General features: G+C 39.6%; 1 protein-coding gene across 1 annotated transcript; it reads left to right on the top strand.

Annotated features, from left to right (window-relative positions):
- The first annotated feature begins 210,844 nt into the window (after nt 1-210,844).
- On the top strand, nt 210,845-461,592 carry NYAP2 (neuronal tyrosine-phosphorylated phosphoinositide-3-kinase adaptor 2). Its single transcript, XM_047082987.1, has 6 exons — nt 210,845-211,065; nt 311,675-311,976; nt 357,049-358,155; nt 393,809-394,015; nt 420,439-420,542; nt 461,365-461,592. Exons 1-6 carry the CDS (start codon nt 210,845-210,847, stop codon nt 461,590-461,592), a joined length of 2,169 nt encoding a protein of 722 aa, XP_046938943.1.
- Nucleotides 461,593-576,716: the final 115,124 nt, after the last annotated feature.

The raw sequence follows: 576,716 nt of genomic DNA, 5'->3' as shown, positions 1-576,716 counted from the left end.
CAACATTATTTTATGGGAGCCGATGAAGGGAAGAAAGTCAGAGACCAGGTGGAGCAAATAACACCTCTAACTTCTCTTACTATAGATTTAAGCTTTTACCTATCCCTAAAGGTGGATTAAATATTTCAAGGTTTTCAAGAATAATCTCGTTCAAAAATAAAATTTCCATGCCTTAATTTTTTTCTTTAGAGATAGAGAGAAACAGAGAGCAGGAGAGACTGGGAGAGAGGGGCAGAGAATCTTAAAAAGGATCCATGACCTCAGGCACTCCTCCATGCCTTAATTTAAAGATAGATCTAGGTTACAGCAATGTACTGGAGTGAAAAGGAACCTATTATTCAGAGAGTCTTGGTGTAATTGCAAATATACACTTGCTCTCCAACCTAGAGCCTGCATATCCAGGTGGCAAGTGGGATATTCATTTTTCCCATGTTTTTGATGTCATATAAACACAGCTTTCATGTCATGTACATGCTGCGATGCGATTGCATATGGTTTCATTGAGCATTTCATATTTATAAGGTGGAACTATACCATCACATGAAATATGGAAGGCTAGAATCAAGCATTGGACCAAACTTGAATTCCCTCCAAGGATGTTTTGAGTTCACGGGAATGTGCACAAAGGTACTCATTATAACTCGGTTTTGTTTGTAGCGTCGACCATTAATGTGGACCTTGAGGATAACATTACAGGGAAGCTCTGTTTTTCAGGGAAATGTTTCCTTGCTGGAGAATTGTTTGTGCTCCCCACACGCTCGTTTGTCATACCAGCAGCTGTCCCTTGTTATCATCACTTCCAGCCTGCAGGCCGGGTCCACTCAGGAGCAACTCTCTCCATGGTGAGAGGTAAACAGAGACAGCTGCCACCAAATCTGAATCCTTTCCTTGTTGTCACTGCTCTACACAATCTTTAATTTTGCCTGCCTTGCACTAGACTTTCGACGATCTCACTGACCGCTTGCTTATACAGTAAAACCTTGATTGCGAGTAGCTTTTTTTGTGGGTGTTCTGCAAGATGAGCAAACATTTCTAATAAATTTTAACTTGATAAACGAGCGATGTCTTGCAGGATGAGTACGTGATGCCTGATGTCACACGATCACAGCTGAGCCAATGGTTCTTCTCTCTCTCTCGCTCTTTCTCTTTCATGTTTCTCTGAGGGATTGTGGGTGATCATCTCCCATTATCAGATGCTCTGTCTCAGGCAGTGGTGTTTGGCAGAAATCAGTGACTTGTCAGAACTCTGGAAGGTGCCCACAATTGGCAATAGTGTATTTTTTGTCACTTCAAAGCACCTCTGGACAGTCCTTTGCTTTTCCATACAAGAGTGAGCTTAGGGATGTTTTGCTTCATTCTAGGTCAGGCTGCCTGCAGAGAGAGACCCTTTCCTCCACCGTCTTATTGCCAGTCACATTAAATACAGTATACGATGAGAGTTTATTAATACTGTACTGTAGTCAATACCCACGCAAGCGTATACAATGACCCCCATGCAGAAAAAGATTCCACTGAGTCAATAGATCGCAGTGATTCCGTTAGTGACAGTGAAAGTCGTCCTACGCAATAACCCTCCTCTCTCTTGTCTCCCTCACACCAGCCACGAAGCTTTCCAAAGGTAAGTGCAGGTTCATTTGTTTACTTTTTTGTATTTTCTTTATTAATTTTGTATTAAATGATAGTACTGTAATCCTTTATATAGGAATATTTTTGGGTTGTGGAACGAATCATCTGAGTTTCCATGATTTCTCATGGGGAAGTTCGCTTTGATATGCAAGTGCTCTGGATTACAGGCATGCTTCTGGAACCAATTATGATCACAAACCAAGGGTTTACTGTAGTAGCTTGACCCTCCAATCCTCTGCTCCTGCCTTCCCACGCTCCTTCAAATCCTGACAGTCTGCAGTCTGCTGAGGGCACTTGGTTGCCTCTGACTTTCCTCTTTTCCAAGACATGTGGCCTCGGACTTCCCCTGATCATTCAAGCTTCTTACCCTACTGCTACCTGGACTCTGCATCAGCCCTTGTCATTTTCCCCCAAGCTGTAACGTCAGTGCCACGTTCTTTTCCTATTTCTATCCATTACCTAGAACATACAGATTTAGTCGCTAAAACCAGAATGGAAATCAGACCTTGCAGGGGGCTGTGAATTGCCATGGGTTGGAGCTCAATTATCATGCACGTACTGTATCACGAGAGCTTGTTTTCCTTGAAGACAACCTTGTGAGATGGTGACCAACTTCATTATTTAGTATAACTTTCACTACCAGCCAAGCACTAGTCCCTTCAGAAATCTGAGTGAATCAGAGGAGAAAAACTAGTAACTTAGCAACATAAGTTCTTTAGAGGGGCATCTAGAATACATAAACAGGGCTTTTTTATCTTCGTGGCTAGCCTCGTAAAATTGTAATTGTAAGCTAATGACTCCGTCCTCAGCTTTGGAGAGAATATAATTTTCAGTGTTTAGACGTGGTAGAAACACAAGTTCGGCGGCTGGTTGGGCATATGGATAAGGCCGCATAAACATAATCATATACGTGATTACGCTAACAGGATATTGTTATATTTTCTTTATCCTTGCATAAGCTGGACAGAATTTTGAATTGGAAATTCTTTGTAAAATTTTGAGAATGACCTCTGAAAATTATCTGCAGTTTACATAAGGAAAGCAGAAGCCATCAATCTATCTTTTTAAAGTACTTCAGGCAAACAAACAACTTGTCTCTTATTGGCATGCTTGTGTTTTTCTTTTTGTTCCATTTCTGTGCACTTGAGTTTTCCTTCTCATCTCTGAAGTCTGCAATTTGAGATCTAGAGGCTTATAATCGGTGAAAAAAAAAATAGACTCACTTAACTCTTCTTTCCAACCATTTGCCCTCCCTGTTACAAATATTGGGATCTTGTCTGAAGTCTTTTGTTGCCATGGGTACTCCAGAGTTTATGTCTTTCTGAAGTCTCCAAAGTTTATGGAGAGAAATCAGGATTCTCTTTCTCCAGGAAGCCTAAAACACGAGCCCCATATCTCCATCAGGCTGAACAACGACACCGTGACGTCTCCTTAACCAGAGGCGCCCCCCACTTTCCACTGACCATAGGAGGAAGTAGGTTCTTAGCTCTGACATGTGCTCTCGGCTGTTGACTTCAACAGCAGCCCAGACCACTGGATTTAGCTCCCCTTTTCCCCCCCACTGCCCCCTCTGGAGAACACAGCATCCATTGCATTTCACGGTCTTTTACCAGGCATCCCAAATGACTTGAAATCATAGTGAGTGATTGCTACTCAGTGTAGTAATTTGGTGCTAGGAATAAAGTGAGCCCAGGATCTCAGATTCATCTGGAGCTTAGCATCTAGATGATACTAGAAATGTGAATTAAATGAGAACACAAGTATACAGTCAGAAACCAAATTACGTGTTCTACGCGAGGAGGGCATGGCCCTCAAAGTCATCTGGGAAGGGAAACGATCCCCTGAAGAAGTGACACTGAGCTGAGATTTGAAAGACGAGGAGTTAATTGGTGGGGGGAATGCGTATAGCAAAAGTAACTCAAGCACCCGGAAGAGTGGATTCTAAGGCCCTGAGGTGGAAGGGAGCATGGTCGGTAAAACGGACATAGAGAAGGCCAGTGTCACTGTGGCACAGAGAATGAGTGACAGAGAGCACAGAACATGAAAGGTGGTTGTATCAGTGAGGGAAACAGAACCACTCCGTGTGTTCAAGATACAAAGGGGGCGCACATAGCATGGAGGGACGGGGGAAATGACGATCAAAAAATGTGAACACCAAATGTCAGGGAAGCTTCTATTAAAGACAGAAGCTTCAATTTCACACTGAAACAAGCAGTTCTGGAAAGCTCACTGGCATGCAAAAAGAATTGAAAGCAGGGACGTGAATAGTTTTTGTACAACAACTGTGTGTAGCAACCTTCTTCACCGTAGCCAAAAGAGAGAAATGTCCTAAATGTCATCGATGGATGGACAGATAAATAAAATGTGGAATATATATATATATATATATGATGAATATCATTCATCCATGAGAAGGTAGGGTGTTCTGGAACAGTCTGGAACGTGGATGAACCATGAAGGCATGCCAAGTGAAATAAGCCAGGCGCAAAAAGGACAGTGTGTGATTTCGCTTCCGTCAGGTCCCCGGAATAGTCAAATTCAGGGGGAAAGAAGGTATGGTGGGGTGGCCAGGGTCTGGTGGGGGAGGAAAGGGGAGTTAGTGTTGAATGGGCACAGAGTTCCAGAGTGTCCACTTGCAGGACAATGAGCATGTCCATGATGTCACAGATCTGAACCCTTAAAAATGGTTAAAGTGGTAATTTTTATGTCTATCTTACCAAATTTCTTCATACCCCTGGAAGCAGACTTCAACCAAAAACGAGTGGAAAGTTAGTGGGTAGAAACTCTTGCACCTCCCCCCCCCAAAACAATATTTATCCGTCTGGAAACATTAAGCGGTGGTGAGGATTCAGCATAACCTTCCAAGGTGATCACTCAGACATGGGCATTATATGGTCTTCAAGCAAGTGGAGGCTGATACTTTCACACAGGGGAGGAAAGGACAGGCTGCATTTGTCAAGGGAAACCCAGAAAAACCTGGGGTAGGTCACTGTGATTAGATTCATTGAAATATGCCCATTTCAATGATTCTTTTTCCATCAATGCCTTAACTTTAATATCAGAGCCCTACCAAGGCTGTAATTCAATTTGTGTTGTAATTCAATCACCGACAGGATCTGACTTTAGTGTTTAGAAATCTCATTTTGTAGATCAAGATACGAGACATTCTTTTTTATTTTATTTTATTTTATTTATTCATTTTGAGAGAGACAGAGACAGCGTGAGTGGGAGAGGGGCAGAGAGAGAGAGAGAAAGAGGGAGAGAGTCACAAGAAAGCTCCACACTGTCAGTGCAGAACCCAACACAGAACTAGGTCTCACACACAGTGAGATCATGACCTAAGCCAAAAGCAAGAGTCAGACGCTTAACCGACTGAACCACCCAGGCGCCCAAGATACGAGGAATTCTTTCCAGGAAATCATATAATCTCTAGAATACCCTCTTTTGTGCCTTGGACTGAGAATATAAAACATGGAGTCTGCTTCCTTCTCTGAGCAATCCAGTGCACTTATATGAAGTGACATCTATCGTAGTGGCCACTTTGTCTCGTAAAGCTGTGTCTTGTGCACGAACTACGGGATATAATGTAAGCAGTTTTGTGCCCAGTTGCCCATGTCTCCTTGGAGCAGACGCCATATCTCTGTGCATTCCTTTGCATTCTCTTCTCTATGCTGTGGATTGCTTACTGTCGACACTGTGGCTCTCTACCTGAGGACTTCTCTTCCTGATGCAAGAACACACACAACCTGCATTCCCAACAAACTCTATGGACTGGAGAAGCCATGCCCCTAGAAGCATTCTCTCACCAGAAATGGCCGGGGAGTTACTGGAGAGAAGGTCCGGTGTCCCCTCTCAGTTGGGACGATAGTCCCGTATCACTGTTGTCAAGCTCTGTTGAATGACAATTGCTCACAGCAACGACGTCTTGATAAGGGACTTTTTCTGTTCTTTGCTCTCTCATTTTCCAATCTGTTAAACAGTGTTCCTTGAGATCGCATCTCAGATTCACCACGTGCATGTAAGTTTTTGTTTCCGGGTCTGCTTTGGTGGAAAATCAAAGACCCCACTGGCAATGTCCACTGGCGTTGACGTCATTATTGCCTTAAGTCTGATCAGACCCGCAAGCTGAATTTAGAGTTTCATCTTTGAGGGCTGTACCCAAAGCCAGGACGAAAACTAGTGTCAGTCAGGATTTGGGTAAGGAAACAGAAAACACTCTGTATGTGCAGTTCTGAAATACGGGGGTGTGTGCAACCATTAGAGGGACTGAAGCAATAAGGATTGTAGAAGTTGCCCGAAGGTCAGGAAAGTTGCTGCTAAAGAAAGCGCCACTGGAGAGCAGGGGGCACAATATCTGCTTTCGAGGATTTCAGCAATGCATGTGCTTTTCTGGAAGAAGCTGCTGAAACTCTCACAGCTGCTTAGGCTTTCCACTGCCACAACATGAGAACACTGGATTTTTCTCACTTCTGCCTTCAGAATCCTTTATGAGTGCCTGTCATCCCTAAATTCTCAACATGGAAAAGTGTCCTGGGAAATCGAGTTCCTGGATTCTCTTCTTCAACACAGGAAAGTTTTTGGAAGGGAATGGTAGTGATGCTGAGTTGTTACTGGCCCACCTGGAATAATAAGCAAAATCTGGAACATGAAAAGCCTTGTGTGAGAATTTGAATGAGACCAATGGGAACACATTGACGGGCTTTAAGGGGGGTGTGCTAGGATCATTTTGCATTTTCTAATCCTTGGCTATAGTTCAGAGTTTGGGATGAGAAAGAAAGCCAGTTAGGGAAAAATATAGTTTAGTCCAAGAGAAAGGGCGATGGCCATTTGTTTGAGCAGACTCGTGAAGATACAGCGAATAGACCAGATTAGAAGTTATCCAGGATAGAAAAGTAATTGCACATGGAGGTAGACTGAGTTTGGGAGATGGAGGTGATCAAACTGTGATAACTGTTGGCTTATGCTGTCAATCATTAAGGTAGAGTATGCTGGAATACAGCCAGTTTGGGGCAGGCTCGTAGGATTGGGGGTAGGTTATTGGCTTGGGGCATGCTGAATTCGACATGCCTTTGAGGTGCTATACAAGAAACGCTGGAAAGGCAACACACCCAGACACAATATGTGCTTTGGGAGGGCTTGCAAGGATGGGTGCTCATTGCTGGCCACTTCCAGGGAGGGTAGCAGAGCCCCGCAATTGCTTCCATGTCCAGTGTTAGCCCCTCAGGGCCATGGAGGCTCACCTTGCTAATAGTTTCTTACAGCAATAGCTCCCAAGTGCCTCCTTTTAATGCTAGATGGTCAGAAATTTTTGACATTGGTTTTATGTATTCCTAATTATTTTTCCCTTCACAGGAAAGGTTTTGCATGGCTGTCGACTGTTAGCTTGGTGTTACTCCCCCAGCCACCCTTGCGAGGCAACGAAAATGGAGCCTTGCTGAGCTGTCTGCAGGAAGTTGTTCATGCACAGAAGAACCACCTCAAAACCCTCAAGTTTAACTGAGGAAAGTCAGCCCGTAGAGTATCGTATAATACTATATATGACTGCTATTCTCTCTGCTCTTTTATTTTGTACCCTGAGTTGGGCTGGCTCTGGTGAACTGTCATTCTCCCCACTGGTGCTGCCCAGGAACTGGAATGACAATCTTTCTTTTACTCCTGGCTTTACTAAGCTTACTTACATAACTAGGGAGCTTGGCAAATCCATATATCACTCAACTTCCCATGGGCCTGGGGCATGGCCGACATTATCCAGGGGTTACTGAGTGACCCAAATGTTCTCACAGGGTATGTGAACACTCTTAGGATAACCTTCACATTACATAATATTTTATGGTATTTATAATTCTCCTGCAAGGGAGTTTGGTCTCTTGTCCTGCGCCCCTCCTCCCCGTTTATTTATGTATTCAATTATTTATTTGTAGCGGTGTGGATTTAGGTATATACGTTGGCTTGCAACCCGGTGCTAACATTACTTGTTGCACAAATCATTCCTATTCTGGCCACTGGAAGTGCTTTCAGATTAGTCTCTGTGTCCCTAGGAAATGCTACCGTCTTGTTGTGTTTTGAGTACTTCCTCACTTTCTGGTATTACAAGACGTTCCAGGTTCATCTTGTGCTTTGTGTCCCAATCCTAGAAGCAGTCACCCACGCACTGGTATCACGGTCTTTCTGCCTGAAGTCCTTCCTTTCTCTTATCTTGTGGCGCGGGCCTGCCGGTGGTGAATTCTGTCAGCTTTTGTACCTCTAGTGGTCCTTACCTTGGCCTCTCAATTTTGTGACCTGCAGGAGCGGGTCAGTAACATGCTGAAGACTAAGGAAACATCCCACAGCTCCCCAGAGCTCTCCGGGCAGCCCCCTTCTGCCCCCATCGCTGTATTCACTTGGCAACCTGTGCACAAATCCCAGCTGTCTTGGGCTTACCCAACGCTCAGGTCGGTTTGCTTGGATTCCCTTTGTGGCTCTTAGCGTATGAACACTCCAGGCCGTGATCTGGGGCTATCAGAGGGCTCCCCATGTTTGCTTCCCCTCCCCAGGGATCACTAACAGGAACGCTTGTTACTCAAAACCTACTTGTCTGAAAGGAATTCTGGGAATTGTTGTTACTTTGTTTGGCTTTCTAGTTGTTTAAGGCAGAGAGAACTTGCAGAGCCCCATGCAGGGCTTGAACCCACAAACCGGGAGATCGTGACCTGAGCTGAAATCCAGAGTCGGCTCCTCCCCTGACTGAGCCACCCAAGTGCCCCTATTTATATTGTTTTTAATGGAGATATAAAATCTTAGAAAAATATTAGCAAAAATTCTTGAAAGAGAAGACTTAATTAAAGTTGTAATAAGCATTTCTCACATTTTATTAAACAGGGCCATAGGTAGCTCATTTGGTGCTTTTGTGTGAATCGGAAAAGGACATCTTTACATAAGAATACTTTACTTTTATCCTTTAACAATTTGTCATAATAGACAGATTTTTCTAGACCCATGACTGCTATTTGCTGGAGACTTGCCACCATGATATATATAAATCTTTGATGTCTTCAATGTAAATGCTATGCTCCAAATTTTTTTAGTGTTCAACCTTTACAACTGTCTTTGAGGACCCAGAAACACTTCTGGATGTGAGGAAGTAAAGTAGAGGGAATTTAAAACATGCAAAAGTGTTTGCATTTCCTTTTCTTTAAAAATTAAAAAAAAAATTTTTAATGCTTTTTTTATTCATTTTTGAGAGACAGAGAGAGACAGAACATGAGGGGGAGAGGGGCAGGGAGAGAGAGACACAGAATCTTAAGCAGGCTCCAGGCTCTGAGCTGTCAGCACAGAGCCTGATGCGGGGATTGAACCCACAGACTGTGAGATCATGACATGAGCCAAAGTCAGACACTTAACTGACTGAGCTACTCAGGAGCCCCTAAAGTTTTTTTTTTTAAGCTTATTTATTTTTGAGAGGAAGGGAGAGAGAAGGTGCCAGTGAAGGAGGGGCAGAGAGGGAGAGAGAGAATCCCAAGCAGGCTCTGCTCTGTCAGCACAGAGCCTGGTGCCGGGTCCAATCTCATGAATCATGAGATCATGACCTGAGCCAAAATCAAGAGTCGGACGCTCAACCAACTGACCCACCCAGGTGTCCCAAAAATGTTTCTATTGTCACTAGGAGGAGTCAGTAAGTCCAGGCTCACTTTTCTTCTTCTTCATCTCAAAGTCTAAGTTGAAAAATCTAAATGTATAGATTACTTAAAGAATAATGTGGCATTACTTAAAATTCTCTGTAAAAAATAAGAGGTCAGATAAAGTGATGCCTTTTGCCATATGTAGGATGATATTTGAAAATCACTATGTGAAAGGGAATATTAGGAAATACAGATGCTAAAAAAAACCCTGGAAAAAATGAAAAAGTTGGCAGTCATAGCAATAAATATCAGTTATCATAATCAATATGGGTTAAGCCCTCAATTGAAAAATGTTAATTTGTGTTAAATATAAAACAAAGCCACAAATCTCTTGCTCTTTGTAATAAAGAATGCTTAAAAATTATAACACAACAAAGTTGTTGAAAGAATGTGTAGTGAATATCTACCACCCACAAATAAAAGGCAAGTAGACAGTGGCTGACAAGGTTAAAAAGATACTCAGTAGGACAAGGGGATTGTGTTCTATAAAGATAAAAGAGATAATTCTCAATAGAAAATCAATAGTCCCGTTTTTTGGTATGTGATAAATACAGTATCATAAGACAGGTAGTGGAAATAACTAAAGCCCAAAGTCTTGATGGATTAGAGAAAAATGGACATAGAGGAAACTGATAACAAAATTTAGATATTTTATTTAATAGATGTTCAGTTTTTAAATAAATCATACTCTGCTATTATAAGAAACCTTGACATATTTAAAAACTTAGAAATTTTATAAACCTAGAAAAAGTGTGTCGAAGTTCAAATTAATGTAAAAGTTCAAACATTTCAAAAGCCTTAGCCATTTGGAAATTAAACATTCAAACGAGTAGTCTTTTTGATAAAGAGATAACAAAAATGACAATATGATTGCTATGATATGAATCGATGACAATATCATTATCGAGGGAAATTAAGCCAAATTCTGAGAAAAATTAGTGGCTTTTATTATTAAACATGAAGAAAATCAATGTACGTTAATGAAAACTTTAACTTCTGGGGCACCTGGCTGGATCAGTAGGATAAGTAGCCGACTCTTGTTGTCGGCTCAGGTCTTGATCCCAGGGTCGTGGGATCGAGCCCCCAGTCAGGCTCTGCACTGAGTGTGGAACCTGCTGAGATTCTACCTCTGTTCCTCACCCCTGCTGTGTTCTTTCTGTCTAAAAGTAAGAGAGAGAGAGAGGGAGAGACAGAGATAAAGAAATTCAGTAATCCAGAATAGAAAAGATTTTTCCAAATTAATCCATATATTTATTTTATTTCATTTAAAATACTTGAAATTTTAACACTAATGGGGTTTTAGTAAGGTAAATCTACGATACATCTGAAAGAATAGTTAAGCGAGAATAGCCATAATAATGTTGAAAACCAAGTAGATTTTTTTCCACAAAACAGACAACCAAGACTAAGACAAGTTAAATATCTTGCCAATTTATCTTGTTACTGATAAGGCCAAGATGCAAATTGAGCCTTTTTTGTAAAACTCCAAAGCCACAGCTCTCTCTTAGTGTGATATGTTCAAATGCAGTTAATGCTGTGATGGCTCCCAGACCAGTACGGAACCACTGGCTGCTGGGAGTGTTGGCCCGAGTAAGATGCTTCACAAAGGCTATATCCTTGCCCCAGGGGCAGCCCCCATCCATGACCGATAGATGGGGGCACAGAGACCCATCCCTGGCCTCAATCTTGGACGACCCTAAAGGGTCATCCTAGCTCGAGGAACCCTTCTGGAGTCATCCACGCTGGACTACTGGGGCCTTTTTGCAAATGCATTACATCCAGCTTTATCCTCTCCCAATTATTCTTCCCTCCCTCCTTAATAGGTGCTGTTCCTGTGAGCATTGCTCAATAAACTCCCTGCTTGCAAATCTTTATCTCAGAGAATAAATATGGGGAAGCTGACCTCACATATTTAATGCCAGGAGTGGTCCTAAGGAAGCAGATTCAAAAAGAGGGATTTAGAACTGGATTACCCCCGGCCAGCTGGCAACACTGGTAGGTAGGGCAATGATGGTGTCTGACATTCTGAAACAACAATTGCTAAACGTTCCCTGGTGATGAACTGGAAAGAGATGCTGGGGAAGGTAATGCACTGGCTGTCGCAAAATCTCATAGGTTGGAGTGGTTTGGGGAAGCCGCCATTATGGAAACAACAGAATCAGAATATTACTGATGCATTGGACAAAGATGATGAAAGGCGGCTGCTGATTAATCAACAATTTAAGGGCAAAATATGAATATCAAAGGGCCTATTTAGCAGCATATAAAAAGAATCCCACAGGTGAAGGCCAAAAAAAGTGGAGTATCGGACCAGGATATAATTATAAGAGTAGCAGAGCTTCAGAGAAGGTTGAAGTCTCATCTTTAGCAAGTCTGCCATTGCCGAGGCCAGAGTTATGGTTCAGAAGGTCTAGAACCTGAAAATTGGGATGAGGACGCCTGAAAAGATATTACCAGAACCTTGAAACCCCAAAGTATCTCTAAATCTCCTGGGTCGGCAGAAATGGTCCACTCCTGTCAATTAAAGCCTCCCCGACCTGCTTGAGGATCTAGAGACTGTTGCTTCCCCTGCCCCCCTCCTGCATGACAGACTAATAACTGGGGTTATCGCAAGATAACTTGGCCCATGTATCGGAGAGTATTCTGCTACAGGGTGAGAAGGGTCATTTCCTGAAAATGCTACAGAACCTAGTCAACTATGACAGCAAGAGCCAGAACATATGTACGGGACCGGATCCTGAGGGTGCTGGCCCACGGTGATGTGTGGGAGACAGAATACCAAGTTGGATAAGGGAGTGTTTGTTAACGTAACTCTCTCTGTGACACAGAATTTTATACCCTGCCAAGGAATCTGGGAAAGAATGCAAATTTGCTGCTCCTTTGGCCTTTTGAAGGCTGGAGAAAATCAAGGCTTGCCCTTAGTGAAGAAGAAAAGCCAAAAGAGGTAGGCAAACAATAGAGAAAGGAATGCAAAGCCCAGAGACTGGGCACATTAGAGTGCATATATTGTGTAGGGCCAGAAATGCAACTACATTCTGGGGAGGGCCCAGGGAACATTGCGTTATTGCAAGCAGGAGAAAGGAACTCTATCTCTCTTAAGCATAAAGTGAATTTATTGGTGGATATATAGAAACTCACAGGAATGCAAGAAAAGTAGAATATGGTTGGGGAATAACAGGAACCAATAAGAGTTAATTTGGGAAGGTCAATATAGAAATCTTCTGACAAGGGTGCCTGAGTGTCTCAGTATGTTAAGCATCTGACTCTTGATCTTGGCTCAGGTCATGATCTCACAGTTGGTGAGATTGAGCCCCGCGTTGGGCACTAGCAACTGACAGCACAGAGCCTGCCTGGGATTTTCTCTGTCCCTCCCTCTTTGCCCCTCCCCTGCTCTCTTTCTCTCTCACTCTCTCTCTAAAAATAAATAAATACACTTAAAGCAATAGCATTTGTTGTTAAAATAGATCATATGACAGTAGGGATCTAATGCCTTCACTGGAGGAATCAACTCCCCTTATTTCTTCAACATTTAATTCTTTGTGCTCACATTTCAAAGTGGCTGGAAAGAGAGGCCAGCTGCTGTCATTTAGGTCATGTTTCTGTACCACGGCTCTATTAAGTAGGGACAGCTATGATCTGCCAACACCCTTGGGGCTCCTTTGGTTTTCATTGTGGGAGGCCACCATGATTTACCACGCAAACAAGACAACACACAATGAAGGGGGGAAGTAATTCCCCAAAGGAAATCATGCAGCTAAGATGCCTAGAAGCACGTCAATTGTCCTCTGATATACATTTAACCACTCTTTAAAGTAACCATTCAATTATTTCTGGTCAATATATGTTGCCGTTGGATATACCGATGAGCAAGCAAGTTCTGATTGCTTCCCCAGCACCATTTTCTTCCTCTCTCAGCTGCGTGGAGGTTGGGCAGAGGCACTACTCTTTGAGTAGTAGAGGTATTATCACCTCTGGTGGCCGACCTCACGTATCCATCCTGGGAAGTGCTACTTTCTGATGGGAATCTCCCACAGTTATCTCTGCTATAGATGAGTGCTATGGCCTTTGGGTTGCCAAAATGGCAGTTCGTTATGTGAAATTGCGTTAATGGTCCACGCGAAAATTTTTTGTAATGCTTATTTATTTTTGAAAGAGAGAGAGAGAGAGAGAGAGAGAGACCAGAGACAGAGCATAAGCAGGGGAGGGGCAAGAGAGAGAGGGAGACACAGCATCCGAAGCAAGCTCCAGGCTCCAAGTTGTCAGCGCAGAGCCTGATGCGGGGCCCGAACTCCCAAACCGTAAGAACATGACCTGAGCTGAAGTTGGGCACTTAACCAACTGAGCCACCCAGGTGCCCTCACATACCAAAAGTTTTTTAAGTTTATTTGTATATTGAGACACAGGGAGAGGCGGGGGTGGGGGGAGAACATGAGCAGGAGAAGGGCAGAGAGAGAGAGAGGGAGAGAGAGAATCCCAAGCAGGCTCCTAGCTGTTAGCACAGAGCCCAATGTGGGGCTCAAACTCACGATCATGACCTGAGCCAAAATCCAGAGTCTGACTCTTAACCAAAAGAGGCACTCAGGCGCCCCACGCCAAACATTTTTACCTTCTTTCTTTTTAAATTTTGATCATTTCTCTCTCTCTTTTTTTTCCCTTGGAACTGATAGCAAAGTTTGCACCTGGATGCTGGGAGATGCTGTTTGTGAATCAGAGAGTGTAAGTAACTCTGTTGGTTTCTGCCTTCAGCCCTCTCAGAGGGAATGTACAAGATCCCAGGGTTCGGCAAGAATTGGAGAGCAGGGGTGTATATAGCAGCTCTTCTTCAAACACTGTCCTCCTAGCTCCTTTGTCCATACCCCTTTTCTCTTATTGTCATTCTCTTTCTTTGTAAAAACCTTTAATCAATTCCCTCTACCTCAGGCATGAGTTTCTCTATCTTGCCCCAAGTCCAAAGTAAATAAATCAAATGCCCCTTATTTGTATTACAAAAGAATCCTTACTTGTACCAGCAAGTTTAATAAGGTTCTCTTAAAAATTGTTCATTGCCGATCCTGGGTCATTTCATGAACGTAATACCTGCCCTCTAAATTTTAGGTAAAGCCAGGTCTGCTTTTCTAACACAACCTGAAAAGCAATAGGAAGAAAATAGCATATAGCTGGCAGGAAATTATTCAAGCTGTTCATGTCTCCGTCCCCAAGCCTGTTTCAAGAGAACAGCGAAATAGAGTTCCCCGATAGGAAATATGTTTTGCTGAAGGACAATGAAATCATGCTAAACTTAATGAGAATGTTTTTAAATTGTTCCTATTTCCCCTTTCAGGTGATGGTTGAAACACATTTATTCTATTCTCTTGATACTATGACAGGAAAGAAATTGTGTTATTACTTCTACTACCTAGGGAACATAGCTGATTGGCTACTTTCAACTTTTAAACTGTTCTCAAATCATTCTCTTAGAGCACATTTCTTCACTTTATTTTCAATGACGGAGAAATAAGGCCATTGCATAATTTCCATTATCGGTAATGACTCTTCTAATGATTTGATGTCTGATGCTTTTAATTTTTATTTTAGAAAATACACCTACTACAGAGACTAAGTCTCTTTATTGTTCACTGTAAATTTCCCCTGAGGCATTTGTTTTTGTTTAAGGGGGAATAATAAATAAATAAATAAAAATAATAAATAAATAAATTTCATATTACCATTAAAAGTGGACTAAATTCAAATTGATACTTAAGCCTCCAACAGAAGAATATAATAAGTAAATACACAGAGCATTTACTGTATGATACAATATCAATAAAAATAGCTGATTAAAAATTGAGAATCTAAAATGGGTGAGTGACTGCATAGCCAAGTTTATTTAAAATGATTATTGAGAGAGCTAATATTATATGCAACTAATGCTTGCATTTACAGGTTTTTTATGCACATGATAATTAACATTTCGGTTTCTGATACACTGTGATTTTATTTTATTTTTTTAAAATTATTATTTTTTTTAATGTTTATTTATTTTTGAGACAGAGAGAGAGCATGAACGGGGGGAGGGGCAGAGAGAGAGGGAGACGCAGAATCTGAAACAGGCTCCAGGCTCTGAGCTGTCAGCACAGAGCCCGACGCAGGGCTCGAACTCACGGACCGCGAGATCATGACCTGAGCCGAAGTCGGCCGCTTAACCGACTGAGCCACCCAGGCGCCCCTACACTGTCATTTTAATGTTTAGATATTTAAAGCTGTTAATCTCGTTTTTTTAGATATACGCACCCCTATGTTTATTGCAGCGTTATTTAAAACAGTCAAGTTATGGAAGAAGTCCAAATGACCCTTAGTAGATGAATGGATAAAGAAGATATGGCGTATATATATATATATATATATATATATATGGAATATTACTCAGCTCTAAAAAAGAATGAAATCTTGCCATTTGCAATGACGTGGATGGAGCTAGAGTATATTATGCTAAATGAAGTCAGTCAGAGAAAGACAAATACCATATGATTTCCTTCATATGTAGAATGTATGAAACAAAACAAAGAAGCAAAGGTGAAAAAAGAGAAAGAGAGAGACAACCCAAGAAAGACTCTTAACCATAGAGAACAAACTGATGGTTACCAGAGTGGGGGAGAGTGGGGGGATCGGTTAAGTAGGTGATGGGGATTAAGAAGTCACTTGTGATGATCCCTGGGTGACGTATGGAAGTGTTGAATCACTGTATTATACACCTGAAGCTAATATTACACTGTATGCTAACTAACTGGAATTAAAATAAAAACTTTAAAAAAAAACCCAAAAAGAAAAGAAAAAAAATCTAAACTCCTTACTGTGTATCGAGGCTAGTCTGCAAATAAGGCTATCAACAATTTCTCTCATCAATAGATGGCATCTGTTTTCCTTATGCTTGAATCTGGACTCTCCTTATGACTTGTTCTGACCAATAAAATTGATACTAATGATGTTCTACCTGTTCCAGGCCTCAGCTTCAGGGGGCTTTGCCCCATGTAAAGCCAGCCATCAAAGAAGTTTAGCTGCTCTAGGGCAGAGAAAGTCCATGTGGAGAGAGAAAAGGGCCTTGGTGTTTGAGAGACTAGGACGGGTGAGAAAGAGAAACCCAGCTCCTGATCCTTCCATCTGCCCCAGCTGAGCCACCAGGCCTGAGGGCGAACCTCGTAGAATTTCCAGGTCATCCCAGTCAAGAGCATGTGGGACGTAGAGAAACCATCCCCACCGAACTTTGCTAACGTTTTAGAATTCTGAGCAAATGAATGGCTGTTGTTGACTTAATATATACATGTTGTCCATGGCTGCTTCATGCTACAACAGTGAGTTGAATAGTTGCAACAGAGATACAGCCTATGAAACTTAAATTATTTGCTTTCTGGTCCTTTACAGAAAAAGTTTGCTGATCCAAGCTCTTGCTGACCAAATGGGTCCCAGTTAACTTTCACTTTTGCAAAATCTGTGAGTACTTTCCTGCCTGGGGGCTACTCAGCCTGGAATGCACATCCCTGGCTTCTTAGATGCCCGGGTCCTTTACATCTTTCTGCTTTTAGCTCAACTATCAGCTTCCCTGGGAGGCTTTTCTGGACCATCTGACTCAAAGCCACCCTGCACACTACAAGTTATTCTATAGCACACAATTCCCTTTATTTGTTTCATAGTGCTTATAAAAAGCTAAAATGATCTTCTTTACATACTTATATCTTTATTCATTTGCCATCTCCTCCAAGATAAAGATTTATGGGTAAAGAAGAGTGACATTAACAAGATGGTGAAATTGGTGGTTTGTGATTTTGGTGTCCCGTAGAGAATAGCAGTTTAGTATATATCCGCAGACCTGATGCCTTTGTGAAGATTCCAAACACAGAGGGATTTGAAGCATCCTCTTGGGCCACCCCAACAGAAAACTGCATTAGAAGGGTAAGAGGAATGGTTTCACTTTGGCTGTATTACCCCTTTGCCGGGCTGGTACCAAGGAGGTCCTCCTTGGCCTACAGTTTCTCCAGTGGGAAAAGAAGAGCCTAGCGTGGACATTCAACTTCCCGAGAATCTGGGATGTTTTTTTTTGGGAGGCCCACTTCAATATTGCATCCTGGGAATCACTGGGGGAATCACCTAGAGACAAAGAAGTGGGGTGCGGCTCATGGCAATGAGTCTGTAGATCTTGGCAGAATGCATTCTTGCTTGCACAGGTGCCCAAACAGAGCAGAACAGAGATGCCAACCACTCACTGAAAATCTGCCAACAGAGAAAAGCCCAGAACCAGATGGCTTTATGGGTGAATTGTACCAAACAGTTAGAGAATTAATGCCAATCCTTCTCAAAATCTTGCAAAAAATCAGAGGCCAAGAACATTCCCAAGCTCATTTTATGAGGCCAGCTATGAAAGCCAGATAAGAACATTATAAGAAGAGAAAACTGCAGGCCAACACCCCTAGTGAATAGGAGTGCAGTCATTCTCAAAGGTGCAAATTCAACACTACATTAAAAGAAGTATACAACATGATTTAGTGGGATTTATCAGGGATGCGAGATAGGTCAATATACACAAATCAATCAATATGTACACTACACTGATAGAATGGAAGACAAAAATAATATGATAGTCTCAATAGATGCAGAAAAAATATTTGACAAAACTCAACATCTTTTCATGATAAAAACTCTGAACAAACTGAATATAGAAGGAATGTGCCTCAATATAATAAAGGTCGTATATGACAAGCTCATAGCTAACACATAGTGTTGTAAGTTTGCTCTTGAGTTGGGTGTTGTGTTTTTATTGGATAAGTCTTTATCTTGGTTATAGATTTCAGGAATCCAGACAGCAGATTTATATACAGTGAAGGGGAGGAAATCACCAATGAATGACTAAATAAAAATGCGGATATTTATTAAGAGAAGGTATGTCATTCTCTTGGATTTAGAGGTAGAAAATCTCAAGGAAATCATTACGAAACCATAATTAAACACATCTTTTAAAAAAGCCAGTGTCTGGAACAGCACATCTCTGGAGCAGGGTCATCCAATAAAAATACAATAGTAGCCACAAAAATGTAAAACCTTAAAAAATTTAAAAAAATTAAAATTTTTCTAGTGGTTGCATTAAAAAAAAAGTAACAGGAAGAGTTAATTTAGTATTATATTTTAATGAAGCGAATATATCCAAAATGTTACCATTTCAACACGTAATCAATATAAAATTTGAGGTATTTTTTGGTACTGTTTTGGAAACACAGTATGTATTTTATACTCCCAGCACATCTCCGTTCACAACAGCCACACTGCAAGTGTTAACCCAGTATTGTTCTGAGATAGGGGGAAAGAAAAACCAGACATGAGCATGAAGAGAATTAAAAATGTAGAATATTAGCAGAAACCATTAATGCTTATCATACTTCCTATCTATTCATGAATGTGTCCATTCGTGTATCGTGGACTCCTCTGAAGTTAGACTAAGGCCATATAATTAACTTCTAGCCAGTAAGATGTGGAGGAAAGTCACATAAGCCACCTACAAGTTTGGTCCTTAAAACCATCCCATGAAGTCTTTGAGCCTTTTTCTCTCCTGCCGTGGTGACTTGGAGGCCATGTGGTACAGATGACACTGCTACAGTGTGTCTGATGGCCGCTCACCCAACCTCTGATTATCATCCGAACAACCAACCAGTGAACTTTCATTGAGTAAATTCGTGGTGGCAAGTCATTGAGATTTCAGGGCCTGTCTGTTGTACTAACTAACATTGACTGCCTACTATGTGAAGAGAGAATTACCCCTTAGACTTCGTGAAGGGAATATCCAGAACACTGTGGTGACAGAAGCTGACAAACAAAAACAAACCAAACAAAACAAAAACACTTCAGTTTTGTTTTGCAAGAGAAGTAGAACTGTGGGAAAAAGAAAGAAAAAGAAAGAAGAGGGCACTTTGGTCTAATGAATATTTAGCCCACAAATGTAGAAGAGACATTGGATTTAATTGAAGAAGCAGGTTGAACTTTAAAAAAAACTCAGCTAAGATCTGCTTGAAAGGAGATGGTAATAACAGAAGGAGATAGAAATGGAACCCTGGAGGAAATAGAGACATATCCATCTGGTGCAAGAAAAATACCATAGAAGAGAATGTTTTTGCTACAATTAAATAAGTCATGATTTATGCGAGTCCCAGGAAAGAAATCAAATTCTGAGTATAGGTGAGATTTGGGGGGAGCGATATATGACTAGGGATAATATTATTGGCTGTGAACTTTACTTGGAGAGTTTCCTCTTATAAACTTAAGGTACTCATGTCAGGATGCCACAAAGTCAGGGTCCAAAGGGAAGTAGCCAGTAAATCGTTTTGAATACACAGGACTGACACGAAAGAAAAGGAAGGGAAGTCAAAGACAATTTGAGGACTTCAGGTGCCATAAGTATACATTTCTACATTTTGCAAGAATATAGAATGTTTCTCCGTCAGAGGCAAGCAGATTTCACCCCACCCCTATACTCGCAAGCCCCTGATATCCAGAAAGCTAAAGCTAAAATACTCCCAATGGAAGATGGCTGGAGTGTAAGTTCTCAAGAAGTAACCAGACACAGACATACACTTGAATGAGACTCTCTTGGAAGGAAGTGGGACAAGGGAGCTAGTTTTGACCTCTCATCCATCTTAGAAAGAAACCACTTTGTATTTGTGCTTACGCAATCACCTTTTAATTCAAGAGTTTTCTCTCTCTGATCCCGTTGTCGTTCTAGTGGCTCTGGCAATCTCAATACACATCCTGAGCCTGGCCAGTCATTGAACCCCATGCATTATTAATAAGGATTATTCTAGAGGGTGAGCATGGGAAGCAAGCCAGGCTCATCAAATTGCTTCCAGCAGATTTAATGTAAAAAAATGAAAAAGAGAAACAGAGTGTAAGATTGGCTTCTGTACTGTTTGAGACCTTGTATCATGCTTCACTCAAGTTAAATTGACTTTCAGATTTTCTAGCTACCTAATCACTTACTTATTCAAAATTATTCAAGTTAGGGAATTTGGTGTTGCTAAATTCATATTATTTTAGTTACACTGCTAAGCAGATAATATATCTGGCGATCTAGTTTATACAACATAGCTGGGCACAGTAATAAATAAAAACCAGAACTGACTAGGAATATCCATCACAAGTCATAGTGTCTGGAGACACTAAGGGATTGAGCTGCCTTCTAACAGGACTTGGTGGATACACGGGGACAGGGGTTTGTGTTAGGAAGTGATGATATGTGTTAGGAAGTGAATAAGACTCAGTAGCTAGATAGGAGCAGGGGCTTGTGTTAGGAAGTGATCCATATGTGAAATGGAATTTCTTGATAATTCACTAATGCTGTTTACGTCCAAGGAAGAGAGGAACTGCAATTGCTTAGTCATACTTATATGTGAATGCAGTGGCTAATAATAATAATAAAAACATTAGTAGGATATTTACACCAGAGAATGATATTCAAGTCCCCTTGAAGTTTTTTCTATCCTATTTTATTTGCAACAGGGAGAAGTTGGTAAGCGTTTGCTGTGGAGCCATGTGAGCACAATTGCTGCTGGAGAACAATAGATAAACCTAAACAAGCACAGGTGACCTTCTGCAAAAATCAACTCAGAATGGAAGATGCATTTCAATGCAAAACATAAAACTATAACACTTTTAGAAAAAAAATGGGGGGAAGGTCTTGGGATCTACGACTAGTCAAAAGCCTTGGATCTTAGACTTGACAGCAGAAGCATGATTCTATAAGTCAAAAGATTAATAAATTGTACACCACCAAAACGAAAAACGTGGGCCCCGTGGAAAGTCCTGTTAAGCGATTAAAAGCTAAACTAAAGATTGGAAGGAAATATTTGCAGACCGCATATCTGGTAAAGAGCTAAAATCTAGACTATGTAAAGAACTCTCAAAACTCAACGGTCAAAACACACAAGGAATCCAATTAGAGAATGGATCCCGGACAGATGTCTCACCAAAGAGAATATACAGATGGGACATATGTACATAAGAAGATGTTCAACATCCTTAACCATCAGGAGAATTCAAATTAAAACTACAATGAGATATCGCTGTGTATCAGAATGACTAAAACAGAAAACACCAAATGGGTGCGAGGATGTGAAGAAATTGGACCATTCTATGGATGTATAAAATTGTACATCCACTCTGGAAAACAGGTTGGGAGTTTCTTAAAAAACTAACCATGCAATTTCCACATGGCCCAGCAACTGTACTCTTGGGCATCTACTCCAGATAAATGAAAAGCGTGCTCGCACAAAAACTTGTAAACAATTGTTCAAAGCAGCTTTATAGGCCATAGCCAAAATGGAGATTCATTTTGGATGCCCTTCTGTAAGGAGTGGTTTAACAAATGCGGTACATACCTCCCACGGAATACTGTTCAGCAACATAAGGGGCCAAATTATTGATATGTGCAACAACTTGGATGAATTTCAAGACACTTACGCTATCTGCAAAAAGCCAACCCCAAAGGGTTACATGTTGTACAAAGGCATTTATGGAACATTCTTGAATTTTAGGAGTAGAGAACATATAAGTGGTTACCATGGATTTGGGAGGTGAGAGGGGGCTATGTTATAAAAGGGCAAAATGAAGGATCTTTGTGGTGGATATATGAACCTACAGATGTGATAGGTTGTACAGAGCTAAACACACACACACACACACACACACACACACACACGTAGAGTATAATGGTGGATTCTAACAATGTCAATGTCCTGACATTATTTTTATTTCTTATTACTGTATGGAGCCTACAATTAATTCAAACTAAAGAAATTTTAATAAATAAAGTCATTACCTGGTATACCTTTCTTTTCTCTCTGCAACCTAGATAAATTGACACAGGTTGTTTCTTAACCTTTTTCTTTCTCTATTCCTTTCTTTTTTCTTCTCTTTTTTTCTTGTCGTCCGTATGTATGTATGTATGTAGTTACTTATTTTTATTGAAGTATAGTTGACATAAGATGTTACTTTAGTTTCAGGTGCACTTCTGTTATTTTTTTTTCTTCTAAAGTAGACGTGATCTTCTAAAGCTTGATGAGAGCTGAGATTCAAATTTGAACTCAGATGGAGGTTACTAGCCTAGGTCACGTTCTCCATCGCAGCCTTCCTGATATCTACATTGAGCCAGGACAATAAAAAGTGTTCCTTCCATTTCTTTTGTAGACATTCTGTGTTGAGCCCTATGGACAAACTTGTGAAGATAATTACATCTGGTTTGGAGCAGGATTCAAATAGTCTTGTGTCCTCTTACCATAAAATCATTTTAATGCCATAAAGACCTCACCCCAACTTTAAAATTAGTTATCACTGAGATAAGTTCCTTTAAGGTTTGGAGTCCTCCTGCAACTATCTTTGAATTTGAACTGGGAGGCTAATGAAAAGGCATATAAAAGGTTTTTAGGTTGGTCACAAATGGTATAGATGAGTTTGAGAGATACTTTCTGTAGGATTTAGTTGATATGTTCCTTGGAAGTACTATACTTTGGCTCAGTCACCACCATCAATGCGAGTTCTATGTACCTGATTCTTTTGAGGCTGCCAGTGTGTGTGTTTGACTGGTGAGGAACAGGTAGAATAGACAGAAGCCATGTTTTTTGCAACAGAGTGTCTCTTGACACAGAGAGGATTGAGGGAATCAAAGAGTGTTCTTTGATATCTTCTACCACCATTGATCATTAATTGCCAACCCCTTTGCCTTAAGAAGTTCCATTACCCTGGAGCTGTGCCAACAGGCTTGTGCTTTATGGCATCTTTCCTTACACAGCCGTCAGAGCGTTTCTACCATTGCACGTACCTACCTTGAAACCCAGGTTCCTATTTCTAAGGATGAGATCAGCAAGTCAACAGGAAGTATTAGTTAATCAAATCCCATAGAATCTGTAGCTCCAGAGCAAGTATCAATCAGGTCAAGTTCACTGAAGTTCCAAATTTTCATTTAAAAAATACCACTGAAGGGGTGCCTGGGTGGCTCAGTCGGTTAAGCGACCTACTTCAGCTCAGGTCATGACGTGATCTCAGGGTTCCTGAGTTTGAGCCCCGCGTCATGCTCTGTGCTGACAGCTCAGAGACTGGATCCTGCTTGGGGTTCTGTGTCTCCCTCTCTCTTTCTGCCCCTCCCCCGCTCATGGTCTGTCTCTCAAAAATAAACGTTAAAAAAATTTAAAAACAGTACCACTCTAGCCCACTTTCTTAGAAAAGGGGTTGCAAATGAAGACAGTTGCCACTGTCACGAGAGGGAAGGGATTGTTGTTATTGCTTCGATGTCCTGGATCTGATTAGCGAAAGAAGAAAGAAGAGATCGTGGAACAGCAAAATGTACACATGTGGTTCTTCTTTTCACCAGAAAATACCACAGAGAAAAAGTGGTATCCAGAATTTGGGACATGTCAGATGAGCTCTGAGAGAAAATGCATTCATACTTCCATTTCCTGAATTGTTATCTGTCCTAAATTTACCATTCCAACCTGCGAATTCCGTATTTCCCCAGAAACCAGTGTTTCTTAACTCTAGCTTCACACTTAGGAGCATTTGGGGCCCACCCACAAAGACCCAGACTTAATGGGTTAAGCGAGGAGACCCCAGTCAGAAACACAGTCTCAAAGTTCTCCAGGTGATACTGACTTGCAAACAAGGGTGAAAGCCGTGACCCCACCTCCTGGATCCCTCTACTCAGTGGGGCTGAAAGGCCAGGTGCTCATCAGGGAGACGGTAAGGTGCCAAAGTTCAGAAAAGCTGAAATGAAGCATGCGTATCTTCCCTGGAGTCCTACATTTGTATCAAATCCCTTATTCCCCTAAATATCCCACTCTAATGGAATGATGCCCTTCCATGTCCTTCCATTTAAATTTTCATTTACTTTGTGGTTTCGATCCCCCCTCTTCCCCCCATTCGTCTCTTTATCACATCCCCTCATGATATGACCAAACACTGGTGAATACCAATAAAACCAACAGTTCATTCGTGAGCAAAGAAAGACTAAGATTTGCCCTAGTTTTGGTAAAATGCCAGCAGTGTAGGTATTATCTAGAAAATTCTTTTATAGATGAATTTACAGTCTCCTTTATTTGGTTCCCCAGAAATGGTAATGAGGATTGATAAATAAACCAGATACATTTATTGGCACTTTGTGAACTACCCTTTCCCCTCAATTCTCAGAGCTTACGTGGCATCTCCTTGACCCTGTTCAAGGCTTTCAGGGAAACAGAATCCCAGAGATGGTTCTTTATGCTCATTGGCCGTTGATAATGAAATGCATCGTGTTTTCTTTTTTGGACAAAAGACTTGCTAATTGCCTCATTTTTAGACTGTTATTTGGATCAGACTGTTAATAAACCGATCAACAAAGAAATTTTCAAAACAGATTCATAAAGCAAGGCCTGTGCCCTTCTTCAAGAATGAAGTAATACAGACTTTTCTGGATCAAATGTCCTTGTCATGTGAATAAAAGAACATCTTTTCTGTCCACTTGAACAAATTGAATTGAATCGCGTGCACCCCCTTTTGATCTTGGCATTTTCAAAGTCATGAATAAAGCAGTTTGCAGGGGCAGAATGAGATTTCTGAGACTTGACCTGTAAAAAAGTCAGAAGGCAGCATGCCAGAGCTAACATCACATACAAATATCTATTTAATGCTGTTTGAATTTCCTATTATCATGACTTTAGCAACTGGGGCCGAAGGAGACAAACCTGAATGTACAAAATTAATGACAACAATCTTAGCGATACTTTACAGTAATCAAAACCCAAAAGGTCTCAGAAGAACGTATTTCACTCACCGAATATCTGTGTATTTGAAACAGAAACATAAGGAATAGATTTTATGTTAAAATATAAACTTTATGTAAGAACCAAATACGGTCATTAGTGTTACTATTTTAATTTGTAAAATTATGTTACAGCTAAATTATGAGTAGATGGACTTGAGCCAAATTACCCAAGGAGATTTCAGGGCAGATGTTATTTCATGGAGGTCCATTATGCTTAGGAGATCTGTTTTAGTTATAAATATAGGGCAAGGATATTACTGGAAGTAATTGGCATATTGGACCAAAAAGAGTTCTCTTCCTCCTAGGCTTGAAATAATTTTTTAATTTACATTTTGAAAGTCAACTCATTCTTTCCTAATGGTTCCATATATTATTTGTACCATGAAAACAACATCCTCTTTTCTAGTAAAATTGAAAAGAAGTAGGCATTATTTTCTTACCCATAAAAAAAAATACAAAAGCTGATCGAATTTAAATAAATCCAGTGCCTAAAGATGATATGAATGAAGAAATGTCTGAATGAGGTCAGCGACTCAAAGCCACAGAAGAGCTTGCGGAAATAGCACAGGCTTCTCTCATTTACTCTAATTCCAGTTCATAGATTTAGGGCTTCCTGTATCCAGGGCTGCCTGGGCAATGCTTCTGTCTCTTGCCGTACTTCTCCAAGTAGATCACCGTTGCCTCTAAGAGTTCCCCACATGGTTAAGAAAGCTTAGCTGGCAGCAAACTTGCATAATTTGTGATTAGCGGGTGATAAACCAAGCTTTTGTTTGGGGGATGATTTTATAATTCAATGAAAACTCCACATTATCTCATTAGCGTCTCATCCAAATCAGGATTGTTTTCCCTCGTTCTCTGTCTCTCTCTCCCCATTCTTTTATCGGTGGTAAGCAGGAGTGGTTGAGTTTGACTGATCCATAGAATCTTTTGGCCAGTTCAAGCGATGCAAGACTAGAGATCATCTGAGTACACTTCACACCCAAACGAAGGGAGTTAATCTACTTTCCGGAAGTGCTATGCAATTACTGGTCACTTGGGAAATACTGAATTTTATGCTGATTAAACACTAGTTCCTCAGAAGGTTTTAGTTTTACTTCTACTTACATAATTGCATGTCGGAAACTTGGAATGAGGGTATAAATCTGTATTAAAGTTTTCCGGCTCTGTGAAAGATGGTGAAATGGATCAGCAAAACTTCCCACTTTGCTTTCCGCCCGATTCTGTCATGTTGGTGCAGAATCTTTCCATAGGGCTGGGAGGGCAGACTTGAGTTGCTTCTTGGAATAAAACAGTGGCAGCAAAGGAAAGTTGGTTTTTTTTTTTCTTTTTAAAATTTTAATTTAAATTCTAGATGGCTAACATATAGTGCCATATTGGCTTCAGAAGTAGAATTCAGTGATTCATCACTTATATACAACACCCAGTGCTCATCACAGTAAGTGCCCTCCTTAGTATCTATCCCCCATCTAGACCATCCCCCACCAATCTCCCTCCATCAACCCTAAGAGTCTCTTGTGGTTTGTTTCTCCTCTCTCTCTTTTCTCCTCCACGTTTCCATATGTTCATCTGTTTTGTTCATATGTGTGAAATCATATGGTACTTGTCTTTCTCTGGCTGATTTATTTTGCTTAGCATGGTACGCTCTAGGTCCATCCATGTCATTGCAAATGGCAAGATATCATTCTTTTCGATGGCTGAGTAATATTCCATACATATGTACACATCTTTTTTATCCATTCATCAGTCCAAGGACGTGTGAGGTCTTTTTATAATTTAGCTATTGTAGATAGTGCTGCTATAAAGATCGGGGTGCATATGCCCTTTGGAATCAGTATTTTTGTATTGTTTGGATAAATACCTGGTAGTGCCATTGCTGGGTTGCAGGGTAGTTCTATCTTTAACTTTTTGAGGAAGCTCCACACTGTTTTCCAGAGTGACTGCACCAATTTACATTGTTGGTTATTGAGTCCTTGCTATAAAACAGACAATAGAATGTGTTTAATCCATTTGCACAAGTAAAGTGGCACTCAGATATTTTAGGATAAAAACATTTTTATATTGTACACATGAAAAGAAATACCCAAACAATTGCTTATTTGTCAGGAAGATTACTTTAAATTATGGGATGTTGTTACAAAAAGCAACTGAGAATGTTTAGCGTATATCAGAACCACAAACCATCGTATAAGTGGATATCTTAAATTAGTAAATAATAATTATCTGTTATTATCACAAAAATTACGTAGAAACGAATATGTAAAGCCCTTGAAATATTTTCCTCACTTTGATAAATAAAACATAGATATTTTTAACTATTTTATACTAAATATACTCAATAAATCATTTTCTTAAATGAGCAGATGTACAAAAGTCAGTTCCAATTTAATCCTTTCCGCCTAAATTATTAAGACATCCAAATTACTGAGTTTTAACTTTCTGGTTTTATTGTATTAGTATTGTTAAATGTAGGGCCATATAAAGGGAAAAATAAAAGAGCTTTCTTTAAAGCAGATATACATAAACATTCTTAACAATTCAGTTATAAATTGTGTATGAAATAAATGCCATTTTTTTTAAATGCAAAAATGAGATGCCATCATGTAATGGAGCAGAAATTCAATATTCAGAGAATTCAGTGAATTTTTAGTCTGTCTAAGGAAGAGGGTGGAATGGAATAGAATAGAAACAACTGATTTGCTGCCTCCAGTTCCAGAATTATTACCTTGGACAGAACAGCCAGGAAATCAAGTTAAATTACAGTGACAGGACCAGAGAGAAAAAAAGCTTTTAGAGTTTTGTAGATAGCATTTTATATACGTAGTTTTGTCATGAAATGAGATTTTCCACCTAAGTAAATACTCAGGATAACTAAGCCGAAAATAAAATATTTAAACACTGTCAACTAAAAAAGTAACTTAAAAAAAACTATATTCACTTCCCTACCCTTTTCAATCATGAAAAGTCTAACCTGATTACCTTTGATTTAATAACTCAGTGCCATTAATATGATGCTGTCTGAGGATTACCAACGCTGTCTCCAATAAACGATGCCACCTGCTCCCACTATATTCCAAAATTACATTAATTCTCCTCATAGTGCGTTTTCCCCTTTAATTAATGTCAGATATCTGTGCAATAATAATGAAGTAAAAAATAATTTTTTAAAATGCTAAAATCATGATGCTCATACAAGCATAAAATGAACACTCATCAAAGATTTTATAATTCATTAATTAATGAGGGCACCAGGAAGACATTCCTATTCACTCAAAGAAAATTCTAAAAGTGTGCGCATCCATAAATAATCAGGAATGCTGTAGTGAGTTTATGCAGAGTTGTAAGATCAGTCAATAACTACAGGGCAATAATCAATTGTTTTCCAACTCACAAGAATCTTTTGCATTACGGTTAGGTTTCTACAACTTCTAAAGTTGGAAAATAGCTCAATGATAATTAAAAGCTGAGATAACCCAAAGGGGTGGACTGGACAGGATACCTAGTAATCTTATTTTTGCCTATTCCAAAGTCTTTCACAATTTTTACTGGTACAAATGAAATGAAATAAATGAAATAAAAATATTTATTACTTACTATTCCAGGCACTTTTTTGAGAACTTTACATATATTAATGCATGGTGTCTTTCAAAAACTATTATTATTAATAATAATGTTCATTGGTAATAATATGGGGAAACATTATTACTAGTCCCATTTCACAGATGCCCTGTCTTTCATAGGTAGTAAGTGGTAGGACTTGATCCCAGGTCATTTGGCTCCATTGTTTATCTTCATGCTATATTATATTTGGTATTATCCTTGGTGCTGTTAGCAGGCACATTTAATTGTAGCCATTTCTTAAAGAAATCCTTTTTTGCTATTTGCAACAAACAAAATGAAATTCTCACATTGCCAAGGAAAAACCACACATAGGACTCTTCAGTCAATAGTCTTAGTTACACACAATTCACTCTGTTGGCTTTGGAATGATGTTTCCCTGGGCCAGCTCCAAGCATTTGTTCTGAATGAGCAGGTATGACTTTGTATCTGCTGTTGTTTATTTTTAACTACATCCCTGTGCTCCTAGTAGGAAGGAATCCAACTTTTGGATAAATGGTACCTATACCAAGTGTGGATTTTACTACACTGTGTTAACAAACGTGCACTACCATAACACCTTTTACAGGGTTTAAATCAAATGATGCATCTTAAAATCTTAGATATATTTTTAATGGAGAATAACAAAATGTAGGATGAAATAAGGTATGACCCTTCATATAAATTTAATATGCTTAAATCATCCTTATAAAATTAATAATATAAAATAAAATTATTCTCTACGTTAATGGTTCTCAAAATGCAGTCAATGAAACTCTGGGGTCTCTGAAACTCCTGTAGGAGAACAATAAAGTAATAATTGTTGTTTTCATAGTAATAGTAAGGTATTGTTTGCCTTTTTTCACCGTGTTGACATTTGTATATGAAAAATCAATGGTGAGTAAAACTTACAGCAACTGAGCACAAAGCGATGTAGTCCTAGTAAGGTAGAAAAAAGAGGTAGTTTCACTACAGAATGCCCTTCATGAAGTACTAAAAATAAGAAATTTTGGTAATATCAACTCTTAATGACACATCTTTTTAATGTTCGGTGTGACAAAATAGGAAGTAAGCATAAAATATATCTGCTTCATACCAAAAGTATGATGTTTGTCTCAAAGCAAAACACATATGCCACTGAGTTGTTAATCCAATTAGATTTTTTTTTTGTCATAAAACACCATCTTTACTTGAACGACAAACTAGAAGAAAAACTATACGTAGTGAGTTTTGAATATTGGGTAGATATTGTCTCCGAAGTGAACAAAATGAGTCGTCTCTTTAAGGAAAGCCATGGACTACGGAATGCTAACGGCGAAAGTCAGGCTTTCATATAAAAGTCGAATTTTGAAAATTTGTATCTGCTCTCACGAACTCTTTTTGATGAGTTGGGTGATGATATTATTGAATGTACTTCTAAAAATAATATGGTACAATAAAACCTGTTCAAATTGGAAGATCTGCTTAGCTTATGTGTATCTTATGAGAAACCATAATGTGGAATAATTTTAAATCTTTTGAAGCCAGATCTATAAAATGTGTAGTCTTATTGTACATTTGCCAATACTGGAAAGATAAGGAAAATTTAGGTGCTTTGAATCCGTAAGAGAAACAGGTTAATCCTACTTTTAACATTTGTGCTAGGGATGTAAGATGGGGAGAGGTATGGAAGTAAGTTCCACTTCAAAGAAAGTGAATTGGAGCTCAGAGAAAATCATAGGGGGATAAGTCCCAGGGGGGCCTTTATCCTTCATTTGAGCCATAGGGTTTGGATATGTTTATTAAAAATAAATGAAGGAAGGCTGTGCGATTTGAAGCAAGATTTGTGAGTTTCTTTTTTTTTAATACAAAAAAGAAATGTAAAAAGTTTCAGTCTCTTTAAACTTTAACACTGAAGACCAATCACCAATCAATACATTTTGTTACGAATAAACACTCAATTAAGTGCTTATCATGGGTCATCATTAAAGTATTTAAATCTTACACTTCAAAATAATAGCTAATGCAGATCTAATTTTTAAAAGGCTTATAAGAATTGGACATGACCTTAAAAAAATAATAAATTAAAGCTAGGTATATCTAAGAAAATGCTTTAGAAAGAGTAACAATAAAATTAGATACTTTGAATTAGATATTTAAGTTATCCTATGAACCTGCAAACATTTTTAAAATTTTTTTTAATGTTTATTTATTTTTGAGAGAGAGAGAGAGAGGGAGACAAAGTACAAGTGGGGGAAGGGCACAGAGAGGGAGACAATCCCAAGCAGGCTCCAGGTTCCAAGCTGTCAGCACAGAGCCGGTCTCGGGACTCCGACCCACAAACCACAAGATCATGACCTGCGCTGAATCGGAGATGTAACTGACTGAACTACCCAGGCGCCCCTGCAAACATTTTTTTTAAATATTTATTTCTGAGAGAAAGAGAGAGGCAGAGCGTGAGCAGGGGAGGGGCAGAAAGAAAGGGAGACGTAGAATCTGAAGCAGGCTCCGGGCTCTGAGCCGTCAGCACGGAAACCTACGGGGGGACTTGAACTCACAGAGCAAGAGATCATGACCTGAGCTGAAGTTGGACGCTTAACCAACTGAGCCACCCGGACGCCCCCACGCTTGTTTTTTTTTTTTTTTTTTTAATTTTTTTTTTTTCAACGTTTTATTTATTTTTGGGACAGAGAGAGACAGAGCATGAACGGGGGAGGGGCAGAGAGAGAGGGAGACACAGAATCGGAAACAGGCTCCAGGCTCCGAGCCATCAGCCCAGAGCCTGACGCGGGGCTCGAACTCACGGACCGCGAGATCGTGACCTGGCTGAAGTCGGACGCTTAACCGACTGCGCCACCCAGGCGCCCCCCCCCCCACGCTTGTTTTTAAGAGAAAAAAAAAAAATACAGAGTTGTACATGAGACGACATTGGTTGCCAGTCACAATTCCATAATGTTAAAGGGAAAAATTAACATTGACTGGACCTCGTTGTAGTTTTTCTTTAGATGAAGCTCAAATATGAATGACAAGAAATTTGTGTTTTATTTTTTTTGTTCATTTATTTATTTTGAGAGAGAGAGAGAGAGAGCGAGCGAGCTCAAGTGGGGCAGGGGCAGAGAGAGAGGGAAGAGGAGAATCCCACGCAAGCTCTGCTCTGACAGTGTGGAGCCAGCTGTGGGTCTGGATTCCATGAACTGTGAGATCATCACCTGAGCTGAAATCAAGTCAGATGCTCAACTGACTGAGCCACCCAGGGGTCCCACTTTTGCTTTTGTTTTTGTTTTATTGCACATTACTCTGCATTGCTATAAATAGGATGTTATAAAACAGTAACTAGTAGCCTATTTATGGCCTCTAGGCATGTCTAGTTGCCACCCTGTATTTTTTCTTAAATCGACACAACTTGTTTTAATGTACAGGAACACAGAATCAGCCTTGATCATTCATTTACATTTAAATAGCACAATGTGGCTTCCAATGCACTTTTTTTCCTATTACAAGCAACTTTATTTTTTTCCCTTTTTTTTTAAATTTAAATTTTAGTTAGCTAACATACAGTGCAACATCGGTTTCGGAAGTAGAATTCAGCGATTCGTCACTACATACAACATTCAGTGCTCATCACAAGTGCCCTCCTTAATACCCATCACTCATCTAGCCCAACCCCCTGTCCACTGCCCCTCCATCAACCCTCAGTTTGTTTTCTATAGTTAAGAGTGTCTTGTGGTTTGCTTCCCTCTCTTCTCTTTTTTCCCCTCTTTCCCATAAGTTCATCTGTTTTGTTTCTTAAATCCTACAAATGAGTGAAATCATATGGTATATATACATATACACACACCTTCTTTATCCATTCATCAGTTGATGGACTTTTGGGCTCTCTCCGTAGTTTGGCTATTGTTGATAATGCTGCTATAAACATTGGGGGGCATGTGCCCCTTCATTGTGTCTTTCGTGTGTTTCCTTTCATGTGTCTGTTAGCCATCTGGATGTCTTCTTTGGAATAAGTGTCTATTCATGTCTTCTGCCCATTTATTAACTGGGGTGTTCTGTGTTTTGCAAGTTGAGTTTAATAAGTTCTTTATAGATTTTGGATACTAACCCTTTATCAGCTATGCCGTTTGCAAATATATTCTTCCATTCTGCAGGCTGCTTTTTAGTTTTGTTGACGTTTTTCCTTCGCTGTGCAGAAGCTTTCTATCTTGATGAAGTCCCAATACTTCATGTTTGCTTTTATTACCCCTGCCTTCAGCGGTGGGTCCAGTAAGTTGCTCTGGCCAAGTTCAAAGAGGTTGCTGTCTGTGTTCTCCTCTAGGATTTTGATAGTTTCCTGTCTCACACTTAGGTGTTTCATCCATTTTGAATTTATTTTTGTGTATGGTGTAAGAAAGCGGTCCCGCTTCATTTTTCTGCCTGTCGCCATCCAATTTTCCCGATACCATTTGTTGAAGAGAAGGTCTATGTGTTTTTTTTTTAAATTGGATTTGTTAGTCACACTTAACATTCATAAGACTTCATTGAAAAATTTCAGATTTCTGACTTCTTTTGGAGAATTAAAAAATCTAGGACTGGAAGGTTGACATTTCCATTCAGAAACTTGCAGATGGAGCTGACACGTGGGAGCTACCGCTTTTGATGGGCACGCATTCCTTCGTCCCCTGGGTCAGCTCTGGTGATTCATTCACCTCTGTTCTCTGCCTGGGCTTGGAAGGCATTTGGTTTTGCAACAACTGTCAGGGTATGGGTGTCCACCGGCAGTGGTTCTCCTTCCACTTGGAGTAACACACATAGCGAATATACCCAAATGTAGAACACCACGTAATGGCATGAGTATCATGGCGGCGGTCTGCTACTTCCTTGAAGGAAACCTGCTGTAGGGAGCATCACTCACTGCCAGCCTCCAAATGGCCACATTTTTGGATTCACTGCAGCATTTATGCCAGGCCACGCTTCTCCCAAGCCACTCCCAGCCAGTTACTGAGCACAGCAGGGTACTGGAATCTAGATCCTTCCAAATGCAGGATACTTCCAAGTGGCATCTTTGCCTTAGGCACTCTCCACCAGCCGAGGCAGAATTTTCTCAGGATTGCACTGCCTTTTGAGACTCTGCCTACTCCGTTCTTCCTTCTCTCCTTTCACAGGGGTTATATCTGCAGCATAACCTGAAGACTCTTACCTGCTCTGATTCTAACCTCCTTTTCCTTCACACATGATGATTGCCAGTCCTCTGGGTGATGGTCCTCAATGATCCCCGACTCCTGATATCCACATTCTTGTGTAGACACTTCTAAGATCGATTATAAAAGCGTGCGATTTCTCTTCTGGTTGTACTCTCCTGCTTGCTTTTGCAAGATTTCTCTGTCTCTCCCTGATTGCTTGCTTGCTCTGAAGGAAACAAAGCCATGCCATGATAGCCTACAGAGAGGTCTACATAATGGATAAATAAAAATTTCTTGGCCATACACTACACTTGAGAGACTGAGACCTCCAACAACCATGCAAGTGAGGCTGGAAGCAACTTTTCCAGCCTGAGATGACTATTTCCCCAGCCAACAATTGGACTGTAACCTCCTGAGAGATCCTGAGCCAGAACTACCTCGTTAAGCCACTTTTGGATTCCTAACTCTTAGAAAGTGTTTGATATACTAAATACTTGTTGTTGAAAACTGTAAGGGTTGGGGGGTAATTTGTTACACACCTATGCGTAACTGATGCGCACACCCGTTTCCACCAATAAATCTGTCGCATAACGAATTCTGCTTTGGTATCTGCTTCTTGGGGGATCCAAACTGATATACGAAGGCTTCCCCAGATTTTGAGAAAACTCTCATTTTTTGTCACCAAGAACATCAAGCACTGCAATCATATTGAGTCACTGCAACCATGAATGATGTATCGGCAGAGACTTCTCACTCAACAGTATCATGGATGAAATAGACCCAACGGGCATTTAATTCCCTTTATGCCACATCTCTGGTACCATGTCTTTCTCTGTCACTGTAGAACGTATATTAGGGTCCAAAGGAGTGTGACTGGTGTTACTGCACAGTTGATATTAAACTTCTTCTCAGAAGAAAAGAATCCACAAGTGTTTGAGGCTCTTATTATTTAGAACACATATCTTGCGATGCATCTTACAACGGGTAGGTCAGTTGTCGAAACACCAGCATTGAGAAAAAAACGTTAGTGCTGTCAGGTTTGGGTCAGCCATTGATTTTTTAAGTTTTTGTTTAAATTCTAGTTAGTTAACATGTAGTGTAATATTGATTTTGGCAGTAAAATTCAGTGATTTATTCCTTACATATAACACCCAGGGTTCATCACAGGTGCCCTGTTTAATGCTTATTGCCTATTTAGCCCATCCCCTGCCCACCCCACCCCCCCTCCAGCAACCCTCAGTTTGTTCTCTATAGTTAAGAGTCTCTTGTGGCTTGCCTCCCTCTCTTTTTCTTTCTCTTTTCCCTATGTGCATCTTGTTCATTTTGCTTCCTAAATTCCACATATGAGTGAAATCATATGGCATTTGTCTTTCTTTGACTGACTGACTTCACTTAGCAAAATATACCCTAGGTCCATCCACATCATTGCAAATGGCAAAATTTCACTCTTTTTCTTAAAATTAATGTTTATTTATTTTTGAGAGAGAGAGAGAGAGCGAGCAAGCATGAGCAGGGGAGGGGCAGAGAGAGAGAGGGAGACACAGAATCCCAAGCAGGCTCCAGGCTCTGAGCTGTCAGCGCAGAGCCCAATGTGGGGCTCACAAAACAGAAGATCATGACCTGAGCTGAAGTCGGATGCTTTGTTAACTGAGCCATCCAGGTGCCCCAAGATATCATTCTTTTTGATGGTGGAGTAATATTCCTCTCTCTATATATCACATCTTCCTTATCCATTCATCAATCGATGGACATTTGGGCTCTTTCCATAATTTGGCTACTGGTGGTAATACTGCTATAAAAACTGGGGTGCATGTGCCCCTTCAAATTAGTATTTTTGTATCCTTTGAGTAAATATCTAGTAGTGCAATGGCTTGATTGTAGGGTAGTTCTATTTTTAAGTTTTTGAGGAAACTCCATACTGTTCTACTGTTTTCCAGAGTGGTCAGCCATTATTTTTGAGGGTTGGGGGGGATACTAAAAATAAATGTCTGGATTACAAAAAAAGTATTCCATAAGGTTTTTGCAAAAATAAGTTTGGAAAGGGATTCATCTGTCAAAACAAGCACAAATTTGACTTTGAGAGGAATCTCAAAGTTGGAGGTGAGCTTCTGGAGAGGTCAGTAAGATGGCTAAGTTTGGGGCAGATTTGGGAGAATGAGCTGGAATGAAGGATGGCCCTTTATTTTTTATTATTTTTTTCTTATTTTAGAGAGAGAGTGCACAAGCAAGGGAGAGGGACAGAGGGAGGGAGAGAGAGAGAGAGAGAGAGAATGAGAGAGAGAGAGAATCCTAAGCAGACTCCACGCTCAGTGTGGAGCCTGATGCAGGGCTCGATCCCACAATCCTGGGATCATGACCTGAGCTGAAACCAAGAGTTGGACCAACTCAACCATCTCAACCAACTGAGCCACCCAGGCACCCCTGGAATAAATTATGGTCCTTTAGTGGTCTGATTTTTTGACAGTGAAAGGGCATGTGAACTCAGTCTTATGCTGACTCTCACTGACGTCCATAGTGTATCAGTTAGAGCTCTTTCAGTTGAAAGTAAAAAAAAAAAATTGAAATTGGCTTATAGAATTAAAAAAAGCAGTTTTTAAATGAACAGTTTTGTCCTTAGGTATGATGTGATCAGGACTCACAACGTCACCTGGGTCCATTGCTGGGCTCTGCCTCCCATGGGCTGGCTGGATTCTCTATGCCCACATGGTGGGTCCACCGTTTGTCCTCATAACATCACAGTGTCTAGTTGAGCCTTGGGCTACTACTTTCCTATCAAACTCCCGTGACTAGGAAGATTGTACTGACTGTTTTCTTGGCTCTCCATCTCTTCTCAGGTCTAGCTTTCAGCTGTAGGAGGGTGATCTGTTTGGATTGCATCAACAGGCTCCTATCCCTCCCAATTTGGTTTGAGCTCAGCCAATCAGGAGTCTCAGCGGGAAGGCACAGACGTGAAGAGGAGGTCGGGGTAATTCCCCTTCTCTTTCCCACGTGGTGTCCTTTTGGACTTCACCAAAAGCCCACAAGTCCTCGCTCTAGATGATTCCCTCTGTTTCCTGTTTCCTATATCCTCTTCCTTTCCAGATACTTTGGGTCTAAGGGTGATAGCAGTTGCAATGAACTTGAATTTCCACATTATCTCTAATGTTTCCTTTATAACCTACGTACCCTTTGTAACTAGTGTGTTTGTAAATAAGTGCTCCTCAATTTATCCTCACTGGATTGTGCCATCTGTTTCTGTTGGATGTCTAACTGTTCTAGAGATAGAAACCACTGATTGCCTCTGCTCATGCTTATGTCCTGCCTGGGGCTAAGGGAGCCCTACTTAGATAACATGAATAGAGAGCTAGAAACTGGAAGCAGTTATGGGGAGAGGGAAGGATGGATGCTAAAGAGGCAGACAAAGTTGGTTAACTACAAAGAGGTTTGACCTTGTGGCAGAGAAATTTGGTGGGCGATTCTTTTTTTTTTTAAATGTTTAATGTGTTTTATTTATTTTTTAGAGAAAGATCATGGGGGGCGGGTAGCACAGAGAGAGAGGGAGACACAGAATCCGAAGCAGGCTCCAGGCTCTGAGCTGTCAGCGCAAAGCCTGACAAGGGGCTAGAACCCACAAACCATGTGATCATGACCTGAGCCGAAGTTGGACGCTTAGCCGACTGAGCCACCCAGGTGCCCCTGGTGGTAGGTGTTTCTAAGGCGGGTATTTGGTGGATGCTTGTCTGTAAGGCTTTCCAGATGAGCTATCTTGTCTGTATCACTTGTCTGTATCACTTTTAGGATATGAGCACAGGATCCTGCCTCTGGATATGTGGCTGGTGAAGGCTAGAAAGAGCAAGGACGTTGAGACTCTGGTTTGTGTATGTAACACAGTGCTGTTTGGGGATAATGCCCACACATTACATGGTTGTTAATCTGTACTACCAAATTTCACTTCATGTATTTCTGTCACATCTGCTCAAACAGTTGCGAGCCCAGAAGATAACTCCATTTCAACTCAGGAATTCAAAAATTCTGCAGAAAGGGATGTGTAGGAGCTTGGAGAAATTACATGAAGAAATACAGCTGATCTGCATTTTCTCTTCTCTGAATGTGGTAGGTGAGGACCAAGGCTGTCTTCCATTCACCTGGGCATCTTGCAAAAGCATTTTTATTCCCGTTTAGCTTTTGTTCACATTGTAGTCATTTTCTCAGTTACGCTCAATGAGTGGAGACGTATTTGATGAAAATCACTTGAATACTGGTGAACCGACTCTGTTCCTGTATCGTACTAGTAATTGTTTTATAAGTGAGTATGGCTAAAATGGGTACAATGACTCACGATGTTGAAGGCAGTAAGTTTTGCAATTACATTTTATTAAAGATATTCTAATTATTATTTTATTAAGTGTATTTTACTTTTTATTATGTCATCAAGTACTTTTAGTTATGGTGTTGTGATTGGCAAGCTGAATATAAACTTCCAGTAAGCCCAAGATTTGTTATAGTTGGTGTTGCCAAAGGAGGGAGAAGCTGAAAATTATGTTCCAGCCAGACTGATGGGAAGTCTAACCTCAGTCAAAATTTCAGATATTATTTTAGGGAAAAACACTCTATTTGATTGTCTTGCCTACTCTGGGCACAATTACTCACCCCAGTGTCATGGGCAGTATTTGATTGGGTTGCCAGTAAATCTATTTCAGCAAGAATACAAGAGACATTAGATATTACTAGAAACTAGTCTATCTTTCTCAGTTCCTAGTATTCTGTATCAACAGTTCATATTATCTTTAAGGAAGTTATTCTATATTGCTAATCTAATAGCTGAAAACAAACCAGTGTATCAGAAAGCGTGATGGGGTAGTTATTATGTGAAATGTCACAAATGAACATTAACTGTCCCTGCTGACAATTATTAGACTTCTTACCAAATGATTTTCCCCTCCTTGCTGCTTTTTAATAAATCAGAAACAGCTAACAATCATGTTTACAAAATTTCCATTAATTTGACCTGAGCTTTAAAAATTGACACTTTTAACTTCTAATAGCTTCAATGATGAAATTTTACTTCCTGCCACCGGCCTCCAATCATCATAATTGCACAGACCACTGGCTTTCGACTAGCTCGGAGTTCTTCGATTTCCAGTTCACAGTATTTTCTGCTTATTTGTGAATATTAAATAATTCCACAGATTTGGCATTTGGATCTCGTAATATGTTCCTTTTTTTACCATAAGATCAGGTGGATATGAATGGGAGATGACACTAGACATAGAAAATACATCTCCCTGTTTTCCAATCTCAGATGGGTGCGTGTGTGTGCACACAGATGTGCATGTACACACACGCACATATTTTGGGGCCAAGGAAAAATGGATGATAGATGGTGAAAGGGTCTGACCTCACCAGCCCAGAGATGAAGGCACAGTAAACCAGGAAATCGCCTTCAAAACTATCTTCAAGAAAAGAGCTTACTTAGCGTAAGTAGAGCTCCAGGTCTGTGCGAATACCCTGAGTCTGTGGCAAGCCTCATACCTGTTCCTCCAGAAGTAAATTAACCACGGTGATCAAAGGGGAAGTTGTGTATCTTTGTCGCAAATTAACCACGGTGGTCAAAGGGGAAGTTGTGTACCTTTGTCACATGTGAGGAGGGAAGGCAGAGAGGGGAGAAAGGAAGGAAAAAAATATTGGGTAGCTGTGGACTATGCCATAAGATAATTGATTATTCTACATCTTCTTTCTTCTTCTTCTTTCTTATCCTCTCAGTGAGGAATACACACTTGTGTATGTGCTAATACATCACACTTTGTGCATTTACAAGGTTGAGGCTTGGTTGCTTCCTTGTAAGAAGACACAGGGCACCTGGGTGACTCCATCGGTTAAGCGGCTGACTTCAGCTCAGGTCATGATCTCGTGGTTCATGAGCCCCATGTCGGGCTCTGTGCTGATAGCTCAGAGCTTGGAGCCTGCTTGGGATTCTGGGTCTCCCCCTCTCTCTCTGCCCCTCTCCCGCTCATGCTCTGTTTCTCTCTCTCAAGAATAAACAAACATTAAAAAAAATAGAAAACGCATTTAAAGTATTACATGATGCCAAATATAACATGAAACAAATTCAGGCTAATATTAAAAAAAAATATTTTGTAATGTTTATTTATTTTTGAGAGAGAGAGAGCGGGGGAGGGGCAGACACACACACACACACACACACACACACACACACACACAGAGAATCCCAAGCAGCTCCAGGCTCTGAACTGTCAGCACAGAGTCCGACGTGGGGCTCAAACTCACAAACCGTGACATCATGACCTCAGCAGAAGCTGGCTGCCCAACTGACTGAGCCACCCAGGTGCCCCCAGACTAATATTTAATAAGTTTTCAAGCTGTATTAGCTTTTTCACTATGGCGTTTGACAGTGTATATTTAATGCTTTAAAACCCAAGTCAGCTTTTAAAAATTATAATGAATTATAATGAATTATAATTTCTCTTAGAATAAGGGCTGTGAAGGAAGGGAGCATCTAGGTTTGGTTCGTTCAGCAGTTTAATGATTTCACATGAAATCTAGTTATTTGGTATTTGTACTTAGTCATCTTTCGCATACTGACGCAATCCTCACCCCTAGGAATAAAGCAGTCCAATTTCACGTTCACGTGGGAACATTTGGAGACCCGAAAGGGTCTATTATCTCTGTTGTTCCATTGTGCTGTTCATTTTTAATCAAAGGAGAACAATTTGGGGGGATGCTCTCAGACTTCCTCTCCTGTTTATTAACTGGAATTGAGTTATACACCGTATAGCTTGTTGAGAGGTGTTTGAATGTGTAAAATGCTTTCTTCTGCATATTTTGAAATAACCTTACATATTTTTTGTTCTGTCAATATAATACATTGCACTGATTGATTTTTAAAAGTTAAGCAAACTTTCCATTTCTGAGATAAATCACACCAAGTCAGAATTTATAATTCCTTTAAAATATAGTTTTGGATTTAATTTACTGAACTTTTGTGAAGAATGTTTGCATTGGTGTACATGAAGGATTTCCATCGGTCATTTTCTTTAAGTATCTTTTTGGTCTTTTTTGTTTAGGTGTCATAATGCTGGCTTCATTGAATAAATTGGGAGGCATTTCCTCAGTTTTCTGGAAGATGTGTTAAGTTGGCATTTTTAAAAAATGCTTAGGACAATTCAGTAAACACACGTAGGCCAAAACTTTCTTTGTGGAAAGGATTTTGACTATAATTACAATTTCTTCAATAGATACAAGACTACTCAGGTAATCCCATTTTTCTTACATGAGATTTACTATTTGTGTGTTTCAAGCAATTTGTCCATTTCATTCAAGTTGTTGGATTCAATATGTGTAGAAGCTATAACAATATCTTCTTTCATTGGTGACATTCTTAATTTGTGTGTTATTCTTTTTTCCTGTGTAATTAGGATAGAAATTTGTCAATTTTATTGATCTCAACAAAACACTGGTTTCAGTGATGTTTCTGTTTTTTATTTAATCGGTATCCTTTGTGATCTTTATTATCTCAGTTATTCCACTTACTCTGAGTTTAATTTGCTCTTCTTTTCTTAGTTTTTTTTTTAATTGAAAATTGAGTTCATTATGTGAGACAATTCCTTCTTATATGAGCACTTAGAGCTGTAAACTTCCCTTTAAGTACTGCTGAGGCTGCATCTCATGAATTCTGATATATTGTGTTTTTATTTTCAATTCAAAATAATTTCTCATTTCTATTTTGATTTCTTCCTTGACCCTTGGGTTCATAAAGAGTATGTTATTTGGTTTTCACGTATTTTGGATTATCTGCATATTTTTGTGAATTTGATTTGTACTTTACATCTTTTTGGTTGTGCTTTGCATGATTTGAATTCTATTACAATTTTTGAAATGTGCTTCATGGTTCAGAATATGGTCTATTTTGGCAAATGTACCATGTGGTCTTGTAAAGAATTTATTTTAACTGTGGGGTATTCCATAAACATCAATTAGATCAAGTTATTCATACTGTATAATTTTACTATATCCTTGTTATTTTCTGTCTGCTCGTTCTATTACTTAGTGGTAAGAGGAATATTGAAATCTCTGAGACAAACTTTAGATTTGTAAGTTTCTCTTTGCATTTCTCAGGTTCTTTTTTCATGTATTTTCATAACAGCTTTATTGAGATATTATTAATATACATAAAATTCACATGTTTAAGTATACAACCCAGTAGTTTTTAATCATTTACAGAGTTGTGTGAACATCACTATGCTCTAATTTTAAAACATTTTCATTACCCCCTAAAGAAAACCTATGCCAATTGACAATCACTTCAAATCTCCCTATACGCTCAGCTCCTGGCAATAATTAATATTCACTACTGTCTCCATGGTTTTCTCTAGTCTGGACACTTCATGTGAATATTATCAGACAATATGTGGTCATTTCAAAGTAGAAGGGTAAATCTAGGCTTTGTTATTCCATCCTGGCTAGGAATGGAAGTATAGAAGGCAAATTTGTAATTTAATATATTTAAGGAAATGGGAATCTTCCAGATGTATAAAATCCATGTCATGGCCAGTCTAGCTACCTGTAACATGCCCACTGTGTAATTTTGGTTGCAAAGATCACAACTTTAAAATTATTTTAAGACCTTCTATCAATTTGATTACAAAACTTTATATTTACCATAAGCAACACAAAGAAATTTTGTATGTACCTGGCAACTAAAATATTGAATCAAAAAGTGAAAAATTGGCTTCATGTAAATTCACCTTCAACCACTTTAAACAGTACATTGAAAGCTCTCAATTTTACTGTTTGTATTCAAATGTGCTTAAAACAATACATTAAGCGTTTGGCTTTTGCTTTTCAGCCAGATATCTTGGCACTACGTAGCCAAAGCTGTAGACTAGTAAAAATAATGAAGGAAGACTTATTGTTCTATATTGGTGAACATAAGGACTCTTTTGTTTTCGAATAGTCTGTCAAGGGGCACCTAGGTGGCTGAGTAGGGTAAGTGTCCCACTTTTGATCTTGGCCCAGATAGTGATCTCAAGGTTTGTGGGATGGAGCCCTACACTGGGTAATGTGCTGACCATGGAGCCTGCTTGGCATTCTCTCTCTCTGTGTTGCTCTCCTCCCCTCTCCCACTCATGCACCTGCTGTCTCTCTCTCCCACTCTCTCTCTCTCTCTGTCTCTCAAAATAAATAAACCTAAAAAAATAAAAAAAGAATAATCTGTCAAAAATGTGTAATAAAGAAAATCCAGCAAAAATATTTGCCAAATTATAACTGACAAAGGACTGACACTATGTGGAAGAATTTAGATAAATGAGTATATTTCTGAAAAAAAAAAAAGAACTTTGTTACTGAAAAATGCAAACGAAAACTGCCAATTGGTTATTTTTTTCTTTTTTAGTTGACATTTAACCTATTATTTATGACTTTTACTTTATTTTTACTCTATTTCTCATGTAAAATTCACAGCATATATTTTGTTTAGTTATTTTAAATAATAACAACCAATATTTTTCACCTATAAAAATTAAGCACAGAATTTTAAACTGAATAGAGAATTTACCATTTTGAAGTATCGGTATATGTTTAACTTAAAATCTATCCAGGGGCATCTGGGTGGTTCAGTCGGTTAAACATCCAAATTTAGCTCAGGCGATGATCTCACAGTTCGTGAGTTTGAGTCCCCCGTCTGCTGTCAGTGTGGAACCCACTTTGGATCCTCTGTCCCCCCCCCCCCGCCGCCTCTCCCTTGCTCACTTGCAGTCTCTCTGTCTCAAAAATAAAATAAACATTTAAAAATTAAAAAAAAAAATAGTAAAACCTATCCAAGGAAAAATAAATAAGAAAATAAGAAAGAGCAGGAATAAAATGAATTACTTTAAAATCTTTACTGAAACTGTTCCATAGTGTCTTAACTGTGTTTATAGGTAATTATGTAATATATTAATGACAAAATCTTTTTTAATAAATTGTTTTCTAACTTAAGTCTTATTGATAATATACTAAAATTATATCCTGATCTAAAGTATCTCCCAAATGTTTTACTCTATTCTCTAAGAAAAATATTTTAAAAATATTTTTCAGTGGTATCTTTTCATGGTCTTAACTTGCATTTCCCGAATGACTGTGATACTGAGCATCTTTTCATGTGTTTGTTTGCAATCCGTTTATCTTCTTTGCTGAAGTGTCTGTGCAAATCTTTGACAACATTTTTTTCTTGATTTATTTGTGTCCTTATTGAGTTTAAGAGTTCTGTATGTATTCTCAACGTTTTTTTTTTTTTTTTTTAAATTTATTTTTGGGACAGAGACAGAGCATGAACGGGGGAGGGGCAGAGAGAGAGGGAGACATAGAATTGGAAACAGGCTCCAGGCTCTGAGTCATCAGCCCAGAGCCCGACGCGGGGCTCGAACCCACGGACCGCGAGATCGTGACCTGGCTGAAGTCGGACGCTTAACCGACTGCGCCACCCAGGCGCCCCAAGAGTTCTGTATGTATTCTCAATACAAGTTCTTATCATATATGTGCCTTGGAAAATTTTTCTTCCAGTCTCTGTCTTCACATCTTCATAACTGTATCTCTTAAAGGGCAGAAAACTTTAATTGCCGGTGAAATCTAAGTTATCTTTTTTTTCTCTTATGTTTAACACTTTTTATCTCATCTTAGAAACTTTTGTCTAACCCAAGGGCAAAAAGGCTTAATGGTATATTTTCTTTTGGAAATTTTTATAACTTCAGCTCTTCCTTATAGATCTATGACCCACATTAAGCGAATTAGTATGTGTTTTGAGATAAGAATGGTGTTTTTTAAAAAAATATTATTTCAGGACCATATGATGAAAAGACTAGATATCCCCCTTGAATTCCCTTGACTTTATTGTCAAGAGACAATTGATTATGATTTTGTAGGTCTATGTCTTGACTCTCTATTATTTTCTTTTTTTTTTTTTAATTTTTTTTTTCAACGTTTATTTATTTTTGGGACAGAGAGATACAGAGCATGAACGGGGGAGGGGCAGAGAGAGAGGGAGACACAGCATCGGAAACAGGCTCCAGGCTCTGAGCCATCAGCCCAGAGCCCGACGCGGGGCTCGAACTCACGGACCGTGAGATCGTGACCTGGCTGAAGTCGGACGCTTAACCGACTGCGCCACCCAGGCGCCCCTCTATTATTTTCTATTTATCTAATGATTGTTCTTATGTACAAACCACAAAATATTGATTTTTGTAACCTTGAATTCAGAAAATACGGTTCCTCCAACGTTGTTCTTCAAAATTGTTTTGGCAATTCCAGTGTTTGCATTTCTTTCTTTCTTTCTTTCTTTCTTTCTTTCTTTCCTTCTTTCCTTCTTTCCTTCTTAGTTTATTTTTTGAGAGAGACAGAAAGAGAGAGCATGAGTGGGGGAGGGACAGAGAGAAGGGTGGACAGAGGATCTAAAGCAGGCTCTGTGCTGACAGGAGAGATCCCGATGTGGGGCTCGAACTCACTAACCATGAGATCATGGCCTGAGCCCAAGTTGGGCAGTTAACGGCAAGCTGAGCCACCTAGGTACGCTTCTAGTGTTTTGCATTTCTATAAAATTCAGAATAAACTTGCTAATCACTAAAAAAAAAAAAAAAAAAAAAAAGCCTGAGATTTTAACTGGCATTTCACATTACATATACTCTGGTAAAATGGTTAAAATTTGAAAATAGTGAGAATAACATTATGCATGAAGATGTAGGTGTGGCTGCAACTTTCATGAATTGCAGGTAAGAATGCAAAGTGGAAGAACTTGGTAGTTTCTTACACCATTAAACATATACTTGTATGTTGATGCAATTGTGCTCTTTAGTAATCATGACCAAAGACTTGTATGCAAATGTTTATGGCAAGTAACCGCCTCAAACTAGAAACTATCCAAAGGTCCAAGCGGTGAATGGAGACACAATTTGTGGTGCATCTAACTGGGGAATATACTCAGCAGTTGAAAGGAACAGACTACTGATACGTATTGAAAGTCGCCAAGCCCAAAGGATTACGTACAGAGAGCTTTCATTTTATGACATTTTTATAAAAGGCAAAATGATAGAAAACACAGTTAAAATATTAAAATGCTGGTGTGGGGAGAAAGAATTGACCGCAGAGGGGTAGGCGGGAACTTTACAAGTTGAGGAAAATAACTTCTACATTGATTACGGTGGTTATTACATGCCTGTGTTTTTGTCAAACCTTTCCAAATTATATACTTCGAAAGGAAGATTTTTTATTGTACACAAGTTACACTTCCATATACCTGATGAAATAAAATAAAACGAAAACTAGTTTTTCTAAAGACCAATTAGTTAGTGTTACCTCCACAATTTATTCTAGACTTTATTATTCTAATGCTGACATAAGCTTCCAGGGTTGGGGCTTTCTTGTCAATACAGGAGTTAAGAGGCTGCTATTGAAAACATGGTAAGAGTCTGAGTTTTCCTTTCTTATTTTCTGCCGGAAGTAGAGGCATATTCATGTATTATAATTCCACTTTTTAAAATGTTAAGTATGATGTAAAATTGAAAGAGAATCTTTTTTAAACCTAAACCATTTTCATAAATCATTTAATAAAACCCTTAGATTTCCTATCAATTCAAGTTACCTTTTTTTTTTTTTTTTTTTTGGTGAGAGAGAGAGAGAGACAGAGACAGAGACAGAGACAGAGACAGAGTATGAGTGGGGGAGAGGCACGGAGAGGGAGGGAGACATAGAATCTGAGGCAGGCTCCGGGCTCCAAGCTGTGAGCACAGAGCCTGAAGCGGGGCTTGAACTCGTGAACCGCGAGATCATCACCTGAGCAGAAATCGGACGTTCAACCCACCGAACCACTCAGGTGTCCCGACTTCACTTGTTTTAAAAGAGTATTCTTTATAAACTATGAGATGGATTTTCAAAGTTCTAGAAGTCTTCCCTGTAGACTTCATGGCTTAGATTGAATTTGAAAGCTGTTACATAATTTATTCTCAATGAAAATCTTGTATATTTAGTTAGTAAACCTTTTGAACACATTCACAAGTATATAAGGAACATGACCTTTGCAAAACAAACTATTGTCCTCAAGAGCTTTTGATGGAATGGTATACTGTAGCCATAACAGCTGCCATTTAAACATCTTATGGAAAAAGGTCAGGCAGTTATTGTAATTCATGTGACTGATGGGGAGAAAAGGCAATGCATTTTTCTTGCCTGCTTGTTAACTTCTTCCTTTTATAGAAGCCTGCACAAAAATGCTTTTAGTTCTGCTGGTGTTTATGGTACAGTTTGCTATTCTTTCTTCCTTTCTTTCTTTCTTCTTTCTTTCTTTCTTTCTTTCTTTCTTTCTTTCTTTCTTCTTTCTTTCTTCTTCCCTCTTTCTCTTTCTCTTTCTTTTAAGTCATAGTCTGTAATCATTCACCACGTAGTTCTCAGTGGAAGCAAAATCCAGATGGCCTAGCAGATGGAGCCTGGAAGATTGGTTGAAATGCCCCAGACACATCCATCACCTAAACACTCCATAGGAAATTTGAATAAAACTAAAGATCTGAAATTCTATGGACCGTAGAGGTTAGTCAGCTGTAAAGTTCATGTGCAAGCACACGGTTGATTATACTTCTTTAAGGAAACTTCTCACATCGTGCTATTTCTCCATTATTTAATAGGTTGACATTAAAGAAAATGCACCAGATCTTGATGACAAGGAAACTTAATTCAGATTTCCTGCTTTTTCATGCTTTTGTACCTCATTTGTAGAAGCTGAACTGGGACATGAGAGAAATTCTTCTCGCAAATCAGGGAGTCTGAGGTGTTCTTTTGTTTTACAAAATGGGGACATACTTTCCATGTGGGAAAGGCTAATCAGTTACATCAGTTTATAAATACGTGTTTCTATAAAGGGCAGTTTTCCTCAAAGATAATAAAAATGTTGACCTAATCCAATGATTTACTAAATAATTACGTACTCACATCAGAAGATAAACTACTGATATGTTTTTACATAATAGATGCTCTACAGAGTCCAGAAGTTAACCTGAACTTATACAGTCAATTAATCTGTGACAAAGGCAGCAGGAATATAAGAAGACAGTCTCTTCAATAAATGGTGCTGGGAAAACTGGACAGCTACATACAAAAGAATGAAACAACAACTTTCTTACACTGCACACACACACACAAAGCTCAAAATGGATTGAAGACTTAAATGTGAGACCTGAAAATGTAACTCCTAGAAGAAACCACAGGCAGTAAGCTCTTTGAAATCAGTCTTAACAATATATTTTGGACTTGTCTACTCAAACAAAGACAACACAAAGCAAAACATAAACAAATGGGACTACATCAAACTAAAAAGCTTTTGCACAGCAAAGGAAACCATCGACAAAACAAAAAAAGCAGCCTACTGAGTGGAAGAAGATATTGGCAAATGATACAGCAGCCAAGGGCTTAACATCCAAAATATATAAATAACTTATACAATTCAATATAAAAAAATCTGATTTTAAAAATGGGGAGACTACCTGAATAGACATTTTTTTCCAAAGAAAACATGCAGGTGGCCAACAGACACATGAGAAGATGCTCCATATCACTGATCATCAGGAAAATGCAAATCCCCACCACAATGAGGTATCACCTCACACCTGTCAGAATAGCTATCATCAAAAAAACAAGAAATTATTTAAATTCACTGGGTATGGTATGTAAGTGATGAATCACTAGAGTGAATGGTTTAAGAAAACCATTTTTATAAGATATATAAATAACATATATGTAATGTAAAGTTCATGTGCAAACATACATTATATTTCTTAAAGAAAACTTGTATATATATATATATACACACACACACACATATGTATGTGTGTATGTGTGAGTGAATATATATATACATATATATTTATAAATATGTATATAAATATAAAAATATGTATATATACATATATATATATTTATAAATGAAGTGGAGATGAATTGAGGATATTTACAAGCAAACACTTGATGACTTATTGTTAATGAGAAGTTGAAGGTCATGGACAATTTGCCCCCTACATCATTTTGAGGCTCATTTTTGGAGACTCCTAATTCTGATTCACATACCTGATTTTCCAGCTCAGTGCTCTGAAGTATGGAGTCACTGGCTGTACAGAAGATACTTGTGGGCAGTTCGCTGCATTGTAGACGTGTGAGAAGAGAAAGCCTGGTTTTAAGCAGCCTTAGTAGCAAAAAACAACATTTGACCTGGAACGTAATTTTAAATGTCATCTTGCAGTTGTCATAAAAACAGATCAGTGGGATGGGAGGTGGGAAGAAGGTGTGAACCTGACCATCACCAGAAGCCGGGATATGGGAGCCTTTTGGACATCATTTTATTCCATCAAATTCTTATTGTGTTTACTTTTAGGAGTGCTTTCCTATTTATGTGAAGACACAGTTATTCAGTTCATGTTAGGGACACAATGTTTCCTTTCAAATACTTTTTAAATGAAAATGTAGCAATGTAGGAGGTATTAAATAAATTTGAGGCAGAGATGCATAAGCCGGGTGATTAAAATTTGAGATCGCTGCTCTGGCAAAATGGGCTTTTCCACCATCCCTGGACCCCTACTGTCGTCTCCATTCTCTTATGTGCTGAGAATGAGACCAACTAATGATCCTGCCCCTGATTATAATAGAGGGGCCTTCCCACACACCACCGAGCAGTTCTTGGACACCAGCTGGGTTTCCTAACGTTTGACTCAATCCTGACACTATCTACTGAGAGAGAGCATCGGATTCCATAGGTTAAGGACTCGGTCCCACAAGCCTAACCCCCCTCGCTGCAGATGCCAGTCTCAAGTACAAGTTTTCACCTGAGCTGACAGATGTGCTACAGATCAGAGCTTCCCTCAACTCCTTCTTGGGTTTGGTTGATTTGCTAGAGTGGCTCACAGAACTGAGAATAACTTTCCTTACCAGATTGCCAGTTTATTATAAAAGGATGGAACTCAGAAACAGGCAGGTGAAAGGATGCGGAAAAGGTGAGGAGCTTCCCTGCCCTCGATGAGGGCACCCCTCTCCCGCTCTGCCTGCTTCTCCACATCGCAACCCGGAAGCTCTCTGAACCCCATCCTTTTGGGTTTTATGGAGATTTCATTACACAGACATGGCTGATTAAATCATCGGCCATTGGCAATTGACAAAGGGGTGGAGGAGGTTGGAATTGAGAGTTCCTACCCTCTGATCACAGGGTCACCTGACAACCAGCCCCTATTCTTAGGTGCCTTCCAAAAAAACTTTTTTTAATGTTTACTTATTTTTGAGAGACAGAGTGTGAGCAGCGGAGGAACACAGAGTGAGGGAGACACAGAATCCGAAGCAGGCTCCAGGCTCCGAGCTGTCAGCACACAGCCCAACGCTGGGCTCGAACTCATAAGCTGTGAGATCCTGACCTGAGCCGAAGTCGGGCGCTTAACCAACTGGGCCACCCAGGTGCCCCTCCCAGGTGCTTTCTAAAAGTCACCTCATTAATACCATAAGAGACACCTTTATCGCTCTGCTCTCATTGTTTGGGAAATTTGAATGGTTTTAGGACCTCGGTGCCAGAAATGGGAAGAAGGAAAATATGTATTTCTAATTGTAAATCACAATCTCACACCTCTCATCATTTTTCTTTAATAGAAAACTGAGCAATAAGAGTTGAAAAAATATAAGCCCGCACACATTTTTACTATCTTGGTAAAACTATGTTAATTTTCAGCCCTGTTTCCTATAGCCCCCTATATCAGATCTCTGACTGGTTGGTATTCAGAGACCTACAAGCTCGGAACTTATGGCCAGTGTTATCACCTTGTTCATCTTTGTCTGTCTGTGGTCCTGTATACACGAGCATCTCACCATTTAATATTGTCCTCATTTAAATAATAACATGTGAGGCGAACAGCCCCCCTATTGCACCTGCGTTGATTTGTCTTTCTTTCTCTATAGCTTGTCCTTTTAGGCCGATCTCTTTAAAAAGAAAATCATCTCCACACCCTCTTGGTCTTCGATGTCTGGGATCTGATTGAAGGTTGAGATATTATTAGCCTGAGTGGGAAAAGAAAACTTGAATTTTATGCCACATGTTTTTTCCCCTAGGAATTTAAATAATGCTTGATTGTACCCAGGCTTCATTGTTGAGCACTGCTAGAAAATCACTGAACTGTCAGTCCATGATTGTAAGAAAAGAATTCACAGGCATGTAAAAAAAAAAAAAAAAAAAGGCCGAGAAATAACACGGTGACTCCCTGAAAGAAGACAGAAGGCCAGTGGCACCCACGAAGGCTGGCAGTAGCTGCCCCCCCCCCCAAAATGAAAGTCCTTCTGAGTTTTTGATCATGTATTTTATTCTGTATTTGGGCTTAAAGTATAAATACAATAAAAATGAATTAGACTTTGTGGCAGGCCCATGTGAAAATAACTTTTCATCGTGGGATAGTAATCGTATAACGCATGTGTTGAGCCGTTATGAATATCTATGTGCCTCAGTTTCCTCATTTGTACAGGAGACAAATAGCAGAATTTCAGAGCTCTTACAGATGCTTAAAACCTCTAACATAGAGGGATGACACAATAGGTGACAAATTAAGCGGCTAGGAACTTTAATTATTTACACATAAGCATATGAATTGTGTCTCTGTGTCATCAAAATGTTACACTGACGTTTTACTATCGTCTGGATGATTAGTTGTATGGTACGAAGATTGATGTTTAAGACTTAAATAATTAGTGCACCTGGCACTGTGATGCTTGATCTCCCTAAATCTCTTTCCTCATCTTTAACTTGAGACAATGAGGATTATCTCCTGGGCTTTAGACTGAGAGTTCTCAAAAGACCATCCCAGGAGCTACATTAGCGACACCAGGGAACCTGTTAAAAGCACAAAGTTTCGAGTCCTCTTTCCGATCACGTCAATCAGAAACTCTTGTTCAGATGCCCAGTGATCCATGTGCAAAGAACTAAATCCCTTCAGGTACTTTTGATGCACATGAAAAGTTGAGAACCGCCAGTTGCACCTGGCCTGATTGGGAAAGATGCACACCATTATGTAGTACATTTCCACCTTGTAGACACAGGAATATAAATAAACAACATCAAGAGTGTAGATATGAGTAAATGTGGTGAAAGAATTTGTAAATGATGACTTTGGGGTATTTATTACCTTTGTTTTTAATATCTTGTTTAATTTTAAAATACATGATGTAATTTGTTTTGTTAAGATTTGATTTGTTACGGTTTATTTAATTTTATTATTAATTTTTTAATCTTTATTTTTGAGAAAGAGAGAGAGAGAGAGAGACAATCCGAAGCAGGCTCCAGGCTCTGAGTTGTCATCACAGACCCCAATGCGAGGCTTGAACTCATGAACTGCGAGATCATGACCAGAGTGGATGTTGGACGCTTAACCGCTTAACCGACTGAGACACCCAGGGGCCCCTGTTACAGTTTAATTTAACAACTAGTTTGCAAAGTTCCTGATGATTTGACAATCAGTTCTCCCAAGCCTAGAGGACCCAGCTTGAGAGCACCACTTGGGTAGTAACATCTTCCTCTCTTTATCTTCTTAGTTTCTCCATGACTGGTAGAATCCCAAGCACACACATCTCCCGGAAAGGAGTTCATGGCCCTCTGAAAGCCTATGGAAACAACCTGCTGCTCCAGGTGGAGTTGCAGAAGGTACTTTAAGGAGACAACTTAAGTAGAAAGATGTGGCATGCTAGTAAGTAAAGCCAAGCCATCAGCATTCAGTTTTAAATATTTTTGCTATCCAAAATGATGAATTTTTCTATAATATACACAAGAAGCCAACTCCATCATTGTGGTTTAGAATCTGTTCTAACTCCTTGGTGATGATGATGGCCAGTCCAATCTTAAAAGTGAATTATCCACACTCCATGCAGAGCACTTGTTAGTACATTCAGAAAGACAGAGGGCATGCTCATATAAACTCAGCATGTTCAAAGACCTGTGGCTAAAATAGATATCAGATGCCGAGTTGAAAAGCTGTCCCTCGTTCCTTCGGAAAATATCCTCATTACATGAAGAGTCAGAATCAGGGAAACAGAAAGGCCAATAGCTAACTGGTAGGCAGGAGCTTTGTATCTCCGTCTCAAACCCCAGCTCCTCTTCTGTTCCTTTCAGTATGAAGTTGTCTCTTGCTAGAAATAGTAAACTGAAAAACCAATGAGCTGGTGCCACTGCAAAGGTATTTTTACAGGCTTTGTAGAGCGACTCAACTGGAGATCCTGAACATTTATTTCTCCTTGTGAAGTTCTAAAACATGTTCAAGAAAATAAAGGTAAAATCACTCCTCCTTATTAACCAGAGATTTTTTTTTCTAAATGTCTGAAAGGAGCTAGAATGGACCGCATGAAGGTTTTCATTTCCCTGCTTCTAAGCAAGCTCAAATAGCCTCAGAGTAAGCATCGTCCTTCCCCTGCCACGAGAATAATTAGAATCTCTATTTCATAGGGTTTCAATGAAGATTAAAGGAGAAGACTCAAGTAAAACATTTAGCCTGGATTCCTAATGCCTTGTACGTAGTAATTGTTCAATAGTGTTATGTATTTATAGAGAAAGTGCATGTTTGTTTCAATGTCCATACCACAGCTGACCCAGGAATCCAGACCTTCACAGCTAAGCCAATAGTTCCAAGTATGGCCACATGGGAGAGGAACAGCCATTCAAAAGGGACATGAAGAAAACATTCCTGAATTAGAAGCAATTCTGAGCCTCTTACCACTCATTCAGAGTGGGGGAAAAGAGCTAGAAAAAGAAGAATTGAAAGAGAAAGTGGCCATGCTACATTGTCAGCCTCATGGATCAAGAAAGATGGTGGGCGACACCAAATTAAGGTAATCTTTTACTTCTTTAAAAGTTTCAGTCATAGAAAGTCCAGAAAACCCTGTCTCTGTCCTCATATATGGCCATTCAACTTCTTACTTCTCTTGGCTACTGCATAAGAGGGGCTGGAGGAAGGGAACTGACAAAAAAACCTTTTAGCTTCCCTAAAAGACCATCATCTTGACTGGTGATGCTGTCTTGAAGAGCTTAATAGGAGAAGTCATTAACATCAGAAGCAAAGCCAGTGACAGGTCATTTTTATGGCGGAGCATTAGACTGGGCAGTGGGGATGCCCGCTATTTGGTGGGGGGGGGGAGGTGTTAATAAAAATTAAAGTGCCACCATTATGCTACATAATGAAAGACATCCAAATTCTCCATGGTGTTGTCTGTGACTGACTTGCTTCTTGCTCTTTTTTTTTTTGCTTCCTTCTGTCTTTACGCTAAACCCACATTTAGCGAGGCATGAGCTGATGCTTCCGTACACACATGGAATTCCTACTTATTTGGAGAAGACCCTATTCTTCTTCTAAGACCTTTCAACTGGTTGAAGTTGGCCCACCTGGACGATCTGGGATAACCTTCCTTACTTAAAATAAATGGATTATTGGTTTCAACCACATCTATAAAATACCTTCCCAGCAACACTTGACTTAGGGTTTGACTGAAAAACTAGGGACTATAGCCAAATTGACGCATAAAACTGACCAACATATCTACCTAATGGGTTTAATGTTTCCCAGTTGCTCTGAAACTCTTTATAGTGTCATGAAAAGGATCTTGACATGGTCAGCACTGCCCTCTTGAGCGTCTATCAAAGCTCTGCTCCAGCCATGGTTGAACTCCCACTTGTGGGTGTCTTGTTTGTTCTTCCTTTTCTTTATACAAGCTGCTTACTCCTGTTGTTTACCTCTGGGGTCTGCTTCTAGATTTAAATGTCATTTCTCTCAGGATATCTTCATGAGTGCCTTCAGCACTTGGAGAGCATCCTCTGCTAACCCCTAGGACAGTATAGAGCATATTCTATTTTAGAGACTTATTGCCTTATTTGTTCCACAATCATCTTCTAGGGATAGGGACCAGGTTTCTATCTGTCGGTGTATTTCAGTGACTCACATATAGTCAACAACTTGTTAGGTATTTATTCATTAAAGAAACAAATGAATCCACAGAAATTAACATGCAGAGTCAGAAATATAAAGGCTATACCAAATGATTACATTTACCAGTTTGTAGGTAATGTTTCCAAAATAGAAACATATCTTGAGCATATTCATGGTAGGAGAAATAATTTTGATCAACTATTAATAAAAGGTCTCACAATTGGTTTTTCATATATCTGAAGTTCTCAGTCTAGTACTTTCTTTGAAGGTGATGAATAGCAGATACATAAATATTAGCACTATTGCAATTACGATGAGGTTTGCAAATGATCCCCAAACTCACTCATGCTGCTATTATCTGGCAAAATGAATTCAATATGTTACATATAGACAGAACATATATTCCGATATTACTATGAGGTAGTACTAAAACTAGAAGAGAAATATCAGATATCTATTTTAAACATTTGAGGAGAACTTAACTTCAAGAACCTCTAAATCAATTGAACAAAGTCTTATTTTGACATTATTTAATAAAGGGTTATTGAGTGTCAATCATGTACCACACACTGTTAGGGGTTTGGGGATGGAAAGGACATAGACTGGGCTTTCATATAGATCATACTCTATTAACTTCCTCATTTTTCTCTTGAATTTTCAAAAAAAAAAAGAGTTAAAATGCCTTCATTTTTTCTTTCCTAGAAATGGCAACATAAAAAAGTATTGTCCTTAGGGAGTCATTTGTTTTTTTTAAATCAAAGAAACAAAGCGTTGTTTTTCCTTTAAAATAGCTGATGTGATGAAGTGCTATTTCACTTTATTGTGTAAAATGCTGCCCTTTTAGAACATAAAATATAAAATGCTTCCTTATCACAGTTATAAAAAGAACTAAAAAACAGATACAATCAACAAATTGCCCACCCCATTCCTTTATTCATTGACCAAAAAAAAAAAAAAAAAAAAAGAATTGCATCTTTAATTTAAAACACATTTCCCTTCACATTTGATATCTCAGCCTGGATGTCCCTAAAAGCAGGGTGAGGATAGTTACTGATGGAACATGGGAAGCTCGTGAATTTATGAAATCTGGTCCTAAGCCCTAGCCTGTTTTAGAATCTCTGAAATTTTATGATACTCGGTAATCTATATCAAGGGAAACTGATTCATTGATTTATAGCCTTCCTTAGTTCCCGAAGGACAAATGTAACAGAGCCAGGAGTTGATAAAACGAGGTTTGATATGTAGTAGTGTTGGGTCAAATATCTGTGTCTTTGTCTATTGTGACCCAGGCATTTAGATTGTTTTGTCTCACTATTTTGTTCTGTAAACTGAATTTATGTATCATACAAAGCTGTGGAGTTTAATTATTGAGTAAATGAATGTAAAGTACAGTGTGCATAGTAAATACGCATTATATTGTAAATGCTTTATTTACCAGTATTCTGAAGAATCCAGCAAGTAGTTGTTAACAAGAGAAGGGAGAAAATAAACAAGCAAACAAAAAAACCAAAAAACTTTTTCAGTAGCTAATAGGTACTCAACAATGCATTGTATAATTTACACATATTTAATTAAAAAATTTTTTAACATTTATTCATTTTTGAGAGACAGAGAGAGACAGAGCATGAGCGGGGAAGGGGCAGAGAGAGAGGGAGACACAGAATTGGAAGCAGGCTCCAGGCTCTGAGCTATCAGCACAGAACCCCATGCGGGGCTTGAACTCCTGAATTGTGAGATCATGACCTGAGCCGAAGTCAGATGCTTAACCAACTGAGCCACCCAGGTGCCCCTACACATATTTAATTCAACCTACACTATAATATATACATGATTACTCTAAATCCGCAAAAGAGGAAACTGAAATATAAATTAAGAGACTTTCTGAAAGTCATAGGTGAAGTCAAGGTCAAATTCCAATCTATTTCACTTTGAAGCCCGTGTTGCTTTTTCTATAACTTTCCATATTCCCCTGGAAAGAAGTTTTTCCAGGTTTTCCTGTCTGTCCTCATCAATTCAGTATCTCTTCAGCCATATCTAATTCACTTTTTCTCTTCTTTGCTGACTTTTTAGTAATTCCCACAATTTTTGTTTTTAATTTCTAGGAGTTAGGCTTCTTTCTTTTGTAACAATCTGAGTGTTTCTGTGTCCTCTTACTTGGCATGACTGTACTTTCCAAGCACTTTACATATCCTTGAATTTCTCAGTTCAATTATCTTCTTTGTTGGGTCTCCAATCTTTGTTGGTGTTAGACTGGTGAAAAATTTTGTGACATTTGCCCACGACCTCAGTTTACATGAAAACTATCCTCTGAAAATGAAATGTCCTTTGAGCTGTGGGGATCCACTGATAGGGCAGTTTCGCAGTTCCTTCTGTCTGGATGCCTAAAGGCATTAGATACAAGGTTTCACGTTGATGTCTTTGATTTTCTGTTCCACATGAGCATTGTAAATGTACTTCCCACACACATGCATCCTAAAAATGCTGTGTCACACGTAGTTTCCACGCACAGCCTGTGTGCCAATTAGAAATTTTCCAGTTACCGTTTGTGGGCAAGTCAATATTTTCCCAGGTTTCATTTCAATGAAAGAAGCTTCATCCTGGATCTCAGATACCAAACCCCATTTATTGCAGGCATCAACCCCCCAATTCTTAGATTTATATCTGCTTCTAGGACCTTGGCAGCCAGCCATGAAGTTTCAATTCTTCTTTACCTTCAAGACTATGAGTTCTTTTTCCACTTTTCGGCACCTGGATATTTTCCTTTCTTGGTTTCTCGTCTACGCATTTTAATTCTTTAAATTTTACTTTCTTGGTTTCTCGTCTACGCATTTTAATTCTTTAAATACATTTTACTGAGCATTTCTCTATGTATAAAGCGGATGGGGTGGCCCTCACATTCTTCAGTCCATTATCTTACAGTATTTCTTCCTTATTCGTGAGGATCATTTATATGCAGGATGAGCATGTAATTTATCGTCCAATTTTTTTAGTGAAGCTGGGCACTATTAATAATTATTCCAGGACAACAATTAGTTAGGGTAAATGGTCACCCTATTTCTACAGAAATGATCTTATCAGAAACTCTAAGAGAATAGGTTTCAGAGGAAGTCTTAATTGGTCTATTCACTGAAGTGGCAGGAAATCTTGGAAACTGAGAAGCTTGAACAACAGGATTCCTTTGAGGGCATCTAAGGATTGAGGCTGCCTGGTAGTTCTCAGCGTCCATACGCAGTCTGTATTCCCTGGCAACTGTATGCTATATATAGAAGCTTCTGTTCATTAAACTCCTTAATACAAATCTGTGCTAGGGTAATGGGGAAGAATGGTCTACAGGGTAAGATGAGCACTATTTGCTTCAGTGTAGTCACTATTCCCCAGTTTACCATTTAGCAAATAAAGTGTGAACTTCATAAAAAACAATGAATGGATCCTTCATCACAACTACGGGCTACTCGGAAGCTTCCAGTTCACATATAAGTGGCAGGGAAATAAAAACAGTATGATTTTAGAATTTTTATACTGCTGCTCGGAATACATTGTTCTAACTAATAATTTCTCCTTTCTTTAGAAGAAATACATACTATAAGAAATACTTTAAAATCCCCCTCTGCTGATAAAATGTCATCTATCATCTCTATCTGTCTATCTATCTATCTATCTATCTATCTATCTATCATCTATCGATCACCTATCTAATCTCTTTATTATCTCTATCTATCTATCTATCTATCTATCTATCATCTGTCTATCATCTATCTATCTCTCTATCTCTCTATCTATCATCTATCTATCTATCTATCTATCTATCATCTATCATCTATCTATCCTCAACCTCATTTCAGAAAGGAATTTGAGGTGAAAGTAATTATACTGGCCGAGTGTCCAACAGAACTACAGTGGAAGAATGACACTATACCACTATCACCAGACAGAATTTGACACTATCAACCACAGATAGTGTCAGAAATGACACTATCACCACACAGAATTTGAGAGTTGGCGAGACCATCATTTTCTGTGACCTTAATTAGGCCACCTGACTAGTCATCATAATTTGAGACCATAGCGAAAATTCTTGCCTTCCTAATAATCAGCAGAACATTTTTATGTATCCTTATTACTGCAGCTGTGCTTATAGGTCATTTTCAGCAGCCCAGGCGACTATCAGTAATTACGGTGCTATTGTCTGCAGACGATGCAACAGTTCTCAACACTTGTAATGTCTTTTCGTACTCTTGTACAGAATGAAACCCATTTGGTTCTGGAGGAGGGATCATTCTGAGAGCGTCAATCAAAAATGGGGCTGTACTCTGGATTCTCTGAGGGCTACAGACCAGCACCTCCCTAACTTAGGCTTGTTCTCTCCCCTCCCTGGGACGCGTGCTTTCCTCTCCTCCTTGAACTACCCACAGGTCTATTTGGACTGCACAGGCCTTCCCCCCCTGTGGCTCAGTAATTCTAAATTTTAGAATATATTCCCAAGAAATTATCCCAAATGGTGAGAAATATCTTTGAACAAAAACGTTCTACTCTGAATTATTTAAAAGAGCCAAATTTCTGGAAATCAATGGAGGGAGATTTTATATAACCTATGCTACAACACATCATATGAAATGTAGAAAAAAAATAAGAAAGAATAGATTACTGTAGCATTAGAAAGATTTCACATGATTTTCATTTTCCAGGATGCTTTTTGACACTTTGTAACGACATATATGAATTGCTTCATGATATAAAAAAAAGGTCTGGAAAAAAAATGATGCTTATAAAGCCATACAAGATAAAAACTTACTTATGGCATAGTTTTATTTTAAAATATTTTACATACAACATAAAAAATAAAATATAACTTTCTTGCATTGAAAACATAGGGTTAAATATATCAAACTGCTGAAGATTATATTTTCCTGTTCCTTCTTATATTTTTATGTTTTCCAATTTTGTACTAAGCTTTGCTTATTTTTATGATTTACAAAGCCTACAGAATGTACTTTAAAAATACACAGCCCAATGTCTTTCTTCACCATGAAGTCTTTCCTTAAAAGTATATATGGCTCTTTCTGCTTGTTTCAGCATCATTTTCAACATAGTATTTACATCATTAGTCATGATGTATTTTGATGAATTGTAAGCATAAGTGTATGCGGCAAGACTCAATCTGTTATTCGCTCTTTTTAAAAATGTTTGTTTATTTTGAGAGAGAGAGCATGAGCGGGAGAGGGGCAGAGAGAGAGGGAGAGACAGAATCCCAAGCAAGTTCCTCTGTAGCACTCCATCTAGTGAACCATGAGGTCATGACCTGAGCAGAAATCAGGAGTTTGAGGCTTAACCGACTAAGCCACCCAGGAGCCCTTGTCATTCACTCTTAAATCTTTAGCATCTAACAGATTGCCTGGTGGGCAGACGTTTCAATACAAAATAGGGGAATGAATGAATGAATGCATGTTGAACAAAATCTAAACAAAAGGTCTTGTTTTCCATCCCTTCTACTCCCCAGTGATTGGCCTCATGTAAAGGTCTTACACAAATACGTTTTCTTGTCTTATAGCTATTCCTTATTTACTCACAGAGTAAGGGATAAGAAATAACAATGAAAAATGAAGAACTTACAGCTCAAAAGTCCCAGCTACCCCAGCTCCTGAAATTAGTTCTTAGTCAAAGGTTGTCATATTTAAAATACACTGAAATATTTTTAAAGAAAATAAATATTGCAAATATTGTTTAATTTCTACGTGAACACCACTAAATTATCTTGGAAGATACAACTTTTAATGGCTTAGATAAAAGTGATCCCTAGTAGAAAAATTGTTTTCTCAGATATTTTTCTAGAAAAAGAAATGAAAAATTAGAGAATTTTTGATACTTTGTCAATTATTCTTCTAAAATAGCTCAAAATTATCTTTAAGGAGAATAACTTTCAATTCTTAATTTGAGGAAAGTAATCTGTTTTTGGGATATAGAACTCATTTTAAAAGTTCACAGTAGTTATCATTTTTAGTTAAAAGATAATTTATTTCTGTGAAGATAATTTTCGTATGACTGCTCCGTTGACCTGTTTGTTTTCACTGCCATTTTTGCATTTGAAAATATGTTCCCTTCTTCAACTTAGCGACATGTAGCCTTTAATCTAATTCACTTATCTGCTTCTTATACTTCCTCCTGCCTCTCCAAGAATCACAGGGGAGTGGAGTCAAAGCCACTTAATTAAGTAAATCCAAAAACTGACATGACCTATGGACTTGCACCTCATCTGTCTGGCTTTCCCCTTAACTCAGACAAATGAAACATGAAACCACTCCCCAGGTGATGGTGACTGCCCTGACAAAATCTCCCCTGACCCAGACCACCCAGAGTGTTTGAACTAAACCTGACTGTGCCTCCCTGTGCAGATGCACCAGGGAGTGACCTCCAGAATGACCTACAATCACCTTTACTTCATTATAATACTAAAATCTCCATCCAGGGAGAATCTTCAGCCTAATTTATGTAACATACAATGTTTGTATAGGTGTATTTCCTTAAGGCTCATGCAAGACCTTATACCTGCCTCTACATATAATGACAAGGCTTCTCTATTTAACATTCATCCTAATCCTAAATAAAAGAAATCCACTCAAGCTCTCTTGGTGAATCAGGGTTTGGAAGCCATTTCCCGTCATCTCCTTATTTGCTGCAAGTAAGTTTCTTTGTGCAATAACAACAGCAACAACAACAATAACAAAACCCAGAAAATAAAAGCAAAATAAAACAAAATTATGAATATTGGATATTGGACACTAAAGAGACTATAACAAGACAAACATCACTCTGCTTTCTGTGCAGAAACAAGTGAGGTTTAAGTCCCCCCTTTCAGGGCAAATATATACATCACTGAGCTATAGGGTGTCTTTTCTAGAAGAGGCCACCCGGAAAAGAAAACAAAGAAAAATCTAGACTATCGTAACTCAAAGTCTTGAATGATGGATAGGGCCACTATCTAGGTAATGTCTTTGGCATCTGAAATATCATTTATTCCAAGGTACAGGTTTGTGGAGAGAGGCTAGTCAAGATTTGCAGTAAAAGAAGTTTATGTTTCCTAGTTAGCCAGCATCAGGAATTACTTGTTCAAAAAGCCTTATTACCATCTCACTGCTACCTTTTCATAACTGTTGGCACCAGGAGTCATGCTATTTTGGGTCAATTAATAATAGAATTTAAAGTGGAATATTCTAATTGTGTGAATTTCTAGACAGCTTTTAAAAAGACTAAAATACTGTCATAACATCCTGAAGGATTGCAGGAAAGGAGAAATCGATGTGAAATATGCCTCCAAAGACATTTGACTCTATTTGAAAAACAGACAATATTTATGTAGAGGTGAAGCACCTCACACCTCCAATCGTTATCCATAAACACATAGATGTTTTCTAAAAATGATAACTTGGCTTCTCTTTATAGTGCTTCTTATAATTTTAAACTGAGTAATGCAATTAGGACTATAAACTGTAGATTTATCTGAACTTGTAATGACAGAATAAATCAGATCAATGGCAAATACTACTGCAGGCCGATGAGAAGACCAGAGACCAAAAGTCACCCAATGTCAGCCTGAGACTGCTTACTGAGAATATTAAGACATGTTCTTGTTGTCATAATATTTATTACTTTTCTCCTTCTCGGGGAGATTGATGAAATTTACTGTGATCTTGGGAATGTGATTAACCTATATGAAGAGACCATGATCACATAAGAAACTTGATATAATAATACCAAAGTCTTCATAAAAAAACAGCATACTTAAACCAATTTTGAGATGGAAATATTAAATCCCTTCATCTTTTATAATTGTTAATTTGAAAATGACATTTCCTATAAGGCAAAGTTATTTGGACACTTATAATGAAAATATGCCAAAGATACATCTTGCCTGTCTGAATAATTTAAAATGAAATAATGTTATCCCAAAGCAAATATGATGTTTGGTTTGGCAAAGGAAGAATAAAATTCATTTTTAAAAGTCAAATAGAACTTATTGTTTTTTTTTTTTTTATCTGAACGTATTGTGTAGAGGTTTGTGGGGGAGACTACTTTAATGAATAGAAATAAACACTTCACATGTAATGCAGTGGAGTTTTTTTCTCTGTGCTCTTCTAGGCTTTGGTATTCCATACCACACTGTTGTTTTTAAGGAATACAGCACGATGGTTTAATTTATACAAATCATGAAATGAGCCACAACCGTTTCCGCTAATGTCCACCTTCTCGTATAGATAGAATAAAAAGACAAAAAAGAAAAAATAAAAATGAGAAAAATTCTCCTCATAATGAGAACTCTTAGGATTAACCTCTTGTCACAATCTTCCCGGATCTCATGGCAGTGAAAGCTAGAGTCATCGTGTTGTACATTACAACCCTTGTACTTATAACTGGAAGTTCGTACCTTTGGGGCGCTTTCCTCTGACTCTCCCTTCTCCCACCTTCCACCCTTGGTAACCACAAATCTTCTCTCTTTTTCTAGTAGCTTTTATTTTATATTACAATAATAATAATTATTATTAGATTCCACCTGTAAGTGAGGTCATACAGTATTTGTCTTTCTCTGATTTATTTCACTTGGCATAATGCCATCAAGGTCCACCCAGGTTGTTGCAAACGGGAGTAATTCCTTGTTTCCTTATGGCCGAATCATCTTCCATTGTCTCTATATTATCAGAGTCCTTTATCCACTTACCTCTTTTTTTTTTTTTTCAACGTTTTTATTATTTTTTTTTTTTTATTTTTGGGACAGAGAGAGACAGAGCATGAACGGGGGAGGGGCAGAGAGAGAGGGAGACACAGAATCGGAAACAGGCTCCAGGCTCTGAGCCATCAGCCCAGAGCCTGACGCGGGGCTCGAACTCACGGACCGCGAGATCGTGACCTGGCTGAAGTCGGACGCTTAACCGACTGCGCCACCCAGGCGCCCCTATCCACTTACCTCTTGATGGACACTTAGGTTGTTTTCATATGTTGGTTATTGTAAATAACGCTGCTATGGAGGTAGGTATGCGAGTATCTTTCCCATTTAGTGTTTTCATTTCTTTGGGGTATATTCTCAAAAGTGGAATTGCTGGACGGTATGATGGCTCTAGTTTTAATGTTTTCAGGCTCCTCCGTATTGTTTTCCATAGTGGCTGTACCAGTTGATATTGCTACCAAATGTACACAAGGGTTCCTTTTTCTCTACATCTGTGCCAGAATTTGTCTTCTCTTATCTTTTTGATGCTGGTCATTCTAACAAGCATGGATGGCATCCCATTGTGGTTTTAATTTGCATTTCTGGGATGACTAGTGATGTTGAGCACCTTTTCACGTACTTCTTAGCCTTTCATATATCTATTTTTTAGAGAAATGTATATCCAGGTCCCTTGCCTATTTTTAATTTAATTTAATTTAATTTAATTTAATTTAATTTAACAGTTCTATATTATTATTATTATTATTATTATTTTGTTCTTGAGTTGCTTGAGTTCTTTATATATTTTGGATATTAATCCCTTATCAGATATATGGTTTGCAAATACTTTTTCCCTCTTGTTGGCTTTCGGCTTTTTAAATTATTTCTTTTGCTTTTGTTTGATGTAGCCTCACTGTTTAATTTTTATTTTGTTGTGTGTGCTTCACACATCCTGTCTAAAAATTCATTATTAAGACCCATGTCAAGGGACTTTGCCCTACAGTTTTAGAAAGTTTCTTCTGGGAGTTTCATGGTTTAAAGTATTATATTTAAGTCTTGAATCCATTTCTAGTTGATTTTTGTGAGTGGTGTAGGATAGGGGTCCAGTTTCATTTTTTTACGTGTAAATATTCAGTGATCCTATCAGCATTTATTGAATAGACTGTGTTTTCTCCATTGAGTGTTTTTTTTTTAATTTTTAATGTTTATTTATTTTTCAGAGAGAGAGAGAGAGAGAGAGAACGAGCAGGGGAGGAGTAGAGAGAGAGGGAGACACAGAATCTGAACTTGAGCTGTCAGCCCAGAGCCCGACGTGGGGCTCAAACTCATGAGCTGTGAAATCATGACCTAGGCCGCAGTCAGATGCTTAACCGACTGAGCCACCCAGACGACCCTCCATTGAGAATTCTTGGCTCCCTTGTCGACTTTCAGTTGACTGTATATGCATGTATTTATTTCTGGGCTTTTGAGTTTGTTCTGTTGGTCTATTTGTTTTTATGCCGGTACCATACTCTTTAGAGGACTATAGTTTTATAGAATAGCTTGAAATCGGGAACTGTGATGCCTCTTGCTTTGTTCTTATTTCTCAGGATTTCTCTGCCTATTTGGCTTCTTTTGTGGTTCCATATAAATTTTAGAAATGTTTTATCTACTTCTGTAAAAAATGCCATTGAAGTCTTGATAGGTATTGCACTGAATCTATAGGTGGCTTTTGGTAGTGTTGACATTTAATTTTTTTTTTAATTTTTTTTTAATGTTTATTTATTTTTGAGACAGAGAGAGACAGAGCATGAACGGGGGAGGGGCAGAGAGAGAGGGAGACACAGAATCTGAAACAGGCTCCAGGCTCTGAGCAGTCAGCACAGAGCCCGACTCACATACCGCAAGATCGTGACCTGAGCCGAAGTCGGAGGCTTAACCGACTGAGCCACCCAGGCGCCCCGGTAGTGTTGACATTTTAACAATATTAAATCTTCCAATGCATAAACATGGGATACCTTTCCATTTACTTGTGTCTTCAATTTCTTTCATCAATATCTTATAGTTTTCAGAGTAGAGATCTTTCACTTCCTCAGCTGAAGTTATTCCTAAATATTTTATTGTTTTTAATATTACTGTAAATGAGATCTATTTCTGTATTTTTTCCCAGAAAATTCATTGTTAGTGTATAGAAACACTACTGATTTTGTATGTTAATTTTGTATTCTACAACTTTACTGAGTTCATAGGTTAGATCTAACATTTTTTTGGTTGGGTTTTTAAGATTGTCTATATATAAAATCATGCCAACTGCAAATGGAGATACTTTTACTTCTTCCTTTCCAATTCTGATACCTTTAAAAATTATTTTTCTTGCCTGATTTCTCTAGCTAAGATGACTAGTACTATTTTGAATTGGAGTGGTGAGAATGAGCACCCTTGTCTTGTTTCTGATCTTACAGGAAGAATTTTCAACTTTTCGCCATTGGGTATGATGTTAGCTGAGGGTTTGTCATATATGGCCTTTATTATATTGATATATGTTCTTTCTATGCCTAATTTGTTGAGTTTTTATTATGAATGGATGGTAAATTTTGTCGGATGCTTTTTCTGTGTCTATTGAGATGATCATCCAATGTCCTAACTTCTAGGTGCTGATTGTTTCTTGTGCGTAGTGAGTCTACTTTTGAAACTCTCCATTGAATTCTTTAGTTCAGTTATTGTACTTTTCAATTCTAGGATTTGTTTGTTTTTTGATGGCTGCTGTTTCCCTGCCAACTTTTTGTTTTGTTCATGCATTGTTTCCCTAATTTTGTTTATTTGTCTTGTGTGTATTATGTTATGGTACACTAAGCTTCCTTAAAAGGGTTATTCTGAATTCTTTGTTTGAAAGTTCATAGATCCCCATATTTTAGGCTCAGTTATTGGATATTTGTTAGTTTCTTTTGCTAGTGTCATACTCACCCAATTTTTTGTGATCCTTGATTTTTTTTACATTGGTATCTGTGCATTTGAATAATTGGGTTCCTTTTTCAGACTTGACAGATTTGCTTTGGCAGAAACAGTTTTTCATCAGTCAGTTAGGTTTGGGTTGATTGGTAATGTCCTTGGGCAAAGCGGGGCCTGCTATTATGGTCTGTTGGAGCAAAGCAATTGTTTGAGACCTGAGCATGAGGATGGGTGGTGTGCCACTGTCTGAGAAGAGTTGGATGGAACTGTTGGCTTGCTTTCCTACCCAAGTAAGGTTGTAGGATGGGCTCTGTGGTGGCCTGGATTCTGGGGTCAGGAGAATGGTTGGGACTGTATGGTCAGGATTAGCTACTCTACTCAACAGTACATGGGTCTATGAATTAGCTTCCTTGCCCTGGCAGGCAGCAGGACAGGACCCCAGGTCTATACAGCCTATTGTCTGGGGACTTGAATCAGGCTAGAGTATACACTGAATTCTCTGGTCATTTGGGGCCCCCAGGTTTGCTCTTCAGACATGGGAATCTATAGGCTGTGCTTTCTGTTTGAATAGGACAGTTGAATGAGCTCTTTGTTTGTTGTTTAAACACAACTCTAACTATACCCCAAGTTCCCTGATTGAACAGGAATACTAGCTTTGCTCTGCAAACTATCATCTGTGTTGGCTCATTTGGGTGCTGCTCGGCTGAATAGCTTTTAGGGTTTGTCTCCAGCCCTCTGGTCAGATGGGGACAGAAGACACTCTACAGCAGATAGGGGCTATATCTCAGCTCCTTTGCCTGGACTGGAGAGAGAGGAGATGCTCCAGCTACCCTTAACTTCCCAAACAAGGTATCATTTTGGGAACGGTCAAGGATTACCCTCAGCCTTAGTTATGAATTCATCTCTGTGCATGTGCATAGCACAGAAATAGTCCACATCTGGTACTGGCTTTGCTCTGAGGGCATGGGCTATGACTGCCTGACTCTTGGCTGGAGTGCCGCTGGGCCAGCCCTTCTGATCAGATGGGTGATCATTCCATAGTAAGTAGAACTGTGATTCAGCTCCTGACCTGGGCAGGGAGCTCCTTTTGGGTTCTAAGGCTGGCAAAACTCCTCTGAAAGTCCAAATCCAGTGAATCTACACTCCACCATGTTTTCTGGTCAGACTGTACCCACAACTTGATTGTGCAGATTAGCATAATCGCTGGTTGGAATTAGTACTTGGGCTCTGGGGGTGTAAACTAGGTTTACCTAGATTCATGTGCTCCTTGTTGCAATCCCCTACCCCCTTTCCATTACAATCAGATTCTCAATGGTTGAGTCCCTTAGATTTGCTGTGGTACAAGATCAGATCAGAGCAGAGACTCCTGTAAAGTGAGCCGCAGTTCTAGGGTTGGTGCTAATGGTCTCCCCTGGGCTCTCCTCTCCCACTGGAGACACCAGAGGCTCAGGGGAGACCTCTTCCTGATGCCTCTCATGGTGCTGGGCTGGCCTGAAGGAGGAGGCATGTGGTCAATGTGAAACCACTTATCTTACCCTTTTCATGCAGTCTGTCTTGTTCTATGTGGTGCAGGGGATGAGTCAACCTCACCCTTATGTTCTGGAGGTTTTTCAGTCTTGTTCTTGAATAGCTGTTAGTTTTTCTTCTTGTGAAAGGGAGCAAAGTCAGGAGCAATCTATGTCACCATCTTGGGGACATCAGAATTTGTGTGGAGGTTTTATGAAATTGACAATTCCATCTTTTTAATGATAACCAGCCCTTATTTGAAAAATGTATTTTTAATTTTTTTTAAGTTTTGATCAGGCTTTGGAAGTCATTGCTTCAACTTTGCCTTTGAATTTTTACCTATATACACCTAATTGACCCAATAGTTTGCGAGAAATAAGAAATCTTAGAAATGTACGATATATCTTGATGTTTTCATTGCACATCTTAGGAAACAAGGCACACAGCAGTTAAATGGTGGGATTTTCAGGTATGCATAATTCTATTTGTCCTTTTCTTAAATACTATTTATCTCTCTCACTCAAGCATTTTTGTTGTTCACTCAGTAAACAACCCTTTGAGTATTTTTGAGTATCATGATAAGGGATCACTGAAGGAACTGTAAAAATCAGAAAAGGTGCCTTCTAACTTGAAGCACCTTTTCCTCCTAGAAACAAAGAAAGGAAAATTGGATGTATTGGATTCCCATTAAATGTTAGCTCTATTGCCCAGCATTTTATGTACATTGTCAATTCTCAGCCCATGTTTTTGTAGAAGAGATCTAAACTGGGATGGGGCTGGGATTTAAATACGTCTACATCTACTTTGTGAGCAAAAGTAATCCTCTACCCGAGACATTCAACAAACACTTGTTTGTATCTGTTAATTCAAGTGGGTGGAGATGTCACTGGAAGAAAGATACAAAGCCAAATAAAAACTCTAAATGTGTGTCCTTAATCAGAATTCAGACATATGCAGATATGCCTGCTAAATTGAGTGGTTATGGTAGTGATGGTGGGATGCACATACAAAAACTATGTTAACATGCAGAATGGCAGGTTTCCCTACTTGAAAGTTTGCTTTAAGTCAGTAAAGTACCAGCTCAGGGCCTATGAGGCTCAGCAACAAGTTCTTCCAGTTGGAAGGAAATTGTGGCTGTGGTCGTAGGGAGACCGATGATATCTCAAACCATCCCATTTCCATATTCATAATGACCTGAATATATATGGGGGAAATTAATGTCATAACAACGATGGGACCAACTAACTCAACGTTGAGATCCCCATAGATCACATTCACAGAAGATGAGATCCAACTTCCTACTTTGCAGAAAACTTCAAAGCTGTCAGGCGGCATGAAGATAACAGCGACTCTGGAGTAGCAGAGAACCATGGGGTAGAAGGGACAATAGCAGAGCACACAGGTCATGTGGACTAAATGATGGATCAGGGGATTGCACAGAGTATATTCATCCGAGAATTGGGTAATGCTGCCTTGGAGAATCCACGGAGCTGTTGGAGAAGACCATGAGGTCCCGGGAACCAGAGGTGTAGGGTGTACCAGTGGACTGGAACTTGATGCGATTTGCTTTTAACTCTTCACCTTAGATCACATACCCAAAAGCTTATGAGGAAGAGGAAAGTTCAGACAACATATGCGTATATGTGTGTATTTTTTTATTCTTCATTTTGTCCCCAAATGGTGAACCACAAAATTAGAGTTTATTACTTGTTCAGCAATAAAAATGAGGAAAAAGAAAAGAAGTTGAGGCAGGGGGTAGGATATAAAAAGATAAAGTACATTATAAACAAATAAAGATGCAAAATGAAGACAGAGCTAAGATTTAAACCCATGGTGCCTAACTTCAAAGTCCAAGCTATCTTATCAATGGAGATTGCAGATATAGTTTGTTTAAAGCTATTTCCATATTATAAGATAGGGTAGAGAATATGAAGGAAAATCTGTGTGAATTCCTAAGGCCCTTTGCTGTGAAAGTACAAAGGTTTTCTGCTTTGTTTCTTCCGAATTCAAGGCTATTTCTTTACATTTCTTTAAGGTCATGTTGAAAGTTATGATCCATATTTATTTTATACACCATTTATAAAAGAATTTCTGGATTGAACACGTACCTACAAGTTTTCTTTATATGACTTAAACATGGTACTTCACAATTCAAAGCCATATATTGTGTTATTGAAATGCTGAGACAATAGACCATTTTGATATATGCATGCAATATCTCAGTGTGTTATTCTCATGCTGATGCTGATATAATTAAAATACGTACAAAACACATATGTAAAAGAGTGCTGGCCAATTTATGATTTATATTGTAAACGGCAAATCTATCAATAACGACAAGAATGTTTTTAGACCGAAACATAAGAAATCAGGCCATTTGATATACAGAAAATGGTGTACAACAGAATAAAAATATTTTTGTAACCTGCCAGTTTTTACAATTATGGTAGAAACAACAGGCTCTATACGATTACTGCACTGTTTAGTTTACAAGTGAGTCCATACACATAGAAAGACTAAGAAAGTTATTTTGGATGATATTCTAAACTGCAGTAAGATTGAACCAGTAGTGTCATAAAAAAAAGTACATAGATTTTGAATTTGGCGAGTCCTGGATCTGTATTCATTTACTAACTATAATACCAGACAGATTCCTTAAACTCTCTGATCCTCAGTTTTATCATCTATACAATGGGCATAATAATACTGTCATTATTGGATTGTGGTAAGGATGAAATGGAATGATATATGGGAGCAGTAAGCTTTTAATAATCATGAGGATTGTATGCGAAATGAAATAAATTTACCAAAATTAATCTTTATGCAATGCGTCTAATTTTCTGTTTTCCTGACTGATCATGAACTGTCCACATAGATGAGTCTCATTATACTGAGTAAAAGAGTTAGAAACAAAGGTTACATATCACATGATTCCATTTGTATAATACTCTGGAAAATCCAAAACCACACAGAGAAAGAAATGGAAGCAGTTACCGAGAGCTGATGGCAGGAGAAGGGCTAACAAAGTTGCACAGGGCAGTTTTTGAGGTTGATTGAATGGTTCTGTATCTTGATTGTGGTGCTGTATATGTGCCTTGATTTGTGTGCCCAAACTCACAAAGTTGTCCGTTAAAAAGATGGATTTAGTGTGTGTCAATTGTATCTTACTAAAAATAATTTTTAAAAATAAAAAATGAAAACGCTTAAGTAACTGATTATTAGACAGTTGATGAAATCACACTCCAGAAGAGAATCAGAGGTATATTTGGGAAAAGAATTTAATTAGTAGGAGTCTTTGCTTGCAAATGTGGTGCTTAGATCTTCTGTTTCCAGATGAAAATTTCAGAGGGAATGAACAGAAGTAATAGTCATAAAACTCCCAAACAGGATCAAGACGGCATGCAAGTGATAAAAGCAACTGAAATCACTAAAAATAAGATGAGAAGTTGAAATAATATTGGAAAAAGGCAAAGGTAAAATACTCTTAAGGCCAGCAAGAGGAAAGTATCTACTCAGGAGGGAAAGGATGTTCAAGACATCCAGAAATAAATCTGAAACAACAACAAGTCAGCATTTCAAATATAATAGATATTGAAAAGTGCTACTGATTTTCAAGGCCAAGATCCGCTAGGTTGCCATACACTAGAATATCCAGAGGGGCATTTTAAATGGAAACTTTATGAAGTTAAAGTGGATTTGTTGATAATGGATGAGCCCCCCCACCCCCCCAAATGAAACTCCCTGCAATTTACCAGAGAGAACATTTAGAACATTAACATTTTTAAAAAAAAAATTTTTTTTTCAACGTTTATTTATTTTTGGGACAGAGAGAGACAGAGCATGAATGGGGGAGGGGCAGAGAGAGAAGGAGACACAGAATCGGAAACAGGCTCCAGGCTCTGAGCCATCAGCCCAGAGCCCGACGCGGGGCTCGAACTCACGGACCGCGAGATCGTGACCTGGCTGAAGTCGGACGCTTAACCGACTGCGCCACCCAGGCGCCCCAGAACATTAACATTTTTAACAAACCATTTTGCATACTGCAGTTCTTACAAAAATCAATATCTCTTTCTCCTTCAAGATGCCACAGAGAATTCTTAGGTATGGTCAAGAAAAGTCTCTTTGTTCTGTTCTGGAATTAATTTCTAGATCTGCTGATCCCGTGTGTGCTCCATGTGTTCCTGTCCCATGGCTGAGATGTTTTCTGCTCTCAGGGTACTTACAGCCCTGTGTATATAAGTCTTAGTCTGTGCCTATGAACAAGCTCAAGCTTAATTTGTTTTCAGAGGTTCTGCTTCTATTATGTTCTGTAAAATTCTTAATGTTGGCTTGCTTTTTGCAAAATGTTTCGCTTTCTTTTTTTTCCCAAGAGTGGCTTACGTCTTTGTATGATGACTCGGCTGCCTCTGTGTCTGCCCCTTGGATGAACATCTCTCAGTATGGAAGAGCATAAATATAATTCAATCTAGCTCAAACCCACCAGGGAATCTCTGGGCTCGAGTAACCGAGAAGTCCAAATGGGATCCAGCAGTCCAGCCGATGTCATTGGGAGTCTATCTTTTGCTTTCTGGGAGTCTAGCTTCCTTCTATGTTGGCTGTACTCTAAGGAAAGCTTTATTTCCACATAATGCAAAGATGTTTGTTGAGAGTGCCTCTTTCTCAATAGGTCTGGTGAAACTGTCAGGAAAGACTGATCAGCCCAGCTTAGGTCACATGCCTGTCCCCGAGCCAAGCACTGTGTCTAGGAGGGTGGATTCTGACATCTAGATGGGGTATCACTATTACTTTCAGATGGGTGACTTCTGACCACATGATGCTTGCATGTTCTTCTTGGAGGCCGTTCTCAAATGCTCACCCGAGGACCAGTCAGAGGAGAATCAGTTATCAGTTAAAAATACAGATTCCAGGACCCCACTCCAACTCTTCTGGATCAGAACCTTTGGGAGTGAGATCAAGTCTCTACGTTTTCAAGATGCTCTCGAGGATATTCTGATGTTCACCTGGGAACTATTGGATGAAATATATGGTCGAAAGGCCTCAGAAAGGAAGGGAGAGGGACAACAGGTGTCTATTCCTGAAATTTTCACAGCAAAACCTGAGGATGTCCAAAAGCCTGATTCAGCAAAAAGCATATTTCAAAGGACAAAGCATAAAAATGTTAACACAGTTGCTCAGTCAAGGGGATCTGATATGGCAATTAGTCTATGATTGAAACATCCCCTTCCTGCCCACTCCCAAATTCCCTACATGTTGAAAATACAGGTTTTAAAAAAAGAGGGCCACCTGAGTGGCTCGGTCGGTTAAGCGTCCAGTTTCGGCTCAGGTCATGATCTCATGGTTTGTGGGTTCGAGCCCCGCATCGGGCTCTGTGCTGACAGCTCGGAGCCTGGAGCCTGCTTCGAATTCTGTGTCTCCTTCTCTCTCTGCCCCTCCCCCACTCACACTCTGACTCTTTGGCTCTCAAAAATAAATAAATATTTTTAAAAAATTAAAAAAAAAAAGAAATACACCTTAAAATTCACACCTACCTTCTGAGATGAGCAACCCACATCACTCATGTTGTTCATTCCAGTTGGATGTATTACAAAATGAATAAAGAGCTCTCAGTTTCTCTAAGGATGATCCCCTCATTCCAATGGCTTTGAAATTCACGCTTGCTTACAGCGTAATGGGGATGACACAGAAAACGGGACTTTCTAAATGTTCCAAAAGCTCTGCTCACAGGGCTGCGTCTCTAAGGTCATAGACTTTGGCCCCTGAGGAGTTCCCTGGTAGAAAAAGAAAGAAAGAGAAGCTAGAGAATGAAGAAGGGAGAGCATGGGCGTTCTGCTGGGCTTTTCTGCTGTGGTTGCGGAGCCTCTGCTCTGGCCACTCTCCCTTCCACTGAGCAGCTCCTCTCCTGGAACTTGTCCGGGAACACACCGAGTTCGCTGTAGAGGAAAAACGGAAGCGGAGTCACATGTTAATACAGATAAGAGGGAAGAAACCCCGCCACAAACACCCTAGCAGCCTGAACTCTTTTCTCTCCTCCTCTCTGGGCTGTGTTAACCTTGGAGGAGCCGGCACCCTGGCCTCGGGGCCCGTAATCAGACTTCTGTGTCTGTTGCTAAGGAAGGAGGGGCCTCAGACTCTGTGCCCAGATACAAGACTGGGCCCGACTGGTGTCTCCCTTTGCTGGAGGCCTGGCTGGGCAGCAGAAACTGGTGGTGACAGAAGGGATGATGGGAGAGTGTGATGATCTGGGAATGTAGAGGTGGGTGGCAATAAAAGACTGTGTCTTTTCGTAAAGTAAAAAAAAAAAAAAAAAAAGACAAGAAAAAAAAGGGGTGCTGAATACAGAACTACAGGTAATATAGGCATAAGGTCACAAATTCTGTGCAAACCAATTAAGCGAATTTGTGGTGTTCATCAGAGAAAACAGATGGCCGAAGTATACTTTTGAAGCATTGGAAGGGTTAGACTGAACTGTTCTCTCCCTCTGTATCACAATGACAAGCAAACAGAAATAGCTCTAAATTATAGTTTCGCTTATTCACTTTGGATGTTTTAAAAGCGTAATCAGGGCGGTATGGCATAAAGAGAGGTAGAATAGTCCAGGGGGAGGTAGAGAGCGGGGTTTAAGCGAATAGGCTGGTGAGTCAGAAGTGGATTGGCATCCGTTCTTTGCCATTTATTTAGTCCCTGTTGATTCTGAACAAGTCACGTGAAGATCCAACGAGCTTGCAGAGTACTTCACACAGTGAATGGCATGGAGTCAGGGCACAAGACATTGTGTTCTTGGTGGACGTGGGATTGTGCCTCTCAGACCTCAGCCTCAGGAAGTGAAAAAAGATCTGGGTCCACGGTGGGTGGCTCTGACGTCCCTTGCTGTGTTAGTGCCAGTGACTGAACGTGGCAGGGGGTGCCAAGGCAGGACCACTCCTGGGAGATGGGGGGGAGATGGTTCCCTCTCACAGGTGACATTGGCTCAAGGACTCCTCAACAGCCTTGCTGAAGTTTCCTTAAAACTGCACTGCAGTTCTAAGGGCTTCCATGCCAGCTGCCTTTCTTGCTTTTCTTCTTCATTTGGGATACAAAATGCATTGTAATCGGATGGCCTTCCCAACCTCTCCTAATTTTCTTCCCATTTTCTTGAGGAGGTGTCGTCCCCAAAATTTTCTTGCACGCGGCATTCAATCTTGACCTCTGCTTTTCGGAAGCCCTTGACTAACACAGAAACTATTTGTTAATATCATTGATATTAATATAATTGATATTGATATTAATATTAACATCAGTGATTTCTGTTGCTGGCAGTAATTCTTGAAATATATTCTATGGGAATTCTCTAGAAATATTTAGTGACAGAGGGATGTATTTTAAAGACTGTGAGTGTATTAAATTACCATATCATTGAGTGAGGTGGTTTCAAGGACAGGTAGATATGCTCCAAAAAGTGATGAGAGGGAAAGAAGGGAGAACAATTTATAGTATGCTCGCCTTTCTCTCTTCTTGGGTTTATGTTCCTTCTCCCTTTTAGACTAAGCTTGGACACTTTTTTTCACACTCTGTGGCATTTTTTACTTTCTTCTCATTTTAGTCCTTTTTAGCTTTAGTAACTAAGGAATAATAATAATAATAATAATGTTGGTCCGCTTCTAAAAAAGAGAAAGAGAGAACAGGAGAGAAAAAATAAACAGATCCATACAAAATCATTAAGATGGAAAGAACTGAGAACTTGCTGGGTAGATAGATGCTCCTTTAAGATTCTTTCCAGCCTTGTAATTCTAAGTCAGGCTTAGGTGTTTTACCAGGAATTAAAGAATTATAGAGGTGGAGAGGGTCACAATAGGACTTGTAATCTAAACCTATGCATTCTGACTCCAAAAGCCCAAATCATTTATAAGAATTGATTCTCTATTCTTTTATTAACCTTTATGAATACCCCCACTTATATGACAATCTATTTCACTATTGCATTCCTCTGATGATAAAGAATTTATTCTTAATCTAATGACAAGTTCCTTTATTAGGACCTCTTAAAATACCCACAGATGCAAAGAACAAATCCATTCGATTCTTGAAGATTGTAATCAGGTCACTCTTTAGTATTTTTCGTTCCAGTTAAATAGCCAATTTTATTCATTAATTTGTGTATTCATTTAGCAAGTAATTTTAGTGCCTTATTATACCAGATTTTTTTTTGGTCAATTTCACTACTTTTGTTTATATTCCTTGGACTCTCTCCAGTTGTTCTAGAATCTTTTGGAGGCTGATGACCAATATTAGACACACTATTGTAATGAGAATCTGACTTGCCAAGAGAATTAGATGCTGTCTTTCATTTTAATGTTTTATTACCACCTAAAATATTATATTACCTCCATTCCTCATATCCTACCCACCATCAATTCTCCTTCAATCACTAGAAAAGTATGTGCCAAAATTTCACTTGTGATCAAACATCATTTCTAGATCTTCTTTTCTATATTACACTTAGTAATCTGTTTTAGTTGTTTGTAAGTTATCCATCCTATTTTGCAATTTTTAGTACTGGCATCTGGCTAATTTATTTACAATGTATTTTTACAAATTCCTCTTTTTATTTCATTCAAATCAACTTGTTATAAAATGAAGGTAAAAGTCACAGCTCTGGTACTTATCAGCTGTGTGCCCAGGAAAAAATTATTTAATCCCTATATTTATTAATCTGAAAAAGGGAACACTCATACCTACATGATAGGTATGATAGGAAGGAGGAAATGACATTTTAATGCAATGCTGATGTAAAGGAAGTTGTCAAAATATTAGTGTCTTTCTTGTAGATGTGGACAATTATTTACTTTCTATACACTAAATCACAGTAAGAGAAAATTTAACTTGAGAGAGAATGTAGCTGAAGTAAACCTTCATAAAATAGCTCAGAGAGGGAATATAGTCTTAGCTTTTTTGGTGGAAAGCATATTTATTTGACTAACTTAAAAGAGAAGGATCAAATATCACATTCTTTTCATATTTACTTTAATTTAAAGCAGGGCCACAGAGAAAAAATATTTTTTCCCATTTAAACATCTGAGAAAATATTCCAATATAGAAGAAACATGCACTTAATTTACCCCAAAAGAAAAGAGATATGCTTTTCATTAGACTAAAGGAGAAAACACTGAAGGGGAAAAGCTCAGAGAAAAGAACCCTCCCAAAGAAGAACAACCCACAAATATGGGAAATGTTATCACATAAAAGAAGGATTCACTCATTCTGAATGGGCCAAGCAATGTGGTTAGTGTAAGGACAAATGGAAGGGAACCAAGAGAAAAGAACTTTCTAATGCTTAAAGCTGTTCAAGGATGGAATCAACCATCCCAGGATGGGTTAGTTTCAAATGTCAGAGGCTGCAAAATCACTTTGTCATGTAGAGAATTCAAGCATTAAAGGTTGACCTCATTAGAACTGTATTTCTCAAGATGACCTAGAAGGCAGAGTAGGAAACTCTCTGAATAACCTTCTGGGGACCATTAGCCTAAGGGTCCAGAGAGGAATGGCTGGAAAGAGAAACCCTGTTGCAATTACGGAGCTCTTACAGATGGAATAGAAAGGAATGACTGGGAGTCCATACATACTCACCTTGCCCACTCCTGTGCCAACAGTTGGCAACCAGATATCTAAATAAACCCTCTCTTTCAGATGGTCCTGCTCTGTGGAAGGCGCTGGGGTAGGAATAAGGAAGAGAACAATGTGGTCATGGCTTCTGATCTTTCTGAGCATAAAGACGATTTCAAATGGGGTTGATGATACACCAGTAAAGAGAGGATTGAGTAGACTCATTGTCAATTTTGGAAGTGCTGTGGTGCTAAGGAGATAGGTGAAGCACTAAGTACCAAGGAAATAGGAAAGGGACTCTGTTGGTCAAAACTGGATATGGTTCTGCTAATATAGAAAAGAGCATCTGTGAGGGACGGAAGACCTTAACATTTTCTTGAAAATCAAAGAAACCCAGTGTGATCCCAAGATTTTCTGTTGGATGAGGCTGGAGTGGTAGTCAGAACCTTGTAGGAAATTAATTTGCTTTAAATAGAAATGGAAAGCCATTGAAGGAGTTGAAGAAAAGCAACCAGAAATATTTACGTTTTAACAAGACTGGTTTTCAAATATTTGACTTTTTATTTCGAAAGAAAGTCAGGAAAAAAATTTGCAAGAATGGCACAATGAATTTCTCTATACTCTTGACCTAGATTTGCGATTTTCCATATTTGTTATCTCTTTCTTTCTTTGTATAAATTTTATTATTGCTGTAACAACTGAATCATCTGGATGTTAAGTCATAAACTACGTAACGTTTTAGCACTAGGTAGTTCAGTATCTCCAAAGAAAAACTGTCTCTTAGACAATCAAATGCAATCACCAAATTCAGTAAACGTAACGTTAACACACTACTAATACCTAATGCACAGAGCACATTTAGATTTCTCCAACTGTCTCTCTAATGCTCTTTACAGCAATCAGTTGTACTTTCGGATTCAGGGTTGCTTCCAGGGTCACATGCTACATTTAGTTGCCATGTATCCTTAGTCTCTCTTGGTCTGGAACGGATGTCTCAGTCTTTGTCCTCAGGACATTGATGTCTTGAAAAGTACCGGCAGTTGAGAGTCCCTTCAATTGTCTGATACTCTGGCCTGGTTAGATGCAGGTAATGCACTCTTGGCAGGAATCCCACAGAAGTGATGTTCTTTCACAGGAATAATATAGAAATTATGACCTTCTCATTACAGCACATCAGCAGATCTATGATCACACTTTGCCTTATTAATTGGTGATGCTAACTTTGACTGTTTGGTTAAGGTGATATCTGCTAGATTTCTCCACTGGAAAGTTATTTTTCTCTTTCCTGGGAAACGCTTTCAAGAATCTGTAAATATTCTGTTTTCTATTATACTTAGTAATATTTATCATTAATGACAATTGTTACCTAAATCAATTCTTATGATGACGGTTGGTTTTCATAGTTCTTTTATACCTTTTACATTAGTATCCATTCTTCTTGTTTCATCCTTTTAAGAAATGTTTACTTATGTCTTTGCTCATTTATTCTCAGTGTGAACTCATGGATTCTGGCTTTATCAATGGTTTATAATTTGTGCTGTTATTCATTTTGAAACTCAAATTGTCCCATAATTGGTCAGTGAGAGCTCTTTCAAACAAACTAGCTCCTTCACCTTTCAACATGTCCCCATCAGATTTTGAGCACTTGCTTAATTTTTGGCACAAATGCCCCAGGCTCACCTTGTTTTCCTTGCCCAAGCTTGATTCCTTTAGTGGAGAGTGGGGCTTTGAAAGCAACATCTGGATGATAAAGCTCATCCTTGGAGCTGTGTGAGGAGCACAGAGTATTGTAGGATATAAAAGGTAAATGACCAGAGACTATCGTATCTGGGTGAAAGATCACAATGGTTTGGTTCAAGGTGGTGGGAGTGGAGAAAGAAAGATAGGACATATCTTATGTATAAGGGGATATATTAGTTATATATGGAAATTGCCAATATGTGGCTATTGAAATAATCGGATACTGAGGCAAACCAAAAAGGAGATTCACGATAATCCCAGGCTACCGAAACCCACAGTTGGTGAGGTATGTGTTTTGCTCACCTCTGATGTTTCTTCCAAGCTTACACGTTGGCTCTATACTCTGGCAGCTGGGTGCTATGTGATGCCTTTTGGTTGACTGTGCGGATGTGACCAAACTTGCATCTGCTCCTGTGGGGTCATGCTCACACGTTGCCATGGCAACCTCCCAGGGTATAGCTGCTTGATGTCTTTGGCGGCTTTTATGAATAGAAGGCTCTGGAATCAACTGCGTGAAGGTACTTGGAGGTGACTCAGCTGGTGCCAGATAGTACGGGGAAACTTAGTCTTGCCTTTAGAAATTAACAAAGGGAGTATTCTCAGGGCTTCTTACACAGTGCGATGGTGACACAAGTTTGAAATTTGATGAAAGAAAATGCCAGTTTGTGAATAAATAGGAGCTGGTCTTCCGATTGTCAATATACAATTCAGAATGGAATATAAGGCTCAAGGAAAACAGCAAAGAGGGATTTGTACGATTTATATTTTTGATGTCTGTGATAATAAGCTTATCTCCATTTAATATCTAACAAATAAGACTTGATTAGCATTTATTAAGAAACTCAAAATTGCAAGCATGTTTCTGTCTCCTATTCCTTTAGCCTGAAGATATATAAATATATATATATTTTATATTATTAAATATTATATATTTATATATATAAATATATAAATAACCTTTAAATCTGTAATCAAAATACTGTAATCCACAAAACTTCTCTTGTTGATGTTTTACGTATAGATGCCCTACATATTATTTTGATTTTTATAAAAATGACCTGTTCCATGGTACGTAAGTTCGGAGAGAGTTTCCTTGAGGGGAGAGATCATCTAATTAATGTGTTTGGAGAAGTGACATGGGATTCACATAAGTGACCTTGCAGCTTTTCTTTCTTTGGACCCAGGTTTCTTTGTTTTGGAGACACTGAGTCCTTGCCTTTTTCTCCCTTGATGTCTAGTTTGTTGGTTGTGTAGCTCAGAGCCGTTCTCTGCCTCATTTTCAATCCTGCAGAACCCTAGAGCATCAGATGCAAGTTCTAACCTCTCACTCAGAAGTCCTTTCTCTGGATTACTGACCCTTCCCTGAGCATGAAGCCTTGGGTGCCTAGAACAGATCTCTCATGAATGTGCTCAGGGGCAGACGGCCTATTTTACTGTAGTCTATTAAATGCTTTATGTACGGTCAGTTGGGTGTGTAAGAAGCTAGGTTCTGGTGTGCTAGACCTTGGGAGCTTGACCTCAGGCTCCATCCTCTACTTAGTAACTGTGACTCTGGACAAGTCACTAAAGAGTTTTGCTTTCTCAACTATGAAATGAGAATAATGACAGTCTTTAATGCATCGAGTTGCTTTGGGACTTCAAGGAAATCATGTACAAAAAGACTTGGCGTAGGGTCTGATCCTTAGTGGAAACGGAGTAAATGGAGGTATCATTTTAATAATAATCATTTTGCAATTGCTTCTTTAAAAATTTTTTTTTTAAATGTTTATTTAGTTTTGAGAGAGACAGAGTGTGCACAAGGGCGGAACAGAGAGATCGGGAGAGACAGAATCCTAAGCAGGCTCCAGACTCTGAGCCATCAGCACATGGCCCAATGCGGGGCTCGAACCCACAAACCATGAGATCATGACCCGAGCCAAAGACGGACCCTTAACTTACTGAGCCACCTAGGTGCCCCTGTGATTGCTTCTTAGGAACAAGGTCTATATGAAGTTCTTTTCTGACTTTCTCTCTTTTGATATTCATAGTCACCATGTGAGGTGGGTGCCATTAATAATCCCACTTAGCTATGAGGACACTAGTGCTTACGAAGTTAAGGAGTGAGTCCACAGCAGTACTGGTTGAGCTGAGATTCAGAGCAGCTCTCTCTGATACCAGGGTTAGAATGCCATGAAGCCTCTGCCCATACGGGTGACTGGTATATCACAAATAAACAAGACAGGTACTTTGTTGGTTAATGTAATAGCTAATATTCACGGAGCACTTTCTGTGTTAAATATTACCAATAACCAGTATTCACAGAATGTTTGCAATCTGTTGCAAAAAGAGCTATGTTCCTTACTTGGATTATCTCCTTTAATCCCCTTAACCAATTGGTGGATTAAGAATGAATTACTCTTATTTCACAGATGAGGAGATGAGGCTTAGGGAACTCAGTGCCCTGCTCAGTGTCCCAGAGATAGGCCTGACCCTATACCTGAAAACCTAGGGCTCTCTGCGTCCTCAGCTGGTGCCAAGTTCATTCGTATCTGAGGCTCTTGTGCCTGTTGGTCACTCTGAATGGACTGCTCCTGGCCCAGGTTTTCAAATGTCTGGCTGGATCTCATCCTTCACATCTCATAGTTCAAACTGATTCTTGAATAGTTTTTCCTAATAACACCATTCAGATAATCCCTCATCCACTGTTTTCTGCCACAGATCACATCATCACCCTTCATTTCCCTTTTAATGATTGTCACAATTTTAAGGAACTGATTTATTATTTTTCTTATATATTTGATATCTTCTTCCACTACACGATTGAGTTTTATGAGGACGACAACATTCCCTGCTTTGTTCTCTATTGCATCGTCTGTGTTTAGGGCAGGAACTGGCGTGGAGAAAACACGTAGGTAAATCCTGAATGTGTGGATGTAGTGTGAATAAAGAAGAAAGTAGAGGGCTGCGTAGAGGGGCAGCAGTAGTCCAGGCAACAATGGTGAGGGTTTGCTCCGAGGAAGACATGTCGGAACTGGAGTTTTAAGGGGAAGGAGTTTATTAATCACAATAGGGGAAAGAATGTGCCGGGAGGGGTGTAGCTTATGTCAAGGCCCCAACGTCGAAACAATATGGCGCATGGAATGGACTCTAGAGTGATAGCAGTAATTCTGCTGATGCTGAAGCATGTAAGGGCACATTAAAACACATGATAGGGGGCAGCTGGGCGGGGGAGGCTCAGTCGGTGAAGCATCCAACCTCAGCTCAGGTCATGATCTCGCAGTTCATGAGTTCGAGCCCTGCGTCGGGCTCTGTGCAGACAGCTCAGAGCCTGAAGCCTGCTTCAGATTCTATGTTTCCCTCTCATTCTGCCCCTCCCTGCTCACACTCTGTCTCTCTCAAAAATAAATAAACATTAAAGAAAAACAAAACACATCATCGAGACTCTAAGAGCACTGTGAATAAGGCACTGGCGTATTGGTCATAATCAGGCTCAATACTCAGATGTTTACTATTTATAATGATGGAAGAACCTTTGTGATATGTGACTTATTTTAAGATTATCAACAGCTGAGCCTCAGTGTTATAGCATTATTTGCCAAAAATTTCTCTCATTAAAGGGTAGATGAAGTATACCATCCTGACTGAGGGATTTCCTTAGCTCCTGAACTTTTCTAGTGCTTTCCAAATAATCATATTTGTAGAATCCAAGGTCTGACATTGTATTTACAGAATTTCTTGCTTAGGAGTCAACACAGGGTCAGGTTGAGGAAAAACCTGGAAAGTTGTAAACCAATGGTGTGTCAGCACTTAGTAGTTTTGCCATTAAAGCCTGTGCTTCGAAACACACTTAGGGCAATTGGAGACATACATATATTTTTTTTTCTTTAAGAAGCTAAATTCCTTAGGGAGCCTGGGTGGCTCGTCGGTTAAACATCCGACTTCAGCTCAGGTCATGCTTTTGTGGTTCATGAGTTCAAGCCCCACGTGGGGCTGCGTGCCGACAGCTCGGAGCCTGGAGCCTGCTTCAGACTCTGTGTCTCCCTCTCTCTCTGCCCCTCCCCTGCTCGCGCTCTGTGTCTCTCACCGTCTCTCAAAAGATGAATAAAACATTTAAAAAAAATGTTAAGTTAAATTCCTAATGATGCCAGTAAATGTGAACTTTCAGTTGCTTACCCAATGATCATGACTGCACTCCTAACAGTTGAGTTTGTGCCCCAATCTGTGAGCATGAGGAAGCCCAGTCCCCTCCCAGAACCACCTTTTCGTCATTTGTAAACTGGGGGCTATAGGATAATACCCATCCCATGCAGCTGGTGTGTGAACTCAATGAATGACTGTGGGTGGATGTGCGTGCGCCCCGCATTCTAAATTCCTCATCAAACTATGCTATATTATTATAAATTTGGAAAGCATTGCCAAATAAAAACGTTCTAAACTGTCTGCCCAGATTATGTACTGCCAACTCCAATAAAATATTGCATATGAAAAATTGATACTGCCCTGCTTTTTGGGTGGAGAGAATTGAACCAATGTCCCCAAAATTAATCTATAAACTAAGTGTTGAGTCGCATTACAAAAGAGAAAGTAATTCAAGTAAGCGATCATCCACTAGCTTTCAACACAATTACTTTGGCCACACATCACATATTTTACATAAGAATGGTATCCTAATTCTTGAAGGAGTATGGGAGACTATAATAGCCAGATATGCACAACACATACAAAAGAATAATGTACGGCCCAAAAGTTACACCTGATGCCATGGAATTGATCTAGTATTGGATAGATTACCAGGCTACTTTTATGAATTTCTAAAGCCATTTCCTTTGCGTGGAAAGTGACCACATACTTACTGCTTTTCATTGCTGGGTCTGTTACATGTTTGGGTCCCAATTCCCCAAAGTGATTATTGGTTTCGTGGAAGACGAATCTCGGTCGTCAAATTCCACACCGGGTCTGACACAGCGCCTTGGAGTGTGAGATGGTTTGAGAAAGTTGATTCTTACATCTGGCCAGACAGTTAATACGTGTTTATTGAATTTAGGTTCACTTTGTCTCTTGAGTGTGCCACTGTGTTCAGTAGAGAAGATACCTTGGATATGAACTCATCTTGGCTTGGCATGTACTTCAGAGGTGAACGAAAGATGCTATCGGCCCCACTTTTTCATTTTGGTTTATTACAGTCATTCTTGGAACATCCGTCATTGCCGAGATATTAATCTTGTAGGCATGAAATAATAAAACTTTCTTCATCTTTGCATTACCTAAGGGGAAATGAGTTGTAATAAAGAACATATATTTATTTTCCAAATTAACTTCATAAGGAAAACTTTTATTTTGGAGATGCATGCTATTTCATTCAACAATATATCTGATAATGTGGAAAATGCCATTTCACGTATTATGTTAGAAAAATAAACTCAGGCAAATGGGAGAGTAGGTGATTTGAAGAAACTTGTTATGAAACTGCTTCATGTTTAGGAATATATATATATATATATATTTTTTTTTTTTTTTGAGAGAGAGAGAGAGAGACAGAGAGTGAGCAGGGAAGGGGCAGAGAGAGAGGAAGACGCAGAATCTGAAGCAGGCTCCAGGCTCTGAGCTGTTAGCACAGAGCCCGAAGCGGGGCTTGAACCCACAAACTATGAGATCATGACCTGAGCCGAAGTCAGACGTTTCACTGACTGAGCCGCCCAGGTGCCCCCAAAACATTCTTTTAAAATTTTTTTCTTAACATTTATTTATTTTTGAGAGACAGAGACAGCCTGCAAGTGGGGGAGGGGTAGAGAGAGAGAGGGAGACACAGAATCTGAAACAGGCTCCAGGCTCCGAGCTGTCAGCACAGAGCCTGATGCGGGGCTCGAACTCACGAACCGTGAGATCATGACCTGAGCCGAAGTCGGACGCTCAAGCAACTGAGCCACCCAGGTGCCTCCCCGCCTCAAAATATTCTTTTAAAGGGACTTTAAACTTTATTTCCAGATTCAAGGGAAAAAGTAAATTACTGTCATTTTCAGTTTATTTTATTAAAAATTTCCATCTTTAATAGTCAAAAAGCTCATGTTAATTTTATGAAACTTGGAGAATATAGAAAACATTAAGAAGAAATTGGCTATAACTTGTAGTCTATCCTCACCTCCCCATCTGGAGAGTACTAATATGAACAATTTTGCACATAAGTTTCCTGCTATGAATGTGGAAAACAAATTGTGTTTATATTTTGAGCATGGTACCATAACCTGTTCACTTCATATGATGGCATCATAACACTTAAACCCTAATATAGTGCCTGCTGTATGCTGAGCATCGTTCTAAGTACTTTCGTTATTTGTTTAATCACTGGCACAGGACTATGAAGTCGAAAATATCACTATTCCCCTTTCACAGATGAGCAAAGTAAGGAACAGTTAGGATCATACAGCTAAACTCGGTTCCCTCTTTTGCAAGATGCAGTTAAGTCTAGGTGTTTGGGAGGTTTTGAGAGGCAAGGAAACTATGTGGCAGACAATTATGAAGGGTCTAATATGTGATATCAAGTTGTTTTTATTATTATTATTATGGTGGTGATGGTTATTCATAATTTTATCTCTGGTGTTTCATGCGCTTCCTAGATACAGTGGTTAGAAAATATCTACCACGTGAATGACCTACAATGCTTTAGTTTCAACCTGCTAAAAACATGACTAGATGATTAGTAGCTGATTATTAAGTCAGCAGAGCTGAATTTCACTTCTGGGTTTTTTTTGTTTTTTTAACGTGAAAACTTTCTCGTTATTTCTCTGGGGTTTTCCCTCCCACAGATTTCCTCTTATCACCTCCAACCTTGTAGAAAATCACAAATGAGATGTATCTCAAATCACTCTTCCCCCACGCTGTGATGGATGCCAGGGGTAGTTATGCTATGGACAATGGATAAGGGCGCCTCGTTAGCCCTTTTGTTGTTGTCTTTTCTTCTTTTTGTCTTCCTCTCTCCAATCACATTCTGGTAATAGGCAGGAGTTTATTTTAAGCGATCGATTCGGTGTTATTGAAATATAGCACTGAGAGTGGGTCACTGCTTTTTATATCAGATAACGAATGATTTCTTTACAAGTAAAAGGTGTGCCACATTGAGAGGCCACACGTAGGATAGCGAGTTAAGGTGCATAACAATAAAAATGCCTAGGTTTTTGAGAAGGAACATGGCAGCAATCTCATTAATAAGTACACTCATTCAGAGACTTGGAAATGTGTTTGCATTTGCTTGCTGATGTAATCATGCATAATAGGAAGAATCCTTAGCAAAGGAGGCAGAATGGAGCCATCAAAGGGTATCATTCAAACAGACTAAATTTGATCATCACTTAGAAAATATGCTGCTAAGCTTGTTGCCTATATAAATACCAATTTTAGCCAATAGGACTCTTCATAATGGAGTATTAGTGGCTGAATAGGATCTTAAAATGGAAATGCTAAACATCTAAAGAAAAGAACATGAATGATACTGATATCTTGAAATAAATGTAACAGAGGAACCACATTGTAATCAAGAAGTATGTTTCTTCCAATTTGATAGTTATCACCACTGCTTATGAGGTTCATCAGTTGTATGACTGCACAGAAAAACAAGATTTCCCATAAATACCGTGATATTTTTCACACAATGTAAAACATTCGTGGTTTCAGATCAGATATTCCTGCTGAGTGTACTTGAATACAATGATTTGTTCCCTAATTGTTAAGTGGAAGTTACCAATAACCACACAGCACTCTTCAATCACAAAAGTGTACATTTTTAATTTTACTCTGTTCTTTAATCATAGCTTTTTTGGCTCCCTCTACCACTACTAGGAACTGGAACTTAAATCTAATCCTCTGTATAGCCATTTCGTGAATAAAAACCGAATTCAATTTGAATAAGACAAGCAAATTGACATGAATACCAGAAATCATTCTGAAATCATAAACCAAGTTAATTACCCCATTTGCAAATGGGTTATTATAGTTTGATGACTTTGCTTTGGAAAGCATATCAGGGACTTAAAAATAAAAAAAAATAGGAAAACTATAATCCATAGAGGAAAAGAAATCATTGTAATTAAACGAAAATGGAGTAAAATGTAAAGCAAGAGAACTTACGTTTTTGACACATTCAATACTTCCAATTAGGAAAAAAAGAGAAAGCTAATATTTAGTGAAGACCTATTAAATGTCAAGCAATGTATTATACATACAGATACTATATTGTTTATATAATACATGTAGAGTGCCTTATTGCCTATTTAGAAAACATAATGTTTCTGTTATTTATTTGGTGGAAAAATATTTAATGATACTTGTCTTCCCTTTAAAAATATGAAATCACATAAACCATTGAAAACTATGTGATTTCACTTATTAATTAATGGGATCAATTTATTAAGTGTCTGCACTATGCTAGTTGCCCATCTAGGCACCCAGCAGTAATAGTGAATAATTTAAGTTATAGCAAATGAGTGTGCAGTCGTGTGCCATACTTCAGATGCAAAATGATGATCCAAAGCTTCTGCGGTACTAGGTGGCTTCATGACTAATCTGAGCAAGGTAAGGGAAATACGAAAGAGTTCAGATTTTCCTGGCCACATGGCTGGCTCCCAGAATTGCTCTACGTCAGTTACCAGCAGCATTTAGTGAGCATTGTTAAATTTTACTTTTCCTTTCATTGCAAGAGCATGCCAGTGATAGTGAGATGGTTATTATTTTAATTCAACTGACCAAATATGGCAGTCCAGAAATGATATTTAGTTAAGAGGAGGCTAGAGTTATTGTCTTAGGAAATCGTAAGCAATGCGATGCTCCACTCTATCTATTGAGGCTCTACTGTGGGACCACCAACAAGGGGGACACCAAAAATTCAGTGAATTTCAGACCATATGTAAGCTTGGACACCAGGATGCTTGGAGTATGTGTTACAAGAAGGCTGAACCTGAAGACAAGGCCATTTTCATGGCCAAGGAAAAAAAGGATAACAAGGGACAGCAGCAAGAATGCCTTCAGAATCCACATCTGCCTTTCATGCACCTATCTTTTTGTGAATGTCCACGTATGGCACTTGGAAGTGCCTGCTTAATGCCATCATTCCCTTCAAAATTTGAGGCTCTGAGGTGGGGGGGGGGCTGTATATCTATTCACTATTGTATTCCTTATTACATGGTACAGTGAAAACTCCATAAATGTTTGTGGAATTAGTGTGAGACATGGAGACTAGGTTCAAATTCAAAAATAAGAGTAGAGGGAAAAACAAATATTTTCTTTTCAGTAAAAATGGTGCAATAGTAAAGAACGATACAGTTTTCCACCACCCAATATCCATACTGTATTCCTTATTTCTATTTTTCCCCAGCACTAATACTGTCTAACATACTATATTTGTTTACTTAGATTTCACTTATGCTCCACAAATAAATGTAAAATGTAGAATTCTCAAGCCCTTAAAGAATGGTGGATAAATCTAGACACATCATAGACCTCTAAATAAAAAGGGAAAATCCTAAAATCGTCCTTAGAAGAAAAGAGAAAAATCAGATTACCGTTAGATCTCTAATATGCAACAGTGAATGTTAAAAGACAATAAAACATTGTCTTTAATTTCTGAAGGAAAATGAAATTTGGTCTATTTTCAGCCTAATTACCATTGAAATGTGAGGGCAAACATGAAGACTTTTTTTTCTCTTCTTTTTCATATACAAAGATCAAAATTACCCACGAAGTGAAGAGCAAGGAAAATGCTAAATATGGCAATAAGTGTACATGAATATTGACTTTGTAAACAATAATAGTAACATCTGGGTTTTAAATGTAGAGAATTTGAACAGGTGACAATTGACTCTATATAAGGAAGAATGGTCTAATTAACATTTAAATGTTCTAATGCTCTGGGGCACCTGGGTGTTTCAGTGGATTAAGTGTCAGACTCTTGGCCTCAGGTCATAATCTCACAGTTGGTGAGTTTGAACCCTGCCTCGGGCCCTGTGCTCCCAGGGTGGAGCCTGTTTGGGATCCTCTCTCTCCCTCTCTCTCTCTGCCCTTCCCTTGCTGGCTGTCTCTCTCTCTCTCTCTCAAAATAAATACACTTAAAAAATAAAAATAGAATGTTCTAATGCTCTTGAATTGTCTGGGACAAGGGTAAAAGTACCAATTAACTAATAGTATAAAAAAAAGAACAGAATAAGGAAAAAAAAAAAAAGGATGGTTGGTAGTTTGGCGGAGGTAGGGGCTCAAAACTATCTCCTGAATAAAAGCCAGTAAGTACTGAGAGAAGCAAGCTCTCCTCTGAATGAGTCATGATGAGGGGATGAGGTTCTTAAGAGACTGAATCTTCTGCTTCTAATAAGGAGGTGATAAAAAATCCAGGAGGAAAATGGATGAGATCTATCTGAAAAAGATAGCATCAACCTCGACCCATTTAGACCGCTAAATAAAAAAGAAATGAAATAAAAAGCATATCAATGGAAGGCTTTGCTGAAAAGCCCTCTACCCAAGAGCAAGATAATTGGGGTCCAGCATAACTGGGCTTCCTGTGTCTTGCCAATTCTGAGCTAGTGTGGCATCTTCCTTCTAGAAGTTGTGGTCCTAGAAAAGAATGATGTGAGAGCAGTGCTCACACAGATTCAGTAGCCACTGGGAAATCTGGACACCGTGCTGGAAAGCGTGACAGGGAAACTGTATTCAGCAACCCTTAAATACCAAGCACATCCAGGCCTTGCTACCTCTTTTTCTCTTACCAACATCCTCAACTTGGTTCATTCATTGTTCACGTAAGTTTTATAAAATTCATAAAATTTATAAAATTTACACAAATTCTGTTGTCCTGTCCATACTCTCTTGAAGTTTCTTTTTCCACTTACATTTTTTTTATGATGTATCCATCTAGAACTTCTCTGTTTTAACCATTTTGGTAGAATGCTATTGTAGATTTGTAGCATATTGATTCAGAAGTGTTGAAGGAGGTCATCAAGAGGGTACAGCCACTGGCTGACCTGCAGGTTGGACCCAAGAAACTGGAGGCTCCTCTCTCCCTCCTCTGTCCTTGCGATGTACTTCCTGCCCACCACTCCCACAGTGAAAGCCATTTCCAAGGACGTAACTTCAACAGAGCAAGGTGCTGTTGAGACCATCTGGACAGTATACATGACTGAACCCAGTGAAGGCTCCTAGAAAAACGTCTAATATTCTGATAGGTGGGTGTGAAGATCTACTTGTCATACGATGCCCAAGACAAGCCTCATAAGTAAGTTCTTTTGCTTGTTCACTGCCATCTCACCATCTGGAGTGCTCTGCCTCTTTCTTTAGTATCTCCCTGCCCTCCGTGTACAGGAGCCAGTTTCAGATTCCATCCGGCAAACTCTCAAGGTTAGGACCCAATGAGAAATGGCCAGCATCGAGTGGTAAGCAGAATTCTAAGATGTTCTCCAAGACCGCTGACCCTTCCCTACTCATGTTCTGCATAATCTCCAGGACTATGAAGATGATAGAGTGTCATGTCCATGATTAGATTAGCCTAAATGGCACAGATTCGCCTTTGAAAAGGGAAATGACCTGGGTGGGTCTGAGTAAATTGCATGAGCCCTTTGTAAATGTGGGTCTAGGGGTCAGAGATGGAAAAAGTCAGAGATAGGAGGCATAAGAGGTGCTCTGTGCCTTCAGTCGCTCAAAGAGGAGGAGCCACATGGCAGTGAAGGCAAAAGCCTCCTGGAGCTGAGAGCAGCCCCTGGCTGACAGGCAGCAAGAACGGGGGCCTCAGTCTCAGAAGCATGAGGAACATTCCAAGAACAGGAATAAGCATGGCAACAGATTTTTAGTCTGCCTAGATTCTCTAAATGAAGACCCAGCTTAGCCGTCGCCTTGAGATCAGCCTTGAGATACCCGAGCAGGGAGCCCAGTCACATGGCATCAGACTTCCAACCTATAGAAGTTGTGAGATAACACATTTCTGTTGTTTTTAGCCACTCGGTTTGTGGTAATTTGTTACACAGTAACAGAAGATGAATACAAGTAATAATGGGGGGGGAATATTAAAATTGGATAAACTGGCAATGGAAGAGGTTTTGTTTTCTGTACTTTTCCACGTGCTAGAAGCTTCTTACTGCTTTAAGGAAGTGGACGTTTTAACATCGAGAAGACATGTTTATTAACTTCATCTGTAGAGAACCCAAGAGGACTACAGGATTTGGGTGAAGAGCGTGTGTATTATGGAAAGTGCTGGTCTACCCTCTCTCTCCTCAACCCCCTTCATTTGTTCAGCTTCCGTCTTATCCTAGCCTCTTGTCTTCCCAGGATTGTTTTCCTTGATAATTCCCCCGAGTTAAAGTCCAGATTTCAATTTAGATTTTCTTCTGTGGCACATAATGCAGCCTATATGTTATGTGAAAAAAAAATGCAAGTCTCTTTTGGAAAAGCTAGAATGAAGCAATAGATAATTATACTCAAAATTACATATTAACGTGCGGCAAGGGTCTCATTTGAGAAAAAAAAGAAACAGGAAGTGTGAGCACCCACGGTGAGACTCTGGGAGGAGAAAGAACTGGAAGGTACAGCCAAGTAACGATAATGACGAAGACTGACTTAGGCTGGAATTGGGCGGCTGGGGACTAATTAGCCATTTAAAGATAATTTTAGAAGTCTACCAATGAGAAGCCCTGGAAGGATAAACGTACTGTGGCAAATAAATAAATAAATACCAATAAAATTATAAAAGTTAATGATGTGAGAATGGTCATAAACAAATTGTGGGGATGATTGCAGGAGAAGAACAGGGTCAACAAGGCTATAATTCTTGAATTCACCCTAAATTTAATTTTAAAAGGCAGTACCATTCTTTCCTTTTTTCCTTACGTGAGCTATAAACTCAATTAAAGTTAATGGGAGTTATGGAGCAAGATTTCTAAATCACAGCCTCTTGGAGGCTAATTATTTTGAATTGAATTGTTAAGCAGCAACCTTCTCCTGGCTTGCTAATAAGCAAGATAACACCCTGCTTGCATTATATTAGATTTTAGGAAAACATTTACGAAGAATATTTTCTGTGACAGATTCCAATCCCCTCCCCACCACGACCCTCTAAACTGAAAAAAAAAAAAAAATGTGGATTCCTCTCTATGCCTGACAAATGTTTTCATTCTGACAGAATTGGTGACTTAACTTTCTTTTATTTATTTATTTATTTATTTATTTATTAAAAAAAAATTTAATGTTTATTTATTTTTGGGAGATAAACAGAGCATGAATGGGGTACGGGCAGAGAGAGAGGTGGACACAGAATCTGAAGCAGGTTCCAGGCTCTGAGCTGTCAACACAGAGCCCGACGAGGGGCTCGAACTCACAAACCATGAAATCATGACCTGAGCCGAAGTCGGATGCTCAACCAACTGAGCCACCCAGGAGCCCGGTGACTTAACGTTCTTGACATCGTAAAATATCTGTTGTGGGATATTTTGCCTTTAAAGGGTAATTGCCATCTGGAAAGTCAGGTGGTTGGAGTGATCTCCATGTCCTTGACTACTTCTCTCATAAAAGTATGTTGTTCCTTAATTCTAATTATTTATCCCCTAGGGTCTTTGAGAGCTTTACAAAGTCAAGTATAAAGTCCAGGGCAACATCTAAATGAGACCTAAATGGAAAGTATGTGAGTATTGGTATCCCCGAAACCTAGGCCATGGTCTTGACAGAGTGGTCCTTCCATCGACATTTGCTGAGTTCAAGGACACCTATAACTGGCCAGGCACTTTGCCTGGCTCTTGGGATGCAGTGTCACACATTGACATGATAGTAAACTGATGCACATCTGCATGTATGGAATCTTGTTCAAAGGTCAAAGAAAAGGCACATGTAGAATATCTTTGCTGGTGGCATTTTAGTGCATGGGCATATTAGTAAATGAAGGGACAGGGCCCTTTATCTCAATCAATGAGTCACTCTTGGTCCCGATTTTTCTAAGACTGGGATATGTAGCAAGCCTCTTAGAGAAACACAAAGCCCAGAAGTTTTAAAGATAAATGAGCTCCAGAGAGCTTCCTTTTTTTTTTCTGGTCACTTATTTATATTTCCCAAAGGGGAAGTTCTGATTGGACTGATTCATCACCAGCCAAGAGAAAATATAAGCATTGGGCATATTTGGCGGCTAAGGACTTGGCCTAGGGACTTAGGAATCTCATGTCTTGCTTTTAGGGGGTCATCCTGTTTATCAAACCGCAAAAATACCCACCTAGCTCCCTCACATTCCAAGACTCATATGTTCAAATCACCAACATACTTATTCTGCTCTGACAAGATGGCACCCACGTAGCACACCAGCTGCTGCTGGAGGAGGAGACATTGCGGAAGGGTCCTTACATTGCCCTTGATGCTCACAACACGTGGGTTCTGTAACGCTTGATGTGAACAGTATACCTAAACCTACCAATAACTGAACAACAACAAAAGATAAACTTACGTTCACAACAACCGGATCAACGGCTACTGTGAAACAAGGAGGAAAAAAAATAAGGGGAAAAAAGGTGAGGAAGTGGGGCGCTCAGGTGGCTCATTGGTTGAGCATCCAACTTTGGCTCAGGTCATGATCTCGTGGTCCGTGAGTTCGAGCCCCACACCTGGCTCGCTGCTGTCAGCCTGTCAGCAAAGAGCCCGAGTCAGATCTCCTGTCCCCCTCTCTCTCTGCCCCTCCTCTGCTTATGCTCCCTCTTAAAATCAATAAATGATTAAAACATTAAAAAAATTAAAAGAAAAGGTGAGGAAGTATTTCTCAAAGAAGTGACAGTAAATTCAATTTTGTATGGAAGCCATGGAGGTAATACGAGTGTGTAATACAAGTGTGTAAATCTGGACAGGTGTAAGACAAATGTGAGAAATGCAGCCTGTTTGAACAGGAGAGTGGTGTTCGAGTGAAAGACATTTAAATTAAAATTTTAAAATGAAACCAGACCCCCTGGGCCGTCTTCTGCTGGATTCAGCCCACTGGCCGTCATTATGGACCACTCGGCTGAATTTCCAGGGGAAAGCTGGAAAAGAAAGCTAAAATACAGCACAAGTCTATGACATCATTTCTGCAAGTGATGATAGGGCCAGAGGAGATACCTCTCTGTATTCATTCCTTATTCTTTTTGCCTCAACCGGGGTTCTAAGCCCAGTGTTCACCCCCACTTGCACCTCTATTCACTGGTGGGCTATCTCATCTATTTAAGATTGTGGTAGTTCTTGTTACCTTTCTCTGTTGGACCCAGAACACACTGTAGAGAGTAACCAGTGGTCCAGTCTATAGGAGCAATCATACCCCCCTATGATGCAAGACTCCGTCTTGCTCAACCAACTTCACTCTACTTTATACTTGATCACCATACACACTGGCTAGTAGGTGTAGCTTTCCATTTAAGGGAAGTATTATCATGGCTTCTAGTGAAGTGCCCTTTCCATGACTTTTAACTTCTCCAAGCGAGAATATTCAGGTAGAGGGCAGTTCAAATATAAAGTTGGTTATACTCGAACGTAAGGGGCACTGCTCCTCATTGTTTTTGGTATCTGGCTTTGTTTCAAGCTGTAGAGGCAGAGGATATACCACATCCCGCAAATAAGGACCTTGGGTTTCTTAGAAGAGTATTCACAAATGGTAACAAAGCTGTATGTGTTTTTAGGGCTTTTTTTTTTTTTTCCAAAATTTTATCATGAAAATTTTCAAATGCAGAGGTAGCCAAATTTGAAAAGCAAATGGCAGTGAGCGTTGATACCAAACTTCAGGACTGCAGTTTGTCATCCTTCTTTGTCACCTTCATCCATGTGTCTAGCCAGCTGCCAATCTGTCTCCTCTTATAAATTACAGATGGGATACTTTTCGTTAAATACTTTGCTGCTCATATGTTAATGACAGTTTACTACTAGAGTTTTTTTTTATTTTTTAAATGTTTATTTATTTTTTTGAGCGAGAGAAAGAGAGAGTGCACACAAGTGGGGGAGGGGGAGAGACAGAGAGAGAGAGAGAGAGAGAGAGAGAGAATGAATCTCTGAGCTTTCAGCACAGAGCCTGATGTGGGGTTTGAACTCATGAGCTGTGAGATCATGACCTGAGCTGAAGTTGGATGCTTAAAGACGTGAGCCATCCAGGTACCCTGCGTTTTTTTTTATCTTGATGTAAATTCCGGACACAGTGATATACACAAATCTTCAGTGTCCATTTGACAAATGCATCCATCTATGTGAATCACAATCCTCGACCTCAGAAAGTTTTCTCATGCCTCTTTCCTGTCAATCTCTGTCCTACACCTGCCAAAAACTACTGTTCTGATTACTTTTTACCATAGATTATTTTCAGGCGATCATATGAATGGAATCGTAGAATATGTATGTTTTTTTGTTGTCTTCTTTCACTCAGTATGATGGTTTCGAGATTCATCTCTATTGTTGTATGTATCAGCAGTTTGTTTCTTTTTATTATTACATGATTATCCCACATTTTATGCAGTCTTCTGCTGATGACATGTGGATTGTTTCAAGCTTTAGAAACGCTGGTTGCAAGTTGTAACGCAAGTTATGGAAATGCTACGATCTCATGTCCTTTCCTGCAACGTATGAGAGTTTTGTGGCTTCATATTCTTGCCAGAGTTTGGTGTTGTGGGTCATTCGGAATTTTAGCCATTTAGATGAGTGAGTAGCATTATTTCATGTATATTTCTTCATGTACCTGATGACTAATGATTTGGAGTTTTTCTGTTTTTACTTTCGGTTTGTGCATCTTCTTTGGTGATGAGTTGGTTGGAATCTCTTCTCCATTTTATTTTATTTATTTATTTATTTATTTATTTATTTATTTATTTTAACGTTTATTTATTTTTGAGACAGAGAGAGACAGAGCATGAACAGGGGAGGAGCAGAGAGAGAGGGAGACACAGAATCTGAAGCAGGCTCCAGGCTCTGAGCTGTCAGCACAAGCCCGACGCGGGGCTCGAACTCACGGACCGGGAGATCATGACCTGAGCCGAAGTCGGACGCTTAACCGACCAAGCCACCCAGGCACCCCTGTCTTCTCCATTTTAAATCTGGTGTTTGTCTTCTTATCACTGAGTTCTAGGACTTCTTTAGAAAAAAAAATTTAATGTTTATTTTTGAAAAAGAGAGAAAGAGAGAGAGAGACACAGACAGAGAGAGAGACAGAGTCAGAGTATGAGAGGGGGAGGGGCAGAGAGAGAGGGAGACATTGATTCTGAAGCAGGCTCCAGGCTCTGAGCTGCCAGCACACAGCCCAATGCGGGGCTCAAACCCACGAACTGGGACGTCATGACCTGAGCTGAAGTAGGACACTTAACTGGCTGACCCACCCAGGTGCCCCTAGGAGTTATTTATCCCGGGCACCAGCTCTTTGCCAGATACACGTGTTTGCAACTGGCTTGTTTCAATGCACCATTTCATCATGCAACCACTCGTGAGCATTTCTTACTTGGATGAACAAACCCTTTGCCATTAGCCTACTGTCTCACTTCTTTTGAAATGAGTTTCATCGTCTTTGGAAGCACATATATAGAGCTCTCTAGATGTATAACATACAATGCTTGAGAGAGGTCTTTAGATAAAATATATGATACTTGAGAAATGTCTGTCCTTTCGAAGCTTTTAGATTTTGTTTTTTACCCAAAGCATCCGTTTGAAAAGCGGAAAAAAGAAAATGAAAGCGTTGGAAAAAGAAATGAGATAACTTGGTAGATTGATTTTACAATGTATAGGGTATTAATCTTTCCAGATACGTTATTTCATTTGATACCTATTGGATAGCCCTTGAAGTGAGGTTATTAGCTCCACTTGACAGATGCATAAATTGAGACTTTAGTGAGGAGAAGCTACCATTGGTCAAGACCATCCAGCTGGTAGAAGGAAGAGCCAGATTCTGTGGACTCTTGCCAGCACCACTGCCTGGCGCCATAGCGCACCCTGGTGGTCAATGAAGGAATTAGGGCTGGAGGATCAGCATCTTCCTATCCTCCTGGTGATGGAGACACAAAAGATGCGCCCCATTCGTGAGTCGATAATCCTGACTTGCCCGGTTCTGCTGAACGCATCCACACTGGGTCCTGTGTCTATGAATTGTGAACCAATTTGTCAAATTAATGGCAACTCAACTTGAAGAAGAACAAGGTGACCAGTACCTTGGTCCAATTCCCTTTTTAGTTCTGGTGTTTTGAAGATTTCTACATGTTGGAGAAAAGCAGCTTGGGTTAATTCCTCAAAAGTGTATTTTTAGCAACTCTTTGTAGATGATATGCAGGAGACATTTGCGAAGAGAAAATTATTCTCATGGCATGAATCAGCTTATTCTCCCTTAAAATAATGGGTTCTTTACATTTGTTGGATTTACTTTGACACATGAAAGCATTTTCAAAAGTGAATGTCAGTTTGAAAAATTACGCTCTCCACGTGTTCGGTAATGGAAGAAAAATGCACAAGTGTGCCATCAGCAAATATCCAAGGGTTTCTCTTAGTGCATCAGAACAGGTGAAAGGATTAGATGACTTAATTCCTACTTCTAATTCCGTTTCCATCAGAGCTTTAAATATTTACTGCCGCTTAGGAATCTTGCATTTTGGTAATCTTTGATGAATTGGTTATGTGTTTTTGAATTATCACAAAAGTGCCCTCTAGGACGATCTTATCTTTCGCATCTCTCTCCTCCTTCCAACCCCAGGCCCACTGAAAGTAGGTTAGGGAAACTAGATCAAACACAAGTCTAAATAATTGAAGCTGGTTTCCTTCTGGGAGCAGTTGAAATCCTGTTGCAAAGCCCTCGATATGACCGGGTACAAAATTGTTGGGAGTTTTTTTGTTTTTGTGTTTGTGTTTTCCTCGATCATGTTTCTTGACAAGTGTCCTGCACATAGTAGGTCCTCAGGAAACCTCTACCATGGGGAAGCATGATTTTTTCCTTCCTCCTCTCTCCCCCCTGTGTCCCCAACCGCTCTAAATATTCAGAACATTGGATTTGAGTTTGGAACAGGAATTCTAAACTGGAGTCAATAGAGAGAATTTAAGGGATCTGTGAACCTGGGTGAAAAAATATCATCTCTTTCTTATGACTAATCTTCAATGACAAGTTAGCATTTCCTTCCCTTGCAAATACAAGCCTCTTCCCAAATACAGTAAAATGATCTCTAAATATTTGCCACTAATAGAAATCACAGATATTTTCTGAATTATATAAAATTTTTGTGGATATTTGAAATAAGTTTCATGTTCATTAATATTTCAAAATGATAGGATCTTTTTATTGACTGCATTCATAATATAAACACATATATTACGATAGCAATTATTTTGTGTTACTTTTATTACCTTAATAATATCTTAATGTATTCAGTTTCCTTGGTAATGCCATGTATTTTGTGTTATGGATAGGAAAAGGGCTGGGGCTAGGGCCCTGCATTGTATAAGCTAGAGTGACTGTTTCCTTGAGGGGGAGAATGAAGGGAGTAAGGTTTCAGAAGGCACTCAGGTCCTACAAGTGCAGAACTGGGCTGATCTGAGAGCAAAGGTCTTCAATTCTGCACCCACAGCACCTCTCTTGCCTCACCCTATCCCAGACCTGTGTTTGAAAATCCTGTGTTGCGGGGGAGTCCCTTCTCAGATGTCCTCACCCCGAAAGTGCCTGCATCCTTCAGTAAATTCTGACACACCCCTGGAAACTTGGGCGGTGCTGGGGAAGACTGAAGGACCGTGCAGTCCAGAGCAGCGTGGCTTTGCTCACATTCAACCTGCTCTTGCTGGCTTAGGACACAGGGCAACAGCCACAGGGGGCTTTGTGACCCAGAGTTCTGAGGCCAAGTGCAAAATAAAAGGAGGCCGCGAGGGCACCGAGATCAGTGGGATAGCAGAATACCCAGCTGTTGTGCGGGTGACAACGCATTTCGAAAAGGACCTCTCAGCGGGGAGCAAGATCGACCCAACACTTTGTGAATATCCACCGGAAGTCACTGTGTCCTGTCCTAATGGCCCGTAGCCTGTGATAATGGCCGTAGGAGACTATCCAGGAGAGAGGACTAGGAATGCTGTGCAAGTGGACTTTTTCCTTTGGAGATATAAGAGCACGGGTAATCTTCTCCGACTGCGAGCAGAAGAGAAGGTCAGAAAAAGCTAAAGCTTGAGGGGGCTTGAAGCATTGCTGCTGGCTTGGAGACCAGGGCAAAGAGTGTGAGTGGTCTCCAGCTGAGCGAGACCCTGAGTGGCAGCCAGCCAGGAAATGTGAGACTTGGTTCTACAAAAGCAAGGACTGGATTCTACCAAGAACCTAAATGGGCGGGGAAGCAGATGTCTCTTAGGAACTTCCAGAGGGGCACTCAGCCCCGGCTGACCCTTGATTTCAGCCTGTGACACCCTGAGCAGCGAACCCAGTCTGACCGGTGACAAAGGGGGAATACATTCGGTCACACAATGGCACAATGAAGTAAAACTCTTTGCCAGACCAAAGTGCTGTTCACAGACCTCCCGAAACACTGTGTTTCCATCTCTGTCTGTTTTCAAACTTCTCTTTACATAATCCCTCCTGGATATCTGCGAGTCAAGTAGCATGCAAGTAAAAAGAGCTAACTTTAAGGATTTTCCTTTCCAACTGAAAGTGGGTCTAGAGGCACCTGGGTAGCTCAGTCGGTTAAGCATCTGACTCTTGATTTCCACTCAGGTCATGATCTCACAGTTCCCGAGATCTAGCCCCAGGTCGGGCTCTGAGCTGGCCATGCGGAACCTGCTTGGGATTCTCTCTCTCTCCCTCTCTCTCCACCCCTCCTGCGCTCATGCTATAAGCATTTAAAAAAAATGAATCTAATATAATATTAACAGAAAGTACATCTATTCAGTGTAATCGGGACTCTGTGTTGTTAATAGAAGAGAACTAAACAAAATTTGCTCCAAACAGAATCATCGTGCTGTAAACCTGAAACTAATATGTTATATGTCAACTCTGATGCAATTTAAAAAATGTTCCAAATAATGAAGGGGAATTATTGGATGACGCTATTGAAAAAAAAATGTGAAAGCCACAACCCAGTTGAGTCTCTGGGTCCATTCGTCTGCAATTCTTTTGGCGTGGTTGTCTTTTTTTGTGTGCGTTGTGCTTCACCATAAATACAAGATGAGTACAAAGAATAAGAATAGTTAATGGCTGCCTCAGACCCATCCCTGTGAAGAGGGCATTGCTGTATCAAAAAAGCTAACAAGGAACATTGTATTAGAAAGGGAAAAGGGGGAAAGTGTTTATAGTTTACCCAACCAACAAATGCCTAACATATAAGTATATGTTCAATGTTTACAGCCAGAATACTATACTCTCCATTTATTTTATGTTTTCCTGTGGTGTTTTGGACACTAAATAAAAAAAAAAAGAATTTTAAATATCGGTGAATATTGGTCAGATCTTTTAATGGGAAAAGACCGTTCAGTATGAAAGCAATGGAGAAAACGAAAGAGAAAGGGATCACATTGTGTTAAAATTGTGCAATGAAAAGTTCCACAAAAATAAAAAAGAAAGAAACGTAAATTAGGAAAAACAGTTGCCATGAAAATGATGAAGAATCAATAGTCTTCAAAATTAAAAGGTTTTCACACAATCTCAAAAACAACAAACTACCTGGTAGGAGATACTCCTGCGGCCTTGCCCCCCTCTGCTTGGCTGGCACCGTTGGAGTGAAGCCGGCTTCTCCTCACCTGGGCACTGCACCCAAGACAGGCCCGAAGAGCCTGGGAGTTAATCCCCAACCCCCTACAACCCCTAGTCACAGACTGGTAGGAGTTGTGGTGGAAATATCCCAGCTCCCTAGTCCATAGGGGGGGATAACTTGTAGTGGGAACATGCTCCTTATCAGCTCGCTTCACTTCTCTGTCTCACTTTCCCTCCCTCACACCAGGGTTTCCCTAGACTACCAACCAAACCCATTGCTTCCCCGCAAATACCACTTTCTGGAAGAGTTCCCGGGAGATCTGAAGAGAAGATTCACCTTACTAATAATTTTAAAAGGTAAATGAACAAATCACAAAACCCAACTCTCCCCTCCCTGTGCTTCAAAGCTTGGTTTTGACCTACCGTGTGTAACATTGTTTTGAACCCCCTTCTCGCTAAATTTAAGAGCAGCCTATTTAATTTGTTGTCACCTGGTCTTACTATCCCCCCTGATTTGCAATTCATCTTCTGTCCAGCTGTCACATGTTATATATTAATATGAATATTAAAATACCAAATATTGACCACATTGCTACCTTGATTAAAGCCTTAGGAAGCTGCCTGTGCTCTGCATACAGGTTACTGTTTGGATGTGTCATTCCTTACACCAGACCAGTAAAAAACAAGAAGAAGGAGAAGGAGGAAGAGGAGGAGGAGGAGGAAAATAAAGCCTTTCTTCTCAGTTATTCCAGAAATGAACATTTAAGGAAAATTCTAGTTTCCATGTAGATTCTTAGATTAAGAAGCAAAACTCCGTGTTACAAAGGATATATTCAAACACGTCCATATATCACCCAGTATGAAAATGTTGAATCACTATATAGTCCACCTGAAGTTAATATTGTACTATGTGTTAACTAACTAGAATGAAAATAAAAATTTTTTTAAAAATTAAACACATTTTAAAAAGGACATATTCATGGGGTGCCTGGGTGGCTCAGTCAGTTAAGTGTCCGTCTTCAGCTCAGGTCAGGATCTCACAGTTTGTGGGTCAAGTCCCACGTTGTGCTCTGTGCTGGTAGCTCAGAGCTTTAGATTCTGTGTCTCCCCATCTCTCAGCCCCTCTGTGACTCATGCTCTGTCTCGCTCTGTCTCTCAAAAATAAATAAATGTTAAACTTTTTTTTAAAAAATTTAAAAAGGGTATATTTAAAGACTTCACCAACACTATGCTGATGGAAATACAATACATTATCAAAGAAAGAGATTTGGAAAATATATGTATACATATACTTTCAAAAACATTTCTGCCATCTAATTCAAAATTGAACATTTTCTATCCATTCTTTATCGATCTCTTCAAAAATGGCACCTTGTAAATTGGAAAATACCTTGATTAATTGCATCCTTTGTACTAAGTATGAAAGGAGAGAGGTGGGGCACCCAAGGACAGGCTCTCAGAGTGTTCCTTATGTTACAGGAAACTGTGAGAGTGGAGGAGGTGGTCTGAAAGAAAGAATCGACAGAGGCTCCCTGGATTCTCTTACCTTTCTCCTTCAGCCAGTCCTCTTGGCTGTGATGCTGTGCTGGCCTCCAGGCCCTGGCTCTGGTGCTCACCGTTGTTTAAGTCTTGGCATCTTGGCATCAGAAACTCTTGGCCTGTTTCTGAATCTTGACTCTTCCTGAGCTCTGATATTGAATTTCTGGCACGAACCTACTATTCTTTCCCAAATGTCTCACTTGGATCTCGTCCAGTTTGCAGTGTCACTCCTCGCACACTTCAGTGGTCACCCATTCTATCTTGTGACTCAAAGCACCCAGACTATGGCTCCATTTTTAAGAATGCACTCCCATGTTCCATGTCTGATTATCATGTATCATTTCAATATTTTACGATTAGTGCTGTAGATGATTTTGGGGTGGTTTAAGGGTTGATGACTGTAACTTGAAAGGACTTTATGCATATATTTTCCGGAATGTAAGAAGTCGATTTTTTTTTTTAAAGCACTGGATATTGGCTTCACATTTCTGCAAAAATTCATTCTAAACCAAGAAAATCACCAATACATGGTGGGGATCCTTATTGCCTATACCAGGACAGACTGCCCCTCATCCTTCACTGGGTACTTGTTCTGCTATTATGAAGTTTTGATGAAATTAACCACGCAAAAGCGTTCTGCAAATTTTGGATCAGTATATCCGTAGATGATTTCTTGTGATATTTTCTATATTACTGAGTTCAGTGTGGCCATTCTATTTTCTAGAGAGAGGCTGAACAACTTTTCATAATGTTGGGCATAGGGTAGAGCTTCCATTTATTTTGATTCAAGTGACCATAAATGCATTTGATTCCTTTCTTGCTGCCTTGCATGAAAATTGACTAATATCATTGAGTAAACCTTTTCGTTTCGGCTGATATATTAAAATATACAAAGAACTACTGTTTTTCATTTTTAAAAGTGGAGAATCATTAGAAATCAGCAGTGATATGTATAGTTAATTGAATTGCTGCACTAAAACAGTATTATGAATAAGCAGCTCAATGGTACATCGTGGAAATGAACTCATTATATGCAGACTATAATTATAAGGCATGATAAATCACATGCAGAGGTTATCTCCACCGTAAAGTAAATAACTGTCTCACTCAGAGCTGATTTGCTAAAATACTATCTGGAAAACCAATACATATTCATTATTTATATTAAATACAAAATTCTGTCAGTAGACGATTACCTCTTTCAAGGTCACCTGCATTGAAACGCACAAAGAAGAGGCAGCCGAGATATACTCATTCAGGTCCAAATTGAACCACAAAATTTGTTGTTGTTATTGTTGTTGTTGTTGTTTTACCTCTAACAAATTCCTGACTCTGCTCTGGCCCATTCAGAAAGTGGAATTTTGGATATTCTGACTCCTTTTGCTTTACAAATATATTGTAGGACATAAAGTGCAAATAGCTCAGTGAAAATACCTAGAAAGCATGAAATCTATGTAAACATAGGACACTCAGGCCATTTTATTTCTAGTAGTTTCTAAAAATACTTTCTTTGATGAATACTATTAAGTGTCTCTCATTTTTAATCTTTACAAGCCACTCCAACCATATAGTCCTATCATAGGTATAATGGAAAAGATCTAAATTCCCATACACGGAGCATCATATATTGAAACATGAAGTCAGGGGTGCCTGGGTGGTTCAGTCGGTTGAGCTTCTGACTCTTGATTTTGGCTCAGGTCATGACCTCACAGTTTGTGGGATCAAGACCCTCATGGGGCTCCATGCTGACAGTGATGGGCTTGGTTAGGATTTTCGTTCCTTCTTTCTTTGCCCTGCCCCTCTCACTCCTCTTCTCAAAATAAATAAATACGTTTTTAAAGAAAATACAGGACCTAGATAAATTAAAAAAAAAAAAAGCATGAAGTCAAGTGCAGTCTTTAGACACTTTGGGATTTTTTATATTGTTAGTTTAAGTCAGAATGGCATTTTAAAAATATATATATATTTTTATTTTTTAATGTTTATTTATTTTTGAGAGAAACAGAGACAGAGAGTGTGAGTGAGGGAGTGGCAGAGAGAGATGGAGACAGAGAATCGGAAGCAGGCTCCAGGCTCTGAGCTGTCAGCACAGAGCCCAACACGGGGCTCGAACTCACGAGCTGGGAGATTATGACCTGAGCCGAAGTCAGACGCTCAACCGCCTGAGCTACCCAGGTTCCCCAAGAACGACACACTTTTGGAGTAGAAATTTGGTCCCACAAATGCATCATCACTAATTCAAAGAGATCATTTAAATATATTTGTACCAGGAATATAGGTATACTTTACTGCACAATTTATATACTGCTAAATGCGACACATATTTTTACATCTAATGGAAAGTAAATTTCTTTTTTAAATAGCTAGCAATAAATTAGAAAAAAAAACCCTGATTTTCCATGAAGTACTAATTTCTTCTTTTACATTTGCAGAATTAATACCCTCTCTGACTGATCGAGACATTTCTGTTCACTAAGATGTGAGTCCGAGCTTGGCACTCAGATCCCTGGCATCTCGTTGACTGGAACTTCAGCAGCAGCTCTAATCATCAGCTGAGATTACATCTGTAAATCTGTCTGGTGACCTTTCTGAACCTCTCTGTAGACACCAGAGCATCTTGGCAGATGGTCAGTTGATCATGCACTAGCGAATCGCTGGGCTATGTGGCTGTCACAAGTGAGTTCATCATTTCAAAAACCTGGGACTCAGCAAAGTTTCATTTTCCTTCATGAGAACCTGGAAAAGTTTTAAAGTATCTTTAAGAGTTCTCATAATTAATGTTGGAGAATGGCAGAAAACATTTTATTTTTGTTCACTGATATCATTTGTTGTGTGTAGAAAATTCAAACAGAAAGGTGCCACTCTGAGAAGCAAAAAAGTGCCTGATTAAAAGACAAATAAAGAAGTCTTGAGCTCCTACCATTTATTGGTGATTTTCATGGTTCAGAATAAATTTTTGCAGAAAAGTTAAGCTGACACCTAGTGTTTTAGAAAAACTAATTCTCAGGGGCGCCTGGGTGGCTCAGTCGGTTGAGCGTCCCACTTGGGCTCAGGTCATGATCTTGAGGCTCATGGGTTCGAGCCCCACATCGGGCTCTGTGCTGACAGCTCAGAGCTTGGAGCCTGCTTCGGATTCTGTGTCTCTCTCTCTCTCTGCCCCTCCCTCGCTCACGCTCTGTCTCTGTCTCAAAAATAAATGAACATTAAAAAATTTTTAGAAAAGCTAATTCTTAGACTCTGAAATATACATGCGTGAGGTCCTTTAGTCTTATCTTTCTTCCATTACCACTGAGGACATGAATTGCAAAATAGTGCATCTGGCACATGATATTTAGACATGGAACATGGGAGTGCGTTCTTAAAAATGGAGCCACAGTCTGGGTGATAATGAGTCACAAAATAGAATGGGTGACCATCGAAGTGTGGGAGTAGTGACAGAACTGGATGAAGTCCAAGTCGAATATTAAGGAACGAGTAAGTAAGTTAATGCCAGATCCGATATCATAGCTCAGGAAGAGTTAAGATTCAGAAACAGGCCAAGAGAAAGAGATGCCAAGACCTAAGCAACGGTGAGCATCAGAGCCAGGGCTTGGAGGCCAGCGCAGCATCAGAGCCAAGAGGACTGGCTGAAGGAGAAAGGTAAGAGAATTCTTTCTTTCAGACCACCTCCTCCACTCTTAACAGTTTCCTGTAACATAAGGAACACTCTGAGAGCCTGTCCTTGGGTGCCCCGCCTCTCTTGTTTTAACTTAGCATAAATTACGCTCTCAGTCCGGTTACCTTGTAATTAATTGAAGTTCAACCAGTGACTAAATTAATAAAGAAGCAATCATAGCAGACCCAATGAGCAAAAGGACGTAAACATTTTAAAACTATGTATTTTGCCAAATATCCCCCGATTTTTATCAATTTGTGTTCTCCTCGGCATGTCTGGGAGGGTTCTCTGCATATTCCTCTTATAATGCAGAAGATGATTTCTTACTCTTGGATAATCTGATACGTTAGAAAAAAATTAGTTCTTCCTTTGCTGGTTATTCCTTTGGTAGCTGGGGAGGCAGATATTTTCATGTTGATAGATTTTCTTTCTTTATGACGTGTGTTTTCATACCCTTTTGGGGGTGAGGGAATGTGTGCCTGGGTTCCCCAGGAGCTGCCATGAGACAGAATATGAGAATGAGTAATTCATTTAGGTGATGGTCCTGGAAAACACTGGTATGAGAGTGAGATGGGGAGAGAAGAAAGAAAGCCTCTAACATGTGCTTTTGGAGGCAGGTTATTAACACAAGGTATGTGGAGCTTAGTCTATTGTGGAACTACAACATTCACAGTTAGCCCACCCACAAAACTAGAGAGCTGGGGTAATTACAAACTCCCATTTACACGTTACCTGGTGGCTACTGAGGGAACTGGATTTTATCCCCTGGAATTTCCATCCATCACCAGGTAGAAGAGAGAAAGTCTTTGGTGAAGGTGCTGACCTTCAGAAACTGTTCAGATTTTATGCAAACCATGTTGGTGGAGAGGATAGGATAAGGCACCAACAGTATCTATTATAAGATAATTTATTATTTTTCTCATCAATAATTCACCTGAAATTCACATAATGGAGGTAAGCTTACCTCTTGCTCATTTTCAAAAGACTCGGGCAAAAATTTGAGAGTGTTTAGTTTTTGCATTTTCAAAGGTTTATGTGTATGGTAGAACAAGTCTTCTCTCATCATGGCATTTTTTTCCCCAGTTGGTGATATCTATTAGTGCCTAAAGTTCTAGGTAAAATTTAGGGTGATTTTGTTAAATATTCTCGAGACTTTGCTCGACATGGCTCACTCCAATATTAGCCTTACACACTAATTTAGGACGTACTTCAAGCTTTTCAGATTAGGCTTTTCATCTCCATAGAAGCATATTTTTTTTTTTAAGAATTCAGTAAACCTTTCTCCTGTATGTTTATGTTTATCTTTAGACTTTTCCATGTCACATTCTCATACTTCGCACATGAAAATTTCATATTCATATTCAATTTCATAATGATGGAATCTTTGGGGTCTTTAGGTAAGAGGTAGAAATGTCTCAGGGCACCTGGGTGGCTCAGTCGGTTAAGCATCCGACTTCGGCTCAGGTCACGATCTCACAGTTTGTGGGTTCGAGCCCCGCGTCAGGCTCTGTGCTGACAGCTTGGAGCCTGGAGCCTGCTTTGGATTCTGTGTCTCCCTCTCTCTCTGCCCCTCCCCTGCTCATGCTCTGTCTCTCTCTGTCTCAAAAATAAATAAAATATTAAAAAAAAAAAAAGGAATGTCTTTGGAGTGCTGTGGGAAAAGATGGGGTTGGAGGATAGAATGATGTTTGTCTTAGATATTGGTCCTTGATTCTCCGAAGACAAGTGAAGCAGACATTGAAGTAACTGTTTCACTGGGTAACTGTGAGGCAAGGGCCTTCAGCCAGATACATTGTGGCTGTTAGTGACAGCATGTTAATGAGGGAGAGTAGAGGGAGGTCTGTGACATCCTACGCTTGGCTGACATCTTGGCAGAGGAAACTCCTGTGTGTTAGCACCTAGAGGGTCTGCTGCTTAGAGTTTGTAATGTGGAAATCAGTGCGTTAATACAAAAGACACCAAAGGCAGTAGCAATGTGGAGCAGTGCCTTCAAGTGGCTTCAAGAGGAGAGGAATGGACCTGGGCTCAGGAGTTAAGATAAGTCCTGAAGTAGCAAGGGCAGAATGGATGAAGGCTAACCCATACAAGGGAAGGAGTTTTTTCTATCCTCTAACATGTATAATTATTTTTTACTAGGAGTTGGGTAAACAATATTCTTTGTGTCATTAAATTAATGCACATTGAAAAACAGATTAAGAACCTCTGGTCTGAGGGAAACTCTCTAACTAGATACAATAAAATAAGGGTCAACATGTTGTCATTTGAGGTGGCATTTACAGTTTTCTTCCTGCGCCAAGGGACGCTATCTCCCTTCTTCCTCTTTGTTCAGTTTTCCTGCCCTTCTATCCACATAAAAGAAAAGAGAGAATGGTCACAGCCAAGGTAACTGCATCACAACAAAGTAAAAATTAAATCTAATTAAGAAAAATTACTAAAGGCTAATTTAAAAAAATCGCTCAGTGAGAAGGATATTCAATGACATTCAGTTTGATTCAATAAATGTTTATTGGACACCAAGCACTCAGTCTGTGAGTTTTTAACCCTCTTTGAAGAAAGAAATAAGTCTCCTTTCCTTTCATCATTGATCATCACAGGTAATGCAAAATTTAAATTTCTCTATACGATATCCCTTAGCAACTCCCTAGCAACCTTCAAATGAGCAAGCTTTCACCAGTGGGATCCAAAGAACCAAATTTTAAGAAACAGTGTCTTCCTTTTGCCACTAAACCTTTCATTTTAAATGTTTTATAAGAGAAATAAAGTAACATTCCCGATAAAGGCTTACATTATTCATTATCAAGTGCTCCTTCTCATCATCATATCTAACAGAATATTGTGGACAGTAAATACCCGTTAAATTGAATCCTATTAAATAGATTAAATCTAGGAAAATCTAGAAGAAGCAGTCCTCTTCTTCTCTTGTGTGGTAGACGGAATAATAGTCCCCTCCCCCCAAAGATGTCCGTGTCATAATTCCTGGAAACTGTATGTTGTATTGCAAGGCAAGAGGGGAGTATGGTTGCAGGAAGAATTAAGGTTTCTTGTCAGCTGACCTGGAGATGGAGAGAGTATCCTGGATTATTCAGGGTGGCCCAATGTAATCACAAGGGCCACTAAGTGTGTTACCGGGGGGGCAGTAGAGTCAGAACCAGAGAGCTGACACCATGAGAAAGACTCAACTCGACATTGCTGGCTCTCAACGTGAAAGGATGCCATGAGCCAAGGAATAGAGGCAGCTTCTAGAAAAGTGGAAAGGCAAGAACACAGATTCCCCCATAAAACCACTAGAAGGCAACACAGACCTGCTGACATCTTGGTTTTAGCCCAATGAGATCCATTTTGGTTTTCTGACCTCCAGAACTGTAAGATAACGAATGTGTGTTGTTCTAAGCCAGAAAGTTTGGTAGTTTGTTATAACAGAAAAAGGAAACCTCTTGCCTAAAAAAGAGTCCCCATGGTTCATAATATCACTTTCTGTCCTTTTCCTCATAGAGGGTGTTTCTATAATCCCGGATTGTCCCATCCAATCAATGGAGGATTTGGGTGCCTGAACAAACTTCTGCCCTCTACCCAGGAAATTTTAACAAATCCGTTTATGAACCGTCGACTACAAGAGCCTTGAACTCCACTGATCTGTGTGGTTTTTTCTTTTTCACCTCTGCTTCTACCTATTAAAATAAACTAACAAAAGAAAAACAGCCTGGCTTTTCATTACCTCCTATGTCACAGATATTAAGTGTCAACATTTTACACTCTGACAGTGGCCTCCCATGCTTCTAAATCACTAATGCCCACGTTTCTTCCCTTTCATCCAGAGACATGCTGGCAACCTGGGGCCCAATTTGAAGCGCCAGCCAATTTCCATGGCGTAAGTACTCCCAGCAAAGATTTTTGTCAAACCATCAACATAAGGTCATTGAAACAGAGCAGAAAAGAGAAGTGCCCAATGAATTCTTGCTAGGTCCTGGGTTCTAGCCTGCCCCTGTGCTCATCCCTTCATTTTCTCTCCCTGAAAAAGCCTCTTTCTTCTGTCTTCCTGTTTGCACTTCCTGTGTGACGACGTAAAGTTCACCGTCCTGGAAGGTGTATCAGCAACCTTATACTTATTTCCAGCCAACAATACTTCAAGCCTGGAATCAATATGGCCATCTACTCCTTGACTTAAATCTGAATTTCTGAGAGCTCTGTGAACAAGGGCTCAGCTGGTTAAAATGGTGTCTCTAGAAATGGATAGATTCTCCTTGCCATTGGGTCCTCAGTGCTGCTGATGAGCAGTCTGGCTTCCGCTCTGCTGACTCTTCGTATAATGACCACTGAAAACCTCAGTTGATCTCCTTAAGCCCGCTCTCCTATCCCATCACCATCATAAGCATTGAAAACCTTGGCACTGGTATTGGAAAGAAAATGGAGGCCTTAGGGGGAAGTTCATCAATCTCATGTTCTGAGTTTCTCAATTGCAAGAGGGATTGCTCACCCTGTTTGAAGCCAACTCCCTCACTTCTACTCATGTACCCAGCACTCCCATCTCTGGGAACTTCCTTCATCAGTGGAACTTTCTGCAGCCATGGCTGTGCCTTCATACTGCATCAGTGCTAAACATTTTCTGGTCACTTCAAATTCTAAAATAAAATACATAAAATAAAATGAAATGAACCAAAACGGAACAAATCTCTTTCAAATTGACATCGTCTTGTGCTGTTGTCATATCTTTCTCTCCGGCAGCGTTCTAGAGAATCATTCACACGTGGCAGAGGCTTCCTTTTTGGCTGTTGGCTTTTTCCCAATTCTTCATTTCCCATTCACTTCTCAGGTGGTTTTACCCCTCCAACCCCCATACTCAGTCGCATCAATCGTTCTGACTCAAAACGCGAGTAGTGTCTGAAATTCAACATTTATAGTACTTATCTTATCTGTATCTGTAGATACACAGGTAGAAAAGAATCTTTCATTTCTTTCTCAAAGTGTTCCAGTTTTATGGTTTCTATGAAGTGTTACTTATTTCTTTCCTTCTCCTGTGGTCCTTTTCTTCTATCCATTTTTCAAATGTGATCATATCAGCAAATTTCTATCTCTTTATTATAGCAATGCTATCCACTTATTGTGGTTTTAATGATCTATCTTTAAATGAGAATGATGTCCCAATACATATCTCTTCTTCCATCTTTTTCACTTTTTATATGAATACTGCATGAGACTCTCCACTCTGAAGGATCAAAACTGAATTCGTCATCTTTCTCCTTAAATCTATTTGTTTTCTTATGATACCTGTCACCAATATCTTACTTGGGTGAGAACCAATACCTTATTCAGGTGAAAACCAATATCTTATTCAGGTAAGAAGCTTGGAAGTTGTTCTTGAGACCTGTCTCTCTCCAGTATTTCCATGCCCAGTCAATTGTGAAACCCGAAATATTTCGAGAATCTGTGCATTTCCTCCCTTACCCAGGCTTTAATCATTTGCACTGTAATTACTGCGGAGCTTCCTTAGTAGTCTCTCTGCTTCTCTCCAGAGCTTGCCTCCACACTGTTCTTAAGGAATTCTAGCTAAAATACAAATCTTGTGAAATCACATCCAGGTCAAAAATTCTTAGTGATTCTGCATGGCCTACTTGGTGAAGCAAGAGCTTTGTCAAATCGATAGACTCACTGTGACCTCTCTCTTGCCACACCTTATTCTCAAAAAATAGTGAGATAGCTAGAAAAAAGAAAAAGGAAAACAGCTCAGCTAGCAACCCTGAACTTCACCTAGGCCCCATTCACACCGTACTTATTTTACCTCTGCATTTATATAAATTATTGCCTCTACCTGGAGTCCCTTACCCTTTATTTACCTGGTCAACTCCTTCACACCAATTCAAACAGGAACCTTTTCCAGGAAGCTTGCCTGGATTACCTCCATTCCCCGTGAGCTCACTGGGCTTCCTCTGGACAGTGATCATGCCTTTATTATACCATTTATTCCACTCTTTCAAAATTCTTTATTTACCTATCTGCCTTATAGAATGGAACCCTCCCACAATAGGAGGATGTCATATTGATGATGAAGCGTGTCTAACACGGAACTTGGCACACGTCTGCTTTCAGTAAATATTGGTTGTACTTGACATCAGTCTACTGAAATGCGATAAAATTTACTAATTTTCCTCTCCAGCACCAGCACAGAATGCTTGACGGATGTGGCACAGTTTATAAGTATGATGAGCAAAATCATTATTCTTGTGACTTTTAATGCATCGAAAAGAAATAAAAGAAGGAAATATGGAAGGAAGGAAGGAGGCAAAGAGCAGCAATGAGCTTTCTAATCGATTTTTTACACTAGATTTTTTACACTAGATTTTTTACACTAGGAAGTCTGGTGGAACAAGCATCAAGAACAAGGTGAATGTGACACAGAAGATGCAATAAGGACACCCAGAGCTCGTGCTAACATCACCTTGCCCAAGGCTGGTCTCAGACCTGATTGAGTGGGTACCAATTACTCTAAGCAGTGGCTTGATGATACTGATGGGAGTGAATCCTGGACCAAGATCCGGGGCTGTTTCTTCCATCAGCCAGCAGAGGGTGTGATAGAGCATAGGCGTTGGTTGGCAACTTGACAGGAATTTAGGAAACATCGCTTCCTTTCCCAATGACCTTCTGTCTCTCCAAACTTTGCTGTCTCTGGGGGGATTTCTGCTATCTGTTGCACTGTTTACTCTCTTACCACCAAGTGTCCACGCAGCTCATGGCAAGTTTGCTGCTGTCGAAACAGGAAAAATAAGGATGGGTTTTCAACGATAAGGCCCATGGGTTAACTGTGTGTTAAGCTCATTTATTATAAAGTCAAGAATGACTGGATGCACAAAAGTTTCTTTTAAACCCTTTCTACTTAATCTTCATAGGGCGATGGAAATACGCAGACAGTCCAAGATCTCTTTCCTCTCCCCCCCACCCCCCACCCCCGCCCCGTCGATTCTGCCATTGCTAGTGCATGAGTCAGCCAGCCTCTTAAATCACTGCATGTTTTCAGTGTCATTTCCAGTCTGCAGCACTGCAAACAACTCAGTTGTCAGAGGAGACAGATCCGGACATGATATCACTTGTGAATGATTTATGCCGTAACGTACATAAAAATGAATTTTGAGCCCCTCACCTTATTATTCCCATAGTAAACAATGCTGTAAAGAGAACTCTCTTAATTTCTTCACGGTGTGAGAAGTGTCAAGGAGAAGTCATATTACATTTAACATCTTTTGCATTATCAGTTAACTAATAGGGTCAATGGGGGGGGGACCACTTAAACTAAGTGATGGAAAATAATTTCTCTGGGAAGATATGCTGAAGACAGGAAGCGAAAGTCCAGATGAAACTAATCTCTCTTCATTTCTTTTATTTCTCCTAGAGGCTTTTTTTTTTGTTTTGTTTTACTTTGCTTTGTTGGAGTGGCATTATGCTGTGCAGCCTAAATGAAGCTAGATGCAGTTCTTTTAAGATATTTCACTACAAAAAAAAGAGAGAGGATCATTCAAGAGAAATGAATAAAAGATCTTCCGCCAGTGTTTTTCAATGAGGTCTAGTTGGCATTTGGGGTAAAACTATTCTTTACAGAGAGACCCATTACATACCAAGATCATCCTGGGGTTATCATGGGAATCGAGCACACACATTTTAAAATAGGTCTCTGAGGGGAACAGGATGAACTCAATCCAAGAAAGACTGCTTGGAATTTTTAGGGAGAAAATGGGAAAAGGTCTCATCTTGGGTGCGGTCATAAGGAAAGTTTGTTTTATCGGGGTGTTTTCCTTAATATCCCCAACGAACATGGTGATGAAAAACTTGCAAAGATGCGAGGGCTTGAAATAACACAGGAAAAGAGATCAGACACCACACGGCAGGAATTTATAAATGGCAGCTAATTTTATTGTGAGGAACCATGCAAGATGTAATAATGAAAAAAATAAAAGCTGCCCTCTTTGCCTTCAAAGAACAAGGTAGTAGAGAAAGTCTATATATAGACGGGCACCCAGATGATAAAATGAATCAATCCAATGGTCAGGTATAGCACAGCTGGGAAAGAGCTGGGTGTAAATTACATTTGTGATTTCTAGTTTCTGGACCTTATTGAGTATTCACGCTAGTGGTGGAGATATGGTTCTAATCTCATGGCACCAACCCTATAATTTCCACCCAGATTTTGAGTGGGAGCAAAAAATGAATAGATGAGTCTATCCTGAATTCTAACCTAGGTCATGGCTGAGACTTGAGCGTAGCCAGAAGGGAAATTTCCAAACTGTTTCAGAAACCTGATGTTGAACTTTTGTTTTAATTTCCATTAAGAGGAATAATTTTTACTTCAAATAATATAAATGTTGACCTTACTACGCTCCAAGTTATTATGAATATTCTCCTTCGATTTGTAGCTAATCTCAAATATTTTACGTGTTAGTATTTTTAGCACAATTTGATTCCTGGACTCATGTATACTCTGAATTATCTAAGAGCATTTCACACCTTTTTCTGTTTTTTTTTTTCCCGCATGTGTTTATTTATGATAATGACTCCTAATCTTGTTATCTTTGTGAGGTATTTGTTTTTAATTTTTATTCCTATACATATTCCATATACTCAGCACTAAATTTATATTTGACTGAATGTATACCATTAGGAGCTAGGTAGAACGTTGATTTAAAGCTTTGAGGAATCAGAATGTCTACTAATGAGGTCACATAGGTACAAATTATAAATCTAACGTAAAAAAAAACAAGAATAGAAAAAAAAATAGGAATTGGTAAAATTCTCAATTGAGTATAAATATATCTTTTTCTAAAGTCAATTGTGTCTCCAGTCATTCTTAAAACTGAAGTTTACATTTGATTACTTTTAATTAGGGAACATTCAATACCACAACATGTTTTGGTAAGGTAAATGAAAACCATTCCCTGAGATACGTAGTCTGGATTTCCTTCTGCTTTTATTACTAGAAGTAAGAGACAACAAGAAAGATAGCAAATAATACAACTTTAAATTCTATGTAATATATAACTCCTCTGCCTTGTTATAAGCTAAATTAGTGTGTTTCAAATTTTCTAAACAATGCAATAAAAATAAAAAGATGTAGATTTCAGGGAAGTAAGACTTAATGATGCAGGAGTCAACCAGCCTACAGTTGCCTACAGTTCCCTTCCAGAATGAAGTACTGATTTGACAGTAGGTGGTTACCCAAAGAGACTGTCTTCGCATCTACGAAATGCAGAAGCTGATCCCAGTGAAATCTGATCTCCCAGGGCTCATTTCTCTCTGCAATCAAGAGGAACCACGTGGCCACTGAAGTCTGGGGCTATGGAATATAAGGAACTGAATTCAAATCCCGGTTCCTACTGGGTCATCGTGTGAAGGCAAAGTTCCTTTGTCGTCTTCACCAGTGTGTTTCGGTGTCCAAGAATGGTGCTTATTCGGATTCTTCGTATAGTACTCCAGGCAGAATTAGAAGGCTGAGTATGAAAGATAAAAATTAACTACAGTAATTGGCTATGTTATTAGACACCTGCAGGAATTTTTCCTCTACCCCACCTTCCATCCCTATGGTAATAACCACCACAGTATCAACACAACATGTGCCCATGTAGGTTTCCCCACGTGCCAGACATGGTCTAAGTTCCATATGATGTGCCAACCCATTCATTGCTTACCATGGCCGGAGGATGTAGATACATCATATGATATCGTGCTTTTTAGAAATTACCAAGTATATTTCTGATTTTTTTTTTCAGGAAGGAATAGAGAAGTTGAATGCTCGATTTTGAGATCTGATGGCAAATAAAAAACTAAAATCTACAAAAGCAATGCCTACTTGGAAAATGTGAATTAATAACTTAAAAATGAACAATTAAAATATAACATTAGGTTCTCTTATTAGACTTGGGATAAAAGAGGAAAATGAAGATGGCACAAAATGGGCAGGTATGTTTCATAACTTGGCTTACTCAGCTGGTAACTGCTCTACCCCATAAACATTTTAGATAAAGTATAACACCAACAACAAACCTATACCTATATGTAATATCATCTTTTCCCTAATATCACCTTATGTCTCACATCTTTTATCTGTTATGCATCTCCTACCATTTTATACCTATATCTATACATATCTATGCATTTGTCTGTATCTTTATTTCACATCTGTATCTGGAATCTGGATGCATAATTTGTTTATAAAATTATCCTGTGTACTAGGTGATTGTATTTCCTTGGCCAGAAAAATAATATATATTGTCAGACAGAGTCAAGGGCATCTGCAGTAAGCAGTCTTCAGGCTTTCAAGGAGATGTGAGTTTTATAGGACATGGACAGCCTCTACTACAGTGACCATACTCAGCAATCAAGTAAAGAAAAGTTATGCTTGTCAGTCTCAGAGATGGTACTTGATTTTTTTCAGTTACTTCAACAGTATACTAGTTCATTTAATTGTGCTCATAAATGGCCAAAGGCAGCAATGAAAAAAAGGAAACATATCCCATCGTATCTACTAATGGCTAATCTAGAATTCTTTTCACAATGTGTTCACACCCACTGTAATAAAAGATACATGTGTACATTTCCAAAAGGATTAGCCACATGGAGTTCTGCTCGCTTTCAAAAATTAATAGAGTCATGCCCATAAATAGGAGTTACGGTTTTTTGAAGGGTTTCCCCAGCAAAAAGGTATGGCAGACTATCAAAGTCCGCGTGTAATCCTCACTCATCAGTCCAGGGCTAACAATATCATCCAATCCTCTTGCGTATTCCTGCGTTCTGCCTTTTTGAGTGTCTTCAGAATCTAAGAACCCCATTTCTGACAGCTATTTCGAAGCGGAAGTAACATAAAACCAACAGAGTCAACCCCATGGGCCAATTGTGGTCCATTTACTAATTGTGCTGCCATCTGGGACACAGCTTCTGGGCGAGGCATCACAAAAAAGTGAGGACACTGAACTACTGACAATACCCAAGATCTGAGGCCCGTCTCCTCACCTAGGGCTGAGAATTATGAAGTCTGACTTGTAGTAACCACGAGTCACCACTGGGAGAACCGTCAGTCACTTTTCAATTTTTGTACCAATGAAAAGGTCAAAACTGTTGACTTACCATGCCTGTGGTCACATAGGCAGAATTATCCTCTAATGACACTTTATAAAATATATATTTTTCCACCTTTATCAGCAAAGACTTTTATAACACTTAATACAAAGAATCATTTTTAATATTACTCTGGTGATCTGTTTTAACATTGTTCTTAAATATTGGGAGAGAATTATCAGCATTTGACGGTTTGTGGTGAAATATTCATCAAGGGGCAGGGATGCATCGGTTGGTTAATGCCTCATTTGCATTGGTTCCCAAGTGCCCTGGGGATGAACTAATGAACCACCCCTTCCTACACATCAAGGCTTTCAACAGTCTGGACCCAAGCTCTCTCACCTTCTGGGCTCCCATCGCCCCCTGCGTCTCTTTCTGTTATAGTCCTAATTGGGCTCACTAATTTTTTCGTAATTTTATGTCTTACGAATCTCCATAGATTTGCCCATGCCGATCCCTGTGCTTTAATGTTACCTTCTTATCTGTCTCCATTAGGAAAATATATTTCTCTGAAAGCCAAGCTCGAACATCACCTCCTCTGACAAGCCTGACGTCTTTCGTTTTTCATCATCACTTCCTTTCCTGGACTGCCTAAAATCTCGTATTACCTCTCTTTAATATGTCCTTTTAAGCAACCTGTCGTGCCACCATGATTGCCTTTGCCACTGAATTTCGCAAGATGGGGCCATAGCATCTATCTTAATAATCCCCAGCAACAAACACAGCACCTGGCACATAACGAAATCCTTAGTAGACAATACAATGTCCGTAGATGATGGAAGGAACCATAAAGACATGCAAAAAGCTCTACCAGACTCACTCACATCAGGCGGCAACAGACCTGAGAACAATAGGGCCAAATGCTTATTAAATTTTTAATACGTGGCTGACATTGCATTGGGTTCTTCATGTATGAGGCAAAATAATGCTCTGAAATATCAATCTTTGTACTTTGCTTTTCAGCATTTCTTGTGCTTAACTCTTCCCCTCGTTGGGTCAATGGCATCCATTTTTCCTTGAGGAGACTTAGAATCATTACGAAAGGGAAAAAGGAGGGAAGAAACTATATTTGATTGTTAAAATGTCTAAACCAGGCTCTTAGGTGCCATAAGGGGAATGACATCCTGAAAGCCAAAGTTCCCCATTTGAAATAAAATGAATTTTTTTTAAGAAAGAAAGAAAGAAAGCTTTTTGGAGAGCGGTCCCAAAGGAAGCAAGGCAGCGAGTTCATGTCACAATAGATTAGGAAGAGAATATAAGAAGGCCCAGCCTAGCTCACGGTCCGAAAGACAAAATGGGAATTAACTGGGCTGGGGCAAGAGATGATGGGGAGACCTGGCAGGGGCATGCTTTTGGTTGAGGCTAATGAGTTAGAATCTGAGGCGACCCAGAGAGGGAGGTTCAGGTCAGCATTGACACCCTGTCAAGCCCCACCTCTCCTGTAGCAGGACCCCTTTGGTGAGTCTCGGCAGTTGGAATACCACAGGTGGGGGGTCAGGAGAACCCTTCCCTTTGCCTACACACATTTGCTTTTCTTTTTGTGATTCCATCAAGATCGATCTCCCATGAACAACTTTCTTTCTCCTGTGGTTCCTTCAGCAGAAGTGATACCCAGCGATGACCTGAGCTTTTCCAAACTTCCCATCCAAACTTTTCAGCAAGGACATGCCTACTTTTAAAGTCTTGGCTACAGGTCCAAAATGGAGGGTGGAGTGTCTGAAATCTAGAAAGGCAGTGGTGGTAAGGCTAGGAAAACCCTGGGCCTATGTGCTTGGGTACAACTGGACAGTGGTGGGGCGCCTGGGTGGCTCAGTCGGTTCAGCGGTCATGATCTCCCAGTTCATGGGTTCGAGTCCCGCGTCAGGCTCTGTGCTGACAGCTCAGAGCCTGGAACCTGCTTCAGATTCTGTGTCTCTCTCTCTCTCTCTCTCTCTGCCCCTCCCCCACTCACACTCTATCTCTCTCTTTCTCAAAAATAAGTAAACATTAAAAAAAAAAACTGGACAGTGGTAAAACTCATATTCTTTACATACGAAAAAAACTTCTTTAGCCTGCGTGACAATTATAATATGTAGGAATTTCCATCTGAGGTTTTATAGATTAGTTAACTGAGGTACAAAATTCTGAATAATTTTTCCAAGATCACGTGGCCTAAAGTATCAGAATAAGACAACAAACGGAAGCAGACATGACTCCACTGTGCTGTCACTTTTTTAAATGTTGTTACTAGAAAGTGTGTATATGCATGTCTGTATGTCTGTACACGTGAATGAATGCATGTGTGAAGCTAATGATCCATACTGTCTATGGGCATTGCCAGACAGGGTCACAGGACTGTCTTTTCCATAGTGAGTACTTCTACCAAAATAAAGTGGGTCCATAACCATTCTTCACTTTGGCTTCCCTTCTTTCCTCTCTTTTCATCCCTTCTTTTTTCTTTTTGCTTTCCATTTTCTGGGGTCACAGTTCACTGACGAGCCAAGGAGAAGAGCATATTTAGAGCAACGCTAATGATTCTGGACACTAACTGGGAATCTGATCTTCTGGGCTCTTTTCCCAGCTCGCCCACCATGTGATTTTAAACTTGATTGAGTTCCTGTTTAGCCAACTGTAAAATACAGGTAATGCATTCCTACCTCATGAGGACTGAGAACGAATACTGTTATGGACAGCGCTTTACGATTCATCGACAAAAGGTATAATCAGTGACAACTTCATTATACTCAGAGTGTTTCCAAACTCACCTCGTCTTCTTCTTTCTATGGTGTCGGTACTATCTTAGGGGTGAAGATGTGAGATTGCGCCTTCCCTGGAGCCTTTTCAAGAAGCTTAGCATTTTCAAGACGTTTGCAATTCTTATGTAAAATGATTTTTCTCCAAAGCAAAGAAAGCATAAATTTTAATGCAATTTTATTGTCTGGCTTTAAGAAGAGAAATATTGACGCCTTAAAAATTACCGTTCAGGGTCCACAAATTAATTTTTCAAATTAGTCATTCCCACAGAAGACAGAAATCCCACACCCCAATCCCAACCACATTACTGATCCTTAAGAAACCCTGCTCCGTACCGTTTCATCCCTCAAAATCAAAATTACTCATTGATCAAGTAAACGTGTCTATTGTTTTTAGATGTATGTGAGCTACCTCCTTAATTTGGATAATAAACTAGAAACAAATGAATCAAGAGGAAAAAAGGTACAGAAGCCAAATAGGGTACTTCTCTAAAAGGAAAATGAATGGATGATGGCTTTGCCAATGTGCTGACTTCTGTCATTCTCATGTTCAGTGACAAGCACCATATGAATGATTCCACTCTGCTGATTCTGGAGAGTACCAAATGAACAGATTGTTAGAGCAGCAATTCGACTAGCGTGCCATTGAAGCTCACCGCAGTGTCGGCAATGAGTATGAAGTACAGGGTGCTTGTTTATTCCTGCAAATGCACCCGCTTGCCAGGAATTCCATTCTAGCGATTTTATCGCCAGCAAATTTGAACATTAACGAATATAATTGCTTTTCATTCTTTCCCGGTCCAAGATGAGGTCGCAGGTGATGGATATGTACGTTTGACACCGGGTTTCAGGCAGAGACAGGGAAAAAAAAAAACATTATAGAAGACTTGTTCATTCATGAGAAAAGCAGAAAATAAATACGGCTACTAAGCCATTCTTCCAACTATTTATGTCCCCAAATTAGCGCACTCTCCCCCGCCCCCCCCCCCATCACACCAGTCTCAAATCTCTTGGTGACAGAGGCTTGAAGCCTGGTGCTTACCATTAGGTCATCCATTGGCCACGCGTAAATGTCAGCGTTGTATACTGTGGATCCTACACATAGAGCACTGGTCAATTCCATTCCACCCTTCCCACATCTCTGCCTTATCATGAAGTCTACTATTATCACAGTTCCTTAACTGTTTCTGGTTCCAATCTCTCTTCCCGCTAAAGCATTTTATGCACGCTGCTAGACTAATCTTTATGAGAATTGCCCCCATTCAAAACAGTCAAACTTTCCAATTTTCTCTCGAATGAAGACCAGTATCCTTAGAGCAGAACTGAAATGCCCCCTCAATCTAATATCAATGAGTCTCCAGCTCTATCTTTAGTTCAAGTGCGCTATATTGCCATCAAGCGAATTCCTCCATACAACTCTGTGCTGTAGCTGTCGCTATCTTACCTACTCCTGGAAAGCTAACCTCTCCACGTCTTCGTGTCCAGATCCTGTATGTGGCCTTAAAAACCCAAGCCATATGGCATTTCATTCAATGGTGGCTTAATTAATGACCATCTCCTATGTCCCAGATTCTGTTCCAAGTGCTCCAACATGGTGCTTTCATTGTTTATCCAGGTTGAAATATTAGTATTCTTTAAATTCCCGTGTCGTACTCTTTGCACTTTCTCAGGCTTGGGATGCATTTCTGGACAGAGGTGCTATATTGTCCTCACTGGGCCGGCATCTCCCTGAGAGTCTGTCAAGAGTTTCTAATCTCCAAAATGTCTAAGGAGGGTCCAGTAGGTACTAAGTGTTTCATAAAGACTTTTGGATGAAAAAGAAAAAAAGATCAAGAAGCACAACATTGTCTGTGAGACATGACAAAGCCTATAGCAAATGTCTGAAGCCATGAGTTGTAAAATTATTAATTCGGGTGGTTTTCTGTGCTGTATTAGTTGACATCAACGTAGACATCAGAAGGGTAGGATTTTTTTTTAACATTGTGTTACCAGTAGAGCAAGTTTATTTGGTTTTCCTAGGGCTAATGTTTATTTGAAACAGTTATGTGTGAATACCTGCTTCTTAATGTATATGCGGAATGTAAGTCAGGTCGGTATTTCAGAAAACTTCTATGGAAATTTATACTGGAATAGGTAAGGGATAAGTAGTTTCGTCATCAGGTTTTTTTTTTCTATTTAATTTTTAGGTAAAAAAATTAAAAAAACTGCAGGCAGGCATTTCTCCTCGATGAAATGGATAATAACTGTTACTATTATCAAGGTATACCTGGGATAGAATAAGGTTCAGTGTCTTTACTGAAAACTGAAGACTTTCTTTAGCTGATGTAGAGCTTGGATACTCAGAGCAGTAGTTGGGCATGAATGTCTGGCCTCAGTTGGCCTCTAAGACTACCTGCTAAAATGCAAGTGCACAGTGCCAGCTTGACACGCGGAGTCCCGTTCTGCATGAAGCCCAGAGAGCTGTGTTCTAGACGATTCTCCGGGTGACTCTAATGCATGCCAAAATTTGAAAAGCAGATCCTAGAGAATTAAATCAGAAGCCCACTGTCTGAGTATAATTCACCATGTCTAGTAAAGGACTTAGTGGGTCATAAATCAGGGACTGTGAGAGATTCAGGAAAAGAGAACAGAGTGTTATTTTACGTAAATGAGATTCAGTTACAATGCATACGTTGCTTACAACATTGTCTCACAAAACCACCTGATGGCGTTTTGCTAAGGACAAAAAAAGAAGCTATATGGAGTAGGAATTTCAAAACAAAACAAAACAAAACAGTATGTTTGTGATTATACATCTGTAGAAGATTTTTAAAAGGCTACATCTCCCCTGAAAACCTATTTGTTCACCCTACACATATGTCAATAAATGAAGCCAAGTTAAAAGTATGGCACCCTAAACTAGTTCAAAACTTGCCTAGAGAAGATTAAAAATAACTTGGCCCTGGGCTGTCTTGTTTTCCTAACCTTTGGAATAATCTAGTTGTCGCGAAGTCCCCTTTTCCCTGTGGGCGAGCAGCACATCTTAGTTTTCTACGGTTAAGTCCTCTCTGCTGAAGACATTTGGGAAAAATCTTACTGCTGATAAGATTTTAGTTAGATTTTCCATAATTTGGAGATTTGTTCCATATCCCGAGGCATAAAAATTCTTTATGCAGAAGTTTCTTGTCATGTGAAAGCAGATCCTGTTGGACCTGGGATACGCTAAAGTAGGCGATACTGACAACCCCCTGAGGGCCCTTCCTGTCCGCTTGTCCTCAGATTCACGCTGATACACTGCTCAGAGATTTGAACAGCTGCAGATAAGGATTTACTGATATTACAGATTCAGTAGTAAACTCCAGCACAAAATCGAGACGGGCGACACAGGAAACCGGCCCACAAAATACGATTAAATGGAAAAACAGAAAAAACAAAACAATAAAAATAATCACGAGTATTCACCAATCGACATTATTTTGTAAACGATGTACCCATAGTGTAACATACATGTCCCACAATGGAATAATGCCAGGATTTGATTTCTCTCTCCTTCCCTTCTTCTCTTCCTCCCTTACTTCCTTTTCTCCTTCTTTCCCTCCTTTTTTTTTTTGTGAAATTATATAAGCAATCGCTTTGAAAAGAATTTAGAAGTGAAATAAAAAAAATCTGTACATACACTTAAAAAAGCATCAATAAATAAGCCAATATTTCTCTCCTGTCTCGATATATTTTTTTTCTGTACATTGGAAAGATCAACATATTGACACCCTTCTGTCCAAAGAAAATGCAAGTTCTTCTCACAGGAAGGCCATATAATTACTCTTGGAACAAAACAATCTATTTTCGTTTCTGCCAATATCCGTTTGGGTTCAGTTTTTGTCTAGACCTCCAGTCCTAATTTTCTGCTGGTCAGTTTTATATTTTGTTGAATTTACTTCTTAATCTCAATTGGCTGTGAATTCTCCTTGATATGGTATCAGCTGTGAGACAGGAAGCATGAGAAGTTGGTGGCTCCCTGTACTGAAACCAGAAATGCCCAGAGGCTCGAGCAATGAGCATATTTTTCAGAATTCTCAGGAAACCAACAAACACCTCCCCTCAAGTACACCGTATTCCTTTGTATAATAGGTTAGTAATGGTGGAGTCAGTGGCAACAATATCCCATGCAGCTACTGAAATTGTTATATTCTTCAGATCGTCGAGTATAACGGCAAGAGGGGTTTTGCATTCTTTGGGTGGAAAAGTAGTAATCTAAGAGAGGTAACGGATATCGTAATCGCTTGGATTTCTACAGCAAATTATGACGAGCCCGTCATCTTCACTGCTGTACAAAGACCATATGATCAGTCTCAGTGACACGTAAGCGGCTTTGCCTTTGGTGTTGTACAACTTTTTACAAAAGGGTGGTGCAAGGATTTTTCGTCGGCCGTGACAGACCATCTCATCAGAAGTTATCTTTCTCAAGGAAAGGAGAGGTTTATGTTTCATTTAAACATTCGCCATTGAACTCAAATCAGTGTTCTCTGAAATCAGTCTTTAATTATCAGGTGAGTGTGTATACAGCCTTCATGTTGGGGTGGGTCCTTGTGTCCTTACTAAAACGAGCCAGAAGATGTTTGTTAGTGACCAGGCTAATTTTTAAGGGGGATGCAAAATCACTTTTCAAATTCAATACAAGAAATTCAATACAAGAAATGAGACAGAGAGAGAATACATGATTCCAAAGAGACCTTTGGATTACTTGCGACTATTAGGAAAGCTTTTCTAAAATCTCTGGAGGATTTTATAAAATCTCTGTCAGATAACAATACAGGAGAGTAAAGATTATACAATATTTTCAATGGAATGATATTGGTTGATGATTTTGCATAGCTTGCATTTGAATGCATGCAGACAGGGGCGCCTGGGTGGCTCAGCCGGTTAAGCGTCCGACTTCGGCTCAGGTCATGATCTGACAGTCCGTGGGTCCGAGCCCCGCATTGGGCTCTGTGCTGCCAGCTCGGAGCCTGGAGCCCGTTTCAGATTCTGTGTCTCCCTCTCTCTGACCTTGCCCTGTTCATGCTCTATTTCTCCCTGTCTCAAAAATAAATAAACATTAAAAAAAATTGAATGCGTACATAGTGTTACTAAATCAAGTGATTAGAAAAGGGATGTTCATGTGAGAGTGAAGTGACATTCCCAAAACCCTTTCAAATTTTGAGCTTCCAATATGGAAGGACATAATTAAATACACACATTACATATTCATAAAGGAAGTGGACATAGTATGAAGAAAGTTTAGTTGGAAGAGAGATCAGTGTTCAAATTCTGACTCTGCTACTGAGTGCAATGTCACATTGAGTGTGGCAGGTTTTTTAAAAAAATGTTTAATCATTTTTGAGAGAGAGAGAGAATGTGCATGAGCAGGGGAGTGGGAGGGGCAGAGAGAGAGGGAGACACAGAATCAAAGCAGGCTCCAGGCTCCGAGCTGTCAGCACAGAGCCCGATGGGGGCTCGAACTCCTGAACTGTGGATGTTCAATCAGCTGAGCCACCCAGGTGCCCTGACTGCTGCAGTTTTTAAATGTTCACAGATTCTTGACATTCCTCCTGTTGAGAAGTGGGGTTTATGTCTCCGCACCTTGCCTCTGGGTTGGCCTTAGTGATTTCCTTTTAACCAAATGACTGCTGCGCTGTGAGAAGCAAGACGGAGAAAACACCTCCCATCTTTGACGCAAGTGCACGGGAATGCTTAAACCTGAGATGGAAGAAAAACACGGAGAAAATTGTTGCCCAGGCTCCACAGAAAATGCAAGGCAACAACAGCCTTGTAATTTGAAGTTTCTGGTGCTCTGAGGACTGAAATCAACAAAAACAACAAAAGCTCAATTCCTCAGTAGATGAACTCCACTCCTCTACTAGCTGCCCTCACAGAAGCAGAGGTATGTCCATTTCTGGGCATAAGAACGATTTGCTTCAGGCTTTCTGGACCACCTCCGGGTGACCCACCCTTTATTTCCACAAATAAAGGACAAACGATTTCAATAGACACAACCAAAGAGGAGATATGGATGGCAAGTAAGCATGGAGAAGTACTCAACATTAGGCATATCAAAACCACATTTGTCACATCCTCACATTTAACGTAAGGACGAAAATTGAAAGCACAATGAGGAGTGCCTGGGTGGCTCAGTCAGTTAAGCATCTGACTCTTGATTCCAACTCAGGTCACGAACTCATGGTTTGTGAGATCGAGCCCCACATCGGGCTCCACGCTGACCGTGTGGAGCCTGCTTGAAATTCTCTCTCTCTCTCCCTCCCTCTCTCTGCCCCTCCCCTGCTTGCGCCCTCCCTCTCTCAAAATAAATAAATAAAATAAAATAAAATAAAAAAACAACACTGGTGAAATTGCAGAGCAAGGAAACTCTCCATTGCTGTGAGGAATGTAAAATAGTGAAGCCACTTTGGAAAATGGTTTGACAGTTTCTTATAAAGTTGGAAATACACTTAACATTGAACCTGGCAGTGCTACTCCCTAGATTTTTCCCTAAGAGAAATAAAACTCTTGTCTATACTAATACCTGAAAGTGATTTCATCAACTTTATTTCTCATAGCCCCAAATGAGAAGCAATCTAAATGTCCACCGACCGGTGAATGGGTAAACAATAGAAGACTTCTCACTAATAAAAAGAAATAAACTGCTGCTGGATGAAGGGATATAAAGAAATCTCAAAAAGCATAACGCAAGGTGAAAGAAATTGGGCACAAAAGGCTCCTACTATAGGACTCCATTTATATGATGTTCTAGAACAATGAAAACCATGGGGACAGAAATAAAATGACAGGTTGCCTCCACTGGCACTGGGGAATGGGGATACAATATCAAGTGACATGAGGAAGTTCTTGCAGATAGTGGGAATATTCTGTTTTGATTGTGGCGGTGGTGATTACATGGTTGTATACATTTGTCAAAGTATATGTCAACTCAAAAGGGTAAATTTTACTTTGTGTAAATTTTTATCAGAGCAAACCTGAGTTTCAAAAAATTTCATAAAAGATGGCTTGGAGTCTTTGGAGGATGGCAAGGAAGAGTAACACTATAAATCTTACTGTTCAAGATTTATTTACTGTTAAGGTTTTCAAGATGTGTTATTTATAGCTTTTTTCTTTGGGATTTGTTGTTTCAATTTTTCTACATTTAAGAAACTACTGAATTTGATTGCAGCACATTAATATTTTGTTTTCTTGAATATTGTCTCTTTCTAGAGAGGCTAATTAATGTCACCACTGTATTCCATTTAAGAAGCTGTGTTGATCAGAAATGTTGTCACTTCTCTACTTCCCCGGAGGAAACCGACTCAGGTAAGGGCTTTTCTGCATCAGCCTGAAGTTTTGTGACCTACCTCCTATTTTATAAGCATCGATGAAGTACCTGGGTCAGTACTGAAGGGAATAATGTATGGAATCCTTTGACATGTTGGATATCAATTATGTGATATACGCAGATGCTCCCTGGTTTACCTTTTGGTATTTTGTGCATATTGTTATGTCCCTAACACAGTGTATGTTGGAATATGCTTATAATTCATCAAAGTATCCAGCAATCAAGCTGGAACAGCACTTAAGGCCACATGGCCACTGGCTTTTTAAACATAGCCAATTCTTCTATTTTCATCATGGACGCCTCAAGACAAATAGCTTTAGGGCATTGTCTTTTCCCAAAATTTACCCAAGGCTCTCTCTTACTGACATCCAATCAATACTTTCCTCCTCATCTACCTCCTTATTTTCCTCCTTATGTGATACCTACACTTGGTACTAGGGTTTGTGATGTCTTATTTGAGTCACTGTCTTTGATTCACATTCACATTGTGTATTTTGATTCTCCTTCCAAGGCTGGTGTAGAGATTTTCCCTTTCTCTTTCTGCCCAAACTTCCGACTCATGGAGGCACTTTCTTGGATCCTCACTCATTCCCCAAATAGCCTGGAGCAGAAGTTCTCAAAGTGTAGTCTGTGGACCCCTGGTAGTTGATGAAACATTTGGGGCTTCCAAAAGATCAGAACTCTTTCTTAACAATAAGATGTTACTCGGGACCCCTGGGTAGCTCAGTGGATTACGTGTCTGACTCTTGATTTCAGTTCAGATCATGATCTCACAGTTGTGAGATCAAGCCCCACATTGGACTCCCTGCTGACAGTGCAGAGTCTGCTTGGGATTCTCTCTGTCTCTCCCTCTGCCCCTCTCCCACTTGTGTACTCTCTCTCTCTTGCTCTCTCAAAATAAATAAACATTAAAAAAACCACAATAAGATGTTACTCATCTTTTCTACTACGTTAATACTTGTGCCGACGGTGCAAAAGTCACGATGTCTTTGTTCAAATGAAGACAATGGTACCAAACTGTAGGAATAATTGAATCCTTCGCCATCACATATTAGCCTACTAGGGGAAAAAAAGGCCAATTTCATTATTTTATTTAAGAATATCCTTGATAAAGCAGTGTAAAGCATTTCTTTAATTAAATCTTGACATTTAATACACACCGTTTTAATTTGCTGATCTTTGTGATGAAAGAGAAAGCACAGCACTTTTGCTACATACTGAAATTTGATGTTGTCTTGAAGAAAGGGACAAGTGTGATTGTTTTGTTCTAAGCTGAACTAGCCACGACCCACTTTTTTTTTTTTTTTTTAAATTTTATTTGAAAAAGCTGACAGGCAAATTGTGGTTAGCAGATTTGGGTTTGTAGCAGACACTTTCTCAAAATTGAATGAAGTGAGCTTGTCAATTCACAGCAAATAATTAACAGTATTCATTACCAGTGATAAAACTTGAGCTTTCTAGCAACAATTAGATTTTGGAAAAGATGTGTCTGACATTGTGAACTCGACTATTTCCCAATATTTAAAGAGTTTTGAAATCAGATTGGTGGTTAATATGGACAATTATGATGTTTTTGGTATTGTATATTTAAATGTCAACATTTGGAAGAACTTCATAACTCAGTGAACCAATATGTTCCAGTTGACCTATACATGTTGTTGCAAAATAATGTATGGGTAAGACTCATTCAAAGTGCAAAATAGATCAAATGGATTTCAATGCTTCAATGTCATAGATCACGGAAATGATTTTAGATTCCACATGGTAAAAAAAAAAAAGTTAAGCAATACTTCTTGCCAAATTTGAGTGTAGTATCAGAGATGAATATCCCTAGTTATCTAAAAAGCTATTGAAATATTTATCCTTTTCTCAACTACACTTTTTTTAATGTTTATTTATGTTTGCAAGAGAGAGAGAAAGAGAGAGAGAGAGAGAAAGCAGGGGAGGAGCAGAGCTGGGGGGGAAAGATGATCTGAAGCAAGCTCTGGGCTAACAGCAAAGAGCCCAATGCGGGGCTCAAACTCATGAACCCTGAGATCATGATCTGAGCCGGAGTTGGACGCTTAACCAACGGAGTCACCCAGGTGCCCCTCAACTACACATTTAATACAGAGCAGATATGAGAATGTAGTTCTCTTCTATTAAGCAAGATATTAAAAAGATTGCAGAAATGTGCACCAATGGCACTTTTCTCGGTATTTTTTTTTGTTTTAGAAATATATTTGTTCCTAAAAGTATATTACCTTTGTTAGCATGCAATGTGTTTATTTTAGATGCATTAACAAATAAACATTTTATACCTTCTCAATTTCAACTTCTAGTAAACAAATATTAATAGTGATAATCCAAATAAGCAAAAGCTCTTTGGAGTTTTCACTATTTTTTATGAGTGCCAATATTCTTAAGACCAACGTGTTTAAGAACTGTTGCCCTGGAGTCTCATACACGAAAAGACTTCATGCCTGACTTAGTTGTCTAAATAGAGTTATTGAAATTCAGCTGTAAATTACATGGAATTATACAACCAAACCTTGGAATCCATCAACCAGCTGATGGAGGTACTGGCCAGGGGTCAGGGGTGTGGACATTTGCAAGGCTCAAGGCTCACACGTGTCTTATTTCTGGAGAGGAGTTTCAACCGAAATGCTCAACTTTTTGATGGAGTCCAAATTACACAGCTTGTCTTAGGGCTCTTGAGTCAGAGGTGGAGCCCACTGATGGGACAATTTTATCTCCTTTGTTAGGTAATACTGAGTGGTAGGTGTTTCCTCTACTCAACTGAGGGTCCAGTTACTCAGTTTTTACCTTGTGAATCATGTCTATTAGCCCTATCAATATGACAGAGCCCATATCGTGATTTTCTCAGTCTGTTAAATAAACTATCATTGGGGTACAATCAACAGCTGAATATATCAGCACGTTATTTTAAATAACATTGTATCCACTTCCAAAAAAAAAAACAAAAAACCTGGAAAATTTTAGGATAAGTTGTCCAAAGTGATAAAATGCACAAACAAGAGGCCACCTAGAATTTCATATAAAATGAGAAGAGGATCTTTGGATTCATTCACAACTTCTGTCAGGGGTGGGATTCAGAGAAGAATCCACCCATTACTTGTTTGCCCATAGCCACTTATCTTAGACCGAGTCACCTAGAAGACAAAGCACAAGGCCAAGGCTTATGTGCTGATACTAAATTGAGAAGAAAAGTTCCAGAGAATCAAAAGTAAAGGGCTTGATCTCTCATAAGACCATCTTTAGAAAAGCGATATGCATCCCTGCATCTCAGGGAGGTATGTTCATGGAGGGGAAATAAGAATGGACCTGTTGGATCCTTTATCTCATTGACCAGTGGTCCATTCTACAGCCTGTTAAATCCCACCAAGCAGGTGTCCCAGGTCTCCTGCTTCATCTCGACACGGGAAGACTCAGCAATCGACTCAGACATGTCCGGGGCAAAGGCAGGAGGAGAGATGTTCTCCGGTGGTGGTACCCATGCTAACCTCCTTTCTGTAGAGACCAAGGAGAAGCAAATGGTCTAGAGCCATGGTGACAGCTGCAGCTAAGATCTTATGCGTTGCATAGGATGTGTCTGATTGGCAGGCCAGAGCTGGTAAAATCCCATAAAGCACAATTTTATCTGTACAGTATTTCATGTGGAATATCTCTTTGTTTGCACCCTTCCGCCATCCTCCATTAACACATAAGCTCCAGACTGCACTGAAAAATCAAGGATGCACAAGAAAGGGGCTGCATCTCCTTAGGGAAGGGCCCCAGCTAGCAGGTGTCAGGCATTTCAAGGGTAATAACCATCCATATTGGTTTCTATAAATAATCAGATAACTCTAGAGATGTGTTGGTTTCTCAAATTCTCCCGTTTTGTTATTATTCTTATTTTATTTCAACAAGGACATCATGTTAACCGCCAGTCCTTCCCAAATAAGATTTATATTTTCAGTTCAACATGAAGGAATGATCTTTCACTAATGAACTTAGTATATGGAAGGCATCACTGAGTATGCAGCTTCCAATCGTGTTGGCCTGGCGTCCCCTTAAAACATATCACAGACTGATAACTAATCTGCTCTCCCCATCTGGCCTTTGCATCACTAACAGCATCTCCTGCCTTCCAAGTTATTCATACTGAATGTAGATCCTTCCAGGGAAAAGTAAAAAAAAAAAAAAAAAAAAAAAGTCATCAAATATGGTCTGTTATGGTAAGAAGATACCTGAGAGTAACAGACCAATAGAAGGTTAAATCTATGTTAATACTTCCTAGCTTAGGGCTTATAAAGCAAGGGGAATTGGATATCCTATTTTGAACTAACATTATGGGGAAAATTATGCCATATTCTACAGAGTCAATTATCCTTGCTTGTCCCCTTGATTGTGGTCTATCCACACCTGAGCATTGTATTTAATTTAAGATATGTTCAATAAATGATAACAATCAAAAAGAAACAAAAATGTCAACAAGATACACCCAATTAGTAGAACAGCAGAAGAATCGGGTTTTTTTTGAGGGAAGGAGGGAGCATATATTTATGTCTGACCTAGTAAAGACACTTACGACAGAGATGAAATGAATTCAAAATATGATTTTTCTCAATTTTCCTGCCTAATTCTAAACATGTTATTTACTTAACTGTTCTGCCTTACTGAAACATTTCAGGAAAGCATTTGGGACAATTTTCTACCACCCTAGCATATAGAGTGCTCTCAGTATCTTGCTTCTTCCTATTTCCAGACCACTTTAATTAGAAGACACGCTTAAAATAATTTTATCTTCACCAAGCTAAGTCCAGGAGCCAGAATTCTCTGTTGCCACCAGATTTTCCTCCAGCAAGCCCCCCTGTGTTTCACAGGATAATAATTGTCTATGAAAAATAAATCAATCCCATGGGAGCTTTGTGGAGAGTGAAAGAATTTAGTGTGTAAAGATGAGTTAATGGTTCAATATCAGAGTTATGTTTGACATTTCAGATTCCTATTTTACACTAATATATTAAATTGCTTTGTTGTTTATAACAATAATAGTAATAAAAATGGCTTTAGATAATAAACAAAATTCGGGATTTATTTATTTATTTATTTATTTATTTATTTTTATTTGAAACAAGTTAGTTAACATATAGTTTAATAATGATTTCAGGAATAGAAGTTAGTGATTCATCACTTACATATAACAATCAGTTCTCATGCCAACAAGTGCCCTCCTTAGTGCCCATTGCCCATTTAGCCCATCCCCCTAAAGACCCCACCAGCAATCCTCATTTTTTCCTCTGCATGAAAGAGTCTCTTGTGATTTGTCTCCCTCTTTGTTTTAAACAGCGCTATTGACAATAGCCAAAGTAGGGAAAGAGCCCAAATGCCCATTGACTGATGAATGGATAAAGAAAGAAGATTATATATATATATATAATATATATATATATGTATATATGTATACATATATATAATATATATATATATGTATATATGTATACATATGTATATATGCATATATATATGTATATATGTATGTATATATACATATGTATACATATGTATGTATATATATATGTATATATGTATACATATGTATATATACATACATATATACATATATATATATATATACACATACACACACACAATTTTTTTAATGGTTATTTATTTATTTATTTTGAGAGAGAGAAAGAGACCACAAGAGAGGGGCAGAGAGGGAGAGAGAATCCCAAGCAGGCTCCGCACTGTCAGCACAGAGCACGTGGTGGGGCTGGATCTCATAAACCAGGAGATCATGACCTGAGCCGAAATTCAGAGTGGGACACTTAACCGTCTGAGCCACCCAGGCGCTCTTTAATGCATAGCACATTATTTTAGTTGAGAGCATATTTGCAATGACAGTAACTAAACTTAAGCATTTATGACTACTATGTTGGTACTTAATATTCATTATGTAATTTAACCCTTAAAGCAATCCTAGAGGTGAACACTTAAATAGATCCTTATTTTGCCGATGAGGACGTAGTATAACACACAGGTTAAGTAACTTATCCAGGGTCACACGGCTAATAACTGATGAAGGCTAGGTTTGAACCATACTGGCTGACCCCAGAACCCTGGCGCTTAGCTGAGAGTTCTCTGCCACTCCTATTTTATCTAGAATTTGTTTAAACAGAACTGTTTATTGCCTGGGTAAAACATTATACCATTAGTGAAGGATGACATCAGCAGGACGGCAGGCGAGGCGGTCCCAATGCTCATCTCCCCAATAGAAACAACACAAACAAGAAAAAGCTTTGAGCCAACATGAATAGCTTTGGGAAAGTTCGGGACTATAATGAAGATGAAGAAGAAACCCCGAGAAGCTGCAAACATCGAGGATGGTCCCACAGAAAAGTGTAGGGAGGGTGTTGCTTGCATCACCCTATCCCCTAGACTAGAGCACCTTTGTGCCACGTGGGATTCTGGTTGGAGGGATTTTTACCCCACGGGGAAAAGCAGAGCAGGAGAAGCCAGAGGGCCTGATCATCACTGCTGTGGACATGTTCACCTTTGCTACAAAGGAGCCCTCCATCTTCACTAGCTCTGAGCCTAGTTGATGGAGCTCTCCGAGTCCCAAGCACCTCGTCTCTTCCCTGGGGCTGGAGCTCCCAGGTTCCATGATGCCAGGTCCATCCTTTTCTTCTCCCTGGAAGCTCTTACTGTGGTGTGGGCCACTGGAACCAGCACCAGGAGCTTCCAGGATGCCAGCCCCTTATTGGTTGTTTGCCCATGCCTCGGGGGATGGAGGAGTAAAAAGAGGAAGATATTCAGAAAAGGGGTAAATAGAAAACTAGAATGTTCTATAAAGTGTCAAAGAAACATTTTGTACGAGAATCAGGAGTAATTTCCCCTTTTATCTGCTTTTCCTTGTTGTCATCGTGATTATTTATTTATTTACTTATTTTATTTATGTTTACTATTTTTGAGAGAAAAAGCACACAAGTGAGGGGCAGAGAGAGAGCGGGAGAGAGATAATCTCAAGCAAGCTCTGCACCCAGGTGTCCCGTGATTTCTTAATCATTTAAAAAGTCAGTAAAGGGGACCGGGGCCTCGGGGGCTTAGTTGGTTAAGCGTCTGACTTTGGCTCAGGTCATGATCTTGCAGTTTGTGGGTTCAAGCCCCACGTGGGGCTCTGTGCAGACAGCTCGGAGCCTGGAGCCTGCTTCCGATTCTGTGTCTCCCTCTCTCTCTCTGCCCCTCCCCAGCTTGCACTCTGTCTCTCCCTCTCTCAAAAATAAATAAACATTTAAAAACATTTAAACAAAATACCCAAAGTAAATACTTACGGGGCAAATAAGCGCTCTTGATTTTATTAACCTAATTTCCCAGATTCAAATTCTGGTTTAACTTTAATTGTTAATGACTCGCTGGAAGCACAGACTTCATGCTTTATTCTTCAGTTTTCTTCTTCACACAATATAGTGATTTACTTTGTTAGATTGGTAAGTAGGACTCTATGGTAGTTCTTGTCACAAAGGGTTGTTAAGGAACAGGTGAGTTATTAGGTATAGAGACCATCTGTTCTATTTGGTTCAATTCTACCCTTTTCACTTCCCTCTATTTTTCAATAATGCAACATTTCTTTTCTTTGGAGACCACGTCTGCCTGTGGCTTAGATGGCACTCAGGCTGTGACTTCAGATCTACGTTCACATCATGCTACTTTCTGGGAATATAACAAGTTTTAGGGCAGAACCACTATTCTGGAGTGACAAACGGTTCAGATTAAAAGCTACACTATTGGCAGGGGCACCTTGGTGGCTCAGTCGGTTAAGCATCAGACCCATGATTTCGGCTCAGGTCACGATCTCAGGCTTTGTGAGATCGAGCCCGATGTTGGCTGACAACACGGAGCCTGCCTGGGATCCTCCTTTACTCTGCCCCTTCCCCACTCGTGTGCGCTCTCAAAAATAAATAAATGAACTTAAAAAATATGTATATGAATGAACGTTATTTGTACAGAATGAGGACTGAATACGCTATGAAGTATTTGCTGGGTAATTGACAAATGAGAGAGATTTGCAATGGAAGGATGGGCAACCAGAAAGGAACAGCATGAAGGAGCTGGGATTTGTGTTAGGGAGGGGCCTTGAAGAAAGGGTAAGACTTAGAAAAAATGGTAAAGAGAAAGAAACCCATTCTAGCTGGGGTTTGGGGAAAAGCATAACACATCCCCTTAGCTCATACAGAGGGTGGTTTAAAGCACCTTCTGAAGCTTGTTATAGATGTGGAGCTGGAAAATATCTGTTTTCATGATACATATTTAAATTTCTAAAAGCCGAGCACATTAATTCAACTGTTTGGATTCCATGCAATTTGATTCCATATTATAATAGCAGTTTTGAGGCCAGTGACCTTTTCAAATATTTTTAAGAATAGCTTAAATTAAAAGCCTTTATGGAAAAAAAAGAATGCAGTCTTATCAAGGGGCAGGAGGATTGTTTCCAGATACTTATGTGACATCATTATAATGAGGGGGAGAAATGTAATGCATATTAACCCCGAAAAATCAGAAAGAGGAGATTTACGTAGGCCTTGTTCATGGAAGGATGATGGAAGTCATTCTGCCCGGCTCTTAGCAGCTGTAGTGGACTTATCTCTCTGGCTGAGTTGTGAGAAAAAAGGCTCTTATCTCATGCAATTTAATCAGGTCTTAGGATGGTTATCAAATATAATATTTCAAGGATCTCTAGAGTGACAAAAAATCAGTGCTGACAAGCAATTCCCCAAAGGTCCCTGGTGCGAACTGATAATAAATGGAAGGAGAGGTTACTGTAATGACTAAAAATTAAGTCCTAAGCTTTATTGGTGAACAATTTGTTGAGAAATAGGTCAGTAGATCTCTGTCACAACCCTGGCTCCTTTGTAACTTAAAAGAAAAGGTCAAATTAATTTTAAGGCACTGGAAATCAATCTGTCTAATATGGCTTTAGATCTTTCAGCATAGAAGCTAGGATTAGGCGTTCCAAACCAGGCATTAACTTTAGTGGCCCAATTGTACATAGACTGCTTGAGGACCAATGTTAGATGGCGAAAAATACAGACCAGAATCTGACAATTAGAGACACCATCTTATAATTTGCTAATTACTTTCAGAAAAGCAATTGGATAAAGAAGATATAATTATCCATGTAGGGAGAAGAATATGCCATGGAAAAATTGTAATACTGTTATCTCATTATTCAATTTATGCTAAGCCTATGTGATGATCACCTAGGTTTAAGACCACTCATATTTCATATATAACACTAGATGAAACAAATTTAAAGAGCCTGTGTTTTGGTCCTATGATAGAAAATCGTTTTACTATCGTCACTAGGTATGGCTGGTAGAGAAAGACCCACTGTCTTCGTTTATAAAGTGGCTACTTCATAGCTCGCTACATAAGGGTGCACATTTGGCCCACACTCAGGCTGATCATGTGACATTAGAGCAATAGAATATGTTCTCGAATCCAAAAGCTGCTTCAAAATACCGTTTCATCACTGGCCATCCTAATATCATTGTGTCACAAACAGAAGATGATACTCCAGGAGTTTAAAGGCATTTGCAAAGTTCTTCTAGTAAAATAACTTCGTTTTTGCTGAAGAAAAGTTAACTTCTCCTAGAACTTGTGGGCATCCCATTCTATTTTCTGGTTAATGTTACCTTTTGCTGTGATACAGGCCACATCTAGGCCACCCAGCTCTGCCTCATTTTCACTTGGCCAAGCGATTTTCAAATCATGTAGGAAGGCAGTCATCTCACAAATACCCTAGTTTTAACACACTGAAAACTAATAAAATAAGACAAGCACTTTAACACTGAGTTACTTCTCTACTCAACAAATGAAAAATGTACATTTCTACACAATCTGCTTTATGGGATAAGATGATGGTCAACTAAGAATCTAGCCATGGCTGGTGGACAGAATCTGAAATGTCCTCTTGAATCAGGTTTGTTTCTCCTACATTAATATAAAGCTGTATTTGGAAATGGTAATAAACATTTTGTATATACTTGGTAAATTGCATACACACACACACACACACACATATATATATATATATATATATAAAGTTTAAAATATAAACTCAGATATGTCATAATTACCTTTAAAATATTCTCTCTGTAAATCTGTTTTATTCTCATTTGCAAGATAAAAGTTTTGAACCCATGCCCAAATCTTCTCATTTGTCATTTAAAGTATGCCTCTTACTATTACTATCTGGGTTTAGTTTGGTCTATCTTAATTATTAAGATAGTTATTACCATACTGTGTTAGGTGCTTTAAATGCACTATATTATTTCATCCCTCTGAGAACTTGTCAAGGTTTCACAGGTAGCAAATAATGGAGACAGGGCTGGAATCCAGGTCCTTCAAACTCCACAGTCCGTGTGCTAATCTTTATTTGGCTTCCATGTTGAAATATGTTATAGTGTGCTTCTCTAACTTTAATGGGATTATGAATCACCGGGAATTTTGTTAAAATGCAGATTCCGGTTCAGTAAATCTGGGGGTGGGGCTGAAAGTGTGCATTTCTAACCAGCTCCCAGGTGATGCTGACGCTGCTTGAACATACCTTGAGTTGCAAGGCAATATATCACATTGAACCTAGAGATTACCTCCATTTTGTTTGCTTCTTTTTTACCTCCACGCCAGGATATAGACTGATACGCTCTTTAATATAGCATCAAGCAACCTCTAGGTAAACAATGCCTTTCTGAGAAATGAGAATTAGGCTTTGACACCATTTCTCCAGGAGTCCTTGATATTTGATTTCTGGATATTTGATCGCTGAATCACTGAAAATGAGCAGGTTAGACCTAATCATCATCACCTCCGCCACCACCAGTACCACCACAACCATCACTGGAAGTTTTTTGAGTGCTTATTATAAGCCCTGAACCAGGTTGAGTTGTTTTACATTTGTTCTGTCATTTAATCCTCAAGATAATTGTATGAAGTAAACTGAGGCGCTGCAAGATGAAATCAAGTTCTAAAAATGCCTGTGATTTCAAGTGACACCGTCAACTTGAAGGATTACAAACGTCTGAAATAACTAAGCAGAATTTGTACTTATAAGAACAAGATGATATCAGATAAGTTACAGAAGACCCATGTCAGATCGTGGCCTCAAAATCTTTTCCCCTTGCTTACCTTGGTCAATTGTGTAAACCTTGCGCCTCGGTGTCCCCATTGGCAGAGACATGTGGATATTATATACCTTAGAGTATACCTGTGAGGATTAGATGGGATAGTGAACTATGCCAAGAATCTAGTGTTTGCCTCAGAGACTCAAACGGTCATTGTGGCCATCCTAACATTAGTGAGAGAATTAAAATACGACGATTCCCTCCTGTCTTAGTTCACTGTGTAGATGCAGAAACAATGAGCTGCATGGGGTCTCTGTTAATGTATTCCCTCAAAATCTGATGCAACATATCAGGGTCTTGGCTCATTTGCTTCTCTCTGGAATGGCAGTCCTATTCTTGAGGAGTTCCCACTTTGAGGTGATGAAAAAAAAAACAACAAAAAACATGTTTTCTTAAAACTTTCTCAATTTGCAATCACCATTTTCAACCAAAGTATCCAAGTTCCAAGCTTAAATTTTTGAAAAGATTTCTTTAATTTCAATTGAATTGTAATAATAGAAATATAGTCATTACCAAGACTGAAGTGAATTAACTGTGAAATTTTCTTTTCAGAAGCAAATTATGGCACTTACTTGGATGAACGGATCACTGACTTTGGGTATGAAAGTGACCTATTTGTTTAAATGTATAAAAACCTAATTACTAAAATATCCCTGCATGGCATTAACAGATAGTTAGAGCCTTAAGTCTTGATAATTGAAAACACCAAACTTCCAAACTGGTTTCTGATGAAGTTTAATGACAATGTTCCAAAGGATTATTATGGCGAGAAACGACCATTTCATCCACTCTTGCCCCCGTTTCCCCCACACTTACTGAGCACCCAGGTAAATCCACCTCCCTGAAAAGGACAAAGAATAGAAAGATGAATAAGACGTCGTGCAAACCTTCAGGAACTCACTTTTTTGGTCTGGCAAGTAAATATATTAGTGGAGAACTTAGAATACAATTGTGTCTATCCTAAGAGAAGGTAGTATTGCAATGCCAACAGTTAGGTGGGCTGGGGGCATTAATTTCCCCATCATCTTCATTAGCATAAAACATAGGGAGGAAACAGTGAGTACATTATGTAAATAAAACTTCAAGGCAAATTTCCTTGCTTTTCCCCACTCTCTTTTCCTTTCAAGTGGATTGCTTACCAGAGCATCCCATACAGAAATTCTGGGATCGCCCTGGCACGTACTGTGATGTTAAAGAAGGTTAGTCCATTTCCTCTGGAGAAGAGCTAAATTTAAAGTGAGATTTAAATTTAAAGGGGGGTGCCTGGATGGTTCAGTAGGTTGAGCGTCCCACTTCGGCTCAGGTCATGATCTCGCGATTTGTGGGTTCAAGCCCCACATCGGGCTCTGTGCTGACAGCTCAGAGTATGGAACCTGGAACCTGCTTCAGATTCTGTGTCTCCCTCGCTCTCTGCCCCTCCCCCGCTTGCACTCTGTCTCTGTCTCTAAAAAATAAATAAATGGTAAAAATATTTTTTTAAATGAGATTTAAAGGCCAAGTAAGAATTTTTCAGCCAAAGATTTAAGTGTAGAGCATTCTACCCAAGAGGAATGACAAAGATTTTAAGCCAGGTGACATCATCAAGCATGGCGTATGCCTGGACAATTTCCTTCTCCTTGTTTCTTTGCCTACAAAACAGAAATAATAATTCTTACATCTTTGCAATGCTGTGCAGATTACATGCTTGGAAAATTGAATGTGCTCTCCAAATGCTAATTCTGAGATTCTTTCCTGTGCTGCAAGAATGTCATAGACATATATGGTCAAGAAGAGAAATGGTGTGTTGAGGGAATGGGGGGAAGGTCTGGGTTGCTGAAAAACAAGGTAGGTGTGGTGGGGGAGAAGATGAGGCAGAGGGAGGTGGGTTGGAATGGTGTCCATACCTTAGACTGGAAACAAGTCATGCAAAGACCTTTATGCCACTATAAGGAGTTTGTATCTATCCCATTGGCACAAAGAAACAATGGAGATTTAAAAAAAATTTTTAAAGAAAATAATTAGGCAGATTTAAAAACTTAGAAAATCATCCTGGCAGCCTTGTGGTGAATAAATAGAAATGAGAGGATGAAACCAGGAAGACCAACTGAAGGTTCCCATGACAATTTAGTAACGAGAGGATAAGAATCAGTTAATAAGTCAATGGAAGGGAGGAGGAAAGAAATGAGAGGAGATTCGGAAATCTTGCCTAGTAGGTAAACCAATAGGACTGTGATCAGTTGAAGGTGAGGATTTCAGGGAAGTAAGACAAACATTTGGGAAAGAGTAGGGGGCTGGGTTGAGGGTAATGTCAGAATCTCCCTGCTGTGGCTGTTGAAATCAGTATCCTGTTGAGGCTATTTCATCCTGGACTAGTTTTCAAGACATTCAGAAGAACGCTCAGGGCTCTTCTTGGCTTTTTTCCTTGACCTGCAGTTCTGATAGGGATGGAATGAGGAGGAAAGAGGAAAAAGAGTGCATGACTGAGAGGGTCTGCACATATCTCACTTCATATTTCCAGTCCCCTGCCCTGTCTGCTTATTGGTTTCCTGGCCAGCTCTGGTGAGAGAGGCTGAGCTTCAATGGTGCAGGGGCACTAGCTGTGGTGGCTGTTGACTAGAAATTGCCTGCTTGCGGCAGAGATGAAACAATTTATTAGTTCTTTAGGAAGGTGTCAGAGATAGCAAAGAGCTGGTGCCCTCCAAAGGGGAGAGCCATGCATATGGTTCTTTCACTTACTTAAATTTTCTATCTTGACATTTTGAAAAAGATGGTTGCCAAGTGGTTTGTAAGTGTATGAATTGCATATGTGTTAGTTTAAAAATTGGATCTTAACATTAACTTAGAGTTCGGGATACTTTATAAATACATTTTTGAACCCGTTTCATTCTGAGGACACCTAACTGATTTACTCCACTCGGAATCTTCATTAATTGGTGTATATAGTGAAATCTGCATGTGATTATATATATTTTTTCCAGACTGAGATATTCAATGCTACTTTTAGCGTGCAGCAATTTTTAAAAGTGTTTCTGGATTCTCAAATATAAAAACTCAAAAAGGAAACTCTGACAAATGTCTAACCATCCAGCTAGTTAGCTAACTAAAGAATTAACCTAAGAATAGGAATTTGGATAACTTTTTAGACTTTTCAAAAATTATGAGAAATACTCTGCTATATATATGTACAACTGTAAAAAATAAATGGAAGGAAACTTGAAAAAAACCAAGAGCATTTTATTTAAAACAACAACAAAAAAGAAGTATATAAAAAAGTACATGAAAGAAAACACCAGAATATTGATAGTATATATATATATATATATATATATATATATATATATACCAAATCAACCAATCTAAAGGCAAATAAGTACATGTTTCATTGATTAAATAAGCTTACCTGCTATGCATTAACAATCATGATTATGATGAGAAAGAAGAGAAGAGGAGGAGGTGAAGGGGGGGACGGATGTATCGTATTTATTGACATTTACTATATGCTTCTAACAGAAAGTACATTAACATCCCATTCACAAGCTTCCTGTATCTTACTTTCTAGGGTTCAAAGTAGAGTTAAGATGATTTGAGGAAATACTGGATGGACCACAACACTATAAAACACCCTACAAAGTGGAAGCACGTGACACTGTCCCAGTTCAACTTCCAGGCAGTGAAGGTCAGAGATCCTGGTTTAACTGGTCTGAGGGAGGGCCTGGGGATTGAGCTGTAGCAAAATTCCCCAGGTGATTCCAGTGGGTTGAGAATAACTCAAATGATGGACGTGGCATAACAAAAAGCTGCAGATGAGTTCATGATGATTATTCACATACCAAAAACACTTCTTCAGGCATTCAAAACATTCATAAATCTGCAACAAATCCTTTTCTAATGATTAACAGAATGGCCACCATGTTCCTTTTAAATAAATGGTCACTGTATATCGAAGAGGCAGGATTAGTGAGAGGGAGAGCAACATTCCAAAGGTCAAGTTTAATACCCAACAGGACAAATTGGCCAGCCCTGGCCTTTCAGAAGAACATTTAACCAAACAGACTGCAGAGGTTTGCTGCATATTAATAGAGCAACATTTTAAAAGGTGGTTGAAATTCTTCGTCTATAACTCCCACTTGAACAGTGCTTTTGAGTCAGAGTGCTAAGCAATGAACTTTTCCAATTTGTAAGTTAGAATACTTGAAACAGATCTTGGTACCTGCTGGAGAAGTGCTCAGAGGTGGACCTATTATGAAGTCGTATTATTTAGAAGGAGCTTGGCTTTTAATATGATTTTCAAGACAGAATGACTTCGGGGAGTCTAACCAAGACTCTCTCATGAGCTGCATGTTGAATGAAGCTAACACGTGTGAAAAAAGCATTTTAATTAGTCTTTGAACTCTTGGAGACTGCAGTGATGACAGGAGAAAACTCTCTCACCTGTACTTATCTTGATAATTTTGTCTTTTTAAGATGCTGGGCAGAAGGAAATTAACACCTAATTTTCTGTACAGTATTTCCTCTATAGGGTCACTGATTTATATGCTGTTTATTTGTATTGCAATTATAGTATCAGTTATAGCAAAAGTGTCGGTATGAATTAAAGTCAGGATTTCTAAATTTTTGTCCTCTGTTAATAACTTATGAAGTCTCACAGTGATGACCATCTCAGAGAAATAAAATCTTTGCACTATAAACGCATTGCATATGTTGCTAGGGGGCTAACTTTATTTTGTGATTGATTTAAGGAGCTAGAAATTTGCTATTGTCTATGGAAACTTTTTAAAAATTAAATGAAACAACATAATTTACTCAACACAGTCTTCCAAAATCTTCCCATATATAGAAAAGACTAACATGGGGCTTTCCTAGCAACCCCACTTTTCTGGCCTAACCAGACATTTGCAGGACGCTTATATGCATAGAGTTAGGATCCTACACCTCATTGAAAACACTTTTCTATTGGATCAAGACTAGATGCTTTGCAATAAATTTCTCACAAATCCTGCTACTTTAGACACCTAACAATATTCCCTATTCTCCGTCAGACTAGTCGTACTGGTATCCATAATCACAGTTATGTTTCTTCTCACCCCCCTTTTCACCCTTGCTATTATTCTTACCTATAATAATATTCCATAACCAAGTCCTTGTATGTAAAATCGATTAATTCTTCCAAGTCCTATTTTCTTTATGGAACCTGCCAGGATTTATTTATATCTTTGGTCTTTTAATCCGATGCTACTTCCATCTAATGATTATATTCTGCCTATAATATCCACTATTGTTTCATATGTATTCCCCTTTGAATGAAAACCCTTTGCTTCCTGAGTAGGGATTTTATGTCTTTGTATCCCATAATGCCTCGTGTGGTACCTAAATTTGACAGGGCCTTAATAAATACTTGATTGAGTAATTAAGGCTACAGTCATATAAGCCAGGAAGAAAATCTAAAATTTTTCAAATCTATTGACTACAGTACTGAATATTTTGATTATGCTACGGTTATGTATATTTTTAATTGTTTAATAGCTTCTTATGTAAGCACCCATTCAGTCCAAATGACCTGACATTTTCAAATAAGGTATCTTCTTACATATATAAAAAAAAGGGCTCTGCAGTCACAGTCAATGATGATTTAATGAACACTCCGGATACAAAGCTTATAAAAAGAATAGTGGCCTGTTGTAAAAGATCTTGAATTTTATATTACTAATACAGTGTCAATTCATTAATTATAAATGCACAGCCATTTGTTGGTGAGAAGAAAACAGGATGTCAAGGGCAAATAAAGAATTCATTGGTAAAGTAGTGTCTTGGATAGGAACTTCTATTTGTCTAATGCTCTATGTAACTTTAATAATACTCAGCAGTTGGTGGTCTGTAGTGGTTCTAGGCAATGAGTGGATTGCCTTTCCTTTGTTTGCTTTGCAACTGAAGGGTGTTTGCAATATTAACAAGCACACACACAGCCACACACACACACACACACACACACACACGCCATAACAAAAGCCCTGCCCCAAGGATACCATATGGCAGGGACCCTGCACCTGAAACCCAAATAAAGCCAGTAGCAACAGATCCAGTGTTTGTCTTTGGCTGAGAATTTGAGCTGACATCAATTATACTTTTGAGCCTGGCCTGAATTCAATGTAAGCTTGTCAGTTGGCACTTTAGAAGAATGAATTAAACTAAAGCCTGTGTTTCCTTATCACCGAGCGAACCAGCCAAACTGCTTTGTGCGTGCCTTTCACATTTTAATTGGGGGAACTAGGAGAGCTTTTTTTCAAAGCGCTTCTAGAGCAGGTAAACAAAATGCGTATTTTTTCCTAGGTACAAGATTTGGATAGTTCACACAGTGTTGCCAAGAGATCAATGCTGCAAAATGGGAAGATCAGCTAATAAATAAAATAGCTATAAAAACTCCAGTTACCTATTTTGAATTACAGATATTTTTGTTGCTGTTTTGTTTTATTTTTGTTTTGTCTTAAATCAGGTCCAAAAGCATTTCGAGAAACAGTTGGATAAGTTTTTTTTGTGTTGTGTGTGTGTGTGTGTGTGTGTGTGTGTGTGTGTTTGCCAAATTTTGGATAACTGCAGGCTTACAGACATTTTTTTGAATGAAATTAAATTTTAGAATATTATGGTAAATTGGTACTCAACTAAATATCCACATCATCTTTATAAAATGATTTTTAAATACATTTCTAAGTGTTAAGGAATCCTTCATGTATTCATAAAGTCAGCAACATATATTTTTAAATAAGTGATAGAAAAATCAGCAATGATGTTGGGTATTTTTATAAATCTTGAAGAGGTATTCATTCAAATATTCATTTATTACCACTATAATTGTTCTCATTTTTCATATTTATTCTCTCTTACTCCAGATAAGTCTTAATCTGTTTTAAATTCCTGTTGTGAAAGAAAATTAGCCTCTTTGAAAAGCTTGGGAATTGTGAACCAATTCAGTTTCTAGTAAGCACATATAATTTCTTTCCATTTTTGCCACTATTAGTGAAAAAACACAGTCTTTAAAATTCATGAACAGTTTTTTTTTTTTCAAAATACCATGTTTGTCACTACGTGGGACAGAATTGTTGCCCAACTGTTGGTTTTGCTCATGGAGAAGTAAGTAAGCATTGGTGGTTTGTCTTTTTTTAATTTTTAAAATTTTTTTAATGTTTATTTATTTTTGAGGGGCGGCAGAGAGAGAGGGGGAGGGTCAGAGAGAGAGGGAGACACAGAATGTGAAGCAGGCTCCAGGCTCCAAGCTGTCAGCACAGAGTCCGACGCGGGGCTGGAACTCACAGACTGTGAGATCATGACCTGAGCCAAAGTCGGACACATAACCCATTGAGCCACCCGGGCACCCCAAGTGGTTTGTCTTTTAGAGTGGCACTTCCCACCTGGGAGCCACAGCTCCATGTAGCTATTGAAATTCGGATTTAATTTAATTAGGTGGCAATTGAGCACTTCACAAGTGGCGAGTTCAATTGAGAAACTGAACGTCTAATTGGACAGTGTAGATATAGAACATTTCTCTCAATGTGGAAAATTCTAGTTGATAGGGATGTTCTATGGTTTTGGGTGGTACTGGTACCCACTTACAACTCAAAGCATTTTTAATATTTATATTACTTAGTCATAATCTTCTAAAAAGAAGAGTGTAAGCTAATATCCTTGTTTAAGAAGTAAACTCTGAGATGCTGAATGATTGTGTGAGTTCTCACAAAGTCTCGTGAAAGATCAAGGAATAGAATAAATGGACAGATATATGATTATACAAACTATATTGCCTCAAACATAAATGTCTTATCTTAGTTATATGGGAACAATACATCATGTTGAATAGTTTCAGATTTATCTAAAATAACTAGCATTGTTATGCATATGGTAACTTGGGATAACTTATTTCAAATCCTGGTCATGGAATATATATATATATATATATATATATAACCAATATATATATATATTTATATATATATATATAAAACCAATATATATATATATTTATATATATATATAAAACCAATATATATATATATTTATATATATATATAAAACCAATTATGAGCCATAGTTAGTTCTACCAGTCAATCCTAGACTTCCCAGGAACACTAGATTAACATATTTCATCAAACATTCTGAAATTTAGCTTTCTTTCTGATTCCCCGTTGTAAATTTTTCTTAATTACAACTGTGAATCAGAAATACAACTTTTCTCTTAACCTCTGTAATTCTACCTCTCATCCCCTACTCAGTTTGGCTTGGTTGGACATGCCAAGATGATGGGGATTAACACATTTTAAACAGGTGTGTTGCAAGGGATCTTCTTTTTGGAAGAACTGATGGTTAACATCTCCTCCCAAATCTGCATTTAGTGATATCACGTTGGTGGCTGGAAATCATACATAATGAGAGTAATCACATCACGGAAATCTGCAAATGCTACAAATCCAAGCACCGCCCGTCTTGATATCTGGTTGCTAAGCATTAGGAGCATATCAACGACTTTGGAGACATGGAGAAACCTTTTTTAGAAGCAACAGATCTACTTTTCTACTCTGCCTCTTTACTCTGTCTCCCAAGGATTAGGCCTCCAATGGTTTTGGCAGAAATCCTAAGCGGAAAATAACATAAGGACAACAGTCAGGAAATATTGAATCATAAAACTATGACTAGGTCTCTTTTAGCGAGTGGTGTGGCAAATGGAGACAGATACAAAAGTTTGTTTCTGTTAATCCAGGAATCAAGGAGGAGAAGGTTCACGTTTACTTTATAGTCAAAATTGTAGCATAATGTGGTAGATAAGGATATTCTATCACTTACATATTTAGTTTTCCATATTTACCTCTGGAGCCACTTTGTGTGTATACATTACAAGATTAACATAAACCCACAGTAGCTAACTGGTACCTGCCAGATATTAGTGAAAACCTTAAGACAGACTTCATCATTGTTCTTGTCTAAAACGGGTTTTAGGTCAGGGCAGGAGGCAAGACTAACACTGTGATATGCATACTTAGTCTGGATGGTTAATGCATAGATCTACTTCATTAAACAGAATCCTACAATAGCCTTAAAAATCTCTGTCTTACTCTAGAAGAGTTTGACAGGGAAGATATATTTATTTTTGCAATAAATGAAATAATGTAAAATGTGGGGAAATAGGTTCAAGAAATCCTTACTCTTATGGGTTAAAAAAAGCTTAAGGTGGAAAGCTGCCGCCACAGGGCGAAAAGTGCCTGAGGTTAGTTAGCAAGATACTATAACTGGATCAGGAGTAATTTGTTATAGGGAACTACTTTCCATCTGGCGCCAATATACTATTGTGCTATGATCACAACTCCAAACACCGCTTGCCCCCCAGGCCCTCTGTATCTTACACACACAAGTTAATGATTATTACTCGATACTTTTCTTCATGTTCAGCAAGTGTGGAAGGTCTTGAGAGCTCGATAAATATGGAGACAAAATCCCTGTTTGGGGCTCTTGCCTCCTCCTGGACATTAGCCTCTCTCGTTTTCACTTCTGTGTCCACTCTCTTGCTGGACGAGAGAGAACTCCAGACTCATAGTCTGCAATAGCAAAATATGTTTTTATAACCCTAGGCTCCTATGGTCTCTGGCATCTCTGGTTTCTATATACTAGGGATATCTAAAATGATGAAAGAAAACTCACAATAAAGCCCAACTTCCATACTTCCGGTTATTACAAAACTTCCACAGATAAAGTTACTGATAATCAAGAGGACAACTATTATATTAATATATTAGGTCACCTCTATGCTGTGGCACAAAAAAGTGCATCTTGCAGAATGAGCAATTGGATGTTATTACATGTTCATGCACAGCAGCTGATTTAGAAGGTACAGTGTATGATTGCAGACATTAAAGGGAAGAGTCAAGTGACCTGGGGGCCCTAATACTTTCCTGGGATATTTGTGAGCCTTGAATCTGCTTAAAGCAGCTTGTTGATGCTGGTCACGGCTTAAGGAAAATACATCACATGCTGGTAGTTTATAGCCCACTGGCCCGTAATAGCTATAAAATCCAAAACAATCCACATTATCATGGGAAACTAAAAACAGACTTAACTTTTATGTTATTATACCTTTGTTCTGATTTGCAAGAAATGGAAATCATGTGCTTAGATTTATACGGTCTATTAACATTTTATGTGTCTAAATTCTCCATATTTCTCTTCACCATCTCAATACAGACAAAGTTTTCCTTTGGAATCCATGACAAAACGTGCAGGAAAAGAAAGCGCAGGAATAAACCAGAGCTGTCCTAGATGTAGCACTCTCCATATGAAAGAGAAGCACAGGGACTAGAGAAATTTACTTACAAAATTACTCAAACCAACATATGCATGATAGACTTCCGAATCCTAGTGGATTCAGCATTATCAATGGACTACAGTTTGGTTGAAATTCCCAAACTAGTCAGAATCTTGCCCAGTAAAATCATGAATTACAGTCATCCATCTTGAGCCCCAGTCTTGCTTTAAGATATTGTGTAATTATACTTGAAACTGAAAGATATTAAAAGTAGCAATTGAGAGACAAGAGGAATAAACTAAAGAATTTATCCCACAGGAATCAATGCAGAAGCATCTAAGAATATATGTATAAAGATTCCCATGAAACCATTGTTTGGAGTGGCCAAACCTCGAAATAATCTAAATGCTTATCAATAAGGAAAAGTTGACAGGATCTTTAACACATCCATGTGATAAAATGTCATTCAGCTGTTGAAAAGAACGAGTTCGATGAGTTAGACCTAGGTTATTGTTGTGGAAAAAATAACAATTACGTGTCATTAGGAAAAGCAAGTTGCTGATTAATACATACTGGATAATTTCCCTTATCTAAAATGAGTGACAAAAACATACATGAAGCAATTCTTTCAACTATCTTCCACTTAACCGATGAACCGAATTCATCTGTTATCCATTCCCTCCAGAAACTAGGCAAAAGGCACGTGGGTCCCTTTCTGAAAATTGATTCCTATGTGATTGTCCGTACTGTTCTGTTCCTACTTTTAAACTTTCACTTACTAAGGGTCGGCTCTGTTTGTTACTAAACTCCTTTGTGCCTCATGGCATTGCTACTGAAATTTTGCCATTTAATAAAACGTTACACAAAGTGCTTGTGAGTATGTCGTAAAAAAGAGTTGTTGCTTCATGTAGACAAAGTTAAAAACTTTGTAAAGACCACATAAATGAAAGCCATTGAAACCCTATATTGAGAATTTAGGCATGGGCAAGACCACTGTGAAAAGAGCAGAGAGGAAAATTAAAAAAATAGAGAAAACACTATATAGTAAGATGCTCAGCGAATGTCTTCAAAAGCCTGATCCACTTTAAAGAAAACCAGACTAGAAATCTGGGTGTTTTTTACGCAAGACAATTTAAAACCAGCTGGCTCCATATGCTTAAGAAGCATATATAATGTGTTTTAAAGTATACGATTAAATTAATAAGATATTCAAGTTATGTATACGTCAGCTGTATGCTCTCCATTTGCCGACCATCTACCAATTCTGATTAATGAGATAAGATGTCTTTGATCATGTATATTTGTGTGTATTGACCAAGCAGGAAGATGTGATGGATATATTTCAATCTATTAATACTGGGCACCAGGAGCAAGAGGAGGCTAGAGAGTGAAAAAGAAAAGAACGGAAAGGAAACAAACCAAGCAGTTCTGTGCCAAAATAACAAAGCACACATGGAGTTATACCCAGAATTGCATTGTCTCTGGGGTACTGCTAGATACCTATGAAAATAGAAATTGCATGTGGAGAATTTCACTGGGCACCACGAAGAAAGAAATTGATTTCATTAATGAGGGAACAGTGGGTAATTTTTGTTCTGGCTTTTAGTTACTTGAATGCAGTAGTCTGACTCAAGTAAAAGTTAAACTTTCTTTAAAAAGAAGTGAAACAATAAAATGCAAACTTTCATGACTTTACTTCACGAGAAGTTTTGGAGATTATGTTTGTCTTTTTTTCTAAATGTTTATTTATTTTGAGAGAGAGAGAGAGGGAGAGAGAGAGAATGGGGGAGGGGCAGAGAGAGGGCTCCACACTGTTAGTGCAGAGCCTGGCATGGGGCTCGACCTCATAAACCTTGAGATCATGACCTCAGCTGAAATCAAGCTTAACCAACTGAGCCACCCAGGTGCCCCGGAGATGATACTTTTCTAAATGATACAAATTTTGCATTAAACAGCAATGTACCACCATTTTTAACATAGAACCTGGGCGATGGGAGGAAACCGGTTTTAAAATTTCTTGAGGAAAGAAATGAAATGGTATAGAAATTAAAAAAATATTACCTATACCTATTTCTATTTTCCTACCTTTAGCGCTTATGGCATCAATGGTCAAAAAAAGGTGACAGGGTCAATTGAGCAATGAGAACTGGGAGCTAAATGAAGTAATGAGTCGGTGCTATATATGGTTTTCACTTTTCCTTTACAGCTAAAATGAGGAAATGAATAATTTAATCTCCAATAACCTATATCTTGAGAGTAGATGTTATTCTGGGAAGTCTTCCCTGTGACATTTGTTTACTAAATTTTTTTCATAGTGGAGTCCTGAAAGAATTTCAGATACAGTTTTGATCAAAACAAAAAGAATTTTTGACGTTAGTCTATTAAAATGGATAAGGAGTTGTTCACACAAAAAATTGTTGGGTCTAATATTTCCTATTGAAAAGTAACTGGCATATGGTTCTTAATTGTTCCTTTGGTAGACGTGAAAAGAAGTACTTCTATTTATTTGCTCTTAAACTCTTTGGCTCTTAGAAAACAAACAACACAATAGCACAAACTTCTTCTCATTCCTTCATTAAAAGTCATCTCTTCGCTGTGAAATTTGGTATGTTCATAACTTTTTATGTGATCTGAAACAGGGAAAAGTGGCAGGAATGATTTAAGAGCTCATAAAGGCATGCTCTTTACCTAAGTTTACAAGGGTTTTGACACTTGACATCAATTACTTTGGTGTCTACTTATCCCTATCTCTCACATCTTTCTGATCTAGTCTATACATTTCAAAATGATCGGGGAGTAGACTGCAGGCCCCATATCCCTTCTCTCCTAATATGTTGATGGCTGTGTCCTATGAACAAGGGCCTGGTCCTGCAAAACCATAGCATACTTATCAAAACCAGAAAATTAAACACTGGTTCATACTATCGTCGAAACTGCAGTCTATGTTCAAATTTCGCCAGTTATCGCCTTAGTTTTCCTTTCTTTAATTGAAGTTTAAGTGACATAGGACATTATCTTAGTTTCAAGTGTACAACCTAATGATTCCACATGTGTATATATTGCAAATGATATTGCAAATTATATTGCCATGATAATTCCAGTGAACATCTGTCACCATACATAGGTAAGTGGTTGTGTTTTGTTGTTGTTGTTGGGGATTATTTTTTATGATGTGAATTTTTCAGATCCATACTCTTATGTAATATCCTTTCTCACGTTTTCTCCTGGGTTCGAAATCCTGTCCAGTAGCATATGTTGCATTTAGTTGTCAAATTTCCTCAGTTTCTTTAAATCTGGAACGATTCTCAGACTTTCTCTTTTATTTCCTTGATATATTTTTCTTGCCTTGATATTTTTGAAGAGAATTGGCCAGCTATTTTGAAGAGAATTGGTAGAGTGTACCTCAATTTCAGTTGCTTTGATGTTTCTTCATGATTAGTTTCAGACTATGGATTTTGTCCCCCAGCAATTCCACAGGGATGGTTCTCAGTGCATCATATTAGGAGGCCCTTGATGGCTGTTTTTTCTCATTATTGGTGCCGTTAGTGTTGATTGCTTGCCGGGTAACTATCTGGTACCGGCCCCAGAAGGAAAAGAAAGAAAAAAGAATGCCAGATTACAGATATTTATGGATTTTTTTCTTTTTTATATTAGCTTTCTCAGTGGAAAAACATGGACCAAGAGGCTAACGCCCATCATCGGACTTTCTCGCTTCATGCTTTGACCAAGAAGGGCCAAGAAGGAGAAAGTATTCCCATGAAAACTGCCCTTTTAATGGGAATGGTTTAGTCCCTCCTGCTGGACTGTGACACCTAGGCATCAGGACCTAGGTATCAGGACCTATCAGGACCAGGGCCAGCATAGTTTTTCCTGACTTCTGCCCCCTAATCCCACTCCTATGTCGACTAGCCAAAATCCCAAACTGCAGTCTCATGGTTTGCAAATCTTTATCTTCCTTGTGTAATTACTATTCCCGTTTCTCCAACCTCCATTCCACTTCTAGAATGTGTCAAATTGACTGGAAGGAAATTCCTTGACTTTTAATTTGCATAGAACCCACTTCCCAAGAAGACCCTTTTCTGCTCTTCACCCCCTCTCCTAACCTTGCATTTGCTGTATAACTTATCTTTACAGTTTGGGTCTTGTCTTCTCCTGGGAGTCCATTTTTCCCCCCTGAAAAAATGGCCCCCAAAATTGGCTAGCCTTGACTCACTCTCTCTTTCCTTTCGGGAGTGATCCAACTGACCTTCTGCCATAGCAGTACCCTATTGTGGCGAGTGACTTGTGAAATCAGTGTCATTAAACCACCATTAAGCTGCAAAGGATTTAATCCCCATGCCCAAGAACCTCAACTAGCACTTAAGAAAAAATACCCACAAAACAAAGCCTTATACAATCAATTGACAATTTGGGTTATGTAAACTCAATGTTCTGTGAGAATTCAGAGGGATGGAAGCTGGTAGAAATTTTAATCAGCCAGAGAAGATAATGTGGAGAAACTGAGGTTTTTAAATTGACCTCCAAATACAATGTTTGATCTACAAATATAGAGAGGTGTCAGACAAATGATCACGAACAGAGCCAGCAAGGCTTTTGAACCAGGACTAATATGGATAAGCAATGATGAAGGGAGATTACCTGAGAGTTAACTCCTGTTGTTAATTCAAGGAGACCAACTCTAAAACTGGGGAGAAGGGGAGGAGAGCCAGGAGACCTAGAGTAATCCAGGGAAAAGTGCATTAAGGTGCTGTACTTTGAAAATGGCAGTGTAAATATAAAGGCTAAGGTGAATATGCAATAATTTAAAGGAAAAATCAATAGGCCTTAGTGACTGGATGGATCCAGGAAATGAAGGAAAATGACGATTCAAAATGACGCTGGCATTTGTAGCTCAGGAAATTGAGAACATGGTAATAACTTCTGACAAAACACAGCAGTTAAGGTGGGGGGTTCTTTTGGGGACTGACACGTGTAGAGAGTTCAGCTGTGGACATGAAGTGTCCTGATGGGCATTTTGAGTTCTTTTCTTTTATTTGTTTTTCATGTTTATTTAATTATTTTGAGAGAGAGAGAGAAAGGGTGAGTCAGGGATGGGTAGAGAGAGGGAGAGAGAGAATCCCAGGCAGGCTCCGCACTGTCAGCACAGAGCCTGATGCGGGTCTCGATCCCACGAACTGTGAGATCATGACCCAAGTCGAAATCAAGAGCCAGATGCTTAATCTACTGAGCCACCCAGGTGCTCAGCATTTTGAATTCTTGACGCCTGAGTAGAAGAACCGCACTGGAGATGAGGATTTGGTAGTCTTCGTAAAGGTGCTGGACCAACACATGAGGAAGGGATAAGGAGAAAGATGGGCTAGAAAAGGAATCAGGAGATTGGATGATTCTGGCAGTTACCCATAATAAGCCAATATATGATCGATTGCCAGGAAATAAATGAGTGAAGTTGTTAAAATTCTTAGCCTTCCCTGGGGTGCCTGGGTGACTCAGTCAGTTAAGCATTTGGCTTCGGCCCAGATCATGATCTCACAGTTCCTGAGTTCAAGCCCCGTGTCAGGCTCTCTGCTGTCAGCACAGCAGACTCTCTCTGCCGCTTCCCCACTCACTCTCTCAAAAATAATAAATTAAAAAAAATTCTTAGCCATCCCTGCTGACTACAGTTAATTAAACTTTATTTCATACTTAAAAGTTGCTAAGAGAGTACATCTTAAAAGTTCTCATCACAAGAGAAATATTTGTAACTATTTGTGGTGCTGGATGCTAACTAGAGGTTGTGGTGTGCACTTTGCAATATTTGCAAATATTGAATCATCAGGTTGTACACCTGAAATTGATATGATGTTATATGTAAATTACACCTTAATTAAACACACACACACACACACACACACACACACACACAGATTCCCTGCTGGCTTCAGACAAAGATTAGTCCTAAGCATGAAAGACTAGGCTACTGGGCGCCTGGGTGGCTCAATCCGTTGAGCGTCCGACTTCGACTCAGGTCATGGTCTTGCGGTCCGTGAGTTCGAGCCCCACGTCAGGCTCTGTGTTGACAGCTCAGAGCCTGGAGCCTGCTTGAGATTCTATGTCTCCCTCTCTCTCTGTCCCTCCCCTACTCGTGCTCTGTCTCTCTCCCTCTCTCAAAAGTAAATAAAGATTAAAAAAATTAAAAAAAAATAGACTAGGCTATTGTGACCTAAGGGGGCATTAGTTCCAAGCATGAAGGCCTAAATTGGAATATCCCGTGGATCACCTTATTTTCTTTATTGAGCCCTTCAGGTATTATCTGGGTTAATTTTAGAACCTCAAATTGTGGTAGCCAAGAAACTTTATGTTCCTCATTTTACTTTTCCCAAATCTGATCCTTTATTTCTTTCTCTAGAATTATCATATATCCTGAAGTCATTTGGATTGTTTTGGCTTTGTTATGGTTTTACATATACCTCTTTCACAACCTAACTTTTTTTTTTTTTTTTTTTGGTCATTTGGGAAAGGATGCAAGCAAGCAAAGCATAAAACACATACATTTTCTATGACTTACTTAGGAATAATATAATGCATTTTAAAGAATCTTTTGGGGCGCCTGGGTGGCGCAGTCGGTTAAGCGTCCGACTTCAGCCAGGTCACGATCTCGCGGTCCGTGAGTTCGAGCCCCGCGTCAGGCTCTGGGCTGATGGCTCAGAGCCTGGAGCCTGTTTCCGATTCTGTGTCTCCCTCTCTCTCTGTCCCTCCCCCGTTCATGCTCTGTCTCTCTCTGTCCCAAAAATAAAATAAAAACGTTGAAGAATCTTTTACGTACTTATAATGTACGAAAAGAAAAAGGCACTGTAGAACAGCGCTTCTCTGAAAACAACTCTGTCACTCTCTCCAAGCCTAACAGGTGAGTAGCAAATAACCCACTTGACAACCATTTTGAGGAAAGACTAGGAGAAAGGAAGAACTTTAACAGCCCACAGACACAGACGAGAGCTGAAGCAGAGCAAAGAGGCAGAGACGGATGGGAGCAACTCTATGTTTGTCTCCATTTTGAATAATTCAATGCAGCTGTGTAATTTAAGAGGTTGTATATCATTAAAGCATGTGTGTTAGGTAATATTTGATTCATATTCGTAAAAGCTCAGCTTTCAAAGCCTTTTTCCCCGCCTTTATGTTGGCTAGGGGAAATAAGTTCACTGAGTTTTGTGAATAGTCAAATGATCAAAGATCAATCAAGAGAAGAGTTAAGAATGGTGGTCATGGCTATTATTTGACAGGAAGCCCGACAAGGGATTATTTTTATCAGTTTTACCAAGATATAATTCACACATAATGTAATCCACCCATTTAAAAGGCATGATTTTACCATATCCATGGAGTCATATCACAACAATCAATTTTAGAACATTTGTATCAACTCAAAAAGAAATCCTATCCATGCTCCTTCGTCATCATCCGCCCTTAACCCATGACTGTCTGGTCCCATGTGGGAATGCCATACCTGCAAATAATGAATGTTTCTCCTATAAAGCCCTCAAAATCATACAATAAAGTTAACTGCTAACAGAAGAAAAAGTCTTAAATATGTTTTGAACAGAAATGCAGTTGCCCATATCAAATGAATATTATACTATTTCTCTTGTGTATGCGGTGATAGTTTTTCATTCCCAAAGCACTTGTTTTCATTATCCTGTCCCGAGAATCATTCACTTCTCCAGGCAGGACTGAGCCAGCAGCTGGATTATAAAATTATGTCATGGGCAATCCCATCAGCACCTCGGCGCAAGCTCAGAGGTTGAAGAGTAAAGTTCACTGGAAAATTTCCAGCAAGAAAAGATCTCCTTTAGGTGGCCAGAGATTCATCTTGGAATTGATTGTCGTCTATTACTGCAAGAGCCCCCGATGGTCAGGGCTTCTGCAGGAACTTCTGAATGTTTGCAGTATCCCCAAGCTGCCGGAACCGCGCCCTGCACACACACGGGGGCTGGATAAAGGTTACTGCCTGACTGACAGTCTTTCCCTGGATGCCCAGCCTGAGAGATTTGCAAAGTGTTTCGGTTTGTAGCTGTCATGGTGATCAAAGGGTAGCAGAAGGAAAGTTTTTTCTTTGAGGTCAGCTTTCAGCTGCTATAAATTAGTCATGGATCACAATAGGAAAGAGAGACAACAGATTGGGATGCAGTGAGAAAGTGGGGAAGGTCCACAGATCCTATATGTTACTTGTGGCCGACGTTATCTTCTTGGTCATGTTTATCTAACAGATTAACTCAATGGAAAGTGCCACTTTAACAGACAACATTGTCATCCATTAGTATAGATAGATCTGGGACAGATTTGTAGTCATAATTAATAGAGGCATTTAGAGGAAACTTGTTTTGTGGCCAACACTGGGAAATTAAATATCCTTTATAGTGTATAATCATTTTGTTCTCCATATTATTTTCAGTAACTATAATTAAACCATTGTTAAGTATCAGAAATACCCAAGGAAGGGGGAACCGATAATGTGGTTGGGAAATGGCATAAGACAGATGAATAATGAAGCTTAGCAGATAAGAAGTAATAATGTCACCTTCACTTTTTTTATTACTATTTTTGCATGGACAGAAAATTCACCTCTCATATCATATCCTCTCTGAGTTACAATGGTGATCAAAATTCTGATTGATAAAAGAGCCACATGAACTCTGTTCCTTAGGTTTCTATGAACATAATGGAACATCATGCATTTCATTTCTAAAATGGTTTGATTGCCAAAATATGGCATAAAAATTTCCATGTGGAGACGTTAACACAAATTACACTTGGAAAATGTAATAAAAAAGATGGCTCAGATTTCAGATTTTTTAAATCTCTTTTCTTTTAGAAATAAGGCTTTCCTGTAATTTCTTGATTATAGGATTTTAATAAAAAATGCCACATCACCCCTTATTTTATGATTATGTTAGCAGCAATGCCAATTTTAAAAAAACAATTTAGGGGCGCCTGGGTGGCGCAGTCGGTTAAGCATCCGACTTCAGCCAGGTCACAATCTCGCGGTCCGTGAGTTCGAGCCCCGCGTCAGGCTCTGGGCTGATGGCTCAGAGCCTGGAGCCTGTTTCCGATTCTGTGTCTCCCTCTCTCTCTGCCCCTCCCCCGTTCATGCTCTGTCTCTCTCTGTCCCAAAAATAAATAAACGTTGAAAAAAAAATTAAATAAAAAAACAATTTAGAATATTGGCTGAAGAATCTGATGCTACCCTGCAAGATCTCCTTTCATTTCCCCATGTATTTTATTCCTAATTTTATTAGCTCTGATATTCTTGAACCAGCCTCCCATCTCCCATCATTGTAACCTTCCCTGCACACCAAAGGTGGTAATTTATAAGTCATAATTACAAGATTTTCTGCAGGGCAGCCGCATGGAAGCTCCTCACTTAAATCTGTCCCATCCAATGGCCCTCACATACGTGGAATATTTCCAAATTGCTTGTATCAACGTTCTGAGGTTTCACAGTGATAGACTTGACTGTAAAGCTGATTAACTTTTTCGAAATGAACAAACGAATGCATGTAGCTCAACACGAGCTAATTCACACACACACACACGCACACACACATACACACACACACACATATATATGAGTATAAGGCAAACCTAAAGAAACTGCAAGTAATGAGATTTTTTTTACTTCCCAAATTAACCTGGTACCCAAATTGTGGAATTCAACTGCATTTTCATTTTTCCAATTTTCTTAGCCATTATGACATTTGTAATAACATATTTAGTGCCTCCCTTGCCTGATAGAATATGATAGACTATAAACTCCACAAAAGGCAGAGAACACGTTAGTCTTATTGATCAGGCCTTTGGTAGATATCAAACACCTAGCCTAGAGCCGGGTACACAAAGAATACGGGTTGAATGAACACATAAGTGGAACAGACTTGCTATCTTGCTGTTAATGTACAGGGAGACGAGGGGACGTCCTACCAGAAGGTAAACGATGATGAGTCAGGGAGACTTAATGCTCTGGGTGTGTTCAGTGCCTGAATCTTTGTGAAATTTCAATAAAAATTGACAACAGCAAGTTGTAAGCCTCAGGGGAATGGTGAACAGCTGTCAGTAAAATGGATAATGGTCATATAGTTAATCAATTTACATTACAAGTGGTTCAACTGAAGATCCATTCATTCATTGAGCAAACATACCTCTAGAATTTAATATATCAATAACATCATGCTCAGCCTCACAGTTTAAAGCTTTATTAACTTTTAAACTTTCTATTCAGGGGTAAAGCAACCAAACGTTGTTCTCACATATTGTTAAAAAAAAACGTTTTAAAGCTTTGTATAATTTCTTGAGGTGACTATCTCTCTTTTTTTTATGCCATCTGCATTCAGATGTTTGCTAATATATAAAAAAGGGAATTGTTTCTCAGGTTTTAACTTTAATTAATTGCAAAATAGTGTCATCATGTTAATTATCATGTTAATTTACAAAGGCAGGAAAGTATATTGCAATGAGTTAGAAATGTGTTTTTTTTAATAGCAAATCTTAAAATTCTAACAAAGACTGTTAGTTATTTATAAAATCACTAGAAAACTGGGTAAATGTATTTGATCAATATAAATCTATGATTACACGTGTTTTAAGTGGCAAGGCTTTAAAAAAGTCTTGTTAATTAAGTATAATGTAACTAGAAAATTGGAGAAAAGTAGATGTTATCTTCAACATTTTAGCTACTGCTGTTTTTATCATATAATACATTTTATATGATCTCATTTTAGAGAAGAGTGGACTTTACTTAATGACAATAAATGTCTTCTCAGGGATAGAGGAGAAATCAATAACAAAACTCGGATATCCATCTGTATTTTGTGGAATTTCTGCTTGTAAATCTGCTATTACAACTGAAGGAAATAAGTCCTATTGGAATGGCTTAAAAGCCATAAATATTGAAACTGGATTGAAATTTCCTTAGACATCAACCCAGTGATTAATATTGACATAAATTGATCGTGTGAATTCCCAACTTGAAGTTCTAGGTGGCTCCCAACTCTCCATGTTTGTCTAGAGAGTAAACTTCAAACCCTTCACAAGACATTCTAAATCCAGTCTTCTGTTTTTCAGTTTTATCTTCCACCATTTCCACCTGTCCTCACTGCCGACATCTTTTATTCCAACCACACTAGCCAATTGCCAGCATTGGAAAGTGCCTCATTCCAAATACTTTTGCACACATACGTGGGTCCCTTTGACAAACTTCTTCCCATGCTCCATGGCTTCAAATTCTCATTAAAAACTCAAAATGTCATTCCTTCTTTGAGTGCCTTCCATACCACCCAGGTCATGCTCTCATCTTTGCCGGGTGGCTCATTTGACACTTCTCACTTTGGTTGTGAGTACATTAGACTTCTGGGTCTCTATCAGAATGTGGACTCCCTAAAACCAAGGTTCATGCCTTAAAAGCTTTTTAAATTTTTTTTAATGTGTATTTATTTTTGAGAGAGAGAGAGAGAGAGAGAGAGAGAGAGCATGAGCAGGGGAGGGGCAGAGAAAGGGAGACACAGAATCCGAAGCAGGCTCCAGGCTCGGAGAGCTCGGAGAGCAGGGCTCAAACCCACGAACCATGAGATCGTGACCTGAGCCGAAGTCGGACACTCAACGGACTGAGCCACCCAGGTGCCCCTTTGGAAGCTTTTTAGACACTCCAGTGCCAAGCACGGTGCCCACTAGTTCTTCAGTCCATACTAGATATGACAACTATTAACTTTTAATCACCTAGTGATTCCAAGGGGGAAGGAAGGAGCTCAGAGAGATTTCCTCAACTGAGGCAGAGTCACATTTCTAATACTGACCTCAAGGAATTAAAAAATAAAAGTTTGCTGTCTGCATTGCTTCTGATATTCTGGCTAAGTGCCTTGGTATTCACCTACAATATAATAGCAAGAATGTCTTATCTCATGTTTTCCCAATATTGCTACATTCTACTCTCAGTTACACCTTTTGTGGCAGAGATTGCCTCATCTGCTTTCTTGCATGGCCAGGCATCTCAAAACGAGGATTGACTTTAGGATGCCTGGGTGGCTCAGTTGGTTGAACATTCGATTCTTGATTTCGGTTCGGGTTATGATCCCAGGGTTGTGGGATCGAGTCTTCCATCAGACTCTGTGCTGACAGCTAAGAGCCTGCTTGAGATGCACTCTCCCTTTCTCAAAATAAATAAATGCGAATTAAAAAAAAAGATTGACCTTGGTGCCATTATAGTAACATAGAGTTTTTGTTTAGTATCATTACTGTCTGAAAGAAATATGTTCATTAAATTTGCAAATGATGCTAAATTGGATGGTTTTGAATTCACAAGTGAATGTGAAAAGATAAAATAAAATGATCTGAGGAGGTTAGAAATATGGCCAGGAAAACAGCAACACAATCAACAACAACTGTGGAAACATAAAAACTAGTATCTGTGATGGAAAATAAGCAGAAATTCAATTGCTCTGTGCGGGGGAAAATGGAGTATAAGTTTCTAACTCTTTGAGGTTCTGTGTAAATACAAAGACATTAATTTTCAATAAAATGTTGCTCTATTAATGCAGGCTTTTTTTATAGGCAGATCTCATAACACATAATATATACTGAGACATCATTGTTTGAGGTCAGTAAATGGAAAATGGTATTAACCCTGGTTTATAGACTGGGAAAACTTTTAAAGAACTATCCAATTTGTTCAAGGTCACTGGAAGAGCTATTGACGCTTATTCTTAACAGATAATTACTGAGATTGAGTTTAAATATATCCACTAATTGCAATTGCGTATTTGCCTAGTTTACTTCTTCAATTTAGCTTGCATTCTATTTAGATACTAGAGATATCTTTTTCTAAGATCTAATTGAAATTTAGCATCACTACAGCTTAATCTATTCTTTCCAACTTGTGGGACATTCCTAAACAGGCAATTCATTTCATATAGACGTGGGGACAAAAGAATTAGAGAGAAGGCTGGGTTTGAGGTTTTGGCGTTAGAGGATATATTATGTCCTTATTCATAAAAAAGTGCTGGTCATTCCCGGTGAGGGAACGACACCCTACCACTGCATACCATTTAAGGTCCTTGGACTATTCAGAAATACTTAAAAAAATACTTAAAAAAGAAATGCGGGTCTGAGTTACCTCACACGTACACATCTGCCTTGTATACAACTGGCCTCTGGGAGTAGCATATGGGAAATTTACCAAAGAGGCTGGGTCAAGCCAAGTGATCCCATGGATCATGGTCCATGAACAAACCAAGCCAAAGAGGAAGAGAAAAGAGGTTGGCTGTGAGCATACCTAAAATGGGAAAGTAGGAAGGAACTAGATTCTTCTTCAAGTGGAAGGGACAAGTAATGAATTGAAATCAGAATCCTTGAAGTAGAAAAAACGACTGAGAACTGAATAAAGCAAATGAAGGGAGCCACGCGGGAGGCTCAGTCCACAGGCCTTCACACTGTGTTAAAGAAGGAAGAATATAATGGAAAGAAGAGAGCAAAGTGCCTCCCCATGAAATTTTCCAGAGTTAATATAATTTCCAAAAGGAAAATATCCTACGTGTTAGATACAATCATGAATAAAGGGATTCAATTTAGTCATGGACAATTATTGTCTATTTCCAGAATTTTCTAGAGACGGTAGGGTTGCTACCTTGCTCTTTCCTGATCTCACAAGTTAGAGAACACCACCACCCTCTCGTTATCTCTAGACCTGTCAGAATACTTTATTTTCCTCATAATGCTTATCACAACCTGTAATGGCATTGTTCATTTATTCACTGTTTTTGCCTTCCTCAGTTACTATAGAATGTAATTCCTACCAAAGCAGAGAGCTCAGCCATTTTGTTCACTACTGTATTCCCAGTGACTAGCACAGAGCTGGGACATACTAAATACTCAATATATCACTCCTTCATTTTCTCAATGTGTGTATACACACACACACATACACATACATTGAGAGAATGAAGCAGTGAGTATTTTTTTTTCAATTTTTACATATGGGGAAATGTAAATTCTAGTGTTATTCTTCCCTCTACTGTATGTGTAGGATACCAAGGTGTGGTGGTGGGGGACATTGTTCCTATAATCATTTCACAAAATGGATCAGCGCTATTTTCTTTTCTGTCGTTTCACTTCTCACATTATCCTTTTTTACATGCAAGAATTGTTAAATAGCTGGGGGAAGTATTTATATTTCCATATATATATATATATATATATATATATATATATATATATATTTTAATTTTCTGACTCCAAGAAAACATTAGGGCAGCTTGATTGATGATGCTAAGGCCAGAATCAGAGGCAGAATATAATGAGATTCCAGGTGCTTGTTTGGGCTGCCGATTGTATCTAAAAATATTGTAAAACCTCCCACTGTCCTTATACAGAGGGGTAGCAGGCAGAGCTTGAGAGAGCCTCCCTGAGATGGCTGGGTCGTTCCATCCACATCTTCCTCCCCTGGCCAACTTCTTTTTCTTCCTTTACACCACCAGTGAGGGAGATGCCACGGCATAAATGATGGCCATCCTACCCTGGCATATTTGGAGCAGGAGAAATCTCTCCACTCTTGATTATATTATTTCTTGCCTTTTCCCCAAGAGTGTTTTTTGCTTGTTTTGTTTTTATGAGGTGAGACACAGAATTCCAAAGCAACTATTTTAAAACACGGGTCGTGAGCATCTATGTCATGTATTGGTTTCGAGACAATGCAACTATGAGGTTAAAATCAGAGAACTTAGCCATTCACTTTTTCATTCATTGATTCATTCGTTCATTCATTCATTCAACATATGTTGCTCTCGAAGTGCCAGGCACTGTTCTAGACATGGAGGATGCAATAAACTCATGTTGCAAAAATGCAACAGAATTTCAGGTTAAACAGAGAACCACTAACTGGTGGGAAGCCTCTCTAAAGAGAGAGGGCCAGGTCAAGATCTTTGAGCAGGGCATTCTAAACGGCTGTCTCTGCAAAAGTCCAAAGTAGAGTGAAGTGCAAAGCATAGAAAGAAGAAGCATGGTTGGAACACATACTCATGGGGAAACGGTATGAGATGCTCAATATTGAGATTTCTTAGACACCCATGACTTCATAGCACAGCTGGTAAAAGACGAGCGAGTTCCAATTCGTCCTATTTCTGATACAAAGGTAGTTGATCGTACACCCATCTGGCATATTATGCAGAGCATTTAGCCTACTAGAGACATACATGGTTTTGCGATGAATTACCTAAAGAGCCTACTTAGTCCCTGTACTTTATGCTTTTAATATTACCAATGTCTTTTCTGAGGCTTTTTTCAATTAAGCCTTCCCTTTACTTCCTGTTAGTAGTGGGATGATATATATACATATATATATATATATATGTATATATATATATATACACACACACATATATATAGTAGCTATTTGCAGGAGTACTATTAACAAGTATTACAATGTGGGTTCAAAGGAAATAAAAACTTTATTAATAAAATAAGAGATTTTGCAAATTCAACAAACCAAACTCCCTTTTTATATGCTTTGCCAACAGTTGTAACCACACCCTTGAGTACATTAATTCTTCAGATCTCTGTAGGGACTCACACGCATGTACCTCTGCCTGTGGGGTGGAGATTTGCAAGCAACAGGATTCCATTAGAAGCAAAGAACGTTTTAGTCATGCAAAGATATTAACTTCTCTGTGCCTAAGCTACTTTCTTCCGAATACAGCCTAAGAGAGAGCTCATCCCTCTGAATGTTTGACAAAGTGACATTCCACAAGGAGCCGTGTTAAGGAGATAGTGCCTCTGAAGGTTTGTACTCGACTGTGCCCACCTGAGAATAAGAGCTTCCATTATTTCCTCATGTGTACTTAGAGCTTTACTCATACTGTCATGCGTGGTTAATAGCAAAACCACCCAGCTCCAGTAATTCTCCTACTCAAGTAAGATGGGTGTGGTGGGTAGAAAACTAACTGTTAAATTACAACTATACACTGTATTTCCCAGCAAGCTTTACAGCTGAGGGAAAAGGTTCGGAGAGATGACTTATCCAAGGTCACTTGGCGAGTTAGTGCCGGGATCAAGATTGCGGTCAGCCAGAACATATTGCGATATATTCTGTATCTTCAGAATATAGTCCCTCTGGGAAGTCTGTTGCCAGTTTTATTCCGAAGTAAGGAGGAACTTGCAAACTACTTTATTTAAAAATTGGAACATTGAAAACGTTCTTTAAAAACTTCCCTGATTAAAGAATTTAGGGCATTGACCTCCCGAGGGCGAGTCTGGGGAAGCCTGAACATTACTCTTCCTTGGAGGACTTCTCGTCCCCCCTTCTGTATTCTACTCTGTTAATCCTTCCCTCTATCCGGCTCTGAAAAAACCTGATGTTGGTAAATTGTGTATATTCATGTTACTCTGCCGTTGTCACAATAGCAGTTCTGTTTCAGTGGGGTTTTGTTTTGTTTTGTTTTTCTTGTTTTGTTTTTGAGAGAGAGCGCACATGAGGTGGGGACAAGGGCAGAGGAAGAATGAGAGAGAGAGAGAGAGAGAGAGAGAGAGAGAGAGAGAATCTTAAGCAGGCTCCGTGCTGATTACAGAGCCTGACAGGGGGCTCGATTCCATAACCCTGGGATCAGACTTGAGCTGAAATCAACAGGCAGATGCTCAACTGACTGAGCCACCCAGGCACCCCTGTTTCAGTCTCGTCTTTAGAGGAGAACAAAAGGCTTTGAATCTTTCCATAGACTTTCTGTAGTGTTTGGCTAAGTTTGAGGGCTTCTTTCACTTTTAATATTACACCATTGGTATTGGGAACTATAGTAATGACCTATTTGAATAAATCTTTCATAAAAAAAAAGCTTCAAAAATGTTATTTCATCATCCAAAAGTTGTGTGATATTAACACCTGACTTTACTTATCAAATACTTACCAAATCAAAGCACTGAGGGAGGATCCTGTATTGAAATAAAATGAAACAAAACCCCAAGCCTCAAATCGATAGGCTTTAAATCTAGGATGTATTCTCGGATCTTCATTCATTCAGCATTAATTGTGCAGACATGCATTGAGCGTCCACCATATCCAGAGCCCCAGGGATTTCTACTGAGACAGGCTACTTGCACCAATGGAACTCGCGATCCAGAGGGAGATGCTGTCATGTAAACATAGTTATCATGCGATGTGTTAAGGACAACATGACAAGCATTAAAACAACAATATACGGACACCCGTTGTCTTTTACACTTAGGTTCCCCAGGCATTGAATTTTGTCTGGGAAATTGTCAGCAGAGCTTTGTCAGAGATTTTAGAACTTGGATATTTCAGGAAGCCAGAATCCACCATTTCTCCAAATTCCAAGTAGATTTTGTTAAAGATTTTATCGATGTTTGGGCAGAAACAAAAAGATTTTTTTAAAAAAGGTGAAGACAGTTTTCCTTTATTAGGTGTATGTGAGAGAGAGACAAAGACAGAGACAGTGAAAAGGAAAAGACATTGAAATTATTACCCAGAAAACACCAAGGACTAAAACTGGCCTTCCTTGAGGAATAGGTGAGCCCTTATGGGAGGATCTATAATACTAGTGTTTTTTTTATTTTATTTTATTTTTTTATTTTGCCTTTAGTGGGCCACCAGTAAATTATGGTTCACCACTTTTTTAACCATATAGATAGATAGATATAGATATATATCCATATACCTATATAGACATGGATATAGATAGAGATAGAGATAGAGAAATCCATTCTGCTCATTGGCACTTTGCTAAGATAACTCAGGAAATCTGCTGTCTGATTTTTCTGAGATTCAAAATTTTGCTTTGGTCATTTCTGCATTAATAAAATTCTGTGTAATAAGAATTTCAGGGTTGAACTTAATATTTTGATTTTATCTCTCTTCACTGACAGATAGTTGTACTGATTTTAATATACTTCAATGGTCCATGAATGCATATATCCTAGGAATATCAAGACTGTTTAATCCCTAACCTTTCACACACTTCTCTTTAAATTTGAAAAGGAACTTCAAAACATCACATCCAGCTTCTTCACTTTTCAGATCAGAGAAATGAACCCAAATGAATCAGAGTGAATTGCCAGACATTGGTGAAAAATCCAGAAATACAGCCTTGTTTTATTCCAGTCCAATATTCTTTTCTCTACGAAAACTGCCTCATTTGTAGCTTTTCACAGATAATTTTGAATTATTTGCTTATGTTTTGAATATCTGGATTCGTTGAGTGTCCAAAATAATGTGTGAAATAAAAGGCTACCCAAATCTTCCACAACAAAGCAACTGAATTTATTTTGAAATGCCATTCAGTAAAGCCAAGTCTCAAAGGGGTTTCAAGACTATCACATTCCAAGGTATTTTTAGACGAGAAGAGAATAGAATTCTGGAAGCGTGGACCTTCTCATTAAACAATTTAATACCAGTCTCCTAAGAAACCAATTTAGGCTGTGAGGTTGATTCTCCAAGGACATATTAAGAGTGCCAGGTTTGTCTTTCCTTATGACCTTTAGATTCTTTTTCCCCTCTGCTCACCCACTCCCCCCCCAAAATATTAGACTGGAACTCTGTCTGCCATCTGGAAAATTTTGAAGACAAAATAAATATGAAAACATGAGACTTTTATTTATTTTTTTTTTAATTTTTTTTTCAACGTTTATTTATTTATTTTTGGGACAGAGAGAGACAGAGCATGAACGGGGGAGGGGCAGAGAGAGAGGGAGACACAGAATCGGAAACAGGCTCCAGGCCCTGAGCCATCAGCCCAGAGCCCGACGCGGGGCTCGAACTCCCGGACCGCGAGATCGTGACCTGGCCGAAGTCGGACGCTTAACCGACTGCGCCACCCAGGCGCCCCAACATGAGACTTTTAAATACTATGGACACGAATCTCAAAGGAAAAAAAATTCTTTCCTTAAAAATTCCTTTTTTAATTTTTTATTAAATATAGTTTTAATGTTTATTTATTTGTGTGTGAGAGAGAGAAGGCAACCAGGGGAGGAACAGAGAGAGGGGGAGAGAGACACAGTATCTGAAGCAGGCTCCAGGCTCTGAGCTGTCAGCACAGAGCCCGGTGCAGGGCTTGAACTCACGAACTGAACTGTGAGATCGTGAGCTGAGCCAAAGTCAGACGCTTAACCGATTGAGCCACCCAGGCACCATTGCTTAAAATTTCAATGTCAAATCTTGTAAGAATCTAATGATCTTTGAAATATATTATTAGATATATCTATATCAGAAAATCATTATTCTAATTCTTTAAGAACACTCAAAGCAAATATTATAAGGTATGTTAGCTAGAATTAAAAGAAAAATCTTAAACATAAATAAAAAATTAAAAAAGAATTCCTTTATCTTATCTTATGTATTCTGCTACTAAAATTGCAACACATAGTCATATTAGGAAATCTTCATAAGCCTACCACCCAGTTACGGCTTCTGTTAATTACTTGTGCACTTTTAATCCAGAATTTATTTCACTGCACCTACCCATGTATCTATTTCTGTGTCTCCCTCCCTCTCTCTTAGTAAAATCTGTACCCACCTTCTTTCTACAATTTTCATGTTGTTTTACTCCAACATTTGCCTTTGTTTTTGTTGATGTCCTCAAATATCATTCAAATATATGAGTTTAATTTTGGCAAATTGACCTCCTTGAAAGGATCATAATTAAGTCAGTCAATTCTTTTTTTGGGCATTCAGATTATTTTTGTGTGTGAATTTTGATACAATAAAAATCAGCATGTTTTAAGCACTTACTATGAGGTATATAGTTTTATTAACTCACTGAAACAATTCATGATGTAAATACAAGTCTTGTGCAGAGACGTTGTAAGGGGATTTCAGAAGATAAGTTACTTGCCCAAGGTCATACTGCTGGTAAATGGAGAAATCTGAGTTTGATCCAAAATCAAAAGTCCATGTTCTCAACCAGGCTATAATGCCACCGCATGGATATTTCTCTTTTGAATACTTTCAAGTCCTTTGCCTGCTTTTTAACTGGCATGATAATCTTGCTATTCACTCATTAAGAATACTGTACATCGAATACCTCTTTTCTCTTTAATTTGCCCTGACATCTTTTTGTACACTAAATTCGGAGCACATTGTGACTAGATTTGTAATCTGTCAATATTTTGATAGTTACTGGTAGTACAATTTAATATCAGCAAAGCCAGATTGTCTCCCTGTTTTTATTTTTTTTCCAATACCTTTGGCTATTTAGATGAATTTCAGGTTTATTTTGCGAAGTCTCAAATCATTTCCAACTGGGAATTGCATGAGCTCTAGCAGTTAACTGGAGAACAATGAGTATACATTTCTTTAATCAGCCTGTGGATATTGATTGAATTCCTACTATGTGTCATGCACTGCTCTCTGAGCCTTCTCTCCAACAGTGAACGATACAGACAAAAATCCCAGCAATCGATCACAGACCTTACCTTCTTGCTGGGAGATACTGAAAATAAACTGGCAAATAGCTTCAATATCTGGGTTGTCAGGAGGTGATGAGTGAGATAGGGAAGAGTTGGTGGTGGGGTACAGCCTCTGGAATACTGAAAGTACACTTTTTCAGATCTCCTTCTGACTCTTATGACATCTATTCATCTTCGTACAGACATTTGGCCTTATGTTCTTGGATGTTTTCATTGCTATTAACATAGGATCTTTGTTACGTTATCAGAGTTCATCTAAAAATCTACTCATTCGTTTCAATGTGTTTCTGACTATCTTACTGCTTGCTCTTACCTAACTGTAGTTCCATTTGTTCTCCGAGTGTTAACATTGTTCTATTATGTCATCTGGAGAGAATATTTTTACTTCTCTGCTCTGATGGGTATATTTATTTTTAGGTTTCTTGTCTTCTGCTATTGTCTAGATTCTGGACGCTCGAAAAAGTAGTTGGCCAACTATTGCCAAGGGCCAAATCCAGTGTTCAACCTGTTTTTGTAACATGTCTTATTGGAATATGGCCACACCCATTTGTTTAAAAATTATGTGTCTGTTTAGTGCTAAATTGGCAGAGTTGAATAGTTGTGATACAGACCACATGTCTGTGAAGACCTAACCTACCTCTCCTCTGGAATATTATTGGAGTATAATCTAGTCCTAACTTCAAATATGCATTGGAATCACCTGCAGGGCTCCTTAACAAAGTGCTGCCCCTGCCTACACTCTTCCTTATATGTATGATATATATGATATTTGTTTTTCATTTTAGTATTTACGCATCAAACTGCATTGACAAGAAAATCCTGATGCCATTTTTATAGTATACTTCTCAAGTGAACATATTAGGTCTCTGCTGTCCTCATCATACGAAGTAGGAAATTTTGAACGTTTTATTGTGTTCTGATCCAGATTATATAATATAGAAACCACAGTTTCTTTTAATAGCTTATGAAATTTCAACTGCAAGTACATCTGCATTCTGACTTTGAATTGAAAGCAATCCTTTTTAACTTGAAAAAATGAGTCTAAGTTTATAGATCTCTTTATTTTTTCCCTACTTGGTATAAGGGTCAATTTTGTTAATTTCAACTTTTCCCCCAGAAGACCGTCTGTTTTACATAGGATAGTAACTGTTATTTACTGATGACTTAAAAATAGTTTCCTCCTCTTTTAACCCAAATTGCGTATGTATGTATTTCTTATCTTTGCAATTTTATTGGACATGCCATAAGGTTGTCTTTTGATGGCATTGTGGGGTTAATAGCTCCCTTTTCTCTTGCTAAAAAACAGCACTTATTTTCCTAATGCATTATTTTTTACATCGGCTTTATTTCTCCCTGTTTCTTCGTTGTCTATTTATTGTCATGGGGCATCTTTAATGACAATATTTGAGTACATTTTAAGAAGGATCTGATTTATTTGGCTTTTCCTGGGATGCCGCCATAACTCACAGAGATTTACAAGATGTGCTTTTAATCAGTTTACACCACGAATGTTATTTTCGTTTTGTAAATCTGTACAATCCAATGGAAATTTGATACCGGCTTTTTTCTTCAAATGTTACTATTATTTATAGAATTACTACTATAACCTTACATATTTAATGGAAGCTATATATTTTGTTTTTTCAATATGTAGACAATATGTTGCACCATGTTAAAGTAATTTTACATGGAACAATTCATGTTTAAACACTCGGCATGCTAGAATGTATTAATTCCACAAGAATTGTCTGAATTTTGAAACTTCATAATATTGTACCTAAAACTGAAATAGATGATGTTTAATCCAGAACGAAGCAGTAAAAATCATTTGCCTGTTTCCGCCAATGTTTCAAAGAGTATATTGGCTAAAAAACAATGCCCCAAACTGGGAGAAATGGGATTTCCTCTTATTTCCTTTCTATTGTTTCTCTACTTCAGTTTGACAATTGCTACAGTTATCTTTGTTATTAGTCTTTAACTTTTACTTCTTTAGGCTGCCAGGGAAATTAGAGGCCACATGAAAGCAAATGTCTTCTTTAATGAGAGCGAGTCAATTTGCAGGGAACTTTCATTATGGAGTCTATTTTCTGTGTCCCATTTGAAGCTAATGGCCATGTTCTAGTGCTCAGGGAAGAGCAAGTTTAGTTTGTGGCACAAATGCATCGTTCTTGGGTTGCTCTGCACTTGTCCCTTGTTCTTGGTGGAACAAAAATGCTACTGAAATCCCATGAGGGAACATGATGTGTAACTATTGGCATTTGCTGACCTCATCTTATTCTGTTTAGGAAAATGTGCACTTCTTAAGTTATTCCCTTTTGCGATGTTTCCAAGTGAGGCTGTTTTTACTGTGAAGTCATTTGAATTGGACGGAACTCCTTGTTACCAGTTTGCCTTCTGCTCAGGAGGAGGAGAGGAGGAGGATGCCCCTCATCCCTAAACTGTGGCTAATCAGTGACCGTTGAGACTGAACTTTACCGAGAGCAGACGTACCATTCGCTGGGAATATTGCGGCCCTACAGAGTTCGATCAAGTTATTATTTTGGAACTCGTCAAATGTGTTTGGTCTCCATACCCCACTGACATGAAGGATCCTCGGTGCGATGCTTTCTCGTTGCCTTGTAGAAATTGATCCTAAAAACCAGCAACTCTTGAAAGATCACGACCGTCTGCTAATTGAATCAAATGCCTCCTGTATTAAGAGTTACATTCCAACAGTGTCCGTTTGTGCAGTATTTCTTATGCCCTGGTGTATTGAAGTGTATTCTGTCACGATTCTGAAACGAAACAATTCTTCCGGTAGTGGGTCCCCACTGACAAAAACAAACGCAGCCCTGGTTAAAACACCAAACAGTCACTTGTTAGCCTGCCAGCACGTTCAAGCCTATAAGCATCTAACTTCTATTACTGACCTTTGCATTGCAAGAGCGTCTGCAATTCTTTTTTTTAAGATATTTATTATTTTTGAGAGAGAGAGAGAGAGAGAGAGAGACAGAGTGCACAGGGGAAGAGAGAGAGAGGGAGACACAGAATCTGAAGCAGGCTCCAGGCTCCGAGCTATCAGCACAGAGCCCGACGTGGGGCTCGAACTCATGAACCTAGAGATCATGGCCTGGGCCGAGGTCAAACGCACAACTGACTGAGCCACCCAGGTGCCCCTAGCGTCTGCACTTCTATGCGCTGAATATTTTAGCAAAAATTGGCCCGTTTATTTATATAAATGTATATCAAAGCATCTTTTCTCACTTTTTAAATTGAAACTACCATTACTTGGCACATAGAGTTATTAATGGTACAGATGAAGACAAGGAAATCACACAAGTATTCTGGTCTTTGAACTAGGTCCCGGTGCCCACCAAAGTCTCTTGTGGTAAAGACAGCTCTTCTTGGCAAAAATGAATGTTAAAACACATAGACTTCTAGGGCCCAAATTAAGATTTTCTTGGCCACTTGAGGAGAAGGACTTGTAGGGGCACCTGGGTGGCTCAGTTGGTCGGGCGTCCGACTTCCGCTCAGGTCATGATCTCACGGTTTGTGGGTTTGAGCCCCACGTCGGGCTCTGTGCTGACAGCTCGGAGCCTGGAACCTGCTTCGGATTCTATGTCTCCCTCTCTCTCTGCCCCTCTCCCGCTGCGCTCTCTCTCTCAAAAATAAATAAACATGATTTTTTTTTTTTAAAGAGAGAAGGACATGTAGAGAATGCTGTTTAAGTCCACGAGGACTCACCTACCACTGCCAGTCGTGGAGAAGCACCCATTAGGTGGTATCTTTTAAGTGTTGTCAGAAAGAAAAGAGCAAAAGAGATCGATTGGCACATTCCTCTGCCAGAGAGAGAGAGAGAGAAAAAAAAATGAGCAAACAAAGCTGGATCACATAGTTAATATGTAAGCAGTAGCAGATTAGCACTGGGGAGAGGTTGATTATAATAAATGATAATGCCCCTGAGGAGGATTAAAAGAACATGTCCACACGTGGCATATGCTTTCCCTCTCTTATTTGAAATAGGCACTTGTAGGTTTGAGGATAGCAGAGAAGTAAGCATTGGCATCAGAGAAAATCACCACGGAGAAAATAGAGACATATGAGGAGCTAATTCTTACTATAGCAGGGAGATTATGACCGTGAGAAGCGGTCATAAGGGACATATATATATTTTTGGTCTTCCCAGTCAAGGTCTGCTCTCCCCCTTCTAATAAGGACATCCCAGTCTCCTTTGGGGGCGTCACTGCTCAACACTCAGTCCACATGGAAGAGGCAGGGATAACCCCAGTCTTGGTTGCAGAAATCACCATGTGATCTAAACCGGGACCATCAAAGCATCCCACACGGACACTTCCAATTTTAGTATATGTGCTGCCGAAGCGAGCACGCACACGGACACTTCCCATCACACACCATGCTCTGGTATAGTCTATACTGATACAAAGGTTGGCTCACCTGGAATTCTGCTGGCACAGTCAGAAAAGGGGCTTCTTCTCCATGAGGATCGGTGAGACAGCAACCAGGGACAGCCAGCTCCAGGCGTCTGCACCTGCCTGATCCCCACCTTGAGAGGACAAACAAGCAGAACAGGGAAGAGAGCACAGCTGAGAGCTGGAGCCTCGGATTCCTGCCGTTTCATTCCAGCCCCTGCCCTGCTGAGGCCTCTACCAGTGGCTTCACCGACCACAGAAGCCAAAACTCTCTTCCTTTGCTTATGCTGCTTTGAGTTGGTTTTTCTCACTTGAAAGCAAAATAGTACGAATTCAGAAATATTGACAAAAGGTTGAGAAGTTTCTGGTATACTTTGTAACACTACCGTCATCTCCACACGGACGTCAGTGATTCACTGGATTGAGTTGTGCCGTCACTCTCTTTCTCATGCATTTCTTCTTTCTTTCTTTTTTTTTTTTTTAAATAATCCATCAATTTACCTTTTTTAGAAGCCAGGTAATCCCATGCTATGTTTTGGGCCCTGAAAACATGGTTTAATGAGACGCGAGTTTGTCCCTCTGCAGTTCCAAATTTAGTGAGGAAACAGAAATATAAACATGTGATGAGGAAAGAAGAGGGGTAAACATGATACTCTAAGAGTGTGCAAGGAGTGTCCGTGCCCAGAAGAGTAGACAAGGCTTTGTTGAGGTGGGCGTGATGGAAAAATGAGAAGATCCTCCCTGGTGAAGGAGGGTTTTCAGGGTGTTCTAGAGAGAGCAGACAGCAGATGCAAAAGATTGGGAAGGAGAGAAAGGAGGTCATGAGGGTGGTGTGGTGGGAACTAGGCATAGTGCAGAGGAACAGAAGCACAGGGTGTATGATGGGCAAAGCCCGGCTAAGAAGTTGGACAGGTCTGATCTTTCCTCTCTCGAAAATCGCTGTGCCAATTTCCACTTTGTGCCTTAGCTCACTTCTTTTTTCCAAGTGAATTTCTTACTTGTTTTTCATCACATGGCCAGAGTCCTCCTTTCCATTCCAGGCCCACCTCTGATCCTGCTGATGCCAAAGATGATTCTCTAGTCCTCTACTGTTCTCTCTCCCAGATGAACTCCTTCCTAGATTCTCATCCACCAGCCCGTGCAGGTTGAGCAAGGCACCTTGTCACTACCAGCGGGGGGGAGGTACCTGCTGTGATAATGACAACCCATGAGCCTGTCTCTGTTCCTGATGCCCTGAGACTGGCAGTGAAATGGGCACAGTCAGGAATGGGCTTTCCACAACCAGGCTTGGAGACAGTCTAACGCAACAAAAGGGAGCCTTGGTACACCTGAAAACTGGACAGGGGCAGAAGAGTTTCACCCATATGCTGATGTGGAACTCAAAAATTGTCTTCTTGTCAGAGAGAGTATTACAGAAAAATTGAAACGTTTAAATACTACACTATATATTTGCATATATGTGTATTTTCAGATATATGCATTTAAATAGCACTGTATACCTTTTTATATCCGTATAGTGTTATACGCATAAAATGTCCACTCTCTGATAGATTTTCAAGGGTAATTTTTGGCTGCATACCATCTGTTCCTTCTGCTTTTATTATAGAGGGAACTTTCATTTCAAATTAAGGGATTCAAGAGAGTCTGCAGTTATGGGTCAATGACATAAGAATCCATTGTTGTATAGCCCAGTACCATCCAATAAATATTCTTTGATTAAGGCAATGTTCTATGTTCATGCTGTCCATTGTGATAGCTCCTAGACATATATGTCTACTGAGCACTTAAAATGTGGCTAATGTGATTGAGGGACTAAACTTCCACTTTCCATTCATGAATCTAATTTTAATGGGGTCTATAGAAATTTAAAAACCACACCTGATTAGTGACCACCATACGATACAATTTGATGATGTTATTGGGGGTGAATAAAAAGATGCCTCACGAAGCCCTCTGTCCAACGGACATTGCTGGAATCTGTGTGTCTAGGCAGATGTCACCAAATAAAATTGCCTTAGGAGTACGGATTAGTTAGGATCCTCCAGAGAAACGGAACCAGTAAGATGTATATGAAAAAGAACTATCATAAGGAATAGCCTCACACAATTATGGAGGCTGAGTGGCCCCGAGATCTGCAGTCAGCAAGCTAGAGTCAGAACTGCGTTTGTCTTGTTCTAACCTGAGTCCAAAGGCCTGAGCACCAGGAAAGCTGATGGTGTGAATTCTAGTCTAAAGGCCAGCTGGCTGGAGATCCAAGAAGGGCTGATGTTGCAGGGGAATCTTAAGACTGGGAAAGACCTATGTTCTCACGCAACAGTCAGGCAGAAAGACTTAGTGTTTACGTTCTTCTCAGGTCTTCAAGTGAGTACGTGGGGGCCCCCTCACGTTAGGAAGGGCAATTTGCTTTACTCATTTCATTGATTAGGATGTAAATCTCCTCCAGGAACACCCTCTCAAACGCGTCCACAGAATAACGTTCGACCAAAGATAATGTTCACAACTTGCAGCCCAGCCAAGTTGACACATAAAATTATCCACTATAGAATATTTCTTTTTTTTTTTTTTTTGAGAGAGAGAGAGAGAGAGAGAGAGAGAGAGGTGGGGGAGGGGAAGAAGGAGAGAGAATCTCAGGCAGGCTCCACGTTCTTCATGGAGGCTTGAGGGGGAGCTCAGTTCCACAACCCTGGGATCGTGACCTCAGCTAAAATCAAGAGTGGGACGTTCAATGGACTGAGCCACCCAGGTGCCCCTCCACTACAGAAGATTTCTAATTTAACCTTAAGAGACAGATTACTTTGGGAAACTCAGGCAACAGGCTAGACAACACGTTAAAACATATTTGCAACTCCCTGGTCCTATGAATAGACAGGAGGGTAGAGAAATGACTCACAGGTCAAATTATACTTTCTAATCACTCAGGTTTTCTGGTCTTTCTGTCTCTTCCTTTATTAACCCTTCACCCATCCACCTCCTGTTCTGTTGACCCGGAAAAACTAGCTAAGCACTTATACATTGGTACCACTCGGAAACAAAATATTTTCCCAGGGATTTTATTGCTCACAATTACATAATCTTCTGGAAGGTTTTTTTTTTTTTTTTTTAAATCTACTTTCCCATTTCAGCACAGCATCAATTAAACATGACCTCTAACATGCCATACAGCCCAGTCTCTACATGGGAAGAGGTAGCTGTTGTGTATATATATGCCCACCATTCCAACAGTGGGGACCATTTTCAGACACATAGCCTTGAAGGAATAAAGTGTTGTTGAGACCATCTGGACGGTGTATGCCACTGAACCCAGTTAAGGAAGGTCTCTCTGTCTGTCTGTCTGTCTCCCTCTCTCTCTATATATTAATATAGACATTTAAGTCTCTATTAACATAGATTTATTAATTAATATTAATCTTATTAATCTTTATTAATCTTATTGATATAGACTTTTTATTAATGTCTACATTAATATGGACACTTAATATTCTGGCAGTCAGGTATAGAATTCTACAAGTCTTGCAGATGCCCAAGACAAGCCTTATAAGAATGTTCCCTTGCTTATTAAAACTTCCACCTACTAATTTGCAATGACCTGTCTCTTTCTTTGGTCTGTCCTTGCCCTCTGTGTATGGGGCCAGCTTGCAAAACAACACTTCTGCAGAAGCGTCTCTACCGGACTGAGATTGAAGCCAAAGCACAGAAGAAGGCAACGCGACACGAATCACAGAGAAGCAGTGTCGGAACCCTGACGCATGCCAAAGTCTACCCTATCTTCAGTCTGGTTATGAGATTGTCAATATCTGAGAAGCATCTGAAAATTTACTCTTTTTTGCAAGTCAATGAGTTAGGCTGCCAGTTCCATGGATGCTGGCAGACGGCATGAGACTAAGTACTAAGTAACAAAGGATGATTTAGTTCTTAAAACAATTGTGGCAGCCAGGGTATGAACATGGGCGCTGGTTCTCTGACCCCCGCCCCCCCCCCCCCACCAAGTCTCACAGGATGGCATGAAGAGGGCTGGGAGATACCTATTCTTTTTTTTTAAGTTTATTTATTTATTTTGAGAGAGACAGAGAGAGAGAGAGCGGAGGAGGGGCAGAGAGAGGGAGAATCTCAAGCGGGCTTCACACTGTCCGCCTAGAGTCCAACGTGAGACTTGAATTCATGCAACTGTGAGATCATGACCTGGGCCAAAACTGAGAGTCAAACACTTAACCAGCTGAGCCACCCAGACACCCCTGAGAAGTACCTGTGCTCACAGTGGTTTGTGTTACAGGAGAGAAACCCTAAGCTCAGGGAATCTGAATCTTCATAACGGGCGGTAAGCATGCCTTCTCTCTGCTCATGAAGGAGACATTACTCTTATGATACCATACACTAACCTGGCCTGTTGTTGACTTTGGAGAGAGATGATATCTATCTTCCAAGGTTATTCACCATGCAAACATCCTTGAAAAGATAGGCTGAGAGAAATACAGGCAGTGCCTCTGCTCACAAGATGTGCAGAAACAAAAGAGGTCCATCAAGAATTGTCTTTCAATAAGGAATAATAAGACCTAGTAAGGTTTAGGCCAACTTGGGTTGGTATTTTCTGTTATAGGATAGCTATCAAATCGTCCTTACTACTGTATGGAGGAAGGGTACACAGATCAGTATCGTGGGGAATGTACCAGGTGCAAATGAGATCTATGTGAGCTTACTTTTGAGCAGGGAAGGCAGATGTTTTCCTGTCTTGCGACGGGTCTCAGTAATACATCTCACCCACTGATTTTACACTGACTGCTGGTTGAAATCCAGCATTTCCCTTCTCAAATCAGACCTTAGGCTAATATGTGAGAAGAGAATACAAAAGAGGGAAAGGGGGTTGATTTCTACATGGGAGCTTCAGAGGTTGAGGGATGGAGATCAAAATGAAGAGATCAGAGGACAGGGTGGACTCCGTTTCTAATTTAATTGCTAAAGTGAGTTTTTGTCTCTCAAAGAGTCTAAATCAATAGTGAGTGTTTATATCCAGAAAGCTGTCTTTTCAAACCGTTTTTCCTTAGAGTTGGACCTCTTATATATCCATAGTAAATTAACTGAAGCTTTGAACAACCTAATTCCTTGTAAAAGTTATGTTGCTAAATAAGTTGTCAAGGGATTGTGGCAATGAATCGATATAAATATGATTATCCTGGGAAAACATTTTATGAGAACTACAGCTACACAATTCAGAACAGTTCTGGTTTTTCTTGGTTCAGAAAAAAGGACCCTGTGGGTTTCATTACTGAAAATGGTTTCATCACTGAAATGCATTATTTACTTTTAACGGATAAAAAACTGTGACATATGAGGAACATGCTAATTTTTAATGATGCTGACACCTACGTTTAACAAAAAGAATGTGGACATTTGAATGACAAAGAGCTGGACATAGATGTGTTATGGTTTACATTTGTCTAGTGAGGAAAAGAGCTCATACCCGGCTAGACAAAAAATTGAAATGGGGAAAAGAAAAGTTACATCTAGTCATATCTAGTTGATCCCAACTTTGTCACATATTTCTATGTAAAAATCAAATGGGGGGGGCGGAAATTTAAGCTGATTTGTATTGATTCACTCAACTAATAGGTTTTTTTTAAAGAACTTTTACAAATAACTTTAGTATCTTTCTTTGCTGTCGTTAAATGTTTATTTATTTTGAAAGAGAGAGAGAGAGAGCATGCATGGGGGAAACAAGCAGAGGGAGAGAGAGAATCTTAAGCAGGCTTCATGGTTAGTGTGGAGCAGGATATGGGGCTCCATCCCACGATTCTGGGATCATGACCTGAGCCGAAATCAAAAGTTGGATGCTCAACTGACTGAGCCACCCAGGTGCCCCAAGACTTTTTTTTAAGAAATAGAGTAGGGGAGGGGCAGAGAGAGAGGGAGAGAGAGAATTCTAAGCAGGGTCCATAGCCAGTGCAGAGCCCAGTGTGGGGCCAGTCTCATGACCCTAAGATCATGACCTGAGTTGAAATCCAGAATCCAACACTTAAGCTACTAAGCCACCCAGGAGCCCCAGTAGTTTTTTTCTTCTTTAATGAAATGACTCTCTTTAGTTCCCAGTAGTGAATAAAACAGGCAAGTCCCTGTTCTCATGGGACTGATGTTGTGAAGATGCTCATCCAGACTGTCAATCAAGTTTATACTTTTGATGCATCCATTTAAAAGAAAAATGACCTCAGTGACCTGGTGAATGAAATATCATGGCAATAACTTGAAACAGAAGATGCTGATTTGTTTCATTTCCTCTGCTTCTTTGATTACCTGACACAAAAAACAAATAAACACACAAACAAAATGGCTAAAAACATAAACACCCAATTCTCTAAAACTCTTTAAATCTTCTCTTCTCACCCCAAAATGGATGCCGCTCATCTGACCTCCCAGATTCACACTAAGTTGCAAAGGAAGAAACTTGATGTTTTGAGTTTTGCCTCAGCAGGGAAGGAATTACTCTCCCCTGCATTAACCAGGCTGGTTAAATGTCCTGCCTGTGATGTTAGAGAGCAACAAACAGCTCTGGGTCAGTCGGGGAAATCTGGCAGAGGGTGGAAGTTGAGAACTTCGTACAGGCTCTGGTCTAGTATTAGGGAAGGACAAAGAGAGGAGTATAAGTGGCTTGTTTAGGCAGGAGAAGGTAAAGACCACTCTCCAGTTGATGGAGGTATGCCCAGATTCCCCGTGGGTTTGCAGATCTAGATGTCACAGGGGAGTATTTTGTCTTTTGTCATCTCCCCAGAGAGGCTGATGAGAGGGACCCCCCCCCTCCCCGTAGAGGCTGTGAGTTAGACTTAGGGGAAGCGGCCAGACCTCTCCCAGCCTCAGCCTTCTGTTATGGAGAAGCCCATTTGAGTACACAAGACCATCTTCAGCTGTCAAGATATAGAAGTATCAAACATCAGAGGTAATGAGAGAGCCACTATCAGGACATGAACAGCTAGACCAGCCAATGTCAGAGACCATTATGAGAATTCTAATAGTGGACACAGGCAAAGCCAAGCTATGTGGATCCAAACACAGAGCCTTTCCACCCTGAGATACGAACAATCACACAGGCAGATAGTCTTTCTCGAAGAGGGTCTCATGCTAGTAATGTTTGCTTACAAGCTGGACCAGAAGAACAAGGGGAGAGAATCTACCAGCGCAGAGGAAGCGGCAAAGTCCTACAGATCCGATAACATAATTTGATCTCCAAAACTCTTCAGTTGTATAGAGCTTGCCAGAACAGTCTAGAATAAATTGTCATTAGATATACTTGGAAGTGAGGTACCGTAGCCAATTAGGCTACCATAATTCTGTCTAACAAACCCTACCCCATGCAACATCACCCATCTATGGCCCTGTGGGTCATCTGGAAAGGTTCTGCATGACAGGAGGGGGGCTTCTTTGGATTGGGTTCTACCACATATGAGAAGAGGCCGTGGCTACTTGGGGTCTGCTTTTTTCATGTCCTTCCTAAGAGTGCACAAAGGCGAGCCAAACCACCTGTTCATATTTAAAATTTCTGCTGGCATCGCATCTGCTCACTGTCCAAAGGTCACATGGCCAAACCAAGCAGGGAAGTACTCCACCTCAACAGAAGTGTGGGGACTGAATACTTGCTGAACAGGAAGCCAGTCTATGACAGGTGGAGACCATTCAGAACTCCATCCCCCCACATTTAATTATTAAATATGATCATTAAATGCAATGATGTTTATTTGTGTTTATACCTGTTTCACGTGCCTTATATCTACCTTGCCATATATGCAAATTTACTATGTCACGCTTCACTTGATAGTTTGGTGGCTCTCTATTTTCAACTTCTTGGGGAGAATATCGTTGTGCATCACAGATTCATTGGAATGCTGTTTTATCTTAATTAGGAGGAATGTTGCTGTCAATGGGTGCTAGGGAAAAAAAAGCTAATGAAACACTCTTAGACTGTTAATCGTAGCCCCGATCATGAGTGGTATGCTAAAGTGATTTTTTAAATTTTCTTTTTATTTTAAAGGTAAATCACTACTCCAAATCTTTGCCATCATTGTGACAGCTTCAGAATTGTACTGATTTACAAATAATGTCAGAAGTGACTTAAAAATCTACCATTTTTTTTTCTAACGCTCTCCCCAAAGTGGTAACCAAAGCCTTAAAATTCTGTGTTCTTTATTTGGTGAAGAACACACATTTCCCTTTTTATTTTAAAAAACGTTAGTGCACTTATACTAAGAATTTTACGGAGGAGCAAAATCCAGGTCAAAACTACTTGCTAAGTATATACGTCCACCACTCAGGACAGGTCAGGGATCTTTCACACACAGTGTTCGCAGAGCATTTCAGTAACGCCAGGCGTCTAAACCCACTAATGAAAGAATCAAGGATTTGCAGGGCTCCCAAATATATCCACCTGCTGGATCAGACCCTGGGGGTTGTCAGAAAACCATGTGGGAAGGACCAGTCCGGCTTCCTTCTCTCTAAGTGTGCTGGCAGCCGAGGTAGGGATCTAAGATGCTTGAAACGTAGCTTCCCAAAGTTGCCTAGGAATCCGAAAGCTGAAATCTCTTGGAATCACATCACAAGCCAAAGCACAGATGTTTTTGGAAATGGTTTTATTGTGAAATTTTTGTCTAAAAACAAAAAGAAGTAATTGTGGTTACGACCACGGATTTAGGCTTATTGGAGTCTGGATTCCCATGCTGACTCTGCCCTTCACATAATGATGTGACACTTTGCAATGGTGCTCCGTGTCTGTACAATTGGGATGGCTCATAGCTACTCTTTGGAGTTGCCTGAGATTTGAACAGATGCACCTAAAATATTTCACACAGGTCTTGGCACATTATAAATGCTCACTCTATTATAACCATTATTGGTAGATGGCCATTTCCCCCATTAATTTGGTAATAAATCTCTCCCCAAACTCTGATTCATTAGCATTGCGATTGTGAGATTGGGCACGTGGGGATTTTGATGGGCAAGCCTTGTGAAAATGCATCATTAAGCATTTTTATGGTATGTTTGAATTGTAACAGAGCCAATTCTACCCCCGAGTACAGGCAACCTTGCTTTCCCCTTGAAGGTGATTTTGGCATGCATATTTATTTCAACTCCACTCTGTCTACAGGGCCCCGTGTCTTTGATAAAATGTGTTAACAGAAGTCACTGGGCTCCTGCACAGGCTGCAAACTCATCGTTATACCCAAACTTTCTGGAAGCTACTTACATCCCTGGTTTGGAAGGCAGGGACACGGGCCACCTGGAAGAAAAACATAGCTCTTCTGTACCCATCACCTCTCCCCAACTTCCCAGAAGAGAGAAATGGGAAGCAAAATTAGCACGTGCCTTTTCTTCTGAAGAAAATGAGATTGATCTGAAATAGTTTCAGAAGAGGTTATCACTAGAAGTAAGTGGGAATTTAAGGCTCCCTATTGCCCACGGCAGTGACTCTTAGAGAACATGCAAATACTCAACTACACTGAAAGCTATTTTGTTTTCTTGTTCTTTTACTCAGCAGACAATCTCAAACCTTTTATAAGGCTTGTGCCAGTTTGTACCCATGATCCATTATTAAGAAGCATCTTTTTCTTTCTAATCTCCTTTATCTCACCCATTCCTCACTCACCTCCCGTCTTTACAAGATCATTAGCACTCTTTGGGAAGCACTGAGTGACTGAGTACATTCCCAGAAAATGCTGATATTCTAACCCCTCCCTCTGTCTTCAACCACATATGTAGATATGACTCCCTCTACTTGCCTCCCTAACTGCCTGGGCTGCCCTTTCCCCGGGCAGGCTAGAGTCTCTCCCAGTTTGACTTCTTTGTGTTCAATGCCTACTTTGCTGGAGATGATATCATAGGTTCACTAAACACGACGGTACCACGATACCTCTTTATTAGCTAAGTTTTCTCCTGAAGCTTTAGATCCTCTGTGAAGTTTGTCTGATCATCTCATACGGTCTTCTGGCCCCGGGGATCCCCCAAAGTAACTTTGCGACAGCTCCTTTCCAAACTTTATTGTCCCCGTCAGCCTCCTGAGGTCAGGCTCACTCTGGATTCCCAGCCACGGGCTCAGCAGTAGGCACATGGCTAGTGTCCATTAAACGTCCCATGTATCACCGAATAAATTAAGAAATGGAATTAACAAAATAATGTAAGCTACAAAAATTTTTTTGTTTTGTTTTGTTTCGTTTTTCCTAGTCTTCTCCTTGGGGAGCAGAGATGGACAGCAGGGCCTGAGGAATGCCTGATTCAAACCTCTGTCTCTCCTTGCTCTAGCCAAAACTCTAAACAAGCTATAAAACGTAAAAATTTGCTTTCTTCACCTTCAAAACTGGATTAATTGAAGCCACTATCCTCATTGAACTATTGCATAGATAACATGAGTAAATACTTGGAAATAGCTCAGGGGTCATGGCTCTCCAAACTGTGCAGTGAGGTGCCCCGTGTGCTGTCCCGAACTCCGAAGAGAGATTTTTGAGTTTTCAAAGGAAAACAGACATCACACAAATTCCTGGCTCATAGTTTCCACATCAGACTGCACTACAATACTTTTGATGGTGGTTGTGACAAAAAGCAACTCTTTATTTATTTATTTTTTAAACTTATCTAAGTAATCTCTGCACCCAAGGCAGGGCTCGAACTCACGACCCTGTGGTCAAGAGTTGCATGCTCCTGGGACTGAGCCAGCCAGGCGCCCCCCAAAAGCAACTCTCATGCAAAAACCCATGTGGGACAGAGAAGGAGGGGAGATGTGCTGAGATGGGTTTTAAGTCTGGAGAAATTAATGACGCCTAACAGTTGCATCATCGTGACACATTGGTGAATAACTATGGATACTTTGGAATGGAATAAAAATATTATCTTGGGGGAGGTCCCCTGGGTAGTGCAGTCGGTTAAGCGTCCGACTCGTGGTTGTGATCTTACAGTTTGAAAGTTCAAGCCCTGCATTGGGCTCTGCACTGACGCCCGATGGGATTCTGTCTCTCCTTCTCGCTGCCCCTCCCCTGCTCATGCGTGCATGCGCGCTCTCCCTCTGTTTCTCAAATGCATAACTAAACTTTAAAAAATTAAAAGAAAAAATATACATTATTTTTCCGCTCAATATCTGTGTAGCAATTTTTCGAATCACTGCTAAGTTGTTACAATGTAACCTATTTGCAATACACTTAGTTACTCAGATGTTCAGACCTAATCATTTAATAAATGGAACTTTTAGGATTTATTTTTTTCTTTGCCTGTAGGTGCCATGAAAAAGTTCCTGAGGGCTCCATGACTGAGAAAGTGTGGGGCCTTTTACTTAGCATGGTGAATGTTCTGACAGGCAACTCAGTGAGTCTTAGCTTTTTCGACGGGACAGTGTATTGAGATATTAATTTGGGTTTCGTCCCTCATGTATTTTTTCCTCTTATGTCATTTCCTTCCCGTGAATGTATCCCACGCCTGGCGGGTTTTTTCTCTGGGGAAACCACATGGCAGAACCGAAAACTTTTATGCAGAGGGCTTCCCTGCATGGCTTTGAAGGCCCAAGCTTATTATGTCGGTTTCCTCAGAGAGAAGAGAGCGATGTGTGCTTTGAAGGAACAAGGTGTGGAGAGGATTGCCCCAGTCATAGAACAAAGATGGAAATCTTCAGGTCCCGTGAATAGAATGGTCTACACCTCCCTTGTGGGATGCTCCGGGGAGATCAGTATGAGAGCAATCTTTCTCAACCTATTAAAAGCCAGCTAGTGGTTCTCGGGTTAAGTGAAACTCAAGGACTGGTGGTCCAGGAGATGCGAACTCGAGTGACTGACCTAGCCCTATCCTCTGTATACGTAAATACTCCATGCATTTGAGAGAGAGATCTCTACAAATCTTTAACAAATAATAAATACCGTGTATTGGGCTCATTTCTTTTCTTTTTTTTTTTTTTTTTTTTTTTTTTTTTTTATTCCAGGCACTTGGAAAAGACTTGCATCTTCTCACACAGTGCTAACAAAACTGTGAGTTCAGGTACCGTTATTAAGCTCCTTTTGAAAGCAAAGAAACTGAAGCTCAGAGAAGGCGTGTAATTTGCCCCAGGCCACACAGCCAATTAGTGGCAGAGAGCAGATGCAAATTCCAGAACGCTTGCCCCTGCTGAATGTTGGTGGGGAAGCTTCTCATTCCAAATGGCAGAAACCGAATCCAAACTAATTTACATGTAAAATACACACAAAAAAATTGTCCAAAGTTTAGAGAGAGTGTATCTGCGCCAACTGGACCCAGTTGTTCGAATGATGCAGTTCGCCATCTGGCTCGCGTCTCTTGGCCCTGGCTCTCCTCTGTGCTGGCTTCATTCTGAGGAACTTACGTCCACAGGGGGCAAAGTGGCCACGGACCACCTCTGGTAGACCTCCGGCAGACTAGGACAGCCCAGCAGAAAGAGAGCCCCTCTTTCCCCGGACATTTCGAAAGAAGCCCCAGAACGAGTCTCATCGTCCTGGCTTCGTCATATGCCTAAAGCGGGGCCCGGCTCAGGGAAATGAAACACGCTGATTGGCTAGTTCTGAGTCCCTCGCGCATCTTAGCATCAGGTTGGATTTAGCCCCATGGGAACCGTCTGGATTAGAGTGAGGACAAAACAGTCCCTCCAGAGAAGATCAACTCGTCTTGACTGCAAAAGACAGAAGGGGTTCTGGCAGGCTAAGCAAACATCTCCCCTGTAAAAAGGATCTGCATCTGTATTTTCTGGCAAGAGAGGGCTTTGAGCGCTTACGCCCATTTCAGAGGTTGGTCAAGTCTATTTGCACTTCTAGAATCCTCTGGATTTGGCACCAGCTGCTGCTGTGGGTTTCCCCTTGTTGCTGACACCTTGCAACGGGCATGCTTTTTCGTTCTTGCCCGACGGGAAAAGACGGTAGGAATCTGTCAACGGGAAACACCCTTCCCTGGTCTTGAGGCTCCGTGCGGGGAGGCAAAAACCACATCTGCATCTCGAATTCCATTCAGTTATCAGGAAGGACGAGGAACATGCCCTCAGGCAACAGGTGGGGGCTCACCGGCTTGTGGTCTAGGTGCTGGCTTGGCCAGGCTGCTTTGCAGCCCTCGTGGTAACTCCTCTACGTGGTCGCAAACACCACTAGGTTTCAGTTGCCATGCAACTGCACGGTATTTCTCCATAATACTGCCTTTCCTATGATTACAGCGTGAGCAGCTTTTATAGTCATAATAATACCTTACACTCATGCCAGGCCTTTTACATAAGAGGATCCCGATAGGGTGAATAGAGGGGCTCTTTATGTAAGTCCTTTCACCAAGCACTAAAAATACCCGCGCTTCCAATTTAGCTACGTGGCAGCCATCCTCTTCCAGTTAAAATACACAATAGCTATGTTGGCAGGAGGTGATACGGAGGATTACACATCAGATTTCAAATGCGAAAGATATTTAGGTGGCCGTAATAGAAACATCTCCGCCGAGAAGGCCTTGGGCACCTCGTCGGGGATGCTCCTCTGCCGACAGCTATGTCGGGGGTGTCTCCGATTTGGGGACCTGGAAAACGTCTGATCGCCTTGGCTTTTTGCACGGAATGAGAGAACCCATGGAAAAGTGCACGGGGTCAGACACTCCTGAGTGACTCAGCCGCTCCCAGGTCTGAAATGGCCACTTAGAACAAGCATTGAGGGTGACCTCACTGGAGTGCCGTTTGCCATTTGTTACAGAAAATTACTCCGTGTTTCTGATGTCCTACTTTTCACCGAGCGAGTAGTCACTCACCTGGCAGGATCCGGCACATTATTTTTAATCCCTTCACAAGAAACTTTCAAAAAGCCAGTTATTATCATCAAGGAAACAATATTCTCTCTGAAAACAAGCAGGTCATCGAGTCCGCAAACATACCCATCAACCTTTTAAAGGAAACTACCACATAACACGATAGAGGAAACGAGAACTAAACCGACTCAGTCTTAACTTGAATTAGCTGGCTAAATGTGTTATGAAAAATAATTTGAAAGTAAAAGCTTTATTTGCAGTAACAAAGTAATTTTTTAAAAGATGTCTTCAAAAATCCCGTCTTTTTTGGGAAACCACCCATTCTGGTCCTTCTCTTTTTCTACCCCAGTTACATCAAGCAAACAATATTTGGATTATTCTTATTTCATCTCCACTGCCATGATTGTTCAGTGTGAGCTGTCTTCCAATATTTATACCATCCTTTTCCTTTAATAGATTCCTTAAGATTTATAGGGACACATGGCTGCCTTGGTTAAGGCATGTTTTCCCGTCTTCCTTACAGCTAAGTTCGGCCATGAATATAAATTCCGACTTGTAGGATGTGAGTAGAAGTGACTTGTGTATCTTTCTGGTCATGCCCTCAAGGGAAACAGATGAGTCCTCTCCTCTCCCCCACCCCTGCCTTTTTTCCTTGGAATTTCAAAAGTGGACAATTCTTATGCGTGTTAAGGACTGGGAACTGAGTCTTGGGAGGTGTTGGCAGCCGGGTCTCCTATGGAGACCAGTCTAGTCGATAATGGGAAAACTTGAGCCAAGATGTAGGAGAAGAAAGAAAGAGAGAGAGAGATGAGAGAGGGAGAGAGAGAGAGAGAGAGAGAGAAATTCTTGTAGGCATTTGAGCCCTGTGTCTAGCTGGCTCTGGGGTTGTCTCTAGGTTGCTCAGACCCTCAATGGTGATGGAATACAGCATAGTATCTTTCCGATAGCTGTCTCCTTTTTTTCAAGTTGATTTAAATTTTTTTTTTTCAACGTTTATTTATTTTTGGGACAGAGAGAGACAGAGCATGAACGGGGGAGGGGCAGAGAGAGAGGGAGACACAGAATCGGAAACAGGCTCCAGGCTCTGAGCCATCAGCCCAGAGCCTGACGCGGGGCTCGAACTCACGGACCGCGAGATCGTGACCTGGCTGAAGTCGGACGCTTAACCGACTGCGCCACCCAGGCGCCCCTTTCAAGTTGATTTAAGTCTCGCTTCTGTTACAAGTAAAAACAATGATTTATCAAGCAAGATAGAGTCTCCTGCATTGTTCTCTAAGTTGGCCTATATAGATAGACTTCAATGAGTTTAGGACCTATAACCTTTTATATACACAAAAATCTCCCAATCAGTTAAGTACTCATTTAGGCTGTGTCAATTGTTTGCTGCATACAGTGACCAATTTCATTTTAGGACCTGAGTATAAAGAGAATAGCTATAGCTTATACTAGGTTTAAAATACAGGATTCCTCGCAGGGCAATATTTCCGTTAAAAACATGCAATTAATTTTAAATACACAGCTAATTTAAGTGGTTGGGAAACAAGCAACCTGCAGGTAGTCTAGGCAGCTTTAAAATGATTTTTTAAGATGAGTTTAGATGACTCGACATGTATGTGTTTAAAAATAAAATAAATGCTAAGGATCATTTACTATTTCACAAAGCAGTGAAATTAAACTGGGCTGTGTGTATTCAGTGCCTCAGGTTTTGGTTTTGCTTTACTATAGTATCCCTCCATTTATGCATTTTATCTTAACATGAATAGAAAATTTAATCATTATGGACAATGTTCTGAATATTTTAATTGAGATAAGAGTCTCCATTCAGATAAACATGCTGCTAAAAATCACCGGTAATTACCTTGGATGGACTTTTACTACCTGTTAATGGTGCACCCAGAATCAACTATTTCCCTTACTCTAATTTTATTTAATTAAATGAAATTTAGAGCATCTACTAAAAACTAATTTATGTCAAATCATTTATCTTGTTGTAATTATTGTGAGTTTATTTCAAATAAGTTGAATTTAAAATTATGGCAGTGCAGTAACTTTGAGAAGGATATATATATCTCCATATATATGTGTCTCTACATAAACATCTACACATGGCATTTAAGAGTTTATTAAAATTGGATCTTTTCAAGATACAGTTTGACATTCTTCTGACTTGTTTGTCTTTTCTTGTTTTTTTTTTTAATCTTTATTTTATTTTTGAGAGAGAGAGACAGAGCACGAGCAGGGGAGAAGCAGAGAGAGAGGGAGACACAGAATCTGAAGCAAGCTCCAGGCTCTGAGCTGTCAGCACACTGCCCAGCGTGGGACTTGAACTCAGGAACCATGAGATCATGACCCAAGCCAAAGGCAGCACTTAACTGACTGAGCCACCAGGGAACCCCTGTCTTCCATTGTTTTTAACAGGGTCAAAAAGAGTTGAAAAAAAGCAGAAATTCAAGAGAACAAAAGTTTCACAAAATTTGTTTTCTCTCATACCAGCTACATACACATCGCACTACATGATTTCCCAGGTGAATGCACCTGGGAACCCACCTGAACACAAAATATTATTTCCTAGGTGAAGAATTACAAGTCTGGTCACATTAACTCCAGACTGTCTCTCTGGGGGAAAGAGCACCAAACTGGGAGACAAAATACTAGATTATTTTCATGAATTCTTTTTTACTAATTTTTGCAGCTTTATTGAGGTATGAACAACAAAAATTGTCTACATTTAGGTCGTGATTTTTTTAAGGTATACAGTGTAATGATTTAATGTGCATATAATGTGAAATGATTACCACAATAAAGTTAATTAACACATCCATCACCTCACATATTTTTTGCTGTGGTGAGAATACCTAAGATCTACTCTCAGAAAATTTGAAGTATACGAAACTGCATTGTTACCTATAGCCATCATGCTGTGCATTAGATCTCCAGAATTTGTTCATCTTCTAGCTGAAAGTTTGTACCCTTTGACCAAAATCTCCCCATTTCTCCCTCCCCTCAGCCTCTGACAACCACTATTATACCCTCTATGTCTATGAATCTGACTCTTTAAAATTTCATATATAAGTGTAATTAAATATATATATTATACACATACATACATACATACATACATACAACATGGTCTTTATCCATTCATTCACTGATGGACACGTAGGGGGTTTCCATATATTTCTTGGCTATTGTGAATAATACTTCAGTGACCATGGAGGTGCAAATATATCTTTGAGAATCTGATTTCATTTCCTTTAGATATATACCCAGAAGTGGGACTGTTGAATCATATGGTGGATCTATTTTTAATTTATGAGGAAACTTGATATTTTCCATAATGACTATACCAGAACATTAGATTTTACCACAGATTTATCATTGATGGGCTTTTCACAAATCATACACTTTTTCTGGCTACAAGTTCTTAATTTTAAAATAAAGTCATTGGAAAAAACTAATTTGATGTATTTTATGTTATGTGGTTGGATTTAATACTGTTTTCTTACGATAACATTGCTGTAATTTTGATATGGTTGTGCTTTGTTTTTAGACAGGGTAGTTATAAATCTTATTTTATTATCAAGGAATAAAAAGGCAGTTTATTGAAATGCCTCATCTATACATAAGCATATAAGTGAAAATTTAATAGAGATATCTAGACTATACCAGGCTCAAATTTAAACTGTAAAATAAGTGAACCGTGATGTTATACTCTTCTGACTTTTACATTCTTTCCCCTCCTTATCTCAAAATGTCTTCACTAGATGCCTAAGTAGAACTCACTCACAAAAATTTTCTTTAATTGTTTACTTATTAATTGTAAGCATTTGTACTTACAACCATACTTGATAGCCATGGGGAATATAATAATAACAACAACAGTAATAATGAAGAAGAAGAAGAAGAAGAAGAAGAAGAAGCAGCAAGAGGAGGAGGAAAAGGAGGGGAGGAGGAGGAGGAGGAAGAAGAGGAAAGGAACTCCATCGTTCCTATTCTGTATAATCATTTTTCAATAAGTAGTATTTATTTGGGTGTCAGGTGAATGTAGCCCCTGGGCTAGGGAGCAGGTGGGTATCTAAATCATCAAAGGTTTTTTCATGTCCAAAAATCCACTATCTACATTTCCTTAACTCTGGTCATTTTGTATGGTTGGCCTGGTTCTCTGTACTTGCTTTTAATATTTTGTTAATCTTTTGAACTTCAGGTTAAATATGATTTAAACTTGGAAAGTGACTGACTTTAATTCTTGACTCTTTTCCTAAAGCTAGTACATTTCATTTCCCAGTGAAATGTGTATTTCATGCATATTTTCCTATATATTCTTTTATTTGAAATTCTATTCCACATCCGGTTCTCTCAGACCCAAGAAAGGAGAAAACTAAAATGTGAAGAAATTCATAAAAATACGAAATTTTCATAACTACAAACTGACAAGCTAAGTTGCCTCCATGTTTCTTTTCTATCATTGTCAGTCCTTCCGCCTGCCTACCTACATAGGCATTGGCCAAAAGAATCACAGGATTATAAACACACACTTTGCTTTTGTGGTCAGAGGTCTATTTATGATGAGAAAAAATTATTAAGCCAGTTGATATCCCCCAAAGTTAGGTGTAGGTGAACACAGATTCCTGAGTGGGTATTTGGTAACCTTCAGATAAAGGCAGAGCTTAAGTGAAGAAAAGAGAAGAATTGCAGAAACAATTGTGGTTCACTTGGGGAAAATCATTTGGAAAAAGGACTTTTCTCCATGCTCACAGGGCACTGATGTAGACACAGAATTGGGGCCACTTGTCCATATGCGTCCACTCTGCCCTTTACCGCCCTCTTTACTGAGGCCTGAAACACCTTCAGTCAGAACAGAGCTTCATTCGGTGGTTAGAAATAAGCCTGAGACTGAAGTGCCCCCAAACGTGAACAACCACCAGCTACTTAACAAAATATGTATCAAGAGCCTTCTGTTTTCCAAGAAACTTTCTGAATACTTGAGAGGTGAGAGGAAAAAGAAAGTCAAGTTCCCTGCTCTCCTAGAATTTTATTACCGCGGTAGAGACAAATAATACATGAGTTAATAAGTGAATATATTATTACGATAGTAACATGCAATAAAAACGCATGAAAGGAAGTCAAATAGGGCAATCAGAAATAACGTTTTGCATTTTGCAAACAGTAACTCATGTAATTATCTCAAGTCTATGACATAGGTCCGATTGCCAGTTTTCCAATGAGGAAGTTGAATCACAGAGAAGTTAAGTATTGCTCACAATGATCACCAAGAAACCCCCTCACATTCGTATCTGAAATTTCTCAGAGCCCAGTGAATATTTCGTGTCTTATGTCTCCACCCTACGAAGTCTGGTTTACTTTTGGACTCCATTTGAAATATGTGACTTTATTCTTCCTAACCCTCTGGGCAAGGGCCGAAAAAAACCCGTGAATGAGAATAAAGCCTTAGAGACTAGAAAGAGAACTAAGTTCTAGACAACCAAAGAAGAGGCTGTCTTTTCTTAGGCAAGCTTTTTAACATTCTGTCTCCAATTTCCCAATCTGTTTAATGAAGGGATTGCACTGGATTATCAACAAGGTCCTGTTGCTGTATTTAAATTTGACCTCAGAGTAATGGCCAGTCACCGAGAGAGTGAGCTAGGGCACGATCAAATCCGAACTTTATCCACAAGCACCTGAAATTTAATTCGTAGTCAGCCTGGAGTTAGAAAATGGAATGTTTAGGAATGATAAGATGGGATTTATTATTTCCATTGTTTATCATGTTTTGAAGGAGTGTTGGTACCTCATGCCTTACTTTAGTGGTCAATTTCCCTGGCCTCCTTCATCAGCCTTAAAATGCCCCCAAATAACTTTATTTGGATCAACCAAATGAAGTGAGGAAATAGGCTTGGAGGAGAATACGTTGTAGGCTACAGCTTTCATTTGCTTCTTCCACTGTTCTCTCTAATTACTGATGGGTATTTTCAAATACTTATTAACTCTGTGTGAGCTCACATAAGACTACAATGTCTCCATTCAGGAAATACTATAGCATTTTAAGTGGCAGAAGCTGAAAACGAAGGGCGAGACTTGGCTCAGCATCAACGAAGGCAGTCACAGACGACCAAGTGGTCCCCAATCCTGAAGGACACAATCTTCCAAGCCCCGTTTTAAATGTTTTCATTAGACAGGTTGTTTCCACCTGCAATTCCTTCTTTCTTTATAATATGACTTTTCCCCAAATCCTATCTGGCCAATACACTACTCATACCTACTTTTGAATTTTTATCTCCTGGTTGCAGATATTGCCAACTCGGTAATGCGTTGGCCACATTTCCATTTCACAAATCCTCCTGACCCAGGCTTCTCATTTTGAAAATAAATGGAAACTCACAGATTCCAAAGGCTTCTCTTTCAGGGGGAATTTTGTGAAGACGGAATTTTACGTTTTCCCCCAAATTACCATATAAAATTATTATAAAAATAGCATATGCTTATTCGAGAAAACTAAGCAACACATACATCTACTTTTTAAAGAGTAAAAAAAAATCATTACCCAGATGTAAAAACAATTATACTATTTTTTCTGTACTAGAAAGTTCTCTCTGCATATAATAATTGTGTAACCTCAGACAAATCCCTTTAACTCCCCTTCAATATTCTAATTTCAAATGAGGAAAATTTGCTTGCTCATAAGATCCTTGTGGTGACTGAATGAGTTAATTTAGGTTGAGCACACAATAAACATCATGTTTACTGTTGTTATTATATTATGTTTATGCATGAGTATTTTATATATATGCATGTTTTATGCAATATTCTGTTATTTCCTATGTAATATAGCTATTCAATAAGTTTTAGTTCAATATATCCTATAGATGAACAACCACTCTATTTGCTGGGATCCCGCAAAGAAGTACCTGGAAGGTACCTGTTCTCACAATGCTTGTATCCTCGTAAGAAAAAAATGGTAAAATTAAAACCGCGGTAAAAATATATTCAATATACGCATGTATGTATGTGTGTATGCATTGGTGCATAAACAAGATAATATCACATAGTGATAAGTATTTGCAGAGAGAGTGGTCTGATTGATGGGATGATCAGTGACGGGGTTGGTTTTCTTTTACAGATTGGGGGAGCAGGAAAAAATATGAAATCTGGGGCATTACTACATTTAGAAACCAAGCAGAGGAGGAAGCCAGCAAAGGAGACGAGGAGGGAGAAGTCCCTGAAGTAAGAGGGAAAATAAAAGAATACAGTGTCACGGAGGATGAGATAAAATAGTACTACAAGTGGGAAGATAAAGGAAGACAATGGTCCCTGGATTTGAAAATATGAACGAATTGGTTTTAGGTATAGTATTGGTTATCTTTCCGAGTACTGCTCACTTTTCTCTGATTGCATCTGTCACGAAGGTACACATTTATTGGTGTACATTAAGCACTAGACACGGGTTTGTTTTGTTGTTGTTTTGTTTTGTTTTTACATGGACTTTCATATGGATTAACTGATTTAATCTTCACAATAAATTTCTGACCTCCACCAATATTATTGTCTCTTTTCAGATCACTAAACTGAGGCAGGGAGAGGTTTCGCAGCTGGCCCATTGTCAGGCAGTCAGGATACAGGTTGAGGGGCACACCAGCCTGACGATTCCTTCGTAGAAATAGTGTTCTCTTCCTCTTGACAGGGGTCACCTTCACATAAATGAATATAGATCTATACTGGCATTTTAATACTTGCGTAATATTTTTCAATCTCCTATTGTTGAATGTGTAGGAATGTTCAAATTTCTATTATAAACCATAAGCGGCCACAAACATATAGTTTTGTACGCTTACCATGCCCTTAACGTGCAACTATGATTTCCAAGACTGTGCTCCTTAAAGTAAATTAAAACACCATCAGATGTCCCTTCTTTTTGGTTGTGTGCATTTATACAACTATCCATTTCTCCACATACTTGCCAACGCGGGCAATTATTTTAAAAATGAGCCACTTGTGATTTAATTTGCATTTTATTACTCTCGAGGTTAAACATTTTTTTTCTGTATTTACTTGCCATTTCAAATTCTTATTTTATGAATAACTCATACCTGTCTTTTGTTCTTGTTTAGCACTGTGGTGTTTCATTCTTGCTTATTTATAAGTTTTCCTTTTTATTAATAATACTAGCGTATTAATATTAATAATATAGGGGGACTATGTAACTGCTTAGCTCTCATCTATGTTGCAAATAATTTCCCAATTTTGCATTTAAATGATAACTTTATTTATAATCTTTTTCCATTGAAATATTTTGCATTTGCGTTTTGGAGGGCGCCTGGGTGGCTCAGTCAGTGAAGTGTCTGACTTCGGCTCAGGTCTTGATCTCACAGTTTTTGAGTTTGAGCCCCATGTGAGGTTCTGTGCTGACAGTTCAGAGCCTGGAGCCCACTTCGGATTCCACGTCTCCCTCTCTCTCTGCCCCTCTCCTGCTCATGCTCTGTCTCTTCCTCTCCTTAGAAAAAAACATTAAAAAATTAAAAAAAATAGTTGGCACTTTTATATATTCATGGGTTGTCACTTACTTGTTTCTAGGTTTCATGTTCTCTTTAGTTGGGCCAAATCCACCCCAAGATCGTATTAAAGTTTCTTTGCATAGATTGTTTTTAATTTTTTTTAACATTTATTTATTTTTGAGACAGAGAGAGACAGAGCATGAACGGGGGAGGGTCAGAGAGAGGGAGACACAGAATCGGAAACAAGCTCCAGGCTCTGAGCTGTCAGCACAGAGCCCGACGCGGGTCTCGAACTCACAGACCGCGAGATCATGACCTGAGCCGAAGTTGGCCGCTTAACCGACTGAGCCACCAGGCACCCCTATAGATTGTTTTTTATATGCAAGCATTTGAGAGGAAGATGTGGAGCTGCATTGTCCAATATGGTAGCACTATCGATATGTAAATTTAAGTGAAAATTAATTAAGATAAAATAAAATTTAAAATTTAGTTCCTCATTTTCACCGACTGCAATTCAAGCGCTCAAGAGCCACATGCGGCTAGTGGCTATCATACTCAGCAGTGAAGGTATCATCGTATGAATTTTCACTGGACAGTGTTTCTTTAATATTAATACGCATACCAATCGCTGAGGCATGTGTTAAAAGGCAGCTCCTGATTTCAGATGGTCTGGGGGAGACTGGGCTTCCACGTGAAACAAGCCCCCAGATGATGTTGATGCTGTAACTTGTATCATACTCTGAATAGCAAACACTGAGGCTTATTTTTATAAAAATCCTTTATGTGTATATATACGCGTTTCTGTTTGTTTAACTGTATTACTTACTGATATGCAATAGCATATCTATCATGTGCTAAACACCCGTATATGTTTGCCCTGGACTCTCTGAACTCTTCTATTGATTCACAGTCAACTGTCCGATGCTACAAGAAAATCAATATAGGTTTGCAGCATGCTTTCATGTTTAGTCAAGAAAATATCTATCAATAGCTTTGCAAGTTCCACCAAACATCAAATTTTATTTAAATTAAAAATACATTCACTTTGAAGCCAATTTAATAAGATGGAATTATTTACCAAATTCTTTCTTTTCCGGAAGAAAGCATTTATCTGTTTTCCTCTATCTCATTTTATGTCTCTGCTGTCGACTGAATGTCTGTGTCTCCCCAAATTTATATATTGAAACTCTACCCCCAATGTATTTGGAAGCAGGGTCTTGGGAGGTACTTAGGTTTAAATGAGGTCAGGAGAGTCTTAATCTCCATGATGAGATCAGGGTCCTTTTAAGAAGAGAAAGAGAGACCAAATATTCCTTTCTCCCCACTGTGAGGACTCAGCAAGAAGGCTGCAAACCAGACCAGAGGAACTTCACTGGAGACTGAATCTGCCAGCACCTTGATCTTGGACTTCCCAGACTCTGAGACTGTGGGAAATAAATGTCTGTTTTTTAAGCCCCCCAGTTCATGGTATTTTGTTATAGCAGTGTGAGCTCCAAGACAGTGCCTCATAAAAAAATTGTATTATTTTCTCTAATTACAATCCCTATGTTTGTGTATTCAATTGGTCTTCCTATGGTACCCTAATTATTTCTAGTCAGTATTATTGATTATTCCTATGGTACCCTAATTATTTCTATGGTATTCCTATGGTACCCTAATTATTTCTAGTCAGTATGATTATTTTGGATTTTTCAGGAAAATTCGGATTTTTTTGGATCTAATATCCATTTTGGATTTTTCAGCGAGAAAATGGAGTTCCTTTGGAAAGGTTTTCCCTCTTTGAATGTTTGAGATTTAGGAGGGTCATTTTTTTTTCTTTTAATTTTGATTTAGAATTTCATTTTTAAAAAGAGAACTTCATGTTCGATATATGAGCCTTTTTGAGTTTTCTACTTTGGCAAGCCACGCCATTAGTTGAGATCCAGAGTCACGCATTCCTTGAACAAATCCCTGCCACTGGCTAGATGCAACCTATATGCTGGGGCCCAGGGAATATAAAGGAAAGATACCACTTTTTCAGGAGTATTTGACGAGCACACTTGGAGGATGGAGTGAATATGTTTGGAAGAACATGAAAAAAATCTCCGGGGCACCTGGGTGGCTTATCCGGTTGAATGCCTGACTCTTGACTTCAGCTCAGGTTGATCCCAAGGTCATGGGATCGAGCTCAGCATCAAGTTCTGCACTGAGTGTGGAACCTGCTCGAGGTTCTCTCCCTGTCTCTCTACCCCTAACCCCCTCAAAAAAAATCTTGTGACTTTATTCTTTACTAGTGATGTATTTATTGATGGAGTAGTTCATAATGCAGAAAAGAGGTTTGGCTGTGGTAACTCAGGAGAGGCAACCTAGGTAAGGTATTCTTGATTTTTGAAACTTGAGTAAGCAATAGCCTTTCAAAAGAAGGAGAAGATTTGTTAGAGTGAGAGTATCGGTTTCACTAGAACATACGATGGTTTTTAAATAATATTTTTTATAATTCTTGAGCATAGAGACAAATATAATTTATTATAAACATAAAACCTTTTGAAATCTGCACTAGGAAATACCAGCTTGATAAAAGAAGAGGGATAGATTCATATGTTTGCATCAATTCGTGTGTTTCCAGTCATGGAATATTCCATTTATTGTCAGTTCCCCCCCTTGGCAGTATAAATTTAGCTTTTGTATATATTATTAGGTAATAAATCTCTCCCCCACCCTTACACACCAAGTTACTCAGTATTCTGGATCCTGGAGCAATGTATCATTATCCACTGCTTGACAGTCTCTAAGTCATGCACAACTTCTGTTGACATCTATATCATTGCATAGGCAAAAATCATGAGGAGCATATGGTTCTCATTCTACCTAGACTTTCATTTCATGCTGTTACCAGAATGCTCAGAAATCCTGATTGGATGGGAAGATTAGCTTTTCCCTAGTGGAATAATTTCATTATAATGGAGGTGTCATCTCCCTAAGCTAAATGTGGAAAGAATAATGGAAAGATTACAGATCATGAAAAAAGAAACTAGAGAGACTTTATTATAAATTATGACATGGCTTCGGAGAGTATATTTTGATATATTTGAATAAACCCCTTAAGTTTAGGTAACTAGATTGCTCACTTTCAATTTTCATGTTCTCGTGTGCCTCACTTTTATACAAAAAGCATTACCCACCATCTGGCTGATTTATAGACTAAGAAGCACTTTCAAGGTGCCGACGCTCCTTGTCTATCTGAGTTCATGGAAAGGACCTACTTAACCCCAATGACACCAACTCTGTCAGCCAGTAGAGCATAACAGAAAGAGCCCAACTTTACCCTGACATAAGAACTTTAAAAGAAATAAGTCATGAGGCATTTAAATGACTGGTTTCTATGAGATCAGGAACACCTATGTATTTTACAGAGATGTTTAAGAAGTAAACCAACACATAATTTGAGCTTTGTTGGTCTTTCTGTACCTTTGTTCTTAATATAAAAAATTTCAACTTTAATTTTTGTACTGTGACGTTCTTCTCTAAATACTACTGAAATGAGTAGAGATGAATTCCACATTTGAATCTAAGGTTACTTGAAAGTAGAAATCCTTTTCTATTTCAATCAGTGAGACCTAAGGAACTAGTTGGGGGGACCTTCTAGACACCAACCCCCAAAGATGCCATTAATTCCTATACTCTACTATATCTCCAGAGAAGAAATTGCCTGATCAATATATACTGTGGCCTGGAATGAGGAAGGCATGGGATTGAGAAGATAGAGTTGATATAATGTGATGGCTCCCAAACTCTATTCTGTGCAAAGGAGAGAAAAAAATAAAAGAAATGAAGCAGGACAGAAACACAATAATCATAAATTTTTCTAAAGCTGAAAATGTTAAGTTTAAAGGGCTACACATTATTTTCTTGGGGTAAAAGTCCCTTTACTCTTGAGATATTTTGGGGGGAAATTTTTTTTTTATAGTTAGCAACCATAAGCCAGTGTCTCTGCATTTTATTTGAAATTATCCTGGTGCATGATATTAAAGTGACTGAAAGCTCCCTGTTGGCCAAAGATGATGAGAGGCACAGCAGCCCAGTGACCTCAGATCCTAATCCCAATGAGCCAAGGAGTGTGAGGCCTGAAGCAAGGCAGTATGCTTGTCTGGGTTTTAATTTTCTCCAAGGTAGAAATGGGCTTTACGCTAGTGTCTATTCAAGCTCTCTGTAGATAAAAATGTGTTCCACCGATCTTTATGGAGTTACCAGTCATGATTAAGTATTTACACTTCCTAAAATATCTGCCACATAATTTCTTTATAAAGAATCTTTTCTGCTTTGGGTCACATGCTGAAAGACGACTCCTATGACAACACTTGACCACCAAAAATAACGATACGCTCCTAAACCTCTCAATGACAGTGTGGTGGCTGTTACTAGTTTGTAAGTGGTACTTGAGACAATTTTTCCCCCTACATGGTGCTAAGTTATTAGAATCTTCATAAGACAGAGGAGAGAGAGAGAGAGAGTGGGGGCAGGGCAGTAAAGAGAGGGAAAGAGAAAAAGAGAGAGGAGTGAGAGAGATGTGGCCTCTTCTCTTTCACAATTAAATTTCCCTTCCTTCTTTCATCTATCTGATCTTCCACAGATGTTCTGTTCTGTCCAAAGAGTGGAGGCACAAAGACTAGGAAATAAGTGACATATGGGATTTGTTTTAGGAATGCACATTAGGACATGTGAAAACTGAAACTCTTGTAGCAATGTAACATGTTGATTTTATTTTTCCTCAGATACATACAAGTTAAAAAAAATAACATTTGCAACATCGTGGTACAGTTTCAGATGGCATTTACGAATCAGGAAGGTAAACCTAAGTTTATTATTTTTTATGGTCTGTTGATGCATGAAAAATTACATTCAGATCACATTTTTCTAAGAAATTAGTTATGAATTTAGATTTTGGGGATAACCTTTAGGAAAATCAGTTTGTGAGTGAAAGTAATTTACAAAAAGAGTTACTGGGAAAATGTGATGAAAAGAAATCTCCTGGTCACTATTGAATAATTTTCCCTCTCAAAATTGGTATTTCAGTCTCAACTAAGCAGAAACTCATTGCTTATTGTTATATTTACCATAATACCAACTAACACAATAAAACACCTATATTTTACTTCACTATACTTCTTACTTTGAAGGAAAACAAGTTAGATACAAACTTATGGGCTTGTATGTGTATGCATATACACACGTATTTTTGTATACATATATGCATCTGTCTATAGAAGTTGTATTATATAACATGATAGATCTGCATATATTCAGCAGGCTTTTAAGAACGGAATGAGGAGAATCCTTAGGAAATGTAGGGAATAGGTTGACTTTCAGAAATTTCAACAGTGAATCTATAGGAGTTAGTGGCACACCGTGGTTAATTCACATCTTATTTTTGTTAAAAAAAAAATAGCGCACTCTCTGAGTGAGAGCTTTATTCAACATACATGTGTGCTGTACATGTTCCTTCTAAGTGGGCTAGTTTTGTTCTCATGCCATGGGAGCAGGTGGCACGAGGCTGTTTTGATGAGGTTAAAAGGCTCCTCCCCTCTTTCCCCAAGCAGCAGCCTGAAGTACGTCAGCAGTAATTGTGTGCCTGGCTCGGCAGGGAGGGTGGAGGCAAAATTGGTATCAAATAAGGGTCTCAAACTGAGATCTCGATGTTCCATTTAAGTTGTTGCTCATTTTCATTAGCCATGCCAGGGGTGAAAAGCTTATAACTTAAACACCCTCTGTAGTAACAACATTTATTTTTGATGGATTTATGTTTTTCTTCTCCACAAAGCTGGAATGAGGGTTGTAGTGGATATAAATGAAGGGGGTTCTTTATCCTCTTTTCATTTTATCACTTACTAATCAGACTTCAGTTCAGACAGATAAAAGGGAGAGATTCTGTTGCCTAAATGTGAGGTCTTTAATGAGGATGGGAGGCCCCAGGGAGGCGAAATCCGAAGTAGAACGATGCTGCTCTCGGGTTTCTTGTCATTTCTTCAGTTGCTTCTTCGCCTCCCTTTTCCAAGGGGCCTAGTGAGCAGGAACTATCCAAGGTGCTAGAATGCTGGCCGCTTTGCCGTTCAATGCAGACGGACTGCAGAAACAGAGAAGAAAGATTACTGCTTATTTCAGAAGGTAGGTTCTTTGTTTCAGAATCCCTGATTAATCAGCAGCAGCATCAACAGACTAAGGCAGCTGGAGAGGAGAGAGAGAGAAGCAGGAAGGGAGGGAGTCAGGGGCAGGGAGGGAGGGAGGGGAAAGAGAGAGAATGGGAGAGAGAGAGCTGGTTGTCACGGGGGAGGGACGATACCACAAGCTAGGCTGCTCTAAACCTTCTGTATGTAAGTGGCAATGAGAAAGAGCATCTTTTGGGCTGAGAGGAGACATTTAGAGAGGATGTTTCTGATTTTTTGTTTTCATTTATTGTTGTCTTCACAGAATATAATCAAATGAGGCACCTTAGCCAGCCTGGGTGATTGCTTCGAGTCTTGTAATCATCTGTGTAGCAAAGTGGGTAAAATCATTCAATTCCTTCCCTGCTGGACCTGGAAAGAGAGGGGCTGTGTGTTCATCCCCACCCATTAGCTATGCCCTCTTTTCTCTGAATGTCGATTTAAGGAAGCAGGCACCTGTCTCCTGCCACCGCATCTTCCTAGCAAACTTTAAAGGCCATTTTATCTGATAGGAAGAACATCAAGGATGCTCTGATCTCTAGTGATGAAGAATCTGGGAATGGACACTTTCCCCATCCAGATGCAATGCACTTTAATTGAAGAAAAACTGAGCTGAACTACAAGTCTATTTCTTATGGTGCTGGATTACTCCTACAGAACTGCCCAGAGATCAACCGCGAGAGAGGGCTCTGACAGACACTAGTCACCTTCTGATTGTTGCACTTAGCTCTCCCTGGAGACGTAAATTTTGGTATGTATCTCATTTTTCAGATTCTCTAAGCATGCTAATTGAATCCAGCACTAAATAGATCAAGCAATCTGGTTATGAAATGGAATGGGATTTTATCTGGGGATACTTAATGCTGAAGTTTGCATGTCTTATTAGGTGCAACAGAAATAAAGCCACAGCGAAGGCATCCAAGGCTTTAATAAGCCTCCGGCTATTTTGTGCCCTCTTACCCACTTAGTTACATTACCACGGAAATGGCTAAACTAGATTTTCATTGGTAAAATGAGCCATGTTGAATTATTAAAAGCATTGAAAATATTTTCCAGGGTATTAATTGGCATTCACATTGTGCATGCTAGCTATTTATCGGCTATTCCATACCATAAATATTTTACAACAGTCTCTCAGCACATTTGTGTCAGCCTACTTTTGTATTCTCAAAAAAAACCTACCAAAAAATAAATAAATAAAACTATCAGACATACACCAAAGCTGAAACTGCTCCTTCCTAACAGAGTAGACATAAACCTCTTTGAGAAACATGAATTTTAACAGTCAGTATCAGGAAGATCTCATTAGTCTTATCACAACAAATATTTTCTATAGAACTTTAGGGAGATTTGTTTTACCTGGGACACACACTTAATTTGTTGGGGTGTCTCCATTTTAATTTTTCTAAAAACCAGGAACATTTTAAATACAAGAAATGTAGGTCTCCCCCAGCTGGAAGAACTATTACAGGAAATAATACTGTTCCTTCTCATTAAGAATTCCTAAAGTTGGCTTGGTACTGTAGAACTGTATTTTATTTTCTACACATACCCCCAAATAAGGGAATCCGATCTAAGAAGTTACACAATGTAGTTTTAGTCCATTTAATATGCAAGACTTTATCATCAGATAGTATGAAATAATGACGATAGAGCAAGACTGAACATCAACTCTTCTCCTAATTCTTCACATGTTAAACAATGCTCCAGCTCATTTTTCTATATTGTCAGTTGGTAAACAGATTAATATGAGAGTATGTGAGCTACAAATGCCAAAATTGTTTTATTTTTCTGTGGAAATCACAACACACCTTTGCCAACTCAGCAAAGAGGACTCTGTGAAGGACACTGACAGTTGAGGAAATCAGTGAAAACAGACCTGAGAAAAAAACCCGACAACTTCACAAAGAACTGTAGAGAAGCCCAAGGACTTGAGGCATCTGCAAAGTTTAGAAAAACAAGTGTAAAAATGCTAGAGACAAGAAGGTTGTCTATTGTTTAAAAAAAAAAAAAAGTCATTCAATTAGATGGTTTTCATTGTAGCGCCAGTCAGCAATTTATCATACTGACTGTATCTACTTTGCCAATACTGCCTTGTAAGTGTCTGGAAACACTTGGCCAAAGGCTCAGAAAAGTACCTCAGCCATTGACATTTTGTGTGAGTCCCTAATATTATCAGAAATGTGCTATCTCTTTAGACCATGGGCAAATAGCACCATGACAACCTGGAAGTTGGGGGCGGGTATCTGAGTTATGATACCACTCATTAACATGATCTATGCCCATTTTACCCACTTTGGGAAGGGAGAGAGTGGAGAAAAAACTCGCTTCAAAGTAATCTGCTTTCTGAGAAAAAAGCAATCAGCGTTTTTGTAGTCACTTCAACAGGCGCCCGTGGTTTTAACTCTAACATTTCCCATGTTGAGCAGAACAGCTGCATTTTGATGAAAGTGAGAATAAGAAAATGAGCATGACCATTTGTGGGGTTGAGGGTAGGATTTTAAGCACAATCAAAGTGAAATGATAAGATTTGTTGTTGACAGATTATCAGAAAAACAATTTTGACATGGTTTACACAGGTTACGAATTATAACCAGGCAATCTGGTCTGTTGATTTGGTCCTGTGTGAAGTCAGCGAATTCTAGAAATTAATTTGCATACAGATTTTACATATGTATATGAAGCCTGATTATTTAAATACTTATATTTTGACAATGCGTTTTCAAATTGGTCTGAGTACATGCAACAAATGTGAAAGATCTTTTTCTTCCTGCTGAATAAAAAAGAAATAGTCAAAATTGCCTTGGGAAACTTTTATTTGGCTGAGTCAATACTGCTGGACAAAATAGGATTCTCTATATCAGAGAAGATTCAATGATTGGAATGGGAGGGAAAATCAAATTTTAATAGGTCAGATTCTAATAACTTCCTCACAGCACTGGGGCAGGTGTGGTTTGAGAACCTCATAAATAACTGAGAAGTAGGGACTAGAAAACTTTCCCATAAGCAAATGAAATGAAATGCACAAATGTGAAATGAGGGCAACATGACGAGGCTTTCCACGAGGAAATGCATTCCCTAGCATGCATTTTCTCCTTCCCAGTCAACACAGACAGCATTATAAGAATAACACAGGATAAAGTTTACATTATTCTAGCTGTAACGTTATCTTATAGGGCTAACTGTAACCTGAAATTTAAGAAGCTTCTTAACTTCAAGAACTGGGGAGCACTTCTCTCCCAAACAGTTGCTTTTTCTTCCTCTGTCACTCAGCAGATATGGAAAATGTCTGGATTGATGGACTATTCACGATTTTAAATCTTGGAAAACCAAAGTTTTAGATGGAGAGCAGCTTCACCTCAGAAATTCCGAGTACACACTTTAAGAAGAGAAGAAAGAACCAGCCCCCACAAAGGCCAGTGGGCTAATTCATTTCAGTGATGCTTATATGCAAAGGGTCCTGCTTTTTTGGTAGGGGGTGGCAAAGGATCTGTCAGAAGGTTCTGCCTGAGAAGTCGGTTTACACACCCACCTGAGTCAGTTCTTGCAGAACCAGAGTGACTGATGTCACAGTGCATGAAATCACACTAAAGAGGGAATTTGTTCTGCATTTTAAGAAAAGAGAAATACTCTAACAAGTATAAGATGGCAGGCTTCATTTTTATCTGACCCTTTCTGTATGTCTTTTCTTCAACAGCAGCCTGCAATGAATCAAATGCTTTCTATACTATGGAGACCCCAATCTTGACATCAGTTAGTGACACATTAAATATCCTCTGGTAAATTGAGGCTGCAAAAAATTTATTCCTTAGTTTACAAGGGAATCTACATACATGTATGTGCTTAGTTAAAGTTTTGTATATACTTAATTCTCAAAAATATGCTCCCCCCTTTTTTTTTGTTTTAACATTGAAAGTCACGTAATGTCTCAGCTTCTTGAGTTCCTTGGATGCAAGTAGTGGCTATAGAATGAGAAAAAAAAAGGAAATGAATTTTTTATGTTTCTATGGATTCAATTTGGATACCTTTATGTATATTTTATGCTCCACATGTATATGTACTAGATAGTTTTATTTCAGTGGAAACATGGTAAAGAAATGAATTGCTACTTTCAGCTCTAGGCTCAGCATGGGTGAGGTACAGTGATGGTTTTACACAAAAGAAAATAAAGAAATGGCTAATACAAGACAAAGTTAAATGCTTAATGTTTTAAATATGACCTCAATCTCACCAGTTTAAATCGGTGCATCTAAGCTGAAGAGAGTGAAATTTCAAATTTTAGGAGGTATCACAATACCATACAAAGTAATCTTTGTGAAGGGTGTGGTCTACAGGAAATAAGAAATAAGAGTGAAAGAATACAATAAAGCAGAGCGATTAAAACATCCAGCTGTATTTAAGCTAACATCTAATAAAAGCCAACAGCTTTTGGCTTTTATTAGAATGGCAACGATTTTAAATACAGTAATTCAAAAATGAAACAAAAGGAGGGTTTTCTGAATGCACCACACAGCAGTGGAAGAAAGGCGTAAGGTGAAGTTGTGAAGCTACCTATGATTTGTGTGGGGTTTCTGATCTCAGTCATTTTAGGTGCTTTCCTGGGAGACTCCTAACACAAATTCTCAATGTTCGCCACAACTTCCAAGAAAAAGAACACATATACAACTCTTGCACTATTTGAGTCCACACCATGCATTCCTGATAAAACCCATCTACCTTGCAGACCAAGAATGTCAACTTTCAACCAATGCTCTAGGGGGAGCTAAAATGTCTAATTTGTTGCAAGCAAAAATGGCCGCAAACACACACTGATCCAAAGGCAAGGGATGACTGGAGAAATGCAGAAGAGCCCTTCAAACTCACTCACTTTGTTGTCACAAATATACCATGCAATCGTTTGAGATCTAATAAGAGTCTCTTGCATATTGCAATGGAGCTAAAGGCGCTATCTAAAGGAGAGGGGCCCTTTTGCTTCTTAACTATTGTGTTCCTAAGACGCCAACATGAAGAATTAAGTGCTCACGACAAGCCTTTATGAACTACTTGTACACAGGATTGTTGTTAAAGGGCCAGAGATAAACTTGATTTAATATCCAGCAGCCAAAATGAAGCCAAGTGTTTAGTGGCATGGACCATGCCTTGTTCAACATCTATCTTAGCCATAACTACACATTTCTGAAAGACAAACAGATTTATGACCATACCTGACTGGGTTCTCACTACATAGAAATGGTAGCAGTTGTAGTGAGACAGGCACTTCACGTACAGTTCACTTTTCTCTAGAGAGGCCTCACATTTGTTTAAGGAGGAGTGAATGAATGAGTCTCTGCATTCAGACTTCAGCTGGCTGAGAAACACCGGCTTGGAAGGGTGGAGCCCAAGTGTTTGAGCTTCATGGTTCCTCTGTGACAAAGCCCTTATCTTCTCGTGGTAGGAACTGGGGCGGAATGGATAAATGGTCTGTCTGCATGCCCTTGGTTAGGAAGCGAGTCTATGAAAGCCTTCCATGCCTCCCTTTGCACACCTGTGACTAAGAACGTGAACTGCATTAAACATTCTATTCGTGTATGTTTCAAAGTAAACATGTGTTTATTGAGGAGTTATTACTGAACACCATCTTGGCCACAATTAAGAATTAGGAAAAGGATGTAAGTAGTCATGTTAGTGACTAATAATTTTGCTCACATTTCCTGAACGCTCACATGTGCTTTCTAACTGAACGCTTACAGCAACATAAGGGAGTTAAGTATATTCCAACCACCATTTTAACCACATGGAAACTAAAGCTTAGAGAAAGCTAAAGCTTCATTAAATGGCATAAAGTCAGAGACCTAGGGGTGCTTGCATTGTGATTTCAGGCCATACTGCCCAAGTCCTCAGTTACACTCTTCAGGACTGCCTAACCGCCCTCTGCCCCTACCCCACATTACAATCTGCCTTTTACATGTGGACAAGAGAGCAGGAGAGTGTGATGCTTAGACATTGGTGGGGTCCACGTCCATTTTTTATGGTTATTTTTGAAGCCTAGTTATTGTTATTGGATAATGTTCTGTGTTCATCCTCAAAACTGGTGACCACACACCATGACAAACTCGTGAAAGCTACCACCTGTGCTTGTCCCACTGACACCGTGTTGCAATTTTTAAATTAATCGTCCTCTTACCCTGCAGTGTGAATGTTTAGAAGGACACAGGTTTGCCTTTATCAGTGCCTCATTCATAACAGGTACTCAAGAAATACTTGAAGACATGAACGAGCGTAGAATCAAATCCCTCCCTAGAACTAGATGACAAGCATGATTTCATGCATCCAATTATCATTGTCCAGAAACTTTACTAGATTTAATGGTTTTTATCCTTCAAATTTTCATCTTAACTTTTCAGGTTATACTCTTACTACTTATAGCACAACTTTCCCTAGTATACATACTTGATGGCATTGTTATTTAATGTTGTCTCGGAACAAACATAATTTCAACTCCAGTCAATTTGAAAGACCACATTAAGAGATAATTAAGTTTCAGAAGTACCCAATTAACCTGGTTCATATCTGGAATATATAAACTGTATGGAGAATCTCTGGTGTCCTTTGGATGGGAGGAAAATTTAAGGGAAGAAACAAAAATTGGGGGCGGCGTAATGCTTTTCACAGGGAGGCATATAAAGTTTTGCTCAAGGGCAAAGTGGGAGGGTTCTTCCACCCTGAGGCGTTGTCTCTGGAATCCTTGTCCTGACTTGGCCTGCTTAACTATGGTAGCATTAATTGCCATAAAGTTAGACAGAGCTTTTTTTTTTATCCAGGCACACCTAGTGTTGAAGTCCTTGGGAGAAGTGAGTTCCCAATAATGGTAATTCTTCAGCTTTCTGAGAATCCTATTCCTGTATTTTTTCCTGAAAATTGCAATCATTGGTAGCAGTAATTTCTTATTCTTATGCATGTCTACCCCTTGAGCATCTAAGCTCATGGACTTATAGTACAATACAATTCAATTATGCTAGACAGTTGAAATTAAAAGACCATTTTATGTGCCAACCCATTATGGCTCAAAACCAAACCAAATGTAATAAAACTCCACGTAACAACAACAACAACAACAACAACAACAAAATCATGAGTCAACAAATAACTCATATCCCCTAGTTCCAACAACCTCTTACTGGCTGGAGAATAAATCTTTAAATTCAGAGTAGGAGTCAAATAACAGAAGAATTGACTGGCAGCTGAAACGCTAATAAACTCTGATAAGAAGTAAAGTTTCCATAGCTACCATCCAGGTATGGAACATGATTATACTTGTAAAAAACTCAAAATGAATATGATTCATAAGGGCAACGGTGAAAGCCTAGGATTTCTACATTAGATAGTTTGGCTGAGATTTAAAAAAACATATCTTCCTGGGGCTTTTAAAGAAAAGATGTAAACGTCATTTATAATTTTAAATGGCCAAAGTTTTTTCTTATTAATTGATTTTGCTTTTGCTTTTTCAATTTGATGCAATGATACCAGTTTCCTATACAATGGTGAATATGCAATTGAGGACAGTAAGCCTTATTAAGCTAGAAGGCTAAAATACTTATCTTGCATGCAATTAATTAAACTTCAGTTCTATTTTTGATTGATTAGAGCACCATTGCTCTATCCCCTGGCTTCATTGATTTCTATAATTCATTGGAATACATCTGCTTCAAAGCATCCTGATTTTCATAGCCTGGTGGTTATCTATCACCTGTCCATACACATACCCACATATGACATTGGCAATCTTTCACCTGTACTTTTATTATGAAGATATTAGCTAACATGACTGTATGCCTATTATTGTTAAACTTTATGTTAAATTCTTTATAACATCACCTCTCTAAATCGTTACATCAGCAAGAGGTAGAAGCTATTACTTCCATCATTTTGGAGGTGGACGGTATATATTGATCTGTTGAAAGTCCTGTGTTTTGTTGTTGTTTTAATTGGATCTTGGTTTTACAGTAATCCACTCTATGGTTTGCGTTTTTAAACCTTGACGTAGCAATGATAATTATAGTTGTCACTATTTGAGTTACCAGATTGGTAAGGATGGATATGGTCCTGTTGACCTACAGTATTTGAGTTCTAGCAGCTAGCCATCAGGAAGCACCATTTTGGAAAGTAATGATGGGTCAAAAAGGGTTTATTTCCAAAATAAATTATATTAGAAATGTGTATTTCCTTGTTTACTGTTATGTTATGCACAAATAGTATAGATTCGTAGATCTTAATTTAAAACTAGAAGGAGAACACACACAATAAGAAAGTCTTTTCCAAATAATGTTATCATCTTATTTGAAATCTATAAGTCTTTGTAGCAATTAGATAGAAATGAAGCTTGGATCTGATAGATCTTAATGATATAAGAACACATTTTTGAAAAACAAAATCGTGACTTTAAATACATAAACCAGGGGCGCCTGGGTGGCGCAGTCGGTTAAGCGTCCGACTTCAGCCAGGTCACGATCTCGCGGTCCGTGAGTTCGAGCCCCGCGTCGGGCTCTGGGCTGATGGCTCAGAGCCTGGAGCCTGTTTCCGATTCTGTGTCTCCCTCTCTCTCTGCTCCTCCCCCGTTCATGCTCTGTCTCTCTCTGTCCCAAAAATAAGTAAACGTTGAAAAAAAAAATTAAAAAAAAAATAAATAAATACATAAACCAAACATTGAACTTGGCACCCTGTATTTGTACCTTCCCGTTACCTTTAAGTGCGAGAGATTTGGCCTTTGATGTTCTAATTTTGTTTCAGGGAATGTTTGCTACTCAGGCAACATTCATTGAATATTTACTTCTAATAGTCTTGGTGGTTCGTAGTTTCTAATGAGACGCTGTCTCCGAATAGATTCTACCATAATCTTTGGAATCTGGGGCTGAGAAGATATTAGGGTGACCAAACAGCACTTTGCTTTTTCTCCTCACCTTTGATAAAGGTAAAATGTGTTCTTATCCTACAGGAAGTGTTCCTTTTTACATGATCCCCTCCAAGATGATGAGTTCTAATCCCGAGGTAGACCCTTTGGACACATTTCTCCAATATATCGAGGACATGGGGATGAAGGCCTACGATGGCTTGGTTATTCAGAATGCATCAGACATTGCTCGAGAGAATGACCGCTTGAGAAATGAAACCAACCTGGCCTACTTGAAGGAGAAGAACGAAAAACGCCGAAGACAAGAAGAAGCAATAAAACGGTAAATATAAATACAAGTATTCTGAGTCTTGCATACACAAGGAGATCCATGAATTCTCACCTGTCTGTGATGTTGTCACCTGGTCAAGGCTGTGATGTTGTCAAGAAGGGGTTTACCCAAGTTAGACTTGATGAGAACAAGTGAAATTAACACCTCAACTATAACATAAACACAATTCATCCGGCTCTCAGTTCTTTCACTGTAGCTAACAAAAGTTATTTACTTTTGTGTTGTGCATGTGGAGGTATAGCTGGGATAGGGAAAGAATTCAGTTTTCTTTTAAAAAAAAATTCATACTAAACAACCCTTGATAAAAGCCCAAGGGAAACACTTAAACACTTCATAGTCAATGTTTGATGAAAATCTCCACCTTTAATGGTCTTTGTTTATGTTTAATACCTTATAATAGTTCATCTTCTTAGATTATAAAAAGACTTATCAATAATTAGAATTATATGAGCCTCTGAAGGCAGGAGGAACCCTCACTATGTGCTCTCAGTGCAGAGTTTTATGATGATTGCCAGGTGCCCCAGGTTCGTTGATATAAAATGACTTTTATGTTGCAAAATCTACCCCCTACAAGCAAATAAGTGCCAGATTATGGCTTCCACATTGAGGCTAAATGTCCTGGGGCAGAAACCCAAAGTAGGATACACATTCTTTGATTTCCCAAAGAATGTTATAGTGTTTCCAGCATATGTGTGTGTGTGTGTGTGTGCGTGTGTGTGTGTGTACCGGGGTGCAGGTAGAGGCATATTGTGTTATACAGAGTCTTCTTTCTTCAATAAGTTCTATTTACTAAGTACAAAGATTCAGAATTTAGAAAAATAATCCATGTCAATTAGCTGGATACTAAAAAATAATAGTTAAGCTATTTTAATAGTTGGTGGATGTTTCATCTAATCTGGTATTAATACTTGTACTTAAACTCTCTGTGAATGTTATCACATTAGGGAAAAGAAATTATTATTTTAAGATGAACTATTTATGGGGGCACCTGGGTGGCTCAGTTGGTTGAGTCCGACTTCAGCTCGGGTCATGGTCTCATGGTTCGTGAGTTTGAGCCTCGTGTCAGGCTCTGTGCTAACACCTCGGAGCCTGGAGCCTTCTTCAGATTCTGTCTCTCCCTCTCTCTCTGCCCCTTCCCCACTCACTCTCTGTTTCTCTTTCCTTCAAAAATAAGTAAACATTAAAAAAAAGAGATGAACTATTTATGAAGCTAGGTAAGGATGTTCTACTCTAATCATTTAGTGGCAAATACTTTTATGCAAGAGGTTTGAGAGAGAGAGAGAGAGAGAGAACTGGAAAGAAAAAACAATAAATGTTATGGAGGATTATTTTGAAAGAATGTAATCTTTCCATTTTGAAAATGGACATCTATGCTACCACCATGTATATAAATGTTTGCAAAATGACATACTTGATAAATATTGCCACAGTTGCATATATTTAAGTCAATACTTGTTGGGGACTATGTTATTTTTTATTTCTACCCATTTTAGTTGGTATCACAGATTTCCTTCTATGATATATTAAATGCCCTTTATATAGGACAATTTTTTTCTCCTGGGAATTACTTCTGATGGATTTCTGCATGTTTGTGAGCATTTTACTCTTATGAGAATGAGCTTTCTAAAATTCATAACAAAAAAGGGTGGCCCACTAGACTTCTAAAACAATTTCACCTCTAAAATGAAAAGTTTCCTGATCTTGATATTAAAACTCAATTGTTCATTCCTTTTTATAACCATATAAATAGAATTATTTGCAGAATAGTTTCATTAGATTTTACGGTACTGAAGTGTGCTTATCACTGTATCTGTGTTTCATCAACAACCTTTAGAAGAGTTCTAGCTAAAGATATTAGGACAGAAGATGTTTAATTTTTAAGTAGCTTACTGGTAAGTGTTCAAAGAGACGTAACCAACGACTCCAGAGAACTCTGAAGTCAAAGGGATGGGAACAGGGTTTTGGTAGGTGGCAACATAGCAAAATTCTGTCATTGCATAATAAGTGAGGCTGAGGAAATTCAGTTATTTGCAATTTGAGTTGGTCTCTGCTAGATTAATAAGTCAATATTTTCTAGTATCAAGTTAGAAAGCACATAAGTATAGAGAGTTTAGATCATACATTGAATTGAAAAAAAAAAGTCCCCAATGATCTGGACACCTTTATTTCCACATAATGCTCTCAGCATAAGATAAAACTTTAGCCTAGCTCTGTTTGCGAATAGAGCAAAGAACAGGAGTAAGTTATCAATCATGTTGTGTTTAGTTGGTGTTATTCACAGGAGAATTACAAAGATTTGTGATTTGTCAGTTTGACCCAATGAGGTGGGATTTTGGATATCACTCCATTTAGAATTTCTCCCTAGATGTGGGCAGATAGAGTGGGAGAATAAACCAACTTTGTAGGCATGAGAATGGCCAACTGGAGGTAAACAAACATACAGGCGCTAACAAAACGGGCTTATGTTCAAGTTGAATTCTGACCACCCCCTGAAATAAGGCATATTCCTTGTCATAAGGAATAACACTGATTCAGGGCATCTCACACCTGTGGTCAAGGTGATAGAAGGCAAAGGGCAAAAATGAATGCAATATGCAACACGGTTGCTGATGTCCAAGCTACAATGTAAGTTTCACGAGAAGAATCATTCTATTTTTCTATACAGGTCTTACAACAGGATCTAATGTAAATGCATTGTTCAATAAACCTTTACTGCTAAATGTATTAGTTGATTGGAGAAATATGTGTTGAAATTTTACTAATTGTCAGGCAATGTTCAAGACTTTGATGAGATGGCAATGAACAGAACAAAGTTTCTGATTATAAGGAAGCTACATTCTGAGGAAAGCGTGAATAGGAGACAGCACTAAACATATAAGGGTATATAAATAGGGGCGCCTGGGTGGCTCAGTCAGTTAAGCGTCCGACTTCAGCTCTGGTCATGATCTCACAGTTTGTGAGTTCGAGCCCCATGTCAGGCTGTGTACTGACAGCTCAGAGCCTGGAGCCTGCTTCAGATTCTGTGTCTCCTTCTCTCTCTGCCCCTCTCCTGCTTGCGCTCTGTCTCTGTCTCTCAACAATGAATAAACGTTAAAAAAACTTTTTTAAATTTAACGGTGGCATAAAATTATCAAATTATGGCACCATCAAAATTTTCTAATTGCTGTGATGTAGTAGTTGAGTAAGAGAAAAAACACCGAAGATGGCTTTCCATTTGTTTTGCTATTGTTTTGTGTGTGCACGTGTGCTTGTGTGTGTGTTTTTCTTTGTCTTTTGCCTGAAACATGAGAAAAATGATGTTTTCATTTAACGAAATGGCAAAGACTAGAGAAGAAGTTTGAGTTAACTGTTAGAGGAATAAAAGATCATCTTTGGTGACCCAGTTTTGTGAGCCTTTTTGGATGTCCAAGTGGAGAATGCTGGATAGGCAGTTGATCCAGGATTTATGGTAAGATCAAAGCTAAAGACACAAATATGAGGGTCCTCATAGTCTATAGAGTTGAAAGCATGAGCCTGGTTGAGTATACCTAGAATCTAAAATTAGAGAGGGAGGGGTGCCTGGGTGGCTCAGTTGGTTGAGCGTCCAACTCTTGGTTTCAGCTCAGGTCATGATCTCACAGTTCATGGGTCTGAGCCCCATATTGGGCTCTGCGTTGACAGCGTGGAGCCTGCTTGGGATTCTCTCTCTCTCTCTTTCTCTCTCTCTCTCTCTCTCCCTCTTTGAGCCCCTCCCCTGCTCTCTCTCTCTCCTTCTCTATCAAGATAAATAAATAAACTTAAAATTTTTTTAAATAAAAATAAGAATAGAGAGAGATGGGAGAAGCACCCAGGACTGTTCCCTGGTATGCCTGTCTGCCTCCATGGTAGGGACAGTAGATGAATCCAGGAAGAACAGCCGTGAGAGAGGGGGAGAACCATGTAGGAGGGTGATGCCTTGGAGTGAAGTGACAGAAGTGGTCAAAGAAGAGAGACTTTTGGGTGCCTGGGTGGCTCAGTTGGTTAAACATTTGACTCTTGAAATCAGCTCAGGTCTTGATCTCAGAGTGATGAGCTGAAGCCCTGTATTGGGCTCTGTGCTGGGCATAGGGCCTACTTGAAGAAGAAGAAGAAGAAGAAGAAGAAGAAGAAGAAGAAGCAGCAAGAGAAGGAGAAGGAGAAGGAGGAGATTTTACTGATGGATCAACTATGTTGAAACCTGAGAATTGAAGCCCCTTACCACACTGGTGTTGTTGACAAGAACAGTTTTGGTGAAGGGCTGGGGACAAAACCTCATGAGAGATAGGAAGAATGGAACAAAAGCAGAATATAGAGAACTCTTTTGAGGGTTTTGAGGCTAAAGAAATTACCAAATACAGTGAGTAACTGTAGTGGGAGGTGGGGGTCTATGGTACTTCGTGTTTCTTTTTCTTTTCCTTTAAGAAGAGAGAAAACTAGCTTATTTAAAATGCTGATATGAGCGATTACAATAGAAAGGGAAATGTTAATGGCTTAGACACAGGAAGGAAAAATGACTGTGATTATGTCCTTGAGTAGGTGGGAAGGGTTGGGATGTAAGTCATCTTGGGAAAAAGCACAGACTGCTCATGGCCCAGGGTACAGATGGCTGAATGAGCCTGAATGAATGACTAATTCTGCAACACAAGGCCCTGGACCCGGCTCATCCTATCCCAACACCATTGTGTTACTTCCACAATTTCCACAGCTGTTCGCGTGGTACGATTTGAAGAGGTTCTGGGATCCTGATTTAAAGTATGAATATCTTTGGGAAGAACAAAACACTAGCAAAGCCTCTTAAATCACTGAGACTTTTGGTGTCTTTCTTTTCCCAAAGCATGGCCCATGTACAACAGGGGGACACAGAAGTCTCTGGATGTTGTTGGGGGATGGGGTCTGAGAGAGAAATGTCAAAGCAGTCAAACACACGGTGGCTGGACAAAAGGAGGAGACCAAAGGCCTCCATGTGACTGTGCCAGGGTTCGCTGTGGGTATCTAACGTTAGCCCATCTCAGTATCCATTATAATATCCAAATGCAACTTGATTTTGCTTATATAGCGACCAGTATTTTGAAATCCTGACAATTTTTTTTTATTTAAACAATTTTTTTAAGGTTTATTTAGTTTTGAGAGAGAGCACAAGCGGGGAGGGGGCAGAGAGAGAGGGAGACACAGAACCGGAAGAAGGCTCCAGGTTCCGAGCTGTCAGTGGAGGACCTGATGTGGGGCTTGAATTCACAAACCGTGAGATGATGACCTGAACCGAAGTCCAACACTCAACCCCTGAGCCACCCAGGTGCTCTGAGATTCTGACAATTTAAAATATAATAATCTTTTATTTTCTTCTTATAATACATTTTTGGAATTACTTCAACTTTCTTAATAGAAAATACATGTTTCATATTTTTGAAAACTCCGTGGCAAGATTCTGGTCACACAAACATGCTGGGGTTTCAGCGTTGGCAACGGAGGCAGAATACTCACATCTATCTTTAACACACATTTTAATATTTTTAACATGTAATTTAGCCCAACTGTAAAGAAAATTCTACATGACATTAATGAACACAGTTTAATCAATTAAAATTCTTTAACATGTCTGCTGAATGCCTTCTTAAATATATGCAATGGTTTAATACATGAGATCGAAAGGCTGAAAATCTAAAGATGGGGCATGTTTGACCTTGAAAAGGCATTGATGATAATTCTCTGTGAAATATGCCAGTTGCAATTTCAGAAATGTGCAGACTGCCAAGGATTGCTTAAAAAATGGAAATAGGATTTCATATGATTGACCTTCTGGATCACATATGTGCCGAAATGCCTTTTGTGTTGAAGCTGGGAGGCTTAAAACACTGAGCTCTTAGAAAAAGAATCTCCTCACCCCTTTCTCAGTGTTGCACATCATTTAGGCTCTCTGAGCCCAATGCCATATATATATTTTTAGTTTTATTTATTCATTTTGAAAGAGAGAGAGTATGTGAATATGAACAGGGGAGGGGCAGAGAGAGAGAGGAAGAGAGAGAATCCCAGGCAGGTTCTGCAGTGTCAGCACAGAGCCCGATGCAGGGCTCGATCTCACAAACTCTGAGATCATGACCTGAGCTGAAATCACGAGTCAGATGCTTAACCGACTGAGACATCCAGGTGCCCCCCCAATTCCATATTTTTAAACTAACTTGAGCCCCTTGTCACTACTAACTTTCTTGTACCTTCACTGCCATTTCTCACATGGGTTTTTACTGTCAAGGCTTTTGGGTGAAAACTTCTAAATAAATAAAAAGTGATATTTTCAGTGCTTCCTTTAACAGCCCCGAATAACATTTGATGAGAAAGAAAGGGAGAGAATGACTTAAAGGAGAAAAGTGCATGGAGAATGAAAAAAAATGATTTCAGTGGCTCATCATTTCTGCTATTTTAAATCCTAATGGTTTTGTTCAGGCACTGTTAAATGAGACTTACTTTTTATTAAAAAGCCTGGAAGGAAACAAACACTCAAAACCTATAGCTTCAGACGAGTGAGCTCACTTGAGGTGGGTTATAAAACTCCAGTTTGTCATAGGTGGGGGCGAAAAGGGATGTTTAAGAGACAGGGATGAAGTTATGTTGGACCACTGATGCAGCACAGGATACAGACATTAAGAAGGAAGCAACTTAGGGGCGCCTGGGTGGCTCAGTCGGTTAAGCGTCCAACTTCGGCTCAGGTCATGATCTCACAGTCCGTGAGTTCGAGCCTCATGGGCTCTGTGGTGCCAGCTCAGAGCCTGGAGCCTGCTTCGGATTCTGTGTCTCCCCCTCTTTCTGCCCCACCCCCCACTTGCGCTCACTCTCTCTCTCCCTCTCAAAAATACATAAACATTAAAAAAATAAAAAATAAAAAAAAGGAGGCAACTGACCAAGAACAGAATGTGGCCACAGACGACTTGTGAGGCTGTACCTGTGTGCACCTGTGAACATAAGACCTGTTTTAGAGGTTCGCTGTGTATAAGTAACACCTTGTTTCGGACATCAGGTAAGGCTATCCATTGAGGAGGAGGGACAGTCAAAATAAGTATCTGGTGTACCAAAAGTACATTGAGATTTGAAGCTTCCTTTTAAGTGAATTTGTCCTTCTGGATTATGGAACTTGTCCCTACACTGTCTCATTTGACTATTAGCCGCAGTCTTTTGAAAACAATATCGGAAATATCCCTTCAGTTAAAAAAAAATGTTACCACTACATGTTTTTCTGAGTATGTTTTCTACTATAGGAAGGGGTTGGATTTTTTTTTTTCCTAATGAAACAAATGTTACATTAGTGAAATTCTCCCAAACATTGCAAGTCTGGAAGACAGCTCTCAACTAGAGGAAAGTGGTTCTGTCACAAAGGACTACTTAGGCTGATTAGGAACATCTCTGTTCCCTGTGGATGCCCTCAAGGGATCTATATGAGGTTATATTTCCTCTTTAAAAGTGACAGTCAGAAATGGAATTAGATTACTTATGGCTCCTTAAAAAAATACATGCAATTCTACATTAGTATGTATACTTGGAAGCTATTTATATTTGAAGGTTTCAGTATTTCTGTGAGCCAGAGAGAAACAAAGAACAGCTAAAGATCCTTTAGACCATAGAGGGGAAAAAAAGTAAAAATAAAAATGAAGAAAAGATTGGCTTTTCTTTTTCAAAAACATTGTTCCCTAAAAAGCAAATTGTTCTAATACCAAAGTTTTGAATTGGTAAATATTTTAAATAATGACCCAAAGACACAATTACACAGAGAACTCTTAAGAGAGGAATGTTAACAGCTACATAAATCCTCTTTAGATAGTTACGGCTTCTCCGAAATCATACTCATGATTTGTGGCTGAAGACTTTATGGAAAGAGAGAGCATTTACTGACGTGCATTTTAGCCAGCGATCTATCCATCCAGTGCCTCATGAATACCCACTTTGGTCACGAATAGAGAATCTCGTTGGGTTTGCTTTAATTGGGGGCATGTAGAAAAATGAAATGCCCTATTTGTGTATCAAAACAGATGTGGAAACACCTTTGCTCAGGTGAGTGAGGACAGTGAAATGAACCAGGCTTCGGAAACATAACTGTGTCACCTTTCAAAAATACTCCACAGCTAGTCTTAAAATCTTTAGAAATCCTCTATAGCTGGTAGAGAAATAGTCTACAATTAGCTAAAGCTGCTATGCTTGGAGCCTAGGAAGCAAACTCAAAAAGCCCTCAGCCAAAATCCTATCTAGAATGAAACTCAAATCTGCAGCATGTCAGGGTTTTGCTGGAATGAATCAGCTGATCTGATCTGATGTGAATTTCTGACCTAATTTTGCTGTAGGACTCAGTGCTCAGGCAGAGAAAACAAGGTTAATGTGTTGATAAGGGGGTGAGATTAAACAGGCAGACAGTGTCTTAATAACCCTCTCTCTAATTTCAGCTTCCTCTTGTGTTTGTGATTAATTCCAATCACTTTTGTATTAATCATTTCAGGGGACCTCAAGCTGCTTTGCTTGTTTTTAGGTTAAAATTATGCAGCCAGCTTTTCTTTTCTCTTTTTCCGAAGATAAACAAGATATCCAGGTCTGGAAGTCATTTTGGTTACGACGCCAAATGTATGGGGAAGTTTCTATTCGGAGACTCATACAATTAGAAGACAGAATTCAATAATTCACCTTGTCCTTCCCTCACTGATTGCTTTTTATTGAGCCAGAAGCCAAATCTACAAGGGCTGATCCTAAATAAATTGATTTATTGAAAGTGTTCCATTTTTTTTTTCTCAGTGCTGGGGGGGAAGTTAATATTAATGAGCATATATCCAGGGACACCACTCATGCTCATGAATATTAGCTTTCCCTGCTTAGCCTAAGGACATCACATTGGTCCATTCTGGCCATTGTGCCTACTCATTTTGCAAGTCAAAGTGGTGTCTTCCATTGTCAGGAAGGGTCACCACAGTCCTGAGATGATTAAGGCAAACGCTAGCATTCATCTATTTACAATATACACTGCATCGATATTGGTAATAAGGGTGATTTTAGGTTTTTCTCCAGTCACCTGCCAAGACAGATTAGAAGCCATATGGAGAGGGGGCCCTTTATGGCTCATTTAAGATAAACTTCCTTCTCTTTCTCACATACCTTCTTGGGAGCTATTTTTACTTGTGGTTATTTCGACTTTCATTATATTCTGGACCAAGCACTGACTTTACCTTTTAGAGATCTCAGTGTCTGTTCCATATCTGAAATAAATACACAGATGTTGGCAAGAGGAGGGGCTTTCAGAATATAACCCCATCCGGACCAGTCGGTCAGCATGAGGATTAAGCTCTTCTAATGCTGAGGAAATTGCAGCAAAGAGTAGACCTCCCAAACCTCCAAAATTATGGCATCCTGAGTGATTGAAAAGAAACCCATTGGAAAACGTAAGGTAATTTTTCTTTTAGAAGTAGTGTTAAATATTTAGAGATGGTTATAGATTAATTAGGCAACAGCTTTCAGCCCAGGGCTGTTTTTTATACTCTTCAGGCTCTCGGAGGATATTCTCAATCTTTAACTAAACATGGCCTTTGTAAAATGTTCAAAAACCCAGATAAGGGAAAGGAATTATGAGTCAGAGGATTTTTTAGCTACTAAAAATGCAATATGGCATAGAGAACCTGTCTAATGTAGCAAATGAAACTGCTAGAGATTGCACATGCTAATAAAATAGCTCCAAGGCTCTGTCCAACGTGGACTTAGCCTGAAAGAAACGTCATCATTATAAATTTATAGATCACCTTGAAATTAAGTTTAATCATGAATTGATGGAAGGAAAATCAAGCCCCCTCCCAAGATGAATCTTTGCTCAAGCCACATGCCACTAGTTAAAAAGTGTTTTCAATAACACTCATATTTGGAGATGCATGACAATATTCATGTCCATACTACAATGTGAATATTACTAGCTTTCCAGGAAGCAGAGGAAAAAAAAGATACAAACTTTTTTCTTTTTTTAGGAAAGCACTTTCAGTAAGTTATACAAGGAAGATGCTTTAAAAATAAAAAGACCAGCATTTAAACTCCATTATTTTAATTAGCAAAATGCATTTTAGTCTTTGATTCAAGGCTAAGTATACCACTCAGCCTAACCTGATGTTTGAATAAGAAATGAAGTTGTTCAGCAATGAAGAACGTTACTAAGGAGACGTTTTAATATCCTATTAGGCTGATGTTTATGTGTGTTTCCTCGCTATTTTGTTTCTCTATGAAATGTTTCAGTGAGCATTTAGTGAACATCTATTTCACCGCAGGGGCTGTTCTAGGGGCTTGGGATAAAGCAGCAAACAAAATAGTAAAACTGTTTGCCTTTGTGGGATTTACAATCTCGGGGGAGTGGGATGAGGGAGACAGACAATAAACAAGTAAAGTATAGAGTAAGTTAAAATGGGATGAGTTGTATGAAGAAAACTAAATCAGAGCATCGGAGCTCAGAGGTATGGGGAGAAGGCAATCTTACATAGATCGGTCAGGGAAAGCTCACTGAGCATGTCACATTTGAGCGGAAAAAGCTGCACCGATCTCCAGGGTGACACGTTTTTGGGATTAAGAAACCTCCAGAGAAGCTATCCTAGGTGGGCGCCTGCCTGGTACGTTTGAGGAACCTACCAGAGGTCAGTGTGACCAGAATGGGGCAAATGAGGAATGGGGTTGGATCATGACAGGACACTGTCGGGACTTTGGCTTTGACTCAGATGAGATGAGATGGGAAATCGTAGAGTTTTGAGACGCAGAATATGCCACATCTGACTGCTATGATTAAATGGAAGGTCGTGCCGCCTGCTCTGTGGAGAAGCAGGGCTAGAAGCGCCAACATCAGTTGGGAGGCTATAAAAACAATTGTGAGGAGGGAAAATGCTGGTGTGGACCTGAGTCCGCGGACAGGGGGAGGCGTGGGGGAAGTCGAGATACATTTTTGAAGGTAGAGTTGATAGAAGTTGGTGACAGATTCAATATGGAGTTGAGACCAAGGTAAAATCCTGGCATTTTCATTAACTAGGATGGAAGGACAGCAGGCAGAGGGTTTTGGTGAGAAAGATTTTGAATATACGAAGTTTGATATGTTTATTAGCCTTCCAATGATTTGTTGATGTTTGTGGGGTTTTTTGTTTTTTTGTTTTTGTTTTTGGAAATGTTTATGTATTTTGAGAGAGAGAGAGCCAGCTGAGAGCATATGCGCAGGGGAGGGGGAGAGAGAGAGAGGGAGAGAGAGAATCCTAGCACAGAGCCTGACATGGGGCTCAATCCCACAGACCGTGAGATCATGACCTGTGCAGAAACCAAGAGTTGGACTCTTAACCTACTGAGCCACCCACGCTCCTCCAACAGTTAATTTTGGTAAGAATTGATGTCTCAGTTTTGATCGTTTGTAGGCGGGAGACTGAATCATTTTAGAGAAATTTGAAGTACTTTTATAAAACTCTCAAAGTTACACAGACACATGCACATTTAAGTCTGAGGACAGATTTTTTTTTTTAAGTGTTTATTCAGAGGAGAGCGAGCTTTGTAGGTTAATCACAGCGAATGAACAATTGCCTGGAGGTCTCTCCATTGTGCAGAGTTAGTGGAGTTAGTAATCTTGATTCTGAGAGCTACATGATCCATGTTCTCACACCCCTCCAGTTTAGGGCAGAAATAAAAGCCTGGTCCTGTAATCTGAGACGTGAGATAAAAGGCAGGTAGGCGTAGACCCGCCAAAAACCTGACATTTCTGAAAAGAAAAAAAAATGCTTCGACGATGGGTTGATTCAGTTATTAGTGCTGGTCATGTTCATTTCCGACCTTTTTACAATGATGGAGACGTAGATAATCAGATTGTTAATTGATGGGCATTGGGCACCTTTTCTGTTCTTAGGTATGACAATAAACCAGTAGATGATTAACCCATTGTAAACAGAAGATTTGGACTAACAGTGTGCGTGGGTGTAAGGAAACACAATCAAGTAGTGGGAAAATCCTAGCACCTAGACAAAGGTGAGATGAGTAACTTGTTTTCTAGCTTTAGCGAGACCCATTAAAACTTCTCTTGATTATTTTTTTAAAAGTTTTATGTATTTTTGAGAGAGAGAGAGAATGGGAGAGAGACAGACAGAGTGCGAGTGGGGGAGGGGCTGAGAGAGAGGGAGACAGAATCCGAAGCAGGCTCCAGGTTCTGACTTGTCAGCACAGAGTCCGACGCGGGGCTCGAACTCATAAACCAGGAGATCACGACCTGAGCCGAAGTCGGACACCTAACTGACAGAGCCACCCAAGTGCTCCAAAAAGTCCTTTAATCTTTAAAGTTAAGTTGACTCATTTGGTAATTAGAAGTAACAATATTCATTCTGTTGCATCGTTAACAGAAATAAAGAGAACAACATACAGGAAGCAACCGGTGGAATAGAGAACACATCGCTGCCGCTTAGAATTGGTAACCGCTATCATTGGTAGAATTTGTACTATTACCACTATTACTGCTTTTACTGTCATCATTATCACCTTTATCTCCATCCCATATTGTGGTTACCTTAAAAATGACAAATGGCGCCACCTCCAAAAAGGTGCTGCCTCCATTTAGGGTGGAAACCAACACAGGGAAAGAAACAGGGCTGTTTGCTTTGAGCATTTGTACACGGCACGTGTATCCCCCCCTCTAATGTGAATTTCTTACTTGATCATTCTGTTTCATCTTCTTGATGTGCACACATTTTTGTTGTTTCTTCTAAAATCGTTAAAGTTACATGAGTGCTGGAAGAATTTGGGCATACGAATAGATTCCAAAGGTTGCACTAATTGGTAGTTTTAGTTTTAATTATTAAATTGGCTTCTAAGAGCAGAGAAACTGTCCCTTGTGCATAGTAGGTTTTGAAACATTTGTAAATCAAATCACATCGAACTCACTTGGTGTGCTGACAGTGGATTTCCCAAAGGAATAGTAAATAAACTGGTCTTGCATGTAATTTTTTAAAATGTAATTCGCCCTTGAATTTCCAGGTATTTTCAGGGCAGTATCCTCAAAGTTTTTCCTCTTGGCATATGAGCTGCTACATTTTTACTCTTTCTATGGAAATGTATACTTTCTGTGAAACTGCCATAACTTTTAGGTTAAAGACAAATAGAGAAGGAAATAATGAATCATGAAGATAAAATGACAACTACTTGATATCTGCAAGAGTTACAATCTTAAATGTGGTAGGTTTTTTTGCTTGTTTTTTGCTTGTTGTTTTTTGCTTTTTGCTTTTTTGTTGTTGTTTTGTTTTGTTTTGTTTAAAGCAATATGCTCAGTGGTTTGATTTCTTTGCTGGAGAGCAATGTGACTTTCAACATAGCATGTAAATGCTGCTTAAAGGTTTCAACTTCACTTTGGTTTGAGGATTCGGGAAGGTTAGCTCAACAATAGCGCTTAACTGCCCTTTTCAGAGAGAAATTCTTTCAAGTTACTTGTTGCGGTAATTGTAACTCTGATCTCTCCAGCTCTTTTTGAAGAGGACCAGAATTACATGGAGAAACTTTAGCCTTTAAGAATTTTCCTGGAGGGATTCCCAACCCCCTAGGATGCTTGCTGTTACATTGTCACGTATAATTTTTAAAATGCCCTTTCTAGTACACAACTGAAATAGTATTTGTTTGGGGGAGAAATGACACACAGGACTGGAAATGACTTGTCAAACAAGTTATTTTATAGATCATTTTTAAGGAGATTTTTTTTTCAGCAGCTGGTAGTTTATTTTATTTTGGGGAGAGATGTCATTTTGTGATAAAAAAAATAAACAGTAATGGAGAAGTAAAAAAAATAATGGGGAGATATTTCTATCGTGCTCCGAGTACATGTAGACTCAGCTCTCAGGAGAAAGGGGGTAGTTTCTTCTTTTTTCCCTCCTTCCATACCAGGTCTGAAATTGTATAGCAAGGGAAGTTTGATCATGGTAACGCTAGAATCTGAAATAATTTACCCTTAGGTTGCCTCTAAAGTGTTTTAGAGAAAACTCATTGCAATTAATGTAAATTATTCTCTTAGGCCTACTGGCCTCTGGATGCTGAAACAAAAAGTTAAGAGATGTGTAGTTTGTGACTTTTCTCTGGATTGTTACCGAGCCCTATTTGAAGTCCCAAGATCTCAGCAGCTCCCCACTCTTAGCAGATCAATACAAATATATTTTATTTAGAAAGAAATTCCATGTGCTTTAAAGCCCATGTTAGTACAGACACATTCATTTGTAGAAATGAGTTCTTCGAAATATCAAACTTTATTCGCAGAAAATTTTTTTTTCATATAATTTTACTTTTATTTCTTCTTAGTAACTTCTTAGGATTTTGATTTATTTCCTTAGTGTGTATGTTTTATAATATTGATTACAATCTGGCTTGTGTGTGTGTGTGTGTGTGTGCGTGCATGCACTCTGTTCAGTTTGTGCACAATTATTTAAAAGCCTTGGTATTTCAAATAAAAGAGGAGAGGAAAAACACAGTCTGAAAACATAGTGCAAGGTTCAACAAGATTAAATAGGCTAAAGAGAGATGGGGGAGGGGACACAAAACGACTGCCCAGTAAAAGCCTTTTTAGCAAATCATGCTGAATCTCATTAATAAAGAATACGTCCACTAAAGCTGTACAATCAATCTGCCATGTGCATTAGTGATGTCTAGTCCAATTCAGGTAGATAAATTGTTCCCTAAGTGTTGGTCGGTTGCCACTCAAATCACAATACCAATAATACATGCCGTGCTGAATTTCTCCTGACTCATGATGAAATTTCCTTCACAGGGTTAGACTAGACCAAACAGGTGAAGGAGAAGGATGATGTCTGTCTGAATGAACACCACCATCTGTAGTGAAAAAGGATAGATAGGAAGAGAGGTCAGCAATAGACAGCAACACGACAAACCAATCTACCAAAAATAGACTGACGGGGAGTAATCCGACTAAACCCCGTTGCCCAAAGTGTCGGCTAAAAATACAACCGGAAAAGTATAGTCAATACAGCGTTCGCAAAGTCAGATGAGAGCATTAATGGCTCGCAGAGATATCCATCACGGGAGAACAGGCTCAAGACAAGGAGGATAAAAGGGAAGGGAAAACAGAGTCACTAAATACTTCCGTGAAGATTTTAATTACAGCATCTTAGTCTGGTTTCCACCCATGAACAATTCTACTCGATGATAGCTATCATGACTAGTATCTTTCCTCATGGCTCGCTATCAGAAGCATTCATTATTATAAAGACATACTTTTTAAAGGCACAATATAAGGTGTCCTTGTGAGATTCTTTGGTTGGGGTCGACGCCACATGATTATTCCATTGGCTTCATAGACAGCCTGAAAACGAAAGCACCTGCTTTCGAACCTGTAGTGGAAGGGAGAGTATTCCAGCATCTCTTACAAGATTAAAAGTCTCCGAGGAGATGGCGTGCATGTAAGAGAGCATTTTGAAACGAGGTGGAAATACTAAGCCTGAGCTGTTGTATGATTGCATTAAAGCGGAGGAATGAAAGATTAGCATGGTATTGGGTTTTAGGAAGGAGTGTCGCATGTGGATTTGTCATTAATGCAGTGACCCTATCTGCCCAAGCCTTTCCATTTCAATGTGACTTAGAATTCTAAAGAGAAGCCAGCTTTACACAGTCCCCTGTGTAAGTTGCCTTCAGCAAAGTACCTCTCTCTTTAATTTAACACAATTGGCAATCTTGGTTTGAGACACACTGTGATTTAGTTAACACGAAAAAGAACGACCTCTGTCACCCCAGAGTTGAATGAGAAACTCCGCTCGGTTTTGATGACATGTATGAACTCTCTTGGAAGGTGATTTGGGGCTGGGGTGGGGACGGGCCTCGGTGACCGTGAGGAGGACCAGAAAAATCCTTCCTTTCGTGGCCTGATCTTCTCTTAGACAAATGGATGCATGTTTGTTTTTTAATGGTGTGCTTCGATAATGCATGCATGTTGTATTACCTCATTGACATGGAACGAAACCCCACTGCGATGAACACGCCCCAAACGAGCCACCTGATGCGACAGAGCGGTCTTCCCCTGCCAACTAGGGGGACTTGTGAGTTCCTGATAAGAATGCAGCGTATTCTGGGACCTGTTCACGCAAGAAATCGTATGTGGCAGACACATCACAACTTTCAATACCTTGAGCGATCAAATCCGCGCATGGCAGATCAGACCTGATACATCTCAAAACAATACTTAGCTCCACTTTCCTTGGCATTCACGTCCGAACTTTGGAGAGAAAGGGTTTCCCTCACCCCTTTCAAATCCATTCAGATAGACCGAAGAAGCGAACGAAGGAAATGTTGTTTTGTATTAAAAATGAGAGCGAGACAACAGATTAATTAAAGTTTTCATCAAGTTGTTTTTCTTCTCAAGTATCAGTACTTCAGATTAATCAAACATCCCATTTGTACACTTTCTCGAAAAGTTCCCAGCCTCAATTTGTATTATTGTAAACCTTAATCATCATTTCTGGGAAAAGCAAATAACCACACTTATATATACTGTAGGCAGTATCTATGTTCTGTTGCACACGGTTTATAAATTAGTGGAGCAGTTTTTTTTTTTTTAATTTTTGAACAATGACCTTTGAGAACTAGAGTGATGCTATCCTCTTATTTTACTTAAAACATAAAACAAATATAAAATCAGGCAAAAAAGAGGAAATTATAATTTGAGGGAATGCTAAATTGAAAAAAAGAATTAATGTTTATTTATTTTTTGAGAGAGAGGCAGAGGGTTAGTTGGGGAGGGGCAGAGAGAGAGGGAGACACAGAGTCCAAAGCGGCTCCGGGCCATCAGCACAGAGCCCGACGCGGGGCTTGAACTCACAAACCGCAAGGTTATAAGCTGGAGCCAGAAACTTAACTGACTGCACCCCCCAGATGCCCATACAATCTGAGGGAATTCTAGAGCCCTTAGGTTTGACTTTTATAGACAGGTAAATATAAATAATTGCATTGACCAGCAATGCAATTATGATATTTATATCGCATATATTTAGATGTGGCCAGGACATGGTCTTCTTAAAACCAAAGCATTAAATGGAAGTAAATTAGACATAAAGTAAGGATTAAAATGAGAAAAGAGAGTAGAGGTTAAGGAAATTTTAGCCAGGTCACTAAAATGCCACACTTTGTTTCCTTCTTCTCTAGCCTCTGAATTTCTATGTTTGCAAAAATGGTTGTTAGAAGTAATCATTAAAAGAATCCTTGCAGTTTTTAATAAAGTAAGCCAAAAATAATTTAAAGCTATGTCTATCACACTAAAAGTTGCATGTTTGAACTGGCACTTAATTACTACAATAACATCGCTTTTATAAAACCAAACTTTTGGCATGGCAACTTCAACAATAGAAATCAGGGTGTTGTTTTGTTTTTGATTTTTTAATGTTTATTTTTGAGAGAGAGAGTGCACGAGCGGGGGAGACAGGGGCAGAGATAGAGGGGAACAGAGTGTTTGAAGTGGGCTTCGTGCTGACAGCAGAGAGCCTGAGGTGGGGCTTGAACTCACAAACCGTGAGATCACCACCTGAGCTGAAGTCAGAGGCTTAACAGACTGAGCCACCCAGGCGCCCCCTAGGTATCAGGTTATTATTAAGGGAGAAAGTTTTCATAAAAAGGAGACAAAAACAGGAGGCACCTGGGTGGCTCAGTTGGTTAAAGCTTTGGGCTCTTGGTTTTGGCTGAGGTCATGATCTCATGGTTCATGGGTTTCAGCCCCATACAGGGGTCTGTGCTGATGGTGTGGAGCTTGCTTGGGATTCTCTTTCTCGGTCCCTCCCCTGATTGTGCACTCTTCTCTCTCTCTCTCTCTCTCTCTCTCTGTTTCTGTCTCTCTTTCTCTCTCTCACTCAAAATAAATAAATAAACTTAAAAAAAAAAAAAGGAGACAGAAACATATCTGGTGCCTGGCAAGTTGATGTCAATGGAGTGGCCATGTCCTTCTTGCTATGGAGTCAATGAAGCCACCAGAACTCAGCTACAGGATCAGGGAACATGGGGCGTTCATCCTAACTCATGCCTACCAGACGGTGTATTTCAAACTAGTCAATTTGGCACATCAGAACTTTGACTCCAATTTTAGTGGGTTTTTTTTTATCTGTGAATATGTGTGTGTGTGTGTGTGTGTGTGTGTGTGTGTGTGTGCGTGCACTTCATCCACTGATGTTTTGATGGATTATACACAGAGCATTTCTCATCAGGAATTTATCCAACAAGTAAGGGCACTTTGGTTATTAAATTGAGGTCTCATGTTAGAGGCCATTAAGCAAATTATTTAGTGCCTTCTGCTTTAGAAGGCAAGGGCACAAGAACAGTATTTTATAACTGGTTAATTTCATGCTGCAATTAAAATCTTGACACACAGTTGGGATGGCAAACTTAACGCGACGGGGAAAATCGAAGAGGGGTTCTATTGTCAAGTTTCTGTTTGAAAAGGGACTTTTAAACAGAGTTCTTTCCAACACATTTAAGAATTCACCTTGATAGGGGAGTGGGGGAGAGAGGGAAATGGGTGATGGGCAATGAGGAGGACACTTGTTGGGATGAGCACTGGGTGTTGTATGTAAATGATGAATCACGAGAATCTGTCCCCCAAAACCAAGAGCACACTGTATACACTGTATGTTAGCCAACTTGACTATATATTATATTTAAAAAATAATTAAAGAAAAAAAAAGAATTGCATCTTCTGGCCTGTTGTGGGATGGAAACTACCTGTTGTTTAGAGAATAATCCAAGCAGAACTAAATTTTTGGGTTTTGAGATTTCTTTAGATTTTATACAAACAATAGGAATTGCATTATAATAGATTTTAGCAGACGCTTTAATGAAGAATGTTTCATAGGCAACTTTTTGGTAATAAAATTGGACTAATTCAATATACATGTTATACTAATGTCTAATTTTCATTTTGATGACTAAATCAGGAGAAAGTGGAATTATTTGTGTGTGCATGCATGTGTGTGTATGCACACACATGTGTGTGTGTGTGTGTGAGAGAGAGAGAGAGAGAGAGAGAGAGAAGAATACTGAAGTGTAAACTTGAGTTTATATTCATTACAGTGGGAAATATAGAGACAAATAAAAAGAGAGGTAGTTTGTCAAGAAAAAATTCTTGATATCTGAAATCAAAAGAAAATTCTAATGTCCTCTGGAAAATTAGTTTCGTATTATACTTACCTCTTGGAGGTTTTTTTTTTTCTTGTTTCTACTTATTTAGTATTTTCATCTGAACCCATAGTACAATATAGCAGTTAACAGTGTAATCCACAGTGTCAGACTTCCTTCCAGGACATCTGGAAGGGACGCCTTGTCCCTAACTTCCTCTGGTTGTGTGATCGTGGACAAATTACTGGAACTTTATGGGCTGTAAGTGTCTCCAGGACAGAGGGGTGGTGATAAGAATAGTACCTATAGCTTAGGATGTTACTAAAAAAAGCTCAGTGACATCAGCCATGTGGAGGACTTAAAAGAGAAATCACAGGAAGCGCTAAGTAAGTGTTAACTTTTATGCACTAAATTATACACAACACAAGGGCAGGGGCTTGGCCTGGCTCATTACTGCATTCTTAGAACCTAGAACTGTAGTTGTTCAGTAAGTATATTTGAATGATTTATTGAATGATCAATTGATATTATGAAACCTCACTCATGAATTACTAGAAAGTTAATAGTATAATGTAATTTGGGGGGATGCTAATTTTTTAAAGTTTTTACTTATTTATTTATTGAGAGAGAGAGAGAGAGAGGTGAGTGGGGAAGGGTCAGAGAGAGAGGGAGAGAGAATTCCAAGCAGGCTCTGCACTGGCAGCAGGGAGCCTGACATGGGGCTTGAACTCACGAACCATGATATCATGACCTGAGCTGAAACCAAGACTCGGACGATTAACCAACTGAGCAACCCAGGTGATCCAAGAAGGTATGCTAATTTAAACCTTACCCTGTGAAAATATCTCCTTTGATATAAGCAGTACCATAAATCTCAAAATTATAAAATTATTCTTTTGGCTTCCATGTTGGGTCACTTTTTATAAGGCAAATGAAGAGACAACATATTAGTATAATCATATGACCAGTAGTTAACTTTGCCTTACTTTGAATGATTTATTATATCTATTCCCAATAAAAGGTTAGTGATCCCCCTTTCAAAGGGATACCCGAGTGGCAAAGAGATGTGAATTGAATAGGGCAATAGGCTGCTAATAAACCCCTGTTTTACAGTTTTTCTCAGATTTAAATTAATATGTAATGTCATCCAGTACGAAAGTGGGTTTCCCGAAGTCATATAGTGAATTGTTGCTGAATTTAAAAGAGAAGCAAGACTAGTTTCCTGTTATAACTGACCTAAATTGTCTCATTTAGTTTAGATTCTTATTGTACATAAAAAACAGTTGGGCGATAAAACGTGGAATCTTGGGATTAAAAAGCTTAAAAACCTGCTAGAGATCTTTTTTTAAATTTTTTTTAATGTTTATTTATTTGTGAGAGAGAGAGACAGCCAGGCAGAGTGTGAGCAGGGGAGGGGCAGAGAGAGAGGGAGACACAGAATCCGAAGCAGGCTCCAGGCTCTGAGCTGTCAGCACAGAGCCCGACGCGGGGCTTGAACTCACAGACCACGAGATCATGACCTAAGCCGAGGTCGGACGCTCAACTGACTGAGCCACCCAGGCGCCCAAAAACCTGCTAGAGATCTTTGAAGGGAAAAAAAATTGCCTCTCATCCCTAAGATTCTTTTCACCAAGCTCCAAAAAAAGGAGAATGAGTGCTAAGGACAGACTAAATTTTTAGTGTTGCCCAGATAGTCATCATTCAGTAATTAACACCTAGGAAACTGGCAACAAAGCGATTATTTCTTATACAATATTAAGTGAGATACCAATAATGACACTCCATCAAACTGTGTAACGTTAGTCAAATTTATTTATCCTGAAAGTTTTTAGTTTCCTCATCCATGAAATTCATAATCATAATGCCCACTTTGCCAGATTGTAGTGAGGATTAAAGGGAATATCAATATTCCTAGAGAGGCCACTACTCTACAATTGGAGAAGGATGAGTGTTTCCGCCTCAAGTTCTGCCTCTGCTCACACTTGTGTATTTCACACCATTCATGACCCTATGTCTTGGGTGGGTCCCTATGTTGTTTCAAGACTAATCTCAAGTTTCATCTCTTTGAAACCTTCTCCGGTCTTCACATTGGTTGTGACATTGGTTGTTCACTCTTACTTGCTCTAAAGCACTCTCTCTAATTCTATTCTAACATTTAATGCATCCTCTATGATGATTTCCATATGTAAAGCTAAAACTGAGCCAAATAATGGCCATACCCTGGCACAGAATGGCATTACAACAAATAAGAGTCTAACAACTTGCGGGGCACCTGAATGGCTCAGTCAGTTGAGCATCCACCTCTTCATTTCAGCTCAGGTCATGATCTCAGGGTTCATGAGTTCGAGGCTCACATTGGGTTCTTTGCTGATAATTTGGGATTTTTCCTTCTCCCTCTCTTTCTGCCCTTCTTCCTGCTCTCACTCTTTCTCTTTCAAAATAGTTTTAAAAAAAATTTAAAAAAAGTAGAGTCTAACCTTTAATCTGGACCTTTGCTGGAGTGTCTAAAAGAATAGCCAAGGGGTTATTTCGTTCAGGAAACCAATGACTCTCCTTCTCACCTATAAACTCGTAATTGGCTCCATACTGTACAACTCAGGCTTTCCTCTCTCCACTCCCTTCTCTGACTTTAAACTCTTAATTGCTTAGATCAACTAACTCTCTGGCTTTGGGGCATCTTGTGGAGAAACAAGAAAGATTGATTTTTCCTTCTTCAACTTTTGTGCAGCACCTGAATTCTGCACAAAAGGTCAGGTCCCTGGGCTGGGATGTAGCATCCTTCTTCCTTGGGAAGTGACAAAAAGCAAAGTTCATAACAATGTATAGTTTAAAATCATCACTTTTGTCCCAGCCATAGTTGCCCCTTCTTCTCTCTTCCCTGTTAGATTGAGTTTCTTCTCAGTATAGGTATCAGGATAGAGCTCAGAAAAGCAATATATTGGAGTTCTGAATATAATTTGGCAACTGTGTTTCTTTTTGTTTTTAAGTGTATTTATTTAGAGAGAGAGAGAGAGAGAGAGAGCGAGCGAGCATGAGGGGGGAGGAGGGGAAGAGAGAGAGTCAGAGAGAGAGAATCCCAAGCAGGCTCCATGCTGTCAGTGCAGAGCCCAATGCAGGACTTGAACTCATGAACCATGAGATCATGACCTGAGCCAAAAACAAGACTTGGACACTTAACCAACCGAGCCACCCAGGCGCCCTGGCAGCTGTGTTTCTTAAGATCCTCCTCTCTCTACCTGTACTTTCCCTCAGGTACCCTTTAGTCTATGAGTCAGCAAACATTTTTAGATAGTGGTTATTTTAGGTTTTGTGGACCATAAACTCACTGTGGCAACTAGTCAACTTTGCTACTGTAGCATAAAAGTACCTTGACAGTACTTAAACCATGAGCATTATAGTGTTCCAATAAAACTTTATTTACAGAAATAGATAGAGTGCCAGATTTAGCTTGTGGGCCAGTTTTCCAAATCCTGCTATTCTGTCCATTGGTTTTGTTGACCTAATTGTCACCATCCAGGCCAATTCTTCTAAAGGGAATTTCACTGGTATTCTACACTTCCCAAACATGTGAGTTGAAAGCATCAAGAAATTAGAACTATACTCTTGAAGAAGAAGAAGAAGAAGAAGAAGAAGAAGAAGAAGAAGAAGAAGAAGGAGAACGAGGAGGGGGGAGGAAGAGGGGGAGGAGGAAGAAGGGAAGGAGAAGAAGAAGAAGAAGAAGAAGAAGAAGAAGAAGAAGAAGGAGAAGAACTGTACTTTCTGTGGAGTTCTCTAGCTGGATTATTGATCCAGATGCAAAACAAAATTTCAATAGAACTTTGAGAGAATTTTTGATATTCTAGGATAGCTAGTTTTCAAGATGTGCTTAACGTAAGTAATAAAGGTGTGCATAATTATAAAGGCATGACGATAGCAGCTGACATTGATTTAGTGCTTATCTCCGACCAGATGCTCTGTATTTTTAACATGCTATGTCTGTTTAATCCAGATGATATTCCCATTAGTTGGAGCCTATCATTTGTTCCATTTTACAGATGGAGAGGCTGAGTCTTAGAGACTAGGAAGTTTGCCAAGATCACAAGATGAGTGGCATAATAGGGGTAGAGCTCAGGTATGTCTGACTTCAAAGAACAGTTCTGAAAACTAAGAGAGACAGAGAGAGAATCGGGAGGGTCAGAAATAATGCATAATTCTAGGAGTGGGATTTAGAGATGAGACATGGTGCTCCCATCAGTTGCTTCTCCTTGAGCCAATCTAGCAAGTCCCCTGGGCAATTCTAAATTCATCATCCAAATGCTGTGCTTGCCTTTTACATGGTGACACTGTGGAGAGTCAAGAGGACCTCTGAGTGCTCAGCGAGGGACCATAAAGTCTCCAAACCCACGATCCAGTTCTCGGGGCAGCTTTTACACAAAATTCGCAATGATGTCTTCAGATTTTCACAAATTTCAGCACACCCGGAATTTCTTGCCTGCAAAATGTCTGTGACATTTCAAAGAACCACAAAAAGAATCATTTTCTTTCGAAATAGAACATAATCAAGCAGCTACAAATTCCTCTATAATAGAAGCTTCAACATAGCACAAGAGGAAACAATGAACTAAGGTTAATATATTTTTCAATTGTATGCTGATAATCCATTGACCATTTTGAGATAAACTCTCGAATAAATGGCATAACACATTTGCTTACAGACTCTAGTCTAAGTGCTGAATGTTTAACCAAAGCCTCTTAAAACGTCCTCGTTCAATGATTTTCTTATAGTATTAATTTGAATTCTGGTGTATCCTTGCTAGAGCAGCATATCAGAAAGAAAGAAAAAAAAACTCACTTGCACACTATGTGCTTACCATGGCAACCCCAGCATCACATGGTGCACATGCTAGTCTGGAGGCAAAGAGCTTCACGGGCTCTTAAACAGACACACACACCAGCCTCCTGGCCACGTGACTTCGCCTACAGTCAGCAGCCTTGGCCAAGAAAATGTGTCAGCATAAACTGATAAACTCTGGGTTATTCTGACTCCTGCAGTTCCCTGCCTTCTTTAGATCTGCTCACTCATTTTCTCTCCTTTTCTCCCTCACTCCCTCTTTCTCTTCCTTACTTTTCCTTATTTTCCATATAGAATGCAATAGTTAAAGATTTATTTACCATCTTAGACCGGCTCAAAATAATTCTTTGTATTGAAATTTCTGTGACTGGAAAAATATTTTGCAGTGTGCATGATCTTATTCGTTTTCCCGTCAGTGTCTCAGCATGTGAATGATATGCAACCTTTCTGAAGACCGACAAAAACGTCGAAATGTCCATAGCAGAGATGAGGGAAATTCGCGCAAACTATTTAAATCTCTTCTTCAGTTGAATGAGGGGATATTATTTGCTTAGCCATTATTTTAATAGCATCAAAGTTATTTATTAAGTAAAATGTGATTCATTTGGTTAAAACCAAAATCAAAGATAAATAGAGGCTTAAGTTAAAAAAAAAAAAGTAAACAAAATAAAATCTTAGACCAGGTGATGCATATCACTTCTATCTCTTGGAAACAGTGATGAAAATACAATGGCTCAATCTTTTTCAAAAATTGTTCCAAATCCCAGGCTAGTTTTTAATCCACTTGGGTTAAACACATCATAGTTACATGCTTTCCATATGTTACTGCTATAGAAAAATCAAGCCACCAACAAATAATATACTCTTGACATTCTTTCAGAGTTTCAGTTTACATATTGGTTTAATTAACAAAAGTCTATGTCTCAATTCCTTGCTGAGACTGCCTCTCTAGTTTAGCTTCAAGAACATAAAGGCAGCAGATTTTGCAAACAGACAACTCCCAAGATCCTACGTACGGTAATTAATGAATCTTGTGATTTGTGGTAAAGCTTTTGAACTTCAAGGGAGTCCATTTTCAATTTCCAATGCCAGTCAATCAGACTCCAGTGCTATTTCCTAAGTAATCACGTTTATGCACAAATGTTTTTAGTTAACAGCCATTGAATAATTGCCTGCCTTTAAGCTCTCTCTCTTCTAGCTCTCTCTCTCTCTCTCTCTCTCTCTCTCTTAAAAATGAGCTTGTTTGCTTGTGACCATTTTGGAAATGATCCAGAACAAAATATCATTAGCATGTTCCAGGAACTCATTTGCAAATGCATTTATGCATTAAGAAGCAGGGCCGTGTTGCCTCTACTGTGAAAACAGAAAGGGGCTGAGGAACTGAACATAGGAAGGGGTGACCAAAAGTTTCCATCAGTGAGAAAAATCTGATGTTCACTAACAAAAAAAAAAAAGAAAAAAAAAAAAGAAAGAAAGAAAAAAAAGAAAAAAAAAGAAAAGAAAAAAAGAATTTAGTGTAAGAACATAGTAAACAAAGTTTCCAGCTAAAAATATACTGCAAATATGCATGTGAAGCCATATAATTCATAATAACAGTGTTTAGAGGTCTTGTCTGCAGAGGCTGATCATGTTGTAAACACATTTGTACTGTGTTAATGCGTACATATTCAGGTTTGGTTAATAGGAAAAAGGCAACATAAAATCATCTTGTTACCTACGTTAAGATATCTTTCTATATCTATATATTTATAGCTATATCTGTATATATATCCATTTGTATCTCTTTTCTACCATCTTCTTAAGAGCATCTTCCAAAATCCTACCTTACTAGTTCAACTTTTGTAACAAAGAACCAAATAACCTTGATTTAAGTAAGGTAAAAGACTCTTTCACTCCCATATTGTCTCTGTGACTGTCCAAGCATAAATAGTCCAGGGCTGACATGACATCTGCATCACTTTTTGCATCTAAACTCCTTCATGTTTTTGTGATGCTGCTCATCTATCTTCTTGCACATTCTTTCTTGTGATCTACGATCCATATCTGCTCCATCAAGTCCTGTCATACTTGCATTAAAAAAAGTAATAACATTTATTTATTTTTGAGAGATAGAAAGAGACAGAGCATGAGCAGGGGAGGAGCAGAGAGAGACAGGGAGACACGGAATCCAAAACAGGCTCCATGCTCTGAGCTGTCAGCACAGACCCCGAAGCGGGGCTTGAACCCATAAACTGTGAGATCATGACCTGAGTTGAAGTCAGATGCTTAACCAACTGAGCCACCCAGGCACCCCCTGTCATGCCTGCATTTTAGTCACCAGAAAGGCAGAAAAGTAGTCAGGCTCCTTTATTTTAAAGCATGACCCAAAATTGCACACTTTTTTTTCACTTATTACCCATGACCTAGTCACATGATGCCACTTAGCTACATGGGATGCTGGGAAATGTAGTTTTTAGCTGAACAAGAAAACACATTGATTGAGCATATCAAAGTCTCAAACACAGCCATTTTCTAGGGTAGACATTTTATACAGAGTGCTTAGGACATACACTTAAGGTCTAATGAATACTTGAAATTTTAAAAAGCTTACTGGTCCCAAATACCAAAAGGAAAAAACAACCCCCCCAAAAAAAAACAAAAACAAAAACAAAAACACAACACCCCACAAAATATAATTTAATGAAAATCTAATAACATATCTATGATCTGTAATTAGACAAAATTCATTAATTGTTTAATTCAGTATTCAGAAAAAGTCACTTCTTTTAAAAATAATATTCACATTCGATTTCCTTCCTTTAGAATATGCACGTTCGCTGATAAATTGTAGTCCATCATAAATGAAACAGGAAATGTATGGTCAAATATTTTCAAAGAGCAAATTTCAAACTACTTAAAAAGTGTCACAGCGAATCCCATATTAAATGTGGTTATGTGTATACATCTTAGTTTGTCCCCTAAAAGTTGAGTGAGAACGTCCCCAAACTAAGTGATTCAATGGTCTTCAAATAGCCTGTCAAAGAGTCCTGAATACATGATTTTTAACAACTGCTACAGTCAAGCTGTACAAGTCATAAAATGTCAGCTGTTTCATTAAACTGTATTTTACAAAATCAGTATTTATGGATGTAGAACTGACCGCAAATAGAATGGGTGAGAATAATATGTCCCTCCATAATTATCAAGCCCTGACCCAGTATATTTTAATAAAAGAACGACTCTGATCCCAAGTGCCCGTGAGTTTCTCCTGTTCCCACAAAAGAGAGGGTTTTGTGTGAATGCTGAAGAGAAGCCCTCTTTACGCTACCCTCAGAAGAGTTGGGGAGAAGATTGTGTGATACAACGGAGGCTATGAAGATAACCGGGTTCCCAGTCAGGATGCTATAAGGGGGGCGGGGGAGCAGGTTGAGGGACCTGAGGGACAGCTGCCATTCTGCATCTTCCTGGGGGGCTTGAACGCTGCTTAGGAATTTCTGTCATCCAACAGCTACAGGACCACTCGTCTTTCTGCACAAAAATTAGGGGACTGTATCTATTTCTTTCTTAGAATTCTAGCAGAGCTTTGGAATATTTGTGGGCAAGCAGGGGCTGTTCTTTGAGCTAGCCGATGTGATCTTTGGTGCAATTACAAGAAAACATCTGAAAAGAAAAATAATGCTTTAGCTTCCTGTGATAGGAGAAGCAAGTGCTTTATTCGGAAAACGTTCGTGCATTTGACCGATACTGATTGATTGTTCGCTTTGTGCCTGCATTACTAATAGGCGTTGGCAGGTACAACGTGAACGTGGAGGTGCTCTTTTAAACTAGTTGGTAGCTTCTGGTAATGAATTTTCTTTGTGAACTTTCTCCTCTGAAGACTGCACATCATGTCATTTCGTAACAGGGAGATAAATGGACGGTTCCATGGTTACAGATGGGTACCGGCTATGTGTTATAACTTCACATATTTGGTATGTGCTTTAAATGAAAACCCTGTTTTGCATGCATGTGTATGTATACCCACATATATGTGGAAAACTGATACTGGCATGACTAAGCAACTTGAGACCCTCCAGATATGACAAGACTTGACTATCTATGCCAGACGCTGATGCTGAATGATTCTTCTTTGGGCAGAACGCCATTGTTCTCGCGAGCCTTTGTACCACTGACTGAGTGCTCTCTGAGGCAAGCCTGAAAAGTGTCCTGGGATATGAAAAGGCATTTTACCCTGTGATATTGCTTTTGTTGCATCCTGACCCATGGTATGTGACTTTTTTACTAGCCTTTTAGATGTATGATATGTTTCTTTTTCTTTTTTTCTCTCTCTTTCTCTCCTTCTTTCTTTCTTCTTATGTGCCCTTAGAGATGTTCAGTAATCAAGTAAACATTGAAAGTAAACTAAGCAGAGACACAACTAGATGAGGGTGTCGTTTTACCTCGTTCCAAATATTTGGCAGTGAAGGATTAGTTAAGAAAGGGAAAGTGGCCTATGTAAAGACATAAAAAAAGAAAAGACGTCTGCTGAAACTCAACTGTACTTGTATTATAAACACAAATGAGGGTGAATTGAAATGGAGAGGCTTGAGTGCCAAATGATGCGTTATGCATCAGTCCAAGGCACCAACACCAGCAGTCAAAATGGAAGTTAAGCGAGCTTAATTTTTTAATTTGACTTGACTGGTCAAATACTCAAATCTCAAATTTCCTCATGCCCATAGCTGCAGTCCACCTGTTGATTCAGTCTTCTGCCGGCAGGATAAGTTGCATATCATTCCCGATTATTAAAATGCTGAGAAATTTCTACATGTTGGTATTGCTTTTACTAATTAATTTCCCTGTCAAGTATTCACTTCAGGAAGTTAAAGGGATGAGTGTATATTATCGCAGTTCCCCTTCATAGCTTTGTTTCTTAGTCATTCTTATGCACACGCATACAAACGAAAGTAGATACACACGTACTCATTTGGTTATTAAACTTAACATTATTACAGGGCCATATACCATAGTGAACTTGCACTCTGGAAGCAGACAGATCTGTATTTAATCTTTGCCTCTACCGCTCGCTCTCTTTGAGTATCAGGTTGGTCATTTGTAAAAGGGAGATACTAATACTCCCTCTCTCATGGGATAGGTGTAAGAGTTCAGTGAGGTGATACTAAGTACTGTATATCTGTACCAGATATTAAGTACTAATAAACGTAAGATGTCATTATTCATTGATCACTTACTAGGTGCCAGTCACTGTGATTTGCAAATGTGCTGTGGACTTCTCCCTGCACTCCCTGTCTTTACCTCCTGCACCCCACATTTAGTCCGCTTAACATGTGACAACCAAGTTGACTGGTCAGGTCGTTTCTTTCCTGACGTTTTCTATGCTTTCCTTTTGGCTCAAAAATTAAGACCAAGCAATCATTCGTCCCACATTCAAAATACATTAGTTTTCTCGGCTGCTCTAACAAAGCACCACGAACTGGGTGGCTTCAAAAACAGAAATGCATTGCCTCAGTTCTGGAGGCCAGAAGTCCACAATCAAGGTGTTTCCTTGGATGGTTCCTTCTGAGGCTGTGAGGGGGCAATCTGTCCCAGCCTCTCCCCTGCTTCTGCTGCTTTACTGGCCATCTCTGGAGTTCTTTGGTGCATAGAAGCATCATCCCCATCTCCTCCTACATTTTCACGTGGTGTTCTCCCCGTGTGTGTGCCAGTTTTCCCCTTTGTGTAAGGACCCCAGTCATGCTGGATTAGGGGACCATCCTACTCCAATATTGCCTCATCTTAAGTAATTATATCAGCTAAGACCTTATAACATGAATTTGTGGGAGGGAGAGGGACAAAATGATTTAACTTTCAAAACATGCCATAACCTGGCCCCAAACCCAGCTCTCTAACCTAAAACTTATCATTTCCTTCCATATAGAGGAAGGAAGGAAGGAAGGAAGGAAGGAAGGAAGGAAGGGGAAAGGGAGAGGGAAGGAATAAGGAAGGAGAGAAGGAAGGGAGGATGAGAGAGAGAAAAAAGGTGGGGGAGAAAAAAAAAACACTTTCTGGTCTCTACACCAACCACACTTCCCGGCATGTTTGCCTTCATAAACATGAAAGATGTCAGAGTGCCCTTTTCCCTTTTTTTTTGTTCTCAGGTCAAATTCTGCCAGCTTCATGTGCATTCATTGCCCTTTCTCCACTCCATTTTCTTCCCGCTTAACAGACTCTCCTTCTCTGAGCTTCTGCCCTATCAGACACCTCACTCCCTCAGCTGGGGTCTGGTGCTGGGACTTAGGGAGCGGATACCCACAGGGGCAACAGATGGCTTGAGTAACCACAGAAGCTACCCTAATGAATGATCAAAATGGCTCTGCAGAGGAAAAGACGAGCTGAGCTATGAAATGGAAAATAGAATTCAGCAAGCTAGGTTGCACCCAAGGAATATAAATTAGAATAATCTTGTTATTTGGTGTCTCGCTTCCAAAGCCGAGCATCTGTGACTTCTGCAAAGGTGCTATGCTGGTCTGGGACATGAGTACTCCACGTGTCTTCCTCCAAAGCTCCTTGGATTGGCTTAATGGTGATCCAAAAGTTGCTTATGTTTACAGAGGTCAGTATATGGCAGGTGTAAAGGAAATTTCCTGCCCCTTCGTGTTCTCAGCATCTGAAGATGAGAGCTGGTATAAAACACCAGTATCACCGTATTTGGGGGTAGGTTTGTGTCAGCATGAGCTAAAAGGCAGACAAGTTGTCCCTGTCTGCTCGTAAGAGCAATCAAAGCTGGCTCCAACACCTGGGAATGCTTGGTCTCTGCTCTCAGAGCACATTGCACAGATCACGACTGCTTTGGTTTTTTCTCCTTCAGCTCGCTAAATAGAATAAACGTAATGCTCTTTGGTAAATCTGGGGGGTCGCTCTCAGAAAAGAAGGGCACTTCTCCACCTTGCTAAAAAAACTCAAATCAACATGTCTGCAAGTCTAAATGAGGCCTTCTTCACCTGACACAGACACTGGGCTGTGTGCTTCATGCACATTATCAGATTTAATCAACCTTTCAGAGGAGTCTTAGCAAGGTCAAGTAAGGGGCCCAATGCCAAAGAGATAATAAGTTCGGAAATTACATCACATGTAGACCCGTCTTACACCGAAGCCTGCTTTTTAACCGTTGGGTTGCCTCTGCTGTGTCTCCGTAACTAATTAATGGATGAGGTTTTCAATTCAAATAGTTCGAGATGAAACAGTTGGTGATTCTTTCTCTTTCTGGATTAATATGGGTCATACATACGGTTGAAATAAGCGGCTGAGCACATGATTGTTTTCTTGCTATTTCTTGCTCGTTAGGTCTCAAGTGTGTTCCTAATAGCAAGTCTCAAATCACTTCTAAGCATCTGCATCCTGACCCCTTTGCTATGCCAAGTTCAGTGCTGAGGACCTATCGTGTCCGGACTCTATTGGCTGGTTCTGAACCTTCAGCTTTCCTGGGGATAAGTGAGTTTCATTGGGTATAGATGAGTTTCATTTGACAACTACCACATTAAATCATGCGTTGGATAAGCTTGAGTATATATGCAGTGCTATTGCAATGGTTTTAAGAGCCCGCAATGGTTTTAACAGAACAAAAGATTCTGGTTTTATCAGAGATAGACACATGGCTCCCATTCTTCACAGTGCACTGCCTCTGCTATGGAGCTACAAGTGACAGGTTCATCTACTAAGCTCTGCCCTGGGAATTCAAGACCCTATTTAGCAAGTACTGTAAAATCACTGACAAACGCCCGATGCTTTTATATAGGGCTTTGCGTTGATTTAATATCTAGAGATAAAAGTATCAAGATGTTTTGGTAGATAATAACTTCACATATCTTTCTCTCTTTCCAAATTAAGGAATTAAGAATTAAAGGTGGTGGATATCTTTCAAACAATATCATTATAAGTCCAAGGGTAAAACAGGAAGACAATCTGAATGATATGTTCATCCATTTGCTCATTCATTCAACACATATTTATGTAACACTGACCATTTGTTTTTCGGCACTAAGAATTATGATAGAGGATGCACACGCTTTGGAAGTATGTAGGCTTTGCACCCAAACCAGCATTAAAGCATCAGGTAAGGCTTCCTAGGTGAAGGTAGAGGTGAGGTAAGACTTCTGTGATGAGTAGAAGTTAACCAGGATAAGATTAGGGAAAAGACTATTTTAGGGCAAAGGGAGAAACAAGCTAAGAAGCTCCTAAGCATAATGGGTTTAAGAAACGCAAAGTAGTTTGATGTGACTGAAAGGAAATGTACTGGGTGAGTGGGATATGCTGGAGAAGATAGCAGGGGCAGATGATATGTGAGTGAGTCTGAGTGAGTCCATGTGTTTGAAGGATAGGGAGGAGAGAGTTAAAGGTTGAGATCAGGTTGGAGATCATGGATACATAATGTCAATGAATTTCCCACTGGTGATGGGTTTTCTAGCAGTGCCCAGAATCTTGGATTAGGCTAAGGACAGGGCAAATCTATACAAGCTGTGTTTTTGAACGTCAGATCTAAAGGATATACTTGGGGCAAGGAAGTTGAAGATACAGGAAAAGAGTATAATTAAAGAGGTAGATCATGGAGGTGGCACCTGGGTGGCTCAATTGGTTGAGCATCTGACTCTGGATTTCAGCTCAGGTCATGATCTCATGGTTTATGGGTCCGACCCCCATATCAGGCTCTGTGCTCATGGGCACAGAACCTGCTTGGGATTCTCTCTCTCCCTCTCTGTCTGCTTCTCCCCCACTCATGCATGTGTGCTCTCTCTCTCTCTCTCTCTCAAAAAATAAATAAACCTTTTTTTTTAAAGAGATAGATGTGGAATCTGAGCCAAATAGGGAAACGCATTAAAACAAGAATGGCCTTTATAACTAGAGAGAAAGTAGAAAGGCTCACATTTGGACTTTATTTGAGGTTAAAGCACCAAGGAGTAGAACATGAGTTAGAGAAAGAGGAGAAGAGAGAGCTGAAATGATGGAAAGTGTGGCTACAGAATAGGGTGACTAGATTTATCATTTCAGTGGTGGAGAGTTCCAGGTCACTGCAAATTGCGGGCTGCACCCACGGGGGTGGGTCACTGAAGTACAATAGAAATAAAAGTTACTGGAAATGAGAACACCAAGGAAATGAAAGATAAGAATGAGTCAGTTTCTGTCTGGCACCGAAGATACCCAGAATGATCGCAACTCGTGGAGTGGATGAGGGCACGATGACCCATGTTCCCCATCAGTGAATGAGGAAGAGTGAACAGAAGGAAAGCATAAGAAAATACCATGAAACTCAAGGAACCAGTGATTTTGTACATGAGGAAAACAGGCTAAATGCTTAGAAGTAGCAGAGGGAGGGCTATTGATTTTGCCTTCAGTTCCTGGGGTCCATCAGGTGGAATGAATGAAAAGATTTCATTTTGTATTAGCAATTAATGAGACATTGAGACAATGAGATTCTTAGCTGACAATTTCAGGCAATGCGACAAAATGCAGTTTGACCACATGATGTAGGGTTAATCAGGTGGACTCATGGTTATGGAAGTTTGGGTTCAAATCTCAGCGTAAAAACAAGCAAACAAAAAAACAAGAAACAAAATAAAACAAAACAAAACACCCAGCTTCCTCCAAGAAGAGTTCTGGTTCTTTTCAGCTAAGGAGCAATAGGAAATACTCAGGAAAGATGTCTTAATGCAAAGAGAATTTTATCAATGTGGAACATGGGTTACAGGGTCTAGGGTAGAATGACTCACAATTGGTAACAATGATGAGCAGTTAGGAAAAGGACAAGGGGAGAGAGGAATAGACCAGGGTACATGATATAAGACACACGCATAATAAGAGACAAAAAGCTTGGAAAAGAGGTGGGGGGGGAAGATTATTGTGGAGGGCAGTGTCACATTTAGGGGAGTGTCCAAGGGTAACCTCTGTGAGGCATGCTGGATTGAATTAATCTGATCTCAATTTGCCAAAACATTGAGTTCTTCTAGTGGATGGAGGCAAGTTTGCCTAGAATTCTAAGAATCCTGCTCAGTTTGGGTGAATTGTACTTCTGATAGATGAGAGACTCCTGTGTAAAATAATGGGAGATTCCCATTTTCCATTGTTTTCTACAGCCGTCTATGGAATTTAGGTAACTGGCGTCCATCACTGAGGAACAGATCCACCCCTGGTGTATAAATAGATCAGGTTCTGAGCCTGAAAGGCTAGGAGTAAGACCTCTCACCATGGGTATGTGGATATATAGGGAATAGCCCCCGAAAGGTTTGAACTGTAACTACAATACCAGTACTTGAGTGTCACTAAACTTCAAGCTGAAAATCTGGATAGGCTTATTTGAAAGAGCTGAATACAGAGGATTCTTTTATTATTATTATTTTTAATGTTTATTTTTGAGAGAGAGAGAGAGAGAGATAGAGAGCACGAGCTAGGGAGGGACAAAGAGAGAGAGGGAGACACAGAATCCCAAGTAGGCTCCAGGCTCTGGGCTGTCAGCACAGAGCCCGACGTGGGGCTCGAACCCACAGATCACAGAGGATTCTTGCACATGACAGTGGGGAATTCACAAGACATCACCATGCTGTCTTGGGAGGACTTGCCTGGGCAACCAGCAGGTTTTTCTGGGATGAAACCTGTCTAAATTGCTGTGTGTTCATTAGGAATTTTCAGCTTTGAAATACCTACAGATGTAATCTGTATGAACGTATAGTTGCACCAGGTCTGCTCAGTGATGTTGAGATTAAAAATATAAGTAGCTGATGCTCACGGCTTGATATACTGTAAGATGCCTCTTCCAAATGTCCCCTTTGCTCACGACCTACTTCCTGTTTCTGTTCAAATTGGCATATGAATGGGTTGTTCCTGCCCGGTGAAGCAGTTACAAGAGGAACAGTAATTTATTTTAGTAGACTTAAGTCAGTGTCATTCTGGAAAAGGTGATGTTATGCCACACGGATGCTTAGCATTATGCAGAGGGGCTGGGCTTGTATTTAAAAGGCAATCCTTGGGGCGCCCGGGTGGCTCAGTCAATTAGGCATCTGGCTTCAGCTCAGGTCATGATGTTGCGGTTTGTGAGTTCAAGCCCCGCGTCGGGCTCTGTGCTGACAGCTCAGAGCCTGGAGCCTGCTTCGGATTCTGTCTCCCTATCTCTCTGCTCCTCCCCTGTTCACACTCTGTCTCTCTCTCTCAAAAATAAATGAAAACATTAAAAAAAAATTTAAAGGCAATCCTTGCAGAAAGAAGTTACTTAATTCTTCCTTAAGACCAGAAGTGTTGGGGCGCCTGGGTGGCGCAGTCGGTTAAGCGTCCGACTTCAGCCAGGTCACGATCTCGCGGTCCGTGAGTTCGAGCCCCGCGTCGGGCTCTGGGCTGATGGCTCAGAGCCTGGAGCCTGTTTCCGATTCTGTGTCTCCCTCTCTCTCTGCCCCTCCCCCGTTCATGCTCTGTCTCTCTCTGTCCCAAAAATAAATAAAAATGTTGAAAAAAAAAAAAAAAAAGACCAGAAGTGTACCTTCCAGCAGCTTCCACAGATGAATTATGTTACATCCTAATGATCACATCGATGAATAATTGCCTTTTCTCAGACATGGTAATTTAAAAGCACCTATAGTTTTTATAATACATATTAATTTTTAAAAATATATAAAAATAATTTAAATATTCCATTTACTGATAAAATACTAAATTCTAACAAAAATATCTCAACTAGTGAAAGATATTAAGAGCATATGCATGATGTCTGTGTAAGGATTATGTGACATAATGGATTAGGAGCACAAGGTAGGGGTCTAGGATCAGAAAATAAAGCTAAGGCTAAAACAAAGAGTAGGGAATGAACAGAGAGCAAGGGGATTAGCAGAGCTGCTCAGAAATCCCAGCAGAATATGTCCAAGGTCGTCTGGGACCTAGAGATTGGAGAAATGGAGCCCTAGATATGCTGGGTCAAAGCAAGATGATTGATTGAGGTAATCAGGTAAGAATCCAAAGGACACAAATATTGAGAAGCATCAGAATAAATTTTAGAAAAATAGTCAGGAGCCAGGAAGTAACAGGAATCAAAGGGTAGGATTGAAACAACAGGACACGAATGTCAATAAGTTACGTTAGACCGGGGCTGAGATCTTGATGAGAAAGAGGAGTAGTTTCACACACCTACGGGAATTCTATGAATCAAGGAACAAATTACAGTAAAACCTTGGATTGCGAGTAACTTGTTCTGTGAGTAATCCGTAGGACGAGCAAATATCTCTGATGAATTTTAACTTGATAGATGAGTGATATCTTCTTGCATTACAAGTACCATTACGTGGCACCATTACATGGCACCAAATGTCACACGATCACCACGGAGCCAATGGATCTTGAAATTCGCTTTGATATACAAGTGCTTTGGATTAGAGGCAGGTTCTTGGAATGAATTATGTTTGCAAACCAAGGGATTATTGTATAAAGCCTGGCTAAGGTCAAAAGTTGGCTTGCGGGAACTCAGAACCCCAGAAGGAAAAGAGCGGGCTTACACAGCAAAGGCAAATGAGCATCCGGGCAGGAGAACCTAGGCCGGTGACTGCGTTACAGGTGCTCAGAGTGATACTGTAGTTCATACTGACCCAAGGGCTGTATACACCGAGGGTGCACAAGAAATAAATCATTTTTACTCCACCGTGCTAGCATTCTTCAAACTTAACTGAGAGAGCCCATGTTGGCCCCAACCCACATTGTTGCCTCCTTGAAAGTCCTTGGTGTCAGAAAACTCTGGGCTCAAATCACACATCTGCTACTAAACCTGAGCCAATCATGGGTTTTTTTGGGACTTAGTTTCTTCACTTAGGAAATAGAGGTAACTACCAACCTGACAGAGTTGTAGTAGGCTTCCATGAGATAACCAAATGAAAATATCTACCGAGCATACTTAAATATTAGCTCCTTCCCTTCTTGTCTTTTCTAACGCGTTCTCAGGCAGAATTTTAAGGCCCCAGACCCGCGGCTCTGGGAGTAGACATAAGTGTCAAGTCAAGGCTACTCTGATGTTCATGCAAACTGATTTCTTTACACATCAGTGCTTTTGTTTGAGCAGAGCCAATCTCTGAATGTGGTATAAAATGATGGTTCTGATGCATATATGGCTCTATGGCAAAAAAAAAAAAAAAAAAAAAGGAGGGGGGAGGGATATGGCATATTCCTGTTAAAAATAGAACCACACTTACAAGAAACTACCTGTAAAATAATGACAAGGCCCGTTAATCACTAGACCAACTATTTTTTTTTCTGGAATTTTATATAAATACTACTCGAGAGTTTTGAGTTTTCTTTTGAGAAACAGCTGTAGAGTAATGGTCGCATACAGGTTAGGTCCCTTTCCCTTTGGACTGGTGAAGTCCCTTTATGAGATGTGAGCTCAGACTGAAGAGCAATAGTCACGGGCCATCTATCCAACTGAATTAACAAACGTTTACAGAGATCACATTATTGGCCTCGTGTGATCTGCCAGTTCCCAGGAAGTTTTACACATTCCTTTGTACGGTCTTGTGTCAAGCCAAGATGGCAGCTGCTAGCTGGATTCAGATGATCTCAGTGGGTAGTTCCATATTGAATGGGTGAAACACCGAATGGCAATCATCTGCTCAGGTTGTAATTTTTTCAAATAACCTTGGAATTAGTTTGCAAGGTTGAAACTATATATGTTTAAATGGCCACCAACCACTCAGAAAAAATTACCATGCAAGCCATTGATTCCCAGAGAGATTTGTTTCCTGCCTTCATTATGGCATCAACACTGCCTATAGAAATTCAACATGTGGAGTCTAATTCTATACCAACTTAACCAGAATCAGTATGAATTAAATTATGCGCACTGGCAACTACGTCTTCCTTGAGTTCACTATTTCTTTCTCTTAGCGCACATGCCATCTGTGGTATTTTAAAGTGATGTGAACATATATGAATATAAAATTGTAATACAGACAGAAGTGCTTCTAAAAAGTGAAATCTTCCCAAATAGATTTGTATAGAAACCTATACATACCTGAGTTATTTGATTTATTGATTTTATATGCACACACACACACACACACACATACACACCTGGGACATGGTAGCACAAGATGTAGGAATCAAATTTAAGGGAATATTATGTTTTCAATTAATTTACTTAGAGTAAACTTTTTGAGGGATATGATTAGTTATCTTGTAATAAAGGATCTGTAGAATTTACATGATGGTGAGGGAGGGAAAGCGGATGTCTGAGTTGGCTCCGGTCATTGGCCAGTTGTTGGAAAAATATTACCTTCACATCGTTTTGTTGCCAACTTATCCTACAATCACGGGGAGTTTTAGAAACACTAATGTTTTTCCAAACTAGTTTGGAAATGCTAATAATACACATAAAAACATGTTCAAAGAGGGGCGCGCCTGGGTGGCGCAGTCGGTTAGGCGTCCGACTTCAGCCAGGTCACGATCTCGCGGTCCGTGAGTTCGAGCCCCGCGTCAGGCTCTGGGCTGATGGCTCGGAGCCTGGAGCCTGTTTCCGATTCTGTGTCTCCCTCTCTCTCTGCCCCTCCCCCATTCATGCTCTGTCTCTCTCTGTCCCAAAAATAAATAAAAAAAAAAAAACAAAAAAACGTTGAAAAAAAAACATGTTCAAAGATGACACTACTTACTTATGTCATTCATCTGCTTCTCCCGTAAAGTTGAGGACGGAAATGATGAAAATCTGGGATATTTTCTTCTTCTCTCCCTTTACCAGCATAAAATATGTGGAATAAAAAAAAGTTGGTCCACATTTTTTGTTATTGACCTAGCCAAGAGCTATGTCACTTGGTACTTTAATGATGTTCATATAACCTAATTTATAAAAACTTTTGTATTTTTCAAAACAAATATTATAGACGTATATCACTGACATTTTCTGTGGCAAAACATTACAAATGTTTGGGTTACTCATAACATCGTCAGATGTTTCAGCTAGAAAATGTTGACTTATTTTCTGTGCACAATTTTGCCAAAGTCCTACCTTCCCCAGATTGCTAAAACACATCAAAATTTTGTTCTTTTAATATTTTAAAGAATAACAAGAACTGTATCAATTGAACATAAAAATCACCCTGATTCACTGACAGTTCCAGTGCTTAATTAGAGCTTGGATTTCTGTGAAGCCAGGAAGCAGATCTTAGAATGATAGAATAACAAAGTTTTCAGAGGACCATCTGGAAAAAAAAATAGCGCTTCTCTCTCGACCACTTTTTCACACTGGGTGTACAATTTATATAGTTTAATCTACTGAGTGATATGTATATTGGGTTTGCATTAACTGAATTCTCATGTGAATGGCCAAAATGTGATTTATGTGATCTGTGACACCTTTTAAGATGGTATTAAAAATATATGTATATATACATGTATATGTATACATACATTCATACATACAGGACTTAAAATCTGAGCAGCCCAATTTGGTATTGCACTAAAATAAAAATGAATTAGAGGCTCCTGGGTGGCTCAGTTGGTTATACATCAGGAAACTTGGGTCATGATCTCACAATTCGGACCCTGCTTGGGATTCTCTCTCTCCCTCTCTCTCTCTGCCCTTCGCCTGCTCTCTCTCTCTCTCTCTCTCAAAATATATAAACATTTTAAAATAAATAAGTAAATAAAATAAAATAAAAACGTATTAAAGTGTTATACAAAATATTGGAAAGAAGATATTAAGGCTAAAGTGTCTTAATTAAAGAAATATATGAAATATAAATGCAAGTTAAATAATTTTTATTAGTATGTTTTGAAAAATTTGTTATTTACTTATTAGTACTGACATTCAATCTTATCTTAGGCTAATAAACTTTCTTTGTCTAAATTTCCTCATCTATAAAGCTAGTACCAAACTTCTGGAGTTTTTGTGATAATTACACAATTAAGTGACTTAGAAAGTAAATGGGCCTTAGGAAGCATTAATGAAGATTAGTTGCCATTGTTGTTCATTCGTTCATTCATTCATTCATCTACCCATTCATTCCATCGAATATACTCTGCTGAATCTGGGATACAGAAACAAATAATTCTCTTGAATAACTTATTACACTGGGTAGATGGAGATGTGAAAAAATAATTACATTACCAACTAAGTTAAGAGAGACAAAATATGAACTTACAACACAGAGAGGAAGGAAATAGTAACTAACGAGGGGATAGAAATGAGAAGACCCAATACTGCGGTGCCTACAAATGTGAACAAGTTTTAGTGCTTAGCAATTCATTGTAAGATCCAATTATGTCACATTGATTTAGTAAAAACAGCATATACTTCAAGGCGATGGAAATGTTCCTGTTAAGTGGTAAAGCCGTTCATACACAGCAGCAGGGTGATTAACAGGCCTACCAGGATTACCACTGCAGCCGTTACGTTTGGCTGCTAAGGAGACAATGAGTCCAAATGGATTGAGACAGTTTATCACTTATACAGACAGCAAAGTCAAGATCGGTGCGGTGTTTGCTCTCCATGTTTCTGGTCCCACAGTACAACTCTGAACCAGAGACACCATTTGCAAGACGTTGTGAGCAGTGTGTTTTCCACTGAGAAGCCAACACGAAACTATAGCCAAGCAGTTTTGCAGACTTCCATGCAACTCCACATCTCCAGCCTGAGGTGGGGTTCAAGGCAGGTCCTCACCACACAGACATGGCAGGGAGTTGTGCTAGGACTCCAGTAAGACTGTGGTCCAGCCTTGCCCCGTGCGGCCTAGAGAGGGCGACATGGAAGGCTGTCAGGGTACTTCTTGCTGAAACTGTTCCCTTTCACCCAGCTTTGGACCCCATTGTTCTGTCATTTCCAAAAGAGATCACTTAACCTCCCTCAGGTTTGCTTAAAAACATGTTTGTTTTCTACCGTAATTTGTATTTGTAAAGCTGTTTATATATTAAACCTGTGGATCTTAAAGTATCCTAACATATTTGATACTAACATCCAAAAAAGACCAACTCTATTACATAAACCTTGAGACTTTGATATTAAAACAATTTACAGGAGTGGTTTAGGCTCAGGTCATGATCTCACTGTTCTTGAGATTGAACCCCACTCTAGGCTCTGAGCTGAGAGGGCAGAGCTGGCTTGGGATTCTCTCTCTCCTTCTCTCTCTCTGCCCCTTCCATCCTTGCATGCACATGATTCAAATAAATAAATAATCAGTGTTTAGAAAAAGCAATATACGTTATCTATGAATAAAGTCATTTGCGTCATAACCCCCAAACCTGCTGAAGGATGCTAACACTGAAGAGCCACTACAAATAAGAAAATATAAATAAGAATAATGTGAATGGGGCAATTGGGTGGCTTAGTCCGTTAAGGGTCCGATTTCAGCTCAGGTCATCATCTCGTGGTTTGTGGATTTGAGCCCTGCATTAGGCTCTGTGCTGACAGCTCGGAGCCTGGAGCCTGCTTCGGATACTGCGTCTCCTTCTCTCTCTGCCCCTCCCCTGCTCATGCTCTGTCTCTCTCTGTCTCTCAAAAATAAATAAACATTAAAAAATAAGAAGAATGTTGAGTACCTTCCATACTGGAAGGTTAGGACCTCAAATCTACTATCAATTCTTTAAACTAATATAGAATGGATGAAAGAATCAGACAAATGACTAGATTAAAAATGAGGTTGAAAGATCAAATACAAGAAATCTATGATACTCAGAGCACTAACCTAGAAGGAACTCGGAAATGGCTGGGGAATGGTAAAATCGATGTCTTCTACATTCGACTGCCTCATTTATGCCTAATTCAATATCAGCAGTTTGAACTTGTAGCCCCCTGACCAAGAGATTATAAAAGAAGATTCTGGATACAGTGAGCGCAGTTCCAAACAGCTGTTCAAACAAATGTAATTTCTGTGAATGTTCTTGATGTTCTTGGGTGTGATCTTTAGTTTAAAAAGAACTCGGGAGGGGATTCCATGTGAAGTGGAATTTACCAAGACTGAACTTGTGATAGAAAAGCAAACGAACCCGAAGCTGTCCCAGTTTGTTGCCACCTGAGATTGGCCTTTTCAGCTTTACTGGCAAAATACAAGTGCACGGTGGCAGTCGGTTACTAAGAGATTCAGCGCCATGGAAGCAGAGGAAAGAAGGCATTCTGGTAGAAAAGCGAAAAAAAAAAAAGGGAGAGAGAGAGAGAGAGACAGCAGGCCAAGTGGAGGAGTTGGAATCTTTCCAGGCAATTAACACACCGCCCCCTGCTTTTGAGGACACAAGCTGTAATCCAGGGACAGTCATCAATAATCGTTAAAGATCAGGAGAAAGTGACATGGCTCTGATGGTGGCGGGTCACACTTAACAGAGAGCAGAGGAATTGTAGGAAACAGAGGGAGATGTATTTAAATTGAAATATTTAGGGGCTGGGGGGAGGAGGAGCAGGATCTTAGGTTATTCAAGGGGATACCTCTCTTTTCATAAAATACTCGAATTAATGTGCTTATTCTTTACTTATCAGTATAAAAAGGAAGTGCAAGCCCCCTGGGTGGCTCAGTTGGTTGAGCATCTGACTTCCCTTCAGGTTATGATCTCACAGTTCATGGGTTCTAGCCCCAGCCCACATCGGGTTTTGTGCTGATAGGGCAGAACCTGCTTCAGATTCTCTGTCTCCCTCTCTCTCTGCCTCTCTCTCTCTCTCTCTCTCTCTCTCTCTCTCCTTCTCTCTCAAAAATAAACATTAAAAAAAATAAAAAGGAACCGAAAGAATGAATTAACCCGTAAATAAGCCTCTTTTACTAAAGTTATGGGTTGTGAATGCTTCTGAATTATTTATTTCTAGAATTCAGTTAATATATGTGTTCACAGTTCTTGCGGACGCACCCATTTCTAAATCCCCATGTATGCTGGTTCTCCTCTCCTCCAAGAGGGCTCTAACTTTAAGTTACACCTTCCAAGCTTCAAAACGATCATTGCTATTCAGAAGCACTGAATGGTGGCAAGCCTCGTCTTTGTCGTGCTCCAGAATCAAAATTAGCCAGCAGGGATTCAATGAACAATGTCTAAGTTTTTAGGCTGTTAATTTTCAAGTTGGTTTGCACACTGTGGGCTTTGTTTCTATGTGTTGCCGTTGTGGTTGGTATACATTCAGATCCGCACCAACTCTGGAGCATGAGAAGGACACGTATGTGTTTATAGTAGATCATTTCTGCACAAACTGCAATACTGAATTCCTAGGGGACAGTGGAAATGTCTGTTATACCACCTCATTGTCTCTTCGAGTATCCAACACAACACACTGAACATATTTTTAGTGATGAAGGGGGATAAGAGCCAGTCAAACAAATACATATTTATTGAGCACTGACTATGTGACGAATACTCTGCTGGCCATAAAATAATCAAATGGAAGAGTAGAATGAGTTAGGGTGCACATGTAAAAGTTTACATTGTAATGGTAGATGTTCACGCACTGGCAGTCTTTTATCCTTGAATCTGATTTTCTTTGACCATCTTGGGGAAGTGATAAGCACTGACCTCACCAGGCAGTTGTGAGAATCAGATGAAACAACACGTAGTAAAGTCCATTTCCATTTTGAAATGCACAATGCATAGCCCCAAGGCCAAACTCCTATTTTTTTCTAGCCACCATAATTAGTTCTGAGAATCTGACACCTAACAAATGTGTTAGATTATTCAAGGGGATACCTCTCTTTTCATAAAATACTCGAATTAATGTGCCTATTCTTTACTTATCAGCATAAAAAGGAAGTGTAAGGATTTTGTAGGATTCACCCTGAAGAATCAGTGAAAACACAATACACGGTCTTGGCCTTTACCTTCAAGACATGTATTTTATTTGGGGGCAAAATGATGTGGGCATTAGAAGTAACGCAAAATTCAATATGTGAAGGAGATAACGACCAGCTGTACCTTGATGTAGGTTTATAGGTGCTAAGTAGGGAGCAATCCTGTAGGCTGGAGGGGGCAAGCAAAGGCTTCATGTTGGAAACCGGACTTGGTAGAAAACGTTCAGCTAGAAAGAATAGGTTTGGTGGAGTATTTCTAAAGTCAGTAAATACGAAGAGTGAAACTCATGAGACACATTTTGTTTCTGAGGAGTCTGGTCTGGTTTTTAGCACTGATGGCAAACCCAAGTCGAAATGTCTCAGTGGGATTATTTAGCTCAATGGAATAAAATCTACAGTGACCCACCTGGCTTCAGCTCAAATGATGGCACTTGAAGAGGCCAGAGAAGGGAATGGTTAAGACGAGCCACCCTCTCGGGTTCAAACCCCAGTTCTGTCCCTCGATAACGGTGTGTCCTTTGGCACCCCTAAAGACTGTGTACCTCAGTTTCCTCAACTGTAACACGAGCATGTGATTGTCGCAACCAACAAAACAGCGTATTTACACGTGTAGTGCTCTCAACACTGCCTGTCACTCTGTGAATGCTCCACAAGTATTAATCTTGTAACTGTTAGGACTCTGTCTCTCTGGATTTCTGCCATCTCTCAGGCACCATGGGGTATCTAAAACCTCCCAGTTGAAGACCAGTAGAAAGAGCATGTCTTCTTCCAGGTAGTGGTTTTAACTGATCATCCTTAAACCATCTATGGCCAGGAGACTTCAGAAGACTTAGGTTTTGGCCAAGCCTGAATGAATACCCTTGCAGCAGGTAAGAAAATACCATGCAGAAGAGGGGAGGGGAGGTCCAAAAAGCAATACAAGCATGCCAGGACCACATAAAGGATGACTAAATATGAGATAGCAAAAACAGTAAGTCACTTATGCAAATGCTAAAAAGAATAATAAAATTAATCAATTAAATTAAAAAGAAAGGTTGGACCCAGGTTACGGAAGGGTTTAATTTTTTGGTATTGGCAAGAATGGGTGAGCACAATGAGGAAACATTAGGGACAGAAAAATCCAACCACCAGTCACCAGAAAGATAAGAAGTCATTGGAATCCATTTAGAACTCTCCTCACTGTGTGTTCTTGTCCATGGTGACTGACAAAAGCCTTTATTTTATTTTAAATGCCCTTGATCTCACAATATTATCACTTAACTTGTGTTCATAATTACATATGCAGGAACACAAAATGCACCTGTTTTTATACAGAGAATTACTTCATTGCACTGAAACAAAACTGAGGTTTTTTCTTTATTATTATTATTATACTATGAAGATTTAGATCTGACGAAACGCCATCACTATCTGTGAGAGTCATTTAGAGGCTGGAAATTATTGCTTTGCCTTTAAAAATATATATATATATATATATATATATTTTATATATATATAATGTATGAGAATGTATTATATATATATATAATACAGCATGAATGCATTTACCAGACTGAACAGATGATGTATACTTTATAGAACCCATTACCAACACTGTAATTTAAAGTAACAGGTGGAACACTTTATAGCTGATAGGAACGGCTGGCTAATTCCAGTTCAAATTGATCACAAAAGCTCACACAGCCCACGTTGCTCATTTTACTCAGCTACAAATTTCTGTGGCATTAAATAAATAGAACATAAAATAATGGGCAAAATCATGTGGTTTTTTTTTCCCTTGGCTTCAAAACTCCGTTATATGGTATGTTAAGAAAGGAAAGTTTATTCATTCGTACATTCATTCAACAAACATTTCATGAACTCCTTCGAAACCACGTGCTCTTAAGTTGCTTCCCATTCACTTGTTTAATCCTCTTAATCACTGTGCAGTAGGGAAACCAACCACCACTTTCTTGTCTCTATTCTCTATTATCTATAGCTATAGTCGCAAGTGTACACACGCATATCCGTAAATAGTACTGGGAAATATTGAATGATTTACTCACGTCAAATAACTTGGAAGCAGTAAAATGTAAAACATCCTCCTAAAATTTGGAGTCGTCCTAGGCCTTTTGGCACAAATTACCAAGAAGCATTGTTCTGGTTGAAGGACAATGAGGGTCCAAGTCTAATCTGCTTCATTCCAAGTATCTATAATCCAAGGGACTTGGATTCAAATTCTGTCCCTGCCATTCACTACGGGCACAATTTAGATGAAGTCTTTTAACTTCTCTGAGCCTCTGTTTAAAATGGAGAAACCAGGAGCACCCATCTAATGGAGTTGTGAGTAAGCAAATTAGGGTTGTAAGTTACATCCGCATTGCGCCAGACTCTTAGGAAAGGCTCAATAAATGTTAGCCATTATTATTAATCATCCAAATGAAACTTGAGTCCCCTCTGCAGATCTCATTTCAAAGGGTCATTCTGCCTAAAGCGAAGCACCTCAGGCAGAAGATAATTCATTAGGTCCCAAGGCAGCCATCTTATCCTTGGATAGCTAGCTCTCTTAGATGGTTGGAAAGTTATTTCTTAAGACGAATGAAATCCTTCTTCCTGTAACTTCTTCACATTGTCTCAAGTTTTACTCCCGAGGGCTATATTGTATAGTTTTTTCCTTCCTCTTTTATTTGACAGCCTCTCAGATATGTAAGGACAACTTTAGAGTTTCTCACTGAATTTGATTTGTTCTCAGTGAAGCAGCCAAAGATTGCCTAGGGTGTTAAGTTGATTAATTTTCTCTTATTGTTTATTTTGATTTGTTTCCTTTCCGAATCGGCATTAAAAGGGACAATAAAATCTGCTAAAGCACATACATGCACACACACCACAGTTCAGTTTCAACCTTAGTGTTACACTAAAATCTACTTCAGCTTTGGCTTTATCGTTGGCCTTTGGAAGACCGGGTAACCAAATGCCTGTTTTGGTGCAATTCCCAGAATTTTAAAATCTGTGTGTAATCAGCCCTTGAGACTTTTTAGGATACTTTCAAATCCAAATCGTGTACCCAGCTCAGTGATCAAATGAGGCACAGCATTCAACACTCTGGTATATTCACTTTCAAATATAGAGGAGCAGGCTAGATGTAAGTCAGGGTGTAAGTTCTTCTCTGTCTTTAGGGATTGAAAAGTGGATCAGCGATGGGAAGTATGAATGTTTATTTATTATTGTACAAATTAAAATATGATAGGAAAGCTGTTAATTTTATGCATAAAATATTAATGAAGGCCTTTGAAACAGTTAACAGGGAAACATACTGACAGCTAAGATAAATGTTTACATTAAGTAAGAGACTCTGCTATATCAGTGCTTCTCATACATTAATTGCTCACAAATCAGCCAAGGATCTTATAAAAATAGGGATTCTGATTCAGCTGAGTAGGACCTAAGACTCTGTTCCTTCTTGCAAGCTTGCACATGATATGGAAGAATTCCATTGAAGAATATGAAATCCGGCTTGTGATAATTCATGCTTAGAAGAATAAATACATGTACAGAGTAGAAAAAAAAAAAACAAACCAGAATGAGGTAGCATAATTCTAAGGCAATTATTTTAACATTTCAGCCAATAAAACAGCTTTTAATTACTGTTTTAGAACTTCCGGTGTGTAATTTCTTTGAGATCACAGAAGACAGATTCCAGGAAAAGTGCCAATCTGTTAATTTTTTTTAAATAAAGAAATTAATGCTTTTGTGTTCCAATGTAAAACTTTAAAATTTTCACAAATATACTTATAGAACTAAAACTCAATCATAATTTTTTCCTAAGATTGCAGGTATTTTCTAGTACCCAGGATTTCAGTTTTGGTGGTGATATTGACTTGAACTTTAGCATGGTCGTCAGAACAATGGCCTCCCAAAGATGTCCATGTCCTAATCATGGAAACTCTGAGTATGTTATATTATATAGCAAAGTGGAATCGAGGTTACAGGTGGAATTAGGGTTGCTAAGAGGTGGCTGGAAAATGAGAAGATTTCTGTATTACCTAGATGCACGCAGTGTAATCACAAGGGTCCTTAAATGCAGAAGGAAGAGGAAGAAGAGTCAGAGGGGTGGGGCCTGGGCAAGGCTCTAACCATCCATTGCTGGCTTCAAAGATAGAGGAAGGGCCTTAAATGAAGGAGAAGGGGCGGCCTGTAGAGTTGGAAAAGATAAGAAAACCGATTTTCTCCTGAAGTCTCTAAAAAGACCCGCAGGCATCTTAATTTTAACCGGCAAGACCCGTTTCAGAATTCTGAACTCCAGAAGTGTAAGAAAATAAATTCGGGTGGTCTTCGCCACTGTGTTGATGGCCATTAATCACAGGGGCGATAGGAAACTGATACACTTGACTTTGTTGAGTAATTATTTTAACACTTCGCAGTACACATTCAAATCATGAAACTCTGACCTAGGTCCATATCCGGATTCACATTCTCAGCTGTATATAATCTGTGCAAGACACGATTTCATGCCAAAAAGCCCGAGAAATGATGAGTAGCATGCCCCCTTCCGTAAATATTCCAACTATGATTTCCTCATAATTGATCGCATCATTTTATCAGGTATGGGCCAGATAGGGAACGGCTTTTTCTGAAACTGAGGTATAAGTGTCCTTGATTTGATGCACAAGTGTGATTATGCTACATAAGATGAGAATAAACATGATGTCTTTCCTCAAGCCTTTTATTGTTTGTGTATTTTCGAGATGATGTGTGCTGAAGGAGATGAAACATTGCCATAGATCTCCAGGGGAACTAAATTAAACACCGGTGGGTATTAGGGTCTTCTCACACATTTCTTCCCTCCTCTGGGATCAGACTTGCACCCTCCTCCAGTCTTCAGATTACTTGGGGGACATGTTTGAGAAGCGCGTTGCTTCTGAAGGAGTTTAGAGCATCTTAGTTCCAGATCTTCCATTTTGACATATTGGCCATTTTGAGTTAAAGGCACTTTAGAACCAGCAGGTACAACCAGGGCATTTTGACCTACCGGAAAGCAGGAGATACAACTCTCATGTTCAAGGGCACCTTGGACCTTCTGTATTGGGAAGATTAAAAGACACTCATCTTCAAGGATGAGACCTTGAGTCTGAAAGAATTCTAACAAACAGACCTTGTTAAATAATTCTTATTTTCTTTTACCCCTCTCCCACATAGTTAGGCGTGGTTCCTCAACTGCCTTACTTTTCTCAAACTCATATAAAAGCAAGTGGGTTTTGCCATTTCTTTAGGTCTGAATTTCCCCAGGAAGGCTCCCATATCATGTTAAACTTATAGTCCATAAATTTGGGTGCTTCTTTGCCACTAATCTGTCAGTTTAATTTTCATAGACAGTCATGGACACCGAGAGCAGTGGGGAAAACCGTTTTCCTCTTCTACACTTAGGTTAGAGGTTCTGCATTCACTAAACTGATTTAAGATTATCAACAAGTCTTAAGATTTCAATATGGATTAAGTAAGACATAAACCTATCGTTAGAAAATAATGCTGAAAGAGTCTTGTGATGGGTCTGCTCTCTTAATCATGAATCATGTGAGAATCTCTTGGGTTTTCAGAGGCCCTGGTCCATACGAAAATGAACATATTTATTTACCAGGAAGGTTGACCTCCTAGAATCCAAGCATACAGAAACAACCACCTTAATTGCTTTGTTGGTGGAGTTTTCAGTTGAAAGACATTTGCCACACATTATGTTTTCATGACTGTGCTCTGCTCAATGACGAATGGGCTTACACCGCTCCTTTAAACAAAACAGAACAGAACAAAACAAAACAAAACAAAACAAAACACCACCAGATGTGGCCCAGTGGAGGTCCTGCCCAGACTTTGTTCATGAGATCACATCTCCTGATGCCCCATTTGTCACTGATAGTTTCTCCTGTTGGCTCTGATTCATAGCCCAAGATCTGATACTTGTCTGACTTGCATCCTGGCATCTTCTCCTCGGAGACCGAGAACACAATTTTGGCTTGATTTTCTGTGTCTGCCCCCGGCTTCCATTCCTCCTTTCTTCATTGATTCATTATATATTGATCAAGACCCTGGTATGTGCCTGGCACTGGTCCAACACTGTTCCAGAGTGAATGCAGGGTACTTTCTTTGCTTTTCCTCTACCAATCACTGTCATGTACCTACTGTTGCTCTCTACTCAGCCCTCAAATTAATGCAGAACAGTATATTATTATATAGATTTAATGTCAATTGCTAATTTTCTTTTAAAGAGGATCCCCGGTTTGTTGCTAAAGATACGCTAATGCTTGTAAGTAGAGTATAGAAGAGACCACCGATCTTTCAATAACACACTCCTCCACCGATAAAAGAAAAAAATCACTTTGAATTAATCCCACTTTAATTCTTATTGTGGTTATCTTTGAATATCAAATAAACAGACAAAAACTCTAACACTGAACTACAGAAACTGCTGATGTATAAACTATAAGGAAAAGAAGAAAATGTCATTAAACCTAAACCAAGGAACAGAACAACATATTAACCCCTGAGTCTGAGTCCAAAGAACAACACAGACTCTTGTCAACTTCCACCAGCCTGAATGCATTTAGATAATAATAATTATGATTGAACAGATGATTCCATTATGCCATATGCGCCATTTTATTGGCCTCAAGAGTGTATTTGTGAATACACAGAAATGAATGTAATTCATTATTATGTTAACCACGACCAAAGGTCATATGGCAGACAGGTAGGAATAAGGATAGTGCCTAATGAAACATTTGCTTTTCTGTATTAAACATCATGAGAGGAAAACAGCAGTCTTAATACCCAAACGAGTCTACAAGGACCACAGTACCCACATGTGATGTTTTCTAGAACAAGTGTTTGATCGAGCAGAAATAATGTGGAATCATTTCCAGGGTGTTTTTCTGGCAAGTGATGTACTGAGCTTTAGTTCTCCCTCCTTTTTCTTTAGTTACCTGATTAAATGTTACAACTGAACTAATTTCCACTGATGATTGAGAAAAGAATAAGCAATATACAAAGCACAAAGGAGATTCACTTAAGGGATCATTTAAGAAAATGTAGGGGCACCTGGGTGGCGCAGTCGGTTAAGCGTCCGACTTCAGCCAGGTCACGATCTCGCGGTCCGTGAGTTCGACCCCCGCGTCGGGCTCTGGGCTGATGGCTCGGAGCCTGGAGCCTGTTTCCGATTCTGTGTCTCCTTCTCTCTCTGCCCCTCCCCCGTTCATGCTCTGTCTCTCTCTGTCCCAAAAATAAATAAAAAAAACGTTGAAAAAAAAATTAAAAAGAAAATGTACATAGGTTAAAGCATTCTTTGCAGCTTTGTTAAAGATTTCAAAATACAAGTCAGAGTCTATAGGTAAGATTGGATTGCAAATGTTTTGATGAAATGAATGTCTGTATAGCTTTAATCCTTTCATTTAGAAAAGGAGATCGTTTAAAATGTTTTCTTTTAATAGAACATAGCAAAGGCTTAGATTTATCTGAATGCCAGACAAAGTAATGCTGCTTTGTACTGGAGAAACATATCTCTGAGCTTTGATTCACACTAAAGAAGAAAACTCAGGTGCCTGGGTGGCTCAGTCAGTTAAGCGTCTGACTTTGGCTCAGGTTATGATCTCACAGTTCATTGGTTTGAGCCCCGCATCCGGCTCTGTGCTGACAGCTCAGAGCCTGGAGCCTGCTTCAGATTCTGTGTCTCCCTCTCTCTCTGCCCCTCCCCTGCTCATGTGCTGTCTCTCTCTGTCTCAAAAATAAATAAAAACATGAAAAAAGTATCTCTTTTAAAAAATGCTTGGGTGTCCTACCTTTAGCAACTGCAAATTTCAACTTACAAATATTTGGTTTATTGGAAATATAAATGTTTCATTCCTTCTTATCAATTAGTTAAGAAGATACAATCTAGTTCTAAACTAATTCTTGATGAATTTCTCTGCAGACCTGTAGGGAGATGATGAATAACCGTCCCTTTCTTCGATAAAAATAACACACTTCCCTTGAAAGCCACTATTAGAGTTTGCATCCGTCATCTCTTCTTCCAGTTTCCTAACCTCATACTTAGTCTCTTTTGACTTTCTTTGTATCCTTTTGGAAACAGAAAGATCCGTCTTCTTTCCCATTTTCAAGGAGTAGGGTAAATGAAGGGTGAGAGATATTTATAGTTACCTCCTACTCTATTGTATCACCCCCCTCCCCCTTAAAAAGAAAGTGCATCTAATAAAGCTGAACGATTTTACTTATTAATAGAAATGATTTTAAACTGTGTGTATATTTTTTTAATATGTCTTTTTTTTTTTAATTTAAATTTTACATTGTGCTTTTGTTATTTGCCTGTGTTTTCTTCCTCACCAGAATTTGGGTGCCACATAGTATTCAGATTAGGATGTGGGTTAAGGTAGAGTTAGAGTGTCCTGTTCATCATTGTATCCCACAGTGACTAACTGGCACCCACCCCCCCCCCCCGCACTGGATGCTCACATAGTACTATTTTTTAGGCACACTAAATGTCCATCGAGCTAAACTGTCTCTTCCTATCAGTGGATGAGCTGTGTCTGCGGACTAATGTAAACCTCCGTTGAACTATTTTAGTACATTGAAATGTAATTGGAAAAACTAGGCACATATACATTTGAAAGTGAGAAACACATGCTTTAATTAAGCATGGATTGGGGTAAATTCTTTCAGGTTTGTATTTTGGTGCCCTGGACGCTTACTCTGAGGGGTGTGATTACCTTTAGAGGGTATAAACAATTGAGGTGGGTGAAAAGATCCAGCATGGCACTGTCTTAGTTGCCCTTAAGTTGTGAAATTGATGCCAAGGAATCAATTGACGATATTTTTTGTATAGACATTATTTAGCATTCGTTATTATTAGCCTTTAAGAGATTCCAAGAGGATACCAACCTCCCTTACGGATAATCTACAATTAATAAGGTACCAATGTTCTATTAATCAATTAGATACATTTCAGATGACAGTTTTTGCTAATATTGCTCGTGGTACATTATTTTCATTGATGATTTACTTTGCCAAAATTATTATCAAAAAGCCCTCAACATCTGATTTTTAAAATCTTTCTATTTCATTAGAGGGTTTCCTAAGTTACGAAGCCACATTTGGTCATATATTTATAGTTTCATGTTGGGAGGTGGTAATGATTCTCTAATCCTGATATTCTCTTCCTGTGGAGCGACACCCATGAGTGTAATATTTCTAGGCTGTCTCTGAACACAGAAGGGGTGCGTCCACTCTCCAATTGATCCATTTGGAAGGAAGAGTCTGAGTGTGTCCATCTCAGCTCTTCCTTATTTTCTTTCTAGAGTAAGATGGCCAGAAGAGAGGGTGGGCTCCATGCTAGACCTTCTCCTCAGAATTTAAAATTAGCATTTAGAATTCATAGACGGGTTCATTGTGCCAAGCAGTAAATGAACACGCCTCATCTGGCGACTCAAAGAGAAATGAGCTTCTCCATCAAGTGAACCAAATTTCTTTTCAAAGAAATCATCAGTGATCATTTGCCCACCGGCACCGTGCGGCTTGTTCATATGCTCCATCAAAATTGTTTTTCCCCACGCAAAGACTTAAAATTGATGATGGATTCCCCTAAATAAATGCCAGATGCGCCGTAACCATTTGTCCTATGTGAGGAGGTGTCTTGCTAAGTTATGTTAGGTTCCGGTCCAGACAAGTCTGTGCCAAACTTTGCCAGGGACTTGGGAACATATCGGGGTTTCTTTCCATACGGGCGTGGCACTGCAATTGCCACCCAGCCTGTGGTGCACGGTCCTCCATCCATCTTTTCTCATGGTCCTGGTAAAGTGGTATTTGAACACTTCGCTGAAAATAAGATACACTTTAGAGAAGAAAGAATGAACTTCAGGATATGCTAGGAATGGACCAGTAGAAAACAAAAATCTGTTCCTGGAATAAACCACAGAGAGTAGAAGGCAGAGTGGATTTGAAAGAGAAATTGGTCTCTTTCTGCACTTACCGAGATGTAGTCTTCACAACTTCCGCCTTGCACTTTTCCTCATGGGGCCCCAGATGTCTTCGCCCTGCTCTGTGCTTTGTATCTCCTGCCGTATTTTTATTTTGAAAGCCAGCATAGGACAAGAAAAGGGATCCAAGGATCCGTTACCTACCACTGATACATCCAAAGTTCCATCACTCTACATGGATTGGAGATGGGAGACGTTCATTGACAAAAACCATGTCATCGTGTTTTTTGTTGATAGCTAATAGTGCGTAGATCGCTACCGAAGATGGACAAGGTTCCGAATCATTGGTGGCAATAGCAATTATCACAGACTTTACACAAATTTTAAGCTAGTGTCACTGTGGACTTAGGAAATACAATAATGTATGTACCTTTGTTGCATTATTTGTTTGAGTCAATACATGTATCTTCTTCTGCCACAGATTGCAGTATAATTAAATGTGGGTGTCTCAACATCAACACTGATTAGTTAGCAATGTAAATTTCTAAAATGCTGGGTCCTAATTAGAAAGCGATTTCTCCCCTGAAGTCTATGCGTGCATCCTGTAAAAATATATTATCTAATTAAATAAAGTTGAACTATAAACGCATATTGTGTATAGGTAGGCTGTACATTTGCCTAGGTTTACTTAATTAATATGAAGATTTAATTAATGAGATTTGCTATTCTACGCGTATTTCTCCAGAGATTTCTCAATAAATGTACGTGGCAGTCATTGTTACCAAGCTTGAATTAAAAAGTCTGTAGTCATAAAAACGACTAACATTTGGATTTAAAGAATGAAATGAAGGATATCTATGCTTCCTTTCTTTTCATTTTTCACTCTCTTGCCATGTCCTCTCCATTGCCCCCATCATCATTCCATTGTGATCTGACTTCACCTTTTTTTGTGTGTCTTGATGAGTTTAACCTCTTTTCCCGACCAAATGCATCCACCCAGACTAGAAGACTCCAGTTCCCAACTCTTCCATCCCAATGAATGGCTTTATAACTTTGATGATGTTATACTTGGGTCAGGGAAGAAATATGTCTGCTATTCATCTTCTTGATCTTATTAGATCATATATTTCCAGGCCAGCTCCAAAGAAATGTGATTCTCCCTAAACTATCTGAAATCCCTGGCTTTGTAAAACTGGATGACCTGAAACAGAATGTAAGACAATACAAGTGATTTTAGTAATTCTGAGTTCTATTCAAATCAGAATATTATTTAAAACCCCTTCCAGTAGCTTCAGTTGGTGCATGAAAAAAATAAAAAATGACCCGTTTTATGTTTCAGTAGCATGTGTCTGTACATGTCAAGAGCATTTTAAAATGTTGACTTAGATTGTTTAATCCATTCAATCTCAGTGATTATATTGAAAAAAAATTTTTAACCTCTATTTATTATTGAGAGACAGAGAGACACAGAGAGTGAGCAGGGGAGGGGTAGAGAGAGGGGGAGACACAGAATCCGAAGTAGGCTCCAGGCTCTGAGCTGTCAGCACAGAGCCCGATGTGGGGCTCGAACTCACAATCTGCCAGATCATGACCCGAGCCTAAATCGGTGGCCCAACCAACTGAGCCACCCAGGCACCCCATTAAGTGTTTGTAATCAACTGGTCCCTATAGACTAATGACCTATAGCAGAAGATGCAAACTCAGATACCCTACTGGGACTGGATGTGTAACGTACATAGTGAAGTAAGCTGGCCAGGTGAGAAATGGGTAGGTAGAGACTGGTGATCTAGAAATTTGCCTCTCAGCCCTACCTGTGTGTAAGATGGCTCACCACTCTAAATTCCAAGGAATCATTGTTAAGGACGGGCTTCAGCCTACACCTCACTAACCCTGGACATGAATTTGACTACTTGTGCTGGGGAGTGGGATAAAGTCCAGTTGCACCTGTGGCATTTGGAATGATTGGCAGCAGATTACTGAATGGCAAATTTGCAGAAATAATTTTGTCAAATGGAATAGGTCATCAGTCAATCAATCATACCTTTTTTTTAAAAACATATTTTTAACTTCAGTATCTCTTTGATGAGCAGGTTATGTGCAAATAATTTGGTCCATTCTTCAGAAATCTTCCTACTTAAAAAAATGTGTTACTGAGCTTTATTTATAATAGTGAACACCTGAGGGCAGGGGGGCCCGCCCCCAGGGTACCCTAGAGTCACCAGCAAGAGATGAAACCAATACTTAATTATGCCATTTGGACAAATTGTTTTCAATGAAATCATATGGAGTCATTATTTCCCGTATCACTCTGTCCTTTCCCTCCCCCCCCCCCCCATAAAACCCCTCTTTGGGTCTTTCCCAGGAGACCGAAAAGCATTCGGTTGCTAGGGCAGCAGGCAGATGCCGCGTAAGCAGAGCAGTTTGCCTGTGGATTATAAGCAGGTGCACATTTCAGGAATCATGGAGGACTCTGCTTGCAGCCAGAGACAGCTGACATAGGCCATCCTGGTGACTTCAGAGCTATAGAAGCTTGAGTCCTCATAGCAGATGTCTTAATACAGCAAAGACCTGTCAATGACACCTCCAATGCTAGATTGGATGGGAGGGACTGGGGGAGGAGGGGAGAGCAAAGTGGCTTCTAAACTGGTCCTTCCCGATAGGGAGTGCATCCGCAGGGGGCAGCCCACGGCCAGTGACTACTAGCTGCAGGGGTTTAAAAGCCAAGCTCAGGACACTTCTCACAGCCCTCTGAGCTCCAGACCACATCTCAGCTGGACCTTTCCCCCTGCCCGTCTCAGCCCTTCTCCTCCACGTCTCTTCCCCTGGTGTTGGCCAGGTGTTGGCCTGAGAAACCTCCTGTGCTGCATCCTGTAACACTACTTCAAAATCAGCTTCATGACCTGATGCCATGATACTTGGGAGAGAAGCAGAGGGTCAGGTCTGCGGAGAAGATGCAGGAAGACATCTGTTGCATCAGAAACAATACAACACAAAACAACACAAAACAAAAACCTTGAGAAGCCAGGAGGGAGGGGCGTAAATGATGAAGGCACTCTGCTTCTAACCCAACAGCAAGGGACACTGTTTGCACTTGCCTGGAGGGCATATGCACCATAAAGGGGCAGCACCAAACTCATCTCCAGCCTATTTCTGCATCAGGACTGATGAGGTCTCGTGGTGATGGTGAGGTTTGTGGGGTTTGGAGCGGACAGCCAGAAAAAGAGTTCTTGAGGAAGTCTTGGGTGCAAAAATGGTGATTTTTATTAAAGCACCGGTATAGGACCTGTGGGCAGGAGGAGCTGGGCTGGGGGTGTGAAGACCGACTGGTTATATACTACGGAATTGGAGGAGGTAAAGACAGGAGGGAGGCCTCCAGAGGGACTTTGATATGCTAAAGAGGATATCCTAGCTATTGTCAGCTAAGGTTGATTTCCCTCTAGTAAGGCATTAACAGGAGGATGGCAGGGGGTTCCTAGAGAAATGTTCTAGTATGTATTTGCCTCAAGTGTTTGTCAATGGGCTGCGGGTTATAAGGAAATTTAATTTTACCTGTCATTTCCTTCTTGCTTTTGTTCCCCCACATCCCTATGGAGGGGAGGGTGATACTAGGGGCTCCAGGAAACTGAGTCTATAGGTTTCAGGAGATTAGGTTATTGATAAGATTGCCTTTTTCTTATAATTTACTAAGATATTTGTAAACTGATGGAGACTCGTGTCCTGTATGACTGTGATCTCCATCAGTTTACCATTTGTTTTCTGTCCTTTCCTTTGTTCTTGGGCAGCCAGGAGAGCCTGGGGAATATCACATATATCCCAGGGGTGGGTGGGGAGGGGGATGTGCTAGCTTGTGCTTTGCCCCCAGCTTGTCCATCAAGGATCACTGACCCCGTTGCTTCCAGATCTTCTGGAATAAGGAGAAGCCAAAACTTTATTAATGTGAAATTTTCTGATTCTTGTAAGTGTGCGGGTTAAGAGACAGTGAGCAATTTTTGTCTTCCTTTCTGATGTTTTTCCATCCCATGGGTGGGTGGGTTGGGGGATGGTCAGAGCATGGCAGTGAGGCACAAATGTGCGCTCATCTTGCAAAGGGGAAGAGATGATCAGTGATTGTGTACCAGGAGCAACGCAGTCTGATTTGCCTGTAATGCATACTTCTCTTTCTCTTTGCTGCTTGCTCTCTGAAATGCTTTAGCTCATTTTGGGATAGTGTTTGTGCAGCAAACTCGGCATGAGATGAGCTATTTAGAGGATTTTAATCCGATTACTGGCAAAAGTTGTGAGTATTTCCATCTCGCCCTTGGATAGGGTACGAACTTGGGAATCCAATATGTGGAAGGCAATGAAATACACAATTTTGAGTACATAAAAGAACTGTTTTTAGGGGAATGGTGAATTCACTTAGTTTTCCCATAAAACCAAGAGCAAAAGGATGAGAAATGGGGAGTGGATTTTCTGCAATAGTGGGAACAAAGGCGTCTCCTTTGCCTGAACTCCAGGATTGTTATCTCAAAGTAGGTTTCTACATATTCATGAACCTGGCTCCGGGGCCAGTAGGCCCATTTGTATATTCTGTCATCCTCTGGGCACCTACCTGTCTACCTGTTACACCTCTGGATCAGACTCATGAAGGAATTTTTACTGTTGGGTGTTTCCTAGACCCCTACACATGCCAACACTACTTGCTGTGTGACCTTGAGGGCTTTGTTGAAAAACGCATCTGACATCCCATGAATGCATTTCAATGGGACAAAAATCTGGGCTCCTTCCTCAACCAAAAATCACTGTGCTTTTTCACACTCAATAACTTCTGTCGATCATGGGGGTTCTTGTGAAATACGCAGTTCCCCAACCATTCAGCAATTCCTTAAGCACAGAAATAACTGTGCTCTAAAGAAGCAATCAGCAGGCTTATTAAGGTTCACCTACAATTGAAGGCACCATGTTGTTTGTTAATTTACATTGCAAATATGGAGCTGGTGGCCTTAACCAGCCACTTGAATGGAGAGAGAGCTTTGATAACGTGGGGAGGAGCCTGCCCCCTTTGTGTGCCATCCCACAACACAGAAGGGAACAAAAATAACACATACACAATGTTTTCTGAATATACCACTTCTTCAAAACATCTTTCCTTCAAACATTTGCAAAAGATTTATGTCCTCTTGCCAAACCATGTTTTCCTTTACCCCATCTGTGACTTAGGGAAATTTGTGCAGTTTCTTTTATCTTGCTTATTTTCTGTGGGTGGCATGGATGTCTGTAACATCTTGCAGATATCTTCAGGGTTAAGAAAATGAGCATTTGGGCCTTCTTTGGGGGATAAAGAGACTACTTAAGTCAAAACATTAACACAAAGAGGGAAAATTACTTTAATTCTCTTATTTCAAGTATTCTTTGTCATATTTAAGACCCCAGGTGTGAGCCTTGCCCTGCTCCCCGTTGTGAAACTGATTAGGAGTTATGAAAAGTTAACAGGCAGGGCTGCGGGAGCTGTTCTTATGATTTTCTACTTTAACATGCTGTTTTGCAGTAAACTGGGTAGGTATATAAACAGGCATATATCATTGTTCTAATAAAACATACAAATGGAGAGAGAGACGTATTACCAAAATATCAAAACTTGAAGTCTTTAGATAACAGATGGGATCTCAACAATTCTAATCAGCCGGATACCTCCTCAGCTACCTTTTATAATATTGGGAGAGGTTATATTTGGTCTAAATAAAACATCAATCGTCAATCTGATCATCTTTGCTTTCACCTCAGTGGCCTCTTTTTCTGCCTGAAATAGACTTCCACTTGTTTTCTTAACGCTTCCAAATAGGCTGCTGATGTCTTACTACCTTTCAATCAGATTTTTCTAGACCGATCAATTAGTAAAGCATTTATCAGATTATCAGCCACATGGGAATCCCAGGCTGGACTCTGTGATCCTCTTGGGATAGAAGATTGATAAAATAGTGTCCTTCAGATTCTTTTAGAAAAGCAATTAATTTAAATAAAGCAAGTACCACTGTGTCATTGCGTACAAAAAAAAATAACTGAATTATATGGTATAAATGGATTCATTTGTTGAGTACAGGCATTCATTTAATGAATACTTATCAAATTCTTACTACATATCAGTCACTATTCCAGGTTCCTGGAATAGAGGGATGAACAAACCCTTCATAGTTAATGCCTACAGTGAGTCAGTCTATGAAAATTTAGAGAAGTATGGGCTACACAGATGGCAAGTACCTTCTTGATGGAGTTGGGGCGTATGTTGAGCATTGAGAGAAGAGTATTTTTTATGCGTTGAATTGTGTCCCTCCAAAGACGTGTTGAAGTCCTAAACCCCTGGTACCTGTGAATGTGACTTTTGAAAATAGGGTCTTTGTAGATATAATCAAGTTAAGATGAGGCCATACTAAATTCAGGTGAGCTCTGAATCCTATATCACTGGTATGTCTGGTCAGAAGAGGAGAAGAAACACAGAAATAAATCCAGAAATAAGGTAGTTTGAGTCACAGGTTCAGTTCAAGCAGACAAAGTGTTGGCATTCAGATTAAGGATGTGATTGAATGATAAATGGAGAAACTCAGATCCAGCAAATAGAAAATCATTGAGAAAAAGAGGCATGACAAAGGGACATTTTAGGAAATTAATTCATCAGCAATACACAAACCCATGATCACTTAAGTAATCTAGTCATTCTAGCAACATCCACCATCCTAATGAGAAAGAGGAGAAGCTCTGAGGACATGAAGGACACGGAAGAAAAGCTTCCTCTGATTGTGATAAGGAACGATTTCCTGTGACCCATGAATTTAACAGTTTGTATGTATACTTGAATTCTAACTTTGATATTGAGAATTCTTCTATCAATCAGGCAGGTGGTACTTCAAAACTCTGATTTCAGTAGACTAAAGTAAGGAGAAAAGTGTTAATTAACAACTAATAGGCCATTTTGAAGATTTCACAATGAAATATATTGCAGCTTTCTTATCTATTAGGTATTACAGAAACGGTAAGCGATTGCATTGTGTGTTTCTGTCTTAGAACGCACATACAGTTTTAAAACTTGGTATATTTTCCTTAAGTTACTTGCGATGTAATTTTTTGTGCCTAACATAATAGATCTGGTAAGATTCTACTTTTTAAAATATTACTATAGAAAAGCTCTGTCCTTCCTTATTTTCTCCATGTCTGCTTATCCCTATGTTAGATGTGAACATAGGTATATCCATTCCCCCAATTACTAGAAATAAAAGTAAAATCCCATTAGGTTTCACTTTGGCCTATTCATTAGGATAATTTGAAACTCCAAATTTCAGGACGTAAGTGCCTTCTTGAAGTCTGGCATACACAGTACAGGTTCTTTTTAATTTCCGTTGGATCTTGCTATTTGTGCCATACTTGAGGAAAAGCACGCTCAGCATTTCTGGTGGGTAAAAAGCAATTCTAAGGAAAACATCTCATGGGGGGATGCTTGCTGAGAAATTCTCCTTTCCCACAAAATACGGGGCATTGTGTGTTCTTTCTCACTTACATTTTGAAATGTTAATAGCCAACGCCTTACCAGGACTGTAGTGAAAAAACAAAAGCAAAAACCTGGCACATAATGATAGCACTGGACTGTAAAGACTAGAAAAACTTTGGGGCGCCTGGGTGGCTCGGTCGGTTAAGCGTCCGACTTCGGCTCAGGTCATGATCTCGCGGTCCGTGAGTTCGAGCCCTGCGTCAGGCTCTGTGCTGACCGCTCAGAGCCTGGAGCCTGTTTCAGATTCTGTGTCTCCCTCTCTCTCTGCCCCTCCCCTGTTCATGCTCTGTCTCTCTCTGTCTCAAAAATAAATAAACGTTAAAAAAAAAAAATTTAAAAAAATTAAAAAAAAAAAGACTAGAAAAACTTTTACGTAAGACTTTGCGTATATATTTATATATGTGCGTACATATGTTTACATACAATCTTACCTGAGTCTTATGTAAAGCATGCTTTCTTTTCAGATGACAATGCCAAAAATGTTGCTAAATCTAACTAACATGCATGCATACCTTTGCCAACAATATGTGTTAGAACGTTATTCAGGATCAACCTTCCATTCAATACGGAGGGATTTCAACAAACCTCCACTGTTCGTGGAAATTAATCAGACTCCAGCCACTCTGCAGAAAATGTCTGCCAGAAACCATGTCTGTATTATTGAACATGCTATAAACTTGGTTGTCCCCAAACAAAGCCATTGCAGTTTAAAAATCATACCTGAAGCTGTTTATGTACTGGTGTTTTTATATTCGTGTGTGTGAATGAATGTGTGGGAAGCAGTGCAGTCTGGATGAATTTTAATTTTTTGGTTGCTTAGAAAACCTGCCTTTGTGACCTTGATCTTTGGCTATCGCTGTGATGATAGATTAAAAAGAATATAGCTGAGACTTTTTAAAAGCAATATTATGTCTCAAATAGCTGTTTTCACTCTCTGAGTTGAAGAAAATACCAAGGCACGGTTGTATTTAAACATATTTTGAAGTAATTTAGCTTATTTTCATTGGGAGTAGGTCTCTGAACTAGACTTATAGTAACACATTCATAGAAATATCCCAGGCAACCTCCCCATTGAAACACTTGCTTGTCTATAGTTGATTTTGGTGAATGCTAGTAACCACTTTTCACAAGGTTCTGGGTTCTAGGTGGGGGCATTACTATAAAGGCATTATCTTATTGTCCAAACAGCCCCTGTGAATATGTTGCCTCATTTGCCACAGGAGAAAAACAAGCTGAGAGAGGGTAAGTTGCTCACAATTGTGTGCAGCAAATGTCAAGGCCGGAATTGAACCTGGCTCTGTTTGCCTTCAATGCCAGACTCCACTGTCTCTCCATGGCAGTGAAAATGCTCCAAGGAATCCATTAAAATGCAGTATAAACATACCAAACGCACCCCGACATCACTTAGCTGCTAATTTTCACTTACAGAATGTATCCAAGAGGTCAAAAATAATGGCAAGAAATACCATTTAACAAGGGTTTATTGTATTCTCTACTGGATATTTAATCTTCCCACCATTCTTTGAGGGAGCTACCATATTGTCCTTGTCTTCTGTATGGAGTAGGTAAAGGTTAGGGGGTCAAGTGATTTGCCTAAAATCGCATGTCTAGTAAGAGGTAGAGCCTGCATTTGAAACTTGAGAACCTGGCTTCTAAGAATCATACTGCCTCCCAAGGAGAAGGAAACTTGAAAATCAGCCAGCTTTGACATCACACCTCTGAGAATCACACAGGTCTACTAGTCTGTTGGGATGCTAGCTTGGCTCTCCTTCACTTTCATATGGAGATAAGAGTCGCATGTTTGGCTATGCATTTTCAACAGGCAGCAAATAAGTAGACAATTCGAGGGGCGCCGGGGTGGCTCACTCGGTTGAGCATTCCAGCTTTGGCTCAGGTCATGATTTCACGGTTCGTGGGTTCGAGCCCCACGTCAGACTCTGTGCTGACAGCTCAGAGCCTGGAGCCTGTTTCACGTTCTGTGTCTCCCTCTCTCTCTGCCCTTGCTCCCCCCTCTCTCTCACAAATAAACATTAAAAATTAAAAAAATAGAAGTAGACAATTAGAAGAGTGGACAGGGGAAGGGTGAGGTCAGAGTAATCTACAGTGGTGAACCCACTGACTCTAGAAGACAGTTACTGATTGGGAGGAAGGCACGTAAGTGCACTGAGGTGGGAAAGCATTTGGTACAGAGGCAAGAGGCCTTTAAAATGAAATCGTTCCCTAAACCCATCAGTCTATTTTCAAACATGGTACAAGACTGATGCTCTTAATTTTGACTTTGGGTAGAAAAGAAGGGGACAAATTATCAACATATGTTCAGTGGGTGCTGTTTAAAAATCCAGGAAGTTTGTCATTTTCTGAAACATTTATATCTAAATAGTAATTATTTTTTTTCATTTAAATTTTGTCTCCTAAATATTTCAGTGTAAGTTCTCCAGAAAGAAAGCAGATGAACTACCTCTCTCCTTGCTAACAATAGATAAATATGGCATTACTCCTTTGTTTTTCAAAACATCACCCATTTCAGAGATTTGTTATTTTCTGAATATATACCCAAGAGTGAGGGTCAGGACAACTGGAAAATTTTTCCCCACAAAGTACTTATGATCTTTGTCAGATGCTCCAGTTCTGGGTCCATTAGGACTCGTTGTCTAGAATAAATCTTTTTTTTCCCTATTTTTTCATGAATATTAAATTTATACATACCTCTGGTAGAAATTTGTGAATATATAGAAAACCATAGCAAACAATTATAAATGAACCAAACAAATGTATTCACTATTTGCATTTTGGAATATGTCACTGTGAAGAATATAAGTTTACCCAAATTAACAATTGTTTTATTGGCCAAATCTTGGACTGTTGCGAAACTAAACCAAAGTAACCACTTCACAGTATGGTGCACTAATGAGCTTCATTCTACTTCCTCAAATGATACCATCTTCTCTCTGTTCCTCCTCTAATGGAACTTAAATTTCTCTTTGTCACGTTAATCAACGGTAATGCTGATATTGAAAACATAAACAAGACTGAAGGAAGGAAGTGCAACTAACTTTTGTTTGACTTACACGTTATGAGTATAAATTCCACATGGGGTAGGGAAACAATATTCTACTTGAATCTGAAAGTAAAAATGGCATTTTGGTTTTTTGTGTGTATTTATGTTACTTCCACAAATCTAGATTGAGAAATCATTTAGTTGGTCATGTGTGAGGGTTACCGTTTGAATGATTAAGTTACGTACCTAAAGAGTCAACATTTACGGATTTCCTTCAGCTCTTTTGCCGTTGTGTAGACAGAGCTAGAGAGTAAATCCCCATATTTTGTTTATAATTAAAATCTCCCGGTCCAGGTTTTTGGATGTATCTTTCACAATACTGAACTGACTTCCCAAGGAGAAACTGAAAAAGACATTTGCCCCAGTTGCTAATAAACCTACATGCTTAGAATGTCCTCTGGGAATTAAATGGTCTTGGAGAACATGACACTTTATGGAATATAAACTCCTCATTTTATAGTGAGGGAAAAAGAAACCTGGAGCGGTTACGTGATTTTCTAATAAATACGTGAGGTCAGAACAGGTTTATGGAATAGTTCATAATTGCTTGGTAGTAGAGAAGCTCCATATATGTTCAGAGAAAATTTTGAGTTGAGTCTAAATAAGTTAATAAAAACCTATAGGGTGGGTTACTCTACTTTCCATAGATGTCCGAAAAGGATTTTACATAAAAAAATGTGCCACGTTTCTGTTGATTGTAGGAACGTTCTATTTCTTGTGACTTTACCCAGCAATATGTTGGTAAATGTTGAACAGGATCCTTAGGAAAAGAAAATGTATGCAAATGTATATTTTATGACACACTTTTAAGTTCATTTACATTATTATCGTTTTCTCCATCACTTTCCTAAATCCAGAAAATCAAAGCACTCAATCAAGACCTGAACTGTAATATTTGTGGATTTCCATGGTGTAAATACTACCATCGTGACTGATTTCAAGCTACCAACCACAGGTCACTCATTGCACAGTTGAAAAGAGGTATTATACACATCCTTATAGTATCATACCATGCAGATAGGGCCGGGGAATCCGAGATATAAATAATAGTAACGTAAGTAAAATAATTGGGCAGTGATGAGTTTTGAGTATGTTACTTTTATTCTTAATATGATTTATTTGTGAGTTTGTATATTTAATGTTTAGAAGTGCCTGTGTTTGTGGTGCCTGAGGGGCTCAGTTGGTCAAGCGTCTGACTTCCACTCAGGTCGTGATCCTGCTGTTCCTGGGTTCAAGCGTTGAGCTCTGTGCTGACAGCATGGAACCTGGAACCTGCTTTGGATTCTGGGTCTCCCTCTCTCTCTGTCCCTCCCCACGCATGCTTGTCTGTCTCTTTCTCAAAAATTAATAAACATAAAAAAAAAAAGAAAAGAAAATCTCTTCCCTTAAAAAAATTAAAAAAAATAAATAGAAGTGCCTGTGTTTAACACCTATTTTAGAAACTTTCTAAGCTTTTCGCAGTTGGGTGTTGCTTGCCTGTATGAACCAATTTTAACCACCACTGCCTATGTCTTTGGAGGGAAGAGTCTGTGAAAACAAACCAGACCAAAACAAAAAACACAAAACTGCACCATGCATCATGTTTCATATGTTGTATATGTCATATTCAGCATTTGTGAAGTACCTATATTATAAGTGTGCTTTTAGAAGCTTACCTCCAAAGCAATACTTCTCAAAATTTAATGTAAATTACTGGGGGATCTTGTTCAAATGCAGATTCTGATTTAGTAGTTCTGAGATTCTTTATTTCTAACAGGCTCCCAGATGTTACTGGTGCTGTTGGTCCCTGGACCATCCTTTGAATAACAAAACCCCGCATGAATTTGCTTAGAGTCTTAGTATATCAAAGAATCAATCTATGGCCTAAGTATAAAAAGAGAGGTACACATACATAATGTGCGCGTGCGTGTGTGTGTGTGTGTAATATGAAGGAGGCACCTCCATCTGCTCAAAACAGAAGAGTATGTAATTCTGTAAAGAAAACAGGAAGAAAATCAGAGTTAGAAGAATTGTAGATGGTCTCGTGGAGGAGGACAAACTGTCTCTGAGGAGAAGTAGGATCCACAAATTCGGGAACAAATTAGAAAATCAAATTTAAAGCCTTGAAGTCAAGGCTTATCCATCCTGGTATTTATAAAAAGAAAAATGTTTAAAGAATCCCAAAGCAGTTCAAACTCTTTGAAATTTTAGGTCGTAGGGGGAATATGTAAACCTTGAATTTCAGCCAGGGACATTTGAAATTAATCCCGTAGGCATTTATGGGAACATAAGTCATTAATAAAAAAATCGTATGCTCTAGGAAGTTTAATCCAATGTGCTATCCAAATTGGAGCCAAAGCAAGGCTGGTACAGAGAGGTTGTTTATCATAAGCCAGCAAAGAGTGAGTGTTAAATGCCTGTGCCATGGGGTGCAAGAGTCTGGGAAGAACCTATGTCCTGGGGATGGGGTATGAAGATTCTGAGATGGGGAATCCCTACAGCGATGAGGAACATGATGGTGCAGCCATTTAAGTAACAGTCCTGGGAACAGAAGCCAGTCTCTCTCCCTCTCTCTCGATCTTTAATGTTGAGAATAAGATGGAAGATATTAACTGTGCTTATTATTATTTTTCTCAAAGGTGAAGTGATTCAGAGGCATAACTCATGATAGGATTAGTAACATGATCACCAGGAAGTTCATAAGCTTCTAAACTCTTGAGAAATCTTTTGTATGCTGGCTTTTTGCCATTGACCACAAGACACATTGGCTAGAAGTAAATCCAACAATCAGTTGCAGCTTTAGCCTGGAGTTGGGGACATTTATTTCTAATCATTCCATTGTTTCTATTGTTTTTATTCTTAGTGATCAGATGTTAATTTAAGACTCTTCCAGGAATCATCTGGGGATAAAAACAGATGACAATAACCTGTCATAAAAAATAGTGGTCCTAAGTGCAAGGTTCAGGAAGACGCGGCCAGAGTAATCCAGGAAAGGGCACTGCAGAAACTTACTGGAAGGTGGAGGAGAAAAGTATAGTTTAAACCCTCATATAGAAAGCATTCTGTAAATAGTGGAAGGCGTGGAAGATGACTCTTCATGGGCAGTTCACAAGAAAAGTGTTTGAATTGTGAAAGAAAAGAGTAAAGAACTTTGACTCGCCAAATTTGAGATGCCATCAGGGAATCCAATCATTGTAAACAAATTAGAGATCTGGCCTTAGGGTGTCAATATGTTTTAAAATTATGATAGCAGATCTGATTGAATATCAAGGGAGTCAGTGTATTCATAGGTGATTCAGCGAACAGTCGATGAGAGGGAGCCAAAGAAGAGAACGTAAGCAATGATAGAACAATTAATGGGAAGTATGTTGAAGAGTAAGGTTTTAGATCAGAGCTTCTTTGTACCCTCTGGCCAGAAGAAGGAATTCGGTTAAATAAAGCCACTGTCATCAAATCCATTCCTTTGAATTCAGTCTAATTTGTATGGGAATTTCTAATTCTTGCAAAATCAGGTCAGTTATTCTTGATTTAAAATACAAGTTGTCCTAAATTAATACTCTACCTTAGTGCATTAGAGATACCAATGTGCTCTACTTATTAAGTGAATCTCAGAGAGAATACTTAATGAAAAAAATCCAGAAAATTTGAGCGACCCTAAATGACCCATTGGGATAGTTAAAAGGCACTGTTGCATATGCATATCAAAAGTCCCTTAATAAAACAGCATGGCATGCCAGAGGTTCAACTTTCTATGGGTTCTGGTAGTCCAGCCAAAATAATAACCTCTAATAGCTTTTTTGGATTTGTGACAATGCATTATTAAAACACTTAGAATTCCAAAACGCCATTATTTTCACTTCCTTTTTTAATCTACCAGCAATGACCAAAGGTTATTTGCTTATACAGTCACCTTGTATATCTTATAGTGTGATCAGCATTTCCTTAAGGGCAGACTTGAGAAGATCCAGAGGTTAAATTTAGCCGGGTTGTTAGGATACGAAAAGCATCTCAATTTTATAGGATACATAATTGAATTTCATGAGATTTTCCCCAAAGTGATTTCCTTCCCCCAGTCCTGTTTTCTACAAAGTAGCTTTCTTAATGTAAAAACATTATTCTATCTCCACGTTCCTCTCTTCAATTTGTAACCAATCCCAAAGGTAAACCTACATTAAGAAATTCTAGTTTTTTACCTGTCTACGGACAGTGGTGAACTTCACCAGCTATGCCATCTTGATGAAAAGTAAATGCAATCAAAATTTGCATTACTTCCTAAGGAGCTCCAGACTGCTCTAAAGATGTAAATTCCTAACTCGGACAATCATTTCTGATAGTCTGAGACATTTTTAAATTTCAGAAAATTATTTTCTGAAAGATTTATCCTTGTTAAGACTATTTTTCTTCAACAGGCATTATGGAGTAACTGTGTAATAACAATTACAGTTGTTTTTGGGAAGAGTGGGTACAGATAAATGCTAGAAATTAAGTAACTATGATATCTTTGTTCTAAGATACATAAATTTATAATAGGAAAAATGGATAAGTAGAAGAAAATTCTAAAATACAACCAATTGTACTGGTAAAAATTAAAGGCATAGTAAGAACACGGAGAAAGATGGAGGTCAACCATACGGCCTTAAGGAATACTTCTTAAGTAAAAGGGCATTTGAGCTAGCCTTTGAAGAAATGTATGTTTTCAGTAGGACGGGTGTACTTCGTTCAAGGGAGACTGGCAGGGGAGAGTGTGAAGTGATAATTGAGGAACAAGAACGCAGGTTTTGTAAAAGGAGAAGTGGTTTGTATGATTGATACAGGATATATCGTGAGGCCATGTGTGGCAAAGTAGGCTGAGGGAATATCAAGGAGGATGTTGAATGCAAAACCGAAAAATATGGCAAGGTAGGTCCATTAAAGATGTTGAAGCAGGGGCGCCTGGGTGGCGCAGTCGGTTAAGCGTCCGATTTCAGCCAGGTCACAATCTCGCGGTCCGTGGGTTTGAGCCCCGCGTCAGGCTCTGGGCTGATGGCTCAGAGCCTGGAGCCTGTTTCCGATTCTGTGTCTCCCTCTCTCTCTGCCCCTCCCCCGTTCATGCTCTGTCTCTCTCTGTCCCAAGAATAAATAAACGTTGAAAAAAAAAAAAAAGATGTTGAAGCAGGAGAATTGCATCTCTAGGGTTGTCTTTGAGATGACTTAAAACTTATTTGGTATGACCAGAATGACGCGAAGATAATTTTTTGGCATAATTTGTTTTTTAAGTTTGAAAAAACTGTTTTTAAGAATTTGCTAGAATTTTTTAATGTTTATTATTTTTTGAGAGAGAGAGAGAGACAAAGTACGAACAGGGGAGGGGCAGAGAAAGAGAGGGAGACATAGAATCCGAAGCAGGCTCCAGGTTCTGAGCTGTCAGCACAGAGCCGTCGCGGGGCTCGAACCCTCTGGCCCTGAAATCATGACCTGAGCAGAAGTTGGACGCTTAACTGACTGAGCCACCCAGGTGCCCCAAAAGTTGCTGTAAAGTAGCTCAATATCATGATTCAAGTAACAAGTTTCTTATAATATTATATATTATATATATAAGTATGTATAATAATATACTTATTATGCTTATAATAAGTATAAGATCCAAGTGTTAACTATCTTAAATTTAGAGTAAACAACCCTATTGCTTATTTACAACTTCCTTGTTTGATGTAATGTAAGGACTGTTATAATTCAACAAGAGACCTTCCTGTCCTCCTTAAATTGACATCTCTTTGAAATTTCAGAATGATTCTTAATTTAGGTGCCATGAAATCCAAGGGAGAAATAACAGAAAAATTGGAAGATGACTACTGATCTCCAGTTTTCCTTTAACAATGCCTTTTAATCAGAAATGTGTATCAATTAAAAGTCTTGCCTCATATAATTAATCTTCTCTCAAGAAGCAATCAGGTTATCCATGTACCTCTTGTGACTCTGTTGTTTATCAACCATCAAATCTCACCATTAAGTTGGTAAGTCATGATTATTACTTTTTGTTCTCTAATTAGTTATTGTCAATTCATCTAATGATCACTATTTTCATTAGCAAATGCTTTGGAAGGAAATTACTGCCGTAAGCCTAGTGAATTAACGCAGTTTGTTGTATTTATGTTTTTGTTCTAAATTTTGTTGCTAGTTTTTGAAGTCTGAACCTTGTGATGTCCTAATAAAGAGCTGAATGGATTAAGAACAGGAACAGAGAGAACACAGTTGGGGGGCCTGTTATAATTTTTCCATTTTTCAACGTCGTCCGAGGTTGGGATTTAAATTAATAGTGTTAACTTGTGAGCCACCTCTCTCCCTTAAGCAATGATGTAAAGGAGGATTTCTGAACATTTTAAAGATCACTAGATATGACTTGTATTGAAAACCAAATATATAAACTAGAAAAGGTTTGTGATGTTCTGGTTCAAAGTGAGCCTTTAGGAAGCAAGGCCTCTCAGACATTTATTTATGTCTTCAATAAATATTTTTCATTCCCGGTTTGACCCTGCATCGTGCTAAATGCTGGAGATAAGAATGAGGCAAACACTGAAACCCTGCAGTGTGTGATTTAGTTGCAGGAGTGAGACATCAAAAGGACAACCACAATCGCACGGGTGCGTGCGCACGCACACACACACACACACACACACACAAAGATGCAATGGCAACGGTAGTAATCGATCAAAAAAGCTGGCACAGCATTATGAGGGAGTGTAATGAGAGTAAAATTAAATAAAGCAACAGTACACAAAAATCTCTTACCCTTATACGGGAAGCCTGATGCCAATTCCTATTCTATTGTATTCTATCCCTTCCAAATGAAATTCTGATAGTGACCTACTAAATGGATTTCAAAACCCTTTAGCATCGCTAATACCTGCAATTTGACAGAAGAAGTGTTACTAAGGATTTTTTTCATGACAAAACATCTTTCCATCTGCTTTTGCCTATAAAAGTTTTGTTGTGCTGCCTCTAGAGTCATTAATTGTGTGGATGTGGGGACCAGTCTGAGAGGGAAAGGGGCTGAAAACCGTGTTCCACACCCGCACTGGGCACACTTGCTCTTGGCCTGTGCGCCCTGACTCTTCTGCACTGTCCCGTGGTCTTGGCCTTTGTTGCTGTCATTCTGTATCATGTCAACTATGAGGCTACTTAATATCTTTCCTCCTGCTTCACTCTGTCAGCCATAGGTTAAGGGATCTGAAAGGAAGGTGGGCCTCATAATCATGGATAAATGAGCTGTTTCAATAGAAAGATGCAGTGAAATTTCCCTGATGGTTCCAGGATGCACCCCTTACCCACCTTCCTCATCCCTCTTTCCTCAGTTGCCACAGAAAATTGAACCTTCCAGAATGTTGTTTTGTATGCTTCACATGCCCATTCTCCCTGTTGCCACCCCCTCCCTTCCTAGGATAGTTACTTCTTTAGAACTCAAGCTCCCGCCTCCTGGTCTCTGAGCTGGAATCCCTAAGGTGGCTCTTTTCCCCAGCCGGCCCCACCTGAGCAAATGACTTAGGTAAACAAATATGCAGTATTGCTGCAAAAAGGAAGGACAATAGGGTTGGAATGGGAGAGAGAAGTGGATGAAATGTTGTATAGAGGCAGGATGAAGCCCGTGGACGCATTATTTCAGGGATCCCGTGGACTGTTCAGGACTTCTTCAGATAGCTGGTAAATATCTCATCTTCTTGTCGAGAAGAAACTAGCTTATGTTTTCCTAATGCTGTGTTGCTAGAGTGCACCTGTGTGAATTTTCTGCATTGCTAATTTATATGCAGATGATGAGTGATGTGAAAATCCGTCATTTATTTTTAATTGTTTAAAAATGAAATTAATTCATCATTACTCATAATGTCTGCCCTGATCTGAGCAGAAACTTTAAAAAGGAAAAGTGTGGTTTTCATGCTTAGTTTTAGAGCTATTTGTGGAACCCATAAACACTGGGCAAAAATACTGGTCAAAATAACTTCCTTTTATAATCATTTGTAAATTTGACAAGAGCCATGCACAGAAAGGGTATGAAGGGTATACAGACACATACACACGCTATTTTACATAATAATATATGAGTAATGGTATACCTAAGAAGAAAATTGCCTCTAAATAAATATTTATTGAACTCAGTGCTCCAAATCTTTGTTAATTTTAAGTTTTATATGGAGAACGGAAATGGTTTTATTTAGGTTTGAGTCACTAAAAGTTTCATGCAGAAATAATTTGATAACGTAATTGCTAAATGAGGAAAAACGTTATAGCCATTTCTCTGTTTCAGGCCCGGGAAAACAAGTATCTTGAAAAGTGTATCTTAAATTATTTTAAATGCTATCAAGTATTAGACTCTTTCACTTAAGGAACTAGAGAAATTATCAATACATGGAGGGCACTGAGTTTTAATTTGGCTTTAAATGTATAAATAAATATATTTTTAAATGAATGTTATTTTAAAAAATATTTTTTACATTTATTTATTTTTGAGAGAAAGAGAGAGAAAGAGAGAGAGACAGAGCGAGCACATGAGCGGCGGAGGGGCTGAGATAGGGGGAGACGCAGAATCCGAAACAGGCTCCAGGCTCTGAGCTGTCTGCACAGAGCCCGACGCGGGGCTCGAACTCACAAACCGTGAGATCGTGACCTGAGCCAAAGTTGGATGCTCAACTGACTGAGCCACCCAGGCACCCCATGAATATCATTTTTAAAATCAAAAGACTCACATATGCTAAGATGCGTTTGGGGGTTGTGATTTGCGAGGCAAACGCGAGAGTCTTGGGATCTCTGACTTAAGAAGCAGTGATGTTTCCTCCACCGTTTTAATAAATGATCACCAAGTGTTTAGAGAAATTAGCTCTTTAGCAGGGTGCTTGATGGACCCGGGTATTCCACGTTGCCATGGGAAACATTGGGTGCCCAGGTATTCTAAGAAGCTCGGTTGTAGTGTGTAAGCGAACAGCTATACCGATTTGTTTACACTGTTCTTTTTTCTTAGCTCTGGAAGCGGGCACATCCTGGAGATTTCCAGAAAGGATGGTGTTCCAGTGTGTATTTTTCCAGGCCGTCAGTCTCCAGTGAGCAATGGTACTGAGCTAAGAGCAAAACCATTCTCCAGGGCTCTGCCACTGGCTTCTGTGGCTTCAGGCTAGTTTGTGAATAATAAGAATTCTTATGCCCATTTGTATCTAGTGTTGAGATATCATTGATCATTTTGTAAAATCTTATTTAATTATCTCCATGACACCGTGAAGTAGGTAGGACAAGTATTTTCTCTCTGTTGCAGATGAGGGGCTGAAGATCAGAAATTAAATGATTCATTAAAGACTACTTAGCTCAGATAGCGCGTCAGATAAGGAGCCCTCATGCCTAGAATTCAGGTGTTTAGATGCAGACACCCTTTACTCTGTCTACTTGACCTTATGCTCCTGCTTAATGTCGATAAGCTGAATGTTCAATTTCCTCAGAGTTATGGTTAAGGTTAATCTCTGCTTTAAAATGCAATTTGTAAATGTTACTGTCTTTTTTTTTTTTTTTGTAATGTTTATCTATTTTTGAGAGAGAGACAGAGGCAGAGTGTGAGCAGGGGAGGGGCAGAGAGAGAGGGAGACACAGAATCCGAAGCAGGCTCCAGGCTCTGAGCTGTCAGCACAGAGCCCTATGCGGGGCTTGAACTCACAGACTGTGACATCACGACCTGAGCCGAAGTCAGATGCTTAACCGACTGAGCCACCCAGGTGCCCCTGAATGTTACTGTTTGAACATGAACTTTGGAATCAAACTTGGTCGGCCTAGTCCAGTGGTTCTCAGTGTGGGGTTAGGACAACCAGTGGCTTTAGTATCACCTGGGAGCTGGCTAGAAATGAAAACTCTTGGGGCTCATGCCAGATCTATCAAGCCAGAAACACTAAGTGGAAGGCCCATTAATTTGGGTTTTAAAAAGGCCTCCAGGTGATTTTGAGACCTTCCAAAGTTTAGGCTCACCCGCCTGGCCTATGTGGACTTGGGGTGACGTACTTAGGACGAGTTGCTGACAGGAACCATTAGGTCTGTACCTCCTTTAATCCAACAGCTTTTTTTTAAATGTTTATTTATTTTGAGAGAAAGAGAGTGAGAATGAGCACACACACAAGCTGGGAAGGGGCAGAAAGAAGGAGAACCCCAAGCAGGCTCCGGCTGTCAGCACAGATCCTGACTCAGGGGGCTCGATCCCACGAACTGCCCGATCATGACCTGAACTATAACCTCAACCGACTGAGCCACCCAGGCGCCTCTGCAGACATTGACAAATGCCCCTCGGGGAGCAAAACTGTGCCTGCTTCCGTTGGGAACCTATGCCTCGTAGGGTTTGCTCTCACTTTTTCCATCTCATGGTGCCTACTTGGAGCACCTGTTCCCTGCCTACTCTTCCCTGGCCAGAAGAGCCATCGTCTTCTGAGCGACGCGTCCTTCTCCTGGCTGTGATTTCAGGACCCAGGTAAAACGAGGAGACCCAGATTCTTGAGAAACTTTGTTGCCATGCGTGAAAAATCCATCAGGAGTGAGAGTTAGTTAGTGAAGCCAAGAAAGCATTGAAAGTTTTTATGCTCCCGGCAACAGCCCACTTTGAAAGAATAGCCAAGGATGGGAGCTATGGTGGTAGATGAGCTGAGAAGAAAACTGCCAGCTATTAGCGGTTCTGTAGGAGGTAAATGTTCTGAGCTTTGATGCGACGGAGAATTCTCTGAAGACCCGTGCAAATGGCGCTGTGCAGGAGCCCGGAGAGCAAGCAGGCACAGGCACTGAGCCTTGCCCACTGCTGAGCTGGGCTTATGGTATTAGGTAGACATGATCCCTGCTTCCAAATGCCACTGATTTCCTCCATGGAGACATCTGCTTCTCATAAATAACCTTTGAAACAACCTCTGGATTTATTTCCAGCCCCCGCTCATCTAAATTCATTTTCCTCATTGAGAGCGATTGGGGCTGTATTAAAATATAGAAGAAAGAAAAAGCCATCAGAACCCACTTCGGGGTAAGCTGGGTGGAGACAATACCCTCCTTCAGGCTCTGGGATGACATTTACTTGTCTCGCTTCCTCTCTTTCCCTTCACAGTTGGGTGTCTCTGGGCCCTCCCTTTTAAGAACATTACGGGATAATAGCTATTACCTCCTCTGAGTTCCAGCTGTTCCCCAGAAATCCCCACATTTATAAATTTGTGGTGGGAAGGGCCTTAGCAGCTATGGGTTAGTCAGTACCATGGGAGAAAGACAACACTGGGGTCACCAGCACCTCTGAAACCACACATAGACAAAAATCGTGGAGTGCCATCTGGTAACTAAGGCCAGCCTCTCACTTCTGCCTGTGCTGCTTCCTATCCTCTTGGACACTCTCTGGGTACTGAGTGGGCTTTGCCTGGCTTACCTTCCCTCTCTCTCTGGGAAGGACAATCTTTGCACACCCCCTGCTTTGCACTGGGAGTCAGTAAACCGTGGCCTGCCCCTGGCCACTAACGCATATCGGTGCCAGGCATGATGGGAGAGGACAATCCACAGAGACCCACAGGGGGCCCTCACAGCTTCCCTTGACCCCTGCTTGAGCCGAGAGCCTCTTTTCTGCTTTCTCCTAGTAACTTTCAACTTGATCGAATACAGATCTTTATACAAATTTTAGTTAGCTTGGATAGACCGGTTTCATCCCACTTTCTAAGGTAACCGATGGTATTTCTGGTGGTACTGTCTATTCACAGGCATCGAAAGGTTTTTATAGCTGTCATTTTCTGTTAGTCTCCATCACCCTCCCAAACATCTCCCCCTTATAATCACACCCACAGGAACAATTCCATAGGCGGTGTTTTAAACAGATCTTCCGCTACCTTTATGCACAGTGGCACATCTGTTCGTAGCATTGGCAGAAGCGTAGCTGACATTCATTCCCAGGATGCTTGGTATAAGAGGAGAGGAAAGGGCCCGCCGGGACGGGAAAAGGGATTCGGTCTCAGCATTCGCAAAGCTGTCTTTTTTCTCTCGAAAATTTTCTTTTGACCTATACCGATTGACCATCAGAGAGTTCTTTTTTTTTTTTTTTCAACGTTTATTTATTTTTTGGGACAGAGAGAGAGACAGAGCATGAACGGGGGAGGGCCAGAGAGAGAGGGAGACACAGAATGGGAAACAGGCTCCAGGCTCTGAGCCATCAGCCCAGAGCCCGACGCGGGGCTCGAACTCACGGACCGCGAGATCGTGACCTGGCTGAAGTCGGACGCTTAACCGACTGCGCCACCCAGGCGCCCCGACCATCAGAGAGTTCAAATCAAAATTTGTGGATTTCCATTCCATAATCCTGCTGCTACGTAGGAAAAAAGGAACACGTTTGGCAGCATAGACATAATGGAGTCACAAGTGCCAGGAGGAGAACGATAATCCGTGGCCTTTAAAAAGATAACAGATTTTGTTTATTTAATTTGAGAAAAAAAAAATTGGACTGTTCACTTTGTAAGTCCATCAGGGAAACTTAATGGAGTTCTTATTTCATCGTTTGGATAGGACTTTTATTTCCAAACTTTTCTGGGCAGGTGAGTGACCCCTTTGTGCGCCTCCTAAGGGACACTCTTCTGGGGCATATTTCAGCCAATCTCTACAACGGCCTATAGAGCTGTATTGTCATGAAATGACTTCCACCATGATACTTGCTGAGAGTGAGTTTATCAGTAGTATTGAAACAAGGACTTCCCTTAACAGGTAACTCAAGACCACACAGTAAATAGGGAAGTACACCATCCAGGTAAGGAAACGAATAGTTTCCGGCATAGCTTTGCTAAGAATCCAGGGACAAGACCAGTCCCAACCCCACCTACAAAACTATTTAATGACTAGTGACACCAACTCTCGGCTGAAATAGGAAGTTTCCCTCACTTGGCTGCACACGTACTCCAAAGTCCACATCATACTTATGGGTTTTTGTTTTTTTTTTTTTTTTTTGCAGTTTTCCTCACAGATTAGAGCTTCCTCTTTTTCTTTCAAACATGAGCTGTCCCATCTGCCAGTAGCTGGTAATGAATCATAAAATAAGACAATGGATTTCTAATTTCTGATCGACTCTCTTATTAAAGTGTGATAAATAATGTATTGCCCCTTTTAGAGATGAAATGGGTATGTTCCCAATGACTTTTGTGGGGGTCATGAAAGCATTGGGAGGTTCAACCCTGCTGCCCATCGTGAGACCCTGGAAGGCTTTTTAAATACCAGTGCCCAGGACCTTGACCCAGACCAAATAATAGATCTCTCTGGGGATGAATCCTTACACTACCATTTTTTACAGGTCTTCAGGTGGATCCGATGTGCAGTCGGGTTTGAAAATCACTAACTACAAGTCCATTCCCGAGAGGATGCTCATAGCTCTGTGAAATTCCCAGCAAAATAGCTTGGGAAACTATAAACTGTGAAATCTTCTTGGACGGTCACAATACACATTTGCATGGTGTTTATCTTCGTGACCTGCAGTTAAGAAACCTGCTGAACTGTCTTTAACTTGTCTGTTCTTCATGACTTGACTATGAAACTCTTAATTCACATACTGCCCATTAGAGGGGCTTCTATCTGTCAGAGCACTTCACAAAACACAGAACTAAGTACTCTGGGGGTTGGGGCAGTTTCTAGCTCTGAGATTCAATTTCCATTCTATTCTGTTCTGTTCTATACCATTCAACATGCGATGTTGTCCCAAAGGTATCCCTTTGATTACTTAACAACATAAAGACTCTTGTTCAGCTCCCTTAGCAGCAGCACACGAAACCCACAATCATTATCCTTTGAAGAGAAACTTTCAAAGCATCTCCATGAATAATGCTTTGGAGCAGTGATCTAGGATGCTTGTGGCTAAATGAAAGGAAAGACTAGTTTTGCAGAACATTGGGGATTTTCCTTGTAGATGTAAGGACATTTCCCTGACTTTCTTTGTAAATTAAATATTATAAGTAGCACCTTCTGGGTAACAGTAATGTCCAGTAGACCAAGGAACCCTTGTTGCTTGAGAGGATTAGGTAACCCAAGACGAAGATTATCAATCCAGAGACTGAAAGGGAAGTTCAAACAGGGTTGACTCTGTCAGGAGCCCTGAAAAGACAAAGATGTGGATTGAAATCTTGTTATATCTTTGTCTTTTCATAAATGTGGACTTGGCAAACTTTGTCCGAAAGTTTATTATTAGACAACCTTAAATACATCTGGAAACTTGCCTAATGAGTCACCTGACTAGTGTTAAGAGATGTTGAATCTCAAGTTTGCCTACCTGGAGCATCACTCTCTTGACTACTTTTGTGAGATTATTTATTTGGTCCACTATTTAATCAGTACTTCTTGACATTATTCTTGTTCCAAGTTAATGCACAAGATGATCGGGACAGAATGAGAATCAAGATGAGAGTCTTAGGGTCTTTGAGTGCGATCCAGTCTATCCAACACCCCTTCCTAAAGATGCCTGAAGAGTTCTTAACACAGGACTTAGGAAAAAAAAAAGTTTAAATAAAATTGCCACACTACAGAAGGATTATTGCATATAATTTGTTACCTGTAGCATAGTTATATAAGCAAGAAGTAACATATTCTATAACATACAATGCAAGAATCAAATTTCAATCAACTGTTCTCTAAAAAGCTAGAGAATTCCCTAGCTGGCTGTGGTCAAAGGAAATGTGCCATTGCTGATTAAACTCAAATCTGCTTCCTTAGGTATCTGGGTCCTACAACCTACCAATCTTATTTTGTGTTGAACACCACCACGCCCATCTGTGTTGAGGTGTTTTATTTCTTTTGTTATGGATTTTACATCGGAGTTGTTTAAGTGTCTGAGTGTGCAATCTCTCAGCAATTTCTTGAAATTCAGACTTAACTATAGCAACTCCATCCCGTGTATTTCTACAGTTTTTATTACAATTATTTATCTTTGGTAGAGACTTTGTAAATTTCCTCCTCCTCCAATGCGGATACTGCAAAGCTGTCTGCTCCAGATGGCTCCTCTCCAGTGGGTTGGGCTGGGGTTCTTTACTCTGCAGTTAGTGATGCTTCAAGTCATGAGAGATGCTTAGGGTCTCAACTTTGGGCAGGTGACATTTCCAGTTGAGTATGGTCTCAGAAAGGCTTTTCTTCTCTATAAAAGTCATAGATTCTATATCACTTCCTCTAAAGCAATAAAAGAGTTTTCCAGGCTCTAACAGCTCATGATTTAATCACTTACTTTCTTTATTTTTAGTATACATTGTCTGCACATTCTCAGGTAGTAAAAATTGGGAAAGCTGTGTCCCATCTGGCTGTGGAACAGGAATAGACAGAAACAGTGGAGAAGGTATTGGTGTGGACCAAAAGGATGTGGGTTGATTCTGGGGCCTGTATGGAGCAGGTAAATGTCACAGTGTGTCCCTGAGTAGTTAAGGCCAGGAGAAGGTCCATGTGCCTATCGTGCATTGGCTGGTCCATGGTACCTGGGACTGGTGGGTCATAGGAGAACAAAGTCCCTATGGTGCCCACAGCTCACAGTGACTATCTCTCTGCTTGTTGATTGTAAGAAGCATCTGTGTCAGGGCCATGAGAGGCAAGCCTGTTTGAACAAGGCCATCTTGTCCAGCATATCTATATTCTAAGACACTATTTTTGGAATTTTTTTCTTTAAAAAATTCCCCATGTCCCATACATTTTAAGACTATGTAAAAGCTCTGGGGATAGGCAGGCCTGGTTCAAAACCAACTTAATTTCAAGCTGTGAGACCTTGGACAAGTTACTTAGGCCTCTTAAAGTTCATCTTTCCACCTGCAAAATGGGGACTATTATAGTTCCTAATTCATATGGTTCTTTGGAGATAGTTCATATACAGGATAGTGTCTTAAACATAGATGGTTATAATTTTATTATTGCTATCATTATTATTATTATGAGTAATTTAGTCCATACACTGTGCCAATTCATTAAATGTAGTTATCTGGTGTCATTAATCCTCCATTCAAATGTAAGTCATGTGGCATGATACAAACAGGCAGATTGTCATAGACGTGGAACATTCTGGAATTGAGTCTGCCAATTTACCAGAGTGTGTTCTTTCATTGATAAAATGGGTCCAATCACACAATACTGTGTTTTCACAAGGACACTGTGGTACACATATCATTTGAGGAATACAGGTATTTTGCATAAATATAAAAGACTGATAATTTAGATGTTACTTCCACGAGGTATCCTGTCAGTTTGCTTGGTGCAGTGTAAAGTAGGGACTGCTGAAATAAGTGCGCATTTACAACAACTTTCCTGTTTTTTGAAACGTGTGTTTAAGATGCATTCCCCAAAAATATATTGGTAGAGTGAGGACACTATTCCCGGTTTCAGGAAAAAGCTCGGGTTGTTGTAGAGCCATGAACTTGGAGCTGCAGAGTGACATCTGCTTATAGTCACGTTTATCTCACACCAGCACCGCACGTAAGGAGAAAACTCCCTATCATTTCTCAAGCCACTCAGAGCAAGCCCTTAACAATGGCCGAGAATCGAGCCCATGCTTCCAGTTGCCTCTGTGATCTTACCTCCGACTCTTCTCTTTAGTTTTTCTTCCTTGTTATTCAGTTATTTAATTTGTAAAATGGGGGTATGTGTGTAGAAACACATCATAAGGCATGTATGACAACACTCAGTGCTCCTAAGGGAAAAAAAAACCAAATGATTTATAAATCCAAGTTGGTGGGAACACTGGCAGTTCCCCTCATGTGAGGGAATGTGACACATAGATCACCGACTTTCATTGAGCTAGACAAATTACTCAATGACTGTGTCTCCCCACAAAATTGGATGTGAACCAAAGTTTCTGTCACCTGATTTACTGTGAATAGTCTCTGTATCTCTGAAGGGAAATGGGAAGTGTTAGTTCGCTTGATTTTAAGGATGACTTCAAAAGGCAAGAATGACTCAGTCGCCATCATGCATTCAGTCACATCAAATCCTGCCCGTTGTGCAAATTCAGTCACTAATGCTTTACTTTGAGGTGACCAGCTCTTCTGGATTCACCTTCTTGCCCCCAATTAGCCATTCGTTTCTGCTCCAGAGCCTGCTTGTGTCTTGTGAAGGAAGATATCAGATATCAAGATACGACATTCCATTCCTTCCAGAAAACTGGGTCCTACGGAGGGTAAAAGAGGTTTGGAAGAAATGATTTGCAAACAGGCTTTCCACATGTATCTGTCAAGGTACGGTTGTGAGGTCTTGTTTTGTTTTGTGTTCTGAACTTGGTGGGACTGTCTAAGGGGATGTTGTTTACTATTATTTACCATTCCTGCTAATGATGCTTTCGGGGTTGAGGTGGGGTGGGAAGATGTGGTGGAAAACACCGATTTCTGTTTAGAGAGCTGGTGTGCACAATGCAATTGCATTTGTACTTCCATCCTTATGGAAGAGTCTTGTTTGCCTGGATTTTACCAAAGTTTAAATGTAACCCAAGAGAAAACTATGGAACTTGTTATGACTGCGTTTCTTCTACCATTGTTAGGAAAAACTCATAATACCCACCAAAAACAATGCATTAGCTTTATCTAAACTCACTAAATGTGGCCCGAAAAATTCAAAGCACTGCCTTTGCTCATCACGCAGAGTTCAATTAATGGTGCTTATGTAACTCTCCATTGTAAAATGTTTACCTGTGCTTATTTCGGTAATTTAGAAGGAAGCATTAATAGGACAGTTTTTCTGAAAAGAGAGTCTCCCACATGTTCAAGGCTTCATGAAGACTGTTAAAAACAAACCTACGAAACAGCACTGGTCCCCACCTCACTTAGGAACCTTTACCTTATTGGAGAACAAAACATTGAAACTATGAAATGAATTAGAAAAATAAAGTCTATCTTATCTGCACTTCTGCTGGTATAAGAAGTAGAGAAGCTTAGAGAAATCAGCTATCAGGGGGATCGGATTGAATGGTACTGGGGAATGAATTGGAGCTGGGTTTTAAAGAACAGGTAGGATTAGAAGAAATGGGAAGGGTAGCTTTTACCAGAAGAATGAATTAGTCACTCCATGACATCTGAAGGAGGTCTTCTTTTCTTTTTCTCTTTCACACCACTGCTCTCTTCGTGGTATCCATCCTGATCATCCAACTCCCACTTTGGGAAAGATAAATATCATGTTCTCTGTTGAACGACTAGGACCTAGCACTCTGCCTGTGTCAAACAGGTCTTCAAGAATTAATGGGGTTAATGAATTAACTGGATATAGATTCATTAATCAGGTGTCTGTATTTTGGTGGAGGGCATCGGGTGAGAATGGATATTGGTGACTATAGAGGCAGAAAATAAGGTTGAATATGTTTGGCGTTGTCACATTATAACATATTTTTAAATCAAATGCAGCTGTGGGCACAGGCTGACCTAGTAATGTTATGGCGAAGAGATGGGAGGAGGCTACACACCAAACCTGGTGGTTGCATGGGGTCGCTTGTGCATGTGATGATGACAACCCTGTCTGCCATGCCCCTGAACCAACTGACCATGACGCCACATTTGACCGACCCTCGCTTTTCACATTAACACTGAAGTACAGGGATGAGGGCGTTGAGGGTATGTGCTGGGGAGTGATAATAATGAACTTAAGCTGTACACAGCAAGGCGATCTTTTCAGCAATTGAGGAGGAATACAGAGAAAATTGCAAAACCCGGTGGATAGGGGTGGCCAAATAAATGACAAAGAGGACTTGAGCTTAGCCAAGCAGAGGTAGTGAGCCAGAAAGATAGATGTTGGTAGTCAATAATGCAGATGTTTACATTGACTTTATGGAGAGGGCGAAGGTATTGGAAATCAAAAGGTCCAGGTCTGACCTCAGGAGTGGCGGCTGAGATAAGAAGAAACAAGGTATCTTTGAGAGAAGATATCAAGAAATTGAGTGGTCGGGGAATGTGTGAATATTTAACACTGTGTCTTATGTATTCCCAATTTAATCTAAAACTTACAATATTTCATCTCCCATTTTTTAAATGAAATGAGTCCAGTGAAATCTCTTTTGGTGATTTCAGTCTGGATTCAAATCCTAATATTTTTCAAGGCAAACTCTTTAAGAGAAAACTGAAACAGGTGCCCGCAAATGACAGTTACAAATGGAGGGTGGGGGGCAGGGAACTCTGCCAAGGAATCATTAAGTTAATTATGTTCCTTAAGTTGAACCATTCCTCAGTAAATAAGAAACTCCTTTTTCAATAAGGCATCCATGAAGTCACATCTCCCTGGTCTTCTTGGATGTGCATAGAAGGGTTTATTTTAATAAGGTAGAGCTTGAATTTAAATGCGCTCTCCAATAAACTGTAAGCCCTGAGGGGGTGTGTATCTTTCACTAGGGTAAGGCACCGGCTCATTGTGCTCTCACATGCGACAAATAACAGATGATAAATATTATAATGAGGCCAACTAAGATACTGCATCCATTATCATGAGGAAATTGTTTCTTTTTATTTGAAGATGCACCGTGGGCATTAAAACTGTTGCTAATATGTTGTGATAATAGCTTCCAATTTGTTATGAATAAAGATGTGTAAGAGAGGATGAGGCCTGATCAAAGGCGAATTTTAACACCGGACCCTGAAGCCCCTAAGGGGTGCACCATAAAGCAAATAATCCAAGTGCTTGCGTTGACACAGAGCATTAGATTCAATTATTTTGTCTGAAGGAAACCAATCAGGGAAAGTGACTTGTTCCCGGAAAGTCATTCTAGAAAATAGGGAGCCAAGCTTCTGGCCTCTGTGTAGGCCATCCGTAGCATCTGTATTTCAGTCTATCACCTTATTACATTTGGGTGCATTAAATGGATGTACAACCTGTTGGGGATAAAGACCGCACGTTGGCTACTCCATTTAGAGCAACTAATGCATCCGTGAATGAGTATTTGGTTCTTAAGTAGCGTCTCTAGTGATTCACATTTACATGTCACATTGATTCTATGAATGAGGGATGGAAGGTTGGTTTTTAGAACTGCAGGCATTTTTTTTAATGGACTTTAAAAATACCAAGGAGTGCAGTTCTCAGCTTTACCAGTTTGCAGAGGTGGTATATTCAATAGAAAGGTTTGTGAAATGATTTTTGTTGTTAAACAGGAAAAACACTTTATGAATATAACCTGACCTTGTTTTACATTCTCATTGGAATGCCACAAATATACTGAGGGATTGTTGGGTTAAGGTATTACTACCCCGTTTGAAAAGTGACTGACTCTACTTGGAAATGAATTCCCTAGTGGTCGCATGATGATTTAAGAGTAGAGCCAAAAACAAAATTTCCAAAAAAGATTGGGAAAAGCATGTGTGTGCACTATGTGTGTGTGTATCCGAGTATGTCAGTGTGTGTGTGTGTGTGTGTGTGTGTGAATGCGTGTGTAATCTATAGTGTCCTTCTCTGCAGATGCATAGCTTATAAAATTTTTTCCCCACTTCGTAGGTACTTCCTGGAAAAAAAAAGTGGTTTGACTATTCAGTTGTGGATCTTGAGTTCAGTTCTCTTTAGGAGTTGGGAATTTCTGGACAACATAATGTTCTTATTCTCTCTGTTTCACTCTATCTACTCACTTCTTTCCAAACCAAACTTCCACTAAAAAAAAAAAAAATTGGTCTGCCAGACTTATTTTAGTGAAGCAAAGTTTCTAGATAGTTGTAACACTTTAATACACCTGTAAATAATGCATGAATATAATTAACAACATTTTTCTTTTAATTAATGAGTGAATTTAATTTAAATCCTTCAATAGTAACCCATTACACTTTTATGCTCAAAAAAGCATACCACATGCCATAGTATATAAAGGAATGAACAAAGTTTGATCCCCATCCTCAAAAATTCCAGAGTCTCATGTTTGTATATAATGGCTATAATGTAAGGCAAAAAGTGACAAGTAATACCAAAGAAATTCAAGCTAAGGAGAGAGAGCATGTTGATGAAAGGATGATATTCAGAGAAGACACAACATTCAGATTAGACCCTGATGGACTTGAAATTTATTATGACTTTTTTCTTATAATTTTTTTAATGTTTATTTATTTTTGAAGGAAAGAGAGACAGAGCGTGAGCGGGGAAGGGGCAGAGAGAGAGGGAGACACAGAATCCAAAATGGGCTCTAGGCTCTGAATGTCAGCACAGAGCCCCACACGGGGCTTGAACTCACGAACTGAGAGATCATGACCTGAGCCGAAGTCAGTTGCTTAACTGACTGAGACACCCAGGCACCCCTATTATGACTTTTTTCAAATGGAAATGTAGTTTGGAAAGGAAAGGCTCCCAGGAGAGAGAACTATGTGAGCGGATGATAGAAAATTGGAAAGGAGGTCGGGCCAGATCATGCAAAGCCCGAATTGCCTTACAGAGGAAATGGACTCTATTTTGCATATTTCTAGAGAAACGAAGTGAGGTGATCCTATTTCTTTTTTATAACTATTTCTTCAGGTTAATGATTAGTATTCAGGAAAACTGAGATAGAGAATCCAACTAAGAGTATCACTTAGTGGTCAATGCTGAAAGTTAATATGAACCTTGCAGATGATTTGGAAAATAGGAAATCCAAGGAGAAGAGGAAGGCTTCGTTGACCAGTTGAATGTACGCATATAAGAAGAAACTAGGTGTCAAATTGTTTGGAAGGTTTAGTTCTCTGTGACTGATAGACTGATGATCCTATAGAGGACTAAGTATCAATAGAGGGAACAGGGAAATGATGCTGAGCTCACATTGGCTTTGAGTGTCAAATATCCATTTGGAAATATCCAGCATTGTAGAGGGAGAGCAAATATATGTCTTAGGCTACAAGAGACAGTGGAATATTAGATTAGAAATCATATAAATAAAGAGCGTTCAAGTCTTTAAAAATGCTATTTCTTTTGTCGGAAAAAGGAGAAATAAGGAAAACAGGACCTTGACTTGTACTGAAGCATGAGGGGTAGTAAGTCAGTGAAGATACTAAGTAGGAGCAATGAAAATGATGAAAAGTAAAAAAGGATGATTGCAGGGAAGCCAAATAACAACAACAACAGGACATTCCAGAAAGAAGTTGTGCTCAAGAAGAGTGAAAACAGCTGTAAAGGGATAAAGAAGAATCTGAACACCCAAAAAGGAAAATCTCTGAGGTTACGGAATTAGAATATTATGTTGAAAAATTCTACTGAGGGAGATTGAGTCAAGAAACCAGAGAAAGGGCACAGTTTACGATGTGGAGAACTTCAACGTTGGAGAGAAAGACAAAGGAGTCTCCCGTTAGGGGGCAAAACTCTTCTCAGTGAAACAGACCTGCGGGTGCTCTGCTGAGGGCCTGGGCTGCGATTTACCAAAACCAGGGGGTCTTAAAACTTTGAAAGAGTCACGATGGCGTGTACACCATGGGTGAATGTAGTGCCACCCTCACTCTTAAAAAGGGTGACTTTAAGTTGAATTCAGATAATCTGAAAATATTATCTAGAAAGACATTGGGTGATTGTTGGCCTGATACAGAAGATGCAAGAACTCTGTATTTTTATGCATTGAGAGATCATTTCCACCACTGTTCTGTACAGGCATGTCTAGAGTTTCCTGATCTTTCCAAAGTACATTTTCCTCTGTCACCCCATAACTCCGTTGAAACTACAAACTTTTTCTGGGAACGGAGCAGAATATGTTGCAAGTGGCATTTCACTGTGCTCAAATACTCTGCGTCTGTAGTACTTTCCACAAAGGTTTTGAGATCTTCTTTTCAAGAAATTTAGAGCATCATTCCATTGAATTTTAAGATGCCATTTTCAAGAGAGGCGCATATTACAAATCTTTGTGAGGGGTGAATGCCTTACATTTGAGATAGAACTGACATTAAAGCTTTCTTATTACAGTCTTCTCTTTTGGCTTGGCAAATCTTATCGTCTCTCTTCTAGAAGGTAAATGAATGAGTGACTATGGACTTGGAAGTTTTACAGATTCAAGGAAAACTCATTTTTCTAGCTGTGAAATGCATTTCTAGTAACTTTGGGCTATATCAATCCCTTTATGCCAATATCATGGATAATATAGGCTCTACAAAATGGGGTATAAATTTTCCTATTTTTGCATACATTATCAGCAGCTTTCAATGATGATATCAGATTCTAATGTAGCGACGTAGGTAATGATCTAGTCTGGGAAATACCGTAGTTTCCCAGCTACTGATATGTAACTTCTCAGAAGAGAAAATATATTGAAATAGTACTGAAGAGCATAGCATCTGCTGCTTTTCCTGAGTTGTCTGGCTCTTTCCTGAATGGAGAACATTGTTTTGCACACTATCACCACTAAGAAAATGTGCTCTCCTTCCAGGGTCCATTTCCAAAGTGACTTAAAAATGTAATGGCTTAAATAATTTTCCACAAGTGAATTAATATTCTGCATTATTTTTTTGGGCTGTATGCAATAGTATATATCAAGGAACATTTGATTTTTTAGAATGGTTATTTCTAAAGTAACTTCCTTTGAATCAATTATCTTTAAGTCTTGCATAATATTAGGGGAAGGACGGAGCGATGAAACCAACATTTTTTGAGACTTACTGTGCCTCTACTATCTACTATATGCCAGGTTCTTTGCTAGCGGGTTTATTTGTAGAATATGAATATAGAAGATCTAATATAATTGAGACTTGATTGAGCAAAAGTAAAAAAAATAGAGAAATATCAAGAAGAGAAACACATAAGCACATAAAACACTTAAAAACATTTTTTAACGTTTATTTATTTTTGAGAGAGACAGACAGAGAGACAGAGTCCCAGTGGGGGAGGGGCAGAGAAAGAGGGTGACACAGAATCTGAAGCAGGTTCCAGGCTCTGAGCTGTCACCACAGAGCCTGACATGGGGCTTGAACCCACGAACCTCGAGAACATGACCTGAGCCGAAGTCGGACGCGTAACCAACTGAGCCTCCCAGGTGCCCTGCACATACAAAACTTTTTAAAATTCACGGTTGTAAATACACATCGTTCACCAAATTTTGCAACAGTCATTCGCTTGTGTACATTTTCCCCAATTCTGCTTCTATAAAAACTTCGTGCTTAATATGTGCTCATTAGTTTTCCCTTTTTAATGTGGCTTCAGTTTCTTAAAAGCAGTGACAGAATTTCAAGACATTTGGGAAAACAAGCACAATTCAGAGTCCTTTTAGATTTCGCAGATTTACCTTAATCTCATCTCATCCACGTAGACCTTTTTTTTTTTTTTTTTTTTAGTAAGTCTCCTTTTATTGAGAACCTTCGAAGCAGTCAACAGAGTTTTTCAACAGAGTTCCTAGGGAAATTCTCCCTAATTATTCACACTCATATTCTTTGGTTTATATAATATTTAAAACTATATAACTATGGCCCAAAGCACAGTAGACATAAGCAGGATTGACAGCAAACATAACTAATTCTCAGAAGCACACAGTTACAATTTAGTCTCCAGAACATACGTGTGTGGACATGCCAGAGAGCTTGGCCTATTGACTATGGGTATTTAGAATGCTATGGCTGTTAATCAATATGTTTTACAAAGTTAAAGAAGAATCCAATCTAACCCATGGATCTGTTAAATAAAGTAAAAATTATCTACAAACAATATGACAGGTAGCTATTAAGAGCCTCCATTTTTTTTTTAATTTTTTTTTAACGTTTATTTATTTTTGAGACAGAGAGAGACAGAGCCTGAACAGGGGAGGGGCAGATAGAGAGGGAGACACAGAATCTGAAACAGGCTCCAGACTCTGAGCTGTCAGCACAGAGTCCGACGCAGGGCTCGAACTCAAGGACCGTGAGATCATGACCTGGGCCGAAGTCGGACGCTTAACTGACCAAGCCACCCAGGCGCCTCGCCTCCATTTTGTTTTAACAGTGAAAATACTTTTTGGATAATCTTACCTGAGTCTCATAGTGTCATTTCAGCTTTTATCCTTCCAATAATGGTTGGGGAATCCTAAGCCAAAAAAATTAAAGAAGAGAAGGTTCCCAAAAGTATCAAACTGTACTTCATGAGTCATATCTTTCCCTCCCTTCCATTATCCCTACCTACTTTCTTCTTTTTGGAAATAGTTGATGGTCTGTCCCTCAAGGGGCTCACAGATCAATAGAGGAGGTCCACTCACAGATGACAATTGTAGAGTGCCATAAAGGAAGGGCTCTGATATGGAGAAGCACAGAACGCCTTGACAGCCCAGACGGGAGGTATTGAGTTCAACTTTGATAAAGCCTGGCTGATAATGGGAGCCTCCTTCAAAGAAACTACTATATCTGAATTAGATCTTAAAACATGATTTAGCCAAAGGAAGAAGTTCAGGAAGACAGAGCAGCGTGACTGCTGCCTGGGGTCATGATGTAACCTGTCTGTCTTCTCAAGACTCATTGCCACACTTGACATGTGGTTGGTCCTGAACTTTACCTTTGAGTCAACAATCTGGAACAAAGTGAAGGTGGGAACATGTTATATCAGGATAATCTTAAAATCAAGGAGGGACAATGTTGCCGTTGAGACTTAGCATAAGATCTGAATATTTGAAAGACCTTGAGTGTTATATGAAATCGCGCATTTTTAGTCCGAAGAAATGGAAAAGCCATCAGGGAGTTTTAATTTAGGGAGTGACATGAACAAATCTGCATTTACAAGGATAATCTGGCAGCAATGTGGAAAAAAAAAAGATCAGCTAAGAAGCCATTGCATTAATTGAGCCCAGAAATGATGAGCATCTAAACCAAAGCAGGACAGTGGAGACGGAGAAGAGGGGATTAAGTTGATCCTTGAATTCAAATTATTAACTCTTGTAACAAGGACAGGAATTAATAATGTTTGAGGACTCACAGATTTTTCCTTCCTCCTTTATCATAAATTAAGAAAATGGAGACTATACGGGAAATAGTGCAGACTGCCATTGAAAAACATTATCATCCTGGGTGCCTGGATGGCTCAGTAGGTTGAGCACCCGACTTCGGCTCAGGTCATGATCTCACAGTTTGTGAGTTCGAGCCCCGCATCAGGCTCTGTGCTCTCAGTTCCGAGCCTGAAGCCTGCTTTGGATTCTTTGTCTCCCCCTCTCTCTGCTCCTCCCTCACTCACGCTCTGTCTCTCTTTGTCTTTCAAAAAATGAATAAACGTTAAAAAAAAAGAAAAAAAAAGAAAAGAAAAACATTATCATCCATCCGGGTGGTTAAGAAACCCAGGAGTTACTCTTGAACTTTTCCAATCATATATTTCTGCATTCATTCATTTAATAAATGTTTATTGGGTGACCTCTTTGAGCCAGGCGTCATTCTAGCCTTTGGGAATACAAAACAAACAGGTTCGATCAAGTTCTGCCCAAATACCTCTATAATTTTTTGGTTTCTCTAGATCCTCACGGTCAACACACAAATTCTCTTCTCCCCACTTCTCTCCCTTTTCTGATTAAGTTTTACTCGTGCTCTGTATCAGCTGAAAAGCCACTTCCTCCATGGGACTTCCCAGCCCCTCGGTCATGGTCAGGCCCTCACGACTCGTTCTTCCATTCCACCTGCTCTGTACTTCCTCTAAGGGCACATCCAACCACATGGTGCTGAAATCATGCTGGTTCAATAGCCTGTGGTTCCCTGAGGATACTGACCCCTGGGCTTTGGTCATGGCCAGAAAGTAAGTCCTCGGATACTTTTTGAATAAATAGTGAGTAAATGAATTAAATACCTCAACGTAGAGTTGTTTCTTCCTCTGTAAAAATTATACCTTTGAGAAAGCCAAACCCATATTATACTTTAAACTGGCCTGAAGTTAGCCCTGTCTGCTGAGGAGGTTCAAGGCCATTAAATGTTAACATTCTGTATTTCTAGTTTCCACTTCTAGGTTGGAAAAAATGAGCCACATATGGTTAGCTAAACTCATTTGTAAAAAGTTGGCATGTTCTCAAACCGCATTCAAAGCTTATGTCAGTTTTGAAGACACAAATAAAATATATTTTCTAGAACCTCCCCGTCTTTGGTTGAATTTTTGGAAAAGATCTCCCACGATGTGAAGTTCTGTAAACTATGTTCTAAGTTGAATCTGAATATCATGATTTGATTTGAATTTTCCCTATACCCTCTTTTCTTCAAGCCATGACACTTTAAGAAGCAGAGAAATCTTATTTATGTACAGACATAGGAAATATTTTAATTTTAAATTCCATAGTGCCATAGATAATAACATATGTTAATCTTAAAAGCAGTTGTCATGTCTTAGTAAAAATAAGTCTCTGAAAGATGTTCTGTAGAATGTTCTATGCCTAGTCTTTAATAAGCATATAACTTTGATAAAGGTTAACAATCTCTATTCCCTGCTCACACTTCCTTTACTTTTATTATTTTAAATTATTAATTATTAATTTATTATTATATCTTGGATTTTATTGTTATGAATAAGCATCAAGTGAATCATAGCATGATCAACCTCAAACTATTGACAATAAGTACTTTGTGATTAAAAATGTTACATTTGTGGGGCACCTGGGTGGCTCAGTTGGTTGAGCATCCGACTTTGGCTCAGGTCATGATCTCAGGGTTCATGATTTCAAGTTCCATGTTGGGTTTTGTGCTGACCGCTCAGAGCCTGGAGCTTGCTTCAGATTCTGTGTCTGCCTCTCTGCCCTTCTGCCACTTGTGCTCTCTCTCTCTCTCTCAAATTAAAAAGATTTTTGAAAAAGTTACATTTTTTTCAAGCATAACTCCCTAGCCATGATTGCCCTGAACCCTAACTTTCATAAAAATTTTAAATATTATGAAGTTTGACATAATAACCGTAAATGTATTCAGTAGATTTGCCAAACTCTATATTGTACTCAACCAATAATTATGGCAGAAAAAAATGAATTATTTTTGCTCTTTTTTCTTTACTTTGGAGCAATTTTTTTTTTTCTGGATTTGGAGGTATGTCGTATGTCAATCACTGTCAAAGTCCACTTATGGAAATAAGCAAATTGTATTGATATTCCTTTATGGTGCTGTGGGCTGGAAACTGATCATTAAGATGTTTATTTTATAGTTGGGTACCGAGAGACAAAAAGTGATACGTAATTGCCTGGTAAATTAATGTTTGTCCAACTTCCATTTGTACTGGCCACATTGCTAGGTGACTTTGAAATTTTTAATCTTCTTTTAATTTCTTACAACAACCCTGGAAATTGCTTCCATCATTATGAAGATAAAGGTAATTGAGGCTCAGAAAACATGTGCCTCCTACCTAAAATGAGAAAATTAGTCACTGGTTGATTAGATATGTCATACTCTTTCTGAAGTATCAAATTTGGGGCAGTGCTGAAATATTCTAGCAAGGAGAAATAACAGATTAGATGCTTAAGAATATCAACTTTAAGTATAACATCTGGAGCTAATGGAAATTGCGTGTTATCTCTTTGGGGCAGTTTTTTTTTTTTTGTTTTCTTTTCTTTTCTGTTTTATTCTGTTTTGTTTTGCTTTTCCGTAACCATTCACCACAGCAGTTGACAAAACAAGTGTGTAAAGATTCCATTTTTAACACTTGGCCTTAAGATCCAAGAAGTGTCAATAAATAGCCAGACACAAGAAGTTAATGTCTGAAAAAAAAATCTAAGAGAGTTAAGATATTAGGGGCACAAAAGTAGAAATTAGGTATCACTGAGGACATGAAGTGCTGAGAATAAATGTTAGAGCTTAAGGCAAGAAATGCATAGCTTACAGCTTCGAATGAGCAACTGAGACTCAGAGAAGACATTAAGGGCGATGGTGAGTGAACAATTTGAAAGAAAATATGAACACAGTTTAATTTTACTGGAGCCAAGTTTCCGCATCAAAGTATACTGCGTGATTGAAAAAAAATATATATACATATGGGACAAACATACAAGATAGTTTATTACTCCCACTTGTAGTGTTAAGTAGGAAGAATATTTACAAGCAAGAAATAAGTACAATACATTCATTTCCTGCTCCCGATGGCATCGACTGCATTTTCTGACATAAGTTAGTCAATAGCATTTATTTAGTAACTGGTTCACTTTGGACTTTTTCCAAAGCATGTGTCAGCAAATCCAACTATTATTGCCTTTGACACAATGGAATTTAGTGGACCGTATAACTGAAGGGTTTTAGGGTTGACCTAGCCGCAGGCATAACCAGATCCAGGTCTTCTACAATGCCACGGACCTGGTCCAACTAATCTCCCTTCATGGTGGCAAGAGGGATGAGGGGCGTCTGAGCTTGCACACAGAGCCCAGGATTTCCTCTGGTTGGACCTACCTGAGGCATTTGTCAGTCCCTACAACAATCTTCATGGCCACAGGGATCTGGTGGTGGATTGGCTCAGTCTGAGTAAAGAGGACTGGTCCCCACCCAGGAATTTCCATCGTCAGGAGTAGGGAGAATGGTTCCCTGGAAAGCACAGATGACAAAACTCTACCAAGCTCCCGAACTAAGCCCTCGATCTGACTATCCTCACAGAGGACTTACTTCCTTGGTTCATTGTTCCTTCATAAAACACGTGTTTGAGCACTTACGATGTGCTAGTGACTACAGCAAGGAGCAAGAAGACAGGATACCTGCCCTCACGAAGCTCAGGGTGAGTGAATGCATACAGTCCCTTGTAGTCCTAAAGGCCCAAGGGGGTTGAGATGAGTTCCATCTGCCAAAAATGGAGGCAAATATAATTAATGATGCCTTTCAAAGTCTGACATTTGGTTGAGGCATATTACCTGTCAAAATAGAAAAAGGTGTAACACACTAACCTCTTGGTCTATTTTATGGCCAACTTTTCTTGCACATAGATTAGCTGGAAGTGATACTCAGAAGAGGCCAATGTTGAAGGGGAAAAGGATCACGTTCTGAGGCAGGAGTCCCTTTGGTAGGGCGAGCAGCACAGGGTTATTGGCATTTAGCCTTGTGTATCTGAAGAGAAGGCAAAAGGGAAACGACATCAAATGCAAACTTTTAAAGTCATAATATTAATGAATGAAGTCCAAATATTAATTTTCTTCTACAATGCCTGACATGAAGGATTTGAGTAATTAGCAGATGATGGCAGTCAACTTGCCCACTGGCAAATTTTATTATCTCCTTTGCAGCAGTGGCCTTCATTCTCCTTTCAGGTTTCCCCCCATTTCCTTCATGGCTGAATGTGCCCCTTTTCTGGTACCAGATAAACATAAAAAATTCCAGGTGGTTCAGAAGTTTGTGAAGGTAGAGAAATACCAGATGATGCATCTGTGTCAAAGATGAATTTTTGAGCTCAACTCCACATAATGGTTCCAGGAAAAAAAAAATCCAAGCAACAAACTCTTGGGTGATCCTTCAGTTTGCTTGAAAGAGGACATAGACGGATGGAAGGATGGAATGCGATACTGTTTTTCTCCATTGGTTCTCAAGGAAGGCTCTGCTATGAAATATTGGCATGTTGGCTTCAACATCACACAGAGAAGCAAATACCTCTGTCACTTTGAGAGCTGACATCTCACCTTGCTAGCTCACCCTTTTCTAGGGTTGTGTTTTCATCTCTGAAAGGTGACAGTTCTCAGAAGGAGACACAAAACATTAATGCTGATGGATTTTCAAGAAGACAGCAAGACAAGTAACAATCTCTGTTGAATAGCATTGTCAAAGCAGTTTTGAAGTTCTTGTTTTGTACCTTTGTTTGTCTGTCGCAACCAACAGGTGCTTTGAAAAACAGAAGCAACTATTGAAGGAAGTTAAGAGAACATGAGGACTATATTTGTCTAGATTATCCTGATACCTTGAGTTGAATGCAAGATTTTGCTTTGACTTTGCGTGCAGTTTCTTGAAGCTACATGGTGCCTTATAGTATTCTTTAAAAACAGTCTTACCAGGTGCATGATGATTCTACAAACAAAATTCAGGAGGACAGGATTTAAAAGTAAGACTTCTAAAGCCAAAATAATTAAGTGCATATTTTAAGTCAGACTCTGGCCTAAGAGCTTCATGTACAGTATCTCAGGTAAACTTGGTAACGATCCGTGAGGACAGGATTATTATTTAACAGATAGGAAAACGGGGTTAGGGATCAATAGCTACTATTGTTTGGTTTGTAAATGATGGCACTGGGGAGGGAGCCCACAACTCAGTGACTCCAGAGCACACATGTCCAGGCCTATGCATTAGCCAATAACTTGGTTGGGGGAAAAGTTTGTAAATATTTTATCAATTACTTCCGGGAAAATGACCTCCCTTGATTCAAGCAATACTTTTGCTTCGCTTTGTTTTCTATTGGAAAAAAAGTAACCTACAACTAGATCTTGCAGCATTGTCTTCATTGTGTAAGAAAAAGCATACTTGTTTAAATTCAGGATTATGAAACTTATTTTTATTTTTGTAACATGAGATGTGTCAGGCTTCATCTATCTTGAGTGTTACAGTCTTATTGCAAGAAGACTCTGCTTTCTTTAGCTCACATTACTTTCACTTCCAGCCAAGTATTCCTACAGTGGAGATGGTCCTACCTCCCCAACCACCATTTAAATGAAGCAAGAGATTGCCCTATTTTCACAAGCATTTATTATTTCTGGGGTCTCACATTCATTTTTAGGCTTTCCCTTCCCTCTTCTCTGGTTTCTGAATTTCATTGGTTGCATGAGTATTCCCACATAAGTCAGTTAATGCCCTCTCCAAAGCAGGCACCAAGCTAGATGGGGCTAGAAGTGTGAGAGATGTATTGAGAAAGATGCCTGGGATGATGGGAAGGGAGCAGGAATAGGCAGGGCTGGCCTCTGGGTCACAGTGCAGTATGACATCTGCTAAAGGAGGAGGAGTGGGAGGGGAAAAACCTCCCACCACAGTGTAGCTATGGGAAATTCTAGAGCCAGCCAATAGGGGAGCTCAGACCCCAAGACCACCCAGAGAGGACTCCCACATGGGGTAGAAACAGCCAGGCCCCAAATCACATCATGCTCAGCTCTTGGCCAGGAGCTTTCCAGGGACAGAGTGACCTTGACTAAAATACTGCCCCAGATTTGATGACCTTGTATAAAGCTGGTGGCCAACAGCTGCTGTCCTTGGAGAAGTTTTTCTAGAGGAAGATCTAAGCCACATTCACCCTTTGCCCTCAGCAAAAGTTCTCCTACAGGTTTGTAAAACAGCTGTTTCATGGCTTCCTTAGGACTTCTTAGGACTTCTTCCTTAGGACTCTTCCTTCTCCTGAGGGGAAACTTACAAAGGAACAGTTAGAGCAATAAACTATAGCCCTCTCCATTGCAGTTCATACGGGGGCTGCAAGTGATACTCATTTTCTGTTCCCTCCACCATTTATTCTGAATTCACCTCATTGTCACCCTCACCTAACACCTCTCCTGGGCTCAATGGCTTACTTGGTGAGCCTAGTCCATCCCATGAGACATCTGAACCCCTGGTAACCAAACCCTTCTTGGGCCAGGGTTGCTGCATGGGACTGCATTTCAAAATCATGATTGGGCAAGGGAATACCAAAAGGGGTTCCACACATTTTTTGTTCTGCCCCATAATGTGGCAGCAGACCTGCCACCTCCTGCCGATCCAGGTGTAAGACCTGTTCCACAATGGAGACGTGTCTTCTGGCCTACTGGCTACTACAAAGGGAGTTCAAATTACCCAGGAAGAGTTATGGCTTTTTGCTCAATGGAACCCTTCCTGTGTCTTCCAGAAAGAGTGTGCCTCCTTTGGAGAACAGAATCTCTAACCCTGTAGAGCCCAGAATCACAGGAACAGAAAATACAAATTCCCCATAATAACCACTGGGCCATTGGTTGTTGGATGACTTCATTTCTCATGGCAAGTTCTCTCTTTAAGGGAGATCTCAGTGGCCTATACTACAGCAGCTGTACCAGTATTTGGTCTCCTACCTTCAGACGATTATGTATCCCCACATATTGTTATGTAACTTGCAGTGTTTTCCTATTGAGGGAGAATCTATCCCCACCCCTTTGACATCAAGCTTGGTCATGAGACTGGTTTTAGCCAATGGAATGTGAATGAAAAATTTGATGTCATGTCTGAGCAGAAGCTTTAAGAGACACCACGTGGTTCAGTGAGGCCTTTTCTCTCTGCCACAAGAACATATCCCAGTAGGGGCTAGATCTTAGAATGGAGAAGATCCATAGAGAAGAGTTCTACACAGCTCATACACAACCAACCCAATTAATGCATGCAAGAAACTAACCTTTTTTGTTGTAAACCACTAAGAATCAGAGGTTATTAGTTACTGCAGGATAACCTAACAAGATATGACTAATAAATTGTACATTTTTTTTTTATCTGTGATACTGTGCTGGTCTCTGGCAAGTTTCCTTTGTCCCACTTTCTGATTTTTGTGTCTCCCTGGCTGTTTCTAACTAACAGATGTCTACTCATTAACGCCTCTAACTGTTGTTCTTCATGTTTCTGAGAGGTCTGGATTGGCTACATCAGAAGCATCTGGATATAGTCTTTAAAAACACACGACACATTGGCTGCACGTACAGAGGTTGTGACTCAAAAGATGTGATTCAGTAGTTGTCTTTATTTAGTATGGGTTCTAGAATCTGCATATTTTTAAACGTCCGCATGTTTCAATAAATTCAGGAATTAGTTGTATGCTATGGTCCAAACTTTTCAATTTGCTGTAAGCTAATCATCTTTATTGGTCTCTTGAACTTAGATATACCATAACCTTTATTTCTTACCCTTAACCTTGCGGTGGACAATGGCCTTTGTATCCAGATTATTTTAGTGCCATTCCTTTATCCTTCATTCGCAGCCTAGTCAAATTAAACCAGCAACTCAGACCTACTATTGTTTGAAGTATGCATTGAATTTCTCTTTGAAAGAAGTGTGTGTGTGTGTGTGTGTGTGTGTGTGTGTGTGTGTGTCCATACATGGACATAGATGAACAGAAGCATTCAGAGTTAAAGGAAATTGTTTTCTGCTGAAAAAAAAAATGTAATTTTGAAATGAAACAGTAGAGCTAATTATCTGTCTGGAAAAAGGCGCAGGCTCGATTTAGGTCAAAAGTAACAGAGAAATTGCTGATACAATTATTCCTAGTAACTCTCTCATAAATGCCTACTCGCATTAACACATGCATAAATCCCCTCACGTGACTATGTTACTTGGAATGAGATGACTGTCTAAATAAATCCTTAAAGCACTCTTTGTTCAGTGATATGACAACAGAAATAAGGAAAATGATTGAAGGCAAAGTTACATGAAATCAAACACCTGTGACAAAAATGAGGGCCACCGTCATCACAAATCAAAGATATACCTTCCTATTCCATCACACCCATCCCCCCACCTCCACCACTCTTAGTCTGTCTTAAATTCTTAATGATTTTTCATAAACCATGCCATTTGAGTAAGCTTCGTTTATTTATTTATTTATTTTTTGATTGATGTGCTTGAAGAAAGCACAGAAAGTAAAATGCTTAGAAACAATGCACAGGCTTAGGATGCTTACTACTGTGATGTGAAAAGCTCCACCCAGGCAAGCCTTTGCTTTCATTCATGTTTCTGGATATCTCTGCTCTGGTTAGTGCCCTGAGTTTCCAGGTATCTTTATTTTGTTTTGCAAAGATGGGATATGCAGTGTCTGAATGTCAACTCAAAATATTCAGAAAAAAAGTAATAAATGTAAAAAAATACTTTTGACTGAGGGACAAGTTGTCGATGGAATTAATGCCAGAATCAGAGTCTCATGTTCTTGTTGAATGCTTTCTGGCTCTATCCACTGTGGTCACCTAATTGTCCTAAGTCCTCAACTGAAGAGGGAAAGAAAAAAAAAACTTTCCTTATTGTTCCTGCTGGAATGTCAAATTTATGACAAACGTTATAATGCTATAAAAGATATGGCACAGAGAATTACGAAACCTTACCTTGAACTTCATTGTTATAAAGGCAAGCCAGCCAAAATTAAGATTAAAAAAAAGTTTAAATAAACATGTCTGGAAAGGTAGACTAAACAGTCTCCCAAAATTCATATAGTGAAAGATACATTTTTATCATTCATATCAAAGAAAACCAGTGGGATGTTTCTAACAATGTTTCTTCTATTGATGAATGAACATAAATGGGGAAAACTCTAGAAAAATCTCTTTTAAAAATTCTCATTGACATGTCCTTTTTCTTCAGAAAAGAGTCACCATTAACAACATAGAAAAAGGCCCCAGGGTCATTTCCTATATGATCCATTGAGTTTCAAAACTGAGATTTCTTCTATTTTAAAACATCTGTTCAAACTTTCCTACATGAAACTTAAGAACCTTACATTTAAGAATTTTACATATTCTGGGGTGCCTGAGTGGCTCAGTTGGTTAAGCCTCTGCCTCTTGATTTCGGCTCAGGTCATGATTTCAGCTCAGGTCATGAACTCATGGTTCGTGACATCAAGCCCTGGACCAGGCTCTGTGCTGACAGCAGGGAGTCTGCGTGGGATTCTCTCTCTCCCCTTCCTTCTGCCCCTCCCCTGCTCATGCTCTCTGTCTCAAAAATAAATAAATAAACATGGGGTGCCTGGGTGGCTCAGTCAGTGAAGCGTCCGACTTCGGCTCAGGTCATGATCTCGCAGTTCGTGGGTTTGAGCCCCGCATCGGGCTCTGTGCTGACAGCTCAGAGCCTGGAGCCTGCTTTGGATGCTGTGTCCCCCTCTTTCTCTGCCCCTCCCCCGCTCATGCTCTGTCTCTCTCTGTCTCTCAATAATAAATAAAGATTTAAAAAATTAAAAAAAATAAACACTTAAAAACTTTGTCTCTTAGTGAGGTATTTAGAAGTATCCCAATATCACATGATATTGTAACTGCATCTCTTTAATTATCATTACCCTATTTTATTCTGTGAGGCAAGCTTATCAGTAGAACTAAGTTTCTAGTACAACTGAAGGTTTCTGGAGAACGAACAGAGGTTGGCAATTCTTTTCTCCAACCCTGCCTCCCTCCCTCTTTTCCTTCCTTCCTTCCTTCACCTCCTGTTCCCTTCCCGTCTCCCTTTCTCCTTCCTCTCTCTCTCTCTCTCTCTCCATCCCATATTTGGTAATGGTACCCCTTTTGTTGCTGTTTGCTTTGTTTTCCCCACGATGCCAATCAGGTCAAAGTAGAGATGATTTTGGTGAAGCAGAGATCTCGGGTGCTGTCCATCTGACCTCAGTCATGTGTCAAAAGACAGTCTTGTGAGTCACTGTCAGGGACTTGTTGTTGGCTTTTTCATCCACCACCAAGATTTCCTTCAAGAAAAACAATTGCCCCTTAAATGCACTATGCGGCATTTTCTTTTCCTCTAGAATACTATTTTGAGACCATCAGGAGGCCGGGGTGCTAGGATGGCTCGCAATAAGTGTCAGGGTTTCTGGTTATAAACACGTTATACCTGCTTTCCCGTCACACTTCAGGCCAGAGTGTGACGTTTGTGCCAATGGACACGTGTCTTCCGCAGTCTAGCGTTTCAATGTGCTCTCGGCCGCTCGATAGACACGCGCGCGTCCGTGACCTTGCCCTCCCGGCTCCCTTCACCTTCACGGATTTGGCTCTGCTTTCTTTTACAGCATAGGTGGCGAAGTGGGGCGGGGCCACGAAGGCACTTACGCGGGCAAACATTTCCGCATGGGATTCATGACGATGCCCGCTCCTCAGGACAGACTTCCCCATCCCTGCTCCAGCGGCTTTTCCGTGAGGTCCCAGTCCCTGCACTCGGTCGGGGGCACCGAGGACGACAGCAGCTGTGGCTCCCGCAGGCAGCCGCCCCCCAAGCCCAAGCGGGACCCCAGCACCAAGCTGAGCACGTCGTCCGAGACGGTCAACAGCACGGCGCCCGGCAAGAGCGGCAAGGCCGCCGAGCGGCCCGAAGGTAACACCTGGGCCCACTCCCCTGGGGACAGGCCAGGACGCGTCCGGGCAGCATGCAGACGAGCATGTGCCTGCCCATTCCCCCCCCATCGCCCCCACCCCGGGTCTCCCAGTCCTGCTCCCGTGTCCCTGAAGTCCCAGAAAGGAGGCATGGAGACCAGGAGGCCACTTAGTAAGGTGTTGACAAGTGACACCCGGCAAGATGTATTTATGTTATCCGAAAGGGAAGGCGATGTGTGTGTGTGTGTGTGTGTTGTCGTCCCCTAAAGCCTCGCATCATTAGGAACTTGTTTTGCCTGGAAGATACCTAAAGTTTGTATGTTCTTGCTTTGATTAGTATTCCTCGTATAATTACAGAAGTATGATGTGATTATTAGGGGAACAATGTAAGGCAGAAAAATACACAGAGGGCAAATTGTTCCCCTTCTTAGAAATAATGATTTTGGAGGCGCTGGGGTGGCTCAGTCTGTTGAGCTCCTGCCTCTTGATTTTGGCTCAGGTCCCGATCCCAGGACGCAGCCCGCATGGGGCCTGCTCAAGAGTCTCTCTCTTCCTCTGCTTCCCTTCCCCGCTTGAGCGCCCTCTCTCTCGCGCTCAAATAACTTAAGACAAAGAAGAAGAAGAAATAATGATTTTGTACATTTTGACGTACTGCCTTCCAGTGAATATGAATTTATGCGCGACATGTGTTTGTAGGAAACACACATACACACATGCTGTGTATATATTTCAGTGTCTGCTTCGATCTGTACCTCTAAAGTCTACCTGAGCCTCTGTTTTTCCTCAGCTGTGAAATGCACAAATCTCCCTCCGCCTCCTTGCTGGTCTGTGAGTATGAATTAGGTCATGTTAACCGTAGATCTCACCAGATCTTTAGTAAGTTTCCGCCTTCCTGAGTTTTTCGTGAGAGTCGGCTGGAGGCAGAGCAGTCTCCAGTGCGCGTGGATACAAGCCCATCCAGAGTGTTGTGCGTAGTTGTGGAAAAGGCTTCCCAGGGCCACCCATGACCAGCTTGAGAGCATGGCTCTGCCGGGGCCCTTACTGTTTCTCTCACCTGGTTTGTCCTTGACATTCTCCACAGCATGCTTCCCCGGCCCCCAGGGTACCAAGTTCTGCAGTGGTTTGCAGCTGCTGGTGGAAGCCGGGTGGCCCTCTCCTCAACTGGGAAGGTATCTTTTGTCACATGGGCTCCCCAGTCCTTCACGAACGTTCCCTCACCTTCTGGTCTACCTCCTTCCACAGACGCTCAAGTTTAGCCCACGAGATGGGGCGTCCGTGAGGCATGTCACACCCCCGCCGTCCCCCTCTTCTCCTTTCCCTCCCATTGGTGTCCAAGTGCCGATTTGGCCAAAAACAAAAGCTTCAGTGCATACTGAAGAGTGCAAATCAATGCCCAGAGGTGGAGCTCATCCACGCACTCTACAAGGAAAATCCGCCTTTGGGCTCGGTGTTTCCTACTACACGTATGTGCAAAAGCATGACTATGTGCATGTGTTTGAGAGAACCTGAGTGAATGACATGTACGTGAATGCAGATTTACGAAGTTGAAATCATGATGCGTACGGTTTTGTGCTTGATTGTTCGCTTATTCTCCTGTGACTATTTTCCATGGCGTTCAGTTTAAGAAACACCATTTCGAAGAAGAGAGGTGTACATCACGGTACTTTATTTAATCATTCCCCTTGAGAAATGCTTAGGCCGGTCCAGCTTGTTTTGCTGTAATGAATGCCACTGACATGTGACTGCACGCGCTGGTGTGGGTCTGTTCGTGCAACTCTCCTCCTTGTTCCTCTGCTGCCTTAAGAGGAGATTAGAAAGCAGACCCCTTTTTCTCCTGATCCAAGGGCATTGGTATGTCCTTCAGCTTGTAACACACTGATGCTTATAGAAACTAGTCAGGTGTTTCATTTACTTGTTAATTAACACGCTGAAGGGCCCTGGAGATCTGCTTTGGTAAGTTTTAAATCTTGTGCTTAGGTTTTCTCCGATGTTGATACGCAGTGTCTTTCATTTCTCTTTATTTTCCGTGATCTTATTTCCATAACTCACCCGTCTCCCACCTCTCATGCCAAAACGCTACGTAGTCAACGATGCTAGATTGTTTATAAAAGTAGTTTACTGATTTAGAGCGGCGATATCTGAGTGTTGAGGCTCATCTAGAAATATTGAGGAATCAAAGGGAATAGAAAAAGAACCCCCTGAAGGGGAGGGGAAAGATGAAACAGAGGAAGAAAGTAGTCAGTCAGGAGGGCGTGATCAAGCCGTGAAATGTTGCTGGTAACATCCCTGGAAGCAGTGTGAAATGCATGCCTCAGCATAGCCACCCCCACCCCCCCAGCTCAGGAGAGGGTGACCTTGGGTCTTGAGAGTGAACGCATGTAAAAATACATGATGGTTGTCCCACAGAAGAAACATTTGAGTGGTGGTGATTCAGTTGTCTTAAAAGTACAACCGATTGCCAGTCCTTTAAGATGCTTTAGGTACCTAATTCCTGAGGTAGAGCCGCTCTTAACTCTTTCAGATCCCCTCACCATCTAAAGATCTAGGGTTTCAAATAGCTACGTATCAAACAGAAGAGAGTTGCTGTATTATGTGTTTTTCTGAGAGTAGAAGAGGAGAGAGTAGCTAAGTTACAGCAGCACGAAGATTTAAGTTAGATGTGGAAAACTACATCTAGCATGAGACTTGATCGGCATCCAGACTTGATGAGCATTGATCGGCATGAGCTTCTTAAACTGGAGGTCCAAGTTCCACACCTCTCCTCAAAAGGAGTAATAAGGGCGGATTGAGGAATCTTCAGCTGTAGCACTTCTTTGTGGAGGCTCAGTGGACCAGATGGGTTACTAGGGTCCAGGGCAGGAAAGGTCAGCTTCTCCAGAAGAGTGATTCTCAATGCCAATTTCACCTCTTCAGAACACTTCATAAAAGGCAATCGCAAAACTGGATGCATTCGAATCTCCCCTCGCAAGTTTGACTTCATTAACAAGAGAGAATCAGGGCTCCGTTCAGAGATGGGGAAAAAAAAAATCTCGGGTCCGAAAGCACGCATGAGTATGTGTACACACAAAGCCAAAATCATATAAATATGTAGATTGTTCTTTTATGAATTCTCAGTTCTTTATAACCGGGAGTTAACTGGAGCTCATTATAGAGCATATGTTTTCTTTACAAATTTTTCTAGCTATCACAATTACAACGAAGATGAAAAGTGACTTCTGTGAATCTTCGTCTGTCTTTTCTTTTTACATTAAATGTCAGCAAAATCAAAATATTGATTCAGTGGCATTAGAATGATTTCCATGGTAACCGGCTTCTATTTAAGTAGGGGATTATGACTTCCCTGTGGATAAACGTAAAAAAGAAGTGGACTTTGTGGCGAAACAGCTTTTCAGAGTGGGAAAAAATAGCTTAACGATGAGCACACACAAAAATTACGTACCGAGAAAGTACAATTTAATTTTTTTAAACTTGTAATTCTATCACGCTGAGAATAAATATTGGTGACTGTATGTTAGGGTCTTCTACGATAGTAACACCTTTAAAAAGATACGCAGTGGAGAAGAAATACTGGCCACAAGTATGCGATAAATATTTTAATTGCTTTTTTTTTTTTTTTTTATTGCTTCGGTGCGGTATCTACTTGGTTTTAGGGATAGATTACATTACATTAAGGGAGTTAATTGGAAAGGAGGAGAGGCCCTACCAGCTGTGTCTCATGTATGATCCAGAAAAAGCATGTATAAGCTCACATTCTTTGCCCCCTGCTACTCAGGTACACATTCGTCCAGTTCCTCCATAGCGTCATAATTTGAGATACTACGTGGGGCAGGCAGAGACTCTACCTAGGACCAACAGGCAAACATTGACTTTGGGCAAGTGATCCAATGAACCTGTTTTGTTACCTTTAAAATGAGTATAAAGAACTGAACATTGGGGCACCTGGGTGGCTCAGTCGGTTAGGCATCCGACTTCGGCTCAGGTCATGATCTCACGGTCTGTGAGTTCGAGCCCCGCGTCGGGCTCTGTGCTGACAGCTCAGAGCCTGGAGCCTGTTTCAGATTCTGTGTCTCCCTCTCTCTGACCCTCCCCCATTCATGCTGTCTCTCCCTGTCTCAAAAATAAATAAACATTAAAAAAAAATTAAAAAAAAAAAGAGCTGAACATCGATGGTGACTGTCTCCCTCCCAGCCTTATGACAACCCACTGGGCTAATGCCCATGATGGTGCATCGTAGGAAGAAATTGCTACACAGCTAGAAGTTAATACTGTTTTAAGACATACTTACTGACTATCAATAGGCCTGAATAACGTAAAATTTGAGTTTGGTTCAACACCTGTATTAAAGACAAATAGGAGAAGAAAAGGAAGCCCCCTCCCTGCCCCCACTCTACACGTTGGGCTGAACATTTTGTATACAACAGCCCAAATAACAGGGGAGTGGTATCCAGGTGTAATCATCTTTTCATGGTATCATGACATTAGTATAATATTTAGTATAATGGGGGAAACGTTTCTTTAAACTTGAAATACTTCTGCATGTTGGAGTCCTTTAAAAAAACAAAGAATGCTTTTTTTTTTTTTAATTGAGGGATAATTGACATGTAACATAGCAGTTTCAGGTGTATAACACGACGATTCAATATTTGTGTATATTGCAAAATGACCCACGCAATAAGTCTAGTTAACATCACAAAGAGTTATGGTTTTTTCTCTTATGTTGAGAACGGTAAAAAAAAAAACATTTTGTGAAATGTTTATTTATTTTTTGAGAGAGAGAGAAAGAGAGAGAGAGGGAGACACTGGGTCTGAGCAGGGGAGGCGCAGAGAGAGAGAGAGAGGGAGACACAGCATCCGAAGCAGGCTCCGGGCTCTGAGCGGTTAGCGCAGAGCCCGCAGGGCTCACACTCAGACCCAGAGATTGTGACCTGAGCCAAAGTCAGACACTCAACCGGCTGAGCCACCCAGGCACCCTTTGGGTTATTGGGTTATTTTTCATTCTTAATTTATAATACTCGTTTGTGATTGTCCCTTTACAAAACAATGAGAAGATATTTTTTTGGAATTGGGGTCGTTTTCCTGGCTTCTGATTTTACCTCTTATAGAGATGTTTAGTGGAGTCATATCTGTGAGTCAAAAATTAGAGTATCTGCAGAGATACTTGAATCATGACTGTCCTTAAAAACTTGAAATGTGGGAGTGCCTGGGTGGCTCAGTCGGTTAAGCACCTGACTTCATTCAGCTCAGGTCAGGATCTCCCGGTTAGCGAGTTGGAGCCCGGCATGGGGCCCTGTGCTGACAGCTCAGAGTCTGACCTGCTTCAGATTCTGTGTCTCCCTCTCTCTCTGCTCCTCCCCTGCTCATTCTCTCTCTCTGTGTGTGTGTCTCTCTCTCTCAAATAAATTTAAAAAAAAAGAAAACTTAAAAAAACAAAAACAAAAACAAAAAACTCGACATGTGTCGTCAAGCCAGCACCAAAGGCTAAATTCACTGTAAAGTCACTGCCTTAAAAACAAAACAAACAAAAAAACCGAATTCCTTTTTCAAGTTACCAAATGAAGAAAGTTACATTTCACGATGCTGGTTTTCGTGCTTCCATTTATTCAGCCAGTACTGCGAGCACCTCCCTGTTGGGGTGGGGATCTAGAGGCGAATGGAACAAGTGGTCTGTTCCCTCATGTCCCCTTGTAACCAATTTTGTTCCCAGCTTGGCAACTCAGCCTTCCGCTGTCACATCACAGAGCAAGCACTGACTTAAACTCCTTTCTAGAAACCAGAAAATCCGGCATGAGGGCCATGGGGGCTTCCTCTATGTAATTAGTTGTTTAGCTCCGAAAGGAGCAGTTTAACACATTTTAATAAAGTGCTTGTTCCTACAAAGAATATTTGCTGTTCTTTCCTTGTTCAAGGCTGACAATGGAAAGGTGCCCAAATCTGATTTTCCACCGAGAAAGCTTCAAAAGCGACCCGAGGGCATTTAAGGAGAGAGGAGGAGAAGGTTGAGTGCTTATTATCTTGGGAGAACTTTCGGGTTTCAGAATTCTGGTTTAGGGACATAAATGAGCACCACTCAGGGCCAGCCATACACTTGTTTTTGCTCAGTTATAGACCTCAGACGTTTATAAGGTACTCTGACAAAAATCTGAAGACTCTTCCTTTTACAACTCAGCCTGCCATGTTAAAGAAATAGGGTCTTTGAAGGCAAACAGGCATTGGTTTCACATCAGTGCTGGCAGCATTTAACCTTCTCTCTCAGCCTTGGTTTCCTCACCTGTAAAATGGGAATAACAATAGTGATTTGGGGGGTAGGCAGAATGGTATCCAAGAGAGTGTCCAAGGGTCCACACTCCCCGGCATACTCACCCTGTGTATTCCCTGGAACTAACATACCATTGGTGGCTTGAAGATAGACGAGGTCATGTGGCAAGGGATATCAGTGGCCTCTAAGAATTGAAGGTAGTCTCCAGCTAAAAGCCAGCAAGGAATCAAGGACCTTGGTTCTGTCACTGCAAGGGACTGAATTCTGCCGACACCAAAAGTGATCTTGGAAGTGGATTTGTCCCCAGCGTCCCCAGACAAGGATACAGTTGGGCTTCTATGTTGATTTCAGCCTGTGGGACCCTGAGGAGGGAGCCCAGCCTCCCGGGTTCTGGCTGTGCCCAGACTTCTGAGCTAAGGAACTGTGTGAGCTAGGATGAGGCTACTGATTCTTAAGCTACTGTGTTTGTGATCACTTGTCACAGTGGTAAGTAATCCATCTTACCGAGTTGCTAGGCAGAAAACCTAGCAAAATGGAGGATGTGGCCCTTCCTCTCAGCACTGGGCTGTTTTCTCAGGGAGTGAAGGGTGGCTCAGACAGTGCCAGTGGCTTTCCAGACTTCCCAGGCCAGACCTTGAAAGTAAACGAGATGACAGAACCTCAGGAAACACTGACATACCAGGTAGGGCTCTTGAGTATCTGCTCAGCTTTTTCTGAATTTGCTTGGATCTTTTCCTGAGAGGGTCCTTCCTTTCTCACCCACAGGTTTTGTTCTTTCAAAGGGCTCAGCAGTGGCTTTTTGGGTGGCTTCTTTGAACCACTCATTTTGATGGCTGCAGCTCGCCCGCTTAGGGCCTTTTCCACATGACAAGTGGCACTTGTGCTTCACAGTGTGTGCCTAACGAGCGCTCGAGACCCCATGTAGCCCGGCACTAATAAAACACAATGAAAGGGGGAAAGCGAGCTCTCAAAATCTTCATAGTTCCGGCACTGGCGAGTGTTCTGGTGTGAATTCTTGTTTGTTTTATGGGATGCGATGTGGGAGATTGTCATCAGAGTCCCACATTCCTGGATTCCTCTTTCCAGGTTGACGGAATCAGAAGCTGCTAGGTTTCCTAGTGTTAAAGCCATCTGTCGAACCAGGCGCTGCTCAGATGGAGACAGGGTTATACATCCACGGCGTGTGTGATCTTTCTCCAAACGTGCCCCGAGGCCCATGAATGAAGCAGTTTGCAAATCAATCATCACGTAACGCATCTCTCTCTCTCTCAGTCTTTGCCAGGTTTGTTGACTTTGCTCCAAAGAGCTACCTCGCCTCCAGTGGTCTCACCCAACATCCTTCTATTAAGAATCTGGATTTGGCCTCAATTACCTCAGTGTCTCAGATTCATAAGAGGATTTTTGTCCATGTTGTCGACACAGATGGATTTTTCCCTGAGAGACCAATAAGCTCAAAGTTCCTGAGTGTGGTGATCAGGACATTCATTTTGAGGGTGTTCACTTGCAACAAATTGACACAAACTTACTGACTTAAAACAACATACCTTTATTCTCTTACGGTTTGTATGAGTCAGGAGTCTCCTCAGGGTCTCCCAAGTCTGCAATCCAGGTGCCAGCTGGGGAGCTGGGGTCTCATCTGTGGCTCAGAGTCCTTTCCATGGTCACGTAGTTGTTGGCAGAATTGATTTTCTTCAGGTTGAAGGACACACAATCGCTTACTTCTTCTAGGATGGGAGTGGGGTGGGGGGGGGGAAGAGAGGGAGGAAGAGGGAGACTCTCTCACTTTTATTCTTTCCCTTCAGGGAAGGCCTAGATCTTCTTTTGAATAGCTCATCTAGGATAATCTCCCTTTTGATGAATGGCATCCACTGATTAGGAACCTTAATTACAATGGAAAATCCCTTCACCTTTTCCCATATACTGTTAACTTAATCAATGGAGTTAAAAAACAAAAGAAAAGAAAACAAAAAAAAACCATTGTATTCACACTCCCGCTTGCACTCAAGGAGAGAGAGTTATGTAGGATATAAGTCACAGAGGGAAGGGGTCTTTGGAACAGCCTAGAATTCTGGTTGCCTACTCAGAAAGATACAAAAGAGAATATGTACACATAGCCTTGTTAGAAACCATCCAGCCATCTGGTTGAATACTTCAGAAGTCAGTGTGTGGAAAATTAATTAGCAATGCGAGCAGTAAACAATAATTCACCAGAATAGTACAAATATCATAACATAATCTAAATAATTGGTAAATAAATAAGACATAACTCCCCTCTTCATTTCTCTCTTTGTCTTTCCTTTATCCCATATCAGGGAAGCCACTCCTGCTGCAAAATGCCTGGGTTGTTTTGCTGAGTTGAAAGTGGAAAAATCTCATTTCTTTTGGCTTCAGTCTTCCTTGAAAGGCATGATAAAATACACTCCTCAGTCCCATAGTCTCCATGCTAAAGGACTTCTAGCACATAATGATCCAAGTAAAATAATGACACCAAAATGGTGCAAATATTTAAAATTGTGGTGTGTATAAATGTCAGTCTATTTGATCTTTGCTGCTGATTTTCCTCCTTGGCGAACTCTCTTGTTGACCCACTGGGCTAGTTTCACCCAGCGCGAGTCACTGTCTCGCGAGTCACTGTCTCGTGAGTCACTGTCCCCTAAAACACCATATGGAGGTAGGCCAGGTAATACACAGTATCCTTGATATGCCAGTGGTGCTCTCCAACATTTTTGACTGTAGTTTTCCCTAGAACCTCAGGACTGTAGGGATTAGTGGTGTTAATTTAAGCTATTTACCTTCTTGTCTTCTGCCTACCTGTTGAATAGCATTTTGATGACAAATAAAGATGAGACTGCGTGTTCCCAAGTTATGCAACTTCTGAATTAAACCAGTTTCATCAATTTCCATTTATGGGTACATGGACGTACAAAATCATGCATCCACCAAGGAAGTAGAGAGCACTAGACATAACCCACATTGCAACTTGCCCCATGGTCTCTGTTTTTGTCTAGTCTTGAGCTTGGGTAGGTATTTGTCTCTTCTTTGCAATTATACGAAAGCATTAAGGAGGAATGTAGTCAGTTATTAAATTACTAATTACTAAGATTTTGTCAGACAAATGGAAGAAAGGGGTTTATACATTGCTTTCCTTAAATAACATCTGCCTCTTTTATTTCCTCCCTGCTCTGCAATGTTCTCACTTCTGTATTTCTTTAGACTTCAGCCTGGCCCCTAAGGCCTGAGAGTACCATCACTTCAGAGTCTCCTTGCACTTACATAAGCATCTTCTCTGGACATTAACCCAGCTCGTTACCCCAGTCAGTGTCTTTTGGAGAGTGTTTCCGATAGAAACATTTCCTTCCATTTGATTACATACAGCATTTGATATTTTACCAAACAGCTATTATATATGTAACTAAATTTAAAGTTTAATATTAAATTTAATATTAAAATAATTATAAATTTATAGTAATTGTGTACATATGTATATGTATAGACATATATATGTATATATATATCTATATCTATACATATCTACGTATATGTATAGATATATATATAATTTTAGGAAAATGGTGTGTTATTTATCTCAACATTCTCCATCTCATGGATAAAACAAAAATGGGAAGGAATCTTTAGTCCAGTAGTGGGTGGGCTTCCTCCAAAGCATGGTGGAAATGGGATTAGCTCATTTCAGACTAATCTAACCTTGACTACTAATCTAACCCACTTCCAACCTTGACCCTATGACCTCTTCAAGCCACCATCTTGTATGTCTCCTTGTTCAGTTGGTTTCTCAAAGGCCTTCTGCAAGTGTCTGCTCCACTGAGCCAACTCTTATTTGTTCCAGATGCATAACTCATTAACCGTCTCTACCTTCACCATGCCACTGAATCCAGTCTTGGTTCCCATCTCAATGGCTTCCTTTTGTGCCTATCCTTTGTTATTTCTCTTCAGCATTTTAGACATTGGTAACTTCCATGTTGGTAACCCTGCTGCTCCATTGTTCATGCACCACCCTCTACTGGTTTTCTTCCTGACTTCTCTCTGAATCTCCTTTGATGGTGTCTCTTGTTCTGCCTGATTCTTAAATGATGATGTCTCCAGATTTTGCCCTTGGCGCTTATCTTCTACCATGATAGATAGTTGTTGAATCAATAAGTGATGAATCCACATACTCTCCAAATGTCTGACTGAATCTCTGGACCCACTTCTATCTATAGACATCACAGATTCTTCAAACTCATCATGCCCACAACGAACCAGCCAATTCCTCCATGTTTCCTCTCTCGATGTCGAGGTCAGAATGTAAGAGCCTTATCAGATTTCTTTCCTTACCTTACCCTGAACATCTAACCCATTATCAAGTGTGGCCAGGTTCTGTCCCTCAGATGTCCCACGTCTGGCTCTCTCCATCATTTATGCTTTTACTCTCCCATCTCAGACCATCGTCATTTCTCACCTGGACAGCTGCCTGGCCTGCAGTTTCTTCTTCTCAAACCTACCCTCTTTACTACTGCCAGAGAGGACTTTTCTCATTTGCATATCCAGTCATATCATTATCCAGCTCCTGACTTCTCTGGGTCATTTGTTACCTACTTCCTCATTTACCCGATGAAAGCACAAAATGTGAGTATGGTCTTCATCATCTTACTCCTGCCCGCCTCCAGAGCCACATCTCCTACCATGTATGCCCCTCGTAGAGGTTCCAAACTACATGATTTTCTCTGAACAAGCCAAACTTGTTCCTGATCCCGGGCCCTTCTGTGCATGTGAAATTTCTTCTGTCTGGAATGCCTTTTCCAAGTTAGTCTCCATAGCAAGTTTCCATTCATCCAAGACCCCAGAGCAACTGCTACCCACACCGTCCACCCATCACTCAATCCCAGCTTGGTTTACAATACAGTCACCATTCTGAATGCAATACAATGCAATACAATGAGGTTTCATTAGGTTTGTGAGGCCTTATATTTTCTCCGCTGTTTTACATTTCTAAATCTTGGTAGGCACAGAAATTAATTATGGATAGTGTCAAAGAATACTGTTTACAGGCTGTAATGTGTTATTGGCACTGTAGACCTTTTAAGTTTATCCTCACTTTATAAGTCAAAGAAGGTTCAACCTGTGCCATTCAGATAAGGTATAAAAAACAAGCTTCTCAGTTGAGATGCTCTAAATAGAGACATGAGATTTCTTCCTCTTCAGTGACTTTGGAAGTCAGTTTTAGTCTTCCCTATTCTCATATATTTTGGGGTTTCCCCTCACCATTTCTGTTGTAGTCTTAAAGACCAGGGTTATCTTACAAATTATTTCTGTTTTTCCATTATAAAGGCATTCAGCTTCCGAGTGGTTCCTCACTCTACCTTCAAGAAGAGTGTGTAAAGCCATTTTTTAAGGCAGAGTGACATCAAGTGTGCATAAATCTTGCCTTTAATTGACCTCGGTGAAACATCCACTTATTGAAGAAAGAGTGCTTTGGTTTTATGGCTGTGTGTCTGTACTGAGAGTTTCTATATTATGTATTGCTTTCTGTGATTTTTCTTGATAAGTGGGAGGGCAGTGATTTAAGACAAGCTTTTCAAATTTCTTTTTTGCTACAATATGTATTAAATTAAGTTGATTATATGGAGCAGAACATGGGAACACATCACCCTTTGGAAACCTCAGCTTTCTGACAACTTCATCGAACGAGAACAGCTAAAAACTAAGAAGAATTAAAAGAGAGAGAGCTTACTGGAGCTAAACTCCTTCTAGCACTGAGGCTTGTGAATTGTACAGAATGGCAGTTGCACATTTATTTGTTTGTTTTTAACTTAGTATACATTTGTTTGTAGGTCTTGTTTTCACACTCCCATAGCATGTTAGAGACAATGAATAATCAGGGGGAAAAGAACAACAAGGATCGTTTTACCTAATACTAAGAGGAGAGAAACAAAATTCAAAGACTTTGTAGAGTTTATGTCAAGTCCGAGAGCATCACCTGCTCAAAATGCCTTGACTACTCTCCCCCTGTATTACTTTCAGTGTTAGTAGTGATGCCCCTGAGGTTGTCATCAGTCAACAAATTTTTAAAATTTTTTTAACGTTTATTCATTTTTTGATAGAGAGAGACAGAGCGTGAGGGGGGAGAGGCAGAAAGAGAGGGAGACACAGAATCCAAAGCAAGCTCCAGGCTCTGACCTGACAGCACAGAGCCTGACGCGGGGCTCGAATTCACGGACCATGAGATCGTGACCTGAGCCGAAGTCGGACGCTTAACTGACTGAGCCACCCAAGCATCCCAGTCAACAAATATTTATTAAGTATCTGCTATGTGCTTGGCACATATGAAATGTCCCCTAAAGGACATTACAACCCAGGGAGGGCCACTGACATTTAAACAGGTAGTCATAATGCAATGGGATCAGTGTTCTGGTCGGTGAAGTATGGGATCTGTTGTGAGCATAGTATATTCAGAAAGGCAGCTGCTTGTGATCTGTTGATTATTCCTTCAACAAATATTTACTGACCATCTACTATGTGCCACTTACTGTTCTAGGAGTTTGAGATACATCCATGAACAACCTTTGGAAAAAAGTGCATACCTTTGAGGTATTTCTATTCCAGTAAGAGTAAGCAGTTCATAAACTATAGATGTAATAAACCCATAAACTGGCAAGGATGCTGGAAGGTTATAAATGTTATGGAAGAAAGAAAAATCCGGAGCAAGGCCAAGGGGTCCAAAAGGCAGGAACACTTAAGTAGAGAGAGAAGAAAAGACTTCATCCTGATCTTTGAGTTAAGATAGTGATTCAGTCTAGACCCAATCAGGAGAAACCATGTGGTAATTTGAATAAGGAGCATATACTATAAAGAATCATTTAACAGAATATTAAATTAATAAGAGATCAACTAGCAAGAGGGAAAGCAAACTGCAGAGAAAGCAGGAATAGAACATATGAAGAACAGCCCCTACTCCTAGGATTGAGATAGTGCCCTCCAGCCAGAGCTGAGTTCTAGGCCTTGCTGGGAGGTGCAGTTGTGAATTACTGGATGGCAGAAACATTCCTGTGGAACAGTGCTCTTGCTGGAAATCCACCTTCTGGAACTTGCCAGAGAACCTCCCTCTAGGGTGTGGGAAAAACCGTGCAGAGAAGTTTCTCATGAGAACTACTCCATCACAAGAGCCTCTGGGGTGGGGAGAGTTGCTGTAGGCAGCTGATGACTTTTGGGTGTTTCCGGAGCCCAGGCTAGAGAAGCTGTGGGCTCTATAGGAGCTGGACATAGGGAAGCCACTTGCACGGCAAGAACTTGGCTGGTGAGCTGTTGGAACCAGGAAGCAAGATCTCACTTTGCTGCAGTGTTTTTCCAGCATCTTCTACTGACAAAGCTTAACATTGTGCCAGCTGGCCCAGGAGAAGATATTTAAAGAGCCTAGATCTCCTGTCAAAAGCAGGAAGAGGATGAGTTTAGAAGTGAGAGACAATCAATTGATAACTTGCACAGACAGTAAGGAGATGGGGACGTGCGCTCGGTGGATGTCTTCAGGGAGAATGTTCCAAATAGAGAAGACAGTCGCTGCAAAGACCCAAAGGCAGGAAATACATAGGTAGGAGGTCAGTGTGGGGGGAACATTGTGGATGAAAAAGACAAGGCCAAGGGGCACTTGGATGACTCAGTAGGTAAAGCATGCAATTCTTGATCTTGGGGTGATGAGTTCAAGCCCCACATTGGGTGGAGAGCTTACTTAAAAAAAAAATGCAGGACCAAGAAAGAGGTCAGAGAGGAAAAAGAAGGTGAGACCCTTCAGGACCTGGGCCATCCTAGGACTTGGCACCCAAGGGAGTCAGTCAAAGGGTGGAGTGGAAGAGTGGCATGATGTCTGAAAAGAATCATTGTCGTGGCTGCAGTGAGGACAGACTCATAGGGGTCAGATATAGAATCAGATCAGTTAGGAGACGTTTGCAGTAATCCAAGTGAGATGTGATGGTGGCTCAGAGCAAGGTAGGAGCTGTGGAATTGATGAGAAGTTGAAAAGTGTTACCTTTTTATTTGGAGCAGTTACTCATAGTCCTGCCCCATTCCTTCCTTACCAGGGATATAGCTCTAGCTCCAGATACAGGCATAGACATTGACATTGACATAGGTATAGATACTTAGGTGTAGATATATAGACGTGTTTAGGATATACAGGTCCTATCTGTAAGAAAAGAATCCCAGAGCTCTGTGTAGATGAAAGCTCATTAAATGTATGCTGTTGATTACATTTACATATTTTTCTTGCAATCTGGAAGGTTGTGAGTCAAGAATGAGTTGCAGCAAAAGATCTATAGGTGTTTAAATTATAAACATAGCAGTCACAGCTTTTCATCATTAAATAAATGCAAAAGGTTGTATTTAACTTTTCATGTTTACCAAACACAAATCTAGTTTAGAACATTATCTGAAAGCAGAGACGCTTTCTATGCAGACCCCAGGCCGTCTCCAGCTGGCCCTGTTGGCTTACTCAGCCTCCCTTCTTCTGCTCAGCCCAGGCTCTGCCCACAGCTTGGAGCTCAGTGTTCCCTCCTGCCCTCCAAATGCACTCGCTCCCTGCCCCTTGGCATTCTCGTAGACTTAGCTATGTTCAAATGCTGGCCTACTTCCCCCCTGGCCCCTGGAAAATTTATCACATTCTTCATATTCTTTAGGTTTCCATTTTAATCCCAGTCCAGAGTTATATTAGTTTCAGGTGTACCATATAGTGATTCAACACATCCATACATTCTTCACATTCTTGCTTCAAACCTTCATGAGTGAACTTACCCAGCTCCTCCCAGGACTGTATTTTTCCAGAACAAAGTATTCTTTTCTATGTGCTCCCTTCTGTACTCTTATTGCCACGCTTGGCATTGCTGCGTTTTTTTTTTTTCCCCTACAAGACTGTCTTCTCCTTTTAGCTCCTTTAAGCTTCAATTCTTGAAGGTCTTAGTCTTTCTAATCTCCCTACCGAATTTCCTGAAATATGCTATGTTTAATAAATATATATCAAAGCTGACCTTTATGTATTTGGAAATGAAGTTACAGAGATTAATGTTAAATCTACTAATTAGAAAAACATTATCTAATAATCGTTGAGATCATTCTTGCCAATTATTTTTCACCCGTATGTACCAACTTGTGTCTATTACCGTGAATTTCTTACTCCACTGGAGTATTTACTGAACTGGGGAGAAATTCTTTGCGATAGTTGATCTTACCTGTGGCATTTCCTACCCCTACAGGTACAATGAAATCCACACCGTATTAATACTTTAAAATACTTCAAAATGTTTTCATATGAAGCACGATAATTTTCTTTTAAACCTTGCACTTCCCGAGACTATCACGTTAGACAGAGGACAACTACTCATGATTCTTAATCTTCTAGCATGTTCTGGGTGAAGTATGATATATGAACTATGCATATACTTTTATTAAGATTCATGTTGTCACCAAATATAAGTGCTTAAAATAAAAAAAAGATCTGTGTATTAAGCAATGCACCTCACTGTTTAATTACATAATGCTCATGTGTCTCTGAGAGTAGGAGGTTTACTGGGGTTGTCAAGTTTCCTACCACTCTAAAATTATGCTAGATTGGAGCAAAACAAGAAGGCAGAGAAAAAGAAATGAAGTGGGATTTATAGCCACATAAATGAAACTGAGGGGAGAATAATTCAAAGATATTTGATGAGAGAGGGACCAATCCAAATCCAAATCACCACTCAGGACCACAGCTTGACAGAAGTTCTACATTAGGAAAACATTTATCTCAAACCTGAGAACCCTTTATCCTAAGGGATACATAATTTGTGATCTAACTTGTATGGTTAACTTCAAGTAATAAGCCAAACAAGAAACTGAGCAGTTCCTGTAATGAGAGCAAAAGTTCTCAGAACTTGGCTATTTGAAATGTTTTCCTCTGTTTCCCAGAATGGCACTTGAATACTATCCCTTTGCGTGTAGACATATTTTATCTATTCTCTATTACTACATTTTTTCCAGTTGTATTGTAATTATCCATTCACATCTGTTGTCAACTCTAAGCAGTGACAAGAATCATGTTAATCTAGTGTATGTTTGGTGGTAGTAAGTGTTCAATTAAATGTCTGTTGAAAGAATAAGTAGTAGAATTAAGCATAACTCCTATGATTTTAGATTGAACAAGTGATTTATGATGGAGTTACCACTGAGATGGGGAAGATTAGGAAAGAGCTGAGTTTCAGATGAATGTGCTTAAGGTGCTTGTCAGATATTTAAGTGGAGGTAAACAGTATACAAGCGGATATAGTTCTCTAGAGAATTGGGCTAGAGCTATAAATTTGGCTGTCATTGTAATAGATATCATTTAGCCACTGAATTAGCTAGAATCACATTGGGAGAGAAAGCAGAAGAAAATCATAAGGTCTAGAAACAACCCATGTGCAACTCAGATTCAGTCAGGTGTGAGACGAGAAGCCAAGAAAGAAACCAGACAAAGTAACCAGTAAGCTAGGGGGAAGACAGGAGGTACTTTAAAAGCCAAGAGAAAAGAAGGTACCATGTGATATAGTGATAAATGGTGACAAGTCTTTGAGAACTTAACGTAGGTAGTGGGTGGAAGTCAGTCTGTTAGATCTGGCAATATAGAGGCCATTTGTGATCAGGACAAACACACACACACACACACACACACACACACATACACACACATACAATTGGGGAATGGTGGAAACAGGAGGCAGATTTGAAGGGGACTGAAAAGAAAATGGACTATGAGGAAGTGGAGAGAGGGCAGATGTAATTTTTGAAAGGCTGGCCATGGAAAGAAGCAGCCAAATGGGGTTATAGCCAGAAGAGATAAGGGGTCAGAGTAAGACAGCTACATCCATACTTGTATAAACTATGGGAGGAACAAGAACAAGGAAGGATGGTGATGAGAAAGATTCAAAAGAGAGGGAGAGGAGATGACCAATGGAGGAAAGTCCCCATCAAATGACAAAGGCCTCTGACAGGATGAAGGTTTCTTCTTCTTCTGTGTTTGACTGAACACAGTAAGTAGCTCTGTTCCATACAGTGTAGCTGAGGCCACTTACGCTATTTTTTCCAGCTGGAAGCTTGGCCAGAAGGTGGTCTTTCCACCTCTAGCAGCTCTCTTCATATGGGTTCTCACCATTCGGTAGTGTCCATTTATGCATGGCAACCACTTTCCAAGAGCAACCATTTCTAAGAGAACACACCTGATATTCAAGTATTTATCAAACATTTGCATCCATCATTCTTGTTAATATTCCTGTTGGCCAAGCAAGTCACATGGTCAAAGCCAGAGTTGATGTGGAAGAGACTATTCAAGGTTTTGCATGCTAGAGTTAAAGTTCATTGGGGGGGCCACTAAAGTAACCATCACAGGTTGCTTCTGTTTTCTGTTTCCTTTAAAATATTTTTTTAATGTTTATTATTTTTTATTTTTTTAAAAAAATTCTTAATGTGTATTTATTATTGAGAGACAGAGTATGAGCATGGGAGGGGCGGGGAGAGGAGGAGACACAGAATTCGGAAGCAGGCTCCAGGCTCTGAGCTGTCAGCCCAGTGCCCGACGCGGGGCTCGAACCCACGAACCGTGAGATCATGACCTGAGCTGAAGTCGGACGCTTAACCTACTGAGCCACCGAGGCGCCCCTTTAATGTTTATTTTTGAGAGAAAGAGAGAGACAGAGCGTGAGTGGGGAGAAGGGCTGAGAGAGAGAGAGGTGGGGACACAAAATCTGAAGCAGGCTCCAGCTTCTGAGCTGTCAGCTCAGAGGCTGACACGGGGCTCAAACTCGTGAACCATGAGATCCTGACCTGAGCCGAAGTCGGACACTTAACCGACTGAATTACCCAGGCACCAGCTTCTGTTGTCTTAGTGCTTTGCTATGCCTTAAATGTTAGTCGGAAAAGACATACAGAAAGCAAGACTATCATTATGGGAATTGGAAATACATAATAGTATTTTGGGTAGGGTTGAATGCCTGTATGAGCTGTGTTTATGAATGTAATAGCAAATAACATCAATCTGTTATTGTGGATTTCTGTGATATTCTTCAGCAGCTCTCCCAGGCACAAAGGCAGCAGACAGATTGGCAAGATCATTTACAAATGTTTAACTCTGGGAGAAAGTACGTAGATAGCAGAAAAGTGTCAGTGTATATAATACCTATCCTCTTGTCTTTTATGGACTTTCTTGTTCTTTTCCTTTAGGAATTACTGGTGCATTACAATCAATTTAGATATTTGCTATATTCAAATCAATATGTTAAGCTCTCAGAAGTTGAAAAATAAAAGCTATCAGATGCTATCATTGGCATCAACACATTTATTTTAATAGTTGAAAATTTTATGAAATAGTTGAAGCCCTTTTTTCCATCACATAGGCCTTTGTTCCTTTCCTACTTTTCATTCATTACACGTACAGTTTTGCTCCATTTGCCCTTTTCAGTGAAGGATAGATTGTCCAAAATTCCCTCACATGTTCAAACTTTTTTCCTTGGCTCTTATATTAGTCACTGTCCAGTCACAGATATAGAAATTACAGTTGCTATTTAAACACAGAGTATTTCATATAAGGAACTGATTCAACAGATATGGAAGCACTGAAAAGGCAAAAAGAGGATGCAGATAAGAACCCAGAAATAGAAATTGCAGGAAGTGGCGACTGTCTTTTGGGAGCCAACGGAAGAGGTTTTTAAACCCCAGAAGCCTGGAGGAAGAGCCCTAAGTACAAGTCATCTAAAGTTCTGAGGAGAAAGAACTGCCTTCGAGACAGGATGAAGCTAGTTCTAGAATTGCTAGAAAAATCTGGAGACTGTAATCAAATGCCATCCCAATAGTGAACAACAAGATGCAAAACAGGAAGAAATAAATCCCTTCTCCTTCCTTTAGTTGTTCAGTCTTCCTGTCTTGCCTCCTTTTGGAAGATTGGAACAGGGAGCACCTGGCAAAACGTGAGCAAGGTTTGCGGAGACATTACCCCAGCACCACAGAGCTGACCAGGGAAGGGTGGGATTCGAGCTGATTGATGGTGTCTCAATGACCAGCACAGTTGCCCTCCACCATTTTGGCCATCATCTCTTCAGTACCATGACTGGGAGGGAAAACGATAAGCATAGCCCAGTGGATGGCGACTTATTATACCTTGATCCTTGGCCTTGGAAGTACTTTATTACATTGGCTTCAAAGAATACTTGGACATTTTTGTGAACCTAACCCTTATTTAAAAGGTTCCAGTAGCAAAAATGTGTGTATGCCTTCCATTTATGGCTTAATAACGAGGTGAACACTCGATCAAATTTTAGCAAAGATTAAAAAAGCAAAAAAGTGTCTCCTAAACATGAAAAAGAACAAAATTAGGCATTTAATGAACCTGTAACAGTCTGGCCCCTTGGTGTCCATTGCTAATCCTTTTTGGTACCAGAATTTTCATTTTTCAGTGGCAAGAAAAACAGTGAGCTATGCAAGACATATTGTTGTTTTGTTTTTTTCTTGTGTCCTCTTATGGGTTTACTGTAAACTATTTGTATTACGGAAAAATTCCCAATCCATAAACATCTCTAGAACTGTCATTCAGAAAACATTTATCTTGATAACAGCTAATGCACAGATCATGGGAATTTTGAGCAGCATTTGTGAGATAATCACAGCTTTCTCAATGTAGTTATTATAGCAGCTTACAGAAACTGCAAGTATTTTCCAGTTTCTCTTCACAATTTTTTATCTTTATTTTCTATACAAAGTATGTTAATGCTTTTGGAATGATTTTTAGAGGATAATTCGTAGACTGAAATAAGCATGTTCAAGCTTCCTCCCAGAAGGATTTGTGTTTTGACCAGCCATTTGGAAGGAGGTGGGAGCAGCCAAAATAAATATAGGATAGGTGGGAGGGGAAAAACAAGCATTTTGTTTCATTCGTTTTATAAATATATTTCCTGCACCTGAGTTGAGTTTTTATTTTATTTCTGTTTTCTTCTCTTTTCCAAATTATATGTAGGACATATATTTTATGTCCTTTTTCTTCCTTTATCTAAATGATATGTAGAGTCAAATTTTAGCTATTCAATGAGGAACCTTCTCTTCCCTTCCTTGGGCATGGTCTTTTAGTGTCACCATCATAACCGAAGATTCTATGTTGTTAAAATCTTTTCATCACAGTCTTAGGTTAATAACATCTTTGATCTTTAGGGATTGTTAGAGTCCCCAGACTTAAGATGTATCCATATGGTTAGCAATAGTGACTGGTGTGACCAACAGGTCTGGTGTTGTGTGCCAATGGATCCCACCGTAGGCTTTCCACAATATGGAAGCACGCCTCATCCCATCCACATGGGACCATTGCCACACAAACCAGTTGAGCCTGAGTAGTCCCCTCCTCTTCCTCTGCCCAGTAATAACATCAGCCAAAATCATGTGGTGATAATATGAGGACAATGGGAACTCTAGAATTTCTAGAATCACTTGAGCGGTGGTGACAGGTACGAATGGAAGAGATTGGTTGAGGGGGCTCCTTCCTTCCTCCATTTCCACTCATCTCAGGCAAGAATCAACTACATACAATGAACTTGTGCTTCCTCATCGCCCCTCCCAAATCCTGACACCACAGCCTGATATTCCTTACCCAGTTCTTTGTTCCTATCAGCAGTTATTACGTTAAAAAATATTATATAACTTATTATATTGTCTTACTCCTGCCACTATATAAACTCCGTGGGAGTGGGGGATCTTTTCACTGATCTTCTTCTTATTAACTAGAACACATGAAGATTTCTTAAATTTATTCATAAGAATTTAAAATGTTACCACATTGAAAGCTAGCTTTTTTTTTTTTTTAAATGAACATTCTTTTTTGGGGGAACATTCTCTTTTTTTAAGTTTATTTATTTATTTTGAGAGAAAGAGAGAATGTACAAGCAGGGGAGGAGTATAAAGACAGAGAGATTGAGGGGGGGAGAGAGAGAGAGAGAGAGAGAGAGAGAGAGAGAGAGAGAGAATGAATCCCAGGCAGGCTCCCCGCTGTCAGCATAGAGCCCGACACAGAGTTTGATCTCACAAACCACGAGATCATGACCTGAACCGAAATCAAGAGTCGGATTCTTAACTGACTGAGCCAACCGGGCGCCCTGAAGAGCATTCTCTTAAGCAAACATAAACCCTTTGTGATCCTTAAATAATCCTGTGGAGATAATTTCATAACTTTGTAATATATACAATTTTGTTACATGTCAAACATATTGCATAGGCTAATGGGTGCAGCTTCAAAGTAAATTTTAGTAGTTAAGAAAATAGAAATTCTGCTCTTGCTCATGTAACAGTCCAGGTGGGGGTGTTTATGGTCTGCCGTGGCCTCTCCCTATGTGATTTACCAAACTTCTTCGATGTTATGACTTTCTCTTTTGTGGGAAGATATGGCTTCCTAGTCACGTTGGCCTTGAAGAGACACACGTCACTTCTATTGATTCCATTCCCTTGATCAGAACTGTCATATGGCTTCTGCCCATCGTTATGCAGTCTTTAGTTGGACAGCTGCTTTCTAGGCATGGTTCTCTACTCTGCCAGGGGAAGGATAAATGGTGATGAGTTGTTGACTATCTTTGCTACATTTCGTGACCCAGCTCTCCTGTAGCAAGCATTCTCATCAGGTTTTACTGTGATAATAATGCCTACTAACTAGAATATAATGTTTGACATCATTATCACTGGCAGTGTTCAGCTTTAGACTATAAATCACATTCAGGTCTATTTCAAATCTTTCTCATGCTGAGACCTAGCATGAGCAGCACCAGCAGAACTCGGGACGTGCTTTTCTCTTAAGCATGATTGACAGAGGCCAAGTCAACCACGCATGTCTAAATCCTCTTCATAGACATAAAATATATGAGATCCGCACTAGTTTCATTGGCCAATGCAAGTTACATGGTCAAGCTCAACAAAATGAGGAAGACAGTTCCCCCCATGGCATATATGGGGTTATGAGAGCGTGAATATCTGATGATATGTAAAATCCCCCACAGGCTTACATTGAACAGATTCAGACATAGTACTACAATTCAATATGGCATCTCAAATGGTTCCACCTGAGAATATAGGAGCCACTGAAACGAGAGAGGCTCAGATATTAAGAGGCCGCAGTGAAAGAAAGCCCATTTTGAAATACCAGTCTCCGGACTCAACTTCCTATTTTCCTTTCTTTATTTTATGCCCATTTCCTGGGCAAAGCTGTTTGATCGCTAACATGCAGCAATCCCAACTTTTCTTCTGTCAAACCCTGCCTTAGTGCTCCAATCTTGTTGACTAGTTTCTGTGCTTTCCATACCACCAAAGTTATGCTCCTTTCTGGGTCTTGGATAGTGTTATTATCTGCATGTAGAATGTCATCTGTAATCCTTCCTTCTTTCCATTGAAGATTTATGAAATGTCACCCTTTTGTGAAGATTTCTTCATCTTCTGGGCATTAGCTGTCTTTTTTCTTTCATCCATCCATCCAATCATCCATCCATCCATTATTCCATTTATCTATCTGCCCATCATTTCAACAATTATTTAATGGCTGCCTAGTAAATATCAAGCATTTTACAAAATGGATATTTAGCATGAATAAGATAGATAAAATCTGCAATTAAATAGAGCTTTATATTTTAGTGTAGAACATAGATATATGAACCAAAATATAAAAACGATTGCAGATATTGTGAACAAATAAAAACAGGGAAATACGATGGATGCTGATGAACTATGTTAAATATGTAGTCATGGATGGCCTTCTCAGTATTTGAGCTGAGAACAAAATGACGAAAACAAAATAGGCCATGAATCTTTAGTCAAATGTATAATTCAAATCAGAGTCACCATACCAAAAGAACCTGTAAAGCTTATCCTTTTTTCCCCTGGTATTCATTTATCATATTTATGTTTTTGGGTAAATACAAAAAAGACTAAGTACAATAGGCCAGGCTGATTGCCAGGGCCTATAATTTGCTCAATTATTTTAAGATGAGGTGAAATTACATTGTTAGAAGGGTCTTTATTTTTCTAACAAAGCCACAATTGAGCAAAATGGTGGAATAATATTGCCTAATGCATTAGAGTACTAGATTAAAAGATTCAGGGAAAAATGAACAAGGGTTCTTGGAAATTTGACTTCCTTACTCTGGTTTTCCTGCCCTGCCTATACTACTTTGGGTACTGACTGGTTTGATCTCACGATGTGACCCTCCATAGGGGAGTAGTCTGACTGTGGAGGAAACACTGACTTTGTCACATTGACATTTAAGATATTTTGGTTTATATTAAGAACTAGCAATAGAGGTAAAAAAAGTGAAGCTTGAGATTTCTACCCTTGGTGTCATATTCATTGCCTATCATTGATGTAACAACATGCCATAGATGTGGTGGTTAAAACACAAATTTATTTTCTGATAATTCCGTTGATAAGAGTGTCACTGGTCTGAGATCAACATATCGGCAGGGTTGTATTCCTTTCTGAGGCCTGTAAGGAAGAATCCCTTTCTTCGACTTTTCCAGCTTTTATAGACCACATACACTCCTTGGTTTATTACCCCCTTCTTCCGTCTCCAATGCCAGAAATAGCTGGTCAGGTCCTCCCATGACATCTCTCTGACCCTGCCTCTATCCTCAACTCCCTTCCTCTGACCACCGCCTGGGGACAGGTCCTCTGTTGTAAAGATTCATGAGATTGGATTAGACTCATCTGGATAATTCAGCCTAATCTCATCATCTCAAAGTCCTTAACCTTAATCACATATGCAAAGTCCCCTTTGCCTTGTAAGGTCAGATATTCATAGGTTCCAGACTTTAGCACACGGGCATCTTGGGGTCTGCCGTGATTCCTCCTACCATAGCTTCTCTTTAGATTTATGACTGAGGGAGCATTTGGGTGGCTCAGTCAGTTAAGTGCTCAACCCTTGATTTTGGCTCAGGTCATGATCTCACCGTTTGTGAGATCAAGTCCCATATTGGACTCTGCACTGATAGCATGGAGCCTGCTGAGGATTCTCTCTCTCTCTCGCTCTCTCTCTCTCTGCCAATTTCCCACTCGCATGCACAAGCACATGCCCTCTCTTTCTCTCTCTTTCTATCAAAATAAACACTAAAATCTTTTACATACATACATACATACATACATACATACATACATACATAACTGTGACCTCTATGAATGTGGGAAGCCTCTGGAGATAGAGTCATTCCCTAATGAGACTACCCTGACTCCTGGGAATGGGGAAGGAGAACAAAAATGTCATCGTAGCCCTGTGACACCACTCAGCTTCTGACTGAGAACTCAACTCATCTGGGGGCTGAGTACTATTTGTAATGTGTTACTGGAATGCCCCAGCCTGTTTGGGTTTTGCAACTGGAATTTGAGTCACTTTTTGAGGATGTTCTATGAGAACCTGGAAGGGTTGTTTTTATTATACTGGGAGGTAGAGGCCTCCTTTCCCCCCTCATTGTTGATGTTTTAGCATCATGTTCTGTCCTTTTGATGGATTCCAAAGTGTTCCTGGGAGGAAACTGTGCTGATAATTCTGATTTTAGCTACTCTTGCTCTGGGGACTGATTTGGGCCTTGTCTTTGATATTTCACTTCTGTAATCATTACCCTGATTTTTTGAAATATGAGTGTCAGTAGAGAAAAGGCTTGCCAAGTCTGTTACTCATTTATCACTGAGAGGATGCTTTTAAGGAACGTCTTAAATGAAGGCATTGTACAAATGCCAAAAAAAGAAAAAAAGAAAAGAAAAGAAAAGAAAAGTAAAACCACTATGTCTAGGGATTAGTAAAAACTTCCCATTGTCTGACCTCAATTAGGAAAAGCAGAAATATTTCTAAGGATTGCTTTCAAGATGCCTGAAGTGTCTTACTGGATGTTGGAGTTAACAATCTCCTAAGCTGAAGCTCTTTGCCATTAGTGATCTAGTAACCTCATTTCTTTACTTCTTTTCAGAAACTCCTCATAGATTTATGTAATGCCCTCCCCTCGGTGCCAATGGTTGGATTTAAACCAGCATTTACTGGAAGCGAGAAGTCATTATGTGCAAAATTAACGGAAGGAACTTAAAAATCTCCAAAAAGATACATAAACATAAGATTAAAATGTTTGGACTGGAATGAAATGAGCTTTCTCAGCCATTTTTTTTATTATTACACTTATAAGGAGCCCCTTAAGATTTATTTTTTCCTAATTGCCCTCCCGTGAAACAGTACCACTGCTATCCTGTGTATCTGTTGATGTGCTGGATATATATCTTTCACTTACAGGAGGACAATAGTTTGCCCCTGATCCAAGAGTCAATTTCCACCCCGTTATGGAAGGTATCAACCCACCGGGAAAGCATGCTATAAATTGAAGGGGAGTATTTTATCTTCTCTGTGCTTTAAAGTTACTTATTTTAAATGTGAAACTGAATTATGATATGAAACTCATAAAATAAACATACACACAAAAATGATAAAGAACAGCGATTCTCCTGCCAGTCATAGAAAATAAATATATAATATACAATATATAAAAATATAATTTTGTAAATCCTAGTCATCTTTCTATGTCAATGGGCATATTATCACAATACCATTGATATGTTTTCAGAGTACTTCATCATATAGTTATAATGTCTCATAATTCAGGTACAAAACACTTTTCTCTGATATTTATGTTATGATACTTTATCTCCAAGGTAACACCAACATTCCTATTCCTTATTTTGAGAGAAACAACACTGGGATATAGAGCCTTTTATGTATCTTTTCCTACATGACTGAGTATTTCCTTGAGATCCACACCTACAAGTGCAGTCTTCCAAATGTACTTTTCAGGGTCCTTTGATCCATGATGCTAAATTGCTCACCAAACCAGCATGATTCCTTTCAAAAAGCCATCAATATAGCAAAATTTGGATAGGATCTGGGTAACTGAGTGATTTCTTTCCTACCAATAAAATATTGCATTTGCATCTAGATGATTGGGCATGTTTTTAGAGGCTGTCATTGTTCAATTGGAGTAGAAACTCTCGGGAGCAAGCAGGAACCAGGAGATTTGTGATGTGTTCCGAATTTGACACGTGTCACTTGGCTTAACAGAACTTATATGGGTTTTTGTGGAAAAGGGGGCAGGAAAAATGGGTATCAGCCAAGTGGCTTTTGGTTTGACTCATTCTCGTTTCCTTTCCTACTTTTTATTTTCTGAAAACCATCCGCACATTCCATTCTAGCCTCTGCATGGATTTGCTGTAGAGGTCTGAGAGGGCAGAGAGGCGGGCCACAAGGAAGCACCTTCCAAATACTGTTCTTATGGCTTCTTGTGAATTTCACAATGCAGCAAATGTTTATTGAGCAATTACTAGATGGCAGGCACTGCTGCAGGCCTGGGGGGATATAGGAGTGTCGGGAAGCAAGTCCGGGCCATCATAGAATAAAGGTTCCCATCCGGGGAGGCAAACAACAAGCAAGCAGACATAAATAAACATGCAAGGTGATGGCAGTTAGTGATGAATGCTACGAGGGTAAAGGAGAGAGTGGATGGTAGGGAGGAGGAGAGGCAAGGGAATAACTGTGTCAGAGAAAAACCCTTGGAGCAGAACTGAAATGAAGTGATGGAGCGAGCCAAGCAGATCCTGGTGGCAGAACATTCCAGACAGAGGGAAGAGTAAGCAAGCAGGCCCTGAGACTGGACCGTGCTTGGCAGTCAGGAATGAGAAGGAGGCTAGAGCAGACTCAGCGAGGAGGAGAGGGAGAGGAAAAGAAATTGGGAAGACAGATAAACAGTTAACGCGTGGCATTGTAAGACGCAGTAAGGACCCCACAGCATCTCCAGTTTTGAATCATTGTGTTCAGTCATTCATCGTGTATCTTAAAGCTCCTGGTATGCCCCAGAGCCCAGAGCCTTGGCTAGACACTGAGTAAAGAAGGAGATGAAGACAGTTTGGGCTCTCATGGAGCCAGCACTCTGGGGAGGACACCGGAAGCACAGAGGCCAGGGTTTATCTTCCATAGTACTATCACGGCGGACGTGGAGGCCATTAGCTGGAACACAGCAACAATTCACCTGGATAGCTGCAATCTAAAAATCAGTTTATTTTTAATAAAATGATAGTTTTCTTTCAGCAGCTCGCATATATCATTCTATCATGGCGTGCATTATGTTGTTTTGCAATTAAATATCAAATCATCTGCTGACCCCCATGGATGGGGTTCCGGAACTAGGGGCCATATCTTTTCATGTTTTCTTCAATCCAGCTGTGTCTGGGGCTGGCTTTCACCAAATTCATGGCAGTGAACATAAGGATGTAACAGAAATAATTTAGTGAAGGTCTGGCTTCCTGTGTTTTGAAAAGTTCAGGACCCCACTGGACCGTAGGTAAAGGATTAGAATGTTTCCGAAAAGCTCACTAGAAACCCAGGAGACAGGGCAGGGCAGGAAGGAGTGGGGGCAGCGATTTGGATTACTGGTGCTTTTCCTACGTGTTTTGTCAGTTGTGAGTCTCACTTGCTGGTAAATAGTTAGAAATTATATGTGTTTTGTTTCCCCTTTAAATGGTAAATGCACCAGGGGAAAGAACAGGTTCTGCTCTGGCTTTGTGTGGGTGTATGACAAATGATACACAAATGAGGGAAACAATGCTTCTCATTGGAATCTGTACAGAGAAATACACAGAAAAATTCGAGATATCCGGGGCATGTGGCTTCCTGCTCATTCTAAGGGCATTTACCACATGTGTCCAATGTGTCAATTATCTCCCTGACTCAGGAATTTCTGTTATTGTTTCAAGCAGCTTGCTGGCATAGCCCATTGGAAAGCTCTTATGCTCCGGTCTAAGTGCTGTGCACTAGAGGGTGATTGTCACAGGTTTCTAGGACATGGGTTTGATCGCAAAAGATCCTTATCTCCAAGGTAACACCAACATTCCTATTGGCTGAGAACAGTTTGTCTCCCCTGTTTGGGTCTTTGTGCTATTTGAAAAGCATTGTAGGGGCAAATTTGCTTGAGAACGTTCAGAGTCTTGGAAATGAAAGAGGCAGTACTGTTCCCAGTTACCTTCTGTGCTTGTCCTGCATAGTTTGTTCCTGCTGAACAACCGAGGACAGCACCCTAAAACTAGCCCCTGTCAACTTCCTGTCCTGTGCTGTCCCGACTTGTACATTTTCAGCACCACACTCTTTTGTAGTTGTTTTGTCTCTACCTAAACTACCAGTTTGACATGGATAAACTTGGGCTGCATCTTTTCTCCTATTTTAATTGTGGTGAGCTTTTGATGCTTCTCATACTATGATGTGTTCTTTATACATGGATCAGATAAGACGTCTAATGCTGAGACGAGGTCTTCAGACGTGGTCTTAATTGCAAAATATTTCCGATGAAATTAGTAAGGGCTGTTTGGAATGAACGAGCACCATGAAAGCTTACACATTTTTATTCGTAGCTTTGCAAAAATTCTAATTTTATTCCAACACAGGCACCGGTCTAGGAGCTGAGGCCTACAAGGTGATGAAGACTAACATGATATTCCTATCTAGGGAGGAAGAAAGATATTCAACAACCAGTAACATGAATAAACATGCACCTAGAAATGGAGGTACAAAAAAAGAAGAGGTTTTCAGGGGAGATTCTTTGTAGATTGAATTTCTGAAGAAGAGGTCCCTGAGTGAAAATTAAACCAAGATCTAAAAGTTAAGTAAGAGGGGACAAAGGGAGTGAAGAATTCTAGGAAGAATTTGAGGAATTCTAGGTATCGGGAGCACATGGCAGGAGAAACTTGAATGGCAGGATCACTTCTTTCGTCTGAATCACTGGAAGAGAAGCCTGTGCCTGCTGGGAGTTATCACAAGGAGGAGCACTGTAGGAAGATGTGGAGAAAGATCTGGAAGCCATGACATGGAACACCTTATTTATCCTAATAATTATGAGGAGGTGTTGCCAGGCTTTGAGTAGGAGTGGGAGAGTAGGCTCATGACATGGTCAGAGCTAATTATGATTATAATAATTACAATTGTATTTATAAAGGATCTGATCAAACATTCTGACCATTTTCATTGTCACAAAGCAGGGCATTTCTAGGTATATAGAAGATAGATGGCGTCCCTGGGTGGCTCAGTCAGTTAAGCATCCAACTCTTGATTTTGGCTCAGGTGGTGATCTCATGGTTCATGGGTTAGAGCCCCTCATCAGGCTCTATGTTGACAAGGTGGAGCCTGCTTGGGATTCTGTCTCTCTCTCTCTCTCTCTGCCTCTCCCCTGCTCTCTCTTTCTCAAAAATATATAAATAAACTTAAAAACAAGAAAAGAGATGGATAAACAGATAAATGAACATATACATAAACATGTTAAACATACATGTTTGTACACACACACGCATATATATATGTATATATACACACACACACACACACACATACCCACACACGTGTGTGTGTGTGTGTGTGTGTGTGTGTGTGTACACACAGACATAGGTGTTTATGTACATACAAATTCAAATTTGAGTTTGAAAATATACTTTGAGACTTGGTTTAGAGGGTTTCTCTAAATTCCCATTACTATTACTATTACTATACTCAAACATCTATGAGTTCAAGTTTATCTTTTGGGTTAAGAGTCCAAGCTGATTTTGAGTTAGATGTTGAAGGTATGACTTGGAAGTAGAGAAAGAATCACAGGGAATAATCTGAAAATAATACCGGTTGGGTAAACCGTAATGGCCCTCTTTTTCCTTATATTTTAGGCTCAGAATTCATGTTATCCAGATGACTTTTATTATAACTAAAGCTAGCCTAAATCTAAAAATGAAACCAAATAGTAACCTCTGTGGTTCCATTTGAATAACGGAAAGCCTAGAGTCACAAATAGCCCCGTGACTTCATCCAGGGTAAGGAAGGGCTGCAGCATCCTTGGGATGTTGCTTTGTGTGGCCCACCATTGGCCCCACGTCTGAGCTTTCTGTGGATTGAACAGAATTGCCAAATAATATGAGAAAGAAAACAGCACAGCTGGTCGGAGGCCCTGGGCTCGACAGTGAAGGCTTCTGCTCTCCCGTCGTATGGCACTGCTGGTGTTTGCATTGTTTGAACAGAGGCCAAGAACTTAGAACCAGAAAAGACCAGTGTCTACTTCTTTGGTCAGTGAGCTTCTGGCTTGAGTCAAATCACTCTGGGATAGATGGATGGGACCATTGTCTTCATCTTAATTTAGAGAATGGTAAATGGGAATTATATACAAAGCCTACGAAAGAAGAATTATAGGGTCATTAAAGAAAAACTGTGCACATGCAAAAAAGGAAATCTTTTCCCTTTCCAACCCCACTCTGTAAGAATGAAGGGGCACACTACACAGGGATAATGGGATATCCATAAAATCCAAAATGGAATCACACGAATATAAGAAAGCCTACGTGTTTATTACATGCATTTGGCATAAAACTTTAGGATGTCCTTGAGATGAGCCACCTCAATTTTTGGAAATATTCTCCTTCTCTTTTTTTAGAATCTAGTCACACTTTTCCTAAATTTGCGAAGCATGGAAAACAACCCCCAAATGTCATTTTGCAAAACCTAAGGGGTATATCTATGTTCAGAAAAAAAGAGTGTTTCAATAAGAGGTGTTAACCTGCTGAAGGTTTGGCTTTGCCAGGCATATGCTGTGATTTACATTCTTCATTTTTCCTTTTGTTTTGATTTTAACTGCATTATTAAATTAAAACTTACCGAAAGTGAACTTTCTTTTTTTTTTTTTCAGCTTAAGCTAAGAAGCTAAAAATGCCAACACTGAAATGGCAATTGTCCCCCAAATTCCAATGCCCACATAATTTTAAGGGAAAGATTACAGCTTTCAAAATAAATTCACTTCTATTAGTGGATATACATAGGCTATAAACCTAATACAGAGGGAAACTGAAATATTGATCTCATACTTCAGTGAACATAAAATCTATATTTATTTAGGCAATCATTCATTTTACAATTTCCCAGAACTGGTAGGCTCTCTGGCATTGGCGCCATTAATTTTTATAGCTCCATGCTAAATAAGTGGGAAGTATGTGTGAAAGCATATGCTCTCATTACATATCTTCCAATGTAGTCAGAGACTCTGATTTTTTAATGAATGCTGATAATAATTGATAGGGATATTGCTTATACTTTTTTTTGAGACAGAGCTAGCGAGCGAGCATAAATGGTGGAGGGGGGCAGAGGGAGAGACAGAGAGAGAGAGAGAGAGAGAGAATCGTAAGCAGCCTCCATGTCCACGGAGCCTGAAGCGGGGCTCAATCTCGTAACCGTGGGAGCATGACCTGAGCTGAAATCAAGGGTCACACTCTTAACTGACTGAGCCACCCAGGCGCCCCAATTGCTTATACGTTTTAAGCCGTCCTAGGGCAGTAGGCTAACAACTTCTAATATAGTGTCTTTTTAAACCCTCACAATATCCTGTAAATAAGCATCATTATTATATCCATTTAAGAGTTGAGCTCAAGAAGGCTTAAAGAGGCTAGAGTTTAACTATCCCAACGTTACCCAATGACTAAGTTGGAATTGGAGTTCAGGCGCCCCTGACTCATAGATGAGTTTTGGTGATGTTGAAAACATATTTACCTATATGTTTGTAAAACAAATAAACACCATCATCTCTAAAGGTAAATTATTCTTGGACGGTATGGCAACTTGAGTCACATCACCTGGGTTCAAAGTCGGTTTCTTTTACTTGGGCAAGTAACTGAATTTCTGTATAACTAAGTTTCAATGTCTGTAAAATGAGATTTATAATAGTATCACCATATAGGGATGTTGGGGGAGGATTAAATGAAGTAATCTTTCAAAAGCATATTGCCTGATACAAATAATGCATGTGACATATGGTAGCTATTATTACTACACTTGTTGTTATTATTATCATCATCATTACTACTACTATCTTTCATCATTAGAGGTGTCAGCATACATCAACACAACTTCGGTGAAGCTGAATGAAATGTTTTATGGTTCTCTAATTCCATGCTGCTTCCTTTGTGATCTCAGATACTTAAAAAGCTCACAAACATTTCTATCTTTATATCTCAACCAGGACAGATTTACAAAGGATAAGCCCCAGTAGACTGTATCTATGGAACTGCCGGGATTCAGCTTCTATAGAGTTGACTTGCCCGAGGGAGAGGGGGAATGTTCCAATCGTTAATCGGATTTTCCTCCCAACTTACTTTCCCCTAACATAATATCCTCCTGGGTTGAATCCAAATTAATTGAGTTTCTATTGGGTGCTCACCACTGTGTATTTTCCATGGCTACTTTTTTGTTGTCACATTTTTCTTTTTCCCCTCAAGACTCAGGAAATTAACTTATTTAGTAACTTTTCTCTGCAGGTAGAGATGCTGCAAGAGATAACCGATAGCCACGAATTTGTAAAGCTGATGGCTTCAAAATATTGAGGCAAAGAGATAAAAAGCCACTATCAAACCAGTGGTTTAATAACACAACTATCCCTAAGTTTTAAATATGTGTACTGTTTTGACACATCTCCATGAATTATTTGATTTACTACCGGGTGGAGGTGATGGCATGCATAGATAAAACCACCCAGTGAGTTCTTATTTGGGGAAACCTGTAGTGATGTAGACACATAGCTTTAATTAGTTAGGTTCTTTTCCTAAATGAAACAAATCTTTAAGATAAAGTAGTCCTCGAAACTCTAAGGAGATCAATTTTCACTAAAAAAAAAAAAAAATGAAAATGGATGGAAGAAGGAAGAAAATCTGAAGGAAAGGATGAGAAAGAAAATTGAAAATTTTGAAACATTATGCATTGGTAGTTTATTGTCCAGTACACAAGTATCTATAGGAATAGTTGATCAAATGCCTATGGGGGTAAGTCCCTCTGTTAAGTTTGTTGTTTTTTTTTTAAAAAGATGAGTTGTTTCTGTCTTTGGAAAGCTCATAATCTTTAGGAGAGAGAACCCGATAACCAGGTGCAAAGTAGGAAGCGAAGGAGGTAACAAAGAAGAAATACGTGAAGCACAAGTAAAAAACAAAAACAAAAAACAAAAAACAAAAAACAAAACTAAGCGGAAAGAAAGGAAGTATTGATGCTTGAATTAGGGCTTGAAGGATGGGAGGATTTGTGTTTCAGGGAGATAGTGGGAGAGGAGCAGAGGAGAGTGTTGGGGCGGCGTCTGAACACACACACATCTGAGAACTGTGGGCAATAGTGGACGTTTTCTTTGGCCACAGTGCAGAGTATGTGAAGAAGGCCAAAAAAAGCAAGGATGGCCATTATGTTTGGTTCTCATGGGAGGTCTGGTGTGCTACGAAGTGAAAGCATACTTGTGGCCTTGGTGGGAGTCGTTCTCTTGCTACTACGGAAAGATCCTGCTACGTGCAAGATGGTTAACCCGTAAGGGGGTTTCTGGGCACTTTTGTTTCCTATTTCCCACATCTGTGACCCTGTTTCAAATGGCCTTGCTATATTAAGTTTTGAATCCACGAAGAAAGTTTTTGTTTTTTTTTCAGGGAATGACTGCCATAACCCCCAAATTCATGGTCTAAGATAGTGTTTACAAAGTCATGAGACCTTACGTGTCTCTACTTTACATTGCAGGATCTAACCTGTGAATTCGGTCTACCCCTCTGACCTTTCCTTCGCATAAGGCAATGGAAAAAGGACTGTCTTAATCCCTCAGCTAATTTTTATGTTCTTCTGTTCTTCCTTTTTGGCAGGGAAAAATATTTAACCTGCCTCAGTTTCTATACATGGGCATGGTGGAATATTCCTCCTTTGATCGATCCTTCCATCACCTGTATGTTCATCTGTTTTGTCACTGTTATTATTCTCCACACGCATCATCATCTTCCTGCCTCATAATTCAAATAATGCCTAAGAAATGGCAAAACTGAGAGTTGTTCATGGCTCTTTAGAGCCACTGGAGAATACCAGAAATCCTGAATGTTGACTAAGAATGTCAAAAGTCTACTGTTCCCTGACTAGTGAGGAGATATTTACTAAGAACATCTGATGTTCCAGTCAGAGGATTTAACAAAGATCATGACAAATGGGGACCCACCTCCATCTCTCATGGAGATTGTACTCAAGTGGGAGAGAGGAAAATATATACACAAGCTTGGAAGCTTACATAAACCAGTTGAGAAATAAACAAGAGAAATATCTAATGTGATGTGTGCTGATTGAGTGGTCATGAAGATTTCTCTGAAGACATGACTTCATGCTGAGATCTGAATGCCACAAGGAAGCCAGACATGTATAGTTTGTGGATGTCAAACAAAAACCAGAGCTGAACAGTAGTTAAAGTGGCAAATATAAATTTTATTTAGGACTATAATGAGAGGGGAAAAGAGACCTCATACAGAGGTTCCTTTCCATCCAAACACAGCATGGGCAAGTGGGAGTTTATAGCCAAAGAGCAAGGTGGGGTTCAGTGGATGGAAAATTATAACAGAAGACATCAGGGGTAAAGGGGTTTCTGGTTGAACGGACTTAATAAGATTTTTGCTGAAGACAGGCTGGGGTGATCAGATATTCCCTGGGGGGTGGCAGGGAATGAAGAACCCAATCAGATATCGAAGATGATCAGATATTGAGGGTGGGGGGTTGGGATTAAAATGATTTTAGCAGGGTTATGTAAAATTGGATTTTATAAGGAAGTGCACAGGTAAGCCTAGAGAAAGGTTCAGGAACCTGACTACTGTTTGGTCACACAAGAAATTTTGTCAGCTATGAAACCTGCTAATCATCCCCAACTGGGACGATCCCTGCAGAACAGTCCTTCTCCCTGATGGATGCATTGCCTCCAGTTCTTTTTTAATTTTTTTTCTAGATTTGTGTAAAGTATGGGATGTCAGGTGGAATCTGAAAGACTGCAGTTGTGAAGCCAAGGAAGTGCCCATAGCTCTGCACCATTTCTGTTCTTTATAAGTGGGCTGTGTCTAAAAGGCACCCAAGGACTGGACCAAGAGAACAGTGATTAGGAAAAAAGATACTGCCCGGGGGTGGAAATATCAACTATACAGTTGGGATAAGTATTGTGAACACAGGACTGTGTCTCCTTGGAAATGCTGGCTGCCTTCCTGGACAGATTCCCATGAAATGGTGATACTGTGGTGAATTTTTTCTGGTGCAGTACTGGCCTTCAATCTATAATCTCAGAAACTCCACCATCAGTTATCTAGAATACCCAAGATGTCATAGTAACCAAGCTCAAAAGAGATGGGTATATGTCACAGTCTGTTTGGGCTGTTATATAAAATACCATAGATTGAGTAGCTTATAAACAACAGAAATGCACTTTCACAGTTTTGGAGGCTGGAAGTCCAAGATCAAGGGGCCAGCATGGTCATGTTCTGGTCATGTTCCAGGTCTCCACATGGTAGAAGAGGCTGGGGGGTTTGTGGGGTCTCTTTCATAAGAGAATTAATGCCATTCAGAAGGGCTCCACACTGGTGAGCTCATCCTCTCTCAAGACCCTACTTTCTAACACCATAACACTGGGTGTTAAGATCCCAATATGTGAATTTGGAGTGGTGGGGGGGGGGCGGCAAACATTCTGACCATAGCAGTCCATGAAACTTGTTTTTAATGAGAAACAGATGCATAGTATTTCGGAACTCAAAATTCTTACAAAGTTTCTTGACAAGTCTGAAGTTAGGAAAAGAAAGACTCATGAGAATCATGTATATAGTGGCTTTAGGTTCTACGAGCATGCTGAGTCCATCCCCACAACAGAGATATAATGGAGGACCAGATACCCCGGGCACTGCTGTGGGGTGCCGCCATGTTTTCCTCTCTAAGCTTCCTGGTTTTGTATTCCCTGTGGGTGGCAAGATCCCCTCTGGTTGTTCTTCCTTTCATATATTAATGCCTTCATTCTGATTTCAATCCAGTCTTTTTCACCAGAAAATATGTAATCTCTTTTTATATCTCTTCTTTGAATCATCCTGTGGTGATTTTATAATACTCAGAATGCAATCTTACTTCCTTAATTTTTCTATTCTGGAAAGATGCTTTCTGTTTCCTCAGGGTGCACACTGTACTCTAGTTCTATGAAAATAACAATAGCATTTTCTATGAGATATCTACACAAACAGGAAATTAATTCTGGGATTTCTTTCAGTTATCTATTGCCATGCAATAAACCAACCCCAAATGCTATGGCTTAAAAAACAGCAACAGTTTATTACTTCCTATTATTCTGTGAGTTGACTTGGCTTCTTTGAGTGATTCTTCTACCCTATATAACATTGGTTGGGGTCTCTCATTTGGCTGCATTCACCTGGTATTTGGGATGGGTTGGAAGGTCCAAGAACATGTCACTCACATGTCTGGGCTTACTTCCCCTCCACGTGGCCTCCTCCCATCACCAGGTTGACTTTCTTCGTAGCGTGTTAGTCTGAGAGTTCTTACATGGGAGTTGGCTTTTAAGATAGAGGAAGTGAAAACTGTCAGTCTTCCTAAGTCCAAGATTCAGAATATCACTTCTGCCACATTCCAGGGGTCAAGGTAAGTCACAAGGCCAGCCCTGATTTGAAAAGGGTTTGACAGACTCCAACCATTAATAGGTAGAAAGCACACAAAGTGGGAAGGAATTGAAGGTAACTATCTATGAAGACTGTCTACCACAATTTGCCTTTCAGCTACAATATTCCCAGTAGGAAAAATATTCTCACCCTCTTGCCCAAACATTTCCTTACATGACAACAGCAGCTTGAAATCTCGGATTTCATCATTTCAATCATGCCCCTGTGCCATGAGGCTCTTTGAGTGCATTTCCTCATATGCAAAGGTCTTTAAGCTAAAAGTGCAATTTATCTGTCTTGCAAAACCTGACAGAGACTGGCAGCTCAGGAGCAGGAAAACTGCAATGCTGTTCAAAACAGGGGGGGCTGGAGGTTGGAAGGGCACATAGAAGTCACTGGCTCGTAGTGATTCTGAAGTCCAGTTCCACAACTTGCACCCGGTTGCCCCTAATCTGATGGCAGAAAATATGTAACGATTAGGTCCCTGCTTTCTCTGGTTTTGGTTCTCTGTGACTCTTTGTCTTACTCTCTGAGTCCTCACATCTGTTTTCCAAGTCATCTTTTCCTGTCCAGAAGAAGTGACCTGTCCCTCAAGAGACTTCTCAGCTCTCTTCCTGCCCTGAAAGTTTGGGAGCCCAAAGACTTTTTTTTTTTAATTTAAATTTGAACAGCGTCCCTTTTAGTCAAAGTTAACGAAGTGCCTTTACAGTGTTTGTGGTCTTCGTAAGAATCAAGTTATAGGCTATTCCATTAGACAAAAGACAAACACCAACTGTTTTGAGACAGACCTGTCTTCTCAGGGTTGTGGTCAGAGCGTTGTGGAACAACACTTGTAAGATTCTTAAAAGATTATTTCAGTTCTCTACCTTAATCTTTCAGAGATTTCAGTAAGGGGTCTTATTTGTAGATTTCAGTAAGGGGTCCAAATTAAGGGTCCACCCTTAATATGATTTTTACCTCAAGACCACCTTTTACTGGAAGAGCTCTGGATTGACCTTTGCCCTGACGGCCATTTTTCACTTTGAAAACCCTTTGCTGATCTGACAAGTCTTCGTGGCAAGTCCTGCGTGCAATGATTTCCTTTCATTTTGCTTGAGAATGGAACACTTCCTTCCTTTGTCTCTTTCTTTCTCACACAGCCCTCTACCATACAAGGCCAAACAAGCCAGCTGACATTTCCACATCCTTCCACAATTCTCCTTACTCAGGCTCACCCATTCATTAAGTACACTTTATATTTTCTATATCACCACAGGCAACCGTCTTGCCAACTTTCCACCAACCTATAACACCGTGTTCTTTTATTATGGCCTCTAATAGCAATTTTCTAACCAAATTTTTAGTCTTCCAATGGCTTCCTCACTGTCCTTCAGGCCTCTGTCACCATCCCAAGGCCAATGGATAAGTTTTAGATTTTCTGTTAAGGCAGCTCCATACTTCTGGTACCAGTTTCAGATATATGTATACATATATCTCCCCAAATTTAGAGACATAAAAGTAATGATCATATTTGCTTATAATTCTGTGGGTTGGGAATTCAGTGGGGTGCAGTGAGGATGAATTGTCACTGATTCAAAGTGTCTGCTCTCTCACCTCAGATGGTTCAGATAGTACAACGTTCACCAGAACTGCTTGACTGGGGTCGTATGGCCAGGATTTCATTTTCATTATTGATTGTTTTTCTTAGTTCTTTTCCCCTAGGCTGGCTTGGTCTTCTTCACTGCATGGTCATCTCAGAGTAGTTAGACTTCCTTCATGGTGTCTGACTTCCTTTGGAGGAAAGTGAAAACTGCCATATTCAACGGGAGAAAAGTACCTCACAAGGGACAAAGAAGTATGCATAGTTACTAGAAAGGAAAGAGTTGATGGAGCCCTCCCTGAAGGCCATCAACCAGCGATTGTCTGCTTTAGGACTGTTCAAACATCCCTTATCATAACTTATGAAAGATATGTGAGTCCTAGGAAATATCTATATACTTAAATATTGTTTCAACCAATAACCTCTACTCTTATCACGAGATGTACTCATATTTTCTAATCTGATTTAATTCATTTCTTTTAAAATATTGGTGACAAACTCCAATTTTATTTTATAATTACTGCGTTGAGATGAGTAATTTAAAAAAAAAACAGTGGTTCTGATTAAAGTCTCTTATTATCTATGACAAAAATGAGTACATATAATAATGCACTTCAAAGTAATTTGCCCAAAGTTATGCAGCCTAACTGAAGCAAAGAAGTGATTAGAATCACGTCTTCTAGCTTAAGTCAAGACACTAAATCCCATTCAACTTGAAAACCATGCTTTGGACCAGTTCCATGTCTTACATCGTTTGTCTCCATCCAAACGTTGATCTGAGTTCTCTGTTTTCCAGAACAATAAGTCCTACAACTCCAATTCCGATCCTTTTTGCACATTAATCATACTTTCCTGGTCTTACAGTAAACAGATCAAGGGCACTTGCAACTCTCATTCCTTTATAAACAGCACCTTAATTTAACATAAATAAATAAATAAATAAATAAATAAATAAATAAATAAAGTAAAAAGGACCAATTTTGTGGATGGTATTGTAAAGCTTGTGACTGTGGAAATAAAAATATCCCTCAAACCCTTGGAATTTTGAGTTGTGAAAAGAGAGTTATTGTGAGCACAGTTCTGCTGAAAGTGGGAAATGTGTCTCTCACCTTCCAGAATCAGCCAGTTTCAGGATCGCACAGTGTGGACACTACTTCTCATCACTGGACTCTCTTTTCCCAATTGAATTGCCTGCGTAATATATCTCTATAACTGGAGCTACACAGTTAAGGTGCTACCATTATGGCGTAGGCTGAGAAGACCTTTTATTTTATTTTTTTTATGCTTTTATTTTTATTTCTGAGGAGACCTGTTAAAATGATATTCTATGCCAAATACCAAATAACAAATTACAGAACTATCCACCCCTGTTGTTTTCTTTTGTTTGAAAATGTATATGAGATTGAGGTGCCTCGGTGGCTCATTTGGTTAAGTGTTCAACTCTGGGTTTCGGCTCTGGTCTTGATCTCATGGTTCTTGAGTTCGAGCCCTGCATCGGGCTCTGTATCGACAGTGCAGAGCCTGCTTGGGATTCTCTCTCTCTCTCTCTCTCTCTCTGCCCCTCCCCTGCTCTCTCTGTCTCTGTCTCTCTCAAAATAAATAAATAAATAAATAAATCGTATAAAAGATTGAATTGAAATGATGAGATTTCATTTTTTTTTAAGTCGTTGGTAGGAATTTTTTCTCTTCTTCAGTAATGTACAGCCCTTGGGCTGCATAATTTCTAAGAGCCCTTCAAATTCTGAGATTCTGTGGCCAGTCAGGGAAATACTGACATGACCTGTGTTGTGTCTTCTTGGGACAGGAACATCCACAGATACTAAAGCATGGTTTTACATTATATTTTTTTAATAAGGGAAAATTACTTCAGAAGGATAGGTTGACAAAGGACACGGTGAATTTCCAAAATTAACTGTGAAAGACGGATCATCTGGGCATGACTGAAAGCCGTGCATAACCTTTGTGCTCCGATATTTCATTTCAAAAATGTCACTTTCTGCTTATTCAATGCTACTGTCATTATACTATTTTAAGCATTAAAATTTGTGTTCTGGAGCTGAACAGGAATTATTGCCTCTATCTTTGGGTTTATTAGAAATAATTTAAAATTCATTCAATAGCAATAAAACTCACCTTTTTTATTATGGTTGAATTTGGTTTAATGTGGAAATTTGCAAGCAATTTTCATTGTCTTTTATTAGCAGTATTTCAGCATCTATGTATATAGATCAAGACTGTTTTGAAGTATTCTCTAAAGAAATGACTTTTTAAACATGATTTTTTTTCTTTAATTTTTAATGGCCTAGAGTGAGGTTAAGGTAGAATAAATTATGTGACAATGTTGTTTAAAATTTCAGACTTTGCCTTATATGGGCAAAATTTAAAAAAAGCGTATATGACAGTTAAAACAAATTTTTATTTCTCCATGAATTATTTACTCAATTGCAAGGGGGATATGGAATGGGAAGCAACTATTGCCCGGGGGAAAAAAAAAAAGTCTCCAGATATCAAAGGAGTGAATCTGTTTATTCATCCCTATCACCTGAAATTTACTTAACACTTTACTATCTAAATAAACCTCAATACGCTCATTTCAAATTTGGATCAATACAAAGAAAGAGGACCAGGAAACAAAATGTGCTTGCATTATATGAATCTGCCTGCATTAGGCTCTTTTTATCACACAGGGTAACGCAGAGGAATAAGGTTGCCCAGATAATGAAGTATTCCTTGGGCAAGGCCGGCTGGGGAATTACTTCAGCTGGTGGGCAGTAGAACAACGTGGAACAGGACAGAATGTGCCGAAGCAGACCACAACAACCAAAAAGCATCCAGAAAATGGGTTGGGATCAGAAGCACGTGCCCTGGCACAAATTAGAGATCGACGAGTCAGACTGAGAAAAGCAACCAGAATTACAGGTTGTGGGTACCGGGATGGATAGCTGGGAGGAATATTTCTGTATTTAGGTGTAATTGCTCTTTGTGACATGACTCCAGGGGATAAGAGGATACAGGGCAGAGGCAGGTGAAACGTACATTTAAAAAGGCTGGGAGAGAGTCGTATTAATTTTGAAAATAACAAAGCTATTTCAAGTATTTTAATGCCAGAAGATGGAATTAAAGTGAGTGCTTAACATTCAACTGTACAGGGTCTTTATGCCTAATGAGTACACTATTATCCAAGTCATTTTGGGTTTCCATAACAAAATACCATAGACCAGCTTAAACAATAGCTTAAACAACAGACATTTATTTCCTCTCGTTTCTTGAGGCCAGAGGTCCAAGATCAACGTGCTAGGATAGTTAGTTGGTTTCTGGTGAAAACTCTTCCTGACTTGTAGATGGCTGCCTTCTCACTACATACTCACATGGTGGACCCCTCCCCCTGCCCCCCCCCCCACCCCTGGCCATGAGGGCCCAATCCTCATGATCTCATCCAAACCCAATTATCTCCCAAAGGCACCATCTCTAAATACCATTATATTGGGGGTTAGTGCCTCAACACGTTACTGTGGGAGGGATGCAATTCAGTCCATAGTAAAAGTGAATTTTGATTATCTAAGAGTCACCGTAAGAGTCACATATTATATTTTATTCCCCTGGTAAGACAATATCTGTGTTTAGTTTGGCACTGAAGTGGTCTCATAGTACGAATGGATTGCCTATATTCCTTCCTAATGAATAGTTGCTCTACTTTAATTCTATGCTGTGTTCTCGAACAAAACCTTTTCTTTCTTCAATCATTTCATAGATATGAAGTATTTTTACTTATTTTTTTTCTCTTCCTTTTGGCACGCAGAATGAGTGTCATCTGCTCACATTTTGAGTATAACCCAAGCATTGGTCGTGCCCATTCCAAAGGCCATCTTCTAATCTATGTGGGAAGAGGGACGTTGGTTCCAAGGTTGTTCGTGAGGCTACTGCCTCCCTAAGTATCAAGTCATTACCAGCCCTACCACTGACCCCTCCCTGCCTGGGAATCCTGGGTTATAGTCTTCCCTTAGTGTAGTCTGCTTCCTAGTCTTGGGCTCAGATGCTTGAATTCTGCCTGTCCTGTTATTTCTTTCCATATAACTACCCAAGTCTAGGTGGGGATATCAGACTTCATGAAAGGTTAAAGAAAACAAAAGCAGATTATAATTTAGAAGGTATAAAAAGGCTAATCTTATTCTACATGTGACCACTCCCATATAATGAATTATCATCTCATGGACACATTAATTCCTAGCTTTAGGTTTACCCTCCATTCACAGAGCACCTTGCCAATCAGACTTCTCTCCTCTAAGGTTTCCCCTTTAGCCCAACCCACTCAATCTCTAGAACCCAATAATCAGTGGCAAATATTTTCCCAGAGTGTGAGTTACTTAGCCTATATAAGACTCTGAGGTGGAAGAAGGTAGGAAACAAGCTTCAGAAGAATAGTCTGGATAGGCTTTTGTTCCTCTGCGTATTAACTCCCTGGCCCTCAAGTACTAAGTCAACTTTATTCAATTATGTATAATTTCACTTTATGCATCGGGCTCACATTTTTATATATCATCTGATGGGTTTTTTAATTCATGAAAATTAACATACACAGTAGTCTTTAAAACCAGTAAACTTTAAGACCAGTGAGAGATACAGAGAGGAGCTACTGGTCCACTTTGAGTCCCTCCTAAAGAATTCTCTAGGTATTTTTCACCCAATTGTGTCTCTAGGCTTTTCCCTTTTGGCACTAACAGACTCTATTGCTATAACCCCCTGGAACTCAGCATCTAGCTTTTCCCGATATGAGTTAAAGGAGAAGCCCAGATACATTAAGAAACTTCCCTTCAAAGAGGTGTTTGATTGTAGTGAGTAAAAACTCACTCATTAGGGGCACAGAAGAGTAGAATATTTGAAAGAATGACCCAGAAAAGTGAGAGACATAGCCACTTCTAGAATGTTTGATGAGCTTCCTCCCTCTGAAGCCATGTTTGATGTGCAGAGCAGCCTGCTAACTAATCTTTAAGCTCTCGCTTCTCCTTTAGTAAGCTTTAGAAAAACTCCTGTGTCATAGTATGCTAATTGAAAAAAGTAAAATGATCTCAGGTGTTTCCTGATTTGTGCCTTGAGACCCCCCGTCCCCGCCCTTAAGGCTGCAAATTGTCGGGAAGCCTGTTATTTTCTCAATCGTTTTACACCTATAAGCTATACTGTCACCTTACATTATATGCTACTATTTACCGTAAGTAACTGCATTCCACCACACCGCATAATAATGATAATCATTGTAATCATATATCAGCACAATGAGCTAATGAGATAATAACAAGATGCCAGTACCTTCCCTGCATGCTAAATAATTGATTTCAGTCACAGACAAGTTGCCAGCCTGTTCCACCCCACTGTATAGTGTCAGAGTTTACGTTTCACTACAAGGGGTGCCCGCAGTAGGCTGTTGAAGGCACTCGTACGTATATCTGTTGTGAGTTTCCAAAAGTTATTCTTGAAGCTTACACAGCATTCTCTGGTTTATTTCCTTGTAAGGTGCTCGAGGGGGTTCTGATGTCTCAGTGCAACATACCTAATAAATTCATTCCAAGATAGCATTTGGGATATCAAAAGAGATCTCATGAACAAAAACAGACAAATACACCCTAATCAACAATACCTGGAGATTCAGAGATTAACTTGTCTAGCCTCATAAGATTTTCACATCAATTTCCCTTGAAATATCAGACCCATCTGTATAGAAGTTATTTATCTGAACCAAGGCAGAGATTAAGTCTAGCAGGCTAGGACATTTTTATCCTAAATGAAAGCGAGATGCGATCATGTGCAATAGCCACAACATTAAAAGGGCTCAAATCCCATGGTATTTTTGTGACCATTTGTGCTCAAAGAAACTTGATTTTGTCCTCCTGAGTTTCTCACTTAATTCTTGGAGGTTAATCTTTATGAAGTTGATGATCGTTTTTATGGAACATGTTTCATCGGAAGGTTTCTCTTTAGAAATTCTAAGGCAGAGGGACGAATTGCCCTGGTTAATGCATTTGTCAGTGTCGGATTATTAATATTAGTTTGAAGACAAATATTAGTAGTACTGTTTTATCAGGTTTTCCTACGTATGGAAAGTGCTTGACTTTTTTTGAGTTTTAGTCTAAGCCTCAAACTAGAAATGAAGCAGATTACCACCTCCCACGCCGATCAAAAATTCATAGCAGTAGGGACGCCTGGGTGGCTTAGTCAGTTATGCTTATGATTTAGGCTCAGGTCATAATCTCGAGGTCCGTGAGTTTGAGCCCCACACGGGGCTCTGTGCTGACAGCTGAGAGCCTGGAGCCTGCTTTGGATTCTGTGCCTCCCTCTCTCTCTCTGCCTGTCCCCAGCTCTCACACTGTCTCAAATACAAATAAACATTAATTAAAAAAAAAAGGGGGGGGCGCCTGGATGGCTCAGTCGGTTAAGCATCTGACTTCAGCTCAGGTCATGATCTCACAGCTTGTGAGTTCGAGCCCCATGTCTGGCTCTGTGCTGACAGCTCAGAGCCTGGAGCCTGCTTCGGATTCTGTGTCTCCCTCTCTCTCTGCTCCTCCCCCGTGCATGCTCTGTCTCTCTCTGTCTCAAAAATAAATAAAAACTTAAAAAAAAAAAGTTCCTAGGAGCCAACTCGAGTACAAGTCATTTTCGAAGGCTTTTCTATTGTAATAATCTATTTTACCTTTTTTTTTTTTAATTTTCTCTTTTGCAGTGTCTGCCAAACCGAGACCCCACAGTGATGAATATTCCAAGAAGATCCCTCCACCCAAACCCAAACGCAACCCGAACACTCAGCTGAGCACCTCTTTCGATGAAACGTACATCAAGAAGCACGGGCCGCGGAGGACGTCGCTCCCGCGCGACCCCTCCCTGTCCCATGTCAGCAGCCCCGCGGGCGACCCCGAGGAGGAGGAGCCCGTGTACATCGAGATGGTGGGCAACATCCTCAGAGACTTCAGGAAGGAGGACGACGACCAGAGCGAGGCCGTCTACGAGGAGATGAAATACCCCATCTTCGACGACTTGGGCCAAGATTCCAAATGTGACCTTGACCATCACAGTTGCTCTTCGCAGTGTGCTACTCCCACGGTGCCTGACTCGGACTTCGCCAAGTCCTCCGTGCCATGTACTCCAAAGGGTTTGCTCTGTGACATCCCCCCGCCCTTCCCCAACCTGCTCTCCCACAGACCCCCGCTGCTGGTGTTCCCCCCCGCGCCCGTGCAGTGCTCCCCCAATTCCGACGAGTCTCCGCTCACCCCGCTAGAGGTCACCAAGCTGCCCGTGCTGGAAAACGTGTCTTACATGAAGCAGCAGCCGGGCGCGTCGCCGTCCGCACTGCCCTCCCACGCCTCCGGCCATCCCAAGCTGGACAAAGAGCAGGCGGCGGCCCTGGGCCCGAGCCCCGCGGCCTCCGCGGCCACCGCGCTGTCCTCGTCCCCGCCCCCGCCGTCCACGCTGTACCGGACGCAGTCGCCGCACGGCTACCCGAAGAGCCACTCGGCCTCGCCGTCGCCGGTCAGCATGGGGCGGTCCCTGACCCCGCTCAGCCTCAAGCGGCCGCCGCCCTACGACGCCGTGCACCCGGGCAGCCTGTCCAGGGGCTCCCCGGCGGGGCCGCATCCGAGCGCCAGGCCCGTGTCGCAGGACGGGGCCAAGATGGTCAACGCTGCGGTGAACACCTACGGCCCCGCGCCGGGCGCCTCCCGCTCCAGGACCCCCACGAGCCCCTTGGAAGAACTCACCAGCCTCTTCACCTCCGGGCGGAGCCTGCTGCGCAAGTCGTCCTCGAGCGGCCGCAGGTCTAAGGACCCCGCAGAGAGTAAGTGTGCAGAGTCCACGTTCCCTTAGAAGTAAGGCGAAGCCCCGGGGGTGCAGGTGAAGCCCCGAGGGCAGGGCCTTGGGTCCTTCCAGTTGAAATTCCAAAGTGGGGGCGCGCCTGGGTGGCCCAGTGGGTTCCCGCGGCTGACTTTGGCTCAGGTCGTGACCTCAGGGTTCATGTGGAGTTCAGCCCCTCCTGGGGCTCCGCGTCAAGCTCAGAGCCCGGTGCCCGCTTCAGATTGTGTCTCTTTTTCTCCCTGCCCCTCCCCTGCTTTGCACCCTGTCTCCGCTGCTCTCAAAAAAAAAAAAAAAAAACAAAAACAACAAAACACACACAAAAAAACATTATGAAAAAAAAAGAGAGAGAGAGAGAGAAATTTCAAAGTGGGTTATTTAACTTTTGCGGTGCTGAAGGACACAGGGCGTTCTGGAATCACTCCAAGGGACAGCGGGCCTAGGGAAGAGATGTTATGAAAAAGAAGAATGACTTTTTGCGGGACGAAGTGTAGAATCTAAACGGTCACAGTGGCTCTGGGAAAGTCGAACAAAGTAAACAGGTCACTATGGAATTTTGGGGTAAATGTCTTGATTTTTTGAGAAAAAGGTAGACATTCAAACATATTGATAAATGTTAACATGTATCTTTCTCTTTACATTAAAAACCCACTTGAGCAAATGCTAGTCCGACGCTTTTGCTGGAAGCATAGAAATTAGAATGGAATTTAGTATTTCTCTTAATGTAATGAACGATTCTCCTTGCACACTTCGTGTTGTGATATTCTTACATTCACCCTAAACTGGAAAAGGCTCATTGCTTCCCTTTTATCAACTCTGGTAATTAGAATCTTATGCCTATGTTACTCTTCCTAGAGACGCTGATATATAAATTACAGAAAGACCACTAAGTGGTGAATGGGTGGCCACTGAACTCCGAAGATGGGGAAATGTCTCTATATGAATGACTATCCTTTTGTGAGCCCCAAATCACTTCATAAGTTTACAGTAAAGTCCAAACAAATCCCAGTTTTCTCAGTGTCCGTTTCATGAAATTACACTGCTTTCCCTGGCTTAAAAATGCCTTAGGTACCTAAACTGGTAATTAATCATTTTCATCTCAGATCACCCCAATGCAGGATTTTATATATCCTCTCCCACAGTCACACTGAGTTCCTTCCTTAAAGGAAAAACAAAAAATCAATACTTCTGACGATGGAGATGATGACGGCATTTCTTAGAATAATTAATATGTATTGGTAGTTAGAAGCCACTTATCCTGCCTTTTCTGCTTGTTTACCCAGAGAGATTTATGTAAGTATTACTGCTTAAGTAATCCCCTGCCCCCCAAATCATTTCATTTACCTGACTAAAGGGAAAAAAATTTCTAATCTATTAGACATGTCTGAAGTTAAATACATACATGCATTTTTAAAATGATTTTTTTTAATTTTCTGAAGTTTATTTATTTTGAGAGAGAGAGAGAGAGAGAGAGAGAACGAGCAGGGGAAGGGTAGACAGAGAGAGAGATAGAGAATCCCAAGTAGGCTCCACATTGTCAGCGCAGAGCCTGACATGGGGTTCAAACTCACAAATCTCAATTTCATGACCTGAGCTAAAATAAAGTCAGACACTTAACCTGACTGAGCCACCTTGACGCCCCTAAAATTAGTGTTAAACTGAATTAAAAATAAGGAGCAAATTATTTCTAAAATAGGGTTTCTTGGGGCACCTAGGTGGCTCAGTTGGTCGAGCATCCGACTCTTGATTTCAGCTCAGGTCATGATCCCAGGGTCGTGAAATCTAACCCTGCATCGGGATCAGTGTCAGAGCGTGTGGAGCCTGCTTAAGATTTTATCCTTCTTCCCCTCTCCCCCACTCACGCTCTCTCTCTCTCTCTCTCAAATAAAACAAAAAATAAAATAAAATAATGGTTCTCAGTAAAAAACAATTTGGGCCCCAAGGACTTTCGGAAATGCCTGGAGACATTTTCAGTTGTCACAACTAGGGACACCACTGATACCAAGATAGAGGCAGAGATGCTGCTTAAAAGCTGACACAAAAAAGATGATCTGGGCCACCATGTGAGGAGAGGCAAGTTTGGTAAACCCTGACCTAAATAATTTATCAAAGTTTAAAGTTTCTTCCAGATGATTGATTTGGTTTAAGCACAGATCGGTTAAGATTTTTGGAATAAGTTGGAGGAAAAAAATGAACGAAAAAGATTTTACTTTCAAAATATGTGATGGTTAGTGTGAAATTAATGGACGTTTCATTCTAGAATTGGTGAAATTATTGGATTTTCTCCCTACCTACCAGTTTCTTTGGAGGATCCTTAACAGCTCCAGCTGGCAGCTATACCAATTAGCTAGAAAAAGTATATGTAAAAGAAATGATTAACTAATGAAGTTATTTCAAGAAAAATCCATCTGTTAGAATTCGGCTATGTGCTATATGTCACAGACTTCTCCATTCGAGTCCAAAACGAGCTTTGTGTACTTGTGAAACAAAGCTTATACATGGAAAAGTGATCCAGGCTCTTTATAGCTTTTAGGGATCTGAAGATTGAATTTCTTCCTTTCGTGTGCTATTAACCGTGTATCAAACCTTTCCGAGAAAGGGCATGTTTTGTGTTACGTTAACTTCGATATCTTACTTTATGTGAAGGGACGGGAAGAAAAATGCAGATAGTGCAAAGAATAATTTCATATTATTTACTTTGGACTCCAGAAGAAAATAGACACTATCAGAGGCTAAAAAAAGCATTGTGGCTCTCAGGATCTTTCTGTAATTTGAAAAGTAGATCCAAAGTTGTTGATATTTGAGTTAACCTATAATCACTGTTGTTAGTATATTCAGTGAGGCAACACTCCCCTTTAGTCTTGTCAGATAGGATTTATAGACACCTACTGATACCATAGGAACAGAAAAAATGGTATGAGGTAGTAGACATTCATGACTCCTAAATCTCAAGTATTTTTTGTTTTTTACATTTAAAGAACAAAGTTAAGGCTGGTATTTCTATCCTCCATACCCTCTGGCTTTCCCGGAAGTGCCGATTACGATAATTTACTAATACTCAATTCAAAGAAAATTTAATATTTGTTTTAACTTGAAAAATCTATGTTACATAAAATACGTGCCTTCAACTCTTATCTTAATAATCTATAACATGGGCTGCCTGGGTGGCTCAGTCAGTCGAGCTTCTGACTTCTCTGAAGGTCATGATCTCGCGGTGCATGGGTTCAAGCCCCGTGTAGGGCTCTGCGCTGACGGCTCAGAGCCTGGAGCCTGCTTTGGATTCTGCATTTCCCTCTCTCTCTCCCTCTCCCTCTCTCTCTCTCTCTCTCTCTCAAAAATAAAAATAAAACACTGAAAATTTTTTTTAAATAATCTGTAATGATACACCTAACTTATTACTTTCATATCTTAAAAGCTTTACAGTTGTTGATACTGATTGAGCAATAGGAAAGAAATAAATTCCATTTCACTGCATGATTTTCTAAATAAGGCCTTTGTATTAATTGTTCTAGGAAGTTTTTTCCCCTGGTTGATGGGACATTGTAATGTTGCTTTGTTCTATGTGAGGACACTTAATAGTCTCTCTCATGATAATAAATTTTATTTCAATTGGTTATGATTACTATTTCTTAATTTTGTGCAGAGAGATGGAATCTATGAGGCACGTAAGAGGTGATTCATTTGTATTTTATTGCTGTAAATTTTTGTCTTTATGAGAAGTAGGCGAAGTACAGATATGTTGACAGTGAATTTGGAGTATTCACCATAATAGTATTTAGAATATTTTTCTCTTCAAATAAAAAATATTTTCTTGGGGGAGGTGGTGCCTGGATGGCTCAGTCAGTTAAGCATCTGACCCTTGATTTCGGCTCAGGTCATAATCTCATGGTTGGTGGGATCAAACCCTGCGTCGAGCTGTGCCCCGAGAACTGGGAGCCTGCTTGGGATTCTGTCTCAGCCCCTCCCCGGCCCTCTCTCTCCCCAAAATAAACATTTAAAAAAACAATAAATATTTTTAAAAGAAAGATTTTGCCTATGTTTAATATAAATGCATGAATATATGTTCCTATAAAAACATTCAAGTCACAATGAAGAATATAATTAAATTCTATAATACCCCCGAGGTAGAGCATGAGATAGGAAAGGTATAAGTGGAGAGATGTTAATAGAAAATTTAAGGAAAAATTAGAAACATAAAAAAGCAGTGTGACTAATTCAGAGACTAAGGCACCAAGAAAGATACAAAAGAAATGCAAATACAGGATGAAATAGACATATAAGCCAATATGGCCACCAATATATGAAGCACATGGAAAGGCACACATAGAGACCATGGAAGGACACAGAGACATGGTGGGCCTAAAGATAGAGCAAAGAAAAACAAAGATGTAGGCCCACTCATCCGGTATCAATATTAGAAAATCAAAAGAAACCCAAGATGTTGAGTTGGCGTTGGTGAAGAGTTTCATTATCCACAACAATATGCCACATTAACGGAGATGTACAATTTTGTACTGTTACATCTCATCTTTCAGCCTCTTGAAAATATTCCCATTTAAGACTTTTACATGCTATGTTATATTTTTACAATTGTAAATATAAATAGATCTTATGGGTTTGATGAAATAAACCTAGGAATCTAATGCAACCTTTGCCTTTCCATTCACTTTCTTAACATACACACACACACACACACACACACCTTTATCCTTTTGTAAGTTGTCTGAGGTACAGTAATGCTAAAATATTGGGCATTGCTAGTGAAGCAATGTTTCCAACTTACTCTTACTAATTTAATTTTAAAAAGAATTTTGAATTAAACAAAGAATGATTTTGGAAGACAATCTTTTAAAATATATTTCTGGGGGCGCCTGGGTGACTCAGTTGGTTAAGCATCCGACTTTGACCCAGGTCATGATCTCACAGTTTGTGAGTTCAAGCCCCGTGTCAGGCTCTGTGCTGACAGCTCAACCTCAGAGCCTGGAGCCTGCTTTGGATTCTGTGTCTCCCTCTCTCTCTGACCCTCTTGTGCTCTGTCTCTGTCTCTCAAAAATAAATACATGTAAAAAATAAAAGTAATTGAAAATTTAAATATATTTCTGTATTTATATATTATATGGCTTTTCAGAAAAAAGGGAGGGTATACTAACATAATGTAGCCATCTTTATGATTCAGGGTCATTGTTGTGATCATCATTGTATGCTTAACTGTGTGATAATGCACTTAAAGTGTCTAGCAGGGTGACCTGAACAGGAGACACCTCACGCAGTGGTGACTATCATTGTCCCCGGCCATTTGTAATAACGGTGGCACAGTGTTGATAGCTTAATAATTACTGGGATGTCTTCAGGAGATATTTGAGTTTGTAGCTCTGACTAACCCTTTACCGCTATATCATTTCAAGTTATTTCAATTCTTATGTCTGTTTCTTGTGGTTTTCTGGCTTCCTACCTTTCTTTTGGGTAGTTTTATTGATGTAGATAGGCTCTCTTTCCCTCCCTCCACCTCTTCTGTTGTCCTTCAACTCTTTCCTTCATTGTCCTATCACACCATTAATCAGTTGTAGGCCAAAGAACAGATATACAACTTTGTCTTAGAAGCCTCTCATCCAATGTAAGTGTGTGACCTTCAGTGTAGGGACTCTGTGACCTTTACTTTCAAAGGCCACTTTAACCAGTTCACTGTCTTGAATGAAAAGTTCTTGGATTCCTATCTGAGCTGGTAAGAATACCGACTTCCCAAGAACTAGGCTGTCCTAGGAAACCTGAAATGAAAGTTAGTTATTTTAGGAGAACCTACACATTTGGTTTGGTGTGTTAACAATACTTTCTTCTGTAAAATTCAGAATGCAAAATAATTCAGGATTTTATATCTCCTCCTTTTCATTCCTGTGAAAACAGGGGCTGAAAAGAGTGGCTAGGGCAAAAGCAAGTATTGAGAAGCCAAAGGGGATGGCAGAGAAGAGAATCTATGAGTCTGGGTCTCTCACTCGCTGTGAGAGTGGGTGAGCCCTCAGCCTGTGACTTCGGCCAGATCTTCTGGATGCCTGGGGACTTGGAGCCTCCTGACCAGAGTTGGGGGCTGGATCTGGAACTTGTAGAATTCTTGGATTCTTCAAAGCCATTTGGGACTCGAGCTACACTCAGAACACCTGAAGATTATCTCAGACTATTCCAGAAGGACTGGAAAGACCGAAGCCTATAGGTTTCATTAAACATCTTAAATAAAGACACGACCCTTGTCAGGTCCCTCTCCTGCCGTTTGTTGGTTGCACCCCTCCCTCTGCTCCGAGTCCCGTGCTGTGGCCTCAGACTATTTTCTGCCTCAGCAAGTCTTCTTCCAGCTACTTAGAAGGGAAGTTGAGCCAGGACCCGAGTTATAATGATGCACTTGAGCCAAGACGGTGATGACCTACCAAGGCTTCAGAGAAGGTACTTGGGTGGTTTGAAGTATGTAGGTAAAGACATAGAAAGCCTAGGCGAGTGGTCCAAGAACGTCTTGCGGCATATTCACCTGAGTGTTTTCAAAAACACAGATTCCTGGGGCACCTGGGTGGCTCAGCCGATGAAGCGTCCGACTCTTAGTTTCAGTTCAGGTGATGATACCATGGTTCATGAGATCGAGCCCCATGTTGGGCTCCGTGCTGACAGCGAGGAGTCTGCTTGAGATTTTTTTTTCTCCCTTCTCTCTCTGCCCTTCCCCACGTGTACACACGTGCTCTCTCTCTCTCTCTCTCTCTCTCAATAAATAAATGAACTTAAAAAAAGAACACAGATTCCTGGGCCTTGTTAGAGACTCATTCAATGAGAAACTCTGGAGGCTGGGCCTGAGATGTTGATTTTTTTAATGAAATCCCCAGTGATCCTGCTCTAACTCAACGATATATGGCTATAATTAGCATTGCCCTTTACTTGTATGCAAGGGAAACCTATAAAGCACTGTTTTCCTCTAACAACGTCAAAAACATAATTTTTGTAAGAGAAGGCAGCGAGAGGGGAGAGCTTAAAATGAGTGAATGTTGTTTTCCTTTCGTTGAGTAAGCTATGGGTTGGTTGGCAGTTTCAAAGAAGACAAGTCAGGGTCATCTGGATGGATCAGTAGGGAAATCCATTTTTGCTCTGTCTGGATTCTCCCAGAGACCTTGGGAGTTTCATAGTGGGGTATGTGGCAGGTGATCTGTGAAGAACGTCCATCCTGGTTCATTAGCCCATCCATCTTAGTCATGCCAGGCCTTTGCCATTCTCTTTATCAGAATTCCTCAGCACTTCAGTTTGAGAACCACCAGTAAGAGCTACTTCAGGCAGGAGCTGGTGCTGTTGGTCAGGGAAGCAGGAGAACTCAGGCCGGTAGAGGTCCCTACCCCAGAGGTCTGCCGAGATGGTTCCAGGCCACCCAAAGGGGAGGGCTAGCCAGAGCAGAGGGGGCCCTCCGATGGAGCCTCGACCCAGAACGAGGGTGTGCTTCCCCGAAAGGGCACCTAATCACATGATCTAGTTGATGTAGGACAGTAATATGACAGAACAGAGGTCTTCCCTGGAAAGACAGGGAAAGAAGGCATTATGAGGGCAATGAGGAGGTCTAGCTGTCATGACGGAGCGAGGATCCCAGGCATCAGAGCTGACGGCGGTAATGGAGAATGAGGTGGCGAAGTTCTAGGAAAATGCTTCTACGTCACACAGGTTTGTCTTAGGAACCGTTTCAAGACCAGATTTCAAGAACTATGGCCACAGCGGGATGCATCAAAGAAGCGAGCGGTGGGGACCTGGGAAAAGTGTGTGGTGCCCAACCTTTTCCTTGAGAATGCTTCTGTGATAATGGTAGCAGATACTTTTACATGTTTCCTCTATGCCAGACGCTAGTCTAAGCATTTTCCATGTATTCCATCCTCGCTGAAATACTCTGAGGCAGGTGATATTAACATGGCCATTCTAAAGATGGGAGAAACTGAGGCACAGCCCCCCCAGAGTCACACACGGAGTAAATCTGGAACTTGAATCCAATTTTGTTTTTTTTTTTGGCTCCAGAGTTTCTGGTTTTAATGATACTTTATGTACTCCTGACCAACACCCCCAATGTCTTTCCCCTCCCTATTGCCATTCAATTATAGCAGTTGTTATCAAATCTCTAATGACTTAGAGGGTTATCACTCCCAGGGGTATCAGCTTACTAAGAGAAAGCCGAATGTGTTCCTCAATGGCATGTACACCTTAACGGTTGTCATCAATTTAGGAAGGGGTTAGAAAACCTTTTCAGCACCCTCCCAAATTCACTTTGGAAGATCGTAGTCACTGTGATGGGCTCTTCTGTACAGCAGGCTTCTGCGCTGCCCCTCAGGGAGGACATGTGGTCTGCCCAGTGGGCCTCATGTGTCGAGTGGACCTAAATGACCTGGGCAAAAAGATGTGAGTGCTCACCTCCATGCCTCTAAGTATAACTAAAGAGTGTACGTGTATATTTCTTTGGTCCATGAGATTTTCAACACTGAGCTACCAACTAGATGATTCTACTTCCAGGTTATCAGGGCTTTTGTCCTCGGCTGCTTGCTTCTTGTCCATAATTAGGTCATAGTTTGATTGCCTGTAGCTAGCCCAAGGGAAAAAGTAGCTTCTGGATCAAAAACCCCAGCCAATGCTCAAAGGCGCTGAGGGCCCTGGCCTCACTAGTCTAGAAACTGATCTAGGAAAGCAAACGCTCCGAAAGAGCCCTATGCAACATGTAAGCTTTGAATCACCTCTTTTCTCTTTAGATTTGTGTTAATGTGCGGATGACAGAATCAGACACGTATCTTTGAAATTAAAATGAAAAAAAAACATAGTTCTTCAAGAACATACTGACCTACTTAATTATTACTATTTTTTAAAGCTCAAGAAATTTCTTCTCGAGATGATGAGGTTAAAAGAGTGTAAGTAAAATCCCTTGATTCTGCAAATGCGTGTGACTTCTTGGTTAATTGGGACCATGACATTGTTTGTTTTCCTCATTCAGTTTCTTCTTGGATTGCAACATAGAATCACTGAAGAAGACATAATTTCATAAATAATTGCTCACCTTTCTGGGGGTAGCCGGCAACTGTCTTTGATTGATGCAGGCAGACGTGTTTATCCCCTGTGTTTATATTCTCCAGCTGCTGGATCTTTAAGTGCACTTTCTCGTTGGCAATTTAATCAACGATTTTCTCCATTAAGAAGAACCCTCCCTGCTTTACATTTATAAAATGCAAAACATTTCAATTCAGAAATAAAGCTACACCAGTCTATTAAAACAACAAAAACAACAACACAAGATTCCCTTAGCTTGTATTTAATATAGTAGGAGGACTGATTTCTTTCCCTCCTATTGAATTGCCTCAAAGAAAAAAATCCAATTTCTGATTTTTATTTAATATCCTAGGTTTTCAACACTTTGACATCTATAAGTAATAAAATATTAGTTATAAGTAAAGGCGTGCCTGTCGGCCCTACATTTGTCTTAGCTCCTAATTATATATGATCTAGAAGGCTCAGGCAGGGGCTGGATGTCACAAGAGATGGCTTCCATCTTGGCTCAACCATTAAAAAGCTTTGAGATTTTGGGTAAGTCAGTCCATCTCTTAATGCCTTAGTTTTCTCACTTTTCAAATGAAAATGTTAGGTGCTGAAACTGTGTGTCTCTTCTGGCTCTGTTGTTTGATGCATCTGTGGATTACTGGATGATGTGTGTATCCCTCAAAACATGATTCTCTTCCTCCCTGTGAGACGGTCTGTCTGATGTTGTTCTCTCTTTCTGGAAGGGCTTCCTCATAAGTCCATAAAACAAAGTCTAATCCTTGAATCTCTGCTCAGAGCCTACCTACTTCTTCACAGAGTTTTTCTTATGCTATTGTCTACAAATAATAATCTCGTTCAAACTCCAAGAGCACTTTGTACTTCTATAACAGTATGTGTCTTATTCTGACAAATTGTGAAGGTTTTTTTTTTTCTTCTTCCTATTAAGACATTTGGCCAAGGGGGTCAAGGGTCATACCTTTCCATCATTTTACTTAAGGCAGCCCTCAGCCCAATACAATTTTTCTCAACGTTGATACACAATAAGTATTTATTGAACTTGTTGAATTAATAGACATAGTGACTTAAGAGGGCTGTTATACTCGAGGAAACAAAAGACATATGAGAAATGTTTGACCATTAAGTAGAAAGAAAAAGAAAAATCAGATCCTATGACTTAGAAAACTCCACACTGAAATCAATATAGTCATTCAGCCCAAAATGACCTATGTTGAATGCTGCGTTTGTCGCTTTTGCTCTTAAGTGTCCTGTTTAAAAGAATGTCTATCCCATTCTAGGCAGATTTATTAGGAGAAAGATGTAAAGAATATAGCCATAAAGCATTTAAATGTGGACCATTTTGTAGATGTCAGACCGTCATCAGTTTCTGTATAAATGAATAGCTGTGAAAATGGATCACTTCTCAGCATTTAGAGAGAGAGAGAGAGATGCATTCTTTAAGAGAATCATAGAGATCAACATTTTAAAGAAGGACTTCTCATCTGCTTAACGTGATGCATTATTGAACTTAGATGGTAAGGAGGATGAAAGCACATTCAACCAGGTCATTTAACCTCTTTGGCAGAAAGGTGCTGCATAAATCCAGGTAGCTCTTATCGTGTGACTGGAAGTCTTGCCCATATGTGCTGCCAGGTGAAAAGGGGTTCAAGTCGTAAAATCTTTGAAAAGCTTTTTTTTTTTTTTAATTTTCCAAAAACTCTGTTTTTCGGGATTCAGTAAATGGATGACAATTCCAAATTTAACGAAGTGTCTGTAGTGGTGGATGGTGCTTCTCGGTTGAAGCGAGCTCGTTATTGTCGTTAGTTGATGGGAGCTAGGTTAATTACATGTTCTACTTCTAGTGGAATAACCAATCAACTGGAGAATCTGGGCGTTTGCTCTTCCCAAATGAAAGAAGTGAAAATACTAAATAGAATCTAACAGGGAGGAGGGAGTGTTAGTAACATGAATTTTTGAAGCAGCCTTTCCTGTCTCACCAAGTGTGTCCAGAGCAGCTGAACTTAAAGGATATCAAATATTTTTTTTCCTATTGTTTGCATGTATTTCCTTGTTGTAGATGAAACCTATGCAATTAAGTGGGGAAAGAAAAAAGGAAGAAAGACAAAAGGTAGAAAGGGTCAGCAAATAAATATTGGGGGAATCCATGGATTGTTATGGGTGGGCAATCCTGAGGTAGTTTTTTTTTTAATTTTTTTTTTCAACGTTTATTTATTTTTGGGACAGAGAGAGACAGAGCATGAACGGGGGAGGGGCAGAGAGAGAGGGAGACACAGAATTGGAAACAGGCTCCAGGCTCCGAGCCATCAGCCCAGAGCCTGACGCGGGGCTCGAACTCCCGGACCGGAGATCGTTGACCTGGCTGAAGTCGGACGCCTAACCGACTGCGCCACCCAGGCGCCCCCCTGAGGTAGGTTTTATTCCCATGACTCAAGTAAATCTGGATTCCCCGGGCTGTGTGTGTGGCTCAGTCGGTTAAGCATCTGACTCTTAATTTTAGCTCAGGTTATGATCTCATGATTTGTGGGATCGAGCCCTGCATCGGACTCTGCCCTGTCCAGCCCAGAGCCTGCTTGGGATTCCCTCTCTCCCTCTCTCTGCCCCTCCCCTGCTCGTGCGCTCTCTCTTTCTCAAAATAAATACATAAACTTAAAAAAAATGAAATCTAGATTCCCAGGAACTAGAAGATTTAGTCGGTTTCGGTGTTAGCCCCCAACAGAATGATCAGAACTCAGGTGAGGTATTGCTCTCTCAAAGCTATCCCATTCTGAGTATCAAAGTTGCCCCTAGATTCACAAACTAGTTTCATTCTTTGATTGATTAGTTATTAACTACTTACTAATGATTAATGACAAGAGAGGTATGCCAAAACGATGAAGGCTTTTTGTCAATGTGGGCCCAAGCGAAATTTCAAACCTACGAAATTAAATTGCCTCAGGTTGGTCCTTGTTTGGTTGATTGATAATGTTACCTGAAGCCTGTGAAGAATTCACTTTGGCCTCTAAGCCAAGCTAGGTTTATGAGTTCTGAATATGAAGTATAATAAAACTGTCCATTGATGTTTCAGAGAAAAACAGCTGGATTGTCTATCCAGCCATGATTCTCTATTTCCCTTTCACGGCCGAACCACTCAAGTGAATGCTGTGTGTTTGCCGCCTCCAATTCTTGACCCCCTCACCCCATTTCCTCCAGTCCAGCTTCCTCTTCTGCTCACTCCCAAGTCACACGGGGCTGATGCCTAATTGGTCTCTCGCTCTGGCCTCTGCCTTCTTTTGGTTCTCTTCGACTTCACAGAACGTCTGACACTGTTATGTATTCCATCTGAAGACATTTCTCTTGATTTTCATGCAAAGTTACATCCTCATTAGCAATCCTTTTTGGACTGTGTCTTCTGCTTTTTTGGCAAGGGCCTGGGAGGTCTGCTCCTCCATTTATAAAAGAAAAAAAAAAAACAAAAAAACTCTTTTGACACATGCCTGACACAGTGTTGTGATTAGCATTTAAGTGTTTGCTTCCCCAACTAAATTGTCAGGGCACAATACTGCGAGACTTTTTCATTGCAGCAACTAGCACATTTTCTGGCCCAAAGTACATCTTCAATATGTGCTCCTTAAATCATCAAATGGCTGTTTGACTAGAGTGAATGAATGTGTATCCAAGCTCCACAATTAAATGGTAAATTTTTGAGAGCAAAGACTATATATTTTGTTTAAGTGCCCATGGTTTCTATGACTATGTTCTGCATGCTCAGTTTATACTTATGGCTTATTTTTCCGAAGCTAACATGTTTTAAATAGCAAAGCCCAATGGGATTACCCTGATTACCAAGCATTGATAATAATCTGATTTTGCACAGGATGCACAGATCGAGACTAGTTAATATATTTCAGAATCAACTGCTCCAAAGAATATCAATGGAGAACCCAGGTTTAGATCATTTTTATATGGAATGGTCAGAAGGGGATCAGGCCTGTTACTGATTAGGAAAACTAAGCAGTACTCAGCAAGGAAAATGAGAGCAAGTACCCATAATCTGATCGAAGTAGTTTGTTTATGTAGGAAATAAAGTAGGGTCCATCACAAATAGCATCGCATAGAGTTTCACTGAATGATTCGGGAAGCAGTATTAAGATATTATGTTGTAGATAGAAAATTATCACCTGGATTGTATGTGGTATACATATGGTCCATTTACTATTTAAATTCCAGCATTTCAGGGAAGTAAAACATGTTTCCCCGTTTCTATACGTTTGTTGGATTAAAAAAAAACTCCCTTGCTTGACCAGCTTAAAAAACAATCTCATTATAATGGAAAGCAGTGTGGAGAGTTCCTTAAGATACACATATGGGCAAAGACACAGGAGTCAAATGTCCTGCGGTTGAAAGATGGATTTATCACTGAACAACTGTGCTTTTAGGGCATGTCCCACTCTCCATGTATCAGTTTTTTCATATTTACCTCAGAGGATTGTGAAAAAAGGAAAATTGGGCTCAAGAAAAGACCCTGTAAAATGTAAATTGCGTGCAACTCTAAGGGGCAATTGACTTTTAGCTCTCTGTGGAAAGAATAAATATTTTATTAAAAAAATGAAGTCAGGTCAAAAATGAATTAAATTTTCAGAGATTCCATATTGTTTGGGTAAAGGATCTGACATCTTAAGTGGCTCATCCGGTAGCTGATGTGAGAAGCATAAAGCATTGGGGAGCATGTAAGCGGTTCTCTGTTCCCACAGGGGGCAGGCTGTTTTCTGGTTGCTGGAGGATATCTGAGCCTTGAAGCTGGAGGGGCATCATACCCGATGCAGTGCACTTACCCCTATCCTATAAAGAACAGCCCTGAGAACAAAGAGGCCATCTTCATTGTACAAAGGGTCAGGCAACCTGACGTGATTGTGAAAGGTGTTTCATCAGCGAAAGAAAAAAGTCACTCTAACTGAGGGGGCTGACACAGTTTTCAAATATAATAATTTTTTTTTCTGGTTGAACATGGTTTATCTTTTAAAAGAGAAGCCTTGTTTCCACAAAGGTATAGGTATTAACCAATGAATTAGTTGGAAACCAAGAAGGCCCAAAATGCTTCATATAAAAAATATTTAGTATGTAGATGGGGGCTCTCAAAGTGTTTTTCTAAGCAGCTTCAGTAGAATTGCTTTTCCTTTTTTTTTTTTTAAGGTTTTATTTTATTTTTTGACAGAGAAACAGAGTGCAAGCAGGGGAGGGGCAGAGAGAGGGAGACACAGAATCCGAAGCAGGCTCCGGGCTCTGAGCTGCCAACACAGAGCCTGACGCGGGGCTCTAGCCTATGAACCGCAAGATCATGATGTGAGCCAAAGTCGGATGCTTCACTGCCCGAGCCACCCCCGTGCCCCTTTAAAAATTTTTTTTTAAGTTTATTTGTTTATTTTGAGAGAGACAGAGACAGCAAAGCCTCAGAGAAGGAGAGGGGGAGAGAGAGAGAGAGAGAGACAGAGAGTTCCAAGCAGGCTCTACACTGTCAGCACAGAGCCAGAGCCAGGGCTCGAACCCACGAAACCGTAAGATCATGATGGGAGCTGAAATGAGAGTTGGTCACTTAACCGAGCGAGCCACCCAGGTGCCCCATATCACTTTTCCTTTTAAAGTGGTTAGTTCATAGGCAACAAAATTTTAAGGTTAGCATTTGAAAAACTGTGCCAGAAAACAACAACACTTAAATCTTGTCTAGAAATCTGAACGTAACCACAGACACAGAAGGAATGCTAACCTCCTAAATACAGATTAACGGACGTTAGTAGGCAATGCATGAAGTGACCATCCCTAGAATGTCTCATAAATGGAAGGTTGACACAACGATAGCTGTTGAAATGCTTCCTTGTCAATTTCCTTATTTTTTTATTAACTTCCATGGCTTTCCTGGTAAAGTCTTTATCTAGATGCTAATTAAGCAGAGGTTTGCTTTGCGCATCGATTTTTAATATTCGCTCCTCGTGGTTAAATGAAACCTGCAGCGGACAGCTTCTCCAGTTAAAAGCAGCCCTGACCTACTTCCATGGGAAATCAATGGAGGACTCAGGAAACTCACAAGTAGCTGGCGTTTAAGGAGCCCAGCTGCTTATTCGTATCGGTGTAAACCGTGTATTTCCCTGGGCTCCAGCATTCTCTGTCTTTACTAATTTTCAAAGTTTTTCTGGGGCACCTGGGTGGCTCAGTTGGTTGAGCGTCTAACTTGATTTTGGCTCAGGTCAGGATCTCACAGTTCGTGGGTTCGAACCCCGGTGTCCAGCTCTGCCCTGAGAGGGTGGTGTTTGCCTGGGATCATCTCTTGTCTCAACTCTCTCTCTGCCCTTCCCCTGCTCACGCTCTCTCTCTCTCTCAAAAATAAGCGCTTAAAAAAAAAAAAAAAGCTCTTCTAACAATAGAGAAGACCCTAGAAGCTACTGAGCCATACAAGTGAAGCCCGACCTGCGTTTTGTGCCCCTGGGGACTCAACAGAAACCCCTGGGTCTGGGACTGAGGCAGGGAAAGAAGGCCCTTAAAAGGCACCCGCTCACATTCAGATATAATCTACAAAGGAGTCAAATCCAATCTACCAGAGTAAGGTCTTCAGACACCTGTGTTCCAGGGATTTTTAAGACATATGAGATATAGCAAACTTTTTTGAAGGCTTGTATGTTAGATATCTGAATTGAAGGGCACGGAATAGGAACAAGAATCATACCCAGCTAGACAGCGGGGCAGTCGTCATGAGGACAAGCACGCCGGGGCTCTTTCTGGTGAGGGGCTCCTACGGAAGATCCGGTAAATTCCCTTCAAAAGTTAATGTGCAGCCACATAAGGGGTCGTGTGAAACCTGACAAAAACGGGAGAGTCGGCCTCATGCTAAATTCCAGAATAAAAGGCTAGAGGAGAGGGAGCCGGCAAAGTTGATGGAAGAAATAGTGTTTAGTGTAAGTAATTTTTACTCCCTTGGTTAAGTTTATTCCCAAGAATTTGGGGAGTTTTTGATGCCATTAATTCATAAATGTTTTAACCACATCTATGTGTTCATTCAGTGTTTCATTCATTCAGTGCATGTTTATAAAATACCTGCTGTATGCCAGACACTATTCCGGGTGCTAGAATCTCTATTTTGAAATGTCAGACAGTAAAACCTAAGAATTCAAATGAAGAGGAAAGGTACATTTATTAGTGGGGAGGGTGCCTTATGAGGGAAGACGTGGCAGTCAAACACATTGTTACACAGGTATAAAGAGTGAAAAAGACAAAAGGATGTGGAACAGAGCATTCGAGAAAGGCACTGGGCTTCTTTTTCCCCCTTGCCTCTACGTTGTGCTTCTGACACCCCTAGTCCATGTCGCATTTCTTTAGGTTCTGAAGTTCGCAATGGCCTGGGCATCCTTGATCCACTGGATCTGGTGACCCTCAGCTGACGAGTGGTTTTGTTTGAGGCGTAATCATTAGCCTCAGTTGAAGAATCTTGCACTGCAAATACTAATCTCTTGTTCTTTTCCTTCTATTCCTTTGGTTTCTCTCTTTCTCTTCCTCTTTTTTAACCCCTAAGCCTAACCCCATGCAATGGCCATTGAAATTCTCTAAGGCCTTATTCATCATTCAGATGATGTGGCCTCAAAAAAGTCTGCCAGCAGATAACTTATGAAACAAGGCATCACGGTAATAAAGAATATTGAGAACATCAGAAATAATGAATAACATGTAATCCAGGTCCTGTCTTATTTGCACTTAATTAATAAACAGGTGAGAAATAAACCCCTTATTCCTGAGGAACTTTGTGATTAATGCAATTCATATGTACATTGTGTGTGTGTGTGTGTGTGTGTGTGTGTGAAAAAAGTGATGATGGCAAGGTGAAAGAAGGGAGCAGGTAGCATGTACCCAACCTAAAAGTAAGCTGAGAAAGAGAGACAGAGACAGAAGGAAAGAGAGAGAGGAGGAGGGAAAGAGAGAGGGGAGGAGGGAGAGAGAGAGAGAGAAGAAAGAGGATGGAAGGAAGGGAGGGTGGGAGAAAGGAAAGAAGGGAGGATGGAAGGAAGGAAAGATGGGAAAGGAAAAGGAAGGAAGGAAAGATGGGAAAGAGGAAGGAAGGAAGGAAGGAAGGAAGGAAGGAAGGAAGGAAGGAAAAATAGGTAGAATAATATTTTTATATATGATTTTCAGGAAACTCTTATACCCTACCTTCCTTGACTCCAAAGAGAACAAATGGCGGATAAGACCCTTAACTTCCTGCTCTCCGTCCTTAGACCATGAGTCACACAGTGGGCACTCAAAAAATATTTGCCGGGCCTTGGAAATAGTCTTATTCGATTCCCTCATGTTATAGACAAACTGAAATCCAACAAGGTTCAAATATCAGAGCAAAAAATAGGATGTTATATAAAAGCACAAGCTATAGGGGTGCCTGGGTGGCTCAGTCAGTTGGGTGGGCAACTACAGCTCAGGTCATGATCTCGCAGTCTGTGGGTTTGAGCCCCACGTGGGGCTCTGTGCTGACAGCTCAGAGCCTGGAGCCTGCTTCCAATTCTGTGTCTCCCTCTCTCTCTGCCCCTTCCCTGCTTGTTCTCTGTCTCTCTCTCTCTCTCTCTCTCAAAAATAATAACCATTAAAAAAAATTTAAAGCACAACCTATAAAGACTTGCAGCTCTCCTGAATGGCTTCTAAAAATTAAAACAGCATTGTTTTAATAGAAATAGAAATAGAAATAGAAATAGAAATAGAAATAGAATAGAAATAATGGAAATAGATACATTTCCATTGGTTTTTCCCATAGCTTAACATGAACTTCTTGGCTGACTGCATTTAAAATACCATTTTGGGGGGGAAAACAAACCTAGTTAATTGGAGACTTTTCCTAAACAAGGTTTGGATTTTCTTTCCCCTCTGTCTTCAAATTTATATGTGTAGTTTTTCCACAAGAACGCTATGAAGAATTCCAGATTGGCCAACAATGATGGCCAACTTCTCTACTCTAGCTATATTTATCGAGAGAATTGGTCAGTTACAGTTAGCGAGAAATGTAATGCCTTATACATTCAGGTGTGCAGTCATCAGTTATATTACCCCTAAAAGGGTTAAAAATTCCACCTTGCTTTGCTTATGAAATTTTAATAGATCTGACTTTTTTAAGCCCCTAAATATGGCCATTAGTAACTGTGATTCCGACAATCTAAGTTTTGCATTTGCTTTGATAGAATTTAATTCTTTTTACCCTTTGTGATGAAGGGATTGTTCTTAGCATTTAGTGTTTGCTTCAGGAACATTTATGAATGTATTTTCAGAATTGCATCTTTCAGGAAGAATGTAAATGATATTTTCCTTCCCATGCATTAATATTTTTAGTGCCTTAATGCCTCTGTTTCTTTTAAAGAAGATTGAAGCATTTTTCCATCTGCCTGTTAAAATGATTTGAATCTTAATTAAAGTTGATTGCACCTGTGCATATATTCGACTACCCACACACCTCCCACCTACTAGTGAAAAAGCTTGTCTTTCCTTCGAAAATCAAGAGAGAGCACTATGACCTTTAAAAAAAATAGGCATCGAGAACAGACAACACTGAGAAGAAAGTGTGATGTTTTCTGGCTACCTTACATCATGACTTTGTGTCTCCTAATGATTGTTTGGCAGGTGATGTAAATCAGCCAGTTATTTTCCTAAAAGTGCTCGTTTCTTTATCAATTATAAGGCAGCCTAGCTGAGGAAGCCATGCAAAAGAATCAAAATGCAACAACAAATTCTTGCCCAGCCACTCACTGATTGTGTGTGTTCTTAGCTTTAACAGCTCCATTTCCCCTTATTTGTGAAGATAGGCAATAAATAAATAAATAAATAAATAAATAAATGATGGAGACCATTTTAAAATTTGATGTGGTCGAACATTTTTATTCTCCACCTATAACATTTTTTCACGGAATTTTAATAAATTTAAATTGATTAGCTTCTACTTTTTTTTCCTTTCTCTTGGGTAAGGAAGGATAATTAAAATGCTTTCAGCTAAAATAGAAAAAACCAGGGAAATAACCCACCCAATCTACAAAAGAGTAATGAAAAGTATATTAAATATTGCTAAAAATGTTCCATTAAGCGTACAAGAGTGATTGTGAACCGTGGCTTTACTTCAGAAAGTCTTGGGAAGCTTTTAAAAAATTACCAATGTCAAGGCTCCAGCCTCATCAATCTAACCTACTGGTGGCCCAGGCCTGGATATTTTTTGAAGGCTCCCCAAAAGTTTCTACTATGCAGTTAGGACTGGGAATCGTTAATATAAAATGTATTCTGGTACTTATCAGTAGAATCCTAAACTTGAAGACCCTTGAGTCCAGATGCCTCATTTAAAGAAAAGCAAATGAAGGTTCAGAAGGCGAAGGCGATTTGCTCAAGGCCTCACAGTTAATTAGGGGCTAAGTTTGAACTGGTACCCAGAGTCTCATAACCCCCCAAACAACTCTGTTTACACTGTACCCTGTTGGGGTTGGGACTTCCCAGATCTTGGTGTTCAGAGGTATGAACCTTCTGCCCTTGGTTTCTAAATTGCTGTAGGAATCCATGCACTGCGTTATTAGCAACAATTTTATATCTTCCAACAACATCGAAGCCATTTCTATAAAAATGTGGTAATAACCCATGCAAGAGGAACATCAGTTTTGATCCCAAATGCCTAATAGTAATTTCCTGTGCACATTAACTCAGTCTTGAGGATACATAAAAATGTCCTGCATTACCAAAGTCTTTCCAATCTATAAAACGTCTAGTAGCAGAATATTGTTTTGATCTTTCTAGGTATTCCCTTTCTCTTCCATTGTTCAACACATTATTCTGACTTCTGCCTAAGAAATAGACAAAAACAGAAATGCTGTAGAGGCATTGGTAGAATTCCACATTTTTTTTCCCCTGTAGCAGAAAAAGTGAATTTGGATTCCTTGCATTCGATAGATAATTGGTCTATTTTCTCCCAATGGTCTTAGTGAGCAGTGACTTTGCTCACAAAGCCAAATCCTCGTGAATATCTCATATAAGGGCAACTCAAGTTATAGCCATGTTTTGTTTTGTTTTGTTTTGTTTAATTTGCTTCATACTATTGTTACTTCTCCTTGGGCTTGGCATCGTTTCTTCTGCATTTTGGCTGTGGAATTGCTCGTGATATTGGCAGCATCTACAGATATCTTGTATGTAAAACCACCTCTCTTTTGTCCTATGGTAAGGTATCATTAATTAGTTTGAAAACTCCTTAAAGCAAGCCAGAACTGTAATTTTAAGAACATTGGTCTTCAGTTGGTGGCTCTTTCATCAAATACTAGTTCTGTAATGGATTTAGATACACATAAATCCCATTTCACTTCAGAAGTTTAATTTTTTTTAATGTTGATTACTTTTTTTGAGACAGAGACAGAGGCAGAGAGAGACAGAGCACGAGCTGGGGAGGAGCAGAGAGAGAGAGAGAGAGAGAGAGAGAGAGAGGGAGACACAGAATCCGAAGCAGGCTCCAGGCTCTGAGCTGTCAGCACAGAGCCCGATGTGGGGCTCAAACCCACGAACTGTGAGATCATGACCTGAGCCAAAGTCAGATGCTCAACCGACTTAGCCACCGAGGCGCCCTAATTCCATTTCATTTTAAACTGAGGAAACAAGTGTATGATTTCAAGTTTGGGCCCCTTCTTTTTTTATTTTTTTCCCATAGAGTTTCAGACCCAGAAAACATCTTAAAGATGCTATGGTCTAAATCCCTTATTTGAAATATGAGTACACAGAAGCACAGAAAGTCAGAAAAACATGCCCAGTGTCACCCAGATAATGGCAGAACTGTTCCCAGGGTCAAGTTTCCCAAACAATGAAATCCAGAATTCTTTGTGCTATGACAGTCTGTATCCAGCATTGCTGTGACTGGGGCAGTAGAAAGGAGGAGAATGTAAAAATCACATATGTTTGAGTCCCGGTGGCCTCCTTTCTTCAACATGATTCTTTTTTAGATTGTCTGCTTTATGTTAATTTGCTGCCTTGTGTCCTACTTAAGAATGACTCCGTGTCAGGTCTTCTATAACCGTTGGCATCTAATTTTGGAATTTGTCAAAAGATGTAGATGTCTTAAAACATCCTAAGTCAAAATGTGGGCCTGATCTAGGTTACAAAGATTTTAGAACCTTAAAACTATGTTTGCCAAGTATCTTAGAATTCCATTTGTCCCTCTAAAGAGATTTTTATCAGTAGTTTCTCTATCAAATATTTGAAGGCACTAGATGTAGAGGGAGGGAGATGAGCTTCGGAATGCTTCCAAATCTCAGGTCTTAAATGGGGGGGGGACTAAAAGCCCACCATTGGTATTATAGGGGGTGCCAGGAGTTGTGGGCATAAATATTTCATGTGGTAAATTATAAGGATGCATTTGCATTTTTATGCACTATTTTAAAGTAAAAAGAATTGTTGAACAATAAGGGCACTTTCCATAATTATGTTCCATTTTTAATATGCAGAGAATTGACTCTGAGTTCAGGGTAGTTATTTGATGAATTCTCAGTATAACCTTGTCTTGTATTTTGCTCTCTAAATTTTGACATCAGATTAAGACCAGACAATGAGGTTGGCTAGTAAAAAAATGATTATCTTGTCATCAAACATATGATGGGTTTTTGCAGTTCAAAAAGTGATCTTCATCTTGTAAATAGTCACAAGTTTAATCTACTTTAAAGGTAAACAATGAAAAGTGTTTACAAAAAGATATACTACAAAATATTATATATTTCTGCATCATTGCATCTATGTTTGTACACCCCCATTGAAAAGGACGCCTAAGAAGTTGATGGCATCATAATGTTAAGACGGTGATATCTGAAGTTCTGTGGATTTCATGTGCCCGGAGATTAGATGATACTAATAATGCGTCTCTGACCTGGGATCACTGCTCACACATCTTCCCCTTGGTCCTTCTTGCATACTTCCCCAGGGAGAATCTTCCTTCAATGCTGATGGCGTCACCATATCCTGCTGTCACAAATACAAACTTTACCCTGTCATTCAAAACACTCCTTAATTTGTTTCTTTTCCATGTAAATTCGGGTCCCATTCTTTCCCAATATAAAGGCTTTCTTTCAGACAGGCTGAACTTATTAAGGAGCCTGAACCATTCAGTGTTCCCCTCCACCCTTCTTTTTTCAAGTGTTGGATTTGCTTGTGCTTTTTTTGCCAAGCTGGAAGTTTGCTGTTAGGTGGGATCAGCTTTTAGGAGGACAGACCCAAGGAAAGACTGATTGTGTTCAACGATCAGTTTCCCCTGGCTGCAAAACTCATCTAACCCTCCCCCCGCCATTCTCTGAATCACTATTTAATCAAGATTTCTTGACCTCTCAACTAGGAAAAATCATCTATTATACTTTCATTGTACTCTGCCATCTCTTTTTACTCCTCTTATCAGAGCTCTAATACTGTATTAGCTCATGTAAAAAAAATTATCCTCTCTCTTAGAAAAGGAGCCCCATGCGGGTAGAGGTCATGGTGTTTTGGTTCACTGTCTTAGTCTCTCACTGTCATAGTTCCTGACATGCAAAATGTCTATACATATGAAGCAAGGCATATGCATTTTACTATTGATTGAACATAAGAAGGATATATATATATATATATATATATATATATATATATATATACACACACATATATATGTGTATATATGTACATATATATATGTGTGTATATATATATATGTATATATATCTTCATTTTGCTTTTTTTAATCAAAGCAATCCCCCTCCAAAGTGTGTCAGAGTAAACTACTAAAAGCAGTCCTAGAAAATGCGTGTTCTTTGTTTTCTGACTTGCTTCACTGTTACTGATAAATATCAGTTAATAGCTGTGCTTTGGATTACACAGTGTGCTGCAGGAATTTAATCCAGTCTGCATCCCATCTGAAAACTACTATGGACTTCTATATAACTTGCATAGTAAAGTGTCTTAGGAGCTGAGTTGTGCATAATTTATGCTATCTAGACTGACAACTAATTTCTCCTAAATCTCATTGCATTAATTTCCCTGTATATAGTCTTCAGATATCTTTAAAATAAAAGTGGGTTTAAAAAAATTTTATACTTTTTAAAACAAGGTAAATAATCCTCCTGAAAAGAACCCCAACAGAAGAAAAGAAAGCCAAACAATGCTTCACTGGTGTGGCTATTTGTTCAGAGAGACCTGAGTTCAAATCCTGATTCCTCCAATTACCCATCTCTGATTGGCGTTGGGGAACTTATTCGCCAGCAGGACCCTAAGCTTTCCCTAACAGTGAAGGTTATCACTCTACATGCCTCCAAAAGCTATGCAAAGATTAGAAATATTATTTGCAAAGAGTGTAGTTCAACATAAGATACATGGTCGCCACTGATTTCATGAAATTGTCATCACAATGCTGCTGCTGGTGTTATACAACATGGTTTAGAAGGGCTCCTGGGTGGCTCAGTTGGTTAAACGTCTGACTTCAGCTCAGGTCATGGTCTCGTGGTTCGTGAGTTCAAGCCCCGCGTCGGGCTCTGTGCTGACAGCTCAGAGCCTGGAGCCTGTTTCCAATTCTGTGTCTCCTCCTCTGTCTGCCCCTCCCATTCTCAGTCTACCTCTCTCTGTCTCTCAATAATAAATAAACATTAAAAAAATTAAAAAAAAAGACATTGTTTAGAGCTGGCATTCTGCTTTCCAGTAGTAACTAGGAAACAAACAGGGAAAAAAAACATTGTAGGTATTCTCTCTCTATTTTCTAAAACCAGGACCCCTGTTTATTTCAAGTCTCCTAATCAGGTGGCAGGAAAAGAAGTTGGATGTTAGGTTTGCCAGTGATGCTACACAACTCATTAATGTTTTTTAAGAGCCCACTTTCTTAATTTCTTTTCTAGTTCACTGGGATTTGATTGGAAGGGGAATTAAACTAAACTACAAAAAAGTCACCTTGACAAATGTAAAACATTCTGAAATATAAATAGAAGTATATTTTGGAATAGAAATAATAATACTGTTGAATCTTCATGAAGTATTTTGCTTTTTGTATGAACTTTGGCATTATAAAAGTAGATGACTTGGGGCACCTGGGTGGCTCATTCCGTTAAGTGCTGGACTTCAGTTCATGATCATGATCAGTTCAGCTCATGATCTCCCAGTTGGTGGGTTTGAGCCCCGCATCGGGTTCTGTGTGGACAGCTCAGAGCCTGGAGCCTGCTTTGGATTCTGTGTCTCCCTCTCTCTCTGCCCCTCCCCCACTTGTGCTCTCTCTCTCTCTCTCTCTCTCTCTCAAAACTAAATAAACATTAAAAAAGTTTAATAAAAAAAATATACGATTTTAGACCCAGGAGGATGCTTAGAAATAATTTATTTTATTATATAATTTTATCTGAGGAAACTAAGGCTCTGGAAAGATGTTTTATTGAACCAACCTGACCATGGACTGTAGCTCATTTCAACCCCATCCAGAATGGTTCTGAGAAATATTTTTTAAATTTATTGTACATGTTTCCTGAACATATCTAATTTACAGCTAAATTATTATTATGCTAAAGAAATAGTTGCTATTTGGTTTGTGAATATAGTAGAAAGACCTTGTTTTAAAAATTCTTTCTTAGAGATTTTGTTCTTTGTTACTATTTTGGATGAAAAACTATTTGGGAAAAAAAATTGGGGTGGCATTATCTTCATTCAAATGAATATAAATGAAATATACTGCTGCTTGGATGATCATTTTAGAGGCCCACCCACTTGTATATTCAGCAAATACTTATTGAAGCCATAGCATTTAAAATATTTCTTAAATACTCGATAAAAATGTGTTTGTTAGTTTTATAAAGCTTTTTTATTCCAACTAGAACCGAGAGAGAAGGTGTGTTCGCCAGATTCTTATACCGTATTTGGCAATTTAACTAATCTCTTTGCCTCTCATTTTTCTGTCGGTGTGCCATAGAACTATTGTCCTCATTAGAAAGTCAAGGGTTTCATGTTAAACTATATTCCACAGGAAGGAAAGCAAAAAGTAGTATCAGTTGAAATCTGCATGAAGGCAGTCCAATCGCTCTAACCCGACAACTGTAAAACCTCAGTGGCTTTGTACGATACAACTTACCTCCTGTTCACGTCATAGGACATGACATATGTCACGGGCATGTGATTCTCAGTTAGTGGGTGTTCCCGTGAAAGATGGGAAGGTCTCCCCGCAGTTACTGGGAAGTTTCCATCTGGTGGTCCCACCGGCACCAGCATCTGGGACTTCAAAACACTGCCAGCCAGCAGGAGGGGAATCTTCAAGAGGAGGAGGGATTTTGTGGGAAGTTTGGTGACCCGACCTGGCGGTGACCTACATCTTATCCACCCACATTCTAATGGCCAGACCTCAGTTATGTGGCTCTCCCTCACTGCAAGGAATGCTGGGAAGTATAGTTTAACTGCATGCCCAGAGAGAACAGACTTGGTCGTCTGGTTGGACTCTGTCCACGGGTCCTCGTGGCTGCCGCATTCCCAGAGCAAACAAAAATATAGATTGAATTCTTGGGGCGCCTGGGTGGCGCAGTCGGTTAAACGTCCGACTTCAGCCAGGTCACGATCTCGCGTTCCGTGAGTTCGAGCCCCACGTCGGGCTCTGGGCTGATGGCTCAGAGCCTGGAGCCTGTTTCCGATTCTGTGTCTCCCTCTCTCTCTGCCCCTCCCCCGTTCATGCTCTGTCTCTCTCTGTCTCAAAAATAAATAAACGTTAAAAAAAAAAATTAAAAATATAGATTGAATTCTCTGAGTAAGTTTTCTCTTATTGCCCTGCAATACTAGAATTTCTTAAAGTATTACTAAAATGTGTCAACATTTGAGCTATGCCTGATGACTTCTGTGAAGGTGTTTTGTTTTTTTTTAAGTAGAGCTAATTTGTCAGTATTTCTACAATCCTCATCCACCTTGTTAAAAAAAAAAAGTGAATAAGTAAATCATCTGGATGTTTAATTGAGAGTTAATTTTTTTTAATGTTTTAATTATTTTTGAAAGAGAGAGAGAGAGACACACACACACACACACACACACACAGACAGTACGAGTGGGGGAGGGACATAGAGAGAGGGAGACACAGAATCCTAAGCAGGCCCCAGGCTCCAAGCTGTCAGCACACAGCCCGACGTGGGGCTCAAACTCGTGAACTAGGAGATCATGACCTGAGCCAACGTCAGACACTCAACCTACCGAGCCACACAGGCACCCCTAATTGAGAGTTTTATTTTTTTTGTTTATTTTTATTTTTTTTAATTTTTAAAAATTTTTTTTTTCAACCTTTATTTATTTTTGGGACAGAGAGAGACAGAGCATGAACGGGGGAGGGGCAGAGAGAGAGGGAGACACAGAATCGGAAACGGGCTCCAGGCTCCGAGCCATCAGCCCAGAGCCTGACGCGGGGCTCGAACTCACGGACCGCGAGATCGTGACCTGGCTGAAGTCGGACGCTTAACCGACTGCGCCACCCAGGCGCCCCCCTAATTGAGAGTTTTAAAAGGCCAAACATGGTCTTTGAAATTCTATTTATTATCACACTCTGATAAGTGCTATTCCTTGCAACCATAAACAACAACTGTAGAGTATGAATCAGCATGTGAGTCCCCCTGTCTTCTGGTGAGAGGTGCATGCTGGGTAGTGGCCAGGAAACCTGTCTCTTTAGCAGGCCTTTGCTAATTGCCATCTGTGTGACCTTGAGCAAGATGTGTAAAAGCTCTGAGCTGTTTTCACACCTGTCAAATGATCCGGATTATTTGCGTCTTCAATCCTACGTCAATGTGCCTCCTCTATTTTGTTATTCTGTTACGTAACGCGCTTCATCTATCTTATTACAATGGAGGTTTTACTTTCTGTGCCTTCTTCACGCAACCTGGACTTTCTTTCCAACTTCTTTGAAACCATGTAATCTGCAGAAGCCTGAGCTATTGTTCTTTCTCTATTTATATTTGAGGAGCTGACATCCCTGAGATGTTGGGATTGACATAACTGACACCTAATGACAGAATTCACATGAGACAGGAGCAATAATAATAAATAAATAAATAAATAAATGGCCCTGCTCCTTGGTGCCCTTTTGCTGTGGAAACATGGGAGCCTGTGCTCTCTTTTCCCTGGAGACTCTGGAGATGGAATAAGAGAAGAGCAGGGAGAGGACCCCAGTGCTCCCTTAAACTCACAAGAAAACCATGTCAAGCTATCTGGCTCTGACCAGCTCCAGATGGCAGTTTTAAAGGACACCAAGACATGCAATTAGTGTCCAGGCCAGGGTGCCCGGAAGAGTGAGCATTCTAGACTTGTACTGTGAGGAAGATGTGACCAGAGTGAGACAGACTGCCTCACTCTGGATTCTAAAGGGTGTCTGCTTTAAAACAGAAATAAACTCATTCTGAGTTGCTTCAGAAACAGGACTACCTACAACCAACAAATGATGGTGCTTGGAGGGAGGCCCACTTGGGCTCAGTATGAGAGCTTTCTAGCAATTAAAGATGTTCCAAAGGGAGCCAAACTGTCCTGTGAGGTGGAAACTCCCCCTCCCTGGAGCTCTTCTCCCAAAGGCAGGATGGCCAGCTCAGTAATGACTATGCACACCTTGCTTTTCCTGAGCTGTTACAACTGTGATTTCAAGGTCTTTTTCAGGTTTAAGTCTGATGATTGAATCTAATACCCATCTGATAATGCAATTTAGTTCAGTGCCTCCTTCAGCACTTCCGATGTGCTGCCTTTTCTGCCTAATTAATCTGCCTTGATCACCTTTCATTATTTCCACTGTTCAGCAGTTGGAATAGAATGGGGGGACTTTGATCCTGCTGATTATGCCAATAGGAAGGGACAATTCAGTAGCGTGGTTTTTTTTTTGTTTGTTTGTTTTTGTTTTTTTTTGTCCATAGGAACCTCAGGGGCTCATCAGCTGGAGCCTTGGTTCTTTGTCACCAGATGTAGTGTCTGTATTTTGTAACCAAGGGGTCCCTATGTGAGAGGGTGAAATTTCAGGAATAATGGCAGTCACAAACCCCAGAGATAAAAGCCTCTTGTGTAAATCATTTGAATCATCTAGATGTTAATAGAAACAAGGGATATGCAAGTTAATCCTTATATATTGAAATAAGAAAGACGAAGGGACAGAAAGAGAAAAAAAAGACCGAAAGAAAGAAAGAAAGAAAGAAAGAAAGAAAGAAAGAGGAAGGAAGGAACAAAGAAAGGAAAGGAAAAAGAGAAAGAAAGAAAGAAAAAGAAAGGAAGGAAGGAAGGAAGGAAGGAAGGAAGGAAGGAAGAAGAAAGAAAGAAAGAAAGAAAGAAAGAAAGAAAGAAAGAAAGAAAAAATAAAGAGAAAGAAGTGGGATCTTAATGTTCCTCCAGGAAAATGGTATGACTGGTCACATTTACAAGTAATACTAATTTTCCAGGCAAGTAACTTATTTTCTGGCCAGTAAGCAAGTCAGTTAGAAACATGTATGAATTAACAAAAATAACTTTAGCTAACTTGTGTTTGTCACTGAGGGTTGTTAGTTCATGCCAGGGCCCATGTGCTGGGTGAGATTGGAAAGGAGGGAGGGAGAAGCCATGGGTCATGGCCTACGTGGAGTAATGTCCAAGAATGAAGGCTAATTAATTAACTGACCTGGGAAAAGTGTGCGTGCATTCATTCACCCTGTCTGTTCTCACTGAGGACTCTATTAGACACTGAGGACCAACATGAAATGTGGTCTTTGGTCGTAAGATGCTGTGTATAGTCTGGTGAGGGAACTAGACATATAAATCAATAAGTACATGATCTTCCTGACCAGAAAAGAAGCAAGTCTGGAAAAAGGATAATGCTGTCTGTCAGTTTTCATGTGTGTGGTCCCCAGACGGCCATGTGGAAAGGTTCATCAATGCAATAATGTTGTCTTTGTTTCTAGAGTTTAAGAGGGATTTGGGGGGTCTGGAGACTGACAAGAATCCTCTGTACCACTTCTGTTGAGAAAGTAAATGCTGATGAGGAAGAGTGGGTCAGAGATCTTGGGAAAAGTTAGTATCTGGAAGGGGACAGACTTGGTGGGGAAAGCCATCAGACCTGGAAACTGAAGTCTTTCTAGGTGACCTAGAGCCCCTGGGCAGGGACACAGAGGGAGAAGAGTGAGGTAGAACTGAGAGACAAGTGCAGACCCACTTGTCAGGGAAAATTCTGAGAAGGAGCCTCAGAATTAGCAGCGTGAACTGTGATAAGATTGGAATCCTGGAGAAAATATTCTGGTCATGAAAAGGTTGCTTCTAGCCTCTTATCCTTCTCTGTCCTTGTTTAACTTGAAAACCATAAGAAGTTTAGGACGAGAAAGTGCAAAGTGCACAGTCTGAAAGACAAATGTGAAACATAACGTGTATTTCTCACAGCAAGATTTCAACTCAAGATCAGATTTCAGTGGAGAATCAGATTTTAGGTAGGTAGTTGACATTCAGTCCTTCCAGGTAGTTGGCCCTATGCTGCAAGATCCCACCTAGAAATTTACCACAGCACCAAAGATTGATTTTGTTCAGGAATGTTTATGGTACTAAAATCAATTTTGCTTTTCAGGCTTTAAGAAAACATTGAAATATATGGATAGTGATAAATACCTCTTTATTCCCCTGAAAAGATTTCTTTGAGGTTTCAATGTGTCCTATTGTGTATATTTCTTAGTGTAATTGTCTGCCTTCTATTTCTTTATTTGCAACAGCTATTTGGAAGATTTTCATACATATTTTAATTAGAAAAATGCATTTTATAGGAAGTTTTTTTATGACTACATGCAAGAAACTAGATTTATTCCCAAATAAAATGCTCAAAAGTACATTGATGATTTTCTTCCAGGTTTTTCAGCTTCGCCTTCTGTTTAGGAGGCAGATGTGAAGGTACATGGGTGCAAGTCTGAGTAGCATGATTTCTTCAATCCTTTTGTTCAAGTTTCTCTAAATACATCTGCCAAAATTCACTGAAGACTAACCTCTGGGACTTGAAAACAAAGAAGGAAGAACGAAAGGGGAAAAAAAGACTCTTTTTGTTTCCAAAGCTGTATTGGGCTTTTATTTAGTTGAGGTTTGAGACCCAAATGACACTTCCCCAGGATGTGTATGTGACTAATTTGAATGAGAACAAAGAAACTGATGTAGGTGGAGGTGCTTTGACACACATCCTCAGCCTTTCATATTTAGAATGTTATCCAAACCTACAGGAAGGATAGATGCTGGATCCAATGTTCTGTGTAAGCATTTTTTAGTTTGGTTAGTTTCAGTTCCAGTGTTAGTAGATGCTGTGTGTGTGTGTGTATGTGCATGTACGTGTGCATGTGTGTATGTGTGAGAAAGAGAGAGAGAAAGAGCACGAGAGAGAGAAAGACAGAGGGAGAGAGAGAGAGAGAAATAGTAAATTCTTAATGTTGTTATTGGAAAAAAAACACAGAAGTTGATAATAAAAGCAAGCATCTCAGTGTTTTGTTTGAAATCTGGAAGAGTAGGTAAAGAGAAACAGATGGGTCATTAGGCTTTGAGGCTGTGACATTTGGAAGCCAGAGTTCCATTTTCCTTGAAACTGTGAATAAACAGCTTGGGAATAGTCTATGATGTTCTTTTCTGATACTGGTTTTATTCCACGGGACGCAGGGCACCAAAAAGCAAGTGTTAAATTGTCTTGCCGTAACTATGATGCTGGAATGTATTACTTTTTCAATACTTTTACTTCCTATATTTGATTTTAGTGTAACTGAGACTTAGGCTTATATGAGCCCCACTTAAAGGCCAGGAATCTTTCTGAAGTTTTTATTATAAGATGACCCTCCTGGTTGAAGTTTTATCTCATAGAGTAATACTCATGACATATGTTTACACAACTGCCTAGCTTGTTGGAGCTGGAAGGAACTATAGCGATGTGCATACAAATGAAGACCAAACAAATGAGAGCAGGCAAAGCCTATTCAGAGCTTGCTACAGCAAGCAGTTACCCACCATCACTTCTAATCGCAGAGATTCGAAGGCAGGGCGAAGAACGAGAAAAGTTGGTGGGAGAAACTTAACGGCAAACAGGCAAGGCTTCAGATTTGCCGCAAGTGGAGGCTATTGGCATGGGGTAGTTGCCCGCAGACCAGCCAGAAGGAGGGCGTCCTATGTGATTGGATAGAGATGCATATTTGATTTTCTCTGCTGGTCTTACGTTAGAAGCAGGGGCAAAAATCCAGGAAGCTATCAGTTATTAATCAAGTTAATTAACAATCAACCCTGGTTGTTTGGGGCCAAACAGACTGTTGTTTGGTTGCCTGGATTGGTTGTTAGAGATAGTAGTCTGACGTCCTGTAAGTCTGACTTAGGGAGGGTACATTGGCTTTCTGGGCTCATTACTGTAGATGATGGGTTGGAATTCTATTTCAATATGTGGTCTGGCAATTGTCCACTTGTGTTTTCAATCTCTCAGTGATTATCTAGTCCAAATGTAGAAAGGTTACATAAATTCATAAAGGACAAATGGCTATGGTTAATTTTTTAAAATTTGTTTGAATGTCTATTTATTTTTGAGAATGAGAGAGAGAAACAGAGTGCAAGCAGGGGAGGTTCAGAGAGAGACACACACACAGAATCAGAAGCAGGCTCCAGGCTCCGAGCTGTCAGCACAGAGCCCGACGTGGGGCTCAAACTCACAAACTGCAAGATCATGACCTGAGCAGAAGGCAGACGCTTAACCGACCGAGCCACTCAGGGGCACCTACAGTTCATTTAAATTAATAGTATCTTTTACATGTATGACACTGCTTAGTTTTAAAAATATTTTAAAATAGAGGTGCCTGGGCGGCTTAGTCGGCTAAGCGTCTGACTTCAGTTCAGGTCATGATCTCGCTGTTCCTGAGTTTCGAGCCCCACGGGCTCTTCGCTGCCAGCTTGGAGCCTGGAGCCTGTTTCCGATTCTGTGTCTCCCTCTCTTTCTCTGCCCCCGCACCCCGCTCATGCTCTGTCTTTCTCTCTCAAAAATAAATAAACATTAAAAAATTTTTTTTAATGTAGAATACCATTAGATCCTTCAAATTACATTGGAGAGGTTAGGCAGGGCTGATATTATCTTTACATTGTAGTTAAGAAAAATGAAAAGAAAAAAAAAAAAAAGAAAAATGAGGCTCCAAGAGGAGAACCCGAGTGCTCAGTGGCATGGATTACTAGCCCATGACCATGACCAGGGCTGCAAAACTGGGCCACTCAGATGACCTCACCTAGGACCTCTTACTCTATTATAAACCTCTTCTACCTCTGCCCCACGGATTCGGGTAATATGGAATCAAAGTGGGACATTTGTCCCACATTGCTGAAAGTTGATGAGTATTTGAGCCTAAACATAAAGAAACCAAAATACAGATTCCCTGAACCATTTCTGTGATTTTTTTTTTTTTACTGCAGTCTTTCCCAAAGATTCCTCATGTGAGTGATACTTCCAACGTGGTGACTTTTAGGGACACCTGGATGGCTCAGTCGGTTAAGCATCAGACTTTGGCTCAGGTCATGAACTCACACGGTTCCTGAGTTCCAGCTCCACATCGGGCTCTGTGCTGACGGCTCGGAGTCTGGAGCTTGCTTCCGATTCTGTGTCTCCCTCTCTCTCTGCCCCTCTCCCACTCGCTCTCTCTCTGTCGCTCAAAAATAAAGACATATTTAAAAAAGTAAAAAAAAAAAATGGTGAATTCTACAACTGTGATTGTTAGAGAATCAGATTTTTGCAGAACACCATTAGCTCTGTGCCACTTTGATATATTTATAACACTTGCCTGATCCTCTTATTCTATTAGGAACACTGAATTTCCACACACATCAGAAAGATGCCCGAGGAGTTGAGAAACCTATTAAACAAATAAATAAATTAAATACTTATTGAGCAGCATGCTAGGTGCTAAGGACACCACATGGAAAAAAAAAAAAGCAAAAAACAAAACTCAGTTCCTGCTTCCAAGGACTCAGGGCCTTTTGAGAAGAACAGATCCATCGAAAGATGATATATGACAGTATCAGTGCGGAGATGACCGAATCCCAGCCTGGGGTGGGGATATGGGTGGAGGAAGCTTCGGAGGATAGGAGGATACTTAAGTTGAATAACCCGGTCTGAGGGGCCTTCCCCAAGGAAAGACAAGATACAGAGGTATTCGAAGCAGGTGAGGTCGAGGACGGTGGCCCTCAAGACAGCCTTGTTTTGGTGGCAGGTGGAGGGGGGAGGAAGAAGGTACGACCAGTTTCGCGGTGTTTCTTGAACACAACGTTCAGGTGGGAAGTGATGGTGTGGAAGAGGAGTGGCAGGGTTGGGAGTCTTTTGGGTCATAGGAAAGAGATCAGACGTACTTCTGTGGGTCACAGGAGGCTTCTGGAGAGATGTGAGTCAAGAGTACACTATAAACAGGTTGTGTCGTTTTGTTTGTTTTTGGTTTTAAACACTTCTCTATAGGCACTATAGAAGGCCTGTGGCATCCATTCCCCGAAACAACACTGTTCTGAAAGTAACAAGCGGTTGTCACTCATATTACGACCTGTGTGTTTATTTTTTTAAGCTTATTTATTTTGAGAGAGCGTGTGTGTGCGTGTGTGCTAGCATGAGCTGCAGAGGGGCAGAGAGAGAGAATCCCAGGCAGGCTGGGAGCTGTCGGCACAGAGCTGGATTCCGGGCTCAAACCCACCAACCTTGAGATCACGACCTGAGCTGAAATCAAGAGTGGGACACCTAACTGACCGAGCCACCCAGGTGCCCCTTGCTACGTGTGTTCTTGAACATTTCTGTACATGGGTACCAGAATGCCAATTATATCCATTCCCTATAAAATACACTTGGTTAGATTTGCATTTTAAACAGGTCATTTGGGCAGTATATGGAGTTCATGCTTTGGAGAGGGAAGGATAGATGGAGACTAAGAGAGAAGCTGCAGTAATGATTAGAGTTGGAACCAAAGTAACTGAGGTAGATATGATACAAAGGGCGGCAGAAGAGAAAGCAAGATTTTCATAAATAAAACCTGCAGAATATACTACTGATAGATTTGGGGAGTAGCAGTTAAAGAAAGGGAGAGACAAGCTTCTAGTTTGGGTGGTTGGCTGGACAGGACAGGAGGAGCTACTGGCTTAGTAAGAAATAGTGTCAGTCCAATATCTGAAATGTTAAATTTGTAATACCCATGGGGCATCCAGAGAGACCCAGCTGGTGGTTGGATAAAGGGGTGCAAAGTTCAGGAGAGGGGCACCTGGATGGCTCAGTTGGTTAAATGTCTGACTCTTGATTTCGGCTCAGGTCATGATCTCACAGTCCTGGGATCATCTAGCCCAGTGCTACGGTCTGCCCTGGGCATGAAGCCTGCTTGGGGTTCTCTTTCCCTTTCCCTCTGCCCCTCCTCTCTGTGTATGCATTTTCTCTCTCTCTCAAATAATAAATAAATAAATAAATAAATAAATAAATAAATAAACAAACAAACAAATAAATAAATAAATCAAGGAAGCAAGCAAGCTCGGGGCAATGATCCAGGATTGTAGTAAACTATTTAAAAATCGCTAACAATCCTGGAAGGTAAAATCACAGGAAAAGTATTTCTAATAGAATGAGAAGAATAGCAGCTAACCTAGCATCTTGGGGACAACATATAAAGGACGGGTGAAAGAAGAGAACATATGGATGACAGGGAAATGGTGTTGTGTGTAGAACACAACCCAGGAAGATGGGCCATTCGGGAAGCCAAGAGAATCGAAGATATAAATGAGAGCAATAAAGGAGTTGTCAAATGTCTTAGAAGTGTTTTCTAAATTTGCCAACTAGAATAGGAGCTCTTAGCACAAGCAGTTTTACTAGAGCGGTGGGCTGAATTCAGGAATTCACAGGGGGTAGCAGAATGAATGGAAGATATGACAGTACAGACAGTGAGTGTAATATGCTCTTTAAGAAGTTTCCTTGAAGTTGAGGGGAACCTGGGAGGCTCAGTCGGTTAAGCGTCTGACTCTTGGTTTCAGCTCAGGTCATGATCTCACAGTTCATGGGATCAAGCCTGCATCAAGCTCTGCACTGTCAGCGCTGAAATTGCTTCAGATCTCTCTCTCTCTCTCTCTCTCTCTGTCTGTCTCTGCCCCTCCCCCCTCTCAAAAGTAAATAAACATGAAAAAAAAAGAAGTTTCTGGGGTCTCGGGGTGGCTCAGTCAGTTAAGCCTCCAACTTCGGCTCAGGTCATGATCTCACAGTCTGTGAGTTCAAGCCCCACGTCCGGCTCTGTGCTGACAGCTCAGAGCCTGGAGCCTGCTTCGGATTCTGTGTCTTCTTCTCTCTCTCTCTCCTCTGCTCGTGCTCTCTCTCTCTCTCAAAAATAAATAAGCATTAAAAAAATAAAAAAAAAAGAAGTTTCCTTGACAGTGAATGCAAGAGTTACTAAGAGACGCACGATTCATTGAGGTTTTCTCTTCCAATGAGAAAACTATTTCCCAGTGATATTAACCTGCACACGGTGATCTCTATCCCTGTTATATTTAAACGGTGTAATCTCCAACACATTTCCAAGTTCACAAAAATAGATTGAAAGCATATTAGAAAATCATTCTTTAATGTTTTAAAAGAATATGGGAAGAATTTGACTTATGTTTAACAGAATGTAATTCTGGTTAACACACAGAATCGACAGAGGAACTGAAAGTCCGAAGTCACAGCACGGAGCCATTACCAAAGTTGGAGAGCAAAGAGAGAGGGCATCACGGGGCATCTTCCAGAGAGCCTATCAAAGCTCAGGAATGGGATGGAACACCAGGACCGCCTGTAGTCACCAGCAGACTGGGAAGATGCTCCGTAAGCCCCACCTTGTTAGCAGGAAACCATAGCTCAGGTAAGATCATGATCTCTCACCCGGTGGTTCCTTGTTTCTCCAGAAACTACTTTTACACAACTGTCGCTTGGAGAACCATAATCACAGATATCACTGTCTCGACCCATAGAGACAGCATAAGTAGCCCTTCACACAAAGGGTTGAGACAATATATTGTCTCTGTTGGGGGGGGGCATTAGTCACAGGGACATAGAGAAGTGAATAGCGCTTCTTGGAGCTGTATAACGAGGCAGCTCTGACAGCTTGAAACATCTGGTATTACGTTTCTTTAAAGGCATGTAGAGGTCTCATCTAAAGCAGTTTTGTTTTGTTTTGTTTTGTTTTTTAGAGAAAGAGCAAGCAAGTGGAGGAGGGGCAGAGGGAGAGGGAGAGAGAGAATCTCAAGCAGGGTCTATGCTCATTGCAGAGCCTGATGCGGGGCTCGATCTCGCGATCTTGAGATCATGACCTGAGCTGAAATCAAGAGTCAGGTGCTCAACCAACTGAGCCACCAGGTGCCCCTAAAGCAGTTTTAATTTATAAAGTTTAAGTGATTTAGAGTTTATGTCTCCTTTGTTTCAAAATAGATCTTAGGCAACTGGGAAGAATTGAACAGAAAGTGAAAGTGAGGATTCATAGGTAACAAAAACTATCTGAAGGCAGTGGAGACAGTCTAGATCATGAAGTATGTGCAGTGATGAGCTGAACTCTGTAGCTGGACCTTGGGCATGCCACTAAGTTTCCAGATCTAAGTCAACCGAGTTAGAACACTTTAATGGAATGCACCTTTAAATTTCCCAAGGTGCAATTCAGATCTGCAGTGTAATTTTGAATTGTTGACAGATAAATATTATTAAACATCAAGTTTTTAGAAGCAGCATATGTTTGCTTTGAAGTGATTAGTCTTCATGAGGGACTCACCTAGAGCTGTCGGTGTAGGAGTCACAAATAATCAAGTGACCTCCCGTAGTTTTCAGGTTTCTACCCTTTAAGAATGTTAGAGGTCTGAAGAAAAGACCAATCCTTTAATGTTCTTTTCAACTCTGATACTCATCCTGGAAACCAATTTACATGTGTTCAGCCTGTGGTCTCTCTAGTAGTCATGCACAAGTTAAAATTGGAACAGTATGAATGATCTCTGTATTTGGGAAGGGATGTTTCTAGAACCGGACCCAGACAGAGACAGAGCAGTAGCTTCCCCAGACTTAAAATGTAACTCACAGTGTTGGTGATGGAGCCACAAAAATCTCGGGGAAGAAACAAGTGAATTTAGCAGAAAGTAAAAATGTATTTTTGTGAGTAGAGTATAAATAGCTATAGGTGTTTGAGAAGATGCATGTATTTTGTCAAAAAGAAAAGAAATGTAGGGAACAAATTATATTTTGTAGAAAAAACAACACCTCTCCCAAAGAAGGTTGACATCACTATCCAGTTGGGACTTATGATTAATTTTAGGCTTATTAGTAGTATTTTTTAATTATTTAAATTTTTACCAGTTCTAGGGGCGCCTGGGTGGCTGAGTCAGTTGAGCGACCGACTTCGGCTCAGGTCATGATCTCACAGTGTGTGAGTTTGAGCCCCGTGTCGGGCTCTGTGCTGACAGCTCTGAGCCTGGAGCCTGCTTCGGATTCTGTGTCTCCCTCTCTCTCTGCCCCCCCCCCCCCCCGCTCATGCTCTGTCTCTCTCTGTCTCAAAAATAAATAAGTGTTAAAAAAATTGAAATTTACACCAGTTCTGTTTAAAAAAAACATGAATGATATGTACTCTTACTGGGACTAGAGGTCTAAAAGCAAAAACATTACCTGAATGTTTATTACGTAACAGCCACTGTCCTAGTGTCTGAGAGCACAATGATGAATAAGGCATCCTTGCATTTAGGTGCTCGACGTCAAGTGCAAGACAAATACAACCATTACAATATAATGTGTTAGATACAAATAATGCATGAAACAAAAGAGAAATCAATTCATTTCTCCTGGGAGTGTATGATTTGGGCAAGAACAATCAGGGGATTTTAGTGGGTAAAATAACAGCTTGAAGATGTAACATTTGACCTAGTAGAGCTTGAATCATCAGGAACTGCTCACCAGGAGGATGCTGGGGAAGAAGTCGGCCGTCTGGATGAACACCTAAAATGCTGTAGGATGGAACAGAGTGTGTTTGGAGTGAAACGCGGGGCAAGACTGACAGAAGAAACTACAGAGTTGGTTGGTTCCAGAGAGCAAGAATCCTGGAGGGCCTTGTATATTACCTAGAAATGCTTTCAGCAACAACATGCCAATTACGTGGCTTAAGTAATAATGGCTTCTGCTAACCCCCATCGCACTGCCAGCTCCAGGTATTTTCCAACTGTTCACTGTTACCATTGAGGACACGGGGACTTTCTATTTTTTTTTTAACTCTGCCCTTCTGCTACCCTTGACGATTTTTTCATGATCATGAGCTGACATTTCTGGGCATCGTGCCCCAGCAAACGGTCCCTTTCATCTGGTCGGCCTAAACTGGGAAACATGTCCTCTGGACCCATCATCACTCAGTGAAGGGGAATGGGATCTCCATGAGTTTACAGAGGGCCCTTCTTTCTCTTAAATCTCTCAGAAATGAAAGCAACAGTCTGTTCTCAGGGATAAGGGGAGAACAGCGTTACGTAAGCAATGGACAGTATCTGCCACATCATGGTTAGGGTTTGAACATTATGCGTAGCTATTTTGTAGTCACTTAAATATTTTTAAGATAGGTATAAGGCAATTCCATTTTCATCGTGAAAGGTTCATGATGACTCCAAGGCTTCCGGAAGTGGTGACTGCGTGGCCGTTTATTAAAATAGAAATTGTCCGTATGAGTTGCGTACCATAGTTTAGGTGAGGAAGTCAGGACTTCATTTCTGACTATGCTAAGTTGAGAGCGCTCTGGGACATCTAGTTTAGAAGCTAGTAGACACTCGGAATTACAGGTCTGGAGCTAAAGAGACTCAGCAGTATGACAGACTGAAGTTAGAGACGTTTGGAGTGTTCAGAACCCTAAGACCAGATGATTGTAAACTATAGGAAAAGGCCATGGAGACGGCAAGGAAAAGGAGTGTGGACCCTTGGCAACCAAACATTTTTAAGTGTGGGCAGAAGAAGAAGAATTCGTGCTATAAATGGAGGTGAAACAATTAGATGGTCCACAATTAAACTTTAACTGAACCTTCGGAAGGGTGCATAAAAATGAGTACAACCGTGATATGTTTTTGACACTTTGACGTGACTCCTCCGAGAAATTTAGAGTGTAAACAGGATTTATAACACACTTTCACTTTCTTCAACTGCAAATTCCTGAAGCGTCTCTTCTGCTTGTTGACATCTCAAATCTGCCTTCCTGGGTCTTTCAGCTCTGTTTGTAGGGCAGCAAACCTTCTGCTGATCGGAAGAAATGACATAAATATCTTCAGTCCCGCACCCTCTCCATCTTACGTGACGAAAGAAGTAGACAAAGGTGGAAAAAGAAAATATTTTTGGAACATTTTGATAAAGACACTTTTGTGCCTATGTTAAAAGAAATGTGAGGGGTGCCTGGGGGGGGGCTCAGTGGGTTAATTGTCCAACTCTTGGTTTCAGCTCGGTCATGATCTCATGGTCCATGAGATCAAGTCCCAAGTTGGGCTCTTGCTGACTGCACAGAGCCTTCTTGGGATTCTCTCTCTCTCCTCTCTTTGCCCCTCCCCCACTTATCCTCTCTCTCTCTCTCTCTCTCTCTCTCTCTCTCTTCCCCTCTCTGTCTCTGTGTTTCCCACTCTCTCTCTATAAATAAATAAATAAATAAATAAATAAATAAATAAAAACTTAATGAATAAATAAATGTGAAATGCAGGAGCAAATGTAGAGTCCCACAGACAACAACGTCAGTGCAAGTTAGGGTTTCTTATGTACCAGAGAAACTATCACCATGAACACTCAAAGAGCATTACGATTACTTGAACAGTGAGATGGCCTTTGTCCATCTTAGGCAAATAACCAGTGAAGGGAGCATTTTGTTTGGAACAGAAGTTGGTATTTACCCTTCTCTTTTCGTCACACTACCTCTTCATTATTTTCTCCTCGCCACTGGGCCACTGAAAAACGAATCCCTCTACCAGAAACACCGGAACTGCGACCCATAATCTTTCTCCCTAAACAACAGAGATACTCAGGTCCACACCTAACGCTAGAGAGGAAAGAATACTTCACCTGTTCCACCTATCAATACCCACCTCTGCCAACTGTCTGCCTCTGGTTTTCTCTCTCTCTCTTTCACACAAGCACACACACACACACACACACACACACACACGCGCGCACACGCACGGATGGACTGCTACCCGTCACAGACTATCGCTTTACCGAAAGCAGTTTAGCCACTTGGAATGGTTGCTTTTAACAACTCTTTTGAGGAATGGAAGAATTACCGACATAAAGCAAAGGAACGTGTCAGGAGATCTCAATTCTAATTAACATTGCCACTGGTTGCTGTGTTACTCTATTAAAGTCACTGCTGTTTAGTAAATCAGAGATTCCCCAGAGGGTGATTCCTGAAGGCAGTGGAGGATGGGGACCCAAATGCTCATGAAAATAACGGGAAAAAGTGGAAGTTATACAAGTGAATATAATCACAAAAATTCAAATTTCAATCACTGAATCAATCAACAAATAGTCTCTAAACAGCTTGTATCCAGCTCTGTAATGGTTTCTGCGGGACAGATAATCATGTCTGTGCCGGTGCATGTGCACTAACACGCATGCACACACACGCACCCACACATTCACACACGCACACACACATTCACACACACACAGGTTATACGAAACATGGTCTCTGCCACTCAAAGATCTTGCTGTGCTTCCTTACGACACAAAATGATGGAACATAAATTAATTAGTATAACTAAGTGTATTTTTATGGTCACCTACTGTTTACTGTACATTAATATCATCCAAAGAAGAGAAAACTAGGGCAGGCTTGAAAAACGATGGAGGGCTTAATGGAGACGTGGAGTCTTAAACCAAGATTATGTCAGGTATTATTTGTAATCAAGTCTTTTTGAAATAATGATAATTATTATTAATTGAGTAGAGATGTAGAGAGAAGTTTCCACATGGGGCAAAAAGGCTGAGTGAAGGTGCAGGCACACCTGTCATGGCTTATCCCTGCCAAGCCAGACTGACTGAAGAAGCATTTTTGGAAGTAAATACAGAAGGCCTTGGCTCAACTCTGTGTGGAACAATCTTGAAAAGGCCTCAGTTTCTAGGGTCACCTAGGTGGCTCGGCCCGTTAAGCATCCAACTGTGGCTCAGGTCGTGATCTCGCGGCTCGTGGGTTCGAGCCCCGTGTCAGGCTCTGTGCTGATGGCTCAGAGCCTGGAGCCTGCTTCAGACTCTGGGTCTCCTGCTCTCTCTGTTCCTCCCCCACTCGTGCATTCCGTCTCTCTCCCTCAAAAATAAATAAACGTTGAAAGAAGACCTCAGCTTCTATGTGTTCAACGATGTGTGTTTCTGCCATTTTGAGGAGATCCACCACGGGATGCAAACTGAAGTGCCAGGAGGACCAGCTGGAACATTAGCAAGTAAATGAGAAGACGTGCCTCCTTCAAAACAGACGTGCTTTGCTTATACATTCCATACGTGGGGATGTTCCTGACTCCCACAAAGCATTTTCCCCATCCTTCCGGAAACTTGAAGTTTTTTTCTTATAGGTTATATATTTCCACATTGGCTAGAATCTTAGACATGAAAAAAAAAATATTCCCCCATTGCAAAGAAAATCTGCGTACTGATGAGCATCAGGACTGAATGATGGACATGCAGGTGACCTGGAAAGCACAGGGGCCTCTCAAGGGGACAGAAGCTATTCGATGCCAGCTGATGCTCACCATGAGAACCGTTTACCCCCAAATTTCAAGATTTAGTTGCTATTATGTAGACTCTCCCAAGTTTTAAATACGGCTCAAATTTCAGGAGAAATTGAATCGAATAATTCACTTCCTCTGGCTGGGTAAGACCCAAAGCTGCCAGTTTGCTTTTTCTGGCTTGTAAATCAAGCAGTGACCGTTCCATGAGGCATAGAATTGACCCTGCAGCAGAGAGGTTGGGTCACAGTAGAGGCAGCAGGTGCCGGTAGACATCCTGCCCTCTTGGCTTTCATTTTTCAGAAGCTGTACCTCCCTGAGAAGGATGTACTGAGGGTCTGAGTGGGGATCAGAGAATGGCACATGGCTTTTGGTGAGCAAGAAGGGAGGAACTGAGGTATGGCATTCTGTGAATAGTAAGGACTAGCAGCTTATCCCTTCACAACATCCTGGAACACTGGCCTGGCCTCTGACTGGGACAGGTGGACAGGTGGGTGTCAAGAGTCCGGATCTGGAGTTCTCTCTTGTTCAGCAAGAAAGCAGGATGCAGGATTAAAAATGCGAGAGAAGCTAATGTCCGGGGGGAGACAAGAGCCCCGAGTAAGGGCCTTTGCTCCGTTTTTATTAGCATCAGAAGACTTATAAGCATGATGGACGTGCACAAGGAAACAATGAAACCGTGAACATTAACTCACGGGCGTGGGGGAAAGGGGGTTTTGGAGATATGTGGTGTTAGGGGTTGGCGTCAATACAAAACAAGATTCTGGTGCTGGGCGAAGGTTGTTTTCAGCAGACATGAGGCACCACATCTGTTTACCTAAACTGGCCTAGGGGACAAGAAAGACAGAGCATGCTACCTCAGGGTCAACAAGGCACCTGTCTTTAGCTAATGAGCTCAACTCTGGGCAACTTTGTCCACTGAGGTCCATAACCCTATTTACCTGTTTACCTAATTTGGTCCTTCCTTCCCATGAAAGCTGCTTTCTGCTATTGTACTAAGTTGGGGGGAGGCATTTCTGCCCTGAATACCTAATCTTGTTTACCTCATCTTGAATATTTTCATCTTGAGATTCCCTATTCCTGTACCTTCGTCCTGTACTGGGGACCTTTGTCCCGCTTGTCCTATACTGGACCTTTGTCCTATACTGGGGAACTTTGCCCCGTTTACCTATTTTATTTACCTAATCTTGTTTACCCAAACTTGGATGTGTACATCCTATGGCTTTCTAATTATTTATGCTTTGTTAACCCATCAGTGTAGGCTCAGGGAATTCCTAAGCTTGTTCCCCACAGGTGGGTAGAGTTCACATGAGGTTTCCAGTGAGGCCAGACTTCATACTTTACGGTTCGAAATCCCCAAATATGGAACTCTGTCCTTCAAGGGAAAAAGAGACTCCCTCATGATGACCAGTATGGCCTGAAGACTTAAAAAGCCATCTTGTAGATTCTGCTCTAGAGAACAGTTCTGGGCCTTTTCATGACCCATTGCAGGGAAACATTTTCCACCACCATTCATGAGTCAGTCCTTCACATCCAAGAAGAGTCCTGTGCACACAAGTTCGGGGAAGCAAGAACACACATAGTTTTGGTTTCACTGAAAGAAAACAAAGAAATGTGCCAATTCTCGCACGCCACATTTGTAGAGTAAAATTTATGCATAAAATATAAGATAGTGGTTGAGCACTGTGATTTGGCCATCCAGTAGATCTGGATTTGAATTTTAAATCCGTTTTTTTTTTTGTATTAGTGATAGCATGGGGTACATCCCATCATCTCACTGAGCTTCATCATAAGGGATAGACAATAATATCATCTAACTCAGAGATGCTGTTGAGAATTAAAGGTGAGAATTAAGTGAGATAATGTGTTAACACACTTAGTATGGTATCTGGAGCACTACAGACATTAAATAAATACTAGCTAGCACTATGACTCCAGATACCTTTCCAGATATCTTTACAAGAGAGCACAGAGAAACACTGGTACGGGGTAATGCAAGAAAGTTTCTATAAGTGGTGGCATTTGAGCTGGGCCTTGAACTGAGACAAATTTAAACAGAGACGGAAGCAAGAGAAGTGCAGCCAAAGGGATCTTGGGTTGTTTTGTTGGGGACAGTGAGAGCTCCAGTTCCAACCTGACCACTGAGCATACCCATTCCCCAGACTATGGTTTCTAAGACATTAGCCACTCTAATTCATATTCTAATCATGTCTTTGAAGAATAGGAAGATTACAAAGATGTTAGGGTGTTAGCCAAAGGCCTAAGATTGGATATCCACCAAGGAGATCTAGCTGAATGGGAGCCATTTAATACAAGCAACAGAAAACCAGGATTCAGCAAAGGGAATGACGATTGAATTCCAGAGTGTAGTCTTTGAATACCGAATTTTTACCAGTTGAATTTTTTGAGCTCATTTATCTATTTTGAGAGAGAGAGACAGCGAGCATGCACACGCACAAGTGCACACACGAGCAGGGGCGGGGCAGAGAGGGAGAGAGAGAATCCCAAGCGGGCTCCACACTGTTCATGAGGCTAGAACTCAAGAACCATGAGATCGTGACATGAGCTGAAACCAAGAGTCTGACACTTGACTAACTGAGCCACCCGGGAGCCCCTTAACCAGTTGATTTTTTTTTTAATTTTTTTTTTCAACGTTTATTTATTTTTGGGACAGAGAGAGACAGAGCATGAACGGGGGAGGGGCAGAGAGAGAGGGAGACACAGAATCGGAAACAGGCTCCAGGCTCTGAGCCGTCAGCCCAGAGCCTGACGCAGGGCTCGAACTCACGGACCGTGAGATCGTGACCTGGCTGAAGTCGGACGCTTAACCGACTGCGCCACCCAGGCGCCCCTTAACCAGTTGATTTTTAAGAAAGATGCTTTCCTCTTGAAAATTCCAAAACCTTTTTACTGATGATGCTGGAATCACTGGCGAACTTTGCTAATAAACCTCCTGGCAGCTACAGCTCAAAAACATTCATGATCCAGCCCTTTATATCCAAGAAGAGTCCTAAGTACACAAACTGAGAGAAGTTGACCAGTGTCAAATTGGGCAGCAGGACTGGGAACTGTGGAATAGTATTTATGACAGTAATTCCTGGCAAAACATACCAAACCTATATGGTTTTATTCTCTCTCTTTTTTAGTCCAGGTGAACCATGCTTTGCAACAATGTTAATAAGTTAATATTTTGGTGGGAATGACTTGAGGAAATTTCATTACACTGCTGTGCCCCAGTTTTTCTATCTTCATAGAAAAGATAAAGGAAATCTCACTGTGTAGGTCATTGTAAGGATTAATTTTCAAAACGCATAGAAATGCCTGGTATAAAGCTGGCTTATAATAGCTAGTAGGCCCACAGTTTATGCTGCTACCCTTCAATTTTACTTAAAAAATCTGAAAACTTTCAGGCTTTTTTCTAGGACCGAGACTGAATGTTTCCTTGGGAAAGCAGAGCTCATTGCAAGTGTGATACAGGGTTTTCTCTAGATACACATGATGTAACTGGCTACAGGACCACTGACAGTCCGTGCTTTTGTTTGTGGATTTTCCAACAAAGATTTTAGGTCAGCGTCATAGCCATTTTCGGGTTCCCCTGAGGCTACATTTATAAAATTTGGGGAAAGGATCAGGTGCAGGCTTTAAGAGTTGGTTGCTGCATTATACAGAATCATCATAAAAATCTTAATCTCTCGCAGTGTTTCTGTTCTGCTTAGTAGCAATGAATGGGATTTGAAATTATGCTGTCGAGGATGTGCAAATCACAAGAAAATATTGATATCTCCAAATGTAAACATATCTTTTAATAAACACCTGACTTTCATTCATTCATTCATTCATTCCCTTTATATTTATTTTCTAACAAATATTTCTTCAGCATCTACCCTATACCATTGCAGGGGCGAGGTGCAGAGGTGCAAAGTGTGCAAGGCAAATATGGTACACCAGACCCACATTCCCAAAGGGTATAGTCTAACAGGGGAGACAGAAATAAAATAAAACATTCTCTTTTTTTAAGTTTTATTTATTTTTTTTTTGAGAGAATGAATGAGACAGAGCGTGTGCAGACAAGTGGGGAAGGGGCAGAGAGAGGGAGACACAGAATCCGAAGTAAGCTTCACGCTCTGAGCTGTCAGTACAAAACCCAACGCCGGGCTTGAACCCACAAACTGTGAGATAATGACCTAAGCTGATGTGAGATGCTTAACCAACTGAGCCACCCAGGCGCCCCTAAAATAAGAGTTTCTTATAAATGTTATGAGGGGGGAGTACTAAAGACAGTGACATGATTTATTCTCTGGTAATTCAGACAGGCTTCCTAGAGAAAGTGATATTAAATTTGATACTGGCATGACAAATACGAGTTAGGAAGTAAGAAGGGATAGAGTGTGCCTACAGCTCACTCACTGAAGTGTGGATGAAAAAGATTTACTTTCAGAACCCAACTGGTATTAAGCATTTTAATATGGTGACATAATTCCCAAACCATATCCTTTTCTCCTTCTTCCATTTCTTCACATGATCTGGCGCATTTGGGATGCAGTTATGGTCCCAATACTCTCCTTCCCTTGTATCCATGCTCTCGCAATGCACTTTTGTAGTTTCTTATCAGGAAGCAAGGTCTGTTTCTTACCCCCCTTGAATCTGGGTTGGACTCGTGTCTTCTGTTGACCAGTTAAATGAAATGGAAGGGACTGTGGGTTCATTTCTGAGCTTCAGCCTCAAGAATACTTCTACTTGCTCTTTTCTAACCCTACCACCACCATGTAAACGAACTGGAGCTAGCCTTTTGGAGAAGGGGATATGTGGAGGAGAGCCAAGAGTCTTCGGCCTTCATGTAGCCAACCCCCAAACATGTGAGAAAACACAACATGAGATTGCAGAAATACCTCCTTGACCACAGGTACATTATTGAGCCCAGCTGGGACCAGAAGAACCACTTAACTGATTCGTGGACTCAGGAACAGAACCAAATGACTGTTGTTTTGAGTCACTGAGTTTGGGTATAACAGAAAATAGTTAACTGACAAAGATGTCACAGTCTGTTTGAATTTTTGCTGATTTTCCCTCAAATGGAAATGCTTTATTGTGATGATTAGCAGAGCATGCTCATTGCAAAACAAAGTCAGGGGTGCCAAAGTCAGGGGTACTTGCCTGAAGCCTCCGACTTCAGCTCAGTTCATGATTTCATGGTTCACAAGTTCAAGCCCTGCATTGGGCTCTGTGCTGATGGCTCAGAGCCCGGAGCCCACTTCGGATTCTGTGTCTCCCTCTCTGCCCCTCTCCCACTCAGGCGCGGGTTCTCTCTCTCTCTCTCTCTCAAAAATAAATAAACATAAAAAAAAAAAGAAAAACAGAAAGTCAAAGTAAAAAGTGAAAACCCACTCTCATATCTTTTGCTTTGCCATCCCATGTTTCAAAGCATAACTTTTAACTGTCATGGTGTCACTGTCTAGGAGCTATGTATTGAGAGGAACCATGAGTTCTCTCTCATTTTGATCACGCAACAGGAACAAAACACCAATCTGGTAGATTTCAGGCCTCCACTGTAATTTGGGCTTTTCTGCAGGATGTTGACTAACTTCCTGCTTGGCTCCCCAGCAGTCCTCAGCAGCTGTGGGCTTTAGTGTCTACGACCCTCCAGGCTGTCATTCTGTACAGTCGGCTTAGGCACCAGAACATAGTTCTCCACATCTGCTCTCCCTCTCAGTTATAATTGGGTGCATGGTTATTTCCTCTGGGAACACTGGCCAGATCTCGTTGCTAGGTTCTGCTCAGTATTTTCACACTCTAGCGTTTAACACTCTCTTCCCTAATTCTAGTAGTAAACACATAACAGAATTCTCATTTGGAGAGCCTTCGGAGGGAAATGTAAGTCAGATCCCCAATAGCCCACTTTTATTTCTCTGTGGAAAACTGTGACTTCGGCCCGCTAGAATTTGTGATCACCAGAGAAATAGTTTGGTTTGTATTTCTCCCGATGCTGGCCAGATGGCTTTGAGAAACAAACAGAAAAGGGGAACGTGGGGTGAGTTAACCATTTTAAAACAGCCAGAGTGTGTCTTTATCGGAATTGAATGTAAATAAGCAGGGTATAACCTGTGGAAAGGTAATTTAAAAATGATAGAAGGTAATTACTCTCACATAGCAAGGCAAAAAGCTAGACCATAGAAGCATAACTTGCAAAGGAAGCGATCAAAATGAATTTTGTTGTCCTTAAGTGAACTCTCATCTCTAGCCTAGGAAAATGGTTGCAGGCTGAGAGACTAGACTCTAGGTATTAGAGAACCTTGGAGATAGACACTGGGTATTTGTGTGATGACTCTCCATCCTTGAAAGAAACTTCCCAGTGGAGAATCAAGGGAGGGAAACTAATGGGACTACCTGTAAATCTTGCCATTGGCCTCTAGTCATTGAGCGGATACAGTAAAATAAAAGTGCGAGAGGTTAGCTGTGTAGGCAGAGCAGAGAGCTGCCGGGCAAATAACTGTCCAGCCACTGATGGTGGGTTAAAAGTGTGCATAAAGTGGGTTTTCCATGGACCAGATTAGGCCAGAGAGAGAAACCCTGGGGTTGGATTAGGTCATGTGATTGCCAGGAATGATGAGGACTCTGCAGGACGTGGCTCAAGGGGTACTACAGGATGTTCAGTGGGCAGCCAGAAGGAGATCGCCAGGTGGGAGATGGCCATTCAAGGGAGGCCTTTAGGGTACACTCGAAAGCACCCCAAGAAGAGAGTTGTTCCCTTCTTCTTTCATCTCTGGTGTCAGTGAAGAAGACCTTCCCTACCCCCTCTCCTCAACCCCTCCCTCCTCTCTTGGCCCTTGTCAAGGCCGATATGTTGGGGACCAAGTTAGGGGCAGAGGGGCAGCCTGGAGATGAGGCAGAGAGAAAGGTCGTCTACTTGTGTGCCAGGAACAGGGCTAAATGGGCTAGGAGAGAATGTTTCCTTGAAACAAAGTTCAAAATTGTAATTAATGTAAAAAAAAAAAACCACTAGACATTTAAATTATTACTCCAATACGACTTTTTTTTTTTGACTTGAAGAAACTGATTTTTTTTTTTGTCTTTTCAAGTTTTTATTTAAATTCTAGTTAGTTAACATATAGTGCAATATTGGTTTCGGGAGTAGAATTCAGTGACTCCTTATAACACCCAGGGCTCATCACAAGTGCCCTCTTTAATGCCCATCACCCATCTAGCCCATCCCCCACCCACCTCCCTCCATCAACCCTCAGTTTGTTCTCAGTCTTTAAGAGTCTCTTATGGCTTTTTCCCTCTCTCTTTTTTTTCCTTCCTCCTAAACACTCATCTGTTTTGCTTCTTAAATTCCACATGTGAGTGAAATAATATGGTATTTGTCTTTCTCTGACTTATGTCACTTAGCATAATACACTCTAGCTCCATCCATGTCATTGCAAACGGCAAGATTTCATTCTTTTTGATGGCTGAGTAATATTCAATTGTGTGTGTATGAGTGTGTGTGTGTGTGTGTGTGTGTGTGTGTGTGTATACCACATCTTTACCAATTCACCAGTCGGTGGACATTTTGGTTCTCCCCGTAGTTTGGCTATTGTTGATAATGCTGCATGTACCACTTCAAATCTGTATTTTGTATCCTTTGGGTAAATACCTAGTAGTGCAATTGCTGGATTGTAGAGTACTATTTTTGGCTTTTTGAGGAACCTCTGTACTATTCTCCACAGTGGCTGCACCAGTTTGCATTCCCACCAAGAGTGCAAGAGGGTTCCCCTTTCTCCACATCCTCACTAACACCTGTTGTTTCTTGTGTTATTAATTTTAGCCACTCTGACAGGTGTGAGGTGATATGGACAAAATTAATTATCAAAATGAAAAGGAAAGTTCTGGGAGTTGGCCTAGGCTTTATCCAAAGGACGAGAAAGAACTGCCTACTACCCCACCGCGGGTTAGAACTGGTTTGTGGGGAAAAAAGAATAACTTTGTTTTCTGATGGCATTGGAGGTCCTCTGCGTTCAATTGAACAGTGAAATATACAAGTTTAAAGAAAACAGAACTTGATATAATTACAAAGTGTACTCTAAGATTATTGCACATCATATTTAATCCAAATTCTGGAATTTAAGTTGATCACTTTTATGGATCATCTGTGACCCATTTAAAATAATGCCTTATATTTATTTGCCATGTGTTAGCTTTTCCAATACTTTTATAAGTGCTGTCTCATTTGATCTTCACAAAAACCTGTACATCTCTGGCGTGGTGTTGTGATCTGATTATTTAGGTGACCAAACTGACGCTCAAGAGAAATCAAGTAAATTGCCCATTGGTATGTAGCAGATTCAAATAAAAAGATGGCGTTCAGGGGCACCTGGGTGCCTCAGATGGTTAAGCATCTGACTTCAGCTCAGGTCATGATCTCGCAGTTCATGAGTTGAGCTCCCTTCTGACAGCTCAGAGCCTGCTTTGGGTTCTGTGTCTCCTTCTCTCTGCCCTTCCCCCGCTCATACTCTGTCTCCTTCTCTTCCTCAAAAATAAACATTAAAAAAAAAGAGAAAGAAACATATTTCAGGTTCCTGACCCTTAGTACAGCTCTCTTTCCATGGTTTAATTAGACTGGGTTTCCCTATTTCCACCTGCAGGCTCATAAATCCATTAATTTATTCATCCACTCATTTATTTAGCTAATTTCTTTCAATATAAAGCTATCAAGCATTGAACATATGCCAGTGGGAGAAATTGCCATTAATAACAAAAGTTAAGAATATAATTAATCTGTAACCAAAGCCACCAACCAAGGAAAATGACGCCGCACTTTTTCTTGAGTGTGTTACACGGCATCCAGGAGACATGGGAACAGAGATCTCAGGTGAATTAGGGGGAAGAGCATGAGGGTATGGTGAGAGGAAGCTGAGGGCCTGACAAGGGCTAGGCCAGCTGCCTATATGAGTGATTCCTGATCTTTAGGTCTTTAGGTCTTACCTAAAGATGACAGGAAGTCGCTTATGGATTTTAAACTTGGGGCTTGTGTGATCAGATTTACAAAGTCAGCTAATGCATCAGCATCCTAAACCAAAGGAAACAGAATTATGAAGATAAATGTGCTGCCCTAAATAACTTGCCTTGTAAATCCAAAGAAGAAACATTTTCTCTGTTGTCTCAGCTCTGAAGTTCCTCTGTCCCTATAACTAAGTGAGGGGTGCTTACAACGGATTGTTTTGATCCATCTAAAAATTAATTCTTGAGCACCTGAACAAGCATGTCACACGTGGGGTTTTCCCCCCCGAAAAAAACAGCAACATTATGTGCGCTTGTTTTTCTTTGGTTTCATCGTTTACTCATTCAGCAAATTTCTCCCAGTGAGAACACGTGTTTGAACAGCACGGTATGGGGTAATGACAGATGACCTTTGCCTCCAGGGAGCATATATGATGGGGTTGATTTTATATAGCAAGGGGGCATTATTGCCCCGTTCAATAAGACAGGATGCTGGACTTTGTTTTGCACTAGTTTGCTGTGTTTTCTCTAAACCATTTATATTCTTTTTCCTATTTTTTTTTCTATCAAGATGGTTGGCTAAAGTTATGGGAGCCATTTGGAATTCAAGAAATTTGATGATGCTAACTGGTATGCGTAGGTGTGTGTATAATTTTAAGCTTGGGTCTTATGTGATCCAATGTGCAAAGTCAGCTAACTACTATCATATACAATACATAAGTATATGTGTGAGTACACACACACACACACACACACAGTCCCTTAAACTTGATTTCTACTAAACTAGACCATGGCATTATATACTATACAGATACCCTGAAAACTGGTGGGAAAAAATACAATTTGATAATGATTTCATTCTTGTCAGAGAAATTCTGAATTTCCAGGTACTCTCTGTGCGAGTCCCGTGGGCAAAAAAATAGTTAACCAGGCAGATACAATTCAGATAACACACAAGGTAGCTCCACCTCTTTGCCTCTCAGTAGATGAATCCTGTTTGAGGACCACAATGACAATACACTGGCTTGAGTGTTGACCTGAGTGCCAGCTCCTTCTGCCTTTCCCTGCAGGGAGCATGGTTCCACCCTGTGCCCTCTCTCCGAGGACTCCTCCTGACATTACTTCCCAGTTGCCCGTCATTGGCTTGCTTTGCAAAAGCCCTGTGGGTATGCTGCACCAGCAGTATTCACAAAGAATGCCCCGTTTCTGTGAAAAGCCATAGTAGACACGACAAAGAAGAAGGTTCCTTCTGACTTATGCTGGGCGTTTACAGAGACTAGTTCTGGAAGCTTTGTAAGCCTACCAGAGTATGTATCAAATAATAGTGGCACTCCCACCTACTGTCCAAAGCAGGCACTGCATTTTCCCCTCAATTTTTTTTTTAAATGTTAAAATTCAGTCGAAGTCTGGTCAATGTATTTTTTGCCTTTTTGCTGGCAACTTGGGGAAAGTGAAAGAAAGGAAGACTATGCTTTTAACGTACTAATGAGACATGTGCAAACAACTCGTCTTTTACCCTGGCTTCATTCTTTAAAATATGGTTTAAAACAATTCATTCGATCAATAATTCATGAGTCCTGATCAAGGGTCAGTTATGTTACTCAGGGGAAATGTATGGGGGAATGAGACAGACGTGGCTCCTGTCTTCACAGAGCACATGATCTAGTATATGAGGGAAGGGAAAGAAGGGGGGGGGGGACAAATGCACCAAGCAGAGCGGAAAGGGGTGATTAAAATCGTAGAGGAAGAGAAGACGTGGGGCTTTAGGAGACCCTGACGGGGCGTGGCAGGGGTGAGGCTGCAGATGAGACTGGTTATGTAAACTGAGTCACGTGTACCGTTGTGAGGAGGCGGTTTAGATCTCCTTATAGTATAAGCAGAGGAGGCGAATGGTCAGATTGGCCTTGAAAGAATACAAATAGCCAACATTTCTTGACATCCTATGCGGGTTGCTTGGGTAAAATCTCCGATTATTCTCTTATTTCTTACAAGAACTTCATAAAGTGGATACATTTATTTCTTCCCATCTTACCTGCGGACAAACTGAAGCTTAAAGAAGTCAAGCAAATGGTCCACGATGGTCCGCTGCTAAGTGACGAGAGCTTAGCGGCCCTGACTCGAGAGCCCCGGCAAAAATCGGAAGGCAGCCCTCATTGACTGACTTGTGTCACATGTCCTCCCCTGAGCCAATCAGTGAGTCTGAGGGGATGGAATAACTGATTGGACGGACCTGTGTCACGTGGTCACTTCTGGGGCTGGAATCATGGCGCCTCCTTGCACAGAGCTGTAAGGTCTGAATGTGTTGGTTATGTTGTTCTCCAAAGGAAATTCAAACTGTTCTTCCAGAAAAATAAGAGCAGGTGGATTCTGGACCGGTGAAAATGAATGACAGACTACCCTTACCTCGCTTAAATTTAATTTTAAAGCATTTTTTTTAAAAATCACGTTTAACCATTTGCTACCAAAACTGTTACCAACAGCTTTAGAAGAATTTTAGCAAATAGCAAACTTGAGTTAGACATAATCCTAACAACATTACGAAAAGAAAGCACAAAGAGTAAATCAGAAAGGAGGAGTAAAAGCCATGACCTTAGTAAACGAAGCTTAGGATCCATCAAGAGCACTTTTGAGGGCATTTCAGTTATTCCAACAGATTTCATTTATGAACGTCAAAGAATCAATGAATGAACCTTGGAGGTTGCTTCTTATTATAAATGATAAAAGTGCCCTGAGAATTTGGATGGCTTCCCTCAGGTCTCGGAGGCAGGCAGCACCTTTTCTTGGACATTGTCACAGAGACTTTCCTAGGGTAGCATTTCAAAACTGGTTGTTTTCCCAATCCCCTAAAGTTTTCAAAGGTTTTCCTTTGTGCTTCAACATGGTATTTTCCTTTGTTTCAATCTGTGTTTTTTAAGTACTCCAATGACATATTAATTATATAAAAAAGTTACCTTTTTAAGGGAACTCTTTGGGGACTCAGAGTCTATATAAAGTGACTATTCTCAAAATCTTCAGTCTCAGGACTCCATATGTTCATAAAACTTACTGAGAATCCCAAAGGGTTCTCCTGGATCTGAAAGTTAAGTCTAACATACGGGTTAAGTATGACAATATTTATCATATGAGAAATTAAAATTGAAAATTAAGAAAATTATTCATTAAAAATAAATCCATCATATGTTAGCATAAACATTTTTTATGAAAAAAAAAACTATACTCCTAAACTATAACAAATGGTGAAGAGATTGAAATTGTTTTATGTGTTTGTAAATCTCTTTATTATCTGACTTAATAGAACATAGATTCTCGTAGCTGCTTTGGACTCAATCTGTTGTAATATGTTGCTTTGGTTAAAATATATGAAGGGAATCTGGCTTTGTACAGATGTGTAACTGGGGGAAAAAAGGAATATTTTGATAGCCTTTTCATATAATTGTGTATATTCTTTTTCAATATCCTACCCAAACTCAACGAATAGCAGTTTTGTAAGGGTTAGTTACCTATCAATAAACTCATCATACTCTGTTGCATTAAACTCATTGGTCTATCTTGCACTTTAAATGGATCTTTTATCCATGCATGATTTATAAGATCATGCTTTTAGAAAGTATCGGTTCACAAAGTCATGCAAATCTTCCATATGTTGACACATTTCATTATAAAAATCAATACAGCACATTAATTAATATCACCACTGATCTCATAAGAAAAGTCTTTCAGTATTAGGATGCTGTCTAGCTCACAGTGGTGCAGACAACTTTTTCAAAATTTGAATTCCTGCTTGAAAGCTCAAATTTATCATTGTCAGCAAATTCTGTCAGTTGTCTTCCTTAAAGTAATAGGCTTACTTTATTCATTTTTGACAAAATATCTGTCAATTACTCAAGTCTGTGTGGCAATAAAAAATACATAATTACCACTACAGTTTGGTGCTGTTGCTTTGATGTGCTAAGGTCACAGCTGATTTATGCAGCATGGTTTTTGGACTTTGAGTGCATTTGTCAACCCAGTGGGAAAAGCAAATTACCTCTTACTTAATACTTCTTTGAAAATAGCTTTGACCTTATGTCACTACCTCCTCATAGGATCTTAGAGACCTCCAGAAGTTCTGCTACGGAGTGAACAGACATGGCCATTATTGGAAATCAGATTGGAGTTCCCTTCCATCGTGGACTTGACCACATATGCTTTTGGATAAGTCTTGTTCCTAGGCACACAATGCTGAACTTACGTTCATAATGGACAATGGTTCAAGGCAAAAGCATAAGGACCATGGCCATGGAAATAAAACCTACCATAAGGACCATATAAATTATTTTGGACCAAATTTTGTTTCAAGATGTTTGTTTTTAAATAAACCACAGGGCTCCTGGGGGCTCAGTCAGTTAAGCATCCAACTTCGGCTCAGGTCATGATCTCAGTTTGTGGGTTCGAGCTGCACATCGGGCTCTGTGCTGACAGCTCAGAGCCTGGAGACTGCTTCAGATTCTGCGTCTCCCTCTCTCTCTGCCCCTCCCCTGCTCACACACTCTCTCTCTGTGTCTCTCTCAAAAATGAATAAACATTAAAAAAATGTTGAAGTAAACCACAAATGTCAATGGTATAAAAAAAGACGTCATTAGTATTTCATCCAGTTTTGATTTTCATTTATTAGGAATAAAGAGTTTTTACATTAATAAGGTGGGTGATACATAAAATTGAAACTTGGATTTCCTTCTTTTTATTTTGTCATTTAGAAGTGAAATATAACACATTTTAAAAATAAGTTAAAATGGGGCCCCTGGGTGGCTCAGTCGGTTGAGTCACTCAGGTCATGATCTCACAGTTTGTGGGTTCGAGCCCCACATTGGGCTCTGTGCTGCCAGCTCGGAGCCTGGAGCCTGCTTCAGATTCTGTGTCTCCCTCTCTCTCTGCCCCCCCTCTGCTCATGTTCTTTCTCTCTCTCTCTCTCTCTCTCAAAAATAAACATTAAAATTTTTTAATAAAAAATTTTAAAAAATAGGTTACATAATTTTGTCATGTTTTCATTCCTAATACGGGTGATGAAGGGTTTTATTAAACTTTTGTTTGTTTGTTTATTCTGTTTCTGATGCCATAATACAAGGTAAAATGCCTATCCCCATGGTAATATGCATTTGATCCTGATACAAATCATGCTATGTCTTTTTAAATTTGTATCTTGGCAAATGGATTTTCTTTATGTTATGGTAGTAAGTATAATTAAACAGCATATATTACTTAATTTTTAAAAGTTTATTTATTTTGAGAGAAAGAGAGAGAGAGAGAGAGAGAAAGAGAGAAGGCATGCAAGTGGGGAGGGGCAGAGAGCGAGAGGGAGAGAGACAGAGAATCCCAAGCAGGCTCTACACTGTCAACATGGTGCCCAATGCAGGGCTCGACCTCACGAACAGCAAAATTGTGACCTAAGGTTGGACACTTAACCGACTGAACCGCCCAGGCACCCCAGTAGCATATATTACTTATTAAAAAGGTAAAATATATTCCTTTATACACATATACTATAATTTTATTTTAATGTGAAATAAAGTATTCTTGAAGACAAGAACACCTTTTATACGCAGCTAAAGTGATAAATACCCTAAGGGGTGTTTCAGAAATTATATATTACGTGGGGTACCTGGGTGGCTCAGTCGGTTGAGAGTCGGACTCTTGATATCGGCTCAGGTCATAATCGCACAGTCCTGGGATCCAGCCTCGTGTCAGGCTCCAAGCTGAGCAGAGCCTGCTTGAGATAGTCTCCCCCCACCCCGTCTCCCTCTCCCTCCCTTGCTCACGTGCACGCTCTCTCTCTCTCTCTTTCAAAATAAATAAATAAACTTAAAAAGAAAAAGAAATTATATATTACAATAAAAGAGGCTGTCAAAAAAACAAAAACAAAAACGAAAAACTGTTAATGCCACACCATGCTATCCTGCCAGGTAAGAAACCAAGCATGCATTGCAGTATGTAGGGCATCCCTGTGTGGTAGGCAGTAGTATGATTTATATTATGTCTACATAAGAAAGTGGAAAGTGGTAAGGGGAATCTCAGCTCTTCAGACATTTAGAAGGAACACAAGTGGGCATTCCTAACTCTACATGCATGTGATTCTCCTTCTCTCCACAATGGATTTGTACTTCTACAAGTACTTCTAGAAGCCATCCTTGGCCCATAAACTCTACCTATCATGTCTCCACCTCACTTTTCTTTGGGTTTTAGATCTTCACCAGAATTCCAGTATTCCCAAGGAGAATTACCAGTTCGTCCAGTATCTATAGTTTTACTCTCTGGCCCTGCAGATAACACTAGGACCTTGGTCTGTGACTATGGGGTACTTGGGACTCATCCAAAGCTATGTAAGTCTCATTCAGAGGAAAGCTCCACGGAACGCTGGAGAGAGGAATATCTTCTCCCAGGGTAGATGTTTGCATCCTGCTGGTTTTCTTTCTCTGGTCACAAAATGATCACAACTATGATTAGGCCCGTTTTCTCTTTTCAGCGCCATACTGACAATGCTGGGGCCTATGAGTTTCTCAGGGATCTACACAAATATTGGGTATTAAAAATAAAATGGTAGCACTAAAATTCCAGAAGAAACTTCCAGGTTAACATTAATGAATGTTTAATGAAATTATACAAAGTATGGCATCAGGTTCACGGAATCAATTGTTAAATTCAGTATTAAAACAATTCTATTACAGTTACTTGGTGATCAAAAAGGATGAAATCTTACCATTCTGGATGGAGGTAGAGTGTATTCTGCTAAGCAAAATAAGTCAGTCAGAAAAAGACCAACATCACATGATTTCACCCATATGTGGAATTAAAAAAAAAAACAGATGAACATAGGGTAAGGGAAGGAAAAATAAGACAAAAACAGAGAGGGAAGCAAACCATAAGAGACACTTAAATACAGAGAACAAATTGAGGGCTGCTGGAGGGGTGTTGGGTAGCAGGGTGGGCTAAATAGGTGATGGGCATTAAGGAAGGTACTTGTTGGGACGAGCACTGGGTGTTATATGTGAGTGATGAATCACGAAATTCTACTCCTGAAACTATTATTACACTATATGGCAAGTAACTTGGATTTCAAGAAAATTTAAAAATAAATAAATAAAACAATTATATTACATTTGGGAACAATTTCTAGATTCGATTGTGTCATACTGCAAGAATTCCTGAGTCTACTTGATTATTGCCTAGAAATCATAGCCAGTCATGAATGAATTGGATTATTCACAGTCCAATCATTCCTGAAGCAAAATTATAAAAATGCATGCAAATTATATACAGGACACATGACATTTAGCGTGGGACTTGAGGGCATCTTATGTGTTTACTTGTGATGAGTGATGGAAGCCTTTAAACAAAGTGGTGGGAACCATGAAGGTTTTACCATAGTCCTGGTACAACTACCACTTATTACTTAAACACCAGTTTATCTCAAATAGCATATGTGTTATTTCCAACAAATGCCTTCCTTAGAAATGAAAGTAGAATTTGTAATAAGCATACTTTGTTGTATTGTAAAGGGACCTCTCTGTGACTTCCGTATAGCCTTGAGCCATTGATTAGAAACTTTCAGCAACATGACTTGGGGAAATCATATGTTTCTGCTACTAGAGAAAAATATTGTGTATTAGGGAAAAAAAACTAAGATAGAGGAAAGATATGTCTCAGAATTTGACTGATTTTATTTCTTTGATGCTAGATGAAAGTGTTTTCTTTGGTGAAAATGCCCTACTCTCCTGTGCTGTGTAGATACAGAGGTTGAGAAGAGTCATTTGTCTTTGCTTTCTGAAAGCAAAGAGAACTCCAGTACTCACAATAATAGCAGTGAATGCCTTAGAGATTATTTGGTAACACAACTAAGGACATGATTTTGAAGAGAAATACAATTCACCTTGAAGGGAAGATGAGAAATGATTGAGAAATGACTATCTCTACAACAAAACAAAACGAAACGAAACAAAACAGTGATAAATTGAATCCACTAAGAATAAAAACAAAGAAATATTAAGTCACACAGTTTGCTGGGTACTTACATAATAAAAATTTTAAGATGATCATGAGTCATTACTTGGGAAACATTTCATGATAATATCTTGATAATGGTTTATTCCAAAAAGTTAAAATTGGTCTTTCTTTTCCTTTCCTTTTCTTTCCTTTCCTTTTCTTTGTTCTTTCCTTTTTCTTTTGTTCCTTCCTTCCTTCCTTCCTTCCTTCCTTCCTTCCTTCCTTCTTTCCTTCCTTCCTCCCTCCCTCCCTCTCTCCCACCCTACCTCCTATCCTTCCTTCCTTCCTTCCTTCCTTCCTTCCTTCCTTCCTCTCTTTACTCCCTCCCTTCCTTCCTGCCTTCTCGGCTTCTGTTTCTATTCTTTATTTTCCCCTCTGATTCTCTTTCTTCCTTAATCTACTACCTTTTTCTTATTCTTTCTTCTCTTTGCACTTGATCTGCATTGAAATTTCATATACGACATCAACTGTTACTTCTAGGATGATGATTAATAATAGAGCTTACAAAGAAAGAAGCTTTTCCTTGGATGTGGGAATAACAGGTGCCTTTTAGTTCATCATTAATCTCTTAACGAAATGGAATGAGTTTTTCTTGAGGGAGGAAAGTTCTACCTTAGATCTCTTTTGAGGAACATGGCCATTGTTCTTGAGCCCCCCAAAAACCTTGGCAGTTTTTACATGAACAAAATTCAGGATGAAAATGTACTGTTTTTAGTGTCATGGCTCCTAAGCTTCCCTGTTTAAGGCTCAAAGCACAGTGTATTTCCAAGGGCAGGTAAGATGGACAATTTAACTTCAATGTCATAGCCCTAAAGAATCTCTGTGAGGCTTGGTTTTAATCAGAATCTTTTCTGGGATTTTTTGATTTTTGGGGCTTCTTCAAACAATTCTTTTGGTCAAGGAACCTTGGTGGATGCTACATCATAAAGACCCCCAACATGGTCCTTTAAACTCCATTATATAATAAACTTGAAATGCATGTAAGGGCCATGTAAAACCGAAAGAAGGGCAAGGAGCCAAAATGAGAAAGATAAAGATAAACCAAAACTTTACAATTGTAATAATATCCCTACAACATGACACCATTAAGCAGTAATGTTATGTAGTGTGTATGTGTGTGTATTTGTCTCTGTAAGCATGTGGACATAATGACTTTATGGTCACAATGTTAGTCTGCTGCTGCAGGTAGAATCATGACCCATATGAGCCATGTTGGGATCCAATGGTTGACTCCAGTGTGACCTCACCTTAGCGCTAGCCCACAGTGTAGTCGGCTAGTAGCCTAAACTGCTGTGTGTAATGTGGATTGAGTGGTTTATACTGCAGTACCTAAGGGGGCTTCGTGAGCTCAGACATGCTCTGGACTGATGTCCAATGGTGGTAAGACGAAGCCTTTGCAGGTCATAATGAAATGGGGAGTCTGTCTGGATTTTGGTACAGCTCAGTCTGTTCCTTAGAGATATCTTTGTCTATGTTTGAAAGAGGCTGGTTAAGTCAGAATCTGAGTGGAAACCTAGCAGGAGAAATTAATCCACAGGTACACTAGATAATGTAAAAGGCCTCGAATTGTGTCACTCATCAGATAATCTCTTTAATATAAACTGGAAAAGGACCTTAAGTAAAGAAATATTATTTGCCGTCTTTTCCTAGGAAAAAATAGTGAATTTTCTGACTCCATGTGACTAAATGTGCTACCACAGCAAAGGGATGCATGGAAACATTGGCCCCGTTCTAAATACACATCAACCAGGATTGTGATAGATGCCTTTACCCGTTATTTTATATAATAAAAGATGATTTGCTGAGGTATGCAAGGATTTATGCCTCCTGGGAAATGAGATTAACTTCTAAGTTACAGTGATAGTTTATGCCATCGTATGATACTGTTATATTTAAACACCTTTCAAAAGTGGTTGAGTAGACTAGAATCATCTGCATAAAAAGTAAGGCAGGGAGAGTTTCCAACCTCATGCCTCCTCTGAAATGGACCCTAGAACATCACAAAGCCTTTGAATGAGAATCACTGCCTTTGTAAGTGGGGAGCTAGGCCTTGAACTCAGGCCTTAAAGCATATTCTACATTACTTGCATTGCCTCCATTTGTTTTTAGGAGTTGCCTTGACCTTTCCTAGGTTAAACTGAGTGTCTTCAGTGAAAGAAAAATGCGTATTAATTGAACACTTACTGCGTGGCCCACACCGACATAAATGCCCAAAGCCGCAGCAGGCATTGCAAACACTGTATAAGTGCTAAGGCAGTTTCAGAAGAGAGACTCAGGATGCTTCACAGTAGGAAGGACTTGCTGAAGTTGGTCTTCGGAAATGGGTAAGACTTAGTCTGACAGAAGTCCACACAAGGGCCCACCCTGAGGTGAAGGACAGAAGCAGGATCAAATGCAGAAACTGAGAGGGGAAGACAGTTGCATGTGCTTTGGGGAGAACAGTGGAAACAGAGTGGATCTGAGCAGATCACAGGAGGCCTCTGAAAATTAGTCAAGGGGGTTTGAAGTTTTTCTCATATGAAATATGGAATAATTAGAAAACTTGGAATAAGGTGGGTGGCTTCAAAGTAATTTAGGAAGCTCAGTCTAGGAAAATGGTGTCTAAGTTGGTTTTGAGCAGAGAGATTATGGGGGTCAGCAAGGAGATTTCCAATATATACATGTGTATGTAAGTATGTGTAGAAATTGGCAGCTTTTCTAGCTAACTGTGTAACTCTATGGAATATCTTTCGGATTAGAGATAATTCAAATATAGCCCAGACAGAAGATGGAATATACCTGGCACTCAAAAAGTTACAGCCAATATAAACGTCTGTGACAAAAGTATTTTCTTCTCAAACGTCTTCATCTATATTAACATTGAAATTAAGATCCGATCTGTACCCTCTTGGATGAAGGGAACTCTTCCATTCCCAAATTCTAATCTCCAAAGTATCCCATCAATGGCCTGGGAAACTCATTTGAGCTTCTGAAATCAAAGAAGAGTTAGGGGAATGTTTTTATAACTTGGAAAATACTATCATTATGAAAAATACCAAACATCTTAGAAGATGGTTGTCAACTTGAAAGTGAATAGAGATAAATTAGAGAAGGGCTACCTTTCAGCCCAAGCCCCAGGTTCTAGATTTCAAGATTAGAAGAAGGAAAAAAAAAAGAGAGAGAGAGAGAAAGAAAAGAAGGGAGGGAGGGAGAGAGGAAATATTTTGGAGCAGGTAGAAAAGACATTTCAAGACCTCTGGACCAGCGCTGGAGGAAACGTTCATGTCACTTGCTTTTTTTTCCTGAATGGGGCTCTTGCTCTCGCACTCGCTCTATAAAAACTAACCCCAAGTGAGGTAAAATGCCTGAGGGAACAAGGCCTCTGCTTGTTCCCTTGGCTCGTTCTTTATTTCCGGGAGCTGAGTGCAAATAAAGCTCGTTTTCGAGTCGGTTGTCGTGAGGCTGTCACGACCTGCCAGGTACCAGCAAGCATCTGCAGTATTCAATGCACTGAAAGAGCGTGTTGCAAAACAATACGGGAGCCTGAACGCCGTTGGTCGCTGCAGACCCTGCTCAGCTAATACTTTGCCTTTTCCCCCCCTTTTCACAGAAGCGAAAGTAAGCTGCAAATTAGGCCGGTCTGCGTCCACATCAGGTGTGCCCCCTCCATCAGTGACGCCTCTCAGGCAAGCCAGTGACCCGCAACAGAGCCAGGTACCATCACCGTTAGCCAATCGTGATTGACTTCGTGTGATGCAACATGCCAGGCGCTTCCACGTCTGTCTGTCCTGTGTTGCCGTAGACAACTCTTGCGTTTGCTTTTATTTTTCTATGTGTGTATGGGTGGAGGGGGTGAGTTGTGGCGGTCTGTGTTCTCATCCGGAAGGGAAAGTCTTTCTTCTCTGTGACTGGTGAAACTTCCTTTGCTGTTTGTTACCAAATCGTTTTTTTGTCTCTGGTTCCCATCATTCTGTAATATTAATGTAGTAAATTTGTACTCTATGTATTGGCTTAGTGGTTATTTTTTTTTTTAAAGCTCTTCCTCTCTTCCATGTTTTGTGTACTTTTATACTGTCTCTGAAAATTTATCAACATTTGATAAATTTATCTACTTTGTTTCATGTAGATTTCTTTTTAAATGTTTTGTCTATAACACTTGCACAGATGTTGTCAATGAATTTGTACATATCTTTCAGCTCTTATCCTATTAGACTGTAATATTTGTGGCCGTTTTGCTTTTATTTCTATTTAGCTTGGAGCATGATTGTAAGACACTGTGGCTATCGATGTCCTTATAAATATTCGTATGCCAACTCATCTGGATTGAACATGGCAGCCAGTCTTCTTTCTTAGGCTATAAAGACAAATTGACCGACCAGATAGTCTAGATATTTACCAAAAACTGTAGATTCATAAGGCGATCTTTAAATAAATGATTTTCCTCTCTTACACCAACAACATCAGAAATGTTCTCAGAAAGAGAATGTAAGTGTTCATGCATGGTAAATAAATAAGATCTCTATTATCGCTTGGAGAAAAGAGACAAGAAATAAAGGCATAAACTAAAACATCATTTAATCCTTTACAGTAAGAGTATGTTGCTCTGACGTTCATTTGGGTACATGGTTGTCTCTGGGGAATAATCACGACACATAAATGTCTGTGCATAACTCACCCAATAGAAATTCAGTACGTTGACTTAATTTGTGAAACTTAATTGTTGTTAGTGTTAAGTATTACGGGTGTTAAATAGGATAATGTCGTCCTGGAGTGATTTCTCTCCACTTCCCAGCTTTAATCTTTGCATTCATAAAACTCTTCTGAAATAGTAAATTATAAAACTAGTGAGGGTACCTCCATGGGAACTGTCCGTTACTGATTAGCAAATTACATATTCATCAATTATTTAAAATGTCAAGCTATTTTAAAAACATAACTAAGCAGAATAATTGCATTTTTTTTCTAGTGGGAGACATGGTGCTGTTTAGTTTTTGGTCTGGCTTAAATGTGCACAGGATTTGATTTATGAATATATGAGTTATCTATAAACACGAGAGATGAGAGGCTTCTCTCAAGGGCATCTCAAGTGTCATTTAGATTTCCTTGTGTCTTAATTTAAAATGTTAAATGCTTTCATAACTAAATGTATCCAGCTCAAACACTTTGGGGGTAAAAAAAAAAAGAAGAAACAACAGGACAAGGAATTAATAAATAAATAATGTAATTAACCTCACTGAGATAAAATTAGTTTCTTAGTTGATTCAGAGCTATTTCAAAAACTTACATTTACTGATATTTAAAAATTTTTAAATTGAATCCAGAAAGGGGAGAAATTTAGCTGTCAGGAGATTGCATTAATATAAATGATTTTCCAAGGACATGTACCTTGCTATTACTTTACCCTCAGTATCACGGGGAGGTTTTGTGTTCTTTGTTTTGTTTTGCTTTTTTCCTAATTATCTTTATAGTTGCTTCATCCTAAACCCCTTTAATTGTAAGGGTCCCTGGGTTAAAATGATAGCAGTTTCCTGGGATAAACTTCTGAAATAAAAACAAGACAGGATTTTTGTGCTTTCGCATTACCAACTCTATTCACCTGATGGCGTAGTCTTTATTCTTCAAAATATAGCAACATGAGAAAGCCCCAACCAGCAGAAATTCTGGCCCACATCCATATGGTAGATAGGCTGTCAGGGCTCTGAACTAGAAGGCTAGCCTCTGAGACTCTCTTCTGTGGCTTGTGACTGGTTGTAGTATTTGCCTGTTCTTGTACTAAAGAAGTAAATAGGCTCAGAAGATCCTTGCTTTGCATTCCTATGACTTAGGACTAAAGTCAATGGTTACCTGTTGAGGATCTCTTCTCACCCAGTTCTCAGACCCTTGACTGAGATGTCTAAGTAACAACCCTTTGTTGTGTTGATGACACTGCCCTTTGTTCAGTAACCCAAGGCGGTGTTGACTTGTTGACTGTAAGAGTGAATATTCACACACCAACTAGGCTATGGAACACCTACCATTATCAAATAAATATACCCCCCCTCACTTTGGATACCAGGATTCCCAGTAATTATTTAATAACAGAATGTATAATAAGAGATGAATCCACCTCTCGTTAGGAAATCATGGAAAACCACGTGATCTCTTTCAAACAAACAAAAGCAATCACCAATCCCTAAAATAATTCCAATGGGTGCTTATGAGCTGAGAAAGTTGGCTTTAGGATGCCTGTGCCATTTCAGCCATATTAAGGGGCATTACCGTTCATAGAGAAGGCACTGTGCTTTCTTTCAGATTGTTCATATCTGATCCCTTTTCCATTTCTTCAGTAGAAGCTTTTGACTTGCCGTTACATGTCATGGTAGGAGCTTTCTCAGAAGTACTGCAAGAAGCATATATAGAAGTGCCTGATACTGCTCCAGCAGAAAGATACAGAGGTGCCCACAGTGGCCCTCCAGGCCTAGGCCAATAATGACTGTCCACCCCCGAAGAATCTAGAGACAGTCCTTAACTGACTGAGCTACAGAGGAGCCTAGGGCCAACAGTGACTGCCTACCATCTGCATTTGTGTATCAACAAAGGTCAAGGTAACATTGCTTGATTTTGCAATCTTTTGGTCTCAGGTAACTACAGCAGAGGCAAGATTTGTAGAAATACATAATCTTATCTGACTGGAAGTTCAAAAGACGTAAGTTAAAATGTAAAGCTCAGGAAAGAAGGGAGTTGGAAAGCATGTAGAGTCCAATATTCTTTGAAATTCAGAGAGATGAAAACACATTACTTTCTTTGTGAATTCACTCCGGAATAAGTAGACTAGACAAGGGGCAGGAATTTTATTGCCATGAAGCCGCATATGTTGGCATTTGTCTGAATGTAGATCTTTGGAAATTAAACCGAACTTCTGTGCCTCCTGTGAAAAAATAAAAGCTTTTCTTTTCCTTAGTTATAAAAACAAAACTGTCTAGTGGTCACATTGAACTTGGAGCACATGTAACTTTCTCTTTTTTCCTTATATAATAAAGTAGAAAGCCATGTGTTCAGAAGAAAGGGGGCGGCCACCTTTGTAGACAGTAGAAAGGGGAGTTCATGTCATGCCCCCGATTCGGCCGAGAACAAGCCTACCTCTGGGAATGGGACCCCCATTCCATTGGCAATCATACCATCTGTGGTCTTGCTGCAGCAGGTGATAGGACAGCCGCTAATGCTCTTGGCCACGTGACAGCCATGCTTTCTTTCAAGAAGGGTGCCGCGAGGCTGTGTCTCTAAACGGAAGTGCCAGTTTTCCTTGGAAAATGTTCCCAAAGAACGTTTGTATTTGTGTTTCAAGGAAGGAAGGAGATGAGCACCACACCCTCCACTGTCCACACACACAATACACACATGCGGACGCGCTCGCACACGCACATACACACACACGTAGACACTGACATTTACATACGCTTACGCTCCATGATACACACAGACTCTCACACACTCACGTATACATATACATACTTGCTCACACTTGCACACTCAATCACTTGTGAATGTGCCCACTTCACATTTGTTAGGTAACACATCCCCGTGTCAAATCAGAGAATCCCAGAGCAGCGATCACATCACATCACATCACATCACAGCATCACATCGCCATAACAGTGATCTAAGTGTTGAAATGAAACCTCACCTTCTCCCTGAGGCTGGCTAGTTGATCTTTCTAACCTGGATTATCTCTGGTGATCCTTGTTCTTGGGGAGGGGTTGGGAAAAGGCTGTCTGTACTGTCCTTTGGACATACATTTCAAAGGCTGACAGACCCAAATCTCTTTGGAAATCTCACAGTCGCCTCTGAAGCCATTATCTCTTGTTCTGTGGCCCTCTGTGCCGTGACAGATGCCTCTTCACTACCTAGGACAGGCCTCACCCCGGCGTCTTTTCTGTGTCCTCACAAGCTGTTAGCCGGTCAAACACCCCAGGTCCATTCAGCCTGCCCCTTCAGTATGATTTCTCAAACATTTATTCCTTTCAGTGCCAGTCCCCTGGACCCTTTCCAAGCTCCTAACATCCTCTTTCGATATTTGATGATCCTGCTGGCGAGTGATGAGAGCCAGCCTGGGCTGACTGCAGAGCAGAACATGTTCTCTTTCCTCATGGATGCCATAGCTATGTCTGCAAGCCAGCATCAGGACAGCTTTTCTCTTCTAGAAAGAGCGTGTTGGAGTGTCCAAAGCTTGGCACATGTCCAGCATGTGTTCTGGCCATGCCTGGAGGTCAAAGTTATTTTTGAGATACCCTTATAAAAAAGGAAATCAAATCATTCAAAGATACGGATTAGGGATCAGTATATATGATTCTGTGCCCAATTCAGGGGCATACCTCTAATGGCCAGCACACTGTGTGAGAATCAGTGATCTTTGCTGACTCACAAAGTTTCTCCCTTGATAAATGTCTCTCTATATATGTCCTTGAAAAAATGTTTTTCTCACACACTCTAACACTGACCCTTTCCTTAATTTTCTACCTCCGATGCAGTGGGATGTGTTGATTGGTCCCACAGTCTCAGTAATGCTTTGTCTTAAAGCTTTGAGAAGATCACCGTTCTGTCTCAGGGTCTCTGTCAGTTCTGGGCTTTCATTTAATTTTCCAGATAGTCAGAACATTTGTACATAGAACCTGTCGGAGCCTGGAAAGCATAAGGAAGGTGAAAGACAAAGGGAGACCGAGTATTTTAACATAAATACTCAAACTAGGACGTGGCAATTCTGATTCCATCCACTCAATGCCTACCTACATCTCTGAATAATGTAACCTTAAAGGGTATGTTCCAATTTAACTTCACCTTCAATACATGGGAGCAGGTAGAAAAATAGAAGAAACAAACGCTAAGAATAAAGAAGCCTTAATGATGCTTTCGCCTTAGAATTTCCATGCCACCATTAGCATGGATGTGGCTTGTTTTGCCAAGACTATACATCCTTTATTCTGGCGTTAAGCCTTGTAGACCTACAACATATGTATTAAGAGGTTTCATCTGATCAGTTGTATATATATTTTCAAATGTTTGCTATCTAGAAGCGGAAGTCTTGTGGTGGATGGGAGGGAACAGTGTTAGGCAAGGAGGGAACAGAATATGGCACGTGCCACCCCAACTTAACACAAAGAAGGGGTCCTTTCCCGGCATCTCTTTTTCAAATGTTGAACAAACTTTTGTTGTTGTTGTTAAGACCCTGTGACTATTCCAGTTACTCTTACGAGACCTGATCCGAGAGAATGTTCTGCATTGTCTTTGTACTTTACACAGCTGATTCGATTGTATGCTCATTATTACAGTGCATGATGGGAATGGGCGAAAGGCAGAAACAGAACACACAACCAAGCAGCAAATGTTGAACTCACTTCATTAACACATAGCTTCCCACCACAGAGTTTCCTTCAGGCCTTGGGATAGATTTTACAATGACTCCTATTGTTTGCTTCATTCTGCATACAAGTTGACTGTTACGTTTTTCCAAATATGTAAAAACTCAACAAGGATACTTGAAAAACCCTGCTACCTTTAGAAGGCAACCATCATCACGCTCGAGAAGGGTTTACCTGTACTAAGTTAAAATTGTAAAATAAAGTGTTATGTTAACAAAGATTATGTTACAAAGAAATTATAGTTATTTGTTATAATAATGATATTTACTGAAGAGATTGGACCTAGCCCTGTGAAATGTGGAATAAATTCATATTATAATTAAAAATGTCAGTGTTTATATTGATCTCTTGCCATGCATTATGGCAAAAGTGCATTACAATAAAGCAGGTGTCCAAAAGCAAAAACAAACAAACAAAAAGCATTATCTTATGTGTGCTCTCAATAATCCTGTCTGATTGCTTTATATAAATATTAGGCTTTAGTACCCTATAAGACTCTCTACAATTGTTTTCATGTTTAAAGAAAAAAAAAACCCAAAATTTTGTTGTTACTTTTAAATAATAGACAAATCCGGTAACATGTTTAATGAAATATTGGCATTCTTTGGTTTCCACTTTTATACAAAGAATTCAAGTAGCAGGGACTCCGATTGCTTTTCACAACACACTACAGTATAGCTAAGAAATCTGACCTGTTATTCAGGCATCATCCTGTGTTAACTTTTGTATATTTCAGGTGGCGAAATATTCAGAAATCATCTTTTAGAGAGCAGTATTCTCATGAGCGGTCTCGCAGTCACTCCATTATTGAATAGGATGAACTGAAACAAATGTATCCCCGTGCCCTTCTGCCAACCCCCGCCCCCCACACATATAATCTTGCCATTTATTCCTTTAGAATAGGAGGCAGAGTGTACCAGATGAGGACGTTCTAGAAGAAGTCACGAACCAACTGGCACAGAGAGGTGGGGATGGGGACAAAGGGACTCTGAGACTGTACATCCTCTGACTGCCGCAGTCCCTGATATGTGTGTGTTTATCCTCAGCATCAGAGTTGATAACCCCACCCACCAGAGCTGCAGGCAAAAGTGTGAAGTAGCTAAAGTCTATAGACAGCATCCTTGAACTCGTGGAAAAGACCAAACATTGCTCGGATTTCTTCAATGAGGTTTAGCATGACGAAAGCCATGTGCCGCTTATTGCCATCTCTGATGTGTTTATTGTATTCCAGGACTGTTCTGAGAGCTTCCCCACATCACCGCAGGCAAGCTCTCAAGAGTTCAACCAGTGGGTACCATTGCCATCCCACATTACAACCGAGGTACTCAAGTACCTTGTCCGAGTTTTGGACCTGTTAGATGTCAGTCTGTGATCTTAGCTACTCAGCTGAATGAAAACCTGAGCTTTTGAGGTGGATTCCATTAGATTATGATTATTAGACTCTTGAATCCACCAATTGGTGGCTTGAGACCTTGAATACATTGTTCAACTTTTCGGAGTCTGTTTCCTTATCCGTAAAATGGGCGTGGTGTTACCTGCCTGATATAGCTGGTGTTGTTGTTGAGGATTAATGAGATAGCATATGTAGGGAAAGTCTGGGATAGACAGACACAAACTTCTAGAAAAATACTCATTCTTTCTCTTTTCCCGGATAGCTTTTCCTTCTTCCGAATAGTCAACTTTCCTGCTTGCTAGAAAATCCTAAGTGGGAGAGTCATTCTAATCCGTGGGATTCCAAAGGGGATGGGCACGGAGGGAATGGTTGCGTCCACCCTGTGTTACGGACCTTGCACAGAACTGCTAGTGCGTGGTGATAAGAAAAGGCAGACAGACCTTTAGTCAGTTTTATTACTGATTTTAAATTCTCTGGACAGTGCATCTGTCTCCCTCTTGCCAAGCTTCTGAGCTGAATTGGTTTTTCCCACCCCCTCCTTGGTGTACATGATATGACTGGATTCATTGTTCCTTTTCCAAATAGGAAATTAGGTACTCGGTGACTCACTACACAACAGGAGTCCACATTGGGCATTTCTTCCTACCTTATCAGTCTCACGTGTGCCTTGGAAGCCAAGTGAGTAGAAACCAACTAAGGCTATCGTTTCAGAATTCCACCTGCCCCCAGTACCACTTTACTCTCCTATTTGAGTTCAAGTATGAATGAACGTGAGGAAAATGTTCCGACTGCTGAGGAAACCATTACTTGCTGGGGCCAGGACGATGGGTATAGAGAAACAGGTTAGGCTTGTTACCCACTTCCACACTTAAAGCTTTCCCAGACCATGGTTTTAAACACCTGACTTCTAACCCGCGTCTTGCGGAGGGAACGTGTGCCAAGACTAGTCCAGATACATGGGGTCAGATGGGCACCATTTTGTATTTATTTATTTTTTTTTATGCTTATTTATATTTGAGGTGGAGAGAGACAGAGCGCAAGCAGGGGAGGGGCAGAGAGAGGGGGAGACACAGAATCTGAAGCAGGCTCCGGGCTCTGAGCCGTCAGCACAGAGCCCGACGCGGGGCTGGAGACTCACGAACAGTGAGCTCATGACCTGAGCTGAAGTCGGACGCTTAACCCACTGAGCCACCCAGGCGCCCCACCATGTTGTATTTCTTCAGCCAAGTCACAGACAGTGGAATCGATATTGTTTAGTCCTTTCTAGCTTCCTTTATTCCTCTTTAAACGCCCAGGGTGTCCTTCTTTACTAAACTAACGATAACATGGATGTGTCCGGGAAAGCAAAGCCGACGATTTTAAATCACATCAGTCCCTTCAGTTTATTCCAGGTGTTTTCAAGCTGATCTTTCAAGTCCCCAATTTCGTGTCAATTTTTATTCAACAATTGGAAAATAGAAAGTCGGGGGTGGGGGCGCTGTCGAAAATATTTCACTGCTAGACTTATTCCAAATGTCCGGTATACTTAAAAGTGAGGCTTTGGCTCAGTCTAGAGAAGAAATGATCAATTTATCATGGTAGAGCTTGTGGGAGTTGTATACAAATAGATAGCCTTTGAAGGACCATTAAAGCTTTACAGATTGATAGCTCCATTTGAGAGCTAAATGCTATGGTGGTGTTTTGCTGCCAGTTGTTAGCTGAAGTCCACAGAAACCTTCATCATGGACTTTAACTACTGAAACGAGTAGCAGGCTTTGGATGGCGCTGGCCCATCTAACGTGGGGAAAGTACTGTAACGTTAGGCGGACCCATAGCGTCACCTAGCGTCCAGAGTGTGCTTTGCAATCTGTACTTGGGTTCTAAAAATAAATGAATCCAGCAAAACTGCTTTATGACAGAGAAAATATGCTGTTTGCGATAATAACCATAATGCTTATAAGAACCCACAATGAATACTTTTGATATTTGTTTTGGATAATGTTCATGACTTTAGTCTTGCAATTTTAGGTTATCTAACTTAAAACAATTTTTTTCTAATGCTTATTTATTTTTGAGAGAGAGAGACAGAGACAGAGCACGAGTGGAGGAGGGCCAGAGAGAATGAGGGAGACTCAGAATCTGAATCAGGCTCCAGGCTCTGAGCTGTTCTCACAGAGCCCGACACGGGACTTGAACCCATGAACCATGAGATCATGACCTGAGCCAAAGTCAGACGCTTAACCTACCGCCAGCCAGGCGCCCCTAGGTTATCTAACTTTTAAATATACCTTTCTGTACTTTTGTGGGGAGAGGTATGACGAACCATGGCCAGCAATCTCTGAATGTTGTGCATCATTTATGATGAGATGCAGGCATTTTCATTAGGACTTATGACCTCTTCTGTGCGTTGTAATTTTCTGAATCCAACCTGAGCCTCTTGGAAAGGAGATCATTTTTCCTATATTGCATTCTGAAAAGAAAGCTAGCAGAGAAAACTCGACTGGCTGAATGAAAGAATTCCTGTTGATTGCTTTTGTTTATCATGAACATATTTGAAACATATCACTTAGGATTCTTTTCTGAAAAGAGAAGCCTCCCTAACTAGTGGGTAAAATTACCTCCAACTTAAGTTGCATGTAGATCAGGAGGAAACCTTTATGCTACATTAATGTCGGGTTGGGTTATACTACCCCAGACTCAAAATAATAAATACACCCACATTATGAGTGCCTTAGTCAAGAAGCACTAGAAATCTTTCCTTTTCCCACCACTTTCTGTTCTTCATCTATGGGCAAATTGTTGTTCTCTGTTCTGTACTGCAAAGAAACATTATCTTTCTGGTTGAAAGCATCTTCTCCAAAGAAAGTCAATTTGTAAAATGGCTTTTGTTGAAGAGCATCTGGGTGGCTCAGTCAGTTAACTGTCTGACTTCAGCTCAGGTCATGATCTCACAGCTCGTGAGTTCGAGTCCCACATTGGGCTCTGTGCTGACAGCTCGGAGCCTAGAGCCTGCTTCGGATTTTGTGTCTCTGTCTCTCTCTGCCCCTCCCCCACTCATGCTCTGTCTCTCTTCTGGATGTCTCTCAAAAATACACATTAAAATTTTTTTTTAATAAATAAATAAAATGGCTTTTGTTGAGTGCCTACTATATGCTCGGCACAGTGTTCAAGATGTTTTATTACCTAATTTTATTCTCACAACCTACATATGCAGTAGATAACATTATCCCCATTTCACTGATGGGAAAACCAAGGCTACAGAGTATGTTACCTGTTGAAGGTCTCATTGCTAGTAGTAGCTATGTGGACAGGAGGTATGAGCCCAGGTGGTTCTGTCTACTACATGTTTGTTTTCTTTTCTACCAGAAAGAGCTGCCCTTCTGAATGTGCTCTCTTTGTAAAACCCCCCTTCCTTCATTTCTATTAATGTCATTCATTGATTTATTTAATCATTCTTTGATTTTCCTGGGTCTTGCCTTTGAACCTCTCTAGATTAAGAGCTAGCATAACAGAGGGTCAAATTCAACTAAGACTTCAACTGAACAAGGTACCAGTTCAGAGCAGGATCTCCAAGAGTGAAGCAAGGCTGGGAATGTAGCCCCTGGAAGGAGGCTCGATGGCATTGACTGTCTCATTCTCTTATGGACCGTGGACTGCTGTTGAGAGAAACCAGCCGTGCAGGCGTGGGTGCGTGTGCGTGAGAGTGTGCACGTGCACAAGTAGGAACGCGGACACCTGAGCACATCTTATTCTTTGCACACACTGAAAAGAAAACGCACCCCCTCACACACATGCACACGTACACACAGCTTCTAGAGCACTGATGTAGATTTAACCAACAGCACACAAAAGACAAATAATGTATTCACCATGATTTATCCAGCTTCTGGGCTTCCACGGGGAATCTGTGAACAGACACTTTAAAGGGGGAGGAAGCAACCAGACTGTCACTTCAAAGCCTTTGTTTCCTAAAATAAATGCTGCATTAGAGGTAGTTAATAATCCCTAGTTGTCAGCTATTTTGACAAGGATCGTATTTGGAATACTGCATTTAATGACTTAGTTCCCAGGAAATGCGGAAGTTACTTGAAGGGCCACAAGGTGTCAAAAAGAATCATACCCAGCCCAGTCATCTTTGCCCATGAAAGGGCTGAGGCTCTTCGGGAGTAGCCTTTGCGGTCAGTCACTTATCCTTCAGGATGCAATCTAGAGAGGAACCCAAACTGTGCTGTCGTTTGACCGATGCTAACAAATAATGAAACAAGGAACCTTTGGAGAAGTCTTGCATTGGAAGCACTTAACATCCATCGTTGCTTTTCCCAGACCTTGTGGAATTTCCAGGTCTTTTGATTTCTACATCCATATGAAATGAGATAATGAATGTCAAATGACATTTTAAGCTAGAATATTTAAATGTAAATGCTTATTTTCAATCATTTATTATTTAACACGTAGTCCCCCCCCCCTTTTTTTTTAACATTTAACTTTGAGCAAAGAAGTGCAAGGCACTGTCTGGAAGCCTTAGGGGGGAACAGGACAGGCCACAGGACAGGAGAGCAGGAGATGGCAAGACTGGGGCCGCTCCAACAGCTCTAGGTTCTGGCTTCTCTCAGACCCAAAGGTGTCTTGGAGAGTGATCATGAGGTTTTATGACAGGTTCATCCTTTTCCCCAATGGGTGACCCTTCTCTCGACCTGTCCCCATATCTAGCCTCCACACCACAAGAGACTATGTGTTGACTCCTCAGTGTAAAATTCTGTAAAGTGTGCCCATTGCTTACAGGATGGATGATAAAGGGCTTTGCCTGGATTTCAAGACCTATATGATCGGCCCTGGTCTTTCTGTCCACCTTCATTATCCAGCACCCTATCTGGTCCATCTCATGCCTATCTACGTACCCTGCATGGTTCTTTCTCACTTTCAAATGTCCCAGGGATGCCTCCAAGATTTGCCTAACATTTACGTCTTCTTGGAACACCCTCCCTAATCTTGGGGTCCTGGAAATCAGTGCTTATCTGTACATCAAACCTGGAATCGGTGTGAGAGCACAGATAGCTGTGAATAGGGTTGTGATGGCTCCTAGACATAGGGTGAGAGTTTGAATGGCTGTGTTCTCCGGCCACAACCCTCCCAGGCATATTTCCCATCCCCATATCTCCCTATACTTTGTACTTACTACGCCTTATTTTTATATAAAGTAAAGGGGAGAGTGTTCGGGTTCAGAGCCGACGGCCGAGAGAGAATTCTTGAGACGTCTTTGGTGCAAAAAGGTGGTTTTATTAAAGCACAGAGACAGGACCCATGGGCAGAAAGAGCTGCCCAGGGATTATGAGGAGTGACTGATTATACACTTGCAGGTTGGGAGGGGGTTAGGGATAGAATAAGTCTTTAAGGTATTTTGGAAACAAGGTTTCCAGGACCTTGAGGGGCTAGCTGCTGTTAGGAAAAGGTCATTTATTACTGTTGAGTAAAAACTCAGTCATGAGACCCTTCAGATGTATATCAGGGGGCCATAAGCTTGGAGTATGATTGCTGATTGCCAATCTATAACTTAGGGGGTAGAGATAAAGGAAGTTTCCAAAGGAGGTTTTATATGTTAAAATAGACTCAGGGGATCCTGGAGGGTTGAGATAATGTTAAGCTAAGATTGCTTTTGCCCCTAGCAAAGCGTCATTATCCAAGCAGCTGAGTTCCTAGAGGAAGGTCTGTCTGCCTGTCTCAAGGACTTGTCAGCAGGCTGTGAGTTGTATGGAAATTTAATTTTTTTTTCTTCTGCCTTTGTTTCCCACATCTTAAAGGAGAACATTGTCTGAGGATGTTAGCCTCTGTTCTGATACCCGGAAAAAGCAATCTGGGGAAGGGTCAGGTTAGAAAGATTCCTTTGCTATCAGAGTTTTCAATTGGCAGTTGTGCATTGGAAATTACAAAGAGGAGGCCGCACCATGTCATGTTTCTCAAATATATTTGACCATGGAACCCTCCCCGCCTCCTTCTTTTTTTTTTTTTTTTTTTTCATTTTTCCAAAGAGCCTCTTTTTTAATTCCAAAGATGCAGATTATAAGTGTCTGGCTCTTTAAGGGCTGGGGTGTATATTTTCATCTTAGAAATCTCTAGTCGTCCTGTACATACTGAATGAATAAATTAATGGTACAGGTGGAAACAGATAAGCATCTCATTGTAAAGCTGTTATAATAATTTGCAGAAGCATTTGGGCTCCTGACAGGTGGCTCTGCGCATAGTTCTCACATATGCCCACCTCCATCAGTTTACTGTTTTTACCTGCTGGTGGAGGATGAGAGACAACTAAATGTTAGAGAAGAGATTTAAAATTCAGGGGCCACCGAGGGAGATAAAACAACGACTGCAATTCACAGGAAAAGGGAAATACCTATTCAATTCATTCCTAAAAATTTTCTTCCTTTCTTTCTTTCTTTCTTTCTTTCTTTCTTTCTTTCTTTCTTTCTTTCTCTTTCTTTCTTTCTTTCTTTCTTTCTTTCTTTCTTTCTTTCTTTCTTCTTTCTCTTTCTTTCTTTCTTTCTTTCTTCTTTCTCTTTCTTTCTTTTTTTTTTTTAAGCAGCTTTATTAATACAAGGAGGGACAGTATGTCATGGGGCCCATTTTAGAAAAGTAGTAAACTTTAATGATGCAAGAATATATTGAGGACAGAACAGAAACTGGGATTGGAGGAAATTAAGACCTTTATGGTCCCTCATGAAAGCGATTATGAAGCTCTCTCCCCACAAATAGTTCACTCTGAAATTTTATTTTTTTAAAATAACACAAAGCTTACACAACGTTTACACTTCTGACACCTGCCACATTGTGTGTTCATCTATTCACATTCTGATGTGTGAAAGGTCTTCTCCCACACCACCGAGCAATTCTTCAACACCAGCTGGGTATCCTATGACTTAACTCAATTCTGACTGCAGATAACTCAATTATCTGCCTGCGGATGGCACCAGATCCCACAGGTCAAGGGCTTGGCTCTACAAGACTGGCCCCACCTCAGATGCCATAATGGAAAGTCCAGGTTGTCACTCTGCTTCTGACCAACTGGCTCTAAATCTGAGGTTCCTACGACCCCCTCCTTGGGTTCAGGCATTTGGCTGAAGCGGCTCACAGAACTTAGAGAAACCTTTTACTTACTAGATCACTGGGTCATTACGAAAGAATATAAATCAGGATGAGTGGATGGAAGAGGTGCCTTCCTCTTGACAAGAGGTGCCTTGTCCCCCAGGACAAGTTCTGGGGAAGCGAGGTACTGCTTCCAATGCTCTCTGAGAACCCCCTTCTCTCTTTGAATCTCTACACATTTACCAACCTGTGGAAGAAAGCTCCAGAACTTCTTCCTTTTGGGTTTTCACAAAGGCTTCATGCCACAGGTTGGATTGATTAATCCATTGACTATTGATGATTGAACTCATTCTCCAGGGCCTCTCCCCTCCCCGGCGGTGGGTGGAGCTAAAAGTGCCAACCCTCCAATCACACATGTGGTTGGCTCCATTGGCAAGCAGCCCCCCATCCTGCCTGGTTTCCAAAAGTCATCTCATTAGCATAACAAAAGACACCTTTACTGTTTTCTGGGCAGGTAATTCCAAGGGTTTGAGGAGCAGTGTGCCAGGAAGAGGGGTGAAGACCAAGGACAGATACCTTATTATGAATCCCACTATCACAGTCTTTATATATTCTACTTCATTTAACTTTTCTTTTTACAAAATTTTGCATAAGGTTACTGAAGCTGAACCCCTTCTGTCTTGCATCCAGTCTTTTTTTTCTATTGTTTTGCCCCCGATTTTGAGGGCAGGTGACCTCAACACATGACAACTTGTCTCTTGGGTGATTGAGCACATGTTACATGCCCGCAGAATTTCTAAAACTATTCCTGCAGCCAACTTTAAATACAAAGGCAAGAGTTCAAAAAGTGTTTTTTGAAAAGGTGTGAGAACTATCAGTGACAAAGAGCTATTTGCTATTGTAGGATGCTGACTTAAAAGAAAGTCTACCCTCCTGCTATACTGTCTGTCTTCTCAAAAAGAGTCATGGAAGGGAGACTTCTAATTCAACTATTAACTGTGTAATGAGTTGTGGGCGCGAAGAGTTGCTAAAGCTGCCAGAAGAGGGCAGCATTTTGTCTTTCCCCGTTTCCTTTAAAATTCAGGACAGATTTTCCGGGTCCTTAAGGAAGTGCCACATGTCAACACTCGCCATGGACATGAAGAGAAATTATGTGGAGGGGTGAGGCCAACAGAATGATCTGGAATAGAGCATGTCATGTTTTTTTCCTCCCTTCTCTTCCTGCCTCTTATCTTTCTTTCCTCTTCCTCTTCGATGCTCCCGGTACAGCGACTGGACCCTAGGAAATACGATTCACTGCAGGATATTGCTAGGTGCAAACTTTCTGATGCTGTTACATGCTACAGCTCTGCAAACAGTCATTTGAGGTCTGGGCAAAAAGACAGTGTGGATCAAATTAATTTGGGGCCATCTTACCTTCTCCTCTTCCTTCTAAAGCCTCCCTGCTCTAAAATCACCTACCTCACACAACATTTTCCAGCCTGTGTCTCATACCCACTGGCTAACCTACCACCTTTTGAACCACTAACCAAATACTAATAACTAATAAGAGTAACTGTCATTGCTAGTTACAACCACGTAGAACTGTCATTGACGCTTTGCAGTAATTAGCATTAGCCCTTTAGAGTTTGCAAGCTGCTTTCATGCATTCACTCAACAAACGCTCATTCTCCATCTGAAAAGCACCAGGTGTTCTGATAGATGCTCAGTGGTTGATAAAACTTTTTGCGTTTAAAGGAACTTCGGCCTGATAAACGATACACGCACGCGCACACGCACTCACACCCCACACATTTTAATCGTGACATTTCATCTCTAAATACTTAAACTGTATCTCTAAGACCAAGGACATATTTTCTAAACAGTCACACCCCAAAAGGCAGTCAAGTCAACTCTACTGACTTAATACTATGGCCTCATATAAAGCCGATTTTCAAATCTCTACGAGTGTCCCAGTACTATGCCCTTCCCCAATCCAGGGTCCAACCTGGCATCACATATTGCATTCAGTTTTCATAGTCTTTTTAAAAATTACTTTTCATTATGAGTATTTCTGAGCTGCGATGATTTTTCACTGTGCTGAAATTTTCAGTCTAGAACAGTTTTGTTTTGTTTTGTTTTTCAGAATGACCCTTAGTTTTGATGATTGTTCCTTTGTGACTATAGTTAAACATTTTGAGCCAGAAGACCACTTGTGAAGGTCTTCTCAGAGAATCACATGGCACACAATGTTCCATGACTGGCAACATGATGTTGGATCACTTGATGAAGGCTGTTTTTCTATTCTAAATACTCGGTGGGGCGCCTGGGTGGCTCAGTCGTTAAGCGTCCGGCTTCGGCTCAGGTCATGATCTCACGGTCCGTGAGTTCGAGCCCCGCGTCGGGCTCTGTGCTGACAGATCAGAGCCTGGAGCCTGCTTCAGATTCTGTGTTTCCCTCTGTCTCTGCCCCTCCCCTGCTCATGCTCTGCCTCTCTGTCTCAAAAATAAAATTAAATTAAATTAAAAACCATTAAATACTCGGTACCAGGAGGGAGGGATCGGGGAGGCTCTGTTGGAGTCTGTTCACCACAAGACCAAATCCACTGATTAAATACACTTTGCCTCTTGCATTTTATTTTTAAAAAAGGAAAAAAAAACATTGATCAATTTCTAAATAGATTTGACTTTACATTTTCCTTTGTGACCATCACAATGAGTCTGCAAATTGCATCCTTACGCTCTACCTCTGATGAGAAAACTGAAAAACAAAAGGTCAAGTCTCAAGTTTACATAGCTAGCAATGGCAAATCTGGTATTTTTTAACCCTTTCCAGTCACTCCCCATGCCATGTTTTTTCGTATATGGATCAGCCTCAAATACCGAGCACAAATGTTTTGTACCGTTCATCACCACTAGAGGGGGGAAGAGGAATTTCAAAGTTAATATATGGGAAATCTTGAGAGTACAGAGTTGCGTGCTGGGGACTGCTTAAACATGAATGAATAATAATAAAAAAAAGATGCTGTATCCCCACTGCCGCCCCACCTTTTTTTTTTTTTTGCTCATTTAAGTTAAGATAGATTGAATATACATTAATACAGACATTGTAGAATAAGATTAAAGACAAATATAAACACTAGCCAACTATGAAATGAATAATGGCCCATATTTAATTTATAATAAGGTTTTAGATAAGAGAAGCAGTTGGTTGTTTTTTTCCAATATGTATTATCTATCTGCAAGCATAAAACATAGTACATGCACTTATGGAACAGGCATTGAATCTCTCTTTTTCCATGAATCTATCTTTTTTCCTTTTTAGAGAAAAGACAAAGTCATTATGGAGTATGAACTTGGCATTTATTATACTGTGTTGTTTTAAAATTAAAGGACCCCAATTAAATATCTGTATATTACATCTTTACCTACCACAGTAAGATATCATGATGTTTAATTCATCTTTAAAAATTCACTACCGTGGAAAAATACAAGGCAAAGCTAATCTTTACACTGACTCGATTATTAAAACAGACCTTATCTTGTGATATAAATAGAAACCTACATTTTTTATTCCCAAAGTAACAGCAATAACAAAATAGTAATCAATGGGGGGAAAAAAAAACAAAGAAAGAAAGAAAGAAAGAAAGAAAGAAGAAAACAAAAAATAGAAGCTTGGTCCTCTCATGTCAGCCCTATGAAAACAGATGTCCCACACATACTGGATAGACTTTGAAAATCATAGGGAAGTGCTAAAGTGAATAACAGAAAATAAATCAAAACCTCATTAATATTTAAAGTGCTAAATGAAGAAAATGTAAAGTAGTAATAGAAAATGTATAATAATGCTACACTTTAAAGAGGAAAAAAGGAAGGTTGAAAGAAAGAAACATGACATATTGTAGTTCTGTCCCACTGTCAGATGATGTGTGGTGCAAAAAGGTCAACTTAGTAGGTACTATGATTCAAAACTTGTTTAGGGGCACCTGGGTGGCTCAGTCGGTTGAACATCCAACTTTGGCTGAGGTCATCATCTCACAGTCTGTGTGTTCGATCCCCATGTCGGGCTCTGTGCTGACAGCTCCGAGCCTGGAGCCTGCTTCAGATTCTGTGTCTCTTCTCTCTGCCCCTCCCCTGCTTGCACTCTGTCTCTCTCTGTCTCTCTCTCTCAAAGATAAGTACATATTAAAAAAAAAAAAGATCTTTTGTTTAAAGCCAGTTTGAGGACCTCCTCTGAAGAGTCAGGAACTATGAAGAGTTGGAGGGCGCAGGGATTCACCTTGTATAAGGGAAAGCTGAAACACTCTTCAGATGAAGAGCTTTGCCTGGCACATTCTGGCCCTCTAAGACACACCCTCTGCTCTGAACAGTGGACCTGGTAATTGTGGGTCCTACCTTGGAAGGATGTGTAGATAAACCATGATGAGTTCCTCTGACCAAATCCATTTCAAACAACTTTGCTATGGTTCCCTCTCCACGGCTTTAACGATATACATGGCCGCCAAGGAATAAAGGATGGAGATCATCTGTTTCTCATCTCAACCCAAGAGGCAGGTTTAACTAGAGGAAATGGGTGGATGCTGTTGTATAAAGTATTTTTATGAGACCGGAGAGGAAAATCCTGGAATGTTTTACCGGGAGAGGTCGTGAAATCTTCCCTTTGGAGACCTTTAAAACCATAGCAGGTTCCCAAATTGATGAGCCGATACTAGTCTGGCTCTGCCCACAGGCAAGCGAAAGGATTTGTCGATGGGTCTTTAGGCCTTTATAAATATAATTTTATGGGAAGAAAATGTTGTAAAGGCCCTTATAAAATGATGGCCTTAATTATCATTTGTATGCCCTTGTACTGCCACACAGGGGTGCTATTGACTTAGTGTATCTCTTCCTCAGAAAATGATTTTAGTATTTTCTCCAAAAATCTTACCAGAGGCTTTTGGCAATCACGTTGGCAGAATCAGAGAACAAGTCGCAATTTTAAAATATATTTTGGAATTTTAAAATACATTTCGGAATGACAGAGATCTGGATTAAAGTCAATTTTCCTAAAAGGCATTTGGACTGCTTGTAACAATCTCTTTAGAAAAATAAACACCATCCCTGGATTATCACTATGGATCAATAACAAACTACACTCCTTCCAGGCAGTAATAGGAGTTATAGACACTTGTAAATCAAATCACCATCTTAGGCTGTGATCAGGCAACCCTTTTGGTACTGGAATTGTAGGACTGATGAGCAGTTCTTAGAAAAAGGGGATAGTTAGAAAGCTCAGTCTTCTTTGAGGAATGAGTGTGGCAAAACAAAAACAGTGGGGACCCCAGCCGTTGGGCTTCCAACCGTTCTTCCTTGGCAGGGAGGGGAAATGCCAAAGGGCTTTCCAACCATTTCTGTACTCGTCACCCATAGTTCTCTGTTCCCCCCTTAATATTGGGCATAATACCAAAGCAGGTGTTCTGTCACTGAGCTGAACTGAAGCTCACGGATTTGCTGTGTGGTGAGCAGCGGACCCATTGAAGGCTGAGGAAGCATGGTGAAGTCACAAAGCTCAGGGTCTTAATTTTCCTAAGTTGGATCCATTACAGTTTTAGTAACTAGCTTCCTGCTCTGAGAGCTGCTGGGTAGAGAGAAGAAGCGAAGGTGAATGAAAACCTCCCATTTCTCCTAGCAAGACTTGGATGAGGACACCAGTGTCTTCAAGAGAGGGTAACTTGCAGAGAATTTGAGGCTTTGGATGTCTATTAGGTTGTATGGGTTTGGAGGTTTAAAAGGCATCCTGACATGACCTGTGTAGAAGGACTATATTTTCTGGTGTTTGCAAATAAAATGCGTTGTGAACTTAACCTAAAAATAGTCTTAGAGATTATTAATTAATCTTTTCTCTGGAATCTTTGGTGGGGAGTGGGGAAGGTTCGCACACCTGGAGTACTTGAGAAGAAATATTTGTGTTCACACTTGCCCCTTGGGGCTGTTACTGGTGAGTGTGCAGAGGGCAGCAGTGAAGTATGTCATTTTTGGAGAAGCTACAGACGGGCAAAGTGAGTCAGCACAGGGTGTGGGATGGAAAGTTACCCTCAGTCCAGAAGCTTTGTCCTATGACCACAACTCCTGACCTGTCATTGCTTTGTGTATTTTTCTCCTTTTGCTACTTGAGACCAGGAAGCTGTCTATATTTGCTATTAGTCAATCGACAAGTGGGACATATGTTACATCCCATATGCCGAGTCCGATCTCTTTGTAGGGTCTCTTGGGAGTGATATGTGGAGAAAGAAACAGAGGTTCTATTCGGTTCCAGTGGGGGTGAAGATTTGTGGATGTTTGCCAAGGGTACGAGGGTCACCAGGATTCAGAGAACTCAAATGGGAATACAATCTGGGAGTTATATCTTTCATAACATTCTGATTTTAGAGTAGATTGTATTTAGAGCAGTGAGGGGCAAAACTCCAGGCTTACATGCTGACAGAAGAGAAACGATATGGCACTTAATTTCTAGAGTAAAATGAATGGTTATCCATGACTGCCTTCTCATATCATTTGGCAAGATATGTTTTTTTCACAAGCTGCATAGGTTGCATTAATGATTTTCATTAGTCATTGTTTATTAATGGTGAAAGAGTGTCCATGGCTCTTCTCAAAACTTGGAACAAATTAATGGCTTCCATTTTCAAAGGTCAAGTTCTTTCAGAGCTTTTTCTAAAATTTTATGGGAGGAAGGCAACTTTTCATTTAATTTGTAGCATTTTCTTAAATGAGTAAAAGTAAACATAATGACCATTTGTTTCTTTCCAGAATCCTATATGTTTTTGAATTGCATGATAAGATATGAAATATAAGCTTTGGGGACCCAGAGGCATCCTCCCAGAATATTATTTATGAAACTCATTGCTCATGAACATGGTATGATTGGTTGTAAATGTGCAGATGTGTAGAGTCTTTGAGTCTAGTCCTAGCTCAATTATCCCCTTGCTAGATTCCATGGACAAATTATTTAACCTCTCTGACTCAGGTGTCTTATCTGAAAAATTGTGGTAATTAAGATGAGTTGTAATTATAGTTCTAAAGAGTATAGGATAATGGTAATTTATGACAAAATAGATTTGACAACATCATCGGTTTTGTTATCATTGCTCAGTCCTCAAAGGACAATGAATAAATTATTTCATTTCTGTCCCAGCTAAGAGAAAGATACTAAATATATTATATGAGAAACTTGGCAAGTTGTGTTCAGGGAAAAATGTAGCTTGACAAGTATGGACATCATTACAATTGTTTTTGGAGGCATGTTCTCATTTTAGAAGAATGTTTTAAAAAAGCAAATACTTATTTCAGAAAAAAAAAACAGAAAAGAAAACATTAGTAATACTGTATAATTTGAAATCATGATACTAGGAAAAAAAAGTGAGTGTACTAAGTAAGAAGTTGTACTATATATGATACAGTGAGTATTTGGATACTTTTAAAAAATTGTGCCTACAATGTTCATTAAAGCATATAATAATTATATTGAATTATGTAATTCTGTTGATTATCTAATGTAACTCAAAACTTATTTATTTATTTATTTAAATGTTCATGTATTTTTGAGAGAGAAAGAAAAAAAAAGAGTGGGGGAGGGGCAGAGAGAAGGAGACAGAGAATCCCAAGCAGGCACCACACCGACTGCAGAGATCCCGAGATGGGGCTCGAACCCCTAAACCATGAGATCATGACCTGAGCCAAAGTCAGATGCTTAACCGACTGAGCCACCCAGGCGCCCCTCAAAACAATATTTACAAACTGGAAACACATTGGTAACACATGTTTACTTCAGAGTGTAATTTCTAATGGTTTTAAATTTTTTCAAATCAGTTTTATTATTGACTCTTTTTTCTACTTCTCAAGAATGCTCCTGCGTGTAGAAAGATGGTGTGAAGTCCATCAACCCTGAAAACTCTCTGCCTGTCACCACCCTGCTCTGGAACCTTAGTTTCCTCACCTGTAACATGGAAATGGTCACAGTGCTTTTAGTGAATATAAATGGAGACATGAGATGAGATGATGTATTGAGCAGGTAGCGTTGTTTTTGACATGCTCTGATGTCCGGTCTACCTCGTAACATTTCCCCTTGTCTTAGAAGTCATGAGTGAGTGTTTGGCTACAGCAGGACAGCTTCTCAGGAGCTGCAATACCTCAGGTCAGAAGGTCAATGGAAGCCTCTAAAAGCTGTTATGAAGCTTGACAAAATACATCTCTCCCTCATTAACCAAATATATCTTTGACAGAGATTAAAAGGTTGCTCAGATTTAAAAGTATGGAAAAGCTCTAGTCGAAAAGGCCCTGCCTTATAAGGTGTGGGGTTTTCTTACATTGGCAAGAGGTTGCTATTCATTCACAGACTGTCTTACCATGAGTCCCAAATATGGCACTGCTCCTGAATTACTCTACTGACAATAATTTGCATTTTTCTAGAGCTGTAGGGCTCAATTTTCTCAAGATTAGTATTACTATTTTAATTTTTATTTTAGGGAGAAAAAGCATGTGAGCATGGGGGAGGGAAGGAGGGAGAGAGAGAGAGAGAGAGAGAGAGAGAGAGAGAATTTTAAACAGGCTCCACACCCAACTCAGCACCCGAGGAGGGGTTCGATCCCATGATCCTGGGATCATGACCTGAGGCCAAATCAAGAGTCAGACACTCAACCGACTGAGCCATCCAGGTGTCCGAAGATTATTTTTAATTCAAGACTATTTTTAATTTTATGAACATAAATGTGTAAATGACAGAGATAACACCTTTTACTTATATAACTTTTTATAAAGATATGATATATTTTATTGGCCTCTATACATAATCAAATTGTAATAGAGACTAGCATTCTTATTTTTAAAAGTGGAAAGTTGAGACTGTTTATAACTTCCCTAATGTCCCTTCCAATGCAATTTTATTCCCTGAAAACTACTAATGGATATTAGCTATGGTTTGTTTTGTAATTCTGAACCCACACGTTCATTAAAAAAAGTATATAAAGAGAGCATCTCATTAGTATGTTGCATATCATTTCCACAATTAGATATGTATCCATCCATAGAAGTCCTTTTTTAAATTTTTTTAATGTTTACTTATTTTTGAAAGAGATAGAAAGCATGAGTGGGGAAGGACAGAGAGAGAGAGAGAGAGAGAGAGAGAGCCAGCATGGGTGGGGGAGGGGCAGACAGAGAAGGAGACACAGAATCTGAAGCAGGCTCCAGGCTCCAAGCTGTCAGCAAAGAGCCCAATGCGGGGCTCGAACCCGCTAACCGTGATATCATGACCTGAGCCGAAGTTGGAAACTTAACTGACTGAGCCACCCAGGCACCCCCATCCATAGAAGTCTTTTTAAAAGTAAGATGTAAAGTACTGGAAAATATCATTCTGAGACATTGCACCCTAGATCTGGATATAGCCACATGAAAAAACTAGCTAGAATACAAGTTGTAAAATAACAATACACTTGTTCACACTTTGTGTGCTTTTTTATATTTGTGATTATGGATTGAGTAGCTAAGTGGCCATAACAGGCATAGCCCAAAATTTTAGTATTTTTCCCCTGAAGTAGTGTTTCTCTGTCACACAAATTCAACATGGATGTTCCTGGTCGATGGCTATTTCTGATTTGGGGACCAACCTGGGCTTCTCCCAAGGTAGAGCTCTGTCATTCCTGAGAACATCTGTACCTTCAACTGAATTTGCTGCCTCTGGCTGGTAGGTGAGGGATGGAGGGAAAAGAGAGATCATGCATGAAAGATTTATTTCAGTCTGTCTTGAGAGAGACACATTGAATTTAGTTACAAGGTCCTTTGTAACTAGAAGGGTGTATGTAGGTTTCAGTAAGTAATTATTGTAGATATAAATGCACAAACCATGGTGGCAGGCATGGATTGAAAACAGCGGGGTCTAAAGTCTTCGGAATTGCTGAGGGGTTACTGAATTCAGAGGGAAGCAGTGGGGCACTGAAGATTCTAGAGTTAGATTCGGCTATTCTGTTGCCTGGTGGTACCTCTTTGGACAGCACTGTAACTCCGGTGAGCCTCAGATACTTAACCCGTGAGACAGGAAGAGAAAGAAAATGAACACTTATTGGCCACATGCTCTTTTCCAGAAACGGTGATAGATAAGTAATAGAAAAGGTTTAGAATCCCACTGTAGTCACAAAACTGCTTGAGAGTTGTATTTCAAGAAAAATAAAACAGACTCGTTACTGTTTGCTGTTGTGGTCCTGTGTACAGCCATGAGAAATTATAAGGTCTTTCATGAATAATACATGATTATTCTACTAGAAGATAGCCAATGCATTTAGAATTATCTCTATGTTAGCAGGTGTGGAGAACCATAGGAAGAACAGTTTCAATGGGAAACAAGAGGGGCGCCTGAGTGGCTCAGTTGGTTAAGCGTCCAACTTCAGCTCAGCTCATGACCTTGTGGTTTGTGAGTTCGAGCGCCACATCAGGCTCTCTGCTGTCAGCACAAAACCCTCTTTGGATCCTCTGTGTCCCTCTCTCTGCTCTCCCCCACTTGTGCTCTCTCTATCTCCCTCCCTCTCTCTCTCTTTCTCAAAAATAGTAAGTAAACACTTTAGGGGCACCTGGGAGTTAGTGGGTTTGAGCTCCATTTCGGGCTCTGTGCTGACAGCTCAGAGCCTGGAGCCTCCTTTGGATTCTGTGTCTCCCTCTCTCTCTGCCCCTACCCCACTAGAACTGTCTCTCTCTCAAAAAACTAAACATCAATTTTTTAAAAATACTAAATAAACATTTTTAAAAAGTGGGAAAGAAGAAATGAAAACAGTAGTAGGATTTTTAGGCCACCTCAATTCCATTTGAACCCTCTAGCAGCTACAAACTATTACAAAACACCCATATCCTCCTTCTCCCCCCTAGTCTTTGTGATTTTCATTTCTTCCCCCACTTGTATTTTATTTCTGAGTTGTCTATGCATCTGACCTGGGGAGAAGAAAGGTTGTCATTTTAGCTGTTATGAAATCATGGGTTTCTGAAGGTGTTGGTTATTTCTTCAGGCTCTCAGAACAGCATGTCAAGAAGGATTCCTCATATTTTCAAAAGTAATAGGTGTATCACATCTTCAGACATCTAAAGATGTCCTTGACTGAGAGAAATCATCATTTAATTTGCCTTGGGAGTGATATGGGAGCCCAGAGTTCTTAGGAAGGAGTTGTAAGCAATGAGATCATGAAAACAGACATGACCATCAGGTCCACACATTTCAATAACAACCTAACTTACGTAGCCATAATGCTCTGACAATGGGAGCCCTTTGACGTTTCTAGGCAGATAAATGGCGTGATGAAAGCCATTCTCTAGGGACACGGATGTACAATAGCAGTCGTCACCCCTCTTTCTTAGTGACTTGTCAACCAGGGTAGAGGCACAAGGACAATCCTGGAATAATTTCCAGCAAGGACTTTACTGCTTTAAATCTTTGATTTGATTCCACTTTTGAACATAAACAGTCCTTATGTACAGAAGGGAATGATACTGTGGCCCACACATGATTCTCTGGAAGGTGGGTGCTGGGAATGCTGGGGGATGGAACAATCATTTTCTGGGTGATAACTCAAGTCACTTCCAGGATGAAAGAGCATATGAACAGGATGAACACTAGAAGCTTTGCAAGTATTGATTTAGAAGAGACTTTGTGCATATGGGTTTGGTTTTTAAGCTAGGTGGCCTTCTCAATGGTTAACACTTTAATTACCATTTAATAAGAAATTCCTTCCAGTTTTCAAACGTTAGCCGATTGCATCCAACTGCCCTCATGAGAAGTGTATTACCAGCAAATAAGAGCCGTTAATCCTGGAAATTAGATGTCAAGACGTTCAGTTTGAGCCTTGCATGGAAACCCTTGTGTGTTTCTCCGTCAAGCACATCTTCCACAGGACATGCCTGTCCCAAACAGCAGTTAGCTGAGCCTCTGTTGCATTCGTAGCCCTTCTGAAGGAGGTCTTTCTGGGCAGTGAGTAAACAGAAGAGAAGGAAGAAGCCAGTGGAAGATACAAAGGCAGCAGGGAAAGCACCTGTCTCTTGAGCTTGGTAGATCATACGCTACAAGGAGACCTTTCGCTGTTGGGTTGATTTTGGGTTTCTCACATGAGGCGATGGGTTTTTCCTGCCTTTCCGTACCGACCACGTGAAGAGTTGAATGAATTTGGCTAAAAGGTATTGGCCGACCTCTTCTGAGAAAATGCAAATATAAGAGTCCAATGCACTTATGGTCAAAATTACAAGGCTGACTTTGATTACTTGAGGAGTCGGGGCTAGCCAGGAGGTGGGATGAAAGGCCTCGAGCTTTAGGTCCGTGTGGCCCAGACATGGAATCACAGAATGAAAGGAGATTTATTTAAATGGCACAGTTAGGGAGACACAGACCCCGACGCCTGCAGCTGCCTGGCAGGAATTAATAGTGCTTGCTCACTTTGATAGAATCAGCGGTACAGCAAATATTTTTCTCCTATTAAAAATTTCATTACCAGTAAAATGTAAAGTGGCAACTGGCACTTTGCTTCAGCATGGAATAAAAACGGGGACCGGGTTGAAGTGAAAGAGATAAGCCTACGTAAAGAGAGGGGAGAAAACTCACCTCCACCAACTGTTGCCAGGCTTCTCTGATTTTTCAAGAGAACCCCAAAATCTAGAGGTGCCTGTCTCCCCCTTCCCCTCTCTTTCTCTCCTTTAACATGCAATCTACTGATTTTTCTTTTTTCACATCGGCTCAAAAATGTAAAATATCGTGCACCTTATATGAAATACAGCTATGAGCCCCATGCGGCCCTGAATTTTACTGTGTGCCCTCTGGTTCTTTCTAACCTGAGGCCAATACGCATGAACTGACTTGCCCGGAGATAGTCAGTAACAAGGCTGGCTTCAAAATTGTTGGGATCAGAAGTGTGTTTCTCCTTTATAGCAGAGGGGTGCTCATATTGGGCAATGCTTTCTGGTGGAGGAAAAAAATATATTTTATGTACTTTCCCAGCTTTATTCAAAGTTATAAGAACTAAAAATGATTGTAAGCTATTCCAGAGATTATTATTAAAGTCTGTTCCTTGAGGGCTAGGATATTCTGCTTGCCTGTGAAACTCCCTCTCTTTTTCTAGATAAAACAAATGTTTACTGAGATGTGACTCTCCTTAATTTATCTGTGGTCAAGTCCATATGCGCTATTAAAAGCCAATATTTTGTAATGAAATTAAACTTGAAATTACATTAATGCTAATGTAAGTGATTAAGAGAATATACTTAGTGAAAAACATCAATACACTTCTTGTAATTGAATTTTATCTTCTAATACTGTTTGCTCCTTAAGGGAATGTCTCTTTAAGGCATTCTACTTATAAACTTCTTGCTCATTTAAAAACATAAATTAATTCTGAAACCTGCTCAGAGGGTTTTTTTTTTCCTTTATTACAAACAATTAGTTTAATCAATTAACAGCTGAAATTGTATCTGTAGTCATTATTAGGTTTAATTGCTGAGAAATATGTTGTGTCTTTTTAATTGGGAAAAATGTATCACAATTTTTAATAGCCTTTTTACTTTCCAAGGGCAAAGACTTTATGATCATAAAATAATACAAAGCTGAATCAAAAATAATATATGTATTTTTGTATAATATAATATTTATATATTTTATGTTATTTTAAATTATTTTATTATTATATAATATTTTACATATTCTATTGTGGTTGGCGTATTAATTATATATTATCTAATATAAGTATGTTATTAATTATTCTATTACATTACATCATATTATATATTTTTAAGAGTATGCGTGGTTCTGCCTATGGACATAAACATAATTTTTTACATAAGTTTTTTTAATGTTTAATTATTTTTAAGAGACAGAGACAGAGTGTGAGCAGGGGAGGGGCAGAGAGAGGGAGACACAGAATCGGAAGCAGGCTCCAGGCTCTGAGCTGTCAGCACAGAACTCGATATGGGACTTGAACCCACAAACCGTGAGATCATGACCTGAGCCGAAGTTGGATGCTTAACTGAGTGAGCCACCCACGTGCCCCGACATAATACTTTCTATATGTGACATGAATCAGCTTTTCTCTGAAAAGCCTCGTCTTGCATTTTGATATATGAATGTCATATATTACATTATATAGCATTTAGGCTTATGTTAGATGTCCTTCACTACTTTATATACATTTTAATACAGCAACTTTAAGGAAATTTCAGACGCTTGAGAATTATATCAAAAATCAATTATTTCTCATACAATACTGTCATCGTGTCTCAGCCATTTTTCTGTATCCTTGCACAGAAGAATCCACTTATTACATGTGTAGATATGCTCTGTATACCTGTATAAAGATGCAAATACCATGTCATTCACATCTAGATGAATTAGATAGAGAGGTTTCCATTATATGCTTGACAAGCCTTTCGCCAGGAAACAGACACTAAATTACGTACAATTGCCAATTTGCATTTTGCGTGTCTTCATAAGAGATACAAAGTTAACACCCAATTCTGACAACTTGCTTTTTGCTTTTAGTTGTCATCTTGTAATATGGAAACGTGATGCATTTACAATGTTTCAAACCTTCCGTTTTCTGCATGTTGAAATTTTATTCTTCTCTAAAATTTGGCTACAGCAAAGAATTTGTAAAATGATGGCTTGATGCAATTAGCATCCCTGGCCTTTTTCCATGATGCAACTTTTTTCCTTGAGCTTTTTCTCCAAATGCAACTCATTGAATCAGCTAACATTCCTGCCGCTCATTCAAGAGATACCAGTAACTCACCATACTTGTGAATATACCTAGAGAAGCAGATGTGTGTGCAGAAGGATTACTACATTGTCTGCTACCATGGAAGGGAGAAAAAAGATGTTTATTGAAATGAATTGCAGTGTGGTTGATGAAAAAACCAGAAAACTATCTCCAGAGGGAGGGACTTGGCTTGAGGCAGTGTCCGTAGCAGGTAATAATACACGCTCAGCACGTACTTGTGTGGAAGTCCTACCAGTGAGTAAGAGGTTTGGAAGGGAGATGAGATGGATGTTTATACAGCGAGTAACAAATCGTCATTCTTATTGTTATTGAAATTGTTACGGAAATTGTGTCCACTTGGACACATCTCCAATCAGGACACCCCATCCATTTACATTAAATGTTTCACTAATCGTGTCTTTAGGAAGGCAGCCAAAAGGGAGATAAAGCAAAGAGAAGAGAGGAACTAGGTTTGCAGTTCAACTCTGGGATGTTAAAGATAATCAAATGACAATTTTCCAAGGCCTTATGAGTGTATTCTTGTGGGTTAGATGCAAGGAACATGCACGGTGGACAGAAGGTCTGACCCAGGGAGGGAGATTATCGTGTTCTGCTCCCTTGTTAATTCCTTTTCACACCCAGTATGGAGTCTGTCTCCGGGGGCTGCTAAGTGATCTTTAACCTCTTGCGAACTTGAGTTTCTCATCTGGAAAATGGTGATCACAGGGTTATTGTGAGGCTAGCGTGAAATGAATCAAGTGAATGTTCACATGATGCCTTGCCCACTGAGAGGAAACACTTTGGTTACTGTGTGCATGATTTCAATAACATGATGAGAGGGTGGTGGTGATGACTGAAATGGCAAATATGACAAATAATAAGGTCAAAGTTTCACTTCTCCGCTAAAGTTTTCATAGATTATAAATCTTCTAACCTTTTAATCTTTCAGCAACAAACTTTATCACCTTCATTTAATCTAGTACATTTTCCCATGTCATTAACTATATGAAGTGAAAGTACCATAATAACTCTGTGTGTGTGTGTGTGTGTGTGTGTGTGTGTGCGTATGTTGTTTCCAGTTTGGGCCACTTTAATCACAATTAGCTGTGGTATGGTCTGGTGTAATGAGAAGGGCATAGACTTTGACATTAGTGTATTTAGGTCTTGAATCCCAATTCTTGTTCTGCCTTCTATTAGGAATATGATGCTGTAGATACTATTCAACCTCTTCAAGCCTCAGTTTATCATTGAAAGAATAGCAATAAGACATGCTTATAAGAATTAATATATGCTAAGTGCCTGCTGAGAGTCTGGAACAGGGTTTATGCACAAGAAATCACGGTTGCTGCTTATTACATTGTTGATATTATGATTGTTCCTGAGACTGGGACAGTCCTTTGCTCCAAAGCCACATGACCAAAGGTGAATATAACTTGCTAAGTTATTTTAGAACTTTTGAAAATCATTCAAGAGTGTTTTAAATCATTCATTGAGTTCAATCAATAATCTTAAGATATGAGATTTTACCAGCTGTAGTCACCATTTTTTCTCTTCAGTGATATTATTGACACATATATTCCTTCAGCAAAACTTTTATTATTATATTTTTTGTATATGTGCTGCTGAAGCGAGCACAATTATTATATTTTTTGAACAACATGATAGCCAGGAGATCCCTAGAAATTTTCAACAATTTAATAATAGATGTATGATATATATATATATATATATATGCAAAAACATGCAAGTACATATATACACAAAAGTATGATACATAATTTTATACACACATATATAAAATGTGTGTGTATATATCTTCAGGAATATATATGAAATGTACATATGTATATGTGTTTCGTGTGGATGTGTATGTCCTTGTGGTAGACTTCTAGACAGGCTTCAAAACAGATTTTTATTTTCTTTTAAGGGAATATAATGATTCTTTTAGACATACTTGTTAAATATTTTCCTAAGTGAAACACTTAAGAAGACCATTGTAATAAATTGCAACCTGGAAGACTACATTTGTCCAAAATATGCATCATCTGAAGCAGAAAAATGAAATTTTTTTTTCTTTGGAAAAGACTGATTAGGTGTATAGGTGAGTATGGATGTAGATTTATGTTTCAAGAAGATAATGGTTACACCAGGGCAATTTGAAAAGGGGAAGAACAATTTTTTCATTTAGACATTATTTTCCTTAAGGTAGAATTGATATATATATTTTAACGATTGAGTGTTTCACTCTAGCTACTACCTTGTAAAATGACATTATAAGACAGAAGTGCAGAATTTAAAATGTGACTAAACCATTATGATTAACAAATATATGCTTGAACAGTTGATTAAATACTTGTAATAAATAAATGTAGGTTCTTAGCTCATGAAGAATTAAAAAGTAAAATTTGTCTCTTCATTGTTTTAACTTTTGTCTCATTTTCCACCTTAAATATATTTTTCCCTTCCTAAGCAACATATTTTTCACTGACGAGGAAAAGTATAAATAAATTAAGTAAAATATGAATTAAAGAGTTTGCTGAAGCCATAAACTTGAAAAATATAAATCATTATATTTATAGATTATTGAAAAGGCAGGGGGGTTAAAGAATAACAAATGGAGGCATTTTGAAACTATCAATTGATTTGACTTTGGAAAAATTAGAAACATCTGTCTGTAATAACAGAAATGACTATAAAGTGTCAGACACTGGAAATAATTAGCATAAATAAAATGTAAGTACCTGTTTAAAATTGTTTAAAAAATACAAAGTAAGTAAATATATAATATAATATAATATAATATAATATAATATAATATAATATAATATATATAATATAAAGTAAGTAAAAATACCACCTCATTAGAGACCAAAAAAAAAAAAAAGAGTAAACTAAGGGTATGAATCAACTTTTCTGTTATTAAATGTTTTGGAAATATGCAATCTCATTGAACTCACTATTAATAATAGCAAATGTTGAAATCAAAGGGTTCTTCTAGACACAGAACATTTATAGGGTTTTTGGGTTGTTGCTTGCTTGTGTCTTTGGTAACACAACCCGTGCTAGTAGGGTATGAATCCCACACTGCTTATGGGAATGGAAAATGGTTTAATTTTTCCGGAAGAACAGGAGGCTATATCTGCATCAAAAGCCTTAAAATGGTCTGATGCTTGACTTGGGAGTTACTTTTTTGAGAGGATTTCTGTAAGAAAATGTCATAAAGTATTGAAACATGACTTACAGCATTTAAAAAATGAAATCCAACCAAAGTAAAGGTATTCATAATGAATAATTTGTTTTTGTTAACATGTCTTGAAAAAAGCGTCTAAAACTCTATAATAATGAGGAAAACACAAGGATATGAAGTTTTATATATAGTGGAATCATAAGTTAAAAATAATTTGTATGTTTAGGTTCATACACAGTGGTTACATATATACATGATTATAATTATGTATATATGATTTATATGTAAGGAAATATATTAAACATTTTGTGTGGTGGTATCACAATTGATTTTTCCCTTAAATTACTATAATCCATATTTGGTAAGATAGGCATAAGTTACTTTTATAACCAGAAGAAACAAGTGGAAAATCTACTTCTCAGGTTAGTCGTTTTAAAATTTATTTCAAAGAAACTTTATTTATTATGATACTTCTTTGAGGGTACTGACTTAAGATTCTAGGGCTACCAAAATAACATAAACAGGATTTCTGTTTTCCAGAATTTCAGAATCCTGTGCAAAACTCATAATTAATACGATATTCATAGCATTAGGAGATCTACTGACTTCAAGAATGAATGAATGAATGAATGAATGCTGTGCCAGCAGTAAGCAAGCATGGCTATCATAGTGGATCTCAGAATGGATTGGATTCTTGCTGCATTTGGCTGGACTTTAAAAGCATAAATCAGATTTCACATGAAAAATAAGGGTTCAAAGAGGCAGAGAATTCCAGAATGGGGAAATACCCTGATTTAAAGAATGGAAGCAGATCTTGTGCCTGTGGTGTTGGGTGAGTTGTGATAGCCTGTATGACGGGAGTACAAAGTAAATAATGGAGTGAAATAATTAGCCAGAAAAGACAATGTTGAAGTTCACTGTGGTGTGTCTGGGGCATTGACTGTTTTCTGGAGGAAGTGGGGAGCCGTAATATGATTTTGTGGGGGCCTCACCGAGAGTACTTGGGCAGAAGAGTGGCTGCAGGATTACAGGTGACCTGTACGTGCAACAGTAGAGGCCATATCGATAGTTCAGGAACTGAATCAAGAAACTGACACTGGAAATGTGAATATAGGTGACAGATTCGAGAAACATTTCTGAAATAGAATTAAACACTTTTTGGATCATTTGAATGCCGTTACCTAAGCCCCACTTCACGCAGAACCTAGAGTCGGACTCTGGGGATGTTAACTAAGAATGTGCATTTTAACAAGCTCTCAGGGGATGCCAAAAGCGTACTGATGTTTGGGGGGCATGGGTTGGTCACCTAACCTGAGCCAAAGGGCCAAGGATGCTGAGACCTCACCATTCAAAGGATATGAATCCTTGAGACCCCAAGGATTCAAAGACCTTAGAGTCTGAGAAAGATGCTCTCAACTGCAGAACATCCAGGATGTGGCTTCCATGGAATCAAGGGCTGAGTTTAAGGTCGGATGGCTCTTAAGGTTCAAAAACTGTAGGAAATAATTTTTTTTAACCTTGTACACTTGGCATATTGCTGAGTTCAGCTGAACCGAAGTGGAATAAAATCATTTATGTATTAAAAAAATTTTTTTAACATTTATTTATTTTTGAGAGACAGAGAGAGACAGAGCATGAGCAGGGGAGGGGCAGAGAGAGAGGGAGACACAGAGTCTGAAGCAGGCTGCAGGCTCTGAGCAAGCTGTCAGCACAGAGCCTGATGCGGGGATCGATCCCACGAACCGTGAGATCACGACCTGAGCTGAAGCTGGACTCCCAGTGGACTGAGCCACCCAGGTGCCCCTCTATTTTGTCTTTAAAGCCACGGAATTGTAAGGCTGTTTTTGATTAGTGAGTTTTACATAATTGATCATGTAAGCAAGCACAAACATGTAAAACCAAATAGCTTACATGGCTTGAAATAACAACATGTGATGTTTCTCATATGCCTAGTAGTTGATCAGAGATTATACATAAAGGGGATCTGCAGATCTAGAAAAGGAAGGTGGAGTTGGTGTATGCCCATGATGTTGCATTCAAAAGCAGCTCTGAAACCAAGATGTGGCTCTCATTTTGTCAATATATCTGCATTTTAAAGTGAAATTTGGTGGGGCGCCTGAGTGGTGCAGTCGGTTGGGCATCCGACTCTAGCTCAAGTCATGATCTCGCGGTTCGTGAGTTCGAGCCCCGCGTCGGGCTCTGTGCTGACAGCTCAGAGCCTGGAGCCTACTTCGAATTCTGTGTCTCCCTCTCTCTGTGCCCCTCCCCCACTCACACTCTGTCTCTCTCTTTCAAAAATAAAGATTAAAAAAAATTTTTAAGTGAAATTTTGGCATCCAAAGTAAAATCTGCAGTTCCCATAGAAGCCTTAGGTATACACTTGTCTAATAATTCTTTCATAAAGCAGAGGTTCTGAGTCAAAGTTGTTGATAAATGAGAGAGGAGGACAAGGGAATAATTTAAGAAGCACCCAATCAATAGATCAGAATTAAAGATGGGAAAAAAAAATAGAAGCAAAAAACTATTTAAAAAGCTAAAGATAGGCCAAAGATACTATTGTTACAAATAATATCATCAAAATCTAAAGTTAGGAGAATTTTATACATATGTTTAATTCTCGTATTATCAGAAAGAAAACAATATAACTTCCTTGTGGAGCCTCACGAATGGTCTCTGTCACCACTGTGTAATTCTGCTTTATAATGTGAACACAGCCACGGATGATACGTCCACAAATGGACATTCCGGGTGCCCATTAGACGTTCATAGACACTGCCACTTGAATTTGATATAATTTTCATGTGTCAAAAAACATTCTTTTTTTTTTTTTTTGGTTTCGTTTGGTTTTGTTCAACTGTTTAAACACACAAAACAGAAATTCTTGCTTATGAGCTGTACAAAAATAGGCAGTGGGCTGTATTTGGGAAGTGGGTTGTATTTTGCCAACCACTGACGGTTACCCTGAAGTTAGATGTAAAAAAGCCACAGTTACTTACATGTTTATTTTTTTTATGTATGTTTTGTTAATAGAGTTTCCATCTCTTTGCTCACTCCAAAGGACAGGAAGAACACTATCAATGACAGCACTAACAGCTCTGGCTGACCTCAGGACACCTATGGATAAGGGAATGCATGGAGGCAGCAGACTCACTACCTCCCATAATTCCTGAAAAATTAGCTTTCCTTTCTCCAGTCACACTTCCCCTTCCTTGTTGCCCCGCCAATGCCATCCATGCTCTCCTAGGGAAATTTTCTGCAGGGTAAAGGAAACATGCAAAGAAATTTGGTGACTCTAAGCTTCTTTTTCAGTCAGATTAAGGTTTACACTCCCGTGTTGGAAATGGTGATTTTCCATAAGAGGGGTTACGGGAGGTGGAGAAATTGGCGCAGAGAGAGTAACATGGAACTGATTTTTTATTTTCCTGAGAGCATCTGAAAATTAGTGCTGGTGTGGGGTCTATTGTTTTAAGAAATTAAATTTTATTCACAAGTCACGGTTACATTTAATTCCAAGGCCAACGAGACACTTGCTCGACATTGCTTGGTCCTTTAAGTCTTTGGTAAATTACTGCTTGTTTTACATGTTAACTCATGAGGCACAAACAAATCAAGTCAATGAAGCTATGCCTACCTGTATCAATTTGATTCCAGTATCCATTTTAGTGTTGAAGTGCTAACGTTGAAATGCTTATTTCAGATTTTTTTAAATCTCTTTATGGTTTTCATATTTTGGAAATTAAATAATTTTAAATAAATATATGGAGATTTATTATTGAACATATTATCATTCTTCTGGTCTTTGGATAAAATATACTCAATATCAGAAAGTACTTAGTTTATTTCCTAGAGAAAGTAATGATTGAAGTAAATTAAAGATTCCTTGACATTTATGTTATTCTGCATGCGTTGAAGGATCAGTAGATAAGATCATTAACAGCGTCTGGGGCTTTACAATTTCCCAATCCAATTGCCTCTGTTCATTGCCTCCTATAACCATGTGAAGTATGATGTATGTGGCAATACATGAAATGTGTATATAAAGTATGTCCAATATACATAATATATATAAAGCATATACAAATATATATACTATGTGTATATGAATTATGTACCAATATACATACAATGTATATAGGAAGGGCATACAACTTCAGAGAGATACATGACTTTTCAGTATGATAAAACAATCAAGATCCCAATCAAGTTAGTTAACTGTTTCCATTATACCGTGTTGCTTCCATCTAAAAACATTGCAAGGTAAATTGCAGTTAGCATTTGGAATGAATGTGGTTTCTTCAGGTGATTTTTAAAAAATATATCTTTTGAACTTCATAATAGTTTTACATTTACAGAGAGGCTGCAAAGAGGGCACAGAGGGTTCCTGAATGCCCCACACCGAGTTTCCCCCTTTTTTAAATATCTTATATTGCTGCTGTGTATCAGTATTGAAACCGTATTTTTAAAGCCCACACATTACTTGGATTTTCTTAGTTTTTACGTATCTGTTTCAGGATCTTTTCCAGGATACCGCACTAGTCAATTTCAGTTATCATGTCTCTTTGCCTTCTCTAGATTGCGACAGTTTCTCAGACTTCCCTTATTTTGGCTCATCTTAACAGTTTTGAGGATTTCTGGACTGGCATTTTATAGGGTATTTCTCATTTTGTGTTTGGTGTTTTTCTCATGGTTAGGTTGGGATTAATGGGTTTCGGAGAGGAGGAGCTCAGAGGCAATGTGCCTTTCTCATCACATCATACCAAGGGTCCATACACTCCACATGACTTCCCGTTGTCGATGACTGGTGTGCTGTGTATAGTGTTTGCCAGAGCTTCCCACGGTTAAGTTACCCTCCTCTGTCTTTCCATACCGTATCCTTGGGAAAGAAGTCACTGTATGTAGCCTGCTCCTAAGGGATGAGGATTTATGTTTCCCTTCCTTGAGGAGGGACTTCACTGGATTTTATCTGCCTCAACTTATTAGCCAAGAATATTACCTCTGCCGGATCATGTTGTCCGAGAGATGTAACGAGATTCATATTAATTGAGCAATTGTCTTACAATTGTCTCCTAATGTGTGCTTGTTGTAAATCAAACCCAAGAGTTCTTTTAACTCCAGGTTGAAATGAAATGGAATTTTACAGCTAAATTGAAACCGGTCTTGAAGAATTTCGTGACAAATCATGAAATATTTTATGGGTAGTATTCTTAACACACCTCCTATAAATACTTAACATGTTATTTGCTGTGTACAAACTAATAAATTGAAGCATCTTACTATCAGTGAAATGTAATTTTTAGACATGTTTTCTGCCATGTAAATTGCCCTAGTGGTAACATTGGAGTTTAATGTCGGGAATTAAAAAGAATGTGCACCCTCCAGAAAGAAATATTGAAAAAACAGATGCTATTTAAACGTAAACACGGAAAATAGATTTGTCTTCCACCAAATGAATCACATTTAACAAGTATTTATTTCATCTTAACATAGTAATAATTTTCTTGGGTATTTTAAATGAGAAAAAAAATATTTGACAACAACTTAATATGAGATGATCCTATAGCATTCTTTGCCAGACTTATTAAAATATTGAAATTAAAAAAATTTTGAATTGGCTATTTTCTAATACCGTGTATTTAAATTCTCTTCAAAATATCTAGCCTTCATTCATGTACTGACAAATGTTTTCTCACAGAAGTTGTATTGACTATACATCTGGCCACCAAAAGAAAATAGTTTAATATTAAAAAGCCAGTCTGAGAAAAAGGAGTTGATTTTCTTCTATTAATATTTGAAACCATTAGATCAATCAAGTGGATACTTAACTATTTTAAAATAAAAATGTAAAGAACATGAAAATCATGCTTTGTAACCCTTTATTCTTAAACTTATTTTTTAGATTTTTAAAGAATGGATTATTCTTAAATTGACACACTTATAAAGTATAAACTTCTAATTGGCAGAAAACACATACTTATAGGTAATGTAATGCAGTTATACATGCGTAAAATGTAACGATAACTCTGAAATATATTAGAGATACTGTTGTTAGAGCAATTTAGGAAAAATATTATTTTTCAGTGACATGTACTGATTCACACTCTTAAATATTAAAGGAGATTAGATATTATCCAATTTGTGGGGAGAAGTAAATACAATGCAAATGTTGAAGTGATGTAAATATCCTACCTTAAAGAAGTTGGAGGTTTTGCGGTTTTATTGGAATGTGTAACAGACCCAGTGAGATTTTACTGAGAAGAAAATTATCTGGAGAGCTTTCCAAGGGTGAACAAACACTGTTCAATGATGGTGGCTTCTATTCGTTCATAAAACTTTTATCGAGAGCTTAATGACTCTGTTCTGCATGTTGGGTCTGCTAATGGATAAAATTTGGGGCTTCCCCTCTGGGAATTCTATGTTATAAATTCCATTTTAAGAGTTTATAGTCACTCAATAAATTTTGCTTGTATTTCCACCCAAATAGAGTTACTGTATTTTTATTGCATGGGTTATCAAGTTCTAAAATATTAGAAATCTTTTGAAAAAATTCCAAGCCATTTTGGGCAATGTTCTGTTGGTGCAAAAACCTATTGGTTAGATTAAAACCTATTATCTGGTTAAACCTATTTAATAAACATCTAGAATTTCATTTGAAAGGAAAATACCCGTGGCTGTGAAACATGGCTCATTCTTTCAAGGAACTTTGTATCGAATTAGGTACAAATATACAAGATATTTATCTACGAGTACCATCTTCCGGACTCCAAATCCAAGCCGTTGATTTGGATTTATTTGATAAACACTTTTTATTCCCTCCTTAAAGCCATAAATATGTTTGTATTTTTTGAGTAGCACCCGGATATGGTAGTACCTATGCCAGTAACTATTATTATAATTTCTAGATAATATTCAGTAGATTGAGCCTGCTGTAGTAGAAAGACTATTCACTGTGGAGTCAGACAGATCCAAGTTTGGTAGAGGTCTGTCTCCCATGTAGTAATCTGAGACCTAGATCTACTTTCTCGATCTCCTTTCTGAGACTCTGTTTTTTCACTTGTACTGGGTAGATAAATCCTAGCTTTCGGGGTAGCTGGGAGGATTCAGGGTAACATACACAGAGCTCTTCACACACGCTTGGCAGAGAGCAGGCACGAAAAACTCCCATGGGTTTGTCAGTGCGGCAGTGACAATACTTAGGCAATGATTTCGTGTTTTGAAAAATGACTTCACCTTCATTATCCAAGTTAACCCTTATATCGACTTCTGGAATTGAAATAGGATCAATTCAGCTATTCAGATAAAGACACCAGGAAGTACAATTGCAGGGAGGAGTTTCATACATCCAGGCTTTGATTTCTTGTCTTCTAGCTCTAGATCCTGCTGTCTCCGTGAAGGATTGCGAATCATGAGAATTCGGTCTTGCCTTGTTCGCACCAGAAACTTACCTGCCTGGCTTTGGGCAACGTGTGCAGTTTCTTGAAGCCGTGGCTTCCTCACCTGGACATTGAGAACATTGTGCTCCTTTATCTTCCCGATCCTTCCCTGTTGTACATGTACGCTGAAAGTCAGTATAGTGTAGTTGTTAAAGGCAAGGTGTTAGGAAGGAATGAACTCCTGGGATCCAATCCCGACTCTGACATCTGCTGGCTCTGTAAGCTTAGGCACGTCACTAGATCTCTCTAAGTCTCATTTTAGTCATCTTTATGGATTAATGAATAGCACTTACTTCAAAGCATCATCATTGTGAGGAATGAATGAATGAAATTACGCAGAGTATGTAGAATGGGATCTGGTACAGAGTAAGCGTTATATAAGTATTGGTGCTGATATTTATGCTAAAATTGTAACATCTAATACAGTGACTCCAGCTGAGCTATTTTAGCCCTTAAAGTCAAAGAGTAGACGTGCTTAGACACAGCTTCCTCATGCTGGATTGGTGGCCCGATCACATTCCTCTCCTTGTTTGGCAGATGCAACTCGGTAGTTCTGTTCTAAAGAAGATTTACCAGAGGACATGACCACATATACCTACCAGGGTGCAATGTTCATCTTTCAAGAAATATGTTATGTCTATCAGTACACGGTCAGCTCTGAACCATCTCCTGGCACGTAACTGACCCCAGGAATCTGTTTCTCTAAAGTGCCTGGGTCAGCGTGAAGGCACAGGTCAATGATTCTAATTAGACATTTGCTGAAGCATCAAAAGCATGGAAAAATTCTTTGCAAAAAATTATTTGGGCATTTAAATTCCAAGCATTCGATGCACAGGCAAAGTCGTTTTGGTAGAATTATGAAAAATCTTAATTCTGTATGTTTTTTATAAAAAAAAAAGTTTTATTTCAAGAACAAAAATGTTCTTTAAAATCTTCAAAACATCTCATATTCATATTAGATCTCACTGAAAAGCAGTTCCAATAATTGAACTTAGACACCTAGAAGACAATGGAGTCAACATAAAAGTCCTGGGTAAATACAAGGCAAATAGCTTTAAAAAAGAAAGGGTTCTCTCTACACTGTGAGCTCCTGAAACTTATCAGAAAAATCTTCTCACCCAAACAGTTGTTTAATTATATCACAAAGTCAAGTACAAAACTTATTTATAGTCCCCATACGTCAATTTTGCTTTGTAAGAATTACAAAGGTAAAGAAACAGCTGACATTTTCTCAAAACCACGACTAGCACGGTGCAAAAAAAAAAAAAAAATGACGACAACAACAACAACACGATTGCTTTCGTTCCATTTTTTTTGCTTCTGTATTCACTCTTTCTTTTTTGCTAGGTGGCATGCATGCAGTGGTTTCATGGAGACCATACAATGCTTGAGATGATTGAGAAAAAGCGTTGCTTGTGCAAGGAAATAAAAGCTAGACAGAAAACGGAAAAAGGCCTTTGCAAACAGGATAGCATGCCTATCCTACCCAGCTGGAAGAAGAATGCAGGGGCAAAGAAGTACAGCCCTCCACCCTACTCTAAGCAGCAAACGGTGTTCTGGGACACCGCCATATGACTGTGCGCAGGATGGCGTGAGGTCCACACGGAGAGGGAGGTCGACTCAGTCTTGAGATAAAGAACTGTTACGTGTCTTCTCTGTCGGGATGGAATGCCAGTGCTTCCCCGGAAAACCCATGGGAAGCTGTGCCTACTCACAGGCAACTTCAACATAAAATGTATATTAATTGTATCCTTGCAATTAAGACACTTATTTATCCCGGATTATTTTGAATCCAAAAGATATTAAGATGTAAATATTTTACTAGTTTATGGGTGACACCTGAAATAATACACATTATACGGATATAAATTACAGAAATATTGAGAGTTTTACTATATGATATAATTTCGGTATTAACTGGTTTGTTATCTCTTTTATATGTAATCCCTTGATGCCTTTTATTATTAATTTTTGCATTTAAGACGTTATTATTTTTTTTCTGTCCACATTTGGCTTCTGTATGAGAGCTCACAGCTATAAAAATCATGTTCAATCACATAATATAAGATCTGGTGCTAGTAATGTAGAAATCGAGTATCATATTCGTCAAGAACATCTGTTGCTTTGTAAGTTTCTAAGGATTTGACAGGAAATGAATGCAAATGTGATGCTTAATTTGGACGTCCACATTACATCAATACCAATATTTTTGCTACATTGGCTTTATAAGAATTTCTCTTCAATATTGTCTTGTTTATACTAAGCAATCATTAGACTCCAGAGAAAGTTATTAGGATATATTTGGATTTCCCAGCAGAAAACATTTCCTTCAGAAATGACTTTAGGGACATGTGTCCTTGCATCATTGATCTGATTGGAGGAGACCAGGGTTCACTGTGACAATGGAAGGAATAAGGAATCAATAGCTAAACAGCATGACTGCTTTCAAGAAAGCAGGACCAGGGGCCTCACAGCCACTGCAATCACTATTTTTAAGTAACTTTTCACGTGTATGTTTGTTTCCCCTAGAAAATGAGAAATAAACATTCAGACGGACGCATTTACATATTTTAGCACGTTAAATGCCAATCTGTCTCAAAATTAAGGCCCATTAACAAACTAGTGTTTCCTAAGTTTTTTCAAACGAGTTCTCACCACATTTTGGGGTCGCAATCTTCTGTGCATGACCATCACACCCGTTCTTACTGCTTAGGACACCATGACCAAAGAGTTTTGACCCCTTGTTTCTTTTATTTTGTTTCCAGGAAGAGGCGGGAAATGCAGGGGAGAGGGGGTGGAAGGGGTGGATTCAATTTTATGTGGTGGTAAAATTTAAGTTAAACAAATCATATATATCTTTTAAGAGTAACTTGTTAGTTGAATATAAATATTGCCACGGATGAATAAAAAGGAAACTATCGCGTATATTTTGTAATATTTAAATTACTATTTATGCTTCCTAAAATTGACAGTATGTGATTCTTCTTTAACAATCAATTTAGTATTATATTTCTGAGAGAAAAAGGTACGTGTTTGAAGTTATTGTCATAGTGGTTTTCCTCGTAAGGGTGTTGACAGCAAGAGTCACTGCTGCTCAATAAAACCAAATAACAGGAGTTAGGGAATTTTTGTAATCTATATTGCTAACAACCTAGTGATGCTTTACCAGTAATCGTTCCTTTCAAGCCTTTGAAATGCTATAAAATAATTTTTTAATATTTTATAAGTAATGGATATTTTGATGTCCAACTAGAATTCTGAAAGAATAAGGAAAAAGGGTAAGTGGGAGCATGTGTATCTGTTGTTTTTGCGTGAATGAGTTCTCAGCAGGAGAACTGTATACGTACAGTGCTTACTGAGGTTTTAGGTTTTGCTTGTATCACTGAAGTGGTAAAAAAACAAACAAACAAAAAAGCAGGATCACAAGTACGGGAAATCATGGAGAGATCTTAAGTGGCTTCAATAAATCCTACTGCCGTGTTTCACCAGTTAGAGATTATATTTCAAACCCAACAATCAATGGAGTACCAATCGAAGAGGGATGGAAATGTGTTAAGATAAAATCAGCATAGACATAAAATGTGCTGAGGACCCAGGTTAGCCTGATTCAGGTCATTCTGACCACAGGTACTCAAGCCAATCGATGAGGCGTAAGACGTCAATTCTCAGCATCTTGATGGTGATCTTGGTGTATGTATATGTATATTCAAGCTCAGTGTGGTAATGGCTGGATAATTCCTTTGAAATTTATATTTCGGTAACATATCCAAGTGTGTTTTTCAGATGCCAATCTTTCCCCCTATCTTTCTGAATAAGGGAGAAGATATTTCTCACTGCTGGCCACTTGTCAAGAAGGAAACAGAGGTACTGAAATGATGTGTGTTGGATTCAGACATTCCCATTTGTTCTGCCAAACTCATGATGTTGCCAGGTTTCATGGACTCTTTTTTCAAGCAAGTTATTTTCTGAGAAGGCAGCTTGTTTGAAAATCTGACCTTGGGCAACTATTTCTATTTAATATCTCCAAATCTTCCTTTCCATGGGAAGTAATTGAACGATCTGGAAAAGTGGCTTCGCTGATATTTGACTCCGTAACTTTTATTCAGTGCCCAAACCACTGTCCATTGCAGCTTAGCTGATAGGGCCATAACCATTCTATAATTAATTTTCTCTTTGTGTAGCGTTTCTTTGTATGGAGAAAAAGAAGTCATTAGGATACAAAGAAAAATCAGTGTATTCTCTCGTGGCAGGCAACCAGGATGCTTCAGTCTGTGAACTTGGTCAGATGATCAACATTCCACATACAGAGCACAATGGGAAGGTATAGCTCATATTTTTAGCAGTGCCAAAGAGCAAATGGTATCCTGGCATGGTTATCGGGTGGGAAGAGCTCATACCTATGAGAAATGGTCTTTTCACAGCAAATTTTACAGAAACAGAACTTTATTGGCTGTCAGCAAGATGCTTTTCTATAGGAAGAACTTGTTAGCACACAAGAGACCAATTTCTTTAGAGTCGATGTAAGGGAAAAATCAAATTCTGCATTTCTGCGCAATGCCAGAAACTAGCATCTTCTGAGGTTTTATGGCAGTTCCTCACAGGAACACTGCTACCCTTTCCCCCATATTTATGCTGCGGACGCAAGTTCAGATGAAGGTGATTGATTTGCGTTAAGTGAAGGTTAATGTCCACCCATACAAAATATTCGGGAAAGTGAAAGAAAGCAAAACTTAAGAGGTTAACGTTTGTAGTTTTAAAGAATATACACATTCAAATATCCAGAAATGGTCTGGATACCACAAGACACAACTTCCCTTTTCAAAACAGGATGTTGGGACTTGGGACACGGAGGTTCCATATAGTTTTGTTGAATGCTTCCAGAGAATAGAGAAACATTTTTCTTACTACACTCTGGCTTTGGCCTCATCCTCACATATCATTTGGTTTGACTCTTTGGGCATGTTTAGTAATCAAGTAAAGAAAGAAAGAAAAAGAAAAGAACTAAGCAACCTTTTCGGGTTATTGTTTTAATGAACTATATAGAAGGCATCAAAACAATGCACATTAACGATACAATTTAAATATCACCTATATGTTAAAGTGAATCACTTCACTAAAGCAGAAAAGAGATTGTAAGTTCATTATGGCTACCTATAAAATTAAAAAAAAAAAAAACTTTCCTCTGATTTAAGCAGTAGGTGATCTGAGAGGAGATACAATTTACCCTTTTAAAGGAATACAAGTAGGATGGAATAACAATTCATAGGGCATTGTATCCCAAACTTAAATGGAACTGAAGAAAAATGGTACCTATAATATGTAAGATTAACTTACTACATCTTCCCTCCATGGGAACATTGATAGCTAATTGTAGAATGTGGACAATTTATTAATTTATTATTAGCAGTTCATGGTTGAGAAACGTATTAGTTATTTTTAAAAATTCTGTGAAGCACTTGGAATTAAATATTCAAAAAGATATGATCCCTGCCTTCAAGGAACTTAATTATGCAATCCTTAAAGTTTCAAAACAAAGCCAATTATTTCTAAGAAGGTATACAATATCACATGTTTGACATCTCCTTTGTGTTTATATATGGTATTCTCTCTTTTTTTCCAGATCAAGTGTACAGTCGAAAAAAATACTAAAACATATTAAAGTTAATGTCTAAGTATAAAATGTTTATGTATAAGACTCTATATGTACACATAGGATATGTACTGCTGTCTATGTATCTCAGTAAAAGGATAACACGTTTGCCATGTTGGACTTGAACATTGTGGCTTGTTGTTTGGATTGATTTAAAACCCTTTGATATTTGGGTCAATTACATTGCAGCAAAGTGTGTGTAATCTGGAAAAAAAAAACCATCTGATTACATTTCCCTTTAAATATTACACAGTTTCAAATTTAAGGGGAAACACCTTTACAGAAACATTGCTGGATTTATCGCAACCAAGTACGTATGAAGATCTTTTCGAAGTGTTCAATTGTCCCCAAATGTGACTGGGTTCGCCCACCCTAAAAACATCTACATTTACACATGTATACACCCACATACAGTATACATACTGTATATAATATATATGAAAATGTTTAGTATGCACTTCTTTTGTTTGGAACTCCTTGAGTTAACATTTATAGTGTAGCAATTGGCATAAAGTGCACTGTGATTATAAAAAGCAAAGCACAGTAAAGTCACAGGTCTTGTTATCTTGCACTAAAAATGTGTTTACGTATTTAGCAATTGTATGTTTACTTTTTTGCTCTTTTCAAGAAACTAAAACAAATAGCTATTGAGAGATGATATAAAATATTGTTTTCTAGTGGATAATGGCACGACATTTTTAAAAGACAGGGTTTTTAAAAGAAACCATTAAACATCCATTTCAACATAACGTGTTTACCGTATCGAAGAAGCTGAATGTCATATTACATTTTCATAACTCATTAAAAATGTCAGGTATGTGCCTGAAAAATTGTGCAAATAAGCATTAGCTAACAGATTTCTCTATTCATGTGTTGTTAGCCATTTCTATATGCATATTAATATAAACACTGATGTTTTAATTTCTCTTAATTTTTGTACTTGATTTTTTTAGGTAACATGTAATTATAAATGTACTTTGATACTACTGAGTAACCAGATGTTGTTGGGAAACAATTTGTTTTCTTTAGTGCATTGGCAATATTTTACAATACTTTTGTGCTTATTTATTTGTGCTCCCGTGTAATTATAATAAAAGCAATAGTTTAAATTAGTTGACTTTGTTGCTGTTGGTATTCATTCACCAAGAAACACGATTTGTGAGAATCTTTCGAAGAAAAGCCCATACAGTTTTCAACTTCAGGAGTGATCCCTGACATTGTATGTATCGTGGACGAGTGGCAGGGGTGAATAGTGAGACCCTAGACTCTTCAATTTAGCTAGGTGACCCCCAGTGGTCCTCAATCACCACTTGGCTTCTGCCTCATACAGAGGAGTCACTAAATAAGAAGAAACGACACTTTTCTTCCTTCAATATGCACCTAATTCCAATTAAATGACTCAGCATGGGTCTGAAATATGCTGGAGGCATTAAGAAAAAATCCAGCCATCTTAGACCTGCGTACATAAAACGTTTATGGCATGGGTGTTTGCCACGTTCATGCATTCAATCATACCTCTGAAATTAATCTAGTTTAAATAGGGAACAAGTGTTTGTGGTTAACACTTACTGGGGTTACCAATAGCTAAAATGTCATTGGGCACTTGACATATGTAAAACAAGGTTCTGGAACTCGGCAAGCTTACACAAAAAAAGTATACTTGTGATAATATAGTCTCCTGTAATAGTTTCTCATGGCTGCTTCATCAATTACTTACATCTTCTGCCACAGGTCCAATTGCAGTGTGATTTATTACAATTTTATAATTCCTCAAATTCCTTTCATGTTCATTTCTTAAAAGAAATCCAGTCTATCCCCACCATTTAGCTCCTCGTCCAGCCACTCCGTGTTCCGTGGGCATTGTACTTGAGGGTTGAACCAGAAATAATCATGCTCCACATCGTCAATGCTGCAAGTTTCCATCCATCTCAGCTCACAACAAGAAGTACCCCCATATTCTATATCATCTCTTCTATTTCCCCAACTGCCACTAAGACTTATTTGTTTCCAACTTTATGATCTCACAGTCTGATTAATTATGTTGATAGTAGAATGCATGATAAAACAAAAAAATGGCCTCTGGCCATTTGCATAGGAGAATAAGTGAATGTATTAACATGTATAAGTGAATACCTATTAGTAGAATGTCAGGCAATGTGGCAGACTAGGAGATTGGAAGAGGAGGAAGTTTATGCAGGGGGCACCTGGGTGGCTCAGTCTGTTGAGCATCTGACTTCGGCTCAGGTCATGATCTCACGGCCTGTGAGTTCGAGCCCCGCATCGGTCTCTGTGCTGACAGCTCAGAGTCTGAAGTCTGCTTTGGATTCTGTGTCTCCTTTTCTCTCTGTCCATCCCCACTCATGCTTTCTCTCTCTTTCTCTCTCTCTCGAAAATAAACATTAAAAAAAGGTTTATGGATAAATTTGCACAACATCACCTCAAATCATGTCCCCTAGAATTGTGCTGCTCATACTTTGCTACATAGAAGAGTCATGCTGGCAATTTCTAAAATCTATTGTCCACAAAGCATCCTGCAGGGAGTCCCAACCTTGTTAAATTTTGAAAGTACTCAAGAGACTCCATTGTGTGGCCCAAATTGAGGATTAGATCAGTACTTCTCCAACTTTAACAAACATGCCTATCGCCTGCCGATCGTATTAACATACACGTCCTGATTCATCAGAGTCTGAGATTTGGCATTTCTAGAAGATCCCAGGAGATGCTGATGCTGTCCGTCCATAGACTATTTACTAAGCAACGACTCCCAGATGACTCACTTCTCTGCCGATTATCAGGTAGCCTTTGGTACCACACTCTAGAGCACTGGTACTCAAAGTGTACTTCACGGATGGACAACGCAGAATTATCTTGGGACTGGTTAGAAATGCAAAATCTTAAGCTCCATCCTAGACGGATCTCTGGAGCTGAGATGCATGAATCTTCGGGGCTGGGCTTCATTGATCTGTTTTAGGAAGCTATCCAGATGATTCTTATTCCCAGGAAAGCTTGAGAAACAGTGCCCTGGATCATTGCCCAGGTGTGGTTTTCGACCACGGCAGCTCATTACATTCCTCTCAGGATATTTTATTTATTACTGATGGCTGGGCCCACTTCTATTGATTCTGGGTTTATCAGGCTAGGTTTCAGGGCTAGACAATTTTTCCTTCTTTTCCTTCACCCCCCCCCATCTCTTCCTTCGTATCCTTTCTGCTTTCTTCCCCACAACCTCCCAGATGATTAGAATATGAAGCTGTTACTGAGAAAGCTATATTAAAGAATCACCTCTGTTCCGTATATTGGAAATTGTGTCACGTTCACCAGAAACAATATTTTGTCCACAGCACCAAATGCAAAAAATGTGTCCATTCATAGCCCTACTGTTAATTAGAGGCACCTCATGGCAAACAGTACTGCTGTGGGGAGAAACTTCCAGCTTTTGGTTAAATCAATTCTTTGTGATTAGGTGTCCATCTGCCCTCTGAAGAAGTCAATATTCTATGAGGACAGGGATGTTATTTTTTTTTTTTTAATTTTTTTTTCAACGTTTTTTTTATTTATTTTTGGGACAGAGAGAGACAGAGCATGAACGGGGGAGGGGCAGAGAGAGAGGGAGACACAGAATCGGAAACAGGCTCCAGGCTCCGAGCCATCAGCCCAGAGCCCGACGCGGGGCTCGAACTCACGGACCGCGAGATCGTGACCTGGCCGAAGTCGGACGCTTAACCGACTGCGCCACCCAGGCGCCCCGGGGATGTTATTTTTAATGTTTGTTTATTTATTTTGAGAGAGAGAGAGAGCATGCAGGTGGGGGGCGGGGGAGGCAGAGAGAGAGAAAAGAGAGAGAGAATCCCAAGCAGTCTCCAAGCTATTGGCACAGAGTCCAATGAGGGGCTCAATTCCACAAAATAGGAGATGGAAGTCTGAGCTGAAACCAAGAGTTGGATGCTCAACCAACTGAGCCAACCCCCTTTTTTAAGGTACCCTTTAAAAATTATTCTGGGTATTTCTTAGAAATTGGTGTCCAGGTGTTACTCAGAAATCTTTGTTGTTGGTAATAGTATTAGGAGACTATCAAATGTCCCCCAGGTTGGAACTGATGTCCACCAGTCAAAGACCGATCTGTACCCCAAGCACATACAAACACATGGTGTGGTGTTTGGATCTTCATTACAATGCCACCTGTTCATAATAGTTATTATTATTTTTTATAGTTGGTCATCTAATACTATATAGTAATTTTCAGAAAGGGGCTAACTGGGCTTACTAGTTGTAAATCTTTTATTCGCCAAGGTGTCTGGCCCATTGCTCTGCACATGAAAATCTTAAATAATATTCATTGACTTCCTTTGTGGATTTATTCAACAAATATTTATCAAAGTCCTCCTACACCCAGTACTGTTCTGGGCAGTGACAGGTCATGCAAAGTCCTCGCACTTTATCGACACATTCTTTTCCTTTCTGTGTTTCATCACCATGAAACAAGAATTGTCTGAGGTCTTGTGACATATATTAATTCATAGCCCAAGATTACTGTAAATACATATATTATTTATATCGTTATGGTTTATATCTATCCATCTACATATTTATTTAAACTCCACTCCGTTGTAAAATAAATTAAAACTACATTTATTGATGCATAAAATATAGCAAGGTAACATGTGTTAGCAATGTGTGAGAACTATAAGAAGGAAATAAAAAAAAAAGATTAAAGCATGAAATAAAAGCATCCAGGAATGAGGTTAGCTCACAAAAATGCATACAGCGATACCTATGTAATTACTAACTATAAGTTTAGAATTTATCATCAGAGGAATACCACCGATAATGATAATAAAATGGCTGTTATGATTTATTGCTTACTCCATGCCAGATACTGATCTGTTTTTAATATGTTCCACTTAATTCTTACCTCAACTCTATGATTATCTTCATTTTCTACATAAAGTAATTGAAGTTTACAGACGTTGTCCAAACTTCTACAAATAGTAGTTACAGATCCTGGAAACTCAAACGAGGATTATCTGGTTCTAAAACAAAAACCAATGCAACACAGCCTCTTATTTAAATTACTTTTTGTCAATTTGGTATTTGCTGTATACAGAAGTTCAAAGACATTTTGACACTATGCAAACACTATGCTGTATTCACATACCACAAATGGAATTAATCCATTTAGATACTTAAGACCAAAGAGACAGTATGTTCTCAACAATAGAAAAATTTTACAACTACAGCTCAGTGTGAGGGATTTTAGTTTTTCAGAAATATTTGTCTTTATTGATCATTTCTTATTAATCTTCTAACTGGTTGCATAGAAGATCAAATGAATTCACTAAGGTCAAATGAATTCACTAAAGTCAAAGGGTAAATTGGCTTTTGAATTGATTTTTCTGGTACATTTTCCTTAGAGCAATTATCATTGCCACACTATGTTGTATTCAGTTTCTTGATATGTTTCAAAGTACCTTCTCAGCTGCATTAAAAAAAAAGACATATTGGGGCGCCTGGGTGGCTCAGTCGGTTGAGTGTCGGACTTCGGCTCAGGTCATGATCTCACGGTTCAGGAGTTCAAGCCCTTCGTTGGGCTCTGTCCTGACAGCTCAGAGCCTGGAGCCTGTTTTGGATTCTGTGTCTCCCTCTCTCTGCCCCTTCTCCGCTCGTGCTCTCTGTCTCTCAAAAATGAATAAATGTTAAAAAATTTAAAAAAAAAAAGACATATTGGCTTAAGGAGGTACTTTGTTTTAGGCAGTACATCTATCCAACTTTTGTTAGTCTTTCTTTAGGGAACATACTGAATGATATCATATTTATAAAGGAAAGAGAGGGGAAGAGAAGAGACAAGGAGAGAGAGGGAGAGAGAGAGAATGAGAGAGAACTAGAAAGAGAGATAATAGAACAATATCTGTTATTAAGTAAAAGCGTACCATTCCACAGGGCATTAACACCTCAATACTCTCTTCCTCAGCAATATTTCTTCACAACGGTCCTTGAAAGGTATTACTCATGACACTGGGATAGGAAAAAAAAAGCATTTGTTATTATTTTATAGCTAATAATTTAGCTAAGCTAAATAAGAATTTTTTGTGTATTTAAAATATAAAGTTAGTGTGTTAAAGTACTTGATTTGATTCACTGTCTTGAGTGCTTATATGTCAGCCATTATTATCCATGACAGGGATATGGTTGTGAATAAATGAAACGATGACGACCTTACTCCTTTTAGAGTTCACACAACTGATACGATCAATCATGTCGAGGTTGAAGATGGTATCACCAAGTTAACCCCCCCATACAAACCTCAAGGATGTATCACCTGGCGTTCAGGTAATACTCAAATGTGGCAAAATTGAGAAGTATTTGAATGGCTAAAGGGAGCTTGATCTGAGACCAGAAAGATTATCCATTGCCTCTGCCAGAAGAAGCTTTATTCATATGTCCACCTTACTCATTCCCTTGGGATTTGACATCTTCATGTCGGAGATCACATATATGGACATATTGATTTGCTAGGAATTAATATGGATACACTTCTCCTTTTATAATGGAAAATTTCTGAAAAAAATCATGCAAACCACTGAAACCACTTGGTAAATATTTAGACATCCCTGATAGTATCAAAATAATCTACGTGCCTGAGGATTCTCTAGATTTTATCTGAGACTAACTGCTTGTCCTATTCTAGAGACTTCACATAGTTTACAGTATCAACTACATTGTCCAAGTTCCAAACAGTTCCACGTGGTTCCAGTAACCCACTGACACAGTATCGTACTACAAGTCCCTGCCTTCTCCTGTCATACATCGGAGATCTCAAACTCAAATGACTGTATGCATTGGATAAGAGAAAAGAGTCACTAGGGGCTCCTGGGTGGCTCAGCTGGTGAAACACCCAATTCGGTTTCGGCTCAGGTCATGATCTCACGGTTTGTGATTTTGAGCCCCGTGTCAGGCTCTGTGCTGACCGTGCGGAGCTTGCTGGGGATTCTCTCTCCCCCTCTCTCTCTGCCTCTCCCTGCTTATGTGTGCTCTCTCTCTCTTTCTCCCAAAATAAATAAATGAACTTAAAAACAAAAAGAGAGAGACAAGTCACTCCCTTCAAATATTGAAAAAGGCAATAAACAAGGTAGAGGTTGAAACAAATGGAGGATGAAGGGGATGATAGATCACAACGTAAACTTGGACGGAGGTAAGAAGTTTGCTGGTAAAGACACAAGGGTAGGGATATTATAAAGCTAAAAAATAAGTTCCGGACTATGTAGTTCTGGGAGAGGGACCATTCATCTCAAAGGCTGCTGGGTGGAAACTTTGAAAGAAGTTGACCTCATTTTTATTTAAATGTGTGGCCTTGTTTCAAATTAATATCAGGATTCTGCAGAAGAACCCAGTGGGGAACTTGATCAGAGCAATTTAGAAAGGCAAGCAAGACAGCAACTCGCTGCATAAAAATGAATAAGGTCATTACAGAGAAGCAAGTAAGGCAAAAATCATTGGCCTCGATATTTTCTGATGACTCCTCAGAGCTTTCTCTTTCTGGTTTATAAAATGTATTATTCACTAAATCCGAAGAGGTGACTAGAGATGGAAGCAACGAATAGTTACTATGCAAAGACCTGGAGGAGGCTTTCAGATATTTGAGGGACTGTAAAAGCTCTGAGATAGAATGGGGTTTGATGTGCTGAGGAACCCCACTGGCCACAGATATCGTAAAGATGAAGTCAGGGAGAGAGGCAGGGGCCAGGTTACATAGGCACGGTGGAATTTATCTGCCAAGCTGTGCAAAGTATATCACCTCAGTATCTAAAACCCAGAGGCATGGGTAGAGTTTAAGAGTATATAGATCTACTAAAAAGGATATCCTGGACACTTCCCTAAACAAATTAACCTACCTCTCAAAAAATGTGTGAAAAAACAAAAAGCACCAAACATTTAATGAAAACTAACAACACAAATGAATGGAAATCCAATAGAATTTATTAAGATCGTAATAAATTATGGTTAGATTGAGCATCAGAGGTAGGTTTGATGTGAAACTAATGAAGCTTGAATTTTGTGCTACACACGTGTAAAAGCTACTCTAGGATGCCAGGACAGACCCTAGTAATATGTTTGCATGGTCATATGATTTTGTGAAATTTGAAAAAGTGGGTCGTTTTGACTAGTCAGTTCAGAGTGATGCCTTTTTCTATTTTAATTTATTTTCCATCCTATTTGGCCTTAATTTGGGATGACTGGAGTGGCTGTGGCAATTTGGGGATATGGCTAAGAAGTTAGGCTGGATATACATTTACTTTAGACTTAGTACCTTTTCACCTGAATTACGGAATTCATAATTTTGTTTATTTTTTCCCCAATTTGTATAAGCGTCAGTCCTCACAGAATTTGGAGTTGCGCTGACTTTCACAGATTTTCATAGATACTGAATGATATTATGAATTGAATATTAAACTTTTTGGCAACTTAAGCACTTGTATCCACATAGAAATGACTAGATAGTAGAAAGTTAAATATAACTGTAAAAGTAACCCGTTTATATCCTTTAAGCTCCAAATCTACCCCCTCATTACCTGCTCTATGAGGATGCCTTTGGGTCCTGTAGTTTTTCTTTGCAACTTGCATCATGTAAAGATTTGTCAACAGGAGACGATAGAGAGACACTACAGGAGGAAAAGACTTCTCTCCAAGTCCTTTTTTTCTCATCTACTTCCTGCTCCTATTTTGCTGCTGCCCACAGAGTGTGCCAAGGGCTACCCAAGTGATGCTTCCCCCAATCCAGTTGGAATGGTACCCCAGAGGGATGTTTCTGGCTTACCTGGGGACCATGGTGCAGTTCTTGCCCAAGGCAACTCGGCAAGCTTCTTCGACATCCAGGGAGCCACAACCATACTCTAACAAGGTCTGAATTTCTTGAGGAAGGGATTCCCATCTTCCATATTTGTTCCTTCCTTGAGTCATCTCCCTCAGCCCTAGGGTAATTTTTAGAATCCTCTTTCCTGCTGTATAGAGGTTTCCCCGCCGTAGTTGACAATTCTCGACATCAAACTTTCATTGTTCAAATTATTATGTGGTTTCCATCTTCTGATTGGATTTTGACTGATGTCACATTTCGGAACAGCTTTTTATTCAGGTTCACTAATATTATGATGTTTTTCCTTTTCACAGATACTTCTCTGAACTATTCCCCAGTTCATTAAGATAAATGCAGGCTTCTTATACCGTATAGCAACACTTAACACTGACGGCGACACAAACTGGTGATTGACTTTTGGAGCCAAATGCATATTAGTCAGTTTTGGTCCTACTTACTTGTTTTAGAAAGTTTAAAAAAATTCTTTTTTTTTTTAAGTTTACTTATTTATTTTTTGGGGAGGGGGAGGCCAGAGACAGAGGAAGAGAGAATATCCCAAGAAGTCTCCATGCTCAGCACAGAACCCAATGTGGGGCTTGATCTCACGCAGCGTGAGATCATGACCTGAGCCAAAATCCAGAGTTGGACTCTTAACCGACTGAGCCACCCAGGCATCCCAATACATACTTTCTATAGTTTATTCTGATACTCTTAATCTCTTGTTGTTAAAAGAAGACACTCATTTGAAATTTAGCATGCCCTCTGATTTCATTCCTTCCAGGTTCGTTATTCTTTTGCTAATGTTAACTGAAATTAAATGTAGCACATTTGATGTTTGAAAACGAAATTTGGATGTGGGTGGAAGGCTTGGTCTTGAAGTAGAAGAATGACTTTCAGGGGTACCTGGGTGGCTCAGTTGGTTGAGCTCTTGATTTCAGCTCAGGTCATGATTCCAGGGTAGTGGGATTGAGCCCTGAGTCAGGCTCTGCGTTGTGTGTGGAGTCTGCTTAGGATTCTCTCTCTCTCTCTCTCTCTCTCTCTCTGCCCCTCCCTTGATCTCTCTCTCCCTCTCTCTCTCTTGCAAAAAAAAAAAAAAAAAAAAGAATGACTTTCAAATGTTCAGTCCAAAGCAAAAATTCTAAATTCTAACTTGCTCTAATGCATATAATTGGTTTAGGAGTTAAAGGCCTTCATGGGGGACAGTGAAATGATGAGTGAAATGATAAAGGGATTACCTATGTAATCTACCATTCTACAGGAAAATAAAGTTGCTATCCTTTATTGTACATGGTATGTATATTGGAAGATGAAAATTCATCGATAAATAGGTAGTAAAAAATCTAATAGAGCTTGTATCCTTCTGGAGAAAACAAAACTTTATGAGGACACCAAGAACTACAAGTTTATCGCTCATTCTCATAAAATGAGTGAAGATAAATATTTTATTTTCCCAATTCTTAAATACAGAACGTGAAAATTTCCTGTTCTGATACCTCAGATTTGAGGATATATACGTAGATTTGAGGATATATCATGATTTTCTAAAACATCAGATCATATAATGACACTAATGTGATGCATACAACTTATCCCTGATTGTAATGTCTCCCTCTGGGTGTGGGGCCCTCGAGAGCATCTGGGCCTCTCTCTTTGGCCTCTCTCTCATTTACCTCACTCACCCATTCGCCCAGGAAGGGAGAATGACACAGGTTTTAGTTTGGGGTGAAAACCTGGCATAACTGCTCTCCATGTCAAGATGTGCATTCTGACCTGTTACCATTTGAAGCTTCACGAACCTAACAGCAGACCTTCGGCTTTAGTATACTGCCATCTCATGTCTCATGACTATAAAACCAGGCATATGGCTAAAGGTAAATTAAGGTTTTAATACATATTAAAATCAGGAAATCTTTTCTTCTCTGCTTCAGAAACCTTTTTCCTTCTAGAGAAAAAAAATGGTTGGAAACATACTTGTGCACCTTCTCAATCAGGCAGCAGGAAATTATACGTATATAAATGGAACCAAAGGTTCTGTTGGGGAAAAAACCTGGGCCCATGTGTCCCCATGGCTGGGATGGGCTGGAGCTGAGCAGCCATAGATACATAAGGCAGATCACCTCCCATCTGATCTACTCTTTTCCTCTCCCTGTCACCTGCCCCAGCCCCATTTCTTCCCATTCATGTTGATAGTGTGACGCCTGTTTGAACTCTCTACTTCAGATACTTGGGTGGTCTTTCTTTATGATGATGTGCATTCTTTTAAAAAACAAATCTGTAATGTTTTTATTTATTTTTGAGAGACAGAGAGAGGCAGAGCGTGAGCCGGGGAGAGCAGAGAAAGAGAGAGAGGGAGACGCAGAATCCGAAGCAAGCTCCAGGCTCTAAGCTGTCAGCACAGAGCCTGACACGGGGCTTCAACTCACGAGCCTTGAGGTCACGACCTGAGCCAAAGTCAAAAACTTAACTGACTGAGCCAGCCAGGTGCCCCGGATGATGTGCATTCTTAAGATGAAGAAACACTGTGACCACCAAGTCATCTTGTGGGACTTGTGTTTATGACAATAATGGTCCACCATCCTCAAGAACAGCATTCATTCATCAGCAATCAGCAGGGCCAATAGGGTCTACATATCAGTTCTTTCCAAATGTTCACAGGTTCAGCCCCACTAGAAGCAGATGCTGATGCAAGATGTTTGTTATAAATCCACCAAAAAAAGCAGATTATTCAACAAATCATGTGGGCACAATTATTCATTTGAACAAAACATAATACATTGCAGTCACTACCTTGCACCATTCACTGAAATAAATTCTAGTTGGATTTAAGAGTTAAACATAAAACAACCCTTAAAACTATAATGGAATTTTGTAAATAATTTAAGTTATAATAAAAATATAATTATTTTATAGTGCTTTGCTGAATGGGGAAAAACTTCCTAAGCCCAACATATTCTAGATTCCATGTCTATCAAGAAGACAGAGATTTTACTATATGAAAGTCAGAGCTCTGTGTCATAAAACACATGAGAAATGAAATTTAAAAGCAAAAGATAGACTAGGAGAGAGTATTTGCAACATGTACAACGTATCCAGTATAAGGAAGCCTAACATATAAGATTCCCTAAAAATCTAGGGGCACCTGGCTGGCTTAGTCTGTGGAGCATGTGACTCTTGACCTTGGGTTTACACTCCACATTGCATAGAGAAATTACTTAAAAATCAAATCTTAGAAAAAAAAAAGTGTTCCTAAAAATCTAAACGGCACAACAAAATAGTAGAAATACAGACAAAAGATATGGGTAGGCAAGTCAGAGTAGATAGAAAGAACTCACACACACACAAACATAGTCAAATTAATAAACAGAAACTACAAATTAAATGACATTGGTCCATATTTCTAGATCTTCAGATCCTACAAATATTTCATGGTTGATAGATCAATATTAATGAACCAATATTGACTATAGCGTAAGTCAATATGTATCCTCATGACTAATTCTAATAGTGTAAACAGTTACAACGTTTTAGAGGATGATAATATCTGACTGACTCTATGGAAAATCTGCCTTGAGTACAAGAATATAAGAGATAAATTTAAGATTGTCTATTGCCACTATTTTATATACGTTAACAATTGCAAGTGATACCAGTTCTGTTATTAGGAAAACAACTGCGTTTAAAAATCGTACATATGGGGTCACCTGGGTGGCTCAGTCGGTTAAGCGTCAGACTTTGACTCAAGTCACGTATTCATGGTTCATGAGTTCTAGCCCTGTATCCATCGGACTCTGCTCTCAACCCAGAGCCTGCTTTCGATCTTCTAGGACCCCTCTCTCTGCGCCTCCCCTACTTGCGCTCTCTCTCTATCTCTGCTGATGCTCTATATCTCCCTGATGCGGGAGTACCCCTCCAGAATCTCATTGGCCTAAAATACGAGGTTATTTCTTGCTCAGACATGGCCCTCTCAGGTCAACTGGGGACTCTGTCCTGTATCTTCTCACCCAGGGTCCGGGCAGATGGAGCCGTCATCAGTCCCTCAGTCTGGGGTATTTCACCAGACCCCGTAGCTGAGGAGAGGTCATGGTGCCTTACAGACAGCATGTAAAGCTTCCGCCTGAAAGTGATTCAAGTCTCCGCCTCTTACATTCTATTCACAGGGCCACACCTAACCCCACGGGTGCCACAAATTATACTTATGCCTATGAGGGATACTAGGAACTAAGGTACTACGGCACTGTGGAGTGAAAGATATTGCAACTCTCATGAGGCGGATAAGCATGTTCATATTTTAGTTGCAAAGTCATCCAGCTCTACGGGATATTTACATTCCATTGCCATTTGGAAACCACATATATTTGCATACGTACATATGTATTTATGTAAATGGATAGACAGTTTTGAAGTCATAAACCATTAACAAGAGGAAGTGGTACGTCCTCGGTCAAGAGCAGTGAGGGGGTACTTGTATCTTTGCTTTATATATTGCAATCTACTTTTCCAAAGGTAATTGTAGTCATGCATCGATACATTATTTGTTTGATCTAAAAACAGGTGAAAAGAAAGGCCCCGCGTGGTCTTGAGACTTTTTCCGCTTCTCCAGAAGGGGGAAAAATGCCAAGAAGTGACAGGAACAATAAATAACGACTATCTACATCTTGTGTGTGGAGTTGTTATCTGTATCTTGAATATCCCAAGAAATATTTGTGTGGATTTAGCAACTGCATCTTGTATGTCCCAAGCAATATCTGTGAGAATTGGTGAAGACGTCAAGGTTCTGTTAGCTGTTCCCAGATGAAGGAGTCATTAACTTTTGGTTTCATCAGACGGCAATGCATGTCACTAGGGAATATCAGCCCCTAGTCTCTTCCCTGTGGCTCACTGTTTCTCAAGAAAGGGTTATTGAAGGGAAAAGTTCTGGCCCATTTTCCTCAGTGGTCATCACTTTCTAAACATACAAACACGCGCCCACACGGTGCTGTTAACCGTGGCCTCTCTCAGTTATTAGGTTGTTTCCACAGGCGTCAGTACCTTCCCGCAGTTAGAGGCAGATGGGAGCCCCTTGCCCTCACCTTGCTACGAAGCGATCTGCTAGCAATAAAGCAAGTGTAGAATTCGGCCACACTTGGAAACCGCTCTAAGCAGGGGGACTCGAATATGATCACGCATGCAGTCCCACCAGCTCACTGAAGGTCGGCTCTCTGAAGAGCCGCTTACACACAGGTCTGCTAGAGGGAGGTGAGACAATGTTAAAGGACAAGTGTCGGCTACTCCCAGTCGGCTCAGGTGACACAATCCAGTGAAGATGGCTCGGGGCTGGGCTTAAGTCACCCTTAAGCCGAGGGCTCACGCTGAGAAGTGTGGATCCTGACGTTGAGTTCATGCAAGGGTGGGGCTGCTGGGAGATGCTCACAATTTGCACATTACTCCCTTCTCCAGTGAAACACGTTTCTAGAAACCATTCTGCCACACGAACAGCCCTCCGTTGCTAATTACAGATAAAGCTGCCAGATACGCTTGTGGCATCACTTCTGGAATATGCGTTTAAACAAGCACGAACACAGATACCACTTCCTATGCCAAAGTATTTGCAAGTAAATTACATACACTATCACCTTTGGCATGTCGAAGGCACAGTGGCAGAGATGACCGAAGCAAGCAATGAGGAGGTGTATCTTACCTGAAACTGCCTTCTGAGTAATAACATAACCAACAAATTGCCCTACTTTTGAGAACCATGTGCTCCGGGGTGGGATGTGGGGGCTAATAAACACGAGTGAAAAACCACTTCTTTCCTGAAAATACCTTTTGTTGGCTTAAACTCGAAACCATCCTTACAGCTATTTTTGGTTATAAGTAATATGTAGGTAAACATCAAATTAGTCATTGTTATTCTTACTTTCAATACACGTTTTATTTTACATGCAAGTTCATTTAGAGGACCCCCCCCCCAATTATACAGCTCGCAACATACAGAGACGAAGCTACCAATGTATTTTTGGAGAATACGTTCATGGCGGTTCGGAGTCATCGGAGTTCATTTGGGGCATACTTGTATCTTGAACTCCTATGGTACCACTCAGTCTTGAGTTTCAACAGTCGACCCAAAATAAACAATTTTTGCACAGTGATTGTGAAGACACATAAAGAGAAGTTGAGTTATTGCAGTTGGTTTATGCTGTGTTTCAAATGTAAAACAGTGAAACAGCATGAATTGTAAGGTGTAATATTTTTGTATGGCACAGCGAGTTTTAATTTGCACGCGGAATGTTGTACTGAATGAAGATGATTCGTTACATTTGTACGGCGAAATGTGTATGAATTTTAGGTACATAAAAATAAAATCAAAACTTCGTTCTTCTTTCTTGATTATTATTATTATTTTTTTTCCAAAACTGAAATAAAACGTCACCACAGCGGCACGGCTTGGTAATTGCCTGAACTGTATTTGTTTTGCTAACATTGCCAAAAAAGTTAGAGTACATTTCGTTAACATTATATTTGGGTAATGAAGTAGGTGTACATGTCACCAAATGTACATCAGTGTGTATTTTTCGCTATCATATCTACAAAAGTTAATAGGCAATTATTTATATAGCTTGTATAGAACTGTCCCCTAAAGATCAAAGTTCAAACTGCTTAGTGGGATGTAAAAACTGATTAAAAATGGTGTTTTTCCTTTTAATATTGCGGTGGAGTTGACCCACAATGTTACAATGGTTTTGGGTACACACGTAGTGGTTTCACAACTCTATACATTATGCTATGCTCACTATAAGCATAGTTACCATGTGTTGCCATACAACATCATTGACTAAATGCCCTATGTTATACCTTTCATCCCCGGGACTTATTCATTCTATAAGGGGAATCCTGTACCTTCTCCTCCCCTTCACGCGTTTTTTCCCAGACCTTCACCCCCACCCCCAGCTTTTTAATTTTTATACTGAACAATTATTTTATTTTGTTTTACTTCACCTTTACTAATTTAATTATGTATGCAAAGTTCAACCAGAGAAACTTTTTACTGTCTGCTCCTCTTTTCTGGCTATTATTTTTAATTCGTTTGATTTCATAATTACTACTAAAAGCAATTTTTTCCTATAGAGGAGGGGGGATTAAAAAGCGATTCACTACAGAGAGAAAAAAATACATTAGGTACTGGTTATAACACACACATCCAGACACACAGACTCTCACACACACCAACTCATTTAGCATTCTGGATATTTCTCTGCCCTTCAAGCTTAACTGCCAACAGAGGAGCTCAATAGCATACAGCCCACTGCTCCTGGGACCTTTCCCAAGACTTCCTTTGAACATTCTCCCCTTATCTGAGGGACCAGCCTGCAGAGAAAAGGGGACAGAAGACAAACAAGCCCATGGGGTTCTCCCGTGTGACAGATACGGAAAACTTTATCTCTTCTTTAATTCAGTCTTTCCGTTTTCACCAAGAAAAGAACATACAGAACCCTATAAGGATATGCTCTTAAACAGAGCCCTTTGATACTGTCTAATCTGCCTCCAACTTGGGGTTCCTCAGCATTACGGTAGTAACAAATGTAGAAAGGCAGTATATTTGGGGCCAAATGAAATTCCAGAAATCTATGCCATCTCTTCCTGTTGGTGGCTGAAGCTGGACTTTTGGTCAGGTGCTAGGCATGAGCAGGACTCAGGGAGCTATCATACTTTTCCTCTTCTGATGCAGCATGAAAGTGACTTTTGCTGCCCCGTATATGTATACTGTCCACGTAAGCCACACAAACCTGGGGGGGGTGTCTTTTTTTTTTAATTTAATTTTGTATGTCTATTTCATAAATAAGGAAGCACACTTTTCAGGGTGCTATAATAATCTGCCCAGGACCACTCATCTGCTTAGTGGCAGACCAAGGATTTGACTTTAAATCTGGTTTTAAAAACCCACTCACTTTCTACCACTTTGCTGTTATCCATAGTGGATATTAATTTAGCAAATGCTGAAGAGCAGTGAACATTATTTTAAAATCATGAGAATATAAATTTTCACAGGATAAATACTCGGGAATTGAGACGATATTAGCCAGGGTTCCCCAGTAAGGATTCTTTATAAGGATTTAGCTCACGTGATCATGGAGGCTGACAAGTCCTGAGATCTGCAGGGAGAATTGTTCTGCTGGAGACCCAGGAGAGCCAATGTGGTAGTTCTAGTTCAAGTTGAAGGACCGGAGAACCAGGAGAGCCAATGGATGGTGTAGTTCCAGTCCTAAAGCTAGGAAGCTTGAGACCCATGGTGGTTTTGTTTTGTTTTGTCTTGAGTTTTTGAGAGAGAGAGAGACAGAGAGACAGAGAGAGACAGAAAGAGAGAGAGAGCTTGAGTGAGGAGGGGCAGAGGGGAGACAGAGAATCTTAAGCACACCCAATGCAGAGCCTGACATGGGACTTGATCTCACAACTGTGAGAATATGACCTGAACCAAACTCAAGAGTCATATGTTCAACCAGCTGAGGCACCTAGGTGCACCAAGTTGATGTTTTAACATAAGTCCGAAGGCAGGAATAAAGCTGATGTCCCAGTCTGAAAGCTATCAGGCAAGAGGTATTCTTGCCTGATACCCGTGCAGGGCAGATGTGTGTGTGTGTGTGTGTGTGTGTGTGTGTGTGTGGCGGGGGGAAGGGGGGAGGGGTATTCTTGTCAGTCTTTTTGTTACATTTAGGCCTTCAACTGATTGATGAGGCCCACCCACATTAGAGAGGTCAGCCTCCTTTAGTCAGTCTACTGATTCAAATGTTAATCTTACCTAAAAACATGTTCACAGGAACACCCAGAACAATGTTTGATCAAATTTCCAGGCACCCTGTGGCCCAGTCAAGTTGATACATAAAATTCATCATCATAGAAACCTCATAGAATAACAAGCTTGCTTCTGGGACTGTTAGCTTTTCTAGATATTAACTTTCTAAAAATTAGATTGTGGAATAGCATAATAAACCACCTTTCTCATCTTCTCAGGAACGTATTATATGTGTATTTTTCAGGAACTATATTTCTTTATATTATGACAAATCTGTTTGTGCTGAATTTCATTTATCTTGTTCTCTGTGCAGTGATTAACCTGATTCTTAAATAAATTGTGAAAATCTTCAAGAAGCTTTTTTTGAAATTCCTTTGGGTGGCATTAAGCACTAAGGATGTTAATTGAATCCTTAAATTTTCATTTAAGTCAGGTTATTTTTACCCACAGGCTATCTAGTTATCAAATGTCTATTTATCAAAATAGATCTGTCCTCTTACCTTTTAAACTTTATTCTCATTTTTTAGAGGATAAATGATCTCTATTGATTTTTCTTTGTAAGTTTCTATTTTATAAGTCATACTAAGAAACGGCTCATTCCCTAGTTAATTTTTTATCCTATATTACAGATTAAATGGAGAAACCTCTAAAAATATAATTCTAAGTATATTGGATGTGGTATATTACGTGCAGAAAACACTTTTGTTCGATGATCACTGCTCATGAAAACTGTCAGAATTTTTTATGAGTGCACTTAGTTAAAAATCATCAAGGTAATAATTTTATGGTACTTAATATTTTCAAATGGAATTACATTTATTAAACCTGATTAGTAGTCAATGGACCCATGAAGCTTGAAGCAAAGTGATATCAGACTCATCAATCAAAGCTTTAAAAGGTTAGAGGCTTTTGCAAGATTATGTAGCCAGCACCCTTCCTGTATTTAGATCTTAATGATTCCAGGTTGTAAGAATGTATTCTATTTTAAAATCCCTCAGGATTCCCTAAGGATTTATCATGAAAAGGGTTATTGTATGGCAATGTGTAGCAGTAATAAAATATGTTCTTGATGTTTTTAAGCATAAAACTGAGGTGCTTTGAAGATTCATCTTTCTCTTCACTTACAAAACTTAGATAATACCTGATAATGCATACTTTCTTTTCTTCATATTTGGTATTTAAAACATTTTTTTAATGTTTTATTTTATGTTTGAGAGAGTGTGAGCAGGCAAAGGGCAGATAGAGAGGGAGACACAGAATCCAAAGCAAACTCCAGGCTCTGAGCTGTCTGACCTGACCATTGCAGGGCTTGAACTCACAAACTGCAAGATCATGGCCTGAGCCGAAGTCGGACGCTTAGCCGACTGAGCCACCCGGGCGCCCCTCGTACTTTCTTATTTTGAGAAAATTCCTTAAACTTTAACGAGAACTGTTAGAACATCAGTTTAAATACAACCACAGCTCCCACTCAACCCTTTTAAATGGTCTTCCAATGACAGAAGAGGGCAAATGGGAGAAAACAAAACAATGCCTGATATTTACAGGCCCCTGAAGGTTCAGCGTTAATCTGAATGGTTTTTAAGAGCCACTGGACTATGGGGGTGAGCAGGTCACAGGAACCCACCCATCCAGGTGGCAGAAACTGATTCTTTGTCATCTGGTAGAAGCTTTTTTTCTCTAGCAGATCCCAGAGGTGCTGAGAGGAAAGTCAAGGCAGGCACACAGCAGGCCTCTGGGTACCCAGAGTAGGTGTGCTGGAGACCTGAATTTAGAATTCGTAATGATCTTGACCTGAGGCTGAAATTCAAAACAATTTTATTTCTGGGACTGAACCAGGGATTTAGCAGTTGGGGTCAGGTTCAATATTGAAAATGTTTTTAATTGACCACTTTTGTTTTAGGAAGTTGTGTACGTTTACTGTTTGGTGAAACTCACTTACTGGTGAAGGCTGGTCCATATGACGACTTTCCAGCTTGAGTCTGAATTGCGATTCCTAGAGTGTAGTGTATAGATCATCAGGAAGTCACTGGAAGAATCAGCTGCCAGAAGGGGCTCCTGGGTGGATCAGTGGGTTAAGTGGCTGACTTCAGCTCAGGTCATGATCTCACGGTCCGTGAGTTCTAGCCCCGTGTCAGGCTCTGTGCTGACAGCTCAGAGCCCGGAGTCTGCTTCAGATTCTATGTCTCTCTCCCTGTCCCTCTGCCACTCTCTCTGTCTCCCCCCCCCCAGAAACAAAAACAAAAACAAAAACAAAAACAAAAAAACATTAAAAACAAAACAAGTTAAAGGATATTCTGCACACAGGGTAGGATTAAAAGAGCAAAGCAAGAGGAAACAAAAGGAGCTATTTATTCAAGTACCGGCCCGAAAGAGATTGAGAAGAAGCACTGAGAATGGGGCTTTCCAGTTGTGGGGGGCATCGAAATGCTTTGGACTGGGTGAAAAGTGTGAAAGTTCATTTGTTTATTAAAAAAAAAAAAAAAGAGCAGGGGGAGTGCCTGGGTGGTTCAGTTGGTTAAGCATCCAACTCTTGATTTCCGCTTAGGTCATGATCTCAGCGTTCATGGGATTGAGCTCCATGTCAGGCTCTACACTGACCACATGAAGCCTGCTTGGGATTCTCTCTCTCCCTCTCTCTCTGCCCCCCTCCTGCTCACATCCACGTTCGCATGCTCTCTATCCTAAAATAAACAAACATTAAAAAAAAAAGCAGCAGCAGCAGCAGCATACAATAAATCACCGATCCTGGTCTCCGATGAAAGACTTGTGCCCTCTACTCTCCCCTAAAAGTCAATGCCTGACTGGTAATGGGGACGGGGGTTAGAATAGATTTTCCATAGTTTGGTGAACTCAGAAGCAGGAGAGATTTTTATAGTATTTCTATCTAAATCCCTGGAATCTGGCAAGCCTCACAGAGTCCCTCATGCATGACCCAGAAATAGAAGAGTATGATGGAGTTGTGAAGATATTTCAAGACAGACTTCAATAGCACTGCCAAGTTTTCCTGACCACAGAGTGGAGCAGGGGAGGGGCTGACTGTTGATGTTACTCAGGATGAAGACCAGCCGAGGAGAGACTGGGAAGAAAACTGGACAGCTCTGTGTCATCTCAGCAGAGGTCAGCGTGGGCAGATGTGGATCGAGGACCAGCACACCTCCTCCTTCTTATGCTTTCGCCATCCTGAAGCTCCCAGATTGTTCACGCTTTCTCAGAAAAGGAAGGACAGGGGAAACCCAAACTTCCCAGGAAAGTCCTGAAGCGACCGCTATTTCTCTGAAGGAGAAGTTTGGAAAAACACAGGATGGTGGCAAAACACATAGTTTGAGGAGACAGGGTGGGGGAGAGGGAAAAGAGGGAGGAAGGGAAAAGAAAGAAGAAAGAGGAATAAAAAGAACAAAAGGAAGGAAGGAGAAGGAACGGAATAGAAATGGAAAAGGAAACGAAATAAATAGGCAATGGGAAATGATAAAACTGAAATGCACGAACAAGTCACAGCCCACGTAGAAGCAACTCACACTGTGGTGTGATTCAGTAAAATGAAATAAACCCAACTTGATCTTGATACTTGGGACATCTGTTTCAGCTTTCACAAAGGTCCTAACATTAAATCTGAGATAAAGACGGGATTCTAACACAGTGGCCATAAAATCACCTGCACTGTCCTAATCACGTGGCCATGTGTGTGCTCTAGAGCTTGGGAGTGAGGATATGGAAAAGAAGCAAGGCCAGCTTGGGTATAGGTGCAGAACAGCCCATGAAAGTTCACCAAGTTAATTGCTTACAAAAGGAAAAAATTCACTGGCAAGGTGGGAGATGACAGAGGGAAGGAATTCTTGCGGGGCACGTAAGGGTAGTGACAACTTCGATTTAAGAAGCAGGGAAGGGATAACAGACACCATGAAAATTCTATGGAAAAAGAAGTAGAAGTATCTGTACAATACTCATATTATAAGAGGTCAGTATAAAAAAATAAGAGAAATAATACCACCATCAAACACTGGGGCTAGAGATGGAGAACGTGGGGCAAAGTGTTTTAAGCTAAGTCATTGATCATAGTGAGGAGAAAATAGGTATTGTTTTTATTAAAGAGTATCAAGCATATTATCCAAAATTAGGGAGGAAAAACCTTAAGATATTAAAAAAAAAACAAATTAAAAGGGAACTGTAGAGTATGGGATTAGGAAAGAAAGAATTCCAGAAGTGTACAATTCTTCTGTACAATTTGATGTTATTGTGAGCAAGAATTACTACAATAAAGATTCCATGACTGTAATGATAATGCCACTTGGGGTCATGGTTAAATACCTGGATTTTAAGCCTATCATTTACTACTTAGTGGCTGGAGGCTTGAGAAATTTTCTTTAACCTTTCCTGTCTTAGTTTCTTGGTCTGTAAAATGGGAGAGAGTTATAGGATTATTGCAAGGACCTAATCTGTGAATTTAATCTCTAAGTGTTAATCTGTGTATTCAGACATGTGGAAGTACATTATGAATGTTGGATTTAACGATTTAGCACTTCTGACCCTTAACAGATTTATATTTGCCTATAAAATGGTGATTCTAAAATCTATATGACTAAGTGTTATTTACGCTTTTCATTTACATGTTGCTAGGGGGATAAGACCTCTTCTGAATGCGTTACTTCCTTTTCATCCCCCAGCCCCAGGGTGACTGAGTTTCCATCTTCTGTCATATGGCCCTTTGTGGTAGCCTTTGTGGACTTCTCCCCCTCATCCCAGATTTCTAGCCCTCTATTTACCATCCACACTCATTCAGGAAGATATTTTTAACCTAGCCAAATCTCTCTCCTCCTTAAAAGTCTTCAGTGTTTCTCTGGATGCCTCAGTTGGGTAAGCACCCAACTCTTGATTTTGGCTCAGGTCATGATCTTGCCATCATGAGACAGAGCCCCAAGTAGGGCTCTGCACTGACAGCATGGAGCCTGCTTGGGATTCTCTCTCTCCCTCTCTCTCTCTCTCTGCCCCTCCCGACTTGCTCTCTCTCTCTCTCAAAATAAATAAATAAACTTAAAAAATATATATCTTAAAAAAAAAGTCTTCAGTGTTTTCCAACTGCCTAAGGAGACAGTTTCTACTTTTAGACAAAGAAACAAACCTATTCCATTTCCCTGTTAAACATCTTATGAGCAGGCCATGCTGAACACTTATATTTCCTGAAATAATCTATTGAGATAATTATTCCTCTCTGTAGGAAATGAGCTTCATCCAATATAGATAGTAGGATTTTAACACATGTTTACCGAATGAATAAATGAATGAATGAATTAATAAATAAATGAATAAATGAGATTATAAAACCATAATAACCCTGTTGTTTGAGTCCAGAAATAGATTATATTTATTCTACTTCTAAAGAGCTCAGGAAAAAAGAACAAAACAAAAACCACTATGTGATCTTTTTCTGCACCATATAAATCCAATATGATAAAAATACAACCCAATCTTTTCCTCCATGTTTAGGGCTCTGATTAGAATAGAATCTTACTGACAGTTGATTCTGAATACATATTTGTTGAATGAGTTAATACATGAATGGCTAAATGGATGAATGCATTAATATGCATTCATTCCAAGTTCAAGAACTCCTATTTAACACAGTTAATTGAATTTTACTACTGGCTGTATTTGAGTTTCCTCATTTTAGAATTAAAAAGTTCAATCCCTAGTATAGTTAAATGTCTAGGTATTCTTAAAATAGAGGATATGTAAATGCAAAACTAGATCCAAAACTGGGCTATTCAATATTTGTCTATGCTAATTCCCTGTAAAAGCTTCTTCTCTATTAAAAGTATCCCCCACCCGCCCCCAGCATTAGTCTCCTTTTCGGTCTCTATTTGTTCTTGCTACAGTAATGATACAGAGGATCCCAGCCCCCCCAGGAGTTGAAAATCACCTTAGTCCCATCCCCTGTGAGCTTGGATGCTGTGAGGGGAAGATCTTTCCAAAGAAGAGTGGGCTGGGTCCAGGCAGTTTGAAGCAGGTGTGTGATTAATGCAGGATGGTGAACGGTAATGGCTGCCGTCCAAGGGCAACAGCAAGCTGAGTAGTGGAACTCAGTGGGAAGACCTGCACGTGTGTACAAGGCAGATAAAGAAAGACCTCAATAAATTGTTTAGGCTGTAATTATTGCAGCTTGCAAATATTTTTAATAGCAACCAGGAGAATCAGACCAGAGCTTGGTGGGTATGAACCAGTTCTCAGCTTCTGGGTTTCCCTTATTCCCCCTCTGCCTCTCAATATTAAAACCGTTTTGGTGATAATTCACCAAAGACCAGAGGTGCACATCCATTGCTTTCATTTTGAGGCTCAGGGTATTGGGAGCCGGCATGATGAAAAACAGCTTGGTCCTCAGGTAAGCAAATGAGTTCATCTCATTTCAATTATAGGATTTATGTTTCCCATTTAGTTATGAGAAGATGCCATAAAACTCTAATTGCCTAGAGGCAGAAAACTGTGACAAACTTGATTCTTATCCTTTATGTCATTTCTTGGATTTTGACGGCAGATGCTCAAAGTATAATTTTCTGTCAAATGAACGACGATGTTGAAAAGGCAGTGGTTAAATTCATCAGTGATAACCAATAGAAACAATGTATGGCTGAATCAGACCATGAAGTAAGAAAGAAGTTAAAATTTATTTCTTGTTCCCACGTGGAGATGACAGTTAAAATAATGGGTCTATGCCTGAGCAAGACCATGGGTTTATGTGGACTTTAGAGCCATCCTACAAGTTGGTTTAGAGACTTTGGCAATTGTGTCACTGATTCTCCAAGACGAAACGGCCTAAGATTTCCATACGTCTCTCTGGGATTCTTTTGTTTGGGGATGATCCTGTGTTTAGCGTTGACAACCAAGTCATGGTTATATATTACATTTGTTGCGGTAATCACGTTTATTTCTGTTTATGGTTGTCTATTCACTTCCCTCTCTAGGAGACTTTCAGCTTTATGAGGAAAGGGCCACATGGGTCCTGTCCACCGGTTCACAGCACAGTTCCTGTCCTGATTAATGGGCATTGAATAAAAGAGTCATGATGTAATTTTGAAGTCTAAACATTTGACAGAACAAGTCATTAGAGGGCAGAACAAGTGTTCGTAGTCAGTGTCTGCCAAGAAAATATTTTGGATAAATTCGAGCAAAAACGAGCTACGATTTTTCAAAAATGGAATATGATTCCTTGTGAACTGTTGAGTACTCTTTCATCCAGTAAACACTCTGCACTTGGATCATGGTAACAATCAAACAGCAATGCTCAGTGTCTACAAAGCCTTTTGTGACATAATCTTCCACCGTCACTTGAGCTTCTCTCCACAGCCCAGGGTTCAGCTGGTTCCTCAGTCCACTTGCCTTCCCCACTTTCCTTTCTGATACAAGGCATTTCTTTGGACAGGGCACTCCTTCTCCATGGGAAGCTAATCTCCTCTTTGCAGGTCATTTCATTACCATTCTCTGAATTTTAAAGATTTTTTTACATGTTTATTTATTTATTTTGAGAGATGAGAAAGAGAGAGAGGGAGGGAGAACATGCACACACATGAGTGGGGGAGGGGCAGAGAGCGAAGAAGAGAGAGAATCCCAAGCAGGGACAGAGCTGTCAGCACAGAGCCGGACTGAGGGCTCGATCTCACAAACTGTGAGGTCGTGACCTGAGCTGAAATCAAGAGTCAGACACTTAACTGACTAAGCCGCCCAGGGACCCCACCATTCTCTAAATTTTAGAGTTAAGACTCTTACTACTCATCTCTCCAATGCGTTCCCTTTCGTAACTGTCTCACAGCATTTGGATTATGTACGTATGCTGTTTCACAAGAGCCACTGAAGTCAGAGATTATTTCTTACAGTCACTGGATCCCTAGCACCCAGAATGGATCAATAAATGTTAGTAGGATGAATGGATAAATTAATCCTGGCTTAAGCTTTAAGAATTAGCCTACTACTCGCAATGGTTAGTTTTTTTTTTTTTTTTAATTTTTTTTTTTCAACGTTTATTTATTTTTGGGACAGAGAGAGACAGAGCATGAATGGGGGAGGGGCAGAGAGAGAGGGAGACACAGAATTGGAAACAGGCTCCAGGCTCCGAGCCATCAGCCCAGAGCCCGACGCGGGACTCGAACTCACGGACCGCGAGATCGTGACCTGGCTGAAGTTGGGCGCTTAACCGACTGCGCCACCCAGGCGCCCCTCGCAATGGTTAGTTTTATTCCTCAACTTAACTGGACCACTGGGCTGCCCAGAGATTTGGGCAAATGTCATTCTGGGTGTTTCTGTGAGGGTGTTTTTGGAGGAGGTGGATGAACATTCAAATTGGATAGACTGAGTAAAGCAGATTATCTTCCCTAGTATGGGTGGACCTCATCCAATCAGTCGAAGGCCTGAATGGAACAAAAGGGCTGACCCTCTTTCAGGTAAGAGAGAATCCTTACTGTCTGCCTTTGCGTTGGGACATCAGTTTTTTTTCTGTCTTCGGACTTGAGCTGAAACCTTGGCTCTTCTGGGTCTTTAGCTTACCAACTGTGTATCTTGGAACTTGTCACCTTCTATAATCATGTGATCTGATTCCTTCCAATAAATCTCTGTTTATATATTTGTATATCCTATTGGTTTTATCCCTTTGGAGAATGCTGATTAATGTATTACTTGTTAGTCAAAACAAAATAACCTGGAACATTTTTCTCTTTAACTTTCGACGTCTTCTGATATTTTCTTTTGTATTATAAGATACAGTCATCTGGGTGACTGAGGTCTTAAGATAAACATCTTTGATTTCTTCATGGTATTTTCCTTTCCTTTCCATACCTGTATCATTTTCTAGCTCGACCTGACTTTTAATAACAAGTTTGAAGTATTTTTTTTAAATTAAAAACAGACAACTGCAGAGAAAGAAGAGTATCTTTTACTTCTGAACTTTACGCGCATTTTTCAACAAAAAAGAACTAATATTTAATAACATTTTTCATATCAGTATATAACCTATTGCCTGGCCAATTACTTTTTATTGATCCGAATTTATTGCTTGTATGAGCTTTGGAGATTTGTGAAGTTGACCCTGTATCTTCAGTGGTCGGCCCTTATTAAAAGAGTTTGTAAAACTGCAAATGTTTTATATTAGCTTGAATACAGCTGCGTTTGTACAAAACATCAACGTCCATTGATAGGGAAAAAAGTGACACATACAGAATTAAAACGTTAAGGATATTAAGGCCTATGTTCTGGGAGACAAAACTACATTAAAGCCTCAGTTATTTAGAAGCTGCGTTTTGGCAGCACAGAGGAATATCCTAATTATTATAGATGACATTAATGATCATGGTGATGACTGAAAATAAAACTAAAATGCAAAGATAGTCGTTAAAAATGAAGCCCCAGTTGAAGCCGCTAATTACACTTAATGTGCCACAGGTTAGCGGATTAGCCAGCCAGAAGGAGAGAATATTACTGCTATGGGTGTTCTGTTTGGGAACACTGGCAGGAAGAGACAGGGCTCAAAATTCGTAAGATCATGTCGTTCTATGGCTTAAAAGTTACTAACGGCTTCTGGCCTTTGGCATAACATCTGATTTCCTTTCTTAATCTCTAAATCCCCCTGTGTCCTGGCCCTTTGCCCGTCTGTTCCTGATCACTGAGATTCAAGTCTCCCTGACCCTGTTTCTGTCCCATTTATGTCTCCTTCACTGGATTTCTACTTACTGTTTCCTCCCCTGCAACTGTTTTTGAGCAAATATTGTTTGCTTTCGTCTTTCGGGTCTGAGCCCAGAAGTCACCCTCATGGCCTTCTCTGAGAATCTCATCTGATAGGTGGTTCTCCCCTTGTGCTCCAAGTAACACCCTATGTTATCACTGCGTTTGTTTTCTTAAATGCACTCGTCAGCAACATTCTTCATTGATTTCTCTGACTCCCCATGTTAGAATTCAAACGTCATGGGAGGACGGACCTGGTCTGTCTCGTTCATTGCTACATTCACAGTTCCTCCGAAAGTGCCTGTGCCGTAGGCTTGATGAATAAGTGGGTCAGGCGTAAGTCCTAATGCCACAGAGGGCTTTCAGAACAACTATCAAACCTGGCATTCGAGAATCAGTGCTGAGTGGGTGATCAACTTTGTTTTCCTTTTACCCTGTTACCACTGCTGAATTTCATTCGGGGAATTCTCCCTGTAGGTTCCCTTCTGCTGTTTTAAACTGGGTATCTATTTCTCAATTTATAAATATGCAAATTACATGAATGCAGATTATATGGGTACTTGGCTCTGATCATGGATTCACTATCTCATTCTTCATCCTACAATTGGGCAACTGATGGTTTATCATAGGATTGGATTGAGTAACTTTAAAATCATAGACAATGTTCACCAAAGATGTGCAAAAAACCATAATCAAATATATTTGCTATTTAGATGGATATTTAATAACTAGGCGTGGGCTCATGATATAAATTAGAACCATTTTGAGTTTCAGGACTCAGTTTTAAGAAAGTTGAAGGATACATCTTTTTCTATAAAGAGACCGAGGTAATAATCACTATTCCTAAAGACTGGAAATTTAACTTTTCCCATAAGTACTAATTTGGTTGTCCTGTGATTTGTAGTTGTCAGAGCAAAGATATTGCTTGTAGATGTTTGGGAAGAAAGGCTTCCTTGAAGTCACCCAGATGCACAGTTTATAATGTCATTTATACTCGACTTCTGGTAAATCAGAAGATTTAAGTCATACCCCAGAAGCCAGATGAAGCAGGTATGGCAAAAATCCAGTTTGGGGTGTAATTTTGGCAGATATCCAACAGTCGCACGAGCATGTCAGGATTCCCTGGCCTCAGATAAAGAACTGGTGTCACGGGAAGAGGACTCGAAGTTTCTGAGCTAGCCTAATCATCGATGGATTTGTGTCATGGTGGAATTTTAGCAGTGCTAGAAAAACTTTCCCTGCTATGACACCATAAAAGTCAAACTTAGGAAACTTGAGGAGGATCAACAGGATACAGTTGTGGGAGCAACTCATAACTTAGGGGATGGGATAAATATATCTACCTGCAATTATAATATATTACCATCTGTGCCCTTACTGAGACATGGATACTGTAGAACACAGAATGCAACCTGAGAGAAAATATGAAATAACTATTCCTGTCAGCTGGGTTCAAAGAGGAGTAGGGTTTCTCAGTACCGTGCAGGGCGGGGAAACATGGGACATTTCACACAAAGGAAGACACTTCAACCTTTCAGTAGAAAGTTTTCACCTCTAAGATGGCGGAAAGAGGATGTCAGCTGGAACCCAACAGCAATGAAAACTGAACCAACAGTGACAAATCCAATGGTTACCTTTGCAGTAGGGTTGGGGCCTAGGTGGGGGCTGGGAACTGCCTCACACACAGAGGGTGGCCCACATAGCAGACTTAGTCTAGTTAGCTCAGTGGTCCTTAACATGGGAGAACTTCACCTCTGTGAGACATGCAGAGCGAGTTTGATTGTCATAATGGGGAAGAGGTGCATTGACTTCTGGTGCAAGTTTCTGGCATTTAATGTAGAACTTTAGAGATGTTTCATCTTTGGGGTTCCTGGGTGGGTCAGTTGGTTGAACATCCGACTCTTGGTTTCAGTTCAGGTCATGATCTCATGGTTTGTGGGATAGAGCCGTGCATCAGGCTGTGCACTGACAGTGTGGAGCCTGCTTGGGATTCTGTCCCTTTCTCTGCCCCTCCCTGGGCACGTGCACGCTCGCTCTCTCTCTCTCTCAAAATAAATAAACTTTAATTTAAAAAAAGAAAGAAAGGAATGTTCCTTCTCCATACCCTAAAATATCCTGCGTTCTGTGGTCTGAGAAATTCTTAGGTATTTCTCTCGCCCAGTCTTTCCTTCTAAACTTTGCCTCCCGCCTCAAATACTGATGAGACTGGTTATGTATAAGTAATACTGTGACGTGGAAAAGAGGCCATATTTCAGACTGCAAAAAAAGACACTTGAGGATCATTGATATTAATGAACCACTGTTAAATAGTCTGGTAGTTCTGTCTCATATTTTCAGATGTTTGCATCTGTTCATCTTGAAATATACGTACACATAATCCAATACCTGCCCCTGGACATGGGATGTTCCAAGGTAACAGAAACTCTGCCAAGTAATTCATAGGACAGGGCAGAATAAATCATTAAAATACAGGCAGAAACGTTAGTCAGACAAACTGATGAGATTGCTGCTGAATCAAGAATGAAAACAAAACATAAAACGAAATGAAACAAAACAAAAAACCTTCGGGGTTGGGCCACCCTCATAGATTTCCTCAACAAACACCTTGGAATAGTCCTGTACTTGGTGACTTGATTCTGCGGTCTTGCGTTATGACGTACCATCTATCAGTCTCTGTATATGCCTTTCTTCAGCTATGTTCACCAATAATCATCCTCTGTTTTACATCAATACGCCAAAAGAGTGTATGAATCCCCCACTTGATGGTTTTTGCATTTCCCTACAATACGATCTCAATGACATCATTCACCTTCAACTATAAAATAAACATCTTCCGTCACTGGGTCCACTAGATGCAAAACCCTGGAAACATAAACAAATATTTTGATTTTGTTTACATATGTGCCACCAGCTGCTTCAGAAAATCCACTTGGAAAAAACTGCAAAATTAGAGAAGAACCCCCATATTGGAAACACCTGCATTTCAATCCTCAACCAAAAGCCGGAAAGTAAACACCACAATATTAAACTCATTCATCTGGGGGGGAAATCTACTCCCGAGCCTATCTGAGATATTGTTTAATTTTACATAAAAGAGAGTGAGTGGCAAGCAGAGAGAAGAGAGCAGACAAAACGGAGAGGCTCGCTGTGGTGGTGGGGGGGCAGCTGTGTCTCATCAGAGTGGATTTTGATGGATTGTTGGAAAGTTCAGAGCACCCCAAATATACCGAGCTTCTCCTCTGCCTACACCCTTTACAGCCTATAAAGAGGATAATTTGACCACACATTCATTTTCCATCAGCAGGAAACCCATTTGCTAAGTCTGTGCCAGGAGCTTAATTCAGTTAAACACTTACTCAGAGCCAATGACGTGCTGAGCACTGTACTAAGTGTCAGGGATACAGAGATGAATAAAAGGACTTCTTTCCTTTAGGGATCTACAATTCCGTGAGGTCTGAAATACCCGTGAATCATTGTGTAATATTCGTGATTCGTGCTGGAATGGAGGTTAGGGCTGAACCAGTGGTCGCTCCGAGGAGGAAATAATGAAGCCTTGCAAGGCTCAGGGAAGCCTCCATAGGAGAAATGATGGTTCGTTTGAGTCTTGGAGTATGTGTAGGAGTTTCTCCAAAATTTAGGTAATGCAAGATGAGTTGGCAAGTGTGAAGGTGATGTTAGAAACAAAGGCAGAAGGAAATGTAGATAAAATTAAATTTCCTTATGACCTGCAGCCCATTGACAAATCTTTGGGCAAGCAGATGTAACATTCCTTCAGGAACTCCCTAATCTCTTAATGTTAATGCTTTGCTAGAGGGAAAAACAGCCTTAGCTTGACAATAGCTAAACCTCTAGGATCCTGTGGACCCCCTTTAGCATATGAAAGTCCTTTGGAAACTTCTCCTTGCTTTTACCTCCCCCAACTCCCATAATCCCCGGGCAGCTCTTTCTGCCCCAGGGTCCTGTCTCCGTGCTTCAATAAAACCACCTTTTTGCACCAAAGGTGTCCCAAGGGTTCTTTCTTGGTCATCAGCCCTGGACCCCAATATTTTCCACATCAAAGGGAGTTACAAATGTGTGCTCCAGGCAAAGAAAACATCATTGCAAAAATGATGAGAGCTCCCCATGACTGCCAGGAGGCCTGGGGGGCACACAGGCTCAGGGACACTTGGTCCCCCTGCGGATGCACACTGCCCCCAGGTTCCAAACTTGTACCCTCCTGCGCGCTCCATTGTTTTGTGGCATATCCTTTCCAAATCACTAGGTCAAAGATAAAATTAGTATTAACAGGAATTTCAGGATGGCAACAACAGAACATTAAACCAAGCTTGGAGCCTCTCTGAGCCCTCAGTGGGGGCCCTTTGCTACCCTGCAGATTTCAGGTTAAGAAGCCAGCTCAGGCTTAGCTCAATTCTCATCCCCGGGTAACATATGGTATGGTCAACAAACATTGTTTCCTTTCTATTTTCTCTCAGATTTAGTATTACCTGGGCTTGGAACTCAAACACATTGGGGAAGTCTGGAGGGGGAAGCCAGCAACAGTGGCTTGAGGCTGGGGCCAGAGGCAGGGCCCAGATCCTGCAAACCTTTCACAGCACGTTGGAATTTGATGTTTATCCTACGAGTGCACGTACACTGCTGAATGATTTCAGATAAGGGTGTCACACATCAGGTTTGTAGACTAAGAAATTCAGTTTGGTGTTAAAGCGGCAGATGGATTTGATGTGGAGAAACAGGAGGTAGGGAACCAGATCTGAGCGTTACAGGTGGGGGGAATCTTTGACCTCCCTGCCTGTAGAGATTAAGGCACCAGGGGATACCTGGGGAATGATCTAGTTCTGAGTGTTCCTGCCCTAATTTCTCCCACTAGGGGGAAAATTCCTCGGGATTGGGGGGTGCCTTTTACGTAGTAGATGCTTAATATATATTGCCTGAGGTTTTCCTAGCTGTCTAAGTAATCACATCAAAATCGTGACTCACATAGAGATCTTAGTCTGAATTTTACCTGAAAAATTTTACCTGAAAAATACCCGATCAGAGGCAAATGGATTTTTGAAGCACAGCTGTATATAGCAGTGTTCACCAATGCTCTTGAATGAAGTTAAATACCTGAGAGTCATCTTCCCAGAGAAAAATATAAACGCACCACTGTATTGTCTTAAAGACACAGATCAATCAACTGATATTCGTTGATAAAGGAAATTATAGTTCTATTTGTAGAGAAGAGGTGATACTTTAGGCAGCTATCCTTTATTGCCTAGGATTTCGATATCACAGTCAAAAGGGATTGGAACTCTTAATATGAATGGACCAGTGGAGCAGATTTCAACCCTTCCTTTAGACCCGACCTGGAGCTTTTTAAAAATTACCCTTGCCTGCCTTCCACCACAACTGATTTAGAATCTCTGGGAGTGAAACTTGGGTGTCTGATTTTTGTTGAGTTACAATTTACATGCACTAAAATGCACCCATTTAAAGGGATTTCCATCCCTATGATGCGGTTTTGGAATGGTGGTATGTCCGGAGCTGAAGGCGAGGAAAGAATTCTTGAGAAGTCTTTGGTGCAAAAAGGTGGTTTTGATGAAGTTTTGGGGGTGATGGTGGGGTTCGTGGGGCCCAGAGCCGATGACCAAGAAGGAGTTCTTGAAGATATCTTTGGTGCAAAAAGGTGATTTTATTAAAACATGGGCAGGACCCATGGATAGGGGGAAGCTGCACTGTAAGTGTGTGTGTGGGGGGGTGACCACTTTATGGAGTTGGGGGCGAAGGAGTTTCCAAAGAGACTTTCACATACTAAAGACTTAGTGGAGGCCTAGCTATTGTCAAGCTAAGGCTGTTTTTCCCTCTAGCAAAGCATTAACATTAAGAGATTAGGGAGTTCCTGAAGGAATGTTACATCTGCTTGCCCAAAGACTTGTCAATGGGCTGCAGGTCATAAGGAAATTTAATTTTATCTACATTTCCTTCTGCCTTTGTTTCCAACATCACCTATAGTTGGGTCTTTTCCAGAATGTCATGTAAATGTAGTCAAAGTATTTAGTCTTTTGTACCTGGTGTCTTTCACACAACATGCTGTGTTTGAGACTCATCCTAGTGTTAAGTGTGATAGTAGAGCATTCCTTTATGCTGTAGAGAGAATACTGAGGGGTATTCCAGAGTATGGTTATACCAGAATTTATTTCTCCATCCATTAGTTGATGGGGACACCTGACCTTTTTAAAAGCCTCCCAGTTGATCGTAAAGCGCAACAAAGGTTGAGAACCACGAGTATAGAGAACCTTAAATATGCATATTATTTTATATTTGACCAAAACGCTCTCACCGTGTCTCAGTTATCATACTTGTGCTCATTGATTTAACATGATATATGTGGAAGAAGTTAGAATTACCACAGCTGTTTTGCAGGCCACACTGTCTGATGCACATGGAAACTCTGGGTCATGTCTGCCTAATAATTACTTCCTCCTTTGCATTACCTAAAAATAATTACCTAAAAATATATGTGCTTTTCAAAGACATAGTGAATGAGTACCCCGCACATCCAACTATCCGTTATCGATAAAGTCTGATACGCTGGTGGCAGGTTGAAGAGAAACAAATCATTCACATTTCAAATCATTTTCTCTTACCCATAAATGGAAAATTCCTGCCTCTGTAGAGAAAGACTGGTTTTAGGATGCAAGATTATTAAACTAGCCTGTACATATTTCTGACCACTTGGAAAGCATTATGAGAGTATTTCAGTATCCAAGTCTACAAATTATGATGAAGAACAATTTATAAGGACACAGCCATTTCCTTCCTAAATGCTTGGTTGTGACAGTTAGTCTGGGCCTCTCCGCCTTTAAAGGCAACACTTCGAAGCAACGTGATCAGGAATATTCTGGAAACTTCAACATCGCAATGAAAAAGTATATTTGTCAGTGCATTTTTTTTTTAAATGGATTTCTAGGGTAGTTTTTAAATTGCTGTAATTTAATAGACTGTTTGATGTTGGATACATCATGCAACTGAATCATAATGAGATGGCTGGGGGCCCTGAAGCCTCCACAGAGACTTTCACAAGAGATCAGCTGCTTGAGAACAAAGGGTTGAATTTGGCTTCCAGAGAGTAAAACACCATTTGAGGGAGTTTTTCTGAGTTAAGTCAAACTTGAACTTTATACTTTTTAAAAAGAATGAAGTGCACAAGGTCCTGTGCTGATGAGGTAAGATCAAGCACAACCTGAATTTGAGTAAATTTAACTGATGTTCTTAAATATTATGACCTCTCTCCACCCTGAAAATGCTACCGTTGAGAACTGAGCTCTTTGGGTCTGACACGCTCCATGATGATTGCAATCTCTTGGCCTCAGGAAATAAAAGTATTACCTAGAATTTCTGATGTCTCTTTTGTCTGCCTATTTAAGGAATAATACTAATAATATTAATAATAATAATAATAATCCCCTTTCAGAATTGTTAGGCATCAGCTCCTCTACTTTGATGGGGTGATACTCATTAAGCTGGAATGGCTAACAAAAGTTAAGGAGATTTATTCTTCATTTTGTTTTGCATATTTTATTCAATTCACTGAAAAATTCTTTCTTTTGGCAACCAAAGGAAAATGCAGCATTGATTTCCTGAGAGACTCTTATTCTGTTCTCCTACATACATGCACACACAGATATAGTTTTGAAGGAATTCCTGGTTTCTGAGAATGTGCCAAATCTTGCAAAGATAGCAATGAGGTAATTCTAAAGTCAGTGATACTTGTGGCCTCTGACAAACAGGGGGAAATGCTCAAAAGAGAATCACCCCAGGAATCAAGCAAGAATCTTAATGAAGTGAAATAAAATTGGGAGAGAGTATGTATTTTCTCATTTGCTTACAAAGAACTTAACATTATTTCAAGGTAATATCTAATTAAGTAGTTTGAAGACTGTGTGGTGGGTTGAATAGTGTCCTCCCCAAAATTCATGTCCTTCCTAGGACTTCAGAACGTGACCTTATTTGGAAATAGAGTCATTGCCAACATCATTAGTTAAGATAAGGTCACAATGGAATAGGTGGGTCTGTAATCCAACATGATTTGTGTCCTTATAAGAGGAGAAGGGGCACAGAGACACAGACACAGAAGGAAAACAGCCTTGTGAATACTGACCAGATATGACAGGATGCAACCATAGGCCAAGCACCGCCTCGGGCTCCCCGAAGCTGGGATCCAGGGAAGAATTTTCCCCTGGGGGCTTAGGAGGGAATGTGGCTCTGGCAACACCTAGATTTTGGACTTCAGCCCTCCAGAACTGTCAGAGAATACATTTCTGTTGTTCTAAGCCACTGATTTTCTGGTACCTTGTGATGGGAGTCCTAGGCAACTAATACAACTTGCCACTGGAATTTTGCCCAAAGTGAGAATTTGAGGCTTACCATTCCAAAGACTTGTGGTCTAGGAGGAGTCAGGAAACTTTAGGAAAACAAACAAAGAAACAAAGGGAGCATCTCTTCACTTCTGCTCATCTATGACTTCCTCACCATGCCATATGTTGTAATCTCTGAGCTAACAGTATCAGGATCACCTGAGGTTCTCAACAAGCCTGTTGGCTGGAAGTATTTTTGGTTAGAGCCAAGGGATCTGCATTTTACTAAGTTCTTTATATCTTTCTCACGAATGCTAGAATTTTGAATTATTTCCGTACAGAGTCTTATCTATCACCACCTTTGAGAGATAATTAGACAAACACCCACTGATCCGTTAAGGTCAACAAAGGCTCAGTCTTGTCCTCAAAACTGTACATGGGACCATGTGAAATCCAAACACTGGACAGAATCAGGGACCCAACAAGTTCCACACAGTGTCTTAAGAGGACAAGGAACTTCCCAACAGCACATGAGCAGGTAACTTTTCATTTTCTTCCCACTCGCCCAATTTCTATAGCAAATAATGGGACAAGTCCTTGTTCGTCTTACCTTATGCCAAAGCCATGGCAGCTGGAACTTGGAAAGGATGAAGGAGAAATATGGAAACTGAAAAGAACAGCTTTAAATCCAAATGACAGCCCTGCCTTAGTTTAAAGCTAAAGTTCTCTTTTCTGCTTATTATGGATCTTTGATAAGAAATACAATTGCTGAGAAGTCTGTTTTGCTTGCTGTTTGCTACGAGCATTGTGAGGCCTTTCCTGAATGTAACCCGCTGTGTAGTAGAATGGGTTGTAAACCTTCCTAAATGTAGTCTGATATGTAATGGAATGAGTGATTATACATAAACTAACCGGCATTTCTCGCTTCTGTAAACCTGCTTGCTTAGCACATTCCCCACCTACCCTACCCCCTTCCCCCTTCCCCCTTTTTCCTCCAGCCACAAGTAATGGACAAAGCCTTCCCGCCAAAGGACAGACAAAGGACGCCCAATCAGAGAACAACAAATGTCCTTACTTTAAAATCAACTAATCAGGCCCCTCATAATTTGAAACCTCCCCTGTGCTATTTGTCTCTGTCTATAAAAACGCTGTACCAACCCTGATCGTGGCCTCTTGCGTCACCGGCGACAAGTGCGCAGAGGACCAGGTTCGAACCTGCAATAAACGACCCTTGCCGCTTGGCTTTGACTTACGACTCTGGTGGACTTTTGTGGGAGGTTTCGGAACTTTGGGCATTACAGAAACCACCAAATGTAGAACTTGATACCTGTATGGTTTTCTTCTTTAACCCTTTGTAAAAGTAAAAATCACATGCCTTCAAGATAAATTAAAAATCACTACCCTACGAGTGAGAACTACACTACTAAGACAAAATTTACAAAGAAAAAAAAAAAACTCTTCTGGAAGGGAAATTCCACTTCACAAGAGCTTTTGAAGAACACAAATCTGAAATTACATTTATATGAAGTAAATGAGGCAAATAATTGGCTAAAGGATTTGAAATGGAAATTCTAAATCTCTCCTTTTTTATTTGAGACTATCAGGATCCTTATATTTGTGCAGTACGTGTATGAATTATACAAGTGAGATAACTCATGTTTGCTTCCTCTAAATATAGACATTTGTGATTGTAATGACAAGCTTTCCTCTGATTTCCTTTTACAAACGTTGGATTTTGAAAAGTTTTAACAGTGTGGAAAAGACAAGAGAGTAATGTAACGATTACTTAACGCAGCTACTCCCCAATTTTAACAAACTTTATAATATTTCTCTGTAATGTGATTATGAACAAGATACATAGGGAATTATAGACCAAACTGTAGACCTTCTGGGATAGAGCTTCTCCCTAAGGAATGTGGTGAAAACCTCAAGACAAGGGAAGGCAACCTGGCTCTGTGTGTGTGCGGGCGACATTTCCTCACAACTCTGTAACACAGGCTGCCCATTCAGACTGTATGTTACCATATATGGGAGACCAAGGAGCAAAAATTGCAAAAAAGACAACCTCTTCCCCCCTTCCCCCCACTGCGCTCAGGGCTCAGTCTTAGCCCGCTGAGCCCGTGCTGGCACGAAGAAAGCTGCTTCCTGGAAAGAAAAACCTCGGTGTCCCAACTCTTTGTGTGTGATTTACTGCTACACTTCTTTATCTGCTTCTTGGGACCATTCTTTCACTTCTATAGAAGGAAGTGCTCTCTCATCTCCCTATGGTCGGCCTTCTCTCTCCCTGCCACTTATAGCTCCATGGTTATATATATGCATATGTAAATATATTTGGTTTTATTCAACTCAACTGGTAAACAGTATACTCTATTATTTGGATACAAAACAGTTTCTTTTAGATATTTCCCAAATCATGGATTATTTCTTCCTAAGTATTCACGATATTGAGGTATCATAATTTTTTAAATCTCACACATGATATCTGTTTTTTTTTATATTTTATAACTGGCATCGTTGGTATAAGGACATTACTGATTTTCAGATGGTAGTCTTCTTGATTGTATGTAACCTTGCTCTTACTAGTGTTAATTGTGTTTGTTTGTTTTTTGAAAGACTTTTTATTTAAGTAATCATATCACCTGCATATAAAAATGTTCTTTCTTGGGGCATCTTGATGGTTTAGTCAGTGAAGCATCCAACTCTTGACCTCAGCTCAAGTCTTGATTTCAGGGTCAAGCGTTCAAGCCTTGCACTGGGCTCTACCCTGAGTGCGAAGCTTATTAAAAAAAAAAAAATCACGGTGCCTAGTTGGCTTGGTTTCAGCTCAGGTCATGATCTCTTCGTTTGTAGGTTTGAGCCCCATGTAGGGCTCTGCACTGACAGCATGGAAACCACTTGGAATTCTCTTTCCCTCTCTCTGCACTTCCCCTGCTCGCTCACTCACTCTCTCTCAAGATAAATAAATAAACATTAAAAAAAAAAGTTTTCCTTATCTTTTATTTGTATCGCCTATTGAATGACTTGGGGACCTCTGGGAAAGAGTTATGATGTCAGGATATGGTAGAGGTATACTGTTCCTGACATTAATAGGAATATTTCTGATGCTATAAAAGTAAGCATAGTGATGATTAGAAACGAGCCATTCTTCTAGTAAATTGCTGTTATACATATCTTCAGAGCGAAGCCAATAGGAGAACGATATTGACAGAGCTTCGAAAAGCTTGATAGGAAAAAAAAAAGCCAACACTTTATGGGAGAGAAAGTTATAACTCACAGCTATTCTTTATATAGAAATATTGGTCATAACATATCCTTGTCAATGACCTGAACTATCTCTTCAGACAGTGGACTCTGGACATAATTGACACACAGAAATCATTTTTTGCAATATACAAAATGAATAATTCATCTGATAATGATAAAATTAAATGCATAACTATGGCAACAAAAGAAACATAGTGTTTTCTTTTTCTGAATTTCCTGTAATAACCATGCAAGTAAAAGTAATTAAAACATGAAATAAACTTTACTGTATGAAAAAGAAAAAAGGAATTAATGAATACTTTTAAATTACAGCATTTGTCTTTTCCAAACACAGGGGGAAAATGGTAAAAGAACATAGCATGTTTTAGTAATGTATAAAAACATAGCTTTTGTTTTTGAGCATTAAAAAGTTAAACATAACATTTTCATAAAAAAATGTTATCAGGCTAAACATATTTCCCTTTATTTCTGGCATGCTAGAGTTTTGTTTTTATCATAAATGGGTATTTATAATACTTTTCCTGCATCTGTTGAGATCATCACACAATTTTTGTAGCACAACCTACAAAGTTGCTCAAATCCTGACCTTGAACATTCCTGTATTCCTGTATAATAAGTTTTACTTAATTATAATATTCATTTATATATTGGGAATTCATATAGAATGTTTTCACTTACATTCACAGTGTGATTATTTTATTATTATCCTTTTTAAATTTTTTTTAAGATTTATTTATTCTTGAGACAGAGAGAGACAGAGAGTGAGCAGGGAAGGGGCAGAGAGAGAGGGAGACACAGAATTCGAAGCAGGCTCCAGGCTCTGAGCTGTCAGCACAGAGCCCGACGCGGGGCTTGAACCAACAAATTGTGAGATCATGACCTGGGCTGAAGTCGGATGCTCAACCAACTGAGCCACCCAGGCATCCCTGATTATTTTATTATTTTTCTTATAATAATCCTTACAAAGTGTTACCATCAAAGGACATTACCACATGTACATCAAAATGGGTGGACTTCTGTCTTTTGTTTTCCTTGACATGATTTTAGAGGACACAGATTATCTACTTCTTAAAGTTTTAACGTAAGCTTGCCTATAAAATCCTCTAAGCCTATTTTCTTTTGGGGTTGTGATGAGATAGTCTGGGAGGTAGGTTTATTTCTTTAATAAGCAATTCATTCACTTTAATGGTTATGAGTCCATTAGAGCATTCCATTTCTTATTTCTAATAGCTTTGTTAAAGTTCAATTTCCATACTGTAAAGTCCCCTGTAAAATTCAATGACTTTTAGTAAATTTGCAGACTTGTTTAGCCATTATCACAATCCAACTTTAAAACATCTTTATGCCACCAGAAGCTCCGTGGTGCCTGTGTGTGGCCATCTCCTAATCCCACCCCCGACTTTGAGCAACCACTGATTTATTTTCTGACAGATTTGCATATTCTGGGCATTTCATGTAAAAGGAATCATACAAATGTAATCTTTAGCACTTGTCTTTTCTTCCACTGAACATATTGTTTTTGAGTTTCCTAGTATCGTAGCAGGTATCAGTAGTTGATTCACTTCTTTTTTATTTTAGTATTTACTGTCTATTTTTCATGAATTTGCTTTGAAATCTCCATTTTCTCCAATATTTCTTTAATGTTTTAAAATGGGTTGAAAAGTTTGTTGACTGAATCTATTTTTTTTAAAGTTCATTTATTTGTTTTGAGAGAGAGAGAGAGAGAGAGAGAGAGAGAGAGAGAGAGAGAGCATGAGCAGGGCAGGGGCAGGCAGAAGAGAGAGAGAATCCCAAGTAGGCTCAACACTGTCAGCGCAGACCCAGTGTGGGGCTTGAACTCATGAACAGTGAGATCATGACAGCAGAAATCAAGAGTTGGACGCTTAACCAACTGAGCCACCCAGGTGCCCATGTTGACTGAATCCATTAATCTTACTTAAATCTTTTATTTGTCATTTGATTCCTATTTTTGGTTCCAAGTATGCTGCTGCTGCATCTGCTGCTGCTTCTTCTTCTTCTTCTTCTTCCTTTTTTTTTTTTTTAAGAGAGGGAGAGAGTGTGCAAGCTGGAAGTGGAGGGGCAGAGAGAGAGAGAGAGAGAGAGAGAGAGAGAGAATCTTAAGCGGGCTCCACACTCAGTTCAGAGCTCAATACAGGACTCATTCCCATTACTGTAGGATCATGATCTGAGCCAAGATTAAGAGTCAGATGCTCAACCAAAGCATCCTGTCACACACACCCCCCCCCGCCATGATGCTTTTATTTGTGCTTGTTCTCTTTATTATTTTTTGAAAAATATGACAAAAGATTTATATTTTTAACACTTTTCAAATAGGCAGTTCTTGATTTTATTATTTCTATACCATTTGTTTCGTTTTTATTTCTTATTTCTTTTTTTTTAACTTGTTTTATTTATTTATTTTTTTAAATTTACATCCAAATTTGTTAGCATATAGTGAAACAATGATTTCAGGAGTAGATTCCTTAGTGCCCCTGACCCATTTAGCCCATCCCCCCTCCCACAAGCCCTCCAGTAACCCTCAGTTTGTTCTCCATATTTATGAGTCTCTTCTGTTTTTGTCCCCCTCCCTGTTTTTATATTATTTTTGTTTCCCTTCCCTTATGTTCATCTGTTTTGTCTCTTAAAGTCCTCATAGGAGTGAAGTCATATGATTTTTGTCTTTCTCTAACTGACTAATTTCACTTAGCATAATACCCTCCAGTTCCATACACATAGTTGTAAATGGCAAGGTTCCATTCTTTTTGATTGCTGAGTAATACTCCATTGTATATATATACCACATCTTCTTGATCCATTCATCCATCGATGGACATTTGGGCTCTTTCCATAGTTTGGCTATTGCTGATAGTGCTGCTATAAACATGGGGGTGCATGTGTCCCTTCGAAACAGCACATCTGTCTTCCATGGATAAATGCCTGGTAGTGCAATTGCTGGGTCGTAGGGTAGTTCTATTTTTAGTTTTTTGAGAAACCTCCATACTGTTTTCCAGAGTAGCTGCACCAGTTTGCATTCCCACCAGCAATGCAAAAGAGATCCTCTTTCTCCACATCCTCTCCAACATCTGTTGTTGCCTAAGTTGCTAATGTTAGCCATTGTGACAGGTGTGAGGTGGTATCTCATCGTGGTTTTGATATATATTACCCTGATGATGAGTGATGTTGAGCATTTTTTCATGTGTCAGCTGGCCATCTGGATGTCTTCTTTGGAGAAATGTCTATTCATGTCTTTTGCCCATTTCTTCACTGGATTATTTGTTTTTTGGGTAGTAAGTTTGATAAGTTCTTTGTAGACTTTGGATACTAACCTTTTATCTGATATGTCATTTGTAAATATCTTCTCCCATTCCATTGGTTGCCTTTTAGTTTTGCTGATTGCTTCCTTCGCTGTGCAGAAGTTTTTTATTTTGATGAGGTCCCAGTAGTTCATTTTTGCTTTTGTTTCCCTTGCCTCCGGAGATGTGTTAAGAAGTTGCTGTGGCCAAGAACAAAGAGGTTTTTGCTTGCTTTCTCCTCTAAGATTTTGGTGGCTTCCTGTCTTACATTGAGGTCTTTCGTCCATTTTGAGTTTATTTTTGTGTATGGTATAAGAAAGTGGTCCAGGTTCGTTCTTCTACATGTCGCTGTCCAGTTTTCCCAGCACCACTTGCTGAAGAGACTGTCTTTATTCCATTGGATATTCTTTTCTGCTTTGTCAAAGATTAGTTGGTCATACGTTTGTGGGTCCATTTCTGGGTTCTCTATTCTGTTCCATTGATCTGAGTGTCTGTTCTTGTGCCAATACCATACTGTCTTGATGATTACAGCTTTGTAGTATAGCTTTAAGTCTGGGATTGTGGTGCCTCCTGCTTTGGTTTTCTTTTTCAAGATCGCTTTGGCTATTTGGGGTCTTTTCTGGTTCCATACAAATTTTAAGATTATTTGTTCTAGCTTGGTGAAGAATGCTGGTGTTATTTTGATAGGGATTGCATTAAATATGCAGATTGCTTTGGGTAGTATCGACATTTGAACGATATTTGTTCTTCCTATTCAGAAGCATGGAATCTTTTTTCATTTTTTTGTATCGTCTTCAATTTCTTTCATAAATTTTCTATAGTTTTTGGTGTATAGATTTTTTACTTCTTTGGTTAGATTTATTCCTAGGTATTTTATAGGTTTTTGTGCAACTGTAAATGGGATCAATTCCTTGATTTCTCTGTCACTTCATTGTTGGTGTATAGGAATGCAACCGATTTCTGTGCATTGATTTTACATCCTGCAACTTTGCTGAATTCATGAATCAGTTCTAGCAGTTTTTTGGTGGAATATTTGGGTTTTCCCTATACACTATCATGTCATCTGTGAAGAGTGAAAGTTTGGCCTCCTCCTGGCTGATTTGGATGCCTTTTATTTCTTTGTGTCGTCTGATTGCAGAGGCTGAGACTTCCAATACTATGTTGAATAACAGTGGTGATTGTGGACATCCCTGTCTTGTTCCTGACCTTAGGGAGAAAGCTCTCAGTTTTTCCCCATTGAGGATGATATTAGCGTTGGGTCATTCATATATGGCTTTTATGATCTTGAGGTATGCTCCTTCTATCCTTACTTTCTTGAGGGTTTTTATCAAGAAAGGATGCTGTATTTTTTCAAATGCTTTCTCGGCATCTATTGAGAGGATCATATGGTTCTTGTCCATTCTTTTATTGATGTGATGAATCATGTTAATTGTTTTGCAGATATTGAACCAGCCCTGCATCCCAGGTATAAATCCCACTTGATTGTGGTGAATAATTTTTTTAATGTATTGTTGAGGATTTTTGTATCCATGTTCATCAGGGAAATTGGTCTATAGTTCTCCTTTTTAGTGGGGTCTCTGGTTTTGGAATCAAGGTAATGCTCACTTCATTGAAAGTTCAACTTCATTGAAAGTTTCCTTCCATTTCTATTTTTTGGAACAGTTTCAAGAGAATAGGTGTTAACTCTTCCTTAAATGTTTGGTAGAATTCCCCTGGAAAGCCATGTGGCCCTGGACTCTTGTTTTTTCGCAGAATTTTGATTACAAATTCGATTTCCTTAGTGGTTATGGGTCTGTTAAAATTTTCTATTTCTTCCTGTTTCAGTTTTGGTAGTGTCTATGTTTCTAGGAATTTGTCCATTTCTTCCAGATTGCCCATTTTATTGGTATATAATTGCTCATCATATTCTCTTATTATTGTTTTTATTTCTGCTGTGTTGGTTGTGATCCCTCATCTTTCATTCTTGATTTTATTTATTTGGGTCCTTTCCTTTTTCTTCTTGATCAAACTGGCTGGTGGTTTATCAATTTTGTTAATTCTTTCAAAGAACCAGCTTCTGGTTTCATTGATCTGTTCTGTTTTTTGGGTTTTGATAGCATTAATTTTCACTCTAATATTTATTATTTCCTGTCTTCTGCTGGTTTGGGGTTTTATTTGTTGTTCTTTTTCCAGCTCCTTAAGGCGTAAGGTTAGCTTGTGAATCTGAGATCTTTCTTCCTTCTTTAGGAAAGCCTGGATTACTATATACTTTCCTCTTATGGCCACCTTTGCTGCGTCCCAGAGGTTTTGGGTTGTGGTGTTATCATTTTCATTGACTTCCATATACTTTTTAATTTCCTCTTTAACTGCTTGGTTAGCCCATTTATTCTTTAGTAGGATGTTCTTCAGTCTCCAAGTATTTGTTACATTTCCAAATTTTTTCTTGTGGTTGATTTTGAGTTTCATAGTGTTGTGGTCTGAAAATATGCACGATATGATCTTGATCTTTTTGTACTTCCTTAGGGCTGATTTGTGTACCAGTATATGGTCTATTCTGGAGAACGTTCCATGTGCACTGGAGAAGAATGTATATTCTGCTGCTTTAGGATGAAATGTTCTGAATATATCTGTTAAGTCCATCTGGTCCAGTGTGTCATTCAAAGCCATTATTTCCTTGTTGATTTTTTAATTAGATTATCTGTCCATTGCTGTGAGTGGGGTGTTGAAGTCTCCTACTATTATGCTATTACTATCGATGAGTTTCTTTGTTTGTGATTAGTTGATTTATATATTTGGGCACTCCACATTTGGCACATAAATGTTTACAATTGTTAGGTCTTCTTGGTCTATAGGCCCCTTGATTATGATATAATGCCCTTCCGCATCTCTTAATACAGTCTTTATTTAAAAATTTTTTTTTCAACGTTTTTTATTTATTTTGGGACAGAGAGAGACAGAGCATGAACGGGGGAGGGGCAGAGAGAGAGGGAGACACAGAATCGGAAACAGGCTCCAGGCTCTGAGCCATCAGCCCAGAGCCCGACGCGGGGCTCGAACTCACGGACCGCGAGATCGTGACCTGGCTGAAGTCGGGCGCTTAACCGATTTATTTTAAAGTCTAAATTGTCTGATATAAGTATGGCTACCCAGGCTTTCTTTTGTTGACCATTAGCATGATAGATGGTTCTCCATCTCCTTATTTTCAATCTGAAGGTGTCTTTAGGCCTAAAGTGGGTCTCTTGTAAACAGCATATAGATGGATCTTGTTTTCTTATCCTTTCTGTTACCCTATGTCTTTTGATAGAAGCATTGAGTCCATTGACGTTTAGAGTGAGTATTGAGAGTTGGAGTTTCTGGTGGTGTTCTCTGGTCCTTTCTAATCTTTGTTGCTTTTGGTATATATATATATTCATCTTTTCTCCCCTCAGAGAGTGCCCCTTAAAATTTCTTGCAGGGCTGGTTTAGTGGTCACAAACTCCTTTAATTTTTGTTTGTCTGGGAAACTTTTTATCTATCCTTCTATTTTGAATGACAGTCTTGCTGGATAAAGAATTCTTGGATACATATTTTTCTGATTCAGCACATTGAATATATCCTGCCACTCCTTTCTGGCCTGCCAAGTTTCTGTGGCTAGGTCTGTTGCAAACCTGATCTGTCTTCCTTGGTAGGTGAAGAACTTTTTTTCTCTTGCTGCTTTTATGATTCTCTCCTTGCCTGAGTATTTTGTGAATTTGATTACGATATGCCTTGTTGATTGTCGGTTTTGGTTGAATCTGAATGGAGTCCGCTGTGCTTCCTGGATTTTGATGTCTGTGTCTTTCCCCAGGTTAGGAAAGTTTTCTGCTATGACTTGCTCACATAACCCTTCTACCCCAATTTCTCTCTCTTCCTTTGTTGGGACCTCTATGATTCTGATGTTGTTCCTTTTTAATGAGTCACTGATTTCTCTAATTCTTAAATCATGCTCTTTTGCCTTAATCTCCCTTTTTGTATGCTTCATTATTCTCTGTAAGTTTGTCCTCTATATCACTGATTCTCTGTTCTGTCTCATCCATCCTTGCCGCCACTGCATCCATCCGTGATTGCAGCTCAGTTATAGCATTTTTAATTTCATTGTATTTTTTACTTCTTTTATCTCTGCAGAAAGGGATTCTAATCTCCAGCTAGTATTCTTATTATCGTGATTCGAAATTCTGGTTCAGACATCTTGCTTGTATCTGTGTTGGTTAAATCCCTGGCTGTCGTTTCTTTGTGCTTTTTCTTTTGGGGTGAATTCCTTTGTTTTGTCATTTTGAAGGCAGAAAAGGAATTAATTAGGTAGAAAAATTAAAATTTAAAAAATTAAAATTAAAAATTAAAATTAAACACACACACACACACACACACACAAATCTAATAAATGATGTTAGATCCTAGGGGTGTTTTGGTCTGGGTGTTGAAAGTCGTTTGACAGATTAGAGAAAAAAAAGGGGTACAAAAAGGGGAAAAAAAGGAAATCGATTGAGAATTTGAATAAATACACTGAAGTAGACTAAAATGAGATGATGGGAGTAAAATAGAATTTGAAAAAATTTACACAAAAGTAAAGAATATAGTGGGAAAAAATTAAAGTATTTTTAATAAAAATTCAAAATAAAAATGAATTTTTTCTCTTTCTGCCTTCAAGAAAAAGAAACAAAACATAGAAAAAAGAAAGAAATAGTTTGAAAATTTGAAAAAGTGAATACACTGTAGTGGACTAAAATAAAATGATGGAAGTAGAATAGAATTTGAAAAAATTTACATACAAGCAAAAAATATAGTAAAAAATTAAAGAAAAATATTTTTAATAGAAATTGAAAGTAAAAATGAAGTTTTCCTCTTTCTGCATTCAAGAAAAAGAAAAGAAATGCAAACGAGAAACAAGAAAAAGAAAAAAAGGAAATCGTTTGAAAATTTGAAAAAGTGAATACACTGAAGTAGACTAAATTAAAATGATGGAATTAAGAAAGAATTTGAATAAATTTACACAAAAGTAAAAAATATATTAAAAATTTAAAGAAAAATAGTTTTAATAACAATTGAAAATGAAAATGAATTTTTTTCTCTTTCTGTATTCAAGAAAAAGAAAAGTAGTGTAAAAGAGAAAAAAAAGAAAGAAAGAAAATTGAACAGATGGACCTACTAACAGATTGAAATAGGACTGAAATTACTTCGTTTTTCCCTACAAGTCACACATGTATGCTTTACAGTCCATAAACTAAGTTGGCGGTGAGACTTGTGTTCTTGAAGAGCAAGGTTGGCTCAGTTCGGCAGGGCTCAGGGTATTGGCTCTGTTCTCCACTAGATGGCGCTGCTAGACTACTGGGGTGGATTGTTGCGGCACTCGTTGGTGCGTATGCACAGGCGCGGGAGCGGTGAAAATGGCGCCATCCAGCTACCCAGTCTGTTCTCCCCCATCAGCAATCTTGCACCCGTCCTGTCTTCAGCTTTCATCCACTCCCCGCTTCTTCACTGTCTGTGACCAAGCCCCAGGCAGTACCTCTCTCCCGAGTTTTGTTTTTGTTTTCCCCAGCCCCTTACTTCCGAAGGACTGTGGCTTTGACCTGTTCCGCCCCTCTGCGGGAGGGTCTCACCGAGCAGTGGCCGAATGTTGGCTGCACCCAGGAATGCTTGTGGGACCCTTCTGCTGGTGCCCCAAGAATGCCACCAGATGCCAGCCTGCCCCGGAAAAAGTTTGTGAGATAGTGTAGCAGCTACACTTTCAGGGATTATGGAAAATCACCACACACATCTGGCACCAGGCTTCACCCTTAACGACCTTGTTCCAGCACCAGCGAGTGTGGCCGCCTTCTGGGTTCTGCTGGGACCAGGTGGCTTCAATCGTCTCCACCAAAGATCCTTCCAGCAGTGGAACCGCTTTTCCCCGTGTGGCCCGAGAACCTCCCGGACCCCACTCTGTTCCTGGGGATTCGCCCTTCCCACCAGAGCACCGCCAGGTATGGAGCTGTGGAGTTAAAGCCTTTGCGCTCCCCTTGTTTATAGTCTTAATGGAATTTAAACCTTTCCTTTCCCTTTCTCCCTTTTTAATTTAGTCCCTGTGGCTGTTTCCAATTTTCCACTTTCTCTCCAGCTGCTTTTGGGGAAGGGGTGCTTTTCCTGTATTCTCCCCTCCCCCAGTCTCCATCCCCTCTCCACCAGCAAAAGTGGCTCCCTGCCCACTACCAGCTTCTCTCTCCCCAAGTTCACCTCTCCGTGCCATGTACCTGCTGAATTCTGTGGTTCAGGTTGTGCAGATTGTTGTGTTAATCCTCCCATCAGTTTTCTAGGTGTGTAGGATGGTTTAGTGTTGGTCTGGCTGTACTTCATGGACGCGAGGCACACAAAAAGCTTCCATGCTGTTCTGCCATCTTGGCCCCTCCCCGTCTTATTTCTTTTCATTATTTTACTTTCCACGGATTTTGTTATCTGCTGATCTTTTCTTAATTTCTTTTATGAAATGATTAATTTATCCAATTTATTTTCAGTCTTTTAAGTCTTTTTAAGGCTATCATATATTTTTCCACTTTTAGCCATACTTAAGTATATCTCACAAGTTTTAATATGTGATATTTTCATTCTGTTTTATTTATACATATGAAATATTTTAAAAATAGGCACCTTACCTACCACATATTTATAGTTCCTTTTTTCTCCTGACCCCACAACCAATAAAATAATTGCTATGCTAACTTTGATATTTATCAATCTCCTGTGTTTATTATACTTTATTTTTTAATTATTTTTAAATACAGCAAAATAGTTTTTTTTTAATCTTTTTTAAGTGTTTATTTAAATTCTAGTTAACATACACTGTAATGTTAGTCTCAGGTGTACAATATAGTGATTCAACACGTCCATACATCATCTGGTGCTCATCACAAGTGCCTTCCTTAGTCCTCATCACCTGTTTCATCCGTAGCCTTACCCACCTCCCCTCTGGTGACCATCAGTTTGTGTTCTAGAGTTAAGAGTCCGTTTCTTGGTTTGCCTCCACCTCTCTATTTTCTCCCTTTGCTCATTTGCCTTTCTTTCTTTTTAAAAAAATTTTTTTATTCTCAAGTTAGTTAACATACAGTGTAGTCTTGGCTTCAGAAGTAGAACCCAGTGATTTACTGTTAACATATAACACCCAGTGTTCATCCCAACAAGGGCCCTCCTTAATGTCCATCATCCATTTTCCCCAACCCCTCACCCTTCACCCCTCACCCCTTTACCCCCTTCAGTATCAACCTTCAGTTTGTTCTCTGTATTTAAGAGTCTTTTGTGGTTTGCTTCCCTCTCTGTTTTTATCTTATTTTCTCTTCCCTTTCTCAATGATCATCTGTTAAGTTTTTAATACACATATATTCTTTTCCAAAATCCACAGCTGCATGCCATTCAATAGCATTGATGTAACACAATGTATCCATTTCTTTTTTTGAGGAACACTTAGATTTTTGAAAACGATTTCTATTATAAGTGATGCTTCTGCAAACATTTTAGTGTATGTCTCCTTACATATGCTGTGAGAGATTTTCTAGAAGATAAAAAAAACAAAACAAAAAACAACTTCCTTTATGAATCACAGAGTATATGTCATCTTCAGCTTCACTAGAGGTTTCCAAATATTTCTCGGACCAGCATTTCAGCCCAAAGGAAAAGAGAACCATAGCACGGAGAGGATAAAACTTCAATTCCTTGTCTGAAATTGAGTCACATGGGCAGTAGCTACACGTAGCTACAAGTAAAGCTGCGAAATGTGTCTCTAGCTTGAAATTATGTGCATCACTAAAACCTAGAGGTATGCCATTACTATTGTCAAAATAATATGGAGGAAGGGGGAATAATATGGAGGAGAGGAGAATAGTAACAGCTTCTACAAAAGTACCCAAAAATCCATGTGCCTCTTGTTCCCATGCCAGTACTCACCTACTCACCCAAAGGAGATGACCTAAAGTGCCTCCGTGCCCAAGAGATCCAATAGGTTCTGCCCCTTCTCACACCCAATGGACAGTAGGAGAAGGGACAGGAACGCCTATGTTTGAGGAAAGCAGACTATCAAGTGTCTGATATATGCCATTTCCTGAGAGTGGAGTTTTGTAGTTCTCATTGAGAGACAAGTCTTCATAATTTCTAGGCACCTGAATATCTCTATGCAAAGATCTATGGCTCACACCCTGTAAAGAGCAATAAATTCTTTGTGCACATTGGTATATTGGGTCGTGTTATTCTGACACTCATGACTCTTCATCATAACGATTCTGGGCACTTATCCAACACTTTTTTGCCCTCTCTTGCTCTGGAAGGTTGGATAAAAACAAAAAAAGACAGGATCATTGAAAATATTGGGTTTTTGTACTCTTTGGTAAAAATGCTCTATGAAATTGTGGTCTTGAGTTGTATGTCTCATCACTGTTGTATATTTCTACTTACAGTATTATGGAAGATGACAATAGTTTAATAAAATAATATGACTCTTTCTCTGAAGTCAGTGTAGTTCAATACCAGATAGATTTAACCATATCTTAAAAGAACAGAACAGTTACATGAGTCAAGGAATTTTGCTAAGTTTTAGAGCTTTCGATTAGATGTAACCATTGCCTTAGGCAGATGATTTGGAACATCTGTTTATTGATATGTTGTGTGTAAGATAATCGTCCATCTAAGTGTAACTTTAAGATACATTAAATTGACTATTGTAAAAAGGAGTAAAATTGTCAAATACATTATTAGTATTTTGGAAAATAGAAACAATAGCAATAAAGTACAATTTAGGGGATTGGAACTTTCACAGATTCCTGGAGAAGGCAAAAATGAAATACTTTTTGTATATAGTTCATTGACAATACCAATGAAAATATTAATGATATATATTTAATATAGAATCTTAATATTGAGAATTAACCCTAAAAATACATTTCTATCTATGGGCAAGGAGGCATGGATAATTGACATCTATTAATAGAAAAATTATAAAATTCTATATGGTATATATATAGAAGGCAATGCTATGTAGTAGGAAAAAATAAGGTAGACCTTTATATTAGTTTTCTGTGTTGTATAATGGATTACCACAAACTCAGTAGTTTATAAGAATAGAGATTTGTTATCTCAGTTCCTGTGAGTTGGGAGTTAGGTGCTGCTTATTTAGGGCTTCTACTGAGGGTTTCATAAGGCTAAAGTTGTTTCTGGGCTGTGTTCTCATATTGAATCTCATGTGGGGAAGAATCTGCATCCACAGTTACACGGGTTGTTGGAAGATTCATTTCCTTGTGGTTGTAGGATTGAGGGGTCTGGCTTGCGCTGGTTGTTGGCTGAGGGTCACCCTCTGTTCCCAGAGGCCATAATTCCTAGAGGCTGCCGCAGTTTCTTTCCACAAGGTTGCTTATTTCATCAAGTTGCTAAGGAGAGTCTCTGAAAAACACCTGCTAGGAAGACAAAATCTTATGTGTTACTTGCGTAAAATAATCACAGGAGTTACGTTCCATCGCCTTTGTCACTATTGATAAGAAGCAAGTCATAGGTCTGGCCCATACTCAGAGTGAGAGGATTATATACAGATGTAAACATCAGGAAGTAGGGTGCAAGGAGGGACCACCCTAAGGTCTGTCTACCAGGAAGTCTATGTGCTGAGAGGGGATGATTTCTAAGATGTGTTACTGAGAAGGAAAAAAAGTTATTTATATTGTATACCTATGTATGTGTGCACACATAGGCAGGTACTTGTTTTTGCCTCTGAAGACAAACAATGGGGGAAAACTATTTGGAGTGGAAAGAGGATTAACAAGTCAATTTCTGTCTTATTTTTTAATGTTGCAATTTGCATGCAGTATATACATATATATATGTATATAACACAGTATATATACATATATACATATATATGTGCATATATACGTGTATAAATATATAGATATACATATATATGTATATATATGTATATATACTGTGTTAATAAAAGAGTTTTTTCTTTGCTTTGCTTTACTTTTTTTTTTTTTTTCAGAAAGGAAGAGAGTGGGTGAGGAGTGGAGATACAGAGAGCTAGAGCGAGAGCGAGAGCGAGAGCGAGAGAGAGAGAGAGAGAGAGAATCTTAAGCAGGTGACATGCCCAGCAGAGAGCCTGAGACAGGGCTTAATGCCACAACCCTGGGATCGTGAACCTGATCAAGAGTCAGATACCTAACCAACTAAGCCACCCAGGTGCTCCAAAAGAGTTAATTGTTTAAATTTATGGTGTTTTATGGCTATTTGGAAACCTAAAGCAGAAGTAATGACTTTTGCAAAACAAAAAACCCATTTTGCAAAGAGTTTGAGAATCTAAGCTCTGATTTCTTATTTTCCTTTGAGCAATTTATGGAGTGGCCTAGGCATTCTGAGCCTCAGTTTTTGTTTTTTTTTTTTTTTTTAAATTTTTTTTTTCAACGTTTATTTATTTTTGGGACAGAGAGAGACAGAGCATGAACAGGGGAGGGGCAGAGAGAGAGGGAGACACAGAATCGGAAACATGCTCCAGGCTCTGAGCCATCAGCCCAGAGCCCGACGCGGGGCTCAAACTCCCGGACCGCGAGATCGTGACCTGGCTGAAGTCGGACGCTTAACCGACTGCGCCACCCAGGCGCCCCAAAGAGCCTCAGTTTTTTAATTTGAATTTTGGTAAAGTTGGAGTACAAAATCTCTTTGGGGCACCTGGGTGGCTCGGTTGGTTATGTATCCAACTCTGGATTGCAGCTCAGGTCATGACCTCATGGTCCATGAGATTGAGCCTTGTATCTGGATCCGTAGTAACAGTGCAGAGCCTGCTTGGGATTCTCTCTCTCCCTCTATGTGCTCCGCCCCCGCTTGTGTGTACTCCCTCTCTCTCAAAATAAATAAACTTAAAAAAAAATCTCATAAATCTCTTTTAAATACAAATCAATCAAATATTGAATAGGTCGTAACCAAATACAATTATGAAAATAACAAATATTTTATAACGGAAGATCTTTTAAGCATGAGGTGGAGTTAGACTAGGGGGGTGGGCGAAACCCATCAAGCACACAAGGGTCTGATGGAGTTGAGGAAAAGAAGGGGGAGGGGAAAGAAAATAACACCAAGTCAAAGGGAGCAGAACCTTGGAATTAAGGTAAAGCTTATGCTGAAGTGGCTTAGAATTCACTAAGAGAGGAGACAGGTCATCTGCATAACTTTAAGTTGCCATCAGATGATTTTATTTTTATTTTTAATTGAACTTCTTACTTTTATACGCTTGCAGATACCCATGTACTTGTAAGCATGAGAATACAGAGAGAGCTTATACACACTTTATTCAGTTTCTCCCTATGATGATATCTTGCAAAACTATACTACAATGTCATGACCAGGATATCTGACATTGATACGGTCAAGATACACAACGTTTCCATTATCACAAAGATTCTGGAAATTGTCCCTTTAAAACCACACCCACTTCCTTCCTGCCACCACTTGCTCCTTAACTTCCGGCAACCACTAATGTGTTGTCCATTTTTATAATTTGGTCATTTCGAGAAGGTTAATAGGAATGGAATCATATAGGTATGTAGCTGTTTGGGCTTTTATCGCTAGCAGAATTCTTGGGCTATTTGTTTATGTTGCAACATTTATCTGTAGCTTTTCCTTTTTATTTCTGAGTAGTATTCCATGGTGTTGTTCTACCACGTGTCTCCAGTGAATGTCTCCATTCACTCACTGAAGGAACTCTGAATTTGGGGGTATTTTTAATGAAGCTGTTATAAACATTTGCATAAAGGTTTTTGTGTGAATATAAATCTTTATTTTTTTGAAGTTTATTTATTTTAAGAGAGAGAGAAACAGAGAGAGAGGGTGAGCGAGCACAGATGGGGGAGGGGCAGAGAGAGAAGGGGACAGAAGACCCTAAGCCGGCTCTGCACTGACAGCAGAGAGCCTGATGCAAGGCTCGAACTCATGAACCTCAAGATTGTGATCTGAGCCCAAGTCAGAAGCTTAACCGACTGAACCACCCAGGGGCCTCTAAATCTTCATCTCTTTGGGAAACTGCATAGGAGAGCAATTCATGAGTTTTTTGGTGTCTGTATGTTTAGATTTTAAGAAACTGCCTTTTTTTTTCCTATAGTGGCTGAGCCACCTCACATTCTTACCTTCAGTGTAAAACCAGTACAGTTTCTTCACATTCTCGCCAGCATTTGATTTAAGACCTAATTTCTTTCTTTTTTTTTTTTTAGTGATTCTGAGAGATGGCTTAGTTTTCATGTGTATTTCTCCAATGACTAAGATGTTGAATAACTTTATGAGCTTATTTGCCATCTGTATATGCTCCTCAGTGAAATAGCTCTTCATGTTTTTTGCTCATGTTCTAATTGGATTAGACTAAAAGAAAATCCAGGGAACTTTGCCTGAACGTTATTTCTCTGGTTCAAAGGTCTCTAGGTAGTCTGCCTTCTCTCTGCCTTTTTGAGTTTCCTTATGCTTATTCTATATGTAATACACAGGGTTTATAGCTGTACTTAGTAGAAAATTAGATCTACTCCATTTTCTTGGAAGTATCTTTTTAAAATATGAATTTATGTCCTACCTTATTTCACCAAGAATTTGAGACACATTACAGAATACTGATAGCCAGACTGATATTTTTGACAGCATAGATGTAAGTAGATATAATTGCACTGAAAAACCGTAAAATACCTAGGGATAAACCTCACCAAAGGGGTAAAAGATATCTATGTTGAAAACTATAGAAAGCTTATGAAAGAAATTGAAGAAGACATAAAGAAATGGAAAAACATTCCATGCTCATGGATTGGAAGAACAAATATCATCAAAATATTGATACAACCCAAAGCGATCTACACATTTAATACAATACCCATCAAAATCACACTAGCATTCTTCACAGAGCTAGAACAAACAATTCTAAAATATGTATGGAACCACAAAAGACTCTGAATAGCCAAAGTGATGTTGAAAAAGAAAACCAAAACACGAGGCATCACAATTCCAGACTTCAAGTTGTATTACAAAGTTGTAATCATAAAGACAGTATGGTACTGGCACAAGAAAAGACACTCAGATCAATGGAACAGAATAGAGAACCCAGAAATGGACTCACAAATGTATGGCTAACTAACCTTTGACAAAACAGGAAAGAATATCCAATGGAAAAAAGACAGTCTCTTCAGCAAATGGTGTTGGGAAAAATTAACAGCGACATGCGAAAGAATGAACTAGACCAATTTCTCACACTATACATAAAAAGAAACTCAAAATGGATGAAAGACCTAAATGTAAGACAGTAAACCATCAAAATCCTAAAGGAGAACACAGGCAGCAACCTCTTTGACCATGGCTGCAGGAACTTCTTACTAGACATTTCCAGAGGCAAGGGACACAAAAGCAAAAATAAGCTATTGGGACCTCATCAAGATAAAAAGCTTTTGCACAGCAAAGGAAAAAATCAACAAAACTAAAAGGCAACCGATGGAATGGGAGAAGATATTTGCAAATGACATAACTGATAAATGGTTAGTGTCCAAAATCTACAAAGAACTTATCAAACTCAACACCCGGAAGAGAAATAATCCAGTGAAGAAATGGGCAAAAGACATGAACAGACACTTTTCCAAAGAAGACACCCAGATGGCTAACAGACACATGAAAAGATGCTCAAATCACTCATCATCAGGGAAATACAAAACAAAACCATAATGAGATACCACCTCACACCTCTCAGAATGGCTAAAATGAAACAGAAAACATCAACAGATGTTGACAAGGATGCAGAGAAAGGAGAACACTTCTTCACTGCTGGTAAGAATGCAAACTGGTGCAGCCATTCTGGAAAACGGTATGGAGGTTCCTCAAAAAATTAAAAATAAAGCTGCCTTATGACCCAGCAATTACACTACTACATATTTATCTAAAGGATGTAAAAGGGCTGATTCGAAGGGGCACATGCACCCCAATGTTTATAGCAGCACTATCAAAAATATCCAAATTATGGAAAGAGACCAAATGTCCATCACCAGATGAATGGGTAAAGAAGATGTGGTATACATATACGATGGAATGTTCGCTGGTGATCAAAAAGAATGAAATCTTGCCATTTTCAACAACAAGGATGGAACTAGAATGTATGATAGCTAAGCAAAAGAAGTCAGTCAGAGAACGATAAATATCATATAATTTCACTCATTTGTGGAATTTAAGAAACAAAACAGATGAACATAGGGAAAGAGAAAGAAAGACAAGAAAAAGAGAAAGGGAGGCAAACCATAAGAGACTCTCAAATACAGAGAACAAACTTAGGGTTGCTGGAGGGGTGTTTGTGGGGGGATGGGTTAAATGGGGGATGGGTATTAAGGAGACCACTTGTTGGGATGAGCACTGGGTGTTGTATGTATGTAAGTGATGAATCACTGGGTTCTATTCCTGAAACCATTATTACACTGTATGTTAACTAATTCGGATTTAAATAAAGTTAAAAATAAAAAGAGAAGATAACTCAAGTCTCACTACTTCCATGACCTCTTTTCCTCTGTTCCTACCCTTAGGGAATATTCCCTATTTTAACAGAACACATCACTTGGGGAATTTAGTATTTGTTATTGCATGAATAATTTAAAATATATAACAATCGAAATATTTCTAGGAATTTTCTGTTTCCTCTCATAAGTTAATTACCAAGAACTGAGCTTCCCAAAAGGTGCGAATCTAACACACTGGTATGTGTAGGTAAAAATGTCCCATGTATTGAACACATCAGTGCTCAGTGTCACTGGGTGATTCATTGGTCGTGAATTTGATGACCTCATGTCACAAAAGCCTCCTTGGTTTACCTTTGTGTGTTAAACAAACATTAGTTTCTGTATGCTATGATATGTAAATGTTTGGGAATCCCTGGCCTGCATTAAAAAATGAAAATAAATAAATAAAATAAAATTATATAAATACAGTAAATAAAATAATTATGAAACAATACGGGGCCCTGAAAAGCGTATGCAAAGGTTCTCAAGTAGCAGTTACTACCAAAAATACCTTTCTAAAGTGGTTGTGTGAATTTTTTTTCTTACCAGCAATCTGCGAGGGTTTCACTTCTTCCCTACCCTCATGAACACTCGTTGTTATCAGTCTTTTAATCAGTTTTTTTCTGGTGCTCATGTGTCAGTATCCATCATGGTCTCCATTTTCATTTCCTACACTTAAGATCAGAAACCTTTTCACATACGTCTGGGTGATGTGGCTATCTTCTTTGGCTAAGTGCTTATTTATCTTTAAAAAATATTATTTATTGGTATGTCTCTCTTGTTCTAATTGACTTTAAATGTTATTTATATATTTCAGATACAAGCATCTTCCTGCTCTTTTTTTGCTTATTTCTTGATAAGGAGTCCCAGATAATTCATTTTCAACCTTTCTTGTTTTTAAATGTACACTTAAGGCTCTAAGCTTTTGTTAAACCATTAGCTATGTCTCACAAGTTTTGATAAATTGTGTTTTCACTGCAACTTAGTTCAAATATTTCTGATTTCTATTTTAAGTTCTCTTTTTTCCTCATGGATTAATTAAAAACACATTACTTAATTTCCAAACATTTGATTACTTGATAACTATTTTGTTTGTTTTATTTCTAAGCTAATGTCTGTTGGGATCAGGGAATGTACTCTGCATGATTTCAATCCTTTCAATTTTGTTGACTTACTTTATGGTTCAGTATATTGCCTTTTCCTAGATCTGCTCGATCTTCATTCAAGATAGATTGTTACATTCATTTCCTCATTCAATTATTCAACAATTTCTCCAGGGACTAACAATGCAATGTTAAGCATAAAGCAAATATCATTTTAAAGTTCCCCAGAGTGTGAAACATGAGGATAAGCAGGATGAAGCCATGTGTGTGTGTGTGTGTGTGTGTGTGTGTGTGTGTATCTCACAAATAATTTGATATATTTGTGCTGTATTTGTATGTATATGCATATATATTTCATGAATAATTTGACTCAATTTCCTTAATAGTTCTGAATATATTGCTTCTGTTTTTTTTTTTAATTGATATCCCCAGCTCTCTCTTTACCTTTAGTGCAATGAAATATGCATTAGTTTCTAATTTAATTTTTTCTGGTGTCTGTCATAAGAGACAGACATAAGATCATTTCATTCTTCACAATGCAAAGGGTTAGACATGTCAAGTGTTATTATTTGTTATTGCCATCTTACAAATGACAAAAGCAGATTCAGAGACTTCTCTGAGGGGTGTAAATCCTGCCTGCCTATGTTGTAAGGTCGGTGTCAACATTAAATGGAACAACATGGTGAAGGTATTTTGTAAAATTGTAGGCTTTGTGCATATGAATGTTGTATGGTACACTCACAAAGACTTCTCAAAAAAATATAGCTCAGGTACTGTTTAAAACCGTAACTCTCATTACCAATATCACTGCTTTTGGAGTTAACTTTAATATGTAAAGGCACAACTCCTTACTGTTAACTCTTTTTCCAAACATTTAATTGGTGAGAATTTTTGAGAATGTTCAAGTCAAATTAGAAATTAGCTATTTCCATGGTTTATTTCCCCAATGACTTTGAGGAGTTAATGTTTGGGTTTTCAGCCTAAATTTGCCATGAAGTTCCCTCCAGCCTTTTTAGAGGAAGAAACCAAGGACTCCAAATCATCCTCCGTGGAAGTATATTTAAAAAAAAAACAACCCTAGAACTTAGTTGGATTTAAGGGCCTTTTTGGGTGGAGACTCTGTGGTGGTTGTAGCTTTAATCTTGACCTAAACTTCCTCTGCTTTTTAAAAATAAACTCTAAGCATTGTTTCTTGGATCTAATTGCAAGTGATCTTTCCAGAAAAAGAACAACTCTGTTTTGAAAGAACCTAGTAAGTACTACTGAAACCTATGTGATGGAAGGTTGGTCAGACTCTAAATGGCTAAAACCGGAAATTCCCCAAGACCATAACATTCTTTAATTGTAGCCAAGCAGTGTGCACCAAGGGAAGAATCCTTTCTAGTTCTAAACCATTTGGACTAAGATATTTCATAGAATTTTGGTTTTCTTTTAAATGATTTTAGCAAAACTCTTATTTTAAGAATTGGCATGCAAGTTAGTGCCATTATAAACATAGGACTGGTGTTGTTTTTTCTCCAAAAATGATGTATCCATTTGAGCATAACTGGAAAACTCAGAATGAGCCAATATTAATTTCATGGCATTCAGCTCATCTATACAGGCAAATGTGTTATACCCTCTTGAAATGAAATGCTTGGTCCCTCATCTCTAACATGGCAGACATGTTCTGGAATACAAACAACCTTTGTTTACAAGAGGCAAATAATGGCCTCGGTGTCCTGTAATTGATTTTCAGGGCCCAATACTGGAGTAAATAGTTCAGTATTCCATTACTACAGCCGGTTTCACGAATCAGTCTAAATAAATGTGTTTGCTTTGCAGTCTTGAATCAATACAAACAAATTTGCAGAGTTCTTACATGGTGGGGAGAAGAGTGCATGAGTTTGTGAAGACTTTTTGTTGTTCTGAAATACCATTTTAAAAACGTTCCCAGATCTTGAATTTTTAAAGTAAAACTCTGAGAGACTACATTCCTTTACCAAATAACATTACATGCTGGATGCTTTTGATCATATATATATATATGATCAAAAGCATTATATGTATATATATATATATATATATATATATACATATAATTTATCCAAAGTGTTTTTCATTACTGTAATCCAAAGTTGCCTTACTTTTATAAAATGTAGTGTTTCAAATTAAAACATACAAAGACTAAAATAAAACAAAACATGAAAAGACGTGCAAGTATTTAGGTTTAGCAGAATACAAAGTTCTTGACAACTAGATGATGAATAATCTTTCTTCCAGTTATCCTTACCTAGGTCTACTGACCATAGAACATGCGCAAGGTTTAACATCAATACCAGGACGTTCGTATATGCCTACCTGCCTGCTTGTCTTTCTCCTATTATATGTTTATTGACAGTCTATCCTACTTCAGACAATTTGCTAAAAGCTGTTGATATAAAGGTGAGACACCGTGCATTTGTCTTCGTTCAGGCTCCTTATAAACAACACAATGTATTTCTCACAATTCTTAGGGAAGCAAAGGTCAAGGAACTGGTGGATTCAGTGTCTGGTGAGGTCTTGTTTCCTGGTTCATAGACAGCTTCTTCTCACTGTGCCCTTACTACATACAGGAAGGGGTGAAGGAACTCTCTGGGCCTCTTTTGTAAGAGCAGAGTCCTCATGACCTAATAACCCCCTAAAAGTCCCATCTCCAAATACCATCACATTGGGAATTAGGTCTCCACATATGAATTTTAGAGAGGATACATACACTCAGTTTATAGCAATATGTAAACAAAAAATTCCAGTATAGGTTATGTGATGCAGAGTTTTAGTCAAAGTGCTGCAGAACATTAATAGACTAATTTTAGTTTTTATTTTTATTTTTTTAATGTTTATTTATTTTGAGAAAGAGAGAGAGCGAGCAGGGGAGTGGCAGAGAGAGAGAGAGGGAGAGAATATCCCAAGCGGGCCCCATGCTGTCAGCACAGAACTGTGAGATCACGACCTAACCCGAAATCAGGAGTCAGATGCTTAAACGACTGATTCACCCAGGCTCCCCAGGATAGAATAATTTTGGAGGTAAGAATTAGAAGTAACTTTACAGAGGAGACGTAATTTGAGTAGGGCATTGAAGGAAGATTAGACGAACTTAAAAGGAAGATAATCCTTATAAATACTATGGGCACAGGCTAATTCTTAATTCAGAAAAATAATCCAAGTAAAATTTTAATAGACATTAGAATCATCTATGAGATTGTTTCAAATGGCATTTACCCCTCTTCCTCATCGCTCATCATTCCAAGATTATCTTAGGCCTGACAATCCCTGTTTAAGATTCATTACAAAAAAGAGTGATCTCAAGGGGTGGAAGAACATTATGTCCTTCAAGGGCATGGGAGACAGAAGAATTTAGGATCACTGCTTAGTACAAATCTGCCATTGCTACCTGGATGAACTGCTTAAGCTTTAACCGTCAGCTAGTTCAGGGGCGCCTGGGTGGCTCAGCCCTTTAAGCGTCCGACTTCACCTCAGGTCATGCTCTCACCGCTCGTGAGTTCGAGCCCCGCGTCGGGCTCTGTGCTGTCAGCTCAGAGCCTGGACCCTGCTTCGGATTCTGTGTCTCCCTCTCTCTCCCTGCCCCTCCCCTGCTCACACTCTGTCTCTCTCTTTCAAAAATAAATAAACATTAAAAAAATTTTTTTTTTAAAAAGAGGCAGCTAGTTCAGCAAGAAGATTCTATAGGCAATGACTGATGGCAAATGAGTCCCTAGGAATGAAGATAACCCAGGAATGAAGATAACCACACACGATTTCTCTAATAGCATGATGGGGTGAAACTTTTCAGCGTGGACGTATAGTGCAGTGACTTGTTTGGCTCAGCATATACATCTCTGACAGTTACTCAGAGTGCAGTCCAAGACCACGATCATGTACGTCAGCATCAGCATCACCTAGCACATTTAAATACAAACCGATTCCCTAGGCCACTAACAAGATTCACGGCATCAGAACCCCTGGGCATAAGAACAGTGTATCTGAACTTTAAGCATCTTTCCAGATGGTTCTCTTGCCTGTTGAAGTTTGCAATGGAATGAGATGAATTTTAGGCATGATGAATTCAATGCTACTTCACCTTTGGAAGCTTTGCCTTTCCTTTGAAACAGACTAAGGTAAAGATAAGCCTGATATAGGGGTCTTAGCATTACCACTAAACGTCTCTGGACCTCCAGGTTTTTTTCTTCAAATCTAGTCATTAACCACTGAACTCGATGGCTTTTAAATCACTCAATTATCCATGTTTTCATCCAGACAATACATATTTCTCTAGTACCTTCTGTGTGTTAAGCACTGCTATATGAGGACCATAAACAAAACATTTTCTGGGAGAATCTTGCTTCAAACACTGTGCTCAGTTATCAGATGAAAGGTTCTATAACGTGGGTGCTCTATATTGGGCTGCAACTCTCAGAAAGACTATTCTTCTCAATGAGGCTATTTTTCTTCCCTGAGTAAGCTTTGAGAATTAAATTTTCTCTATGCTGAAAGCTCTGTCTAGGCAGATTTACAATAATTGCCCTTTGGTGCTTTGGGGGAACTCTTACTCTGCAAGAGTCTTAATGGATACAAGAGGGTTTATTACTCAATTCTTGAGGGCACAAGCGGTCAATTCCTTGAATTAATTTTTAGTATAGCGCAGGTGGTTAAAAAGCAAAATTCCCTTTTGGGACATAGAATGACAAACATTTGGACAGATAGTAAACCTTCAGGGAATCAAAGAAAATATATTATAGTAGAAGCCCGTGGAATTCTGAAAGTAAGGTAGAAGATTGTACATTAGGATTTTCAGGGACCTTGTAGACATTTTCTTGTTTCAGTAAATAAATATTTAGTTCCTTCCTTTCAGGGTCAACTGCCCACAGTGACATTTTGGATGATCATGGAATGTCATGGAGGGGTTTGTATGCCATGAAATAAAGGTAAGTGTGTTTCTAAAGAGCAGAATAGTAAAAGGCACAATTTACGAATCTTCATCCAGTAATGAAACTTGTAGTAAATAGTTTTCATGTTTTCATTATGATTTGTTTATTTCCTTAGCCAGAAGATCTCAAGAAGCATTAACTTAGTGAAACATCACAACTAGTGGTGTAAGAGGGTCAAAACAAAACATATGGCAAATAGAAGATGAAAAGTGTTTTTCCTTAAAGGAAAGTTCATTTCACGGTTAGGGCCCGCAAAGATCTTTTCTGCTTGTAACTTCATTCATAAATGAAGCTTGAATTTCAACAGAGAAACCACCTGTTTTTGTTTTTGTCTTTGTTTTCTTTCCCACCACAGAACATGAGGTTTTTTGATGGTTTTTGCTCAACTTTGCTTCTCCCACATTTCATGCCGTTGTTAGTTATTCTGCCACTTGAAATCTTTGCTCACAGTTCTGCCTACACTCCAGGCTCTTGATTGAGAGAACTCGGGGCACATCTCTCTCTCTCCTGCAGATTAGGAGGACAGCATCCATCTTTTATTTAGTGAGCCATGCTTCGTAGACAGCAATAAGAATTCTGCCGTAAGGATTGAATAAAGAGATCCAGGTTGGACAAAATGGTGGTATTGGCAAAGACAAACCCCTAATTCTACTAAAAAGCACACGAAAATGTTGGAAAAAGACAGGAAAGATGGTGTTGACAATTCCAAATGTACACATATGGAGAAGATAGTATAATTTCATGAGTTGATAGATACCGAGGTGACTTATCGAGGAATTGAAATGTTAGACTCTCTTACTGCTGGGACCTGAAATTTTTACCTGTATGAAAGGAGAAAAGATATAACCTTGAGCTTGAGAAAGGTGAGGAACCAGAACTAGGAACTCTTCTTGAAATAGAATCTTAGAAGGACAGCTCCTACTGAGCAGCTAAGCCTGCACCATGAGTTGCCATGGAGATTAAATTTACATGAAGGGCCTGTTTTAATTCTTCGTCTTAGGAATTGTCAAATATGTTTTGGGCTGCTGAAATCCATGGATGTTCCTCACAAACACAATACCATTTGTTAGGGATAATTGCACAATCCTGATTCTGTGGGACTGCCATAGATAAATCAGTTACTCCTAAAATAATTTCACTAACACAAATGACAAGGCAACTATCCACCGTGAGAAAAAGCTAGCACACAAAATATATAGAACAGCTACAAAGTGTAAAGATAAAAAAATCACATGAAAATTTAGAAAATAAAATGTTTATAGCTATTAAAGATGTAAAAAATAAAGGAATAGAAATTTTATCAACATTCTATGATAAAACGAAAGGACACTTAAAAAGAACAAAATTAGGACACCTAGCTGGCTCAGTCGGTGGTACAAGCAACTCTTGATCTTGGGGTTATAAATTTGAGCCCCACGTTGGGTGTAGAGATTACTTAAAAATAAAATCTTGAAAAAAGAGAAAAGAACCAAATAGACCTTAAGCAAATGAAAAAGATAGTAATTAACTTAAAATTTCAGAGGACAAGTTTGACAGTTCAAGGCTTGGCTTGTGTGCGTATCTGTGACCTTGTAAACAGATGCAGGACGGAGAAAAAAAAGATGATTAAAAAGACTTGAACCTAGCATCCAGGGATATCTAGAGGAAGAAAGAGCATGAAGAGAAAGCTATATTTGGAAATATGTGGAACAAGAACGTTTAGAATCGAATCAACGGGAGACTTGTTTGCTTAGAACGCAGAACCACAGTGATTCTTGAACATAGTAAAATAAGGCTATGTCACAGTGTCACAGCAAAGCCCTAAATCCACAGGAAAAGATTCTTTAAGGTTACCAAAGGAAAAGACTGACTTAAGTGTAAAAAACTGACAAGTAGACAGATAATAATTTTCATCACCTTAGGTGGGGCCAGAGAGTAACTTAATTATAAAATTAAAAAGCAAAACAGTAGGGGAGCCTGTAAGGAAAAAGCAAGCTACACCATGTCCTAACAAAAAGCAAGTTGTCACGGAAATGTTGCTGTCAGAAAAGGCATCCTTCAAGGCCAAAAGTCCTATGAGGGACAAAGAGGATCAATGTATGAAATAAAAGGAACGATTTTCCAGGAAGTGACAGCAACCCTACGCTTCACTCTTTCACTGATACATAGCAAAATTTATAAAACAGTAATTCACTGGGATATGAAATTGGCAGATTTATAAATGTATTAGATAATATTAAGGGATTTAAAAATATTTGTTTCAGAAATTGACAGACCTATTAGACAAAGAATTAAGAAGACTTGAACAAAAATCTTAATATGCTTGATCTAGTGCACACACATACACATACACATGTAATAAGGGAAATTAGGTAATATATAGAAAATTAGGGATAATTAGGTAATACATATTACTTTCAAAGAAACATGGCACATTTTAAGAAATTAACTGTATTATTCCGTACTTCAAAAGAAGTACTAGGGAGCGCCTGGGTGGTTTAGTCGGTTAAGTGTCTGACTTCGGCTCAGGTCATGATCTTACATTTCATGGGTTCGAGCCCAGCATCGGGCTCTGTGCTAACAGCTCAGAGCCTGGAGCCTGCTTCAGATTCTGTGTCTCCTTCTCTCTCTGCTCCTTCCCCACTCATGCTCTATCTCTCTTTGTCTCTCAAAAATAATTAAACCTTAAAAATTAAATTGAAAAAAAGAAGTACTGAATATAATGACCATGATCTCTAAAAAAATGTAGTAAGATTAGACACTAATAAGAAAACAACCAAAAAAAATTTTAAAAATTAAAAAAAAACCTTTTAAGAAATCTGAAGTAATTAATGTGAATCAGAAAAGAAAAAAAAATAATAATAAAGTAATCAGAGCTGAATGACATTGAACTACCTTTTCAGAATGTAAGACATAGCAAAGAGTGGGGCTTATGGGGAAGTAAGACCAATTAAATCTATATGATTGAAAAAAAGATTTAAAATTACCTTTAAAAAGTTGGGAAAAGAACACAGACTAGATCCAAAGAAAGTAGGAGAAACAAGAATAATAATAATAAAAAAAAAACTAACCAGTGGAATAGAAAACAAAGGAACCTAATAGGTACTAGAGACTAATAAACGAGGCAGTCTCTTGCCCGCATTGGTTCAGCACCATAGAGAAGGCACAGAAACAGGTGGGGATAGTGATACATAAATATGGAACACTATGGACTTGTATAATAAATTTGAAACTTTAACTAACATGAAGAGATTTGACAGAAAAATACTTTTACTGTAAGTAACTAAAAAAATTACATGGAAAACTTCAAAGAGCCCCTTTTCTTAGTCGACATAAACAAAAATACTATAGACTGGATGGTTTTTAAACAACAGAAATTTATCTCTGACAGTGCTGGAAGCTGGGAAATCCAAGGTCAAGGCGTCAGCGGATTCGACGTCTGATGAGGATCCCCTCTCTGGTTCGTGGCCAGCTATCTTCTTGCTGTGTCCTCACATGGGCTTCTTTTACGAGGGCACTAATCTCCTTCATGAGGGCTCCAGCCTCATGACCTAATCACCTCCCAAAGACTCCACCTCCAAACACTCTCATCTTGGTCATTAGGTTTTAACCCATGAATTTTGTGGGGACACAAACCTCCAGTGTATAGCACCCATCAACTGTTTCCATTGGAAACAAAATGTGCTTGCCACCCCATATGGACACGTACATTCAAGATGGATTAATGGCCTAAGTATTAAAAGTAGAATGTTAAATGATAGAAGAAAATGTAGATAATATTCTTTTAAGATAACGACTGAAGTAATTAAATAAAGCCATCAGACTGAGGGGCTCTAAATCCTCAGAAGCTGATACAGCAGACCAAAACCTGGGCCAGAATCAATGGACTTGAATCTGAAAAAATGAGACTTATGAACAACGAATCCCAAACACCGACTAGTCTTTCCCAAATAAGGCAACTGCTGAAGGTGTAGCCAATCAAATGATTTCCTAGTTTGCTCTCATGTCTTTACAAAAAACTCTCCCCAGAGGAGTGAAGCTCCTTTGGAGGATCACTTGTAACTACCTTTGGTATGGCACTGCCCTGTTCAAATTGATGTCTCCTCAAAGAAATTCTTGAAGATTTTAAGGTGCCTCCCTTTACCTTTCCACACAATGTGGAAAAAGATTTACCTAATAAGATACAGAATGTATAAATCAGAACTAATATGCACATTATTTATATGTGTTCTGACAGTAGTTATGAAATACTTTTTCAACCTAGAGGGCAGTATTGAGGACTAATAAGAAAAGGGGTTGCCTAAGAAAATTTGACAAGTTTCAGTTTCTGCTGATCGTGGGTCCTAGGGTTGCTTTTTCTGAAGTAGACTCCAAAACAGCACTGTCTTGCAAGGGCTAAGAATTTGAGTTACAGTCTTAACTTGGGGTGGACTTTACTCCATGCACTGTATACATTTGGGAATGGGAGTGGGTGAGCATTTTCATGGTCCCTAAATTTAGAGACCAGAAGTGCTAAGTACAAGACCTAAGACCGTGCAGAGCAATGGAAAGAAAGTCTTATACAACTAAGTGACAACTCAAACTTCAATATAAATCCTTTCTTTGAATGAGATTGCCATCCCCAAGCATCTTTTCATACAGAAACGTAGGACTACTACCCACAACAGAGTGCCAGGGTGTTCAATCTACAAGCCGAGGCCCTGAGAAGGCAAAGCCAGGGCAAGGGATCAGAAGCTTTGGTACAGTCACGTGGGTAGAGAGCTCTGTAACCAAGCAGATTGCGGAAATGTCATGAAGATTGTGGGGTGCCCAGCATCTAAGTCTGCTAATGCTAGATTTCAACAAGAATATTGTTTCAGGAGGCCTCTTGGTATTGCTGAGACATTAGTAATGTCGACATTGCCTCAACAGACCACGTGGAGGTGAGGGGTAATCTTTGCGTGCCAGACCTCGTGCTAGATGCTTTAGTTTATCTCATCACGACCCTAGGAAGTCCTTGGGAGAATGAGGCCAAAAGAGGCCAGCACCAGGATTCAGTAGACCCTTCCTGATTGCAAAGCTTGTGTTTTTATTTTCCAAGATCATTTTGAAAGAGGTGTGATTAGGGGCGCCGGGGTGCCTCAGTCCGTTGAGCGTGCATCCTCGGTTCAGGTCATCATCTCATGGTTCTTGGGTTCAAGCCCCATGTCAAGCTCTGTGCTGATAGCTCAGAGCCTGGTGCCTGCTTTGGATTCTGTCTCCCTCTCTCGGCTCCCCAGCTCCCTCGCTCTCTCTGTCTCTCTCAGAAATAAACATTAAAAAAAAAAAAAACAAATAAATAGGTGTGATTATGCCCACTTATCAGTTGAAGAATCTAACGGTGGGTGCCCGGTTTTCAACCTGGAGTTTCCTTTTTATATTCCAATATTCCCCAAATTGGTCTTTACTCTACATTCACTTTTACTTCAATCTAGGATACATGTGTACGTGTGTGAGAGAGAGACAGAGACAGAAGAAAAGAAGGGAACATTTGCGTCTTGGCATCTTTCCGGTTTAGAATTTTTTATAACATTTTTTTTTTAGTTGGAACAGTTACTAGAATATTATTCTGCTTTTTCTACCCTTCAAGTTTTAACTGAAATTAAAGCGAATAAAAGTTACACATACCTGAGGATGTCAGAAAAACAAATTGCCTTTTCTTCAGCTGATTACCTTGTGAACCAAGGTAAGGCTTGTAGACTCACAACCAGCCCCTCCCCAAACTACTTGCGAAACACATAAAGGAATCAGGGGCACCACACTGTGTCTGGTTGTTTGGTCTCTTAACCCAAAGTTCAGATGATCAGTTCTTGTCATTTTCATTTTACCCTAGATTAAAGGCCTACAGTTCCTCAGTAAATCAAATGCTCCCGTTTGTTCTTCCTAGTTTTTATTATTATTGTTATTATTATTTTTTTAATTTGAAAAGTCTGCAACTGTGAATCAGAGGGATTTCTCTGCTCAAACTGTTTTCTTTGGATTCCAACGGAGTGACCCAGAACACATTTGGATACTTCGCTGAATGTTTAGTTGGTAAACAGCATCCCTGTCAGTATTAGAGCCTCTTTGACAACAGACCAGATAATGGGGCTGTTTCCTGGTAGCTAATCCTTGCCTCTAATGAGATAATACTTTTCGAACACCATGGACTTCTCCAGGTTTGTGGTGTAACTGAAAATCACGTTCCCGTAATTTTCTATTTTGACTGGCTGGCTTCATGGTGAAGTCAGGTTAAAAAAACTATGGAAAACTGTGGGTGGTTTGTCTCTAACACTTTCTTAGAATTGGAGAAACTGTTCAGTTCCTCCCATGACAGGGACATGTTCCTTTTCATGTGGTGATTTCTTCCTATTACAAATCCAGAGTTTGATTTGAGGGCCTTTGCACATTGCTTTTGTATTGGTTGAAATCTTCTGTGTTTTATAATATGTGAATTTAGGAGAAAGAGAGTAAATTGAACAAGTAGAGTAGGGATTTTTTTTAACTGTAAATTTTCTAAGTGATTTCAAGGTCGTTATCTCTTATTCATTGTATGTAATGAGAATGTTGCTGGCAATCGCTCATGCCTTGATCTCCCACTATTGGATGCCATAAGGCCTAGTTCTGACGTGCAAAGGTCCTACTTAACTATTTTCCATATGGTCAGCTTCCAAAGAACTTCATGACAATGTATATAACAAATGTAAACATCTTATGCTTTGGATTTCTTTAATCAATATTTAACTTCCTTTTGCTTTGCGTTTTATTTATGAGACACTTGCAAGAATTAGCGTGGGTTACTGTTTTCTACTTCATGATCTGATAATATATTTCTTACTGAAGGTTTTGCTGTACAAATTAGAAATGTCAGAAATAGAACTACTTACAAAAAATGGGTTAAAATGCCTAAGTCTATAATTAAAGCTCTCAACCTTTAAATTAATTGATATTGGATGTTGCAATAACAATTTGTCTTTTTCGATGACTGCACCTAGACGATGTCATAACTTATTATTAAATGGGTGCCTGGGGGGCTCATCTCTGTGGTGGAGACGGTTTGATGCCTTCTAGAATCTAGGCCTATTTTATATCGTCCTTAACAGAGTCCTGATATTGGTTGAACCATCACTGCCTGAAATGAGTGTCCACATATCTCAGCTTTCCATACGTGCTAGATGTGACATGTGACTAATTTATGGCCATAAGATACAAAGGCAACTTTTTGGTGGGACTTTTTTCAAACAGAGGTACAATCCTCTTCTTTGTTCCTTTTCTTCCATCCTATGGTTTGGAATGCAAATGTGATAGCTGGAGCTCTAATAGGTGTTTTGGATGGTGAAGCAAGAACAAGCTGGTTGTCTGCCATGTTGGAAGGTGCCCAGGCTATACTAACATTAGGTAACCAACCTCTGGACTTCTTTTATAAGAGAGGGAAATAAAGTTCATCTTATTTAAGATAGTAATTTCTCTTTTTAAAGTTGTATGAACACAAACCTAATTCTGACTGGAAAAAAAATCATCTCTCTACAATGAGTAATGGTAGTTATGGGAATAACTAACATTTATTCAGTTTTCACTATGTCAGACACTATGCTAAATACCTCGTATTAATTAATTTGATCTCCACAACAACCTTATAAGATAGATAATTATTATTTCCTTTTTAATAGATGAGAAATTGAGGATTGAAGTGGCAGGCAGAGAATCCAGGCTCCAAAGTAGGTAATCTGACTCTAGAGCATTGCTTCCTACCCCTGGGCTATATGTTACCCTTGAAATGTCAGTACTGGTCACTTTCTAGTTGTGGTCAGACTGCCCACGCACATCACGTCACCCCATAGTCTCCTGCCGTCTTCACGACACCCGTGACGCTTAAATATATATGCAGACCAGATAAAATAAACGCTTATTGATTAATTGCTATTTCCCAGAACTGTGATAAACGTATGATCGATATTCTCATTCAATTTGAACCATTGTTCTGTGGGGAAACATAATAAAGCATAAGAGTTAAAAGTATAATTTTTACAGACATAGTGACTGACCCCAGGACTCCTACTTACTAGGTTTGTGACGTTTTACAAATTAGATACTTTCTGTACCTCAGTTTCCTCATCTGTATAAAGGGGGAGGATAATAGTGGTTGCATTATAAGATTTTTAGGACTTGAAATAGTTAACTCCTAAAAAGTGCTTAGAAAAGAGCCTGGTGCATAGGAATCACTCCATGCAATTGAGCTATTCATTAATATGCCTCTCTTATTACAGATGAGAGACCTGAGACCCAGATAAGATGGTGAACCAGCTCTCGTGGACCAGCTGTCTTGGAAACAGAGGTTAGTTGCAGAAATTATATCAGACAGTTCTGTCAATAGTAACACCTGGAGACAGAGGAGAGTGAGGAGGGCAGGTGTGAGCAGAGAGAAATGTTGATCTGTGATGCAAATACAGTTCTATCATTTTCCTCTGCTGATGTCCCAGAACTGGCCGGTTCTAGAACTGAACTAAACTCAGTTCTAAAACCCTTTAGAACTGTCTGTAATTGAGATGGGTTTAGGTATCTGTACCTGCCCTTTGACCCGTCGGGATGGGAAGGGCTCCAGTAACAAGGCAGAGCACAGGGCGAGGCAGTGCCCTCTGCTGGAGGGTGATTTCCCAGGGAGATCTCATGGGACAGCCTCCAGCAGCCCATCAGTCTTGAGTTCGTCCTGGGGGGTTGCATCTGCACAGCACCAAACTGTGCCCAGTGCATCCTCACAAAGTCTCCACGTCATAAATGAAGGAGGTGCATGCAAAGCCACATCTGTACAGCCTGCCTGCTGCCTCTTTGGGCTGTGTTGTAAACCCTTTCATACATCTTAGGGAAGAACAACTTAATGTCGAGAAGTAACCACGGATTGACATTGGAGGGAACCCACATGAAACAGCTCCCCTAGAGTGTAGCAGAAAAAATTAATACAACTCAGGTCATCGTTGGCATTATTTGACTTTTTTCTCCTCTTTTCTGGATGGAGCTTCAATGTTAGACTGTGTTCTCTGGAGATGTAGAGGAATAAAGGAAGAAGTATGAGAAAAGCTATGGAAATGAATGGGACAATTAATTAATTAATTGGGTAACTCCTGATAGATGTTTCATGTTTTTTTTTTTAATTTTTTTAAAGTTCATTTATTTATTTTGAGAGAGAGAGAGAGAGAAAGCATGAGTGGGGTAGGGGCAGAGAGAGAGAGGGAGAGAGAATTCCAAGCAGATTCCATGTTGTCAGTGCAGGACCGGACACGGAGCTTGAACTCCCAAACTGTGAGATCATGACCTGAGAGGAGATCAACAGCCAGACCCTTAACTGAAGAACCGTCCAGACACTCCGTCATGTTTTATTCTTTTCCAAGTCAACTCTTGATTATCTGTACCATAAGTCGAGTCTAAGGTAAATAAACCATTAGTGTTTATCTATGTATCACCAAAGATTCCAGCAAGTAAGTTCTTAGAGGTGATGTACAGGGATGGACAGCACTGAGCCAGGGACTAGGAACCTGTGTGTGTGTCACCGCATTGTCTTCTGTTGTTCCTATAGCCCCACTGTGCCTGAGGAAGCACTTCTGCACAGGCTCTAGGGATCAAAAACTTGAGTATCGCATTGCATAAGAGAGTCAAGTTTGGAGATTGACACTGAACCTCACAGTATTTGGTAATGAATCTTGCTAATTTTGTTTAACCCAAGTTTTCTGGGACTTAATTGCCATTTCATGGTTTCTTAGATCAACATCCTAAAGAATGCATGCAGGGAAATTCTACTCTCTGCTCACCTTGTACGTGGGCCCTTCTCCATTCCTGTTTTGTTTTGTCTCTTAGTGTCTCCTGGTGGGGGATAGTGACAGGTTCCATCTCTGTGTCCAGGCCCATTCTGGTTTCTACCATCTATCATTACAGTTTCAGAAGAACCCAGCAGCTACAGGTATATGACAGCCTGGAGTCATGTTGCATGATAAACCCTCCTCATGATCTGATGTGCCATGAAGAGCCCGTTCGGTGATGTTAATGGCATCTTTGCTCCCTCCTTCCCATCTCTCATGGTGTCATCTCAGAGTTCTGGAATTCTTCTTTGATCCTTGGGCCCTATGATGCCCACATACCTATTCCACTGCCCACCCTGAAACCTAACTTTGCTTACTTACTTCCATGACTGCTCACCTATCCCCTTCCTGTCTCCTTTGGGAAACCAGAACCAGCAGCTTATAGGGACTAACTTCTCTCCTGTAGTTCAGTCCATACAGTTGTTTTCCTTCTGGTCCCTCGTGGAGCCTTACCTTGATCATGCTATAGGACCACGTTGTACTGCACTTCCTTGAGCCCTGTTTGACTTACTCTGGAGCACCTAGATCCCCTCTTTAGGAGCAGATTAGACAACTGCATGGATTTCCAGTAACCTTCTGCCAAAACAGGATCAGTGCATCGAAAGGAACTGTACCTTTAGCTAGAATTACTTCCAGCTTCCTTTTGTCCCTTTCAGCACTACTTTCTGTTTGTCCCAGCATGCCTCAGACTGGGGCTTCTTCCCCTTACTACAGGAGCTAGATGTGTGATTCAAGATGAGGTCATTTTTATGACACCGGAGCCATTTATTTATTTATTTATTTGTTTATTTATTTATTTATTTTTTAAATGTTTATTTATTTTGGGGAGACAGAGAGACAGAGTGCAAGCAGGGGAGGGGCAGAGAGAGAGGGAGACACAGAATCGGAAGCAGGCTCCAGGCTCCGAACTGTCAGCACAGAGCCCGACGTGGGGCTCGAATCCACAAAGCGCAGGACCATGACCTGAGTCGAAGTCGGACGCTCAACAGACGGAGCCACCCAGGCACCCCCTGAGCCATTTTTATCTAATCTGGCCTTGCTAGTACACCTGCGTCATGATCTATAAAGAGGTGGCAAGTAGTAAGACACTCTGATATTGGTGGGGGATCCAGCACTGGACATTTTGCTACCATTGCTGCTTGTAAGCAGAGTGCAGGAAGCTAAAAATACAAAGAGGAGTAAGTCCGTGCCTATCCTCAGTAGCCTTTTGATCTAGCTGGGAAGGTAGTTCATTACATACTGTGTTCATTCATCTGTGTTGATAGAAGAAAGCATTATTATGAGGTTGAATATCGTAGCCAATAACATCCGCAATCAGAGGAAGGGTTCACTCTCCCCTGTGGGAAAGGGTTCACACTCCCCTGTTTTCCCTATAGGAAAACCCTGAATTTGGCCTTGAAAGCGTAGAAAACAAACAGTGAGCTCCATGTGACAGGACTATTTTTGAGCAGTGGCTTCCAGGGGATAGTTTTGGGCTTTGGGGAGATTTAAAAAATAGAACAAAGTCCTTGATTTCAGGAACTGACAATGTAATTATAGAAATAGAACTAACACATGAGAAACATTAGTGGATGGTAGATGTGATATAAATGTGGGGCACAGATTACAAATGATGCAGAAGTGGAGAGGGAAAGGGAAATAGAAGGGGACTGGAGAGGTTGTGAAAGTATTGTGGAGACAATGGGAATGAAGTAATGTCTTAAAATATGGGTGGTATTTCAGTAGCAGAGGGGTATCCGAAGGGGTGAATAACGGGCTAAGAAAAAGACTCCTATTAGGACAGCCACATGCCTTGGTTGGTCTGGAAGTTGTGACTTAATTATTAATAGTACCAACTTTTGCTCTCCAATGTGCCTCTGTTTGGATGAGAAATTAGGTGGTCACTGACTTTTGAGGGACTTCTCTATAATCCCTTTCAATGAACATGCCATTAATACATCTACTAGAGAGCTCTATTAATACGTCTCTATTCGAAGATGCCTACCTTTTCTTGGTTTCTGTTTCAGGCATTTTAAAAGTTTGCTCATGTCGTGGCATTTCTAATATAACTTTTGGAGTGAAAATCGAATAGCACATGCTGTTTGTCTCTGGCCCACAAGACTCCATTACATGCATTATATATAACCTGTTTCCTTTGGAGGGAGATACAGCAGAGGAAGCTGGTTTCTGTGGTTCCGATTTCACTCTATTTTCCCCTATGGATTCGTTATATTACATGACAGCAAGCAGCTCCATTTCCATTACTTGGAGTCCCAAACTCCAAAAATATGCTTGAAGAAAACGGTGTTCATTAGAAAAAAAGGTGAAAGTGGCTTCAGAAGATGTTTCTTTTTTGCAAACTATGTTTCTTTGTGGCAAAACAAACCTGCTGTTCATAGCTCACAGCTGTACATCTGTGTATCTGCTAAAACATGAGGGATCAGGATTAATAAATGCTAATGGTTCCTAAGGGTGGGCATTTCATACCCCTTTGACGAGTTAAACCTTTTTCGAAACATACAGGTTTTACAGTTATGGGAAATCCACACGTTTAATCTCTGTTTTTGTTTCAGGGACACAATAAGTAGGTAATGATACTTAAGAAAATAAGCGATTTAAAATTTATGTGGAATATAATGTGTTACGTTCCAAGCCTTATGACTTACTGGAAACTAAAATAACATTTATGTCTTCTGGAAAGAAAAAAAAAATTCCAGATCTTCGAAAATCTTTGACTTTCTCATCCTATTTCTTATTCATATAAATTCCCAACTCCCAAACTCCAAGAATATCTATTTGCTATAGAGTGAGATTACTACCCAGTTTGAACCTCAGATCAATATAGAAAAAAATAACTCTCAGAGCCAGCTAAAGAAAACATTTATTAGTATTATTTTGTCTGATACGCTTTGTCATTCTCTCTCCTTTCTCATCGGGTAAATTTGGCTGTGGTCTCATGGGCGATGGCTACTCCGTGAGCTATCTGGCACTCACACCATCATTTCCCTCTCTCAGCTGGGAATCCTGAGAAACCAGCCTTTAGAGTGAAAAATAAAGAGAAGAGCTTGGACAACCTTTAGTGAGAAATATCATTTGGTTTGTAACTGGGTGGTAGATCACTTATTCCTCAAGCCAGATGAACTGCAGAAATACTGAGAACTGCCACCAGATTTGTCCCTTCTGAAACTGACCCTTCTGTGTGTTTGAGAAAGGAAAGCAGGAAGAGTGTTTCAAATGCATAATCTGTATCTGTGCTGCCCAATATGCCCACCACTACCCATGTGTGTCTATTTAAATATAAATCAATAAAATTAAGTCAAAACAGCCACATTTCAAGTGTTCAGTAAGCACACGTGGATATTGGTGACCACACTGGGCACGAAAGAATTTGAAGCAAAACATTTTTATTATTGCAGAAAGTTCTGTGGATAACACCAACCTTTACGATCTCCGATTAAAATGTGTCATAAGATTAACATTATATTCAGTGTGGCTATAACATGTTTACTTGGCAAAGAGGATACAATGAAGGGGTGTGGCTAATGGGGTAGTAATTTGGGAAAAGGAAACTTTGGGTGGGAAAAAGAACCGTGGAACTCTATGGGAAGAAGAGAAAGTTTTCTTATGACTACCATCTCGGTTTATACTAAGACGACTTTAACTCACTTCTTGCTATGACTTTGACATATCTTTTGTCCCAAGATTAATGAAATATCATACATTTTCAATTCAATTCTAGAAAGCTTTAAAAGTACAGAATGCTAACTCTGGATGACTTAGGAAAGCATTCATTTGTATAAGCGTTATTATATTTAAATGGTCAATAATAGTTAAGGATAATAGTCTCATTACCAAATGCACAAAACTTCCCAAAAAAAAGCCAAAAGTACACAGATATGATTCCTATCTCCATTTATTATTTTATGTGTAACTTCTAGGAATTTATCTTTCCTCAGTTCATTTTCACCACACCAAAACTTCTAATAGCACATATTTGAGGAATATTGTCAGAATGAGTACTAAGGCAAATGTGACTGACAGTTTATCCCAAATATGTATATTCATATAGAACTAATGTAAATGTTCGTATGGAACATTATGGAACAAATGTACCTAAATTAGTACATTTTCAATTCAATCTTAGAAAAATTTGAACTTACACAATGCTAAATCTGGATGACTTGGGAAAGCTTTCATTTATATAGGCCTTATTACATTTAAGTAATAAATAATAGCTAAGGATAATAGTCTCTGTTAATACACCAAAATGTATTAACTTAGGTAGCAATATGAACATAATGCATGTAACAGAGCAAAGTTTTATTAAATGAAGCAAACCTAAATTCAAAATCAAATATATTGGCTGTGATGAAATCACAGTTTCTTTTTCCCGTTCTGTAATAACCCATATAGCTTAAATATCATGATCGATATCATGTGGATATAAGACGACTGAAAACTCTTTAAAAACTTGTCCAAATGTTTTGAAAAAATGAATTCTGAATTCTATTCACTATAAACACTTATGTTGTTTTTTAGCTTAGTAATTCATTTTAAATAAATGTTTATTAAGTTCTTAGATGGTCTTGGCTCTATGCTAGCTATCAATGGGCAGGGCCATGAATGGGGGAGGCCAGGTCCCTGCCCACACAGACTTTGTGACTCATTCTCTAAGGGGGTAAACAGGCAATAAATATGTAAATCAATTAATAAGTGGGATGAAGGCAAGGAAATAATACAATAGAAAATACGTGGAGCAAATGGAGATGGCAGAGTCCAGAGTAGTCAGAGAACTTTCTGTTGATTGACGAGATTTCAGATGGAGGAAGCTAGCATAAGACACCTTCAGAAAGTATGTTACCCGTACTGATTTTAAAGTATGCCTATTCACAGCTTTATCCAAATGTCACTCTATCTGGCAGATGAAAAGTAACCTATTAAAGAAAATAGGTCACAACTGAGGACAAGATCCTAATGTCTTTTATTTCGTTTATTCCACAATTATTTGTCAAATGCTTACGATATTTCATGCTGTGGGCTAGTCACTGGAAACACAATTCTAAGCAAAACAGCCTTCGATGTTACCTCAGACCAGGCTTTGTGGATTACTGGCCCTCAGGAATGGAGAGCATGGTTCAATGATGAGTACCATCTTTGCAAAAAAAAAAAAAAAAAAAAAAAAAAAGTCAGAGGTTAAAAACAAACAAACGCAAAAATAACAAAAGTGACAGAGGAGAAGTCTTAAAATTATATGACACTCAAAGGCTTTACCCTTTTGGTTAGAAATTTCTGTTTCATCACCTGCCCCAACAATCTCTATGATTGATAGTGTCATATTTATAGCTCCAGGATGAAAAACAGAAAGTCTTCTCTTTAATTAGATGCTTGCAAAAATTGTGAATGGTCAGTGAGAAAGGAGATAGCGCCAGAGGCTGATGTTGCTTTAGTTTATCATTCCTCCACCTGCTCTTTAAAGGCCAGTTTGTTTCCCACTAATTGTCTCTGGCGTGGAGTTGGCAAGATTATCTGCAGACTTTCTCTATTGTGGTCTAGGTCAGCTTCACCCCATGGGAGAAAAGCAGGATCTGGTTCATTGAATCAAAGACCTAAAAAAGTCACGGAGGAAGTTTTCCTATAATCTTAAAGTTTATTTTGTAAACAAGCCCTCTTTAATCACAGCTTTCTAAGCTATTCTGTCTCACTTCAAAGTCCTTTTGCGCCGCCCCCAAGTCACATTTTTGGTGCACAGACAAGGAATGTGCCTGTCAAAAGCAGCCATCATTACCACTCACCACCCTGGTTACGCTTTTTAAAAAAAGCCCAGGACGCTCCAGCAAGTCCTCTGAACAATGACTAAAAACGTCTTCTAAGAAGAATGAATCTAATCAATCCATTTGTTTTGATATCTGTCTTTAAAAAGCAGTTGGTGACATTGTCCTATACTTGAAAGGGAGATGCAAATGAGGAAGAGGTGACCTTTCTCCTACTCTTCAACTTCTCAAAGTAGTGTGAGAGTCAAGGAAACCAGAACCCGAGAGTGAGAACTCTTTGTACGGATGGCAAAAGGAAGTGTTTCCGTTCTTGGGGGATGCAATGCCATATGATTCCACATCTAGTATATGGAGCCCATAGAGGTAGTCGTCTAAAATCAGAGACTGGGTGAAATAAAATGTCCATAATGATAATTGCAACCCATTCTCATATGTTGTATTTTTTTTGTGCCAGATACGTTTCTAAGCTCTTCACATTTGCTAACACATTTAATCCTCCCAGCGTTGCTACTCTTATTATAGAGACTCTTATTACGATCCCCATTTTCTTGAAGGGGAAACCGAGGCAAAGAGAGTTTAAGTAACTCATGCAAGATTACACAGAGCGTGGGTGGTCGAGCAGGGCTTCAATTTTTCTACCTGGGCTTTGGAGATTACTCTCTTAGCATCTCAGCAAAGTTACGTTTCATAGGGAAGTGTTGAAAAAGTATGCTCTCCATGGACTAGACATTACTTGTGTATAAATATTCATTCATGTATTATATCACGCCATTTGTTCTGTTCATAATAAACTGAATATGAAATATTTCTATGAATATTTCTACAATATATGCCCCTTAAATAAAAGAAACAAACAAAAACTATGGCAAAGATCCGTTCAAGTGAAAACATACAATGATTGCTCATAATTGTCCACATGGATGTGGGTGTCAAATAGGAAGTACTAGAGTAGCCCCCAAATCAGCAAAAAGCAAGCTCTTTTTTTTTTCCACAGTGGCAATCTCCTAAGCATTTTGCAAGGTTCTTTTAAGCTAAACACACGTTTCCTAAAGAAAAAAGCAATGCCAATTTGGAACACTCTAAGAATGAAAAGCTTTGGTGAATATAGTTCCCATGTGTGTTGAGCTGGAATAGAGGACCCATTATAGACTGTTTGTGCCTCCCTGCCCCCCACTCCAGTTGCATATATTGAAATCCTAACCCCCAATGTGATGGTATTAAGATACAGCCATTGAAAAGTAATTAGGTTTTGAGGAGATCAGGAGAGTGGTCTCCATGCTATTAGTGCCTTTATAAAAAGAGAAAAGAGACAACAGAGCTTCCACTGTCTGCTGTGTGAGGATTCTGACAAGGTGGCCGTCCCCAAACCAGGAAGAGGACCCTCACTGGGAATCTAATTGACCAGCACTTGGATCTTGGACTTCCCAGTCTCCAAAACTGTGCGAAAGAAATGTCTATTGTTTACGCCACCCAGTCTATGGTGCTTGGTTATGGCAACCCGAACGGACAAAGACAGAACTCATGGACCCTAGAGTCCTTGCTCTGTAAGGACAGAAGCACATTGGCATCACCATGAGGTGAAACCAGAGAACGAAACCAAGTGTATTAGTTTCTTGTGGCTGCTCTAACCAATGACCACAAACTGGGTGGCTGAGAACAAGAGAAATTTGTTCTCACAGTTCTGGAGGCCAGAGGCCACATTCACGGTGTTGGCAAGGCCACGTTCCCTCTGGAGTCTCTAGGGGGGAATCCATCCTTTGCCTCTTCCAGTTTTTGGTGGTTATTGGCACTCCTTGACTTGCAGCTGAATCACTCTGTTCTCTCTCTGTGGTCACATTGCCTCCTTCCCTCTGCCTATGTCTTCTCTTTTGTGTCTGACTCAAATCTCCCTCTGTCTTTCTCTTTTAAGGACACTTGTAATTTGTTTTAAGACTCCCCGGATAATCTAGGATTATCTCCTCATCTCAAGATCCTTAACTCAAGTATACCTGCAAAATCCTTTTTCTCCTAATAGGGTCATATCGACAGGTTCCTGGAATTAGGATGTGGGCAGCTCTTTTGGGGGACCACCATTCAATCCAATGCACCCAAGTGAAAACAAGAGCCGCCAGGGAGGCCTGGGTGGCCCCGCCGGTTAGGTGCCTGACTCTTGATTTCAGCGCAAGTCATAACCTCACAGTTCGTGGGACTGAGCCCTGTGTCGAGTTCTGCCCTGACGGCACTGACAGTGTGGAGCCCGCCTGGGAGTCTCTGTCTCTACCTCTCTCTCTCTGCCCCTCCTCCATTCACTCTCTCTCTCAAGATAAATGAATAAACATTAAAAACCAAAACCGAAAACAAACCAAGATCAGCCAAGGGGTATCATCTCTGGGGAAGTTCTCCTGGTGAAGGTGCTGGCATTACAAACCTCTCCTTCACCTTAACCCCGAACCCAGGACAAGTGTTAATTGCGAAGGAGCGTCTGTTAGATCTGAATGTATGCACATAGCATACCTGATTTGCAGGAGTCAGTAAGTCCTCAGATTGCAACGTAATGTGAATTATAGTTAGATTAACTTTCCCTGTTTTGTCTGACAGTAATTCCATACTAGGTGTTGACGAATAAAGATACATTAAATATGGCTTCTGCCCTTGAGGAATGGGGCATTAAATTGTACAGGCTGAATGCACTGGAAGTTTGACATTCTAAAACATTTGATATTCCTGTCTGTGAAAATGTTTCTTGTTCTTCATATTGTGAATTCCTTGTCTTTGTCAGTTCTCTATCGTCAGTGTCTATCACAGACCTGGAAGTATTCGCTGTTGTGCATTTAAAGGCAGGTTCGTGGTGCGAATGAAAGAATGTTGGCCATAGCAGTGTCCTTCTACCTGGAATCAGTAGTGGCGAATCATCAACTTAGACAACAACTCAGAATAAAAGATTTAATTTAATTGAAGACCGGTCTCTCAACATCTACATTAGATGCTATACTTGAGTGTTCTTATTTGCCTAATTGCCCATGACTAGGCAAGCTCCCCAACTTCTATTAATTCCTAGTTGTTTCTTTTCCTCTTCAGGTTAGATAGGGAATTCTTTTTTTAACTTTATTGAGGTCTAATTGACAAATAAAGTTTTAAGATGTTGAAAATGTACATAGTGATGATTTAATATACATATATTTAGTGAAAGGCTTATCTTCATCTAGTTAATTAATAAATCTGTCACTATATGTGTATAAATGTGTGTGTGTGTGTGTGTGTGTAGAGAGGGCCATTGGAATTCTAGTCTCTTAGCAAATATCAATTATATACTACAGTAGTATCAACTACAGTTACCATGTTAGTGCCTCAGACCTTATTTATCTTATAGCTGAAAAATTGTACCCTTTCACTCACCTCTCCCGATTTTCCCCACCTCCCAGCCCGTGGTAACCACTTTTCTACTCTCTATATTATGATTTTAACTTTGTTTTTCCTTTAAAGATTATACATGTAAGTGATACCATGCAGTATTTGTCTTTTTCTGATGTATTTCACTTAGCGTAATGTTCTTGGGGTCCATCCGTATTGTCACAAACAATAGGATTTCCTTCTTTCTCAAAACTGAATGACATTTTCTATGCATATTATATATATCACATCCATCTTTTATATATTGCATACACCATATGCATATCATATATATCATTTATCACATCTTTATCCATTAATTTGAAGATGGGCATTTAAGTTTTTTTCACATCTTGGTTATTGTAAATCATGCTCCAATGAACGTGAGAGTGGAGGTATCTCTTTGATATCTTGTTTTCATTGCCTTTGGATACGTGCCCAGATGTGGTATTGGTGGTAAAAGCTATGGTAATTCTATCTTTAATTTTTTGAGAAACCACCCTAGTCTAATGACTGTACATAATGACTGCACCCAGTTACATTCCTGCCAATAAGGTACAAAGGTTCCCTTTTCTCCACATCTTCACCACGTGTTACTTGTGGTCCTTCTGCTAACAGCTATTCTGGGAAGTGTGATTATATCTCATGGTGGTTTTGATTTGGATTATCCCGAAGCTTAGTGATGTTGAGCATTTTTTCACGTACTTGGTAGCCATTTGTACATCTTCTAGTTATTCTAGAAGTATTCTAGAATTCTAGTATTCTAGTTATTCCATGTGTGCATGGAATTATAATAATTCTGATTTAAGTTTAAGAAAGAAAATTACAAATGGGCACCTGGAGAGTAATACAAAAACATATACGTTTAACAGAAAATGATTAGAATGAGGATTTATACTCGGCATATGTTCTCTAAGGATTTGGTTGCTTCATGAGTGGAGCATTTGTATAAAAAGTTTTATTTACTTATCTGTGTGTCTGATTCCTTAATAAGCTCCTATTAAAGTTTGGCAGGGGGACCCTGAAAAGTGTATTCTGGCTGCCCTCTGGTAACAAAAGTGAATTGCTTTCATCTGAAATAATGTTAGGTCACTAACGTCCTACATATCCATCAGTAATGGCAGCTCACATTTGTCAAACAGACTGTGCGTGGTGAAAATCATTTTGTATTTGATTCTCACAGGAGTCATGTGTTAAGTGAATCAAATGTCATTACCTCCGTTATATAGATGGGGAAGCTGAGGGTCAGGGAAGGTAAGCGATTTGCCTGAAGCCACACAGCTGGGGAATGGTTGAGAGGGAGTCTAACTCAGGGGATGTGGTTCAAGACCCATCCTCCTGTAGTCACCATTTATACACTCACCCTCTCGGGGTCCTCCACATCAACTCTGGTGTGTACCACAAGGTCTTCCTTCCTCCATCGTTACAGGCACGGAGATTTCTTTACTTCCCTTCTGAGCCCCAGACGCCATCTTATTTTCTGGTCATCTACCGCCCCAGCCATTTCCATGTTCCTTTCTTTTGCACCTTCCCTTCATGTATTTTTACTTGGGACAATTTGCATTCCTTTTTCTCAGAGAATACTTTCTTTCTGATCGAGGCAGCTGCTCTGCTCACACAGCGACATTCTCCTGTGTGTTGCAGGGCAACGACCCTGAAGTGATAAAGTAAGGGCAGGGCATTGGAGTCCCTGAAGAGCTGGAGAACCACGGTTTGAGGAACAGTGTTGTTTGTGCTGTCTCCTTCTGGGGACAGACCTATTTGGGCAGGTGTAAGCCCATAGAACGTAAAGTGAGAAAACTCAAATTCCAGATCTAACTCTCTTCCCCGCTGTCTCTGTTTTTGTGGACAAGCCCCTTTGACTCTCAGATGCCTGACCTCTCATTTCTAGAATAGTAATACTAGCAACACATGCAGCTTTGAGACCACGGGCGTGAAAAACATTAAAATATTGTAAGGTGGCAGAGAGGTGTCAGCCATTTCTCTCTGTATTCCAAGCACCACTTTGGGTTAATAAATTCTGTCTTTGATCATAATTTTGTGTTGGAGCAGAGTCTGCTTTGACAGGCTGATAAGTCATCTGTACGTGAGGACGGCTTGTATCTCTTCAAGTAATGCAGACTTCCATCAGCCATGGTACAAGAATCCAAACCAGATTAACGTACCAGACGATGGTACTAGGCCTTTATATTGTTCTGTGCCTTTTACTTCCACCTTTCATCACTTAGTCCCCGCGTACCCATAATTGCTCTTGAAGGGAAGATATCACTAAGGCTCCAGTGTGGTTTCATACTTGGCTTCCAAAAGAGACATTCATTCCCTTTGCTTTTTCAAGACAGTTGACCTGTATCCTCACAGTCATGCTGTGTTGATGCTGTTTACAAATGTATGCTGTTTGGTTTGTATATTTCTATACTCTACCTACTTTGATTGTCTATTTGTGTTTTTTTTTTTTTTTACTCTACCTACTTCTTGGAAATGGATTTGAGGTCGCTAATATATACTTTTGGGGAAATCAAAGCAAAATAATTTCTAATGTGAACCATGTCTGAGTATGAGGCTGTTATAGCTCCAGCTTATTAATCTTTGGGACATAAAACAAAACCTGCCTTATTAATTGCCATGCCAAGATGAAAAGGCTGTATGAAATATACTGTATTATGTTGCCATCAGTTTGACTAAATGTTTTAATGAATGACTTTATTGTGTTTGTACCCTGAGGCTTGTTAAATTTAAGGCCGTTTTGAAAAAAATGAAAAGGAAGAAAAGTAATCTTGTGAATGTGATTACCTGCCCATGCGTGGTGGAAATTAACGATCACAAAGGTCACTCTTACTGGGAAAAATAGGATCACCCTTGGCTTGTGTCCCAGGGCTAAGTAATCTGCAATTCCAGGACATCCACTGCTCAGTCTTTCAGAGAAATTTGTTGTATACAATACACCAAGGGCCTTCCTGCTTTTGAGTATCTTTGAGAGGTTTTGGAATATTAAGATTCTCTGTCACAGTGACCCTTCTTCCTGTCTTCCTTTCCTCCTTCCCTCTTCCCATTTCTTCCTTCCTTCCCTCTTCCCCTACCTTCTTTCCTTCCTTCCTTCCTTCCTTCCTTCCTTCCTTCCTTCGTCCCAGAAGAATAAGTGACACACACTATGCTCACTGTCTAGTATTTCTACTCTGTTTAGGATAACCAGGACTTATATTCTTAATTTTCTTAAATGACAAAAATAAATTCCTATGCAAGAAACCAATTTTACTTATATGACAGCAGAAGGATTTTTCTGGGGGATGGATTGTGCACAATAAAAAACAACATTGTAAATAATTGTGTGAATTCAGTCAATGCCAATATTATAGTGGAGTCTGAAAAATGACAGATTCAGGAGCAAATCTGAGCGGAAGACATACTTTAATTTGTGCTTTATGGGGTTTTATAAATTTGAAGTACAACTTCAAAATTTAGAGGTTAAATGTTCAAATAAAATATTTCAGCTCCTTTTTATGTTAATTTATTGTCAAGTTAGCTGACGTACAGTGTAGTCTTGGTTTCAGCAGATTCCTGTCATACATCATTTACATACAACACCCAGTGCACTCAATGCCCATCACTCCAAACCCTCCACCCCCATTAGTCTTCAGTTTGTTCTCTGTATTTAAGAGTCTTTTGTGGTTCAAGGCGCCTGGGTGGCTCAGTCAGTTCAGCGTCCGACTTCGGCTCAGGTCATGATCTCGCAGTTCATGAGTTCGAGCCCTGCGTCGGGCTCTGTGCTGACAGCTCAGAGCCTGGAGCCTGCTTCAGATTCTGTGTCTCCCTCTCTCTCTGCCCCTTCCCCACTCATGCTCTGTCTCTCTCTGTCTCTCAGAAATGAATGAAAATTAAAAAAATTTTTTTAAATAAAAAAAATCTTTTGTGGTTTCCCTCCCTCTCTGTAACTTATTTTTCCATCCCTTCCCATATGGTCGTCTGTTAAGTTTTTCAGATTCCACATATGAGTGAAAACATATGATATCTGTCTTTCTCTGACCCCCTTATTTCACTTAACATAATATCCTCCAGTTCCATCCACATTATTTCAAATAGGAAGATTTTGTTATTTTTCATCACCAAGTAGCATTCCATTGTGTGTATATAACACATCTTCTCTATCCATCCATCAGTTGATGGACATTTGGGCTCTTTCCATAATTTGGCTATTGTTGATAGTACTGCTATAAACATTGGGGTGCGTGCGCCCCTATGAATCAGCACTCCTGTGTCCTTTGGATAAATTCCTAGTAGTGCTATTGCTGGGTTGTAGGGCAATTCTATTTTTAACTTTTTGAGGAAGCTTCACACTGTTTTCCAGAGCAGCTGCACCAGTTTTCATTCCCATAGACAGTGCAAGAGGGTTCCCCTTTCTCCATATCCTTGCCAACATCAGTTATTTCCTGAGTTGTTCCTTTTAGCCACTCAGACCAGTCTGAGGTGGTATCTCAATGTGGTTTTGATTTGTATTTCCCTGATGATGAGTGATGTTGAGGATCTTTTCGTGTGTCAGTTGGCCATCTGCATGTCTTTTTTTTTTGGAAAAGTGTCTATTCATGTCTTCTGCCCGTTTCTTCACTGGATTATTTGTTTTTTGGCTGTTGAGTTTGATAAGTTCTTTATAGATTTTGGATACTAACCCTTTATCAGATATGTCATTTGCAAATATCTTCTCCCATTCTGTTGGTTGCTTTTTTAGTTTTGTTGATTGTTTCCTTTGCTGTGCAGAAGCTTTTTAACTTGATGAGGTCACAGTAGTTCATTTTTGCTTTTATTCCCCTTGTATTCAGAGACATGTCAAGCAAGGAGTTGCTGTGGCCGAGGCAAAGAGGTGGTTGCCAGTTTTGTCTTCTAGGATTTTGATGGTTTCCTGTCATATATTTAGGTCTTTCATCCATTTTGAATTTATTTTTTGTGTATGGTGTAAGAAAGTGGTCCAATTTAATTCTTTTGCATGTGCTATCCAGTTCTCCCAGAACCATGTGCTAAAGAGACTGTCTTTTTTCCATTGGAGACTCTTTCCTGCTTTGTCAAAGATTATTTGGCCATGCATTTGTGGGTCTATTTCTGGGTTCTCTATTCTATTCCATTGGTCTATGTGTCTGTTTTTGTGCCAATACCATACTGTCTTCATGATTACAGCTTTGTAGTACCAGCTAAACCTGGGATCATGATGCCTCCAGCTTTGGTTTTCTTTTTCAACATTACTTCGGCTATTTGGGGTCTTTTCTGATTCCATGCAAATTTTAGGATTGTTTGTTCTAGCTCTGTGAAGAATGGTGGTGGTATCTTGATTGGTGTTGCATTGAATGTGTAGATTGCTTTGCGTAGCATTGATATTTTAACAATATGTCTTCTTCCAATCCATGAGCATGGAATGTTTTTCCATTTCTTTGTGTCTTCTTCAATTTCTTTCATTAGCTTTCTATAATTTTCAGCATATGGATCTTTTACCTCTTTAGTTAGTTTTATTCCTAGGTATTTTTTGGTTCTTGATGCAATTGTAAATGGGATCAATTACTTGATATCTCTTTCTGTTATTTTATTACTGGTGTATAGAAACACAACCGATTTCTATATACTGACTTTGTATCCTGTGACTTTGCTGAATTCATGTATCAGCTCTAGCAGCTTTTTGGTGGAATCTTTCGGATTTCCATATAGAGTATCATGTCATCTGTGAAAAGTGAAAGTTTGACTTCTTCTTTACCAATTTGTATGCTTTTTATTTAATTTTGTTGTTTGATCGCTGATGCTAGGACTTCCAACATTATGTTAAACAATAGCGGTGAGAGTGGACATCCCTGTCGTGTTCCTAATCTCAGGGGGAAGCTCTCAGTTTTTCCCCATTGGGGACAATATTAGCTGTGGGCCTTTCATATATGGCTTTTATGATGCTAAGGTATGTTCCTTCTATCCTGACTTTCTTGAGGGTTTTTATTAAGAAACATCGCTGTATTTTGTCAAGTGCTTTTTCTGCATCCATTGACAGGATCATATTGTTCTTAACCTTTATTCTATTAATGTGATGTATCATGTTGGTTGATTTGTGAATACTGAACAAGCCCTGCAGCCCAGGAATAAATCCCACTTGATTATGGTGAATAATTCTTTTAATATACCATTGAACTTGATTTGCTAGTATCTTGTTGAGAATTTTTGCATCTATGTTCATCAGGGAGATTGGCTTGTAATCCTCCTCTTTAGTAGGGGTCTCTGTCTGGCTTGGGAATCAAGGTAATGATGGCTTCATAGAACGAGTCTGGAAGCTTTCCCTCTGTGTCTATTTTTTGGAATAGCTTGAGAAGAATAGGTATTAACTCTACTTTAAATGTCTCGTAGAATTCCCCTGGGAAACCATCTGGCCCAGGACTTTTATTTGTTGGGAGATTTTTAATAACTGATTAAATTTCTTTGCTGGTTATGGGTCTGTTCAAATTTTCTATTTCTTCTCTTTTGAATTTTGGTAGTGTGTGAGTGTCGACGATATTGTCCATTTCTTCCAGATTGTCCAGTTTGTTGGCATATAAGTTTTCATAGTATTCTCTAATAATTTTGTGGGTTTTTTTTGTCGTGTTGGTTGTGATGTCTCCTTTTTCATTTGTGATTTTATCTATTTGGGTTCTCTATCTTTTTGAGAAGTCTGGCTAGGGGTTTATCAATCTTGTTTATTCTTTCAAAAACCAGCTCTTAGAGTCATTGATCTGTTCTACTATTTTTTTTTATTCTATATTGTTTATATCTGCTCTAATCTTTATTATTTCTCTTCTTCTGCTGGATTTGGGCTTTCTTTGCTCTTATGTTTTTAGTTCCTTTAGGTGTGAGGTTGTTTTTGTGTACTTGGACCTTTCTTGCTTCTTGAGATAGGCCTGGATTGCAATGTATTTTCCTCTTAGGACTGCCTTACTGCATCCCAAAGGGTTTCAGCTGTCATGTTTTCATTTTCATTTGTTTCCATATATTTTTTATTTCCATATATTTTTTAAATTTCTTCTTTAATTTTCTGGTTGACCTATTCATTCTTTAGTAAGATGTTCTTTAACTACTATGTATTTGGGGGTTTTCCAATTTTTTCTTGTGGTTGATTTCAAATTTCATAGCATTGTGATCGAAAAACATGCATGGTAGGACCTCAATCCTTTTATATTTATTAAAGGGCTGTTTTTTGACACAGTGTGTGATCTATTTTGGAGAATGTTCCATGTGCACTCAAGAAGAATGTGTATTCTGCTTCCTTTGGATGAAAAGTTCTGAAAATATCTGCTAAGTCCATCTGGTCCAGTGTGTCATTCAGAGCCATTGCTTCCTTATTGATTTTCTACCTAGATGATCTGTCCATTACTGTAAGTGGAGGATTAAAGCCCCCTACAATCACAGTATTGTTATCTATACATGTTTGTGATTGATTTATATGTTTGGGTGTTCCATGTTGGAGGTATAAACATTTACAGTTGTTACCTCTTCTTGATGGATAGACCCCTTAATTATGATATAATGCCTTTCTTCATCTCTTGTTACAGGCTTTATTTTCAAATCTAGTTTGTCTGATATAAGTATGGCTACTCCAGCTTTCTTTGACATCTGGTAGCAAGATAGATGGTTCTCCATCCCCTCACTTTCAATCTGAAGGTGTCCTCAGGTCTAAAACGAGTCTCTTGGTGGGCAGCATATGGATGGATCTTGTTTTTGTTTTTGTTTTTGTTTTTATCCATTCTGATACCCTGTGTCTTTTGATTGGGGAATTTAGTCCTTTTACATTCAGAATGATTATTGAAAGATAGGGATTTAGTGTCATTGTGTTGTGGGTTTCAGGTTTGTAGTGATGTCTCTGGTCCTTTGTAGCTTTTGCTGCTTTCCACTCACAGAGTCCGGCTTAGGATCTCCTACAGGGCTGGTTTAGTGGTCATGAGATCCTTTAGTTTTTGTTTGTCTGGGAAAGACTTTATCTCTCCTTCTATTCTGACTTACAGCCTTGCTGGATAAAGGATACTTGGCTGCATATTTTCCTATTCATGACATTGAATATTTCCTGCCACTCCTTTCTGACCTGCCATGTTTCAGTGAACAGATCTGCTACTACCCTTATGTGTCTACCCTTGTAGTTCAAGGCCCATTTGTCCCTAGCTGCTTTCAGAATTCTCTCTTTATCTTCATATTTTTTCCAGTTTGACTATGATATGTCATGGTGTTGACATGTTCTTGTTGATTTTGAAGGGAATTCTTTGTGTCTCTTGGATTTGGATGTCTGCTTCCTTCTGCAGATTAGGGAAGTTCTCAGCGATAACTTTTTTCAAATAAACCTTCTGCCCTTTTGTCTTCTTCTTCTGGAACTCCTATGATATAAATATTTCATTTCATTGAATCAATTAGGTCTCTAATTCTCCCCTTGTGGTTTAGTAATTTCCTTTCCCTCTTTTTCTCAGCTTCATCATTTTCCATAATTTTATCTTCTGTTTCACCTATTCTTTCCTCTGCTTCTCCCATCCTTGCTGTCACTACACCTAGTTAATTTTGCTTCTCATTTACAACATGTCTTAATTCATTGTGACTATGTATTAGGTCCTTGATATCTGCATCAATAGATTTGATGCTATCTTCTATGCTTTTTTCAAGCCCAACTATGAGTCTTATGACCATTATTCTAAATTCTTGTTTATATATTTTGTTTATATCTGTTTTGAACAATTCTCTGGCTGTCATTTCTTCCTATAATTTCTTTTGAGGAGAATTCTTCCCACAACTCCTTTTTTTTCTTTAATGTTTATTTATTTCTGAGAGAGAGAGAGAGAGAGAGAGAGAGAGAGAGAGAGAATAAGCAGGAGAGGGGCAGAGAAAGGGAGACACATAATCTGAAGCAGACTCCAGGCTCCAAGCTGTCAGCACAGAGCCCAATGGGGAGTTTGAATCCATGAAGTGTGAGATCATGACCTGAGCCAACCAGGGGCCCCTCAGCTCCTTTTTTTTTTTTTTTTTAATTTTTTTTTCAACGTTTATTTATTTTTGGGACAGAGAGAGACAGAGCACAAATGGGGGAGGGGCAGAGAGAGAGGGAGACACAGAACCGGAAACAGGCTCCAGGCTCTGAGCCATCAGCCCAGAGCCCGACGCGGGGCTCGAACTCACGGACCGCGAGATCGTGACCTGGCTGAAGTCGGACGCTTAACCGACTGCGCCACCCAGGCGCCCCTCCTCAGCTCCTTTTGAAAATATTAGAGAAGGGAGTACTCAGCCTACATTCTGACATGGCTAAAATTGTCTCTCTTCTCCAAATTTGACTGTAGTCTGTGACACTCATGCCACATAGGTATAAGATCTTAGTCATGGTCACTTTGCTAATCAATGATATATGTAATGACATATGTTTTAATTGCTGGTGTTTTTTTCTAAGGCACTTATAATATGCAATCATAGGTAACATAATGCTTACAGAAAGAAAACTCTGTTCCCATTATAAATGGATCATTTGTATTTAGCTATAAGAAAGAACAAGGCAGAAATTTCTTTGCCCAGTACTTGGTACAGTCGACCAACTTACCATCATCATTAACCAAGCAAGAATGTTGGATTGTTGAAAACCAAAACTGATCTCATAATCAGTGGTCTTCTTTGATTTTCCTTAGTAGTACTTAGAGCATAATTTATAACTTAAACTTTGGTGTCCATTTTCTGGTTGCTTATCCCATACATCCAGTGGAATTGTTCCTTTGTAAGCTCACTGACTCTAACATTAGTGAATATTCACTGTGAAACCTCAAAGAATATCTAGAGCCTTAACCTGACATCACCGAGTACTTTATTACTGGGTTATATAAACTGACTGCCAAATCAAACCTCAGGAAACCATAATGTCTTTAGATGATTGGTTGGTGGGCTCCTGGCCATGTAGAACATATTACATATTCTTTATATCAGTGTATTCCCAGTCATTTTTCCATCAATCATTGCTCTTTCATTCTCTTCAGATTCTCAATGGTCCTAATAGGCCTTGTCCATAGTTTCTTTCAATTAATTTCCCTTCAGTTTTTCTTTGATAACCCCAGGCTACCATGATACTTATGGAACCCTTAATAATGCCCAATTCTGTAAATCTTGAATTTCCCAATGATCTCTACATTCTTTTGTTTTTATTTGTTATTTCTTTTATACTCAGATCTTAAATGTATTGGGAAAGGAGTTTTATAACTGTCATTCAAAGCAAAATAGCAGATACTTTTTCTTTTTCTGCTAACCATCCTTCTAAACCCATCCACAATCACTTGTGTTTAAACTTATCAAGGTTCAGTCAACATACATTAAGCTACTATACTTAAAGCATGTAATTGGTTATGTTTTAGAATATATGTCAAAATTAATAAATAAATAATCACCACAATTCAGTTGAGATAGTAGTTGAGAACTCGTCAGCTGAGAGCATGTGCTCTATTCAAATATTAAAGTGCTATATTCAGATATAAGAAGTCGCATAGGATATATAATATGCATGGCTCTGACAGCTTTCAATGGCTGAAAGCTTAAGATGGGAAACACATATCCACATATATGTTCTTATATATCCACACATAAAGAAAAACATACATACGTACATATACATGTATATATGAAAGTATATAGTATGATGGAATATAAACATTTTTAAGAAAAACTTTCAAAGACATTACAAAGCAATGTTTGTCTAGAGCAGCATTAAAAGGGTATATTTATATGATGATGATATGTAGGTAATATACTCGAGTAAGTTTGACTAGGAAATTCATTAGCCTATCCAAAAGTTACCTTCCTAATTCTTTTACCACAGACACATTGTCTCATCGAAAAGACAAAGAACTAAGTACTCTGCTTAGGTGGAACATCAAAGTACATAGAGCATGAACAAAGGTGATACTTTTAATATAAAAGACAAGGAAGATATGAGGGATTTCTTGGGTTCAAAAAGAAAAAGATACCAGGTAACACAGAAGGGAAACCCTGCTAAGAAAAAAGCAGTGGAGGACCCAGTTTGATTTTGCAAATTAATGTTTATAATTCGTCCATTATGATCTAAAAAGAGCACTGTCAGCCACTTCTAATTTATGATGCTTTTCTTGCTCAACTCTTCTGACAATAGAAATGACATTTCCTTATAGCAGAGCTGAATTCTAGAATGTACTCCCTTAAGTGAGATCAGCAGTTTCCTACCCATTTCTGAAATATATCCATCAAAATTATTGGACCCTCTCTTTCCATTCTTAGTGATTCCCAGAAAAAAATTGTTTTCCTTAAAAAACAGGAAAGAAAGTTTTATTTGAATTTCCCACAATATATACATTTTTTTCGCTTGTGGAGCTATTTTAGTACCTCCTTATCTTTTTTTCCAAATAATATAAAATGATTTTTTTAATTTTTTTTTATTAAAAAAAATTTTTTTTTCAACATTTATTTATTTTTGGGACAGAGAGAGACAGAGCGTGAACGGGGGAGGGGCAGAGAGAGAGGGAGACACAGAATCGGAAACAGGCTCCAGGCTCTGAGCCATCAGCCCAGAGCCCGACGCGGGGCTCGAACTCACGGACTGCGAGATCGTGACCTGGCTGAAGTCGGACGCTTAACCGACTGCGCCACCCAGGTGCCCCGATTTTTTTTTGTTTTTAATGGCAGCTGAAAAAAGTACTTTAAATGCTCCTAAAGTGAACAGTTTGCAATGACACATTTTAAGTAGCTATTCTGGCCATTCTGAGGTACATACTTTCTTATTAGCATAATACCAGTTAGCACTTTGAGACAAAAGACACTACATGTATTCTACAATATACAAATATTCAGCTTTGTGTATGATTTCTTTCTCTTCTTTTTCTCTCTCTTTGAAAAGGAATGGATGAAGCCAAACTAGACAGATACACATATGTATGTTCTGAATCTTTGGGCTTGGCCATAAATCTCTATGGCCCATAATAATATAATTTATGAAAGTTTAGTAGGAATGGATTCTCTTTATAGGTGAAAGAGTCTTAATAGTAATATCTATCATGTTGAAATTATAGGTGTGAGTCTTTTTTAGCAATTGGATGTGTTTCAAAATGTGGGTAAGTTTTTAAGATACAAATTCTTTTCGTATGTGAATCTAAGGTCCATTTTTTAAAAGAGCACTCTTGTAGTATTCTTTCTTTCTTCTTTCTTTCTTTCTTTCTTTCTTTCTTTCTTTCTTTCTTTCTTTCCTTCCTCCTTCTTTCCCGTCATTATTTTTATTTGAGTATAATTGACACACAATATTACATTCTTTATGTTTTTAAGTTTATCTTGAGAGAGAGAGAGAGAGAGAGCACAAGTGGGGGAGGAACAGAGAGAGAGGGAGAGAGAAATAATACAAAGCAGACTCTACAATGTCACTGCAGAGCCTGATGCAGGCTTCTATTCACTAAGTCAAAATCAAGAGGACACTTAACGGACTGAGCCATCCAAGCACCCCGACACACAAGGTTACATTAGTTTCAGGTGTACAACATAGTGATTCAACATCTCTATAGTTAATTCTCACCTCAAGTGTAGCTACTATTTGTTACCATACAACACTATTACGGTATCATTGACTATATTCCCTGTGCTGTACCTTTTATTCCCATGACTTATTCATCCATAAAGAAATACACCTCAAAAAAAAAAAGAAAACAGAAAAAAGAAATACACCTACATTTGTTGCTTTAGGACTCAATTTATAATTTTTCCTTTAAAATCTCTAAGCTTTAAATAAGTGAAATTTTAATGTTTATTTACTTTTGAGAGAGAGGGACAGAGACAGAGTGCAAGGAGGGGAGGGGCAGGGAGAGAAAGAGTGAGACACAGAATCAAAAGCAGGGTCTAGGCTCCTAGCTGCCAGTACAGAGCCTGAGAGGGAAATAAACTCACAAACTGTGAGATATTGACTGGAGCCAAAGTCAGATGCTTAACCAACTGAGCCACCCAGGCACCCCTAAATAAGTAAAATTTTATTTTATTTTATTTTATTTTATTTTATTTTATTTTTTAATGTTTATTCATTTTTTTGAGAGAGGGAGAAAAACAGAGCATGAGTGGGGGAGGGGCAGAGAGAGAGGGAGACACAGAATCGGAAGCAGGCTTCAGTCTCTTAGTTGTCAGCATAGATCCTGATGTGGGGCTTGAACTAAAGAAATGTGAGTTCGTGACCTGACTGAAGTCAGATGCTTAACTGACTGAGTCACCCAGGCACCCCCAAAAGGTGAAATTTTAAATGAAATAGGCACAGGCTTTATATGGATCACAGGCATCTCCTGGGTTTGTAAACATAGAATTTGTGTGTGTGTGTGTGTGTGTGTGATTTGAATATGGAATTTTTTATTTAGACAGCCTATTAAGAGTTGGTTCCTTTCTTCATCAGAGCAAAACCAGTCCATTTTCCCCTTCTGCAGTTGTCCCTGAACTTAGCACATTTCCTTAAACAGAAATTAGTAGATGCCAAAATATCCAGTTAAAGTCAAAATAACATGCGATTATGTCTTTCTCCTGAAGGATTCATAAATGAAAGTGCTGTGAAGAGAAGCGTAAACACTCATCAACATTGGCTTGGACAGAAAACAAGCTCCAAGATTTGTCTCCATGGGAAGCAGATCGTCAGGGCTTTCTCTTCCTTACAAGGGGATAAGTACCCTTTAGTACTGTTTCTGTGTCTAGTAAAATGGATGTGATCATTTCCTTGAAAGCTCCATTTTTGACTTTTTAAAAACTAAACTTTTAATTTTAGATCAGTTTTAGACTCACAGGAGAATTGTGAAGATATAGAGAGCTCCTGTACCCCTGACTTCCAGTACCTTCTATCAACATTTTACTATATCATATACGGGCATCACAAGAACTGAACAAATATTAATATATTATTTTTATTAAAATTTTTTAATGTTTATTTTTGAGAGAGAGATAGCCCAAGCAGGGGAAGAGCAGAAAGAGAGAGAGAGAGAGACAGACAGAGACAGAGACACAAAATCTGAATGAAGCAGGCTCCAGACTTTGAGCTATCAGCAGAGCCTGATGTGGGGCTGAAACTCACAAGCCATGAGATCATGGCCTGATCCATAGTCAGATGCTTAACCAACTGAGCCATGAGGCACCTTACTATATTATTACTAACTAAAATCCAGTTTATTCAAATTTCTTTGCTTTCCATCTAATATCTTTTTCTGTTTCAGGAGTCCATCTAGGATACCACATTACTTATAGTAGTCATGGCTCCTTAAACTCTTTTTGGCTGTGACCATTTCTTGTTTGAAAATATTTTTTATTCTTTTTTAAAAATTTTTTTAATGCTTATTTATTTTTGAGACAGAGAGAGACAGAGCATGAACGGGGGAGGGATAGAGAGAGACGGAGACACAGAATCGGAAGCAGGCTCCAGGCTCTGAGCCATTAGCCCAGAGCCTGACGCGGCGCTCGAACTCACGGACCGCGAGATCGTGACCTGAGCTGAAGTCAGATGCTTAACCGACCGAGCCGCCCAGGTGCCCCTATTCTTTATTTATTTTTGAGAGAGAGACAGCGAGACACAGTGGGGGGAGGAACAGAGAGAGAGGGAAACACAGAATCCGAAGCGGGATCCAAGCTCTGAGCTGTCAGCAGAGCCCGATGTGGGGCTCAAAACCTATGAACCTCATGATCATGACCTGAGCCCAAGTTGGACATTTAACCAAATGAGCCACCCAGGTGCATTCACCATTTCTTGTTTTAATAACCAAAATCAAGGTGACATATATTTTTTCATAAGTATTTTTTCAAAAGTTTTATAGTTTTGCATTTTACATTTAGATCCATGGTCCATTTTGAATTAATTTTTATGTAAGGACTCTGCCTATGATTGTTTCATCCCTTCTTCCTTCCACCTTCTTCTTTTTTCTTTTTATCAATGGATGTCCAAAATTTCCAGCACAGTTTGTTGAAAAGAGCATCCTTTCTCAAATTGACTTTGAATCTTTGTCAAGATCATTTGACAGTATAAGTCTATTTCTGGGCTCTCTATTGTGTTTCATTGAAATATGTTTCTATTTTATCACCTGTACTAAACCTCTTGAGAGGGCTTAATAGTCTTATGAGAGAGAGAGAAGCAGTTGTTAAGTCCCAAGATCTATACGGTGAGTAGGCAAGCTAGAACCTCCCCCAATGGTCTGGTTCCAATTTGAGTCTCAAGACTTGAGAATCAAAAAGCCAAAGATGCAGCTCCCATTTGAAACCTGGTAGGATCAAGACACAGGAAAGACAGTTGTTCCAGTTCAAATATGAAAGCAGGGAAAAGCCAGTGTCCCCATTTGAAAGCTATCAGGCAAGAATACACTCAGGGGAAGGTCAGCATTTTTCTTCTATTCAGGATTTCAACCCCTTGTATAAAGCCCATTCGCATCATAGAAGGATTGTGTTTAACTTAGTCTACCAATTTAAATCTTAACCTAATCATAAACACCCAGAAACAAGCAAAAATAATGTTGGATCAAATATCTGGACCCTCTCTGGCTCAGTAAAGTTAACACATGAAATTACTTCCTTTACTTCCTTTTCCTACCTTATTGTACTATCAGAACTTCTCAACATAATGATGAATACATGTGTGAGATAGTATCTTTGTTTTGTCCCCCATCTTGGGGACAAAGTGGCCAGTCATATCATTAAGTATGATGTCATCTATAGTATGATGTCAGTTTTACCTTTTTGTAGATGTTCTTTATCATCTGAGAAAATTCTCCTCTATTCCTAGTTTGCTAAGACGGGTTTTTGCTGTTGTTGATTGCCATAAGTGAGGATTGGATTTTATAAAATCCTTTTTCTGCATCTACTAGTATGATCATGTCATTTTTATTTTTTAGCATGTTGATGTGATGGATGACATGGAAAAGTTTTTGAATGTTAAACCAGGCTTGCATACCTCTACACCACTTATTTGTGGTGTATAATAATTATTTTTGCTTTATTTGTTAAAAATGTACTGAGGATTTTGCATCTGCGTTCATGAGATATAAAGGTCTTTAGTGTTCATTTCTTATAATTTATTTGGTTATGATATTATAGATTTTTTTTTCAGTTTTGACCCCATGTATTTTGATCCTCTTTGGTTGAGTACATACACATTTAGGATTATATATCTTATTGGAGAATTGAGCCCTTTATTATTATGTTAGGTATCTCTTTATTCCTGATAATTTCTCTTTTCAGAAGTTTCCTTTGTTTAAAGTTAACATAACAATTCCAGCTTTGTTTCCATTAGTTTTATCATGCTATATCTCTATTCTTTTACTTTTAGCCTGTCTGAATCTTTATAATTAGAATGGGTTTATTAGTAAGAAGATATTGTGTCTTGTTAATTAATTTTCAGAGAATTTTTAAAATGTTTAAACAATTGGGGCACCTGGGTGGCTCAGTGCGTTGAATTTCTGGATTTGGCTCAGGTCAGGATCTCATGGCTCCTGAGTTCAAGCCCCATATGGGCTTACTGCTATCAGCACGGAGCCCACTTTAGATCCTCTGTCCCCCTCACTTTCTGCCCCTCCCCTATTCATGCTCTCTCAAAACTAAATAAGAACATTAAAAAATACATAAATAAATTTTAAAACAGTTTAGCAACATTTAAACTAATACCAATTTTCACCTTCTAAAATAATACTTAATGAGGAGTCATTGTAGTCAAACATCAGAAAAGAATTACTTTGGTTATTAGAATATATTTTAAGTGCTTAAAGACCCTTTGATCTTTTATAATTCAAATTTATATTGCCTGATGTTCATTGTAATTCCTTACATAGTATTTGATTTCTTACAATTAGTTTTTAATATGATTCCAAGGATATTTAGGGGTAAAATCAGAATTATAACTGCTTCTAGCTGACATCAAATTAAAAGAATTTATTGAAATACTTCTTCTGACGCTGTATTAGAAATTTAACTAGAGTGCATAATTTCATTAATTGTTTCTTACTGCAGATGATCAGATATCTTTATAACTGATCAGATGTTAGTATAATTTAATGAGTATTGGCAACAGGTTTGTAATCAAGAGGGCCAAGTTTCAAATTCTTACTATGCTAAATACCAGCTATAGGACTATGGGTACATTATGTAAACTCTTTGAATTGCAAATATCAGTTCAACTAATATAGGACTCAAAAACACAAACTATAGACTTGGAAGTAGTTTCTTGACCATACTTTGCCATTTATTAACTGTGTAAAATAGGTTCAGTTAATTTCACTGAGTCTATTTTCTCATCTGTTAAATGGGATATTATAATTTACAGTGATTTTTTTGAAAATTAAACAAATTTTATGCTACATTTATTAATAAAATTTAAATTAGAAGGTGCCTAAAAGGTGCTTAACACATTATATTTCCTAAATAAATCATAAAAGTTATTCTTAATTCTCGAATTAGAAATTATCAGGGTTAATATGCTTTTTGAGTTTATCTTGGCCTTTTATATTTTTTCTGTTTCTTTCTTTACATTTAAGTTCTCTCTCACTAACATCTCTCTGGAAATCCTATTCTTTGACTTGCCATGAGCTAGAAAATGAAATATCAGTGTCCACTGATAGATGAATAATATAATATGATGGAATATTACTCAGTCATGAAAGGAGATGAAATCTTGCCATTTGTGACAACATGGAAAGACCTGGATGGTATTATGCTAACTGAAATAAGTCAGACAAGAAAAGACAAATACCATATGATTTTGCTTATGTGTGAGATCAATAAATAAATAAATAAATAAATAAAACAAATGAACAAACAACAACAGAGCAGAAATGGACTCATAAACACAGATAGAAAATTGGTGGTTGCCAGAGGGAACAAGAGTTGAGGGATGGGTAAAAACAGGTGAAAGGGGTTATGAGGTACAAGTCTCCAGCTATTAAGTAAATGTCATAGAGATAAAAAGTACAGTATAGGGAATATAGTTAATCGTGTTTTAATAACTTTGTGTGATGACTGATGGTGACTACATTTATCATGGTGAACATTTCATATTATATATAATTGAATCGCTATGTTGTGCACCTGAAACTGATATAATATTGTATGTCAAGTACATTTCAGTACAAAACTAAACATGTTATAAATAAGTAAAAAAACCCACAAAAGTAAACACAAAAAAACACAAAAGACACAAAACTGAAAAACTCTAAGCCAAATACATGGACTATTCCATGGGAATTGTGTGTCTCCTGCTATGTATGACCTGGTATTTGGAGACTTGTAAAAAACATTTTGCTTCTTGACCAAGTTCTATAAAAAGCTGTTTGTCAGGCATCTGACTTTCCTGTAGGTGAGCTATTTTGTAGTAAATGTTGAGATGGAACTAAGCATTTGCGGTGGTGACAACGGCATAGAGATGTGACTTCCAAACGTGCCCTGTCTCTGAGTCTAGGTCACATTTTCTATTTTTGTTTATTTTCATTCATTATGCTCTCCACCTTGAGATCTCAGGAATCTGTATTTTAATTTTTTTTAACATTCATTTACTATTGAGAGACAGAGAGAGACAGAGCATGAGCAGGGTCGGGGCAGAGACAGGGGGAGACACAGAATCCGAAGCAGGCTCCAGGCTCTGATCTGCCAGCACAGAGCCCGATGCGGGGCTCGAACCCACAGACTGCGAGATCGTGACCTGAGCTGAAGTCGGACGCTTAACCGACTGAGCCACCCAGGCGCCCCAGGAATCTGTATTTTAAAGGCTGACATAGCACTTCCACTTTTTCTCATGAAGGAATAACTGAGGGGAATTGACCTTCTGCACAGATATAAAACTAAACAAAATACAAGAAAAGCTTCAGACATTATAAAAAGTGTAGTGCCCATATGTGGAATTTAAGAAACAAAACAAATGAATATACGGGAAGGGACAAAAAAGAGAGAGAGGGAAGCAAACCATAAAACACTCTTAACTGTAGAGAACAAGTTGAGAGTTGATGGGAGGAGGTAGGTAGGGGATGGGCTAAATGCGTGATGGGCACTAAGGAGGGCACTTAGTGCGATGAGCACTGGGTGTTACATGTGAGTGATGAATCATTAAATTCTATACCTGATACCAATGTTACCATTTTACCATATATGTTAACTAACTAGAATTTAAATAAAAACTTGAACCCCCCCAAGAAAAAGAAAAAAGAAAGGTGGTGTAGAATTGTAATAACTAATAGAAGAAAAATGGATAAAAAATAGCCTGTAATTGTCTCAGTTTACAACCGAAGACAGTTTCCAGGCCACAGTGCAGGATGGGCTAACCAAACAGGCCCTAGTAGTCTTGATGTGCTGAGAAGAGAGAGAACAGAGTTTTCAAGGGAAAAAGTGGCTAGACGGTATGAGGCGGAATATGTAACAAGGAACTGTCCACAGAAAAAGACAACTCTGGCTCTTTGGGAAGTAATCTGTGCCCATGGGAGAAGAGAACCGCTATAGTCTAGGGAAAGAAATAGTAAAGAGACGTAGCCCCCAAACTCTCCCACAGCTCACACAGACCTGGGAGTACTTGGTGTTCCTTCCAGACAAAGTGGAAACTACTCAGAATATACAGGATATTGGGCAGAGTGCTCAGAAGCACCTTGCCCTAGCAGTGGAGCTCAATTAGTTCCAAAACAAAGTTTTCTCTAGGACTCCAATAAAAACTAATCTCAAAAGAATCAAACTGATTCATAGTTATTTAATGAAGCACCACAACAAAATCCAACATCCTTCAAAAGAATAATTTAAAAAACCCTCAGCAATCAACAATGAAATTAAATGACATCCAAGAAGCAACATGGCCCACAGGTAGGGGAAATTCGGTTAAAAGAAATAGATACTAAAGTGACTGAGACTTAGTAGCTAAGGAATTTTAAAAGTTATTTTAAATGTTATAAGTATACATTGGAATATAAAGAAAAATGAATTTGATGAGGATAAATGGAATATATTTTCAAAAGATCCAAATGGAATACCTAAAGATGAATGATATCATATCTGAAATTAAAAATACACTGAATATCATTGATTGAAGATTAAGCATTGCATAGTAAGAAACTCAGTGAACTTAAAAAATACAGAAATAAACACTTACAGATGAAGCACAAAAAGAAAAAGTACTTAAAAACACAGAAACGACAATAGAAACAAAACGGATAGAGCCTCCAAAATCTGTAGGAAAATATCAAGTAGTCAAACACATGTAATTTGAGTTCCCAAAACAGGGGTAAGAAGGATTTGTCAGAAAAAAAAATTGAAAATAGAATGGCTGAAAGTTTTCCTTTTTACGAAAATTTAAAATACCTGTGATAACAATAAGCTCAATAAACACCAAGCAAAATAAACACAAAGAAAATTACAGCAAGGTCTATAATAATTGAATTGTTAAAAACCATTAACGACTGTTAGAGAAATAAGACACATTATACTAAGAAAAAAAAGATAAGAATGATGGCTGATCATCACAGAGGCTAGGACAAATTAACAAAGTTTAACAAGGGCATTAAAAAACTATCAACCAGAATCTATACCTAGAAAAATATGCATCACAAAAATAAAGGAGAGAAATCATTGCAGAACACAAACAGCTGAGATAATTCATCGCCAGCAGATCTGTACTACAGGAAATATTTAAGATTCCCTAGGTTCTTTAGATCTACAAAGAGAATAAAGAATGGCAGTAATGGCATGGATAAAAATAACAGGTTTTTATTTCTGATTTTTTTATTGAAAATATTTTTGAGAAAAGTATGACGAGGTAATAGTAGCCAATTTGGGGCAATGAGTATACCAGTGTTATATTTTTCTTTGTACTCATTGTAGCTTTATTACTTTTAAATTATTTATTATTTTTTCATTTGAGTATAGTTGACACACCATGTTATATTTGTTTTAGGTGTGCAACATAGTGATTCAACATTTCTGTACGTTATTCTATGCTCCACCACAAATGTAGCTAGCTACCATTTGTCACCATACGACACTTACAATATCATTGACTCTATTCCTTATACTGTGCCTTTTATTCCTATGAGTTACTCATTCCATAACTCGAAGCCTGTATCTCATTCCCCTTCACCCACTTTGCCCATCTCTCTGACTTACCTCCCTTCTGGCAAACCATCAGTTTATTCTCTTTATTTATAGGTCTGATTCTGCTTTTTGTTTGTTTATTCATTGTTTTGTTTTGTTTTTAGGTTCCACAGATGAGTGAGATAATATATGTCTTTTTTAATTTGACTTATTTCACTTAGCATAGTACTCTCTAGATCCATTCATGTTTGCTTTTCATTTTTTTCATCCCTTGAAAAGATAAATGCTTAAAGCAAATATAATAGAAATGTGTTATGAATTTTATAACATGTTGATGGGAAGGAGGAAATGGAGATATTGTCATAAGGTGTTATACATTAAGTGACATTCTATTATTTAATTATAAACTTATAAGTTAAACATATATGGTAAACCTAGAGCAACTACAAAATAATAAAATAAAAAAGTACTGATGATCAAGCTAAAGTAAAGATAAAATCACAATCAATTCATATAAAAGGTAGAGTAGAGGGAAAAATAACAAGGAATGAATGGAACAAATAGAAAACATAGATATCATATTGATAAGTACAATACATGTAAATAGCCTAAATACCCCAATGAAAAGGCAGAGGTTGTTCACATTGGATAAAGTAGCAAGATACAAAATTTTATGTTAAATGAAAGACGCTAGATGCAAAATACTACATAACCTATGATTTAACTTACATAAAGTTATAAAATGGCAAAATTTTAGTGAGGGGAGAAAATTAATTTCCAGTGGGTTTGGGGGGATTTGGGGCTTGATGTGAATCTTGATTGTGGGAGTGATTACAAAGCTACTTCTGTTTGTTAAAATTTACAAACTGAGCACTTAAAATGGGCAACTTTTATTATATAAAATTTATAGCTAAATAAAAATGAATTTTACAACTTTTGTGAGCATTTACATTTGGAAATCAGAAGTGGTTTTCAGGGAACCTTTATTTCTGTTAGATTCTTTTGGGTTTTGGATTTTATATTTGGTAATGGGTTTTGCAGAGGAGGAGGGAATTATCAAAGTATCTACCTTACGCACGTATTCATTAAGTTATTCTTAATAAGTTGGGTACTCGAAAAAGGCAAATTTAAGGTAGGTGGTTAGTCAGTATCAAGATGTATTTTTAAACATAAAATGTTTTCACATTTGGCCTTTAGAATCCCAATGTTATTTTTTCAAAATTATATTCCCTCCTGTTTAGCTGTCAGAATAAAACCAATGGCAGTTCCATTCTAGAAACTGGCCACAGTGAGATTCAAAACCATTGCATACTTGAACAGGCTATTTGGAAAAGGAAAGGGCCCTCTATATTATACAAGGCAATAAACTTCTCTCTCTCCACAGTTGTTTTGGCTATTGCTTGAGAAATTTCACAAAGATTTCTCATAATCATCAGATTCTATTCTGATCCTGGTAATGTTAGTCTCCATCTGTGGTTGGTTAATATTGCATGTTAGTATCACTATCATACAAGTAATATAATTTTTTTTTAAGAAGAGATGAAACTTGTGCAAGCAAACAATGAGAGAGTATTTTAAGAATTTGAACCAAAGATTATACACGTGTGTAGATAATAAAAATTATAGCAAATGAATTTTACTTACAGGTGGAGCTACTTAATGATATAATTTTAGCCATTTGCGCTTATCATGAGATTAGTAATAATGAGAAAGTCTAATTTAATTCAGAAAGTAATCAGAAACAGAGAATGCAAGCAAATGCAGCAAGTGACTAGGCTCTCTTTGGTAATTTAACGTCCTGGAATTCACTTAAACTAAAATAAATTGTTGGAAGTGTCCTCTTGGGTGTCCATTAGAGCTTTATGGCAGATTTAAGGACTTGGAATAGCCTCACTCCAGACCCAGGAGGCCTGAGTGTCTCTTTGATCAATTATTGTACTTCCATTAAAATTTTTAACTTCACTGTGGGGGCATCTTGATCACTCTGCATCTTGCTACAGCTGTCAGATCATCTAAGTCTTTTAAAGGTTATCGCTCCTCTCTGTAAATGAGTCCAATGTTTAAGGGGTCCAACATGGAACTGATTAAATCTTCCCTGCTGAACTAGGAATTGACTTTGCCTAGTAGTGAAAGATGTTTTATCATAAAACACCCTAGTGAAATTCATGGACAGTCCTCTTAACAATTTGGCTGATAGAGCAACATCGATAGTAGCTTTGATGGCTCAGCCACGTTGACAACCTTTTATAATAATAGAGGTGCTTAATATATGTTGTAATAGTATATTGTGTATAGTGACTTTGTACTCTTTGTATTTCTATTTTGAAGTGAATTGTCTGCTTGAAAAATGGCTAATGACTACCAAAAAAAAAAAAAGAAACAAAAAAAAGCAAGTTAACTGTAGGTGGCAAATATCTTTTCTTCAAGTATTTACTGGACCAGTTATTAAAAAGTTACGTCATGCAATGAAATGAATGCTTGCTCCTTATCTGCATTAAAGGAAAATTATGAATTAATTAGAAAATTTTAAAGTATTTTGATCTCCTGAAATCTGATATGTGTGTGTATATATATATATATATATATACACACACACACATATATATATGTAGCATTACTATACCTTAACTATATATATTATATATATGTATATATATAATATATATTATATATGTAGTATTACTTTAATAGTAGTACATTTAGTGATTATTAAATGAAAGTTCTTACTGTTACTCTGTGTATTCACCTTTATTTCTAATTTCTAGCTCTTTTTTAAATTTTTTGGTAGCATTCTATATAGGCTTTGATATTCAATTCTTGAAACAACTTTGGATTCCTGTCAATTTTTATTCATTTGCTCAGAAGTCAAGTTAGTGAAGTGCACCCTAATATATAAATATCAGGCTAATATCTTTGTCTTGAAAGTTAGCAACGTACTAACATCCCATTCTTGGAGAAAAATTTTATGAGTCAATCACTGTGCAGTTAGTTGGTAGAGATTTGGTCAGTCAGTCACAGGAGTCAAATTTTATGTATACTTGCATTCCATTTTTTAATAGCATCAAATATACTCAATAGACAGTAACTATAATAAAAATGTTACATAATTGAGGAGAATGGTAGTGGTAAGAGATTAGATATTCATGACATTCTAAGGGTAAAATCAAAAGAGGGGAAATATAGGTTTCCACCCAAGCTAACCACCATTACTAATCACTAAAAAAACTAAATAATGCCTGAAGAAGAATTATTCAGCTTGATGTACCAAGCATCGTCATATTTTTTTAATAAAAATTTAGTATTTGAATTCATAACAATTTGTTTTTCTGTATATCTTCAGCTTGATGTAGGTTATTAAATGTTCATTTAATTTAAACAATTTTTGAAGCCTTTTAACCAATATTGCATTAAAAATTAACAAGAGGTGGAGCTCCTGGGTGGCTCAGTCGGTTAAACATCTGACTTTGGCTCAGGCCATGATCTCACAGTTCATGAGTTCGAGCCCCATGTTGGGCTCTGTGCTTACAACCTGGAGCCTAGAGCCTGCTTTGGATTCTGTGTGTGTGTGTGTGTGTGTGTGTCTGCCTCTCTCCCACCCCCTCTCTCTAAAGAATAAATAAACATTAAAAATGTAAAAAAAAAAAAAATTAAGAGGTTTAATGTTTATGGAGAACTTTTGATCTTTCCTAAGTCAATATTATCTCAAATCAGACCAAAATCTTACCAAAAACGTTGTATTCCCTAGGTATATTCTGTAATAAAAAGATGAAGTCAATATGAAGAGACAACAGATGAACTGGTTCTGTATCTTCTTTCTATGAGAAAGAAAGTTCATTTTTATATTACTCAAAATGGATGGGAGGGGTGACTGGGTGGCTCAGTTGGTTGAGGGTCTGACTCTTGATTTTGGCTCAGACCATGATCTCACAGTTTCATGAGTTTGAGACCTGCATGGGGATCTCTCTGCACACTGAGGGAGCCTGCTTAGGATTCTCCCTCTCTCCTTCCCTCTCTGCCCCTCCCCCGCTCGTGCTCTCCCTATCCCTCTCAAAATAAGTAAGCAAACTTTAAAGAAAAATGGATGGGAGAAGAAAAAGATCAGTCTGCCCCCTCAAAGACAGTGTCATCCTAATCAAAATTTTGTGGTTGAGGTGAAGGAGTATGTGTTTGTATGTGTTTGTGTTTTTAAGTTCCTAACTTAAAATGTTTATGCCTATACACATTTATATAAAATGACTTGGTATTCATTTTCTAAAATTCTCTTTAAATTCATTTTTGTTTTGGCCATATTTGTCCTTTGTTCTTCCCTGTGTGCTCTCTTTCATGTTCATTCAGAGAAGTAAAGGGTTGAATGTTTAGGTACGTGTTGGTTTCTTAGGGTGACCATAAGAAATTTATTCTCTCATAGCTATGGAAGCTAAAAGATCTTAATCCAAATGTTGGCAGGATTGCTTCCTTTTGAAAGCTATGAGAGAGCATTTGTTCTACGCACCTCCCCTAGCTTATGGTGATTGCTGGCAATCCTTAGTTTCGTTGGTTTGCAGACACATCACTGTAACCTCAGTTTCTGTCTTCATGTAACATTCTTCCCTTTGCGTGTCTGTGTCTCTTCTCCTCTTCTTCTAAGGACATCAGCCATATTGGATTCAGGGTTCACCCTAATCTAGTGTGGCCTCATCTTAACTTGATTACATTAAAGGCCCTATTTTCAAGTAATATTATGTATAAAGGTACTGGGGGTTAGGACTTCAATATATCTTTTTGTGGGACACTATTCAACCCACCACACGTTTACAGCATGTGTATACATCCATACACAAGTAGTTTCTAGAAGCGTCTTCTTTTCTTCACACAATGGTATCTTTCACAAAGTCTGTCATTTGCTAATTGACTCGCCATGCAAGATTTTATCGTCTTATCCAGTCAGGTATGAACTATCTTTCCTTTTAGAAGTTCTGGGTTGACAATTTTTGTCGCGACACTTTCTCCAGGAGCAGCTGATCCCTTAATTTCTTAAAGCAGTTGTTGTGGACAATGCTACTAGCTTCAATACCCCTGCCATGCTTCTTTCTCTTACCAATTGAACCCCTGGACTGTTGTGTCGATGGCTTCCCAGACAAAGTGCACTTGACCAACGTCCTTGTGGTCTGGGATGTCCATGATATTCAACTCTGTTATATGGAATGTGAGCAGAATGAAGTCATGCCTTGAAAAAAAGGTGCATGGCCTCCTCTGACCTACCACCACCTCTTACTTCTTACTTCCCACCTCTTCCTCCCTCCCCTACACTCTGGCCGGGATGTTTGTGAGTCACTTTGGACCATGAGGATGTGGGCAATACCCAAGGACTCCAAAGCAACTACATGGCAAAGAGTTGTTTCTCGATGTGATAATGTCCCCATATGAGCTCCAGATTCCTGTGGGAGAGAAATACACTGTCTTGTTTAAACCATTATTTGGGAACTCAATTATAGTAGCACAACTATACCCTAAATACTATAGCAGCCTAAGAATCTCAGGTGTTCCACATTTAGAAACTCTCAACTGTCGGGCAAACGGAGTTTGAAAACAACAGCATTACTTGGGATTCCAGTCACACTGAGAGATTGATTTGCCTGCATAATTGTCTGTTTATAAAAAATAGAATATTTGTCCCATTATTTTCCAGCATACTGCTTAATGATTCCTTAGTATCTCTGTGTTTATTCAGGCACCTAGTAATTATTTTTCTTAAGCAAGGCTAACAGAAAACCAAAGAAGTTCAAATAATAATTTTGCAAATATGAATTATAGGCTCAAACTTGAGTTTGACATTTTCAATGGTGGGTGTGAGATTTCCTGAGGCCACAGGGACAACTGTGTGTTTAACACCTGTTTGTTTTATTTAATAACATCATGCACTGCACTTAGCAAGATCAGTAGCTTTCAACTCTCAATAAACATATTTTCACATTCTCTAAAAACAGCATTCGATCTAATTTTTTCTTTTCTTAAGTAGTATTTTTTTTATTATGCCATTCTTACCAATATCAATCTTCTTTTATACTGAAGTATTTAATTTTAATAAAAATCTAACTGGAGAGATAAGATTAGACATGATCAGTCTTCACCCCTTTACTAAGGTGTCTTTCTCACCCCAACCTTTAAGTGTTGGCTTTTTTCCAGATTGTGACTTCAGTCACCTTCCTACCTCCCTCTATATCACCATTTTTTAATTCCATTTTGTATTTTTATTTTTATTTTTTAATTTTTTTTAACGTTTATTTATTTTTGAAACAGAGAGAGTCAGAACATGAACGGGGGAGGGTCAGAGAGAGAGGGAGACATAGAATCTGAAACAGGCTCTGGGCTCTGAGCGGTCAGCACAGAGCCAGACGCGGGCTCGAACTCACAGACCGCGAGATCATGACCTGAGCCGAAGTCAGATGCTTAACCGACTGAGCCACCCAGGCACCCCTCAATTTTTTATTGTGAGAGAGACAGAGAGAGCAAGCAGGGGAGGGGCAGAGAGTGAGAATTGCAAATAGGCTTCAGCACAGAGCCTGCAGGGCTAGAACTCATTCACTGTGAGATCCTGAGCGGAGCCAAAACCAGGAGTCCGACGCTTAACCGACTGAGCCACCCAGGCACCCCTCTACAACCATTTAAGTTAATATCCTTTTCCACTCATTGTAAGATCCAGAACTGAACTTGCTTTTCTCCTATACAAGCGGAAACTCTTTCCTATTCTCCTCATATTCCAGTGTCAGCCTATAAAAGAAAATCATTCTGTCACCACCTCAGCTTTTGCAGAAATTCTGGAGAAAACCTTTCATCCTTACTCACCCAGAAGAGGTAGATTGGCTTATTCGTGACGGTCTGCAAGGCAACACTGGGTCAACCTCTATTACTTTTTCTGGGGCTGCTTGTCTCACAGCCAGGTTGGAAGGCCCTTTGGCTCCCTCATCTCCAATGACCTACATGAGTCAAGGCTGAGAACCTGGTTTTCACCAGCAGTCGGGGAAGCCATGCTCTATGATGTTCTTTGTTTATAGCTGGCTTTGTGCACCACATTGCAACCCGTCTTGTGGCTGGCAAGGTGTTTGGAACATAAGTATGTCCCAATGTCTAGAACTCTTTGGCAGGTAACTGAAAGCCCCCAATTTAGTCTCACATCAAAACCTCACTCAAGCCCATCCAATACACCATGATTCATACATTTTTCAATTGTTGAGCTCCATGTACCTAGAGAGAATGCTTATGTTTACGGGCTTACCAGTAAGTTGGTTAAAATATGCTAGATAAGAGCTTCTTTGGTGTGTTACAAGACCCTCAAAATCAGGCCCCAAATTTATTTTCTTCTCCTGAGATATAATTTTTACTTTTCCATTTATCTTATGATCCTGTAAGAGATAGAGCGTAGACTGATTTTTCAAGATGTGAGGGAAAGTGGAAATAAAGTGACAGCAAGTAAGGCAGGAGGAGAAACAAAGATGAGAAAGAGAAAGTAAAAATATGAGAATGACAAGTTGAATATGTTTTTAAGCATACTTGAGAAAAATCTCTGGATCTGGAAATCAGGAGCCCCTTTCCCTCCAAGAGCAGAGATCAGCAGACTAAATTTAAATAGGTAAGTTGCTTAACAAATGAAGAGGAGAAGTAAAAATAATGGAGGCAACATCACATTTTAGGTGATGTGAGAAGAACACTGACAGGCTAACACGATGAACGTGACTCTGAACCAGGTGCTTGTGCAGGAAATCAAGAGTCCGTGCGGTCACGCTTCAACACCAGGCTTCAGGAAGGAGCTGTCATGGTCATGAAAGTCTGTATCTGTGCTGGTATCTACATCTAAATCTGTATTTATATGTCTCTATATCCATATCCATATCCATATCCTTATCTATATGCATTTCCATATCTGTATCTGTATCTCTCCATGTCCATATATGTATCCATATCCATATCTTTATCTGTATCTATAATATCCATTTCCATATCTATATCTGTATCCATATCTGTATCTATTTATCTATATCTATATCTATATATCTATATCTGTATCCATATCCATGTCTATCTATATCTATATCTATATCTATATATGTCTATCTGTATCTTTATTTGTATCCGTATCCATATCTATATCTATATCTATATCTATATCTATATCTATATCTATATCTATCTATATCTACATTTATATCTACATCTGTATCCAACCTGCTTCCCAATATTATAGTTCACACGAACTGATACAGCATTCTTTTGAGTAGAGTTAAATTATTAGAGCTCATTGCGTATATTTCATAGGAAGGAAATCCAATTTTTTCCTTTTTATTTACTTTAAAT

The sequence above is a fragment of the Lynx rufus genome, unplaced genomic scaffold, assembly GCF_022079265.1.
Source record: "Lynx rufus isolate CCGP_SWC_20201006 ecotype Redwood Valley unplaced genomic scaffold, mLynRuf1.p SCAF_2, whole genome shotgun sequence".
Lineage (NCBI taxonomy): Eukaryota > Metazoa > Chordata > Mammalia > Carnivora > Felidae > Lynx > Lynx rufus.
This window is presented reverse-complemented; position numbering and strand designations above follow the sequence as displayed.

Coding starts and splice junctions, on each gene's coding strand:
- NYAP2 (XM_047082987.1), top strand. CDS start 210,845: ATGATCCCCTCCAAGATGATGAGTTCTAATCCCGAGGTAGACCCTTTG. Junction 311,977..357,048: donor GGCCGCCGAGCGGCCCGAAG/GTAACACCTGGG, acceptor TCTCTTTTGCAG/TGTCTGCCAAACCGAGACCC. Junction 394,016..420,438: donor AGCAGGAAACCATAGCTCAG/GTAAGATCATGA, acceptor CCCTTTTCACAG/AAGCGAAAGTAAGCTGCAAA.